At 39.6% G+C, this 440,186-nt stretch overlaps 6 protein-coding genes and 2 pseudogenes across 24 annotated transcripts; 5 read left to right on the forward strand and 3 right to left on the reverse strand.

Moving 5' to 3' along the window:
- The first annotated feature begins 23,024 nt into the window (after positions 1-23,024).
- Positions 23,025-58,132, forward strand: NOX1 (NADPH oxidase 1). Its single transcript, XM_060292447.1, is given in 14 exon segments — positions 23,025-23,069; positions 26,129-26,186; positions 26,189-26,223; positions 29,069-29,178; positions 29,421-29,497; positions 29,832-29,986; positions 30,090-30,271; positions 30,358-30,490; positions 41,621-41,715; positions 42,439-42,672; positions 42,888-43,050; positions 50,938-51,084; positions 51,280-51,404; positions 56,083-58,132. Coding segments are annotated over 14 exon segments (1,686 nt in total). The 3' UTR covers positions 56,210-58,132.
- On the reverse strand, positions 56,641-82,062 carry CSTF2 (cleavage stimulation factor subunit 2). 6 transcript variants are annotated; one of them, XM_060292445.2, is made up of 16 exons: positions 81,974-82,062; positions 80,556-80,634; positions 80,044-80,213; positions 78,678-78,814; positions 78,063-78,182; positions 77,831-77,968; positions 75,360-75,432; positions 72,449-72,514; positions 71,069-71,131; positions 68,512-68,571; positions 67,723-67,864; positions 66,756-66,931; positions 66,301-66,593; positions 62,746-62,856; positions 61,541-61,666; positions 56,641-59,411 (listed from the first exon to the last, which is right to left on the reverse strand). In XM_060292445.2, the coding sequence occupies exons 1-15, from the start codon at positions 82,029-82,031 to the stop codon at positions 61,544-61,546; spliced, it is 1,809 nt and encodes a 602-aa protein (XP_060148428.1). In that variant the 5' UTR covers positions 82,032-82,062; the 3' UTR covers positions 56,641-59,411; positions 61,541-61,543. The 6 variants fall into 6 exon arrangements, with proteins under 6 accessions (XP_060148428.1, XP_060148427.1, XP_030696386.1 ...); XM_060292444.1 differs by having other exon boundaries at positions 75,360-75,483; XM_030840526.2 differs by lacking the exon at positions 68,512-68,571 and having other exon boundaries at positions 75,360-75,483.
- A 117-nt stretch (positions 82,063-82,179) lies between these two features.
- Positions 82,180-244,026, forward strand: SYTL4 (synaptotagmin like 4). 12 transcript variants are annotated; one of them, XR_009560731.1, is made up of 23 exons: positions 82,309-82,603; positions 84,414-84,520; positions 92,973-93,094; positions 93,982-94,125; positions 94,273-95,522; positions 117,490-117,659; positions 201,975-202,157; positions 202,406-202,621; positions 202,761-202,870; positions 203,102-203,204; positions 227,883-227,984; positions 228,468-228,543; positions 228,878-228,968; positions 229,081-229,184; positions 229,722-229,817; positions 231,827-232,005; positions 232,299-232,401; positions 232,931-233,092; positions 236,924-237,032; positions 238,880-238,979; positions 239,738-239,946; positions 242,002-243,496; positions 243,980-244,026. XR_009560731.1 is itself a non-coding variant. In XM_060292503.2 (23 exons), the coding sequence occupies exons 8-23, from the start codon at positions 202,048-202,050 to the stop codon at positions 242,148-242,150; spliced, it is 2,019 nt and encodes a 672-aa protein (XP_060148486.1). In that variant the 5' UTR covers positions 82,309-82,603; positions 83,222-83,319; positions 84,414-84,520; positions 92,973-93,094; positions 93,982-94,125; positions 94,273-95,522; positions 117,490-117,659; positions 201,975-202,047; the 3' UTR covers positions 242,151-243,898. The 12 variants fall into 12 exon arrangements, 10 of the variants coding, with proteins under 10 accessions (XP_060148485.1, XP_060148486.1, XP_030696428.1 ...); XR_009560732.1 differs by having other exon boundaries at positions 243,948-244,015; XM_060292503.2 differs by lacking the exon at positions 243,980-244,026 and adding an exon at positions 83,222-83,319 and having other exon boundaries at positions 242,002-243,898.
- On the forward strand, positions 82,523-96,563 carry LOC132594457 (tRNA wybutosine-synthesizing protein 2 homolog; annotated as a pseudogene).
- LOC115843973 (uncharacterized) lies at positions 122,156-125,988 on the forward strand (annotated as a pseudogene).
- Positions 244,027-246,696: 2,670 nt separating the features above from the next.
- Positions 246,697-268,797, reverse strand: SRPX2 (sushi repeat containing protein X-linked 2). Its single transcript, XM_030840576.2, has 10 exons — positions 268,716-268,797; positions 264,289-264,369; positions 256,074-256,265; positions 253,784-253,960; positions 253,380-253,506; positions 253,099-253,220; positions 251,642-251,821; positions 250,840-250,973; positions 248,218-248,339; positions 246,697-247,107 (listed from the first exon to the last, which is right to left on the reverse strand). The coding sequence occupies exons 1-10, from the start codon at positions 268,795-268,797 to the stop codon at positions 246,927-246,929; spliced, it is 1,398 nt and encodes a 465-aa protein (XP_030696436.1). The 3' UTR covers positions 246,697-246,926.
- Positions 268,798-279,000: 10,203 nt separating this feature from the next.
- TSPAN6 (tetraspanin 6) lies at positions 279,001-284,221 on the forward strand. 3 transcript variants are annotated; one of them, XM_070044707.1, is made up of 9 exons: positions 279,179-279,353; positions 279,745-279,761; positions 280,249-280,437; positions 280,693-280,767; positions 281,620-281,718; positions 282,006-282,140; positions 282,450-282,533; positions 283,254-283,359; positions 283,997-284,221. In XM_070044707.1, exons 3-8 carry the CDS (start codon positions 280,426-280,428, stop codon positions 283,320-283,322), a joined length of 474 nt encoding a protein of 157 aa, XP_069900808.1. In that variant the 5' UTR covers positions 279,179-279,353; positions 279,745-279,761; positions 280,249-280,425; the 3' UTR covers positions 283,323-283,359; positions 283,997-284,221. The 3 variants fall into 3 exon arrangements, with proteins under 3 accessions (XP_030696440.1, XP_030696438.1, XP_069900808.1); XM_030840578.3 differs by lacking the exon at positions 279,745-279,761 and having other exon boundaries at positions 279,004-279,353; XM_030840580.3 differs by lacking the exons at positions 279,745-279,761; positions 280,249-280,437 and having other exon boundaries at positions 279,001-279,353.
- Positions 284,222-316,133: 31,912 nt separating this feature from the next.
- Positions 316,134-332,185, reverse strand: TNMD (tenomodulin). The gene is made up of 7 exons (XM_030840525.2): positions 332,051-332,185; positions 331,754-331,885; positions 322,467-322,607; positions 322,155-322,256; positions 318,783-318,936; positions 316,985-317,151; positions 316,134-316,504 (listed from the first exon to the last, which is right to left on the reverse strand). Exons 1-7 carry the CDS (start codon positions 332,096-332,098, stop codon positions 316,295-316,297), a joined length of 954 nt encoding a protein of 317 aa, XP_030696385.1. The 5' UTR covers positions 332,099-332,185; the 3' UTR covers positions 316,134-316,294.
- Between the last annotated feature and the right edge of the window lie 108,001 nt (positions 332,186-440,186).

Here is a 440,186-nt window from a genome sequence, read left to right on the forward strand (position 1 = left end):
ATTGGTTTTCTGAGTAATAAGTTGTTGCCTTAGCAATCTCCAATGGTGCTCAACAAAGGTTTTTTGCTTTTAGCATCATTATGAATTTATGTATTTTTATATGTTTGATGTGCTTCAATCCAATGCAGTCATTATTCTTTGTTTAATAAACTTTTTATTTTAAACTAGTTTTAGATTTACAGAAAAGTTGCAAAGATAATACAGAGAGTTCTCATATATCCCTCACACAGTTTCCCCTATTCTTAATATCTTACATTACTATGGTACATTTGTCACAACTAAGAAACCGTTATTGATACATTGTTGTTAACTAAACTCCATTGTTTACTCAGATTTTACTAGTTTTTCCCTAGGGCCCCTTTTCTGTCCCAGGATCCCACCCAGGATACAACATGACACTTAACTGTCATGTCTCTTTAGCCTCATCTGGTCTGTGATGGTTTCCCAGACTATCCTTATTTTTGATGACCTAGACAGTTCTGAAAAGTACTGGTCAGGTAATTTGTAGAATTTGCATATATTTTTGCCATGATTAGACTGGAGTTATGTGTTCTTGGGAGGAAGACCACAGAGATAAAGTGTTGTCATCATATCATATCAACGATACATGCTAGCAACATGACTTATCACTAATGATGTTAAACTTGATCACCTGGCTGAGGTAGTGTTTGCCAGGTTTCTCTGCTGTAATAGTATCCCCACCACTCACTCCATACTCTAGTCTTCAGAAGCAAGTCACTAAGAACAGCCCACATTCTAGGGGTGAGGAGTTAAGTTCCATCTCCTCAAGGAGGCATTATCTACATAAATTATTTGGAATTCATCTGTATGGGAGATTTGTCTATTCTCCCCAATTTATTTATTTGTTCAATCATTTATTTGCATCATGGATATTTATTTTATTCTTTGGGCTATAATCCAACCCTTCCTTCCTTCCTTCCTTCCTTCCTTCCTTCCTTCCTTCCTTCCTTCCTTCCTTCCTTCCTCCCTCCCTCCCTCCCTCCCTCCCTCCCTCCTTTTCTCTCTTTCTCTCTCTCTCTCATTCATTCATGGTGCCTTGCTACAATCTGGTGATGGTGAAAGTCTAGGTTTCTGCTCAGCCTTTGCTGGCGTGGGTGGGGTGGGACCACATTTTTTTCTGTGATGTTTGGCTGGAATAGAGTAGTCGTTGTCTAAAAGTTTTCTGTCTTGCTAGGCTGCCCCTTGCCTAGTCCATTGGCTAAAGACAGCAGACTTTTGTTGGAGTTTTTTTGTTTTGTTTTATTTTGGTCTACACTCATTGGCATTTCCAACTTGCTGGCTTCTTCAGATCCAAGTCTACGATATGTGATGCAAAAAAGAAAACCCAGAGAACTCACCGCCATGTACTACCTTGGGTTCTGAGGTCTCTAGCCTGTCTGCCTTCTTATCTCCATCTTTCAGAGGCTTCTTATGTTTGCTTATGTCCAGATTTTTAGTTGTACTTAGTGAGAGTAACAGGAAAATGTACGTCTACTTCATCTTCCCAGAAACAGAATTCCAGCAATGAACTTTTGGACATTGACCTTATATCCTGCTATCTCACTAAAGTCACTTATTAGTCCCTGGAGTTTTTTGTCAATTCTTTGGGGTTTTCTACATAGTTTTATTTCCTCCATTCCAACTAGCATGCTTTTAGAAAATTTTAAAAATCTTTATATCTTTTAATTCTTTAAATGCCATATCATTGCAAGTTTCTTTTTTTGTTTTTATATCAAGTTCATTTTTTATTGAAGTATATTTGATTTGCAATATTACATTAATTTCAGTGATTCAGTATTTTTACAGATTATGCTCCATTAAAAATTATTACAGGCGCTTCCCTGGTGGCGCAGTTGTTGGGAGCCCGCCTGCCGATGCAGGGGACATGGGTTCATGCCCTGGTCCGGGAAGATCCCACATGCCGTGGAACGGCTAGGCCCGTGAGCCATGGCCGCTGAGCCTGCGCATCCGGAGCCTGTGCTCCGCAGCGGGAGAGGCCACAACAGTGAGAGGCCCGCATACCAAAAAAAAAATTATTACAGGATAATGGCTATAATTCCCTGTACTATACAATATAGCATTGCTGCTTATCTATTTTACATATAGTAATTTGTATCTCTTAATGCCATACCCCTAATGTGTCCCTCTCCTCTTCCCCTCCTCACTGATAACCACTAGTTTGTTTCCTATATCTGTGAGTCTATTTTTGTTTTGCTATAAACATTCATTTGTATTACTTTTTAGATTCCATGTGTAAGTGATATCACACAGTATTTCTCTTTCTTTGTCTGACTTATTTCACTGAGCATAATACTCTCCAAGTCCATCCATGTTGTTGTAAATGGCAAAATTTCATTCTTTTTTATGGCTGAGTAATATTCCATTGTATATTTGTAACAAATCTTCTTTATCCATTTGTCTGTTGATGGACACTTAGGTTGCTTCCATGTCTTGGCTATTGTAAATATTGCTGCTATGAACATTAGGTTGCATGTATCTTTTCAAATTAGGGGTTTTGTTTTTTTGGGATATATACCCAGGAGTGGACTTGCTGGATCATACGGTAATTCTATTTTTAGATTTTTAAGGAACCTTCATACTGCTTTCCATAGTGGCTTCACCAATTTACATTCCCACCAAAAGTGTACAAGGGTTTCCTTTACTCCGCATCCTTGCCAACATTTCTTATTGTAGACATTTTGTTGATAGCTATGTTGACAGGTGTGAGGTGATATCTCATTGTTGCTTTGATTTGCACTTCTCTAATAATTAGTGATGTTTGGCATCTTTTCATGTGCTTGTTAGCCATCTGTATGTCTTCTATGGGAAAATGTCTATTCAAGTCTTCTGCTCATTTTTTTAATTGGGTGTGGGTTTTTTTTGATACTGTATTGCATGAGCTGCTTATATAGTTTGGATGTTAATCCCTTGTTGGTCATATCATTTGAAGGTACTTTCTCATTCCATAAGTTGTCTTTTCATTTCTTTGATGGTTTCCTTAAGTTAATTAAGTCCCATTTGTTTATTTTTGCTTTTTTTCTTTTGCCTTAGTAGACAGATCAAAAAAAATATTGCTATGATTTATGTCAGAGAGGCTTCTGCCTATGTTCTCTTATAGGAGTTTTATGCCTTCAGATATTATATTTAGGTCTTTAGTCTATTTTGAGTTTACTTTTGTATATGGTGTGAGGAAATGATCTAATCTCATTCTTGTACATGTATTGATAGCTGTCCAGGTTTTCCAACACCACTTATTGAACAGACTGTCTTTCTCCATTGTATATTTTTGCTTCCTTTGCCATAGACTAGCTGACTATAAGTGCATGGATTTATTTCTGGGCTCTCTATCTTGTTCCATTGATCTATGTGTCTGTTTCTGTGCCAGTACCATACTCTTTTGATTACTGTAGCTTTGTAGTATAGTCTGAAGTCTGAGAACATAATACCTCCAGCTCTGTTCTTGTTTCTCAAGATTGTTTTGGCTGTTCGAGGTCTTTTGTGTTTCCATACAAATTAAAAGTTTTTTTGTTCTAGTTCTGTGAAAAATGGCATTGGTATTTTGATTGGGATTGTATTGAATCTGTAGATTGCCTGGGTAGTGTGGTCATTTTAACAACACTGATTCTTCCAATCCAAGAACACAGTATATCTTTCCATCTGTTCGTGTTGTCTTCAATTTCTTTCATCAGTGTCTTACAGTTTTCCAAGTACAGGTCTTTGCCTCCTTAGGTAGGTTTATTCCTAGGTATTTTATTCTTATTGATGTTATGGTAAATGGGATTGTTTTCTTAATTTTGCTTTTTGATACTTGGTTGTTAGTGTATAGAAATGCAACAGATTTCTGTGTATTAATTTTGTATCCTGCAACTTTACTGAATTCATTGATAAGCTCTAGTAACTTTCTGGTGGCATCTTTAGGATTTCCTATGTATAGTATCATGTCATCTGAAAACAGTGATAGTTTTACCTCTTCCCTTCCAATTTGGATTCCTTTTATTTCTTTTTCTTCTCTGATTGTTGTGGCTAGGACTTCCAAAACTATGTTGAGTAAACCTGGCAAGAGTGGGCATCCTTGTGTTGTCCCTGAATTTAGATGAAAGGATTTCAGCTTTTCACCATTGATATTGGTGTGATATTAGCTGTGGGTTTGATATTAGCTGTGGGTTTGTCATAAATGGTCTTTATTATGTTGAGATATGTTCCTTCTATACCTACTTTGATGAGAGTTTTTTTCATGATCAGATGTTGAGTTTTGTCAAATGCTTTTTCTGTGTCTATGGACATGATCACATGATTCTTATGTTTCCTTTTGCTAATGTGGTGTGTCACATTGATTGATTTGTGAATATTGAACCATTCTTGTATAGCTAGAATAAGTCCCACTTAATCATGGTGTATGATCCTTTTTAATGTATTGTTGGATTCAGTTTGCTAATATTCTGTTGAGCATTTTTATATCTATATTCATCAAAGAGGGCTTCCCTGGTGGCGCAATGGTTGAGGGTCCACCTGCCGATGCAGGGGACGTGGGTTCTTGCCCCGGTCCGGGAGGATCCCACATGCCGCAGAGCGGCTGGGCCTGTGAGCCATGGCCTCTAGGCCTGCGCATCCGGAGCCTGTGCTCCACAATGGGAGAGGCCACGGTGGTGAGAGGCCCGCATGCTGCAAAAAAAAAAAAAAAAAAAAAAAAAAAAAAAATATATATATATATATATATATATATAGTCATCAAAGATATTGGCCTGTAATTTTCTTTTTTGGTAGTGTCTTTGTCTGGTTTTGGTATTATGGCAATTGTGAGCTTGTAGAATTAATTTGGGAGTATTCCCTCCTCTTGAATTTTTTGAAATAATTTGAGAATGATAGGTATTAGTTCTTCTTTATGTGTTTTGTAGAATTCCCCTGTGAAGTCATTGGTCCTGGAGTTTTGTTTGCTGGGAGTATTTTTTTAAATTACAAATTCAATTTCACTACTAATGATGGGTCTGTTCAAATTGTCTCTTATTCATTCAGTCTTGGCAGCTTATGTATTTCTAGCTCAGGATTGACCCTCAGGGCTTCTGCTCAAGCAACTTGGGATCAAACCCTGTCCTTGATAGGGCAGTGACAGTCATTGAGCAGAAGGGAAGTTCCACCTCATACCCAATGCCAGCTCTAGCCCTTCCATCTCCAACTCCACTCCATACCAAGGTGATAGCCACCAGCACAGCCTAAGGAAAGACAGGACTTTGGTCCATAGCAAATCCAGCCCTCCCACCAAAGACACTGGGCACAAGCAGTCTGTATAGGGATGCTCCCACATAAGAACACCCCTTCAAGACCACAATTGGTAAGTGTTTCACCTAAATTCATAGAGACAGAGAAAGTTAAGCAAAATGAAAAAGCAAAGGAGCTTGTCTCAACTGAAAGAAAACTCTGGAAAAAATAAACAATGAAACAGAAATAATTTACCAGATAAAGAATTCAAAATATTTGTAATAAAAATGTTAACTGAATTAGGGAAAATAATTGATGTAAACAATTACCACTTCAACAAGGAACTAGTAAATATAAAAGAAACCCAATCAGAAATGAAGAATTTAATATCTGAAATAAAAACCATACTAGAAGAAATGAATAGCAGACTGATACAGAAGAATGCATAAGTCATCTGGAAGATAGAATAATGGAAATCACCCAATCAGAACAACAAAAATAAAAACAAATTAAAAAAATGAAAGCAATTTAAGAGGGCTCTAGGATAACATTAAGCATATCAACATTCACATTATAGGGGTTCCAGAAGGAGAAGAGAGAGAGAAAGTGATTGAAAATCTATTTGACGAAATTATGGCTGGAAACTTCCCAAACCTGAGGAAGGAAACAGATATTGAGGTACAGGAAGCAAGATGGTCCCAAGCAAGATGAACCCAAACAGACCCACACAACACATATCATAATTAAAATGGCAAAAGTTAAAGATAAAGAGAGAATTTTAAAGGCAGCAAGAGAAAAACAAAGAGTCATGTAAAAGGGAACCCTGATAAGGCTAAGCAGCTGATTTCTCTACAGAATCTTTGCAGGCCAGAAGGGAGTGGCATGATATATTTAAAGCACTGAAAGGGAAAAACCTGCAACCTAGGATACTCTACCCAGCAAGATTATCCTTTAGAATAGAAGGAGAGATAAAGGACTTCTTAGACCAGCAAAAACTAAAAGATAGTTCATCAATACTAAACCCACTCTAAAAGAAAAGTTGAAGGATTTTCTCTAAGTGGAAAAGAAGTAAAAATCTATAGGAAAGGGAAAATGCCACTAGGAAAAACAAATAAAAGTAAAGGCTAAAGATCAACCAGTTAAATAATCCAGTATGAAGATTAAAAGAAAAAAATTGTAAAAGCAACTATAACTAGAATAAACAGTTAAAAGATGAGCATGAAGATATAAAATATGACATGAAAAAACACAGAATGTGTGGGATGGGAGTAAAAATGTAGATATTTTAGAATGTGTTTGAACTTAAATGACTACCAGTTTAAAACAAGCAGATATAGGTCAACGTATATGAAACCTGTGGTAACCACAAATCAAAAACCTGCAATATATGCACAAAAATTAAAAAGAAAAGAACATAGGCAGTTTCTTCCCTTTCATTTATTTGTCCTTTTAATTTGGCCTAATACGTCCTTTGCTATAGGTAAAATGTTGAGTTTTTTCCTTTACTACTAAACTTTATTTTTAGAGCAGCTTTAGGTTCACAGCAAAATTGAGTGAAAGGTACAAAGTTCCCATATACCCCTGTCCCGACACATGTACAACATCTTGCACCATTATCAACATCTTGCCCCAGAATGGTACATTTGTTACAATCTATGAATCTACCTTGACACATCTTTATCACCCAAAGTCCACAGTTTACATTAGGGTTCACCCTTGGTATTGAACTTTCTGTGGGTTTTGACAAAAGTATAATGACATGTGTCCACCATTGTAGTATCATAAAGAATAATTTCACTGCCTTAAAAATCTTCTGTGCTCTGCCTATTCATCCCTCTCTCCCCCTTAACCCCTGGCAACCACTAATATTTTTAATGTTTTCATAGTTTTGCCTTGCTCAGAATGCCATATAGTTGGAATCATACAGTATGTAGCCTTTTCAAATAGTATTCCTTCACTTAGTAACATGCTCTTAATTTTCCCACGTGTTTTTCCATGGCTTGAGAGTTCATTTCTTTTTATCTATCTATCTAGTGAATAATATTCTGGGTCAGTCCATCAAAAAGATATAACAAGTGTAAATATTTACATGCCCAACATCACAGTACCTAAATATATAAAGCAAAAACTAACAGAGCTAAAAGGAGAAATAAAAAGTAATATGATAGTTGGGGACTTTAATACCCAACTCTCAACAATGGATAGATCATCCAGACAAACAATAAGGAAGCAGCACATTTGACAGGTCAAAATACACATTCACAGTTCCTTGAGGATAACGTCTGTATCGTTGTTTCCTCTGGCACAACAACCTGCACCAGGAGGATAGGTTGTTATCTTCACAGCTGCTGCCAATCTGGAGTGAGGGGTGACAAGCACACAATTTAAAATGCCACAGTCCTCTCACTGTAATGCAGCATCTTCTCCATTAAGCTTTCCCTTGGTTGGTATGAGTTTTTTACTAGATTCCAGAGATCCCAGAAAGTTGATTCTGAAAGTTTGATAGCTTATTAGTTGCTTTTGTGGAGGGACGGAACCCTGGAATTACCTACTCCACCATTTTCGGTGACCTCCATTTTTTAAAAAAATAAATTTTTAAGGATGGCAATTCCACTTCCAAGCTCTCAATATGCCTGAGCTAAAAACAGATATCCATTCATTACCTTTAATGCACAAATTGTCTCATCATTGGCCAGTGGAATCCCCTTCAAACTGGCTTGTTTTCTTTTGACAGACCCCAGTAATTTTTGATAGCTTCCTCGCTTTTTGCTACAAGATATCTCAGGCTCATTTGTACATTTACTGACTCAGACCTGGATATTTGTTGCTATTGAGTTGTCATTGCTTCTAGGCTTTTCACTGGATAGAGTTAGGAAAAACATACAGAGAGAAGTAAGTCAGAAAGAGAAAAACAAATACCGTATGCTAATACATATTATATGGAATCTGAAAAAAAATGGTTTTGAAGAACCTATGGGCAGGACAGGAATAAAGACGCAGACGTAGAGAATGGACTTGAGGACATGGGGAGGGGGAAGGGTAAGCTGGGATGAAGTGAGAGAGTGGCATGGACATATATACACTACCAAATGAAAAACAGATAGCTAGTGGGAAGCAGGCACTTACCACAGGGAGATCAGCTGGGTGCTTTGTGACCACCTAGAGGGGTGGGATAAGGAGGGTGGGAGGGAGACGCAAGAGGGAGGAGATATGGGGACATAAGTATATATATATCGCTGATTCACTTTGTTATACAGCAGAAACTAACACACCACTGTAAAGCAATTATACCCCAATAAAGATGTTTAAAAAAACAAAAAATATGAGTCCTTAATGATATTTCCAATTCGAATTTAATGGTACAGGGTTTTACCTAATTTCTTTATTTTGTACTTATATCTTTTTTCTCTTACCCTGATAATCTTGGTTTATAACTACATTAACATCATACTTATTTACTTTATTCTAAATAAGCCATTAATAAATTAACAATGCCAATATTATGATTAACAATAAGACTACTGAAAGCAGTTCAAGATTTCTTTTTCTTTTTTTTTGCCACACCATGTGGCTTGTGGGATCTTAGCTGCCCACCAGGGATCGAACCCGTGCCTCCTGCAGTGGGAGCTGGAGAATTCCCATCTTTGTGGTTCATTTTGTTCTTACACCATATATAGCTAGGGATGTACAGCCAAAATACTGTCTTTTAAAGTCACTTGACGTTATTCTCTTCTTTGTGTGATTATGCCACCAACTTGATAGACAGTGAGGTTTATTTGTTTCAGTTTGTTTTCAGTTTTTAAGGGTTGATTTTTATTTTCCTTTTGATTTAATTTTATTTTTAATTATGCTTCCGACGTCAAAACTAGATAACAAGGTACATTCAGAGAAGTTTAGCTTCTATTCCTGTCACTGCACTCTTCCCTTCTTCTCCCAGTTTGGTTTCTTGTTGTTTCTTGTTGAAAAATATAAGCAAGTACGTATAGGTATTTCTACCCTTTTTGTACACAAAAGATGGCATACTATAGAAACTATTCTCTACCTTGCTTTTTACCACTTAGTATGTTCTGGAGATCCTTCTATGTCAATACATGAAGATTATCTTCATCCCTTTTTGTAACTGTGTATTATTCCATTTCGTGGATGTACTGGGTTTCTTTCAGCCTTTTGATATTACAGACAGTGTCATGATGAATACATTGGACATATGCTATTTTTGAATTTTTTTCCAATATACCTTTGGAATAGTTTCTGGAAAGTGAGATTGCTTTATGTATGCACATCTAATTTTACTAGATTGAGACAAATTCCTCTCCATAGGGGCTATACCATTTTCCATTCCCATCACCAGTGTGTGAGAGTTCAGGCCTCTTTATATCTCTCCACAGGGCCAGTGTGGATCAAATTGGTAACTCTGGCCTTCATGGCACAGGAGAGGCTTCACCTCCCTCACCACTCATCCCACAGATACATAAGAGAGCTTGCATCCTATTATTTTCTCTATTACATACCCTGTGCTAAAAACAAATGGGTTGCCTGACAGTAATGAGGAACAAAGTAACGTTGCAAGCCTTGGCTTGTCATGCGCCAGGTCACAAGCTGCCTGAGGCTGAAGTAGGTTCCGAAACATGTTAAACAGCCCTGACAGCCTGATTGCAAATAGTCCTCATTGTTCGCCGTCTATACCAATCATATGATCTTGCCTATGACCCTGTGACTGAAGGGCATAGAGCAGTACGCACAAGGCAGAATGAGACATTAGATGTGCATCTTTATACTTCCCCAAAGTACTTGTTTTCTGTTCACTATTGTCAAATTTGAAATAAACCCATTGGAGGCATCCAAAAGACAAACATGTTATTGTTATTGTTGTTGATATTTCTTTCATCTGAGGCACTGTCTTCACTCCCATTCACTGCTTCTCCAAGTGTCTCCTTGGAGCTCTTGCCATCTTATGGCAGGTCAGCAGGCTTAAGAACTGAAATATTGACTTTTCAGAAGTGTGAAGAAAGTGTTTTCTAAACTATAACAGGCTGAGGCTCCACCCCCCACCAGCTTTGGCAATACTGTGAGGTAGAAAGTGTTCATTACCAATGTTCCAAGGTTTTCTTTTCTAGACCTCCCCTTATTCTTGTGTTCCCAGCCCTTCTTCAAGGTGCCCTCTCTCTGACCTCAAATACTCAGAACGCTGGTGGTCTCTGCACCTATCAATAGCCTCTTGTGACCATATGTCATCACATTCCTCTCCTGGAGAGTTTGTCCTCTGACTGTGAAAAGAAAGGCTCTGTCTTTGGCTAAAAGAAGTTCAGGCACCAGGGAGGGTGGCAATGGCAGAATGAAGGGAGGATACAAACTTGAGAGTGAGACCTTTTCCCGAAATCATGTCATGCAAACATCGTCTATTCAGCCGCTTCAGGGACCCTGAATTAGCAAGCTGAGAGAGGAACCGAAAGCACTTTCTGATATAATGGCAAATTTTCACAGTATCCTATCACTTATTTCTATCCATGGTACATGCTGGGTACTGCAGCTCATTACAGCTTTTCCCCAGAGCTGACTTGATGTTTCAGTGGTAGTCTAAACGTTGTGATCCGAAGGGTTCTGGGAAGACTCCGGGGCCAAAAAGATGTTTTCCACTAGACTTTTACTCTTCTGGAAATTTTCACTTGTATGTGAAAATATGTATTTTAAATTATAAAAGCAAAACATGGTTCCACTTAAATATGGCAGATTGAACATATGAATTTGGTTTTGCTCCTTCACCAAGCCCCATTTAAATGACAGTGAAAGAAAACCTCCAAGACTTGCAAAATAATAACAAAAGGATTAGTATCCAGAATATGTGTGTTTAATATATAAAAAATGACAATGAAGGGATTTTTTAAAAAGGCATAACCCACAAGACTGAAGGGAATAGGAAAGAAGATAGCATAGATAGTATTTTTTTTCACGGTACGCGGGCATCTCACTGTTGTGGCCTCTCGTGTTGTGGAGCACAGGCTCAGCGGCCATGGCTCATGGGCCCAGCCGCTCCGCGGCATGTGGGATCTTCCCGGACTGCATCGGCAGGCGGACTCTCAACCACTGCGCCACCAGGGAAGCCCTATAGATAGTATTTTGAAAGCTGGAAAACAATGGTGAAATGGATAATTTACTCAGCAGATCTGACAAAGCTGAACCTTATAACAATAGCAAGAAAAAAGACCAATTTGTACTGCCCCCCAAAAGGGATCAGGAAAAAGCAAATCCCTGGAATCCTTCCTTCATTCCATGCATATAGCAACTGTCCTTTTTCCTGACAAAGGATTGAAGATTTGTTTTCTGGAAAATGTAAAACAGAGAATGTCTGGACAGAAAGGATACTAGATACAATTGAGGACAAAGGTATCCAACCAGAAACAGAGAGATTAAGTGAATGTTTACATACTGAACGCTGATACTTTAGCCCTCTTCCCCACTCAGTTTCCAGAAAGCTGGTGGCCAGTTATGTATCCTCCAGATAGGAGACTGGAAGACTCTTCTCTGGAGAATCAGAAGAGCCCAAGAATAAAGACCTAAATATATTGATGCCAAGTGTTCCCCAATGAAATGGCCTAACTACCTTATCCTACAGTGTCACAATTGACAAACACCAACTACAGGCTTTGAACTTCCAATTAGCTTTTTAGCTTCCCATTGTTAATTATAATCAGATGGCCAAAGGTCAGTACACATCTGAACAAAATCTCTAATATGAAAGATAGTAGCCCACATAAACATAGCAAAAGTGGATAATGTAAAGATTTACAGTCTCTTTCCTCTACCCCAAAGCAGAGCTTGAGGTAAAGGCTTGCCTGCAGGTGATTTATTTTGGGAAGTAATCCCAGGAAACAAGAATGAGAGACCTGGGATAGTAAAAAAGGGAAGGAAGGAAAGGATGCATTATCAAGTAGTCACTGCTGTTGGCAACTGGTGTTCTATCTTGCTAGTACCTTCTGAGGAGCTATGTTGAACCTATCTCAGAATTTTCCTCCTGAGTTATGAAAAGGGAGAGCATTAATCCACTGGCTCCCATCCTTCATTGGTCAAGGATGTCAACTACCATGCACTTCTGGGTTATGTAGACTGCAGTGCAGAGCTGATTTCCCCAAGCATAACTTTGTAGGTCAGAAGAGCTCTAGGGCGTGAAGCAATTCTTGGTGCAGCTAAAGTGAGGCACTGTCAGATTACTCCTACAAAAGACTGGTTGCCACAGCAATGGCTGGGCTAAACTGTGGGCTGAAAGAATGTGAAACAATGTACACCAGGTGTCTGCTACATAGGGAGAATAAAAGATTTTTTTTTAAAAAAGAACTATTGTTAGTATCCCTAGAGTTAAGAGAAACCATTAGTAAGAATGGGTTGCACTTTTTTAAAAGGAAAAATCAGAATAACAAAGAGCTCTTTGGAAATAAAAATATGACAGTAGGAAAAATTCAATAGGAAAGTTGAAGATAAAGTTGAAGGAATCTCTCAGAAAGGAGAGCAAAAATACAAAGATTGAAATAGGAGAAAGAATATTTGAAAATTAGAGGACCTGTCCAGCAGGTCCAATATCAGAAGAGGAGGCATTCTATTTAGAGAGAAGAGAAAATGAGGGGAATAAAATGTTTAATATAGTCCAGAAATTTCCCCCAAACTGAAGGTCATGAGTTTCCAGGTTGAAATATCCTTGACTGACGAAAATGGACCCACACCAAAACACAGCTTCATAAAATTTCTCAACGTTGGGTTAAAAAGAAGACTTTACAAGCTCCCAGAGATAAAAACAGGTCACATATAATGGATCAGGAATCACAATGGCTTTGGATTTTTCAATATCAACATTGGAAACTAGGAGATGAGCAAAAATGCCTTCAAAATTCTGAAGAATAATTATTTTTAACCTAGAGTTCTGTACCCAGCCAAGCTGTCAATCAAGTGTGAGGATAGAACAAATACAATTTCTGATAAGCAAGGTCTCAAAAATTTACCCCTCATACACCTCTTGAAACCAAGAAAGAAATCTCTTTAAACCTCTTACTTTAAAAAAAAATTTATTGAAGTAGAGTTGATTTACAATGTTGTGCCAATCTCTGCTGTACAGTAAAGTGACTCAGTTATACACATGTATACATTTTTTGTATTCTTTTCCATTATGGTTTATTACAGGATATTCAGTATAGTTCCCTGTTTGAAACCGCTTTAAACCAAGAAAGCAGAAGGACTTGGGTTAGTGGGGAGATGATCCAGCATAAGAAAGAGGCAAAAGGGAAACTCCAGAAGAGGGTGAAGGTAGGTTCCAGGATGACAGCTGGACACAAAGAAGGAATAGAGGTCAACTAGCTCATACAGGTCAGAAGACTTCAGGAGAGATATCTTCAAGATACCTGATACACCAAAACACATGGAGAGGAGCTGGAGGTAACTGATCAAGAGTTTAAAGTTGAATTCTTGCTAAGTACATAGAAAATTATTTAAAGAAAAAACAAAATAATTATGAGCTCCAGGAAACACAAAAACTTGTGCAAGTAAGGAAAAGTATTTGTGACTTCGTGGCTGTGAATAAAGTTTCCTTGGTCACCATACTGTAAACATTGAATAGTGGTCTAACCAAAATTATGATATGCCTATATTGGAAAAATGTAGGGATAAAAAGGGTCTTTGGGTGAACTGGGAGGGCAAGGTGAGTGTAGGTAATGCCAATAGACAATGTCAAAAACTTAAAATTCAAGAAGTAGCAATAAAATAATGTTATTTAGAGAACCAAGGTAAATACCAAAAGAATCAGCTAAAAGAGTTGAAAACTCTTGCCTCTGGAGAGTGGGAAATTATGGGGAAGGGAAAAGGGCACTGTTTTTCATAACAAAACTTGTAGAACTTTTAAACTCTGTAAACTATGATAATGCATAACTTTGATAAAAAATTTAAAAATTAAAATATAAAAGCGATGATGCACATTATAAAAACGTAGAAAATTCAGAAAATCAAAAAAAATCACAAAGAAACTCATTACTTATCAATTGCCACATTTAATATTTTGCTCTATTTCCTTTCAGGCTTTTTACATGCCAGATTATACAGTGTTGTGATTATTCTGATATCTTGGTTTTTCTCTCCATTAACTTCAAATCATACACATTTTCCTGTTACATTCATTTAAATAGTTGTGTAGTGTTCCACTGTGTAGATATGCTATAATTGATTTGACTATTCTGTTATTGAGCATTTAGCTTATTTCCTTTTTGTTGACCACTACAGATAATGCTGCAATGAACATCTTTATTCATAAGTTTTTTCCGTACTTCAAATTATGTCCCTAATATATTTTGAAGAATGGTAATCTTATGGACTATACTGTGTGTCCCCAAAATTCATATGTTGAAGGGCTAACCCCTAATGAGGCTGTATTGGAGATAAGGCATATAAGTAGGTGATAAAGGTTGAGGTCATAAGGAAGGGGCCTTAATATGATAAGGCTGGTGTTCCAGTCTCCCTGTCTCCCTCCCATTCTCCTCTTTGTCTCTTCTTCTTTCCCTCTCTCCATGTACACAGAGGAAATGCCATGTGAGGACACAGCGAGAAGATAGCTATCTACAAGCCAGGAAGAGAGCTCTCACTAGAAACCAACTTGATGGTGACCTTGATCTTGGACTTCCAGCCTCCAGGACTGTGACAAAATTAATTTCTGTTGTTTAAGCCACGCGCTCTGTGCTATTTTGTTAAGGTAGCATGAACAAACTAATACACATAGTTACTTTGTATTTTAAAGCACCCATATGAAAATATCAATGTCCCTGGAGAAGGCTCACACAAGGGGCTGTTGTCAGTCATTCCCTCCCACCCTTGTACTAGTCATTCATGCTGCTTTCTCCTTTACAATGAAGTGAAATACTGGCACCTGGAGGTGGGACTTAGCTGCAGCTAATGAAAGATTGGCAGAGCTTCTGAAAGTCAAAGAGATTCAGTAGTACTGACTTAATGAATGTCAAAACAAGAGTTAAGAATTATTTAGATTTGTAGCAATGTTTTCTTTTTGCTTAATGAGTTGTATACATTGTTTATCAATATGAACGAACATTACTGGTCTTCTTCCTCTTCAAAGTATTTACTAAATCCACCCTTTCTTCCTACCTCCACTGCTCCAACCCTAGACCAAGCCTCTCTGGTCACATCCACCTCTCCCCTGATCTGTTCTTTGCACAACTACCAGAGTATACGTATAAAAAATGAAAACCAGATCACATCTCTTCCCTGCTCAAAACAGCTTTCTATCACATTTAAAATAAAATCCAAACTCCTCGCCATGTTATATTGTATGTGTGCAATGTTTTATATTGCCTATAATTTACTTCAAAACACTTCAGTATCAGCTGTGTAATATACCTTGTTTTTTCTAAGATGCATATTTTCCCACTTTTCATCACCTCTGAAATTGGGATGAATTTTACCATTAATGGTACAGCATAGTTTAATTAAGAGCAATTTTTCTTTCTTGGTGCGTAAGAGAATGATGGGTTTTACAACCTATGGACATCTTGGATTCATAGAATCAATGATTTAATGAAACGGTGTATTGTCTAAAAAATAATCTTTTGAAATATTGGTCTAGGGTGGGGGCAGTGGAGGTAGGAAGAAGGGAGGGGTGGGTTTTGTATATATTTTGAAGTGGAGAAAGAACAGGCAATGATTATTCATATTGATAAACAATTTATTCAACTCATTGTAAATTAGTTTTAATCCACACTCTGGGGGTGGTTAGTTAACATTTGAATTATCCTAATCAGGACTATAGACTCAGGAGTGGTTGGTTAGCATTTGAAAGATCCTACTCAGGTGTCCTTACCCCAAAGGTAGTTACACGCCCCACCCCCATGTTCACATTTTCCTATCTGAACCTGTGCTAAAGCAGGAGTTCTTACACTTTCTTTGTGCCATGGGCCCCTTTGGCCAACTGGTGAACCCGATTCAGAGTCATTTTTTTAATGCACAACAAGATAAAACACATAAGATTACAATTAAAACCAATTGTGTTGAAATGCAATTATCAAAATATTAAAGATACAGGGTGGGGTGGGGTGGGAGGAATTGGGAGACTGGGATTGACATATGTACATTACTGATACTATGTATAAAATAGACAACTGATGGGAACGTACTGTATAGCACAGAGAGCTCTACCTAATGCCCTGCACTATGGTAACCTAAATGGGAGGGAAATCCAAAAGGGAGGGGATATCCATACGTGTATGGCTGATTCATTTTGTTGTGCAGTGGAGGCTAACACAACATTGTAAAGCAACCATACTCCAATGAAAATTAATAATAATAAAAAAAGAAATAGAAAAAATATTAAAGGTACAATTTTGACATATTAATATATATATTTCTTTACTAGCCCAGCAAATAACAAGATCTAGCAGCAGGTCTAATAATCACCATAATTTTGAAATAGTAATGAATTTAATGATCTTTTAAGATATTGGCAATAGCTATAATGTGATATGAAAATATCTTTGATATGTGCTGGTGACAAAGTCACTAATAAGACTGTGGTTTGTTGACTACATTCAGTAACAAAAAAAAAATAAAGGCATAATTTTTTCCCATCAAGGTCCCAGAACCCCCTGGATTCTATCCCCAGGACCCAAGGTTAGGAAACCTTGCACCACAGACTCCACTTATCAGCATAAAAGATGTAAAAAATAGATTTCATTGGTGAAATGAATTGCTTTCAAAATATGTGAAGTGGCTAGAAATATTGTCCAGGTGCTTCCATTCTTGCATGATCAGAATATAAAAATCTGGCAAGCAAACCCAACAGCTCAGTACTCTTTGGAGTGGCATTCTAGGCCTCAGACTCTGTGTGGTCCTGTATCCCACTACATGATAGCCAGACTGCCAGATGGTCCCCAGTGATTCTTTCCTTGTGTAGTTACTCCCTTCCCACACTGAATAGGGAAGAATGTAACCACTGTAATGTAACTGGTAGAATATTATGGAAATGACCAAATGTGACTCCCAAGGCTGGGTCAGAAAAGACATTACAGCTTCTGTCTTGCTCTGTCTTGGATCATTGCTCTGAGCTTGCACGTTATGAGAAATGGAGGGCCATGTGTTGAGGAACTGAGATCTGCCAACAACTAAAACTAGCTTGCTAGGCATATGAGTGAACCACCTTGGAAGAAGATCCCCGGGCCCATTCAAGCCTTTAGGTGACTGCAACCCTAGCCAACATCTTGACTGTAACCTCACGATAGACTCCCAGCCAGAAGCAGCCAACAAAGCTGATCCTGGATTCCTGACACACAGAAACTATGTGATATAATCAATGTTTGTTGTTAAGGCACTAATTGTAGGGTTAATTTGTAGCACAGCAATAGATAACTAATATATATCACTTAATGGAAGATTTTCCTGCTCCACCCAGAAGATAGGTTGATCCCGTTACCATATTATTAGGCCATCTGTTTCAGGTAAATCTTTCATGCAAGCAGCTTGCTGGAGTTCCTAAAGGTCAGACAGAGAGTATGTATTGATACTTCACCCAATTTACAAGAAGAGGCTATGTGACTGTTTTGACCCCTGATTGCTAATAACTGCATGTGTCAGAATTTAGTCTGACAGTTACCTTAACTGTAATGTTCTACCTAGTAAGGAGGTTGTGGGAGAGGCATAGCCCTCACTTACCTCTAATCTTTAGAGGCTCCCTAAGTCTACTAAAAACAATGGATTTAGGTCTATTTGCATCACATTTGCAAAGGCCTGCAAGACCCTAGATAATCTGACTTTTACCTACCTCTCTGAACTCATTTCTTACCCCATTCTCTCACTTGTCTCTAGAAACACTGGCTGTATTCATTTGTTAGGGCTGCCATAACAAAGTACCACACACTGAGTGGCTTCAACAGAAAGAAGTTTGTTGTCTCACACTTCTGGAGGCTAGAAGTCCCAGTTCAAGATGTTGACAGGGACTTTCCTTCTCAGAGCTGTGAAGAATCTGTTCCATGCCTGTCCGCTAGCTTCTGATGGTTTGCTGGCAATCTTGGGTATTCCGTGGCTTATAGAACCATCACCCTGATCTCTGCTTTCATCTTCATATGGTGTTCTCCCTGTGTGCATGTATGTGTTCAAATTTCCTCCCTTTATAATGACACTAGTCATATTAAAAGCCCACCCTACTCCAGTATGACTTCATCTTAATGAATTACATCCAAATAAGGTTGCTTTCTAGGGTACTGGGGGTTCTGCATACAATTTTTTTTTTGGCCACGCCACAGGGCTTGTGGGATCTTAGTTCCCTGACCAGGGATTGAACCTGGGCCCTCGGCAGTGAAAGTGCTGAGTCCTAACCACTGGACCGCCAGGGAATTCCCCTGCATATGAATTTTAGAGGAGACACAATTCAACCCATAACACTGGCCTTCTTGCTGTTCCTCTAGCACACCAAGCTCATTTCCACCTCAGGTCCTTTATATGTATTAGTTCTCCCTCTAGAACGCCAAAGAAGCATGACTGTTCCCTTCTCAGAATACAAGTGTCATATGTCAACTACTCAAAGAAGTCTTCCCTGATCATCCTATCTAAAATAGCCCCTCCACCACACACATCATGGTCTATTCCCTTCCCTGTTTCAATTTTCTTCATAGCACTCCTCATTACCTGAAGTATATTTCTTTTTATTTGTTTTTAATCTGTCTCTCCCACCAAAATATAAGTTCCATAAGGACAGGGAGCTTGTATATCTTATTTACTGCTGTATCATCAGCTCCTAACACAGTGCCTGTTAGAGAGTAAGTATTTAATAAATGTTTGTTGAGTGAACATTGAATGAGCAAATGCTTACTTTGTTGATTCTCTGATTTAGTCTCTGGAAAGCCCAGTAGAATCAAGTTTTCCCTGAGAAAATGGAACTTACCCCAAACTCCTCAAGATATTCATTTTCCCCCTTGGAAATGAACTAATTTATAATCCAATTATAAAACAGTAAAATAATATTCCTCGTCTCCCCCAAAGTTACCTGTTTTTCCTCTCTTTATACTACCAGGAAGCCACCTGAGGGTAGCAAAAAATCAGAGTGAAGAATGGTCAGTTCCAAGGCAGAGGCACATTTTCAATCTTTCCTCAAAGATTGTCTGCCACCTGCTCTGTCTCCAGCCTGGCTAGTTTTTTTCCCTTCTGATAGGCGCACATTAACGGGCCTAGCTGGACTACCTATTAGGAAAAATAGGGGATCCCTTTTCATTGAATCAGCTTGCTCAGAAAAGGCCAAGGACCTAAGCTGAGTTCCAATTGAGATTTCTAAATGTAAGAGCCTTAAGTTGGAGCAATGACTATATTTTGTTCTTATTTTTTTTAAGAGCAGTCCACTTTGAGATCTGACCTGCCACCTACCTCCCAGCTCTCAGCTGTATGACCTCTGACAGGTGCTAAGATAAAGTGGTAGCTAAACAAAGTCTCTAGGGGTTTTATGATTATTGTTTGTTTTCATATTTCCTTAACAATCAAAAGAAGGGCTCCAGCCCGGAATCTTGATGTTTATTTCACCTAAACTGAGGCTTTTCCTTAATAAAAAAAAGGGGGATTGTGTGTGGTTTGCGATCCGGGAAGATTCAAGCAAGGGGGGAAGGAAGGAAGTTTAGTTTCTAAACCATTTCTTAAAGGACAAATCTTTGTTAAATAAAGGAATCTAATTAAACCATTTTGTGAGACCAATTCCCAACTTTTTTTCCATTTAATCTTTCTCCCAACCTGCTTAAGTGTTTGAGCCCTTGTGAGTTGCAGACTCTGTAAGAGCAACACTTCTCAAATTTAATGTGCACATGAATCACCTGGTGATCCTGTTGAAATGAAAATTCTGATTCAGTAGGTATGGAGAGGGCATTATAGGTGGATCAAGTGGGTCTTCGGGCATTCACTTTGGCTTCAGTCCACCTCCAAACACCCAATGCACCCCTGTTTTCCAAAGTCCTCTGCTACAGTACCCCATTCTAACTACTCCTTATTGCCAGATGCCCCAGGAATCTATTATAGGTCCCCTTCTCTCTGGATCCTGCCTTCTGTGAAAATATGAGTTACAGGTGATAGTGGGTTGATTCCTTACTTCCCTCTCTCTCCTTAGAGCAGAGGCTTCATCCCCCACCCCCACCCCTCCATCAGTACAAGATAACAATGGAATTTAATTATAGCCTCTGGGAGCATAGCTTTTTAATTCCAATGGTAAGAATTTCCTACCCTATGACAGACTAATGAAAAGGCTGTATGTTAGTGGGGTGGGGAAGAGGAATGTCATTTTGAATTTCTCAAAAAATTATACAACATAGGAGACTGCCTGCCTGACTTACTTATACTTTCTCCTCTACCTCTCATCTGCCTTGGTCTCATTAAAGGCAACATTTTCTTATTTTAGAAGTGGAACCATGAATCTGTCATATTTCCATCCATTTCATATTTATGTACAAAGAGTTGCAATTCCATAGCCAGACAAGCAACAGAGATCTGAGTGAAGGTTTCCCTGTTGATGACAGTACATTATTTGGTGTTTACAGAAGGTAAAAGGATCCTGATACTATTTGACCAATATTTCACCCAATAATTTTTCTATAATTTCCTCATTTAGGTAGAATTGAAACTAGTTAGGTAAAACTACTTATTTAAGCTTTCAACCCACAGCACAAAATACTTTACAGGGCAGCCTATTCTCATGCTCATTTTTTTTTTTTTTTTTTTTTTTGCGGTACATGGGCCTCCCAATGCCGTGGCCTCTCCCGTTGCGGAGCACAGGCTCCGGACGCGCAGGCTCAGTGGCCGTGGCTCATGGGCCCAGCCGCTCCGCAGTATGTGGGATCTTCCCGGACCGGGGCACGAACCCGTGTCCCCTGCACCGGCAGGCGGACTCTTAACCACTGCGCCACCAGGGAAGCCCTCATGCTCATTTTTTTAACGTCTTTATTGGAGTATAATTGCTTTACAATGGTGTGTTAGTTTCTGCTTTATTACAAAGTGAATCAGTTATACATATACATATGTTGCCTCCTCCCATGGACACACCAAAATTACAATTATTTACAGAGAAATTATTGATCAGAAGAACAAAAGACTAGCAGAAAAGATCTTCTACAATTAAAAATATAGAGAAGGAACCATAATGAGACGGGACAAAAGATGAAACATCAAGAAAAAGAAAGAGAAGAAAAAATGAAAGAAACAAGTTCATACTATCACCTTTGCAAGAGGGGCTGAAGCCAGGTTGAACTTTTGATTTCCAAAACTTAGTCTTTTGGTGTAAGGTGGCCAAACAAGGATGCAGAGCCAAGCACTGTGAAACCTACAGACACATTGAAGAGCTCAGGGAATACGACGTCTTTCCCACCATGTCAAAACTCCTGAAACCAATCTCCACATCCTCTGTAACCACACAATAAAGACTTGGGAAATCACACCAGAAAGAAAGGAAGGAAGGAAGGCCAGAAGCTAGACTAGGCACCTCTCAAAGAAGAAAACTCACTCAAATGGCCAACAGTTGAATTAAAAGATGCTCAACTGGGAGTTCCCTGGTGGCCTAGTGGTTAGGATTCCAGGCTTTCAATGCCATGGCCCGGGTTCAATCCCTGCTCTGGGAAATGAGATCCCGCAAACTGTGGGAACTACATGTACCAACATGTATGAATCTCAGAGACACAATGTTGAGTGAAAGAAGCAAATCACAGGAGCATATATACATACAAACAGTTAGATTCCATTTACTTAGAGGTTCAAAAACAGGAAAAACTAAACAATATGTTGTTTAGGAATGCATTTAGTTAGTAAAACTGTAGAGAAAAACAGGTCAATGATTACTCCAAATTTCAGGATAGTAGTTACATCTGATGGGGGAGAGACTGGGGAAGAAGGGAAATCATGATCACAGAGGGACACAGAGAGGACTTTAAGATACTGGAAGTAAATATTCAATTTTTTAAACCTGGGTACTGAGTACATAGTTATTCATTCCTTAAAATTATTTTTAAATTACATATATATGTTTTATATATTCTTCTGTGTATATTTCACCATTTTAGAAAAGGAAAAATATCAGTGCCCAGAACTGAACACACAACTCTAGCTAATCCATCATACTAGAATACAATCACCTCTCTCGTTTGGAATACTTTGCCTCTGTTTTTTTTGGACCGAGGTGTTCATTTGTACCTGCTAAATTTTCTTTTGTTTTATGTGGCCATTCTTTTCACTTGTCCTTCCAACCAGTCAAGCGCTCCCCAGAGCCAGATCATCTTCCAGGAGAACTGGTAAACAAAGTTTCTGAGCTAGCCAGGCTGAGGTCCAAATTGCAGCAGGCAGCTGCAGCAGCTCTTCTGAAAGCCCACCTTAAAGCAGCTTCCTTAACATGCGTGCGTTCTGCCCTGCTTTTCCTGAGATCATCTGTTTATAGCCTCAGCCTAAAATCTTCCTTATGAGAAGCCTTAGCGAATGTCTTATCAAGGAAGACAATGCCTCACATTAAATCATGTTGATAAGTTGATGGGAGAGAACATTCTCACCCAAGAAGATTGTTATTTCCTGAAGGGATAAAACCCCACCAGGGAAAACACCTGTGGTACTTATAGGTAGGGCTGGTCTACCAAAGCTGATAACATAGTTCTGACCAGAGGAGGAAGGCAGAGTGCATGTATTCATTCCTGAAAGCTTTGTGGGTAGGTGTGCATCTTTCACATATTAAAGATTCACAGTCCCTGAGCTGGACAGAGGTGCCAACCCTGAAGAATCTCTCCAGAATCCAAGTTGCTGAATCTTCCCTGCTGCCTACAGAGGCTCCAAACCACCACTTGACAATGGGAAACTGGGTGGTTAACCATTGGTTCTCAGTTTTGTTTCTGGTAAGTGATGTTTCACTTTCTAATAATTACTCTTAGAGTAAGGAGACATTATGTTTGTTAATATTTGTGAAGTTGCTTGAAAGGGAAAGATTCCATGCCAATATTGAGCTCATCAAGGCCAGTTATCAGCTGAAAGGTCCAACTCTAGGATTACATATATGTTTTATATACTTTTCTGTGTATGATATATTTCAGCATTTTAGAAAAGGAAAAAAGTCCAACTCCAGAAATTGATTGGTAAAGAGACAAAAATATAAACCACAAGTATTTGGAATTTCAGTCTGTTTTCATTTTTTGTCTTCTCTTTTTCTCTTCCATTTCACTTCTAACTAGTGCCATGGAGCATTCATTTCTCTCCATTCTTCTTATATTGCTCACATCAAGAAATAATAAAATTGAATGTTTGAGATATAAGTGATCTTAGAGATTATTGTCCAGTGCTGTCCACTAGAAATATAATGTAACGTCACATATGTAATTTAAAAATTGTCTAATACCTAGACAATTGAAAAAGGTAAGAAATAGGTGAAATTAATTTCCAGTAATATATCTTGTTTAATCCAATATATCAAAAAGTTATCCTTTCAACCTGTAATCAATATGAAAATATTAATGAGATAATTTATATTCTTTTATTTTTACTAAGTCTTTGAAATCCGATGTGTATTTAATACTTACAGCACATCTCAATTAAAACTAGGCATATTTCATGTGCTTAGTAGCCGCATGTGCTTAGTGGCTACAGCTTTGCGTAGTGCAGAACCAAACCAACTCTTTGATTTTATAAGGGAAAATAAGACCTAGACATCACACAGTGAATTGATTGCAGAGCCATCACTCAAAGCTAGCTCCCCAGGGTTCAAGCCAGAATGCCTTTACCACACCACATATGCACAATCCCCTTCTAATGCACTCTCTAACTGAACTCTAGTTTCAGTTCTGCTATTAATTGAGTGACCTTGATCAAATTATTTATCCTCTCTAGCCTTCAGGTCACCTGTGTGTGGGTGGTGGGGGGATTGATGAAAACTAGATTAGATATAAGTGTGTTTCTAGGTCTAAAATCCTCTGCATTTTTTATCCCTCTCTTAGGTTTTGCTTGGAGAGTTCATCACCCCTGGTGGTGATGATGATGTAACTAGCTTTGATTTTTCACCTTGCACCAATCCCACTGGCAGGCTCAGACTTCTTGTTATCTCTGACATACACTCCTTTGAACTATTATTTTAATGAAAAATAAATTACCCCCAAAAATATTTTTACTCTTCCTGCCAGGTCTTCTACTCTTTCTTTTCCATTCATAGTGGAGGAAATTATAGTCAAGGTGGGGAATGGAATTCCTTACTCTCAGATGTCACTGTATTTCATCATTCATCTTACCTACAGTTGATGATGTGCTGACACAGAGGTCTTTACCTCTGTGTCCCTCTCAGATTCTGAAATATTTCTGCTCCCTCTAAATAAGCTTCTCTCCTTTGTCTTCTGAACTCTTGAAGTATCTGTGGCTTTCACCTCTCTTTTTCCATTAAGGTCAAATGATCTCTGGAAGACACACAACTCTGGAAAGGGTGTGTGGGCAAAGAATGCAGGAAGAAATTGATTGGTAAAGCCAGTCTGGTGTTGACACAGGCAGAATTTATTGAGCTTCTACTATGCACCAAGCACTGTATTAATCACTTCACATACATTATTGCATGTAAGCCTCACAGCATTGCTGTGGGGTAGATATAGTTATTGTCCGCATTTTATAGGTGAAGAAATTGAGGTTCAGAAAAGTTAAATCACAGATCTAAGATTACAGAGCTAGAAAGTGGTGGAGCTAGAATTTGAGCCCAAGGAGTTTGACTCCAATATCACACTTCGAATCACTATGTTATGATGCCAGAGGTGTGTGAGTGGTCCAGATCTAGGGAATCTGAATGGGCCATGTTTCAGGCTAAAGGCCCTCTACCTGTGGGGCTGAGATGGTTCTGGACCATCCTGGGGCCATGGATATATATCAGAGGCATCCCAGTGCCCTAGAATCCTGATCAATTACAGACTAGCACCTTCAAGCTTGGGCTAAAGCCCACCTGGTTGTTCTCCAAGGAAATGGACGGTAGGTTCCAAATTTCCCTCTTTGCCAATGTAGAGACAGATCTTGGGACAGACAAAAGAAGTCTTAAGAGCTCAAATGAGTCCAAAGCAATGATAGGTTAATTTGAAAAAAGAATCACAATCTAAAAACAGGAAAGTGTATGTCAGGAAAGTATATTAAAGAGGCAGGCCCATCTGGAATGGTTTAGTCCCTTCAGATGGGTATTGTCACAGATGTTAAATTTATTTTCTATTTCTTTAGAAATCCATTTATTCACGTATTGCCTTCTTATAGGTGCAATAGTTTGAACGCTCCAATCCAGAAGTTGGCAAATGTTTTCTGTCAAGAGCTAGGTAGTACATATTTTAGGCTTTGCAGTCCATATGTTCTCTGTCACAACTACTCAACACTTCCATTGAATCACAAAAGCAGTTATAAACAATACAGAAATAAGTAGGTGTGGCTAAGTTCCAATACCACTGTATTTATAGATACTGAAATTTGAATTTCATATAATTTTCACGTCATGAAATATATTCTTCTTTTGATTTTTTCCAACCATTTAAAAATGTGAAAACAACAATATATAGCAACCATTCTTAGCTTGTAGGCTGTACAAAACGGGTGGTGAGATAGATTTGGTCTATGAGCCTTGATGTGCTGACCCTGGTCATTAGCATCTAATGCATGTCTTGAAGTCCTAACTGACTCAGAGTAAGTTGACTCATTTAAAATGAAAACAGATATGGGAATTCCCTGGCGGTCCAGTGGTTAGGACTCTGCATTTCCACTGCAGGGGACAGGGGTTCTATCCCTGGTTGGGGAGCTAAGATTCCACATGTTGTGTGGCACACCCACCACCCCCAAAATGAAAACAGATAAACACAAAATAGCCAAATGGTAACACTATTTTCTACCCCTTATCTACTCTTTCCTGTACCCAAATTTCACTTTATCCCTTGCTTAATTTTTCTTTCTCTAGGCTGCTTGTTTGGGGCTGAATGTTTTCCTGTTTGTGCATGCCTTCCTGTCATTTGAGAAGGTAACAAGTACTACTACACAAGACAAATCCTGGGGGTGAGTATCACAGTTGTGATGTGGGGAATCTCTGTTTTTTCTTATCTCTGACGCTGGCTTCTTTGAGACCCAATGCCCTCATTTCGCCTAGAGTTAGAGTTGCCAGAAAAAAAATACAGGATGCCCAGGTAAATTTGAATTCCAGAAAAATAACAAATTTTTTTGGGGGGGCTATAAGTTATTCTACATATTGCATGAGACAATATTAGAAAATTATTCATTTTAAAAAAATCTGAAGTTCAAATTTAGCTAGGCATCTGTATTTTTGTTCATTAAATCTGCCAGACCTGTCCAGGGCACACTCCCCAGACTCAATAATGAAAATACACAGTAAAGAAATATTGAGCAATTTTCAAACTGGTTTCCACAGAAATTCAGGTATCCCTACAGGGTGTGAGGGGAAGGCTAACTGGGCAGTGTCTCTACTTCAACCAAAGCAACCTTTATCTGTCTTATGGATTCCTGCTTATGATTTTAAGAAAGAGTTTGGTTGAAAACAAATAAATGAACAAGTTGAAAACCACCACTGTGGACTGATCTCACAGAAAAATACCTATCAAACAAGAGGGATACTTGGGGTGGGGGGTTTTGTGAAGTGGGTGGTGTTGCCAAATTCAAGGCCTGTATAAAAGGTGGGGTCAGGTCAGAGTAACAGGTTGGAGAAGGCTGGGGAAGGAGCAGATCAAGGACAGAAGAGGAAGGGTGGGGGTGGGTATGGCACGTTGGTGTATGGAGGTTCCTTAAAAACTAAAAATAGAGCTACCATACGACCCAGCAATCCCACTACTGGGCATATACCCTGAGAAAACCATAATTCAAAAAGACTCATGTACCACAATGTTCATTGCAGCTCTATTTACAGTAGCCAGGACATGGAAGCAACCTAGGTGTCCATTGACAGATGAATGGATAAAGAAGATGTGGCACATATACAACGGAATATTAACCATAAAAAAGAATGAAATAATGCCATTTGCAGCAAAATGGATGGACCTACAGATTATCATACTAGGTGAAGTAAGTCAGAAAAAGAAAGACAAATACCATATGCTAACACATATATATGGAATCTAAAAAAAATGGTTCTGAAGAACCTAGGAGCAGGACAGGAATAAAGATGCAGCTGTAGAGAATTGACTTGAGGACATGGGGAGGAGAAAGGGTAAGCTGGGACAAAGTGAGAGAGTGGCATGGACATATATACACTACCAAACGTAAAATAGATAGCTAGTGGGAAGCAGCCCCATAGCACAGGGAGATCAGCTGGGTGCTTTGTGGCCACCTAGAGGGGTGGGATAGGGAGGGTGGGAGGGAGACACAAGAGGGAGGGGATATGGGGATATATGTATACATATAGCTGATTCACTTTGTTATAAAGCAGAAACTAACACAATATTGTAAAGCAATTATACTCCAATAAAGAAGTGTTAAAAAAAAAAAAGAATTCATCCCATACAGATAGCCTCCACAGAATATGTAGCTGTGAAATTGTAGTCCTATGTTCTTCAAGTCACTTGTCAATTTTAGCTTTAAGGAACCTCTGTGACTCAAATAAGCAAGCAGTGGAAACCAATGTGGAAATGCAGGATATTTGAGTTGAGCAGAGAAAATTTACTCAGAAATAGAACAGGCCGTCTCTACCAAAAACAGTTGGAGTGTGACTCAGCAGAGGGAGAAAACACAGGTCGTGTGGAAGAGTCAGAAATGGAAAACAGTAGGGCAGCTCATGTTCATTGCACTGCCTGACATTGTAAGCCATTATGGATGGTAGGCAGATCTTGACCTGGCTTATTAAACCAATGTCACGTTGTCCCGGGTTTAGGTTGTATGGAAAAATAGTTTTTGTGCCGAAAAGATAATTAGAAAAAGGCCGAGAAATTGTTAACTCTATCTCATATTCTTTTAGCAAGTCATTGACAGGCATACATGTAAGGCTGACCAGTCAGCTGAAGTGAACAAAAATTGCCTGGCTGCTGCCACCACCTTCACTGCTGCTGTGAAATTGTCACACCCCATTGTCTGCAATCCCAAGGAGCTGACTCAGAGACCAGTTGTACAGCTGAGGAGAGAAGTCGGAATTAGCTACCACAGAGTTGAATATATTCTGTCTAGCCTATACTAATCAAGCCTATTTCTGGGCTCAATACTTCTTTGAAGCACTGATTCCTTGTCTCCTTTTCTAGCAGCTTCTACTGTTGGATCAGATTGATCTTGATGTATGCTGCCTGGCCACCCAAGGAAATCAGTTTGAAATTTTGTTCTTAGAAGTTCTCCCTTCTCAAATCTCTACCTAAGTTTAAAATTTTTGCTCTGAGGGGTTCATTCGTTTTGCCCATTTTATTCAATTATTAAAGAGATCTTAAATATAAATGGTTAATTTTTATGGTTTTTATTACATGATTATTACATGCATATAATTGCAACATTAGAAAATATAGAAAAGAGGAAAAATAGTTACCATCTGTAATTATAACTCAAAATATCTAAGCTTTATTTAAAGTGCAAATAAAATATATATGATCTTCAAGATTGTTTTACAAGTGACAAACTAAAATCATAATTGAGTGTATTAAGCTAAAAACCTTGTAAAGTATTATATTCATATAATTTATTTGTTAACATTAAATCTTGTTCTCTTTCATATTGATAAATATATAGTCAAACATTTCCAAACCACTGTCATGAGGATTTCTCAATTCAATGTTAAGTTCAGCAAATTTTCTGTCATTTGTAAACAGAGATTTTGGACTGATTGTCCAGGTCTCAGGCAAGTGGACTGGGCCCATGCTCACCTACAAGATGAGGAGATGAAGCAGCTAATGGTTTCTTCTCTCCTCTGTTCTAGTTGGCATTGGCCTGGGCCCAAGCCTCTGCTTGCAGTTTGCATTTTAACAGCATGCTGATCCTGCTTCCCATGTGTCGAAATTTGCTGTCCTTCCCGAGAGGCACCTGCTCACTGAGTCCCAGCCAATTGTAGGTCAACTTTCACATTAAAGACAAGAGACTCTTGACGTCTCAGTAGGACAGCTCAACACCAAGCCCCTAGGAATGGAAGCCAGAGGTCTCCTTTGGTAACCAAGGGGGTGAGCAAGAGTGGGTGTGTATTGGCACACTCTATGTAAGACATGTTGGTTATGGGTTAGCGAATTTCATAAAGCTGCCTGGATACACCCGATCTTGATCATTTTACATTTGTTGTTTTGTAGGCACACCCTGGGAAAGCAACTGGATCACAACCTCACCTTCCACAAGCTGGTGGCATATATAATCTCCCTACTGGGTAACTGGGGCAAACGATGAAACTGCAGGCTCCTGGACATTCAGAATCTAGTTTCATTCATCCATGCATATAAACATTCAAAATATATTTATTGAACACATGGCATTATTTGCCAGGCAGTATTCTAAACCTGCTTTCATGGAATTTACATTCTATTCCTTTGGGGACAGAGTGATTATAAAAAAGATCTTGTTCTCTCTGTAATCATTATTGGGCACCTTCTGTGGACTCACCATTCTGCTTGGCACTATATATAGGATCCTCCTCTTCTAGTGGGGCATGCCTGCCATGATGTTTCTGAGACAACTCTCACATTCCTTTCCATCTTTTCATTTAGCTATTCACATCACCACACACCTGTTTAACTTTGAACGATATAGCAGAAGCCGACAGGCCACAGATGGATCCCTTGCTTCCATTCTCTCCAACCTATCTCATCAGGAGAAAAATTCTTGGCTAAATCCCATCCAGTCCTCAAACACGGTGAGTTGACTCAAGGGCAAAGCATCTGGAATCTGGTCATGAGCAGGAAAGGCATGGTGTCCCTGGTGGACATTGTGTCAGGCTGAAATTTCTACTTTCATAGACAATGGAGTATGTGACATTCACCCACATTGCTGGTGTCACTGGAGGGATCATCACAATAGCTCTAGTTCTCATGGTGACTTTAGCTATGGAATTTATCCGGAAGAGTTATTCTGAGGTCTTCTGGTATACACACCATATTTTTATCATGTACTTCATTGGCTTAGGGATTCATGGCCTTGGGTAAGGTCCTCAAACTCCCATTTTCATGCCCCAGTTCCTGACCTTGCGTAATTCTTTGCCACATATTGTCTTTTTGTCTGTCTCAGTGGACTTGTCCGGGATCAAACAGAAAAGAACATGGATGAGAATCATCCTCACAAGTGTGCAGAGTTTTTTGAGAAGTGGAACGATCCTGACTCCCACTGCAAGCCTCCCCAATTTGAAGGGCTCCCCGCTGAGGTAAGACCAGGACAAGGATAGTAGATTCTTGTTAGGAGCTGTTATTGTTATTATTACTCTTCTTATGATAACCATTATTAGCTCAGCCTGGTGCCGGCTCCTATGGAGGACATATGCTATACGTTATTCATCTTCTGATTGAAGGCTTGTACCCTTTGACCAGCATCTCCCCATTTCCCCCACCTTCCAGCCCCTTACTACTTTCTGTTTCTGAGTTCAACTTTTTTTCTTTTTTTTAAAATTGAAGTATAATTGACTTACGATATTATATTAGTTTCAAGTGTACAACAGAGTGATTTGGTATTTTTATACATTACAAAATGATCACCATAATACGTTACCATCCGTCACCATACAAAGTTATTAAAATATTATTGACTATATTCTCCATGCTGTACATTACACCCCTTTGACTTATTTTATAACTGAAAGTTTGTACCTTTTAATCTCTCTCACCTATTTCACTCATTGCCCCCCTCCATCTCCCCTCTGACACCACCAGTCTCTTCTCTGTATCTACGAGTCTCTTTCTGTTTTGTTATGTTTATTCATTTGTTTTGTTTTTTAGATTCCACGTGTAAGTGAAATCATAAGGTATTTGTCTTTCTCTGACTTATTGCACTTTGCATAATACCCTCAGGATCTGTCCATGTTGTTACAGATGGCAAGATTTCATTCTATTTTATGGCTGAGTAATATTCTATTATGTAAGTACATATATATAATATTCCATTTTATATATATATATATATATATATGTCACATTTTCTTTATCCATTCATCTATCAATGGATACTTGGTTGCTTCCATATCTTGGTTATTGTAAATAATGATGCAATGGACATAGGGATGCGTATATCTTTTCAAATTAGTGTTTTTGTTTACTTTGGAAAAATACAGTTGACCCTTGAACAACTCAGGGGTTAGGAGTGACAATCCTGGAAAGACAAAAATCTGTGTATAACTTTACAGCTGGCCTTTGTATCCACGTTTTGGCATCAGCAGACTCAATGAGCCACAGATCTTGTAGTACTATAGTATGTATTTATTGAAAAAAATCTGAATATAAATGGACATGTGCAGTTCAAACTCACGTTGTTCAAGGGTCAGCTGTACCCAGAAGTGGAATTGCTAGCTCCTATGATAATTCTATTTTTAATTTTTTGAGGAACTGCCATACTGTTTTACATAATGGCTGCACCAATTTACACTCCCTCCAACAGTGCACAAGGATTCCCCTTTCTCCACATTCTCACCAACACTTAATTGTTGTCTTTTTTATAATAGCCATTCTGAAAAGTGTAAGGTGATATCTCATTTTGGTTTTGATTTGCATTTCTCTCATGATTTAGTGATATTGTGCATCATTTCATGTGTCTGTTGGCCATCTGTATGTCTTTTTTTGAAAAATGTCTATTCAGGTCCTCTGCCCATTTTTTAATTGAGTTGTTTGTTTGATGTTGAGTTATATGAGTTCTTTGTATATTTTGGATATTAACCCTTTATTGGATATATCATTTGCAAATATCTTTTCCCATTCAGTAGGCTGTCTTTTCGTTTTGTTGATAGTTCCCTTCACTGTGCAAAAGCTTCTTATTTGATATAGTCCTATTAGTTTATTTTTGCTTTTGTTTCCCTTGCCTGAGGAGACATATCAAAAAAATATTGCTAAGACTGATGTCAAAGAGCATACTGCCTGTTTTCTACTAGGAATTTTACGGTTTCAGGTCTTACATTGAAGTCTTTAATTCATTTCGAGTTTATTTTTATTTATAGTGTAAGAGAATAGTCCAATTTGATTCTTTTCCCTGTAGCTGTCTGGTTTTCCCAACACCATTTATTAGAGAGGCTATCTTTTCCCCATTGTATGATCTTGCCTCCTCTGTCATAGATTAATTGACCATCTAAGTTTGGGTTTGTTTCTGGGCTCTCTATTCTGCTCCATTCACCTATGTGTCTATTTTCATGCCAGTATCATACTTTTTTGATTACTGTAGCTTTATAGTGTAGTTTGAAACCTGGGAGCTCTAGCTTTGTTCTTGTTTCTCAAGACTGTTTTGGTTGTTCAGGGTCTTTTGTGTTTCCATACATATTTTAGAATTACTTGTTCTAGTTCTGCAAAAAATGCCGTTAGTATTTTGGTAGGGATTTTGATTACTGTAGCTTTGTAGTGTAGTTTGAAACCTGGGAGCTCTAGCTTTGTTCTTCTTTCTCAAGACTGTTTTGGTTATCCAGGGTCTTTTGTGTTTCCATACATATTTTAGAATTATTTGTTCTAGTTCTGCAAAAAATGCCATTAGTATTTTGGTGTAGGGATTGCATTGAATCTGTAGATTGCCTTGGGTAGTATGGTCTTTTTAGCAATAATAATTCTTCCAATCCATAAGCACAGTATATCTTCCCATGTATTGTGTCCTCTTGAATTTCTTTCATCAATGTCTTATAGTTTTCTGAGTATAGGTTTTTATACCTCTTTGTTTAGATTTATTCCTAGGTGTTTTATTCTTTTTGATGCCATTGTAAATGGGATTGTTTCTTCATTTCTCTCTCTGATAGTTCATTTTTAGTGTATGGAAACACAACAGATTTCTGTATATTAATTTCATACCCTGAAACTTTACTCAATTAATTTATTCTAATATTTTTTTGGTGGTGTCTTTAGAGTTTTCTCTACACATTATTATGTCTTCTACAAACAGTGACAGCTTTACTTCTTTCTTTCCAATTTGGATACCTTTTATTTATTTCTCTTGTCTGCTGTGGCTAACAATTCCAATACTATGTTGAATAAAAGTGGCGAGAGTGGGCATCCTCATCTTGTTCCCAATCTTAGAGAAAATACTCTAAGGTTTTCACCAGTGAGTATGATGCTGGCTGTAGATTTGTCATATATGGCATTTATTTTGTTGAGGCATGTTCCTTCTATACACATTTTGTTAAGAGTTTTTATCATAAATGGATGTTGAATTTTATCAAAAGCTCTTTTGCATCTATTGAGATAATCATATAATTTTTATTCTTCAGTTTGTTAATGTGGTGTATCACATTGATTGATTTGCGGATATTGAACCATTCTTGCATCCCTAGGATGAGTCCCACTTGACGATGGTGTATGATCCTTTTAATGTGTTGTTGGATTCTGTTTGCTAGTATTTTGTTGAAGATTTTTGCATCTATGTTTACCAGTGATATTGGCTTGTAACTTTCTTTTTTTGTGGTGCCTGGTTTTGGTATTAGGGTGATGCTGGCCTTACAGAATGCATTCAGAATTGTTCCTTCTTCTCTGATTTTTTGGAATAATTTGAGAAGGTAGGTGCTAACTCGTCTTCAGGTGTTTAGCAGAATTCACCTATGAAGTCATCTGGTCCTAGACTTTTGTTTGTTTGGAGGCTTTTTTTTTTACTACTGATTCAATTTCATTACTGGTAATCAGTCTGTTCATATTTTCTATTTCTTCCTGATTCAGTCCTGGGAGATTGTATGTTTCTAGGAATTTATCCATTTCTTCTAGATTGTCCATTTTATTAGCATATAATAATTTTTTGTAGTAATCTCTTATGATCTTTTATATTTCTGTGGTATCAGTTGTAACTTTCTTCTTTCATTTCTGATTTCATTTACTTAGGCCCACTCTTTTTTTCTTGATGAGTGTGGTTAAAGGTTTATCAGTTTTGTTTATCTGTTCAAAGAACCAGCTCTCAGTTTCACTGATTTTTCTTCAGTCTCTATTTCATTTGTTTCCACTCTGATCTTTACTGGTGCTAAGCTCTTTTAGCTTTTGCATGACTGTAAAACTCTTTATCTCTTCTTCAAATCTGAATGATAGCCTTGTCAGGTAGAGTATTCTTGGTTGTAGGTTTTTTCTTTTCATCACTTTGAATATATAGTGCCACTTCCTTCTGGCCTGCAAAGTTTTTGCTGAAAAGTTACCTGCTAGTCTTATGGAAGTTCCCTTGTACATAACTAGTTCCTTTTCTCTTGCTGCTTTTAAGATTCTCTCTTTATCTTTAATTTTTCCATGTTAATTATAATGTGTCTTGGTGTGGATGTCTTTGAGTTCATCTTGTTTGGGACTCTCTGTGCCTCCTGGACCTGGATGTCTGCTTCCTTCCCCAGGTTAGGGAAGTTTTCAGCTATTATTTCTTCAGATAAGTTCTCTGCCCCTTTCTCTCTCTCTACTTCTCTGAGACCCCTATATTGCAAATGTTAGCATGCTTGAAGTGGTCCCAGAAGTCTCTTAAGCTTTCCTCATTTTTTTATTCTTATAGGCTTTTTAATATACATACATATTCAGACATATGTATCTAGTTTTTTGTTGTTTTTAATAATGGAACAATTCTGTAGTACTTGTTTGATTCCTGATTTTCAAGAAAACCATATATCTTGAGCATCTTTTCAGGTCAATATAGACTTATATCATTTTTTTTCTCCTCATTTAAAAATTATTTTTTTTCTGTTTAGCTTCAGTGATTTCCATTACTCTGTCTTCCAGTGTGCTGATCTGTTCCTCTGTATCATCTAATCTACTGTTGATTCCTTCTGGTGTATTTTTTATTTCAGTTATTTTATTTTATTTCTTTGGTTCTACTTTATATTTTCTAACTCTTTGTTAAAACTTCTCAGTGTTCATTTTTTATTTTCCTGAGTGTGTTGAGCATCTTTGTGATCATTACCTTGAACTCTTTATCAGGTAGATTACTTATCTCCACTTTGCCTAGTTCTTCTGGGGTTTTGTCTTGTTCATTTGTCTGGAAGATATTCCTTTGTCTCCCCGTTTTGCTTAATTGTCTGTTTATTTCTATGTATTAGATAGGTCAGTTACATTTCCTGATCTTGGAGAAGTGGCCTTATGTAGGAGACATCCTATGGGGCCCAGTAGCACACTCCCCTCTGATCACCAGAGCTATATGCTGTATGGGTGCCGCCTATGTGAGCTGCATGGGCTCTTCTGTTGTGATGAGGCTGACTACTATGGGCATACTGGTAAGCATGACTGGCCTCTGGCCACATTGGCTGCCAGGCCCTGCCTCTTGTAGTGACTGCCAACCTGCTGGGTGGCTGGGTCCCTATGTGGCTGCCTTCATAGTCTGGGGGTCCTAGGGCTGGTGCCAGCTTGCTGTTGGGTGGGACCATGTCCCAGTGTGACTGTCTTTGCAGCTGGGGGAGCTCCAATGCCAGCTCTCTGGTGGGTGGGTAAGCTCCCAGCACTAATAGGCTAGAGGGAGGACTCCAAAATGGCACCTGCCAACACCAGTGTTCTAGTGGTAGAACGAGCTCCCCCAAATGGTTGCCACCAGTATCTGTATCCCAGAGGTTGGGCTCCAATGACCTCCTGCCTCTCCAGGAGGCTCTCCAAGATCAGCAGGTGGTCTGACCCGGGCTCCTTTCAAACGACTGTTTCTGCCCTGGGTCCTAGAGCATGTGAGATTTTGTATATACCCTTTAAGAGTGGAGACTCTATTTCTCACAGCCCTCTGGGCCTCCCAAAAGTAAGCCCCAGTGGCTTTCAAAGTCAAAATTTCAGGGGCTTGTGCAAAACCCCAGGCTGGGGAGCCCAATGTGGGCCTCAGACCCCTCCCTCCTTCAGGAGAACCTCTGCAATTGTAATCATCCTCCCGTTTGTGGGTCACCCACCTGGGGGTATGGGTCTTGACTATAACACAACTCCACCCCTCCTAGCCATCTCGTTTTGGTTATTTCTTTATATTTTTAGCTGTGGAAAATCTTTTCTGCTGGTCTTTAGGTCATTCTCATAGATAGTTGCTCTGTAAATATTTGTAATGTTTGTGTGCATGTGGGAGGAGGCAAGCTCAGGGTTTTCCTACTTCACCATCTTGGCCACAGCCCGCTGCCTTGTGATTTCATAAAATACCAACAAGAAGCGTCTGAAGGAAGGTTTGCTCCTCAACTCCTGGATGGGGAACCTGAGGCTCGGGGAGCTTAGTGCCCTATTTTGTCATATGTCATTGGCAGAGGCCACACGGGAAGCCCCCTCAATTTATTTTTTAAACCATTCTTGAAGTTGACTTTCTTTGGTATTGTAAGAACATGCCTGGAATTTATTGTTAGATAGTGGATGATCAATAAACTGGATTCCAGGGAACTTAAGGTGTGACTCAAGATAAGTACCATGGATATTACGCTTTACCTTTGCTTGTTCATGAAATATGTTAGATTGAGGAAGAAATGGAAGGGAAAGGTTGATTTGTGGTGTCTTAAAGTGCTCTGAGGATGATTAAAGTCTTTAAATCATATGCAGAATTAAGAGCAATAGCTCTGTCCTCATGTAGAAAGAGAAAAATGTTTTTTGAAAATCCCCTGTGACTTCCTTGGTGGTGCAATGGTTAAGAATCCGCCTGCCAATGCAGGGGACATGGGTTCAAGCCTTGGTCCGGGAAGATCCCACATGCCGCAGAGCAATTAAGCCCATGCACCACAACTACTGAGCCCACGTGCCACAACTACTGATGCCTGCGTGCCTAGAGCCTGTGTTCTGCAACAAGAAAAGCTACCACAATGAAAAGCCCGCGCAACACAACTAAGAGTAGCCCCCACTTGCTGCAACTAGAGAAAGCCCACGCACAGCAATGAAGACCCAACACAGCCAAAAATTAATTTTTAAAAAAAGAAAGAAAGAAAGAAAATCCCCTAAAGTTGACATTTCAAATCAGTTGGGAAAAAAGATACATTATTCAATACTTTTCTTTACAATAATAGGATAGACATCTAGGGAAAAAAGCTGTCTCTTTATTCCACACTTTACAGTAAAATATGGTCAAGGATGCATGGATCAAGGATTTAAATGTTGAAAAAAATGAAAGAAATCATAAAAGCACCCTAAGACCACATGGGATTTTTTTCTAATACTGGAGTGTTAGTAAAAATATTCTAAATAATATTTTTAAAAAGCTCGAAGCCAGAAAAGGAAAGAAAATACATATTTTTATTCAAATTTATTTATTCTCTCCCTCCCTCTCTCCATCTATCCATCCATATATATATTTTTTTTATGGCAAAAAAATCCATCATAAATAAAGACAGATAACAAATTACTGAGTAGGAAAAGTATTTACAGTTCACAGACCATGAATTAATTTCCTAATATACAAATATAGAAATCAATAAGAAAAAGCCTAACAACCTGATTAAAAAAAAAGATGTAGAAGATATGAACAGAGTAATCACAGTAATAAACCTAACAGATTAGCAAAGATCAAAGAGTTTGCTCATGTGCTGTGTTGGTAATGCTCTCAAGCATTGCTGGTGAGCATCTAAAATATGCTTGCAAATGTGTTAAATTACATGTATTAGGTTATTCATTGTAGCATTGCTTGGTAGAACAAAAGATTGGAAATAAGTGCCCATCAATAGGGGACTAGTTAAATTACGGGACTTTCCTACAATGGCATACTCTGTAACCATTGAAAATAAAAAGGTAGCTTTCTAGATATGAATATGGACCAGTCTCTAAGATGTTAAATGAAAAAAAGTCAGGGCAGTATGTATGCTCTGCTACCATTTATACTTAATGTAATATTATCATTTAAATGCATATTCTCCAAAAGGATTCACAAAATAATAATACTGACTGCCTTGGGGAGCTGGGGGGAGCAGTGGAAGGGAGATTTACTTTTTATTGTATACCCTTTTGTACTTTTGAATTTTGTGACATGTACGTGTATTACCTATTTTAAAAATAATTTTAAAAGGACATACCTGATATATGTTAATAGCACATTTCATTTCTAAAGTCAGTGGAACTTGTAGGCTATGACCAGACACCTTTTATATTATTTGACCAGTAAGAGGTCCTTAAAGACAAGAAGTTATAACGCTTGACTAGTCCCTTACTAGCTAAGGCAGTTAATCCCCTGTCTTACCTTGCACATCAGCTTCTATCCCTTTCCTATCTATTACCTGAGATAAAGGTATAGTTGGCCTATTTGGAGGTATACTGAGAACTCAGGGGTTGCTTTGAATCGTCATGTAATACCACAAGGGAGAGAATACCGGTTTTGCCATCTGTTTGAATGTATTGGTTTGTTTCTTCCATAAACACAACAAAAATACTCTCTCCACATTCTCCCCATTTAAAAATTATAAAAATAATACATGCTGGGGCTTCCCTGCTGGCGCAGTGGTTGAGAGTCTGCCTGCCGATGCAGGGGCCACGGGTTCGTGCCCTGGTCCGGGAGGATCCCATGTGCTGTGGAGCGGCTGGGCCCGTGAGCCATGGCTGCTGAGCCTGTGCGTCCGGAGCCTGTGCTCCGCAACGGGAGAGGCCACGGCAGTGAGAGGCCCGCGTACCGCAAAAAAAAAAAAAAAAAATGATAATAATAATAATAATACATGCTTATTGTAGAAAGTTTGGAAAACACAGAAAAATATTTAGAAGAGGGCTTCCCTGGTGGCGCAGTGGTTGAGAGTCTACCTGCGGATGCAGGGGACACCGGTTTGTGCCCCAGTCTGGGAAGATCCCATATGCCTCGGAGCAGCTGGGCCCGTGAGCCATGGCCGCTGAGCCTGTGCTCCGCAAAAAAAAAAAAAAAAAAAAAAAAAAAAAAAATATTTAGAAGAAAATTAAAATTTCACAGAATTTTATCACCTAGAAGTAATAACTTTTTTCCTTTAGTCTATATCATGGATCTTTTCCTATATTGTCAAGTATTCTACTGAAACTTTTTTTTTTTTGCTGCACCACACAGCATGAGGGATCTTCAATCCCGACCAGTGACTGAACCCATGTCCCCTGCATTGGGAGTGTGGAGTCCTAACCACTGGACCACCATGGAAGTCCCTGAAGAATTTGTTTTAAAAATGCCATATGTTATACCATTTTTGTCATTTTTTCCTACATGATCATTTTTAATGACCATGAGGGTATTATGCTAAATGAAATAAGTCAGACAGAAAAAAACAAATACTGTATGATGTCACTTATATATGGACTCTAAAAAAAAAAAAGCTCATAGATACAGAGAACAGATTGGTGGTTACCAGAAGCAGGGGTTGGGGTATAGGCGAAATGGGTGAAGGTAGTGAAAAGGTACAAACTTCCAGTTATAAAATGTCCTGAGGATCTAATGTACAGCATGGTGACTATAATTAATAATACTCTACTGCATATTTGAAAGGTGCCAAGAAAGTAGATTTTAAAATTTCTCATCACAAGAAAAAAAAATTTTTTGTAGCCATGCATGGTGAGAAAGGTTAACTAGAATTATTGTGGTGATCATTTTGCAATATATAAAAATATTGAATCATTATGTTGTGCACATGAAACTAATATGTTATATGTCAATTATATCTCAATACAAAAAAATAAATAAAAATTAAGAAAAGACAGTTTGGTATTAGCCAAAAAAAAGTCTGTATGATATGCCACTTTTTTCTTTTTTAATAAATTTATTTATTTATTCATGGCTGCATTGGGTCTTTGTTGCTGCACGCGGGCTTTCTCTAGTGGCGGCGAGCAGCAGCTACTTTTCGTTGCGGTGCGTGGGCTTCTCACTGCTGTGGCTTCTCTTGCTGCAGAGCACGGGCTCTAGGCACGTGGGCTTCAGTAGTTGTGGCACAAGGGGTCAGTAGTTGTGGCTCGCGGGCTCTAGAGCGCAGGCTAAGTAGTTGTGGCGCACGGGCTTAATTGTTCCACGGCATGTGGGATCGTCCCAGACCAGGGCTCGAACCCGTGTCCCCTGCATTGGTAGGTGGATTCTTAGCCACTGTGCCACCAGAGGAGTCCGATATGCCATTTTTGTCATTTTTTCTTAGTAAATAAGGGGTCATGACTATACTCATATACTTTGTGCACACCTTAATTATTATTTTATGCTCCATTTCCTAGAAGTAAAATTCCTGTGTCAAAGAGAAGGAATGCTTTCAAGGCTGTTGAGATGTTTTGCCAAATTGCTCTCTGGGAAGATGCTACTTATTTGTACTTCCCCCAGGTGCACATGTGAATGTGTCTATTTCCCTGCATCCCACTTAATGGTGGGAATTATTGTTTGAAACTGTTTTCCAATTTGAGATGCTAAAATACTATTTTGTTTTAATATTCATTTTCTCTGATTACTTTCAAAGCTAACATTTTTTTCCCACATTGGTGATTAGCCACTTTTTTTTTTTTTAATTTACTTTTGGCCACACCCCACAGCATGCGGAACTTCCCCGACCAGGGATCAAACCCGTGCCCCCTGCACTGGAAGCATGGAGTCCAAACCACTGGACCACCAGGGAAGTCCTAGTCACTTCTTAAATATATTTTTTTCATGTCTTCTGAATTCAGCTGGGGATTTTTCCCAAATAAGAAGTAGCATCAAATTGTATTATACCCACTCTTCGATTTACTGTCCCCGTCTCTGCCCCTTTCCTCCCCAGAGATACCCAAGAAAGTATCTTGCCTGAAACAGCATAAGAAACCTCATTCCACACAGTTCCAATGTATTGTGATTGAGCAGTTGGACAAAAAAGAACATGACTTAGCACTGCTAGGAAATACATTTTTAGTAGCTCCTGTGCATAAAGAAGCAAACTGCTGCCTTTGAGAAGATCTCAGGGATAGAGAGACTGCTTTTAAAAAAAGTAGACAAGATAAAAAGTGTTTTACTATGTTAGATGTTTTGAGCACCTGAAAAAAGAGGTGATGGATAAATACCAAGTTTTATGTATTACTGTTACCAGTAGTGTCAGCCACACACTTTCCCTTTTTGTTTTGTTTTGTTTTGAATCATCTGCTGCTGTTTCACATCTACCTTCTCTGTTGGTTTTTCAGATTGGACAAGTTGTCCTGGAAGATAGTCTTAGCTTCTTAAAATTAAACTTTAAATATTATTTAAGAATATATATAATTACCATGTATTTTATTTCTGTGCTTTTCTCTTGCTTCCTGGTGAGACCTGTAAAATTTCAGGAAATGATCTGCTTTATGAGTAACAGATTAGCAAACAAAACCATTGTGGATTACTCCTTTCCATTTCCGTCTTCAAACTTTGGTGAAATTAGCAGCTTAATAATGATACATGTCAGAGAACTCAGTAAATATTTATTGAATGAAGGAATGAACTGCTACACAAACAAATCCTAGAGAAGAGATTAATGTGTAACCTCACTTTTTATTGTCTCTGTGTGCAGTCTTGGAAGTGGATCCTTACACCAGTCATTATTTACATCTTTGAAAGGATTCTCCGATTTTATCGCTCCCAGCAGAAGGTTGTGATTACCAAGGTAAAGAATATGCACTTTCTTCTTGCTCTGCTAAGAGCTGTGTTCTTCCTGATTATAGAAATAAATTGCCACATTGTCACCTTGACAGGAATAAAAAAGAATTTGAGGGCAATATATTTGAGTTCCTCCAGAGCTGGACAGAGCTGGAAAGAGAGGTTTGGCAGAAATCATCAGCTTGGGTCTATGTCAGAAGCTGCAAACAGGCAGTCTGCGCCATATCTAGCCCACAGACATATTTTGTTTGGCACACACCCTGATTGTTTAGAAAGTCAAATTGGTTGCTAACATTTAGAAATCTGGATGGAGGCTTTCACATTGAAAAAGTGGCATTTCTTGTTGCTTTTCCAATCTACCCAGTTACAGCACAGGGAATTATATTCAATATCTTGCAATAACCTATAATGGAATATAATCTGAAAATAATAACTGAATCACTATGCTGTACACCTGAAACTAACACAATATTGTAAATCAACCATGCTTCAGTTGTTTAAAGTGGCATTTCTGGTTTCTCTTGAAGAATCAGGCAACCTGACAATGCTGAGTCTTGGCTCCGTAGTATGACCATTGTCTGGACTTGGTAACTGCTGCCCCTTTAGAAAAGACTTGTGTTCGCAATTTACGGCCATCACCAGCTCTCCAGCTTTACTTATTTACCTTATCTGCCTGCTCCTGTCGCCATTTGAATTTGCCTCCTTTGGCCTCTGTGCTTTATTCATAGGATGGGTCATGTACCCATCCAAAGTTTTGGAATTGCAGATGCACAAAAATGGCTTCAGCATGGAAGTGGGACAGTATATTTTTGTTAATTGCCCCTCAGTCTCTTACCTGGAGTGGCATCCCTTTACCCTGACCTCTGCTCCAGAGGAGGACTTATTTTCCATTCATATCTGAGCAGTGGGGGACTGGACAGAAAATCTCATAAGGGCTTTTGAACAACAGAATTCACCAGTTCCCAGGTAGGTCCTTAAGAGCAGCAGAGACCCAGACCAGAAAGCAGACAAGCAGAAAAGAGAAAGCAATTCCGCATTGAAACTTAAGTCTGGTACAATGGAGTATGATTAAAATAAACAGGTAGCAATCAGCTGTGGAACAGCTCTGCCTCTGGGAGGATTTTTGAGGTTGTGGGTGGAAGTGAGACTTCACTTGCCCTTTGTTTTTTGCCTTCTGCCAGGATCAAGGTGGATGGTCCCTTTGGCACTGTCAGTGAGGATGTCTTCCAGTATGAAGTGGCTGTGTTGGTCGGAGCAGGAATTGGGGTCACCCCCTTTGCTTCCATCTTGAAATCCATCTGGTACAAATTCCGGAATGCAAATCACAACCTCAAACCACAAACGGTATGCTCCCGAATACCACTTTTCATCTGGTCTGGGCCTGATAGGTCCATTGCTTTCATGGGCTAAGCTCTTTACAACTGGTAAGAGAGTAACCCCTCCCTGGAGTTATGAGAGTGAGTGATCACTTCTCCCTGCCAAGGCATCCGCTTCTACAGACTTACCATAAGAACTGGGTCTTCATTTTTTTTTTTTTTGAAATCACCACATTTTATTTCTTTCATGTGTCTCTTTAAAAAATTGGTAAGTACTTATATTGATCTCTCTTGTACTAGGCACTGTGCCAAGTCACTTACATATTTACTCCTTTAAACCTTCTGTCATCCCTGGGGGAAAGTTCTATTTTGCTTCCATTTCTTAGCTAAGACTCTAACCCCCAGGAAAGTAAAGCAACATTTGTAAGTTTTTGTGGATGGTCAGTGACGGGACCAGTACAGGAACATCCAAAGTCTGTGCTTGGAAACAGTGCCCCATGTTGACGCTCACATTACAGATGAAAGGAAAGGAACCATGCACTTACCATATAGATTAAATCTCACATTACAGGTTAAAGGAAAGGAACCATGCACTTACATTATAGATTAATACCCACGTAACAGGTTAAAGGAAAAAGAAACATGTGCTTCTCTCAAAAGTTGTAAAGAAGGCATATCCATTTCTAAATTTATTTCCCAATTTCTTTTGCTTGTTTTCTGACCTTTGTAGTGCATTTTGCCATGAGGAAAATTTTAATTCTTATATAATTAAATGTATCCTTTTTTCTTTGTATCTTAGAAAGGTATTCCTCATGAATAATTTATTTCAAGTCTCCCAGGTTTCTGATACTTTTACACTTTCATTATTTTTTCACTTTTAACTAGTTGCTGTATCTAGAATTTAGTAATTCTATGATAGCCATATTTTCCCACTTTTGTTGAATAATTTTTGCTGCTGATCCAAAATGTGAATTTTATTTTAATCTCAATTCCCTTATGCTCTCGCATCTAATTTTAAGATGCTTCCTATCCCACTGGTTGTTTTGTCTATCTAAAACAAAATGCTACCTTAAAAATAATGTAATTATAATATAATAAATGTCATTAGTAAACATAATACAATATATAATAAATAGCATAATATAAAATAACAAAATATAATTTACCATATAACAAGGTCAAAGGAGAGCAAAAGTATACAATCACTTGAAATATCCCCCAAAAGATATTTTATAAAATTCAATATTCATTTGTAATTTAAAAGAAAGAGTAAAATAGGGATTGATGAATGCTTCCAAAATAAGAAGAAATTATATGTCTAAAAGAGAAAGAGGTAAGTGATAGACTTTAGTAACACTGGCAATAAATGCAGGACAAGATGAGGATGCCTGATATAATGTTAAAGAAAAAGTATTATGTAACATTGTGTTTGCAGCACTGATGAGTTCAGTGAAAAGAGAATCTCATAGAAAAGAGTATCTCGTTCTTCTTAATGTATGTACACTTGTCCATTGCATGAACATAACAGCTTATTTAACCAATATGTTACTGATCTGCATCTGGATTTCTAGGTTTTCATGGAATTTTATTATGCACAGTTGCTTCAAACACTAGGACTTCCTCTTATGTTTATATCTTTTGAAAGAAACAATATCTCCACAGATGATTTATCTGTGCTGGCTGCTAGCTGACTTTGGGTACTTCTCAGTTCTTCCCTTTACCTTCCTAGTCAATATGAAAAGGGAAGGCAAGAAGGTCTCCTGTTTAGAGACTGTAAAGGTAGGTCTTGGTGATAAGGTCTTGGTGGTAAAGGCTAAAAGTATTAACCCAGAACAAATGTTTTTCCAGCTGTAACTGTGTGTGATTCCCTTGGCTTGATTCCGTAGAGGATGTAAGACAAGACTGTAGAATCTGCCCTCAAAGTGCTTCCAGTAGGATGAGCTAAGTCAAGTATGGTGGCATATCTAATTCAAGACAAACTATAACGTCTCCTTTTCTCTCCTGGCAAAACTTGGTGGAGTGAATGTAGAAGTCACTGTATGCTTTAAATTAAAGCAACACAATAAATCCTGTATTGGAAGGTGCTTATTCTGGTCTCTTTGAGGAGACGAATTGGAAATTGTCTAGAAGAAGGAAAATTAGGTTAACCAAAGTTAAACTCATAAATAATTGAGCATTAATTAAATATCTGTGGTCTATGTTTCTCTTTGATCATAATTTCTCCCAATTTATAGACCTCTTTGATACCTGATTAATCCTTGTCAAAGATGCAGTTAACAATGATTATTACTGTGTATTAGGTTTTGCCTGGGCCCTGAAGAAACTATCCTAAATCACCAGCTATGATTGTCACTATTTCCTCACAGAGAACAATCAGAACTCCTTGTCTTAAGTGGCTTGGGATGTGAAACTAGTTAGTCTCTTAGATACTGTTAGAGGACCCTACAGAGCCCATTGGTGAAAGTTTGGAAAGCACTGGGCTTCTTAAGATTGATTCTTGTAGTGCTTCAGGAAAGATCACTGAACCAAAAGGATAACGGTGTTTCTGGTTCTGTTGTTAGTGTTCTCCATGGAAACATTGCTGAAGCTTCTGGACTCAATTTCCTTCCCCATGTGTGAATGTCACTGAAAAGATCCAACTCCATTCTATCCCCATGTAACTTCAGAAACTAAGCAAAATGAAGACTCAAAATTCATTTCAACTAATGAAATGAATATAAAACATAGAGTGGAACTGGGAAAATACCTGGTTTAAATTCTGGAAAGTACCAACTATACAATTCCGGATAAGTTGCTTCATCTTGCTTGGTATAATTTAATGCCCATCTCACAGGATGTTATGATGATTAATTTAATATCTTTGTATAACGTACAGTGTTATGTAATTTCTTCTTGTTTTTCTTGAGTAAATTCATATCCTTAAGCAACTCACTGTAAACAACAGTTACTTACTTGCTTAAATTACTCTTATCTTCTATTATCAGCTGAATTGTGTCCTGCTCAAGTTAATATGTGGAAGTCTTAACCCCCAATACCTGGTAATATGACTGTATTTGGAGATAAGGCCCTTAAGTAGGTAACTGAGGTCAAATGAGGTCAAATGGGTGGGCTCTAATCCACTATGACTGGTGTCCTTATAAAAAGAAAATATTAGGACACAGACATGCACAGAGAGAAGACCATGTGAAGACAAAAGGAAAACATAGCATCTACAAACCAAGAAGGGATACTTGAGAAGAAATCAATCCTGCTGACACCTTATCTCAGATTTCTAGCCTCTAGACCTGTGAGTGAGTAAATTCTGTTGTTTAACCTCCTCAGTCTCTGGTACTTTGTCATGGCAGCTCTAGGAAACTAATACAACTTTTTATGGCCTCCTTGTCTCAAGTTGAAAGTTCAATATTTGGCATCATAGCTAGGAAACAAAAATATCATCTACATTCCTTGTTGTAGTCTTTCTTCCCCATTCTCATTGCTAGTAATTTCCATATTTGGGTCTCTTTTCTGTGCCTTGTAAACAGAGCGTTACGCTCATTTCTGGTCTTACTGCTAATATACAGTAAATGTGCAGATACCGAATAGATTTTGGAGAAGTGCAGCATATAGTTGGCACATGTGTGTATGTGTGTGTATTCATATAATTTATACTTTTTCTCTATTTTCTTCCTTTGGTGTGAGCTAAGATTCTCTGCTTTTGTGACGAGTACTCCTGAGTACTAATCCCTGAATTTAATTCACCAAAAATTGCCAAAAATAATAATAATATGGGGAAAGAGAGAGTGATAGAGGGAGAAGAACAAACAATCAGGCAAGGGCAGTATTGTGAATTACTAGGGTCTTATTAATAAGATTATGTTAGTCTAGAGGAAATGACCGTAAATATCATCAGTGAGCCCAGTTGGTCTTTACTGACTGCTAGACACATCCCTGAGTTCTGTTCTTAGTCCCCAACTGTATGATTACTACTGTCTGGAAGTATCATTTGAACAACTAAAGTCACTTAATGGAAAAGGAATATGTCTTTAGAGAGTCAACAGTAATTTTTCTATCTGATTAAAAAGGAATGTTGACTGTCTGGCAACCTCAGTCATATTTGTAAGCAGGAAAGCATTGGCTATTAAAAGTGGATGATGTAAAGAGATGAGCAGAAACTTTGGCGATAGGTATACCTGGATTTAATTCTCACTTCTACCGCTTGGTAGCTGGATAGCCTTAGGCAAGTTTCATACCTCCCTGAAATTCACTTAATTCAGTCTGTAAAATGGCATAATAACTTATTATAGCATCCTTTTAGGAATTTTAAATCAGTTCTTGAAATAAAAGTACACAATATATAGACAAGTATGGATTCCTCAATAGGTGTTTGACCTTTCATTTCTCCAGTATCCCACCCGCATCAAATAAAGAAAAATACTTTTTAAAATTTACGAATATTTCATTGTTGTAAAGTTAAAGCCATAAAAATAATCAAATGGCCTACTATCATACCGTTAGAAGAAAAAAAAAAAGGTGTTCATGAGAGTTCCATATTAGAATACAAGTTTTCCTTAGGCACCTGTTTATGTATGCTATTCTGCTCTTTACAATAAATAATTAAATTTAAAAGACTTAATTCCTCACTTTTAAGACCTTATTAGTTTACAAATTACATATTGACCTATGCTAAATTTTATACCGACCCATGCTAATGAATTCAGTACAGAAAACAAAAAACACTGCACTCAAGCAAACTACATATATATATATATATATATATATATATAACTTATATGAGAATTGCTACTCCAGCTTTCTTTTGGTTTCCATTTGCATGAAATACCTTTTTCCATCCCCTTACTTTCAGTCTGTATGTGTCTCTAGGTCTGAAGTGGGTCTCTTGTAGACAGCAAATATATGGGTCTTGTTTTTGTATCCATTCAGCCAATCTGTGTCTTTTGGTGGGAGCATTTAGTCCATTTACATTTAAGGTAATTATCGATATGTGTGTTACTATTACCATTTTCTTAATTGTTTTGGGTTTGTTATTGTAGGTCTTTTCCTTCTTTTGTGTTTCTTGCCTAGAGAAGTTCCTTTAGCAGTTGTTGTAGAGCTGGTTTGGTGGTGCTGAACTCTCTCAGCTTTTGCTTGTCTGTAAAGGTTTTAATTTCTCATCAAATCTGAATGAGATCCTTGCTGGGTAGAGTAATCTTGGTTGCAGGTTTTTCTCCTTCAACACTTTCAATATGTCCTGCCACTCCCTTCTGGCTTGCAGAGTTTCTGCTGAAAGATCAGCTGTTAACCTTATGGGGATTCCCTTGTGTGTTATTTGTTGTTTTTCCCTTGCTGCTTTTAATATGTTTTCTTTGTATTTAATTTTTGACAGTTTGATTAATATGTGTCTTGGCGTATTTCTCCTTGGATTTATCCTGTATGGGACTCTCTGTGCTTCCTGGACTTGATTAACTATTTCCTTTCCCATATTAGGGAAGTTTTCAACTATAATCTCTTCAAATATTTTCTCAGTCCCTTTCTTTTTCTCTTCTTCTTCTGGAACCCCTATAATTCGAATGTTGGTGCGTTTAATGTTGTCCCAGAGGTCTCTGAGACTGTCCTCAGTTCTTTTCATTCTTTTCTCTTTATTCTGCTCTGCAGTAGTTATTTCCACTATTTTATCTTCCAGGTCACTTATCCGTTCTTCTGCCTCAGTTATTCTGCTATTGATCCCATCTAGAGTACTTTTAATTTCATTTATTGTGTTGTTCATCGTTGCTTGTTTCATCTTTAGTTCTTCTAGGTCCTTGTTAACTGATTCTTGCATTTTGTCCATTCTATTGTCCATTCTATCTCCAAGATTTCGGATCAACCTTACTATCATTATTCTGAATTCTTTTTCCGGTAGACTGCCTATTTCCTCTTCATTTGTTAGGTCTGGTGGGTTTTTATCTTGCTCCTTCATCTGCTGTGTGTTTTTCTGTCTTTTCATTTTGCTTATCTTACTGTGTTTGTGGTCTCCTTTTTTGCAGGCTGAAGGTTCGTAGTTCCTGTTGTTTTTTGTGTCTGTCCCCAGTGGCTAAGGTTGGTTCAGTGGGTTGTGTCGGCTTCCTGGTGGAGGGTACTAGTGCCTGTGTTCTGGTGGATGAGGCTGGATCTTGTCTTTCTGGTGGGCAGGTCCACGTCTGGTGGTGTGTTTTGGGGTGTCTGTAGACTTATTATGATTTTGGGCAGCCTCTCTGCTAATGGGTGGGGTTGTGTTCCTGTCTTGCTAGTTGTTTGGCATAGGATGTCCAGCACTGTAGCTTGCTGGTCGTTGAGTGAAGCTGGGTGCTGGCCTTGAGATGGAGATCTCTCGGAGATTTTTGCTGTTTGATATTATGTGCAGCTGGGAGGCCTCTTGTGGACCAGTGTCCTGAAGTTGGCTCTCCCACCTCAGAGGCACAGCACTGACTCCTGGCTGCAGCACCAAGAGCCTTTCATCCACAAGGCTCCTTAATTTGGGATGATTCGTTGACTATTCAGGTATTCCACAGATGCAGGGTATATCAAGTTGATTGTGGAGCTTTAATCCGCTGCTTCTGAGGCTGCTGGGAGAGATTTCCCTTTCTCTTCTTTGTTCTCACAGCTCCCAGGGGCTCAGCTTTGGATTTGGCCCCGCCTCTGCGTGTAGGTCGCCGGAGGGCGTCTGTTCTTTGCTCAGACAGGACGGGGTTAAAGGAGCCGCTGATTCGGAGGCTCTGGCTCACTCAGGCCGGGGTGTAGGGAGGGTCACGGAGTGTGGGGCGGGCCTGCAGCGGCAGAGGCCGGGGTGACGTTGCAGCCTGAGGCGCGCCGTGCGTTCTCCCCGGGGGAGTTGTCCCTGGATCCCGGGACCCTGGCAGTGGCGGGCTGCACAGGCTCCCCGGAAGGGCGTGTGGCTAGTGACCTGTGTTCGCACACAGGCCTCCTGGTGGCGGCAGCAGCGGCCTTAGCGTCTCATGTCTGTCTCTGGGCTCCGCACTTTTAGCCGCGGCTCGCGCCCGTCCCTGGAGCTCTCTCAAGCAGCGTTCTTAATCCCCTCTCCTCGTGCACCAGGAAACAAAGAGGGACGTAAAAGTCTCTTGCCTCTTCGGCAGGTCCAGACTTTTCCCCGGACTCTCTCCCGGCTAGCCGCGGTGCACTAACGCCCTGCAGGCTGTGTTCACGCCGCCAACCTCAGTCCTCTCCCGGCGCTCCGACAAAAGCCGGAGCCTCAGCTCCCAGTCCCGCCCGCCCCGGCGGGCGAGCAGACAAGCCTCTCGGCTGGTGAGTTCCGGTCGGCCCGATCCTCTGCGCTGGAATCTGTCCGCTTTGCCCTCCGCACCCCTGTTGCTGTGCTCTCCTCCGCGGCTCCCAAGCTCCCCCACTCCGCCTCCCGAAGTCTCCACCCGCGAAGGGGCTTCCTAGTGTGTGGACACTTTTCCTCCTTCACAGCTCTCTCCCGCTGGTGCAGGACCCGTCCCTATCCTTTTGTCTCTGTTTAGTTTTTTCTTTTGCCCTAACCAGGTACGTGGGGGGTTCCTTGCCTTTTGGGAGGTCTGAGGTCTTCTGCCAGCGTTCAGTAGGTGCTCCGTAGGAGTTGTTCCACGCGTAGATGTATTTCTGGTGTATCTGTGGGGAGGAAGGTGATCTCCGCGTCTTACTCTTCCGCCATCTTCCCGGAAGTCCTCTGGGTCTTCATTTTCAATTGGAGTTTAAAATCACTTTGAACTAAAGCTGACGTTGGAGTTCTCTTTCCATAAGGGAAGTTGTTAGGACTCTGGACGTTAATGCCACCTGAAGTCTGCTGTATTGTAGAGGTGATTTTTTCAGGTCACTCTTAGACTGGATCAACAAATATAGTGTATACGTACATAATCATGTCACCATAGTGCACATTGTAAAGGGCACTTAATAAGGCTATAGTCTCTTTTGCTGATTCCAGATCTATTTCTACTGGATCTACAGGGAGACAGGTGCGTTTGCTTGGTTCAATGACCTATTGGTTTCCCTGGAACAGGAGATGGAGGAATTAGGCAAAGTGGGTTTCCTAAACTACCGTCTTTTCCTCACCGGATGGGACTGCAACTTTGTGAGTTCAAACAACAGACTAATTCCCAAGATGCAAGATGAATGTCAGACGAAACATAATGCATGCTGATTAGAAATAATCATTTCTTATGATTTCCTACCTGTTCTCACCTTCACACCCAAGTTTAAAAGTGGCTGAAGGAAGAGGCAGCTATCAGGACCTGCTTTTTCTAACTTCCTATTTCTCTGACTCCAGGCTGGTCATGCAGCATTAAGCTTTGACAAGGCCACTGATATCCTGACAGGTCTGAAACAGAAAACCTCCTTTGGGAGACCTATGTGGGACAATGAGTTTTCTACAATAGCTACCACCCACCCCAAGTAAGTGTATTCTCTTCTAGTTACAGAATTGATTTTGCAGAACTGATTCATTTTGCAGATTTAGGTTTAGGACAAGTATTACAGCATGTTGAACACTCTTGGGAAAGATCTCTGGGGCCAAAACTATTTGCACCAATCTTAGATTCTTGCTTAAAAGTGAGGAAATTTCCTGTGGCGTTTCAGCGAAATAAGGGTCTTGATCTTGTAATTGACGAGAAGACATTTGTTGTCCCCACATGCATTCAAACAGTGAGGCAAAGAGACTGAGTTCTGGTTGTCTTACCAAACAAAATAGAGAACGGGAACAATTCAAATGCACTGTTTTGGGCCAAAGCAATTCTGAGGAAAAAGAACAAAGCTGGAGGCATAACCCTCCCAGACTTTAGATAATACTACAAAGCTGTGGTAATCAAAACAGCTTGGTACTGGCACAAAAGCAGATATATAGATCAGTGGAACAGAATAGAGAGCCCAGAAATAAACCCACACACTTACAGCCACTTAATCTTCAATAAAGTAGGCAAGAATATACAGTGGAGATAAGACAGTCTTTTCAGCAAGGGGTGTTGGGAAAGCTGGACAGCCTCATGTAAATCAATAAAGTTAGAACACTCCCTTACACTATACACAAAAATAAACTCAAAATGGCTTAAAGACTTAAATATAAGACATGACACCATAAAACTAGAAGGGAACCTAGGCAAAACATTCTCAGACATAAACTGTAGTAATATTTTCTTAGATCAGTCTCCCAAGGCAAAAGAAATAAAAGCAAAAATAAACAAATGGGACCTAATCAAACTTAAAAGCTTTTGCACAGTAAAGGAAACCATAAACAAAATGAAAAGACAACCTACAGACTGGGAGAAAATATTTTCAAGCAATGCAGCTGACAAGGGCTTACTTTTCAAAATATACAGACAGCTCATACCACTCAATATCAAAAAAGAAAAAACAACCCTATCAAAAAATGGGCAGAAGACCTAAACAGACATTTCTCCAGAGAAGACATACAGATGGCCACCAGGCACATGAAAAGATGCTCAACATTGCTAATTGTTAGAGAAATGCATATCAAAACTACAATGTGAAGTTTCACCTCACACCAGTCAGAATGGCCATCATCAAAAAGTCTACAAGTAGTACATGCTGGAGAGGGTGTGGAGTAACGGGAACCCTCCTACAGTGTTGGTGGGAATGTAAATTGGTGCAGCCACTATGGAAAACAGTATGGAGGTTTCTTTAAAAAACTAAAAATAGGGCTTCCCTGGTGGCGCAGTTGTTGAGAGTCCGCCTGCCGATGCAGGGGATGCGGGTTCGTGCCCTGGTCCGGGAAGATCCCACATGCCGCGGAGCGGCTGGGCCCGTGAGCCGTGGCCGCTGAGCCTGCGCTTCCGGAGCCTGTGCTCCGCAACGGGAGAGGCCACAACAGTGAGAGGCCTGCGTACCACAAAAAAAAAAAAAACCCTAAAAATAGAGTTACCATATGATCCAGCAATCCCACTCCTGGGCACATATCCAGAGGAAACTCTAATTCGAAAAGATACATGCACCCCAATGTTCATAGCAGCATTATTTACATGGAAGCAACCTAAATGTCCATTGACAGATGACTAGATAAAGAGGATGTGATACACACACACACACACACACACAATGGAATACTACTCAGGGACTTCCCTGGTGGTCCAGTGGTTAAGAATCCACCTTCCAATGCAGGGGATGTGGGTTCAATCCCTGGTTGGGGAACTGGGATCCCACATGCCATGGGGCAACTAAGCCCGCGTGCTGCAACTACTGAGCACACGGGCCACAACTAGAGAGAAGCCTGAGTACGGCAATGAGGAGCCCCCACGCGCCGCAGTGGAGGATCCCGCAAGCCGCAACGAAGATCCTGCATGCCGCAACCAAGACCTGACACAGCCAAAAAATAGATAATAAAATAAGTAAAAAATAATAAATTTCTTTAAAAAAAAAAAGGAATACTACTCAGATAATGCCATTTGCAGCAACATGGATGGACCTAGAGATTATCATACTAAGTGAAGTAAGTCAGACAAAGACAACTATTATATAATATCACTTATATGTGGAATCTAAAAAAATGGTACAAATGAACTTATTTACAAAACAGAAAAGGAGTCACAGGCATAGAAAACAAACTTATGGTTACCAAAGGGGAAAGGGGAGGGGGAGGGATAAATTGGGAGTATTGAATTAACAGATACACACCACTGTATATAAAACAGATAACAAGGATTGTAACATATACCACAGGGAAGTAATAACCTATAATGGAAAAGAATCTGAAGCTGTACACCTGAAACTAACACAATATTGTAAAAGTCAACTACAATTAAATTTTAAAAAATGCATTGTTTTGGGCCTTAATGACCTCTACTTAAAGTAACAAGGGTTTGGAGTGTATTAATTAGTTAACTGATGACCTGACCTCAGTTTTCTGAGGGGTTCTGAGACATGCTAGAGCATGAAAATCAGCCATAAAATAAGCTATTCCAATGGGAAGATTAAGCTGATCGTATTAGATAAATCCTTGGAACAAGTTGGCAGGTGAAGGTCAGTTCAATTCCACAAACATTATTGGTTACCTTCTATAGGGTACAGCACACACTATTCTAAAAGATTTGGAGGTTGAAAGAAAAATAGGATATGGTTCTTGCCTTCAAGGAGCACACATTTTAACAAGAGATGCATATAATCAACTCAAGCAGAATGATGCACTCCATGAAGCAGGTACATGGACACGGAGAAAAAGTCTATGTCCATATGGGGTGATCAGGAAAGGCTTCAGGAAGGCAGCGGAGAGAACACTTAGTGACTCAGATTCAGATGATCCTGGGTCCTACTGCTAGTTCTGACACTTTCTAGTTCTGGGACCTTGAGCTACAAAGCCCTCTGATCTTCAGATTCCTCATATGTAAAATGGGGGTTTATATTAGTAAGCGCCTGCTCTACTCACTTGCAGGATTGTCGTGAATAATAAGCAAGACAATATATTAAAAATGTTCTGTAAACTGTAAAACAGCATATAAACAAAAGAGATTATGTTAATTATTGTGTCGGGTTGATGATAGTTGAAGTTGTATTAAGGAATGCGTACATTATGTGGGAAGGGAGAAAGATGAGCCAGGGAAGAAGTAGGAGAATGTGTAGAAGCAGTATCACAGAAGCCAAGGGAGGAAATACTAGAGGAGTATTGTCAACAGGGTTGGAGGAGTGGCAGGGTCCAGGAAATACATATTTAGTTTAAGGATGATCTAAGCATATTTATAGACAGATCAGGAGACAGTAGATAGGAATAAAATAAATATACAAAAGGGGAGACAGGACTAGGATGGCCATAATAAAAGGGCAATAACAAGAGTTGGCGAGGAAATGGGGAAACTGTAGGCAAGTTCCTCCCACGTTGCTTATGGGAATGTGAAACAGTGCAGCACTTTAGGAAAACTCTGGCATTTCCTCAAAATGTTAAACATAGAATCACCACATGACCCAGCAATTTCACTCCTAAGTACATACCCAAGAGAAATGAAAACATATGTCCACACAAAAACTTGTATGTGAATGTATGTAAAATAGCCAAAAAGTGGTAACAACCCAAGTGTCCACCAACAGATGAATGGATAAACAAAATGTGGTATATTCACACAAAGGAATATTATTCAGCTGTAAAAAGGAATGAAGTATATTACATGCTACAACATGAAGGAACCTTGAAAACAGTATGCTAAGTGCAAGAAACCAGACACAAAAGGCCACATATTGTATGATTCCATTTATATGAAATGTTCAGAATAGGCAAATCTAGAGACAGAAAGTATACTTGATTGTCTAGGGCAGGGAGTGGGGGCGGTTGGGAGGAAATGGGGAGTGACTGCTAATGTGTATGGGCTTTCTTTTTGGGAAGATGGAAATGTTCTCGGATTAGATAGTGGTGATGGTTGCACAACTTTGCGGTTATACTAAAAAGCACTACCTGCACACTCTAAAAGGGTGAATGTTAAGTCATGTGAATTATGTCTCAAGTGAAAAAGAGGGGAGAGGAAGGTATGAGGGAAGGAAGGACAGGGTGAGACCCAGAGCCTAGTTAGAAAGATTATCCTTGGCAATAAGAACCACCACCTCTTCAGTGTGAGAAAACACTGGATGGATTTAATGGCAGCTAACATATGCACTTGCTATATGCCAGGCATTTTTCTAATTGCTTTACATATGTTATTTTTGTTTAAACCTTCAAACAACCCTGTGAGGTGGATACTATCCCATTTTACAGGGGGGAATATTGAAACACAGAGAGGTTAAGAAACTTGCCTAAAGTCACACAGCTGGGACAAATGTCAGAACAGGGATTGGAACCTAGACAGCCTGGCTTCAGAGTCTAGTACTTCATCAGTGCACTGCACTCCATCTCCTGTCTGTGCTCAATAGAGTAGGCAAGGCTGAGTGCTGAGAGGGTTAAGAGTTGGGAGCATATTTGGGGCTTGCAAGCGGAAAAGGTGAGAAGACGAACATGAAGAACATGAAAAAGTCAATAACTGAATTTTTATGTAAGGTTGTTGGGAGTAGTAGAGGCCTAGCAGAGGCAGAAACCATTCCCTCAAACATTGTCAGCAGCCTTTGCTGCATTCTAACTCTGGCTACCATTCTGTTCTTGCAGGTCGGCAGTGGGAGTCTTCCTATGTGGTCCTCAGACTTTGGCAAAGAGCCTGTGCAAATGCTGTCATCAGTACTCCAGCCTGGATCCTAGGAAGGTTCAATTCTACTTCAACAATGAAAATTTCTGAATTATAAGAATAAGGATGGCAATCTGCATTTAGCCTCTGTATCTTCAACAATTTACTTGGTCTGGTCAGGTTTGGGCAACCACTTAAGGACAATAACATGTTTCTTTCAAGCCTTGACTCCCTGGTATTCTTTTTTGATTGGACTCAACTTCGTCATCACTGAGCTTCATGGACCTAAGAACTTCAGAAGTCACAATAATTGCAAAGCCCATGGATCCTGTCTCGGGAAAACAACTGTAAATCCTTCTGGAATGCCATGATTGAAACAAGGCTTGATGGGAGACGTGGTTGACAGTTACACAATTTAACTCCAGGTGATTTTGTTGATTCCAAGTGTTACTGTCTCCTGGACTCTGGGTCACATTCTCCTCTCCCTCCCACCCACAAAGAAGATTTCTAAGTAGGGTGATTTTTTTAAATAAAAATTTATTAAAGAATTAATGACAAAACATAATAATAAGCATAAATAGTAAAACAACAAACATAGAATTACCAAGAACTCAATACCTATATAACACTATATACATTCTTACTGTTAAACATGGTCTTATCCAGTGTGAACAGCAATTTATGCTTTACTTATTTTTGCTTGTCAAAAAATGAAGGATTTTCTTCTTTGCTTAATGAATAAATCTTTTGTTACTTTACCTAGGCTCTCCATTTGGGAAAGAAAATCTTGGAAGTATGCTAATCATAATTGAAATTGTATTATAATTGAAAGTCAGTTATGTTGTCATTAGCTTGCATTGTTCTGTTGGAAATAATTGTGAAAACTTGAACTCCATCTTAGGATGATTATTTAGTCAACAAGGATTCTTTATTGCCATTTTTATCAAGGGGTTTTATTAATGTCTAGTCTTAAAAAAAGATAATTTAAAATTTTGACATTTTTTGGCTCATATATACCCATTCATTAAGGAATCATTCACCTAATGACATCAGCAAAATGCCTTTTCTTTCTCCTATTGAAATGCTTTTTATTTATTCCATTCACCTGGCTCTGGGATGTCAGTAGTCACAGTGAAACAGTAGAACGAAAGAAGATCGGGGCCCTTAAAAGAGGAAAAATAATCCACATTTCTTTGTGCCCAAAGACAATTCAAATCACTGGATTTACAAGAATGTTTTTACTGAATCAACATTATAGCACCTATTTCTCTACCATTAAGTGAGCAAAAATGAATAAATGATGATTGTTTCTAATTATCCAGAAACCTACATGACTTGAAAGATTAGTAAAACCAATCTTTTCAGTCACTAGTTTGAACAAAATAAAGGTAGGTCATGAACTCATGGTAGCTAATTGTGTTTCATTTATTAACTGGACATCAGGAAAAAATACTAATGGATGTTTCCATGGGAATAGATTGGGATACCCCTGCTGTTACCAATTTCCCGGATTTCAGCTAATTTAAATTTAATAAGGCTTTAGGAACATGCACAATGGAACCTTGATGATATGGTTCCTACTAGACAACTGTTGACCAAATTATAATTTGATCTTCAGTGAGTTTGATTTGGAATCTTAGTGTTCTTGAAACTTATAATGAGTTCCTAAGGAGAAAGGCTGTACTCTTGGTCTTAATGTCTAAATATATTGACACTTCAAGATATGACTGCTGCTAAAATCAACATATCAAGGCCTAGAATGTTCATGGAAGTAGGCAGAAAAGGTAATGATAATAAATCCTACACATAATCAACATCTAAGCCTGAACTGGGGATGAGCAAGATACCTAGAAAGCTCCTCAGCTGTTTTGAGCAAGTGTTTCTTCCTAGGTTGTAATATCAAGTATCTTATTCAGCAAATTTTTGTTGCAGTAAATGTTTACATATCAGAGTAGAAAATCCCTCAATTTTAATGTCTCTCATAAAGTTGATTATCTTTGCATTCTTTTGCTTCACAGGTAAGCAATATGCTATTACATTCTCTAAGCCTATGGCAGGCTTTTAATTCACTTGACCATAATCCTAACCCAGAGGCTAGGACTCTGTGAACATAAATAGGCTCAGGAGTAGTTCCAGTGGAACTTTACTAATTATTAAGGCACCTCTTAACCTCTTGAGGTTGGCCTGATGGAGAGAAATCATGTTTCTCCTTAATGCCACTATGAGAGAGAATACTAGGCTGGAAGAGCAATAGGTTAGAGCCAGTGGCACTGATTATGTTCACACCTGTTTGAAAGGAAGCAGGCAGGGGCAGGCCTAAAGGGCAATCTCACAGCTTATGCTCTACATTTGGTCCTCTTAAAATAAATGAGAAAAATGTAAAAGTTTTAGAGTTTCTATGTTTTAGTTTCCCAGAATAAATTTGGTCACTGGGTAGGGCTGTAGGTTAGTAATTATTTAGAAGGCAGGATGAAATGTATTTTGTTTGTTTGATTTCTGTTCAGTGTTTATTTCACCTTGAACATGTGAAAAATTAGTGGCTTTCTTAACTTTTAAGGTTGACTACCCAGACTTAAGAGTTTTAAAACAGACAAGAAAATGTCAACAGTCTCTTGTGTTGTTGACACACTCAAACCAGTGATCATACATCATCTTTGTCTTAACTCTGAACTATGCATGTGAATAGACTTGGTACTGACCAAAAAATACATTTTGATATTTGGATTTTTCTAAACTAAATACACTGCTCTCCTAGGTAGGCTCTTTGCATTGTTGGCCTTCTGACCATTTTACAGCTCTAAGCACATGCTATTGTCTCCCAGTAGACTCAGAAGTTCTAGCAAGCTCTCAAAGGGCAAATATTATTCCTGTTGGAAGCAAACTAAGCAGAACTAAGTTCCAGAAAACACTGTTTCTGAGAAATTCTCAAATATCATCAAGAAGAATAAATGGTTAACTTAAAAGGAAAAACAGAGCTATGGCAACATAATATTAAAGTACAATACTGCAGTAAGGGTAGAAAACACATGTAAGGTTTCACCCTTGGTGTTCAGCCTTTTAAAAGCAAAAAGGTCATGTATATCAATTTGCAGTATACTAAAATTGTGTTCAAAGTTTATTTCAAGTCACAGAAAACATACAAACTAAGTCAACAGAATGAACTGATTTTGTTCTGAGAGAAGGTGATGGGAGTCCTCCACCTGGCACCAATTTGAGTCATTCAAGGGTTAGGATGCAGAATTCTTCTTTTTGCAACATTTCAACAAAGTTATGGAATTAATTTCCAGATTTGTTGCCAGGTAGTTTTGAAAACCTGTAAGGAAAAGTTGGGAGAAAGCCATCAGAAGTGGAGACAAAGTTCTCTTCCCCAAACACCAGGAAAAAAAAAGTAAAGGTGGGGGAGGGAGGCTACACATATGAGCAAATCACCAGGGAAAGATCCCTAAGGTATCTGCCTCTTGCTTCCCCAAAGTAATCATCCCTTACAGCGGAGTTTCTCAACCTCAACACTACTGACGTTTAGGGCCAGAGAACTCCTTGTTATTGGGGGATGTCCTGTGCATTACAGGATGTTTAGCAGTATCTCCGGTCTTCACCCACTGAAAGCCAGTAGCACACCATACCCCCTAAAGCTGTGATAACCAAAAATGTCTCCAGACACTTCCAAATGTCGTGTAGGGGGCAAAACTGCCTCTGGTTGAGAACCACTGACCTGATGGTAGTGGTACATAAGCCTGTCAGTGACAGCAGAGCTGGATCACAATGAGCAAGGTATAGGATGGAGGGAGAGCCAACATCTCGGCTACAGTATGCACAAATACCAGCAAATACACATTAAAACCTTCCCTGCATAGAACTACATACACAGAACTACGTGTGCGTACACACACACACACATTAATGCAGGTTTAGTAAAAATGGTAAAAGGTGAATAAGGTCTGTAGTCTAGTTAACGGTAAGGTACCAAAGTCAATTTCTTCCTTTTGCACTATAAACCAAAAAGGTATGTGTACAACAGCTTCCCAAGATGTTATCATTGCAGGAAGCTAGGGGAAGGGTACACGAGGCTCTTTGTAGTACTTTCCCAACTTCTTGTGAATTTTTAATTATTTCAAAATAAAAGTTAAAACAAAAAACCTTGCCCTGTGGTTTATGTGCAAGGCTTTAAAATGAGATATCTTACAAGCAAGAATACACAATGAAAGTACTTTCAGAAACATTTTTACCTCTACTATCCCAAAACATAATTTCCTCACATTGTAGGGAATGCCTTCTCTGGCATAAATAAATTAGAAAAAGTAAAAGAGAGGAATAATTTTTTTAATATATCTATTCCTCTGAATATAACAGGTCTATACTTTTATAGATCTATAATAGTCTATACTTTTACTGAAGAAAATAGAATGCCTTGGGTATCTGGACTAAAAGTGCTGGTCATACTGAAAGTCTACTCCATCCATCTATGACAGCTTCCCATTAAAGTTCAGTCATTTAAAGTCTAGATATAGATATAATGCACATTTCCAGTTTGGATGTTTTAACAACATTACAAATATGGATTAAAATACAATATATTTAGTAAAGACTGCTAGTTAGTGTAAATGAGTTCACTGTCATATGATAATACATGGATGGGAATTATAATAAAGATGGAATAAAAAGCAGAAATTCAAAATGTGATATTCCAACTGATATTGGGACAATGTACATTTTAAACTGTTCTTAGAAAGCAGAATTGTTTATGAAATACAAGATGTTGGGGAAAATTTTTTTAAAAAGAAACGCCAATACATGTAATCAAGTTAGGTCACATGACTATGTTCCTTTTTACCTGACTGATGAGCAAGAAAAATAAGGGCAGCAGTGTACAGCAACCTCTAAAATGTACAGGGACTGATGGCGATGGTGGACATTCACTACCTTAAATTATGTGCTGTAATAGTTTAACCTCAAAGTATTCAATGTAAAATAAATACTGGAAACTGAATGCTTATACGTTTTATTGAAATGGTTTGTATTTTCTTCATTTTGATGGGGAAATATTTTATTTTATTTATGTTATTTTATTTTGGAATAAAATAACAACTGATTCTGGAGGAATATATGATCAAACCATATCAAATTATATCTAGGGAATGAGATTGAGAGGGCAGAGATTTTACCCTGAACTTTCTACATTTCTGTATTTGATTAATTTGGTTAAATTGATCATATGTCACTTTTGTCATTAGGAAAGAAAGGTTAAATTAGATTACAATCCATTCAATAACTGAACAAATGCCTACAGCCTTCCCCTGTCATGATAGGGACTGAGCTACTGAAGGGTGAAGGGTTTAGCCAAGAGGAGTGCAGGTCTTGGAGGGTCTTGTTGGTTAAGCTTGAAAGTATATATCCCAAATGCACGAGGAGCTTGTCTGACTCAGGCAGGGTAAGACTGCTCACCTTTTAAGGCGCTCCAGTAGATTTCTGTATTTGTTCCTTTAAGATCAGGATACTCTGCCTCTGCTCAGGAGGCAGCATGGCGATCTGGTCTGCAGTTAGTTGAAGAACCTGCATGATCAAAGCAGCCTGTGCAGAGGAAAAAAAGGTAGTGAGTTTTAATGATGGCAGCTAAAAAAACACCACCAGCTTCTGTCCAAAAAGGAAGAACAGAGAAAGGATAGTTCACACACAAAAAACAGCAGGCCAAAAAAAAAAAAAATCAAACCAAACCAGAGAAAAAACCAAAACCAGCTGGTGAGAAAAGGCACAATGAAAAACACAAGTACAATGCCTAAGATCAGAAGACTCAAAACAGACACCTTAATGAACCCCAAATTCTTACAGACTAAGGTGACACCTGTGAGCCCTGGGAAGTCTACAATTTTTAATCCTGCTTTAAAAGTTTCTCCTGGGACTTCCCTGGTGGTGCAGTGGTTAAGAATCCGCCTGCCAATGTAGGGACCATGGGTTCGAGCCCTGGTCCAGGAAGATCCCACATACTGCAGAGCAACTAAGCCCATGTGCCACAACTACTGAGCCTGTGCTCTAGAGCCCGCGAGCCACAACTACTGAGCCTGCGTGCCACAACTACTGAAGCCCACGCGCCTAGAGCCCGTGCTCCGCAACAAGAGAAGCCACTGCTATGAGAAGCCTGCGCACCACAACAAAGAGTAGCCCTTGCTCGTGCAACTAGAGAAAGCTCGCACATGGCAACGAAGTCCCAATGCAGCCAAAATAAAATAAATTAAAAAAAAAAGTTTCTCCTTTTCACAAGTTTTAGCCTTTCTATCAGATATGAACTCCCTACAATGGTCAAATATAGAAACAGAAAGATATGCTCATGGGGAATCTGCTATTGTTTTTAGGGATAAGGCAAAAAAGGGAGGAAGAAAGGGATTTGGATTTCCAGGTCAATGAGGCCTGCACACAAAAAATCTACTGGCAGATGAGATGAAATGTAAGATAAGCTGCCATTCACATACATCCATTTAAGAATTTTAGGACCAAGCCCACAGATTCTCAGGTGACAAGATCATAAAGAGTTCTAAGAGTAAAAACATCACTTCCAAAGGGACTCTGAAGACCCAGGACCTCCACATGGTGACTGTGAAAAGAGGACTCCAAAAGACTCGTACATATGGAGGCAGCTGGACAGCATTACTTACCTTCTCATGGTCCTGCGGAGTGACTTGGTTCTGGCCAGGACTAAAGCCACCAGGCTGGCCTCCACCCTGAATGCTCGCTCCTTGCATGCCCGCTCCCTGCATGACTGGGACCTATGTGCACAGAGAGAGACGAAGAGAGATTTTCGGTACTTCTCATTTAGGTAACCAGAAGCCAGTAATAACAGCAATGTGAAAAAATATCTGATTGTGGCTATGAGTTAAAAAAGCAAATTAATGACTGAATATCATTTCCTACTGTTAGCATCAGAAGAAGGCAGGGTTTAGCCAGAGATCAACTAGCAAGTTGACAAATTTCTTACAACAGCTCCAGCATCATCAACAAGTATCACACGGCACAAGTGGATACCATCAAATCAAGCAAAATTCAGCCACATAAGCACAGGGGAAACTGAGGGCATTCTAGAAACTAGCACTCAGTGGAAACAGAAACGAAAGCTGACAGATTCTAGAATAATGTATGCTGGTCCACTGGAGAAGCTACATTCACAGGGATACCACCTACCTCTAGTTCAATCAGACACAGGCCCTATCCCACAAGTAAGGCAGAGATGATCATAATGGCAGAGGCAGAAAGGAGATGGGAAGGCCTCCAGGGAAAGGACTACTATTAGCCCAACATTTGCTTTTTATAACTTTCCTCAGAGAATATGCAGCAGTTGCTTTCTGTTAAATACAGACCAAGAAACACGACTGACCTGAGTTAACAAAGTGCAGTTATATCATGCTTACTGGTACTTAAGATCTTCGATGGTTTCAATGTTTTGGAAGACAACCAGAACCCAAGGAAAAGGCCTCAGAGCACCTAGAATAACTGTTAAAAGGTCCCTATGCCGGATTTATGTTCACACTCAGGCATTTACCCAGAGCTTAGGTGGTACTCTTATTAAATACAAATTGTTAACAAACATGTTACCTGCTTCCCCAGCAGATGAGAAGCAGCAAAGCATGAAAGAAATGTGGATGAACCATTAGGAGCAGATATCATGACAGCAATGTGAAGAGCCAGGTGACAACCTGACAGTGAAGGATACCAGAAACCAAAACAGGAGATGCTATGCTTTCTATTATAGCCTATACAATAATGGGTACGTTTAATGATGACCTTGAGTAATCAAAAATGATCAAAATAATTTTTTGTATCCTGTTTAAGAAGAGAAGGAAGCATAGTATACTTCATAAATGATTTTCCATTAAAATAGTTTAAAAACTTGGTTGAATAATTCTATTATGTGGAACATTCATTTGGATGCATTAACTAATTTCCCAAAGACACCAGAGACATGAAGCATTAGTACAGCTTTGTACAGATTGCTAGAAATTATCACTTTCTGTTCTTTATAAATACTGAATCCGGAGACCAGTCTGAACCTTAATGAGCTGTTACAGACCTGAAAAATCTATGAGAGTAACCTTTTTGAAGCTTCAGTCAATACTAATTTGAGGTACTGTAATGTGATCTAACCATTTAATAATGGCCATTTAAAGTTTCCAGAAGAGCCTGTTCTAGGCTCTCAAGTAATAATACAGCTGACTACATATCCAGGTTTGCTAAGACAGTCCCAGTTTAAGCTTCTGCCCCACAGTAATTACTAACAGCACTCTCAAATGTGTCCCTGTTTGTGGATAGTAAGTTATATAATCACCCTAGTAATAATAAGCCTTTTACCAACAAGTTTCCAACTAGGTGGACTGAAGTTAATTTTAAAATTTGATTTAAAATTATGAGTTAGGGACATATTGTTAGGTTAAAAAACAAGATGCAGAACAGTGAAAGGAGGAAAAAGTAAGAATACATATATATTCATATTTGCAAAAATAAGAATATATATTCTTATTTGCTAGAAAGATACATTATAATAAAAGTGATTATCTATAGGAGATGGGGGTCACAAGGGAGACAGGTACGAGGAGGAAGTGAGGTTCTTACTGTATATCTTTTGTACATGAGTGAATGTATTTTATATATTTATTTATAAGTAAACATAGTAAACAATTTTTTTAAAGTTTGAAGATAAAGTTTTTATTTTCTCTACCTCAGATCTAATTGGCTTTATAGAATCTACTAATGAAAATTATAATAAACATAATATTAGAGTAATAAGTTCGAGTACTAGCAGATAAAGGAGCAAGAAATTATTGATAAATGGTCTTCCAACCATTATTTTCGACATCTTTCTCCAAAGAATTATTGACAGAACTATATAAGGACATCATGTAGTTATTTGTTATTTATCTCCCCACTAGAATATAAGCTCCATGGGGGCAGGACTTCGTTTTGTTCACACTGCTGTATCCCCAGTACCTATAGCTCTGCCTGGTATATAGTAGGTGCTCAATAAATATTTGTTGAACGACTGACTGAAAGCATAAAACCCATTTTTATTATGAGGCTACTGACCATAGAGGGTATGATAAAAATCAAAGCCCACGAACACATTTTTTTAAGTGAAACTTGAAAAACAATAGAAAAGTTTTTTTCTATACATACCAGAAAACAACATATTCATATTTCATATTAGAGAGGAGGGATAGACACACATATACAACGTGCAGATAACAAGACAGAGTAGCATAGCGGAAAAAATAGTGGGTTCTATTCCTTGCTCTGCCACTTTTTAGTTGTGTGAATTTGGATAAGCCACCTGAATTCTTGGGTCTCAGTTTCCAAACCTATAAAATGAGAGAACTGGGTGACTGACATGTTCCATTCCAGCTCTGACAATACAGTTCTCTCTCTTGTGCATACACACACACACAAGAGGGAGTAAGGCACAGAAGCATATGGAAGAGAGAAGAGATAAAGAAGTACATAGAGGAATGAGGAAGTCACACTGAGGAAAAATGAAGGTGGAAGGGCTAGAGTGAAACGAAGGTGTTAGCCGAAAAACAAAACAAAACAAAACAAACTCAGAGGGAAGATACACATGTACTACCTCTCCGCAACCAACTGGAGGGTAAAAAGGATGGAGATAAGAACACATAGACAATTATAGACCACCATTACACATAGCTGGAGAAAGCCAAATAAAGAGAAAGAAGAGATAAGAATTTAGTTGCACAGCTTTTAAGACAAGCATTAGTAAATTGCCTTTCAACTCCACTATTCACTTTAGGCTATGTGATGAAAGTAAATTAAAATAGATTTCTGCAAACCTAAGATCAGCTAAATGACCACTAATAGCTCTTCATATGCTCTAATGCAGTGGTTCTTAGGGTTATACATTAGAAATATTTGGGGGAGATTTTTCAAATTATCCATGCCTAGATTCTACTGATGTGCTCTCTATCCCCTAAAATCAGGGATTCTGCTCTGAATGGAATTTGAAATTGTGGGACAAGGTTACACTTTTGGACTATAATCCTGGTAGTCAGAAAACCACCACCCTAAGGAACAGAGAAACTAAAGGAAGGGAGATTCTAATCTTCCCCAAAAAGCTGAGAAAACAACCCAAATCAGAAAGCAGTAATAATCAGCCTCAATAATCAATTCCTGAATAGATCAAGATTTCACATAGAAGTGACAGTTACATATACCTGTCTGGATCCCTGGGGGCCAACTGTCCCCATGTTAATTGGACTGGGACCCTGGATTCCACTAGGTATAGGGCCTCTAGGGCCTGGGACTGGGCCCCTTGTATCCATGCTTCTGGCCTCCATTCCTCTGACTTCCATTGCACGGGCCTCCATTGCACGGGCCTCCATTGCACGAGCCTCCATTGCACGGGCCTCCATCGCACGGGCTTCCAATCCTCTAGCATCTAATCCTCTTGCCTCCATGGCTCGTGCCTCCATCCCTCGTGCATCTATGCCTCGGGGATCTCTTCCACCTATAAAAAGTTGCAAGAAAACCATTGGGTAGCTACCCACCTTTACTGCAATAATAACCAACAATCAAATAAACGTTCTGTATCCCAGATTGGAGCCTAAGACAGCACGATCATCATGAGCCCACAAATACCAGTCAGCCTTGTGACGTGGTTTCCCCTCACCTCTGCCATCCAATGGTGGACCCCTCTGATCTAGCATGGGTCCTCTTGGCTCTGCCATTAGAGGTCTGGGCTCAGCTAACGGCCCTCCTCGCATCTCATGTGGGGGTGGGCCACGGCTGTCATGGCCAGGGACATGGTGCATGGGCGGACCCTGATGAGGTGGTCCCAGGTAACCTCTAGAGATGGAGAAAAAAATGTTATATTTTAAAACAGAACAAAACAATAAGAAAAAAGTGTCAACCAGAAGATCAGTAAAATTAGATAAAGAGCTGATGCAAACATCAGTCTACAAATACTAAGAGAATAACACAAAACAGGTCAAAGAAAAGCTATCGAGATGTAAATCCATGTATTCTAGAATTTCGTATTTGGTCAGGGCACTCAAATTAAGGAGGAATGAATGGATATCCATTATATATAATGAATACGCAGTAGGGTGCTTAAGAACATGGGTTACTGTATGGGTTCAAATCTAGGCTCTATCATTTATTAGCTGTGTGATCTTGGGCACATTTGCTTAACTTCTCTAAGCCTTAGTTTCTTCATCTGTAACATGGGACTGATATTAGTATCAATCGCACAGGGCTGTTGTGTGGATTTAGTGAGATGATCTGAGTAAAGTACTCAGAGCAGATTGAGAGGCATAATCCCCACTAATACCAATTATTATTATTATTATTGCTATTATTAGTATTACTACTAACAATAAGCAATATAATTTTTTCCTGTTTAGATATGTGTGCTAGAATTTCCAATTTCTGAGGATGGAGTACCAATGGTTAGTTCAAAATGACACACTCAACTACATAGTTCTGCCCAGGAAGTGCTTCATCTTGGACAGTGGCCATGAATATTTATTTATCTTTTGAAGTAAGCAAACAGGCACAACTGGTATGAAAAGACTTTGTTCTCAAAGCAAGCGGAAATTCTGATTCCTTCAATCTTTTCCTTCTGTGTCAGTGCTTACCTAGGCTCTACCTCTCCAGTTACAGAAAGTAAAGTGCCTCCGCGTGGGTCATTTGGAGCATCTCCCAACAGACCTCGAGGAGTTGGGACGTTGGCAGGCAAGGGCCCACGCTGCATAGCTGCTCTGGGGTCTTGCATCGGCACTGACAGGGAAACAAATGGGGAGGTACTGCTGTGAAGGACATGTAAGGCAAGAAGAAATGACTCTATATGCCACTGACAACACAGTTCAGACCCCTTAGAGTGGGTGAAACCTCACCACAACAGACTTCTCTTGCAGCTCAAGAACAGAAGCAGGGTATAGGCAGAATTTGTTCCATGTCAGAGGTATGGATGGAATTATGTAAAGAACAAACTGGGGAGCAACCTGCCAAGGCCTAGCACTGCAACCTGAAGAAACTGAGGCTCCTGGTTTTGCTTATAATCAATCTTAGTTCAAGGACCAGAGTCACAAAAGAGAGGTAGGGCCTTGGCATATGTGAACACTGCCATGGCTCTGCAAGAACCTGCTGTCTCCTTACAGACTGCTATTCCATCCAAGCCTCCTGACACCAGTAGGGAGGGAGTACAGCCTCAGACAGTTGCCCATATCATCCATGTTCTCTGCCCTGTGTGAAGAGGTCAATCTTAGGCTTGTCGCCCCAAAAGGAAAAAAATGAAAAAACAAAAAACCCAAAACACTACCCTTTTGGGTTCCGAATGTGAGGATGACTGCCAAGCAGCCCTTTACCTCTCAACGTCCCACCCTGAACACCACAAGCAAAAGGAAACCCGCAGATACAATGGGTACCTTGGACTCGCTCAATTGATGCAGGCCCGGTGGGTCCCACGGGCGAGTGCTGTAGGGTTCCTAGGTGAGCAGTAAGTTCAAAAGGAGAAAGAACAGACACTTAAAATAGCTTTCACACACACGCAGAGGCACACAGACAGTGGAGATTTACACATATAAGTTAAAGAGCCAAGAGTTCATTAGCTTGCCCTGGGCTACAAAATCTTCCTAAACTATATAAGCTTCTTTGGGATCTGAAACTGTTCTGCTTTGATGAGATTGCTTCCTAAGGTAAAACCTGTGGGCCACTGATTTTATTTGGGCAGGAATAACCAGCCACTTTCAATTTACACCTCTCCTACTGGGATTCCCCTTAAATCTTATGATACTATGAAAAAGAGAAACAAAATATAAAAAGGATGCTTCTGAAACTCCAGTTAGGCAAAGAAGGTAAACATATTTTCATAAGCAAAAAATGAAAGAAATTGCACTGAATCTGGAAGGCAAGATTTATTCTGGAAAAGCCCATTAACAGAAGTGGCACAGTATTATTTTTGTCATAATTTAAAGCACAAAAATTTCTGCTATCAAATGGGGAAATGCAGTGAATGAACTTTAGACAAAGAAAGAGAATATTACTCCTCAAGAAGTACTCTGCCACTGTAAGTTTTTGATAAACAAACATCATGACATCAGCAAATAAAGACTAATAAGATGACAAGGGTGCCAACACTAAACAAAGGTGGCAGAAGGCAAGAAGAAGTCTCTTCTTAAACATCTCAATGTCTCTTTTCAACATTACAAATGTGTAAAAGAAGCATGGATTGCAGGAAAAGAATGACAAACTGGGTACAAATGAAAGATTCTTGCTTCCTCTGCTGGGTACTAAAGGAAAAGTATAAAAGAAAAGTCTCATTTTGTCTCTTCATGAAGACATCCTTGATATACCTTCAAAACTCAAGTCATTTCCCTTTGTTAACTTTTGACCAGAAAGGTGAAGATAACTGTATCAAGGAAGATGTCTTGTGGAAGTGTGTATTAAACAAAGTTTGATTTACTGATGGCTGGGGGAGAGGTAGAGGTATGACTGAAACTTCTAGTTCCTTCTCACTACTGCAAAAATACTTTGGGGCACATACATGATCTACTGATAGCAGCTGAGGGGGGTGGGGCACAATAGCATAAAAGCATGGTCTGCTCAGACGAGGTGTCTGGACAAAGAGCTTGTTCCATTGTCAATTGCCTGACAAGATTATTAGCTCTGTCACTTTAGCAACCAATATCAGTATACAAACCATAAACAAGGAGTACAGTGCATAGGCCTGTATCTTAGTACTTTGCTTAAAAAAAAAAGGGTTTTGGGGAATTCCCTAGCAGTCCAGTGGTTAGGACTCAGCACTTTCATTGCCATGGCACAGGTTCAATCCCTGGTTGGGGAACTAAGATCCTGCAAGCCACATGGTGTGGCCAAAAAAAAATCAATTAAAAAAAATTTTTTAATGGGTTTTACTTATAGACCATATGCTAATAAGAAGTAACTTAAGCTTCCCTACACTTGTCCAAAGCAGTTCTTTCTCATCACAAGGACACAATGAATAAGAACAGAAGACACTGGAAGGAAACAGAAGCAGTGTGATTGACAGAAAGAGGATAGATTTCAGAGTCAGGGACTTTGGAATCTTAGCTCTGCCACTTATTAGCTGGAAAAGAAGATGAATGCACCAAGCCCAGGCCACGTTACTCAGATACCAGTATTTACTTACCATGTCCCCTTGAGGAAGTAACTCAGAACTCTGAGCTTCCAGCTCTTCACCTGAAAACTGAGGTGCTGCCACCTAACTCACAAGGTTGTTTATGAAAATTAAAGTGCATGGCCTATAGGATGCGCTCAGTTTTGTTAGTTCCTTCTGTTTTCTCACTCTCTCTCTTCCTGATATTGGTTTCAACCGAATCACTGCATTTTCTTTTCTTCAAACTCCAGTAACATAGAGAAATAACGTGGACATTTTGGAGCGGCTGCCACTGTGGTATCCAGTGTTACTGCCACAGTATAACATACACTTACCAAGCAGGCTTCACAGACCTTTGACCCCCTCCCAGTTTTCTCTGGGGTTTAAATTTAGTCTTCCACATACCCAGTCACATATTACATGGTCATAATTAAAATTCCTTACTCAGATCTCCATGTAAGTAGAGGCATTAAACTATCAGGGAAAGGCGACATAAATTAAATAGAAACAAAGGATCAATTTGCTTCATCATCAATTCTTGTAGAGCTGGGCTCTGAATCACTAGATAGAAGTCGAGACAGTGCTGCCCAACAGAATTTTCTGCAATGATGGAAGTGTTCTATATCTGCAATATCCAGTATGGTATTCACTAGCCACATGCGGCTACTGAGCACTCAGAATGTGGCTACTGTGAATGAGGAACTGAGTTTTACATTTTACCTAATTTCAATTTAATTAATTTAATATTTGAATAGCCACATGTGGTTAGTGGCTGCCATATCAGATAGTACAGATATAGAACATTTCCATGTCTAGTCCACATTAATCGGACATTAATATTTATTTACCTTGTCCCCGCTCCATGGACACTGGTCCACTTCCTGGCATTCCAACCTGGGCCTGCATTCCTCCTAGAAGATAAAGGGCAGGAAAGAAAAACAAATTGGGACAGTGGGGAAAAAATTTGGACAGTGGCTGAGTTAACAAATTTCCTCTTTCTGCCCCACAAGCAGAAACCTATACAGGAAGATCATAAGTACCACTAAATGCAGTTATACAGAAGATGGAGTTTGTTACTGTACTTTAGCCATTGGTGACAGAAAAGTGAGTTAAAGAAGAATTCGTAATCTCACTGGTTACCAAAACTTTGGCAGGGGGCTTCCCTGGTGGCACAGTGGTTGGGTCCGCCTGCCGATGCAGGGGACGCGAGTTCGTGCCCCGGTCCGGGAAGATCCCACATGCCGCGGAGCGGCTGGGCCCGTGAGCCATGGCCGCTGAGCCTGCGTGTCCAGAGCCTGTGCTCCGCAATGGGAGAGGCCACAACAGTGAGAGGCCCGCGTACCACAAAAAAAAAAAACTTTGGCAGGGAGTTCTGTAATACAGAACAATGGCACTTACCCATGTACCTCCTCCCACAGGAGGCACTACTGTTCCCAGTTTACTTTGTAAATGGGGGGGTACACTGTTGCAGTTGTGACAAAGATTTGTGGGGGCACGCCTGGCATTTTATGAGAAGCCAACAGGGATACTAGATGTCCTGCAACGTATGAGACAATTCTGCAAAATCCAGGATTACCCTGTCTTGCAAAACTTTCAAACGTCTTGCTAAACATTCACACAAATGAAAACCTTTTTATAGTCATCTAAACTTAAAACTTGTCTGTTTTATTTGTAAACAAAGCGCTTCTTTGTCCAGTTTTTACACACACACACACACACACACACACACACATTGAATTTTCCAAGAATGCAATTACTGAGTAAATTATGGGTATTGTATCTTGTTTTGTTAAGAACTTTACCAAGAGTTTTCATTTTCACCATTCAGAAAATCACATCATCAATGTCAACAGTCCTTGTGGTATCTGAATTGCCAAAACAACATACCTGGGTCTGTCTTTTACTTTTATAGTATTGGTGCAAGCATCTGACTGCTATTTATTGTTTTCTAGTGTAGCTGTGCTTGAATACTTGCGTATTTATAATATTCTTTTACTATAAATTAATTTCCTTTTACTTCTCCTTTATATTATAGTTAGGGTAACTATACTGATTTTTTGGAAGCCATGTTAAGTATGCTATGTCACCTGTGCATTTCATTTCAGGATAGTAAAGGGTCACTGCAAGATATGTTACAAAAAGGAGCCACTGGGTCTAATAGTGTTGAGAATGACAGGTCTGCTCTAACCAGCAGGGCTATGATTGCTATACAAAGACTAAACATGTACCATAAGTCCTTGTCTGGTCCTTCCCACGTAGCAATAATTCTGTTTTCCTCAAAGGAACAATATATGCTGCGAGTGGGGAGAAAAGACAAGCTGAACTGTTTGCAGTTCATTAATACTCACCTAAAATACCCAAGTACAATACATGTCACATTCTCTTATCCCATTTAACATGCCAGGCACCAAAGAGCCATGAATTAAGAACCTGAGTCTGTGCTAGCCCTACCAATGCTACTAAGTAATTGTCATTTTGAACAACTGATTTGATAAAATTAACATACCCTCAGGATTCCTCATCTGTCAAGTGAACGAGTTTATTTAAACAGTGTTTTCTCAGAATGTGGTCCCAGACCAGCAGCGTCAGCATCACCAGAGACTTGTCAGAACTGCAAAGCTTAGAGCTCTACCTCAGACCTGCTGAAATGCAAACTCTGGGTGTGGAGACCAGCAATTTGTGTTTTCATAAGCCCTTCAGGTGATGCTAATGCACACTAACATTTGAGGTCTAAATGATTTCAAAGCTCTCTTCTAGCTATAACATTCTATGATTTATTCAGACCACTCATCAAAACAATACAAAAATTTAGGATCTGAGGAAAGCAATGGCAGAAGGCAATATGGGTAATTTATCATACTACACTATCACATAATGGCACTTTTATCTATATGGACTAGCTTCCCAGAAGTAGAATTGGTGGGTCAAAGTGTATATGAATTTTTAATGTGAGACTACTTTCTTAAAAGGCTTAAAAAGTTCACATTTCCACCAGCAATGTATACTACCACTCTCCCCACCAATATTAAGTGTCATCTCTGAAACTTTTGCTAGTAGGACGGGTTTAAGTAAAGTGAAATCTCGTTATTTAATTCGAAATCCCCTGAATATAAATGAATGTTTATTGCCATTTGGATTTGCTCTTCTATGATGTGCTCTTCTATGAAGTACCTACTCATTTTCTTTGCCTACTTTTCTACTAGTTTGTTCCCTCTTCTCATCAACAGCCGAAGAGCTTCGTACAGGGTATCTCAAAAATTGTAGTGAAGTTTTAAGTTTCAATAACTTCAGAACTATAAATGCTACAAACGCATAAAAAATATCACTTGAAAATTCAATTATTTAAGTTTCTTTTACACTTACTTTCAACTTTTGTATTTATTAATTCCCTCTTCTTGGTACCTTGGGTTTTTTAAAAATTATTTTTCTAATACTTTAGAACTAGCAGAGTTCCTTTATTCTTTAATAAGGCACTTAAGGGTATTCATTTTCGTTTAAGTACTGCTTTCACTATTTCCTGCACTTTTTTGTATGAAGTGTACTACTTTTTGTTGTCTTTTAGATAATTTATAAATATCTTTTTATTTTCTCTTTTAATTCAAGGATTACCAAGAATATGTTCCTTAACTTTACAAGTAAAGGTTCTTTCCAGTCACCTTTAAATTATTTATTTCTAACTTTATTGGCTTATAATCAGAGAATGCAGCCTGTAAAATCTCTACATTTTAAAATTTGTTTTTATTTTATGGCTAAGTACATGGTCATTTTTTTAATGGGGGGAGTATATTTTCCAATCAAAAGATATAAGGCTCCCTCTCTATATTAAATCAAGCTTATTGATTCCATTATTTTATTTCTCAACATCCTTACTTATTTTTTGTCTACAGATTTTTTTGTCAGTGTGGTCTACAAATGACAATGATACACACTGTATGTTAACAGTTCGTGATTGTTAACTACAGAAATGGAGAGTAGACACTTTTATAGCAACTTGACATTGCTGTGACATCCAAGTGCATGACATGTACTTGTCTCACTGAACAGGGTATAGACCAGTTTGGGTGTTTTTCAACTCATGTAATGAGCTGCATATGTCATGGGTTGCACACTTGTTATGTGTAGTAGGACCACATTACAACTTGTGATATTTTAAGGTAAGCTAGGTACCTATAGCACAAAAAATGTATAAAACACAGAATCTATTTCTTTCAATAAAAGATAATTTAAGTTTAATGGTAACTCTATAGGATAAGTGAAAATCCCTTCTCCCATTCCCTGTCAACTTAGCTCTTTAGACTGGTTTCTCTATAAACCAGAACAATTTAAGGCCAAATTATTGCCCATTAGTTGTGTTGTAGTCAATCTAACCCAGATTAGATAAATTAACAAGAAGTGAGTTTGTTGTGCAAAAAACTTTAAATACTGATACACATCGTATGTTCATACTGGTGTTTTATATGAGGAATCACCTATTTCACCCATAACTTTTTAAGTTATGATTGTTAAATGACGAAAAGCTACAAGCGCAATATTAATTCCTATATACACAATTTTAGTGAACATATTAGTTTTTAGAATTCTTTTTTCCTTTTGTTGTCTGGTCTAATTATATTTCATGAAATCCAATGTTATGTTTGTTACATATAATAACAAATGCAACCAGGCATTTTGCTTCTGTTTTTTTTCCCGCATGTACTTTTTAACCTAATCTGACAGTCTGGCTTTTAGTGGGAGAATTCAGTCCATTCACATTTAGCAGAATAATGACTATATGAGATTTTATTCCTTCTACCTTAACTCTATGTTTATTATTACTTACTTCACAATGTAATTTTCTTTTCTCTATATTTGCTGGCTTGGTGTAGTTTCCATTCATTCTATTTTTTCCCCTCATTAACTTGGAATTTTACTGTACTTTTCCAATTTACTGTTCTTTCCTCTGCTCTCATAATCAGACATATAGGATGTGTATATAAGAAATCAACTACTTCTTCCACCTAGGATATATACTGCCTAGCTATACATTAATTTAATATCAAGATCTCGTTGCCACATAATAATTTGGCTACACTATGCCATTTGCTATAACAAAACTCTAGCAAAATACCAAAATGGTGAAAATTCTAAATGAAAACGTACCTCCAGGAGCTAAGGAACCAGGTCCAGGTCCTGTTACAGTGGCTGGTATCTGCCCTGGTGCTGCAACTCCAGCCTGTAGAGAAGCTTGCATCAGAGGAGGTGCGCCATTGACATGCATTCCACTCTGACCAAGAGAAAAACCAGAGTATGTATATGCCCCTGTGAAGACTCAACACACAAAGTCTATGACCTTAAATAACTCTTCAAATTGACACCCCCAAATAGTCTACCAAATACCCTTTTCTGACAGCACGTCTCATGCAGCATTAGATTTATAACACACTTTGAACAGAAGCTGCAATACATGCAATGAGCCTGGTTACACAGAACACAATTACGACAGACCGTACTATAAAAGCAGAGGTTGACAAGTCTTATCTGTGTGGTGAGGCCATATATAGCACCTATTTGTTGACTTAGAGACGAGGGCCTGGCAGTAAAAGTTTAAAAAAAAAGTGCCTTGAATGCAAGAAGAAATGAGGACTTAAAAAAAAAAACAAAACAGAACTGCTGGTAGTCTACATTTTTAAGATGAAAAATTTTCTTTGACCAATCTTTTCTCATTGCTGTCCTCAGAAATAGTTCTACTTGGGAGGGGGATGTAAAATTTTTCTAATGCTACATTAAAGCTCCGGAGGAAAAGGGAATGTTATGTTTTCATTTGTGTATTCCCAAAAGAACTGAGCAGCCCCTTGGAATAGAAAAATAAAAACTAAGATATATATAAATATTTAAAAAATTACATATATTCTCAGAGAACACAAACAAAACTCTAGAATAGAAAAGAGGAAACTGTAGAGTGAGGTGGTTAAGAGAAAACAGGTTATGATGTCAGACAGAACCAGATTCAGATCCTGGATTTGCCACTTAGATTGTTATTTTTGGAGCAGTTAACCTCTCTGGACCTTAATTTATTTCCTTTCTATTTCTGAAAAAGTATTTATTGAATCAGAGCAGGGGATAGTAAACTATGACCCATGGGCCAAATCTGGCTCACTGCTTGGTTTCATAAATAGTTTCATTGGAATGCAATCATGCACATTTGTTTATGTACTGTCTGTGGTTCATTTCACACTCCAATGGCAGAGCTGAGTAGTTAAGACAAATTCCACGACCTGCAAAGCCAAAAAATATTTACTATTTGGCCATTTAGAAGATGTTTGCTGACCCTCACCATAACTTTTGTATGAGCCATCCAAATTGTTTACCTCTGCCCATCTAACAGGTGAAAAATGATAGCTTATTGTACTTCATTCACATTTATCTTATTTTGAGGCTGAATACTTTTCATACATTTAATATATATTTGTATTTCCATTCTTATGAACTGTTCATGTCCATTGCATAGTTTTCTACTGGGTTATTGGTAATTTTCTTACTAATTTATAGGAGGTGTTTTTTAATATGAAAAATTTCAGACATATAAGTTGTATAGAGAATAAAATAACCACATAGCTTAGGAAACAAATCACATACATAATTGAAATCTCCTGTATGGTCTTCCCCATTGCATCCTGTATCCCCTTCTTAGACAACCACTTAAGAATTCTTATAGATGTTTTGAAATTTTATGTAAACCATTACATACTAAACACATTCTTTGCAACTCACTCAACATGTTCTTGGGATATGTACAGACACATACATCCTGTATTTTGGAAATACTTCCACATTCACTTATTTTCACTTCTGTATGGCATTATGTTTTTGAGTTACCTGTGTTGATACCATGTATCCTAGTTCATCCTAACTGCTATATGAAACTACATTTTTGAAAGTCATTCACGGTGACACATGTAGTTTATTTAACTGTTGTAGAGTATTTCATTGGATAAATATACCACATTTTCTCCATTCTTCCATTGCTGTACATTTAGGATGTTTCCAATTTTTCACTATTAAAATGTGGCAATAAACATTCTTGAATATGACTAATGGTCCTTAGGTAATCAGCCTGCTGTCCATCACGTGTGTGGCAAATACTTTTTCCCAATTTGTCATTTGTCTTTGGTGTTTATTTCTTTTTCTCTGTTCAGAAGTTTTTCAGTTTTCAAATATACCAATTTTTCATGGCTTCAGGGTTTTGTGTCACACTTGGAAAATAAGCTTTACTTTTTTCATCAGTGGGAATGGAGATAAGAAGAGTGCCGACCTCATACAACCACTCTAAGTATTAAATGAGACAATGTATATGGAATAACAAAGTGCCAACCACAGTGCCACACATGCACATATACACAAAATCAGCTTATAAAAAAAGGGCATAAAGGAAGGATCTCTGTTTTACAAACTTGGCACTAAATCTGTATTCATTCAGATGTCATGTACTCTGCAACCCTGTTAACTGCTTTTATGCCTGGAAACTGAAATTATCATCTCTGGCTGCTCACCATTCTTCTTCCAATATATCCTCCTAAAATGAAAATGACATTTTCAAGGCAGTTCAAAAATGTTAAGGGATAAAGTCCTACCAAAGACTGGGCCTGAGGGGCCTGAGGATTCTGCTGGTTCATCGACACATTGGATCCTGAGCCAGGTCCGGTGCTGTGGACTGTCTGAGGGTTGCCTGCAATCAGTGTTGGGATATTTGTCTGGCGATGCAGAATTTTCTAAAAAAATGAAAAGACAAATCTATGAGCTGTCTGTTTCTACCCCACTCAAGGTTTACCCTAGCATTTCCATAAAAGAACCAGAAGCACTCACCAAGGCAATTTCTGGATCCACAATTCTCATCACTACCTGGGCTTGTAGCAAAGCATAAGCCAGTTGAGGGTTCTGAAGCAACATGTTCCGTGCTTCCTGAGGACTATTCTGGACACAGAGCTGTGAAGATAAACAGATTCATCATCAGGTTCAAAACTTATTACTCAGAAATTGACAGTGATTTAGAGCTATTCCCATCTGAGAAATGTAATATTCAAGAGGCTTTTAAAGCTATTATCAGTTTTTACATAGCACACAAAATCTTGGTCATGGCAGGCAAGAGAAGGAAGAGGCATTTCAAATACCATAATACCACCATTTAGGAAAAAAGCCACATTTTAACATCTACATTTGATATCTATGGGCCACAAAAACCCTGCCAGATTGTGTAGGTGTGTTTGTGTACAAAAAATGGAAAGCTCTTTGTATGAAATATACAACACACTGTGCACATATGGAATACTGAAGGTGCAAGAAATGTTGGTCAACAGGCACACTTTCTATTTGAGCTCAGGAAATCATTTCCATTAACTCAATGTTAATTTCCATTAACATCAATGACTTCTTGAAGAGTTGATATGCTATGATTTTCCATAACCTAATGCCTCCTCTTACCTTCATTTGTTTCATCAGCTCAAACATCTGCTCTGGTGGAAGACTGGCAACTGCTTTGCTAATGGACTCAGGGGCATCCTCAGGACTGATGGTCTCTCCATAAGGTGACTCAATGACAGGGGCACCAGTGCCAAGGCCTGATTGGGAAGAAAGTACAAAAACATTAAGGAGGCAAATTAAAGAGCTAAATCATTTCAAGTATCTACTTTCCAGGGTTGCTGTAAGGACCTGTTGATAACTTTAAATTTTCTGGAGCTTAGAAATAAGTGACTTGCAGGACTTCTCTGGTGGCGCAGTGGTTAAGAATCCGCCTGCCAATGCAGGAGACACGGGTTCAATCCCTGGTCAGGGAAGATCCCACATGCCACAGAGCAGCTAAGCCCGTGTGCCACAACTACTGAGCCCACGTGCCACAACTACTGAAGCCCATGTGCCCCTGAAGTCTGTGCTCCACAACAAGCCACCACAATGAGAAGCCTGTGCACTGGAACGAAGAGTAGCCCCCGCTCAATGCAACTGGAGAAAGCCCATGCGCAGCAACGAAGACCCAACGTGACTAAAAATAAATAAATAAATAAATATTTTTTTTAAAAAAAAGAAAAGAGGGCTTCCCTGGTGGTGCAGTGGTTGGGAGTCCGCCTGCCGATGCAGGGGATGCGGGTTCGTGCCCCAGTCCGGGAAGATCCCACATGCCGCGGAGCGGCTGGGCCCGTGAGCCATGGCCACTGGGAGAGGCCACAGCAGTGAGAGGCCCGCGTGTCGCAAAAAAAAAAAAAAAAAAAAAAAGAAAAGAAATAAGTGACTTGCAAGTCTTTTATTTCTGTGTAGGAAAGTGACAAAGTGTATTTTCTACTCTCAAAGGAAAGCTGAGACCAGGATTGTATAGATGAACAATGTTAACATAAATTAGGGACTAGGGATATCCATTTCCTTTCACAAGTCATTTCAGGAGCAAAAGTTTCAAATAGAAAAAAAATCTAATTTCAAAATGGAATTTCTGGATCTATTACCTCATGAAAAAAGCCATGAGAATGCCTCGGTATCCCCATCAGTTACACATCTGGCAACATAACAGGAGTGGCAAACACTAATGACAGACATAGTTAACATAACTAATGGCGTGGTAAACCTGTAATTCATCTTCAACTGGAAATCAACTCCTTGGCAATGGAAGGACTTAAGTCAACTTTACCTTATTTCTCAAAGATACACACTTCCCTAATACAGGTACCTCAGGTGGGTCAGGTAAAGAAGCTGTGTGGCTGACAACCATTTCAGCAGATGCTAAAACATATCATTAAGTGGAAAATCTTCATTGTTACATCTTTACTAACTCATGTTGCACACAGCTTGGGTTTATACTCACTCTTCAGCTCTTCTTTGTTCTTTTCGCTGGCAGCATTGTCCACTCGAAGTGCTCTCCCACTGAATTCGCGCCCATTTAGGTTTCGCATGGCACTAAGTGCTGTCTCCTGGTCTTGGTATTCACAGAAGCCATAACCTTTTGGCTTTCCTGTCTCCCTATCATATACCAACCTGGAGAGCAGAACCAAGTGTCAGGCACAAGTGTTACATACACACAGGGTTCCCACTAACATTGCCATGTTCTAATTTGATCTACCATAAGACAAATAACCTTATCGCTCTGTCTCACTGAAATACTTTTTACACATCTTTTTAAGTGAAAAAAAATGTATCTTTTAGTAAAAATGAATGTGAATTGTATGATATGTGAATTACGTCTCAATAAAGCTGTTACAAACAAACAAGAAGAATGCATGTGAAAACTCACCAGTAAAAGGCTTGCCATTATTACTAAGGGCCAAATTTGTGGTGATTTTAAAGAAACTTCCACCAAGTGGTAAAAGGGGATCTCACCTGAAACTAACAACAGGTCCAACCTCAGAAAAGATGTCCTTTAATTGCTCTTCAGTAGCCTCATATGGAATGTTCCCCACTAAGGAAGAAAATAGATAACATATCAAAACTCTGAGTTTGTAACCTAGATCTTTAGTGAGAAAGTATCTACATATATCACTGAAAATGTAACAACTTAGCACAGGGAGATCAGCTAGGTGGTTTGTGACCACCTAGAGGGGTGGGATAGGGAGGATGGGAGGGAGGGAGACGTAAGTGGGAAGAGATATGGGAACATATGTACATGTATAACTGATTCACTTTGTTATAAAGCAGAAACTAACACGCCATTGTAAAGCAATTATACTCCAATAAAGATGTTAAAAAAGAAAAAAGAAAATGTAACAACTGGTTCAAATACAGTGTTCCTCCAATCCTGGTTCCACCGTATTCCCTTAGACAAGATTTCAATCCTGTCTGCTGACTTTATTTACAAGAGAAATAAACCAGTTAGACTAAACACAAAAGGTGTAGGCACTCCTAAGTATCAGTTCTCAGACTTAACTGATATGTGTTAGATTTTCCTTAACTATGGTGAAAATAAATACTTAGGCATTAGTATTTACCTGAAGGTGTTTAAGTCTTATCAATAACTACTAAAAATGTCAATATTATAATTTTTAAAGCCGGCTCATATGTCCGTATTTCTACATACACACGCACTCAAAGGAGAATGACCATGAATGTACTGGAGGATGTTTAAAAATTGTTGTAAATCAACTATAGTTCCGTAAAAAAATATATATATATATATATTCTGCACTGTTTTGTCATGTTCCTTCCAAAAGATGCTTTAAAATCACCACACATACTTTAAAATAAACAACTTATTTTGGCTGAAAAGATTACTCAGAATAGACTCCACCCTCTTTAAAATTTCTTCGATGAGGTCTTAGTCTTTCATTCATTCATTTATTTACAATCCACCTTAAGACGCCGGGTAGTCGCTACCACTAACGACGAACTAAAATGTAACGGGGAAAAAGCAGAGGATGAAAGCCCTTATGAGAGGGCGGGAAGTGGACACAAGGATCTATACCCTCAGCACACAACCTGTATTCTGGGACTGGGGGTGAGAAGTAGTACGGGACAGTTGCCATGAGCCCTCGCTTCTGGATAATAATTGAAGCTCATGAAAAGAGAAACGCATATAAGCTGAACGCTGGTGTAACTTCCTCAGCCACATCGTGAAAAGGCTGCGAAACCTCGGGGGAAGGGGAGCATCACTTTGCCCACGAGTCCACCAGGCTGGCCGCCTGGGATAGGCAGGTCGAACTGCAAGCCCCGCGGCGATGTGTGAGGTGCAGGGGGGCATTCCTCGCCGATCCCTGTCTTTTTCTGTCCCTCCCCGATGCTTGGCTCCACCGAATTCCTCTCACCAAACACCGAACGTAGAGAACGATCCACCGCAGGGTCTCTCACAGTCAAACCCGCCATCGCTCTCTTCCAACGGCTTCCGGTGCGCCAGAGCACACTTCCGTACGGCGCGTGAGCCCAGCGCCGAACACGCTTCCGTACGGCGCGTGAGCCGGAAACTCCTGGGCCCGAGGGACGCAGGGTCCCTCCCCCGGCGTTATTCCGTCAGCAGCCGGCAAGCGTTACATCCACGAGAGTGCTACTCCCCCAGCTTCCCCGGCCCTGGGCTCCCGCCTGAGAATAACTTGGTTCTGAGCTGGAGCTCGGCTGATTTGAAGGCTTTTAGTATGTAGAATTCCTTATTACTCATTTTTTTCTTAGGCTAACGCAAGTAATTGTCGACCACAATAATGAGGCGGCGGCGGCTTTACCATGGTAACAGGGAAGTCCTATGGTAAACAACCGTGGCATTTTCATTTTAGTTCCGCCCTGTTACGGGAGGGAAACGCTTGGCCACGCCCCAGCGGCGTGCGTTTTATTCTTTTGCAAAAGCTGTGAACCTTCAGGGCGACATGAGGAAAGACAGTCGCGGCAGCCTAGAGGATGAGGGGCGCTCAACGTCAAGGCGGCCACATAGCTGAGGAGATGGGGAGGTAAACGCGGAAGACACCCCTACCTGCTCTAGTGCAGCCTCTGGGCTCCAAGTGTTTCGTGGTGGTGAGGGGGCGGGGCGGCGGAGGACGTTGGCAGGCAGGGTATCTGAAAACTTCGGAACGGAAAATATCTTTGACTGGTTGTACATCGGGAGCAGCTAAGATGATTTTAACTTGGGTTGCTTTGGCTCCAGAGGCTGCATGTTTAAGTGCTGTATCTAGTGCCTACCAGTATAACTCAGAATTTTTAATGGCGTAAGTTTTGTTTTTTAAACCGTTTTTGGAAAAGAACTTAGAGCATAGGGCCTGGTGATGGTGGATCACTGTCTCATAATAATGAACCACCGAAGAATAGGTTGAGGCGCTTAGCCAGGGCTTGTTCTGCCATCAACCATTTGTGGAGAATGGATTGTTGGTTCTATCACTTCATCAACCACCCCTACTGGTTATAGAAGAAGACATGTGTGCAAGGGCTATTTCCTAAGCTTTTGGTTTTTTATATTTGTGTTTCAGTTATAGACCATGTGCCTGTGACCCCATGCCTCATTGCTGTTGTCCATGAGGGTCTTTTCCCTTCATTGCTACGCTCCCAGAGTGACACATTTCTTTTGCCTCCAGGTTGTAGCAAAATGAAGACAGAAGGTGTTGTCTGATGCTGTTGTAGGTATTATGACTGAACCTCAGTTAACACAAGGAAATAGGTGCTGTATGAAGAGGTAGGGGAAAAACTAGGAAAGATGCATTTCTACACAAATGGGACTAAGTGTTATTTGGGGGCTTTGAGCAGAAGAGAAAGGGTATGTAGTGGAGAATCAAAGAATTTGGGAAACCACGGGCAAGATTTGTGGGGCATTGGCAGAAAGTTTTGTGGTAAAGTCCTGAGTTCTTATCCAGTTTTGTTAATGGCACTAAGAATATTGGATAAGGTACCAGTGAAGCAAACAAAGACATGCAAGATTGTGAGGGCACAGAGACTTGGGTTATTTATCCTGGCCATGAAAGGTCATACTTCCAAGGCTGGAGTAAGTGTTGCTTATGTTTGGTCCACATTTAAATTTCCTCAGACAGTCATGGAATGAAATCTCCCTTTGGAAGGCAGAAACCTATGGATAGACAACATTTCACAAAAAAGATTCCAAATAGAACTGTAGCATTACCCAAGTTAGGAGGAATCCTCTGGTGCCTGCAAGACATAAGGTAACTTGGGGCCCTCAGAAAGCACGTGAATGTTGACACAGATCCTGGTCAGTATCTGGCTATAGGTACCAATTGGCTAGCTTTCCAGAAAGAAACATCATTCCTAGGTTTTGCACTACTGCATTATTACAGTGGTTCTGCACCAATATTTATACTTTCTGAGAATGTTTGAGGGTTCAGGTTTGAGGCTACTCTACAGATAATTGTCTAACCCATCAAAGCTGGTTATTCTGGTCTTTCAGCTTTAGCATTTTCATTTATATTTCTTATGTAACTACTTCTCAGTTCATGCTCAGTGAATATATTTCCTGTATTCCTTTCCCAGAATCCTGTTCCTTCAAAGGAGGTTCAGGATTGTTCACCTGCTCAAAGGCTGCCTCATTAAATATGTTGCTAGGTAGCAGGCCAGGGAGTTGGGTGGTCAGTTGAATTGGAGGATTTCCTTTGTTCTTGGCAGTGGCATGCTGACCTCTTGTTGCTGAATGAGGACTGTTTCCAAACCAAGCATTGGGAAAAACTGAGTAAGAGGGGAAGAAGTCTTTTGAGTTTTTTCTCTAGGAGCCACCAGGCTTGTCTGAAACTTTTGTCTGTTTGGGGGCTTGTTCTGTTTCAGAACCAGAACTCTGGGATACCATTGCCTTGGCACATGGAATTCAGGGCCTAGCAAGATGAAGGTGGATATCACTGGATAGCACTTAAACTCCAACAGTATGCTGCTAGGTGAGCATGGCTCGGTTGAGCATGTGGATAATGGCATCAGGCTGGGGTAAACAGGGTGGTGATTAAAAAGAGCTAATATTTGTGAAGGGCCATATAGATTACAAAGCTTTTTTACATAGATCTCACTTGATTCTCACAAAACCTGGGAGATGGTTTTAGTATGCTATCTTTTTGTGGTAAAATATACATAACAAAATTTACAGTTTTAACCTTTTTTTTTTTTTTTTTGTGGTACATGGGCCTCTCACTGTTGTGGCCTCTCCTGTTGCGGAGCACAGGCTCCGGACGCGCAGGCTCAGCGGCCATGGATCACGGGCCCAGCCGCTCTGTGGCACGTGGGATCTTCCCAGACCGGGGCACGAACCCGTGTCCCCTGCATTGGCAGGCGGACTCTCAACCACTGTGCCACCAGGGAAGCCCAGTTTTAACCATTTTTAAGTGCATAGTTCGGTGGCATTAAGAATATTCACTTTGTGCAACTATCATCATTCTCCATCTCCAGAACTTTCGTATTTTCACAAACTGAAACTCCATACCCATCAAACACTAATGCCCCATTGTCTCCTCCCCCCAGCCCCTGGCAACCACCATTCTACTTTGTCTCTATGAATTTGACTACGCTACATACCTCATATAAGTGGAATCGTAACACTGTTTTTCTTTTTGTGATTTATTTCAGTTAGCATAATGTCTTCAAGGTTCATTTATGTTGTAGCATGTATCAGAATTTCCTTCCTTTTTAAGGCTGAATAATATTCCATTGTGTGTATATACCACATTTTGTTTATCCATTCATGCATTGATGAATACTTGGATTGCTTCCACCTTTTGACTATTGTGAATAATGCTGCTATGAACATGGGTGTACAAATATCTGTTTGAGTCCCTGCTTTTAATTCTTTTGGATATATACTCAGAAGTGGAATTGCTAGATCTTGTGGTAATTCTATGTTTAATTTTTTGAGAAACCATCATACTGTTTTCCACAGTGGCTGCACCATTTTACATTCCCACCAGGAATGCACAGGGGTTCCCATTTCATCCTCACCAACATTTGTTATTTTCTGGTTTGTTTTTTTGATAATAGCCACCCTAAAAAGTATGAAGTGGTATTACATTGTGGTTTTGATTTGCATTTCTGTACTATATTGGAAAAACCTACTGTTCTCCTCTCCTGTGTGTCTCCATTACTTTCACATAGAACACTTTACTTTTGACACTTCTGGTCACCAAATATGTGGTGGGGGATTTTCCCCACAACAAGCAATTCTCTGTGACACCAGCTGGGTGTCATACAGTTTAACTCAATTCTGACACTGTCTACCTGGAGATAGCATCAGATTCACAGGTTAAGGGCTCAGTCCCACAAGACTGCTTTCCACCCCCACTTATGCCAGTCACAAGCCCAGGTTATCACCTGTGTTTTTGACTAATTGGCTATAAATCAGAGGTTCCAGCGACTTCCTCCTTGGGTTCAGTTAATTTGCTAGAGTGGCTCATAGAACTCGGGAGAACAGTTACTTTTGTCAGTTTACTAAAGGATATGACAAAGGATACAGTTGAACAGCCATTTGAAGAGATATATAGGGTGAGTTCTTCAAGGGTCCCAAGTGCAGGAGCTTCTGTCTCTGAAGAGTTGGGGGTACATCATTCTCCTGGTATGTGGATGTGTTCATCCACCTGGAAGCTCTTCGAACCCCCTACTTTGGGGATTTTTATGAAGGCTTTGTCACATAGGCATGATCAATTATTACTCCATTTCCAGCTTCTCTCCCCTCTCTGGAGGAGGGGGAGGGGGCAGAGCCAAAAATTCCAAGCTTCTGATCATGGCTTGGTTATTCTGGTGACCAGCCCCCATCCAGGAGCTCACCCAGAGTTGCCTCATTAGAACAAAAAATGCTGCTAGTGCTCTTATCATTTAGGAATTTATGAGGCTTTTAGGAGTCCTATGTAAGGGATGGGGTCAAAGACCAAATATTAGAACAAGAGATGCTCCTAGTGCTCTTAGGAAAAGGTTTTAGGAGCTCTGTGCCAGGAACCGGGGGCATAACCAAATATATATATTTTCTGTTATCCAACACCTAAGGATTAATGAGGTTGAATGTCTTTTCATGTGCTTATTGGCCATTTGTAGATCTTCTTTGGAGAAATATCTATTTAAGTCCTTTTCCCATTTTTTAATCTGGTTGTTTGGTTTTTTTTGTTGTCATTGAGTTGTAGGAGTTTTTAAAAATATATTCTGGATCCTAATCCCATATCAGATATATGATTTCCAAATATTTTTCCCATTCTGTGGGTTGTCTTTTTACTGTGTTGGTAGTGTCCTTTGGATACACGAAAGTTTTAAATTTTGATGGAGTTCAACTTATCTATTTTTTTATTTGTTACCTGTGCATTTGGTATCATTTCCAAGAAATCTTTGCCAAAACCAGTGTCATAAAACTTTTCTTCTATGTTTTCTTCTGAGAGTTTTATAGGTTTAGCTCTTACATTTAGATCTTTGGTCCAGTTTGAGTTAATTTTTGTATATGGTTTAAGGTAAAGGTCCAACTTTATCCTTTAGCATGTGGATATCCAATATTCCCAGCGCCATTTGTTCAAAAGACTGCCCTTTCCCCATTGAATGGTCTTGACACCCTTGTTGAAAATCATTTGACCATTGACCATATATGTGAGCGTTTATTTCTGGACTCCCTATTCTATTCCATTGATCTATATGTCTGTCTTATGCCAGTGCCACACTGTTTTGATTATCGTACAATAGATTTGTAGTAAGTTTTGAAATCAGGAAGTGTGAGACCACCAACTTTGTTCTTTTTCAAGATTGTTTTAACTTCAAAATCCCTTGGGATTCCATGTAACTTCTAGGATAGATTTTTAAAAAAATTTCTTCCAAAATGTTATTGGGATTTTAATAGGGATTGCTTTGAATTTGTAGATTGCTTTTGGTGGTATTGACATCATAACAATATTGCATCTTCCAACTCATGAACATGGATGTCTTTCTATTTATTTGTGTATTCCTTAATTTCTTTCAGTAACCTTTTGTAATTTTCAGCATAAAAGTCACCTTCTTGGTTAAGTTTAATCCTGAGTATTTTATTGTTTTTTATATATATATATATTTGACATATAACATTATATTATTTTCAGGTGTACAACATAATGATTCAATATTTGTATATATTGCAAAATGATCACCACAGTAAGTCTAGTTAACAGTCATCACCACACATAATTACAACTTTCTTGTCTTGTGATGAGAACTTTTAATATCTACTCTCTTAGCAACTTTCAGGTACACAATGCAGTATTACTAACTATATTCACCATGCTTTACATTACATCCCAGGTCATATTTATTTTATAACTGGAAGTTTGTATCTTTTGACCACCTTCACCCTCTGGCAACCACCAGTCTGTTCTAACTATGAGGTGTTTTTTTTTTTTTTTGGATTCCACATGTAAGAGAGCTCATATGGTATTTCTCTGACTTATGTCACGTAGCGTAGTGCCCTCAAGGTCCATCCGTGTTGTCACAAATGGCAAGATTTACTTCTTTTTAATGGCTGAATAATGTTCCATTGTATATGTATACTACATTTTCTTTATCCATTCATCCATCCATGGACACTTAGGTTGCTTCCATATCTTGGCTATTGTAAATAAAGCTGCAATGAATATTGGGGTGCATATACTTTTTCAAGTTAGTGTTTTTGTTTCCTTCAGATAAATACCCAAAAGTGGAATTGCTAGATCATGTAGTAGTTCTATTTTTAATTTTTTGAGGAAACTCCATACTGTTTTCCATAGTGGCTGTACCAATTTACATTTCCATCAACAGTGCACAACAGTTCCCTTTTCTCCACACCCTCACCAACACTTGTTATGTCTTGTCTTTTTGAATAGCCATTCCGACAGATGTGAGGTGATATCTCATTGTGGTTTTTGATTTGCATTTCCCAGAAGACTAGTTGTGTTGACTAGTATGTATGTTGACCACGTGTATGTCTTCATGTATGTTGACCACGTGTATGTCTTCTTTGGAAAAAAGTCCGTTCAGATCCTCTGCCCATTTTTTAATCGGATTGTTTGCTTTTTTCCCTTTTGAGTGTTATGAGTTCTTTTTATATTTTGGATATTAACCCCTTATCAGATACATGATCTGCAAATGTTTTCTCCCATGTGGTAGGTTACCTTTTCATTTTGTTGATGATTTCCTTTGCTGTACAGAAGCTTTTTGGTTTGATGTAGTCCCACTTGTTTATTTTTGGTTTTGTTCCTTTACTTACTCTTTTTGATGCTATTATAAATGGAATTGTTTTCTTAATTTCCTATACAGATTGTTCATTCTTAGTGTATAGAAATGCAACTGGCTTTTGTATGTTATTTTTTACACCTTAAATATATATATTTTTTAATTAAAAATGTGTAAAAATATTACTACAGAAACATTACCTAAGTTCAGAAGTGAACTGAGTTATTATTTGTAAGTGGGCCCTTCAATATGATTTTAATATTTGGGAAAATATATTTTAGTAATTCTGATGAAATTTAGAATTCCAGTATTTTGGGGTTTTTTTGTTTTTTTTTAATTTTTATTGGAGTATAATTGATTTACAATGTTGTGTTAGTTTCAGGTGTACAGCAAAGTGAATCTGTTATAAAAATACATATATCCACGCTTTTTTAGATTCTTTTCCCATATAGGCCATTACAGAGTGTTGAGTAGAGATCCCTGTGCTGTACAGTAGATGCTCATTAGTTACCTTTTATATATATATACACACACATATATATATATATGTGTGTGTGTATGTGTCAATCCCAATCTTCAAATTTATCTCTTCTCCCCCCCTTACCCCCCAGTAACCATACGTTTATTTTCTACATCTGTAACTCTATTTTGGTTTTGTATATAAGTTCATTTGTAGGCTTTTTTAATTTTAATTTATTTATTTTTTTAACATTTTTATTGGAGTATAATTGTGTAGGCTTTTTTAGATTCCACATGTAAGCGATATCATATGATATTTGTCTCTCTCTGTCTGAGTTACTTCACTCAGTATGAGAATCTCTAGGTCCATCCATGTTGCTGCAAGTGGCATTATTTTGTTCTTTTTTTTATGGCTGAGTAATATTCCACTGTATATATATACCATATCTTCTTTACCCACTCCTCTTTTGATGGACATTTAGGTTGCTTCCATGTCCTGACTATTGTGAGTAGTGCTGCAATGAATATTGCGGTGCAAGTAACTTTTCAAATTATGGTTTTCTCTGGATATATGCCTAGGAGTGGGATTGCTGGATCAAATGATAGCTCTGTTTTTAGTTTCTTAAGGAACCTGTACTGTTCTCCATAGTGGATGTACCAGTTTGCATTCCCACCAACAATGTAGGAGGGTTCCCTTTTCTCCACACCCTCTCCAGCATTTATTGTTTGTAGGTTTTTTGATGATGGCCATTTTGACCGGTGTGAAGTAATACCTCATTGTAGCTTTGATTTGCATTTCTCTAATAATTAGTGATGTTGAGCATCTTTTCATGTGCTTTTTAACCATCTGTATGTCTTCTTTGGGGAAATGTCTGTTTAGATCCTCTGCCCATTTTTTGATTGGATTGTTTGTTTTTTTGATATTGAGCTTCATGAGTTGTTTGTATATTTTGGAGACTAAAACCTTGTCGGTTGCTTCATTTGCAAACATTTTCTCCCATTCTGAGGGTTTTCTTTTTGGTTTGTTTATGGTTTCATTTGTGTGCAAAAACTTTTAAGTTTAATTAGGTCCCATTTATTTACTTTTGTTATTTTGCAGCAAACTCTGCAAGTTTGCTGAGTTCATTTATTAGTTCTAATGAGTTTTTTCAGGGGGAGGAATATTTAGGCTGTTCTCCATATGAGATCATGTCATCTGCAAACAGGTAATTTTAGTTCTTCCTTTCCAATTTGGATGCCTTTTATTTAATTTTCTTGCCTAATTTCTATGACTAAAACTTCCTTTTCGATGTTGAATATTATTCATCTGAGAGTGTCTTAATTTCTCTCTCATTTCTGAAGGACAGTTTTGCCAGATACAGAATTCTCAGTTGACATTTATTCTTTCAGCCCTATAAATATATTATCTCACTTCTTTTGGTCTCTGAGGTTTCCACTGAGAAATTTGCTGATCATCTTATTGAGGATCCCTTGCACATAAGAGTAGCTTTTTCATGGTCCTTTCAAGATTCTCACTATAGCTGTTGACAGTTTGATTATAATGTATCTTGGCGTAGGCCTCTTTCAGTTTATCTTACTTAGAGTTCATTGAGATTCTTGGACTTGTGAATCCATGTTTTTCCTCAAATTTGAGAAGTTTTCAGCCATTATTTCTTCAAATAACCTCTCTGCTCTTCTTTTCTTTCTTTCAACCTCTGGGACTCTCATAATGCATATGTTGTTTGATTATGTCCCATTAATCTTTTAATCTCTGTCCACTTCATTCTTTTTTGCTCCTCAGACTTGATAATTTCAAATGATAACTTCAGCTTCACTGATTGTTTCTTCTTGTTTCAGTCTATTGTTGAACCCCTCTAGTGAATATTTTAGTTGTTACTATATTTTCAGCTCTAGAATTTCTTTTTTGTTCCTTTTTATAATTTTTGTTTCTTTTTTGGTATTCTCATTTTAAAAATATATTCCTTTCCTCATTCCTTTGGTTCTTTGTGTTTTCCTTTAGTTCTCTGAACATATTTAAGATAATTGTTTTAGTCTTTGTTTGATACTTCTAGTGCCTGTGCTTTTTCAGGGACAGTTTCTGCCACTTTATTTTCTTCCTTTGAATGTGGCATATTTTCCTATTTCTTTGTATGCTTTGTGATTTTTTTAAATTGAAAATTGGGTATTTGAAAAAAACAGCCTTGCAGGTAGGCTGTGTGCTGGGGAAGACATTTACTAATTAGCAAGGCTTGCTCTGGGCCTTGGGATCAGCCTCGTGTCAAGGCTTAAAGTCTTCTTGGACCTTTTCTAGGCGTACATCTTGCCTAGGCCACTGTGTGTGCTTTTTCAATTCCCTAAAATACACATCTGTTTTTAAGTGTCTTACTTTCCAAAAGACTCTCACCACTGCTTCTTCTGGCGGCCATTAATGTTCTGTTGTGCTCCTCTACCTCTAATCTCTTGCCCTGGATGTTGTGAGACTATAGTCCCTCTGCAGCTTTCTCGAGCGGTGTCCACTATTTCCTGTCTTTTCCTAGCCTGAGATCCGAGCTATACCGCTTTTCTCTTTCTGAACTCTAAGAGACCAGTACCTTAGGCAGCCCCTAGACAGATTAGAACATTGCAAAAAAGGTTCACCTTCCTCTTCTTTCCAGTTAGAGGGAGGGAATTGACAGCCAGGCCACTGCATCTCCCAGACTGTGCTTCCGTACACTACAGGGGAAGGAGAGGTGGGGTACAAGTAAGTAAAAATACCACGAAATTTCCTTCCATTTCCTGTGTGGCTTTTTCTTGATTAAGCTTTCGCTTGGTTGCTATAGACTGTTTTCCAGATCTCCTGTAAAGTTATTTTTTGCTAATTTGTAGTTGGTTTTTTAAAAATGTTAATGTGGGTGGGGGTAGGAGAGCCTGGAGTTTCCTAGTTTACCAACTTACAGATATCACTGAAATAAACAGTATTCTATCTGTTTTATAAACAGAGATACCAGTGTTTAGATAGTGACTTATACAAGGTTCACAATTAATGAGGACAAAAGCTGGGCTTTGATTCTATTTCTTTTTCCAGGTTTTGTGATTTTTTTAAAAATAAACTTTGAGTCTGTCATGCAGGGTGAAGTAAGTCAGAAAGAGAAAGACAGATACCGTATGCTAACACATATATATGGAATCTAAGGAAAAAAATGTCATGAAGAACCTAGGGTTAAGACAGGAATAAAGACACAGACCTACTGGAGAATGGACTTGAGGATATGGGGAGGGGGAAGGGTAAGCTGTAACAAAGTGAGGGAGTGGCATGGACGTATATACACTACCAAACGTAAAATAGCTAGCTAGTGGGAAGCAGCCGCATAGCACAGGGAGATCAGCTCGGTGCTTTGTGAACACCTAGAGGGGTGGGAGGGAGGGAGATGCAAGAGGGAAGAGATACGGGAACATATGTATAACTGATTCACTTTGTTATAAAGCAGAAACTAACACACCGTTGTAAAGCAATTATACTCCAATAAAAATGTAAAGAAATAAATAAATAAACTTTGTATTTTAGGATAGTTTTAGATTTACCAGAAAGTTCCAAAAATAGTACAGAGAGTTCCCATATCCACCCACTCCCTGCCCTGCACACAGTTACCCCTTTTATCAACGTGTTACATTAGTATGGTACATTTGCTACAATCAGTGAACCCATACTGATGAACTAAAGTCCATACTGTTTTTCGGATCTCCTTAGTTTTTACTTAATGTATTTTTCTGTTCTAGGATCCAGTCCAGGACACTACGTTAGATTGTTCTCATGTCTCCTTTGGTTCCTGTTGATTGTGGCAGTTTCTCAGAATTTCTTTGTTTTGATGACCTTGACAGTATTGAGGAGTACTATTCAGGTATTTTGTAGACTGTGCCTCAATTGGGATTTGTCTGATTTTTTTCCTCATGATGAGAATGGGGTTATGGGTGTTTGGGAGAAAGACCACAAAGGTAAAATACCATTCTCATCATATATCAAGGCTTTGATGAGCTGACCAGCCTTTACCAGCTTTTTCCTCCATATAGTTATTTTCCCCACTTTCTATACTCTATTCTTCGGAAGTTAGTCACTAAGTCCAGCCCACTTTCAAGAAGGGTTGGGGAAGATTAAGCTCCACTTCCTGGAGGGTGAGAATCTACATAAATTATTTAGCATTCTTCTATAAGGAAGAATTATTTATTTTGTTTCTCAAATTGTTCCAGCTTTGTTCATTAGAAACTCTTTCACATTGGACCCTGTATCCCTTTGGCATGTCCCCATTGTTTTGTTCTTTGAGCACTTCCTTACTTTCTGGCACTACAGGTTGCTCATTTTGTATATTCCCTGCCACAGCCATGGGAGAACCAGCCATTTCTCCAAGGAGACCTGGTTCCTTTTATTAAATCAGAATGTCTTCCAGAATATGAAAGATCTAGATGACTGTAATAGAACCAGTGGAAACCCATTTGTAGGGGTATGTGTGTGTAGGAGGTGGTTAACAGGAGCAAAAGAAAAAGGGAAATCTGGAAGGGTCATAATCCAATTCTCTTGAATGATAGTTTACTATCCATTTGGAGGCAATTTAAGAACACAAACTAAGAGATACCTTGGGTTCAGATGCCAGCACTGTCACTTTCTAGCTGTGTGTCTGTGAACCTCAGTTTCCTCATCTGTAATGTGGATATAATAACCTCATGAGGTTGTTGGGATGATGATGAAGTGATTTATTTATTTATGTATTTATGTACTTACCACACTCTGCAGCATGTGGGATTTTAGTTCCCCGACCAGGGATCGAACCTGCGCCCCCTGCAGTGGAAGCACAGAATCTTAACCACTGGACCTCCAGGGAAGTCCTGATGATTAAGTGATTTAGAACACAAGCTTTTGCACAGTGCCTTGCACATGGTAAGCATTCACATCTTAGCTATTATTCTTAGTTTCAGTTCTTATCTGAACTAGCTACTGTAATGTCACGAACAACCGTGAGCTCTCACTTTTTAAATTTGATGCCTTTGTTATTCAACTTCCTTCTTGTTATATTTCTTTCCCTAGGAATGATTTTCGTGGGACCCAGTGCATCTTCTCATTTGAGATATCACCGAGAAGCTGTGAGTGATGTCATTGCCCTGTACTGGAGAAGCACTGGTGTGTGGGGGTCTCTATGCAGGTGATGATTCTAGGGACCATGGGCTTGAAGTAGCAGCCTATTCCCCAGACCCCTATTCAGGTCCAGTCCACTCTTGAAACTCTTGAATCAATGTTTTTCTTCAAGGCCATGAGAAAATTATGTTGTTCAAATATGGTATATTTGTATTAAAGTGCAGTGAACTCCAAATCTGTTTTTGTTAATAGAATAAAAATTCTTTATCACCTTCCCGGCAAATTTAATGTCCCCTTGTCAGGTTAGCTCTTTAAAATGTAAGAAGAAATTGTCTTCCTTTTGATCATGCGATTCTCCTCCTAAAGGCTCTTCCTGTTTCACTGTGGATGAAGTCTAAAGTCCTCCTCCTGAATGTCAGCACCCCCTATTAGATTGCCACATTTTTTATACCCATGAACCTTCTCCCATGACTCCCATGCCTGACATGTTTTCTCATAATTTCCTTCACTAGACTGTCATTCAAATAACTTTTTAAACTCTTCCCAGAGTAATGTAAAGAGTGCTAATACCTCCCTATCTACTGTGTTTTGAACACTGCTGTTCAGTTATTACCTAGAGTGCACTGGCCTTTGGTATGTGTATGGTATAAATACTCAAAGTATTCAACATTTGGTTGTGTTTCTATATATCTTCTAAATATTTGTATTAATGTTGTCTTCTCCCTAAAGAACATGTATGTAAGTACCCCAGTCAATATAGTACTAAGTATCTGCTTATTGATAATGAGGAGGAAGATAAAGATAGGTCTAGAGTATAGTCATTGACAAATTTGAATAAGGGGACTTCTTACATCTGAGGTAGTCAGTGTCTCTGCCTTCTTAAGTCCCTTGGCTGTGATTATAGGAAATTAACTCCCAACTCAGTCCACAGCTGGGTGTTCCTTCAAGAAGATTGCTATTTCTGAGTCTTAGAGCTTGGAACCTATATTTATGGTTGGCCACTTGGGATCCATAATCTCAACCAGTGTCTAATCTTCCTGTAGGGATTGACTATTTTACATTACCATTCCTAGTTTATGCTGATGCTGCCTTCATCCATGCCTGTGATTGGAATCCTCATGCTGTACCTGCTCTGAGAAAAAAATCTAGAGATAAATGGAGTAGCAGATTGGTGCCAAATATACTTTGAAGATAACAGGAAGGTGAGTGCAGGGGAAATATATCTTTTGAGTGACTTTCCACATATACTACCAGGCAGTGACTTTCAGAAAATATCCAAAGTAAGACCAACTGTGTTGTTTACCTTCATCATCTCACCATACAAAGCACTGTTCTTATATTGAATGATTTCACTCATAGAATTTGAGTGATACATGTAGATAGTTAGTTGCATGTAATCGGGTAAAGGAGAAGATTGGTAAGCAGCCAAGGTCTGGAACTAGTACAGAAAGATAATAAAATGGTTGAAGTAAAACTATGGGACTTCAGATTTTTAATGCTGTTTAAAAGATGTGGATTGCCTGCTCTAAAAGAAATTAGAGAGGAAAATGATGGGAGAAATGTTAAGTTGGAGTGAAAACTCATGAAAAATGAGTCTTCCTTATTTCCTACAAAATAAAGTGGAGAAGCATTTGTTTCTTTGTTTTTCTTTGCAAAATACACAAGTGGAAAAGAGAATTCAGAAAATCGTCATAGTCATTTTCCCTCTTGCTGTGCTATGGCTATGTCCTATTTGAAAGTACTGCTGTTGTTCCTCATTTCATTTTCTTTACACCTCTTGTAGCTGAAACTGTTGCACATTGCTGACAGGGTAGTTCTTGGGCTGGTCCTTAGCTCTGAAGAAGGCTGGTTCATTGCCTGCCAAATGTTACACCAGGACACTGGAGGCATTTTGCATGTCCACCGAAATGTGGAACCTTGCCTGCAGAAGAATCTAGCTTCCTGGAAGCAGGGACATAGAAGAGAAGCAGCACTGTTAGTATCCTCAGCAAATTATCAATGACAAGTGGAAATATAAAGCTACTAGGGTGTCTGTGAGGGAAATGCTGGTGGTAGTCACCGAACTACAGTGGCAAAGGTGGGCTCAACCTGTAGAAACTCACTTTGCCATTCTCTACCAACAAGAGCACAGTAAACTGTGTAAGACACAGATCTTGCATATTCAGCTAGTAAAATCCTGTGGTGCCCATGTGGATCACAGAGTTCTGGATATGAACTGCCACCCCTGTCCTCTAATTGACTAGAGGAGGTGAATCCAGGGGCACACGGGTTCCATCTGTGAGTAAGCTTCCATAGTTGATTCCTTTAATTTATTAGTTCAACTCAAGTTGTAATCCCCTGTCTCCTAGTGATATGTTTTAATTTTTTTAAAGAAAAAACAGCTTTATTGAACTATAATTCACACTTAAACTATACAATTCAGTGGTTTTTAGTATACTCACAGAGTTCTGGAACCATCACCACAGTCAATTTTAGAATATTTTTGTCACCTCAAAAGAAACCCTATAACCTTTAGCTATAAGCACCCCAATCCCCTATTCCCTCTAGCCCTGGGCAACCACTAATGTATATTTTGTCTCTGTTTGCCTATTCTGGACATTTCATATAAATAGAATATATGGTCCTTTGTGACTGGCTCCTTTTACTTAGCATAATGTTTTAAGGTTCGTTCATGTAGTAGCACATATTAGTACTTCATTCCATATGTATGTGAGAGAGAGTGTGTGTGTGCACATGCATGCACACACATAACAGCTATATTGAGACATTATTCATATAACATACAATTCACACATTTAAAGTGAACAATTCAATGGTATTTAGTATAATCACAGAGGTATGCAAATATCAGTCATTTTAGATAAATTTAGAACACCTGTTTTCAGTTCTTTTGGGGAATGTACCTAGGAGTGGAATTGCTAGGTCATATGGTAATTCTGTGTTTAACTTTTTGAGAAAGTGCCAAGCTTTCCAGAGTGGCTGTACCATTTTATAATCCCACAAGCAATGTACAAAGTTTCCATTTCCTCCACATCCTAATCAACACTTGTTACTTTGTTTTTTTGCTTATGACCAGCCTAGTGGGTGTGAAGTGGTATCTCCTTGTGGTTTAGTTCTGCATTTCTCTAATAATGCTGTTGAACATTTTTTCATTTGCTTGCTGGCCATTTGTATAACTTCTTTGGAAAATGTCTATTCAAGTCTTTTGTCCACTTTTTAATTGGGCTGTCAATATGTTGTTGAATTGTAAGAGCTCTTTATATATTCAAGATATTAGAACCTTATTAGATGCCTGATTTGCATATATTTCCTTCCATTCTTTGGTTTTTTTTTTTTTTTTTTTTTTTTTTTTGCGGTACACGGGCCTCTCACTGTTGTGGCCTCTCCCGTTGCAGAGCACAGGCTCCGGACGCGCAGGCCCAGCGGCCATGGCTCACGGGCCCAGCCGCTCCGCGGCATGTGGGACCCTCCCAGACCGGGGCACGAACCCGTGTCCCCTGCATCGGCAGGCGGACTCCCAACCACTGCGCCACCAGGGAAGCCCTGGTGTTTTTTTTTTTTAAGACTTAATTTTTTTGTGTGTGTGGAGCAGTTTGTAGGTTCATAGAAAATTCAAGAGAAAGGTACAGAGATTTCCCATGTACCTCCTGCCTCTATACATACATAGCCTCCCCCATTTTTAACATACCCCACCAGAGTGGTACATTTATTACAACTGATGAATCTGTATCAACACATAGTAATTACCCAAAGTTCATAGTTTATCTTAGTGTTCACTCTTGATGCTGTACATTCTGTGGGTTTGGGCAAATGTATAATGACTTATGTCAGTCATTGTAATATCATACAGAATATTTCCACTGCCTTAAAAAATCCTGTGTACTCAGTACCACCACTCACCCCACAGCCCCTGGATACCACTGATCTTTTTTTACTGTTTTTACAGTTTTGCCTTTTCCAGAATGTTATATAGTTGGAATGATACAGTATGTAGCCTTTTCACTTTGTGTTCTTTGAGTAATAAGCATTTATAAGGTTCTTCTATGTCTTTTCATGGCTTGATAGCTCATTTCTTTTTAGCACTGAGTAATATTCCATTGTCTAGATATACCACAGTTTATTTATCCATTTACCTACTGAAGGACATCTTGTTTGCTTTCAAAAGTTTTGGCAATTGTGAATAAAGCTACTATACATACTTGTGCGCACATTTTTATGTGGACATAAGTTTTCACTTCCTGTAGGTAAATATCAAGGAATGTGATTGCTGGATTGTATTGGAAGAATATGTTTAGTTTTGTAAGAAACCACCAAGCTGTCTTTCAAAGTGGCTGTACGAGTTTATATTTCTACTAGCAATGAATGAGAGTTCTGCTCTTCAACCTCTTTGCCACTATTTAGTGTTGTCAGTGTTCTGGATTTTGGGCATTTTAATAGGTGTATAGTGATATCTCCTTGTTATTTAATTTGCAATTCCCCTGATGACATATGGTGTGGAGCTTCTTTTCATATGCTTATTTGCCATCTGTATATCTTCTTCAGTGAGGTATCTGTTAAGGTGTAAGGCCCATTTTTTTTTTTTTTTTTTTTTTGCGGTACGTGGGTCTCTCACTATTGTGGCTTCTCCCGTTGTGGAGCACAGGCTCTGGACGCGCAGGCTCAGCGGCCATGGCTCACGGGCCCAGCCGCTCCGCGGCATGTGGGATCTTTCCAGACCGGGACACGAACCCGTGTCCCCTGCATCAGCAGGCAGACTCTTAACCACTGCGCCACCAGGGAAGCCCAGGCCCATTTTTTAATCGAGGTACTTGTTCTCTTATTGTTTTTATTTTAATCCTTCATTCTTTAATAATTAGAGCTCAGTTACAAAAGTATTGGCTCTTTGAACATGATTTTTTATTAAGGTATTGTTGATTTACAATATATATAAGTTTCAGGTGTACAACATAGTGATTCACAACTTTTTTTTGTTTGTTTTTTTTTGTGGTACGCAGGCCTCTCACTGTCGTGGCCTCTCCTGTCGCGGAGCACAGGCTCCGGACGCACAGGCTCAGCGGCCATGGCTCACGGGCCCAGCCGCTCCGCGGCATGTGGGATCTTCCCGGACCGGGGCACGAACCTGTGTCCCCTGCATCGGCAGGCGAACTCTCAACCACTGCGCCACCAGGGAAGCCCCAATTCACAACTTTTAAAGGTTATACTTCATTTATAGTTATTATAAAATATTGACTATATTCCCTGTGCTGTGCAATATATCCTTGTAGCTTATTTTATACATAGTAGTTTGTAACTTTTAATCCCATACCCCTATATTTCCCCTTTCCACTTCCCTCTCCCCACTGGTAACCACTAGTTTGTTCTCTGTATCTGTGAGTCTGCTCCTTTTTTTTGTTATATTCACTAGTTTTTTTTATGTTTTAGATTCCACATATAAATGATATCATACAGTATTTGTCTTTGATTTATTTCACTTAGAATAATGTATTCCAAGTCCATCCATTTTGTTGTAATTGGCAAAATTTCATTCTTTTTTATAGCCAAGTTGTATTCCATGGTATATATACACCACATCTTCATTTTCCATTCGTCTGTTGAAAGACATTTAGGTTGCTTTCACATCTTGGCTATTGTAAATAATGCTGCTATGAATATTGTGGTGCATGTATCTTTTCGAATTAATGTTTTTGGTTTTGTTGGATATATGCCCAGGAGTGGAATTGCTGGATCATATGGTAGTTCTATTTTTAGTTTTTTGAGGAACCTCCCTACTGTTTTCCACAGTGGCTGCATCAGTATACATTCTTACCAACAGTATACCAAAAGGGTTCCCTTTTCTCCACATCTTCTTCAACATTTCTTATTTGTGGGGTTTTTTTTATGATAGCCACCTGACAGGCATGAGGTGATATCTAATGGTTTTGATTTGCCTTTCTCTGATGATTAACAATGTTGAGCATCTTTACATGTGCCTGTTGGCCATCTATATGTCTTCTTTGGAAAAATGTCTATTCAGGTGTTCTGCCCACTTTTTTTTGTTTTTCTTTTGCGGTATGCGGGCCTCTCACTGTTGTGGCCTCTCCCGTTGCGGAGCACAGGCTCCGGACGCACAGGCTCAGCAGCCATGGCTCACGGGCCCAGCTGCTCCGCGGCATGTGGGATCTTCCCAGACCGGGGCACGAACCCGTGTCCCCTGCATCGGCAGGCGGACTCTCAAGGACTTTGCCCACTTTTTAGTGGAGTTGTTTGTTTTTTTGATGTTGAGTTGTATGAGCTGTTCATACATTTTGGATATTAATCCCTTATCGGTCATATCATTTGCAAATATTTTGTCTAATTCAGTAGGTTGTCTTTTTGTTTTGTTGATGGTTTCCTTTGCTGTGAAAAAGCTTTTAAATTTAATTAGGTCCCATTTATTTATTTTTGCTTTTGTTTCCTTTACCTTAAGAGGTAGATCCAAAAAAATATTACTGCAGTTTATGTCACAGTGTTCTGCCTATGTTTTCTTTTAGGAGTTTTATGGTTTCTGGTCTTACATTTAGGTCTTTAATCTATTTTGAGTTTATTTTTGTATATGGTGTAAGAAAATATTCTAATTTCCTTCTTTTACATGTAGCTGTCCCGTTCTCCCAACACTACTTTCCCAACACTACTTTTCTCCATTGTATATTCTTGCCTCCTTTGTCGTAGATTAGTTGACCATAAATGTGTGGGTTTATTTCTGGGCTTTCTATCCTGTTCCATTGATCTATGTGTCTGTTTTTGTGACAGTACCATGCTGTTTTGATTACTTTATCTTTGTACTATAGTCTGAAGCCAGAGAGCATGGTACCTCCAGCTCTGTTTTTGTTTCTCAAGGTTGTTTTGGCTATTCGAGGTCTTTTGTGTATCCATACACATTTTAGAATTATTTGTTCTAGTTCTGTGAAAAATGCCATTGGCATTTTGATAAGGATTGCATTGAATCTGTAGATTGCCTTGGGTAGTATGGTCATTTTAACAATATTGATTCTTCAAATCCATGAACATGGTGTAGCTTTCCATCTGTTTGTGTTGTTTTCAGTTTCTTTCATCAGTGTCTTACAGTTTTCTGGGTACAGGTCTTTTACCTCCTTAGGTAGGTTTATTCCTAGGTATTTTATTCTTTTTGATGTGATAGTAAATAGGATTGTTTCCTTAATTTCTCTTTCTGATACTTCATTGTTAGTGTTCAGAAATGCAACAGATTTCTGTATGTTAATTTTGTATCCTGAACCTTTACTGAATTCATTGATGAGCTCTAGTAGTTTTTTGGTGGTGTCTTTAGGATTTTTTTCTATATAGTATTGTGTCATCTGCGAACAGTGACAGTTTTACTTCTTTTCCAATTTGGATTCCTTTTTTTCATCTGATTGTTGTGGCTAGGACTTCAATACTCTGCCCATTTTTCAATTGGATTTTTTTGGCTGTTGAGTTGTATGAGATCTTTATACATTTTGGATATTAGCCCCTTATCAGATATATGATTTGTAAATATTTTCTCCCATTTGGTAAGTTGCCTTTTCATTTTGGTTATGGTTTCCTTTATTGTGCAGAAGCTTTTTGGTTTGATGTAGTCCCACTTGTTATTTTTGCTTTTGTTGCTTTTGCTTTTGGTGTCAAATCCAAAAAATTCTTACCAATATCAATATCAAGGAGATTACTGCCTATTTTTTCTTCTAGGAGTTCTTTTTAATGATTTCAGGTTTATGTTCATTTTGAGTTAATTTTTGTGTATGGTGTAAGGTAGTTGTCAAGTTTCATTCTTTTGCATGTGACTGTCCAGTTTTCCCAGTACCATTTATTGAAGAGACTGCCCTTTCTGAATTGTATATCTTAGCTCCTTTGTCATAAATTGACCATATATGCATGGATTTGTTTCTGGGCTCTCTACTGTGTTCCATTGATCTATGTGTCTGTTTTTATGCCAATACCATACTGTTTTGATTACTATGACTTTGTAATATAGTTTGAAATCAGGAAGTGTGATGCCTCCAGCTTTGTTCTTCTTTCTCAAGATTGCTTTGACTACTTGGGGTATTTTGTGGTTCCAAAGAAATTTTAAGATTTGTTGTGTTTCTTTGGAAAGTGCCATTGGAAGTTTGATAGGGATTGCACTGAATCTTTAGATTGCTTTGGGTGGTTTGGACGTTTTAACAACATTAATTCTTCTAGTCCATGAACATGGAATGTCTTTCCATTTAGTTGTTCTTCTTTCATAAATGTCTTCTAATTTTCAGTGTACAGGTCTTTCACTTCCTTGGTTAAATTTATTCTTAAGAATTTTTTTTGATGCAGTCGTAAAAGGGATTGTTTTCTTATTTTCTCTTTATGGTAGTTCATTATTAATGTATAGAAATGCAACATTTTCTGATTTTGTATCCTGCAACTTTACTGAATTTGTTCATCAGTTCTAAGAATTTATTGATGGAGTCTTTAGGGTTTTTCATATATAATATGTCATCTGCAAATAGCAACAGTTTTACTATTTCATTTCTGATTGGAATGCCTTTTATTTCTTTTTCTTGCCTAATTGCTGTGGCTAGGACTTCCAGATACTATGTTGAATAAAAGTGATGAGAGTGGGCATCCTTGTCTTGTTCCTAATCTTAGAGGAAGGTTTCAGTTTTTCTCCATTGAATGTGGTGTTAGCTTGGACTTTTCATATATGGTCTCTATTATGTTAAGATATGTTCCCTCTATGTACACTTTGTTGAGATTTTTTAAAATCATAAATGGATGTTAAATTTTGTTATATGCTTTTTCTGCATCTGTTGAGATGTTCATATGATTTTTACCCTTCATTTTGTTAATGTGGTATATCACATTGATTACTTTGCAGATGTTGAACCATCCTTGTTTCCCTGGAATAAATTCCCCTTGATCATGGTCTGTGATTCTTTTATAGGGTTGATTTCATTTTGCTAATATTTTGTTGAGGATTTTCGCATCTGTGTTCATCAGGGATATTGGCCTGTCATTTTCTTTTTGTGGTGTCCTTGCCTGGTTTTGTTATGAGGATAATACTGGCCTCGTAAAATGAGTTTGAAAGTGTTTCCTTCTTTTCTGTTTTTCTTTGGAAGAGTTTGGAAGGATTGGTGTAAATTTTACTTTAAATGTTTGGTACCATTCACCAGTGAAGCCATCTGGTCCTGGACTTTTGTTTGTTGGAAGGTTTTTGAATCTGATTTAATCTCCTTACCTTGTAATCAATCTATTCAGTTTTTCTGTTTCTTCATGATTCAGTTGTCGTAGGTTGTATCTAGGAATTTATCCATTTCTTCTGGGTTGTCCAGTTTATTGGCATAGTTGTTTATAGTTGTCTCTTATGATCCTTTTTATTTCATAAATTTTAAATTGAATGATGAAATCTCACACCATTCCACTCTGTCCCACCTGGAATCCCCAATCATTGACATAGTCTGCTCCTGACACACAACCACAGACCTCTCTTCATCTCATCATGTAGGTATTATATTACCTCACATCATCACAAGAAGAAGGGTGAGTACAGTACAATAAGATACTTTGAGAGAGAGAGAGAAAAAGCACATTCATATAATTTTTATTACAGTATATTGTTAGAATTGTTCCATTTTATTATGAGTTATTGTTGTTAATGTCTTATTATGTCTAATTTATGAATTAAATTTTATCACAGGTATGTATACATAGGAAAAAACATAGTGTATATATATATATATATATATATATGCTTCTATACTGTGCAGTTTCAGACATCCACTGGGGATCTTGGAACATATCCTCCATGGGTAAGGGGGGACTACTGTATAGCTATCCTTGCTTGCTTTTGGTTTCCATTTGAATGGAATATCTTATTCCAGGCCTTCTCTTTAATCGATATATGTCCTTAAAGTTGAAGTCAGTCTCTTGCAGGCATCATATAGTTGGGTCTTGGTTTGCTTGTTTTTTTAATTTGTGCAGCCACTCGTGGTCTTCTGATTGGAGAGTTTAGTTTACATTTAGAGTAATTATTGATATGTATGGTCTTATCACATTGTTAATTGGTGTCTGGCTATTTGTAGTTCATTTATTCCTTTCTTCCTCTCTTTATCTCTTCTTTTGTGGTTTGATGACTTTCTATTTTTAATTTTTTTATTGAGTTGTATTTGACATATAACACTGTAAGTTTAACGTGTACATTATATTGATTTGATACATTTATTTTGCAGTATGATTGCCATTGTACCATTAACACCTCTATTGCATCACATAGTTATCATTTCTTCTAATATTGGGAACAATTAAGATTAGTTCCTGGACTTCCCTGGTGGTGCAGTCCTTGAGAGTCCGCCTGCCGATGCAGGGGACACGGGTTCGTGCCCCGGTCCGGGAGGATCCCATATGCTGCGGAGCAGCTGGGCCCGTGAGCCATGGCCGCTGAGCCTGCGCGTCCAGAGCCTGTGCTCCGCGGCGGGAGAGGCCACAGCAGTGAGAGGCCTGTGTGCTGCAAAAAAAAAAAAAAAAAGATTAGTTCCTTAGCAAATTTAATGTTTAATACAGTTTTGTTGTCTATAATCACTGTACTGTGTATAGGTCTCTAGGAATTATTTATCTATTTGAAAGTATTTACTCTTAAATGACATCTCTCCCATTCTCCTATCCCCCAACGCCTGGTAAAGCCCATTTTATTTTCTGCTACTATGAGTTTGGGTTTTTTAGATTCCACGTATAAGAGGTATCATAGATTATTTGTCTTTCTCTGTTTGACTTACCTCACTTAGCATGATGTCCTTAAGGTCCATCCATGTTGTTGCAAAGAGCAGAATTTCCTTTTTTCATGGCTGAGTAGTATTCCATTGCATCTATACATATCACATCTTCTTTATCCTTTCATCCATTGATGGAAAATCAGTTTGTTTCCATATCTTGGCTATTGTAAATAATGATGCAGTAAGCATAGGAGTTCATATATCTCTTGTTAACCAGCTTTCATTCCTTTGGATATATACTGAGAAGTGGAATTGCTGGATAATATGTTAGTTCTAATTTTAATTTTCTGAGGAATCTCCATACTTTTCTCCATAGTGGCTGAACCAGCTTACAAATCCCACCAGCATTGCACAAGGGTTCCCTTTTCTCCACGTCCTTGCCAACACTTGTTATCTCTTGTCTTCTTGATGACTTCTAGTCTTACAGGTGTGAGGTGATATCTCATTGTAGCTTTGATTTACTTTTCTCTGATGCTTAGTGATGTTGAGCATCTTTTCATGTGGCTGTTGTCCATTTGGGTTTCTTTTTTGAAAAAATGTCTATTTAGTTCTCATGCCCATTTATGGATTTTTTAAATCATTGAGTTGTATGTATTACATAAGTTCTTTATATTTTTTTGATATTACTCCCTTATCTGATACATGGTTTGCAAATATTTTTTCCCATTCTGTAAGTTGCCTTTTCATTTTGTTGATCGTTTCTTTTGCTGTGCAGAAGCTTTTTAGTTTAATGTAGTCCCACTTGTTGATTTTCACTTTTGTTGCTTGTGCTTTTGGTGCCACATCAAAAAAAGCATTGCCAAGACCAATGTCAGGGAGCTTCTTCCCTGTGTTTTCTTCTAGGACGCTTATGGTTTTAGGTCTTATGTTTAAGTCTTTGATCCATTTCAAGTTAATTTTTGTAAGTGGCGTAAGATAGGGGTCCAATTTCATTTTTCCGCATGTGGTTATCCAGTTTTCCTGACAGCATTTGTTGAAGGGACTATCCTTTCCCTACTGGATGTTTCTGGCTTCCTTATCAAATATTAGTTGACTGTATATGCAAGGGTTTAATTATGAGCTCTCTATTCTGTTCCACTGGTCTCTGTGTCTATTTTTATTCCAGTACCATGCAGTTTAACAAAAGAGCAAAGACAGCACAATGGACCAAAAATAGTTTTTTCAACAAATGGTGTTGAAATCACTGAGCATCCATATGCAAAAAAAAAAAAAAAGAATCTAGATGCAAACTTTATACCCTTCACAAAAAGAACTCAAAATAGATTAGAGACCTAAATGTAAAAAAGTGTAAAACTTTGAGAATATAACATCGGAGAAAATCTAGATGACTTTGGCAGTGTATTTTTTTTATACATCTTTATTGGAGTATGATTGCTTTACAATGGTGTGTTAGTTTCTGCTTTATAACAAAGTCAATCAGTTATATACATATACATATGTTCCCATATCTCTTCCCTGTTGCGTCTCCCTCCCTTCCACCCACCCTATCCCACCCCTCCAGGAGGTCACAAAGCACCGAGCTGATCTCCCTGTGCTATGCGTCTGTTTCCCACTAGCTATCTACCTTACGTTTGGTAGTGTATATATGTCCATGCCTCTCTCTCTCGCTTTGTCACAGCTTACCCTTCCCCCTCCCCTATCCTCAAGTCCATTCTCTAGTAAGTCTGTGTCTTTATTCCTGTCTTACCCCTAGGTTCTTCATGACATTTTTTTTCTTAAATTCCATATATATGTGTTAGCATACGGTATTTGTCTTTCTCTTTCTGACTGACTTCACTCTGTATGACAGAATCTAGGTCCATCCACCTCATTACAAATAGCTCAATTTCGTTGCTTTTTATGGCTGAGTAATATTCCATTGTATATATGTGCCATATCTTCTTTATCCATTCATCTGAAGATGGACACTTAGGTTGTTTCCATGTCCTGGCTATTGTAAATAGAGCTGTAATGAACATTTTGGTACATGACTCCTTTTGAACTATGGTTTTCTCAGGGTATATGCCTAGTAGTGGGATTGCTGGGTCATATGGTAGTTCTATTTGTAGTTTTTTAAGGAACCTCCGTACTGTTCTCCATAGTGGCTGTACCAATTCACATTCCCACCAGCAGTGCAAGAGTGTTCCCTTTTCTCCACACCGTCTCCAGCATTTATTGTTTGTAGATTTTTTGATGATGGCCATTCTGACCGGTGTGAGATGATATCTCATTGTAGTTTTGATTTGCATTTCTCTAATGATTAATGATGTTGAGCATTCTTTCATGTGTTTGTTGGCAATCTGTATATCTTCTTTGGAGAAATGTCTATTTAGGTCTTCTGCCCATTTTTGGATTGGGTTGTTTGTTTTTTTGTTATTGAGCTGCATGAGCTGCTTATAAATTTTGGAGATTATTGGCAGTGGTTTTTTAGATGCAACACCAAAGGCACAGTCTATGAAAAAATGGATTGATAAACTGAACTTAATTAAACTTAAAATTTTCTGCTGTACAAAAGACTGTCAAGAAAATGAAAAGACAAACCACTGCCTTGGAGATAATATTTGTAGAAGACATACCTAATAAAGGGACTGTTATTAAAATATGCAAAGAACTCTTAAAACTCAACAATAAGAAAATACTACAGTTAAAACATGGCCAAGAAGCCCTAGCGGATCCCTACCAGAGAAGATATATAGGTAGAAATTAAGCATATGAAAAAGTATTCCACATCATATATCATAAGGGAAATGAAAACTGAAACAAAAGTGAGATACCACTATATACCTATTAGAATGACCAAAATCCAGGACACTGACAACACCAAATGCTAGCAGCGATGTGGAGGAACAAAAACTCTCATTCATTGCTGGTGGGAATGCAAAGTGGTACAGCCACTTTAGAAGGCAATTTGGCAGTTTCTTACAAAAGTAAACATACTCTTACCATATGATCCAGCAATCATGCTCCTTGGTATTTATCTAAAGGAGTTGAAAGCTTATGTCCACATAAAAACTTGCACTTGGATGTTTATATCAGCTTTATTCTTTTTTTTCAAAGCAAACAACTTTTTATTGAAGGGTAGTTGATTTACAATGTAGTATTAGGTGTTCAGCAAAGTGATTCATATATATATAAACACACATACATATGTATTCTTTTCAATTTCCTTTCCATTATAGGTTATTAAAAGATACTGATTTTAGTTCCCTGTGCCATACAGTAGATCCTTATTGTTTATCTATTTTATATGTAGTAGTGTTAATCTGTTAATCCCAAACTCCTAATTTGTCCCTCCCCCATCCTTTCGCACTTGGTAACCATAAGTTTCTTTCTATGTCCAAGAGTCTATTTCTGTTTTGTAAATAAGTTCATTTGTATATTTTTTTAAGATTCCACATATAAGTGATATCATATGATATTTGCCTTTCTCTGTCTGACTTCACTTAACATGTTAATCTCTAGGTCCATCCATGTTGCTGCAAATGGCATTATTTTATTCTCTTTTATGGCTGAGTAATATACTATCATGTGTGTGTGTGTGTGTGTGATATATGTATACACACACACACACACACACACACACACACAGATACATACATACACACCATATCTTCTTTATCCATTCATCTGTTGATGGACATTTAGGTCGCTTCCATGTCTTGGCTGTATATCAGGTTTATTCTTAATTGCCCAAACTTGGAAACAACAAAGATGTCCTTCGGTAGGAGAATGGATAAATAAAATGTGGTACATCCAGACAATGGAATATCACTAAATATTCCTAAAATGTGCTAAAAAAAAAAGAGCTATCAAGCCATGAAAAGTCATGGAGGAAACTTAAATGTGTATTACTATGTGAATGAAGTCCATCTGAAAAGGTCACATACTATATGATTCCAATTTTGTGACATTCTGGAAAAGGCAAAACTATGAAAACAGTAAAAAGATCAGTTGTTATCAGGGATTATGGAGGAAGAGGGGTGAATGGGCAGAGTACAGAGGATTTTTAGTGCATTGAAACAACTCTGTATGATTCCATAATGGTAGATACATGACATTATACATTTGTCTAAACCCATGGAATGTACATTAAAATTTAACTCTAATGTAAACTATGGACTCTGGATGATAATAATTTGTCCATGTAGGTTCATCAGTTGTAACAGATGTACCACTCTCATGGAGGATGTTTTTATTTGGAAAGGCTATTCATGTGCGGGAGCAAGGGGTATATAGGAAGTCTCTGTATCTTCTACTCAATTTTACTTGAACCTAAAACTGCTTTGAAAAATAAAGTCTATTAAAAAGTATAAGACATACTTGAAAGAAGTTAGGTAATATCTACATCAATGAATGACATCCCATGTACATAGATTGGAATATTTAAGATTTTTAAGATGGCTGTGCTCTCCAAATTCATCTATAGATTCAATGGAATTCCTATAAAAATCCCATCTGTTTTATGGCATAAACTGGAAAGCAAATGTTAAATTCATATGGAAATACAAAGAACCCAGAATAACCAACAATCTTGAAAAAGAACAAAGTTGGAGAATTCACACTTTCCAATTTCAAAATTTACTGTAAAACTACGGTAATCAAGATAGTATGGTACTGCAGTATTTATATAAGGATAGACATACACATCAATGGAATTCAATGAGAGTCCAGAAAAATAACCCTTAACATTTATGATCTATTGAAATTCATCAGTAGTGCCAAGACAATTCAGTGGGGAAGGAACAGTCTTTCTAACTAATGGTGCTGGAGTTACTGTATATCCACATGCAAAAGAATGAATTGGGATCCTTACATCAGGCAATGCACAAATGTTAACTCACAATGGATCATAGACCTTAATATAAGGGAAGAAAAGTATAAAGAAGTCTTCATGACTGGATTATGCAATGGTTTCCTACACATGACACCAAAAGCATAAATGACAAAAGAATAGAATACATAAATTGGACTTCTCAAAATGAAAAACTTTTGGGATTCAAAGGACACTATGAATAAGGTGAAAAGACAACCCACAAAATAGGAGAAAATATATTTAAATCATATATCTGATGAGGGATTTATATCAAAAATAAAATTCTTGGGCTTCCCTGGTGGCGCCATGGTTGAGAGTCCGCCTGCCAATGCAGGGGACACGGGTTTGTGCCCTGGTCCGGGAAGATCCCACATGCCACGGAGTGGCTGGGCCCGTGAGCCATGGCCGCTGAGCCTGCGCATCCGGAGCCTGTGCTCCGCAACGGGAGAGGCCACAGCAGTGAGAGGCCCGTGTACCACAAAATTAAAATAAAATAAAATAAAAATAAAATTCTTGCAACTCAATAATTAAAAGACAGTCCATTTGAAAATGGGCAAAGATTGAATATTCGCCAAAGGAGATTTGCAAATGACCAATAACGATATGGAAAGATGGTCAGTATAAACAGTCCCTAAAGAAATGCAAATCAAAACCACATTGAGAGGGCTTCCCTGGTGGCACAGTGGTTGGGAGTCCGCCTGTCAACAAAGGGGACTCAGGTTCAAGCCCTGGTCTAGGAAGATCCCACATGCTGCGGAGCAACCGGGCCTGGTCACCACAACTACTGAAGCCCACGTGCCTAGAGCCCATGCTCCACAACAAGAGAAGCCACCACAATGTGAAGCCTGCACACCGCAAGGAAGAGTAGCCCCCGCTCGCCACAACTAAAGAAAGCCTGTGCGCAGCAACAAAGACACAACACAGCTAAAATAAATAAATAAAATTAAAAAAAAATACATTGAGGGATTGATCAAGATGGCGGAGCAGGAGAACATGGAACTCGCCTCCCCACACAAACACATCAAAAATACATTTACATGTGGAACAGTTCTCACTGAAAACTAGAAACTGCTAGAAAGACTCATGCGCAACCAGGGCTGTAAGAAAGATCCACACATAATCAGATAGGAAGGGAAGAGAAGTGATCAGGTCAGAACCAGTGTCCCTGGGAGGGGACTCAGGGGAAAAGGGAGACTCCATGGGTGGAGATTCACCCTGGAAAGTGAGTGGGTCAAGTCACAGATTGGATGCCCCAGTCCTGGGGTCCTGCTCAGGGGAGATGATCACCCTTGACTGATTGGGACCATTGGAACTAACAGGAGGGCTAGGGAAGCCTGGACTCCACTCCTGAGGCATGCATATGTGCTGGCTTGCCCCTGAGGCAGGGCGGAGAGGCCAGAGTAAGGACTCTTCAAGTGGCTGCCAGTTTCCTGCTACTGCCTCAGCAAGTGCCCCAGCCTGAGCCATGTGAATGCTCCAGCCCTCGCTTACTCCACATTGCGGCACAGGACTGGATTTAGGGCTGCCATGGTCTGGGAGAAAGCTCAGAAGGATGCAGAAGTGACTCAGTCCCAGGGCAACGTTTGGGTGGGACGGCAGTGGCCATTGTTGGCGCTTACTCAAGCAGCACATCAGAAGCAGCCCAGAACTCTGACAGTGGCCAGTCCACCACAGCTCACCCCCAGATGCATGCTGAGAGTCCAAATGGGACTCCCTGCCCTGTGGTGTGGCTCCACAATAGGGCAGGGGTGGCAAAGGCTAGGGGGAGTGATTGGCTGTTGGCAAAGGCTAGGGGGAGTGATTGGCTGTGAGGGACAAAGGGGACTTGGACCCAATACTCCATGTGAGCAGAGTGAGGGAAACAATGTGGATACCTGCACAGGTAGTGCATCAGAGACAGCTTGGACCATTGTTTGTGGTGAAACTGAAAGCACTAGGGGGACCCCCTTGCTTCAGCACTCCTCCTCCTCTGGGTCAAGGGTCTCAATGCTGGCAGAGGGGAAAGCACACACTTAAGGGAACAGAGCCAGCTTGGGCCTGACCCTCAGGACTTCTGCTCCAGCAACTTGGGAGCAGACCCTGTCCCTGATAGGGCAGTGATGGCCACTGAGCAGAGGGGAAACCCTACCTCACACCTGGCTCCAGCACTAGCACCTCCATCTCCAGCCCCACCTCCTACCAAGGCGATAGCTGCCAGCACACCCTGAGGAAAGACGTGACTTGCATCCACGTCAAATCCAGCTCTCCCACCGAAGGCACTGGGCACACGTAGCCTGCATAAGGATGCTCCCATGTAAGGACACCCCTTTAAGACCACAGTAGGTAACTGTTTCACCTAAACTCATAGAGGCAGAGAAAGTTAAGCAAAAGGAAAAGGCAGAGAAAACCCTGAAAAAGCAAATAATGGAAAACAATTTACCAGATAAAGAATTTATAGCAAACTGTAGTAAGAATGTTAATTGAATTAGGAGAAAGGTGAACACAGAATTTTAACAAGGAACTAGAATATATAAAAAAGACCCAATCAGAAATGAGGAATTCAATAACAAAAAACACCCTAGAAGGAATGAATAGCAGACTAAATGAAGCAGAAGAGCACGTAAGTGATCTGGAAGTTAGAATAATGGAAATCATCCAAGAAGAAAGTCAAACAAAAACAAGTTAAAAAAAGAACAGTTTAAGAGATCTTTTGAGATAACATTAAGAATACAAACACATTATTGGGGTCCCGGAAGGAGAAGAGAGAGGAAGAAGGGGATCAAAAATGTATTTGAGGAAATTATCACTAAAAACTTCCCAAACCTGAAGACAGAAAATAGATATTGAGGTATAGCAAGCACAGAGGGTCCCATACAAGATGAACCCAAACAGATCCCACACCAAGACATACCACAATTAAAATGGCAAAAGAGGGGCTTCCCTGGTGGCACAGTGGTTGAGAGTCTGCCTGCAAATGCAGGGGACACGGGTTTGAGCCCTGGTCTGGGAAGATCCCACATGTCGCGGAGCAACTAAGCCCGTGAGCCACAACTACTGAGCCTGCGCGTCTGGAGCTTGTGCTCCACAACAAGAGAGGCCGCGACAGTGAGAGGCCCACGCACTGCGATGAAGAGTGGCCCCCACTTGCCGCAACTAGAGAAAGCCCTCGCACAGAAATGAAGACCCAACACAGCCAAAAATAAATAAATAAAATAAAATGGCAAAAGAATTTTAAAGGCAGCAAGAGAAAAAGAGTCATATACAAGGGAATCCCCATAAAACTACCAGTTAATATCTCTGCAGAAACTTTGCAGGCCAGAAGGAAGTGGCATGATATATTCAAAGTGCTGAGGGAAAAACCTGCAACCTAGGATACTCTACTCAGCAAGCTCATTGTTTAGAATAGGAGGAGAACTTCTCAAACAAGCGAAAGCTAAAAGAATTCAGCAATACTAAACATACCCTAAAAGAAATGTTGAAGGGTCTTCTCTAAATGGGAGAGAAGAATCTATAAGAAAAGGAAAATCCCACTAGGGAAAGCAAATATATAGTAAGAATTGAAGATCATTTAAAGAAGCCAGCATGTAGATTAAAAGACAAAAAGTTGTAAAAGCAACTATAACTGCAATAAACAGTAAAGGGAGAAGCATGAAGATATAAAATATGACATCAAAAACAATGTGGGGAGGGGAGTAAAAAATGTAGATCTTTTAGAATGTGTTTGAACTTAAATGACTACCAGTTTAAAAGAAGTATATGTAGTAGTATTCAATATATATGTACCCCATGGTAACCACAAATTAAAAACCTACGATAGATACACAAAAACTAAAAAGAAAGGAACACATACCACTGAAGAGAATTATCAAAATAATGAATGTAGACACAGAACTTACACCCTTCACAAAAATTAACTCAAAATGGGTAATAGACCTAAATAATTTGGTTCTGTTGTTTCTGGAATTGGCCTTCTAATGTGATCAGATTTAAAGACACTGATGACTCTATTTCCAGTAGTAAAGAGAACATTAATAGTCCATGATGGGAACTGTTTATAGAGATACACAAAATATATACTCCTAATCAACCACTTATAAGAAGCAAGAGGCTAAGTGACTCAGTGAATGATACTTTTCAACGTTTTTTGAAGATTAATGAATTAAATGATGTGGTTGGTTGCTTCTAATGTTGCTGGACAAAGTGGTATAAGAAAAGGATAAGCTCAGGGATTTGAATACCTAGCTCGAGTGTCATGTAAATGACTTAAGAGCTTCTCTGTGTGCCTTGAATAAGAGTCTTATCTCCTGTAGAAGCAGAGCTAAAATTGCTGAAAGTCAAACACAGCACTTCACCTTGTAATTGGCTGAGTTACAACACAAATTTAACTCAGCCTTGCAGAGTGTCTACTGTTAAAGTGAAGGCATTGATTACAAAATAATGGGATCCTGCAAATTGGGATGGAAATGTGTGGGAAGACGCTGATGAAGCTGGAGACATTGAGCCCCTAAATACTGATAAATCTTCTTTGCCAGTGGAAGAGGTCTCCCCACCCCCAGTGGAAGCGGCCTCCCCATCTTCAGTGGAATCGACCTCCTTACCCCTAGCTGAGTTGATATCCTCAGCCCCAGGAAAAGTGTCTTTCCCAACTATAGAAGAAGTGGCCTCCTTACCCCTACCGGCAGCAGCATCTCCACTCCCAGTTTCCCCTCCTACAGTGGTATGGTCCTCTCCACCTGTCTATGGGGATTAACATAGCATTGCTTGAAGAAATGGTAATTGCCTCCCTTTAGGCAGTTGCCATACAAGATCATGGTGAGACCCCTCAGGGTCCACTCCCATCACCCTTCTCTGCTTCTAGACCTATAACTATACTCAGGTCCCAGCAGGCCTCTAAAGATGAGGTACAAAGTGTGATCCATGAGGGAGTGCACTACACTCCAAATGAACTAATTGAGTTTTCTAATTTATATAAGCAGAAATCTGGGGAAATTGTACGAATGTATACTAAGAATGTAGGGTAATGGTGGAAGGAACATTAAGTTGGATCAGGCCGAATTTACTGATATGGGCTCATGTTGGTTTGCAACCTTGGGAGTCCCTGGGTGATTGAAACTGGCCCCCATACTTGGAGTACAAGGAGAGACCCAAGAAAGAGACCACTCCAGATTGGTAGGTGGCAGTTTTAATAAGCAAGGGAACTTACATATGAGGTTTATCTTGGGTAGTCACAAGACAAGTGGATCTCTGCACCCACCAGCCAGCATCTTAAAAGTTTAGTCATGTGCACAGTCCAGATTGTCTCAACAATACGTTACTTTCTCAAGGCTGCATCCTTGAAACAGCTCATAGTGTGGGAATGGTGAGCAGAATGTACATTCCAAGGACAGGGGAATGGGTAAGCAGCCATCGATTGCCCAGGTCCAGCTTGCAGGTCAACTGGAGGTCAAGTCCTCTCAATAACCTCCTCTAATACTCCATCCCTGGTGACCAGCTCTTACAATCTTATACATCCTCCTCTTCTGCAGTGTCTCTAAGTAATCAGCAAAGAGTTTTAATACCATGGATGTGGCTCAATTGGTAGCTCTCTGGCTACATTGGAGGTAGTTGCCTCAGCAACAGTATAAGCACATGCAAGAGAAAACACAGATAAAGATAATGATTCTCAATATAAGTAACAATTTTTTTCCCACCAAGAACCCCATGATCCAAAACATTGATTTACTAAGTGCCCTAGTGAGATTGGATCACTCAGGGCATTCACTTGTGTCCTCATGTGATTTAATAAAGATGATACATTAGTAGACTCATCAGGTATGAACATAGAACATTCTGTTTGGGTAGTGGCATAGGTGCCTCCTTGTGAGGCAGTAATACTGTCCAAGTCCATCCTATTTTAGAGGATGGTTTTTCTCTTTAGATATTTGTCAGTGTTCAGTAAAGAAGGGCTTTGCTGGCTATCGTTTAAGTCTTGTTTGGTGAATCTAGTAAGGGATTCTATGTGTGCTATAATGTTCTCTAGGCTAATGTTAGGAATAAAGACAATGGCCAAATGACCCTGGCGGTGGAAACTGTGCCCACCCAGTGACTGGACACCACAGGACAGGGACAGCAGAAGTCTAAGGTTGGAAAGACAGATATTTAGCAGGAACTTCTATGGGGAAGTCTTCTCATATAGGAATAACACTTGTTGTCTGATATGTAGATGTTAACATGACTGCAGCTTTAGGAATCTGACCTGGTTGTGCATACTATACATGTTGCCAGGGGAGGCAGCACTGTCAGGCATGAGGAGATAGACAGCGGGTGGGATATGCTGACCAGGACTTCCACCTTCTCCCCTCTTTCAATGGTGCATGTTCCATTCTAGGTATGTTGTGCTTCAGTAGGTCTGACTTGCAGTAGGACGGTAGGATCCCAGTGGAGATTGAGTAGTTCTCCTTCATCCAGAGGTGCAAAGTAACTCACCCATCCTGGTGGGATGATTGGGATTTGCAACATTGCAAATTTCAGTAGATAACACTTTCCCTAGGCGTGATGGGGCTTGGTGTTCTCAGCAGCATAGCATGTTGATCCATGATGAGAGTCGAACAATAGTTGTCTTCCACGACTTCCATACCTTTTTATACCTTCACGGTGTTGGGTGTATTAACCAGTCTGGCATATGGGGAAACAGGTCCTACTGTTTGATCTTTCAAATGTAATAAAGCCTGGGACCATATTTTAGTCCATTAAGCCAAGATCATTTTACCTGTTAGTAATTTAATCTGCTGTTTAATATTCCATTTTTCCTTTCTACCAACACTGCTGCTTGTGGGCTATAGGGAAGATGGAACCTCCACTGAATGTCATGTACTTTTGCCAGTCTTGCATACCATGACATTTGAAATGTGAACCCCCAGTTACTGTCTATTCTATGAAGGTATCTGTACATGGTACTCAGCTTCTCTAGTCTCCTAATGGTGGCAGCCTAGTTTGCATGGCAACAATGGAAAGCTTGGGTTAGGCCAGATACAGTGTTCACACAAACCAAAGTGTATTTAGCACCTTCAGTGAGATAGAGGAGGCTAATATAATCAATGTGCCAATGCCTCACCAATTGGGAACTCTTGTGGATGGCCCCAGACTCCTTTGGCAGTTGCCTTGGCTGTTGTTTAGAACAAACAGGACATGTTGTTGCTGCATTAGCCAAGTCACTGTATTCCAAGGGCAATCTGGCATCCTTGGTAATACATCATCACACCCGAGTGCTACAGTGGCCACTCTTTATATGCACCCAGTCTGCTGTGGAAGACAGTGAGGACTGCCTCAGTCTCTTGCAGATGAACTTAAATGTCTTTCTACACATCCTGACTCCATGAGGGCTTATTTGTGATTATTCATCCCTTGGTTTCCCATTATCCAAGACATAAGGTTAAACCCTTTGGAACAGCCCAACTGTCAGTACAAAGGGCTAATAGCCAGGGCTCATGAGTGATCACCAGCTACATTTTTGAGTTCAGCACATAGGCTGCTATGGTTCATTCTTGTTTCCATCCAGATGGTGTCAGTTTGGGCTGAATAGCTACTGAAATGCATGTGGGCGGGTTGCCCTGACTAGATCCATCTGTACACCAGGCATTAATGGGAATTTCTTCTATTACCTCTCTACAGGACCCAGGGGCCGCCATAGGAATAAGGGCAGAGACATTTGAAGGATCTACATGTTCCACAGGCCTAGTAGCACCTGCATTTCCAGAGACAGTGGGCTGATGGACAGGGTGCTCCTCTGCTGCATACAGGCATGCAACTTAGTCAAAATAGGAGTTTGAGCAATAACAGAGGTGAGTTGATAGAACATATTCTCAACCCAACTGTTCATGGGAAGGGAAGTTCTTAATATGCTGTTCATTAAAGCTGTCTGATCATATCTGATTCTATGCACATTTTAAAATATGACATTCCAATCAAAGCCTTGATAATATAACCAAGTTTCCAATTGTGTCCTGTTTCAATGAAAACAGATTCTTATTGAACTTATGCAAATAAGTATGTTGCCATAAAATAAGATTACTCACCAAGAGTTTCTGAATCCTGGAGGGATCAGGTAGGGAGAAAAAGATAAACGTTTCATCTTTGTTTACAAAGGTATATGTTAGCAAATTGCTAATAACTTGAGAAAAGAGATAAAGATTATCTTAAATACGGAAAAACAAAGCATAAAAGAACCAACAGTGTTTCAAACAAAAACGCATAAAAATTATAATCATCCTCATCAGTTCATTTAGTCTAATATAATTAATTCTTGTTGATCTTGATCTTTGGTTAGCAGTTTTATAAATTCATCCTTTTTTTCCTTAGAGTTCTGTGAATTTTTATTCAGTTCAGTGGTATAATCTTCTTTATCAGAAGCCTGTATATGTCAGTCTTTTCCATGAATCTCCTTGAATATGAAGCACTTTTGCAGGAATACTTTTGCAAAAGCATCAGTAAAAAAATAACTGTCTGTAAATGACAAAAGACTTTAAAATGGCCATGGTTAAAGATCTGATGAGAGTTTATTGTAATGCAGTTGACAAGGGAATTTGGTTATTTCTGTAACATCATTTTTAAAATAACTAGAATTATTGTTGATGGAGGTCATTGAGAGGACGTGACCACTGGTTGACCCATGGCTGGACCTGGGCAATCAGAGGCTACTCACCTCTTCCCCTGTCCTTGGAATGTACATTCTATTCACTGTTCCAACACTAGAAGCCATTTTCAAGGATGCAGCCTTGAAAGAGCAATGTGTTGTTGAGGCCATCTGGACTGTGTATGTGACTGAACCTAGTTAATGCCTCTATATAAACTTTTAAGATTCTGGTGGACTGGTGCAGAGATTTACTCATCTTTCAGCTGCCCAAGACAAGCCTTGTATATAAGTTTTGTTGCTTATTAGAACTGCTACCTACCAATTTGGAATGCTCTATCTCTTTCTTCAGTGTCTCCTTGCCCTCTGTGTATGGGGGCCAGTTTTTGAACCAACAGTTGATGAGCCGGCCAGGAGACCTGAGAAATGAGTCTTGGTAAAGAGGCATCTGTGGGGGAAAAGAGGTACCTTGAGTTGGTCACGACTTCTCTGTGGCCAGGGGTGGACCATATGTTAGATGCTTGTGGATCACTGCTTGAGTACAGGGACCTCCTGAAAATGCTGGCTGGTTTGACATGCTTGTTTAGAAACTACACACAGTGCACTGTGGCAAACAAAGAAAACAAATGGCTTCTGCAGTGGGCTGGTCTCTACTGTGGTCAGTAGAGTAATTTAACATATCAAATTTAACACATCAAATAAGTCTAATTAGCTTAATCTCTCTCTCTCTCTCTCTCTCTTTTTATTTTTGGCTGCATTGGGTCTTTGTTGCTGCACGCGGGCGTCCTCTAGTTGCTGCGATCAGGGGCTGCTCTTTGTTGCAGTGCGCAGGCTTCTCATTGCGGTGGCTTCTCTTGTTGCAGAACAAAGGCTCTAGGCACGTGGGCTTCAGTAGTTGTGGCTCATGCGCTCTAGAGCGCAGGCTCAGTAGTTGTGACGCACGGGCTTAGTTGCTCTGCAGCATGTGGGATCTTCCCGGACCAGGGCTCAAACCTGTATCCCCTGCATTGGCAGACGGATTCTTAACCACTGCGCCACCAGGGAAGTCCCTAATATCTCTCTTTTATCAGGAGAGAGGACAAATCTTTCAGATGTTCCAGGGACCCTCTGGAAAATCCCAAAGTTAGTTTGAAGTCAAAAAGACTTCATTTAGAATTTGATTTGGGGGAAGTTTGTCAAAAATATCAAAAAAGGTTTTAAAAGACTTGCTTAAATAGTATTATAGGTCACTGTGAAATAATAGTTAGTTATCTATTTAGCCAAAGTGTCAGTTAAGGACTTTGAAGGCAAAATCAGAAAGTTCCATAGTCATAAAAAATCTTAGCTCTTTTAACAGAGAAGACTCAGTTTTCTTAAGTAATGAAAGAACTGATAAAGACAACATGAAGCGCAAAAAATTATTTTGATAAAACACAGAATCTTTGTTTTCTAGGTAGATTACTTAAAAGGTAAAGAAAAACTTTTCATAATCTTATCAAGAACAAACCAATAGTTCAAGGAAACTTTGTTCTTCTCAAAGATGAAAGAAAATTAAATTTTAGTTTTACCTAAGTACACTATTGATGTTAAAGCTTTTTTTCTTCACCAGTTAAATAGAGCTCTTTTATAAATTAATTTTGGCAATATCATTCGGATGTAGAAATATATCATATATAACAGGTAAAAATAGACATACAAAAGCATACAGACAGATACAAACAGAGACCATATAACTTTCATTTCAAAATTTTAGCCATGAATCAGGTACAGCAATACAAAACTCACTAGTTTATAAATAATAGTTGAATCCAAATGTGACTGGCAGACAGAACAAGTTAAGATTAGCCACTCAAATGGATAAAGCTTTTTACTAATATTTGTGGAGAAGACTTAAGATTTGTATTTGCCCTTGACCAATAATCATATAGAGGCTGTGGACTGATTTTGGGCAAGGGAGCTTCTATAGCAGTATGTGTTTTAAAAAGCCTCTTCTGCCACCTTTTTCCCCCCTCCAGTCTCGAGCAATCCTGGGCAGTGTTTTAGTTAGCTCCTGGGGTATTTACATTTCAAAGACATTGTAAGACTTACAACTTCAATGGGAAGAGAAAGAATGCAAGTTTTTCTCTTAGGAGTTTTGGGGTATATTTCTCTATTATCAGAAATCTGGGTAATTACTATTTAAATTTTTCATTTGTATTAGGGGTCAGATGGTGTACAGCTACGTCTTGTTTCATTGTCAATAACCACAACACTCTCCCCTTTGTTCTCCTCACTTTCCCAGGGATTCCACGTCTTAGTGTCTCAGCCTTTGTCTCACACCTTAATCTGCAGCAGCTTGTGCCCTCCTAGCTCTTCAAAACAGGCATGCTATTGTCTTCAACTTATTATCCTGCTCTGCCCCAAAGCTAGCAGAGCAGTGAACAATCACACATCCTTCTCTACCCTCAGCTCTTCTTCCAGCTGTCTAACTTGAGCTTCAGCTTCTAGTTGGGCATCAGTGGCCAGATGAAGTGCCAACAGTAGAGACCAACCCACAGTTGCAGCCATTTGTTTCCTTTCTTTGCTGCAGTGCACTGTGTGTAGTTCCTCAAACAAACACATTAAACCAGCCAGCATTTTTGGGATGTCCCTGTAGTCATGCAGCAGTCCACAGACATCTAACTATGTACCACCCCTGCCCACAAAGAGGTCAATGGCCAACTCAGGATTTCCCCTATTGATGCCTCTTTCCCAAGACCCATTTCTTCCGTCTTCTGGCTGGCTTGCCAATTGTTGGTTTGCAATTCTTGGTTTGCAATTCTTGGGAGTTCCCTGGGTGATATTCAAAACTAGCCCCCATTTAACAGAAGGCAAGGAGAGACCAAAGAAAGAGGCAGAGCACTCCAGATTGGTAGATTGTGGTTTTAATAAACAAAGGAACCTATATATGAGGCTTGTCTTGGGTGGTCGCAAGATGAGTAGTTTTCCGCATCAACCTCCCTTAATGGAGGTCAGTCACATACACAGTCCAGATAGTCTCAGCAACACATGAACAGAACATACATCCCAAGGTCAGCAGAGGCGGGTAAGGAGCCTCTGATTTCCTGGGCCAGGTCATGGGTCAACCAGTGCTCACATCCTCTCAGTTACCTCCTCTAACAGCTCACTAAGCAGAGATCCTGCATTTAATGTAGCTGACGAAGTTAGAAAGGCCTCTAATTGGTTGGTTGGTTATCTGACTGAAACATGGACAAAAAATTTCCCACGGTATGTGAATTGGAAATGCCTGACCTCCTTTGGTTTAATGTAGAGGAAGGGGTTCAGAGATTTAGAAAGATTGGAATGTTAGAGTGGATTTGTCATTTAAGACCTACTCATCCATACTGGGAGTGTCTAGAACAGGGGTCCCCAACCTCCAGGCCTTGGACCAGTATCTGTCCGCAGCCCATTAGGAACCAGGCCACACAGAAGGAGGTGAGCGGCAGGCGGGCAAGCAGAGCTTTATCTGCGGCTCTCCATCGCTCACATAACCACCTGAACCATCCCCCCCCAACCCTATCCGTGGAAAAATTGTCTTCCACAAAACTGGTCCCTGGTGCCAAAAAGGTTGGGGACCGCTGGTCTAGAAGACATACCTTTCAGCAATACTTTGAGAAATAATTTGGTGAGTGGAGTCCTAGCATCCTTGAAGATCTCCGTGATTGCTCATCTCTGTAAGTGAGACGTTACCGTGGGAACTGCAGCCACTCAATGGAAAAACCTAAATGCAGTAGGAGTAATTTGATCCTGGCGTGGCAGGGGCCAAGTGGCAGCATTCAATCACCAAAGGGAAGGTGAGTGTGGTTACCATAATGGACAGCAGAGACAAAGCAGCAGTCAGAATAGTCTGATTCATGCAGACTTATGGTGCTGGCTAGTTAGTGTTCTAAAAAGTGAAATAAATAGGAAGCCTACTAGATTTTCACTTGATCTGTATAAGCAGAAAAGTTCTAGATCAAGTGAACAAAAATCTAACTCAAATCATAAAAACAGAGAGTCACAGCCCCTTGATCAATTCCAAGACTTAAGACAGTTTGTAGACTTAGAACCCCTTGAATGAAGGGGGGGTTGGGTCCCCTTGAAGAAGGATCCCAGTACACTAGTGAAAATTTATACTGTTAATATTTCTCCCAAAGGGACCTGCAGCCTTTTACCAGAGTAACTGTACATTGAGAAAAAGGAAATAATCAGACCTTTCAGGGACTACTGGCCACTGGATCTGAACTAGAACTGATTCTAGGAGACCTGAAGCACCACGGTGGCCCTCCAGTCAGAGTAGGGGCTTATTAAGGTCAGGTAATCAATGAAGTTTTAGCTTAGGTGTACCTCACAGTGAGTGTAGTAGCTCCCCAAATCCATCCTGTGGTTATTTCCTTCATTCCAGAATGCATAATTGGAATAGATATATATAGCAGCTGGAAGAATCCCCACATTGGTTCCCTGATCTGTTGAGTGTGGGCTGTTATGGTGGGAAAGGCCAAATGGAAGCCATTGGAACTTCCTCTACCTACAAAAATAATAATAAAAAATAATACCACATTCCTGGAGGGATTTCAGAGATTAGTGCTACCATCAAGGACTTGGAAGATGCAGGGGTGGTGATTTCCACCACATCCCCCTTAAACTCTATTTGACCAATGTAGAAGACAGATGGATCTTGGAGAATGACAGTGGATTATCACAACCTTAACCAGGTAGTAATTCCAATTGCAGGTGCTGTACCAAATGTGGTTTCATTGCTTGAGCAAATTAACACATCATCTGGTACCTGGTATGCAGCTGTTGATCTGGCAAATAATCTTTTTCTCCATACCTGTCCATAAGGCCCACCAGAAGCAATTTGCTTTCAGCTGGAAAGGCCAGCAATATACCTTCACTGTCCTACATCGGAAGTATATCAACTCTCCAGTTCTGTCTTAACTTAGTTCACAGAAATCTTGATTGCCTTTCCCTTTCACGAGGTATCACAATGATCCATTACATTGATGACATTATTCTGATTGGACCTAGTGAGTGAGAAGTAGCAACTAATCTAGACTTATTGGTGAAACAGTTGCATGTCAGAGGGTGGGAAATAAACCCAACTAAAATTCAGAGGCCTTCTACCTCAGTGAAATTTCTGGGGATCCAGTGGTATGGGGCATGTTGAGACATCTCTTCTAAGGTGAAGGATAGGTTGTTGTATTTGGCCCCTCCTACAACCAAGAAAGAAGCACGATGCTTAACTGGTCTCTTTGGATTTGGTGGCAACATATTCTTCATTTGGGTGTGTTATTCTAGCCCATTTACTGAGTGACCTGAAAAGTTGATAGTTTTGAGTAAGATCCAGAACAAGAGAAGGCTCTGAAACAGGTTTGGGCTTTTGTGCAAGCTGTTATGCCACTTGGGCTACATGATCCAGCAGATCCAGTGGTGTTGGAAGTGGCAGTGTCAGATCAAGTTAGTGTTCGGAGCCTTTGGCAAGCCCCTGTGGGATGAATTACAGCATAGACCCTTAGGATTTTGGAGCAATGCCCTGCCCTCATCTGTAGATAACTACTCTTTTGCGAATCAGTTCTTGGCTTCCAACTGGGCCTTAGAGACTAAACACTTGACCATGGGCAACAAAGTTACCATCAAACCTGAGCTGCCCCTCATGAACTGGGTGTTATCTGACCCACCAAGCCATAAAGTTGGGCATGCACAGCAACACTCCGTCATCAAATGAAAGTAGTATATATATGATCAAGCCTGGGTAGGCCCTAAATGCACAGGTAAATTACCTGAAGAAGTGGCCCAAATGCCTATGGTCCCCACTCCTGCTACACTGCCTTCTCTTTCCCAGCCTGTACTTGTAGCCTCATTGGGAGTTCCTACAATCAGTTGACAGAGAAAGAAAAGACTTGGGCCTGGTTTACAGATGGTTTTACAAGATATGCAGGCACCATCTGGAAGTGGACAGCTGCAGCATTACAGCGCCTCTCTGGGACATCCCTGAAGGACAGTGGTGAAGGGGAGTCCTCTTGGTGGGCAGAACTTCAGGCAGTGCACCTGGTTGTTGACTTTGCTTGGAAGGAAAAATGACCAGATGTGTGATTATATACCAATTCATGGGCTGTGGCCAACGGTTTGGATGGATGGTCTGGGACTTGGAAGGAACATGATTTAAAAATTGGTGACAAAGAAATTTAGGGAAGAGGTATGTAGATAGACTTCTCTCAGTGGGAAAAAGACGTGAAAATATTTGTGTCCCATGTGAATGCTCACCAAAAGGTGACCTCAGAAGAGGAAGATTTTAATAATCAAGTGGATAGGATGACCCATTCTGTCGGTACCATTCAGCCTCTTTTGCTAGCCACCCCTGTCATTGCCCAATGGGTTCATGAACAAAGTGGCCATGGTGGCAGGGATGGTGGTTATACCTGGGCTCAGCAACATGGACTTCCATTCACCAAGGCTGACCTGGCTACAGCCACTGCTGAGTGCCCAATCTGCCAGCAGTGGAAACCAACACTGAGCCTCTGATATGGCACCATTCCCTAGCATGATCAGCTAGCTAGCTGGTGGCAGGTTGATTGCATTGGACTGCTCCCATCATGGAAGGGGCAGTGTTTGTCCTTATTGGAATAGACACTTACTCTGGATATGGATTTGCCTTCCCTGCATTCAATGCTTTTTCCAAAACTACCATCTGTGGACTTAATAGAATGTCTTATCCCCGTCATGATATTTCACAGAGCATTGCTTCTGATCAAGAACAACCCTTTTCAATAAAAGAAGTGTGACAGTGGGCCCAAGCTCATGGAATTCACTGGTCTTACCATGTCTCCCACCATCCTAAAGCAGCTTGCTTAATAGAACAGTGGTATGACCTTTTGAAGATTTAGTTACAGCACCAGCTAGGTGGCAGTACCTTGCAGGGCTGGGGCAAGTTTCTCCAGAAAGCTGTATATGGTGCTGTTTCTCAAGTAGCCAGGATTTACAGGTCCAGAAATCAAGCAGGTGGAAATGAAAGTGCACCAGTCACTATTATCCGTAGTGACCCACTAGCTTCCTGTTTTCATGACTTTATTTTCTGCTGGCCTAGAGGTTTTAGTGTCAGAGGGAGGAAAGCTTCTATCAGGAGACATGACAATGATTCCATTGAACTGGAAATTAAGACTGCCACCCTGCCACTTTGGGCTCTGAATCAACAGGCAAAAAAAGGAGTTATGGTGTTATCTGGGGTGATTGATCCTGACTATCAAGGAGAAATTGGACTACTACTACATGGTGGAAGTGAGGAAGAGTGTGTCTGGAATACAGGAGATGCCTTAGGGCATCTCTTAGTATTACCATGCCTTGTGGTCAAAGTCAATGGAAAGCTACAACAAACGAATCCAAGCAAGACTACTAATGGGCCAGACCCTTCAGGAATGAAAGTTAGGGTTACTCTGCCAGCTAAAGAACAATGACCAGCTGAGGTGCTTGCTGAAGGCAAAGGGAATACAGGATGTGTAGTAGAAGAAGGTAATTATAAATACCAGCTACAACCACACCACCAGTTACAGAAATGAGGACTATAATTGTCATGAGTATTTCCTCCTTATTTTGTTATACATATGTTTGTGTGTGTATATATACATAAACTAAGTAAATATTTTTGTTTTATTTCCTTTCTTGTTCTTTTATCATATAAGATAAGCTGTATTGACTTTACATCAGTAATTGAGTATTGCTAATTTTACATCATAGTATTTAAGTTATAGGATATCAGGAGAAGAGTAAGCATCACTCAAGTGCCCTTCCTCCTCTTCTGGGGAAGGGATTAGTGCATTTTCAGTTGTTTGTAGGATAGCTATATCATGTCAGTTGTTATTGTCTTTATTTGGAGATCCAGTATGGTTATTGTCTTGTTATTGTCTTTATTTGGAGATCCAGTATGGTTTAAGCAGATATGTATGGGTACCAAGCTGACAAGGGGTGAAGTTATGGTGGTTAATTTTATGTGTCAACATGATTGGGCTAAGGGCTGTCCAGAAAGCTGATGAAACATTATTTCTGGGTATGTCTGTGAGGGTTGTTAAAAAATAAAATTCAACTGAGTAAATCAGAAGATCTAATTGTGCTTTTTCAAAGATTCATGAATCAAGCAGCATCTCATCTAGCAAACAGAAAGGAGCTCTGAGGAGCTGCACAAAATGGAAGGCTTTTATAGACAGAAGGGGACAGGAAAAGGAAGTTTCTAGCCAAGAGTGGACTGTCTCAGGCAAAATCACCTTCCTATGGGGGACAAAAATGGTCTGTCGAGTGGATTACCTCACTAGTGCTGACCAGGTAATTCCAGAATGACTTGTTACAGGTCACATTCTTGGGAGAGGCTGAAATTGCAATTAGATTAGGTATTAAGTCTTGGTTTGCTGATGTGGGGCTTAGCACAAGTGACTCCATTTGATGCCTATTGTTTCTTTTTTAACAGGGTGTTCCCAGAAGAGATTAACATTTGAATTGGTAGATTGAGTAAAGAGGATCACCCTCACTAATGTGGTTGGACATCATCCAATCCATTGAAAGCCTGAATAGAACAACCAGGCAGGAGAAGGGCAGATTTACTCTCTTTACTTGACCTTGGACATCCATCTTCTCCTACCCTTGTACACAGGCATTCCTAGTTCTTGGGCCTTTATAGACTCAGACTGGAACTTACACCATCAGTCCCCCAAATGTCAGGCCTTTGGACTCAGACTGAATTACACCATGACCTTTCCTGGTTCTCCAGGTAGCAGTGGCAGATCTTGGGATTTCTTGGCCTCCTTAATCACGTTGGTCAATTCCTATAAGTCTCCTCTTATTTATATCTATGTCTATATCCATGTTATTGATTCTGTTTCTCTGAAGAACCCTGTCTAATGCAATATGGAACCTAAAATAGTCAAAGTCATAGAAGCAGAGAATAGTATGGTGGTTGCCAGGGGCTAGGGTAAGGGGGAAATAGGGAGATGGGAAAAGGGTACAAAGTTTCAATTATGCAAGATAAATAAGTCTTAGAGAACTAATGTACGGCATGAAGACTATAGTTAGCAATACTGTATTGTAAACTTGAAATTTGCTAAGAGGTGTTCTCACCACACACATAAAAAAGTAATTATATTAGATGATGGATATGTTAATTAGCTTGATTGTGGTGATAATTTCACAATGTGTGTGTGTATATATATAAACATCAAATTGTATGCCTTAAATATATATAATTTTTATTTGTGAATTATACCTCATTAAAGCTGAAACAAACAGAAATAAAAATGTCCAGATTGGATGGAAAGAAGTAGAAATATATATATATATAGTATTTCTTATATACACTCCCACACACAATTAGAACTAATAAATGAATTCAGAAACATTTCAGGAAACGTCAGTGTAAAAAATCAGTTATATTCTATACTCTAGCAATTAACAGTCCAAAAATAAATTAATATCTTTACTTAGAATAACATCAAAAAGAATAAAATACTTAGCAATAAATTTAACCAAAGAAATGCATGTCTTGTATACTGAAAATTACAGAATATCGTTGAATGAAATTAAATAAATGGAAAGACATTCCATGTTTATGGATTAGAGGGCTTAACGTTGTTAAAATGATAATACTTTCCAGAATAATCTACAAATTCTATTCAATCCCAATCCAAATTCCAGCTGCTTTTCTTTCTCCAACATTAATAATCTAAACTTAAAATTCATATGAAAATTCAAGGGACCCAGAATAGCCAAAAGAATCTTGGAAAAAGAGCAACAAAGTCAAAGGGCTCACATTTCCCTATTTCATGACTTACTACAAAGCTACAGTAATTAGAGCAGTGTGATACCGGCATGAAGATAGGTATATAGATTAATGAAATAAAATTGAGAGTCCAGAAATAAATCAGTACACCTATGGTCATTTGACATTCAATAAGTGTACTAAGACAATTCAATGGAAAAAACCAGTTTTGTCAACAAATCTTGCTGGAACAACTGGACCCCTGTCTCATACCATATGTAAAAATTAACTCAAAGTGTATCAGAGACCTATATGTAAGAGCTAGAACTATAAAATTATGACAAGAAAGCATAGGTGTACATCTTCCTGTATTCAGATTAGGCCATTAAAAAAAATATATGATACTGAAAAGCAACAAAAGGAAATAGAGATAAAGTATACTTCAAAAATTTTAAAAAGTTGCTTCAAATGACACTATCAATAAAGTGAAAAATAAATTCACAAAAGGGAGAAAATATTTGCGTCATATATTTGATGAGTCTAGTATCCAGAATATATGAACTCTTACATGAGTGTAAGAGTTCTTACAACTCAAAGTAAAAAGACATGAGCCAATTTAAAAATGGACAACGGATTTGAGTAGACATTTTTCTCCAAAGAAGATAGATAAATGGCCAATAAGCACTTGAAAATTGCTCAACATCCTCAGTCATTAGAGAAATACAAATCAAAACAACATTGAGGTTCCACTTCACACACATCAGTATGGCTATAATAAAAAAGACAGTGAGAAATGTTGATGAGGATATGAAGAAATTAGAATCCTCATACATTGCTGGTAGGGATGGAAAATGGTGTAGCCTCTGTATAAAACAAAACCTCAAAAGGTTAAGCATAGAGTTAACATAGAGGAATTCCACTTGTAGGTATATACCCAAGAGAATTGAAAACGTGTTCACACAAAAACTTGTACATGAATGTTCGTAGCAGCATTACTGATAGTAGCCCCAAAGTGGTAACAACCTAATGTCCATCAACTGATGAATATATAAACAAAATGTGACATATCCATATAATGCAATATTATTCAAATGTTAAAAGCAGTGAAGTATATCAGCACATGACACAACATGGATGAACCTTAACAACATTATGCTATGTGAAAGAAGCCAGTCACAAAGGACCAAATATTTTATGATTCAAAGACTGGTAGAGAAATTCATGGTGCACACTCACTAGAGCCCCTCCTCCCAGCACAGGCATTATTCGGAGAAAACTCCCAACTCCCTACATCTCCCTGGGGAGAGAAAGAGAAGAGTAGAACATATCCAATGTTCTGACTTTTGAGGGGGCTACCAAGAGACTGGTTTTTATCTTGCCTGAATCTAAGCTCTGACAAGAAAAGGATACCAGGTTGGGAGACTTCGAGAACAAGAGATCAACGTGCAATACCACAAACAGACGCTAGATGTCGCTCCAGCACAGTGGCTTAGTATACTACCAAAGAGGCTGCAGTACCATATATTGACACCAGGTGGTGCTTGTGAGTAAAACCCGTCAAATTTCAATTAGATTACACACACAAGCCCAGAGAAAATGTATCCCCCAAAAAGTTTTAGAAGGTCTCCTGAATCTCTACCTGGGTGATTGAGGAAAGTCTTCCATGTGCAAAACCAGATCACAAAGACTGGGAGAGGTGGCTGATTTTTCAAACGCCAAAGTCCTAATGGGACATAACAAGGTATACAAAGAAACAGGGAAACATGGTCCAATCAAAAGAACAAATTAAACATCCTGAAAGTAACCCTAAAGAAACAGAGATATATGAGTTTCCAGACAAATATATATTTTTTAAACTGCCATAACGGGCTTCCCTGGTGACACAGTTGTAAAGAATCCACCTACCAATGCAGGGGAGATGGGTTCGAGCTCTGGCCAGGGAAGATCCCACATGCGATGGAGCAACTAAGCCCATGCACCACAACTACTGAGCCTGCGCTCTAGAGCCCATGAACCACAACTACTGAGCCCGCGTGCTACAACTACTGAAGCCCACGTGCCTAGAGCCTGTGCTCTGCAACAAGAGAAGCCACCGCAATGAGAAGCCCACACACCACAACGAAGAGTAGCCCCCGCTCGCCACAACTAGAGAAAGCCCATGCGCAGCAACAAAGACCCAATGCAGCCAAAAATAAATAAATAAAATAAATTTATTTAAAAAATACTGCCATAAGGATGCTCAACAAATTAAATGAGAGCATGGATAGATAGCTAAAACGAAATCAGGAAAAAACGCATGAAGTAAATAGAATAACAACAAAGAGTTAGAAATTATGAAGAAACAACAAATAAAATTGGGGAACTAAACAATACAATTACTTAACTGAAAACTTCACTAGAGATATTAAGCAGTAGATTTGACCAGTCAGAAGAAAGAATCAGTGAAATTAAAGGACTTCAAAATTACCCGGGCAAAGGAGGGGGAAGAAAAAGAAGAACGTGAACAGAGTCTGAGACGCCATTAAGTAGAACGACATATGCATTATGGGAGTCACAGAAAGAGAAGAAAAAGAAAAAGGGACAGAGAGCCTATTTGAAGAGCTAATGGCTGAAAACTTCCCCAGTCTGAGGAGAAATGGACATACAAATTCAAGAAGCTCAGAAAAACAACAGCTAGGATAAATATAAAGAGAATTACACCATGACATGCCTAATTGAACTGTCAAAAATCACAAAGAGAATCTTGAAAGAAGAAAGAGAAGAGCAGCTTATGACATACAGGCCTACCTTGTTTTATTGCACTTTGTTTTATTGTGCTTCACAGATAATTGCATTTTTTACAAATTGAAGGTTTGTGGCAACCCTGCATTGAGCAAGTCTATTGCCACCATTTTCCCAACAGCATCTGCTTACTTTGTGTCCCTGTGTCACATTTTGGTAATTCTTGCAATATTTCAAACTTTTTCGTTATTATTTTATTTATTATGGTGATCTGTGATCAGTGATCTTTGATGTTACTATTGTAATTGTTTTCAGGCACCATAAACCATGCCCATATAAGTTGGCAAACTTAATTGATAAATGTTGTGTGTGTGTTCCGATTGTTCCATTGCCCAGCTGTTCCCCAGTCTCTCTCCCTCTGCTCAGGCCTCCCTATCCCTGAAACACAACAATATTTAAATTAAGCCTAATAACCCTACAATAAGTGTTCAAGTGAAAGGAAGAGTTGCATGTCTCTCACTTTAAATCAAAAGCTAGAAATGGTTAAGCTTAATGAGGAAAGCATGTTGAAAGCCAAAAGGGGCCAAAAGCTAGACCTCTTTGTGCCAAACAGTTAACCAAGTTATGAATGCAAAGGAAAAGTTCTTGAAGGAAATTAAAAGTGCTACTCCAGTGAAGGCAAAACAGGTATTGCTGACATAGAGAAAGTTTTAGTGATCTGGACAGAAGATCAAACCAGCCACAAAATTCCCTTAAGCCAAAATCTAATCCAGAGCAAGGCCCTAACTCTCTTTATTTCTATGAACCTGAGAGAGGTGAGGAAACTGCAGAATAAAGGTTTGAAGATGGCAGAGGTTGGTTCATGAGGTTTAGGAAAAGAAGCTGTCTCCATAATTTAAAAATGCAAGGCAAAGCAGCAAGTGCTGGCATAGAAGCTGCAGCAAGTTATCCAGAAGATCGAGCAAAGATCATTAATGAAGGTAGCTATGATAAAAAACAGATTTTAAATGTAGACTAATCAGACTTCTATTGGAAGAAGATACCATCTAGGACTTTCATAGCTAGAGAGGAGAAGCCAATGCCTGGCTTCAAAACTTCAAAGGACAGGCTGACTCTTGTTAGGGACTAATGCAGCTGGTGACTTTTGGTTGAAGCCAATGCTCATTACCATTCTGAAAATCCTAGGGCCCTTAAGAATTATGTTAAATCGACTCTGACTATGCTCTATAAATGAAACAACAAAGCCTAGATGATATCACATCTGTTTACAGCATGAGTTACCAAATATTTTAAGCCCATTGTTGAGACCTACTGTTCAGAACAAAAGATTCCTTTCAAAATATACTGCTCATTTGACTATACACCTGGTCACCCAAGAGCTCAGGTGGAGATGTACAACAAGATTCATATTTTCATGCCTGCTAATACAGCATCCATTCTACAGCCCATGGATCAAGAAGTAATTTTGGCTTTCAGATTTTATTATTTAAGAAATACATTTTGTAAGGTTATAGCTGCCATAGATAGTGATCCCTCTGATGGGCAAATCAAATTGAAAACCTTCTGGAGAGGATTTGCCATTCTAGACGCCATTATGAACATTTATGATTCATGGGAAGAGGTGAAAATATCAACATTAGCAGTCTGGACGAAGTTGATTCCAACCCTCATGGATAACTTGAAGAAGTTCAAGACTTCAGTGGAGGAAGTCCTTGCAGATGTGGTGGAAATAGCAAGAGAACTAGAATTAGAAATGGAGCCTAGGGACTTCCCTGCTGGCGCAGTGGTTAAGAATGCATCTTCCAATGCAGGGGGTGCATTTTCGATCCCTGGTCAGGGAACTAGATCCCACATGCATGCCACAACCAAGAGTTCACATGCCACAACTAAGGAGCCCACCTGCCATAACTAAGACCTGGCACAACCAAAATTAAAAAAAAAAAAAAGAAAGAAATGGAGCCTGCAGATGTGACTGAATTGCTACAATCTCATGATAAAACTTGAACAGATGAGGAGTTGCTTCTTATGGATGAGCAAAGAAAGCGGTTTCTTGAGATGGAATCTACTCCTGGTGAAGATGCTATGAGGATCATTGAATTGACAACAGTGGATTTAGAATATTACATAAAACTTAGTTGATACATCTGCAGCAGGGTTTGAGAGGATTGACTCCGATTTTGAAAGAAATTCCACTGTGGGTAAAATGCTGTCTAACAGCTTTGCATGTTACAGAGAAATCGTTTATGAAAGGAAGAGTCCATCGATGTAGCACACTTCATTGTTGTCTTATTTTAAGAAATTGCCGCAGCCACCCCAACCTTCAGCAAGCACCACCCTGATCAGTCAGCAGCCATCAACATCAAGGCAAGATCTTCCACTGGCAAAAAGATTGAGTTGCTGAAGGCTCAGATGATGGTTAGAAATTTTTAGCAATAAAGTATTTTAAAATTAAGGTATGTACATTGTTTTCTTAGACATGATGCTATTGCATACTTAGTAGACTACGGTATAGTGTAAACATAACTTTTATATGCACTGGGAAACAAATTTGTGTGAATTGCTCTCTTGTGATATTCACTTTCATGTGGTGGCCTGGAACCAAATCTGCAGTATCTCCAATGTATGCCTGTAAAAGTGAGCTGTTATTAAATTATCAGTGGATTTCTTAGAAGAGAACTTGCATGCTAGAAGGAAGTGGGATGATATATTCAGTGTGCTAGGAAAATGTCCAGCAAACAGTCCTTCGAAAATGAAGGAGAAATTAAGACTTTCCCAGATAAAAGCTGAGGAATTTTATCACCACTACACCTGCCCTACAGGAAATGCTGAAGACAGAGAATTCCCTGGCTGTCCAGTGATTAGGACTTGGCACGTTCATTGCCGGGGCCCGGGTTCAATCCCTCGTCAGGGAACTGAGATCCCTCAAGCCGTGTGGTGCAGCCAAAAAAAAAAAAAAAAAATGCTGAAGGCAGTCCCTTCAGGTTGAGGTGAAAAAATGATAAACAATAACACAAACCCATATGAAAATATAAAACTCCCAGGTAAAGGTAAATATATAGATATAGAATCTTATAGTAATGTAAATGTATAAATCATTTTTAAAACTAATATGCAATTTAAAAACAAAAGCAGAAAAAGTAATTATAAATCTGTTAATGGATGTGCAGTATAAAAAGAGATCATTTGTGTCATCAATAATGTGAAGCTGGGGGGACAGAGATTTAAGATTTAGAGTTTCTATGTATGATTGGGAATTAAGTTGTTACCAGTTTAAAATACTTTGTTATTATTTTATGATTTATGTAAATGAAATGGTAATCACAAACAAAATGTATTTATAGAATATACACAAACGGCTCATCTCATGAATCCACTGAAATAGAGTGAAATAATATTTATAGAGAGCTTTTCTCTCCTAGAAAAGAAGAAAGGTTGCCAGTTGTTGCTTCACAGAATCAAAATAATAGGAATTCAAATAATTTTCTTCTGCTCTTTTAAAATATCTTTCTATCCTGCAGATGGAATGGCCTCTGATGATGAAAAGAGAAACCATATCTCTAAAATGGTTTTGAAAATTGGCTGAAGATAAAATTGATGAAATATTCAAACTCTTGAAAACTATGAAAAACCCCACAGAGAAATCAATTATTTGAGAGGTAAATTTTTGGAAATCATTTAAGTGTTTTGAAATGAAAAGATGAGGAATAGCAAAATTAAACTATTTTACAATCATTATATAGAAATTTTATTTTTAAAATATATATTATATGTATATATCCCAAAGGATAATATTAAAATCTGAATCTTTTGTAATAAATGATACTCTGTGTGATAAAAAAAGAATATACACAAATGGAAGTAAGAAGGGAATCAAAACATGTTAGTACAAAAAAAATCAACAAACACAAAAGAAGGAAGCAAGGGATGAAAGAATGACAAAAACTATAAGACATACAGAAAACAATGAACAAAATGGCCATAGTCAGTTTTTCACTATCAGTAATTACTTTAAATGTAAATAAATTAAACACACCAATTAAAAGACATGGATTGGCAGAATGGAGTGAAAAACAAGATCTAACAAGATGTTGTTTACAAGACACTCATGTTAGGTCTAAGGACACACATAGACTAAAAATGAAAGGATGGAAAGGATATTCCATGCAAACAGGAGCATAAAGAGAATGCAGGTGGCCATACTTAGACAAAATATTTTAAGACAAAAATTGTTAAAAGAGACAAAAAAGGACATTATATAATGATAAAAGGGTCAATTCATCAGGAGGATGTAATGATTATAAATATATATGTACCTACATTTGAGCTCCCCAATATATGCAGGAAACACTGACAGCTGAAGAGAGAAATAGACAGTAATACAATAATAATGGAAGACTTCAATACTTCAATTTCAGTTATGGATAGAAGAACCAGAGAGAAGATCAAGGAAACGGAGGACTTGAACACCACCATAAAACAAGTGGACCTAACAGACTGTTGGGCTGCACCCCGAAGGCCTACAAAGTCTTGTAGTTACCCAGCCTCGAGACTGAAGAAACAGCCCAGAGACTGCAACAGAGACATAAACAGTTTATTGGACAAGGGGATCTTACACAAAGGGTCCTGGAGTGACAATCCACTGTGTGCAGCAGACTGCAGGCAGAACGTGGTAGCAGCCTTCACTACTCAGGGGAGAAGGAGGCTACCATTTATAGGGGGAATTGACATCAGGTTGGCTCATCGGTTACCAGGGGCTAATTAAGTCTTATAATTAAGTGGATTGGATAGTCATGTGAGTGAAGCAGGGCCTGGTCAAGCAGATGTACAGAGAGCAAGAGAGCAGCCATCTTGAATGGCCTAACCATACACAGACATATACAGAACATTCCATCTAACAGCAGCATAATACACATTCTTCTCAAGCACACAAGAACATTCTCATGTCAGGCCACAAAACAAATTTAAGAAGGCTGAAATCATACGAAGTATCTTCTCTGACCACAATGGAATGAAACCAGAAATCAATAGCAGAATGAAAATAGGAAAGTCCACAAATATGTGGAAATTAAACTACTCACTCTTAAACAATCAGATAATCAAAAGAAATCACAAAAGAATTTAGAAAGTATCTGAGCAAAATGAAAACAAACCCACAAAATAACAGAACTTATGGGATTCAGAATGACATCAGCAAAATGATAGAATGGGCATTTTATACCATCTTCCCCCCCAACCCCGAACACCAATTTTTCCAATCATCCACAGGTGAAAGTGCCTTTGTGAAGTCCAGGAGTCCAGCGAGAAGTTCCAGCACACCACTGGAGCAAAAATAATTTAAATTGGACACATTGAAAAGGGTAAGAGGAAAAGCTTCACTTCGCTTGCATAACCCTTTCCCTAAGGTGGAACAGCTTAGTACCAAGACCCTCTCCACCTGTGATTTCTCCCATGGAGAAAGTAAGAGTGAGTGAAAGACAAGATTCCTCAGCTGTGTGGAATGCTGCCAAAGAAGCCCACCTCTTTCTTATCCCATCCAGAATACTGAAGTGTGCTGCATGTTTGGACAGTGGGGAAGGGCTGGCAGAACAGCAGCCAGGGTTCTTGGAGGGCATCAAAAGGACACAGATCCTACTAACACTTACACTGATTCCATCACGAAGCCCACCCACAAGCTGCTGGGGATGCCTTCCTTGTGGATCTCCCCAACTGGTCCACAGTTACCCTCAATGTTCCATGCTCCTCATTCACACACACCCTCACTGTGTGGCTTGCTCCCTGCATGTACCCCCAAGGGAAACACATATGAGTTTTGCAAATGGTTAATGAACACCCACACAAATCTGTCCTGTCTCTGTGGGACTGTGAGAAAGCACACAAAATTGAACATTTGGCATTGCCATAGGGAAAGCAAATGGGAGGCTGTCGCACCCAGCCTGGCTTTGTAGGATTGAGGGAAGGTATACAATCTTAATAATTACCCCTCCTCCCCCGCACCAGGGAACAAGAAGTGTGGAGTAGGCATATTTACAGAAAAGGTCTGAGAAAGTCTCAGAATCACTAGCACAGATGACAGATAGTATTTGTCAGCTGAAGCCAGTCAGTAAAGACTGGAGGATGTGACTGCTTCTTCAAATAGGAAGACAGCAACATAAGCCTTCAAGGAACATGAAAAATCAAGGAAATGATGACACCACCAAAGGGATACAATAAGTTTCCAGTAACTGACCCCCCCAAAAATGGAGATCTGTGATTTGCCCAATAAGGAATTCAAAATAGTTGTTTTAAGGAAGCTCAATAACCCATAAGAAAACACAGAAAGACAAAAGAAACCAGGAAAAAAATATAGGAGGTAAATGTTAAGTTTCACACAGAGAGAAATCATAGAAAAGAGCCAAACAGAAATTATGGAGCTGAAGAATACAGTGAATGAAATGAAAAATGCAATACAGAGCATTAAAAGCAGATTTGATCAAAAACAAGAATCTGTGAAGTCAAAGGCAAGTTATATGAAATTATCCACTCAGAAGAGAATGAAGAAAAAAGAATGGGAAAGCATAGGTGGAACACTCTTTCCAAAGAGAACACTCTTTCCGAAGAGATGTAAATTGTAGCAATATTTTTTTGGATCTGTCTCTTAAAGCAAAGGAAATAAAAGCAAAAATAAACAATTAGGACCTAATTAAACTTAAAAGCTTTTGCACAGCAAAGGAAACCATCAACAAAATGAAAAGACAACCTACTGAATGGGAGAAAATATTTGCAAATAATATGACCAACAAGGGGTTAATATCCGAAATGTATAAGCAGCTCATACAACGCAACATCAAAAAATCAAACAACCTGATTAAAAAATGGGCAGAATATCTGAATAGACATTTTTCCAAAAAAGACATACAGAAGGCCAACAGGCACATGAAAAGATGCCCAATATCATTAATCATGAGAGAAATGCTTCACAAAGACCACCAACATTTTTATTCAATGGGCTACCCACACACCGGGAATCAAATTGCTGGACTTGTCATACAGTCTTCAGTTGCTGTACCCCACCTTAAATGCTTACTCTGCTGATATATTCAATTTCAGCCAACTCCAGGTAACAACAACATCTTTGCCCCAGGGCTTCCCTTCAGTTGGATGCCCCGCCCATATTTCTGCCCTAATTGCTCCTCAAGGAGTGATTTTGGAGTAGCCTTCAAGGCCACCTTGGTTATTCTGTGCCCAGGGACAAACAGCTCTTGGCTCACAGATGCCTTTAACCACACCACTAGGACTCCTATAGCAGAGATAGCCCATGAATGGGTACAAATGCCTGGGTTTCTTGTGGGAGGTTCTGATGAATACTTTATACTGGGAACTTCTGCCTTTGGATTTTATTGCGGGACCCATATCACAAGGCTCTCACCTAGTACATTATTCTCTCTCCCAGCTATGGGGTGTGGGGTGGTGGTGGTGGTGCACAGAGTGCTGGGGGCATGTGTCACCTAGTGGGGTGTTCTGCAGGTTACACACCCCATGGGGCTCGCGGGTGGGGCTCCTGGTGGAGTCCATGAGCTGGCTAGTAGGATGTGTCAGTTGTTGAGTTCTCTGCACTGGCTGCTGACAGCCCTCACTTTTTCTTGCTCCTAGCTGCCCCCAGATGCTTCAGATGTGCTGATCCCCCTGTGTTCTTGGTGGGAAGAGAAAAAGTGGGCCTCCTGGGCATAGTGCCACAGGCTGTGGAAATTGGGCACTCATTTTTCCCTTACTTTCCCTTGAGGGAAAAATCGAGGGCCAAGGAGGTCTCTCTTGGCACTGAGCTGTGCCACACTGAGGGAAGGGTGATGTGAATAAAGTGAAACTGTTCTTCTTACCCTCTTCAATGCATCTGTTCTGATTTTTTGCTTCACCATGGTGCTGAAACTTCTCCACTGGCCTCCTAGACTCCTATAAAGGTGTTTTCATCTGTAGTTGGTTGCTAAAATTAATGTTTCGGTGGGGGGTTGATGGCTGGAACCTCCTATTCTGCTGTTTTGCTGACATTCTTTTCTAAGCTATTTTTTTTAATGACTGCATTGTTTGTCCTGTGTGGCCAATGAAGTCTTTGTTTTGTTAGGTGGTAAGCTGGTGTTTTGACAGGGTTTCACTAAATGTCTGGAGCCTAGAAAAGAAAACAAAAGAAAAAGAAAAAAATACTCTCCCAGTCTTTGCAAATTGGTATTGTTTTTGGGCACTCCTTCAATGCTTAGCTGGACCATTTACAACTCTTTCTTAGCCTTCATGTCTTGCTTCCGTGGAAACTGAAGGTCACCCTGAGGTGAAATCTTAGAGTCTTCTTAGGCCCTTTTCTGAACTTGTGTCTACACTTGGTCATCCTTGTGGACTTCTCAATTCCACAGTATGCACAGCAGTTTTAAAAAGCCTCATCTACCTAGCCCACCATATATCTCCTCCACATTCTTTGCTAGTCTTTTTGAAGTGTCTATTGCTTGTTCTGACTGTTCTTCCTTGCCCCGGGCTGCTGTGTCCAATACTTTTTCCATTAAATGCTTTCTATGAAAGCTACCCTATAAGCCGTACAAGGCCTGGGAATGTTCTGAGTCAAGAGAAACAAAGGCAAGCCTTTGCACCAGTCCTTGAGGAAGCCATCAGATGGACTGAAATCCACAACCATAATTCTTTGTGAATAAGGTTCATACTGCTCTCTCTGGCACTAGCAACCTGCACCAGGAGTGTGGGCTGCTGCCTTCACAGCCACCAAACTGAGGAGTGGGGAGATGGTAGGTAGGCAAAAAAAGCTGCAGTGCTCTCTGACTGCAATGCAAAAGCTCCTTTCTTCATTAAGTACTCTCCTGGTTCTTGTAAGTTTTACACTAGATTCCAGAATTTTACAAAATTGATTCTGACAGTTTTTGCCAGCTTATTAATTGTTTTTGTGGAAGGGATGGAGCCCTGGAGTTTCCTATACCACATTTTCAATAACATTGCTCAATTTATTCTTCATTCCTTTTTTTTGCTGAGTAATATTCCTTTGTATGACTATACAAAACTTTATCCATTCAACAGTTGGTAAAGGTTTGTGTTTTTTCCACTTTTTAGTTATTATGAATAATGGTGCTATGAACATTCATGTATGAGTTTTTGTGTGAACGTATGTTTCCAAATCTCTTATGTATATACCTAGGAGTGCAACTGCTGGGTCATCTGGTAACTCTATGTTTAACTGTTTGAGAAACTGTTGAACTGTTTTCCAAAGTGGCTGCACCATTTTATATACCCACCAGCAATGTATGAGGGTTCCAATTTCTCTATATCCTCATGGCACTTATTATTATCTGTCTTTTTTATTGTAGATACTTCAGTGGGTATGAAGTAGTATCTCTTTGTGGTTTTGGTTGAAATGTCCCTAATGACTAGTGATATTGAGCATTTATTTGTGTTTACTGACCATTTGTATAGCTTTTTGAAGAAATGCCTATTCAGATCTTTCACCTATTATTTCTTAGTTATTTGTCTTTTTAAATTTTTTTTCTTATTTTTGGCTATGTTGGGTCTTCGTTTCTGTGTGAGGGCTTTCTCTAGTTGCGGCGAGCGAGGGCCACTCTTCATCGCGGTACGCAGGCCTCTCACTATTGCGGCCTCTCTTGTTGCAGAGCACAGGCTCCAGACGTGCAGGCTCAGTAGTTGTGGCTCACGGGCCCAGTTGCTCCACAGCATGTGGGATCTTCCCAGACCAGGGCTTGAACCCGTGTCCCGTGCATTGGCAGGAAGATTCTCAACCACTGTGCCACCAGGGAAGCCCAGTTATTTGTCTTTTTGTTGTTGAGTTGTAATAGCTCTTTATATATTCTAGATGCAAGTCTTTTATCAGAGATATGATTTGCAAATATTTTCTCCTGTTCTGTATATTTTCATTTCACTTGCTTGATATTGTCCTTTGAACCACAAATTTTTAAATTTTGATGAATTCTTATTTATCTATTGTTTTTTGTTGCTTTTTGGTGTCATATCCAAGAGACCATGACATGATCCAAGGCCATGAAGATGTATGACTATGACTTCTAAGAGCTTAAAAGTTTTTGTTCTTACATTTAGATATTTGACCCATTTTGAATTAATTTGTATAAATGGTGTGAGGTAGGGGGGTCTGACTTCATTGTTTTGCATGTGGATATCCAATTGTACCAGCACCATTTGTTAAAAAGACTATTCTTTTTTCATTACATTTTCTTGACATCCATTGGTCTATATGTCTGTCTTTATGCTAGTACAATACATCTTGATTCTGTAGGCTTGTAATGAGTTTTAAAATCAGGAAATATGAGTCATTCAATTTTGTTCTTCTTTTCCAAGATTATTTTGGCTATTCTGAGTCCTTTGAATTTCCATATGAATTGTAGAGTCAGCTTGTCAATTTCCTCAAAGAAGGCAGCTTAGATTTTTGACAGGAATTGTATTGAATTTGTAGATAAGTTTGGGAAGTGTTGCCATATTAACAATGTTAAGTCTTCTGATCCATGAACATGGGTTGTTGCGTTGGTTTCCTATTGCTGGTATAACAAATTTCCACAAATTTAGTAACATAAAACAACACAAATTAATTTTCTTACAGTTCTGCAGGTCAGAAATTTGAAATGGGTTTCAAGATGTTAGATGGAGGGAGGGATACATTTTCTTGCATTTTCTAGCTTCTAGAAGCTACTTCCATTGCTCATGGCTCATGGCTTATGGCCCTTACGCCATCTTGAAAGCCAGCAATGTAGCATGTTTTAATCCCTCTCTCTAACTCTTACACTCTTGCCTTTATCTTATAAAGAAAACTTTCAATCACATTGGACCCAACCAGATATCCAGGATAACCTTTCCATCTCAAAATCCTTAAGTTAATCACATCTGCAAAGCCCCTTTTTTCATGTAAGGTAACATATTCACAGGTTTTGAGGATTAAGATGTGGACATCCTTGGGGGCCATTATTCTGCCTACTACAGATATCTTTCCATTTATTTAGATCTTCTTTAATTTCTTTTCACAATGTTTTACAGTTTTTAGAGACTAGGTTTTGTACTTCTTTTGTTAAAATTATCCCCAAATAGTTTATTCTTCTGGTTGTCTTTGTAAACAGAATTGTTTTCTTAGTTTCATTTTCAAACCATTCATTGCAGAAATATAATTGATTTTTGGATTTACAGAAATACAATTATATTTACAGAAATACAATTGATTTTGTATATTGCTCTTGTATCCTGAAACCTTGTTGAACTCATTTATTAGTTCTAATAGGTTTTTTTTGGTGTGTGGATTCCTTACAGTTTTTTATATACAAGATCATGCCATCTACAAATAGAGTGTTTTAGTTCTTCATTTCAAACTGTATGCCATTTGTTTCTTCATCTAGCCTAATTGCCCCAGCTAGAACCTCCAGTACAATGTTGAGTAGAAGTGGCAAGAGCAACATCCTTGTCTTGTTCCTGATTTTAGAGGGAAAGCATGCAGTCTGTCATCATTAAGTATGATGTTAGCTGTGGGGCTTAAATTGCTCTATAGTTCAATCCGAATAAATTTGGGCTCTTTTGTAGGGATAGTTTTGAGGCATATGTTTGAGGTCTGCTCTGATCCCTGGAAGGTTAGTCTTAGCCTTCTTTTTTCCTGCTTCTTTCTGGCAAATTTATTGGCCTACGGTTTACCTTGCTCTCATGGAGTTATCAGTCTCTTCTTAATTGCTTGCTACCAAAATGGCCACTGTTTCTAGGAGAACCCTTAGTCTTTCCACATACTTTTTCAAATTAAATCAGTTTCTTTAAGGAGTACTTTGGAACTCTCAGTTATTATGGATGGTGTCTTCCCTTGGGAAAATTATCTGAGTCATTCTTTGGGCACTGTGTGGGTGTAGTACCCTCTGGTCTTCTCAGCTTGCGTTTCCTGACATGGAACCCTTACTTTTAGAGTGAGCTAGAGCAAGGGTGATTGGGACCCCAGTGTTCTGGCAAGCCATGCTTGATGTAGAATGTCTGCCCTGTGAGTGGAAGCTGGGTAAGGAAGGGTGTCCCAACTTCTTGGCCATATTCACCAGGAATTTGACTTCTTCAACTTGGAGTGGTAGGAAATGAGAAGTGCTGGTGGCTTGCTTCTCCCAATGAGATATGATAACCCTTGGTTTGGAGCTGAGGGGTAAGAGAGACCTGTCTTCTTGGCCACATCCTCCTGGAGGGAAGCTTCCATTAAACCCAGGCGGGTGATGGGGAAGGAGGGAATGGGTCTTGTATAAACTGTCACAGATCCTTGCTATTCTTACTGAGTTTTAGTAGATTTTCTTGAAGAAATGTTTCTGCATTTGCTCTGTGCCCTAGGACAATATAAGGGACTTTAAACCATTGGCTCTTTAAATGATTTTCATCAGTTATGCTTGTTTCACTCTGGAGTGGATCTACAGTGCTCCTCACATGTCATTATGGATGTGGAAGTCCTTCATTTCTATCTTCAATAAAATGCTGCTTTGTGTGGGAAATTTTATGGTTTGGTGGATCAGATAGCACTCAGTTCATGAAGACAAGTTTGGTTTGTATAATCCCTTTGTGTCCTATAGTCAGATATTCAGTCTTTACCAGGGCCCAGTAATAAACCAGTAGTGATTTTTCAAATGAAGAATAGTTGTCAACGGAGGAGGGCATGGCCTTCCTCATGAGCCATAGTGATCTTCATGGTGATTTCTTATTGGGGCTTTGCCAGAGGTTTCATACTACTCTGCCTGCCACAGACATATTTTGAATACCATTGGATCTGTTGGGTCCTAAGACCCAAGTGGCAGATCAGCTTTCATAGCAACCAGCACCTGCTGCAAAGTCATTACTTTCTCTGAGATTCACTCAAGGTTGCAAGGTTCCTGATAAATGAGTCAGAGGGGCATAATCAAATATGGTAAATGTTACCTTCAAAATCCAAAGAGGCTCACCACACTTTGTGCCTCTGTCTTCATGGTAAATAGTACAAGTGCAGGAGCTTATATCCTATTTTATAAGGAATATTCAGAAATGCCCCATACCACAGGACCCTTAGAAACTTCACCAATGTGGCACGCCCTTGAACTTCTTCAAGGTTCATCCCCTATACTCTGGCATACATATGTCTTGCTAAGGTATTTATTTATTTGCTATTTCCTATTCACTGTGTTTGCTTAGCATAATATCATCAATATAATGGACCAGTATTATGTTCTCTGGGATATCAAGATGATCAAGCATCCTCTGGTCTATGACAGTGAGCAGAAGAGTTGACATAGCCCTAGGGCAACAGTAAAGGTATACAGCTAATCTATTGTCCTTGCCCTGTAAATGTAATCTGTTTCTGATTTTGCTTGTTGACTGAAATGAAAAAGTATACATTTTCCAGGTCAATAACTGCATACCAATAGAGATGGCTCATATGGAACCTCAGCTGCAATTGGTATCACTTGATTAAATTTGTGATAATTTACTCTAATTTTCCACAAATCATCTGACTTACAGTAGCCAAGCAGGTAAGTCAAATGGGAATTTGGTAGAAAGTGCCTTTGTAGCATCTCTCAATTTTTGATATAGGTTATCTCTGCAGTTCCCCCAGGGAAACGATATTCCTTTAGGTTTAACTATCATGGTAGGGGTAAGGGTTGTTCCAGGGGCTTCCACTTGGATTTTCCTCCCATAATAGTTCTCACTCCATAGGTCAGAGGATCAATTTGGGAATTCTGTCAGTTAATATCTATTCTCATTATATATTCTGAGTCTTGGGAAATAACCATAGGATGCGTCCTTAGTAAGACATGTTCAAGCCAAGACTCCATCTATCACCTAAACTCCATAGGTTCCCTATTATCAGAGGATAATAGTGGTTATTCCAGTTGTTTAGGGATCAGCATACCTTCGGAGCCAGTATCTAATAATCCCCAGAAGGTCTGAGTATTTCCTTTCCCTGAGTGCAGTTACCCTAATAAATTGCCACAAAACCTTTGGGGGAAGATTCATGATACATATCTGTGGCTGCATTGCAGGATCCCTCCTCCGTCAGGGGGCTCTGTGCCTGTGAACTGGCTTACGACTGGAAACTGGGTAAAATGCCATGAATTTTCTTTATGATGACCAAAGGAAGTTAGGTTTCTGCCCAGAAGACCTATAATCTTTCCTACTATGTATGTAAAGCAGCACTTTAGTAGGCTAACCGTATATTTCATTTTCAGGGACTCTATGAAAAATTAGCCATTGCCACAGATCTTTGTGGGTCAAAACATGGGTCAAAACACTGAGATTACCATTCTGTCCTTGTGTGTTATTGTGGTAAATGTTCTTATTTTGTGGTTAGGCTGCCACCTGACCTTTATCACTTTGGGATCCCATTAGGTCCCATCTGAGATCAGGGAACCCAATTCCATCATGGAATCTCTCATCATCATCTTGGGCCTTTGGAGTATGGCCATTACTTAGCTTGTTAAGGATGCAGGTGCTCCCCTTACCCAATGCATATTTTTATAATTTTTTTGGGAGACAATCACAGGTGTACAGAAAATGTATAGAAAAGTGGCAAATACAAGTAACTTTTCCTGGAACCTTTAGAGGGTTAGTTGCCAAATTATTGCCCTTCCACCTCAAAATACTAAAGTATGAATTTCTCCAGATACTTAAGTGTGTATTTCTGATAAACAAGGACGTTCTCCTATATAACCACACAACAAACATCAGTATCAGGAGATTAACACTGATACATTATTACCATCTAATCCTCAGACCCCATTCAAGTTGTGCCAATTGTCCTTCAGTGCAAAGGGATTCAGGAATTGTGCATTGCATTAAATTGTAATGTACCTTTAGTTTCCTTTAGTCTGAAATGATTCTTCAGTCTTTCCTTAACTTTTATGATCTTGAAACTTTTGAAGATTACAGTTATTTTGTAGACTGTCCCTCAATTTGGATTATTCTGACATTTCCTCATAACTAGGTTCATGTTATGTATCTCTTGTGGCTTTATAATGTGTCAACTGGTTAGGGTGAGCTGCATTTTCCAGAACCCCTTTTCTGTATGTTTCTTGCTAAGGTGCACCACGAAAGACATTCTCATGGGAAATTTGGAGAGTAGAAGTGAAACAACAGCCATTTTGTAGTTTACACACATTATTGCTTATCTGTTGGCTTAGCGCGTTGGTGTGGGGCACCAGCTGGGCCCACAACTGCCCCACCTTCCCCTAGATCTCCCTTCAGCTTTTCTGGGTCAGGGGTAGGTTTAGCTTCACGATGAAGGGCCCAGCTTCTGTGGGATACACATACCACTAAAGGCAGAGACAACAAGAACTGCCTGCTAATGCTTGTGGGTTCCAACTTGTCTTTGCTTTCCCCCTGCCTTCCATCTATCTTACCTTTCCAACTGCCTGACCTGTGGATTGCAAGCTCCAGCATTAGACACAAAGACAATAGCCTTGCATACACTTCTTAACTAGGTCCCACAATTGTATAAGGTCAAATTTCTGTGACAGATTCCTTGTGGTTCTGTTTCTCTCGTTGAACCCTGACTGATAGAGCATCTTTAGTAGGAATATCACAGAAGTGATGCTGCATTCTTCTTATCATGTCCTACTGGGTGGTGAATAATTTCTGTTTGTCCCATTACTAATGATGTTCATTTTGATCACTTGATTAAGGTGGTATCTTCCAGGCTTCTCGATTGTAAAGTTACTCTTTTTGTCTTTTGTAACTGGTAAGTATTTTGTGAGGAGATACTTAGAAACTACATAAATAACCCATTCTTCAAGCACTGCCTTCCTTCCTTAGTTTCTGGCACAAAAAGGGGTTCCAGGCTCATCGTATCATTTCCTGGTCTAGCCCTTGTAATAAGCTAATTCTCCAAGGAGCTCTGATTTCTTTTAGCAGAAAATGGTATTTAGAAAACAAGATCTGGGGCTTCCCTGGTAGCACAGTGGTTAAGAATCCGCCTGCCAATGCAGGGGACACAGGTTCGAGCCCTGGTCTGGGAAGATCCCACATGCCGCAGAGCAACTAAGCCCGTGAGTCACAACTACTGAGCCTGCGCTCTAGAGCCCACGAGCCACAACTACTGAGCCCGCGTGCCACAACTACTAAAGCCCACATGCCTAGAGCCTGTGCTTTGCAACAAGAGAAGCCACCGCAATGAGAAGCCCGCACACCACAATGAAGAGTAGCCCCGCTCGCCGCAACTAGAGAAAGCCCGCACGCAGCAACAAAGACCCAATGCAGCCAAAAATTAATAAATAAAAAAAAATAATTTTTTTTAAAATAGAAAACAAGATCTGGAGTACAGGTCTTTTGCCTCCTTAGGTAGGTTTAATCCTAGGTATTTTATTCGTTTTGATGTAGTGGTAAATGGGATTGTTTCTTTTTTTTTTTCAAAAAGAATTTTTTAATTTGAAAAATTATTTGCTATACAAACTAGATAGTGGATCAATACCTCTAAAATATAAAGCACTTATAAATTCATAAGAAAACAATATCTAAGTAGAATATTAGCCATTTATAAATGTAGAAATACAAATAGTCAAAATGCAAATGAAAGTACATTTGAAAACAAAAACTATTATTCCTTGCCTGTACATTGGTAAAGAAAGGAAGATTAATAATTCCCAATATTAGTGAAGGCTTAGAGAAAGCAGCACTGCAGGGGAGTGGAAAGCAGTTTGATGGGATATATTTTTTTAATTTTAATTTTATTGGAGTATAGTTGATTTACAATGTTGTGTTAGTTTCAGATGTACAGCAAAGTGATTCAGTTATAATATGCATATATTCATTCTTTTTTAGACTCTTTTCTCGTATAGGTTATCACAGAATATTGAGTAGAGTTCCCTGTGCTATACAGTACACCTTTGTTGGTTATCTATCTTATATATAGTAGTGTGTGTATGTTCATCCCTGTTTCTTTAATTTCTCTTTCTGATCTTTCGTTGCTAGTGTATAGAAATGCAACAGATTCTGTTATTTGTTTTGTATCCTGAAACTTTACTGAATTCATTGATGAGCTCTAGTAGTTTTCTGGTAGCATCTTTAAGACTTTCTATGTGTAGTATCATGTCATCTGCAAACAGTGACAGTTTTACTTCTTCTTTTCCAATTTGGATTCCTTTTGTTTCTTTTTCTTCTCTGATTGCTGTGGCTAGGACTTCCAAAACTATGTTGAATAAAAGTGGAGAGAGTGGGCATCCTTGTCTTGTTCCTGATCTTAGAGGAAGTGCTTTCAGCTTTTCACAGTTGAGTATGATGTTAGCTGTAGGTTTGTCATATATGGCCTTTGTTATCTTGAGGTATGTTCCCTATATGCCCACTTTCTGGAGAGTTTTGATCATAAATGGGCATTGAATTTTGTCAAAAGATTTTTCTGCATCTATTGAGATGATCATGTGCTTTTTATTCTTCAATATGTTGATGTGGTGTATCACACTGTTTGATTTGTGGATATTGAAAAATCCTTGCATCGCTGGGATAAATCCCACTTGATCATGGTGTATGATCCTTTTAATTGTTGGATTTGGTTTGCTAAAACTATAAGATACTGATGAAAGAAATCGAAGATGACACAAACAGATGGAAAGATATACCACGTTCTTGGACTGGAAGAATCAGTATTGTCAAAATGACTGTACTGCCCAAGGCAACCTACAGACTCAATGCAATACCTATCAAATTACCAATGGCATTTTTCACAGAACTAGAACAAAAATCTTAAAATTTGCATGGAGACACGAAAGACTTCAAATAGCCAAAGCAACCATGAGAAAGAAAAATGGATCTGGAGGAATCAGGCTCTCTGACTTCAGACTATACTACAAAGCTACAGTCATTAAAACAGTATGGTACTGGCACAAAAACAGAAATGTAGATCAATGGAACAGGATAGAAAGCCCAGAAATAAACCACACACCTATGGTCAATTAATCTATGACAAAGGAAGCAAGACTATACAATGGAGGAAAGACAGTCTCTTCAATAAATGGTTCTGTGTAAACTGGATAGCTACATATAAAAAATGAAATTAGGACATTCTTTAACACCATACACAAAAATAAACTCAAAATAGATTAAAGACCTAAATGCAAGACTGGATACTATAAAACTCTTAGAGGAAAACATAGGCAGAACACTCTTTTACATAAATCGCAGCAAAAGCTTTTTCAATCTGTCTGCTAGAGTAATGGAAATAAAAACAAAACTAAACAACTGGGACATAATTAAGCTCAAAAGCTTTTGCAAAGCAAAGAAAACCATAAACAAAACAAAAAAGGCAACCCACAGAATGGGAGAAGATATTTGTAAACAATGCAGCTGACAAGTATTTAATCTCCAGAATTTACAAACAGCTCATGTGCCTCAATATCAAAAAAGCAAACAACCCAATCGAAAAATGGGCATAAGACCTAAATAGACATTTCTCCAAAGAAGACATACAGATGGCCAAGAGGCACATGAAAAGATGCTCAACATCGCTAATCATTAGAGAAATGCAAATCGAAACTGCAATGAGATACCACCTCACACCAGTCAGAATGGTCATCATCAAAAAGTCTACAAACAATAAATGCTGGAGAGGGTGTGGAAAAAAGGGAACCCTCCTACACTGTTGGTGGGAATGTAAATTGGTAGAGCCACTATGGAGAACAGTATGGATGTTCCTTAAGAATCTAAAAATAGGGTTTCCCTGGTGGCGCAATGGTTGAGAGTCTGCCTGGGGAGGCAGGGGACGCGGGTTCGTGCCCCGGTCCGGGAGGATCCCACATGCCTTGGAGCTGCTGGGCCCGTGAGCCATGGCCGCTGAGCCTGCGCGTCTGGAGCCTGTGCTCTGTGACGGGAGAGGCCACAGCAGTGAGAGGCCCGCGTACCGCAAAAAAAAAAAAAAATCTAAAAATAGAACTTCCATATGACCCAGCAATCCCACTCCTAGTCATATATCTGGAGAAAAACATGGTTTGAAAGAGTACATGCACCCCAATGTTTATTGCAGCGCTATTTACCATAGCCAAGGCATAGAAGCAACCTAAATGTCCATCGACAGGTATATGATAAAGAAGATGTGGTTCATATTTACAATGGAATATTGCTCAGCCACTAAAAAGAATGAAATAATGCCATTTGCAGCAACATGGATGGACCTGGAGAGTATAATACTAAGTGAAATAAGTCAGACAGAGAAAGACAAATATCATATGATATTGCTTATATGCAGAATCTAAACAAAAATGATACAAATGAACTTACTTTTTTTATGTTGGGGGTAGGAGTTTATTAATTTATTATTTATTTTTGCTGTGTTGGGTTTTTGTTTCTGTGCGAGGGCTTTCTCTAGTTGTGGCAAGCAGGGGCCACTCTTCATCGCGGTGCGTGGGCCTCTCACTATCGCGGCCTCTCTTGTTGCGGAGCACAGGCTCCAGACGTGCAGGCTCAGTAGTTGTGGCTCACGGGCCCAGTTGCTCCGCGGCATGTGGGATCCTCCCAGACCAGGGCTCAAACCCGTGTTCCCTGCATTAGCAGGCAGACTCTCAACCACTGCGCCACCAGGGAAGCCCATTGAACTTATTTTTAAAACAGAAACAGACTCACAGACTTAGAGAACAAACTTATGGTTACCGGGGAAAAGGGTCGGGGGAGGGATAGACTGGGAATTTGGGATTGATATGTACACACTGCTATATTTAAAATAAATAACCAACAAGGACCTACTGTGTAGCACAGGGAACTTTGCTCAATACTCTGTAGTAACCTAAATGGGAAAAGAATTGGAAAAGAATAGATACATGTATATATTTAACTGAGTCACTTTGCTATACACCTGAAACTAACCCAACATTGTTAATCAACTATAATATAAAATAAAAATTTTTTAAAAAGCCAAAAAAGAATAGAAAACAAGATCTGGGTACTATGTATGATCATTGCTACTGATGTGTCATTGCTTCTAGGTCCTCTCAGCAGACAGAGTTAGGAAATATATGTAGAAGTGCACGTATGTGTATGCATGTGTATACTTATCTCTCTAGCTGTCTATCTAAATGTGTATAAACACACTTACACACATTTACATCCATATTTATTTTGTATTGAAAACCACGACTTCTCATTGATACCTCCAATTCCAGTCCAATACCACAAGGTTCATTATAGTTTTTTTTCCCTTATCAAATTGGTAACTCTCTTCTCTGACAATGCAAAAACCTGGCCTCAGTTATCCATAATAATTTGATTAGGCCTCTTGTATGTAATTAATCTGCATTTCCTCCACTACCACTTATCCTTTGGAGATGCCTTCCTAATCCCACTTCGGCTTCAACACCTGATATCAGGCCATCCCTCTGCATGGATGCTCTCCTCATCCTTCTTGGCTGCTGACACCCCATACCAGGCTATCTTTTTGTGGGGATACCCATTCCATCCCATTAAGTCTCTGATGTTGCACACTGCCCATCCCACTCCTATTCCACTGTGTGGATGTTCTGTTAACTCCACATGGGTTTTAACATTCCATGCAAGGTCATTCCTCTGCCTTCATCACCCTGCCTTGCTCAGGCTCTGACCGTTCAGTGCCAGGCTGCCCCTCTTCCCACATGGATGCTTTTTTTACACTGCTTGGGTTCTGACAGCCCACATCAGGCAGCCTCTTTCTGGAGACCTCGTCTTCACTCTGTTTGGGCTCAAACACCCCTCTCTAGGCTGCTTCCTCACCTGTATGGAAACCATCCTCCTCCAACGTGGACACTTACATCCTGCAGCGGGAAGTCTCTTCCCTTCATGGACATGCTTTTCACTCTTCTTGGATCTGACACCCCATGCTAGGCCTTACCCCTGCATGTATGCCTTCTTCGTCCTGCTCAGGCTCTGACACCTTGCTTTATTTAGCCTGCCACTTTACTTCATGGATACACTCTTCCCCTTGCTCAGGATCTGACGTCCTGTATGGGGCTCCCTGCCATTATGGACACCTTTCTTACTCCACTTGGGCTCTGATATTGCATGCCAAATTGCATCTCTGTGTGAATGCCTTCCTCACTGCTCAGCTCTGACTTTACATGCTGACTTGTGCTCCAGTGTGGACACCCTTCTCAGCCCACTTAGGCTGAGACATCCCATGCCAGGCCACCTCTCCCCACTGATGCCTTTCTCATTCCACTTGGGCCCTGACACCCAGTCATCAGGTCACCCTCTCTGCGAGGGGCTCTGATTCCCCATGCCACGCAGCTCTCCTCACTCCGTGTGCATGCTTTCCTCACTGTCCTTGGACTCTGATGATAGTCCATGCCAGAACACCTCTCCTTGGGGGTGTCCTTCTCACCCTGCCCTAGCTATAACTCCCTATGTTGCACTGCCCTCTAGAATGAACAGTCTCCTAACCCTATTTGGGTACAAGAACCCCATGCCAGGCCATCCCTCTGCATGAACTCCCTCCTTTCTTCAATTCAGCTTTGACATTCCATGCCAGACTGCCTCCACGTGTGATGCCCTCCATACCAGCATAGGTGCCCTCCATACCCTGCTTGGGCTTCATAACCCTATGCCATGCCTTCTGTCAACTGAAAAAATGCACAGCCTAAAAGTTGAGAATTATGTTTTATTTAGCGGACTTTCTGAGGACTCAAGCCTGGGACGAAGAAGTAAGGGAAGAGGCAGGATACATAGGGGTTTTGCAACAAAGACCAGGTAGTCAGAACATCAAAAGGTTACTGTTAATTAAAGAAAACCAGACATCTCTAGTTAATGAATTTAGTGCTGTTTTGTGTATAGGAAAATGCAAGAGTCTGGGCTCAGTGAAATCATTCCTTTGATATGTACCTCAGCAATCTGGGGCCAGAATCCTCTTCTTTCCCATCCTCACTCCCATCAGGGCCCACCGTTGAGGGTGGCTCCAGTGGCTGAGGGCTTAATGGCCACAGCATCCTTTGTTTGCTGATATGGCAGGCAACATTTTTTATTCACATTTCTTTACCCCACTTAGGCTCTAATACCTTGCCCTCTAGATGCCTGCTTTTCTCCGCCCCCCACCTAATGGCTTTTAGACTGAATTATTCAGGAATGGGAGGGAAGAGAAAGGGCATCAATACATATTTTAATGCCTTGGTGAAGGGCGTGTCCTCTCTGTCCTCGAGGAGGTGTGGTTAGGGGTAGCTAAGCAGTTTGCAAGTAAATCTATTCTGTTATATCCATTACCCAGAACCTCTGTACTCCTTCTTCTATAGGATGTCAGAGAAGTTCAGGCATTTTGACTTCAATGACTGCAGGCTGTCACTGAGTCCAGGCTTTGATTGGCCAATTTAATAGACCATTACAACTCAGCTCAGTGCTTCAGCCAACACTTTAAATTTTCAATTCTGGGTGAGTACATCAGTGAATTCAACCCTATCACATCTTACACTTCTTCTCCCTTGGTCAACACCCTTAGAACTCACTTCCATACATGCTTCCTATGCTCCTGTCAGTATAGACTGCTGAGGTCTTATGAGTCTCTTGGGGAATAGGCTCTCTCTTGGATCAAGCCTTGTACTGAGGTAGGAGATAGATGGGCCTCTGGCCTGGACAGCTGGTCTTTGTCAAGTGGAGTAAAATTGAAGCTTTGTTTCCCCCCAGACACTCCAAGGACAAAGCTAGTGGCAGAAGCTGAGCTCTGCTGAAGAGATAAGATAACCACTCTTGAGGTCAAGGAAAACTCCCCTGACTGCACATGTGCAGGAAGGCTCCTTGGGGTTCAAAAAGAGAGGGAGTGCCACCGCATAATAAGTGTGGACATGCACCCACAGGCCTCTGGGGTGGGATCCATCTTAGCAAAAATTGAGCACGCATGTTGGGGAGGGTCCTGGGACCAGTCAGGTGTGAAAAAAGAAACAAGATAATTGGCCAAATGTAAACAAAGACCCGGAAGGACTGTCCTAGGTAAGTGATTTAAACCACCTCTTCACTGCACTCCTCCTCATTAGGGGGGGTACCCATACCCTTTCTTTCTGGGTGTGTATTTCTGCCTTGTCTCTGTCTTAAATAAACAAACTGCTTCTCTGTGTGCTCTCCCATATGTTGTGCTGCATCTCTAATAATAAACTTTGTACCTGTTTTTACAGTTTTTGCCTACTTGAAACAGTTTTGCTTTCAAACAGGGGAAAGAGCCAGGGCCACTTTGCTTCTAGCCTCTAGCCCCTGGTGGTCTAGTGGCTAGGATTCCTGGTTTTCATCCAGGCTACCCAGGTTCAATTCCTGTGCAGGAAACTAAGATCTCTCTTCAGAACCGCTCACTGCTGTCTCTCTGAGATCAGTACTGCTCCAATTTGTGCTGTGTTGGCAATCTAACACCTTATGGACTTGGAGCTGACGAGAATGTGGATCCAGAGGAGGTCAAACACTAGCTTGTCAGGCAACTTCCCCAAGGGCATTTGTTGAAAGGACTGTATGCAGAGGAGGCCTTGTTCCCTGGGGGGAGGGGGTGTTGGGAGGGAGATGAGGGAGTGTTGGCTTAGTTTCTCAGCAAGTGGGGACTCTAAGAACTATACATATTTGATGTTAATCAATTATCTTTTTCTCACTTCCCTTTCCTTGCTTCCTTGATGAAGGGTACGGGTGGTGACAACTCTTATAATTTAGGTTCCAGATAAGAATATAACTGAATACCACCTCATGATGCTATGGTGACTTATAGATTTTGTGTCTCCTCTGTGTTGGAAATGATAGTTCTTCTTTTGCATAAAGGACAGGAGTGGCTTCTGAGTGACAAAAGGGGTAGGCCATGCTGATTATTCTTTGCCCCCTACCCCCATCCAATTTCTATTCTTCATAGTCCTGCTCTGTTTTCTAGGTTTACCCCTGTGGACTGTATATTCTTGGCTCCTTTGCCTGCTGGCTTGTAGTTGGGTTTGGTAGAGGGGTAGAAATGGTAAGAGATCAGTTAGTGGGAAGAAAGGGAGGTCAGAGTATTTCTCCCCAACTCCCTTCCTGTGCTGGCACTGCACTTCTGGCAGTAGCTTCATCCCTGCACAGCTGGAGTACCTACTGGGCTCCTCCTCCTCCATGGGTCCAGCACTCACTGGGCTCTGGCAACGCTATTACTTCCTTTGACCCTCCCACTCATACTTCACTATTCCTTGTTTCTTCCTGTAACCCTGACCACTCACTGTAAACAGTCTTTTCACAGTCTATTCATCTGAACCATCTGGAGTGAATTATTTTCCTTCCAAGGCCCTGCTGATAGTCTGTTCATACATTCATCCTTCACCTTATCTCCATGATTTTAAAGAATAATAATGCTGGTAGTGGAAAACTCCCCACTTGGGTGTTTTTCTGTACATTTTCTGGGCTGTTCTCCAGTGCTTGGAGATAGAGCACCAGGGAAATAAAAATGTATCATCTAGGAAGGTTACCTTTTTAAACAAGACATTTAAAAACATCTACGCAAGTAATACATGGTCATGATGGAAAATTTAGGAAACCACAAAGAGAAAAGAAAAATCTCCAGTAATCCCACTCCAGAGAAATAACCACTATTAACATTTTGATGAATATCCTTTTAAACTAAGTTGTACACTTCTTTTTAAAAAATCCACAATTCCTGAAGCAGTGCCAGCTTGAATTTTTGGGCTTTTGGAATTTTCACAACTGCCCCATCTGTAGTAGGGTGTATAAAGCAGGAGCAATTGAAGAAAAGAGAAGCACGGTGGAGGAGGAAGCAGTCCTGGGGTGGTTTCATAGTTCAACCCCTTTCTGGACTGTCGTATTTGATGCACTGGATGGACCCCACCCACACTAAGTCCTGCTGTGCTGGGCTGGGCTTGTGTGCTCTCTGGGAGGGGCTGCCTTCTCCAGTCTCACATTTAGAGGAATCTAAGCCAGAAGCATGGGTAAATAAGCCACAGTTGCACAGCTGGCTGCTCTGCACAAAGCTCCTTTGCCATACATGGAACCCTCTGGAGCCTAAGGCAGCCTAGAGAGAAGTTAAGAACCAATTAATTCTCCAGCGGCCCTGAAAAGGTTAATCCCAAACTGACTGCAGAACACAAATGTGTTCCCACAGGGCAGAATCTAATCTTATTGTGGGTAATAACTACAGTCTTCGGAACTGGAGCTTATTTTCTAGATGCCAAGGTCATTTTGTTTTCCCTCAGAATCCGAAGAGCCAAAAATTCCTGCCATTTGATTCCTATGTCTCCTCAAAAGAAATGACACTATTATGTATGTATGGAACATCTTGTTCTCATCCCCTGTATTTGCTTTTCCACTGCCCAGTGTTATGCTGACCCCAAATAATCAACCCCTTTGTCATCAAGTTTATAAATTAGGCTGCTAAAATAGACCCCAGAGTGGCGGAATCTGCCCAGGCAGAGATGTATACAGAGTTGAGGCTACTCTGAGCTAGCTGATTGGTGCTGATGCACGGTTTTTTTTTTCCCCTGGGTATGTCCCATTTGATTATTTGTCTCACTGCTTCAGAGCAACAGAAGCATCAACTTTCTACCAGTTTCCTCCTCTGACAGCAGTAGCAATGGAAGGATGGCATTTTGACATCATCCTTGCTTGTTCTTTCTTTCCTGTTCTATTCTTCAAGGCCCAAGTTTCACTCTAAAAAGCTCCTGCTGTGATTTTTTTGAGACCTGAAGAAAGAGATACCGTGCAAAAAATTTGACACAGGCCAATCATAGGACTTAGAGCAGAGAGGGAACGAATCTTCTTATTTAAAAAAGACCGCTTTTCACTTTAACTGCACTAATCATGTATCTTTCTTTTGGAAATCTTGTTGCAACTTTTCAGTTCATGTGGGGGTGAGATGTAAGTTTACTAAACTTCAAATAGAACGGTATCTGGGAAGGGTGGACTCTCAGAAAACTTGTTTGTTTACTCAAAATGGGTGCCAGGACTCAACAAATTTGCTGAAGCTTCCTAGTTACTGCCTGCACATGTAATTGCAGTTTATTTTCATCAGGTTTCATTCTCACGTATCTTTGGCTACACATTAAAAACAGCCCCAAGATTATCAAGCAGGAGTGTAAGAAGAACCACAAAGAGTATTTTAAGAGAAAGAAGCAGGGATTAAACCCAGGTGAAGAGTTGTACAGTCCTTCCTTGTAAGTATGAAGAGAGAAATTTTGAATTGCACTATCAGAAAGGAATGGCAGCAGCAAGGTAGGTGGAGATGTGACCTCCAAATCCTTGAAGATGAAGCTTGTGATACTAGAGTAGATATAAGCAGAGTGGGGGAGAGGCTAGTAATGCAGGTTGTGGTGTGAAATGTTTAGACTATATGCTACCACATCACCAAAAGCTGTCCTTTGCATTGAGGCATGTTGATGCTTGAGTAATTGAGGCATTATAAGGCAGGCACAATCTTATTACAATGACCACCATTCCTATGAAGCATTATATATGATGCTAGAACAGTCTTCAATGGTGTTGTTATCAGCAACAGAAAAATTGTGCGATCCATGCTTTCCTCTGATTCTTGCTCATGCAATAGTCACTTCCTTTGGAAGGATTAGTTTCATGATGGTATAGCAGGTTACACAAAAAGAACTCCTGTGATCGTCGTCTAGCATATTGAGATTGTTTCCCACTCTACAGAATGGTGGAGGGGGAATATTGATGAGGACCCCAAAGGGATAGAAAGGGCAGCTGTAGTTTTGCAAAGAGGGAAAAGCAGACTGAATCCTAGGGAATTTTGGCTAGGGAGTGGGTCTGGGCCTGAGAAAGGACCCTAAAGTTGCATATTAGAAAAGCCTGTATGTGGGGTATATCACATTTATCATATCCTATTGTTATCATAATCAAACTTTATCATTTTGCAGGTGAGAAATCAAGGAATAGTGAGGTAAAATGCCAGTCAATTTTTTTGAGTACACGTGATTAATTGAATGGGTTTATATCTTTTGATTCACAGCCTAGGCCTGATCCTATTGGACTACAGTGCCCCAATGGAAATGTACCAAAGGAAGATGGGCCCTACTCAAGTGTGAAGAATCAAACAAAGGGTTAACTGGACTTAGAGTGGTTGCCAAACTACTTTTTCTTTTTTAAGTTTGACAGAAGCAAACAAAACATTGAAAGAGTTAGAATATATCTTCTGCCTTGAGAACTTGATTTTTATGTGCCTTTACACTGAATCATCCTAGCATGGTGTAACAGAAAGGCATTGGATTTAAGTGCTTATTTCTTCATTTATCATTAATGTGTTACTTAGCTTCTCTGAGCCACAGTTTCCTCACCTGTAAAGTGGAGATAGTAACAGTGCCTAATTTATAGTGCTGTTGTGAAGATTTTAAAAGAGATAATGTATGTGAAGTACTTTGGCATATAGAAATAGCTCAGTACTTTACATAGTGTTTGGCATATGGAAATAGCTCAACAAATGTTCATTACTCTTTCCTTTTCCACTTGTACAGGAGTTTGTCTAGTGCACTTAGCTTGAGTAAAAAAATAGCTCTAAAGAGCTCTCTGAATCTAGTTAAAGCCCTTTGGGCCATTTGTAGAATGGCTCATTTCTCTGTAAGTATTTTCCCAAATATGGGTTTTAGCACACATTCAAATATGGTTTTGCTCATCCAGGAAAACCCAAGACCACAAGAACTTTATCTTTATGACTTGTTTTTCCTCCTCATTATTATCTTAGACCTCAGAAGACAGGACTGGATTTCACAGGCAGCTAATTCAGCACAAGAGAAACAAGGCTAGAAAAGTCCACCAGAGCTGCGGGGCTTTGCTTGCCCTCGGCGTGGGGGTCGGGGTGGGGGTTTCTTAGCCTCCATACTATTGATGTTTTCGTCTGGATACTTCTTTGTTGGAGGAGCACGCTGTACTGTGTACTACAGGATGTTTAGAAGCATCCCTGGCCTCTACCCACTAGATGCCAGTAGCACACTATCCCTTCTCCGAGTTGTGCCAACCACAAGTATCCCCAGACATTGCCAAATGTCCCCTGGGGAGGGGGACAACTTTGTTCCCAGTTGAGAGCCCTAGGAGGAACAATCTGTTAGCTATGTAGCACACAAACATCCAGTAGGATAAGCTAATGAATTCTTAAGGAATGATTAGAAATTTAAAGGGCAAGGATGAGTAAGGAGGAGTTCAGCCAGAGGAACAGTCTGGATTTTGAAAGAGAACCTGTGTTATATGTCAGGTCTTATTGATACAGAGATTAATAAGACATAGATCCTGCTCTTGAGGAGCTCACATTTTAATGGGAAGGGCCACCACTTGAACAGTGAGAATACCATGGAGTGACTGCTATGTCAGAAATATATAGAAGGTGCTGTGGGACAGGGGGAACACAGAGCATGGGTACCCATCTTAGTGGGGTGCAGAAAAGGCTTTCCAGAAGACATCACATGTGAGCTGTAGAATGAGTAAGGATTAGCATGGCAAAGATAAAGGAGGATGGAAGAGACATAAGAGAATTTGGGGTTTCGAGGGAAGTGCAAATCATTTAGGTTGGCTGAGAGAGGAGCGCTCAAAAACAAGGAGTGGTGGAAGAGATGGCTTGTAAGATAGATAGGAAGCAGATCATAAAAGTCCCTCTAAGCCACATGAAAGACTCAACTCTGAGAACTATCCAGAGGTATTGAGTTTCTCTATTCTGTTTGGATTTAGGAAAGATTACTTTAGCTGCAGTGTGGAAGATAGATTGGAAGTAGGGTGACCAGTCAGGAGGCTATTATTGTAGTCCAGGTGAGAGATGATTATGACTTGAGCTAGGGTAGTGGCAGTGGGAGGGAATTCAAGATCTGTTTATGTGATGAGAACAATAGGATCTGGGACTGGTTAGATATGGGGACAGTTTCTGGCTTCTGCTACTTGTGCTATTCACTAGGATGGAAAACACTGGGGACAGAAGAGGTTTGGAAGGAAGGTGAAGTTTAAGTTTGGAGAAGTTGAATTTGAAGTAGTTGTGATCATTGAGGTAGGGATATCTGGTAGACATTAAATATATGAGTCTGAAGATCAGGAAAAAAATTAGGGTAGAGATACAAGATTGAGAGTCATCGGGGGAATTTAAGCTATGGGAATGGATGAGATAGCCCAAGGAGAATGTGTATACTGAAAAGGGCTAAGGGCTAAGGATATTCCTATGGCCTGGTTCTTCACTTCATTTGTATCACATCTTCTGAGAAGCTCTCCTTGACTAACATATGTAAAATATCACCCCATCACTCTCTATTCATTTACCCTGCGTTTATTTGGTAACACATTACTATCCCGTACTATGTTAGGTATATAACCCATTGGCTTTTTGGCTACTCTCAGATATTTACAATAGCTTAATCAACAGGCATTAAAAAGTTCAACCGTTCAAAATTAAAAATTCTATCTCACATTGAATATAAAGCTTCTCTTTCAGCCTTCAACTTCCAGTGCAGCTTGACTAGAGATCCCACAGATCTTCAATGAAAAAAAGTGACTTGGTCTGTTCTTTCACTCTCCTGGATCCACTTCCTCCCCCACTTGCTCTGCAGCTTCTGGCTCCTCCAGTGTTGAGGTAGGTAGGAAGAGAGAGTCTTAAAGGGACAGTGAGGCTTAACTGACTGGGGCTGGTGTAATCTGGCTACAATGCCCTTTGTAATGCCCCAATACTGCCTTTTCCTTTTTGTTGTTTTTAACATCTTTATGGGAGTATAATTGCTTTACAATGGTGTGTTAGTTTCTGCTTTATAACAAAGTGAATCAGTTATACATATACATATGTTCCCATATCTCTTCCCTCCTGCGTCTCCCTCCCTCCCACCCTCCCTATCCCACCCCTCTAGGCAGTCACAAACCACCTAAATGATCTCCCTGTGCTACGCAGCTGCTTCCCACTAGCTATCCACTTTACGCTTGGCAGTGTATATATATGTCCAGGCCACTCTCTCACTTCGTCATAGCCTACCCCTCCCCGTCCCCATATCCTCAAGTCCATGCTCTAGTAGGTCTGTGTCTTTATTCCCGTCTTACCCCTAGGTTCTTCATGACCTTTTTTTTCCCCTTAGATTCCATATATGTGTGTTAGCATACGGTATTTGTTTTTCTCTTTCTGACTTACTTCGTTCTATATGACAGACTCTAGGTCCATCCACCTCACCACAAAAAACTCAATTTCGTTTCTTTATATGGCTGAGAAATATTCCATTGTATATATGTGCCACATCTTCTTTATCCATTCATCTGTTGATGGACACTTAGGTTGCTTCCATGTCCTGGCTATTGTAAATAGAGCTGCAATGAACATTTTGGTACATGACTCTTTTTGAATTATGGTTTTCTCAGGGTATATGCCCAGTAGTGGGATTGCTGGGTCATATGGTAGTTCTATTTGTAGTTTTTTAAGGAACCTCCCTACTGTTCTCCATAGTGGCTGTATCAATTTACATTCCCACCAGCAGTGCAAGAGTGTTCCCTTTTCTCCACACCCTCTCCAGCATTTATTGCTTCTAGATTTTTTGATGATGGCCATTCTGACTGGTGTGAGATGATATCTCATTGTAGTTTTGATTTGCATTTCTCTAATGATTAATGATGTTGAGCATGCTTTCATGTGTTTGTTGGCAATCTGTATATCTTCTTTGGAGAAATGTCTATTTAGGTCTTCCACCCATTTTTGAATTGGGTTGTTTGTTTTTTTGTTATTGAGCTGCCTGAGCTGCTTGTAAATTTTGGAGGTTAATCCTTTGTCAGTTGCTTCACTTGCAAATATTTTCTCCCATTCTGAGGGTTGTCTTTGGTCTTGTTTATGATTTCCTTCGCTGTGCAAAAGCTTTTAAGTTTCATTAGGTCCAATTTGTTTATTTTTGTTTTTATTTCCATTTCTCTAGGAGGTGGGTCAAAAAGGATCTTGCTGTGATTTATGTCATAGAGTGTTCTGCCTATGTTTTCCTCTAAGAGTTTTATAGTGTCTGGCCTTACACTTAGGTCTTTAATCCATTTTGAGTTTATTTTTGTGTATGGTGTTAGGGTGTGTTCTAATTTCATACTTTTACATGTAGCTGTCCAGTTTTCCCATCATCACTTACTGAAGAGGCTGTCTTTTCTCCACTGTATATTCTTGCCTCCTTTATCAAAGGTAAGGTGACCATATGTGCTGGGTTTATCTCTGGGCTTTCTATCCTGTTCCATTGATCTATATTTCTCTTTTTGTGCCAGTACCATACTGTCTTGATTACTGTAGCTTTGTAGTATAGTCTGAAGTCAGTGAGCCTGATTCCTCCAGCTCCGTTTTTCATTCTCAAGATGGCCTTGGCTATTCAGGGTCTTTTGTGTTTCCATACACATTGTGAAATTTTTTGTTCTAGTTATGTGAAAAATGCCAGTGGTAGTTTGATAGGGATTGCATTGAATCTGTAGATTGCTTTGGGTAGTAGAGTCATTTTCACAATGTTGATTCTTCCAATCCAAGAACATGGTATATCTCTCCATCTATTTGTATCATCTTTAATTTCTGTCATCAGTGTCTTATAATTTTCTGCATACAGGTCTTTTGTCTCCTTAGGTGGGTTTATTCCTAAATATTTTATTCTTTTTGTTGCAATGGTAAATGGGACTGTTTTCTTAATTTCACTTTCAGATTTTTCATCATTAGTGTATTAGAATACCAGAGATTTCTGTACATTAATTTTGTATCCTGCTACTTTACCAAATTCATTGATTAGTTCTAGTAGTTTTCTGGTAGCATCTTTAGGATTCTCTATGTATAGTATCATGTCATCTGCGAACAGTGACAGCTTTACTTCTTCTTTTCTGATTTGGATTCCTTTTATTTCTTTTTCTTCTCTGATTGCTGTGGCTAGAACTTCCAAAACTATGTTGAATAAGAGTGGTGAGAGCGGGCAACCTTGTCTTATTCCTGATCTTAGTGGAAATGGTTTCAGTTTTTCACCATTGAGGGCAATGTTGGCTGTGGGTTTGACATGTATGGCCTTTATTATGTTGAGGAAAGTTCCCTCTATGCCTACTTTCTGCAGGGTTTTTATCATAAATCGGTGTTGAATTTCGTCGAAAGCTTTCTCTGCATCTAGTGAGATGATCATATGGTTTTTCTCCTTTAGTTTGTTAATATGGTGTATCACGTTGATTGATTTGCATATGTTGAAGAATCCTTGCATTCTTGGAATAAACCCCACTTGATCATGGTGTATGAGCCTTTTAATGTGCTGTTGGATTCTGTTTGCTAGTATTTTGTTGAGGATTTTTGCATCTATGTTCATCAGTGATATTGGCCTGTAGTTTTCTTTCTTTGTGACGTCCTTGTCTGGTTTTTGTGTCAGGTGATGGTGGCCTCGTAGAATGAGTTTGGGAGTGTTCCTCCCTCTGCTATATTTTGGAAGAGTTTGAGAAGAGTAGGTGTTAGCTCTTCTCTAAATGTTTGATAGAATTCGCCTGTGAAGCCATCTGGTCCTGGGCTTTTGTTTGTTGGAAGATTTTTAATCACAGTTTCAATTTCAGTGATTGTGATTGGTCTGTTCATATTTTCTATTTATTCCTGGCTCAGTCTCGGCAGGTTGTGCATTTCTAAGAATTTGTCCATTTCTTCCAGGTTGTCTGTTTTATTGGCATAGATTTGCTTGTAGTAATCTCTCATGATCTTTTGTATTCTGCAGTGTCAGTTGTTACTTCTCGTTTTTCATTTCTAATTCTATTGATTTGAGTCTTCTCCCTTTTTTTCTTGATGAGTCTGGCTAATGGTTTATCAATTTTGTTTATCTTCTCAAAGAACCAGCTTTTAGTTTTATTGATCTTTGCTATTGTTTCCTTCATTTCTTTTTCATTTATTTCTGATCTGATCTTTATGATTTCTTTCCTTCTGCTGACTTTGCGGTGTTTTGATTCTTCTTACTCTAACTGCTTTAGGTGCAAGGTTAGGTTGTTTATTTGAGATGTTTCCTGTTTCTTAAGGTAGGATTGTATTGCTATAAACTTCCCTCTTAGAACTGCTTTTGCTGCATCCCATAGGTTTTGGGTCGTCGTGTCTCCATTGTCATTTGTTTCTAGGTGTTTTTTGATTTCCTCTTCGATTTCTTCAGTGATCACTTCGTTTTTAAGTAGTGCATTGTTTAGCCTCCATGTGTTTGTATTTTTTACAGATCTTTTCCTGTAATTGATATCTAGTCTCATAGCGTTGTGGTCAGAAAAGATACTGGATACGATTTCAATTTTCTTAAATATACCAAGGCTATATTTGTGACCCAAGATATGATCTATCCTGGAGAATGTTCCATGAGCACTTGAGAATACAGTGTATTCTGTTGTTTTTGGATGGAATGTCCTATAAATATCAGTTAAGTCCATCTTGTTTAATGTATCATTTAAAGCTTGTGTTTCCTTATTTATTTTCATTTTGAATGATCTTCCCATTGGTGAAAGTGGGGTGTTAAAGTCCCCTACTATGATTGTGTTACTGTCGATTTCCCCTTTTATGGCTGTTAGTACTTGCCTTATGTTTTGAGGTGCTCCTATGTTGGGTGCATAAATATTTACAACTGTTATATCTTCTTCTTGGATCGATCCCTTGATCATTATGTAGTGTCCTTCTTTGTGTCTTGGAATAGTCTTTACTTTAAAGTCTATTTTGTCTGATATGAGAATTGCTACTCCAGCTTTCCTCTGATTTCCATTTGCATGGAATATCTTTTTCCATCCCCTCACTTTCAGTCTGTATGTGTCTCTAGGTCTGAAGTGGGTCTCTTGTAGACAGCATATATACAGGTCTTGTTTTTGTATCCGTTCAGCCAGTCTGTGTGTTTTGGTGGGAGCATTTAATCCATTTACATAAGGTAATTATCGACGTGTATGTTCCTATTCCCATTTTCTTAATTGTTTTGGGTTTGTTATTGTCGATCTTTTCCTCCTCTCGTGTTTCTTGCCTAGAGAAGTTCCTTTAGCATTTGTTGTAAACCTGGTTTGGTGGTACTGAACTCTCTCAGCTTTTGCTTGTCTGTAAAGGTTTTAATTTCTCCATCATATCTGAATGGGATCCTTGCTGGGTAGAGTAATCTTGGTTGTAGGTTTTTCTCCTTCATCACTTTAAATATGTCCTGCCAGTCCCTTCTGGCTTGTAGAGTTTCTGCTGAAAGATCAGCTGTTAACTTTATGGGGATTCCCTTGTGTGTTATTTGTTGTTTTTCCCTTGCCACTTTTAATATGTTTTCTTTGTATTTAATTTTTGATAGTTTGATTAATAGGTGTCTTGGCTTGTTTCTCCTTGGATTTATCCTGTATGGGACTCTCTGTGCTTCCTGGACTTGATTAACTATTTCCTTTCCCATATTAGGGAAGTTTTCAACTATAATCTCTTCAAATATTTTCTCAGTCCCTTTCTTTTTCTCTTCTTCTTCTGGGACCTCTATAATTCGAATGTTGGTGTGTTTAATGTTGTCCCAGAGGTCTCTGAGACTGTCCTCAGTTCTTTTCATTCCTTTTTCTTTATTCTGCTCTACAGTAGTTATTTCCACTATTTTATCTTCCACGTCACTTATCCATTCTTCTGCCTCAGTTATTCTGCTATTGATCCCTTCTAGAGTATTTTTTATTTCATTTATTGTGTTGTTCATCGTTGCTTGTCTGCTCTTTAGTTCTTCTAGGTCCTTGTTAAATGTTTCTTGCATTTTCTGTATTCTATTTCCAAGATTTTGGATATCTTTACTATCATTATTCTGAATTCTTTTTCAGGTAGACTGCCTGTTTCCTCTTCATTTGTTAGGTCTGGTGGGTTTTTACCTTGCTCCTTCATCTGCTGTGTGTTTTTCTCTTTTTTCATTTTGCTTATCTTACTGTGTTTGGGGTCTCCTTTTTGCTGGCTGCAGGTTCGTAGTTCCCGTTGTTTTTGTTGTCTGTCCCCAGTGTCTAAGGTTGGTTCAGTGGGTTGTGTAGGTTTCCTGGTGGAGGGTACTAGTGCCTATGTTCTGGTGGATGAGGCTGGATCTTGTCTTTCTGGTGGGCAGTTCCACGTCTAGTGGTGTGTTTTGGGGTGTCTGTGGCCTTATTATGATTTTAGGCAGCCTCTCTGCTAATGGGTGGGGTTGTGTTCCTGTCTTGCTAGTTGTTTGGCATAGGGTGTGCAGCACTCTAGCTTGCTGGTTGTTGAGTGAAGCTGGGTGTTGGTGTTGAGATCGAGATCTCTGGCAGATTTTCGCCGTTTCACAATACGTGGAGCTGGGAGGTGTCTTGTGGACCAGTGTCCTGTAGTTGGCTCTCCCACCTCAGAGGCACAGCCCTGATGCCTTGCTGGAGTTCCAAGAGCCTTTTGGGAGGTCCGAGGTCTTCTGCCAGCGATCAGTCGGTGTTCTATAGGAGCAGTTCCACGTGTAGATGTATTTCTAATGTATCTGTGGGGAGGAAGGTGATCTTACTCTTCTGCCATCTTCTCCCTCCCCCCTGCCTTTTCTTGTAATGTGCTTTTGTGGTTTCTTCAGAGACTCCTTCACTTCCCATTCCCTCAGTGGACCTCCTCCCTGCACCATTCCTGATGGGAACAATGTACTCTCTGACTGTCTTCCCCCCGTGGCTCTCGCCCATACAACTTTATTCTCATAGGATCCTTATTCTTCTGCTGGAGTTGCCAGATACATTCTGAGGAAACTACCTGGCCCATAGACAACATGGTCCCTAGGAAGTCTAGACCTTTTTCTTTGTCCTGCTGCTGTGAACAACTTTAATCAGCCTTCTGCCTTCAGATTTCTTCAAGTAAAAGTCAAGGACAAGTTTCTATCTTATTCAGACACCACAGGACACATGTGAAGTTCTCCCATGAACTCTTCCTGCTTCAGTGTCTACACAGGCAGGCCTAAAAATTTCTGTAGTGCAGCAAGCCTTCTGCCTGGGATTAAGATACCAGTCTCCCCTCTTGAAAGGTTTAACAGAGACCTTTTTGCTTGGCTTGAGCAGGGGAACGATAGTGCCTTCTACTCCCATGAATTCTCTGCAAAAAATTCTCTTTCTCTTCCTCCAATTAATTTCTAGAATTCTCCTGTATGGAATGGAGGTGACTGGTGAATAATGATAATTAAAATACCAGTTTAGCTACCTCTTAGTAAGTCTTATTTGATGTGTTTATTTATTACTGAGAAGCAATATAAAGTACTAGTTAAGAACATGGATGCTGGAGCCATACTGTCTGGCTTCAAATCCCGACTTAACCATTTGACCTCTCTGTGCCTCAGTTTCTTTATTTGTAAAATTGGAGTAGTAATGATATCTACATCATAGGATTTTTGTGAGGACTAAATGTGTGTGTGTCTTAGATTAATATCTTAGAACAGTAATTAGAATAATAGTAAGTGCTATGTGTGTTTGCTACTGTGCTACTGTTTATTTTTCTTTAACTTAGAATGTTAAGCTCCATGTGTGCAAGATCTTTTTTGTTTGTTTAGCGCTGCATTTCCAGCTCCTAAAAACAGTACATTTAACAGGCACTAGTAAATGTTAGTGCCCTCAGACTTCTCCTGAATAAATTAATGTGATGATTAAGTCTTAAATGTTAAGGTGTAGGCAGAGAAAGTGGGGTCTGAGAAGAGTAAGAAAGACAGTGAGAGATAGGAGAACCAGGAAGCTATGATATTCCAGAAACCATAGGAGACTTTAGTAAGGAAGGAGCAGGCAATAGCATCAAACATTGCTAGAGTGGCAAAGGAAAATAGAACACATATGGTCATTACATTTTGTAAAAAGGCGCCCCTATCTTTTGCTTTCATATCCTGGTAAGTAATGGTTTTCCTTCCTTCAGAGATGCTTTTATTAGAATAAATGACCACTCAGAACAGGTCTTAAAAGTTATCAACCTCTCAAGAACAAACCAGTTCTGCACTTATTTATTTTGGCCATGACCACAAACGACCCATCCTCAATACAATTCAGTACATTTTCCCCTGACCTGGACTCTCCTCTTGAATCAAACAGCAAAACCAGATGTTAACATCTGCATACAACTCCATGCCACTTCTTCTAACAATGTTCTTCTCCCTTCTCCGTTCCCCCAACCCACTCTCTCTTTTCAAGAGTATTAAGTAGTGAATATAAAGAACATTTACAATTCAATAATAAAAGACAACCCAATTTAGAAATGGACAAAGGGTTTGAATAGGCATTTCTTCAAAGAAGATATACTAATGGCTAGTAAGTACATGAAAAGGTGGTCAACATCATTAGTTATTAGGGAAGTGCAAATCAAAACTACAGTGAGATATCATTTCACATCCACTGGGACGTCTAATCAAAAAACCAATAATAATCACTGTTACAAAGGATGTGGATAAATTGGAACCCTCATACATTGCTGGTGGGGATGTAAAATGGTACAGCCACTTTGAAAAGAAATCTGGCTATTCCTTGAAAGGTTAAACATAGTTACTATGACCCAGTAACTCCACTCCTAGGTATGTACATAAGAGGTTTGAAAACATATGTTCAAAAAAACCTCATACATGAATGTTTATATCAGCATTATTCATAATAGCCAAAATGTTGAAATAACCCAAATATCCATCAACTGATGAATGGATAAGCAAAACCTGGCTTATCCATACAGTGGAATATTATTCAGCCATAAAAAGAATGAAAAATAATTTGAGTGATGTCACCAAAAATGATAGAGAACTCCAGGCCTCCTTGAATGGCTGTGACCAGCTACTGAATAAAGTCCAAATTCCTTAACATGACTTACAAGACCTCTGAAGTTCTAATCCCTACCCATCTGTTATGGGTTGAATTATATCCCTCCCAACATTCATATGTTGAAGTCCTAAGCCCCAGTACCTTAGAATGTGTTCTAATTTAGAAACTGGGTCATTGCAGATGTAATTAGTTAAGATGAGGTCATTAGGGTAGGCCCTAATGCAATATGACTACTGTCTTTATGAAAAGGGAAATTTTGGACACAGGGACACATAAACCAAGAGAATGTCATGTGAAGATGAAGGCAGGGATCAGGGTGATGCTTCTGTAAGCCAAGAAACCCTTAAGATTGCCGACAGACCACCAGAGGCTGGGAAAGTGGAACTGCTTTTTTTTTTTTTCTCACAGTTCTCAGAAAGAAGTAGTCCTGCAGACACCTGATCTCAGATTTCTAGCCTCTAGAACTGAGGCAATAAGTTTCTGTTGTTTAAGCCACTCACTTTGTGGTACTTTGTTACGGCAGCCCTAGAAAACTAATACGCCATCTTTCTAGCCTCATCTATGATCACTTCTCCCTTACATTTTCTGCTCCAGCCAACACCAATTTTCCTGTACTTCCTTTGCATAGACCTAGTGTTTCTCGCCTTTTTGTTTTTGCCTATGCTGTTCTTTTGCCTGAAATTCCCTTTTTGGTCTAGCTAATTCCTACTCATTTTTTTTAAGTTTCAGAGAAGGTATTACTTTTTGCAGGGAACCTTCACTGACCACTCCCTACCAGTCTGGTGTAAGTGGCCTTCCTAGGTGCTCCCACATATCCTGTGCATCTCCCCAGCTTTGTACTTTCCACATTGTATTATAATTTTATGTTTATGGTTTGTCTGCTTCCCTTCACCCTATGCAATAAACTGAACTCCTTGAGGAAAGGGTCACCAAAATCTCCATGCCTAGCACAGTATACTTTGCATGTAGTATATGCTCAATATATATCTTTGAATAAAGGGACTTTTTCTCAATGTTTATTCATCTTTCTTTCCATAGCACCTGCTAACGTGCTTCTCATGTAATGGGTACTCAGTACATCTTGACCTGTGGTCCTCAACTGAGGACGTTTTGCAATATATAGAGACGTTTTTGGTTATCACTACTGGCATCTAGTGGGTAGAGGCCAGAGATGCTACTAAATATCCTACAATGCACAGGACACCTCCCAGCAACAAAGCATTAGCTGGTCCAAAGCTCGATAGTGTGGAGGTGGAGAAACCCTGATCTTGCATGAATAAGAGACTGAGTCTACTTTTTACAACCTATACTCACTAGTGCACTAAATTTGCTTTGTCAGGAAGCCTGCTTTTTCTTTGTTGTTGTTGTTTTTTACAAAAGTAAATTATTATCCAACCAGAAATAGAGGGAGTGTGCTAGAATCCTAAGAATTAAGACTTTGGCAATTTGAAAGTACCTGATCAATAGGAGAACACATGTATAAGATAGAATACTTTTATGCCTGGAATGCTCTCTAGCAGTGAAAATGAATGAATTAAAGCTACAGGGGTAAATCTCCTAAGCATACTGTTGAGTAAGGACAGCAAATTGCAGAAGGTACATACAGAGTGATACTACTTATGTACAGTACTACATATTGTTTAGGGATAGACAAATATGCAAAAAATGTATAAAGATATACATGGAAACGATCAAGATGAAATCTGGGACAGTGAAAACCTTGGGATCGAGGTGTATACAGAGGGCTTTTATTGTATTGATAATGCCTTATTTCTTAAGCTGGGTAGTTGGCATATGCTTGTTATATTATTTTTATACATTGAAATATTTAATATTTTTGGATATAAATTTTTATTTATCAATTCATTTCTTTATTATAATTAAAATAAATTATAATTACATAAAATAAAATTAACCTTTTTTTGGTATAAAGTTCTATGAGATTTAGACATGGATACATTCTGATAATCACAACCAAAGACAGGATACAGAAAATCCCGATGTCACCCAAAATTTCTTCGTGCTGCCCTTTGTTTAATTTGCATTTCCCTAGTTACTAATGGCGTTGAGCTTCTTTTCCTGTCCTCATTTGCCATCATATATCTTTTTTGGTTAGGAGTCTGTTCAAATATTATATCTAATTTTTTTTAAAAAATTGATTGTTTCATTATTGTTGCTTTTAATTTTTAAAAATTTTCAAGGTATGAGTTCTCTAATTTGTGGTTGGAAGATATGCTTTCTCATATGCTTTCTCTGTGACTTGTCTGTTACAGAGCAAAAGTTTTTAATGAAATGCAATTTATTAATCTTTTCATTTATAGATTGTGTTTTGTATACCATACCAAGAACACTTTGTCTGACTCAAGGTCATAAAGATTTTCTGCCGTGGCTTTCTTCTCTAAAAAAATTATACATTTACATTTTACATTTATAGTTTACATTTACATTATGATTAATTTTGAGTTTAAGCTCTGTATACAGTGTGAGGTATAAGTACAGGTTCATTTTTTTTATATGAAAAAAAATGTTTTCTTGTTCCAGCATCATTTTTAAAAGACTTTCTCCATTGAATTGTCTTTACTATCTGATAGAATGTCTTCCCTCATCCTTAAATGTATCGTCTATTCTTTACTGTTAATTATTCCAAATGTTATTTGGAATTACTCAGTTCTCATCTTAATCCTAGAAAATTTAGAGTTGTGACTGGAATTACATAAAAGTACATAGATTAACTGAGAGAATTTATATTCTTATGATAGAAATTTTTATTTATTTTTTTTAATTAAATTTTTAAAAATTAATTTATTTTTTTCTTTTTTTGGCCGCACTGCAAGGCATGCAGGATCTTGGTTCCCAGACCAGGGATTGAACCCGTGCCCCCTGCAGTGGACACTCAGAGTCCTAACCACTGGACTGCCAGGGATTTCCCTTCTTGTGATAGAAATTTTTATATAGGTTAGTCTTACGTCACTCAAAATGTGATAGTTGAAATATTTAATACTTTTAAAAGAGAGTAATTGCTCAATACTGAGGCATCCTGTTACCCAAGGCTGAGGAAAATCTCTGTCTTATTAGTTAGCACCAGCCAGAACTTCCTCAACATGGTAAAATGAAACAACTCATTGAATCCGTCATTCACTATGGGACAGGAGCTTACATACTCTACATAGGATAATCATAAATTCCTGCTGACATTGTTGCAGTGGGTTAGTGTCTGAGTTTGCTTGCATTGGACCCCTCACAATATTTGGCATAAGAACTAGAGCACAGTATCCTCCTGGCAAACAAGGAGGATCAAACAGAAATTGACAGCAGTTTGCAAAGCACAGAATCTGTATAAACAGGCCGCTGACTAACTTTGTTTTGGTTCATTGTTTATGTTTGTCTCTGTATTTGTAGCTGGTTCAGTGAGACTGTCTTACAGTAAAGGAGTCAGATCCTCACATTCTTCTTAACGAGGTGGACCTTGGAGAGTTAGAAATTGCACATGTGGAAAGAAGTAAAAACATAAAATAATATTTGGAAGTTTTGCTGAGGAATAAGGGGATTGGACTAAATATTTTCTGAAGTCCCTTCTGGCTGAGGGTGTTTCCAGCTCCACCAAGGACAACCTGCAAAGAAGGAGCAGAGAAGTGCTTGGTCTGAGTTCCCACAGGCCAGGTTAGGGAGGTGAACACATTCAAAGCCCAGAGCTGAGCAGAGGGGCCCTGAGGGCTGAGCTGGCAAAGCTAGACCAAACAAAAGGATTTCCTTTTTGAAGTGGCTTCTTCACACTTCAGGCTGTGGGCGGGGTACTGAAGGGCTAAAGTATGGAAGAAAACTGTGGGGAGAAGCCGGGAGGCTGAATTTTACTGTTTTATTTGTTAGAATTAAAATGATTTTTTTCTTTCCCCTTTAAGATTTTTCCAAAAAATCCATATTATCAAAGCCATACTTGCTTATTATAAGAAAGTTGAAAAATACAAAAAAGTAGGAGGAAAATAAAAACTTCATTTAGTTTCACCACCTAGAGATAGTCACTGTTAATATTTTCCATATTTCTTTTTAGCATTTTTTCCATGCATATCTACTCATATTCACTAATTGTTGTGATCATATTTTATATTAATGTATATTACTTTCAATTAATACTAGAGCATAAGCATTTTCCTGTCATTATGATCTATGTGTAAATATCATTTTATTGTCTAGATAATATTCTATGACTATACTATAATTTATTTAACCATTGAACCATTAGGGTTTTTTCCCTAGTATTTTATTATTCTAAGTAATACTGTGATTAACATAATTGTACAAAAAGTTTGTGTACTTTTCTGTTTCCTTAGGAAACATTCATTCATTCATTATACAAATATTAGTGAGGACTTACTATATGCCAGGCACTATGCTAGGTGCAAAATTTTTGCCTTGGGTGGCATGTTGTCACCTACTGAGATAAGAAACAATGGAGGAGGAGCAAATTTAAGAGAAAATGTTTGACTGGATGTGTTGAGTTTGAGACGTCCAAGTGGAGTTGCCAAGAAAGCAGAGCTCAGTGAAGAGGTCTGGATAGAACTACAAAATTACAGTGGTGGCCATATAGATGGTGTAATTCATGCCAAGTGAGTGAAAGATCATTTAGGGAAAGAGTATATGTAGCCTAGTCCTGAGAATGTCTGGCTTTCAGAGGTCAGATAGCAGAAGTGGAATATGCAAAGGAGACTGAGGAGAGGGCAAAGGGATAGGAGGGAAAGCAAAAGAGTATGGCATCATAGATGCCACAGGAAGACTTTCAAGGAGGAGGAAATGGTTAACAGCGTTAAATGTAGGGGAGAGGTCAAGGAAGATAAAAAGGGAAAAATGCCCTATTTATTTATTTAATATAGCTTTTTTGACATGGAGGTCATTGGTTGGGTATCTTGTTGAGCACAGTTTCAGTGGAGTGTTGGGGGAAGGAAGCCAAATTGCTGAGTAAGAAGTAAGGGAATAGAAATTGCCCATAAAGAGGAGCTGGAGAGGTACCTAGTGTGTAGGGAGGATTTTTTTTTTTTAAGATGGCAGAGACTTGAGCATGTTTAATTGCTTATGACAGATGAGAGGGACTTGAGCATGGTTAATGGCTGATGAGAAGAATGGAGAAAGAGAGAGAGGGAGGGAGGGAGAGGGGGGAGAGGAATCTGTAATTACTGGGTAAATATAAACATTTTAAAGTCTATTGATATATATTGCTCACATGCTTTCTAAAAGGGTTTTAAACCAACATACACTCCCACTAGCAATTATGAAAGAGCTTGTTTGAACACTTTGTCTTCATTAAGTGTTATAAAAACAAACAAAACCTTTGCCAAAGAGTTGCATTATGGTTCTAATTTGCTCTTCTTTGATTACTAGTGAGTTTAACCAGTTGTGTCCATGTGTGAATTTAGTCTATGTCCTTTCCCCAAAACGTTTCTATTTTAGACAGACAGTTTTATTTGCTATAAAAAGTGGAAAGTCAAAGGAGCAGAATAGTATCATTATCTTCCCAAGTTATACGGTCTCGAGCCTTCATCTTCTTAGAAGTACACAACAATTTGACAACTTTTGGCTCAGGCTGAGCGGAAGAGAATGATGATGTATCGTCTGAGAGAGTGACCACCAATGGAACCCAGGTCTAGTCTTAGACTGCTATCGACAGGCTTCAAGCACCCTTTGCTAACCGGGGCCGGCATCCCTCCAGTGCCTTAAGGCTTTAGCTCTCGGAGCTCCCCTTCGCTAGGCGCGGCCCCCTACCAAGGAGCCCGGAGCGCTGTGCGGCCCCTTTAAGAGTCCAGCTCCTCCCCCGCTCCAGGGAAAGTTGCAGCTTTTTCCGCCTCCCGGGAGGGTAAGAAGGGCCAGCCGCCAGAGTGGGGTTGCGGTCTTCCCGGACTCGGAGACCCTCCCCTGAATCCGCTACTGGGACGTCTCGCCTTCTCGCGGCACCTGTTGCAGGTGACAGGTAGGTCCGTGGTCCGCGACCGCCCCTCCGCCCTCTGTCCGGGACGCCTCCTGGGCCCCCAGTACCTTTTCGCTGCCTAAGCGCCCCCACCCCCATCTCGGGGACCTGCGCGCTTCCCTACCCCCTTCCGCTCTCCTAGTCTCTCCTTGTCCCTAGCTGATCCCCTGTTCCCTCTCTCCGTCCGCCTGTGCGGACCGCACCCCCCACTCTTTGACTCCCGTCTGTTGGGGCGGTCCCTCCCCACCATTCTGCTTTCTCCCTGCCGCCCCTGACCATTTCCCTGGCCCATCCGTCGCCGCCACGGGCTGTGCTCCTCGGGGCTCTGCTTCCTTCAGAGTGGCCGACTTTTCCCGCCCTCCGGAGCCCGGGGCCCCTCCCGGGAGCTGGCCCTGGGGGCGGGGGTGGGGCCGAGCTCCTAGCGGGAACTGCACCCTCCGGGGCGTCGAGTCACCTTTTCGGGGGTGTCTCTAGAAGCGCCCGGCGGTCGCGCGGGGTCTGGGCCCCGCACTCTTTCCGGACCTCTGACCTCGCGGCGTCCGCTTCCCTGCCCACGGTGGATCCGCCGCAGCTTAAAAGACTGGAGGCCGATTGGCCCCGAGCCCTGCCTCAGTGGGCACCTTCTGCGCTTGGGCTGGGGACCCAGCTGTGTGCTCTGGAGCTGAGCCGCTTTATCTTGCCATCCTTCCAGCAGGCAGCGGGGGTACGCTTCTGGAGGAGGGTCCCACAGCCCTCAGAAGGGACACAGAACGCTTCCGTCTTCTGTGATGGTTTGTAAAGGGGCAGAAAAGATGTTCCTCCAGCCCTTAACGTTGAATAAAATGGTTGGGTTTTTTGGTGGTGAAATCATTTGGTGAGAATTTTGGTGACTCAAACAGGTGATGTTTCTCATCAACCAAAGTTTTCTTCCCCCAGTAGCCTGCCAGCTTCTTCAGGACCAGAGGACCTAGCATTCCAGAATACTGCTTTAGGCAGGGTTGATCCTAGGCCTTGTACATTTGTGCCAGAAATTAGTCTTCAGTACATCTTGTACCTTCTATTTTTAACTGGCTTCTTTTCTGCTTTCAGCTCCCCATCCCCACCCCTCATAAATCCATTAATATTAAGGTGTTAATGACCTTATGTGTTTACCCGCTGGTCTGTGGAGAGAACAATGTTTAATGCAAAGAGTTGAGGCCCTAGTGAAGTTTTCTGCTGTAGTTGTAGCTGTTGGTGTTTTTTTTTTTTTTAAAGCACCTGCTGGAAGTCCTAGTAGAAAAAGACCACCAACTTGGCTTGTGAGACTTTTCCTAGCAGGGGATGAACATTTCTGGTAGCACAATTTCAGGTGCCTCTCACTAGGCTAGAGCAGTGAAATGAAGTTTGGAGGCCTGTTCAGGGACAATTGGTCTGTGAGTGTACGTGGCATTCTGATTTTTTTAAAAAAACATTGTTTATTATTATTTTTAATTAATTTTTATTGGAGTATAGTTACTTTACAATGTTGTGTTAGCTTCTGCTGCACAGCAACATGAATCAGCCGTACATATACATATATCCCCTCCCTTTTGGATTTCCCTCCCATTTAGGACCCCACAGTGCATTAAGTAGAGTTCCCTGTGCTATATAGTAGGTTCCCATCAGTTGTCTATTTTATACATGGTATCAATAGTGTATATATGTCAATCCCGATGTCCCAATTCCTCCCTGTGGCATTCTGGTTGATACTCTCTGAGCTTTTCCCCTTAAAGGCTGCTACTAATCATGGTTGTTAGAATTCATTGAGCCAGGGACTATGATAAATTCTTTACATAATTATCTCACATAATCCTAATGATAAGTGTATGTGCTAGGCACTACAATTATAAGCATGCTATGATGAAAGGGAGACTCTGAGAGTTTAAGTGCTTTGTCTCAAATCACCCAACTAATGAGGGGCAGAGCTGGGCCATCTGACTGCCGAACTGTGTTCTTATCCCCTATCACACCACCTCTGCTGTCTTGGATGTTAGGAACACTAAATAGCTCACAGGTGAGGACTAAGTGATTAAAAATTTCCCTTCCAAGCTGAAGCCTAAGTTTTGGTCCTTGACTCCACCTCAGAGGCACTGCAGAGACTTTGGACCACTTACCTCACTGATGTCTTACCCACTTCACTTCCAACATGAGGCTGGTTGCCACGTTGCCACTATAAGTACACACCCCTGGGTGTACCTAGTTGAATGAAACCTTCGGGGATCTCAACTCAGAAGGAATTGTCTTGAAGTTAGAGAGGGTGACCCTGGATTCTAGGGATGTGCGCCTGACTCAACTTTTTCTTTTCCTGCTGGCTAGGGGAGAAATGAGGGTGTGGAAAGTGATAAGGATTTCCCAACAGCCAGGACAGAGAGCCTGAGGGTGAGTGTGTGCTTGTTTTATCATGGGATGGATGGAGTACCTTAAGGAGGGACAGTCCACAAGAAAATGTCCTTTCTGATTCCATCTCTGGGTCTTTGCTCAAGTTACTCCTTTTTTTTTTTTCCCCCTGAAGAGAGACTTTCCCACCCATGACCACTCTCCTGCCATTAATTCATATTCATCTCAAGATTTAGCTCTAAAGTCACCTCCTTTGGGACAGCCTTACTGAACACACAGTTCCTTCCCCTAAGCAGAATTACCAGTTATTCTGTGTCCTAAAGCACTTTGTTTACACCTCAGGAAAATTCCTTAACACCTCTCTCAGTTGGTTTTCCACCAACTGAGGTGGAAGGTACCTCTCTGAGTACAAGGTCTACATCTTAGAGCTCCCTTTGTCTTGAGCACAAGAGATTAACAAATATTTGTGCTAGGAACTGGGAATACCATGCCTTCAAGGGCCTGAGATCGGGTGATGGTGGGATTGAAGTACAGAAGACACCTTTTTGAGGCACTTGAAATCCGACAGCTCGGAGTTTGTATTTAAATGTGACCTTAGTGAGGCCGTTCTTAACCACCCTATTTAAGCTTATAACCCCTTCCATGAACATTCTATATACCCCTTCCCTACCGTATTACTCTAATGTAATATATTATGTATTTTATTCATTTTTCTTTCTTATTGTCTGTTCCTCTCCCCCCTCCATAATGGAAGTTCCATGTGGGCAGGGATTGCCATCTGTTTTATTCACCAGTGGACCCCAGCATCCATAACAGAGCCTGGCACATCCTAGGTGCTTGCTAATATTTGTTAATTGAATTAATGAATGACATTACCATGCTAGGAAATGGCACTCTTTTGTGTTCTCCTGGACCTGAAACTAAGTGTCCCCAGTCTGCCCCAGGCCCAGTTTTCACACAGCTTTGCTTTGAGAGTGCATGCCTGATGGCAACTTTGACCTAGTTGGAAGTACTTCCTCTCTTTTTAAGGCATGAGTCTCTGGATGGAAACTTCTAAAGTTTAAAGTGGAAATGTGAAGATGCTGTACTTCTTGTGGGTAGGAAGGGGGGTTGCACTTAGAAGAGGGAGTATGGCTTGTCAGATGTCTTGAGGCGTTTGTTCAGTGAGCTCATAAGAAGCTGGAGAAAGTTCCTGTGTGATAGGGAAGTGAACAGCCCAAACGAATAAAAGATGCCAACCAGATTAAGCTTCTGGCCTCAAGTCACTCAGCCTTTTAGGCATGAGGTAGTTATGAGATTATGAACTTTATGGAAAAGCCATTGCTGATTACTATTGGTGTAGTACTTGACGAGTTTTATACTAGGAGAATTATACAATGTGAGGAAACCACTGTGTAACAGAAAAGAAAAAAATAGTACTGTTCTATTTAAATGCTTTGAAGTATTCAGAAAGAAAAATAAGGCTAGAATCTTTTAAAAGACAGGCTTGGAAGGAGTTGGACCCTTGATACAGTGGTAAATATGTGATTTTCCACAATTTGATGTATGGTAACTTCTCTGAAACTGAAGTTTGTACAAAAAACTTCTACCCAGCCTCCTCTTCTACTCAGTTTATCTCCCCAACCTCTCAGCAGTGGAGTGACCCAGAGCTCAGTCCATTGACTTTTCTCTATCCAGAATCTTTCCAGATGCATTCATCCAGCCACATGGCTTTATTTTCTTTTTTAATTTTTTTAACATCTTTATTGGAGTATAATTGCTTTACAATGGTGTGTTAGTTTCTGCTTTATAACAAAGTGAATCAGCTATACATATACATATATCCCCATATCTCCGCCCTCTTGCGTCTCCCTCCCACCCTCCCTATCCCAACCCTCCAGGTGTTCACAAAGCACCAGCTGATCTCCCTGTGCTATGAGGCTGCTTCCCACTAGCTATCTATTTTACATTTGGTAGTATTTATAAGTCCATGCCACTCTCTCACTTCGTCCCAGCTTACCCTTTCCCCTCCCCATGTCCTCAAGTCCATTCTCTACATCTGTGTCTTTATTCCTGTCTTGCCCCTAGGTTCTTTATGACCTTTTTTTTTAAGATTCCATATATATGTGTTAGCATATGGTATTTGTTTTTCTCTTTCTGACTTACTTCACTCTGTATGACAGACTCTAGGTCCATCCACCTCACTATAAATAACTCAATTGCCTTTCTTTTTATGGCTGAGTAATATTCCATTGTATATATATGTGCCACATCTTCTTTATCTATTCATCTGTCGATGGACACTTAGGTTGCTTTCATGTCCTGGCTATTGTAAATAGAGCTGCAATGAACATTGTGGTACATGACTCTTTTTGAATTATGGTTTTCTCAGGGTATATGCCCAGTAGTGGGATTGCTGGGTCATATGGTAGTTCTATTTGTAGTTTTTTAAGGAACCTCCATACTGTTCTCCATAGTGGTTGTATCAATTTACATTCCCACCAACAGTGAAAGAGGGTTCCCTTTTCTCCACACCCTCTCCAGCATTTATTGTTTGTAGATTTTTTGATGATGGCCATTCTGACTGGTGTGAGGTGATACCTCATTGTAGTTTTGATTTGCATTTCTCTAATGATTAGTGATGTTGAACATTCTTTCATGTGTTTGTTGGCAATCTGTATATCTTCTTTGGAGAAATGTCTATTTAGGTCTTCTGCCCATTTTTGGATTGGGTTATTTGTTTTATTGATATTGAGTTGCATGAGCTGCTTGTAAATTTTGGAGGTTAATCCTTTGTCAGTTGCTTCATTTGCAAATATTTTCTCCCATTCTGAGGGTTGTCTTTTCATCTTATTTATGGTTTCTTTTCCTGTGCAAAAGCTTTTAAGTTTCATTAGGTCCAAATTTGTTTATTTTTATTTCCATTTCTCTAGGAGGTGGGTCAAAAAGGACTTGCTGTGATTTATGTCATAGAGTGTTCTGCCTATGTTTTCCTTTAAGAGTTTTATAGTGTCTTAGCCCCATGGCTTTAAATGCCATCTGTCTGTACACTCATCATTCCCAAATTTATGTCTCTGTCCCAAGCCTTTCTTCTAAGCTACAGCCTCATATATCCGATGGCCTATTCAACATTCCTACTTGGATATCAAATAGACATCTCAAATATAACTTGGCCAAAACAGGACTCTTTCTTTTTCTTTCTTTTTTTTAATTGAAGTATAGTTGATTTACAATGTTGTATTTATTTCTGCTGTATAGCAAAGTGATTCAATTATATATACATGTGTATATGTGTGTGTGTGCATGTATATTTATATATGTATATATATTTATATATATATATACACATACATACATACATACATACACATATATATACACACACACATATTTTTTGCCACACCACGGGGCTTGCAGGATCTTAGTTCCCCGACCAGGGATTGAACCCACGCTCTCAGCAGTGAAAGTGTAGAGTCCTAACCACTGGACCACCAGGGAATTCCATATACATTCTTTTTTTTAATATTCTTTTCCATTATGATTTATCATAGGATAATTGAATATAGTTCTCTGTGCTATATAGTAGGACCTTGTTGTTTAGCCATCCTTTATTTACTACTTTGCATCTGTTAATCCCAAGCTCCTAATCCATCCCTTCCCCAACTGCCTCCCCCTTGGCAACCAGCAGTCTGTTCTCTATGTCCACGATTTTGTTTCCAAAACAGGACTCTTGAGTCCTCTCAAATCCCTAGCCCCTTCCCTCAGCCTCCCCAATCTCAGTAAAATGGCACCATCATCTATTCAGTTGCTCAAACCAAGAACCTAGGGTCACCCTTGATTCCTGTCTTTCTCTCACCCCCCCCACACCCAATTCATCAGTAAGTCCTGTTGACCTGAACTTCCAACCATGTCATTATATTCTTTATTTTAATTTTTTTTTAAAAATTATTTTATTTATTTTTAGCTGCATTGGGTCTTCATTGCTGCGTGCGGGCTTTCTCTAGTTGTGGCAAGAGGGGGCTACTCTTTGTTGTGGTGTGTGGGCTTCTCATTGTGGTGGCTTGTTGCGGAGCACAGGCTCTCGGCGTGCAGGCTTCAGTAATTGTGGCATGTGGCCTCTGTAGTGGCTCATGGGCTCTAGAGCACAGGCTCAGTAGTTGTGGCGCATGGGCTCAGTTGCCCCACGGCATGTGGGATCTTCCCAAACCAGGGCTTGAACCCATGTCCCCTGCATTGCCAGGAGGATTCTTAACCACTGTGCCACAAGGGAAGCCCCATGTCATTATATTCTGTCACGTCTCCATTTCCTCTGTCACCCTAGTCCAAGCCACGACATGCTGCAATAAGCATCTTTGCACAATACTCAATGATGTATGTAGATCTAGATAGACACAAAGAAATATTTCTGTGGGATAGCTTTCTAGTAGAAGAATTGTTGGGTCAAAGGATATGCACATTTAAAAAATGTGAATAGGCATCACAAAAGTGTCATCCAAGAGGATTTACAATCTCACCATTGAGAGTGCTTTTCCTCATGCCCTTGAATGGACAGTCTTTAATTTTTGCCAATCTGATAGGTGAAAAATAGCATCTAACTGATTTAACTTTCATTTATCTGGTCACTAGTAAGGCTGAGTATCTTCATGTGTGTTAGCTATTTGTATTTTTCCTAAGACTTGCTCCTTAATATCCTTTGCACATTTTTCTTTTGGATTATATATTTCATTTGTTTATAAGAACACTATTATTAGGGATATTTAACCATTGCCTATTATACAGTGCAATTTTTTTTCCTCTTTAGTCTGCCATATGTCGTAACTTTGTTTGTGATGTGTACCCCTCTCATAATCAGATAAAACATACTATAAAACATTTAAAAAACATGCTCATTAGATTTGGCAATTAGGATCTCAGTGATGACATCAGTGCAGTAGGAGGAGAGAGGCAGATTGTAGAGGTTTGGGGAGAGAGCACTTAGAGGGACTGATAAGGAATACAGTATACATTTGGAAGAGGCTTGGCTATGATAGGAAGGACAGCGTTTCCTATAGACAGTGGGGCACAGGGGAGAAGAAAATGTTAATTTCGTTCCCTTTTAAATATAGGAGAGAGATGAGCCCATTTATGTGTAGATGGCACAGAGCCTGATCCATGCAAGGTCGCTGAGGAAGCAGGAGGGTGGGGACTTCAGAGTGAAAGAGGTGAAAAGACGGGTTTAGAGAAAGGGAGGTAGCTCTTTCATTGAGACAGGAGGGAAAGAGGGCAGGATTGGTGAAGCTGTGGAGGAGGAAGGAGCTATGGAAGGACAGGATTTTGCGGGAGGTTCCAACTGATGAGAGCATTGAGGGGTTGGAACAGCATTTGAGAGGGATGAATAGAGGAGCTCTTTAGAGGCAAACCATCCAGATTGCCACATCATAGTGAGCCTAGAAAGGCTTGGATAACTTGAGTTTGTCTCTCACCAAGTCACAGAACCCTGTATCCATTCTCTCCAACAGCACTCATCAGCCCAGGTGTAGAGACAGAGTGGAGTCAGTCTAGTTTGGGGGATTTTTCTGGGTGCTGTGACAGACATATAAGAGGGTAGGAGACTGGACAGTGCTGCCAGAATAGTTGAAATGACGGACCACTGTGGCTTTCATATCTGTGTCTATCTAAACCTACCTTGAACTTGAGTAATTCGTAAGAGATGGAAAATTTCCATGACCTCTACACTGTTTCTTGTTTGTATTTCTGTCAACTCAGGCATCAGAATAGCTTTAGTATCAGTGTCTTTAAACTATTGTTTGTAATTTCTCAGAAAGTATGGGTTGATTTACTGAGAGCCAACAATGTGCCAGTTTCTAGGCTAGGTGCTTGAGATATAGTGGAGAAGAAGGTAGACGATGGCCTTTTTTTTGGTAGAACTTATTTCAGCAGGGGAGGTATGTGTTAAAAAAAAGAACATAATATATAATCAGTGATTTAATCGCAATTGTGAGAAGTTGAAGTTCGGCTTTTTAGAAATCAAATTTAAATTTATTTATTTATTTTAATTTTTATTGGAATATAGTTGATTTAAAATGTTGTGTTAGTTTCTACTGTACAGCAAAGTTAATCAGTTATACATATACAAATATCCGCTCTTTTTAAGGTTCTTTTCCCATATAGGTTATTACAGAATATTGAGTAGAGTTCCTTGTGCTCTATAGTAGGTCCTTATTAGTTCAAAACTGATTTGCATTTGCCAACAAAGTATGCGAGTACTTCTTACATCTTCCCTTTTAAAATTAAATATTGTCTTTAAAATTTTGCTTAATTGATAGGCAAAGATAAAAATAATCTTTATTACCAGTAAGAGTGAAACTTTTTCTTTTTTACATCTATTGGCCATTTGATCTTCCTCCTTCAAGAATTATCTGTTCATGCTCTTGGTTTATTGGACACTTACCTCTTCTTATTTTTTACCTCTTCTTTTTATTTTTCCATGTTTGAAACCATTAACCACCTTTCTCTCCTCCCTTATCTCTGGAACACTAAAATATATCTTACACAGTCTCTCTGGCCATTCCCTTTTGATCTCCTTTGAACTTCTTTCTTACCTACTTTGGAAATGTTGGTGTGCTTAGGAATCTGACTACATTTTTATTACTCGACCCAATAAAAGATAACATATAAGTCTTCCATTCTCTTCTCTGCATCCCATTCACCAGGGGTAACAATATTAAATTTGTATCCCCTTTCAGACATTTTCCATGCCCATATGAAATATTTCCTTTCTTCCTTCCATCCATCTATTCATCCATCCATCCATCCTGTCTGCAATTATATGTTACAAAATACAAATGGAATTATAGTATATATGTTTTGCAGTGTATTTTTTACTTAATATTTTTGGCATGCTTTCAATGTCAATATATATATAACTACCTCTTTTTTTTTTTGGCTGTGCCCCCCGGCATGCAGGATTTTAGTTCCCCAGCCAGGGATCAAACCTGTGCCTGCTGCAGTGCTGCAGTTTAAGCTTGGGGTCTTAACCACTGGACTGCCAGGGAAGTCTTCTACCTCTTTCTTTTTAACAGTGACATAGTATTCCATTATATGTATGTACCATAGTTTATTTAATCAGTTTCTTATTGATGCTTAAATTGTATATATATTTTTTTCTGGTTTAAACATTGAGCATCCTTATGATATATGTTTGTGCATCTACTTGAATATCAATAGGAGAAGTTTTTCAAAATGGAATGGCTCCATTGAAAAATGGTCAGTGTTGCTAAAGATTCAGAGAGGTCTACGACAATAAAAACTGACTACTGTCCATTGGATTTAGGAGGTTCTTGTTGACCTTAGAGCAATTTCAGGGGAGTGGAGGGAGGAATTCTAGACTTTGGTGGGCTGAGAAATGTTTGGGGATATGAAGAAGTGGAGGCAGTGGATATGGACAATTCCTTAGAGAAATTTGGCTCTGAAGAGCAAGGAAAGGGTGGTAGTAGGGGAAGGGTTGAGATCCAGAGAAATTTTTTCTTTTCTTCTTCTTTTTTTTTAAATTTAGGAGGACTTAGATGTCTTTAAAGGCTGATGGGAAGGAAGAGGTAATTGATAGAGCAAAGTCCTTACCGAGTAAAGTCCTCATGCCAGATGGGAGAGGATCCAGAATGAAATGGAGAGATTACCCTTAAACAAGAGGAAGGACATTACAGTTGGGAAGAACAAAAAGTGAACAGATATAGATGAAAATAGGTTTATAGACTTGGTGGCAGGAACTTGTCTGAGAGTGTGTATATTTCCCTATGATGGAAGAGGAAAGGTCATCCTCTTAGAGCAGGGGTTGAAGTGGAGCAGGGTTTGGGTTGGAGTATTGAGGTGCTTGAAGAAGGTTTGAAATATTGTGGTGAGCAGGAGAGCAAGCTAGGACTAGGGAAGCATAGCTGGAGTGTCAGGCAGTGTTGAAGTGAGCTTGGCAACCAAGAATTCATATTGATCATAATCTACCAAATTGTGATTATTTTCTTCAGTAGATATCAGTAGTCCCAGTGCAGGCATAAGGCACAACAGTTGGGCTCTCCTAGGGTTACGTTTTTGTTAGATATTTGCAATGAAAATGGGTTATTGAGGATATTGACAAGAGTGCAGTTGAAACAATAGAATCCAAACTGTCTAGGAAAGGAAGTGAAGACAGGAAGGAGCTGACAGGGTGGGAGTGAAAGGTCTATGGAGGACTACTTCCCTGCCATGAGGTCTGAGAACTGGTGTAGGGCTGGGGGAGGTTATTGAGTGAACAGGCCAGAAGGACAGGGGATTGTAGTTAAGAGTGGGATATTTGAATTAATGATATCAAATGTGGAGAAGTCCTGGGTGATAAGTTCTTGGGTGTGGCTGAGTATGATATATAGTATTTTTTTTTTTTTTTTTTTTTTTTGCGGTACGCGGGCCTCTCACTGCTGTGGCCTCTCCCGTTGTGGAGCACAGTCTCCGGACGCACAGGCTCAGCAGCCATGGCTCACGGGCCCAGCCGCTCCGCGGCATGTGGGATCTTCCCAGACCGGGGCACGAACCCACGTCCCCTGCATCAGCAGGCGGACTCTCAACCACTGCGCCACCAGGGAAGCCCGATATATAGTATTTTTGATGCCAGCTCATTCATTCAACAAATATTTATTGTGTGCATATTATGTGCCAGACAGCACTCTTGGCACTGAAGGGTACAGAAGTGAACAAAACAAAGTCCCTTCTCTCAAACAATTTATTATCTAGTGGGGGAGATTATTAATTTTTATAAAATAAAAGGGCATCCTCATTGATATGCTGATTACTGAATGTGTAATACTAAGGTCACATGTTTATGCATGTGGGGCTAGGAAAGTCCATCTAGACATTTTGAGTGCCTTGATTTATTGTAAGTTATATTAACTGCATTACGAAAATTCATATATCTTCCCCGCTTAGAACTTTTAAAGGTACTTTTATATGCTATGTCAGAATTGAAGACAAAACAAATATATAATACATGCAATTTGAACATTTTAGCAGTTTTAAATTTTTTATAATACTTCAGTATTTTTTTAATATTAGGACATTGCTTCTAGCTATAGACCAGATGTTGATAATACATGTACTAACCTTGTTCTAGGGATTTGATGTAATGTGTCAAGTAATTATGGTTAAGCAGCTTAGGAGGGAAAGAGAGCTTGTATGTTAACACTTTATCTTTATTTTATATTCTCCAATTTTTACCTACTCTATTGTGTACATATACTCATGTATACATTTATTAATGTTTTATTTGAAAGAAATTAGCATTTATTTTATGTCTTACAGGCCTTAAATAACACCTTAAAATTATCTGCCATATATATAGTTCAATTTAAGTTCACCTGCAGGTTATTTCACTGTGTTTAAGGTTTCTGTGGCCATAGCTAGATCACAGCATCCCTAAAATTAAAAAAGAAACCAAATGCATGAAATCACAGTTATGTGTGAACATGGGCTGGATTAGTCATGAACCATCGTGATTTCTTATTTAAGGGGACTGTGTGAGTGATTTTTAGGTGATGTGGCCTACAAGAAAGAATTAAATGCTAGCTAGAGTTCAGTTTAGAAATCCCCACCATCTGTGACCCAGGCAGGAGAAGAGGGTCTTCCCTGGGGGGATGCTGGTTTATCAAAGCTTGTTGACTAAGGAAAGATAATGGAGTTTCACAGGGTGATGAGGCTTATTGAAAAATGACAATGTGTCGGCTATCACCAGACTTAAAAATAAAGTGTTTTATGCATATAAACCTGGATTTTAAAGCATTCTGTTCTTTTAGTTGTGGATTTTTTATCTTTTTAAAAAAGCTTTTGGGCTGTTAAGGAAAGTGACTTGGGCAGAGGAGGGGATGAACTGGCCATCCTTCTCCCCATTAACCTCATGGGGTTCTAGTGAGCCTGTCTGGCTCCTGTGAGAGGAAGCTTCTAAGAAGTGTACATCTTGCAAGCTGGAAAGCCAAATGGGATTTGTCTTAATAAATGCATTTCTCCTGTTGCTGAGGGGAGTGTTTAGACACATGGTCTTGTTTTCTACTTACTTCTATGTACCACGTTTATGGAGATCTGCCTTCTAGGATCGGTGGTAGGTTTAAGACGCCTGGAATTGCTGAGGAGCAGGAAAAGTGTGAAATCATGAAAATAAGACCACATTTCCATGTATCAAAATAACCACTCTGCAGGAGAAATATATATATTTTAAGACATCCCACTTCCCTCTGGCACTTACTTTAGAGAAGTATTAATATATATTATTTTAAGTGGGAATTTCTTCAAACTGTTTATGAACAGAATTTGGTGGTATTGAAAGGTAACAATGTGGATTCAATCTGGAGGAAACTGTCCCCATCTGTGTTTCTAAGAGCTAACAAAAGAGATTATATTTTAGTTACTCCCCCCATATATACTCCTACCATCATTTAGAAGGGGTGTCCTGGATGAGGAGAATGGGTCCTTTCCCATGTGTAGAGTTGCTCTGAGCCTGGTGCACGTTATTGTGTGGGGAGGTCAGGGGTAAGAAGGTAAGGTAAGGTAAGCTGGACCACTGGCCTTTCAAACATTCATCTGATATTAGCTGAGGACTTTTAAAAAGCTGTACCTCCAGCTCCTGTGGGAAGGATGTCCCCTTTTCCAAATATTACCATGTACAAGCAGTATTATCAGAATATGAAGAGACCCTATAGCATAAAGAGCTCAGACTCTGGAATCAGACTGCCTGGGCTCAAAAACCAGACTGTTCCTTATAGGGCATATGACCTTGGGCAAGTTATTTGCTCGATGGGTGTCTCACTTTCCTCATTTGCAAAGAATTATAATAATAGTACCTACCTCATAATATGATTGTGAGACTAAATGACTCTATGTATGTAAAGTGCTTAGAAAAGTGCTTGGTACATAGTAAACATTATAGAAGTGTTAGCTGCTTTCTTCTTCCTTTCTTCTTCTTCTTCATCAGTTGGTAGATATATTAAAAGGAGGTAAAACTGCAAAATGCCTCAGTACATGCAAACTCCACATTTGCAGAACCTATTTTGGAAAGGATTGTGGGGGACAAGAGAACCTTACTGCAAACCCAAAATCAGAATCTTGTAAAATTGAGAGCTATTATACATTTCTCATTGTTAGGGGAAAATGAAAAACACCTTGGCTACCATAACGCTTTTGAGAAAGGACCCCAGTGCGGGCAGGCCTGGGTATGTTGTCTGAGTTGTAGATTTGCTCCATGGGTGGGCTTGCGGGGGCCTGGACCCCAGCCGACCACTGGGAAGCCTCAGTTGCCCTTTTGTTTTGTAGCCTTGATTCTCACACCTCTATTTTGTCTCCACTCTTGCTTTTCTTCTTTTTGATCGTAGTTTTTAAATTTATGCTATTTTGTTATGTTTTATGCATCTCTGTGAGTCACTTTAAACTCTGTCTGGAACAGTGTATAAATAAATATCTTTTAAACTGATCATATCTAATTACTAATATTTGCTTAATATTTACGCTTGTCAGCTACCTCCCTGCAGAGAGGTGACTTTCCATCTGGGCAAGAATACTGATTCGATTTCTCAAATTTCATAGTAAGATTTCAAAACTGCAATTTGCTCATATATTTTCTAAAGCATATGGTTAATAATAATAAAATTAAACAGCTACCAAAATTGATTGCTTATTCTAGGCCAGGCACTATGCTATGCCCTTTAATCATGACATATATTTGAATCCTCACAGCCTTAAGCAAGAGCTGTTATTATTAATCACCATTTTTACAGATTGGGAAACTGAGACTCAGGGAGGTTGAGTAACTGGCCCAAGGTCACACAGCTAAAAAGTAGTGAAGCTGTGCTTGGAACCTGGCTCCAGACCCAGTGCTTGTAGGTACTTTTCTATGCCATACTGCTCTTAGTTAGAAATGTAGCACATCATTGGAACTTCCCTGGTGGCACAGTGGTTAAGAATCCGCCTGCCAATGCAGGGGACATGGGTTCGAGCCCCGGTCCGGGAAGATCCCACATGCTGCGGAGCAACTGAGCCCGTGTGCCACAACTACTGAGCCTGAGCTATAGAGCCCACAAGCCACAACTACTGAGCCCGCGTGCCACAACTACTGAATCCTGTGTGCCTAGAGCTCGTGCTCCACAACAAGAAATGTCACCGCAATGAGAAGCCTGCGCACTGCAATGAAGAGTAGCCCCCACTTGTTGCAACTAGAGAAAGCCCGCACGCAGCAATGAAGACCCAATGCAGCCAAAAATAAAATAATTAATTAATTAAGAAAAAGAAATCTAGCACATCAGAACTCCAAGTCCTAGTAGAAGAGACTGTTCTGTGTTACAGAATATTCACAGGTCCTGCAGATTTTACACCAGTGTTAATTCTTCAGTATGCCCCTTTTCATCTCTACTACCATTGCCCTCTATTTAGGGCTCTCATTATCTTCCCCCTGGATTTATACCAGAGCCTCCTCAAATCTATATTCTGAAAAACTGTCAGAGTGATCTAATGAGTCCTTGCCTTCCCTAAAAGTCCTCAGTCGTTCCCATGGTCAAAGGCTAATTATCCATGTTTCTGAGCATAGCATATCAAGCTCCTCCTTTGATCCCCACCTACCTCTTCCACATCCTTCCTTACAATTTGATATACAGTATCAGTGCACTCCTTGCCTATACTAGATTGCTTTGTGCCTCCGTGCTTTTGCTTTTGCTTTTGTAAATGCTGTGCCCTCTACCTGGTTAACTAACTGGTAGACATTATTTACAGCTAGTTCATGTGCCACTGTTGGTGTTTCTTTCTAGTCCCCTTTCCCCAAGCTGGAATAGGTGTACCACCTTAGCATTCCCATAATACCCTGTGTGTATATTTCTTTGATTACCATGTTCTTTTATGATTATTTAACTATCTCTTTCGATAGACTGTGTGTTCTTTGTGGGCAGGTACTCTGCATTGTTTTGTCCTTAGCCAGCTAGCACAGCACTTAGCACATAGTTGGCCCTCTTAACTAGTGAGCATTCTGTAAACAGTGCAGAATGCAGAGCTCCAGGTCAGGGGAAGAAGTAGGATTTTGAAGGCCTGAAATCACACAGACATTCAGAGATAACTACCAGCACAGGAGAGGGAGGTCTCACAGAAGAATCTTTGGGACCAGATACATTTACATTATTTAATCTAGGATCCAGAAGGGACTTGAGGAGATGGGAGTTGAAAGGGACAATTGATAAAATAACCAACACAGTATCTCAATGTAAACATTTTGTTGACTATAAGCAATGTTGCATGCTCACTCAGCTGGTTACCAACCAAAACGATGTTCTCAGTTGGTGCCTTGGTGCATAGGTGGCTGGATCCAAACAAGGGGATTTAGGGAAGCCCTGCATCCCTGGAAGCTTTCTTTACTACATGGAGTTCTTTTGTTTGTTTGTTTGTTTTGAGTTCTGCAGACTCACCACATAACCTGTTTTGGTTTCATTTTTCTATGCTCTAAGATCCACTCTCTTTTACCTTTAGATTTTCAAATAATTAGTTTTTTTCCCCAAAGTGGGCTGGATTTTGCTAGCTATGCTTCATTCATGTTTTAGAAACCCACACACGTAATAGGTATTAATTCTGACAGTGCTAGATTGGTCTGCTTCAGACACTATAATTGCCTTGGTCACAATTAGTTAATAGAGTCCACTTTGGAATGTACCTTATGGCAGCACAAATCCTTATTCATTAAGTTGCCCTACTTGCATCAGGCCAACTATATTACAGTCATCAGAATGATTTATTCTTTCCTAATTAACATATAACTATATGCAAGCAGAATCACAATAATACATGTCAATTCATAAGAATGATTTCCCTTCACCCTTCTTTAAGCAAAGCATTTCCCAACTTTTTTGATCACTCTCCCTTACTACCAAAAATTTCAATCACCCCTAATATACATATATTTATTTACAAACTATATATTTGCCACTGTCCTAATATTATATATTATAAAGCATTTACAAAAATAGAAATAAAGAAGGATATGAGATGAAACGAATGCTTTTTAGATTATTTTAATATTTATTAATAGTGTGACAACCTTTGCTCTCATTTCGATGAGAGCAGTGACATTGTGCGCTTCGTTTAAACAAAATCTTGGTTTATGATACAGCTACCTGAAGGTCTGATTCTAAGTTGTTTATTTTTATACTTGATTTTAATGACTGTTGTAGCTGAGTAAAGGATACCTCACAAAACATATAAATCTAAAAATAAAAAAGTGCATTGTTGGATGCACTTACTAAATAACAATACACATATTGTAGTTTCAGGTAACAATTATACAAACGTTTTGTTGCTGTTCCATCTTCTCAGCTCTCAGCATGCTGTCTTTTCCCATTTTTAACAAATGGTTCAAAACTCGTGGAACTTCTTCATTTGGAAGAGTTAGACGATGAAGTACATCTTTTAAGAAACAAAAATAATAATAGAAACATTTTCATATCTACTCTGTATTATTTAGTCTTTATAAAAAGCCCCTTTGATGTAAAACAGTTTACTGTTTGAATGCATTTAAAGTCTGCTACTGCCTTATAGGTATTCTAGGAGTGTAAAACTGCTGATTGCAAGGTTTAGTTACATTTAATCTTAAAACTTTAAAAAGCAAATTTACTGAGTTATAATTTGCATACAATAAACTGTGCATATTTAAATTATACAAGTTGATAAATTTTGACATCTCTCTATACCCATGAAACCATTACCAAAATCAAGAAAGTAAACATATCTATTACCTTCAAAAGTTTCCTTATGCCATTTTGTAATCCTTCCTTCCTGTTTGTATTATATCCCTCTTTTCCCACAACCACTGATCTGTTTTCTGTCACTATAGATTAATTTGCATTTTCTAGAGTTTTATATAAATCATGTACTACTGTGTGTTCTTTTTTGTCTGATTTTTTTCAGTTAGCGTAATTATTTTGAGATTCATCCATATTGCTGTGTGTGTCAGTAGTTCATTCCTTTCTATTGCTGAGCAGTATTCCATTATATGGATATACCACAATTTAAAAAAAATCCATTCACCTCTTAATGGGCATTTGGGTTGTTTCCAGTTTTTGACTATTATAAATAATGCTATTACTATCATTCACATGCAAGTCTTTGCATGGACATATGCTCTTGCTTTTCTTGGGTTAATACTTAGAAATGGAAAGTCTAGGTCATATGGGAGATATATGTTTAACTTTTTGAGAAACTACTAAAATGTTTTCCAGTGTGGTTGTATCATTTTACATTCCCATTGCAGTGTGCGAGAGTTCCAGTTGCTTCAAATCTTGGCCAACATTTGTTATACTTTTAATTTTAGCTGTTCTGGTAAGTGCATAGTGGTATTTCATTGTGAGTTTAGTTTGCATCTCCCTAATGATTAATGATGTTGAACATTTTTTCAGGTGCTTATTTGTTATTTATATATCTTCTTTGGTGATGCATTTGCTTAAATTTTTGGTTCATTTAAAAAATTTAGTTTTTTTTTTAATTATAGAGTTTTGAGAGTTCTTTGTATGTTCTGGATACAAGTCTTTGTCAGATGTACCATTTGCAAATATTTTCTTCCAGTCTATATAGTTTGTCTTTTTATTTTCTTATTAACATCTTTCAAAGCACAGTTTTTAGTTTTAATAAAGTCTATTTTAGCAAGTTCTGGATCATGTTTTAGGCGTCATATCTAAGAAATCTTTACTTTTTTTGCATATGGATATCCAGTTTTCCCAGCACCACTTGTTGAAAAGACTGTCATTTCTCCACTGAATTCCCTTGCATCTTTATCAAAAATCAAATGACTATAAACATAAGGATTTATTTCTGGACTCTGTTCTCTTCCAGTGTCTATCTGTATGCCACTACCACACTCCCTTGATTACTGTAGGTTTATAATGTCTTGAAAACAGATTGTGTAAGTCTTCTAACTTGGTTCTGCATATGTTTTGAACCTCACAATATATTGTTTTCTAATTTTTTGCTTTAAGGAGTCAATTATATTTTTAAAGGAAATTTAAATAAGAAAATAATATTTTTACCCACATATTTACTATAGCATGTGTTCTTCATTACTTTTTATAGACCCATGTTTCTATTATGTGTATCTGGTATTATTTTTCTTCTGCCTGAAGGACTTCCTTTAACATTTTTTATAGTTGCAGGTCTGCTCGTGATTAATTCTTTCAATTTTTGCATGTTTGAAAAAGTCTTTATTTCACCTCTGTTTTTGAATGACACTGGGTTTAGAATTCTAGGTTGACAGGTATTTTTCTTTCAGTATTTTAGAGATGTTCCACTGTCTTCTCATTTGCATTGTTTCCAATGGTAAATTTGCTTTCATCATTATCTTTGTTCTTCTGTATCTAATGTGGTGTTTCCCTCCCACCTCCCACCTCCTGGCTGCTTTTAAGATTTTCTCATTATCTCTGGTTTTAAAAATTTTGACTATGCTGTGCCATGTGCTGCAGTTTTCTTTCTGTTTCTTGTGCATGAAGTTCATTGAGCTTCTTGGATCTGTGGATTCATAGTGTTCATCAAATTTAGAAAAAAATTTGGGCCAGTATTTTCTCAAATATTTTTTCAGTGCCCCCATTTCCTTTGGTGACTCCAATGACACGCATATTAGGCAGCTTAAACTTGTTCCATAGCTCATTAATGCTCTGTTCTTTTTCTTCAGTGATTTTTCTTTCTGTTTCATTTGGATAGCTTCTATTGCTGTCTTCAAGTTCAATAATGTTTTCTACTGAAATGTGTAATCTGCTGTTAATCCAATTCTGTGTATTTTTCATCTCAGACATTGTGTTTTAATCTCTAGGTTTGATTTGGGTCTTTTTAACACCTTTCATGTCTTTATTGAACTTTTTGAAATATGGAATACAGTTATAATAATTGTTTTAATGACTTTGCTAATTCTAACATTTGTGTTAGTTCTTGGTCAGTTTTTGATTAATTTTTCTTCTCATTGTGCATGTATTTTCTTGCTTTTTTGCATGCCTGTTTATTTTTTATTGGGTACTAGATATTGTAAGTTTTACCTTGTTGGGTGCTGCATATTTTTATATTACTAGAAATAAGCTTGAGCTCTGTTCTGGGATGCACTTGAATTACTTGAAAGAGATTGATCCTTTCAGGTTCTGTTTAGATTTGTTAGGCAGGACCAAAGCAGTGCACAGTCTAGGGCTCATTATTTCCCATTATGTAGGCAAGACCCTTCTGAGTACTCTGCCCAGTGCCCTGTGAATCATGAGGTTTTCCAGTTTGACTGGTGGAACAGGCACTACTCCTTGTCATGTGTGAGTGACAGGCACTGTTCTTTTCAATCCTTTCAGCTGGAGTTCTTTCTCTGGCCTAGGGTAATTTCCTCATAGGCATGCCATGTGCTGATCAGTCCTTTGCTGAATACTTGAGGGAGACCCTCTGCAGGTCTCTGAAGACCTCACTCTGTGTGGCTCTCTCAGGTACTCTGTCCTATGAACCCTAGCCAGACTTTTAGCTCTGTCACCTCCACTCGGGGAGTTCACCAAGCTCTGCCTGTATTCGTCCTCCCTGCACCATGGCCTGGAAACTCTCTCAAGACAGTGAGCCTGGAAAATCAGAGGGCTCACCCTATTTGTTTCCTATTTCCCAAGGATCACAGTCTTCCATTGCCTGATATTCAGTGTCTTGAAAATCACCATTGTTTTATGTATTTTATCCATTTTGGGGGGTGGGGGGTCCAGGCAGGGTAAAAATCTATCCATTCTTGGCCAGAAATAGAAGGCCACTGACATTTTATAATCCCAAATTTTCATGACCAATTATAATTTGTAGCCCAATTTCAATTCTAATTTTTCAAAAATGTGCATACCATCACGTTTCTTGACATAGGTAGATCAGTTCTAAATATCTGTTCAAAAGTATACAGAATCTGACATGCAGTGATGCAGATCTTTTCATATCACTCATCAGTTTCTGTGTAAAACATACTATCATTTGCTTAACAATAGCAGTTTGATTCAGGGTTTCTTGGTTAAACTAATATCCTTTGAAAGACACTGGTTTACTTTTTCATTTTCAGTGAGGTATAAACTTTACCAAAATTGTCCATTGCCCTTGGTCCAAACAGCAAAATGCTTTTGTCATATCACTTAAGTGGGACATGACTGATAATGGAATAGAATTTATGTGCAAAACCAGCACATCATTATTACTTGTGGGTTTAGAGGACTAATTAAATACCAATTCAGCCTTTGTGCCCTTGAACATGGGTCAATATTTCTGGAATTCACTGTCACCTCTAAAGTTGTCAGCATAGTTTCTCACTTAAAAAAAATGCCTGAAACTTTAAATGGTGTCTAGATGCAGTTTACCTCACACTTCATCTGTATTCTTTAATAGAAAATAAATGTCACTTTGTAAGACCCAGTCACATCTTAAAACACAAATGCACATATAAAAACTGACAAAAATAAAAATAGCTAAAACTTGGAGTGCACTCTCTGTGTTTACATTACTTTAAACACTACATATTTTAAAAACTCATTGAATCTTTATAACAAGCCCAAGGTGGTAGGTATAGTTATTATCTTCCTTTTACAAATGAGGAAATTGAAGCACTGAGAGGTTTAGTCATTGCCCAAGGTCACTCAGCTAGTAATTGATGAAGCCGGGATTCAAATTCAGGCAGTCTGAGTCCAGAGGCCATGCTTTTAACCATGACACCAGTCTGCCTCAGGAAAATAAAAATACTTTGCTCTCAGCTCTAGTACCACTCTTCAGTTTCTATGAGTTTAAGTTTAAACATATAAATACAAATAGATTTCTTGGTGAAGACATTCAGTAAGCGTTTATTGAACTCATATTGTGTATCAGACACTATGCCAAGTAAGCTCTTGGGGGTATGAAGTCCAGATACAGTGCCTCCCTTCAAGAAGGCCACATCTGGTGGAAGTTTCTAGTTTGAGCATAAGTATTACCATCTTCACATTTATATGTGCATTGCATGTTTGGGAGAGGGAAGGTTACCAGTGTGCCCAGCAAATTAAACATGGAAAAATATGTTTTATTTGCTGCCCAGTGCAGGGACATTATTTGATGTTTTTCTAATTCACACCAGTTTCCATTTTGGGGACACCACAATGATTTTAAAGTCAAGTACTGTTCTTACAAGGACGTCTATATCTTTGATAATCTTTTTTATATTTTAGGCCCTTGCCCAAGGTCATATAACTAATAAATATCGCTGCTCTGTTGAACTGGTCTTCAGAATTTAAGATAATTTGAGAGAGCTCCCCTCACCCCTTCTTGAAAACTAGCTGTGTTAGTGTTGGTGTTAATGTTCATTTATTAATTATTATTATCTCTTAATATACAAGATTAGGGTATAAAATGGATATATCCATTTGGATAAATAATTCTACACATGTTCACGTGTTCTACAATTATATCAAGATTATTGTGTTGTTCAAGTTGTCTGTATATATACTGTTTTTATCTGCTTGTGCTATCAGTAGACAGAGGTATATTAACCTCCCATTCTGATGGTAGATTTTTCAGTTCCCTCTTGCCTTTGTAAGTATTTGCATTAAAATATTATCCTGAGCAATAAATATATGTAATTTTCTAACTCAACAAACCATCTTTTCTAAAATATCTTCTTGTGGGCATGAGGGCCCCACAAGGATGCTATATTAAGACATTTCATTCGAGTCTTGACACCCCACGACTAACATGGAACAAATTGTCCATCAGAGCTTGGGTTCGGACATTCATGTTATCTGAGCTGTGATCTTCTCAGTAGATAATCCTTACCCTTTTGACTATATACCTCTGACTGAATTTCAGTGAAGGGCCTTAACGAGTTTTCTTGGGCTTTGGTTTTGCCATTAAATCCTAGTGCTGTATCCGTCAATTGGGAGAATATGAAAAGTGACAGGTTTTCTAACCACAAATCTGTCTGTTTTTCTTATTTGTGCCCCTATTATTTTTCTGAGTTACATTTTTCAAAACGTGATGTGCCATTTACCATAAAAATATATCACTTAACTCATTGCATATAAAAGAAGTGTTTCTATCCCATGTTTTCCTTTTTGAATTTCTAGAAAACATTCTACCGTATGGTATGGGCATGGTGGTGGTGGTGGTGAGGCAGGCAGCAAGTTTCTTCTTTAAGATGTTAATGATAGATTTAGTACAATTATGAAGTTATGATTTCTTCTTTGGCATATGAGTTATTAAGACGTATCTTTAAATTTCTAAAAGTATCAGGATTAAAAATTATCTTTTGTTATTGATTTCATATTTAATTTCCTTGAGGTCAGAGACCATGGTCTGTATGAGAATGGTTTCTTTGAAATTTACTGAGACTTGCATTATAACCTAGTACATGGTCATTTGGTGGTGGGGGGTTGGTAAATGTTCCTTATGTGCTTAAAATGAATATGATTTCCAATTGGATATAGAATTCTACATATGGCCATTAAATCAAGCTTATTTTGTTCAACTTGTCTATATACTTAGTAATATTTTATCTGCTTGTACTTTTTTTTTTGCTTTTACTATTAATAATTGAAAGAAGTATGTTAATCTCCCCCCCTTTTTTTTAACAAATTCTAGACTATTTTATTTGTTGACTACAGTTATCGGTATACTGCTAGATAATTTACATAGATTACATCATTTTTTTTCCTTTTTTAATTGAAGTATAGTTAATGTACAATATTATGTAAGTTACAGGTGTACACTATAATGATTCACAATTATTAAAGGTTACATTTATAGTTATTGTGAAATATTAGCTATATTCCCTGTGTTGTATCCTTGTAGCTTATTTTATATAATCTCCCATTTTGATGGTCCATTTTTCAATTTCTCTCTCTAGTTGTACATAATCTTCCTTTATATATTTGGAGGTGTTTTATTAGTGCCTATTAATAAAACATACTAGGTTTTTTTACTCTATGTAGTGGTCTTATCTTTTATATAATGCTTTTATTATTTTGAAGTTTTATTTTTTAGATATTAATATAACTACCTCAACTTTATTTAGGTTTACATTTATCTGGTATATTTTTTCCATCTTTTTTACTTTCAGTCCTTCCTGATCTTTATGTTATAGATGTGTCCCTCATGAAATGGCACATACCTGGATTCTTAAATTTTATATAGTCTGTTAACCTCTGTATTTAAAAGGATGAGTTTTACTCATATATTTTTTGTTTGTTGAGATGTTGGAGCTTGTTTTTACCATCTTATGTTTTGCTTTCTATTTGTTTCAGTTTTTCTATGCTTTTTCTCCTTGCCTTAAAAATTTTTTTTCTTATTCTGTTTTATTTTCCCCACTACTGACTCTGCAAGATTGCATCTCAAGTGAGCTGGCTAGTAACAGGGTTAACATTGGAAATAGCAACCTATGGTCCAAGGTGGGGTTGGGGGTGGGATGTGGCTTTTCTAAAAGGAGTCACATTGGCAAGTGATGGGGGAGAGGAGGCAGGGAGCTGATGGAGGTCATGGCTGATGGATTCTAAAAACGTTTTTTTTTTTTTTTACAAGGGTGAAACAAGAATGTCTGATGGGAACTAGGGGAAAGGGAAGAGGGGATGTGAGATGAATGAAGGCTTAAAATAGAACCTGAAAGGACTAGGTAAGGGAACTGAACTAAAGGCATGTAAAAAGACTTATGGGTAACAGTGAGGGTCCAGCTGAGATTGTAGACCAGGAATTATGTAGGACCTGGGTATAGGAGCAGAAAAGGCAGACTACTATAGCATTGGTACAGGTTTGGAATTTTGATGGACAGTTGCTGCAGAGAGATGAAGGTGCATGAATATGGAAGATATTGGTGAGAGTGGTTCAAATGTTGAGCCATCTGGAGTCCAGGATGGGTAGGGAAGGAATATAGATCAACAGGAGGCAAGTAGACCAAGAGAAAATGGAGGGTGGGCTCAAGAGACTGTGGTCTTGATGAGGTTGAAGAACAGGTGTAGTGGGAGTAAGCTGTAATTGAAAAGTAGGGATTTTTGAATTTAAGATTCCAGAGGGGGGCAATTCTGGTTGGTCAAGTCCATGAGTGAAAAATAAAGGGAAGATGTATAGTATTAGCAGTTCCATTTTGTTATGGTGCTGTCTTTGTTTCCTCAATGATGCTGTTACTTCCTTGGCTTTTACTATTACTTGGTCTCATTATTGTGCCAATGTGCTTGTCTCATCACAGAACTCTGCTGCCTCTCCACAAACATCAATTTTCTAATAAATCTGGTTTTGCTCTCATTTCCAGTATGCCTGTGCCATTCTTGGTCTTTAATTGACAGACAATTGGTGATACCTATTTTATCTAGGAGCCGCTGATTTTTTGCCAGTTCTTCAGCCATAATCACACATATGGGAATTCATTTCCACAATGCTTTTGATTGCTCTGTTCAATATTTTATAATTGCTTATTTTATAATTGCTTTGGCCGCGATCCTGCCTGGACAGAGCCAATAGAGCACTAGCTCTAGAATCTGATTGCCTGGGCTTGAATCCCAGCAACTGCAATTACTTTCTGTTTATTCTTGGGCAAGTTAACCTAACCTCTCCTGAGTCCTCATCTATAAAATGTGGATAATAATAGTACTCATTCTTGGGGTTGTTGTGAGGATTAAATTAGTTAATATATGTAAAGTACTTGTTGCCTGGCATGTAATAAATTCTCAATAAACGGAACTGTTGGGGTGATGATGATAGTGACGATGATCAACAGTAGTGGTGGCATATGCAACACAATGTGCCAAATACAGTGTTAAGTGCTGGGCCAGATACATAGAAGAATATTGAAAAAGTCCTTGTTCTCATGGAGAGTATATATTCTCCTCAGGGATAAGAATTAAGAATATTTCCTCAAGACTACCTAAGAAAGGGCCTATGAAAGAGGCTTAGCATCTTATAGTTCAATAAAGACCAAGAAATAGTGAAGTCAAGAAAATATTGAGATTTCTGGAACCTGTGTCACTTTGCTGTGTTGTTTATACTCTCTATTGTATTGTCGGTAATTAGTTTTAAAAAGTGACAAGTGCTTGTTGTGTAGTTTCAAGGGAGAGCAGAGAAGGTAAGTATGATCCTCATTTCATTTCTCATGCTCTGTCCATCCTGGGCTGTTTGACTCTCATGACAACCAAATCTATATTTTCAGATGCAGTCTCTCTTCCTGAGGTACAGTTTTATGCCTCCAATTACTTCCAGAACCTAATTATCTGGATATCCAGTATGCAGCACAAACTCAATATGACTGAAATGAAACTTCTTGCCTTATTTTCATACCTGTTTCTTCTCTTACAGCCCTTATCACTGTCAGGACTGTTACTAGTCAGTTGTTTAACCTTGACATACACAGTAGGCATCTTTGCCTTCACCTTCTTCATCCTCTCCACTCAATCAGTCACTCCATTCTGTCAGTTCTACTTCTCAAACCTATTCTGTGTTCTTTTTTCTTCCTGTTCTGGTTTAGGCCTGCCCTGCAGCAGATTCAGTGAGTACGTGTACTCCAAACTTGTGTTCCAAACATTGTGATGGGACCTTTAACACACATTATTTAATTTTCTTGACAAGCTTGAGAGGTAGGTCATTTCGTAGATGAGAAACCAGAGGATGACAGAAATACAGTGACTCTGCCTAATTGGTTAGAAGCATAGTTAAGTAAACCTAGATTGTCTTTTTGTCTGGATTATTATAATAATCCCCCTGTCTCCTTTGAATTTTTTTCTTTTTTGAAATTTAAAAGTAAGACATGTTTGTAAAAAAAAAATCAGAACTATGTAAAGTAAAAAGTAAAAGTTGCCCCCTTGCAGTTCTGCTTCCCAAGAGAAACCAATAATAATGGGTTTTGTTCTAGACCTTTTTCTTTGCATATACAAATGTATAGATAAATACTTTACCAAAGAGATCATTCAAGTGCAGTCCTGAAATGACTTTTTTTCCCACTCAGGACCATATTTTCATACAGATCTACCACATTTTTAAAATGGATACATAGTATGCTATCATATGGAAGTATTGTTTTGTTTAATGATTTCTCTGTTAAAGAACTTCTTTTTGCTCTTACAAATAATATTGCAGTAACTTTCTTGTACGTATACCTTGCATACACATTTATGTGAATATTTCTATTGGGTAGGTTCTTAGATGTGGTATTGCTTGCCTAAGGAGTATGCATATTTTACAATGTGTTACTAACTGTACTTCAATTTTTCTTTTGAATCAGTCTTCCATACTATAGCTGGAGTGATCTTTGTAAAACAAATTTGAGTATGTCATTTCCCAATATCAAAAACAAAGCAACAACAAAGATGTTCAATGGATTTCTGTTGTCTATGTCATCAGTTTTTAAATTCTTAATTTTTAGGAGTATTTGAGAGCTACATAATCTGGTTCCAACCTGTATTTCCTACCGTTCTCCCCAACCAACAAACATATACTCTGTTCTATAAGGTAAAATCCACCTGCTCTGTAAAACCTTCCACATGTATAGTTCTCTCTCTTCCCTCTCTAGGCAAGATAGAACTAGTTACTCCCTTCTGTAAGTTCCCATAACAATTTATTATCCCTTTAATAGCACTTAGTACACTGTGCTATGTATCTGTCTCCCCCTACTACTCTGTGACCTTCTTAAAGACAAGAACTGTGCCTTACTCATCTCTGTATCCCCAGCATGTTGCCCAATACCTGTGATTGAGTTCTCAACAAATGTGCGTGAAATAGGTGAAGATATTCTTGAGGTAGTGTTAGCAATAAGGACTTTGGGAGATAGAGTAGGTGACAGCAGTTTTGAAGTGTAGCAGAAAGCTGACTGCATCCTGGGAACATGGATGCTGGTCAGGAAAGGGGAAATGGGTTTCAACTGGCAGAGGTCCCTGTGTGGTTTTCTCCACTACAGAGACCAGCTGTCTGATTATTTGGCTTAATAGACTTGTTACTTGAGAACATTAAAACAATTGAAAATTGGATGATTGAGGAGACACTTTGGTGGAGGGGGAATTTGACTCAGCTGTTCTGTGCTCTTTCCAGACTTATGTTGAAAGACCCAACCCTTTGGCAGAGTCATGAATAAGTGTTTCTTCTTGAAAAATCAAAGCCTCTTCATTTTCAGGGTAGGATTCACCTGGGAGTAGGAATGGTAAATTGGTCACATACTTCTATGTTATCTCTAGCCTGGCTCAAGGGAGAGGTAGCCCACCGAAAGGCTCTAGGGCTGTGGGCCTCTTCTGGAGTAAATTACCTGTGCGAAATTAGTTCTTATCTTATTTCAGGTAACTCTGGGGTAGCTCTCCTGGACTGGTAGCTTTGAAGAAAGAAGAGTAGAAGGAAAAACTAGAATAAGTCATGTCGGAGATACTTGACCTCTCTTTTCTGTCTGAGGTGGAAAGGAATTTGATCCTCAGTGTTCTACAACGAGATGAGGAGCTCCGAAAAGCAGATGAGAAAAGGATTAGGTAAGAGTCCCAGAAAAATCATGGGTTCCCAGGCCTTTAACCAATGATACCTGGACTTTTCCTTATACTTCTCATCTGACTTTCAGAGGAACTTGTGTATGAGGTTTACAACTCCTCAGTGGGTCAGGTTGGGTTCTGAGGTTGCTTCCACAGAACCAAATAGTCTTACTGTCTCTACCCCTCAACCCCTCTCCATCCAGCCTATGCAGATTTCAAATCACTTGTGTTTCTCTTTTGGGTCTTGGCAGACGACTGAAGAATGAGTTACTGGAGATAAAAAGGAAAGGGGCCAAAAGGGGCAGCCAACACTATAGTGATCGGACCTGTGCCCGGTGCCAGGAGAGCCTGGGCCGTTTGACTCCCAAGACCAACACTTGTCGGGGTTGTAATCACCTGGTGTGTCGGGACTGCCGTATCCAGGAAAGCAATGGTACTTGGAGATGCAAGGTGTGCGCCAAGGAAATGTGAGTGTTAACTTATGGCTGAGTAGAGAGAAGAAATGGGGCCCCAGTTGTGGTTAGAATTTCTCCCCTCATCCTTTGTTGGTTGAATGTCAAGGGCATTTTTTTAATCCATATGTCATTTTCTTTTATTCCTTTGCAGAGAGCTGAAGAAGGCAACTGGAGACTGGTTTTATGACCAGAAAGTGAATCGCTTTGCTTACCGCACCGGCAGTGAGATAATCAGGATGTCCCTGCGCCACAAACCTGCAGGTACCGGACCTGTCGGGAAATGGTTCCTTGAGGTGCTTGACCCTCTGCTGTGGGTGATAGACCCTCTGCTGTGGAATCTTAGTGTATTCTTATTGGTGGTGTCTTCACTCCATGAGCTCAGCCTGTTTGTAGGGAACATGAAGATTGTGTTGATCCTTTCTGCAAGCATGCTGTGTTTCCGTTGCCCCCCCTCATCACCACCCCTCTGCCATGCTTTTGTTTGTCTTGAAGTGAATAAAAGAGAGACAATGGGACAGTCCCTCCTTCATCAGTCACAGATGGGCAATATCTGGCCAGGAAGAAAGATCATTCAGGAGCAACAGAAGGAACCCAGGTAAGAACCAGCAATCATTTAAAGAACTGCTACACATTCCTTTAATTCTTTTATTTTTTTACTTCTATTTGTAAAATAATAGACGCTCATTGTAGGCAACTTTGGAAAGTACAGAAAAGAATAAAGAAGGAAGAAAAAAAAAACTTCCTAATCCTGCAACCCACATATAAACATTAACATTTTGGTATATTTACTTTGTGCTTTATAAGAACAATTTGAAGACAAATACAGATAACACATACTCATTATTAAACATTTAACCAGTATAGGAAACAATAAAGAAATCAACAAATCACCCAAATTCTTACTACCCCAGTATTCATATTATGTGAAAATTATTTCAGATATCTTTTGTGCATATATGTAGATAGAGGGATGGGTGGATGGATAGACTGAAAAGCCTTTATAATATTGGGTCATAATATAGTAAATTAAAAGCTTTGTTTAATTTTACTTGAATTTGACAGAATAAAACACTGAAATAAAATACAGGAATTGCTAATCTTCAGACGAATGTTTCTTTACCATAAAAGATATTAGTCATTAATATCCATTTAAGCTTAAGAAAAAATATGAAAACCATTGAGCAGTTAGTCATTTTTTGTAGTGTCTTTTTGGTAACAGCCTTATCAAGCTATAATTCATACACCATATAATTCACCTATTAATAGTGTACAATGCAATGGTTTTTAGTATATACACAGAACGGTGCAACCATCACCTCAATTGATTTTAGAACTTTTTGTCACATTAAAACGAAACCCTGTACCCTTTAGCTATCAGTGACTCCCCAACCTCCATATCTTTCCCACCCCTAAACAGTCACTGATCTATTTTTAATTTCTATATATTTGCCTATTTTGGACATTTTATTTAAATAGAATCATACAATATGTGGTCCTTTGTGACTGTCTTGTCTCACTTAACATAATGTTTTCAGGGTTCATCCATGTTGAAGCATGTATCAGTACTTCATTTCTTTTTATTGCCCCCATTTGTTTATCCATTCATCTGTTGATGGACGTTTGGATTGTTTCCACTTTTTAGACTAATGCTATTATGAACATTTGTATTGAGTTTTTGTGTGGACATATGTTTTCATTTCTCTTAGAAAGATACCTAGGTGTGGAGTTGCTGGGTCAAATGATCATTTAGTCATTTTGTAAATCTACCTTTTTCAATATTAAACATTATCAGTGGACTCTACTATGAAGAAGGAGGAGGAGATTAGCTTGCTTACACTTCCTCCTAACACTTTCCCCTACTCCCACTTTTTATTAATCAAGTTATTTTTACTTTGTCAGGGCTTACAACATTTACATTCTGTTATGCAATCATAAATCATCTGCTTGTTTTATCTGTTTGTTTACTTTTAGTTCGTATTTAAAAGGATCTTATGCTTACAACCAGGCTTTGGCCCATGGTTCATCTATATTTCTGAATCCTTTACTTTGACTTCTTTTTATTTTTTTGCCGTACGCGGGCCTCTCACTGTTGTGTCCTCTCCCATTGCGGAGCACAGGCTCCGGATGCGCAGGCTCAGCAGCCATGGCTCACGGGCCTAGCCGCTCCGCGGCATGTGGGATCTTCCCGGACCGGGGCATGAACCCGTGTCCCCTGCATCGGCAGGTGGACTCTCAACCACTGCGCCACCAGGGAAGCCCTGACTTATTTCTTGATTGTCAGGATTTTATCATTGAGGAGTTCCTTCAAGAATAGCTTGTAGGTGCTATGTTCATTTCACTCTTTCATGTTAAGAATGTCTGCCTAGTCCCTTTATGAATTTGAATGATATCTTGGCTGGATATTATATTCTTGGGTTACACTTTCTTTCCCTTAGAATATTGTAGACATTACTCCATTGTCTTCTGCCACTGAATGTAACTGAAGGAATCTTAGGCCAGCTAGCCTTTTCTTTTTCTCCCTTGTAGGTAACACACTGTGTGTGTGTGTGTGTGTGTGTGTGGTGTGTGTGTGCATGCACACATACATGCACACATGTGTGTCTGAATATGCCTGAAAATTTCCTTTTATTTTTCTTGAAGTTTAGTAACTTAACAAGGATAGATCTCAATGGTGATCATCCTGTTTCATTTTTCCCTAATACACAGTGTACCCTTGATGAATTCTTTCTTCATTGATGGAAAATTTTTCTGCATTGTATCCTGTGAACTCTTTCTATTTCACTAGTTAAGTTCTCCACTTCAGGGACATTGGATTTCTTCATCTTCCATTTCTGTCCTTTTACTGTCAAATGCAAAAGAAAAATAGAAAGGTGAAAGCAATTAATCATAATAGCCCAACCCTTTCTTCTGTGCTATTACTTTGATTTTCAGCCATTTTCTTTTTTCCATTTCCTCCCTTCTTCCCTCCCCCCTTCCTTTTTGCTGTATCTAATTTACTGATTTGAATGAATGATCTTGTTTACATTTTAATTTATTCTTTGCTCTCAGTTTTCCTTTTTCTCTAATTTTGTTGTTTCATCATCTTGTATTGAGCTCTTGTGCCTTATCAAATCTATATTCTTATTAAGTTCCTGTGTAAGTCTAAAGCATTCACAAAAAAGCTACTTATTTTCCTATGATTATATTCTTCTCCACAATTCGTTCTTTGTTCATCATGCAAGTTCTTTCTATTTCTCCCCACCCCATGTCATATTTATGTATCTTCTAGACCACTTCTTTTCATTCCACTCATGTTTAACATGGGAGGTTCTGTCTGTATTTTTTGTTTGCTCTGATATAGTGTGTGAATTCTTCTTGACAGGCTTTTCATCTCAACTTGACACAATTTATCTCTTCTCCACACTCAATTATACTTTAGTTTAAGGATAGAAGTTACTTTCTACAAAATACCTGTACTCCAAAAACTATAAGACGCTGATGAAAGAAATTAAAGACCACACAAACATACTATGTTCTTCAATTGGAAGAATCAATATTGTTAAAATAACCATACTACCCAAGGCAATCTACAGATTCAATGCAGTCCCTATCAAATCACCAACGGTATTTTTCGTAGAACTGGAACAAGAAATTTTAAAATTTGTATGGAAACACAAAAGACCCTGAGTAGCCAAAACAATCTTGAGAAGGATGAATGGAGCTGGAGGAATCAAGTGCCCTGACTTCAGACTATACTACACAGCTACAGTAATCAAAATAGTATGGTACCAGCACAAAAACAGACACATAGATCAATGGAACAGGATAGAAAGCCCAGAAATAAACCCACACACTTATGGTCAATTAATCTATGACAAAAGAGTCAAGAATATACAATGGAGAAAAGACGGTCTCTTCAGTCAGTGGTGTGGGGAAAACTGGACAGTTACATGTAAAAGAGTGAAATTAGAACATTCTCTAACACCATATACAAAAATAAACTCAAAATGGATTAAAGACCTAACTATAAGACCAGATACTATACAACTCCTAGAGGAAGACATAGGCAGGACACTCTTTGATGTAAACCGCAGCAGTATTTTTTTGGACCTGTCTCCTAGAGTAATGGAAACAAAAGCAAAAATAAACAGATGGGACCTACTTAAACTTGAAAGCTTTTGCACAAAAAAGGAAATCATAAACAAAATGAAAAGACAACCTACAAAATGGGAGAAAATATTTGCAAATGATGTGACTGACAAGGGATTAATTTCCAAACTAAACAAACAGCTCATACAACTCAATATCAAAAAACCAAACAACCCAAACAAAAAATGGGCAAAAGACTTTTAATAGACATTTCTCCAAAGAAGACATACAGATGGCCAACAGGCACATGAAAAGATGCTCAGCATTGCTAATTACTAGAAAAAAACAAATCAAAATGATAATACGGTACCACCTCACACTGGTCAGAATGGCCATCATCAAAAAGTCTACAAATGATAAATGCTGGAGAGGGTGTGGATCAAAGAGAACCCTCCTACGCTGTTGGTGGGAATGTAAATTGGTGCAGCCACTATGCAAAATAGTATGGAGGTTCCTTAAAAAACTAAAAATGGAGTTGCCATATGATCCAACAATCCCACTCCTGGGCATATATATAGAAAAGACAAAAACTCTAATTCGAAAAGATACATGCACCCCGAGGTTCATAGCAGCACTATAGTCAAGACATGGAAGCAATTTAAGTGTCCATCAACAGATGAATGGACAAAGAAGATGTGGTACATATATACAATGGAATACTACTCAGCCATAAAAAGAAAGAGAATGCCATTTGGAGCAACATGGATGGACTTAGAGATTATCATACTAAGTGAAGTAAGTCAGACAGAGAAAGACAAATACCATATGATATCACTTATATATGGAATCTAGAATATGATACAAATAAACTTATTTACAAAACAGAAATAGACTTACAGACATAGAAAACAAATTTATGGTTACCAAAGGGGAAAGGGGTAGGGAGGGATAAACTGGGAATTTGGGATTAGCAGATATACACTACTATATATAAAACAGATAAACAACAAGGACCTACTGTATAGCACAGGGAACTATATTCAATATCTTGTAATAACCCATAATGGAAAAAAATCTGAAAAAGAATATATATATATGCATATAACTGTGAATCACTTTGCTATACACCTGAAACATTGTAAATCAACTATACTTCAATAAAAAGTAAATAAAATAAAATACAATACTTGGGGAAAAAAAGAAATTGCTTTCTATATACTTCTTTTCTGTAACCCGAGGGGAGGGGCAAAAGACAACTTGAGGATCCTGGATTTCAGTCTCCTGAAATTCTCTTAAATGTCTGGGCTCACTCAGTCCAGCTCTGGATGCATCCTCTAGTTCATACCAGTGACCCTGAAAGATGATGTCCCCCAGCAGGCTTGTCTGCCTCTGCTGGGGTCTCCCAGTGATACCTGGGGCTGCAAGTCTTGAGGATTTTTGTTTTCCTTGTCTTACCCCAGGACTGCCTGCTCACTTAATCTGTACATCTCCACATTGGAAGTTTTGCTGAGCTAGATCTTTCTTCTGTTTTCTTAGCCATGACTTTTTCAACTTTATGACTTGAGTCTTTATTCCTTTCCTCATTTGGCTGCTGCTGCTGAATTTTTGACTTTTTATTTGTGTTTTTTTCCCCTAACTTTCTCTTGGCCAAAGAGAAATGACTTTATCATGTTTTATATGATTGATGAAAAGCAATATAGAAATATATCAAATGAGTCCCCAGTAACCTCACTTCCTCTGCCCCAGACAGTTCTTGTTACCAGTCATTAATAATTTTGATATATGGACTACCAGACTGTCTAAATGTACAAATATGGGTTGGATTTTTCAAGTTTTAATTTCTTTTTACAAAAGGATCGTACTGTATACATGTTAAGTGGAAAAATGAGACAGAATTTAAAAAACTCAAGAATACAGATAATATGGAAAATGGGCAAAAGATTTGAACATTTTACCAAAGATAATATACAGATATCAAATACACACATGAAAAGATGCTCAACATCATTAGTCATTAGGGAAATGCAAATTAAAATCATACGATGCTACTGTGTACCCACTAGAATGGCTAAAATTATAAAGACTGACTATAACAGTTTTTGTTAATTTAAATTTTTTATTGAAGTATAGTCAATTTACAGTCTTGTGCTAATTTCTGCTGTACAGCAAAGTGACTCAGTTATGCACATATATACATTCTTTTCAAATATTTTTTCCGTTATGAATTATCCCAGGAGATTGGATATAGTTCCCTGTGCTATACAGTAGGACCTTGTTGTTATCCATTCTAAAAGTAATAGTTTGCATCTATTAACCCCAAACTCCCTGTCCATCCCTCTCCCTCCTCCTATCCCCCTTGGCAACCACAAGTCTGTTCTCTATGTCTGTGAGTCTATTTCTGTTTTGTAGCTAGGTTCATTTGTACCATAGTTTAGATTCCACATATAAGTGGTATCGTATGGTATTTATCTTTCTCTTTCTGACTTCACTTAGTAAGATAATCTCTAGTTGCATCTATGTTGCTGCAAATGGCATTATTTCATTCTTTTTTGTGGCTGAGTAGTATTCCATTGTATGTGTGTACCATGTCTTCTTTATCCATTCATCTGTCGATGGACATTTAGGTTGTTTCTATGTCTTGGTTATTGTGAATAGTGCTGCTTTGAACACAGGGTTGCATGTATCTTTTTGAATTATAGTTTTGTCCGGGTATATGCCCAGGGGTGGGATTGCTAGATCATATGGTAACTCTACTTGTAGTTTTCTGAGGAACATCCATACTGTTTTGCATAGTGGCTGTACCAATTTACATTCCCACCAACAGTGTAGGAGGATTCCCTTTTCTCCACACCCTCTCCATCATTTGTTACTTGTAGACTTTTTGATGATGGCCAGTATGAGGTGGTACCTCATTATAGTTTTGATTTGCATTTCTCTAATCAGTGATGTTGAGCATCTTTTCATGTGCCTGTTGGCCATCTGCATGTCTTCTTTGGAGAAATGTCTGTTAAAGTCTTCTGCCCATTTTTCAATTGGGTGGTTTGTTTTTTTGTTGTTGAGTTGTATGAGCTGTTTGTATATTTTGGAGATTAAGCCCTTGCTGGTTGCATCATTTGCAAATATTTTCTCCCATTCTGTAGGTTGTCTTTTTGTTTTGTTTATAGTTTCATTTGCTGTGCAAAAGCTTGTAAGTTTGATTAGGTCCCATTTGTTTATTTTTGTTTTTATGTCTATTGCCTTGGGAGACTGACCTAATATTACTACAGTTTATGTCTGAGAATGTTTTGCTTAGGTTCTCTTCTAGTTTTATGGTGTCATGTCTTATATTTAAGTCTTTAAACCATTTTGAGTTTATTTTTGTGCATGGTGTGAAGGTGTGTTCTAATGTCATTGATTTATATGCAGCTGTCCAACTTTCCCAGCATGACTTGCTAAAGAGACTGTCTTTTTACTGTTTTAGATTCTTGCCTCCTTTGTCAAAGATTGACTGTAGGTGTGTAGGTTTATTTCTTGGCTGTCTATTCTGTTCCATTGATCCATATGTCTCTTTTTGTACCAATACCACACTGTTTTGATTACTGTAGCTTTGTAGTATTTTATGAAGTCTGTGAGAGTTATGTCACCTGCAGACAGGTGTTTTTTTTCCCTCAGAATTACTTTGGCAGTTCTGGGCCTTTTATGGTTCCATGTAAATTTTTGGATTATTTGTTCTAGTTCTGTGAAAAATGTCATGGGTAATTTGATTTGCATTAAATCTGTAGATTGCTTTGGGTAGTATTTCCATTTCAAGAATATTAAATCTTCCAATCCAAGAGCATGGGGTATCTTTCTATTGCTTTGAATTCTCTTTAATTTCCTTTATTAATGTTTTATAGTTCTCAGCATATAAGTCTTTCATCTCCTTGGTCAGGTTTATTCGTAGGTATTTTATTTTGGTGCAATTCTAGAAGGTATTTTTTTTTACATTCTCTTTCTGATATTTCATTGTCATTGTAAAGATGCGGTTGATTCTGGGTGTCAATCTTGTATCCTGCTACTTTGCTGAACTCATTTATTAGATCTAATAGTTTTTGTGTGGAGTCCTTAGGGTTTTCTATGTATAGTATCATGTCATCTGCATATAGTGTCAATTTTTCCTCTTCCCTTCCAATATGGATACCTTTTATCTCTTTTTCTTGTCTGTGGCTAGGACTTCCAATACTATGTTGAATAGAGGAGGTGAGAGTGGGCATACTTGTCTTGTTCCAGAGTTGAGCACGAAGGCTTTCAGCTTCTCACCATTGACTATTACAATGGCTGTGGGATTGTCATAAATGGCTCTCATTACGTTGAGATATGTTCCCTCTATACCCATTTTGGTAAGAGTTTTTATCATCAATGGATGTTGAATTTTGGCTTTTTCTGCATCTACTGAGAGGATCATGTGGTTTTTGACTTTTCTTTTTTTTATGCAGTGTATTAAATTGATTGTTTTGCGTATGTTGAACCATCCTTGTGAACTTGGGATGAATCCCACTGGTCGTGGTGTATGATATTTTTTAATGTATAGTTGGATTCGGTTTGCTAATATTTTGTTGAGAAGTTTTGCATCTATATTCATCAAAGGTATTGGCCTATAATTTTCTTTTTTTCATGGTATCTTTGTCTGGTTTTGGTATCAGAGTGATGGTGGCTTCACAGAATGTCTTTGGGAGTGATCCCTCCTCTTCAGTCTTTTGGAAGAGTTTGAGAAGAATCAGTATAAGTTCTTCTTTGTGTGTTGGCTAGAATTCGCTTGTGAAGCCATCTGGTTCTAGACTTTTGTTTGTAGGGAGGTTTTTTTTAACATCTTTATTGGAGTATAATTGCTTTACAATGGTGTGTTAGTTTCTGCTTTATAACAAAGTGAATCAGCTATACATATACATATATCCCAATATCTCCTCCCTCTTGCGTCTCCCTCCCACTCTCCCTATCCCACCCCTCTAGGTGGTCACAAAGCACGGAGCTGATCTCCCTGTGCTATGCAGCTGCTTCCCACTAGTTATTGGTTTTACATTTGGTAGTGTATATATGTCCATGCCACCCTATCACTTTGTCCCAGCTTACCCTTCCCACTCCCCATGTCCTCAAGTCCATTCTCTACATCTGTGTCTTTATTCCTGTCCTGCCCCTAGGATCTTCAGAAGCTTTTTTTTTTAGATCCCCTATATATGTGTTAGCATACGGTATTTGTTTTTCTCTTTCTGACTTACTTCACTCTGTATGACAGTCTCTAGGTCCATCCACCTCACTACAAATAACTCAACTTCATTTCTTTTTATGGCTGAGTAATATTCCATTGTATATATGTGCCACATCTTCTTTATCCATTCATCTGTCGATGGACACTTATGTTGCTTCCATGTCCTGGCTATTGTAAATAGAATTGCAATGAACATTGTGATACATGACTCTTTTTGAATTATGGTTTTCTTGGGGTATATGTCAAATAGTGGGATTGCTGGGTCATATGGTAGTTCTATTTTTAGTTTTTTAAGGAACCTCCACACTGTTCTCCATAGTGGCTGTATCAATTTACATTCCTACCAGCAGTGCAAGAGAGTTCCCTTTTCTCCACACCCTCTCCAGAATTTATTGTTTGTAGATTGTTTTATGATGGCCATTGTGACTGGTGTGAGGTGATACCTCATTGTAGTTTTGATTTGCATTTCTCTAATGATTAGTGATGTTGAGTATTCTTTCATGTGGTATGTTGGCAATCTGTATATCTTCTTTGGAGAAATGTCTATTTAGGTCTTCTGCCCATTTTTGGATTGGGTTGTTTGTTTTTTTGATATTGAGTTGCATGAGCTACTTGTAAGTTTTGGAGATTAATCCTTTGTCAGTTGCTTCATTTGCAAATATTTTCTCCCATCTGAGGGTTGCCTTTTCATCTTGTTTATGGTTTCCTTTACTGTGCAAAAGCTTTTAAGTTTCATTAGGTCCCATTTGTTTATTTTTGTTTTTCTCTAGGAAGTGGGTCAAAAAGGATCTTGCTGTGATTTATGTCATAGAGTGTTCTGCCTGTGTTTTCCTCTAAGAGTTTCATAGTGTCTGGCCTTACATTAAGGCCTTTAATTGATTTTTTTTTTTTTTTTTGCGGTACATGGGCCTCTCACTGTTGTGGCCTCTCCCATTACGGAGCACAGGCTCCGGACGCACAGGCACAGTGGCCATGGCTCACGGGCCCAGCCGCTCCACGGCATGTGGGATCTTCCTGGACCTGGGCACGAACCTATGTCACCTGCATCGGCAGGCAGACTCTTAACCATTGCACCACTAGGGAAGCCCGGTCTTTAATTGATTTTGAGTTTATTTTTATGTATGGTGTTAGGGAGTGTTCTAATTTCATTCTTTTACTTGTAGCTGTCCAGTTTTCCCAGCATCACTTATTGAAGAGGCTGTCTTTTCTCCATTGTATATTCCTGCCTCCTTTATTAAAGATAAGGTGACCATATGTGCGTGGGTTTATCTCTGGGCTTTCTATCCTGTTCCATTGATCTATATTTCTCTTTTTGTGCCAGTACCATACTGTCTTGATTACTGTAGCTTTGTAGTATAGTCCGAAGTCAGGGAGCCTGATTCCTCCAACTCCATTTTTCTTTCTCAAGATTGCTTTGGCTATTCGCGGTCTTTTGTGTTTCTATACAAATTGTGAAAACTCTTGTTCTAGTTCTATGAAAAATGCCATTGGTAGTTTTATAGGGATTTCATTGAATCTTTAGATTAGTTTCGGTAGTATACTCATTTTCACAATGTTGATTCTTCCAGTCCAAGAACATGGTATATCACCCCATCTGTTTGTGTCATCTTTAATTTCTTTCATCAGTGTCTTAATAGTTTTCTGCATACAGATCTTTTGTCTCCTTAGGTAGGTTTATTCCTAGGCATTTTATTCTTTTTGTTGCAGTGGTAAATGGGAGTGTTTCCTTAATTTCTCTATCAGATTATTTATCATTAGTGTATAGGAATGCAAGAGATTTATGTGCATTAATTTTGTATCCTGCTACTTTACCAAATTAATTGATTAGCTCTAGTAGTTTTCTGGTAGCATCTTCAGGATTCCATGTATACTATCATATCATCTGAAAACAGTGACAGCTTTACTTCTTCTTTTCTGATTTGGACTCCTTTTCATTCTTTTTCTTCTCTGATTCCTGTGGCTAAAACTTCCAAAACTATGTTGAATAATAGTGGTGAGAGTGGACAACCTTGTCTTGTTCCTGATCTTAGAGGAAATGGTTTCAGTTTTTCACCACTGAGAATGATGTTGGCTGTGGGTTTGTCATATGTAGCCTTTATGAAGTTCAGGTAAGTTCCCTCTGTGCCTACTTTCTGGAGGGTTTTTATCATAAGTGGGTGTTGAATTTTGTTGAAAGCTTTTCCTGCATCTATTGAGATGATCATATGGTTTTTCTCCTTCAGTTTGTTAATGTGGTTTATCACATAGATTGATTTGTGTATATTGAAGAATCCTTGCATTCTTGGAATAAACCCCACTTGATCATGGTGTATGGTCCTTTTAATGTGCTGTTGGATTCTGTTTGCTAGTATTTTGTTGAGGATTTTTGCATCTATGTTCATCAGTGATATTGGTCTGTAGTTTTCTTTCTTTGTGACATCCTTGTCTGGTTTTGGTATCAGGGTGATGGTGGCCTCATAGAATGAGTTTGGGAGTGTTCCTCCCTTTGCTATATTTTGAAAGAGCTTAAGGAGGATAGGTGTTAGGTCTTCTCTAAACGTTTGATAGAATTCCCCTGTGAAGCCGTCTAGTCCTGGGCTTTTGTTTATTGCAAGATTTTTAATCACTGTTTCAATTTCAGTGCCTGTGATTGTTCTGTTTATATTTTCCATTTCTTCCTGGTTCAGTTTCAGCAGGTTGTGCTTTTCTAAGAATGTGTCCATTTCTTCCAGGTTGTTCATTTTATTGGCATACAGTTGCTTGTAGTAATCTCTTATGATCCTTTGTATTTCTGCAGTGTCAGTTGTTATTTCTCCTTTTTCATTTCTAATTCTGTTTATTTGAGTCTTCTCCCATTTTTTCTTGAAGAGCCTGGCTAATGGCTGAACTTTGGGTTTTTTTGTTCTTCTCTCTCTAATTGCTTTAGGTGTAAGGTTAGGTTGTTTATTTGAGATGTTTCTTGTTTCTTGAAGTAGGATTTTATTGCTATAAACTTCTCTCTTATAACTACTTTTGCTGCATCACATAGGTTTAGGGTCGTCATGTTTTCATTGTCATTTGTTGCTAGGTATTATTTGATTTCCTCTTTGATTTCTTCAGTGATCTCTTGGTTATTTAGTAGTGTATGGTTTAGCCTCCCTGTGTTTGTATTTTTTACAGATTTTTTCCTGTAATTTATATCTAGTCTCATAGCGTTGTGGTTGGAAAAGATACTTGATACAATTTCAATTTTCTTAAATTTACCAAGGGTTGATTTGTGACCCAAGATCTGATCTATCCAGGAGAATGTTCCATGAGCACTTGAGAAGGAAGTGTATTCTGTCGTTTTTGGATGGAATATCCTATAAATATCAATTAAGTCCATCTTGTTTAGTGCATCATTTAAAGCTTGTACTTTCTTACCTATTTTCATTTTGGATGATCTATCCATTGGTGAAAGTAGGGTGTTAAAGTCCCCTACTATGATTGTGTTACTGTCGATTTCCCCTTTTATGGCTGTTAGCATTTGGCTTATGTATTGAGGTGATCCTATGTTGAGTGCATAAATATTTACAATTTTTATATCTTATTCTTGGATTTATCCCTTGATCACTATGTAGTGTCTTTCTTTGTCTCTTGTAATAGTCTTTATTTTAAAGTCTATTTTGTCTAATATGAGAATTGCTACTTCAGCTTTAATTTGATTTCCATTTGCATGGAATATCTTTTTCTATCCCCTCACTGTCAGTCTGTATGAGTCCCTAGGTCTGAAGTGGGTCTTTTGTAGATAGCATGTATATGGGTCTTGTTTTTATATCCATTCAGCCAGTCTCTGTCCTTTGGTTGGAGCATTTAATCCATTTACATTTAAGGTAGTTATCGATATGTATGTTCCTATTACCATTTTCTTAATTATTTTGGGTTTGTTATTGTAGGTCTTTACCTTCTCTTGTGTTTCTTGCCTAAAGAAGTTCCTTTAGCATTTGTTGTAAAGCCGGTTTGGTGGTGCTGAATTCTCTTAGCTTTTGCTGCTCTCTAAAGGTTTTAATTTCTCCATTGAATCTGAATGAGATCCTTGCTGGGTAGAGTAATGTTGGTTGTAGGTTTTTCTCTTTCATCACTTTAAATATGTCCTGCCACTCTCTTCTGGGTTGAAGATTTTCTGGTGAAAGATTAGCTGTTAATCTTATGGGGATTCCCTTGTATGTTATTTGTTGTTTTTCCCTTGCTGCTTTTAATATTTTTTCTTTGTATTTAATTTTTGATAGTTTGATTAATGTGTCTTGGCTTGTTTCTTGGATTTTTCCTGTATGGGACTCTCTGCGCTTCCTGGACTTGATTGACTATTTCCTTTCCCGTATTAAGGACGTTTTCATCTATAATCTGTTCAGATATTTTCCCAGTCCCTTTCTTTTTCTCTTCTTCTTCTGGGACCCCTATAATTCTAATGTTGGTGCGTTTAATGTTGTCCCAGAGGTCTCTGAGACTGTCCTCAGTTCTTTTCATTCATTTTTCTTTATTCTGCTCTGCAGTAGATACTTCCACTATTTTATCTTCCAGGTCACTTATCCATTCTTCTGCCTAGTTATTCTGCTATTGATTCCTTCTAGAGAATTGTAAATTTCATTTATTGTGTTGTTCATCATTGTTTGGTTTTTAATTCTTGTAAGTGTTTGGTCTGGTGTTTTTTTTTTTTTTTGCGGTACGTGGGTCTCTCGGTGTTGTGGCCTCTCCCATTGCAGAGCACAGGCTCCGCACACGCAGGCTCAGCGGCCATGGCTCACGGGCCTAGCCGCTCCGCGGCATGTGGTATCCTCCCAGACCGGGCACGAACCCGCATCCCCTTCATCGGCAGGCGGACTCTCAACCACTGCAGCACTAGGGAACCCCTGTCTGGTGGGTTTTTACCTTGCTCCTTCATCTGCTGTGTGTTTCTCTGTCTTCTCATTTTGCTTAACTTACTGTGTTTGGGGTCTCCTATTTGCAGGCTGCAGGTTCGTAGTTCCTGTTGCTTTTGGTGTCTGCCCCCAGTAAGTAAGGTTGGTTCAGTGGGGTGTATAGGGTTCTGGTGGAGGGGAGTGGTGCCTGTGTTCTGGTGGATGAGACTGGATCTTGTCTTTCTGGTATGCAGGAGCGCATCCGGTGGTGTGTTTTGGGGTGTCTTTGACCTTATAATGATTTTAGTCAGCCTCTCTGCTTATGCGTGGGGTTGTGTTCCTGTCTTGCTAGTTGTTTGGCATAGGTTGTCCAGCACTGTAGCTTGCTGGTCGTTGAGTGGAGCTGTGTCTTAGCATTGAGGTGGTGATCTCTGGGACAGCTTTTGCCATTTGATATTACATGGAGCTGGAAGGTCTCTGGTGGACCAGTGTCCTGAACTCGGCTCTCCCACTTCAGAGGCATAGGCCCGACACCTGACTGGAGCACCAAGACCCTGTCAGCCACACGGTTCAGAAGAAAAGGGAGAAAAAAAACAAAGAAAAAAATAATAAGATAAAATAAAGTTATTAAAATAAAAAAAATTATGAAAAACTAAAAAGTAGTAAAAAAAAAAAAGAAAGAGAGAGCAACCAAACCAAAAAACAAATCCACCAATGATAAGAATCGCTAAAAACTATATTAAAAAAAAAAAAGAAATGGACAGAACCCTGGGACAAATGGTAAAAGCAAAGCTATACAGACAAAATCACACAAGGAAGCATACACATGCACACTCACAAAAAGATAAAAAGGAGAAAAGAATATTTATCTATATAAAAAAAGAGGAAGAGAGCAATCAAATCAATAAACAAACCTTCCAGTGATAATAAACTCTAAATACTAAACTACGATCAACATAAAACCAGAAAGAAATTAGATGCAGAAAGCAAACCCCAAGTCTACAGTTGCTCCCAAAGTCCACCACCTCAATTTTGGGATGATTCATCTATTCAGGTATTCCAGAGTTGCAGGGTACATCAAGTTGATTGTGGAGATTTAATCCGCTGCTCCTGAGGCTGCTGGGAGAAATTTCCCTTTCTCTTCTTTGTTTGCACAGCTCCTGGGGTTCACCTTTGGATTTGGCCCCACCTCTGCATGTAGGTCACCTGAGCGCGTTTGCTGTTCGGTCAGACAGGATGGGGTTAAAGGAGCAGCTGATTAGGGGGCTCTGGCTCACTCAGGCTGGGGGGATGGAGGGGTACGGAATGTGGGGCAAGCCTGTGGCAGCAGAGGCCAGCATGACGTTGCAACACCCTGAGGCATGCTGTGCGTTCTCTGTAGGGAGTTTTTTAAAATTACAGATTCTATTTCACTTCTAGTGATCAGTTTGGTGGGCTTTATGTTTCTAGAAAGTTGTCTGTTTCTTCTAGGTTGTCAAATTTGTTGTCATAAAATTGTTCATAGTTTTCTCTTATGTTTTTTTTTGTATTTCTGCAGTATCGGTTGAGATTTCTCCTTTTTCATTTGTGATTTTGTTTATTTGGGTTCTCTCTCTTTTCTTCTTGGTGAGCCTGGCCAGAGGTTTGTCAATTTTGTTTACCCTTTCAAAGAACCAGCTCTTGGTTTTATTTACTTTTTCTATTGTCTTTTAAAATCTGTTTCTTGTTTATTTCCTTCCTGATCTTTATTACTTCCTTCCTTCTGCTAACTTCAGGTTTTGTTTGTTCTTTTTTTCTAATTTCTTTAGGTGGTATGTTAGGTTGTTTATTTTCCTTGTTTTTTTAGGAAGACCTGTATTGCTATGAACTTCCCTCTAAGAACTGCTATTGCTGCATCCCATAGATTTTGTATGGTTGTGTTTTCATTTGTTGTTTTCTCAAAGTATTTTTTAATTTCCGTTTTGATTTCCTTGTTGACCCATTGGTTTTTTAGTAGCGTGTTGTTTAGTCTCCATGTAATCATTTTTCTGTCATTTCTTTTCCTGTGGTTTATTTCTAGTTTCATGCCATTGTGGTCAGAGAAGATTCTTGAAATAATTTCTATACTCTTAAATTTGTTGAGGTTAGTTTTGTGCCCTAGTATGTGGTCAATCCTAGACAATGTTCCATGTGCAGTTGAAAAGAATGTGTATTCTGGGTTTTTTTTAGATGTAATATCCTGAAAATATCAGTTAAGTCTAACTGTTCTATTGTATCATTTAGGATCTCTCTTGCCTTACTGATTTTTTGTCTAGAAGATCTGCCCATTGATGTGAGTGTGGTGTTAAAGTTTCCTACTATTATTATATTCCCGTCAGTTTCTCCCTTAATGTCTGTTAGTGTTTGTTTTATGTGTTTGGGTTCTCCTGTATTAGGTGCATGTATGTTGATAAGTGTAAAATTCTCTTCTTGTATTGATCCTTTTACCATTATATAGTGTCCTTCTTTATCTTTCTTTATGGCCTTTGTTTAAAAGTCTATTTTGTCTGATATGAGTATTGCAACTCCTGCTTTCTTGTCATTTCCATTTACATGAAATAACTTTTTCCATCCCCTCACTTTCAGCTTGTGTGTGTCCTTTGCCCTAAGGTGGGTCTCTTGTAGGCAGCATGTTGTAGGCTCTTGTTTTTTTTGTATCCAGGCTGCCACTCTATGTCTTTTGATTGGAGCATTCAGTCCATTGACATTTTAGGTAATTACAGATATGTATGTATTTATTGCCATTTAAAACCTTGTTTTCCAGTTGACTCTATGTTTCTTCTTTGTTTCTGTCTTTTTCTTTTTGTTTTTCTTGATGTTTTTCTTGGCTTGATAATTTCCTTTTATTTTATGCTTGTGTTCTCTTCTTTTTGTTTTTTGTGAATCTGTTGTATATTTTTGATTTGTGTTGCCCTGTTTTTCAAGTATGTTAACCTCTACCTATATTTGCTTGCTTTTGACTGATAGACATATAGGCTCAAACACATTCTGAAAAAAAAGAATCTACATTTTCTTACTCTCCTTCCCCACATTTTATGATTTTGATGTCCTCTTTTACATCTTTGTGTTTATCCTTTTGCTGTTCCTTGTGTTTATCATCGCTTGCACAAATAGGTTTTTTTTTCTCTTTTTGATCTGTATACTGGCTAATTTAAGTGATTTACTTTCCAATTGTGATTTCCTCCTTCCTATATCTTCTTGCTTCTTTTCAATTTAGTGAAGACCTTTCAATATTTCTTTTAGGATAGCTTTAGTATTGCTGTATTCTTTTAGTTTTTGCTTGTCTGAGAAATTCTTTATTTCTCCTCCCATTCTAAATGATAATCTTGCTGGGTAGAGCATTCTAGGTTGCAGATTTTTCTCTTTCAAGACTTTGAATATATTTTGCCATTCCCTCCTGTCCTGCAGCATTTCTGTAGAGAAATCAGCTGATAGCCTTATGGGGGTTCTCTTGTAATTAACTCTATTTTTCTCTTGCTGCCTTTAGAATCCTCTCTTTAACTTTTTCCATTTTATTATAATATGTCTTAGCGTAGGTCTCTTTGGGATCATCTTGTTTGGGACCCTCTACTTTTGTATCTGGATATCTGTTTCGTTCTTAGGTGTGGGAAGTTTTCAGCCATAATTTCTTCAAATACATTTCCTTTCTTTTTTCTTTTAAATTTAGTTATTTATTTATTTTTGGCTGCATTGGGTCTTTGTTGCTGCACGCAGACTTTCTCTAGTTGCAGCGAGCGGGGCTACTCTTCGTTGCGGTGCGTGGGATTCTCATTGTGGTGGCTTCTCTTGTTGTGGAGCATGGGCTCTAGGTGTGTGGGCTTCAGTAGTTGTGGCTTGCAGGCTCAGTAGTTGTGGTGCACGGGCTTGGTTGCTCCACGGCATGTGGGATCTTCCCAGACCAGGGCTCGAACCTGTGTCCCCTGCATTGGCAGGCGGATTCTTAACCACTGCGCCACCAGGGAAGTCCCCTTCAAATACATTTTCAATCCCCTTTTCTCTTTCTTTTCCTTCTGGAATCTCCATTATGCATAGATTGGCATGCTTTATATTATCCCGTAGTTCTCTTATATTGCTTTCACTTTTTTTCTTTTTCATTTGGCTTTTTGCCTGCTGTTTTGATTGGGTAATTTCCATTATTCTATCTTCCAGATTACTTATTCTTTCCTCTGCATTATTCATTCTGCTGTTCGTTGCCTTTAGCTCAGCTTTTGTCTCGGCAAATGAATTTTCTAATTTTTCTTGGTTCCTCCTTATAGTTTCTCGTTCCTTTTTATAGTAATCTGCATTTCTGTCAATAGCCTTTCTTAATTCCTTTAGTATTTTCATTATCTCCTATTTGAAATCCATGTCTATTAAACTGAAGTGGTCTGTTTCATTGTTTGTTCTTTCAGGACAATTTTCTTGGTCTTTTAACTGGGAATCGTTCCTCTGCTTCTTCATTTTGCTTGTATTTCTCTTACGCTGTGAGTTTAGGAGAAACAGTTATCTCTTGGAGGGCTATTTATATGCAGGAGTGTTCCTGCGTAGGTCGTTTGGGTTTAAAATTTTTTTGGTGTGAGGGCTGATTTTGGTTTGGTTGTTTGCCATCTCTTTCCTCAGTGTGTGTTGGCTGTGCATGCTCCAGGGGAGATGGCAGGGGTGGGGGGGCCGAGGTTGGTGACTGGTCACAGAACCCTTGGCAGTGGCGGGTCTTACGCACTCCCAGGGAAGTGGGGGCAGTGGCTGGTGCCTGGTCATGGGACCCTTGGTGGCAGTGGGCTGCACACCTTCCTGGGGAGGTGGGGGCAGTGGTTGGCACTCAATCTTGGGACCCTTGATGGTGGCAGCAGTCTGTGCCCATTTCTGGGGTCTGAGACGGCAGTGGTGGCTCACACCCACCCCTGGAGCTTGTGTAGGCAGTGCCTTGCTGCTTGAGAGTGTGTGCTCGGAGAAAGAAGCTCCTATGGTGAGCTCACCCCTCTCCTAGCACACCTGCCAACAATGGCGCCTTGCCTCTCCGGCGGGCCCATGCTTATTCCTGTATTCCCATGCTTGTGGCACACCACATCTTAGCCCCCTCAGGCTGTCTCCACGCAGCCAACCCCAGTCCTCTCCCTGCATATGATCTCCGAAGCCCAAGGCTCAGCACCCAACCCCCACCTGCCCCAGCGGCTGAGCGTCTCAGGCTGGGGAGTGCCAGATGGTGGCACTGACCTTCTGTGCAGGTCTCTCTCCACTTTGCCCTCCATAAACCAGTTGTTGCACTCTCCTCCAAGGCTCCGAAGCTCCCCATCTGTCCTGGCTTCATCTCCCCACCAGTGAGAGGACTTACCAGTGTGTGGAAACCTTTCCTCTTTTGCAGCTCCTTCCCAGGGGCACAGGTCCCATCCCTATTCCTTTCTTTCTTTTTTTTCTTTTGTCCTACCCCGTTACATGGAGATTTTCTTGCCCTTTTCGAAGTCTGAGGTCTTCTGCCAGCGTTCAGTAGATGTTCTGTGAGAATCGTTCCACATGTAGATGTATTTTTGATGTATTTGTGGGAGGAGGTGAGCTCCACTTCCTACTCCTCCTCCATCTTTATCCGATCCCCTGACCATACCAATTTTTTTTTTCCTGTACGTGGGCCTCTCACTGTTGTGGCCTTTCCCATGCGGAGCACAGGCTCCAGAGGCGCAGGCTCAGCAGCCATGGCTCATGGGCCCAGCCGCTCCGCTGACCATACCAATTTTTGATGAGGGTATAGAGCAACTGGAATTCTCATACAGTGCTGGTAGGAATGTACAATGGTGCAGCCACTTTGAAAAACAGTTTAGTAGTGTCTTAAGTTAAATGTGCACCTACCTGTGAGTCAGCCTTTAAATTTCTAGGTATTTACTCAAGAGAAGCAAAAAAATATGTCCTAGAAGATATACAGATTGCCAACAAACACATGAAAGAATGTTCAACATCATTAATCATTAGAGAAATGCAAATCAAAACTACAATGAGATATCACCTCACACCAGTCAGAATGGCCATCATCAAACAATCTAGAAACAATAAATGCTGGAGAGGGTGTGGAGGAAAGGGAACCCTCCTGCACTGTTGGTGGGAATGTAAATTGATACAGCCACTATGGAGAACAGTATAGGGGTTCCTTAAAAAACTAAAAACAGAGCTACCATACGACCCAGCCATCCCACTACTGGGCATATACCCAGAGAAAACCATAATTCAAAAAGAGTCATGTACCACAGTGCTCATTGCAGCTCTATTTACAATAGCCAGGATATGGAAGCAACCTAAGTGTCCATCAACAGATGAATGGATAAAGAAGATGTGGCACATATATACAATGGAGTATTACTCATCCATAAAAAGAAATGAAATTGAGTTACTTGTAGTGAGGTGGATGGACCTAGAGACTGTCATACAGAGTGAAGTAAGTCAGAAAGAGAAAAACAAATACCGTATGCTAACACATATATATGGAATCTAAAAAAAAAAAAAAGGTTTTGAAGAACCTAGGGGCAGGACAGGAATAAAGACACAGATGAAGAGAATGGACTTGAGGACACGGGGAGGGAGAAGGGTAAGCTGGGACAAAGTGAGAGAGTGGCATGGACATATATACACTACCAAATGTAAAACCGATAGCTATTGGGAAGCAGCCACATAGCATAGGGAGGGCAGCTCGGTGCTTTGTGACCACCTAGAGGAGTGGGATAGGGAGGGTGGGAGGGAGACACAAGAGGGAGGGTATATGGGGATATATGTATATGTATAGCTGATTCACTTTTTTATAAAGCAGAAACTAACACACCATTGTAAAGCAATTATACTCCAATAAAGGTGTTAAAAATGTATTAGAAAAAAAATAAAAGAATATGTCCATACAAAGACTTGTACATAAATGTTCATAGTGGCTTTATTTGTGATCACCAAAACCTAGAGACAACCCCAGTGTCTATCAACAGGTGAAGGGATAAACTGTGCTTTGTTTATACAGTGGAATACTACTCAGCAATGGAAGGGAATGGACCACTGATACATGCAACAACATGGATGAATCTCAAAATAATCATGCTGAGTGAAAGAAGCCAAACAAAAAAGAGGACATACTGTATGATTCTGTTTATGTAAAATTCTAGAAAAAGCAAGCTAAATTTCAGTGACAGCAGATCAGCACTTACTTGGAGATGGGATGAGGAAGGAGATATGGATTATGAAGGGGCACAAGGAAACTTTGGGGAGTGATAGATATGTTCGATAGCTTAATTGTGGTGATGGTTTCACCAGTGTATACATATGTCAAAACTCATCAAACTGCACACTTAAACATGTGCAGTTTATTTATGTCAGTTATAACTCAAGGTGCAAATGGGAAAAAATGACAGAAAAATATAACATTGACATCTTTCCATGTCAGCACCAAGGGTCTGCCTCATTCTTTTTGCTCTCTGTATGGTGTTTCATTGTATGTATGTACTGTGATTTTATCCACACAGCCTTGGGTGGGTGACTCATCTGTTTTAGGTAATGAGGCCCCCCTTTTTCCTTTGCGGATAAGGATGGCTTTTATTTCCTGAACCTGATTAATACATCTGGCATCATTGGTCAGAATGTAATTTCTGAAGCCCATTGCTTCTGGCTGTCTATGACCTCTTGTCTCATTGGGCTCAGAAGACTCTTATTTATCCTAAACATGGAAACAGATTAAGTGGCCATAAATGATCTTTTCCATAAAATTATGGAGCCTCAGAGATAATCTAATTCAACCCCCTTATTTTTACAGAAAAGAAAGCAGGATAAGTGATTTACCTGAGATCATACAGATAGTTAGAGCCCAGGACTCCTGTCTCTTAGTCTATTTTTCTACTGCACAGATGTCAAATAATTGCTTTTTTGCCTTACGGTGGTTTGTATCAGCTTTGGATCAGTACGTATTAATCTTTGGGAAAAAATACAAGCAGAAACACTCTCCATGGGCCATTATTAAACTACCTCTCTAGAGGAATGGTTCTGCTTTAGGTTCTTTATTCTTTGCAGCAAATGGGGAAAAATAATAGTTCTAAAGTAAAAATGAAATCAAACTCCCTGCTGTGTCTTCACCTATAAAGCTAATGCATCTCTCAAGAAATGACCGCTGTTTCACCTCTGGCATGCCTTAGGATTTCCACCCCAGCTGTCTGTTTTCATAAAGCTATCTCAAACATCATGTTATGTTAACTTGGAAAGTTTAGTCTCTACTGCCTAAGACGTTATACATTTTGGTTACTTCATTCTTTGCTCATTTGTTATTAGTTCCTTCATTTATTTGATAAATGTCTATGAATGCCTACTATTTTCCAGGCACTATTTTAGGCAGTGGGATACACTGGTGAAGACAACACAGTCCCTTGCTTGAGGAGCTTAGATTGGGAGTGGGGGGCACAGACAATAAGGGAATAATCAAGTAAATATGTTGTATATCAGATGTTGACAAGCGCTATGGAGAAAAATGAAGTAGATTAAAGGGAGGGAGTGCCAGGAAAGCATATGTGTATATAAGCTGTTTTATCTAGGCCAACAGGGGAAAAGTCTTAATAATATGATGACATTTGAGAGAAGACAGGAAGCAAAGAGGCACAAACCCTTAGAGTATCTGGGGGAAAGAGGTACTTTCTAGGCAGAGAAAGCAGCAGGTATAAAGACCCTAAGGTGAGTTTGTGTTTGGCACGTGTGAGTCATCTGGAACTGGTGAGCAAGTGGGGAGGGTAGGGGATAAAGACAGAGGTGAGGTGAGAAGCAGATCATGTAAGATATTGTTGGCACTTGTAAGGACTCTGTCTTTTACTCCGAGTGAGAAGGAGGGCTCTGAGTGACAGGATATTATTTTTTCTTTTTTTAAATTGGGGTAAAATTTACATAACATGAGATTAATCATTTTAACAGTTTTAAAGTATACAGTTGAGTAGCTTTTAGTACTTTCAGAATGTTGTGCAACCATCACCACTGTCTAATTTCAGAACATTTTCATCACTCCAAAAAGAAACCCCGTGCCCATTAAGCAGTCACTCTCCATTTCCCTCAGCCCCTAATGTGCTTTCTGTCTCTATGGATTTGCCTATTCTGGACATTTCCTGCAAATGGAATCATACAGAATATGGCCATTTGTGTTTGGCATTTCACTTAGCATAATATTTTCAAGGTTCATCCATGTTGTAGCATGTGTCAGAACTTCATTCTTTTTTATTGTCAATAATATTTCATTATATGGCTGTACCACATTTCCTGTATCTGTTCATCTGTTGATGGACATTTGGACTGTTTCCACCTGTTAGCTATTGTGAATAATGCTGCTATGAACATTTGTGTACAAGTTTTTGTGTGGACACGTGTTTTCAGTTCTGTATTGGGGATATATATATATATATATATATATATATATATATATATATATAAATGATTGATTGATGTTTGGCTGCATTGCGAGGCTTGCAGGATCTTAGTTCCCTGACCAGGGATTGACCCCAAGCCCCCAGCAGTGGAAGCGCAGAGTCCTAACCACTGGACCACCAGGGAATTCCCTGGATTTATATTTTAAAAACTCATTTTGGCTGCTGTGTTGAGGATAGATTGTATGAGGACAAGGGCAGAAGTAGGGAGTTCAGTTAAGAGGCTACTGCAACCATCCAGGAGCTAGGTGATGGTGGTTTAGACCAGAGTAATGGCAGTGGAGGGGGAGAGAACTGGTCATATTCTAGATATACTTTGAAGACAGAGCCAAGAGGATTTGCTAACACATTGGATAGGTATTTTGAGAGAACAAGCAGAGTCAAGGGTGATTCTTAAGATTTTTGACCTGAGAAATGAAAGGACAGAGTTGCCATTTGATGAAATTGAGGGAAGAGCAGGTTTGGGGGAGGATTAGGGCTTTGGTTTTGGACTTGCTGTGTTTGAGACATCCCAGCAGAGATGTCAAGTAGGATGTTGGAAATAGAAGTCTGGCGTTTGAGTAAGAGAGAAATTTGGGAATTGTTAGTTTATAGAGCATATTTAAAGCCATGAGACTAGATGAGATCATTTAGGGGTAATTCTAGATAGTGAAGAGAAGCAGCCCAAGGAATAAGCATGGACACAATCCAAAGATTAGAGGTCTAGGAGGTGAGGAGAGACCAGCAAAGGAGATTGAGAAGGAGCAGCCAGTGAGGTCAGAGGACCAGGAGAGTGTGGGATCCTGGAGGCCAAGTGAAATTACTTGAGACACTTCAGGAAGAATGATTTTTTTTTCCTTTTCTTGTTCTCACAAATTCCTTGAGGTAAGGGGTCCAGGAAATGTGTCCTTCCCTTTAGAGATGAGAACTGCTGTTTTGAGTGCCCAGGGTCATCCTTCATTAAGCTGAAAAGGAATTCTGGTCTTCTGAATAATATCTTCAAAGCATACTGCTTATTTATGTATACACTTTATGCCCCACTGAGGGCATTTAGTCAAAAATTCAGTCAAAAAATAATTGAGTGCCCACTCTATGCTAGTCTTTCTTCTAGGCATTGGGAACGCAGCAGTGAACAGAATATGTGGTCACTGATCTCCTGGAACTTACTCTAATGGAGGAGAAAGACATTAAACAAATCATTTGTTTAAATTATTGAACAAATTAAGTAATTTATATAAAAGACATAAAAAGTTACACATATGATGACTGCTACCAAGGCATCAGGGTGCTTTAGGAGCATATTAGGAAGGTTACTAATCCAGACTTGGGGTGGGGGCATGGTCAGAGATCTCCAGGAACTGACATATAAGGAGAGACCAGAAGAAGCAATAGATTTAGCCAGAAGTTTCAAGTAAACAAGAAAAATGGCAATTGTGGCCATCCCAGGCAGAGAAAAGAGGGAAGAAGAAGAGCTTTGGCACATTCAGGGAACCAAAAGAGCTTCATCATTCTGGAATGTAAAGTATAAGGAGAGGTGGAGGGTGAAAGATGAGTCTGCAGACGTGAGCAGGGGTCAACTCATAAGGATTTTCTTGCCATGCTAAGGAGTTTGAACTCAATCCCAAGAGCAATGGGGAACCACTGAGCAGTTTTAAAAGCATACTCAGCTCTTAGAAAGATCACTTAGGCTACCATTGTGAAAGGTTGGAAGGAAGCCTGCCTCCCGGCAAGAGAGCCCACTTCCTTTATGTGTTGGCTCTTGGTTTTTATTCTAGTGTTCCATTTGAAGTCCCCAAGCTGAAAAGTGGAAAGAGTGCCCTGGAGGCTGAGAGTGAGAGTGTGGATAGCTACATGGCTGACTCGGATAGCACGTCCAGGTGAGATGCCCCCAGTCCCTGCAGCTTCGCTCAGCCGAGCTCCCATTTTGTTCTCTAGCGCCAGGGTGCGGGAATCCACTGCCTTCAGCGTTCCTGACTTCTGTCCTCAGCAAGGCGAATGAAGTATTTTCTCTGACGTTGCCACAAGTCTTCCAGTAGCACTTCTACTGTTGGCTCTGAGCACAGCCTTCTGGAACATGCTAACTTCCACAGGCTGCTGCACCTTGGAGGAGTCTTCCTGGACCAGCAGCAACGGATGCTGCTATCCCTTAGGCTTGGGGGTTTGAGTGTTTGTGTTTGTACAGAGTTGCTTATCTAATCATCTGCATTCCTTCAAAGTAAATCAGATGTGAAGTTTACCTTCTGGATTTGGTTATTGCAATGGCCTCAAGCCAGTGGCTCTCTTTCCATAGAGCTTGGGTCCCTAGACAGAAGGGGAAGGGGAGAAGGTGATTTTATTATAGCTTCTGTATCTGCCTCCAGGAGAGACTCTCTGGATAAATCTGGCCTCTTTCCAGAATGGAAGAAGATGTCTGCCCCCAAATCTCAAGTAGAAAAGGTAAGCTTTATTTATTGGTTGGTCGATCTCTGTCTCTCTTTTGTCTGTCTTTGTCTGTGTATGTCTCTCTCTCTTTCTTTTACCTTCCTCAGGAAGAATTTAAATCAAGAGTTCAAACAAATTTTAGTTCAGATTCCCTTGGGAGCATTTTCTAAAGTTTTGGTTGAAACATGTGAGAAAATAGGTTTTGTACAATTTCCTAGGATTAAGTCCTAAGAGTAATCTTTCCTTTAAGTTTGTCATAGTTTAGTGAAAATCTGGGCCTTCCTCCTTACTCCACTCTTCCACCTACTCAACTGTCTTTTTCCATTTCCTTGCCCTTACCTCTTCCTAGGAAGCTCAGCCTGGGGGTCAAAATGTGGTATCTGTGGACGAGGGTGAAATGATATTCAAGAAGAACACCAGAAAAATCCTCAGGCCTTCAGGTAGCTGGTTTCCCTTCATGGCCTTTTGAGATTGAAGTTCTGAGTACTTGGTGGGTTATTCGTACGGAGAAGAGTAGGTTTCTTTTGATTTGGTTTTCGGCCTTCCACTCAGAGTACACTAAATCTGTGATTGATCTTCGCCCGGAAGATGTGGGGCATGAAAGTGGCTCCTTGGGAGACAGAAGCAAATCTGTCCCAGGTCTCAGTGTGGATATGGTAAGTACCCTTGTATTTCACTTGGTCACTATATGAAATTTTATATATCTAAAGTTGACTTTACTGCCTGATACTCTCAATTCACCTGTTTCTTTAGGAAAAGGTAACATGAATCTTGATTTCCCCCTCAATTTCTTTTTTTTTTCAGTATCCCCCTCAATTTCTAAAGTAAATCTAGTTGCTGAATTGCTTGAAGAAAAAGACTATCTTTCACTGTCTCTTTTATTTTCTAAACATTGCTTGATATATGGTTGGGGGCTCAAATAAATACTTATCTTGAATATAATGTAAAGAGATGGCTGGGTTGGGGCAGTCAAATGAGAAAGAGATATTCTTATCTTATTATTTTGTGATTTGAGAAGGGTAGTTGGAATATAGTTTGGAAGCCTGAAATGGGGAAACATAAAGATAAGTATGTATGTGTGCATATGACACCTCAGAGCTTATCAACAATTATGGCCCCTACTAAAGGAAGGATATTCATCTTTGAACTTTTTCTTATTTTTATTAACTCTGAATCTATATTTATTTTTCAAGGAAGAGGAAGAGGAAGAAGAAGAAGACATTGACCACCTGGTGAAGTTGCATCGTCAGAAGCTAGCCAGAAGCAGCATGCGAAGTGGCTCTTCCATGGTAAGTTCTATTAGTTCTGTGGTATGGACATGTTGGTATACCAGGAAGGATGGAAGTGCCTCCCTAGAGCAGGATCAGGACCTGGGGAAATTCTCCTAGTCACTCTTTCTAGGTAAGTGAGATGCATTTGTTTGTTCCTTTCCTCAGTTTAGACCATAGTTGCTTAGTGCACAGTTAGGTGGCTTTCTCAGCCTCTGCCCTGGAGATTCTTACATCAGATAGTTAGAGCTAGAGATGTTCATCATAGCCTTGTGAACAGTAACCCATAACTTCTCCCTTAAAAAGGTACCCAGGGGCTTCCCTGGTGGCGCAGTGGTTGAGAATCCACCTGCCAATGCAGGGGACACGGGTTCGTGCCCCGGTCCAGGAGGATCCCACATGCCGCGGAGTGGCTGGGCCCGTGAGCCATGGCCGCTGGGCCTGCGCGTCCGGGGCCTGTGCTCCGCAACGGGAGAGGCCACAACAGTGAGAGGCCCACATACCGCAAAAAAAAAAAAAGATACCCAGGCCATGAAGTGAGCAAGATCAGGTTTCTTCATCAGAGCATGTACCAAGTCTCACATTCAAGGGCAGTGAGTGCCATGAGAAGGGCCTTGGCAGGGTTAATTTGGCATCAGGATATGATTAAGGAACAACAGCATCAATCAGAATCATGAAGTTAAAGGGACATTTAAGAATCAGGACCTAGTTCTGTCATAAGTGTGAAGATTGATGTTTAGGGGAAACAGAATCAGAAAGCAGGGTGATTAGATGGTCCCACTCACACATAAGAAGAGAACAGTGGGCTTGCAGAGTCAATTATTACCTGAGAGGAAGGTATCTTTTCACCTCTGTTGGGATTTTCCCCCCAATTCTGATGCAATCACTTTTCTCTGTAGGTCTTGACAGACATAGGTGGATAAAAGAAACGCACAGATAATTAAGGGCCCTTGTTTTAATTAGTAACTGACCCCTTCTAGCCAGCATTGTAGCATATATAACATACACCAAAATTGGACTGAGCTGCGTCTTACCTCTACTCCTTGCCCACCTTCTGGGGCAGTTGAAAATTAACAATAAAATGTGTAAAAAGAGGGGAGAAGAGCAGTTCGGAGCCTAGGTGAGCCATGAGCTGATTGATGAACCTGAGCAGTTGTGCGTGTGCCCTTAGCTGTCTCTTATACTCTGGGTACAAGACGACTGGCAGTACTGGCTGGTTGGTTGCAGGGGGCTTTTGTTTTCTTCAGTGACTATGGCTTTCTCATGAGGGAAAATGTTAGCAATGTGGCGGGGGGAGTGTGCCTTCGCCAGATGTTTGTGGGTGCTTTATCTTTTTTTGTTTGGTTGGTTTTTTGTTTTGTTTTGTTTTGTTTTTTGCCACGCCACACGGCATATAGGATCTTAGTTCTCCCACCAGGGATTGAACCCGTGCCCTCTGCATTGAAAGCACAGAGTCTTAACCACTGGACCACCAGGGAAGTCCCTGTTTGTTCTTTTCTTCCAGTTTTATTGAGATATAACTGACATAAAGCACTGTGTAAGTTTAAGGTATACAGCATAATGATTTGACTTACATATATCATGAAAAGGTTACTGCAGTAAGTTTAGTGAACATCCATCATCTTATATAGATACAAAATTAAAGAAATAGAAAAAATTTTTTTCCTTGTGATGAGGACTCTTAGTATTTACTCTCTTAACAACTTTCATATATAACACACAGCAGTGATAATTATATTTATCATGTTACGCGTTATATCCCTAGTACTTATTTATCCTATAACTGGAAGTTCATACCTTTTGACCACTTTCATACAATTCCTTCTCCCCTGACCCCTTGCCTCTTATAACCACAAATCTGATCTCTTTTTCTGAGTTTTGTTTGTTTGTTTGTGTTTGAAGTATAATTGACCTACAACACTATGTTAGTTCCTGTTACACAACATAATGATTCGATATTTATGTAAATTTCAAAACCATCACCATGGTAAGTCTAGTTACCATCTGCCATGTGGGTGCTTTATCTTCAGAGTACGATTGGCAGCATGATGAGCATTTATAGCGAAGCTGGCGATTTCGGGAACATCTTTGTGACTGGCAAGATTTCCTTTTCCCTGAAGTATGAGCAGCAAACACAGGCTCTGGTCATTAACGTGAAGGAGTGCCACCATCTGGCCTATGCTGACGAAGCCAAGAAGCGCTCGAACCCGTGAGTGCTTCTGGACCCTGCGCGGTGCTTGGAGATGATCAGACCCCAGCATCTCTCTGGGCACCCTTGAATCGAGGCTCTCACTTCCTAGGCAGACAGGGAGGTGTGATTGAGAGTGGTTAGGGGAGATGTGGGAAAAGGACCAGGATTGGGAAAATGCAAGAATGGCAGGTCTAAGAGGACTCGATGTAACATTTTCATTTCATCATGGCATATGTATATGGAGAGGAAGAAAATAAGGAATGCGCTTCCAAAAAGACAGCAAATTACTCAGTATTCTCCTTGGTTTTTAGATATGTGAAGACTTATCTTCTGCCTGACAAATCCCGCCAAGGAAAAAGAAAAACCAGCATCAAGCGGGACACCATTAATCCGCTATATGATGAGATCCTCAAAGTAAGTATCTAGAGCCCGAGAGGGTATGAGAATTTGATCTGTCTTGTGTGCTAAGCTGTAGCTATTCCTCTGCTATGTGGGTGGTCGACATGGTTTTCAGTGGCCATGTCTGTGTTTGAGGATATACTATGGGCATCTGTTCATGTCCTGACCTCCCAGAGAAGAGAGCAAAGCTGATCTGACTTTCTTGGATTATTGTGAAGTTGGAGGTCCACATGGCCACAAATCTCATTTTAAAGAGTCATTTGCGATCAGGAGTCTCCCTGGCAGTTCTTTTTGAATATTCCAGTGTTCTCTCCCCCACTGAAGGAAAAATTAATATTCCAGGTCCTCCAATGGAATATGGTAGGTTTTTGTGAAACGGGGTAAGTGGAGGCTTTGAGGGAGGAAACTCAAAGTGCTTAGGGACTAAAGTGATTTGATATTCAAGACTATGGACTTTGAGCATGGTTGCTCAGATTTTGGAGTAATCTTTTCCTGAGGAATTACCGTGAACTAATCATCTTGGGCTTCTTCTTTCCTTTCACAGTATGAGATCCCAGAATCTCTCCTGTCCCAGAGGACTTTGCAGTTCTCGGTTTGGCATCATGGTCGTTTTGGCAGAAACACTTTCCTTGGAGAGGCAGAGGTCCAGATGGATTCCTGGAAGCTTGATAAGAAACTGGATCATTGCCTACCTTTACATGGAAAGGTAGTCTGCTTTAACAACTCCTTACAGAGTTTGGATCTGAGGTAGAATTGCCTGCAGTGACTTCTGCTGGGACAGTTTTGAATGCAGTCTGTGGAGTTCTAGCACACCCTGCTGGGGTTATTGAGTTTAACAGTAATTTCAGATGCCATGGTTTTCCTTTGAAGTCTTTCTTATGTGTGCCAAGCTTTGCCTCCTGATCTTCCAGAGTCTGGGCGTATCCTAACATCCTAACTTGTGCCTCTTCTCCAAGCTAACTTTTTGGGTGTATCCTAATCTGCACTGGTTTTCCAAACTACCCTTTTCACTAAAGAAGTGGGGAGTAAAGCAATTCACGGAGTTGCAATTGCTGTGCTCTTGGTCACACAAGCCAGGGACAGTTTTACTTTGGAGATGGCATCTCGGGTGAGAGTGTGGCAGTGTGCATAATAGTACCTGGGATCTGAGTGCAGACCTGGATTTGAATCCAGGCCCTGTGATTTACCAGCTAGGTAAATCACCTAAATTAAAGGTAACTTACAGGACTTCCCTGGTGGTCCAGTGGGTAAGACTCCACGCTCCCAATTCATGGGGCCTGGGTTCGATCCTGGTCGGGGAACTAGATCCCACATGCATGCCGCAACTAAGAGGTTACCTGCTGCAACTAAGAGTCCGCATGCCGCAACTATGAGCCTGCCACATGCCGCAACTAAAAGATCCCACATGCCTCAGTGAAGATCCCAAGTGCCACAACTAAGACCCAGCGCAGCCTAAATAAATAAATAAATATTTAAGAAATAAAAGAAAAAGATAACTTAGGTAAGTCGCCTAACTTCTGTGGGCCTTAGTTCCTTCACCTATAAAGTGGAAATGATAATAATATTGTTCTTCTGCAGGATCATATACAGAATACCAATCAGTGCCTGGCACATAAAAGACATTCAATAGGTTACTGTCACTCTGGTTAAGATGAAATGCTAAAACAGAGTTAGGACTTCTTGATTATCAGAACTGTTCAATAGCAAGGTTCTTCTGTAAAACTTTTTTTACACTAGCATTTTCAATGCTAAAAATAGTACATGTTACATAGAATGCCTTTGGAAAGATGGACATGAAACTAGTAGTAGTGACTGCCTCTAGGAAGAGAGACTGAGGTGGGAAGGTTTAGTTTTCTCTATATGCCCTTTTATAACATTTGAACTTTTTATCAGGTCTACGTATATTGCTAATCAAGAACATTAAGAATAAAAAGATGTGCACGATTCAAAATTAAAACAACATGGAAGTGTATAAAAAGAAAAATAGGTTATTTCCATTCCATAGAAATACTACTGTTATCAACCACTTGGATATCTTTATAGAAATTTTGTATTAAGCAGCACAGATATATATACATATGGATTTACATTTTTCCTTTTTACACAAATGGGCTCTTATCATTGTATATATATATCTTGACTTTTCATTTAACAATGTGTCATTTACCATGGACATTTTTCTATGCCATCACTTACAGATTTATCTCATTTTAACTGCTGGATAGTATTCTTCATGTATCTATATTATAATTTATTTACAATCCCCCCACCAATGGGTATTTAAATTGTTTGCCTCTTTTTTTGCTATTAAAACTATGCTATAGTATATCTTGATCCTCTTTTGTGAGTGTAACTGTAGGAGAAGTTTCTGGTGGTGAAATTGCTGAGTCAAAGGAAATGTACATCCAGTATTTTGATAGCTACTTCCCTCCAAAAAATAGTAACAATATTAAAAATGTCCCTAGGAAAGCAGTTATCACCAAACTATAGCATATTATTAGAAATTTAGAATTTCTGAAGCATTTGGCATATAAGATATTCTCTCTGGGGCCTACAGTTGATATAATTATATTGGAAATGTCACTGTAAGCCATCATGAGCTACTGCCAATAAAAAAATGTCTTGCATAAAAAGAAAAACCTGCACTAAAATGGAGCTGTTTGCTCTTTGCAATTATTTTGAGCCAGAATGAAAATATGCTACTGAAACAAATACGCCAATTATGCCAATTTCCAGCTAAGGCTAAACTCCAACTTTTCAGAGTCCACTAAAGTTCACAATCTAGAGACTAATAAATTGTGTAGACATTTTATAAACAACAAAAAGACCACTCCAGTACTACATATCTATTTTAACTGAAAACATTCTACATTTATTGTCTCTGATTTTTCTTTTTTTGCCCTAGTGATCCGTTTGCTCCCATTCAGTTTTCTCTTCCTGGCATCCACCTCCCTGTTCTTCTGTGTCTCTCCCATACACTACACTTCTGTGCATTCTGGGTATGTGGTACATTTTTCCAAACCAGTGGGGATTATACCTTCCTTGCATTGCCATGCTCAGAGTTGAGGCCTTAGGTTAGAGGAGCCCCAGTGAACACGGGCAGTGAAAGAGCACCTCTGATCTGCACCAGCTCATGCTCTGGGTACCAAGGCATAAGGGACAGAGCCATGCTGAGAGAGCCAGTAGAGTGAAGCAGTCCTGCTGCCCACGGCCACTTGCTGCTCATCCCACATATCCACTCATTCACTCTTGCATTCATTCAGGAAATATTTGTGGAGCATCTACTATGTGCCAGGTACATTGCTAAGTGTTGGGCATACTAGGATGAACAACAACAAAAAGGCTTGATTCCTGTCCTCCTGGCATTTAGATTCTAGTGGTAGATGCAGTCATTAATCAAAAGTAACCTAAACAAATGTAAAATTAAAAATTGTGGCATATTCAAATCCTTGTAACAGAGTTTCACCTAGCCCTCAAATCTTTGCAAGCTCTCTTTTAAAAAAGACTTTTTATCTTTGAAAATCATACAAGTGATACATGCCATTCTCATTAAAAAGACACTATCGATATAGACAGAGTAAAAAGTGAAAGCCCTCTTTCCTTTCCCCATTCTACTCCCCTCCTTAGAAGATACAGGTGTTATGTCTGTATGCTTCTGGGTTTTTCTATGCAGTGTAGTATAGTGCTTAAAACCATGGATTCTGGGACCAGTCTGTCTGAATTTGAATCCTGGCTCTGCCAATTACTGGGTGACCTTGGGCAAGTTACTTAACTTCTCTGTTCCTCTGTTTCATAATCTGTAAAATGGGGATAATTGTACTCATGTCATAGGGACTATCTTGAGGATTAAACAAAATGATATAATTAAAATACTATAACAGTACCTGGCACATAGTAAGTACTATATGAGTGATAATGATAATAATCATTATTTACATACATATATATTTACATATACAAATGTGAATATATTTTAATATAAGTGGGATGCTTTTTCTGCATCTTGCCCTGTTGACTTAACAGTACATCTTGGATATCTTTCTATATGTCAGTGTGTAGAGATTCACTGCATCCTTTTTGATGATTGCACACCATATGCCATACAATGGCATTAAAATCACTCATTTAACCTTTCCTGTATTGATTGACATTTAGGTTGTTTCCACTTTGGGGCTATCACTAACAATGTTGGTAGCAAGATTCTTTGTCATGGTGTCAGTCCCCTGTCAGTTTGTATGGCAACTTTGCTGGCAGACCTTTGAGGGTATTTGGAATCTAGTAATGGTATCCCCAAAGTAGCAAAATAGTAGGCATTGCAGAAGACTCTTTGTTAGTTCTTCCTCAGCTCCTTCGGAAGAAACTGCCTTAGAATCCTGTGGCTGCCATGGCCTAGGGATCGTGGATGGTATTCATAAGGAGAAGGATCCTTTTACGCTGTGAAACTGTTCTTGGGGGTAATTTTAGAATCTCCTCAGCGAGAGGTCTCAACAACTCCTGAACCGCCCAGCTTGACCTATTGGGTTTCCCTGTGTTTCAGATCAGTGCTGAGTCCTCGACTGGCTTGCCGTCACACAAAGGCGAGTTGGTGGTATCACTGAAATACATCCCAGCCTCCAAACTCCCTGTTGGAGGTGACCGGAAGAAGAGTGAGTTTTCTTTGGGGCCCTGGATTTAGCTCTTAGTTTTCTGCACAAGATCTGTGCGAGGTGGTGCTGGCTAGTGGCTAGCACTATTGGAGAGACCAGATTACGATGCACACTGGATCATTTTCTAGGGAAGATTCCTTTACTAAGTAAGCCATTTCTGTTTTTCAACCAGAAGGGAATGCCTTAAGAGTTGGATTCCCTTTTTTGTTTTTATGTTGTTGTTTTGTTTTGTTTTTGATGCCATTAAACTAACTTGGTCTTGGTCCAGCTCTGACAGGCTACTAAGAGGTCAGAACAGAACAGAAGCTTCAGGACTGAGAGAGGGTGGTTGGAAAGGGTGGTGTATAAGTATAAGGGACAGGAAGTTGAAGGCTGAGGAAGAGTAAATCAACACACCAGGCATAGTGACTGTGGATATGTAGGTGAATAAGATACTATATTTGCCCTCCCTTGCACAGTTTATTTTAGAAAGTAATATAGTCATCTGCTAAAAGAACACAGATAAGGCAGTGATGAATTCTGTCTGGTTATATTTGGGAGAATTTTAAAGAGGAAGTAATGATGATACTGGACTTAAGACTTTACCAGGAAGAAAAAGAAGAGGATGGGGTGAGAAGAGCATTTCCAGAAGAGGAGATAGCATGAGCAAAGGTTTGAAAAAGGCATGGTAAATGGGGGGTTGTATGTAAGTGTGAGGCAGTGAACTTCTTAGTTGAGTGGGGCTAGAATTATGGTATATAGATGTGGAAGTAGGGCTGGAATTGTTGATGAGGCTGCAGCCTAGCTGAAAAGGGCCATGAATGTAATGGTAAGGAGTTGAACTTGACACTTTGGCAACGGGAAGCCAAGTTCTTAAAAAGTTACCTGCAGCAAAGTCTAATCTATAGGATTTGGGGAAGTCAGTGAGATTCCCAAGGAGGGTGTGCAGGATAGCTAGAGAAGAGAGGCAAGGATAGAACCAGAGGGAACACTTTAGAGAATGAAGATGGGAAGAGAAGCCAGTGAGGTGGAGGCTTATCAGGGGAGAGCAATGCCGGGAGAGAGCTTGAAGAAGGGAGCGGGTGTTGTCAACAGTATTGAAATACCACTGGCATGTCGGGCCCAATGAGAAGACACAGCTTATCGGCATTAGATTACATTTTCAGTGGATCAGTGGAAGCAGATGCCAGATTTCACTAGAAACTAGGTTGAGTGAATGAGGCAAAGAAGTAGAGGCAGTGAGTGTGGACTCTTTTTTTCCAGGATAATTGATGGTGAAAGAAAGGAGAGCCAGGGAGGACAGCTTGAATAGGAGATAAGGTTGAAGGGAAATTTACTTTTAAAAGGATTTTTTAAAGCCAGAGGTGAGATTAGCATATATTTAGACTGAGAGGATGGGACCAGTAGAGAATGAGATATTAAAAATGGGAGGTGGGGGTTGAAATTGATGATGCCTGATGAGTCTTGTTGACATGGGGATGGGATCCAGAACACAAGTGGTGGAGTTCCCTTTTTTCAATCATTCAGCAAACATCAGGAAACTTTATTTCTCTATGCCTCAATTTTCTCATCTGTAAAATGAGGAGAATGATGGTATATATCTCATAAGGTTGTTTTGAGGAATAAATGCTTAATGTTGAATCAGGCACATAGCCAGTTTTCAATAAGCCTTTGTTGCTATTGTTATGACTTGAGCACCTATTTCTCGCTGTTAGGCGCTGTGCTAGGCACTGAGAATACAAGACAGGTGTGGTCCACTTATCATGGAAGTTGCTGTCTTCAGGAACAAGGAGAGGAAGTGCTATGTAGATAAAGCTTGAGAGAAAGAGGTGTCAGAGCTCACTTGCTATGTCTGACATCCCTTCCAGGTACAGGTGGGGAAGGGGGAGAGCTCCAGGTGTGGATCAAAGAAGCCAAGAATCTGACAGCTGCCAAATCAGGAGGGACTTCAGACAGCTTTGTGAAGGGGTGAGTCCCTGGACCAGCACCAAACTAACCAGTTTCAGGACATGAGAGTTAAGAGAGGAACCCAATTTAACCTTTCTCTGTAGATATTATCCCTGTGTGTCCTGCCACCTCCAGCAACCAACTTGTTCCTGAAATTAGGTAATGGCACAACCTCCGCTACCACGTTTCCACTGGTCTGAGCTCAGTTTGGGCTGGGCTGTAGTGTTGATTTCCAAAAAGGAGCGTGGTAGACAGTTAGGTCTGACTTTTCCTTTGTTATAGATTTATGCTCTTAATTAATCCTGAATAAAAATCTGTATTCCCTGACTGTCAAGACCTGGGGACTCAGGACTTTGTTCCCCACAATATTTAAGCAATGGCAGCTTTCCCCAAGTTACAGCTCAACCTACTGACTTAAGTTCTCTAGCAAATCATGTCTGGCTGTGCCTATGCTTATTACTGTTGTTTTTATTAAACAGGACTTTTCCCAATAGAAGTGGAACCAAATATTCAAAACCTATTTTTGATGGCATATAGACAATAGCTCCCTAATAATATTGTATTAATTTTCTCTCCAGGTAAAAGGAATTGAATCGGGTGAATGATCTAGTGGAGGTGGTAGGAACTATGCTTCAGCAGATTCAGAGGAGGGAGAGTGTGTCCTCGGATCTGAGTGTTGACTCAACTTCCTGGGCTAGACCTGTGGGAGGGGAAAGGGAAATTTAGATAGATATTGCCAGGTTTGAGTAGGTTGTTGATTCCTCCGCACCCTCTGCCAGATACCTCCTTCCCATGAGGAACAAGGCCAGTAAGCGTAAAACTCCTGTGATGAAGAAGACCCTGAATCCCCACTACAACCATACATTTGTCTACAATGGTGTGAGGCTGGAAGATCTCCAACACATGTGCCTGGAACTGACTGTGTGGGACCGGGAGCCCCTGGCCAGCAATGACTTCCTGGGCGGGGTCAGGCTGGGTGTTGGCACTGGTGAGAACCTCTCCCCCACCCTCACTGTCTTCAAGGCCTCTTAGATATTTCATTCTGAATAGACCCATCACCCTCCCTACACAGCTCCACTATGTCAGGAGTTGTCTTCTTTCAGTTAACATTCAGCCAGTGTTTACTGAGGACCTATTATGTGCAGGGCTGAGGGGAGGCTGAGCTCCTGCACTTTCATGTGTACAGGTAAATGGGACCCTGATTTCCAGGAATGCCATCATCTTCCCACCAAAAACATATAAAACCCTACATATATCTGTACCTCTGATTTCCACCTTCCATCCTGTTACATGAAAGAAGGGTCCTTCCTAGCAAGGGCCAAGCTCTTTCCAAGTGTTCTAGATCACACCCTCTCCTTCTCAGTGACCTTACTTCTGGAATCTCCTATCTATCCTATCTGATCAGTTTTATTCTCTCTACCTCCCTATTGGAGGAGAAAGTACATATACTCTGGTATTTCCAGTCTTAATAAACAGAAACAAACCTTCCCTTGACCCCACGTCTCCCCTCTGATTTCTTAAAGAGTGGTTTCCATGGCCTCAGCTCTCCTTTAGTCTTCAATCCACTGTGATCTGACTTCTGTCCCACCATTCCACTGAGTAACTGCTTATGCCAAAATTTTGTTTTCATCATCCTAGAATTTTCATGCTATTTAGCATTAGCTGATCACTCCCTTTTTCTTGAAATACTTTGCTTCTCTTGACACCACACTTTTCTTTGGGACATCCTCATTCTCTACCCAAACTCTAAATATTGGTGCTCTCAAGGCTTAGTCTTGAATTCTCCTTTCTTTCTCTACAGTCTCTGCATTCCTGTGGCTGTAAATATTACTTGTATATTAATAATTCATACAAAGCATTTAACACAAAGCATCTAGAATGATGTTCTTACACATGTAAGCCAGTTCATGTCAGTCCCCTACTTCAAACACTTCAGGGGCTCCTACTGCACTTAGAAAGCAATCCAAAGTTCTCACCATGCCAATAGGCCCCTGTGTCTAGACCCTCTGTTCCTTTATGATCCATCATATAGTACTACTTGCTCACTATGCTCCAAACACAATGACTTGCTTTCTTTTCTCCAAGTATACCAAGCTTCTCCCCACTTCATAACCTCTGCAATTAGTGCTCCCTCTGTCTGGGAAGGCTGGTTCCTTCCAGTCCTTCAGCTCCTGACTATATGTCTCCTTCTCAGAGGGGCCCTCAGATCACTTAATCTAAGCGAGGCCTTGATCTAGGTACTACAAGTCACCCTGTTTATTTGCTTCATGACACTTACCTCACTATCTGGAATACTCTTGTTGATTTACTTGTGTATTTTCTGTCTTCTATATTCAAATGTAAGCTGCCTGCGGGCAGGACTTTTTCTGCTTTATTTACTACTGTATCTCCAGAGCCTAGAAGAGTACTTGGTACACAGTAGGCACTTGATAAATCTTTGTTGAATGAATGAATATACAAGAGAATAGAAATGAGGCCCCATATGATCTGAACTTCAAGCCTGGAGTCTACAGCCAGAAAATAAAGGTGTTCAGCTTCCTTCCTTCCTTCCTTCCTTCCTTCCTTCCTTCCTTCCTTCCTTCCTTCCTTCCTTCCTTCCTCCCTCCCTCCCTCCCTCCCTCCCTCCCTCCCTCCCTCCTTTCTTCCCTCTTTCCTTCCTCCCTCTCCCCCCTCTCTTCCTCCCTCTCCCCCCTCTCTTCCTCCCTCCCTCCCCTCCCCTCCCCTCCCGTCCCCTCCCTTCCCTTGTCAAGTTGGCAATAACAGAAGGGCTATAGCTGTAACAGCCTTAGAATAAGAAGTCTCGAGCTACCGTGTGCTGTTTCGAGTCTCATTTCATCAACTTTAAGTCTCTTGACGGAGTCTCAAGAGCACAGAAATAGCTGTGCAAAATCAACAGGGAGCCATTCTCAGACCGCTGTCCCCATCAGCCCATCTTCATAGTGCACTGTCTTTTATGGGGTGCTACCCTTAATGCATAACCCATATTTCTCAGTAGGCTGAGGAATGGGGTCCCTGTTCAGCCTCCTCTGGTGTTTCTCCTTAGGGATCAGTAATGGGGAAGTGGTGGACTGGATGGACTCGACTGGGGAAGAAGTAAGCCTATGGCAGAAGATGCGACAGTACCCAGGGTCTTGGGCGGAAGGGACTCTGCAGCTCCGTTCCTCGATGGCCAAGCAGAAGCTGGGCTTGTGAGCCCCTATCCTCTGCAGGTCCAACCTTGTCTAGGGCAAGTCAGAGGAAGCAAAGAAACCAAGGGTGAAGATGTATAATTTAGTGTGTGTGTATGTGTGTATGTGTGTGTGTGTGTGTGTGTGTGTGTGTAAACGTGTATTTCTACAAATCTCATTATGCTAGAGTGATGTAGACTATCCCTTTTTAAAGCAGGCTCGAAAATAAGCGTCTCTTCAAAATGTTTTTATTTGTGCATAAACTACTATATATTTTCAGAGTCCATGTTTCTTATATCTTTATGAGATTTAATTAACTTATCTTTTAAAACAACTTTTTATCACCTGTCTTGCTATCCTGGTTCTTCCTTCCCCAGGAAGCCCTGGCTGCCTTTGGCACTCATACTGGTCTGTGTTTCAAGGTGTGCCTGGTCTGAGGCCAAGGCTCTGGGAAGCAGGGGTGGGTTACAGAAGATGGGGTGGAAGACAGAAGATGGGAGAGAGGTGAGTAGGTCCATCCTTCCTTCTCCAATTTATGCTTTTAACTCCATTTCTACCTTGACACATTTCTGGAACTTGGCTTTTAACTCTTCTTGTTTGTAGCAGTTTCCACCTTGCTTGGGTCGAATGCTTTTCTTGGAAATGCTAAGAAAATGTCTAAGTTGCTTCCAGTTCTGAAAACCTTCCCTAGACCTTTGGGGAACCCTTATAACAGAGCTGCTTTAGAAGAGCACTTTAATTAGATAATGGCCTTTGGACTGGGTCATGGGCATGCCCAGTAAGGGCTTCTCAGTGGTCCCTGAGGACCAGTGACTGAGTGTCTCCTAGCCCATGCTGAATTCTTTGCATTTTAAACTGATACAGCAGTTGTTAAAGAGCTCCTAATTTCTCTAATGAAAGACAAGACATCTTCACTCTCACGTACCACACTTTTCTTAGCGTTTGTGTTCGCCATATGTTACCACCCAGAATAGGGTCTACATACTGTTATGTCAGCCAGAATGGCCACGTATGGTCTAAACCAGTCCAGTGTTTCTCCAGGCTGGGCACTGTTAGTGTCCAAGAGAGTGTGTTCAGAGAATCTCCCAGGTTTTCTGACTTCCTTCTTGAAGTGGTTTCAGTTCCTATTTTTTCTCTTGTTTCCTGAAGTTGACCTAGATGTAACCTGGGTGTGGTGGGTTGAGACCTTTCTAAGAAGGGTCTAGCGATCTAAGGTTCATTTTCTGAAACTCACTCTCCCAAACTGACCTTCTTATTCTCACAGTTTTATCTTCACAAAGTCATTTGTAAAAGGAGTCTGTACCGGAGAAGAAATCCCTTTCAGTAGAGTTGACTGCTAGCGGACTCTCCTATAAGGCTACTGGATTGAAGGTGGCCACTGCTTTCTGTTGTATGTGTGAAGTGAACGGAAGAGTGTTTTAAAAAGGTTTATTCGGTGTGGATTGATATTGTAATGGAAGGCATAACTTGGGATCCTGGACTGTCACTTGCTCCTTTGTTCTCCACCCCCTGAAATGTGTGTGTGCTTCAATAAAGCTTTCTTCCTTGTCAAGCGTTTGCATTTGTTAGTCTTATAGATGCTTTCGTCTCTGATGTCCTGACTTACTGTTGTTGCTTTTCATGTGGCTTGAAGGATAAGAACCAAAGTGACAAATGCCCTTCCCTAACCATACTGTGCTCACTTGAAGAAAATTTCCCTGTCCCCACATTGGTGCCTGATAGCTCTGCCGAGCTCTGATCCATTGACCTCTGTGTTTGGTATTGAGGGAGAGAATGAGAACCCGTCTTAAAAGTGCTAACACTTTTCTTTCTCTCTCTAAAGTACCAAGGGAAACTCCTCCTTTACCTTTGTAGCCACCCCCATCCCACCTCTGCAACTGCAGGAAGGAGAGAAAAGTGCACAGGGAAGGGAAGACATCCCCTGCTGTTTCTTTCTGGATCCTTCACCTTCTCTAGGAGGTAGGGCCTTTTCCTTCACTCCTACTACCACTATTCAGTTTTGAGAGATAAATAACCCAGATACCAAGTAACCCATCTCAGAAATAAGGCTCTGGGTTTCTAGGTAGAGCCCAAGTGATTTTTGACCTCTTGTATAAAAGGGTATTAAAATATATTGAATGCCTTTTGTGTACAAAGCTTTCTGCTAGGCATATATTATTTCCTTCATTTCTCCAAGCACCTTATGAAATAGGAAACCTTGCCTTTTTACAGGTGAGGAAAGTCAAGCCCACTATCATGCATAAAGTTGGGAGGTGAATCAAGGTCTGACTCTACAGGACCATGCTGTCTCCTATGAGGCATGGGCCAAGATTCAAAGAAAGGGGTGACTCCTCTCTTCTAAAATATCTCAAAGAAATAAGTTTCATTTACGGGGTAGGACAATCAAAATGCTTTGGATGTTACCTAGTCAGCTGACTGACGGAATAGCTTGTATGGGGGGAGGGGGCAGGGGAAGGGAAGGAGGGGGGAATGGAGGAGCGTTCGGGGCATGAAGGAGCAGAGAGAAACACAGAAACAAGTAGTACAGGGTCAGGTTGGGCTAGCCCCTTTGGGTCTGGCTGTCAGACTGATCCCACTGCTGTCTCCTTCCTCTGTTTTAGGAGTTGGGATTTCCTGACTCATAATCCTGACTTTACTCATAGCCGTAAAACTTGACCGAAAGAAAGCAAGATTGATTTGTCTTGACTACTCAATAAAATGAAACAAAACAAAAGCTTCTCATTTTTTTTAAGCTAGAGGAGCATTTATATGCAAGAGTCAGGCCCAGGTGGGAACTCTGCTTGAGAGGCAGTGGGCCTCCTCGTGTTATCACTTGGGCCTTTGACCCTCTGGTGTGCCCTGGCTTGCCACATGAAGTGTTAGTGATAAAGACAAGGAAGGGCATTCATTTTGCCTGATGTGCAATCTTTGCCTCTGGAACCACAGACCCTGTCTGATTGGAGATTTCCCACATTAACTCATTGTATTTTGCCTTCTGCCCATAACTTGCTTCCTGCCTTTCAGAGCTCCTGTATTTCTCTGGAGGGAAGTGGGAGAAGGGACCTTTGTGCTCCAAGTTTGATCATTTCCTCCATGTCCCATTCCACCCAGAAACTGCCTTTTAATTTTGCATTTTACAAATGAGATTTCCACTAACCGCCCAGTATAACAGCTTCTCTGTGACTCACTACTACCCCACCGGTCCTGGGCTCTCGATTTCCATCCCATCACTCTGCTTGGGAGAGTGTTTTCTTGGGTTGAGAGCTTTTCTTTTCCCTCTTTCCTCCTGGGCACACTCTGAGTGTTCTGTCTGAGTGGGATTACAGAAGATAAAACCTTTCTCCTTACTTAGAGCTGTCAGCTGTCTTTAAATGAAAAGTAGAAAAAGAAGTAGAGGCAGTATAACATTGTGTTTAGGAACACTGATTCTGGAGCCAGGCTGCTGGGGTTTAAATCCCGACTCTGCCACTTCTGAGCTGTGTGATCTTAGGCAAGTTGCCTAACCTCCCTGTGCTTCCATCCCTGCATCTGTGAAATGGGACTCATAACAGGACCTACCTTACAGGGTTCTTGTGAAGATTTCAGTCAATTGAGAGTGTTTAGAACAGCACCTGGCACATAGTGAGTGCTCGAGCATTTTAGCTCTGCCTCTCCACCTAGCCTGCTTCCTTCTCCCCTCTAATTTCCCACCAGTGAACCCCGGGGGAAAGTGGAAGGTGGATGGCTGCTGAGTCTTAACCATGACACTGGGTTCCAAGAGAGTAGAAAAGAAGGTTCCCAGCAGCCTGGGGAAGAGCGCTTTTCTTTCAAACACTGATGCACGCTTGAGTGCGGCCAAAGCCAGAGCAGGGAGTCTGAGTGTGGCTCTGCTTCCCAAGAGCTCAAATAGCCCACATTTCCTTGCAGGCCTGACCCTTAAGGCTAGGCTTTGTGCTGCTGTAGCTCTCACCTGCTCTGTGGCCATCTCTTCAAAGTGGGTGTCTGAGTAAGTTAATACATGAGGCTGAGGCTGTCTTTTTTCCTTCTCCCTGATTTAGTTTATAGTTGGTGGTTCTGAGGTTTCCTAGATCACGAGCTGGGGGTTTCTCTGAGGAAGGGGCAGCATTGGCTCCCTTTTTGCTATGAGAACTGGAGGCTCAGTAAGGAGAGAGACTGTTGCCCATGAGCTAGTTGAAGGGGCAGGAGAAAGCCTTCTGCTCTGGCCTGATTTTACTTCCCAAGCTCCCTCCCCCTGCAGCAGTTTGCTAACTCTTAGGTGAAGTGATGGCTAACAGAACATTTGTGGCCCAATACCCTAAAAAGGGAAAGGACAAACAAGTTCAAGAATGTTTTGGTGCTCCCCCCACCTCCAATCACACAGTTAACCTGTAAGGAAGATCAGCCACACTTGCTAGTGTCCTGGTTGTCTGTTGTGATGGTGCTGCCCTCTGCTGTCACTTCAGGGTAGAGAAACCATTTAAAACACAGCCGGTTAGTGAATGAATTTAGAATTTACTTATCTGGAAGACTTTGGAGAGCTGGGCAGAAGCCCAGGTTAGGAAAGCAAGACCTTCTGTCCACAACCTGCTGCTCAGGACCTGTCCTCAGTCCCCCCCTAGCTTCTTATGCTCCTCCAGTGCTACCTAAAGCAGAGACTTACTTAAGGAAACTATTCCACAGCCCTAAAAAGGTGCCTGGAAATGTCCCAGGATCCGGGAACCTCACCCACTTCAGAGTCCTGTCCCTAGAGCTGTGGAAAAAGCATTTTCTCCTTTTATTAGGCCCCAGTTTCGGCTGACTATGGGACCTTTGCCCTTGACCTCAACCATACCCTGGCTCAAGTTCACTCGCATATGTCCCTTTGCATCCGGCGCTGGGTCAGCTCCTGGTTGCTCAGTAGATAGTCATCAATGAACGTGAAGATTTCTTCGGGAGTGACAGGTTCCATGTAGCGTTCCCGGTCAATTCCCTGCTTGTCAATCAACACCATGTTGAAGTACGAGCGAGTGAGGTGCTGAAATTGCCTAGAGAGAAGAGCCCAGGGAGGTCTGAGACCTTGTATTGGTATCATCCCACCAGGCTCTACTACCCTCTGACCTTTCACAGCTCCACTGATGGACTAATTTTTTCCCCACCCAATCCCTTGGCCCCATCCCCTCCACTACCTGTCTCAAGTCCCTTTGTTTTTCTCTGCTCAGACCCGAGTCTTGCTACCCCAGTGTGTCTAGCTCTGTTAAGCTGTCCCTTCCTCACTCCAGATGGAACAGCTTTGTTATTACCAAGCTGTGTTTGCCTCACAGGCCCCCTTAAGCAGAGCTATTAGATACAGCAATGCGGGCTGCATGGAATAACTCCAGGGAGTACTGGTCACATGCACTATGCTGCGACTAGTGTTTCCTAGAGTTGGGCTGGGCACAGCCTGCACAACCAAACATGGCAGCCCTGAGGTTGATGAATGTCACCTAGTCAACCTTGAAGTTGAGCAATATCACCAAGTCTGCAGTCTCCTTCCTCTGAGTGTTTCCCAGTCTCTCTTCTATCTGGGACTGAATCTTTCTGTCCCTACTGAGACTGAGCTTTAGGGGCAGGTATTGTTTATAGAACAGAGATCAGTGATGGCTTTATTGGCTCTGAGTATATGTGGAGGCATTGGAAGGGTGATAATAGATAGATAATGAGAAAAGTCACCTTCTACCACCTGTTGCCTATGGTCTTCTCTCCCCCCAGGGGCAGATGGGTATGATTCAGATTTCAATGCCTAAAATGTGTTTTGCTCCTTTGGAGACTGAGGGCAAAGGGATAAGGCCATAAGGCAACAGGATCAGAGGCTTATCTGAGTCATGTCTGGGTCTGTGTCTCAGCCCTGGCTGTGCTTCAGAGTCACCTCAGGTGCCTCCTAAAAGCACAGTCCTGAGGTGGTTTGGGGTGGTCATCTGTATTTTAAGCACCGCCCAACCCCCAATTTAATTCTGACACCCTGCCACTCTCTGACCTTACCTAATACATCCAAAGAGTTCAAACACAAGGAATTCCCTAAGAGAGTAGTGTCTGCTGATTGTCCCACAACGCTCCTGTGGCCAATGACCTGCCTAGAGTTTCTGCCCAGCCCTTCCCTGTGGCCTCGCAGCCTGGACCTGAGCTCCTCGATGATGCTGGCTGACAGCTGTTGCTCCCGGATGCGCCCCACTTCCTGAGGTGGCTGCCCCACCAGCTCAATGATGGTCACGTGCCGCAGGTCCAGTCCGCAGATGGATTGCTGGGAGGGGAGAGAAGAAGGTTTTCTGTAATAGGCTATCAGACTCAAACCTAAGGCTACTTAGCTGATTCCTCCTGGGACCACGTGGAGGCAGTGTGGGAAAGGAGGGGCTTCATCCCCAACCATCACACCAGGGGGTCTACGACCTCTTCCCTCTGTCATTCCTGAAGCACTTGCCCTAACAGTGTTTCCTTTATTCTAATGAAGTGTGGGACACTGGTTACACCATGTGGGGTAGAAAAGAGAAATGTAATTGATAAATTGCAGGAACATCATCTCTCCTTGCTTAGTTTTGCATAGGTTTTTTTTTTTTTGTTTGTTTGTTTGTTTTGCGGTACGCGGGCCTCTCACTGTTGTGGCCTCTCCCATTGCGGAGCACAGGCTCCGGACGCGCAGGCTCAGCGGCCATGGTTCACGGGCCCAGCCGCTCCGCGGCATGTGGGATCTTCCCGGACCGGGGCACATACCCATGTCCCCTGCATCGGCAGGCAGACTCTCAACCACTGCGCCACCAGGGAAGCCCCTGCATAGGTTTTTAAATACATAGGTTCATTTTTAAATTGAGATATTATTTGACATATAACATTATATTAGTTTCAGGTGTACAATATAATGATTTGATATTTGTCTATATTGCAAAATGATCACCACAATAAGTCCAGTTAACATTCATCACCACACATAGTCCCATTTTTTTTCTTGCAATGAGAACTGTTAAGATCTACTTTCTTAGCAATTTTCAAACATACGATATAACTATAGTCACCGTGCTGTACATCACATCCCCAGGACTTATTTATTTTATAACTGGAAGCTACATAGGTTCTTAATGGATAGCTATTGTGATAGGATAACAGTGACTATTGTTCGTCGAACACACATACCTAATGCTTCGCGGGAATAATTGAATTTAATCCTTACAACACCCCTAACAGGGTAGGTGGTATCATTCTTATTCTGTAAAGGAGAAAGTAACTTGCCCACATTTTCATGACAATAAGATGCTGAGCCAAAATTCAAAATGAGGGCCGAGGCTGCCTGCCCCAAGTGTGTGCTCCTTACCACTAGGCTACATGGCCATGGCCTTCTCTCAGTCTCCAGAATTTCTCCAAAATGGTGCCAGTGCTCTTTCCGTTACCCTTTCTCGCGTTCCTCTGCACTGGGCTGGACACCCTGTAACCCTACCCCGGCTCTTTGTCCTGCCTCATTCAGCAGGGGTGCCTCTTAGCCAGTTCCCTGGGGGGAGGTTTAAAGTAGCAGTGAGCACTGCCTGGTGCCCACCCCTTGTTTAATCTTTGGGCTACTCCTCTAGACCTGGCCCTCAAAGTCACAGTCCTCCCCGGCTGGTTTCTGTTCTTGTTCTTGCTTTCTGCTCAAGCTGAGGTATTGCCTTTGCCTGCCTTTTTGGGATCCCTGGAGGAACTAGGTCCTTTTTGGTCTAGATACCCAGGGTCATTCTCTTGATACAGCTGCTTTCATCCTGGGCCTCTGAATATTGACTTGGCAACTTGTAAGATTCAACTTTTAGAACCCCCCCTAAATAACTTCTTCTTTTACCTGGGTATCCAGCCCCTTTCAGCTTATCAGAGCTGGTTCTCCAAGTCTTGTCAGCATAACTTGAATTCTCTTCAAGAGCCTAGTCTATTCTTTATTTTTAACATTATATTATTTTTTTACTGAGGTTTAGTTGATTTACAATATTATTTAAGTTTCAGGTGTACAACATAGTGATAGAATCTGGTCTATTCCTTTCACAAGTCCCAATGGTCAGATCTATTCTGTCCTTTCCACTTCTCCTTCCCCCACAAGTGGCTTTAACTAGATATCTGGTAGAATGTTAAAAATCCTCACGCAATTCCCACATATTACTTTGCAATATCACAACACTTTTCCTTCTCGTCTGCTATTAGTCGTGGTTAAGAGCACAGATCCTAGAATCAGACTGTCTGGGTTTGGTCCTGGCTCGGCCACTTACTAGCTAGTGATTTTGGGCAAATCATTAACCACTCTATGCCTCAGTTTCCTTACCTAAAAAATGGAGATAGTAATGGTACCTATTTCATAAGCGTTGCTGTGAGAATTAAGTGAATATGTGTAAAGCACATACTTGTATACCTGGTCCTTATATAGCACTTACTGTCTGTCTGTTAGTGCTATTATACCTTGAAAACATAAACATAATTAATTCCCCACATTTACATTTGATCATACATCTTACAAGTCTCTCCAGAGTGTTTTGCCACACAGCCTTCTCATGCTTCACCAAGCCTCCTGTAACCCACCATTCCAGTAACCTCACTGTCTTTTCAGTAAAAACAGTGGTTTTTAAAATGTGCTAAATTTGTCTACAGTAAAACTGATCAAATGTTGTCCACAGAGTCTGAGGAAGTAGCATTTGTGCTGCAGAAAGAGCAAGTCTTTGAGAAGAGGTAGGAGAGTAACGGAGTGGGGTAGGGGGAATGCAAAGAAGCTAAGCCCTGGTTAGAGGAGTGGCTCTCACCTGTAGCATAGAGATCTGCATTTTATAATATCGGTTGGAGGGATCAGGAGCCGAGATGATGAGGAGTCGCCGTTTCTCATAGAACTGATCCAGAAGGCCAGCAGCCGAGTTGACATTGACATTAATCTTCATAGCTAGGGCAGAAGCACATGGCCAGTCAGAGTATGGCCTGCTCCTTCATCCCAGCATGGATAACAACATCTTGAGGTGTTCCAGCCTTTCGGGTTAACCTTTTTTGGTTGTTTCTCCCTTTCTTTCTTTCTTTCTTTCTTTTTTTCTTTTAACATCTTTATTGGAGTATAATTGATTTACAATGGTGTGTTAGTTTCTGCTGTATAACAAAGTGAATCAGTTATACATATACATATGTCCCCATATCTGTTCCCTCTTGCGTCTCCCTCCCTCCCACCCTCCCTATCCCACCCCTCTAGGTGGTCACCAGGCACCGAGCTGATCTCCCTGTGCTATGTGGCTGCTTCCCACTAGCTATCTATTTTACATTTGGTAGTGTATATATGTCCATGCCGCTCTCTCACTTCGTTCCAGCTTACCCTTCTCCCTCCCCGTGTCCTCAAGTCCATTCTCCATTTTCCTTGGGGGAAATCCTGAAAGAACACTTGGAGATTTTAAACCCTTTTTCTTGGAGGTGGAGTATGCTAAGGGGGAACACTGGGGGATCTCAGAATCCCCCATTCCCACATCAGACACATTGCTCTTGGCCCCTGAGTCATAGACATTGGGAGATCCCCCAAAGTAGCCCTGATCAATATGTCCACTCTCCCCATTTCCTAGTTTCACTCACGAGCACAGATAGGTGGTGATCCTGACCACTGGCGGCTGGACTGGCACACCCGGGAGGGGGTCCCTTGGCGCTCATACCCTCCATCACAGTGGTATTCACAGGTGGCACCATAGTTGTCCCCCGCTGAGGTGCAGGTGAGGTAGCCATGCTGTGGTGGTTTCAGAGTTGGACAGCGTCTCACTATCAGGGAGGAGTTCAAGTTAGGGGCTATGTTATCTCTTTTAGAAAAAAGAAAAGGCTAAGAGGATGCCTATCCTGGGTTTTCTAGACCAGCAGACCCAGAAAGATCAGAATGAATGACTTGTCTGTGTTTCCAATGGCCAGAGCTAGAGCCAGAATTTTCCTTCCTTACGGAATTAAATCTAAAATGTAGGCAAAGGTGTTCATAAAATGTGGAAGCACAGGTGAGTATATATAGTGTCATCAAAAGAGTATCAATCTGTAAAAAGAAATTGCCATTTTTGTTTTCAGACTTTGGGGACACCCCGCATAAAGATGACTACCATACAAATTACTTTTAATAGCAAAAAGAAATTGGAGGAGACTTAAATATCCATCAGTGGGAGAAGTGTTAAGCAAAGTATGACATATTCTTAGAAGCAGATTATTATACTGTCATTAAAATACTTCTGAAGGGGGCTTCCCTGGTGGTGCAATGGTTGAGAGTTCGCCTGCCAATGCAGGGGACACGGGTTGGTGCCCCGGTCCGGGAGGATCCCACGTGCCGCGGAGCGGCTGGACCCGTGAGCCATGGCCGCTGAGCCTGTGCGTCCGGAGCCTGTGCTCCACAACGGGAGAGGCCACAACAGTGAGAGGCCCGCGTACCGCAAAAAACAAAAAACAAAGTACTTGTGTTATAATGAAAAGTAAAAAAGGGTGACATAAGATTGGATATGCAGTATGATCTCAATTATATATTTTTTAAAGTATGTGTGAATAGAAGACTGGAAGGAAAATACCAAAAGATTAACAACAATTGCCTCTGGATGATAGAGTAATAGGTTTTTTCCCCTTTATATATCTCTTTATTTCCCATATGTTCAACAGTGAGCATGAATTAATTTTATGATGAAAACAAAACAAAACAAAAAGCAAGAATCAGGCAGCCAACAGCACCAATTTCAGCAGAGGAGGAAGATGGAGAATGAAGGCTGATTAGCTTTAATCATTAATTTGAAGGCCAAGAAAAGAAATGGATAAGAGTACCTTTGTGGATTTTATGTAGATTTAGGAGAGTGAGAAAGTCTTGTTGGGAAACAGAGTTTCTGAAACATGTGTATGCACATGTCATGCAGGCTTCCTGAATGACCTGTTTAGTGAACTTATTTTCCCCATCTCCCAATATATATGCAGTGTCTGTTTTAGGTATAGAGAGGAGAGGGTTGTGATGGGCATCTGGAGGGTAAGGGAAGAGCAGGAATAATAAGTAATGTAGAAATGGAAGACTTCTTTCTAACCTTGTACTTTTACAATGAACTTGCAGCTGGCCCGGTTATAGGCTTGGTCGTAGGCAGTATAACGAATCACGTGCTCTCCTTCGGGAAAGTGAGAGCCAGGCTCAGGGCCCCGAAGTGTCACCCTGCATGGGACAAAGTGAGAGAGCCACTGAGGAAAGTGACTCTTAGAACTGGGGTCTGGGGCACATTATCACTGTACCCTCAGTCTGTGCGGTTCAGTGTGGGCAGCCTGAGTGCCTGGGAGAAGCTGGTGGGAAGCATAGGAGGCATCCATTACTCACCTGGTGATGGTGCCGTCAGCCGAATCTTTCACCAGGGGTGGGTCCCAGTATACTCGAGCAGTCAGTTTCTCTGGCTCTGCCATCTTCTCACGGGAGTGGGGACAACGGATCTTGGGGGGATCTATGTCTGCCAAGGTCATAAATCAAGTGCTGACTCGTGGGTCCCCTGCCTTCCTTGGAGGGAACCCATAGAAACAATGCCACACCACTGGGTAGGTAAAAGATGCACTCTCAGTTCAAGATGCTCAACAAAACTGGGGAGGCCCAGCTCCACGGGAAGTGATCACTTTGTTAAGCCCATGCCCAGGGTACCACCCTTGCAGCGAGCAGGAATGCCTTCTGTGGTGGACATAATGCCAGGCTGGCTCTTTGCAGCAGGACAGCTGGGAGCGACCAGCATTTACCTACACATACAGGCTCGCCTCCACTCCATCGCCCATCTTCCATGCAGATTCGGCTGCGGTCACCTTCTAGGTGGTAGCCACTGGAACAGCTGTAGTCACAGCGAGAGTCAAGAAGCACCCCATTTGTGCATGTGTAGGTGCCACTCGTGATGAATGGCAATGCGTGGCATCTCATCTCTAAGAGAGAATGAAGTGGCAAGTTCAGTGGCCTGTGGGGTTTATGTGGAGGTGATGCCTGGGCATCTAGCACAGGGAGAACCGTATCGGAAACAGCAGAAAATACAGAAAACCCTACACCAAACTGCCCTGACATTTTTGTGCCTGATTGCCTCTTTTTCCTAATTGCCTTCTTATTTTGATATTATGAAGTATGGTACTGCTCTTGGTGGGTGGGGGTGGGGTGGTGGTCTCAAAGAAGTAAATTACTCATCCAAGTGCATGGATTTGAGAAACGCACCTGAGTTTGGATCCCAGCTCCACCACTTACTAGCTCTGTGACCTGAGCAAGTTACCTCATCTCTCCAAGCCTCAGTGTTTTCGTCACTAAAATGTGTATACCATGAAGTAGAATTGTTGTGCCGATTAAAGAGACAATGCATATAAACCTCTGGGCTTATTCAGAGCCTCAGCAGCTGATAGTTTTCCTCTCTTGTTCCTCAAATGCTAGACGCCCTTGAACAAATTTAAGGCTCCTTTTTTGAGTATAATGTTGGTACTACCACAAGCACTCCTCAGCTGAGGCTCACTTACATGCAGGCTAGCCCTCTGTGCCAGTGAGAATACAAGTCAGGCCAGTGCCTGGAGGGCCAGCTTTGGTGGCATTTGCTTAAAGACGAGTCCATGTGCTTTAGACATCACGTGTGCAGCGGAGACAGCTTCTGTGAATTGATTGTGAGCCTGTGCTTGCCAAAGTCTAGTTTGAAATACCTGATGCCTGAAAGAAGTAGGCCAGCCATATCTTCCTTTAGGTTGTCTAAGTTCTAACCCTCCTTAACTTCAATTATTGGAGCTTTGAATAAAGATTCTATGAGCTATGTTTGTTTTGCTTCTTGGTCAAACCAGACTTGAGGATGATTGCCTTTTATTTTTTCCAGTCTCCTTTATATAAAGACCTAGGCAAAAAATGACCTCCTTGAAATCAGGTCCAAAAAAAAGGTTTGTCTTTTCAGCTGAATTTGTTTTCTTAGTATTACATGACAGTGAAAATGATAGATCCAAAGTGTTTGCCCTTGTGTCTCTCATGAGGAAGGACACAGCCAGATTCAGTGTTTAAATATAGTAATTAACTTATTCTAGGCACCTGGAAATATGTACATCTCCAATTTTTAACTGGTTTTATGTTCATTTGTAGACTTATTTTAAGTTTTATGTTCATTGTAGACTTATTTGTAAGGCCAATTCAAATTCATTTTGGAAATGATGGTGTCTAAGTCCTAAAACAAATGCATTACAGTCACCTAGAGGGACGTGGTAGCTTCCCTCTTTCTGGCTATCAAGCTTCTCCTGTCCTCCACAGCATCTTCTCTGACCAACCCCATTTCTCTCTGAATGCTCAGCATTCTGCATCCCCTTACACTCCATTCACGTGCACACATTTGTGTTTCTGTCCCATTAGTCTATAAGCAGCCTGGTAACTGAGGGATTGGCTTCTGAAGTGACCAATACAGGGCCCCGCACACATGGGTGTTCTACAAATGGCATTCAATGATGGACATACGGACAGACAAAGCTCAGCTGCCAAAATGGGGTAGGCTGTAGGGCTTGAATAAGAGGCAGGGATTTGGGAGCTAAGGGGGACATGACGTGAAACGTGCATATTAGCACACCCACATTCCAGCCTTAGGGATTCTTCTTGACTTTCAGAAGAAAATGAAGACTAGTGGATGTCTTATAGTTTCATTGCCAAGGCCTTCTAAGGCCTTAGGTCAGGAAGTACAGCAGTTTACCACAAGTGGGAATGAGTCTGAGACCACATATGCTCAGAGCTCCAGAGGAAGGCCCAAGTCTACATCAGGCCCCAGGCGTAAGCCTTCCATGCACTCCTCGACCTCTTGTGCCAGAAGGGCTGGTTGCTACTTAATGCCCCTATTGCTTGACCAATAACCACAGGGAGAGAAAATGAGCTGGAATGTTAGGATGGGGAAAGACCCTGTTGGGAGCCTGTGGAAGATTCTCAATTTGCACTTGACAGAGGTCAGAGTAACACCTCCAGGCATATACCCTGGGTGGCTGGCCGGACAGCCTCTCTCACACGCTCATGTCAACATATGCACGCACAGATACCACTTACGCCTGCAGTAGGCAGTTCCAGACCAACGGCGGCTTGGCAGGCATTGCACCGACCTCCGTCCAATCAGTCGAAAGCCCCGGTCACAGGAGAGCTCACAGCGAGTGCCCAGGCTGCTGTGATAATTTCCTCCTCTTGGTGAGTAGCATGTGGCTTCTCCATCCTGGATATTTAATGTATAACACCATCGGGGGACTGTAGCAATAGAAGAAAAGTAAGCTAGAAGTACAGTAATCAAGACAGCGTGGTATTGGTGAAAGGACAGACACATAGATCAATGGAACAGAACAGAGAGCCCAGAAACAGACTCACACAAATATACTGAAATGATTTTTGACAAAGGTACAAAAACAATTTAATAGAAGAAAGATAACCTTTTGAACAAATGATGCTGGAGCAATTGAACTTCCATAGGCCAAAAAAAAAAAAAAAAGGAAAAGCAAAGCAAAGAAGCAAAGAACCTTGACCTAAGTGTCTCATACCTTAAACAAAAATTAACTCAAAATGGCTCATGGACTTCAGAGAAAAAAGTAAAATTATAAAACTTTTAGAAAAAAAATAGGAGAAAAATCTTTAGGATTTAGGGCTAGGCAAAGAGATCTTAGACATGATGCGAAAAGCACAATTCATAGAAGAAAAAAAATCAAGAAACTGAACCGTGTCAAAGTTAAAATCTTTTGTTCTGTGGAAAGCACTGTTGATAGGTGAAAGACAAACCACAAACTGGGGGAAAATATTTGCAAACCATATATGGGACAAATGACTAGTATCTAGACTATATAAAGAACTTGGAAAACTCAACAGTAAAAAAAGCAAACAATCCAGTTAGAATATAAGCTTTAGATATGAACAGATATGCCACTGAAGAGGATATAGTGATGGCAAATAAGCACATGAAAAGATGTTCAGCATCATTAGTCATTAGAGAAATGCTAAATCAAAACTACAAAAAGATACCCTTATACACCCATTGGGATGACTAAACTTAAAAAAAAATGGCAATTCTAAGTGTTGGTGAAGATGGAGAGAAACTAGAACTCTCATACATCGCTGGGGGAAATACAAAATGATGCAGCTACTTTGGGAAATTATTTGGTAGTTTTTTAGAAAGGTAAATGTACACTTGCCAGGTGACTCCACAGTCCCACTTTAGGTATTTACCCAAGGGAAATAAAAACCCGTGTTCATACAAAATCCTGTACACAAATGTTTAAAGTATTCTATTCATAATTGTCAAGCACTGGAAACAGCTCAAATGTCCTTCTGAGGGTGAATGTTTAAACTAACTGTGGTTTAGCCATACAAAAGAAGGAAGTGCTGATACATGCAACAACTTGGAGGAATCTCCAATTCAGTTTGTGAAATGAAAGAAGCCAGAATCAAAAGGCTGCAGGCTGTAGGATTCCATGTATGTGACATTCTGGATAAGGCAGAAATATTGGGATAGATCAGTGATTGCCAGAGATTGGGGTAGAGGGGTGGATAACCTCAAAGGGGCAGCCCTGGGCAAATTTTTGGTACTGTGGTACTGATGACCTGACTCTTTGCATTGTCAAAACACCAAAAAGAGTGAATTTTTACAGTGTGTACATTTACAATAACTGTTAAAAATAACACAAAGATGTAAGCTAGAGAGAGGAGGGGAATGCCATGTCAAAGTAGGCTGCTTAGGAATGAAAGTCCAATTCCAGTTCAATACTGAGCACAAAAGGTAATAGGGCTGTTAAATCATAAAGCTATCATAAAGATGCCTCATCTGCTACACAAAATAAATGACTCTTCAGTGGGTTCAGATTTTAAAGGGGAACATATAAACAAGCAGAGGGCCACCTGCCCAAGAACACATACATAGGCTGACACAGATTTCTTAGCCTGGGGCTGGGAAGGCTAAAGCCCCGTATGAGCTAATTTGGTTCCCAAATCCTAAGAGACAAAAAAAGGGGGGCTGTGAAAAAAAGCTCAACAGGAGCTAAAGGAACAAAGAAAGGCTAGAGCCTCTGTTTGAGGGCAGCTGGAGAATGAAGACAGATGACAGTGAGAAAACTATCCTTTAAGCCACAACAGCCTTATGGCTTCTAGCGTTAGCTTTGAGCCTGTGGCTGTGACACACAGCTGCCATCTGGAGACACCGTCTCCAAATGACAGAAAGTCTCTTAAGCACTACAGCTGCAGAGCTGTTGATTATATGGTCACAACACATATCATCAAGACTTTACATTCGAGGCCGGGACCTCAACAATCACTCTCATCCTATTTTTCACCCATATTCTGTCAAGGAAAATACACATAAAAGTGGAATGGATAGAACAAGCAAGCAATAGTAAAGGGAAATATATACCTCAGGATAAATGCTGAGACAGTAATAGAGGGTCTAGCTATTGTAAATAAGTCCAAATTGGCTGGCCTCGAGGAATACTGGCATAAAGAGAACATGTCAGATTTGTGATTACCAGAGGCAGGGGGTGGGGGGAGTGGGAATTGGACGAAGGTGGTCAAAGGGTACAAACTTCCAGTTGTTAGATAAATAAGTGCTAGGGATGTAATGTACAACGTGATAAATACAATGAACAGTGCCGTGTGTTATATGTGAAAGTTGTTAAGAGAGTAAATCCTGAGTTCTCATCACAAGGAAAAATATTTTTTTCTATTTCCTTAATGCTGTATCTATATGAGATGATGGATGTTCACTAAACTTATTGTGATAATCATTTCATGATGTATGTAAGTTAAATCATTATGCTGTACACCTTAAACTTATACAGTGCTGTATGTCAGTTATCTTCATAAAACTGGAAGAAAAGAAAATAAAGACTTGACGAGGCACAGCAGTTTACCAAAAGAAAAAAAAAAAAGAACATGTTGGAAGGCTGGAAAGAGCAAAAACACTATCGCAATTTTCTATTTTTCCAGATTTATTGAGGTATAATCAACACATAAAATCGTATATATTGAAGGTGAACAATGTGATGTTTTAATATATGTATACATTGTGAAATGATTACTGCAATCAAGTTCATTAACACATCTATCACCTCACATAGTTACCATTTTTTTTGTAGTGAGAACACTTAAGATGTACTCTCAGTAAATTTCAACTATGAAACATAGAATTATTAACTATAGTCACCATGCTGTACATTAGAGCCCCAGAAGGAAGAAGAAGGCAGCCTCTGGGAACTATAGCCTGGTGAGACTGACAGCACTGATAGCAAAGTGTTCTAGAATATTTAAACATAGGCTTATGAGCAGTTAGGAGAAGAAGTGGTGATCTCCAAGTGACCCCAAAAACAAGTAATTGAAGACTGACCTTGTTTCCTTTTTGGGTATGGTCACCAGACTAGTAGAGCAGGGGAAATGGTAGGTGCATTATGTGGAAGTCAGTGAGGCATGTGACAATGCCTTTCATGCCATTGATGTGGATGAGATGAAGAAATACTTCCACATGGGAGAGGTGACAGTACAGTAATGGAGATTCATAACTGGCTGAACAAAAGAGTACTGATGGGAAATTGAAACTAAGAACGTGGTAGGAAAATTGTTAGTCATTATGGAGTAGCTATGGTGTGCTAGTCACCATGCTTTATATTTTCATTTTCCCATCATCTCATATAGTTCTCCCAATAGCTCTGTAAGGTACAATATATAGGTATTTATCCCTATTTTGCAGATGAGGAAGTAACTTGCCCAGGATCCCTCAGCAAGTAAGGGACAGAGCTGGGATTTGAACCCCAGGTTTGTCTGGCTCTAAAAGCCATTTTTTTTCTAACTACAATATCTGTCATTGCAGCATGTTAGGCTGCTGCTTTGAAGTATACATTTACATTTTTGATTAGGTACTATAGCCATATATTTCAAAACCCCAAAAGTATAAAAGTTATGCAGTAAAATTCTCCCTCCCACCCCTGCTCCCACACCTACCCCCACTAAGTCCCTCCATCAGGAAACACTGTTAATAGTTTCTTTACATATATACAGCAAATCTTATTTTCCCCTCCACTTTATCACATAGAGTAGCATATTACGTCCACTGTTCCCACCAATGTTTTTTAAAATAAACTTAACAATGTGTTTTAGAGGTCTTCCCCTATCACTCCAGAGCAAGCATGAAATGTATTTAAATGAAATAACATTTATAAAATACATAGCACAGTGACTAGCACATAATACATGTTTGTCCAGGGTCAAAACTGCTGGAAGGTGGAGGAGCTGGGATTTGAATTCAGGCCTGTGGCCTCTGCGATCCACATATCTCTTTCTAGAGATTATAAAGAAAACAGTGTGCTGACAACAGGATTGAAAGCGCCTTCTTCGTGATTACCTTCAGATAACTCAGGCAGAGTTACCAGCTTGCCCAGAGCTGCAGAAATCTGGGAGCAAGTGGTGGCCCAGAGGATTGGGACGTACCTCAGAGAACAGTTTCTGACTCCAAGCTAGGAGTCAGTTTAAGGGAATGAAAGAAAGTTCAAGATTAGTGAAAATGGTACCAAAGTACATGCACACTTTGCTCTAAAATATTGATCTGCTTTTTACTGGTTAACTCTTGTTTTTTTTTTTTTTTAAACCTTCTTTGCAAAAAAAAAAAAAAAAGGGTTACCTTTTTTATGAAAGAAATAGAATAAGCATGGCTTTGAAGTCAGACAGAACTGGGCTTAAATTCCTGCTCTGCCACCCCTGAGCTCTATGATTCTCTAAACTGAAATTCCCTGAGCTTAGTTTCCTGATCTGTAAAGTGGGGATAATAAACCAGTTTCATAGGACTGTTTTGAGAATCAAATGAAAATGCGTGTGTAAAATATATCTAATCCTGGGAATGGGAATGATATTCCCTGAATCAGTGTCTGGGTTTGAGCCACTGGCTCATCCCATCTCAAGCAACAAAACGCTGCAGCCATCTGGAGATGCCATCCCCAAATTACAGAAAGTCTCTTAAACACTACAGTTGTAGAGCTGTGGATTATGAGGTCACAAGACCTTACAAGGAATGCTGGAACCTCAGGTTGTACTTTCCTGGCCACCCCTCCCCCCTCAACATAGATAACCGTACTGAATTAGTTTTATTCCCTGAGACTAAGTCCCAAAGATAGCCATGAGACACTTGACCCCAAGGCCAAAGGCCACCATGTGGCTTATTTTTTTAATGGCTTTATACATATTTAAAAATAACCAATGAGGCAGATTAATATTAATCATAGGGCTGTTGGACCCTCCCCCCTGAAAGTACCTTCTGCACCTGTTGCTTTTTCCTATCTACTTCTCCCATCTACAGTCTCCTACAATCTGGCTTCTGCTCCCAGAACGCCAACCAGCCAGTAAACATTTCTTGAGCATCTACTTTTGACATAGCTCTATGGGGTGTCATACGTGGCTCCTTCTGTTAAACAGGTAACTATTTTGTTGAGGGTAATAAAAAGTAAACCAAAGAGGCAGTATATAATGAATGCCGAACGAGTGGTCCAGACAATAAACATTTATTTCAGAGTAGGTATACAGTAGATACTCAACAAATAGCCATTGAACAAATGAATGAAAGAATGAATGGATGAGGGAGAGTTCAGCATGGGCCAAAGCAGTCAGGGAACAGAGTAAAGCTCCACTAATCTGGCTACTCATCGATTTCATGTGGGGAGAAGGGGTAATGAGTTGTTAGGCCGGACAGCTAGACTGAGACCAAATTCTGTTAGAAATGATCACAGTGGGTCACTAGGTTTGGGGAAAGGAGAAATATGAGTCAGAGAATCCAGTTAGGAGGCAATTGTCATTATCAATGTGTGAGGTAATAAAGGTTTTAATCCCATGGATTAATAAACAAATGACAATTCTTGGTGAATGACTGGTGAGAGGTGATGAGGAAAAGGGGCTATTAAAGGTGCCATTAAGGTATTTTTAAGAGAATGATGGTATCATTATCAAAAGTTTGAAGGCCAGATGTCAAACCTTTTTCAGGGAAGCAGAAAGAATTTAGTTTTCGATATCTCCAAATTTAAGTGTCCAGCAGCAATTGGAGATGTAGTCCAGAAGCTCAGGGGGACAGGTCAGGGTCACTCAAAGTTCAGATCCATGCCTCAGGCTCCCTCTTGTTACCACTAGAGAACGCATCTCTGTTCTTGGCTTCAGCTATGGCCAGAATAGTGAAATGTCCTGGAGCCCAAGGAAGGGGGCGGGGTGAGAAGTGAGGGATGGTGTCCACTGTTTCTGAGAGATGGGGGAGGTTGAGCTCAAGAAGGGGCCATATGATTTGGGCTTGAGGAGAGAATTGTGATTGATCTTCAAGGGCTGTCATTCCAGCATGGAAATCTGTGGGTGAGTGGGAAAGAGACCATAGGGAGTTGGGGAGTTAGCAAGTGCTGGGACAGAGAGGCAGTGGGTCTGGACAATTTAGCAGTGAGAAGACAGGTAGAAGGTAGACAGAAAGGAGCAGAGAGGAACCCCAAACTCCGATCATTTGTCTATTGAAACTGTTTTCTCAAAGGTCACCATTTACCTTCTTCTTGCCAAATATATTGTTTATACCCTCAATTTGTTTCTTTCCAATATTTGACACAGTAGATCTGTTATCCCTTCCCCTTCCTTAAAATTCTCTTCCCTCGTGGCTTCTGTAATTTGATAGGTGCTACCCCAATCTCCTCCTACATGGCGGACCACTAATGATCTCTCTTTTTCTTGTTGGTTCCTCTTCTCCTGATCACATTCGTAGATGTCTTCTAAGGCTCTGACCTTGGCCCTCTGATCCCTCAGACAGCTCATCCATCTAAGCCAACGACCTGACTCACGAAGCTCCATCTTTCTACTCCCCACTGTCTATAGGGTACAAACCATTTTTTTTTTTGTGGTACGCGGGCCTCTCGCTGTGTGGCCTCTCCGGTTGCAGAGCACAGGCTCCGGACATGCAGGCTCAGCAGCCATGGCTCACGGGCCCAGCCGCTCTGTGGCACGTGGGATCTTCCCGGACCAGGGCACGAACCCACATCCCCTGCATCAGCAGACCAACTCTCAACCACTGCGCCACCAGGAAAGCCCCAAACCACTTTTCTTTTCTAACCTTGTCTCTGTGAGAGGGGGTCTTACAGTTCTCCCAGGTGTTCAGACTGGATGCTTTCAGAGAGTCATTTGTTTCTTACCCTCTTGGTGCATCAAATCTGTACTAGGTCTGTCATCTCTTTGTTTGAGACATCTCTGGGGTTCATCCTTGCTCTCCATTTCTTTTCTACTAGCCTCAATCATCTCTTACCAACATCACTGTTACTGATTCCTGGAGAATCTCCCTGACCCAGGCTCTACCCCTCCCAAACTCCTACTTTCTGTCCACAGTAATGAGGTTGATATTCTGAAATTACTATTTACAATCTCACTCCCCTCTGCAAAAACATACGATGACTCCTTATAACTTCTAGCACAACAGCTAAACTCTTCAGCATGGCTTGCAAAGCACAGAAACAAAGAATCTTAGAAGTGGAAGGAATATCAGACATTGTGTGATCTAAATTTCCTTCTAATGCAGGAATTGCTATTCAGCATTTTTCACAGATAGTCCTCCTGCCTCTCCTTAGAAGGGTCCCTAGATCATGGAGCCTTTCCAAATTTGGTCTCACTCTTTATATTTACCTCCTACTACTCCCTCCACATCCCATCTCCTCTAGTGAGGCTGGATTCTTCCTAGCTCCTTCCTCTTACACGTTTGTTCTTACCTCTATATCTGTGGCCATCTGCTATGCTGAAGGCCCTCCCATCCCCTTTCCAGTTCTCAGATCCACACATCATTCAAAGCCTAGTCTAAATGTCATCTTTCATGACCCCTCCCATGACTTCTTTTTCTTAACTCCTATCGCATTTACTGCTAGCACAGAGTTTCACGCTTACTTGCCCTATGCCTGCTAATTTTATTGCGCCCTCACCCATATCCCCCAGCAGAATGTAAGCTTCTTGAGGGGGACAAAACTCTACCTTAGATTTTATATCACCCAAGGCTTTCATTACAGAGGATTAGGTATACAGTAGGTACTCAGTCAATACTTAATTATAGATGGGCAACCTTAATTCTAGACAGGTGGGATCACACAGCAAGTCAGTAACCAAATTCATGACTGGAAACCACAGCCCCTGCTTCCCTGAGCTGCAGCTTTGGCACAAATGAGCCAAGCTGGGTGAGGATGCTTCAGGCAGGGCCTAGGCCTTAGGCCAGATAAGGCCCTTCCTGAGCCTGAGAAGCAGAGAGGATTACCTCGGTAGTCTAGGGCAGGGGCCTGTGGGACCTCTTCAGCATATACTTCATTGTAGCTTTCATCTGGGTAGTAGCCTGAACCTAGAATGAAGAATATATCAAGATGACATATTGGTTTCTTATGCAAGTCCTTCCCAACCTTTTCCCCTTTCAAACTTGGTCCCTTTCTGAGGACATGACACTCCATGGGTGGGGAACTAGGTGGCTATTTAGTGGGGAAAATCCTGTCTTGTGAAGCAGCAGAACTATTGTGGGCAAACGTCCACACCTCAGGTGCACAGAGGGTGAACTCATGTTGGGGGAGAGGTGGGTGGCTTACTGGTAGCACTGGAAACCTCCATTCAAAAGAAAAAAATCAAAATTCTTGACCAGCCATGAATCCTGCCCATCTGGACTAGAAAAGACCCATTTCCTTGATGTAACACATGAGTTTTGGTGAGACACTGATGACCAAGCTCTGAGGATGGACAGTTGTTGTCCCAGGTAGGAGGAAAACATAGAGCCTGAGCAAGGGTCTTTCCACTAGTGATGGGCCTTCTCACAATCCTCAGAGGGAAATAATTCCTCAAGCTCCCACCAGCCCACAGGGCACCAGCCTTTTGCCACCTGGTCGCCAGGGCTAGGGGTGGCATGCGAAGGCAAAGAGGGAGGGCTCAAAAGGCGAGGGGGCATGAGAAGGGTTTCACTTCCTGAGCAGTTTGTCCTGCTTTGGAGAGATGTCTAGTTCCTCTAATCAGCAGGAGCCTTAGTAGGGGGCTGCTGAGCTAGAGAACATTCCACAACCACCCTCATCCCGTTAAGTGGGCCACTCCCCGGTGGAGGCCAGTCTATGGCTGTCCGGGAGACTAAACAGTGCGTTCCACCAGACGGCAGGAAATGGGTCATGAATACGAACTAATTGGAATACAACTTGGTCCTTTCCGGAGGGAAGTTGCCGGAAGCTCTCTTTCCAGCCTCCCAGAGCCCTAAAGCACACACAGGAATAGAGCAGCCAGCCCTGCTGGAGTCAGAAGACAATTCTGCATTCCCAGGAGAGGGTGTGCTTCCAGGACAGGGCTGGGTTTTAGTGCTGAAGCCCTTTGGCCTGTGTCAACACTCCGACCACAAGCTCGCCTGCCTCCTCTCCGCACAGAGGCACAAGGCCCCCTGCACTAAAGGGTGGAGCAGAGCGCAGATGATGAGGCTCTTCCAGTCCCCACAGGCATAGGCTGCGGGTGGGGGGGCGTGTTGGGAAACCAGTCCAGCTTGATGAACAAGGGAATGAATCAAACTGAAAGTTTGCCTTATGAAATCATGTCCTCGTTGGTTTGCCCTCATTCCAGAGGAAAGAGTTCATTTTTTCTCCTTCTCTTTATTTTTTCCTGGTTTCCCATTTTGCTTCTTCTCCTGGATTTCCTTTATTCCTTCTTAGGCCTCCTCTCCCTTGCTCCCTCTTTCCCCACCTGGGAAGTTTCTTTGTAGGGAGGTGGGAAACAGAATTCTTGTCAGCTGTTTCAGTTTAGTATCAAACCCTTGCAGCGCCTGTAAACAGGAGGACAGATGTGCACGATTCTCTAAACGCTTTGGTCCCCCTACCCTTGTTCCAGAGCTTGCTTGTGAAGAAATGCCCAGCAGGGAGCAAGCCTCTGTTTACCAGAAGAGCAGACAGGAGTGTCCAAGGCCTGTGGCTGAATAACAACAACCACAATAACAACGACTGCTAACATCACTCAACACCTCCTCTGGGTTCAGCGCGTTACATACGTCATCTCATTAGATCACCCTGACATCTCAGTGAGGTAGACACCCATATTGCTTTCATATACACTTGAGGTAACAGGCTCAGAGGAATTCAGGGAGTAGCCCAAGGTCTCCCAGCTAGTAAGGAGTAGAATGGGTATTCCAGCCCAGGGCGGTTTGATCCCCTCGAGACCAAACTCAGACACTCCACTAAAGATGGCGGTAGGGGAGAGCTTTGGACAACGCCCAACAGGAATAAAAATCCAAAATCTTTCTCGCAATTCAGCCTTTTTTCACTCTATGTGTGCGGGATCGAAGGCCACCAAGCATTTCACATCGTTCCAGAATTACAGGGGATGTGGGAAAGCTGAGGGGAAGACTCAGTCAGATAATTACAGTCTTCGCCAGGGTACAGAGGTGGCTGGCCCAGTGCCAAGTCTGCTTTGTGACAGGAATAAGTTGGGGCCACCTTACCACTTTACGCCTTTCCATTTCTCCTCTTTGCCTGTCTTTGGGTATTTGTTTGGCAAATATTAAGATACTGAGATGAGATATGGGAAACCAGAGGGTCCCCCCTTCCCACCTTGTTCTTGTCCCTCTTCAGCCCTGGTTGGGAGAGCTTTGGGCAGCATTCCTTGGTTCCTTTATGCTGATCAGTGGTTACTCTGTGGTCTGTTACTGGGTTCCTCCAACTTCCATAGTACAGTCAGACCCTCTAAGCACTACCCTTCACAAAGGTGTGGTTGGAAATGTAACTGATAATTGATGACAATTTTAAGATCCCCCCTAATGCTTGGATTATGATAAGAAATACTGTCTGACTTCCTGAACTGCACAGATATGCCAATATGCACTTTTAACCCACTGTTGGCTTGATTTATATTCTTAACGCTTCCCACTCCCTGCTGATTATTCTTGGATCCTTTTTCTGATTAGCCAGGAATCCACACTTGGCTGCTTTCCTTGTACTATTCCCATTGGAGGACAAAGCTATAGTCATGAACAAAACAGTGCTGAATGCATAGAGAGTGGTCATTAAATATCTATTGAATGAAGAAATGAACAGGTGGGATGGAGCAAGCTCTGACAACTGAGCTAGTGATGTAGGGGAGGATTATTGGGAAATTTCCAAATTTCTCTCATCACGTAGCTTCCTAAGAAAAGAGAAAGGCAGAATGAGTGGGCTTGAAGGGCTGTCAGAGACCTCACCAGCCTGGGCTCCTGAGAAGGAGTGATGACCATAGTGATTCTTGTGAGAAGTGGGGAGTAGCCACCTTTGCAAACAGCCCTTTGAGAGTTTCAAATGAATCCAAGTCTTTAAAAAAACTGCACTGTCCTTAGGACTCCAACAGCTCAGGCTTCCACCCTGGGAAAGGTCAAGGCCTTTGTGTGCCATGAGGTTTCTTATAGTTATTCAAAATGGGGCTTGAGCCATCTAACCTCCACTCCATAGTCTCCACTCCATGGTCTTTGGCCGGATTTTGGGCTCATGTACTTGAACTGAAGCTGGGGGGAGGTTGGGGAGGACGGCTGCACATGGTATCTCCTGGGGACTTGGGGCTCCTATAACCCCAAGCAGTGTGCACTCTTCCAAGGGCTTGACTTGAATTTCTTCATCTCAGCGTCAGCCCTTATGCTTCACCCCCTACAGAGCCAGGTTAAGCCAAGGAGGGGAAGAAGTGCGCATATTTGTTTGAAAGCTTGATGCAGCTGTTCCAAACAGAGCTACTGCCAGAAGCCTCCACCAGGAGCTAAGGGCATGTGGAAAATTTTAGCTACAATGACTGCAGCTGTGATGGAAGCAGTTTCTTATTTACTCATCTCTGGATGTTTTTCTAACTCCATTAGTTGGGCCTGTCTCCTGCCCCTACTCCCCCCAGCTCCCGTGAAGGCAGATGCTGCAGGCCACAGAACATTCTTAGCACTTGGAATGCCAGCTGGGCCCCATCAAAAACCCCTGTCTGGCACCTCATTATCCTTCCTTCATTCCTTCCCTTCCCCTCTCCCATCTCCTTGCTGGGTCTGTTCTCTTGAGCTCCCTAGGTCTCCCCAGGGGCAAAGGATGAGACATTCAGGGACCTAGAAATGCCCATCCCTTCCAAAATAAGAAACAAGCCAGAAGAAACTGAGGGATTCCTGTTTAAGAGAATGTTGTCTGAATTGTCATTAACAATCTTCAACAGAAAAGGGCTATAAAAATCTCATCCTATAAACAAGGTCTGGGAGGGGAGAGAGAAAGAGAGAGAAAGTAAGTGAAGAAGCAGGTAAGATAGTGGCCTCAAAAGCCATGTTGACCAACCTTATTTTTTAATATTTATTGTATTTATGAAGTATAGTTTATGTGTAATATTATATAAATTACAGGTGTACAATATAGTGATTCACAATTTTTAAAGATTATACTCCATTTATAGTTATGATAAAATATTTGCCATATTCCCTGTGTAGTACAAATAAGCTACAAGGATATATTTACCAACGTCATTTTTATGCTGGTGCAGCCTGTTTTCAAAAATCTCTTATCTGTTTGCCTCAAAAACCTCCCTCGGTAGCCTTTTGCAATGTTTAACCATCTTTGTTGTTGAGGATAGTTCTTCTCTGTATCTAATTTAAGTGTCTCCTATTGCGGTCTAACCCTTCCCTTCTCTAACACTTGCTCTAAGCCCTGCCCTTCCTGGAAATAATGGGCAACAGCTCCTAGAGCTTACCTGCATACCAGGTTGGCGTCACTGCTGGAGTGAGGAAGAGCAGCAGAGAGAGAGCTCCTCTTCGAGTTAGTTGAATGGCCATTCTTGAAAGGGGGAGAAGGGGGAGTGGGAGGGTGGTTTAGGGAGACAAGAATAGAGGTATGTGGCCAGGAGCACCAGGGCAAAGGAGGATGACGTTCAGAAATCAGCCATCAATGAACTTCCAAAAGTGAGAGAAAGCAGAAATGCAGGATCTGCAAGGAAGAAGAGAGATTTTTAAAATAATGAATGCCTGTTATATGGTCCCCCTTGTAAGGATCTTCCACTTTATAGAATAACAACACTCTGTTTGTTAATTTTGGTCTTTCCCTCCCAGGAGGAAGAGGGCATAAAACAACCAGTTCTCAATTGACCCTGGTGATAGCTGATGCCAATGTTCTATGTTCCAAGTTACAGAGAGGGACAGTGAGGTACAAAGACCAGGAAAGGGCCAACATTAAGTCATATAGAACCAAACGGGAATCCTGCAATCTAAAGGCACCAGTTGATGGTTTCATCCGCTTAACTAGTACTTCCTAACCACAAATCTGGGAAAGTGTTAGCATATATGGACTAAGAACTTGAACTCTAGAGTTACACAGATCTGCATGTGTATCCAATTCTGTCCCTATTAGCTATGGGGCTTTGGACAAATTCCTTACCTTCTCTGAGCCTCAGTTTCCTCATCTATAAAATGGGAATAATAATAGTATCTACCTTATAGAATAGACTATTGCCTGGCACATAGGGAAGCAATCCATGTATATTAGATATTATTATTACCAACTCCATCTTGAACAGGACTGGATGTCTCCTTTCTGCAGTCTCTCAGGTGGTGACTATACCCTGGCTCTGTTCTTAGCTTTGGGCTTTGAGGCTTAGTGGTTTAGTAGTGGCTTCTGGCTTTCAAGTCCAGCCTAACCTTCTAGTTTTACCCTGCTGAGCCAGCAGGAAGTCAGTGGGGTTGGAAAGAACCTACTGAGGTACGTGAGGAGAGGGTAAGTAAGCTCCCACTGCCCTCTTACTTCCCGTCCTATCCTCACTCTAATGGGATGAGAGTTGTGTGGTTCCCAGTAGGCAAATGCTTCATAAACGACAGTATTAAAACTTGCTGCCCATTGGTATAAACTGGCTGCTGGACTTCTCAGCAAGCACCCACAGGCTTTCAATGAAATGCCATGCTCGGGGGAGGTGTCGGTCCCAGAAATGGAGGAACAAAAAGACGGCAGATTCTGGCCAGCCTCCCTAAGGGGCGTGAGAAGTCCAAGAATGGCAAAAAATCACTTTCCAGTTCATTACTCCATGGCTTCAGATTTTGTCTAGAGAGTGGCAAGGAAGCAGGATAGAGAAGAAGTAAGAGCAAGCGGGGGAGGCAAGGAAAGTGGAAAGATGTGGAAAGGAAGCTTAGCAAGAAAAGACAATCTGCCAGAGCTGAAGACCAGAGATAAAAGCAGAAAGAGGGAGCGAAAGGATGAGAGAGAGGAGATTAAAGAGAGATTCAGGAAACTGAACAGCTAGATGCCCTAATCATCAACCCCTCTCCCACATGCAGCTTCCATCCAGTTCCTTGTTTGGGAGCAGGGGCTTTCCTTTGCAGACCCAGTGCTCTGAGCCTGTGACCCCTTCCCTGCCCACCTTCTCCCCAATCTCAGACTGAAAACTTGACTCATCACTGGGGTCAGCCATCCCTCTGCTGTGGGTCGGGAAGGTAGTGGGAACTTGTGTCTGCAGCCAGGTCACGGCTCAAATGGAAAGCAGCATGTGGTCCAGTTTCATAAAAGAACTTCTTCCTCCCCCCACCCCACCTCCAAGCCATTTTGCCCAAGTCCTGGCTCTCGTTACCCTCCCGGGTTGTGAAATGGGGTAGTGTGGTGTGGACGGATGAAGCGGCAGATCTTACCTGTTGTATGGTTTTTTTGTGTTCTCTCTCTCTCCTTCTCTTTCTCTTTCTCCTTCCTCTCTGCTCCTCTCAACAGTCGGAAAAACTTCTACTTTTTTACATTCCTAGAACGAGTGGCTCCTGGTCTGTCCGGGCCTCCGGGATTCTGTTAACACTGCCCAGATGTTAGGACATCAGCATCTGCCAAAAGTTTCCTTAAAGCTATATTATCCCCAAAGTTATAGCTGTTCCTCCCTCAGAAGAGTTTTAGAGAGGTGGGGGGAGAAGGAACTCAAGGATGAGAGGAGCTCAATCCGTCTGCTGCAGAGCAGAGGAAAGTGTGAATGGTGCTGGCCCCAAGCCTATGAGTATAGTAATGACTAACAGGCTGGCTAAAGGGCTTCCAGAGATGTGGTGCACTGAAGAACACTTTTTTTTTAAAATGACTCAGCATGACCTCAGGATTGAATGAAAAGGAATTCCACAAACTCCTAGGAGAGGGGAAGAGTAGAGCTGATTTTGACATTCCCTGCAGATTTCCCCTGTAATTCCTTAGTACTCTCCATCCCCAAGTTGCCCTGCCATCCCTATGTACAGGGTCAGATCCACTTTGAAACCCTCTCTGATGACCTAACTCCTATGGACTTCAGTTTCTGATAAGATTATGTTGCTGACAAAAAATACCATGCACTTCTAGCCTGCAGAATCAAAACTGATTTCCTGTAATAAGAGTGGAGACAAAGCATGCTTAGAGAAGCTTTAGGGGGAGGTTGTTTAAGCCAATTGAGATGATCTATCTCTGCATGGCAAGGTTATAGCCATTGCTAAGCTGTTTCCCAATGATCTCTTATGGAGGGCTGTGTTTCTCCTCACTAAGCAAGCTTTGTTCATTTTAGTATATGATAATGAGACTGTTCTACCACAGTGCAGAACAGCTCCTGATACTTTCCCTCCCCTTAGAGTTTAATTTCCATCCTTTTAAATGCATTGTCCTGGAAGAATTTTTTTTAGCTGTTGTAGAAATGATTTCTTCCTTGTGTGTGTAAGCAAACTGGTAACCCCTTCTCAGTCATGAAGGGAAGAATTGTGTTTACAATAATAAAAAGTTCAGTAGCAAGCCCATTTCATTTCCCATCCACCGATCAAAAATATGTAATGAGTGTTAATCATGTGTTCAACAGTGTGATCTTTGTATAAAGAAAGCAAAGACATGGTCTTGGCCTCATTCATTTAATAAGTTTATCAAACATCTACTGTGTTAAGGATGGTGGACAAAATCCCTGACATCCTAATCCATAATTAATTAAACAAATATTTGTTGAGCATCTATTATGTGCCACACACTCTTCGAGGTATCAATACCTGATAGACATCAATGTGTAAAATGGAGATAATCCTTGCCCTCATGGATTGGAGGAGACACACATTCAACAAAAATGTTCTTTTTTTTTAACAACTTTATTAGAGTATAGTTGCTTTACATTGTTGTGTTAGTTTCTGCTGTATAGCAAAGTGAATCAGCTATATGTATACTTATATCCCCATATCCCCTCCCTCTTGTGTCTCCCTCCCACCCTCCCTAGCCCACCCCTCTAGGTGGTCACAAAGCACCGAGCTGCCCTCCCTGTGCTATGTGGCTGCTTCCCACTAGCTATCTATTTTACATTTGGTAGTGTAAAATACCGAATGTAAAAGTAGAGAGTCAATGCCACTCTCTCACTTCATCCCAGCTTGCCCTTCCCCTTCCCCGTGTCCTCAAGTCTATTCTCTACATCTGCGTCTTTATTCCTGTCCTGCCTCTAGGTTCTTCAGAGACATTTTTTTCTTTTTAGATTTCATATATATGTGTTAGCATATGGTATTTTTCTCTTTCTGACTTACTTCACTCTGTATAACAGATTCTAGATCCATCCACCTCACTACAAGTAACTCAATTTCATTTCTTTTTATGGATGAGTAATACTCCATTGTATATATGTGCCACATCTTCTTTATCCATTCATCTGTTGATGGACACTTAGGTTGCTTCCATATCCTGGCTATTGTAAATAGAGCTGCAATGAGCACTGTGGTACATGACTCTTTTTGAATTATGGTTTTCTCAGGGTATATGCCCAGTAGTGGGATTGCTGGGTCATATGGTAGTTCTATTTGTAGTTTTTTAAGGAACCGCCATACTGTTTTCCATAGTGGCTGTAACAAAAATGTTCTTAACTGCAATTGTGTGTGTTTAGTGGACCAACCTTCATTGGACATCTATTATAAGCTAAGAACCGGAGGACAGTGATGAGTAAAAGCTGTGTGATTCTTGATCTTATGGAGTTTACTCTCCAGCTCCCAGAGGGTTTATGTTTACTACGGGAGAGAAGGGGGACACAAACAATTAGAAAATTGTACAAGACCATATAAATTTCCAAAAGCTATGGAATACACTGTGAGGTCTCTGTGGGAAGACATGGGCTGTGGTCTGCTCTCAGGCAAGGGAAATGACATGTACAAGGGCTCATTGTTAGCTCAGAGGAGAGATGGGTTCAGGGGAGCAGTAGGAAACAAAGTTGAATAAATACAGTAGGGCCAGATTGTGAGGCCCTTGAAATCAGATATAGGAGTTTACATTAAACTTATGTGTTAGGAAATAGTGAATCTATTAAATGAGTGTGTGTGTGTGTGTGTGTGTGTGTGTGTGTGTGTGTGTGTGTGTGTGTGACAGAGAGAGAGAGAGAGAGAAAGAGAGACAGAGAGAAAGAGAGACAGAGAGATGGAGAGAGAGGAGAGAGAGCTAGTGGATGAGCAGAGGAATAAATTCTACCAGGGTTGTTTTCTTTCTAAAAAATCCCTTCACTGGCTCCCTCTTGGCAAAGAGTATAGTCCCAGCTCTTAGCAGGGCACACCGTACCCCGCACAAGCAAACCTCACTTATGTCCTCAGCCTAGTTTTAAACATTCACCCCATGACTCTTCATTCTGGACGCACTGAACCTCTTGCTCTTCCTTTCACACTGTGGTAGCTTGGAGCAGATATATTTACTCTACCCTGTAACCCTTTCCCTTCTTTCCTGGGCTGTTGAGACCATATCCATCACTGCTGCTGAGAAGCTTCCCTCAGCCCACCCCAGCCAGAACTGGTTTACTTCACCTTCCTTTCTGTCATATCACTTTGTACATGTCTCAATTACAGGATTTATCACACTTATTGTCACTGTTGATATATGACAATCTCTGTCCCCTATCCTACTAGTCTGTTCATCTCAGTCTCATCTCTGTCCCCTACTAGCCTGTGAGTGGGACCACAGCTTAGTCTTCTTCATACCCCCAGCACCAAACACAGAGGCCAACACATGCTAAGGTGAGGATGCTGCATAAGGCCTCATGTCCCACTTAGGGCTGGAAGGAGCAGGGCAGAGGGTTGGCAGAGAGAGATTAAAGAAGAAAATGAAGGAGAGATTATGGAAGTCATAGGGAGATCAAAGTAAGGGGATAAATGAGACAAGAGGGGCAGCATTTGTATGAAACACTGGGATGGGTAATATGAAGACCTTGCTCAAAACAGGTGGGGTCAATTTAAAAAACCAACATTTCTTCAGCACCTACTATGTGTGGGTAACACTATGTTAGACACTGTGGGGATATAAAATTAAACGAAACACCTTTCCCTATGATTTGGTTGGGAAGATAAGACAAAGACTGGCAACATTCATGCATACAAAGTTTTAAGATTCTTAAAGTTCAGTATCATTTTCAACTTCAAGACTTTTAATATGAAGCCCCTCAGCAGTCAATAAGATATTGTTTTAAGAAATATTAGATATGGAAACTGACTTGCCTAGTTGAGATCTCAGCAAAGCTCAACAAGCCTAGACTTGAAACAATTTTCTTAGAAAGTGGACTAAGACAAATTGACATGGAAATGTAAATTTTAATACCATTTAGGAGTATTTCTCATTTCTCTGTGTCTCAAACAGTATATTATGAGCCTTTTGGAAAGAGGCAAGATCAAGGCTGGAAAGGGAAGAAAGGATTCATAGAGAATCCGAAAAGACAAGAGGAATAAAAAGATATTCCTATTCAGGAAACTAATTTTTAAAACTATACCTATGAATTATCTGTTTAAATGATGATGTTTAAATTATGTGTTTAAATGATGTTTATCTGATGGCTGTAATGTAAAATATGACACTTTAAGAAAATAAGTAGGGCTTCCCTGGTGGCGCAGTGGTTAAGAATCTGCCTGCCAATGCAGGGGACACGGGTTCGAGCCCTAGTCTGGGAAGATCCCACATGCTGCGGAGCAACTAGCCCTGTGAGCCACAATTACTGAGCCTGTGTGTCTGGAGCCTGTGCTCCACAACAAGAGAGGCCGCAATAGTGAGAGGCCCGCGCACCGCGATGAAGAGTGGACCCCGCTCGCCACAACTAGAGAAAGCCCTCGCACAGAAACGAAGAGCCAACACAGCCATAAATAAATTAAAGGCAAAATTCCTTTTTAAAAAAAAAGAAAATAAGTAGAAGGTGCTTTAAGATTTTACGATAGGCACTTAGCCAAAGGTAATTGGAGGGATTCTAGAAAAGGTATTAGAAAATGAAAATGGTAAGATCATTATGTGAATAAGAGATAAGATGCATTCTGTGCAAAATGCCTAATGTCTTTTTACTGGTGCCTAAGACAAGCAGTAGTAATGTCCCAAGGCATTATCAACTTAATTTTTCTGGTTTATGTCAGTGCGACACTGGGATGGCTTAGACATTTAGTTTTTAATTTCATTTAACTTAATCAAACCTTGAGTGACTACTAAGTGGTTAGCCTCAGAGACCAGCTATGACCAATGAGCTGAACAGGGGTTGGCTGAGCACCAAAGGAGCTCATCAACTGAGCATTGCGTCCTAGGGTTCTGGAGAGTATAAAAGGGGATGCAGTAGTTTCTGAACAACAGGATGTAAGACAGGTAAGTAGAGAAAAAGCAGGTACTGAAAGCAGGTACTGTAGTAATGGACTAAGGGTATGAGTTAACATGAGTAGTCAGAGTATAAGCACTGATGTTAAAGAAAAAGGTATGTGTGTGGGCTGGGGTGGGGGGTTGAGGGAGGATGCTCTCATTGAGTTGGGGTTGAGCTGAACCTTAAGTTGGGGGGCAGGAATTTTGAGTTTGGAGAGTGGGAAGTGAGTAGGGAACAGATCTTATTTATTGGGGAAGATAATCATACTGGCTTATGTGGAAAAGAAAATTCACTTTGGAAAAGCTGTAGGAAATAAGTTGATACATGTGCTGGGGGAGGCATCATTTAAATGCCAAAGAAAAACATTTAAATCTAATCTTGAAAGTTACAGGAAGTTAATAGGGAAGGGACACAAATCTATACTAAATATTGAATGTAAAACAAGCAGCAACAATACTTAAGAAAGGTATCTTCCTTTTTTCCTACATTTTCGGCATCAAACATGTTCTTGTGCTCAGAAAAGAGGGAGAAATTAAGAGGGTGAACCAGAAGAACTGTTGAACTCTCTACCACTCTGGGATGCACAGGATTACCTCCTAGGTGATTGGGCTATTGAGTGAAGGCAAAAGTAAAATTCAACAAAACACCCCAAGTATGAGGCAGAATTGGGGAAACCATTGAGGTTCTTGCACTTCAGGGGCTCCAAAGAGCCCTTGTTTGTGTTTAAATGTACAATGGCAGCCATGTCTCATCACAGAGTGGGCCCCATTTCTGATGAGGGAAACAGAAGTTGCCAGGGCTTAGTCCTAGGCAAGTTACTTAGCCTCTTTGAACCTGTCTCCTCATCTGTAAAATGTGGGCAGTGGTAGTCCTCACCTCACAATAAGGGCTTTTGTAATGTAAGCATGAGGCAACGCTTGTTGATTGCTTAGCAACAGTGGTTGGTACATAGTCAATGCTCAATATTGCAGTCATTATTAATACTTTAAAGAATAATCTTATAACCTAGAGAATTACTTGTTACATTGCCTAGATGGGATGAGATGCCCCTTTGTCTGGGTTTGGACCCAGACCCAGGCCTAAATTTGAACTAAACTGAACTTCTGGGTTTGGTGGCATGGCAACGGGGCGGGGTGGGGGCGAGTAGCAGGGTGGGAGGCTCTGGTGCAAGGTGTTGTGGCCATAGGAATATTAAATTCCATGTCAGCTTTTGGTTTAATTTGGCACCGACTGTTATTCAAACAAAGCAGCGTTGTGAGTGGCAGAGGAAGGGAGAGGAGGAAAATCAACACATTCTTGGAAATAAGATGTGGCTTTTGCTTTGACTATTTTGTTTTTTCTTCAGCCACAGAAGTATTTATTTGCTCTCAGGCTCACAATGAAAATCCCTTTCAGGACATGGTACAAACCTAAGCTTCAGATAAAACTTCCATTTAAGATGACAAGAATTTAGCAAGACTTCCCTTGATACTTTTTTGTTTTAATATGAGAACCCCTCAGATAGTGCTATTTAGTTTAGGGAGACAGCTTTAATTATACTTAGAGCCCCCCTCAACCTCATTTCCTGTAGCTATGGCATATGTGGTACTTTAAAAGTTGATGTCTGCTTTATGCCTGATGACCTTGGCTTAGTGTTTACAAGATGTATAGTTGTATCATTTACCAATTCTCTCCAAGCATTTATGTGTTAGGCTTTTCTAATTTTAGGATAAGATTTTAGTATAAAGTGTGGCAGTGCAATAATTCTCCAGTAGTTGCTCTCTTGGACCTCAGACATCTGGCATGGTGCTATAGGAGCTGGTCCTAGGTCAATATTTGAAGCACAGGGAAGCTCTGTGTGACCAAGTTAATGGAACTTTCCTGTTTTCTGGTTCTGTGGTATATGTTTAAAGCAAGGTGGTTTTTTTTTTTTTTTTTTTTTTGCGGTACGCGGGCCTCTCACTGCTGTGGCCTCTCCCGTTGGCGGAGCACAGGCTCCGGACGCGCAGGCTCAGCGGCCATGGCTCACGGGCCCAGCCGCTCCGCGGCATGTGGGATCTTCCCGGACCGGGGCACGAACCCGTGTCCCCTGCATGGGCAGGCGGACTCTCTATCACTGCGCCACCAGGGAAGCCCTAAAGCAAGGTTTTGAGCAAAAAGTTTAGGTGTCCATCTCTTCTTCACTAATGCAGGACTTATTGTCATAGCAATACAGTAAATGTCCATTTGTAATGTTAAGCTTGTGTCAATGATGATGTAAATTGGTTGGTTAGGAAACTGATACTGTCTTCTAATCCCACGCCTCTAGAAATAACACACACACACACACACACACACACACACACACACGACACAGTTTCTTCCCTCAAAGAGCTTATACTTTAGTTGAGAAACCAGACCTTAATAGATTAAAAAAAAAATCCCTCTCCTGAGGTTTCCAGTATTTAGGAGACCGTGAAGAGGGCTGTTTTTTTTTTTTCATTCCACTTTATCCCAAAGTCTGACTTCGGGCTGCCTGTGGACATAAGGGACTGGAAACTTTCTGGTGATTCATTCTCATCCTGTTAACAGTTTAAGTCCTTAGGAACACATTGTCTCAAGTTCTAGGAAGATCTAAACAATTGGGAGAATTTCTTGGGGATAAGCAGACACCAAATACCATATACAGCTTGTATAATAGGGGAGATGATTGCAAAGCACAGTTATCTCTAGTTTTGGCTTTGCTATTAGTTGTATGACCTATGATTTCAGCCTCTTTGTGATCAGCTGGTTCTTGATCTGACAAATCAGAAGGCTGGAATAATACAGTGCCTTTCAGTTTTAACATTTAAAAGGGGGTCACATTTACCTTGTATTCTCTGTAGTGCCTTCCCTTTTTGAAGTTTGTAGCTAATAGCTGAACTTACATTTCAGGATTAAGTACTTTAAAACACTTTTCCTCAACTCCCAAGTTACTCAGAGAATAAGGGAGGAGAGGGATAAAGGAGCTTGGCAAATTCTTGTAGAGAAATTCTAAAATTCATTATCTTTCATACCTACCTTTGGAATTCGTACAAGTGATTATTTCTTATTATTCTTATGCCCCCTCCCCACCTCATAAAACAATGTTCAAAAATCGAAAAGCACAAAACAGGAGAAAGAAATCAGCGTAATTCTACCATTCAGGTAAATTGCACTTTTCCTTTCGGTTTTTATCTAAAAACATGTGACTGGACGTATCGCTCTGCGATCTGCTTTTGTTTCTCTTTGGAAATATATATCTTGAGAGTATTTTGCTATGTCATAAAATATTCTTAGGTCACTTTTAACCTCTTTCCATTTCTGTTTCTCCTTCTAGGGCTCCAGGGGCCGGGGAGGCCGAATCTCAGAGCGCTGCTGGTGCTGCTGGTGCTAGAAACAATATGATAGTCATAAGGTCAGGGGGAGGGGTGGCGGGCGGGAAAGATTCCTTGAGCGAAAAAATGAAGCAAGCTCCCCTTTGAAGATCTAAGAAATTTCCGACACTAGAACCTTTTGTGTAGAGTTTTCGGCAACCTTCGGCAGGGGGCGCTCGGAAATTGCCGTCACTTTCCGGACAGCCTCCCGGACCTTGCCCTCTAGAAAACTGTACAGTGTTTCCGGCTCTTCTCAGTCGCAGACGCTCGTAACTTTTCGGCACTTTCCGGGGAGACTCGGGGGCTCCGCGCCTCGCTCACTCTGTTCCGATCGCCTGGCGCGGCGGGGCAGGGTCTTGGGCTAGTCATGGCGTCCCCGTCTCGGAGGCTGCAGACCAAACCGGTCATCACTTGTTTCAAGAGCGTCCTCTTGATCTACACATTCATCTTCTGGGTGAGACACGGAGACGCCCGGGGACGGGAGGGGATCCCGGGCTGGGGTCGTGCGGAGGGAGCTCGGATCGGGAGTGGGGAGGTGAGGCGCTGGTGGGGCTGGGGCGGCGGTCGCTGCTGGGACCCCGGCGCTGGTGACGACGTGCTGGGGCTCGAGCTCGGGTTCGGGCATCTCGCCTGCGCGGGTCGGGGTGTCGGGCGACGGCAGCTGAGAGGCTGAGCCGGGACCCAGACGTGCCTAGCTTTGGAATTCGATGCGGGGGGCGAGTAAGGGAGTGAATCCCCCCAGAGCAAACAGAGGGTGTCCCCGGACCATTGGAGAGGCAAGGCTTGCCCGGCCCTGGTGAGGGCTCGCTTGCATAATAGTCTTTTTCTTTCCACTGCTTCATAAGAGGGGAGTATTTTGCAGGTAAGTATGGTAATGGCTCCACTCCCGCCAGTCTGTCCTTGGGCTTGCTTTGTGTACCATCCCTTTGTACCCTGTGCTCATCACTGAACTGGGGGAAAGGGGAAAGTTTCTGGAACTCTTAGAAACACTCCCCCCGCCCCCACCCCCACCTGCGGAAAGGTTTTCTTCCTAAGGCGGGTGTAAAACAGTTAAGTTTTGATTCCTAGGGCAAAAAAACAGATAAAGTTTAAGAATTTTGTCAAGGTGCCTTCTCTAGCTGCCCCTTGGTTTTGTCCTGGCCACAGTGATCCAGCGTGTGGATTTATCAAGGCCTGTTCTTGTGTACAGCCCCACCCCGCTTGTCTACCATATCCCAGCCACAGCTCTTTGGCCACAGACTGCTACATCAATTCTCACACCTATTGTTTCTTAAACACCTAGTGGTTTGTGGTTTGAAGATGTTGCTGTATACAGTGTGTAACTCTCAATTCTCTGATTTCCCACATAGATCACTGGTGTTATCCTTCTTGCTGTTGGCATTTGGGGCAAGGTGAGCCTAGAGAATTATTTTTCCCTTTTAAATGAAAAGGCCACCAATGTCCCCTTCGTGCTCATTGGTACTGGCACTGTCATTATTCTTTTGGGCACCTTTGGCTGTTTTGCTACCTGCCGAGCTTCTGCATGGATGCTAAAACTGGTGAGTCCTTGCTTTCTTAGAATTGGTTGTTGGTTTTTGAAAAGGCTTATATGTTGTAGGCTTTGTTTCTTGGAACTAGGCATGGCCCTTTTTGATTTTTCCTCTTCCTTATGAAAACTTAGCAAGTAACAGTGTAGCTGCCAATTCCCACCTTTGTGTTTTCCCTGCCCTTTTCCATAAAAATGTGAATGAACATTGACTCCCTTTGCAGCTGTGATGTATAAACTGACTTGGACTTTTCTTTTTATCCTGCAGTATGCAATGTTTCTGACTCTTATTTTTTTGGTTGAACTGGTCGCTGCCATCGTAGGATTTGTTTTCAGACATGAGGTAAGCCTGAGTTTGGGAACCTTAATATGTGAAAATTTATCCTCTAAGAGATAAAGCTGGATAAATTTAAGTAATAGAGTTAAGCGACAGCTTTCACTAGTTTAAAAAATCACTTACAGCTGTGTTTAAAGCTGACTTTTTCAACCTGTAGCTGACAGTAATGACTTTCTGGTAAAAAAAAAAAAAAAACCTAGCCCACTTTTTTGGTAAAGACTGATTGATAGTCACCAGAAGAAAATTGAAGGTACCCATAATTATTTGTATTTGCAGTCATTTTTCTGTGTATAAGTACCTATTAAAGTGTAGATAGTACAATTTATAACTTTAGTGATAGGAAACTATTTAAAGCACAAAATTGATAACAGAAAATTGATACCTTCTCCACTCATCAAAACCTTAATAAATCTGGGGTTAGGAAGTCATTCAATGAGTACTGAAGGCTCATCAGTGAGAGTGGTAGTGCAAAGTGGTAGTGCATTCTCCCAGAGTGAGATTTTGTAGCTTAAAAATCCCATAGGCATCAAATGTGTACTCAATTGAAAGTGAAGAAAGATTGAGGGTGGGAGGAGATACAGCAGAAGGAAGCTGCCACTTGAATAAATATATGTTCCCACAGCACTTTGAACTTCTAGTCGTTATCATCTTTTACTGGAATGTTTTGCTTAGGAATCCCCTTAGCTAAACTTACATTGCTTAGAAGACAGGATTGGACCATAGAAGTTAATTACCATACACATTGCTGCTATCAAAGATAGGACCATTTGGTCAGATGTGGGAATTTCTTATTTGACCTAGAAACCAAAAGAACATTCTAAAATCTTTGTTTACTGGCCTTGTGTTTCTTTGCTGTAGATTAAGAACAGTTTTAAGAATAATTATGAGAAAGCTTTAAAGCAATATAACACTACGGGAGATTATAGAAGCGATGCAGTAGACAAGATTCAAACTACGGTAAGTGGTCATAGGTGGTGGATTCTCAAGAGGGGAACATATTCCTTATTCCCTCAGAGAAGAGGATAGGGCCCTGCCTACCAGACGTTGTCCATTTGTACTATAGCAGTGAAAGTAAGGCTAGTCCCAAAGTGCTAATCTCATGAATTATAATGCCAATAGAGAACAGCTGCTTTAAAATATGTCTTAAGCTAGAGATCACCAAGTATAATCTAAGATGATGGTTAAATTGTTTGACTACAAAGTGGTAATATGAACTATAAATGCTTCTGTTGGATTTTTTTCAGTTGCGTTGTTGTGGTGTCACCGACTATAGAGATTGGAAGGATACTAATTATTACTCAGAAAAAGGATTTCCCAAGAGCTGCTGTAAACTTGAAGGTTGTTCTCCTCAGAGAGATGCAGATAAAGTAAACAATGAAGTAAGGAGTAAAAAAAGAATTTAATTTTTACTCACAATACATGTAATCTGAAATAGGATAGAGCAGGTGTTATTCTCATTGAATAAATGAGGAAACTGAAGCTCAGAAAATTGGTGACTTGATTTCACACTTAAATGCATAATCCAAAAGGTGGAACCTGTGTTCCTCAAAGGAGACAGGATTTGTTATGAAAGAATAAATTTTAATAAAAGAACAATAAAAGGCTAAGGTATCTTTCGCAGAGATGTGTGATCAAAGTATTTATTATGGTTTGAGCTGTACTTAATGTTTTTTTTTCTCTTCCATTAGGGTTGTTTTATAAAGGTGATGACCATTATAGAATCAGAAATGGGAGTTGTTGCGGGAATTTCTTTTGGAGTTGCTTGCTTCCAGGTAAGTCCTTGTAGTTAGGAAATGTTTCATCACGCTTGTTAGGTGTAAGCTACAAGATTTCCACTTTGAAGGCTTCAGTTTTGGCTTCAGGGCCCTGGTTAGCAAGGGCATTTTTAGAGAAGTCATATTTTCACAAAACCCTCAGTTGCTCATCACAGTAGAGATGTAGTAGTTTTGCTCTTTTCATTGCAATTTTTGGTTGTCTTGCATCTTATGTTTTCCCACACTGTTTTCCACAACTACAGAGTTCTCTAAGACCTGCCCTGCTAGGTCTGTCTGAATCTGCACTAATAGCTGCTAGCCACCTTTCAAAAGTTATGTGGCTAGTGGCCACCGTGTTGGACAGAACAGGTATTACAGAATATTTTCATCATCACAGCATTGTTTTAGAATCCTCCAAGAGAATCTCTGCCTTGATAGATGGAGATTTTACTTGATGAGATGCATATTCTAAGCCATATCCTTTTTGCTCTGATAACTGAGAGGAAGAGTAAGGAAAGTTTCCCCAAACTTCAAGATTTTCCTGAGTGATTTTTGTCAGTGGTGGTTGTGAAATTCCAATCACAGTAGTAGTTAGACTTCACTTATATGCTTACTCTAGAAAAAAACTTAAGAAAATTGGTAGTGAATTAGAAGTGAAAGGAGAATATACCTGTATCCTGAGGTCTTTAAGCTTTGTATGTATATGTGTGTTTAATTTTGCTTGTATTTTGTTTCCAGCTGATTGGAATCTTTCTAGCCTACTGCCTCTCTCGTGCCATAACAAATAACCAGTATGAGATAGTGTAACCAGCATAACACGGGCCTGTTCCTCTCCAACTTTAAGGTATGTTCATTTTGATCCTCAGCTCTCTCAGTGTTAGTGTTTACTCCAGCCTATACATGTGATGGATGGACTGAGTTTGCCAAGAAGGTCATGTCCAGCAGTGCATTCAAATGTTATTGTTACTGTGTAACCCTGCATAGGCACTTGTGTCTCAATACAAGTCATGGCCAAAAAGGACAGAAGGGCCTCTCTGGGTTTACCTGCACATGTCAGCCTAAAGATCCTAAGTGGTCCCCTTTCTAACAGATTTGGACCTAGTGTAGAGAAGTGAAGAATCCCAATAGTGACCTGGCAAGTACACTCTGCTCTTGGTCAATATCGGCATTTTCCCCTGGTCTTTTACCTAATTCTCATTTATTGCAGTCCTCTGGTGGACTGTTACTAGAGCCATAAACTCATCTAGCTTAACTAGATTTTGGAGAAACATGTGCTTCAATAACTTCAGTATTTGAATGGTAAAACGTGAGAACTGTAGCTGGCTGAATTAATCCCTGGGGCGCCCTTCACATTTGAATTGAGCCACTGACTGGGAACACGTGAAGGTCTTCATTAGCAGACTAGATTAAAATGTGTGGAAAGGAATACAGATATTGAAATTTGGGTTATAAGTAAATTAACTCTTTTTCTTTAATTTTAGGATATTAACATCCCCACCCCCAACCCTGTGAATTACAAGATCGCCTGGATGGAAGACCGACATTTATTACAGATAGATTGAAAAACTATACCAGTAGTCTGATTCGATCAAGACATTTGCTTGATATGTTCGAAGTCCACCTTTTGTCCCATTCATGTTAGATAGTTGAAATCCCCATGTCACTCTGAAACACTGGAAGAGCTTAGTAAATTGTAAATGAAGCAATACTGTGTTCCTCTTGACTTTTTTTTTTCTCAGTGTGTGGCTTTTGAAAGTCACTGTGAGTTTGCTGTCAATGTAGTGTGATCGAAAATTGATCCCTCCAAACTGGACCTTTTCCCAGCCAGGGTTATCTGGTGTGATTGTATAATTTGCCTCAAGAAGTTAAAATGTTTTCATTAGTCTCTGTTCTGCTGATAGGCAGAGAGTCACATTGTGTAATTTAATTCCAGCCAGTGGTTGAATAACACCCATCATCAGAGTTGCCAAACGGTAGTAATGACAGTCTCTGACCTCTAAGGCACCCAAGACTATAAAAGGCACTACCAGTCCTCTGTGATACACCAGGTTGCAACACAGTTAACACTTTACATTTCTTTGCCTCGAAATTTAGGTATTTATACTAACATTTATATTTCCCCTATTGTTTGAAAAGTTCTAATTATTACTTAATGGTGCCAAGAGTTATTGTATTCTCCTTAGGAATTTAAAGCAACTCATCTTCATTAGCTTTAGCTGGTATTTCCTTACCAGGTTGATAAGAATTGTCAACATTAAGGTTAACTTTTAATAGTCTTAGTTTTGTTTTGTGCCTTTGATTAATAAATATAAATCTTTTACACAATAAATAGTGTTTTCCTCTAAAGTCATTGTGTTTAACTTTTGGAAAATCTGGGGTGGTTGTTGTCCACTGAGAAAGCTAAGCCCCATATTTCTACTTGGAGTACAGTTTTAGATATGAAATATAAAACTGAGGTCTTGACTCTCATTTTAAAAAAGTCCCTGTTTACATAAACTATTCCCTGTGAAAGGATTACATTCCTTGCTATGAAATAGCATATGCTTAGCATTCTCCTAGAGATCAGACTCTTTGTTGTATAGTTTACATTAAGAAGTTGGATAGGGAGAGGTATAACTTGTACCTTCAGGCTAGTAAGGAAATTAATAATTAAAATTGGAGTTGGAATGGGGGAATTCTTTCTTTGGTTTTGAGTTTCTTTCTATATCCATTAGTAGGACCTAGCTCATCTGATTGCCACACATTCACACAGTCCTTGAATTTGATGGTAAAGGGGAATCAATCACAGTTATAAGGAAAGTGGATAAAAACTACTAGTTGAAAAAGATTAATAATGAATTTTGGGGTACATGTTTTAAAGTACTTGGAGTTACTACAGAGAAAGGATATTCTCCATTAAAACATTTGATGCGTGACTTTTTTAATGTTTTATTTATTTTTGGCTGCGTTGGGTCTTCGTTGCTGTGCACGGGCTTTCTCTAGTTGTGGAGAGCGGGGGCTACTCTCCATTGTGGTGCGCGGGCTTCTCACTGCGGTGGCTTCTCTTGCAGAGCACGGGCTCTAGGCTTGCGGGATCAGTAGTTGCAGTGCACGGGCTTAGTTGCTCCGCAACATGTGGGATCTTCCCGGACCAGGGCTCGAACCCGTGTCCCCTGCATTGGCAGGCGGATTCTTAACCACTGTGCCACCATGGAAACCCTGATGGGTGACTTTTGACATAAGGTATAGGGATAAAACAATTGAAAACTAGTGGCTTTCCAAATGCAGTGAATCAGAGTTATTGAAATAAGTGAAGCTAAAGAAGGATTTAAAGGACAATCAGATTTATTTTAAGGATAATCAGCAATTTTCAAATAGCTGTTTTTCACTAGGGTGGCCTAGAAGAACCTTTTAAAGTTTTCTTCAGTTTTTTTAAAAGTTAAATATTTTTCCTCATTATTAAAAAGAAAAAAAACCCCAGGACATATGGAAAGTAGGAAGAGAAAAAACACACTGCCTTGCCCTTAAGGTGGGTTGGTGTATTTATTTTTAAGGTGGGTTTATTTTGGATGGCCAATTACAAAAGTCCCTTCTAGTTAAGGTGTGCATGTGCACACTGGGCTGTAAAATCCACCTCCACCTTTGCAGTGTGCCAAAGCTATCCTGTGGGTTGTCTCACTTCCAGGCACCAGGTTGCCCACTGCAAGGCGGCTCTCAGCTCCACTTTGAGAAGCAGAGCTCCACAGGGTATATTTTCTGAAAATGTGGAAAGCTTGGCAGCTTTGGCCTATTCCTGTGAGGTGTTGGGTTTACGTTGTAGGCATCAAACTTTTATGGAAAATAAATCCCTAATACAAGGTATAAATGCCATTTCTGTTTTTCCTCAGAGTTCACACAGGATTCTTTGAGATGATGTTTTTAACCTCCTGTCAGAATCCAAGTTGGTACTTTGACAGTGATGCCAGCCAGCCAAACTGATTAAATTATGAGAAGCAAAGCAGTGTATGCACTTTTGTGTGTGTGAAACTGAGGAAACTTTGGTTCCTTTGGACTATTCTGTATGGCTTTTGTTTGTATTTGTAGGAAAAAATCTAACACAAGCTGTAACTACCATTCCTCATGCATACATAAGATACATTGAGATTTGATATTTTTAAAATTTGCTGCCCTTCAAGGTTGACACCTTGCCTGTGATGTGGCAAACCAATCTTTTTTAATTCAAAAAGGAAAACAAAAGGCGAATATATCAGAAAAGAATACATAAACTGAAACACTTTCAGGGAAATGAGACTTTCATTTTTAAGCCATGGGTCTAAAGCTTCGCCCAGATTCCTCATGAGAGAAAAGCCATTATGATTTAATTATGGCTTTTCTATTAGGTACCCTCTACCCTGTGGAGCTTAGTAGACTTTGGCACTTATGAGAGCACAGCAAATGCTAATGAAATGAATGAGGGAGTGAATCTAATTACAATGGCTTCTTAATGTTCTGTGTGAAGTAAGTTGTTGATCTAAATATCTCATTCTATATAAGCCACTGTTTATATAATAGAAACCACCTGCCCAGTCAGAAACCACTTAACCTCGGAAACCACTGCTAACTTCCTCCCTGTCAAATCCCTTTTTGCTGCTTTTCTTTTTTGAAGTCTTTGCTACATGTGAGGCCACCGAAGATTCTTGGTTTTTGTTTTGACCTTGTAATATCCTGCTTTTCTTCCCTTTTACTGCTGTTTCTAGTTTACTTTGCTGTTTTAATTTCCTCCTACTTTTCAAGTGTGGCTGCCCCCCAAAGTCTTGCATTTGGCTTTCTGCTCTTAGGTTATGCTGACCTTGGAGGAACTGAATGTAGATAACACTTCAGTTGTGTGTTGGTAATTGTGACTTGCTTGTATCCCCCTCTCCCTCCAACACCCCAAAGCTTAGCATTCTGAACATTTAAAAATTCAAAAACCCCTCCTATAACATGTAGTGCATGGATAGTAGGCACATTTGATGCTGACTGAACTGGTTCCTTCACCAGGAATAACACAGTTTATGGCAATCGAGGAAAATGGGCCAGTTGCTCTGAGAGTTTATCATTGGCTCTGCTACATGCATTCATCAGATGAACATGAGTTCTTTGGGTAAGACTGTTATACTTGATCTGGTGGTGCTCTCATTACCACGTCCTCAAAGTTTTTATTAAAAAAAAACGGAAGTAGTGACTTGTAAATATTTCTCTCTTCCAACAAGTTTTTCACCACCTTTGCTGCGAAAAGACAATCTCAGTAGCAACATCCTCAAAGCAAATCAAACTGGCATGTGCTTGCCTGGATATAGACAATCAATTCATGAATGGGTGCACACAGTATGTAAGCAGGTAATACAAATACTCAGAATCATCGTTGGAAAGGTATGGACACAGGGCAACACACCTGGGGTACAGATTAAGATTTTGAGAGGTGAGGGACTTGAGAGATTTTCTAAGTGCATGTCTTGACCTTCCTCAGAAGGAAAATGGCATCTAAGAGGAGGTAGACCCTTTCCAAAGAGTTATTTTTCCTACTCAGTTTCTTACTCCCCCCATCCCCAGCCACCGGAAGGTAAGATAACTAATGTTTACTGAGTACTTACTAATTGCCCAACACTTTGTAAGGTGCTTCAATAAACTACCCTGTGCAGGGAGGTAGACCTATCCCCATTTTTCAGAAAAACCACCAAAAACCTGAAGATTAGGTTAAATAGCTTGTCCAAGGTCACACAGCTAGTAAGTGGCAGATCTAGGATCTGACTCTGAAGCCCATGCTTCTTTCATTGAATTATGCTGCACCTTAATAACAAAAAGGCTCTAGGGATTATGTGATGCTGGTCCATGGCCAGAGAACAGGAGTAAGAAAAGCAATTCTCCTCCAAGTATCATTTAATCAGTCTTTACTGAATATGAAATCTTTAAAAAGGAAAACTTCATGAAAAAGAGTATCCTATTTTCTCACAACATGCTCTTGTAGGGTGTTAGCATACAATAAGTACATATTAAAAACAAACACATCTGTAGTTACTCCGTCTCCACAACGTTATTAAATCAAAGAAATGACTACAAAGAGTTAATCACAGTCTAAACATTAACCCCTCCCATTGTCTTTTAAGCATCTTTTCATACCGCCAGAGGCTTCCTAAAGTTCATAAGCTAATATTTCCCACTTTAGTAAAGATACTCCACAACACTCAGCTGCTTTCATAACATACTCTCTTGCAACTATCTTTAAACATTAAATGGAACCCCTCCCCCAAACCTCCGCCACACAGACACACACATGCTGGAGGCAGACTCACTCTCAACTCTGCAGGCAGAAATCCGAACCTTGCTTTTGGCAAATAGGTTTGTTTGCACATGCGCACATGCACGCGGATAATCTATCCCCCTACTGGACAGCAGCAATTTCCAAGACCGACAGGCCTCATGGTGCGCCCCAGGGCGTCTAGGGAGTTCAGAGCCGCACACCACAGCTCACTGCAGCCTTGAATTCAGCCCAGTCGCAGTCTGACCCAAGCAGGGGAACAAGCAACACAGGCCCTTCTTTCATCGTCTTCCTCAGCCCCCACCCCGACCCTTCTTGGCCTTGAGCCCATGCTGGGCCTCTGACACTGGCAGAAGGAAAACTAACAGAAAGCATGCCATGGTAATTATTTGAGAGCTTGGCCTAAAGGCCTGAAGACATACCCAGAAGAATTCAGAAAATATCAAAAAGTTTAGGGAAAATTAAAAATGTAAAAATTTGACAGATCAAAGATAACCAATGTTTTGATTTAAAAATAGATGTTTCTTATCTACCAACCGAATGCATGAATTATAAAATGTATAAAAATTTTAGAGTTCAAGTGGTATAAAGTAATAAATTTGTCTCCCTTTCCTGCCCACCCTCATTCCCACTTCCCAGAGTGGGAATTACTGATAAAATTTCCTTGTGGGAAGGAGACCATCAAGATGGCGGAGGAGTAAGACGTGGAGGTCACCTTCCTCCTCACAAATACATCAGAAATACATCTACACGTGGGACAACTCCTACAGAACACCTGAACGCTGCCAGAAGACCTCAGACTTCACAAAAGGCAAGAAACTCCCCATGTACCTGGGTAGGGCAAAAGAAAAAAGAAAACAGAGACAAAAGGATAGGGACGGGACCTGCACCAGTGGGAGGGAGATGTGAAGGAGGAAAGGTTTCCACACACTAGGAAGCCCCTTCATGGGGGAGATGGGGGGCGGTTGGTTGCGGGGGAAGCTTCGGAGCCACGGAGGAGAGCGCAGCAATAAGGGTGCAGAGGGCAAAGCGGAGAGATTGCCGCACAGGGGATTGGTGCCGACCAGCACTCACAAGCCTGGAGGCTTGTCTGCTCACCCGCCGGGACGGGCGGGGGCTGGGAGCTGAGGCTCGGGCTTTGGAGGTCAAATCCCAGGGAGAGGACTGGGGTTGGTGGCGTGAACACAGCCTGAAGGGGGCTAGTGCGCCACAGCTAGCCGGGAGGGAGTCCGGGAAAAAGTCTGGACCTGGCGAAGAGGCAAGAGACTTTTTCTTCCCTCTTTGTTTCCTGGTGCGTGAGGAGAGGGGATTAAGAGCGCCGCTTAAAGGAGCTCCAGAGAGGGGTGTGAGCCGCGGCTATAGCACAGACCCCAGAGACAGGCATGAGATGCTAAGGCTGCTGCTGCCGCCACCAAGAAGCCTGTGTGCGAGCACAGGTCACTATCCACACCTCCCCTCCTGGGAACCGGTGCAGCCCGCCACTGCCAGGGTCCCGTGACCCAGGGCCAACTTCCCTGGGAGAACATACGGTGAGCCTCAGGCTGGTGCAATGGCACGTTGGCCTCTGCCGACACAGGCTCGCCTCACATTCTGTACCCCTCCCTCCCCCCGGCCTGAGTGAGCCAGAGCCTCCTAATCAGCTGCTCCTTTAACCCCGTCCTGTCTCAGCGAAGAACAGACGCCTTCCGGCGACCTACACACAGAGGCAATACCAAATCCAAAGCTGAACCCCGGGAGCTGTGAGAACAAAGAAGAGAAAGGGAAATCTCTCCGAACAGCCTCAGGAGCAGCAGATTAAATCTCCACAATCAACTTGATGTACCCTGCATCTGTGGAATACCTGAATAGACAAGGAATCATCCCAAATTGAGGCGGTGGACTTTGGGAGCAACGATATATATGTTTTTTTCCTTCTGCTCTTTTTGTGAGTGTGTATGTGTATGCTTCTTTGTGTGATTTTGTCTGTATAGGTTCGCTTTTACCATTCGTACTAGGGTTCTGTCTGTCCATTTGCTTGTTATTATTATTTTTTTAGTATACTGTTTAGCACTTGTTATCATTGGTGGATTTTTTTTGGCTTGGTTGCTCTCTTCTTTCTTTTCTTTTCTTTTTTAATTACTTTTAAATTTTTTTAATTTTAAATAATTATTTTGTATTTTAATAACTTTATTTTTTCTTTCTTTCTTTCTTTTTTTCTCCCTTTGTTCTGAGCCGTATGGCTGACAGGGTCTTGGTGCTCTGACTGGGTGTCAGGCCTGTGCCTCTGAGGTGGGAGAGCCGAGTTCAGGACATTGGTCCACCAGAGACCTCCCAGGTCCAAGTAATATCAAATGGCGAAAGCTCTCCCAGAGATCTCTGTCTCAAAGCTAACACCCACCTCCACTCAATGACCAGTAAGCTACAGTGCCGGACACCCTATGTCAAACAACCAGCAAGACAGGAACACAACCCCATCCATTAGCAGAGAGGCTGCCTAAATTCATAATAAGGCCACAGACACCCCAAAACACACCAGCAAACACGGTCCTGCCCACCAGAAAGACAAGATCCAGCCGCATCCACCAGAACACAGGCACTAGTCTCCTCCACCAGGAAGCGTACACAACCCACTGAACCAAACTTAGCCACTGGGGGCAGCCACCAAAAACAACGGGAACTACAAACCTGCAGCCTGCGAAAAGGAGACCCCAAACACAGTAAGTTAAGCAAAATGAAAAGACAGAGAAACACACAGCAGATGAAGGAGCAAGGTTAAAACCCACCAGACCAAACTAATGAAGAGGAAATAGGCAGGCTACCTGAAAAAGAATTCAGAGTAATGATAGTAAAGATGATCCAAAATCTTGGAAATAGAATGTAGAAAATACAAGAAACATTTAACAAGGACCTAGAAGAACTAAAGAGCAAACAAACAATGATGAACAGCACAACACAATAAATGAAATTAAAACTTTTCGAGAAGGAATCAATAGCAGAATAACTGAGGCAGAAGAACGGATAAGTGACCTGGAAGACAAAATAGTGGAAATAACTACTGCAGAGTAGAATAAAGAAAAAAGAATGAAAAGAATTGAGGACAGTCTCAGAGACCTCTGGGACAACATTAAATGCACCAACATTCGAATTATAGGGGTCCCAGAAGAAGAAGAGAAAAAGAAAGGGACTGAGAAAATATCTGAACACATTATAGCTGAAAACTTCCCTAATGTGGGAAAGGAAATAGTTAATCAAGTCCAGGAAATGCAGAGAGTCCCATACAAGATAAACCCAAGGAGAAACACGCCAAGACACATATTAATTAAACTACCAAAAATTCAATACAAAGAAAATATATTAAAAGCAGCAAGGGAAAAACAACAAATAACATGCAAGGGAATCCCCATAAGGTTAACAGCTGATCTTTCAGCAGAAACGCTGCAAGCCAGAAGGGACTGGCAGGACATATTTAAAGTGATGAAAGGGAAAGACCTACAGCCAAGATTACTCTACCCAGCAAGGATCTCATTCAGATTTGATGGAGAAATTTAAACCTTTAGAGACAAGCAAAAGCTAAGAGAATTCAGCACCACCAAACCAACTTTACAACAAATGCAAAAGGAACTTCTCTAGGCAGGGCACACAAGAGAAGGAAAAGACCTACAATAACAGACCCAAAACAATTAAGAAAATGGTAATAGGAACATATGTATCAATAAGTACCTTAAATGTAAATGGATTAAATGCTCCAACCAAAAGACATAGACTGGCTGAATGGATACAAAAACAAGACCCATATATATGCTGTCTAGAAGAGACCCACTTCAGACCTAGGGACACATACAGACTGAAAATGAGGGGATGGAAAGAGATATTCCATACAAATAGAAATCAAAAGAAAGCTGTAGTAGCAATTCTCATATCAGACAAAATAGACTTTAAAATAAAGACTATTACAAGAGACAAAGAAGGACACTACATAATCATCAAGGGATCAATCCAAGAAGAAGATATAACAATTGTAAATATTTATGTACCCAACATAGGAGCACCTAGTACATAGGGCAAATGTTAACAGCCATAAAAGGGGAAAGCGACAGTAACACAATCATGGTGGGGGACTTTAACAGCCCACTTTCACCAGTGGACAGATCATCCAAAATTAAAATAAATAAGGGAACACAAGCTTTAAATTATACATTAAACAAGATGGAGTTAATTGATATTTATAGGACATTCCATCCTAAAGCAACAGAATACACTTTGTTCTCAAGTGGTCATGGATCAATCTCCAGGATAGGTCATATCTTGGGTCACAAATCAAGCCTTGGTAAATTTAAGAAAATTGAAGTCATATCAAGTACCTTTTCTGACAACAGCGCTATGAGATTAGATATCAATTGCAGGAAAAAATCTGTAAAGAATACAAACACACGGAGGCTAAACAATACACTCCTTAATAACCAAGAGATCACTGAAGAAATCAAAGAGGAAATCAAGAAATACCTAGAAGCAAATGACAATGAAAACACGACGACCCAAAACCTATGGGATGCAGCAAAAGCAGTTCTAAGAGGGAAGTTTATAGCAATACAATCCTACCTTAAGAAACAGGAAGCATCTCAAATAAACAACCTAACCTTACACCTAAAGCATTTGGAGAAAGAAGAACCAAAAAGCCCCAAAGTTAGCAGAAGGAAGGAAATCGTAAAGATCAGATCAGAAATAAATGAAAAAGAAATGAAGGAAATGATAGCAAAGATCAATAAAACTAAAAGCTTGTTCTTTGAGAAGATAAAGAAAATTGATAAATCATTGGCCAGACTCATCCAGACAAAAAGGGAGAAGACTCAAATCAATAGAATTAGAAATGAAAAACGAGAAGTAACAACTGACACTGCAGAAATACAAAGGATCATGAGAGATTACTACAGGCAACTATACGCCAATAAAATCGGTAACCTGGAAAAAATGGGCACATTCTTACAAAAGCACAACCTTCCAAGACTGAACCAGGAAGAAATAGAAAATTTAAACAGACCGAACACAAGCACTGAAATTGAGACTGTGATTGAAAATCTTCCAACAGACAAAAGCCCAGGACCAGATGGCTTCACAGGCGAGTTCTATCAAACATTTAGAGAACAGCTACCACCTATCCTTCTCAAACTCTTCCAAAATATAACAGAAGGAGGAAAACTTCCAAACTCATTCTTCGAGGCCACCATCACCCTGATACAAAAGCCAGACAAGGTGTCACAAGGAAAGAAAACTACAGGCCAATATCACTGATGAACATAGATGCAAAAATCCTCAAAAGAATGCTAGCAAACAGAATCCAACAGCACATTAAAAGGATCATACACCATGATCAAGAGGGGTTTATCCCAGGAATGCAAGGATTCCTCAATATATGCAAATCAATCATTGTGATACACCATATTAACAAATTGAAGGATAAAAACCATTTGATCATCTCAATAGATGCAGAGAAAGCTTTTGAGAAAATTCAACACTTATTTATCATAAAAACCCTGCAAAGTAGGCATAGAGGGAACTTACCTCAACATAATAAAGGCCATATATGAGAAAGCCACAGCCAACATCATTCTCAATGGTGAAAAACTGAAACCATTTCCTCTAAGATCAGGAACAAGACAAGGTTGCCCACTCTCACCACTATTATTCAACATAGTTTTGGAAGTTTTAGCCACAGCAATCAGAGAAGAAAAAGAAATAAAAGAACCCAAATTGGAAAAGAAGAAGTAAAACTGTCACTGTTTGCAGATGACATGATACTATACATAGAAAATCCTAAAGACTCTACCAGAAAACTACTAGAGCTAATCAATGAATTTGGTAAAATAGCAGGATACAAAATTAATGCACATAAATCTCTTACATTCCTATACACTAATGATGAATAATCTGAAAAAGAAATTAAGGAAACACTCCCGTTTACCATTGCAACAAAAAGAATAAAATACCTAGGAATAAACCTACCTAGGGAGACAAAAGACCTGTATGCAGAAAACTATAAGACACTGATGAAAGAAATTAAAGATGATACCAACAGATGGAGAGGTATACCATGTTCTTGGTATGGAAGAATCAATACTGTGAAAATGACTATACTACCCAAAGCAATCTACAGATTCATTGCAATCCCTATCAAATTACCAATGGTAATTTTATTGAACTAGAACAAAAAATCTTAAAATTTGTACAGAGACACCCAAGACCCCGAATAGACAAAGCAGTCTTGTGGGAAAAAAATGGAGCTGGAGGAATCAGACTCCCTGACTTCAGACTATACTACAAAGCTACAGTAATCAAGACAATATGGTACTGGCACAAAAACAGAAATCCAGATCAATGGAACAGGATAGAAAGCACAGAGATAAACCCTCACATATATGGTTACCTTATTTTTGATAAAGGAGGCAAGAATATACAATGGAGAAAAGACAGCCTCTTCAGTAAATAGTTCTGGGAAAACTAGACAGCTACATTTAAAAGAATGAAATTAGAACACCCCCTAACACCACACACAAAAATAAATTCAAAGTGCATTAAAGACCTAAATGTAAGGCCAGACACTATCAAACTCTTAGAGGAAACTGAGGCAGAACACTCTATGACATAAATCACAGCAAGATCCTTTGTGACCCACCTCCTAGAGAAATGGAAATAAAAAGAAAAATACACAAATGGGACCTAATGAAACTTAAAAGCTTTTTCACAGCAAAGGAAACCATAAACAAGGTGGAAAGACAACCCTCAGAACGGGAGAAAATATTTGCACATGAAACAACTGACAAAGGATTAATCTCCAAAATTTACAAGCAGGTCATGCAGCTCAATATCCAGAAGACAAACAACCCAAGCCAGAAATGGGCAGAAGACCTAAATAGACATTTCTCCAAAGAAGATCTACAGATAGCCAACAAACACATGAAAGAATGCTCAACATCATTAATCATTAGAGAAATGCAAATCAAAACTCCAATGAGGTATCACCTCTTACCAGTCAGAATGGCCATCATCAAAAATCTATAAACAAGGGCTTCCCTGGTGGCGCAGTGTTGAGAATCTGCCTGCTAATGCAGGGGACACGGGTTCGAGCCCTGGTCTGGGAGGATCCCACATGCCACGGAGCAACTAGGCCCGTGAGCCACAACTACTGAGCCTGCACGTCTGGAGCCTGTGCTCTGCAACAAGAGAGGCCGCGATAGTGAGAGGCCCATGCACCGCGATGAAGAGTGGCCCCTGCTTGCCACAACTAGAGAAAGCCCTCACACAGAAACGAAGACCCAACACAGCAAAAATAAATAAATAAGTTAATAAACTCATAACCCAAACATCTTCTTTAAAATAAAAAAATCTACAAACAATAAATGCTGGAGAGAGTGTGGAGGAAAGGGAACCCTCTTGCACTGTTGGTGGAATGTATATTGATACAGCCACTATGGAGAACAGTATGGAGGTTCCTTAAAAAACTAAAAATAGAACTACGATACGACCCAGGAATCTCACTACTGGGCATATACCCTGAGGAAACCATAATTCAAACAACGTCATGTACCACAATGTTCATTGAGGCTCTATTTACAATAGCCAGGAGATGGAAGCAACCATGTGTCCATCGACAGATGAATGGATAAAGAAGATGTGGCACATATATACAATGGAATATTACTCAGCCATAAAAAGAAAGGAAATTGAGTTATTTGTAGTGAGGTGGATGGACCTAGAGTCTGTCATACAGAGTGAAGTAAGTCAGAAAGAGAAAGACAAATACCATATGCTAACACATATATATGGAATTTAAGAAAAAAAATGTCATGGAGAACCTAGGGGTAAGACGGGAATAAAGACACATACCTACTAGAGAATGGAGTTGAGGATATGAGGAGGGGGAAGGGTAAGCTGTGACAAAGTGAGAGAGTGGTATGGACATATATACACTACCAAACGTAAGGTAGATAGCTAGTGGGAAGCAGCCGCATAGCACAGGGAGATCAGCTGGACGCTTTGTGACCACCTAGAGGGGTGGGAAAGGGAGGGTGGGAGGGAGTCGCAAGAGGGAGGAGATATGGGGATATATGTATATGTATATGTATAGCTGACTCACTTTTTTTTTTTTTTGCGGTACGCGGGCGTCTCACCGCTGCGGCCTCTCCCGTTGCGGGGCACAGGCTCCGGACGCGTAGGCTCAGTGGCCATGGCTCACGGGACCAGCCGCTCCGCAGCACGTGGGATCCTCCCGGACCGGGGCATGAACCCGCGTCCCCTGCATCCGCAGGCGGACTCCCAACCACTGTGCCACCAGGGAAGCCCTGACTCACTTTTTTATAAAGCAGAAACTCACACACCATTGTAAAGCAATTATACTCCAATGAAGATGTTAAAAAAAAAAAAGAAATTTCCTGGTGATTCCTTCCACATATTGCCTGCCGTATACAAGTGTAGCTGTATATTCTTTTTTTTTTCCCTCCCACAAATGGAAGCCATGGTTAAGACCACAGACTGTGGAGTCAGACTGATGGTTTGGATCCCCAACTCTACTAATTACTGGCTGTGTGCTCTTCAGCAAGTCACCTAATCTCTCATACCTCAGTTTCCTAATTTATGAAAGAGGGATAAATAATATTAGTTACTGCGTAGGGCTGTTATGAGAATTAAATGAGTTGCTAGATGCTAAGCACTTAACACAGTGTATGGTACATAGTAAATGCTATATAAATGTTAGTTTCAATTTTTAAAAATTTCATTGAGATATATTTTATGAATCATAAAATTCATCCATTTCAAGTGTATCCAGTGACTTAATCAATCATAGAACATTTTCATCCCCACAATGAGATCCTTCATGTTCATTTATAGTTAATCACTGTTCCCACCCCTAACCCTAGGCAACTGTGAATCTACTTTGTCTCCATAGATTTGCCTTTCCTAGACATTTCATGTAAGTGGAATCATACAATATATGGTCTATTGTTTGACTTGTTTCACTTCACAAAATGTTTTTGAGGTTCACCCATGATTTAACATGGATGTAGTATATTCCTTTTTATGGCTGAATTATATTCCATTGTATGGATATACCATATTTGTCTATCCATTTGTCAGTTGGTGGACATTTAGATTGCTTCCAATTTTTGACTATTATGAAAAATGCTGCAGGAAACATTTCCATACAAGCCTCTGTGTGGACATATGTTTCCATTTCTCTTGAATAGATACCTAGGAGTGGAATTGTGGGGTTGTATGGTTGTTTTATGTCTAACATTTGACAAACTGCCAAACTGTTTCTGAAGTGGCTGTGCCATTTTACATCCCCATCAACATCCAGCGACGGACGGTTCCCACTTCTCCATATTCTCGCCAACATTTGGTATCGTCCGTCTTACAATCATTCTAGTGAGCACAAAATGGCATTTCACTGTGGTTTTAATTTGCATTTTCCTAATGATTGTTGATGTTAAGTATCTTTTCACGTGCTTATTAACCATTCATAAATCTTCTTTGGTGAAAAGTCTGTTCATTTCTTTTGTCCATTTAAAAAACTGGGTTGTCTTCTTGTTAAATTGTAAGAGTTCTTTGTGTATTCTGGATACAAGTCCTTTATCAGATATGTGTTTCATAAATATTTTCTCCTAGATTTGTTTGCTTTTTCATTTTCTTAATGGTGTCTTTTGAAGTACAAAATATTTGAATTTTGATGAGGTCCAATTTATCATATTTTTTTCTTTTATGGACCGTAGTTTTGGTGTCACGTCTGAGAAATCTTTGCTTAACCTGAGGTCCCATAGATCCTCTTATATTTTCTTCTAAAACCGTCATATGTTTTTAGCTCTTACATTTAAGTCTGACAAGTTTAGAGTAAATTTTTGTGTATGGCCTGAGATAAGGCACTAAGATAATCTTTTTACGTGTGCATGTCCAGTTATCCCAGAACCATTTGTTGAACATTCTTTCCCCCAGTGAATTGCCTTGATACCTGTGTCAAAAGTCAGTTTACTTTAAGTATTAGGATTTGTTTCTGAACCCTTAATAATATTCCATTGATCATTATGTTTATCCTTATGCCAGTACCACACTATCTTTCTTGATAACTATAGCTTTATGTTAACTTTTGAAAATGGAAAGTGAGGGTCCTCCAACTTTTTTCTTTTTCTCAAGATTATTTTAGATATTCTGGATTCCTTACATTTCCATATGAACTTTGAGCTCTCCTTGTTAATTTCTGCAAAATTCTGCTGTAATTTTGTCAGGGACTATATTGAATATATAAATCAATTTGGGGAGAAGTATTGTCTTAACAATACTGAGTCTTCCAATTCAAGAACATGGAATGCCTGTCCATTTATTTAAATCTTCTTTAACTTCCCTCAGTAATGTTTTTTAATTACTAGTATACAAGCCTTGTGCTTTGTTTGGTAAAGGTATTTCTAAGAATTTTATTCATTTGATGCTACTGTAAATAAAATTACATTCTTAATTTGAGTTTTGGATTGTTTGCTGCCTGTGCACAGAAATGCAGTTAATTTTCTTTACTGATCTTGTATTCTGTGGCCTTACTGTACTTCTGCTTTGTTTTGTGTATTCCTTAGGATATTCTATATACAAGATTATGTCATATGAAATAGAGATAGTTGTACTTCTTTCTTGCCTTATTTCCTAGAACATCCAGTACAATGTTGAACAAAAGTGATGAGAACAGGTGTTCTTATCTCTTTCCTAATCTTAGGGAGAACTTTCAGGCTTTTACAGTTAAGTATGATGTAATGCCCTTTATCAGGTTAAGAAAATTCCCGTCTATTCCTAGTTTGTTCAATGTTTTTATCATGAAAGAGTGTTGTATGCTGTCAAATGTCTTTTCTGCATCTACTCAGATGATCATGTGGTTTTTGTCTTTTTTTTCAACTGAGGTGATATCTTACATTGATTGATTTTCATGTGTTGAACCAACATTACATTCCTAGGTTAAATCCCACTTAGTCACGGTGTATAAACCTTTCTATATATTGCTGGATTCAGTTTGCTGGTATTTTGTTGAGGATTTTTGTGCTATATTCATAAGTGATATTGGTCTGTGGTTTTCTTGTGAAGTTTTTGTCTGATTTGGGTAATACTCATCTCAGAATTAGTTTTTAGGTGTTTTCTCCTATAAGTTTGTGAAAGGTTGGTATTAATTCTTCTTCAAACGTTTGATAGAATTAACCAGTGAAGCCATCTGAACCTGGGTTTTTCTTTGTGGAAAGTTTATTGATTACTACTTCAGACTCTACTTTTTATAAATCTCTTTAGATTTTCTATTTCTTTTAAAGTCAGTTTTGGTAGTTTGTGTCTTTCCAGGAATTTGTCTGTTTCATGTAGATTATTTAATTTGATGTCATACAATTGTTTATGGTATTCCCTTATGTATCATACTTTTTTTCCTCTAAAGTTGATAGTATGTGTGGTCTTTCATTCCTGATTTTAGTCATTTGAGTCTTCTCTCTTTTTTCCTTGGTCAGTCTAGCTAAATGTTTGTTAATTTGTTGATCTCTCCAAAAACCCAACTTTGGTTTTACTGATTTTCTCTATTGTTTTTCTATTATCTAAGGCAATTAGTTCCACACTAATCTTTTTTTCTTTTAAACAAAATTTTATTGGCATATAATTGTTTACAATGTTGTGTTAGTTTCAGGTGTACAGCAAAGTGAATCAGTTATACATATACATATATCCACTCTTTTTTAGATTCTTTTCCCATATGGGTCATTACAGAGTATTGAGTAGAGTTCCCTGCGCTATACAGTAAGTCCTTATTAGTTATCTATTTTATATATAGTAGCGTGAATATGTCAACCCCAATCTCCTAATTTATCCCTCCCCACTTTTCCCCCCTGGTAACCATAAGATTGTTTTCTACACCCGTAACTCTATTTCTGTTTTGTAAATAAGTTCACTTGTACCATTTTTTAAGATTCCACATATAAGTGATATCATATGATATTTGTCTTTCTCTCTCTGACTTACTTCACTCAGTATGACAATCTCTAGGTCCATCCATGTTGATGCAAATGGCATTATTTCGTTCTTTTTTATGGCTAAGTAATATTCATTGTATATATGTACCACATCTTCTTTATCCATTCCTCTGTCGATGGACATTTAGGTTGCTTCCATGTCCTGGCTACTGTGAGTAGTGCTGCAATGAACATTGGGGTGCATGTATCCTTTTGGATCATGTTTTTCTCCAGATATATGCCCAGGAGCGGGATTGCTGGATCATATGGTAACTCTATTTTTAATTTTCTGAGGAACCTCCATATTGTTTTGCATAGTGGCTGCACCAATTTACATTCCCACCAACAGTGTAGGAAGGTTCTCTTTGATCCACACTGTCTCCAGCATTTATTTGTAGACTTTTTGAGGATGACCATTCTGACCAGTGTGAGGTGATAACTCATTGTAGTTTTGACTTGCATCTCTCTAATAATTAGTGATAATTGAGCATCTTTTCATGTGCTTTTTGGCTATCTGTATGTCTTCTTTGGAGAAATGTCTATTTCAATCTTCCACCCATTTAAAAATTTTTAAATTTATTTTTGGCTGTGTTGGGTCTTCATTGCTGTGTGCGGGCTTTCTCTAGTTGCGTCGAGCAGGAGCTACTCTTTGTTTGCGTTGCATGGGCTTCTCATTGTGGTGGATTCTCTTTTCGTGTAGCATGGGCTGTAGGCACATGGGCTTCAGTAGTTGTGGCACATGGGCTCAGTAGTTGTAGTTCATGGGCTCTAGAGCTCAGGCTCAGTAGTTGTGGCACACAGGCTTAGTTACTCTGAAGCATGTTGGATCTTCCCAGACTGGGATCAAACCCGTGTCCCCTGCATTGTCAGGAGGATTCTTAACCACTGTGCCGCCAGGGAAGTCCTTCTGCCCATTTTTTGATTTTTTTTAAAATTGAACTGCGTGAGCTGTTTGTATATTTTGGAGATTCATTCCTTGTCGGTCACTTCATTTGCAAATATTTTCTCCCATTCTGTGGGTTGTCTTTTCATTTTGTCTATGGTTTCCTTTGCTGCACAAAAGCTTTTAAGTTTAATTCAGTCCCATTTGTTTATTTTTGTTTATCATTTTCATTACTCTAGGAGGTGGGTCTAAAAAGATCTTGCTGTGATTTATGTCATAGTGTTCTGCCTATGTTTTCCTCTAAGAGTTTGATGGTGTCTGGCCATACATTTAGGTTTTTAATCCATTTTGAGCTTATTTTTGTGTATGGTGCTAGGGAGTGTTCTAATTTCATTCTTTTACATGTAGCTGTCCAGTTTTCCCAGCACCACTTATTGAACAAGCTGTCTTTTCTCCATTGTATATTCCTCCCTCCTTTATCATATATTAGTTGACTATAGGTGCATGGGTTTATCTCTGGACTTTCTATCTTGTTTCATTGATCTATGTGTCTCTTTTTGTGTCAGTACCATACTGTTTTGATGATTGTAGCTTTGTAGTATAGTCTGAAGTCAGGGAACCTGATGCCTCCAGCTCCATTTTTCTTTCTCAAGATTGCTTTGGCTATTCGGGGTCTTTTGTGTTTCCATACAAATTGTAAAATTTTTTGTTCTAATTCTGTGAAAAATGCCATTAGTAATTTGATAGGGATTGCTTTGAGTCTGTAGATTGCTTTCGGTAGTATAGTCATTTTAATCTTTGCAGTGTTATATCATTCCTTGGCTTGCTTTAAGTTTAGTTTGCTCTTCATTTTCTAGCTTGTTAAGGTGAAAGTTTAGGTTATTGATATGAGATCTTTCTTCTTTTTAAATTATAGGCATTTAAAGGTATAAATTTCCCTGTAAGCACTACTTTAGCTGCATCCCCTAAATTTTGATACTTGTGTTTTTATTTTAACTTAGATCAAAGTACTTTCTAGTTCCCTTGGAATTTCTTCTTTGACCCATGAGGTTTTTAGAAATGTGTTGTTTAATTACCAAATAGTGTTGATTTCCCTAATTTCCTCCTTTTGTCGATTTCTAATTTAACTCCATTTTGGTCACAGAACAGCCTTTGTATGATTTAACTCTTTTTAAGTTTGTTAATACTTGTTTTGTGGCCTAGCATAAGTCTATCCTGAACAATGTTCCATGTGCACTTGAAAAAATATGTATTCCACTGCTGTTAAGTACAGCGTTCTCTAGATTTCTGTTAGGCTGATTTGGTTGATAGTGTTGTTAATGTCTTCTATATCCTTGTTGATCTTCTGACTAGTTTTTCTACCCATTATCGAATGTGGAATATTAAAATATACAACTATTATTGTTGCATTATCTACTTCTCCCTTCAGTTATATCAGTTTTAGTGTCATGTATTTTGAGGCTCTTTTGTTAAGTGCATGTTATCTCTTCCTGATGAATAGACCCTTTTATCATTATAAAATGTTTCTCTTTGATGCTAATTACAATTTTTGTCTTAAAAGCTCTTTTTTCTGCTATTAATATAGCTATTCCAGTCTTCTTTTGTTTACTGTTTGCATATCTTTTTGCATTACTATTTGTATATATTTTTTCCATCCTTTTACATTTAAACTATTTGGGTCTTTAAATATACTTGTAGACAGTATATAGTTGAATTATGTTTGTTTTTATCCATCCTGTCAACCTCTGTCTTTTAACTGGAAAGTTTACTTCATTTATGTTTAATTTAATTGCTGATAAGGAGGGGCTAACTTCTGCCATTTTGCTATTTGTTTTCTGTATGTCATATCTTTTTGTACCTCTGCTCTTCTGTTACTTCCTTCTTTTGTAATAAAAGGATATTTTCTAGTGTACCATTTAAATTACTTTGTTGTTTCTTTTACTATATGTCTTTCAAGTTATTTTCTTAGTGGTAGCTCTAAGGATTACAATTAATATCTTAAAACAATGTAGTTTAGATTAATACTAACCTAATTTCAAAACTATTCAGGAACTTTGTCCAATATAGTTCCTTTCCTTTTGAGCTATTATTGTCATAGAAATTACCTCTTTACACATTTTTAGTCTACCAACACAGTTTTATAATTACTTCTTTATGCAATTGTACTTTAAATAGGGTAGGAGAGGACAAAATTTACCAAAAAGTACATTTATATTATCTTTTATATTTACCTATATAGTTACCTTTTTTTGTGGTCTTTATTTATTTGTGTGGATTTGAGTCACTGCCTAGTCCTTTCATTTCAGACTGAAGGATTCCCTTTATTATTTACTGCATGTCATGTCTGCTGGTAAAAATTCTTTCAGTTTTTGTTCATCTGGAAATGTCTTAATTTTTCCTTCATTTTTGAAGAATAGCTTTGTCAAATATAGAGTTTTTGGTTGACAGTATTTTCCTTTCAGTTCTTTGGCTATGTCATCTCTCTGCATTCTGGCTTCCATGGTTTCTGATAAGAAGTCCATTGTTAATCTTACTGAGGATCCCTTGTACATGACGAGTCACTTCCCTCTTGCTGCTTTCAAAAATCTTTCTCTTTGTCTTTCAACAGTTTGACTATGATGTATCTGGGTGTATATCTTCTTGGGTTTATCTTACTTAGAGTTTGTTGAGATTACTGGATGTGTAGATTAAAGATTTTCATGAAATTTGGGGAGTTTGTGACCATTATTTCTTTAAATATTCTTTCTACCTCCTTCTCTGACCCCTCTTCTCCTGGAACTCCCATTATGTGTATGTTGGTGTGCTTGATAGTGTCTCACAGGTCGGTGAGGCTCTGTTCATTTTTCTTCATTCCTTTTATTTTCTCTTACTCAGACTGGATAATCTTAATTGACCTATCTTGGGTTCTCTGATTCTTTCTCCTGTCAGCTCAAATCTGCTGATGAACACTTCTAGTGAATTTTTCATTCAGTTATTGTATTTTTCAACTCCAGAATTTCTATTTGGGCTTAAAAAAAGTCTCTCTTTTCATTGATATTCTATATTTGATGAGGCATCACTGTCTTACTTGTCTTTAATTCTTTAGACATGGTTTCCCTTAGTTCTTTGAACATATTTATAACAGCTTATTTGAAGACTTTGTCTAGTAAGTCCAATGTCTGAGATTCCTTAGGGAGAGTTTCTATTGACTGCTTCCCCCTCCGTATATGGGCCATATTTTCCTGTTTCTTTGTGAGTCATAATTTTTGTTAAAACCTGGACATTTTAGATAATATAATTTGGCAACTCTAGATCACATTCTCTCCCACCCCAGATTTTTTTGGTTGTCGCTGTTTCGTTAGTCAGTTTGTTTTTGCTGTTCTTTTGTTTAGTGACTTTTCTTGACTACTTCTATTGTATTGCCTCTAGTGCGTGACCATGCAATTCTCTACTCAGTTTAGTGATTAGATGATGATTCATCAAATATTTCCTTAAGTGTCTTGAATCAATAATTCGTCCATCCTTTTCCTAGCAGGGCATGTTGGGGGTGGGGATCTGTACTGACTGGGGCATGCCTTCAACACTCAGGCAGGCAGTTTACAACTCTGCCTTAGTCTGTACTTCTGGCTTGCATAGAGCCTTAAGGTCAACAAGAGACGGGAGTTTGGTGTCCTTTCAGGTCTTTCCTAGGCATATACACTGTGCTGTACATACACACAGACTTCTAGATCCCCAGGATTATGTCAGAGCTCTTTAAAGGTCACTATTGGTCATATCCTTCTCTAGATCTTTTTTTTTTAATTAAAAAAATATTTTTTTTTTTACAAACTCTTGTGTCGAGGACTGACTTTTACCTAGATCATTTTTATTTTTATTTTTATGTTTCTGGCTAGGCTCTTGGTTGCCCAAACTCTTATAGTTATCTCAGGTAGCTGTGATTAACCAATTGCTGCTGACTGCATTCAACAAATGCTCTGCAGATAGGGCTTGTCCTGTGGAGCAAGCTCTGAGTCAGGTCAAATAATGAAAACACTCTATGAATGGGACTTTCCAGGGAGCTGTGAGACAGGTTAAATAATGACAATATTCCGGGGATGGGAACTTCTGAAGAGCATCAAACCCAGTTTGCTCTCTCTGGTGGCTGTAATGCTGTTGTTGTTTTCTTTACAGCTACTATGCTTGTGAGTTTGCTGTTTTTCAAGGCTACTGTGGAACTGGGAAGAGGGAAATGGGAGTAGGTCAAGTTAGAAATGGCATAAAGTGTTCTTATAGAGGTTAAACAGTTTTTCTTGATTAAATGCCCCTCAGATTGCTTCAGGCCTTTGGGTAATTTCCAGATTTCTGAAAAAGTTGATTTTATAATTTTGCCAGTATTTTTGTTGCTTTTATGCTAGAGTGGATTTATAGAAGCCCTCACTTGGACATTCTAGAAGTCCTCACTTGGACGTTCTAGAAGTCCCACATGGTTAGCTATTACTTTATTATTCAAGCTTCTCCTGAGCTTTTTTCCCATTTAATGATGCCTCTTGATTTTTCTATATCAGGTCATACAGACCTTCTGTATTGTTCAAGAGTAGGGATGAGACATATTTATTTAACGAGGCCCTATCACTGGACCATTTACTTTTTTTCCCCAGTACAATCAATGCCACAAATACTCTTTTGAATTATCTTTTATATATATTGCAAGTATATGTCTTTAGGTTAAATTCCCAACTGATATTGCCAAATTGCCCTCAAAATAGCTACACTAATTACACTATCTCTACTACTGTATCAAAGTGCCTTTTTCACATATATGTGCCAACACTGAGATTCCTAATTTTTGCTAATTCAATAGTTCAGAAAATGGTGCCTCATTTCATTAATTCACTTATTTATTTTTAAATTGGTTTTAATGCTATATATATGATTAAGCAGCTTAGTATAAGGGCGACTCTCTGCTTACCTCATACACATGGTTTGAAAGGTCCTTTGGATTGAAGCTTTGTTATAATGAGCAAGAGGAGAGGAAAAAAGTGTTGTAGATGTGGGAGCATCACAGAATATGCCTTATTACCAAGGTGGCTTTTCCAGTGGTTTTCAGAAGCTGTCTGGGGATAAAGCCATGAATCAAAACCTGCTTTTGCCATTGTTTCATGGATTTGGATAACTTTACACCATTAAAACGCATTGTGATTGTTGGAAAAACTGAAGTTCTACACCCTGGAATTTGGCAGAATGACGCAGGATGGTGAACGCAGCTCCCTCTTGTAAATTGCTATGAGGCACTGGTAAGCTCTGACTAGAACTTATAGCTGCTTGTGTACATTTAAGCTAGCTACTGGTGACCTTTTTCTTCCACAGCTGCAACTAGAAAGAATTGCACGTGCTTTGGGCTCACAAATGTTTTGTAGAGGATATGAAAATAATATTATTATGTCCTGGTTGCTTTAAAAGTATTGTATGAGAAAAGTGTAGAGAAGGAAAGAGTGATGTTTAAAGTGAGGTTACAAAGACAGGGGAAAAAAATGAAAGGTCTACAATGGAGGGCCTGATATACCTAAATGCCAGGTAAAGTTCAGAGAGATTTATTATGACAACTGTAAAGAAAACATCTCCCTTGTCTAGGCTGATGTCTTCAATTACATTTATTGTCTTTTGGGCATTAGCATGGTTTCCAAAAGCCATGCCAAGTTTGGTTAATACATAGCTTATTCTTTTACATTTTCCATATATGGCCATTCCCAGACTATGGATATTGTGCTACGAAATCAGGCCAGTATGTAGAGGAACTGAGTTGGGAGCATGCAGGAATTAGGGGTGGAGGGGAAGATGAGCAGCCCTCATTATGCTACCACCATTAACTCTGTGGTGACCTTGGAAAATTTGCTTAATGTCTCAGTTTTCAAATCTCTTGAGTGAGGCAAGGAATTAGCAGGGAATATGGAAGCATTATAAAAGCATTATGGTGGGTTTTACTATGATCACATACTCTTCAGGGAAATTGAACTTGATCAATTAAGCCTCTGATAAAGGGCTATACTTTAAATCTTTTTTTCTCCTCACAATAATTCTGTAATTTTGTGCCTTAGTGAGTAAAATAAAAATCATATAATCACAAAGAAAAAAAAAAGCTAGTACTTTCCCTTTTAAATGTAGATAGTTAATATAACATAGTGGTTTGGTACATGGGCTTTGGAGCCAGACTGCCTGCCTTCATATCCTGGCTCTGTCACTTACAGAGTCTGTGACCTTGGGCAGTGTCTCAGTTTCTTCATTTGTAAAAGAAAAATAATAATAGTTCCTACTTCATACACAGGCTTAATGTGAGGATTAAATTACTTAATATAAGAAAAGCACTTAGTAATGGGCAGATAGAAAACACTCAGTAAATATTAGCTATTATTGTTACTATAACAATAAAATTCTCTCATTTGCCCAGGCATCTAACAAGAGCCAGGAAGACAAGTAGAGGCAGAGAGCTGGTATGTATGGGAGCAACGAAATCAGAGGCATTCCTACAATCACACTAGGGAGGTCACAGTTCTGATGATGGTGTTGCTGACATACAAGTCAGGAATTATTCATACTATCAGGGATATGTCAATGTTATTCAAAATGTGTTCCTTGAACCACTTGCATCAGAATCACTAAGGGAGGGAAGAACTGATAAAATGCAGATTCCAGAGCTTCATCCCAAGCTTACAGAATCAGAATTTCTTGTCCTTAGAACCAAGACTACACATTTTAAACAGGTACCCCAGAAACTTCTGATGCAGGCTAAAGTTTGAGAACCACTGGATCAGGCTATATTTAGATATGGTTTGGTCAGAACACAGTAAGCAGCTAGTAACACTGACAATAATGTCAAATGCTAGTAATATTTGAATTCATATTGAGCTTGACCCAGGAGCTGCTCTGACTTCATTTGCTTCTGCTCTCAGCCTAATCTTTTATGTATTTTTGGAACTCAGGTGGCAAGATATCCTGTTTCTGGGCATGATAAACAAATTTTTAATTCCTAGTTCTATAAGGCTTTTGTCAAATAAAAGTTTGGCTGCTGGCTGTAGCTCTCCATTTTACCAGTAGGGAGCACAGTCAGTCTATTGATTTTAGGCTTGGTATAAAAAAGAAGTCTGAGATGGCCTCTTCTCTATTTTAGTATGGAAATCTTTTCCTGGGGGTTGGATAATAAGAGAAAAGGGCCATTTCTGTGTGGGGTAGGAATGTGACCCTCTGGGTGCAATTGTTCATTTTTCAAAGATGACACAGAATGAAACTTTTAAAATGAAAAGTTTTATATCTGAAAAATGTGGTCTCCTAGACATGCCACTCTATAAAATGAAATAGAGCCCTTCTTTCATGAGAAACATGCCTTCCAATTGAGCACTTTGGAATAGGTGTGAAACGTAGAGAAATGTGTAAGAAAAATTATGAGATGTTGAATTCTTCTATTTTTGAAAACACCGTGCTTTGGCATGTAGAATTAGACACCTGGAGGGAAATACTTGAAAGCTTGATGAAAGATAAATTTCAATTTTCTGTGGTTCGAGGTGTTTTTTCTCAGCTCCTACAGACCATTTAATTATCACCTAAAAAGAAACTGTAATGACAAGGGTTTGGGGGCTTTGGGAAAAAGCTAAAACACAGATCAGCTTTCCCTCCCCTCCTCCCAATCCCCCAAAGTCAAAATATCTGAGACCATGATAGCAAAACCCTCAAATGAAAACCTTTCTCACTGTTTTCTGTACAACTTCTCATAAACTCAAAGGGAAGGATTTATTCATTAATAAAACGTAGACACTAGGAAAACAAGTTTTAGGAAAAAATTGGACTGAAAATTAAGACAAGTAGAATTTCTGTGAAAAAAAATCTCTCAAGACTTGAAGTGGGCTTCATTCTTGAGGTAGCTAAACATAACAGTGCGTCAAAACACTGGGGAATGTTGGTTAATATTTATTGAATGCCCACAATGAATGTGCTGTAGGGAATCAGTTTGTGTTGGTTGGCCTGAAGACTGTGAATAAGTTTCAAACTAATAAATTTTTTTCTTTATTTTTTCTCTGGTGGCCTAAATAGTCATCGTAGTTTCTCTGAATATAAAGGCTTATGCTCCTGGGATTGGTCTATAAATTGGTTACAGCCTTTTATATCTCCAAAGCCATATTCATTGGGATGATGGATGGGATCCACTGATGGGGTAAAAAATGAAGATTCAGAAAAATAAGTGTGGATTATCGGCTACTTGAAAGCAAAGGGAAATTTCCCTGGGTGACAGTAAAATAGAACTTGTTTTTTCTGGCTTTAGACTCTCACATCTGCTCTGTATATGATGTGGCATGAAATTTACTCTGCTCTACTAGATACATTTTAATTCCCCAGAATGTAGAAGATGAACTTTCTCTAGTCAGTTTATCTGTCAAAACAAAACTTCTTTGATGAAAAATATTCATTATATAAAGTCCTTCCTCCAAAAACTGATGAGGAGTTTTGAAAAGAAAAATCTGTCCCCATGCTTTTCTTCAAAACAGTGCTCTATTTTGATTCCAAAATAAGAGCTATAGTGGTTTGAAAGTATATTTCTTCTTTCCTCTTTCCAACCAGTTCTAAATCTCCTTGTACATCTCCTCCACCCTTTTTCTGGTAAAAATGAAAAACAAATAAAAATCTTGCAAGAGATAATGGTAAATAGAATTATTGGCTTTGTGAAATACTATCTTTGTTTATAATCTACAGGCTACAGCAAGTGCATTCCATTGTATCAACTTAGATATGTGGGGTTAGTCCTCAGCAAAATTGTGAAGTAAGCAAAACTGGTTTTGGCTCTCTCCCTACCCTCAGCCTTTTGACCTGTGGTGTCCTGTGGATGCTTTTTCTTAACATGTTCTTTTGTTTCCCCATTAATATTTTTGGTTCCCTTTACGTATGACCACATTCTTCAGAGAAACAAGTCTCATAGACTTGCTTGTGATCATATGGGAATGGGTCTTCATTTGTTAATGTTTTACCACTTTCTAAGTAATATTTTCATTTAACAGAGATGTCGAGAGACAGCAACTTAATGCAAAAAGGATGACTTTAATAATAGGGATTCTAGATCCTGTAACAAATTACTTTGTGTGGCCAATATTGGCAACTGCCTCCCCCAGCATGACTTCTCACTTCTTTCTCAGTAACAGAATCATGATTTCATTTGGTGTGATAATGCCCCCAGAACAAAGACTATTACGTCTCCTTTGAAGCTACATTTGGCCGTGTGGCTAAGTTCAGGCTGACAACATGTAAGCTGAAATCTCCTTAAAAAGATAGAGGGTGGTTTTTTGTCCTGACCAGCTTCTTTGTGATGACAATCTGGAATGTAAACATGATGACTAGAACTGGAGTTAGCTCAGATCATGAGTTGTCCTTGAGGATGGAAACCATAAACTGAGGATAGTACGTGGACTACCTACTTCTACCTTGTTTCAGTTATGTCATTTGGGGATTTTCTGTTATATGCAGCTGAACTTGATTTTAAGGGACAAACATCTTTTGGAAATCAGGGCTTTGTGGTATCTCTTAACAAAATCGGTAGGTTAATTCTGAGAAAAACCTCACTGTTGGCTTTTGAAAGAGATAAGTTCTCGGTCTCTGAGAGAATATGGAGAATTCTTGCTCTCCTGAATCCTTCCGAAAAAAAAATCTGTCTTATACTTTCTTAATTGTTTAGAGGGCACAGATTTTTTTCATTCCAAATATATTGTGAATGAATAGACAAGAAAGAGGATAACCTATCTGCCATGGCACAGTATCTAGCAGAGTGAAATGTTGGGTTCTTCTTATCTTGTTGATCATATTAGTGTAACAGTTACTCTAGATTGACATGGCCCTGATAGGAAGACACTCTCACACAGGGAAGTAGTCTGGAGGAACAGAAAATGTGAAAGGTCAACCACAAACCATTCTGATTTGAACAGGATATGATTTAGTATAACCCAAACATCAAAAGCTATTATTGGGAACATGGGGGATTTACCTCACGGTGGTACACCAGACAGATACACAGGGCTAGAGCAACATTGCTGTGAAGAGGCAACCCCTACCCCAAGGGATGGATTTCAGTGGACACAGTGAATTTGTGGGTCAACATGCCACTTGGGCCCCTTTGCAAAATAAACAAGCTCAAGTCCCTGTGTTCTATTTGTAGCTAGTCGCATTGCTGCTTTTTACTCTCTGCTTCAGCAACTCAACCATAACTAGGGCCTGGACTCTAAATCCCCTACCTTTGACAAATGTCTTGTTCTTGGCTCATTGATGATTGTTATGGGTATGAGCTTGAATTGTGTTTTAGTAGCCAACATCTCTGTAAGACCAGCAGAAACACTGCTGTCAGTGGAAAGTTCAGAATGGCAAATGATAGCACCAGCAGGGAAGGATAAATATAAACAATATATTCATATAACTGTTAGAGTTCATCTCAGCACTATGGACTCACTGGTGTTTATTTGTTTGTTTTTGTTGAGGGATTTATTGTGGCTTGGTTGGTTTCCCGTGGTTCAATGAGCCTCTATCTTTCTGAACCTCTTTAGCAAGGACAATAGGTTCAAGTGTCAAATAAGTGCATGGAAGAAAAAATAGGCAAATGGGACCCAAATATCAAAGCAGTAAGTATTCAAATGACTATTCACTCATTAGGCTACAAATGCCAGAGTTGATTATTGATCTGAATTGCAGTACTTGGGTAAGTAGCTTTCAGGCAAATTAATTAAAGATACCAGAAGAGACTTAGAAGCAGGATTTTTGAATGAGCCACGGACAATAATTTTTGTGTGTACATTCATACCTGGTTTTTAATATGGAACCACTTTTCTTTCTTGTTAGGGAACAGCATGTTTTCAGCAAAATTAAGCCATGGAATGAAACTTCTTCAAAAAAGGAAAGCCAAAATGAAATCGTTTTTTAAGGGTATAAATAAAATAGATCCACGCATTTCCTGACAGCCTGGATGAGAAGGTCCATATTTATCTCAGTAAGCTTTCAGCGTTAGACTTTAGGAGCCAAAGTGACAGTTTTGGGCTCAGCCAGACAGTGAGCCTTATATATAAAGACTCAAAATAGATTTTCTTTGCCCCTCATCCTGCCAAAGAGCCATTTTAGGTGTGCAGGAAGGCACTGAGCACACTAATGCATAGTGCCCTTCTGCTGAGTGGGAGCAATGGATAACTTCACCTCACCTGACTCATCTTGATTGGAATTTAGATTCCCAAAGAATCTAAAAGGTGATGTGATAGTTCCTGTTTCACAGCAGATGTGTTTTTTTGCCTTTTTTTTTTTCTTTTTTATACATGGAGTCATTGAAAATTGAGAAGAAAATGCAAAATGCCTGCATTTGTATAAAGGAAATAGATAATTGAGCTGTGGGCCATCATCGATGCTTTTGATCATTCTGGGATTAGAGGAATTCTTCATACTTGTAGAAACAGACTGTGTCAAAAGATAAGAAGTACAAAAATGGATTTAAGTAAGATAAGAACTTTCATCCTAAATTTCAACAGAACTCAAGGCCAAGTTTTTGTAATGACATTCTGAAGAGTCTTATAGCTGTGCTCTCTTTTTCTTCTACCTTCTTCCCTCTCTTCTTTATCATTTCTTGCTTTCAACTAAAAAATTAAAGACCACTTACATGCTTTTGATACTGTGCTGGGTTCTGGACAGAGCAAAATGGGAGCGAGTATGGGCCCTTTTTAGAAAAGAACTTGCAGGTTAAACTCATATGTAAATGGTATGTGCATTGTGATATATTAACTTATATAGGCATAGAATAAAGTAGAGAAGACTGAGGTTTCATGTTTAGGTAAAAGGAAAATGGGATTTTTAAATCTCTTCCAATTAGTGAGAGAAAACTCTGTAAAGGTGGGATGACTGCACAAATAGAGCATGAAGCTAATGTACCTGAGATAACAAAGGGGGAGGGGAGGGTAGTAGGAAGTTAAAAGGGATGTGGGATGGTGGTTAAGGGTGGTTTGAGGAAGGACTATTTGATTGCAGGTGAGGCCCGATCTTTAATGTAGTAAGTACCTATTATGGACTTTCAGAGAAGGAAATGGCATTCATAAAATCTATAAGTGAAAAATCAACTTTGTGTAAAAGCATTTATTCTCATTTCAGTCTGTAGCCTGGGAACTTCAGCAGGGAGGAGGTTGTAACAGCTGTGCAAATAAATAACCTGTGGGCTGGACCAGAGCATAAATTGAAGGGTGGTTTAAGAGGACAAGCTGGCAGTATTTGGTGAGCGACTGGAGTGGAAGACAGGGATACATTAAAACTGGGAGGGAGGGAGACGCAAGAGGGAAGAGATATGGGAACATATGTATATGTATAACTGATTCACTTTGTTGTAAAGCAGAAACTAACACACCATTGTAAAGCAAATATACTCCAATAAAGATGTTTAAAAAAAAAAATCAGAGGAAAAAAAAAAAAAAACTACTGCAAGGTCTCTGGCCTGGGAAGTTGGAGCTCCTTTGGCATCATTCCTTGTGATGAGAGGCTGGCCTTAGGGAAGGGTGGTGGAAGGAACAGAGGAAACTCTAGCTTCAGTGGGGTTGGTCTGAGGGAAGTATAAGGCATGATATAAGGAGTCTATCTGCGCATGCCTTGAATAAGGGGCAAAAGTCTATGATGGGAGAGCGATACCATACTTTCTTTTGTCCAACCTGGCCTAGGCCTATATGAAGTGACAGACTCATGTGTTTGGGTTTGTTTGTTTGCTGTTTTGTTTTCTTTTTCCCTAAGTGTGAGATGATGTGATTTTTTTTTTTAGCATGTCCTTGTATTTTCTTTTGAAATTCATGGTCTGCTTCATTAAGGGGATCCACATTTTCCCAGTGTGAGATTATGTGGAGGTCAAGGTATCGCATTTGAACAAGAAATGCTTCCTCAATTATTGTGAGTAGGAACCTTTAGCCCTCACATGTGATATGAAAACTTCTATAATTCTTGTGTGTTTGTGCACACACACATGTATATAGCATGCCATATACAACTGCAGTTAGTTGTGTATAAGTTTCTGTATATGGGCTTGTATACTTGGGCATCTTATTTTTCTTGGGCAATAAGGAGTATGCCTTCTACTTCATTTGTATCCCCTACAGAGCGTAGTATATATAGTACAATGTAGACTGCATCAAATTGAGTGTCTCAGGAACTTAAAATTATTGGTCAATCTTAAAAACCAATGTTAAAAATGAAAAATTTATTTAAAAATGATAAAGAACACTGTAAAGTCATACAACGTCAAATTAATCTCCTATCTTTTACATTTTTCTATCTCAACTACAAATTGATGCCCATTATGATAAATGAAGTATTCCAAAATTTTCATGTCTTCTAAATCATGAATAAAGAAAGAAAATATTTTCAGTGACGTTGCATTGTTAGATATATTTTATTGTGCTCTCATCCTGTGAAAATTGGTAATCTAACTATGGCATGTATGTTAATTATGAGTTAATGACTGGCTAATCTTAACTCAGCCTTGGGCAAATATGCTTCTATTTGCTTCCTCAACTGTTCAGTGGGGGAAAATGACTCCTGCACCACAGGCATCTTGAAGATTTTACTCTTTGAAAATGGAAAGTGCCAGACAGATATTTTCATGACACAATGACTTTGAAGTTGAGCAATGAAGGGGCTACCTTCCAATGAAACTAGAAGGGGTGACAGATGGGTATAACAAGAATTTTGAAACTAAAACTGGCTGGGACTCCAAGTTTAATATTACCCTCTAACCACTTCTTCTCCTCTCTGCTTTGCCCCTTTTCCTATTCCCAAGCAAAGTATCAGGTGATCAAAAACTAGGCCTTACCCTTCTTTTAAGAAAGTGCCATACTGCTAGTTTCTTGTGGTTTTGGAGGAAAAACAAAATCCCGTTTGACTCCTCACTTCAGTAATGTCCTATAATGCCTGTTTCTGTGAATGATATTTATGGGTCCCCATTTTCCAGGTTATTGCCTTGGAAAGTTATGTAACCAGACACTGATCTAAAAGAGAAGTCATACCTGAAGTTTATAAAGTATTGAATTTGTCCAAAGTTGAGTTCTTGTTCACAGGAGGAGAGCCTGGGACACTTTTTGTTAGGTTAGCTTTCTCCTTTGCTGAGTCTGAGCACTTGGAATATTTTAGTGTTGGCCTGCTGTGACTCACTGCCTGTCCAGTGGCTTAAGAGATGCTTAAGCAAGTCCACAATATGTCTCTCACATAATTAGACACTGGGGTATGCACAAAAGGACACATTTTTTTTATGCATCAGTTATGGGGTCATTTTGTCATCAGCCCCTATTTCCACTTTCTCAATACAGCCTAGTAAAATACAGTATTTGAGAATCCTTATGCTTTGCCCTTTCCTACTCCCCAAACCTGATGAAATGCAAGTTTTTATTGTTGTCTTCCATGTGAGACAGATCTGCTCCATTTCAGTTGTAGGGAATATTCTTAACAAACACTCACCCAGTGTGTTCAGCAGCAATCAGGCCATTAATGATGATGTAGAAGTTTATTAGAACATGAAGAGAAGAATTACCTACAAGTAATTCCGGAGTGCTGGCTACCAGGAGCCAAAAGCCTCATAGGCAGAAATTCATTGAATAGCATGCATTTATTATATGTTGGCTGCCAGAAGTTTAAGCACTTGAGCTCAGACTTGCTATTAAACCCTCCCCAGCATGCGGGCCACCCACCAGTTGCAAGGCATGATGACACGACAGATAACCCGCCCTCCTTGGTAGCAGTATGGATACGGGTAGTAACCTAGTAAAGGTTCACAGACGCGGCGGCAGTAGCGGTTGCCTCGACGGCAGTAAATACAACAATAACCTCTCTCATCCAGCATGGGGTCGAATTCTATTCCATTTTCAGTCTGAAAGAAGAAGAAGCCAGTGTTGGAGGGGGCAGGTTCACTAGGAAGAGGTCTGCCAAGCAGGGGAGGAGTATAAGACTATAGGAGTTGGGGACTGGTGAGCAATTAAGTTCCTGAGCCTGGTCTTGGAGATATATCAATGGATTAGATCAAGATTGATTTTATTTTTTTTAATTAACAAAAATTTAGAACAACTTTATTGAGGTATAGTTGATTTACAATGTTGTGTTAATTTTTGCTATACAGCAAAGTGATTCAGTTATACATATATTCTTTTTCATATTCCTTTCCATTATTGTATATTACAGGAGATTGACAAGATTGATTTTGAATGAGTCTTCTAGGGATTCCAAGCTTCTTAAATATTTTTTTCTTAAAACAATGACCATTATCCTTTCAGTGACTTTGATCTGAGGGGTAGTGAGTTTTGTGAAGGCTCTTTGTTTTTCCCCTAACAAGAAAAACGTGAACAGAACTCACATAGTCATTGATTGGGAGTTCTTCCTCACTTGCTGCTTGTCTGGTGTGACGGGTCTTCACCTTCACTTGAGGGACCACCCACTGCTCATTTTGTTCAATGCCTTTTTTTTCATTGGTAGGAAAGTGAAGGTCTTCACCATCCTCCTCAAAGTCTTGTAACTCTGAAACTAAGGTAATAAACACAAAGTTGTGACACAACTGCTTTGCTTGGGGAACTAGCATTTGGGGATAGAGATTTTCATTGTGTCTTCTCACTGCCATCATTTAGGCATGAATGAACCACTTTTCCAAGCTCCTGCAGCTGATATCTTACGGAGATCTTCCAAAAGAAATTTGACCATTCCCATGTACATAGACTTCTTTGCTCATTTGGCATCACTTACTGCTTTGCCTTATTAGCATATTAAATTAAAAACTGAGGGCAGGGGACTTTGGTGTCTCCTACAATGATTTTACCCACGGCAGGTGCTCAGTAAATATTTTTTTGGTTGCCTGGTTTGATTCAGTGCCCTCTGTCCTCCTTCCTCATCCCTTCTCTTTCCTGTCTTAAAAAATTTTAAACTTGGTATTTAGAAATTATCTTAGATTTACAGAAGAGTTGCAAAGATAGTACAGAGTTTCTGTATACCTTTCACCCAATTTCCCCTAATGTTAGCATCTTACATAACCACAGTACAATGATCAAAACTAAGAAATTAGCATTGGTACAATACAATTAACTAAACTACAGACTTTATTCAGATTTCATCATGATTTCCACTAACGTCCTTTAGGAGAAGAATGTTGAAGCAGAAGTTGTAGTAATTGCACTTAGTTGCTTTATTTTTGCTGGTTGTGTCTTTGTTGCTGCGAGTGGGCTTTCTCTAGTTGTGGGGAGCGGGGGCTACTCTTCCTTGCAGTGTGTGGGCTTCTCATTGCGGTGGCTTCTCTTGTTGAGGAGCACGGGCTCTAGGCGCATGAGCTTCAGTAGTTGCAGCACTAGGGCTCAGTAGCTGTGGCTCGCGGGCTTAGTTGCTCTGTGGCATCTTCCCGGACCAGGGATCGAACCCGTGTCCCCTGCATTGTCAGGCGGATTCTTAACCACTGCACCACCAGTGAAGTCCCTAGTTGCCTTTTTTAAAGGCCAAAGAGTACCAATAGATGCCCGCATTGGTTAGAGCATTCTCTCTTGGGAAATGTAGTAATCTATGCTGTCCAGAATGAGGGAGGCCAAATTCTATACTAGGTGGGCAGAATAAGATGTCCAGGGACTTTGCCCTCTCTATGGGCTGACTGGAAGTTGAGAGCTGGAGTCTTTTACTCTGGACCTTTCGCACGCAATTACTTTTATACTGGTTCCTAAAATAGCCACAAAGAAATTTGTATTGCAGTGACTGTCCTATCATCCGGGGAGGATGCCACCATTTGACATAGAAAATCCTTCTTGAGACAACAGAGCATTGTTTTGGCTCTTCTCTCCTCTGTTCTTGGGTTGGGTACACAGTGGTTTGAGCCATAGTCTGGTAGCCCGACTGCAATGAATATAGATGTGCAGAGAGAGACAGATTAGCTTTTCACTATCACTACTCACATTAAGGTGGCGTTACCTTTGCTGGGATATTTAAAAGCCTGTCAGCATTAATTTATCTGATTTATAACTTGGCTGTGAAAAATTCCCTCCTCACTGGCAGTCAGCATATACAGTTTCATGTAAGAAGATATAAGCTGATCATTTGTTTTCCTAGAAGTGTAGTCTCTGAATGCTGGAAATGTTACTGACTTTGGAAAACAGAGGAGGAGGAGGAGAAGGAGGCCATACCTGCTATTAGAGTGGGATTGATCCAATACATGGTCACGTTATCACAAATCTCCAGAATTTTGGAATTTTTGAGAAAGTCTCGGTTTTCAATAGGCTTTTCTGCTGGGACCCAAATCACTGACTGTTCAAAGAAAGTTGTGGTAATTTCTTCATTCTGAGAGAAGAAAGTAGTTCAGGGTGGGGATAGGCAGAGAAATTAATAAAATGAGTGAGACATTATGGGATCCTGGAAAATACCATATTTCGAGTCTGAATAATAATTCCAGTCCCAGAGCTCCCAGTGAAGTAGGTGCCCTTGGGAGAGTTAACAACTGGTCCCTCCCTCTCCCATCTAACAGTAGGGCTGCTCACTGAAACAGGAGCCTTCCCGGCTACCATTTCCCTTAAAGCCAGGAAGGCTTTCCGTCATTTTCTGGGCCTCCCACTGGGCCATGTATGTTTTAATTGGGGCTTCTGGAACCCTGAGTGATTTACATTTGTTTTCTTTCTTTTAAATGGATGTTGTGAGTGCCCGCCTTGTTTTAGGTTTACGACTAGGATTGCAAGCTGAATTTGATCTCAAGCTGAAAAACACTCCTATAATCCAAATTGGTGAAATCACTTAAGTAGCAACAGAACCTAATATTTTGGTTTTACAAGACTGTGTGTTAATGGTATAGTTGTAGTACCAAAGATACTTTGTTTCAAAGTCAGGTCTAACTTGTGACTTCACTGGCCTTACTACTATTTTACTCCTTTCATTCTAGACGCTTAGAATTTGTCTCACAGGATGTTTTTTGTTTAGGCAGCCTCTCTTATATTGTCAAGAATGCCCCCTTCTCTTCTGTTTCTAGTGTTGGAAGTAGTTGTCTTGTGTACCTAGCTCTTAATCATTTGTCTCCTGGGCTTTGACATTTTTTTCCCCTACTCTTAATAAGGTTTTTCCTTTTCTCTTTTGTTTCTTTCTAGCTTTATGATTTCAGTGTTTTTATTCTTTGAAATATGGCTTTGTATAATTTTTCTCCTAGTCACTTAAAAGTCTCATCTTAGCGCCTTTGCCCTTGAGTCTGTAAAGACTTGGGATGCATTGAAAGGGACTGTATAAAATGAGGTTTGTACGTTGACTAGCTTTGTTAGCAAAATCAGGGCTATTTATATACCTGCTCTGCATCTTTAACATGTACAAAGTATGGATACAGTGGTGAGGGAAGTGCAGAATAAGAGGGTTTTTGTCATTCAGGACCACAAATTTGTCTCATAAAAAAAATCTGTAGCCTGAATAAAAAAAAGTAGGATTTTCTTGAAGATAAAGCAATTTCACTATCATGAGATGAATACTTGTGGTATTTAGACAACCTGACAATATTAACTGAAGAATAAATTGGGCCAAAATGAGACATTATGGGCCTTTGTGTTTAACGTTTTTTTTTTTTTTTTTTTGCCATGCCGCATGTGGGATCTTAGTCTCCCTGCAGTGGAAGCACGGAGTCTTAACCACTGGACTACCACGGAAGTCCCAGCCTTTAACTTTTTCAGAAAAATAAATCTTGTTGTATCAGTTTGGGAAGTATTGCTGGCTGGCCCTACTCAAACGCTTACATTATTTTCTGTAAAAAGCAGCATATGATATTGGGTATAATAGCTTTTTATCTTCTTGATTCTCCTTTCATCTTACTTTTGCCCCTAATATCCTGGAAGTTGTTCTCTTCCTCAGATGCATCCAAATTAGGCTTATTAAAAAAAAATCTCCAAAACTTTTCACTTGCCATAGACCTTGGGAGCAGAGCATCGTCTTTGGGGGAAATCTTCTTTTTCTTAGAAATTCTAGGAACCAGGGTCTGTAACTTCTCTGGACATGAGGAGACTAATATCATGTCTGTGGGAGCCAGTGACAACCCCGAGACTTGGGTAATGGAAAGAAAAAAGTGATCCCCACACCACCTCACCCCCCAAAATAAGAAAAGTAAAAGAAAAAGATAAATGGGTAGATGAAAATTAACATGGAGAGAGTTGGGCAGGAGAAAAGTGAAAAAGAACCTGGGAGAGACAGAAGAAAATGAAAGAGGTATTTACAGTATATAGAGTGGCCACTGTGCCATTGGCATAATCTCAGTTTAGATTTGCCAGTTAAACACTAAAACAAATCAACCCAACCCAATATTTGTTTCTTCTGGCTACAGTGGAGGTAGGCTGTCATAGATAGCAGCATACCATAATTACAGTCAGGATATTCAGGGAAAAATTAAGTCTCCTAGGCCTTACCGATGGCTGTATTTTAGGCAATAATCCTCCATCTCCCACCAGGCCTATAGCAGCCATTCAGCAATTGCATTGGTGCCCTAGGTCAGGGGTCCCCAACCCTTGGGCCTGTTAGGAACCTGGCTGCACAGCAGGAGGTGAGCAGCGGGCAAGCGAGTGAAGCTTCATCTGCTGCTCCCCATGGCTCCCCATCGCTCGCATTACCGCCTGAACCATGCCCTGTCCCCAGTCCGTGGAAAAATTGTCTTCCATGAAACCGGTCCCTGGTGCCAAAAATGTTGCGGACCGCTGCCCTAGGTTACCTCACCATGGCCTGGGAGTGTGCTTTCAGAGAATTTGTATTATACTGTAGTTCTCACCTTCCTTACTTTTGTCTTTCCTAGTGATATGTTAAAGGTGGATTATTCTATTAGCAGCCCAGCATAAAATGGTAAGGTGAATGAACTGAAATCTTTTTTAATTTAATTTTTAATTTTTTATTGAAGTATAGTTGATTTACAATGTTGTGTTCGTTTCAGGTATACAGCAAAGTGATTCAGTTATATTTTATATATAAATATATATATGTATATATATTTTTTCTTTTTCAGATTCTTTTTCCCTATAGGTTATTACAAGATATTGAGTAGAGTTCCCTGTGCTATACAGTAGGTCCTTGTTGGTCATCTATTTTATATATAGTAGTGTTGAATTAAAATCTTTAGAATAGGTGAATGTCACAGTGTGACAAAAGTGGCAAGGATCCAGGTGGCCTTGGGACTTTTTTTCAGGACTTTATCTTTGGCAGGATTGGTTTTGTTCCTCCGGCTCACCCCTTTTATCAGAAATCTTTGGTTTGGAAGCAAATGTACATAATGGTTACCTGGGTATAAAAGTACAGCGTTGGACTTAAAAGCATGAACTTTAGGTTTGTTGAAAGGCCTGAGTTCAAGATCCCAGTCTGCTCTGCACTAGCTGTGTAACCTTGGACAAGTCACTTTTTGGTCTGCATCTGAAAATGGGGATGATAATAGTACCTGTCTATAGGGTTGTTGTGAGAATCAAATGAGGGTAAAGCATTTAGTCCAATGTCTGACACAGAGTTAGCCCCCATAAATTATGGCTTTTACTATTACTATTATTTTTCTTACATACCTCATCTATTTCTTCCTCTGGTTCAGAAAATTCAGGAATCACTTTAATCTGAGTTTTGATGAAGCATTTTTGAAGACCTACAAAGTAAATGCCAGTGTATCCCTATAAAACAGACAAAAAATAACAAAACTTCCTGAAATAGCCACAATTAATGAGTTTCATGGTTTGTCAGGGCCCCAGGCTGGCAAAATTTGATTTCAAAGGGAAAGCTTTGTCTTATAAATTAAATGGAGGCTACAGGCTATTTTTAACTTGACTCAAATGTTCTAATATTTTAAGTGGGAAGCTTTAGGGGGAAAAGATCCAACTTACATTTTTAAAGTCATGCACTTCCAATGTTTCATCAGTGCCATTTCCACTTCTGAATATTTCAGTTCTGGTCACGGGATCAATTTCCATGTAAATCTTCTTCTTCTCTCCGTTGCTGTAGAAAGTGTGCTCCATGTCATATGTCTGGGAGAACAGAGGAAAACAAGCTCTAAGATACTCAGTATGTCCCTTCATAAGACACTTTAATTGGGTAATATCTGGGGCACCTTCTTTTTCCAGAGCCTTTGCAGAGAGGTGCCATCTCAGCAGCTTGCCGTTGGGAATTCTCTGAGACTCGAGATTAAAGTGAGGTGTTTCTTGGCACTGGAGCTGATATGGGGATCCCTTCAGAGCCAGTATTTTGTATTCAAGCCAAGTTGCTGAACTAATTACTAACAATTCCAACAGTTTTCTTGGCAGCCTTGAATAAATAGCAAATGATATTTTGCAAGCAGCCTATAAGGTGTTTTCCACTTGTGGTAAGCAGAGGAATCACCAAAAACCTATACTGCTTCTTTAAGCTACCACTTCCCTTTCTAAGTACGCAGTAGTCACCCACTTACTCGCTGTGAAATTCACTAGGACTGAGAAAGAGATTTGAACAGATTTAGAATGCTTAGGCATTGCTCTTTATCTTATCCATCCAGGCATTTAATATTGTCTCAACAGTCTCGGATCTGTACTTTTTAGACTCTGAAAACTCTGAAGACCATTCTCCTTGGTGAACATTAGATAATCGTCTTACTCTGACCTCAATGGCTTCCTTTTGTCCTTTAAGCGCCAGGAAACATTTACTGCCTTCCCCTAACCTTTTCTGTTATGGGCTAACCAAATTCATTCAGTTGATTCCTGATTTTTCTTTTCCAAACCCGATTCAGCTGACTTCAAGTTCTCCAGATTCTCCTGCATATAGAATTCAACAGCTGTGAATTGTAATATGCACTATGTAATATGGAGTCTCCCAAGAAGATCGCCTTGGCAAAGCTGCATATCAGGTTGCTCTTGAGTGGTTGAAACAAAACCCCAGACTCTCTCCTACCCTCTAAAAGAGACAATTTTGCTAAGGGCCAAAAGGACCAGTCCCATAGAGTATCCCAGTCTATTAATAAGCCCATTACTTATAACTGAGGACATGTTTATAGCTAGAAGCAAATAAGTAACCTAAAGGAATTTGTTACCTGTCACAAACCAGGCCAGACTTGATGGTGCCATGTGGAAGTCTATCTTATCCCTGTTGTTAGGAGGCCTTTGGCTATCGAGTTTTTTCATTCTCATTTTTCCTTATGAAAAACATTTGGTAAAGTAAAAACCTGAAAAAGCAAGTCATCTACAGGGCCATTGTTGCTTTCTAATAATACTGTTCCCAGTGGCAGTCTTGTATTGCTTGTGCTGGGTTGGGTTGTTTTTTAATGTCTGCCGGTATCTGTGACTGAATGTTAGTATAACCTGGTCAAATTTTCCCCACCTCAAGTAGAAAAACAAATTGGAAGGGTTTGTAGAAGCAATATTACTTCAAGTGTGAAAAGTTGATGTAGTCGCTGAATAGGAAAACAAGAGACAATGTCATTTACCTTTTTGCTGCCCTACAGTGCCTTGGACATGGTTAGAGCTGAAGTATATATTGAACACATTTTCCCCATCAATGGCAAATTCTCATCTTCCTAAAGAGAGGTTTTGAGCATTGGCAAGGTCTTTTAAGAGACCATATTTTAAAAGGGGAAGGAAAACAGTATTTAGAACTTTCCAGCAACTGCAGAGTTAACACAGCTAGTCTGGCCTGCTTTGTGACAGGTAGAAAATTCCTTTAGACTTGCTATTTGCTTCTAGTTATAAATTTGTCCTCAGTTCCAGCTCTGCAGCCAGCTTGAGAAACTTCTACCTATGGCAACAAATTGAGCTCTCAGTGGGCCTGACCTAAGTAGAGGAGAGAGGCATCTACTTCAGATCCAGCCTTGTCAGATCTCCCAACAGGGGGGAATTTCTTTAGAAATACTATCCATTGTTGAGACAAATGTCGACACCACTAGTCATTGGGGGTGGGGTGGGGTGTTTGTTTCATCAGTAGCACAACTGATGGATTATTGCACGGAAAAATGAGGTTGGAGACTAGGGGAAGTTGGAACACTGCCTACCTGGGCAAAAGGGAAAATACAGGCTGTATTTTCAATCATTGGTAGAAGACTATGGAACCATACTGGTGACATTTAGGATTTCAGTGTACTTCTGTGGAATGAGTTTTCCTGCACTGTTGGCAATGCACTTCACTTGGACACCTTGCTAGATGAAAACTATTGGAAACTGCCAAGCTCAGCAGATCTTGATTATTTTCAGCATTCTTTCAAAGAGGTTTTTTTTTTTTTGGTAGGGGAGGAGGGGTCCATTCTGATTGTATTCATTCACTAGCATGTTGCCTTTCTGTTTGTAATGGTAGTGGGCTCAGAATGACTTCATTTATATGTAAAATCTGGGTGGGGGGGTAGGGAGCTATATATTCACTCAGATGGAATTCACTATCAAAGGTGCCCTTTTGGAACAGACTGTCCTTTGTCTAGGAAGATGATGCTGGTGGCCCACTTTGGACTGCTTAGGGATGGGTTTGAGCAAATCCAGACATACTGTCTCATCCGGGTCCCTGTGGAGCACATTGCCTGGGTAATGGCTATGCAAGCTTCACTGGCCCATATGAAGACTGAACTCATGCCTTTGGCTTCAGAAGTACCTTTCTGTCTACTAAGCTCATTGGCTCAGGGGCTGAGGGTCTTTCTGGAGATGAGGGAATAAATGGTTTTGTCCCCTCCAGGTGCAAACTAAAGCAGAGAAGGATGACCGGTCTGCGAGAAGTGTGAGTGGGCTCCCAGTAGTTCATCTCAGACTGCCTCCAGCTCAGCTTTATTCCAGGAAGGACAGAGTATGATGAGAAGTACACTTCCACCAAACCGGCACATTAGGGCAAGTTAATCTTTGGTGCTTCTAGCTTCCCTTTTCTGTTCTTTTTATGTCCTGACCTCTTTGTACCTTCGTAGCCCTTCCTCCTCTTTCCATCTCCCTCTATTCCTCTGTCTCCTATCTAGACATCTAGGAATCTCATGGTGCTTCAGGTACCTTATATCAAAGAAGAAATCAATCTGACAACTGATCTCACACTAAGGTATTAGTGATGGGTGTTTGTCTGTTAAAAAAAACACACTAAGGTATTAGTGATGGGTGTTTGTCTGTTAAAAAAAAAATGAGTGCAATACTTAACTCAAAGGAATGAATTACTAATGGTGGTTTTTAAGCACAATGGCACCAGGAATAAGAGATATATTAAGGGCAAGGGCATCTTTGCAGCAGCGCTCAAATGGGTTCCCACTCCATCCACACATAAGGCTGGTCTCAACTATGAAGGTCCAGAACACTGGCGTTGGACAGGTAAACCAATGGGTGGAATATGACTCAGAAGTAAAACGAGATAGATACGTGGTGAACCCCAAGGAGTTAGGGATGTAAGAAGACCACACTGACAAAACGTGGAGAGAACACAAACTCATTTCTCTTCCCTGCTCAGGAATTCTTTCCTCAGTCCAGTTAAATTCTCCACTCAGGCAGCAAATGAGCCCTAACATCCTCCTTTCACAGTTTGCTGTGTTTTCTGGCCTCAATTTGTGACCATCTCTGAGATCAAAAAAGAAAGATTTTTATAAAAAGTAAAGCTGCCTGAGACCTCAGTGTGATGGATCTGTTTCGGGGCAGGTAGCTTTAGCTTGTCCTGAAAGGGATTTGAGGACATTTGGCTTAGGTTTGTTTTTTGAAGCCTATGATTAATCTAGATGTTCTTCTCTCCACCTTCATTTCTTACTGTCTGTTTATGAGGTACACTCTCCAAAGGTGAAATACATGCTCAGAAGAGCTGGCTAGCAGGTGTTAGGCTGGAAGGAAAGGAAGGGAATGCATTGTATTATATTATACCAACCTAGCCTGTGGGAATTAAAGGGCCTCTGGGTATTTCTTTAACCAACACAGAGCAGACACATTGTTTCTTATGCAAAGTTGGACTCCTGCATCTTCAGTCACCAGTTCTCAGTCCTGAAAAAAAACTGGCATAGGCAGCACAGACATTCCTCTTTTTCAAAAAGAAAAAAACCCCATTTCTTTCATGTCGAACAGCGGTCCCCAACCTTTTTGGCACCAGGGACCGGTTTCGTGGAAGACAATTTTTCCACAGACCGGGGGTGGGGGGAGGATGGTCCAGGCGGTAATTCAACTCCTGCTGTGCCACCCGGTGCCACAGACCAGTACCTGCTGGGGGTTGGAGAGCCCTGATCTAGATCCTCAAGCTGGCTTGGAAGTTTCTCCCTACCCACTACCCTCACCACTCCTTATTCTTAAATGCAGCTGAAGAATAGTGAAAAGAGTCTCTAGACCAGGTTCTAGTCTTAGCCTCAACTCTGCCACTTACAAGCTGTGTGACTTTGGACAAGTCACCAAGTGTCTCTGGAGGCTCAGTTCCCATCTTTATCTCTCACCCATTGCCAAATGCAATGTTGAATAGTTGACAAAATCAATTTTTTAAAACATTGAAATGTAGTTGATTTACAATGTTGTATTAGTTTCTGGTGTACGGCAAAGTGATTCAGTTATCCATATATATAAAATATATAATAATATATATATTCTTTTTCAGATTATTTTCCCTTATAAGTTATTATAAGATATTGAATATAGTTCCCTGTGCTATACGGTAGGTCCTTGTTGTTTATTTATTTTATATATAGTAGTTTGACCAAATCAATTCTGTTCAGATTTGGCTAACACCTGTCAGGTTGAACCGTTGGACTGCTACTACCTGTTGATTTCCTGGGCCGCTTTCCCTACAGTAGCCCCAATCCCACTCTCAGCCACTGAAGGACAGCTCCCTTTGAAGACCTAGGTATTTTCTGGCTGGTACCAAGTAAGTTGCCCAGCAAATGCCTTAGGAGAATGAGGAGACTGAATACGAATGTGCCCCTAGTAGCCGGAGTCCTACTCTACATAATTGATGCTGCCCCTTGGCAGCCGAGACCAAGAGCTAACCCGTGACAGTGGCTGGACAAGGGTGGACTTTGCTCTTGAAATGGTTTGAGAGGAAAATAAAATGAAGTCTTTTTAAAAATGCTGACGTGGCACCATCTGGTGAAGCTCAGTCCCCCTGCTAAAGAGGTTTCAGCTCCATCTCCGTCTCTTCCCTTGAGGGGATGAAATGCTTCTCCAGACCCACATTTTACCTATCAAACTGCTGTGTAGGAAAGCCCAGGGAACTCGGGGAAGAAAGTTGTATCTTTGTGAAGAAAGATAAGTGAAGATAAGTGAAAAGATAAGTGAAGAAAGTTGGTCTCTGGCCAACTTAAAGAAATAGGCACAGGAAAGCCCGATCCAGACTTAGCAGGAAAGTGCTTTTTCTGAGCAAAAGATTTTCAGCCTAGAGTGCTGTTGGGCCTGCAGTCTTGAATAAAACTCTTTTAATGGTCATCTGCAGTTGAGGTGAGGGGGAGGCCAGATGGATGCCCACATATCCTACCCCTTCTCATCTCATCCTGGTAGTATGCAGAAGTTGAGGAGACATCCCCAGGAAACTGTGGATTGCTGTGTGGGCTTTAGGACTTAGCCTTTCAAAATAGCCCTAAAGTCACCAGGCGGTTCCTATATATGGCAGGAAGGGCAGCATTTCATTAATTTAGTTTATTATTCTTCTGCCTCATTCTACAAAGGATTGGAAGGGATAGGCTACAAGGTCTGTGTTACATCTATCAACTATTGGTTTAAAGGCTGGAATTTTTCTGAATTGTTTTCTCTATGTTGGATGGATTAGCTGGGGAGTTGATTTCTGATTGTTTCAGGTTTAATGTGTAATACAGGGAGCTTTAAGCAAGAATGTTTCTCTTGGGAATCTGCTTCAAAGATGTCTGGGCAGTCACTGCCTGAAAGTGAAGTCTTGTGATGCTCTCTCAAAATCTCTGGGAGTGAATAGGTCCTCTGCTTGGTTGAGAAAGCTGAATACAGAACTCGATGGACCGGCTTTCATTCAGCTCAAGTGGCTTCTTTATGTGGCTGTGGGTTGGGGATCTGTAGCCTGTAAGGGAGTGCAACAGCTCTCCGAAAGTTAGTCTTCCTTGTTTCATTTTATTCTCATCTCTCTCTCTCTCTCTCTCTCTCTCTCTCTCTCGCTCTCCCCCCCCCCCCCCGTTTTAGATCAAGAATCTGGATATTTTAGGGCTTCCCTGGTGGCGCAGTGGTTGAGAGTCCGCCTGCCGATGCAGGGGACATGGGTTCGTGACCCGGTCGGGGAAGATCCCACATGCCGCAGAGCGGCTGGGCTAGTGAGCCATGGCCGCTGAGCCTGCACGTCCGGAGACTGTGCTCCGCAATGCGGGAGGCCACAACAGTGAGGGGCCTGCGTACCGCAAAAAAAAAAAAAAAAAAAAAAAAAAAGAATCTGGATATTTTATCCCCACCAAGGTGGGAGGTAATAGAAGGAGGAGGGGGGAAATTACTGGCATGGAAATGTCAACACCAGATGTGGAATGTTAAATAAACACTTAATTATAAACAGATGTCAAAAGCAAAATAAAAAGGATGTGTGGCGGAGACTAGAGGAGCAAATGCTAAGAACTTGGAGAAAGTCCCGGGATGCCAAACACATCACTGTCATCCATAAGCACAGCAGTATCACCGGTTCTCTCCACCAAGGGCCCCAAGAGTCCCCACAGGTCCCACAGGCTTGTAAAGGAAAGTCCAGAAGAGCCTGGGTTTTAATCTGCTAACTGCTGTTTCTTGCCAGGCCATACTCTTTAGGGGAGCCTCTTTAATTTGTGCAAGATGCCTGGATCCTTTTCCTCTGCAAATCTTCTTCCAAGACCAATCTGACTACTCTTCACTTCCCAGCAATCATAAGTCAGCTCTGAGGCAGGCTTATTGGCAGCCCTAGCCATTGGAAACAACAGATGTTCCCTGGGGCTTTTTGTCTGGGAACCAAAGGTAGTGGGCTTAGTGGAGCATCCACATCTCCAGCTGGTTCCTCAGTTTGCAATGGACCCAGCCTGGTCTTGTGGGGAAGGCCGGGACTTAAATATCAAAGGCAGTAAATTGTAACTCCCCATTGGAACAGAGAACAAACAACCTTTGTTTATGGTGGAAAAACTTGCCCCAGGAGACACCTATTTATCGTCTTTTACCAGATTACTTTGTAATGATTTTGTTCATTTCTGAGAATCCCTTTGCTAAAAATCACATCCTAAGACGGATTACTTCTTGAGAGATTTGGTTCTTGATAAACTTTATTTGGTAGCATACCTCACCTCTTCTGTGCATGCAGTGACACATTTTTACATTTGGTTTGAGGAATCACAGGATTGCTCCTTATAATGTATTAAAAAGTGAACTGGAGTGAGAATCAAAGACAATATAACACAGAAGCAGAGGTGACCATGGGCTCTGTTAGTGAGCTTGGCACCTTACTAGATAAAAGCAAGGTCCCCACCTAGTCATTTATAGTTGCACCGAGACAAATAGCATTGTAAGTTTAGAAAAACACATAAACTTTTTCAAAATAGAATTTGCAATTCCAATGGCTAAAATAAAACTAGAAAAACCATCTGGCCCCTTGTTCAGGCAAACATGTATGGGTGGTCAGAGGGCTAGCTACCTACTACACCCAGCTAAGAACATTATGGCCATGGAGGATGAAAGGGTTTATTCTCCTCTAACCCATCTGTAATTGTCAAGAGGATCCAAGATTCAATTTGTGGGACAGCATGTTACCTTGGGAATTAGCTAAGTAATAGCAGAATTGGATTGGTATGCATCTTGGCACTCTTAGTCATTTGCTGTTTCTTTCCTGATCTCAATTACTTTGCCCACCTTGCTAGTCTGAATATAGGTGGCTTCTCTAGAAAGACATGTGAACAGTAAGCAGTTCAGAAGCAGAGAGCAGTGGGAGAGATAAGAGAAAGGGCTAACTATAGGCAATGGATGATGCGTGAAATCCTTTCTGGAACAAGGTATAAATAAAAAAGCAAGTAAACAAAGTTTGCTATTCATTCTCCCTCTGACTTAAACTTGATAAGGTAGCCTCTAGTACTAAATGAAAGTGGGTATGGTAGCAGAGGTGAAGAATCCAAAGGTGGCTATGCCTTACTTCTCTGTTTTCTTTTGGACACTTGTCCACTTGATTTTCTATTTTCTACACTTCCTCACCCCCTGCCTCTCCTTCCTCATTGATCCATATTCTTTCCTCTCTGCTCCTATCACTCCTTTGACTCCTAATGGTTCATACCAATTATCTTCTTGTATTTTATCCTCCCTACTGGATTTTTGCCTTTCCCTTCCTACGTCTGTTATCAAATAGAAATGAGCATCCCATGACAACAAATTAATAATAATGGTAGCAATAACAACATCCCACATGCAGAGAGAAAAATGTAGCAAAGCCAGAAAACCATCTTCACCGTTCATAGCTTGTACATTTATTAATTCTCTTTCAAATGGAAATTGTTGGCATGAAGGGACTATGATTTTCTTTGGGTCACATCTAAACTTAGCCACTGTGTGTGAGCCCGGGAGTAACAATAACACTAAGGTACACTAATATCAACTACAATGCAGCCAAGCTTCACCAAATAACCATAGTATCAGAAGCGTGATATCTGTGATTAATGACTTGGTGTCACTTTTCTACTTTGTAGCATTACTATTTCAGTGGGACACCAACGACTGTGGCTCGTGAGAAGCTGAAAAGCTCTAGATTTTTTGGTTTTCTTTTTTGAGTCACAAATAAACATGAATTCAGGTATGAGAATTGCTCCTTCTGAAAAGGAGTTTGCTGCCTGTCCTCACAGCAGATTCATTAAGTCAGAAACATAATCCCTGAAAATCCTTTGCTCCCATTTCTCATGGTTTCTTCTTATGTGGCAGTATAATTACTTTTCCATCAGTTTCTGCCCAGATAATTGAAAGAAAGATGGAAAGTATTTTTTCTTACAGTAAAAATTTTGCTTCTGTGAGGAATCTTAACTCCTTATAAAACATAATAAAAGAATGGGTAATTCTACATCTTATCATTACTAACCAAAATGCAGAAAACATATTTTTCCTTTACCAAAATAATTAGGCAAAAAAGAGAGAGCAAACCTTGACTGAGTTTTTCATACCACCAAAAAATATACACAAAAAGAACTTAATGACTTTCATTTTCAGAGTAATATATATGTCAATCACTAATTAAGTTCAATCAAACTCAAAACAGAAACACTGGATAATAATGTGCATTTACTCACTTTTTTGGGTGTCTCAGGCCAGAAGTGCTTGCTCCCCCAAAACAGGACAATTAGAGTTAGGGCAAGGATACCAAACACCAGTCCACAAATCTTAAGTGATTTACATATCTTCTTGGATTTAGAAGCTTCTGCCTAAGCAAAGAACAGAGAGAATAAAACAATACACAATAGCCCTTAAAATTGCAAGCCATAATTCAAAGTCACTTGATTTCACTTTTTAATGTTCATATTGCAATATGATAAATCTGTGAAGCCATGCTTCTGCTCAAAAGGGAATAAAAATATGAATCAACTTACATTTAGAATGTGACAGTCCTCACAGTTCTCTGGAGGATTCTTTGCCATGGTCTCTCAGCACACAGCACTCTTTCCCTGCTTTGAGAGGACTAAGAGACCACTGCTGAGGTGGAGTTGCAAGTGAGTCGGCTAACAGATGCCAGAGGAGAAGCTGAATTTATATGGCTCAAATATGTCATACCAGAGCCTGAGGGAGCCCAGGGGGCTCCTGTGCTGCAATTTGTTACATAGATATACCCATATATGTATATAACTTCTGTGCACAGAATTCCATCCAGAATGGCAAAGACAGAAGGTTATAATGAAAACTATTGTCCTGGGGGTTGGTTTGGAAGGGGACCAAGCCTAGGACACATTGAAATTATTTTTCACTATGAACTTAAAATATCAGTGGCAACACACACTGCACACTCCAGAAATAAGCAAACAAAACAAAAAAAGAGGAATGAAGTTCTAATTTCAATTCCATTTGCTCTAACAAATATTTATTGCAGGCACTGTGCTTGGTGTAGGAGATTCAGGAATGAATAAGGTAGTGCCTTCTTCACTATGTTAAAGCTCTTTGAGGACCGAGATCAATAGGTAGTCAACTAATTATAATCAGAAACAAGATTTAAAAGGTTAATTATACGTTTTCTTTCTCTCTTCATTCTCTCTCTCTGATTATTTTCCTTTCCTAGGCTCTCTTCCTCAATCTGTTCCTTAATGTTGATATTCCTTATGGTTCTATCTTTGATGATCTTCTCATTCTATATATACACTTCTTGGATGATCTCATCCACTCTCACAATTTAAAATATCACCTATATATCAATGATTTCCAAATCTGTATCTATAATTCCACTGTCTTTTGAATTTCAAAGCCATTTGAATATCTCTGCCTCGACGGACCTCAGGAATCTCAAAACTCAACATGTCCCACACCAAACCCTTCTTCTTTTCACAACCCCTGCCCCCAACCTACTTTCTTTCCCATGTTCTTAATCTTGCTTGGTGGCTGAATTAGTTTGCTAGGGCTGCCATAACACAACAGAAATTTATATTCTCACAGCTCTGGAGGCTAGAAGTCCAAGATCAGGGTTGGTTTCTTCTGAGGCCTCTCTCCTTGCCTTGTAGATGGCTTTCCTCATGTTCACATGTTCCTCATGTCCCCTTCTATGCAGGTATATGCCCTAATCTCCTCTTCTTATAAGGGCACCAGTCATATTGGATTAGGACCTATCTGTACGATTTTATTTTTCCTTAATTACCCCTCTAATGGCCCTATCTCCAAATACAGTCACATTAAAAAATAATGGGCATTAGGACTTCAACATATGAATTTAGGTGGCTGGGAAGGGCACAATTCAGTCCGTAACAGTGGAACCATTACTCACCCAGCCTCCAAAACCAGAAACCTGTGGTTTGTCCTAGACTCTCCTCTCTTTGTCACATTCCCTTATCCAATCAGTGACCAGGTATTTTTGATTCTAAATTATTACATCTATCAAAGCCATTCTTTTCTCCCTATATTGACTTTTAAAGCCTTAGTTTAGGTTGTCATCTTCTCTGATGAGTCTCAAGTCCATATCTCTAACCCAAGCTGCTCTTAGGGCTCCAGACCCATGGGTCTATCTAACCTGCTAGACATCCCCATTTGGATATCCTAGAGGTACCTCAAATACCACATGTTCCAAATGGAATTAATTATCTCTCCTTCCAAATATACTCTTCTTTCTACATTATCTCTCTCACTAAATGGCATGATGATCAGTTTCTAGAATAGAAACCTCCAAATGATCTTTGATTTCTTCCTGTTTTGCCTATTTAGGCCTCCATGCCTAATCAATTATTAAATCCAGTCAATTTTGCCTCTGAATTATCTTCCCAATCTTATTCTCTCTATCCTCAACTTCCACTGTCTTAGTTGAGGTTCTCATAGTTACTTTTAGTGTTGCAATAGAGTCCTAACAGGTTTTCTTGCCTCCAATCCACTTCCTTCAAGATGATCTTTTCTAGGGCTCAAATCTGAGGGTAATCTCTCCCCTGATTAAAATCCTCTGTGTTTATTCATTGTCTATTAAATCAAAGCTACTTATGGTGACCTCATAGGCACTTCATGGTCTTGACTCTGCCTAATCCCTCCAAGCCTTGATTTTGGACAATTTCCTCCATAGATGGAGCCAACAGGGTATTTTAGCTGGGCAGAGTCATGGAGCATGTATGTGGGACTTCATCCACATCCTAATATCTTGAAGAAAAATAATTTTCTAACTGTTGCTGACATGTTCATGCATGAAGTTGATTATGGAAGTTATGAAATATAAATCATGGTTCTATTTGTTCTACAATTCTTTGGCCAACCTTAAAAAAAGAAAAAGAAAGCTATGAGAGCAGTCTTATGAAGAAACCCATGTTTATTGTGTTAGATGGTACCTCCTCAACAATGTTACTCACACTATGCTTCCAATGCCTTCCTTACACCTTATGCTTTAGTGATTCTGAGCACCCTCTGCTATTTTACTCTACAGGACATTTTCACATGCTATATTCTTTGCTTGTGTTTCCCTTCCTCCCCTTGTCTACCTGAAAATTCTCATTTAGCCTTCAAAATACTGCCTAGATATTACCAGCTCCTGAAAGACTTCCCTGATCTCATCTCTGCTGTGTTTTTCTTCTGAGAAGACTTTGAGATCCTTTAAAACATGCCTCATTTGTTAAAAAGATTGAATTAAAATAGAGGTCAAATCAATATGCCATGGAAGCATAGAAGGAAGAGTGATTAAATCTGTTTCAGGAGAGCAGGGAAAATGGCAGAAAGCACTCAAAATTTCAGTAGATTGTTCGTTTATTAGCAATCTATGTGGCAAGCACTTTTATAGGGGCTAGATATGTATTTAGTAGTGGACAAGACCAGCACAGTCCCTGATATTATAGAGCTCAGAGTCTAGTTGGGGAGACAGAAGTTAAACTAAAAGGAAAAAATCCTGTAAATAAATAAAAATATGTAAATTATGAAACATCGTAAGAAGGAAATGTTTAAGGTGTTATGAAAGCACCTAAATTGGATTGGTGGGGAGAGTGGTCAGGGCAGTCCATGCTAAGGAGATGTCCCTTAAGCTCAGACCTAAATAATGAGTAGAAGTTAGCTGGTGTAGAGTGGGAAAAGATTATTCCAGGCAGAGGGACCAGCACGTGCAAATACCCTGAAGCAGAAAAGAGGTTGTGTTTGGAGAGTAAAAGGAAAGTCAGTGTGGTGATAATACAGTGAATGAGGAGGAGAGTTGCTTGAGATAAGGCTGAAGAGGTAGGCAGGGACCATATCATACAAGATTGTATCTATTAGGACTGTTTTGGGCTGCATGTAACAGAAACCAAGTTATGGTGATTTAACAAAATAAGAGGTTTATTTTTCTGACATAAAGGAGCCTCAGTGTCAGCAGTTCAGGACTCATACAAGTTTCAGGACCCAAGCATCCATCTTTTTGTTCTATGATCCTTTGAGCATGGCTTCCATCTTCATGCTTCCAAGATGGCTGTTTTACCTCCAGGCAGCAAAAGGAGAGAATGAAAAGGGCAAAAGACATGTGACAGCTAAGTCTGTCTCTTTCCATCAGGAAAGTAACAGTTTTCCTGGAAGCCCTATCCTGCAGATTTCCGCTTATCTATTAGTTAGAACTGGGTTGTATGGCCGCCCCTAGCTATAATGTAATATGAGGAGGTTTTATTTTCAACTCAGCCTATTACTACTCCTAAAAGAATCCTGGTTTTATTATAGAAGGGGAAACATATTGGGTAGGCAGTTTGCAGTTTCTGCCACAAAGGGTGAGGGGTTTCTTAGTTTATTCTAAGAACAGAGGGAATTCATTGAAGGGTTTTAAGCAGGGGAGATACACAATTCCTTTTATGTTTATTAACATCTCTCTGGCTGTTGTGAGAAGGGTGAATTGTAAGGGAGCAAGAATTTTTAAAGGTTGACCAGTTAGAAGGTAATTGCAAGAGATTATGGTGGCTTGGATTAAGGAAGTGGTAGTGGAGATGGAGAGAAGTAGACAGATTTGGGAGGTATACTTTAGAGGTAGCATGTACTTGGTGATAAATTGGATACACAGGGTGAGAGAAAGGGAGGAATAAAAAAATGATTCATGTATTTCTGGTTTGTGTATTTGGGTGGAGAGTGGTGCTGTTCACTGGGATTAGGAAACATGGAAGACCAGTTTGGGGTGATGAGTATGGACATGTTGAATTTGAGCTGTTTATGAAGCATGCAAGAGGAGATGTCTTGTTGGCAGTTGAACATATGTGTCTGGAACTCAGAAGACAGGCCCTGGAGTGGATATAGAGATTTGGGAGCCATTTGCCTGTGGATGGTATTCAAAGCTATGGGAGTTGATGACATGGTCTAGAGAATGAGGGCAGAATAGAAGGAGAAAAAAGCTCAAGACTGACCACTGGGGAATCTTCAAGAGTTATTTATTTAAAAATATACTTTTAGAATGGTTATCACATTTTTATTAAAAATACATACTCATTATAAAATAAGCAAGCAATATAGAGAAGTGAAAAAAAGAGGGAGAAAATACCTCCAAACTTGTACTAACCAGAAATAACCATTATTGTACCTTAATTTCCTTATTTGAATAAAGGAGGATAAAAATAGTAACTATAAGATTGCTGTGATAACTTACTGAGATAATCCATTTAAAGTGCTTACTTGCAATCTTGCAGATATTAACAGTTCATAAACATTAATTACTAAGATTAATGAACATTATTCTGGACATCACTTTTATTATAAAGGATTGAGAAATGGATAGATATAAAATTTTAATAGAAATAGTATACATGCTCTTTTAAAAAGTATGAAATTGAACAAAAGAAAAATAAATCAAAGTGAAAGTAAAGAAGTTGATAAACTTCAGATAAATGCTTCTCCCCCCCTCAAGAAACAGTAGTCTCTGAAAGGCTATTTTAAAGTTAAAATCAAAGATTTGGAAAATATAAAGAGGTTATAGTTATTATATTTTTATCTCCATGTTTCAATTTTTGATAGTGTTAGACTGATTCCGTGGGTAGTTGGTTAAGAACCTGGGTTCTGAAGACAGCCTGCTTGGATTAAGATCAGTTCTGCCACTTACTAGCTATAAGGTGGGCAAATTATTTAATCTCTATGTGCCTCATTTTTAGAATGGGGATTAGAAAGTGCCTACTTCATTGGGTTGTGAGGAATAAAAGAGTTAATACATATAAAATACTTGGCACAGTGCCTGGTACATAATAAACTATTATTATAAATATGAGGAAATGAGTTATCATTATGAAATATGGTGAAATGCACTTCCCCTCACAACTCATGATTTTTGTTAGCTATATTATTAGTTTTACCTTCTCATAGTTTATAACATTTACATTCTGTTCTCCACCTAGAATTCTCTAAGTTGTTTGGTCTTGCTTCTCTGTGTAAATGAATTCAGTGCTTACCACTACTCCTTTTATCACAGCTACTTTATTCCTGAGTTCTTTGTTTTGATATATCTCTTAGTTGTCTAGATTTTATCAACTACTAGTTCTTTTTTTTTAAGCAGCCCTCATGAGTGTTGCATTTCTTGAATTTTGGCATGTTTGAGAATATCTGTCTGTTGAAGGGCAAACAGATAGGCTAGAAAATTCTTGCACACTTTTGTTCCCTCAGGAGTTTGTCGATATTGCTCCATTGTCTATGGCATTGTGGGTTACACTGGTCTTTTCACCATGGTCTCTTCCATTCATCCTTTATCTGGATGGATTTCATTGTAGAAATTCCAGTATTAGAAGTTAAATGATGGAGGAGGACACTGAGGTATCAGAAAAGCCAAGAGAACTGTAGGTTTAACAAAGATGGCAGTGGTGAACTCTGTAAAAAGCCTCTGCAAGGTCAAAAGGCTGTTAAAAATAGAGTTTGGGTGGGTGGGGGGAGTGTGGAAGAGCATCTTGGGCTGCAAGAATAACGTGAGCAAAGTCATATATGTGTATAATCCAGCTTTGCAAGGTTACAGGGAGGGGAAGGGTACTCAGGGCAGGCTTCCAGGAGAAAGTAACAAAGAAATCAAGACTTGCCAGATGAATAGCCAGGCGAAGATGTCGACAGAGACAGTGTTCCAGGCAGAGGGAAATCATGGACAAAACCTTGAAAATGTGAAAGAGGGTGGAATGTTTGAGCAACTGAAAGAATTGTAGTGTGGAAGGAGTGTTTAAAATTTTTTCCATTACAAAGAAGTACATCTTCACTGGCAAATACTCTATCAAAAGTAGGAAGTAAAAGAATCAAAGTTTTTCTCCACCTCTGCAAGTCCTCAGAATTAACCATGAACACTTTAATGAGCATTATTTTATATCCCTACTCTTCAAGTGAAAATTCACACTCACATATACATGTATGTGTGTATGTATACAGTATTAATAATTGTAAAAATATATCATCTTACAAAAACATTCATGTTTGTCTGCTACTTGATTTTGCCACTTAGAAATATATCACAGATATCCTTCTTTGTCAATACAAGAACTCTATTAATAGCTGAATAATATTCCATATACAAAGAAATGTACTGTAATTCATTTAATGGTTACCTATGGATGGACATTTAGGTTACTTCTAGCTTTTTGAGATTATTAAGAATGCTGCAGTAAGCCCACTAGTACATTATAAATATCTTTGCCCACTTCTACAAGCACTTCTGTGGGATAGATTCTTAGTAGGGTGTTTTAGTTTCCTAGGGCTGCCGTAAATAACCACAAACTTGGTGGATTAAAACAACAAAAATTTATTCTGTCACAAGTTTTGCCTTTTCCTGGCTTCTCATGGCTCTGGGCAATCCTTGACATTCCTTGGCTTGCGGCTACATCACTACAATCTCTGCCTCTGTCCTCACATGACCTTCTTCCTTCTGTGTGTGGATCCGCATATCTCCTTTTCCTTATAAGGATGGCAGTCATTGGATTTAGGCTGAAAGTATTACCTCTTTTTATTTTTATTTTTTGTGTGTGTGGTTCGCAGGCCTCTCACTGTTGTGGCCTCTCCCATTGTGGAGCACAGGCTCTGGATGTGCAGGCTCAGAGGCCATGGCTCATGGGCCCAGCCGCTCCACGGCATGTGGGATCTTTCCAGACCGGGGCACGAACCCGTGTCCCCTGCATTGGCAGGCAGACTCTCAACCACTGCGCCACCAGGGAAGCCCTTACCTCTCATTTTAATTGTAGTCCTGTTAGTATTTCTTCTGTAGATTGCTTGTTAATATCTCTTGTCCAATTCTATTTTTTTAAAGTTGGATCATTTTATTGAGATATAATTCACATAACATAAAAATGAACCATTTAAAATTGTACAGTTCATTGGGTAGTAGAGTCATTTTCACAATGTTAATTCTTCCAATCCAAGAACATGTTATAACTCTCCATCTATTTGTATCATCTTTAATTTCTTTCATCAGTGTCTTATAGTTTTCTGCATACAGGTCTTTTGTCTCCTTAGGTAGGTTTATTCCTAGATATTTTATTCTTTTTGTTGCAATGGTAAATGGGAGTGTTTTCTTAATTTCACTTTCATATATTTCATCATTAGTGTCTAGGAATGCAAGAGATTTCTGTGCATTAATTTTGTATCCTGATACTTTACCAAATTCATTGATTAGCTCTAGTAGTTTTCTGGTAGCATCTTTAGGATTCTCTATGTATAGTATCATATCATCTGCAAACAGTGACAGCTTTACTTCTTCTTTTCCAATTTGGATTCCTTTTATTTCTTTTTCTTCTCTGATTGCTGTGGCTAAAACTTCCAAAACTATGTTGAACAATAGTGGTGAGAGTGGGCAACCTTGTCTTGTTCCTGATCTTAGTGGAAATGGTTTCAGTTTTTCACCAAAGCTACAGTAATCAAGACAGTATGGTACTGGCACAAAAACAGAAATGTAGATCAATGGAACAGGATAGAAAGCCCAGAGATAAACCCATGCACATATGGTTACCTTATCTTTGATAAAGGAGGCAAGAATATACAGTGGAGAAAAGACAGCCTCTTCAATAAGTGGTGCTGGGAAAACTGGACAGCTACATGTAAAAGAATGAAATTAGAACACTCCCTAACACCATACACAAAAATAAACTCAAAATGGATTAAAGACCTAAATATAAAGCCAGACACCATCAAACTCTTAGAGGAAAACATAGGCAGAACACTCTATACATAAATCACAGCAAGATCCTTTTTGACCCACCTCCTAGAGAAATGGAAAGTAAAACAAAAATAAACAAATGGGGGGCTTCCCTGGTGGCGAAGTGGTTGAGAGTCCGCCTGCCGATGCAGGGGACATGGGTTTGTGCCCTAGTCCGGGAGGATCCCACGTGCCATGGAGTGGCTGGGCCCGTGGGCCATGGCCTCTGAGCCTGCGCGTCCGGAGCCTGTGCTCCGCAGCGGGAGAGGCCACAGCCGTGAGAGGCCCGCGTACCGCAAAAAAAATAAAATAAAACAAACAAATGGGACCTAATGAAACTTAAAAGCTTTTTCACAGCAAAGGAAACCATAAACAGGACGAAAAGACAACCCTCAGAATGGGAGAAAATATTTGCAAATAAAGCAATTGACAAAGGATTAATCTCCAAAACATATGAGCAACTTATGCAGCTCAATATCAAAGAAACAAAGAACCCAATCCAAAAATGGACAGAAGACCTAAATAGACATTTCTCCAAAGAAGATATACAGATTGCCAACAAACACATGAATGAATGCTCAACATCATTAATCATTAGAGAAATGCAAATCAAAACTACAATGAGATATCATCTCACACTGGTCAGAATGGCCATCATCAAAAAAATCTACAAACAATAAATTCTGGAGAGGGTGTGGAGAAAAGGGAACCCTCTTGCACTGCTGGTGGGAATGTAAATTGATACAGCCACTATGGAGAACAGTATGGAGTTTCCTTAAAAAAAAACTAAAAATAGAACTACCATACGACTCAGCAAACCCACTACTGGACATATACCCTGAGAAAACCATAATTCAAAAAGAGTCATGTACCAAAATGTTCATTGCAGCTCTATTTACAATAGCCAGGACATGGAAGCAACCTAGGTGTCCATCAACAGATGAATGGATAAAGAAGATGTGGCATATATATCCAATGGAATATTACTCAGTCATAAAAAGGAACGAAACTGAGTTGTTTGTAGTGAGGTGGATGGACCTAGAGACTGTCATACAGAGTGAAGTAAGTCAGAAAGAGAAAAACAAATACTGTATGCTAACACATATATATGGAATCTAAAAAAAAAATGGTCATGAAGAACCTAGGGGCAAGACGGGAATAAAGATGCAGACCTACTAGGGAATGGACTTGAGGATACGGGGAGGGGGAAGGGTAAACTGGGACAAAGTGAGAGAGTGGCATGGGCATATATACACTACCAAACGTAAAATAGATAGCTAGTGGGAAGCAGCCGCATAGCACAGGGAGATCACCTCGGTGCTTTGTGGCCACCTAGAGGGGTGGGATAGGGAGGGTGGGAGGGAGGGAGATGTAGGGAAAGAGATATGGGGACATATGTATATGTATAACTGTTTCACTTTGTTGTAAAGCAGAAACTAACACACCATTGTAAAGCAATTACATTCCAATAAAGTTGTTAAAAAAATTGTACAATTCAGTAGTTTTTAGTATATTCAAGAGTTGTGCAACAATTATCACTATCTAATTCCAGAACATGTTCATCACCCCTAAAAGAAGCCCTGTATCCATTACCAATCACTTCCTGTTTATCCCTTCCCCTAGCTCCTGACAACTACTAATCTACTTTTTGCCTCTATGGATCTGTCTATTCTGGATGTTTCATATAAATGGGATTATATGTATCTGACCTTTTGTGTTTGACTTCTTTCATTTAGCATAATGTTTTCAAGGTTTATCCATGTTGTAGCATGTAGAAGCATTTCATTCTTCTTTATTGCCTAACAATATTCCATTGCATAAACTTACTACATTTTATTTAATCATTCATCAGTAGATGGAAATCTGGCTTGTTTCCACTTTTTGGTTATTATGAATAATGTTGCTATGAACATTCATTTACAAGTTTTTGTGTGAACATATGTTTTTAAATTCTCTTGAGTATATCCCTAGGAGTAGAATTGCTGGGTCATGTGGTAACTCTATGTTTAACTTTTTGAGGAACTATCTAACGTTTGTGGGCAGTGGTTACACCATTTACATTCCCACAAACAATATTTGAGGCTTCCAATATCTCCACATCCTTACCAAGAATTGTTTTTGTCTTTTAAAAAAAATTACAGCTATCCTACTGGGTGTGAAGTGGTATTTCATTGTGATTTTGATTTGCATTTCCCTAATTACTAATAATGTTGAGCATTTTTTCATGTGTTTATTAGCCATTTGTATATCCTTTTAAATGTCTGTTCAAATCCTATGCCCATTTTTAAATTGGGTTATTTGTCTTTTTATTATTGAGTTATAAGAGACTTAAAAATATATTCTAGATACAAATCCTTTGTTAGGCATATAATTTGCAAATGTTTTCTCCCATTCTATGGTTGACTTTATTATTTATTGATCATGTCCTTTGATGCACAAAAGTTTTAATTTTGATGAATTCCAACTTATGTATTTTTTCTTTTGTTGTTTGTGCTTTTGGTGTCATGTCTAAAACTCCATTGCCAAATCCAAGGTCAAGAAGATTTATCCCTATGTTTTTTTCCTAGGAGTTTTATAGTTTTAGCTCTTACGTTTAGGTCTTTGATTCATTTTGAGTTAGTTTGTGTATGTGGTGTGAGGTAGAGATCTAAATTTATCCTTTTGCACATGGATATCCAGTTGTTGTTTTTTTTTTTTTTCGGTACGCGGGCCTCTCACTGTTGTGGCCTCTCCTGTTGCGGAGTACAGGCTCCAGATGCGCAGGCTCAGCAGCCATGGCTCATGGGACCAGCCGCTTCGTGGCATGTGGGATCTTCCCAGACCAGGGCACGAACCTGTGTCCCCTGCATCGGCAGGTGGATTCTCAACCACTGCGCCACCAGGGAAGCCCCAGCAATACTTTTTAAAGATACGGATTGGTGGGTGTAATTACAGACCTACTGAATCACAAACCAAGAAGTTGTACCCTGGAATCTGTATTTTAACAACTTTCCTCAGATCATTCTCATACATACCTAAATTGGAGAAGCATGGCTCTGGAAGAATCACCTTCTTCCAGTTAGTTAAGCTGACTCATTTACTCCAGTGTAACAGAGAAGAGACCCACCTACCCAAAAGAGACACTGATTATAGAGACATGAGTTTATTTGGTTGCCTTTGTGTACATGGGTGTGCAGCCTCATAGAATGTTTGCCAAGTGTTAAAACATTCTGTTATGTTACCAATGATGTCATTGATGTTTGGCTGAAAGAGTGGTGTCCATTCTCTGCAGATTATTGAATCTTTCACTGGTCAGATTCTGTCTTTCTATACTCTTCACCTCTTAAAGTTCTTGCTTTCAGCCCAACCTATATCCCCTTTGATTGGTAACTATGTCAACCAACAAAAAAGGACAGCTTAGGGGTGGAAACTGACCATCTAATCCAAGTCTTCATGTTCTCTGTAAAATGACGAGCCTATATCAAATGTTATCTAAATTTTTAGGTTGCTAACAGCTTCTCATACTTTTCAGCTTCATACCTCTTTGTATTTTTCTTTGAGCATTGTCTTCTGTCCTGACCAACCAGTTAGTCTCTTATTTCTTCCCTGTTTACTTCGTGTTATCACTCAGAGTGTGTTCTTTTATTGATTATAGCATCAAGGAAAGCTGGGACTAAAATGACCTTAGCAGGACTTCCCTGGTGGTGCAGTGGTTAAGAATCCACCTGCCAATGCAGGGGACATGGGTTCGAGCCCTGGTCCGGGAAGATCCCACATGCCACAGAGCAACTAAGTCTGTGTGCAACAACTACTGAGCCTGCGCTCTAGAGCCCGCGAGCCACAACTACCGAGCCCATGTGCCACAACTACTGAATCGCACATGCCTAGAGCCCATGGTCTGCAACAAAGAGAAGCTACCACAATGAGAAGCCCACGCACCACAATGAAGAGTAGTCCCCGTTCACTGCAACTAGAGAAAGCCCACACGCAGGAAGGAAGACCCAATGCAGCCAAAAATAAAATTAATTAGTTTAAAAAATAAAATGACCTTAGCAATTTTCTGCTACAATCCTTATTTTTAAGATAGGAAAACTGAAGGTCGGTCATGAAACAACTTGCCCAAAGTAACACAGCTAGTTAGTGATCCATCTAGAACCAGCACCTGGGTCTCCTGATTCCTTTTCCAGGGCTCTTCTCATTGTAGCAGGGATAGTTATCTCCACAGAAGACAAACGAATAACTTTTCATATGTTCTTCAAGCAGGACCAAATCTGGGGTGCAAAAGGAAGAACTGAAGGAAAATAGTGAATTTCTTTTTAAGCTTAGCCTGTTAAAGAGATTTAGCTTTCAGCCACTATATTAGTTTTCATTTTTTCCCCCTTTCTCTGCCAGAAACAATAAAATGACTGCTGTGGCACTGAGAGCAAAGCAAGGTATTATACTTAAATCTGAGTTTAAATGATTTACAATTGAGTGGGAAGACTGTCTGGGGTACTGGGTTTACCAAGCTATTTCTGAATGCCACAGGCAAGCCATGTGACCCTCATCAAATCACAGTGAGTCTAAGTCCCTCAGTTTCTTCATTTTACAGGGCGGACTCTACTCAGAGTACTTAGACAGAGACCAATGAGAAAGCAGTGACAAAAAAAGAAAGAAGTTACTTATATTCAAGGGGTATCAACTCTGGGCAGCTTAGTGACTGTCTTTTACAAAGGATAAGATTGAGGCATAGAAAGGTAAATGGACTTCTCACTGCCTCATACTGTAGCTTGATTAATATTCACTTTTGAAAACTTAAAAAAATCTCCAAGATAAATAGAATATCACATTTTAAAATGGGAGAAAAATCTGGAGTAATAGAAGATGTTTTTCTTCTTACTGATCTTTTTTCTTTCTAAATAAGCCTTTTGGATATTACCAATAGTGTCATTAGAAAGTGAGCATGAAGTAGAGAGACAGGAAAAGAAAGAGATCATTCAAAGAGAATATGACAAAAGAGCAATGACCGTAGGGAGAACAAAAGACCTCAGAGAGACGTGGTAAAGTCAAGTAATTTGGGTGAAAAGAACATGTGGTGCTGTGCAGTAGTAGGTGCCAGGGAGGATAGATGGAAAATAGCATGTGCCTGACCAAAGAGCTAATTTTTTTTTAAACTGAGAACAGTAGGAGATAAACGGGCAGTCTCCAAAGTGCTCTGGAAAATCAATCACAAACATCATCTAGAAACAGCTGACTTAATTCATTCTATTCCTATTACAATAAATCTGACTGGCATATAAAATTCGTGTGCCTGGAAATTCTAGCCTGAAAAATTACTTTTGGGCTCTTGCTTGAATTTTTACGTGAATAAAGAAAACTGGGAAACCACCAAAAAACACAGAGAACCCAACTATTTCCTTCTCCAGAGAACATTTCAAGGCCCAGATCCAGCCTAGTGTGTGGATAGTAATTGACTATATAAAATAATTAGTAAATTTCGGTTATCCAAAATGAGGAGTCTGCCTTTTTTACATGAAGATGCAGAAATTCCACTAGGACAGGTACTTGGAGTGCTTTTTCTCATACTGGGGGTGGTTTTAGAATTGACGCATCCGTACTTTCTCACCCTGCCTCCCTCGTATTCAATGCTAAGAGGCTGGCCACAGAACAGAAAATATTGAATGGCCCACCCGGGGTTTGAACCCATGCCAACTGATTCTAATGAAAACTCCATTGAAGTGGCTGTAATGGATTCGCAAGCCTTAAATTAAAGCTACTGAAAAAGAACAATATATTTTATAATATAAACTTACTATAAACCAGTTCCAATTGATGATAAGCAAATCACTTCCGGGTGGTCAGGCTCTTTTTGTGCATGTTGCTGGGCACTTGGTGGGCTCAGCAAGTACTTACCAAGTACTCTAGGGACTTGTACCCCCTCAATTTTGGAAAATTTTCTTTCTCTATTAGATAATTTCATCTCCTTCATTTTCCCTCTTTCTGAACTCTAATTAGGTAGCTATTATACCCCCAGATTTGCCCTCAAATTTTATTATCACTTCTCTTCTTTTTTTATATCTTTACCTTTTGGTTTTGCTTTTTAAAAAACTACACTTTATTTTTAGAGCAGTTTTAGGGTAACAGCATAAGTGAATGGAAGGTATAGAGATTACCCTTGTATCCCCTACCTTCACATATGCATAGACTCTCCCACTCTCAAAATCCCCCACCACAGTGGTACATTTGTTACAATTGATGAACCTGCATGGGCACATCATAATCACCTGAAGTCCATACTTTACATTAGGTTTCACGCTTTGTGTTGTATATACTATGGGTTTTGACAAATGTAAATGACATGTATCCACCATTATAGTATTGAACAGAGTAGTTTCACTACCCTAAAAATTCTCTCTGCTGTGCCTGTTCATTCCTCCCTCTTCACTAACTCCTGGCAGCCACCTTTCACTGTCCCTGTAGTTTTGCTTTTTCCAGAATGTCATATAGTTGGAATCATATAATATGTAGCATTTTCAGATTGGCTTATTTCACTTAATAATATGCATTTAAGATTCCTCCATGTTGTTTCATGGCTTCATGGCTCATTTCTATTTAGAGCTGAATAATATTCCTTTGTTTGGATGTACCAAGTCTATTTATACATTCACCTACTTAAGGACATCTTAATTGCTTCCAAGTTTTGGCAATTTTGAATAAAGCTGCTATAAACATCTGTGTGCAGGTTTTTTTTTTTTTAACAGCTTTATTGGGGTATAATTGCTTTACAATGGTGTGTTAGTTTCTGCTTTATAACAAAGTGAATCAGTTGTACATATACATATGTTCCCATATCTCTTCCCTCTTGCGTCTCCCTCCCTCCCACCCTCCCTATCCCACCCCTCCAGGCTGTCACAAAGCACCAAGCCAATATCCCTGTGCCATGTGGCTGCTTCCAACCAGCTATCTACCTTACTACGTTTGTTAGTGTGTATATGTCCATGACTCTCTCTCACCCTGTCACAGCTCACCCTTCCCCCTCCCCATAACCTCAAGTCCGTTCTCTAGGAGGTCTGCGTCTTTATTCCTGCCTTACCCCTTGTGTGCAGGTTTTTGTGTGGACATAAGTTTTCAACTCCTTTGAGTAAATACCTAGGAGTGCAATTGCTGGATTATATGGTAAGAGTATGTTCACTTTTGTAAGAAAGTACAAAACTGTCTTCCAAAGTGGCTGTGCCATTTTGCATTCCTACCAGTGATGGATGAGAGCTCCTGTTGCTGTACATCCTGGTCAGCATTTGGTGTTGTCAGTGCTCTGGATTTTGGCCATTCTAATAGGTGTGTAGTGGTATTTCATTGTTGTTTTAATTTGCATTTCCCTGGTGACATATGATGTGGAGCATCTTTTCATATGCTTACTTCTCATCTGTATATCTTTTTTGGTAAGGTGTCTATTAAGGTCCTTGGCCCATTTTTTAAAATTAATTTATTTTATTTATTTATTTTGGCTGCTTTGGATCTTCATTACTGCGTGTGGGCTTTCTCTAGTTGCGGTGAGCAGGGGCTATTCTTCATTGCGGTGTGCTGGCTTCTCATTGCAGCAGCTTCTCTCGTTGTGGAGCATGGGCTCTAGGTGTGCAGGCTTCAGTAGTTGTAGCACGTGGCCTCAGTAGTTGTGGCTCACGGGCTCTAGAGCGCAGGCTCAGTAGTTGTGGTTCACGGGCTTAGTTGCTCCATGGCATGTGGGATCACCACGGACCAGGGCTCGAACTCGTGTCCCCTGCATTGGCAGGTGGATTCTTAACCACTGCGCCACCAGGGTAGCTCCTTGGCCCATTTTAAAATCTTGTTGTTTTCTTATTGTTATGTTTTAAGAGTCTTCGTGTATTTTGGATAACAGAACTTTATCATATATGTATTTTGCAAATATTAATTTTAGTCTATGGTTTGTCTTCTCATTCTCTTGACAGTGTCTTTCACAGAGCAGAAGTTTTTCATTTTAATGAAGTCCAGTTTACCAATTATTTCTTTCATGAATTGTGCCTTTGGGGTTGTATCTAAAAGGGCATTACCATACCAAAGGTCATTTAAGTTTCTTCCTGTGTTATCTTCTAAGAGTTTTACAGTTTTGCATTTTACATTTAGGTCTATGATACATTTGGCTGTACTTTTTGTGAAGAGTGTAAGATCTGTCTAGACTTATTGTTATTATCATTTAAGATTTATTTATTTATTATTTATTTTATTTATTTTTGGCTGCATCGGGTCTTAGTTGCAGCATACAGGATCTTTGTTGAGGCATGCGAGATCTTTTGTTGTTGTGTGCAGGCTTCTCTCTAGTTGTGGCATGTGGGTTTTCTCTTCTCTAGTTGTGGCGCACAGGCTCCAGGGCACATGGGCTCTGTAGTTGTGGCGTGGGCTCCAGAGCACATGGGCTCTGTAGTTTGCAGCACATGGGCTCTAGCTGAGTTGTGTGAGCTTGGTAGTTGTGGCATGTGGGCTTAGTTGTCCCATGGCATGTAGGATTTTAGTTCCCTGACCAGGGAGTGAACCTGCATCCCCTGAATTGTAAGGCAGATTCTTTACCACTGGACCACCAGGGAAGTCCCTAGTCTTATTATTATTATTATTTTGCATGTGGATGTCCAGTTATTCTAGCACCTTTTCTTGAAGAGATTATTTTTGCTCCATTGTATTGTCTTTCCTCCTTTGTCAAAGAGTAGTTGACTATGTGTGGGTCTATTTATGGGCTCTCTATTTTGTTCCATTGATCTGTTTGTCTATTCTTTTGCCAGTGCCATGCTGTCTTGATTACTGCAGCTTTATAGTAAGTCTTAAAGTTGGATAGTGTCAGTCATCCAACTTTGTTCTTCTCCTTCAATATTGTGTTGGCCATGCTGAGTCTTTTGCCCCTCTGTAAAAACTTTAGAGTCAATTTGTCAATATCCACTAAATAACGTCCTGGGATTTTGATTGGGATTACATTGAATCTATAGATCAAGCTGAGAAGAACTGATATCTTGAGTCTTCCTATCCATAAACATGGAATATTTCTTCATTTATTTAGTCCTTGATTGATTTCTTTCATCAGAAAGATTTGTGGTTTTCTTCATATATACCTTGTACATATTCTGTTAGATTTATATCTTAGTATTTCATTTTTTGGCTGTAATGTAAATGGTATTATGTTTTTAATTTCAAATTCCACTTGTTCATTGATGGTATATAGGAAAGTGATTGACTTTTCTATATGAATCTTGTATCCTATATTCTTCCAATTATTGCTTATTAATTCCAGGAGGGATTTTTTGTCAATTTTTTGGATTTTCTACATAGACAGTCATGTCATTTGCAAACAATGACAGTTTTACTTCTTTCTTCCCAATCAGTTTACCTTTTATATTCTTTTCTTGTCTTACTGTACTAACTAGAACTTCCAATACAATGTTGAAAAGGAGTGGTGAGGGTATATTCTTGCCTTATTCCTCACCTTAGCAGAAAATGTTCTAGTTTCTTACCATTAAATATGATATTAGCTGTAGGTGTTTTATAGATGTTCTTTATTGAGTCACCCTCTTGTCCTAGTTTGCTGAGAGTTTTCATCATGATTGATTGTTGGATTTTGTCAAATACTTTTTTTGCATCTATTGATATGATTTGATTTTTCTTTTTTAGCCTGTTGATGGATTACATTAATTGATTTTCAAATGTTGAACCAGTCTTACATACCTGGGATAAATCCCTCTTGGCCATTGTGTAAAATACTTTCTATAGACTGTTGGATTCAATTTGCTGTTATTTTTTTGAGGATTTCTGCATTGATGTTCATGAGAGATATTGGCCTGTAGTTTTTTTTCCTTGTAATATTTTTGTATTACGGTGTTGCTGGTCTCATAGAATGAGTTAAGAAGTATTCCTTCTGCTTCTATCTTCTGAAAGAGATCATAGAGAACTGGCAAAATTTCTTCCTTTAATGTTTGGTAGAATTCAACAGTGACCTCTGGGCCTAGTGCTCTTTGGTTTGGAAGGTTATTAATTATTGATTCAATTTCTTTAGTAGATATATGCCTATTCAAATAGACTATTTCTTCTTGTGTAATTGTGTCTGTTTTGTTCTATAAATGGAAGATTTCCTCTACTTTATCTTCTAATATTTTGATTAAACTTATTATTTGTTTTCTTAAATTCAAAAGTGTCTTCTTGTTCTTTATGCTATTTTTATATAGAATTCTGCTCTTGTACTATGGATACAATAATTTCTTAATTTTCTGGGGAAATTAATATTAGCTTTTAAAAAGACTTTTTTAATGGAAGGGAATCACTTTGAAAATTGTCAAAATATGGGGAAAGAGAATGAGAATTGAGTAAAATGGTAGAATATGAAGTTAGTCTATAGGAATCAATCAATATCTTTACTACATACAAGCAATCCATTAGAAGATGCAATGGAATAGAAGAACATTTTTACAACAGCAACAAAAAAGAAAAAACACTTAGCAAAAATTGTGCAAAACATATGAGAAAAACACTACTGAAAGACAATATACCTGAAGAAATGAAAAGACATGCTCTATTCATGGATAGGGAAGATTCACATTGTAAAGATATTGATTCTCTGTAAGTTAATTTATAAACTTAATGAAATCCCAATAAAGTGTTGGCAGTTTTTCTTGAAGAGAATAAACAAGCAAAAATAACTGGGACTCTATGAAACAGAAAAATCAAATATTGAAACATATTATAAATCCTCAAGTGTTAAAAGTGTATAGTGTTGGTGAATGGATAGACAGCCCGATGAAACAGAAACAATTCAGAAACAGACCCAAATAGATATGGGAATATAGTATAAGGCATCTCAAATCAATATGGTAAACGTGGAATTCTGGGGAAAGTGATGTCACCAAGATGGCAATATAAATTGTTTTTGACTTCATTTCTTCTCACAAAAAGAACAACTAACAACTATTGAAGAACAAAACACCATTGAGAGAATCACAGAACACTGAGGTGAGACTGAAGCACCTCCCTGCACCACAGAGATCAAGACAGACCGCATTAGAAGGATAAGAGAAGCAACTACACATTTACTGCATTGCCCCTCCCCCAAGCCAGTGCAACACCATGTGGAGAGGTGTCTTCTGACCTCCAGTTCCTCCAGTGGGAAAAAAAGTTTGGGGGATAACTAGCTCTTCTCCTGCAGCAATGTGGGTCATTTTGTGTGAGTTCCTACTCTGATCTCACACCATGGGGATTGCAGGGGAATCTGTGGGACTAGGAATCTAATTGTGATGGAGAAGAAGTGGGGGGGCTTACAACAACCAGCACACAGATCTTGGCAGACCAAGTTCACACCTGCAGTGCCAAGTAGTAATCTCAACCAGCAGCATTGCTCATCTGCAGAACCAAGTTCGTGGTGCATTCTGACCAGAGAACTTCGTGGGGTGCAGATCTACCTAATTCAATCATCAAACAAGGAATTTTGCTGGCTCTAGAAAGGTTTGGTGAAAAATCTTGAAAGTTGTGCAACCCTTTGGCACTTGAGTCTAGATGTGGGTAGGCAGAGCCAATAGTTTTCAGAGCAAAACCAGTGGCCGTGTTCAGTAAGAGAACTTGGGGTGCAGGTCAGCTGAGTTAAGACAACAAACAAAGAGCTTTACTGGCTTTAGAGCTGATTCTCTCACTATGTCCGGGAAGGGAAACTAATTCATAGCCCCACTCATTGCTGAATATATCCTTTAGCATGTCTGACCAGGGAACCTGACCAGAGCACATGGGAAGCTGCACAGCCCATTTAATAACCCTTTGTACAATGACAGTTGTACACGGAGCAGACCCCATGGTTTCCCCTCTCTGCAGAGCAAAACCAGTGGCCTCAACTGACAGGGAATTTAGTGCACACTCTAGCCTGATTTGTATCCCCAAACAATATACTATACAGGCCCCAGGTCACATTCTGCTGCCCTGCCAAAGCAGGGAAGCTAATTCATAGCCCCATCTGCTAGTGAATATAGTACCCAGTCCTGACCATCTAGTAATCCTGACCAGAGAGTCTAAGCAAATTCAGAGCCTATCCTACACCTTCAATTGGGTAAGGAACCAAGCCAGCAGTCCTAGCCAATTGCTCTCAGACAGTGGCCACCCTGATGCCCATCCTCAGGGCTTGAACAATTGCCTCACCCCAATATAGACCATAATAGCAGGCTCCACCTGCCTAAGGACACTACCAGCAGACACACCCAGAAACCTAAATTAAACTGACTGGTGAAGAATAGTCTTTGCCAAAGTAAACCTGCAAAGTCTGGAAGAGGAGCTTGATTACTCAAATGTAATGATATCAATATTAGGAAGATGAATATTTACCTGAAAAATCAGGTAAATATAATACCACCAAAGGAAACTAATAAAGCTCCAGTAACTGATCCTAAAGAAATGGAGATCTATGTACTGTCAGATGAGAATTCAAAATAATCCTCTTAAGGAAGTTTAGTGAACTATAAGAAAACAGACAGACAACAAATGAAATTGGGAAAACAATGCATGAACAAAATAAGAAGTACAACAAGAAAATAGTAACCATCAAAAAACAAACAAACAAAAATCCTAGAGTTGAAAAATATAAAAACCAAACTGAAGAAATTGATAGAGAGTTTCAAAAGTAAACTCAATCATGCAGAAGAAAGAATCAGCCACCTGGAGGATAGGATATTGGAAATTACCCAGTCAGAGGAACAAAAAGAAAAAAGAATGAAAAAGAGTGAAGAAAGTTTACAGGAATTATGGAACACAATGAAAGAAACAATATTTTTATTATGGGAGTTTCAGAAGGAGAAGAAAAAGAGAAAGGGACAAAAAGTGCCTTTAAAGCAATAATGGCTGAAAACTTCCCAAACCTGGGGAAAGAAATGGGCATCCAGATCCATGAGGCCTGAAGGATCCCAAATAGTTTGAACCTGAATAAGACTACACCAAGCACATTATAATTAAATTGTCAAAAGTCAAAGACAAAGAATTTAAGAGCAGCAAGAGAAAAAAGAGAAGTTACCTACAAGGGAATGCCCATAGACTATTGGCAATTTCTCAAGAGAAACTTTTCAGGCCAGGAGAGGATGGGGTGACATATTCAGAATACTGAAAGAAAAGAACCGTCAACCAAGCAAAGATTCCTGAAAAATATAAAAATACACCCAACTTCATTCATCATCAGAGAAATTTAAATTAAAACTTTTCTGAAATACCAAATCTTACCTACCAGTTCGGCAACAATCCACAGTTTAGTCTATTGATGAGGCTTTGAGGAGAAAGGGCACAACTCCTTGGAGGAGAATCTGGGAATATATACCATACTTACAGATCTATTTTTCCTTTGACCTAACAATCCCACTTTTGGGAATCTATCTTATAGATATCCTATAGATACATATGTAAAAAATACATATGTACAATAAAATGCATACAAAACAAACCCTTTCAGGCAAAAAAAAAAACCCACCCACAAATAAACAAGCAAAACCCAAATGCAAAAAAGCCAAAAACAATACTACAATAAAGATGAAGATTATCATGTACTCCTATGGAGAGATCTCCAGGATACATTTTTAGTGAAAAAAGATTTTTAAGGCAAAAACCAGCATACAGTCTACTATCTTTTGTGAAATAAATAGGGAAAATAAAAATATTCATATTTGCTTATATCTACCTAAAGAAATATTAAAAAGGCAAACAAGAAGCTAATAAAATGATTTCCTGTTGGAGACTAGGAATGGAAAGGAGGTGGATGGAGGCAAGGTTGAGAGTGAGACTTCTCAGAGAATCCCTATTTATATTGCTTTGACCTTTAAATCATGTAAATATATTGTTAGTTGAAAAATAATAAAGATGGATAATCTTTTATATGCATTATCTCAATTTCCTCCTGTTTCCTTTTACTGTTTCCTTGTTTGGACTTTTGGTATGCTGCTATATCACTGAATGATCCCGAGATGCCAGAGTCTGAAATGTATTTTCTATAGGCCTTTTCATTTCTCGAGAGAAAAATTCATCTTCTTGGGAGCTAGATGCTTGGCTACTGGCATCCTGTGGGCAGGGGAGAGGGAGTTGAGGGGTTCCTTATTTAGTGTGCAGACTTTCACTTCATCCAAGTGTTTTCAGCTCCACATCCACTCCTGCCCTCCACTAGGTCTGCTTTGGTTTAATTTTTCCATAGAATGATTCTTTGGTTGTGGGCGTAATTGCCTGGAAGCTTAGGTGGTGATTCAATCACTTCATACATAGATTTTCAACTAATTACCCTGTATTAGCCCCATACCTCACCTTAGTTTTCTGAGGTGTTTGAAATCTGTAAGCCCTGGTCCTGTAAGTGTTCTTCAGGGTGAATAATTTCCATCCTCCTCCTCCTCCTCCTCCTCCTCCTTCTCCTTGTGGCAAATATACATAACAAAATTTACCATTTAAACCAGTTTTAGGTGTACAACTCAGTGGCATTTTAAGTATATTCACATTGTTGCACAACCATCATCACTATTCATCTCCAGAGCTTTTTCATCTCCACAAAATGAAACTCTGTATCCATTAAAAAATAACTCACCATCTTCCCCTTCCCCCAGATTCTGGCAACCATCATTCTATTTTCTGTTTCTGAATTTGACTGCTCTAGGCACCTCATATAAGTAGAATCATACAACATTTGTCCCTTAGTGTCTAGTTTATTTCACGTAACATAATGTCTTCAAGTTTCATTCATGTTATAGCATATGCCAGAATTTCCTCTCTTTTTAAGGCTGAATAAGATTGCATTATATGTATAGAGCACATTTTGTTTATCCATCATCTGCTAATGGACATTTGGGTTGTTTCCATCTTTTGGCTATTGTGAATTATACTACTATAAACACTGGTGTATGTTCAAGTCCCTGTTTTCAATACTTTTGGGTTTATTCCCAATAGTGGAATTTCTGGATCATGTGGTAATTCTATGTATATTTTTTTGAGTAACTGCCATACTGATTTCTGCAGCAGCTGCACCATTTTACAATTCTCACCAACAGTGCACAAAGGTTCCAATTTCTTCACATCCTTCCCAACATTTGATACTTTATGGGTTTTTTAAAATAATAGCCATCCTAATGGGTGTGCAGTGGTATCTCATTGTGGTTTTGATTTGAATTTCCCTAATGAGTAGTGATGTTGACCTTTTTTTGTGCCTGTTGGCTGTCTGTATATCTTCTTTGGAGAAATGTCTAAGTCCTTTGCCCATTTCTTTAATTGGGTGGTTTCAGTTTTTGTTTTTGAGTTATAGGAGTTCTTTATATATTTAGAATATAAGTCCCTTATCAGATATATGATTTATAAATATTTTCTCCCATTCTCTGTGTTACCTTTTTACTCTATGGATAGTGTTCTTTCATGCACAAAAGTTTTTAATTTTGATGAAGTCCAATTTATCTATTTTTATTTTGTTGCCTTGCCTTTGGTGTCATATTCAAGAAACCATTGCCAAATCCAAAGTTATAAAGCTTTTCCCTTGTTTTCTTCTAACACTTTTATAGTTTTAGCTCTTATGTTTAGATCTTTGATCTATTTTGAGTTAATCTTTATATATGATGTAAGGGAAGGGTACAGTTTCATTCTTTCATATGTGGATATCCAGTTTTCTTAACACCGTTTGTTGAAAAAATTGTCCTTTCCCCACTTAATCATCTTGGTACCCTTGTCAAAGACCATTTGATTTTATATGTGAGAGTTTATTTCTGGACTTTCTCGGTCTACATGTCTGTTGTTATGCCAGTATTACACTGTTTCAATTACTGTAGCCTGTAGTAATTTTTCAAAATCAGGAAGTGTGAGATCTCCAACTTCAACTTTTTTCAAGATTTTTTTGACTGTTCGTGGTCTCTTGAGATATTACATGAATTTTGGGATGCATTTTGCTATTTCTGGAAAATATACCATTGAGTTTTTGATAAGGATTACAATTTAATCTGTAGATCAGTTTGGGTAGCATGGACATTAGCAATATTAGGTTTTCCAACCCCTGAACACAGACGTCTTTCAGTTAATTTGTGTCTTTTCTAATTTCTTTCAGCATCATTTTGTAGTTTTTAGTATACAAGTCTTTCACCTCCTTGGTTAAGCTTATTCCTAAGTATTGTATTCTTTTTCCTGCTGTTGTAAATGGAATTGTTTTCTTAAATTCATTTTCAGATTGTTCATTGTTACTGTATAGAGAAACAATTGATTTTTTCTGTGTTGATTTTATATCCTGCAACTTTGCTGAATTTGTTTATTGGCTCTTACAGACTTCTAGCTATGTGGTCTTCATTATGTTACTTAATCTTCTGTGCCTCAGTTTCTTCATCAGTAAAATGAGAAAAATGATAGTGTCTAATTCATAGCCTTGATGTGACAATTATATGAAGTAATTCATGTGAGCATTTAGAACAGTATCTGTCTCATAGTACTCATTCAGTAAATGTTAGATATTATATATTTTAAATTGTATAGAGAAAATGTAAGTAGGACAAAAAAACTATAATTTCACAAGTATCATTGCTTAAGATGAAGCAAAGAAAGAAAACTGAATTGATTAAAAGAAAAATATTGAGTGAACTATAGTACAGGTAATTAGACACAGCAAAAATTGGGAAGGTGATAGATGACTGAAGTTTGGAAAACCATAGTCCATAACAAAGATCTCTACCCTTTGAAAGCAATATGTTGTAAAGCTTTAAAATTAAGGTTTTTTTCCTACTTTCCTTATCAATATTTCAAAGGACTTAGTCCTAAGTTTTCACCAGAGCTTCCCTTTCTCCATCAATTAATGTAAGAACTAACTTACTGGAAAAAGCATTTGAACTGAAAATAAAGATAGACGCTCATGACTATGACTGCTTCTACACTACCTCCCACAACACACACACACACACACACACACACACACACACACACACACGCCTACACTGAGTGGGAGATGCATCTGCTTCCCAGATGTTTGGGACGGTCAACGTTGAGACTTTTAAAGTACTCTGAGCCTCCAGACTGGATTGCTATTAGAAAGTGGGATAGGGCTAAGCCTTCAGTTAAGAAGGGTAAGAATGGGGCATGGGTGGGGTTTAGAGTGTTCAGAGAGTAGAGAAAAGTGCAGTGACATGCAGAGGGGGGAGATGCGGGATGAAAAAAACCTGTCCTCACTTTTAACTCTTATTGTTTCTGGAGAGTTTTACATGTGGGTGAATAGCTGGGACCTGTTCCACGATTATGATGTGAAAGGGCTTGTCCAGTCACTAACGTGAGGTTCTACTGTCCTGCTCAACATACCCTTGGCCACTGGATGTTATCTTTTGAAGGTGCCTTGTACCTTAAGGTTAGTGCAATGGTTCCTAAACTGAGTCATTGATGGGCCACAGTTGTAACTTTTGCCATATATGCCTAACATCTACACAAAAATGATAGTTAACATTTTCTTTAATTTAAAATCAATTCACCTTTTAAAATTTAACTTTGTCTTAAGCCACAATAGTCTATAAAAACTTGGATTTAATCAATTGGTTATACTTTTTCTAATACATATTAAAATAAATGCATAAATAGCATTCATAAATCATCTACAATTATTTAGTGTACTATCAGTAGTATGGGTGCAACTCTTAGGAAATACTGTGCTAGTGTAATATATACTCCAGGATCAAAGGAAGCCTGATATAGTGGTTTGCTAACTAATCACAGAGAGCCCTGATTATCTAAGACTAACTGGTACTGGAAAAAATCACTTAAAGAGAATTATGTGAAACAGGGGATGATGAATAGTGGAAAAATAAAAGGTTTGATTGGAATTTTAGTTCTAAAGTGAAGCTAGTATGAAAAGAAGTTTATCTTACATTTAACTCAATTCAGTTTCAAATTCAATTATTTTCTAACTTCTTAAAACAAATAATGAATTGTTGCTTTAGGGGGTGTAATTTTCTTAAAACTTACATGACAGCATGATTATAATACCCTTCACTTTACTTTTGACTTTCACTAGAGGGTCATTTTTGCAAAGCTGTTTGAGAACTGAGTTATTTTTTCCAAGGACCTCTCTTAAGATTTTACTGTTCAAATAATTCTCATTTGAAATAGTGCTATCATCATCCTTGTCCATTTTCTCTTCTTCAATTGTTAACTGATCTAACTTTGCCAGGTCATCATTTGCCAATGACTTTGTGAGTTATTTGGGCAGTTTGCCAACATCTTTTATCTACTTCATACTTCTATATATTTTGAAAAATTTTCAATTTCATTTTGCAAGTTTGCACTGTGCATTGTTGGATATTTATAGAAAAGAAAGACCATTGCTAAAATGACCAGGGATAGACACTAACATTAGTCAAAGAGGCATGTTTAAGTGGGGCCCAGTTTTACTATGATTAATTCACTGATGAATATTTTTTGTGTTATGATAATTTTTGCTCCCTGCAGGAAATTACTGTGTAGATTCAGATAATGAACACTTGCATAATAAGAACCTCTCTGCACATCCAATAAATTCCATCTTTATTTAATTAGGATTATTTTACCATATCAAAGATTATTGATTATTATTATAATGATTTATTATTTAGTGTACCAGTGGTAGCAATGATATTTTTAAACCAAAAAAAGTCAATATTGTAGGTAATAATAATGTATGAGAAAGAAAACTTCTGATATCAGTGAACCAGATTGAACAAAGGCTTTAACTTGAACTGAACCAGATCATGTCCTACTTAGAAATATTGCAAAATGGGTTTATATTGCTTGATTAATAAAGAAAAGACAATCAAGAAAACACTGCAAGGTAGTTATATCAGGCTATACAATGTGTCAAGAACTATGTTTAACTAGATCCCATTTGTTTATTTTTGTTTTTATTTCCATTACTCTGGAAGATGAATTGAAAAAGATATTGCTGTGACTTAGGTCAGAGAGTATTCTGCCTATGTTTTCCTCTAAGAGTTTTATACTCTCTGGCCTTATATTTAGGACTTTAATCCATTTTGAGTTTATATTTGTATATGGTGTTAGGGAGTGTTCTAATTTCATTCTTTTACATGTAGCTGTCCAGTTTTCCCAGCACCACTTATTGAAGAGGCTGTCTTTTATCCATTGTATATTCTTGCCTCCTTTATGAAAAGTAAGGTGACCAGATGTGCATGGGTTTATCCCTGGGTTCTCTATCCTGTTCCACTGATCTGTATTTCTGATTTTGTGCTAGTACCATACTCTCCTGATTACTGTAGCTTTGTAGTATAGTCTGAACACTGGGAACCTGATTCCTCCAGCTCCATTTTTCTTTCTCAAGATTGCTTTGGCTATTCGGAGTCTTCTGTGTTTCCATACAAATTGTGAAATTTTTTGTTCTAGTTCTATGAAAAAAGCCATTGGTAGTTTGATAGGGATTGCATTGAATCTGTAGATTGCTTTGTGTAGTATAGTCATTTTCACAGTATTGATTCTTCCAATCCAAGAACGTGGTATATCTCTCCATCTGTTTGTATCCTCTTTAATTTGTTTCATCAGTGTCTTATAGATTTCTACATACAGGTCTTTTGTCTTCTTAGGTAGGTTTATTCCTAGGTATTTTATTCTTTTTGCTGCAATGGTAAATGGGAGTGTTTACTTAATTTCTCTTTCAGATTTTTCATCATTAGTGTATAAGAATGCCAGAGATTTCTGTGCATTAATTTTGTATCCTGCTGCTTTACCAAATTCATTGATTAGCTCTAGTAGTTTTCTGGTAGAGTCTTTAGGATTCTCTATGTATAGTATCATGTCATCTGCAAACAGTGACAGCTTTATTTCTTCTTTTCCAATTTGGATTCTTTTTATTTCTTTTTCTTCTCTGATTGCTGTGGCTAAAACTTCCAAAACTATGTTGAACAATAGTGGTGAGAGTGGGCAACCTTGTCTTGTTCCTGATCTTAGAGGAAATGGTTTCAGTTTTTCACCACTGGGAACGTTGTTGGCTGTGGGTTTGTCATATATGGCCTTTATTGTGTTGAGGTAAGTTCCCTCTATGCCTACTTTCTGCAGGGTTTTTATCATAAATGGATGTTGAATTTTGTTGAAAGCGTTCTCTGCATCTATTGAGATGATCATATGGTTTTTCTCCTTCAATTTGCTAATATGGTTTATCACATTGATTGATTTGTATATTGAAGAATCCTTGCATTCCTGGGATAAACCCCACTTGCTCATGGTGTATGAGCCTTTTAATGTACTGTTGGATTCTGTTTGCTAGTATTTTGTTGAGGATTTTTGCATCTATGTTCATCAGTGATATTGGTCTGTAGCTTTCTTTCTTTGTGACATCTTTGTCTGGTTTTGGTATCAGGATGATGGTGGCCTTGAAGAATGAGTTTGGGAGTCTTCCTCCCTCTGCTATATTTTGGAAGAGTTTGACAAAGATAGGTGTTAGCTCTTCTCTAAATGTTTGATAGAATTCGTCTGTGAAGCCATCTGGTCCTGGGCTTTTGTTTGTTGGAGGATTTTTAATCACAGTTTCAATTTCAGTGATTGTGATTGGTCTGTTTATATTTTCTATTTCTTCCTGGTTCAGTCTTGAAAGGTTGTGCTTTTCTAAGAATTTGTCCATTTCTTCCAGGTTGTCCATTTTATTGACATATATTTGCTTGTAGTAATCGCTCATGGTCCTCTGTATTTCTGCAGGGTCAGTTGTTACTTCTCCTTTTTTATTTCTAATTCTATTGATTTGAGTCTTCTCCCTTTTTTTCTTGATGAGTCTGGCTAATGGTTTATCTATTTTGTTTATCTTCTCAAAGAACCAGCTTTTAGTTTTATTGATCTTTGCTATCGTTTCCTTCATTTTTTTTCATTTATTTCTGATCTGATCTTATGATTTATTTCCTTCTGTTAACTTTGGGGTTTATTGTTCTTCTTTCTCCAATTGCTTCAGGTGTAAGGTTAGGTTGTTTATTTGAGATGCTTCTTGTTTCTTAAGGTAAGATTGTACTGCTATAAACTTCCCTCTTAGAACTGCTTTTGCTGCATCCCATAGGTTTTGGGTCATCGTGTTTTCACTGTCATTTGTTTCTAGGTAATTTTTGATTTCCTCTTTGATTTCTTCAGTGGTCGCTTGGTTATTTAGTAGTGTATAGATAGCCTCCATGTGTTTGTATTTTTTACCGATTTTTTTCCTGTAATTGATATGCAGTCTCATAGCATTGTGTTTGGAAAAGATACGTGATACGATTTCAATTTTCTTAAATTTCCCAAGGCTTGATTTGTGACCCAAGATATGGTCTTTCCTGGAGAGTGTTCCATGAGCACTTGAGAAGAAAGTGTATTCTGTTGTTTTTGGATGGGATGTCCTATAAATATCAATTAAGTCCATCTTGTTTAATGTATCATTTAAAGCTTGTGTTTCCTTATTTATTTTCATTTTGAATGATCTTCCCATTGGTGAAAGTGGGGTGTTAAAGTCCCCTACTTTATTGTGTTACTGTTGATTTCCCTTTTTATGGGTCTTAGCATTTGCCTTATGTATTGAGGTGCTTCTATGTTGGGTGCATAAATATTTACATTTGTTATATCTTCTTCTTGGATCCATCCTTTGATCATTATGTAGTGTCCTTCTTTGTTTCTTGTAATAGTCTTTATTTTAAAGTCTATTTTGTCTGAGATGAGAATTGCTTCTCCAGCTTTCTTTTGATTTCCATTTGCATGGAATACCTTTTTCCATCCCCTCACTTTCAGTCTGTATGTGTCCCTAGGTCTGAAGTGGGTCTCTTGTAGACAGCATGTATACCGGTCTTGTTTTTTTTTTGTGGTACGTGGGCCTCTCACTGTTGTGGTCCCTCCCGTTGCAGAGCACAGGCTCCAGAGGTGCAGGATCAACAGCCATGGCTCACGGGCCCAGCCGCTCTGAGGCATGTGGGATCCTCCCAGACCAGGGCACGAACCTGTGTCCCCTGCATCGGCAGGTACACTCTCAACCACTGCACCACCAGGGAAGCCCAACAGTCTTGTTTTTGTATCTATTCAGCCAGTCTATGTCTTTTGGTTGGAGTATTTAATCCATTTACATTTAAGGTAGTTATCAATATGTATGTTCCTATTATCATTTTCTTAATTGTTTTGCATTTGTTATTGTAGTCTTTTCCTGCTCCTGTGTTTCCTGCCTACAGAAGTTCCTTTAGCATTTGTTGTAAAGCTGGTTTGGTGGTGCTGAATTCTCTTAACTTTTGCTTGTCTGTAAAGATTTTAATTTCTCTGTCAAATCTGAATGAGATCCTTGCTGGGTAGAGTAATGTTGGTTGTAAGTTTTTCCCTTTCATCACTTTAAATATGTCTTGCCACTCTCTTCTGGCTTGCATAGTTTCTGCTGAAAGATCAGCTGTTAACCTTATGCGGATTCCCTTGTAAGTTATTTGTTGTTTTTCCCTTGCTGCTTTTAATATTTTTTCTTTGTATTTAATTTTTGTTAGTTTGATTAATATTTAACACAATATTATTAATCAATGCTACTACAATATAAAATAAAAAGTTAAGAAATAGTAAAGTAGATAAACAACAAGGACCTATTGTATAGCACAGGGAACTATATTCAATATCTTCTAATAACCTATAATGGAAAAAATCTGAAAAAGAATATATATAATATATATATTATATATTATACATATATAAAACTGAATCACTTTGCTGTACACCTGAAACATTGTAACTCAGCGGTCCCCAACCTTTTTCGCACCAGGGTCTGGTTTTGTGGAAACAATTTTTCCACAGACTGTGGGAGGGCGATGGTTTTGCTATGATTCAAGCGCATTACCTATATTGTGCACTTTTTTTCTATTATTATTGCATTGCAATATATAATGAAATAATTATACAACTCACCATAATGCAGAATCAGTGGGAGCCCTGAGCTTGTTTTCACTTGCCACTCACTGATAGCATGTTGATATGAGTCTGCAAGTAATTGATTTATTATGGTCTCTGTGCAGTCAAACCTCTCTGCTAATGATAATCTGTATTTACAGCTGCTCCCCAGCGCTAGCATCACTGCCTCAGCTCCACCTCAGATCATCAGGCATTATATTCTCATAAGGACCATGCAACCTAGATCCCTCACATGCACAGTTCATAATAGGGTTTGCACTCCTATGAGAATCTAATGCCGCCACTGATCTGACAGGAGGTGGAGCTCAGGTGGCAATGCGAGTGATGGGGAGCAGCTGTAAATACAGATGAAGCTTCACTCACTCACCTGCCGCTCACCTCCTCCTGTGCAGCCCAGTTCCTAACAGGCAATGGACTGGTACCACTCCTGCTCCATGGCCCGGGGGTTGGGTACCCCTGTTGTAAATCAACTATACTTCAATAAAGAAAATAACTTTAAAAAAAAACGGTGAAGGGCCTGAGACTTATTTACATGCCAGTTTCAAGGATACTGGCAGAAGATATGAAACTCCTGGGTCAAAGACAGATTTCCTTACTGCACAGCAATCAACATGAGCTTCATGTTCATATCAGGCCCCCTTGCCACACCTACCCCCGTTCCCCCAGGGTGATGCAGAGGAGACTGAGTGAAAGCTGTCCACAAAGCTGAGGAACCCTGAACTTAGGGAAATTGAATCTTTTATAATTGGCTGCACGTCAACCTGTTCAACATTTACTCTACATGGAAACATTATGTTTATTATACTGGAAGTTTTAATCACCTCCTCTTCACTCCATTGGTGAGGGAGGGAGTCCACCCTAGGGTTGTGGATATTGCCAAAGACATGGCGCCAAACACTGGCCAGATGAGAGTCACAGCACTTTATTAGTCACACACACTCACAGCCCAGGGTAGGAGGACACCACCTGCCTTGCAGGGCACATGGGGTGGCACACAGGTGCCTCCTGGTTTCTGTGGGAATATGTGATTTGCTTGTTTGAATAATTCTGCAGGATGTCAGGGAACTGAATCCCACTACTCAGGGATAAGCAGGAACTGTGCCTTGTCCCCTTGATAAGAAAGGTTGTTTGGCTAGGGGATCTTATCTACAGGAGCATAGTGGGAGGAAAACTTATATGATACTGGACAATAAACAAATCTGCACTTTAACCCAGAGAGGGATACTATATCTTTCATGGATATTTGCTATATAAGCATCCTTGATAATATAGTCAATTCCTCTGCTTGCAAGACATACAGAAATGTGAGAGACCCATGCATAACTGTCTTCAATTACAAAGACAATAAGATTGAAGAACAAGCATATTTTGATTATGATAATAAAAAGCCTATAAGATTATGACAGTAATAAGTTTAAATGAAAACTTACCGATCAATCAGAGTCAATAATTTTGACAGTTCCTCTTATGATGGATGAGGTCAAACTATACAAATGGACCCCTTTTTTTTTTTTTTTTGTGGTACGCGGGCCTCTCACTGTTGTGGCCTCTCCTGTTGCGGAGCACAGGCTCTGGACGCGCAGGCTCAGCGGCCATGGCTCACAGGCCTAGCCACTCCGCGGCATGTGGGATCTTCCCGGACAGGGGACACGAATAGGAGGACTCTCAACCACTGCACCACCAGGGAAGCCCTAAATGGACCCTTTTAATTGTGTAAAAAGCTAGAGTAGAACTGTGGGGAGAAGCACATTCAAACCTCTGTATTCTGAGTATTTGACCATTAACAGGTGTCTTTAACCACTCCAGGTCTGATATGGTAAGCCTAACTTTCTAGTTAGATGAATAACATCTTAAGCCTCGGAAAAAATAAGAATAAGAAAAACAAATCATATTGGGAGTAAACTAAAAAAAAAATTGTAAAACATTTTCTTTTACCTTTTTATATTTTTCCATATTACAATAGAACAGATGTAATAAATAACTCACTATAAAAATCATAAACAGAATCAGAAATAGAATAGACATCTCTGCAGAAATGTTGCCTTCTCAGTGGGTCATAAGAACCCAACATGATAACCCTCATCAAATTTCCGATCCTAGCTCAAGTACTACCTCTTTTGAAAAGTCTTTTTCATTTGCCTCTTCTAAAATTAATATCCTCATCTCCTGTGAATTAAAAGGATTTTTATAACATTTATTATAGAAGCTATCACATTCTCTTGCACTAAAATAATTTTCTTATATCCTCTACCAGAGATGGTTTCTGTCTCCAAGCAGCTTACAGTCTGGTCAATAAATTTTCATTTTCAAATGGATTTTTTCTTTACTTTTAAAATTTCTTGTTCTTTTTCTTTTATTTTTGTGTCTCTCATAGTTCTCTATAGAAAGGAGTGCTCAATAAATGCTTGTTGATATAATTGGACAAAATAAATGGAAATAATAATACCCTATATATTTGTAGTGCTTTTAAAACTTATTAAAGCTCTGTTACGTCAAGGATTTCATTTGATGCTTGCAGTATCCTTGTAAACAAAGGAGGGTTTGCTTTGTTAACCTCATTTGACAGATGAGAAACCTGAGGCACGAGATAAGTGACTTGCTCTAAGTAATACATATTGTTGGGAATGTAAATCGATACAGGTTTTATGTAAAGTAATTTCAACTGGTACATTTCCTTCCTTCCACTTTTCCTTTCTTCCTCCTCCCTTCCCTCCTTCCTTTTTCCATTATCTATCTATCTATCTATCATCGTCTATCTATCTATCTATATCTATCTTAAAAGTATTCTTACTTTTGATCCAGTGAGTCCACTGATAGGAATCTACCCTAAGGAATAATCTGAAATAGATTAGTTTTTGTGGAGGGTTGCTCATCACAGTGTTACTTAGTGAAATGTGGAGGCAGCTTAAAATACCCAACAAGAGGGAAGTAGTTAAATACATATGGTAAACCATACAGTAGAATATTTTATTTTTAATAATTTGATGTATTTATTTTTGGATTATTTTTCTCTTTGTATGTATATATGGTTAAAAGTAGTAACTCAGTGTTGTGCTGGTATAGGATAGAGATATAGATCAATGGAATAGAATTGAAAGTCCAGAAATATGCCCTAATATTTGTAATTAATTGGTTTTGACAAATGAGCAGTGACAATTCACTGGGTCTGCTCAGCGAATAGTCTTTTCAACAAATAGTGCTGAGGCAACTGGCTATCCACATACAAAAGAATGAATTGGGATCCCTTACATTATGCCACACCCAAACATTAACTCATAATGGATCCTAGAACTAAATGTAACAAAAGCTAAAAATATAAAACTCTTACAAGAATACATAGGAGTAAATCTTCATGACCTCGTGTTAGGCAGTGTTTTCTTAGATATGACATCAAGAACACCAGCCATGAAAGAAAAAGACAATCCACAGATTGGAAGAAAATATTTGCAAAAAGTCATAGGCAGTTGACCCTTGAACAAAGTGAGGGTTAGGTGTGCCCACCTTCTCTGTAGTCTAAAATCCATGTATAACTTCTTATAGTTGGTCCTCTGTTTATGCAGTTCCTCAGTATCAGTGATTCCACATTCATGGATTCAACCAACTGTGGATCATGTAATACTATAGTATTTACTATTGAAAAAATCCGCATATAAATGGACCTGCACAGTTCAAATTCATTTTGTTTGAGGGTCATCTGTATATGACAAGGAACTTGTATCCAGAACATATAAAGAACTCTTGAGACTCAATGATAAAAAAAACAAACAACAGATTTTTTTTAATGTGCAAAGATTTTGAATAAACATTTCTCCAAAGAAGATCTACAAATGGCTAACAAACACATGAAAAGATGCTCAACATCATTAGGCATAAAATAATGCAAATCAAAACTACAAAGTGATACCACTTCATATTCAGTAGAATGGCTATTAGGTGTGATAATAAAAAGATATATAACAAGTATTGGTGAGGATATGGAGAAATTGGGACTCTCATACATTGTTGATATGTATGTAGAATGACACAACCTTATGAAAAATGTTTTGATAATGTCTCAAAAAATTAAACATAGTTTAACCATAGGATCCAGAAATTCCAGTCCTATTTAGCTACTCAAGAGAAATGAAAACATGTGCACACAAAAACTTGCATGTGACTATTTATAGCAGTATTATTTATAATAGCCAAGAAATGGAAAGAAGCCAAATGTCCATCAACTGATGAATGGATAAACAAAATGTGGTATATCAATGCAATGGAATATTATTTAGTCATAAATGGAATAACTTACTGATGAAAAAATGTACTAAAATTAGATTGTGGTGATGGTTGCACAACTCTCTAAATATACCAAAAAACATGGAATTGTTCACTTCAAATGGGTGAATTTTATGGTGTGTAAATTATATCTCATTACAGCTGTTAACAATGGCATCATACAATACATGTTTTCTATAAATCACTTTATTTGATTATCAATATATTGTTAATATATTTCCTGCTAATAGATATATTTATACATTTAAAAAATTTATTTGCTATTAATTACAGAAGTAATGCATGTTCATTGGACAAAAATCTCAAAGAATATATAAATGTCTAACATAGAATATCAAAGTTTTCACATAATCTTTTTATTTCCTCAGAATTCTATTAATAGTAGATACAATGATATATTTAATGGCTGCTTAGTAGTCTCTTGTAAGGCTGTACCATAATTTACTGTTAATTCCGTATTATTTTCTAAATGGGAAACAAGCTCTAATAAATCCCCCTACTATGAGCATCTCTGTGCATACATTGTGGTACAATTGCCCAACTATCTTGTTAAAATAAATTCCCATAAGTGTATTTGCTGGTTAAAGTGTATGTATATTTTTAGTTTTAGAATTATACACTGCTAAATTTTATCAAAAAAATATACTAATTTGTACTCTAATCAACAGTGTTTGTGGAGTATCTGTTCTCCCTTCTCTTTTTCCAACCCTGGTTATTATTTTTTTTCTTAAAACATCTTTGCTAGTTTGGTAGGTGAAAATGGTGTCTTATTTTAATTTAAAATTATTTTTGATTATTAGTTAAGTTGAACACTTTTTTCATGGACTTTTGGCTGTTTACATTCCTTTATGAATTGCTTGTTTAAACCCTTTGGTCATTTAAAAAATGGAAATGTTATCTTTTTCTTCAAGACTATATCCAGTAGAATAATATGCAGACAATAAAAAGGTTTTATGAAAAATTTTTGATGCTTATTTTCAATGTTAAATTAAAAAACAGAATAGAATACTGTATCTTTTCTACCCGCTCCATTCTGTAAAATATCTTATAAATTAGGAAATACTAAAAAAATTGTAGGTTTAGATACTTTAATGTTCTTTAAACTTTGTACTTTCCCTGTTTTCTATAATGAGCATATATTACTTAATTAAGGAAATCTTTTATTTCAAAGAACAGAGCTAGTTTGTGGCCAAACCAGGACTAGAGTCTTCATGCTCTCCTGCCCTCTGCCTTGCACATCTACACAGGTGTGGTCAGAGGTAGAAGGAGAACCAAGGGAAGGCAAGGAGAGCCAAGGGTATCAAGAAGAGTGTTGTAGGAGGACAATCTTATTCTTAGGAGATGCATGCTGAAAAACTTAGTGTTCAAGTGTAATGGTATCTGAAATTTAGGAAATGTATGCTGAAGTATTTAGAGTGTCATGAAGTCCGGGGAGAGAGAAGGGAGCGGGGAGAGGGAGAAAAGGGAGGAGAGAGAGGGAGGGTGAGGACTGGAGAATGGAGGAAATGTGGTGAAATGTTAACCGGTGAAGCTAAGTGAAGGGTATATGGCTCATTGTAGTATTCTTTCAACTTTTTATAGGCTTGAAATTTTTCAAAATAAAGAAGTTGGGAAAATTGTGAAAAAAAGAAGGGGTAATCAGCTGGCAAATGTTTTGGAGAAATAAATTAGGATTAGCCCTAGGGAGCAGGAGACCACTGGAACTCTTTTAAAAAATGTTGATTTCAGAAGGGTTATGGAAGGAGCGGGGCAAAGTCAGATTGCAAAGGGTTGGCAAGTCAGTGGGAGGTGAGGCAGTCAAGTCAATGGTGTGGACTGCAATTCTGAGAATATGAACAATGGGGAAAAGAGAGATGGGAAACTGGCTTAAGAAGCAATAGAATTTTGGAAACTTTATATTGTTATTAATTTTCACCTCATTATGGATTCCTATTAATATAGAATTAATATTTGACCTTCTTTCTCCCCTCCACACATATGGCTTTCCTGATGTATAAAAGGATGAATTAGTAAACCAATAAAAAGAAGTAAAAGAATAATATGCACAATGCTACCATCTAGAGTATCCGCTGAAAATTACACCCGGTGTTTGACATCAATTCAGGAGACTTGCTCAGAGACTAGTTTAGGGCCTTTGGGTTTCTGTGTTTGTTGCTTTGTGTTAAGCCATGTAAGAGGGTAAGCAATAATCTTGGTGAAGCCCAGTGTTTGGGTACCAGTATTTTTATCCCAGAATGAAATATTTAAAATTTCCATGAAGTCCTAAAATTTGATTTCAAACTAAGAAAGTCATTTTGGCAATGCTTTACTTCAATAGCTCTGGAAATGAAACAGAAACATTTAGAAGGAGAAGAGGAGGTCAAAGACAACCTTAAGTACAAGAATTAAGGAGGTTATTCTGCTTAGCTGGGAGAAAGGTGAAATTACGCTTGAAGTTTATTTTTTGCTTCAGAAAGCTTTATCAATCTTTTTCATTAATCTGAAGCCAAGTGTTACTGGATAATGGTGAAGGTGCACATATGGGAATGCACTGTCGGGGAAGGGTAGACAGAATAATTTAGGGTAGGCAAGAGCTGGATCTTGATGGGTATGTAGGATTTCAACAGTTGAAGATGGGGGTGGACAGCAAAAGTTCCAGGCAGAGGGATCATTGAGAACAAAGGGAGAAAAGCACAGGGCCTGTTTGGAGAATACGGATCCATACCCATATGGCTAGAGTATGAAATTCACTAGGAGAAAGAGTGGGAAAGAAGGTGGGAAAGGTGGATTGGCATCTATATTCCTCTCTTCCTCCAAGCAGAGGTTCACTTTTGAGAATGGGGGCGGGGCTTGTCTTTTGTTCCTTTCTAAGGGCCTAATACTTGGCTGGGCATACAGTAGGGGCTGAATAAATTTTGGTCAATTAGACCATTAGCTAATACCATTGTGCACTTATATCTCCTAGAGTTCGGACATCAGAATGAGGAATGAGAGTGGATGCTGGGATTTAGCTACTACAGGCGTGATGCTGGTGCTTGAAATCAGGCAAGTCCAACTCCCAGCTAACATCCAGAGCAGCACTTCTCAGACTTTAGTTCGAATCACCTGGGGAATCTTTTTAACATGAATATTCTGATTCCATATGGCTGACTGGGGCGGGGCCTGGGAGTCTGCATTTTTAACAACCTCTCAAGTGATGCCTATGTTGCTAGTCTGGGGACAAACATTGAGTAGCAAGGATTTAAAGCCCCCTCAACCCCCTACTCCTTGAACTTCACAGACTCCAGACTCCTCAATGATTGAGCACAACTAATGGTTCTTTACTTAGTATAGCTGATGAAAAAGCTCAAATTTAAAGTATCTCATGAAGATATTCTGCCAGTAGAATTGCCAACATTTGGACTGTCGGCATCCCATCTGTTTCATCTTTTTTCTTTTTTCTACTTTTCTTAGTTAGGTGAGTATGGTTCTACCTGGTGGGACTCAGAATGTAATCTAGTGTATTTTTTAAAAGGGTAAGGCTTGAACCTCCAAATATAGACTTAATCTATTGATTGGACATCCTTTCTGTCTAAATTCCATGCCTGTTTCCTCAGTAATTACAAGCCTGTGTGTCTCAGGCTGATAGCTCACACAAGGGGTAAACTCTTGTCACTGGTATTCTGAAAATGATTATTGTTATATGGCTGTGAGAGTCTGGATTAGTAGGAGTGGTCTCCACGATGAAAATGAAAATGATGGTAAATTGTTGCCTATATTAGTTGGCTTCTGATGAATTTCACAATACCACCTGGCCACATTTCAGCTGCCCTACAGGGAAAAAGACTGGAGTCCTGACGATTATAGTCTTATCAAGAAAGATGCCCATCTTTAGGACAAGATCAGAGGGTTTTTTGGTTTTTGTTTTTCCAGATATATTTATGGGAAACATAGGCCTAACAGTGAGATAGTCACAGAGTCTGGAGTCTGGAGGCAAAGAGAGGCTGCCTACTTGACCCTCCACCTGAACCCTTGTCTTTTCTCTTTTCTCAGTGTTTGGGATACCCATCTGCTCAGATTCTCAGTTTGACTTCGCAAGGCCCCTCATCTGCCTAATTTTAGCTGCTGGTTATAGCAAGTTCTGATCAGCAACTTCTGACCACCTGGGGGTCCACTTTTAAGTGTAGCTGAAGGAAGAGGTTTTCTGCTGATATAAACAGATATGTAAAAGTATATATCAGAATCAAGAAAGCAAAAGGAATTGAGGGAATTTTGCTTTTGCTTTTTTTTTTTTTTTTTTTTTTTTTTTTTTTTTTTTTGCGGTACGCGGGACTCTCACTGTTGTGGCCTCTCCTGTTGCGGAGCACAGGCTCCGGACGCGCAGGCTCAGCGGCCATGGCTCACGGGCCTAGCCGCTCCGCGGCATGTGGGATCTTCCTGAACCGGGGCACGAACCCGTGTCCCCTGCATCGGCAGGCGGACTCTCAAGCACTGCGCCACCAGGGAAGCCCTGCTTTTGCATTTTTAAAAAAATATTTATTTATTTGGCTGCGTCAGGTCTCAGTTGCGGCACGCGGGATCTTCGTTGCTGCGTGGAAGATCTTCGTTGAGGCATGCAGGATCTTTTTTAGTTGCAGCATGTGGGATCTAGTTCCCTGATCGGGGATCAAACCCGGGCCCCCTGCATTGGGAGTGCAGAATCTTAACCACTGGATCACCAGGGAAGTCCCTGGTTTTGAATTTAAATCAATTTTTCTTTCAAGGACTAGAGCAGTTGTTGTGCTTTCTTTTCTACCCAAAGGGTGTGGGCTGTACTAATGACTAGCGCAGCAACCTAAAAACACACCTGTTTTTTTGTGAGGAGGGAGTGGACTCTTCATAAGAAGCTTCCTGCTCAATGTCCTGGAGCGCTTTCCCTATAAAATTCAAGTCTAGAGGAGGCCAGATAAAACAAGCTTTCTGATTCCTGGCTATTTTTCAAATGCAATTCTATTTGATCTGAATGAGGATTCCAAGTGAACGTTAACCCTCCTTCCTTCTTTTCTTTCTTTTCTTCCTGATATACATGTTTAAAAATCACAAAAGAGCTACTATGTTGAGAAGTTCAAATACTACGGAAGTGAAGTTTCACCATCCTGCACCTTTTTTGGATTACCACAATTAATTTAGTTAATATCCATCACCTCACAGTGACAATTTTTTTCTTGCCCTGAGAACTTTTAAGATCTATTCTCTCAGCAAGTTTCAAGTATACAATCCTGTATTGTTAACTATAGTCACCATTCTGTACATGACATTCCCCAGAACTTATAACTGAAAGTTTGTACCTTTTGACAACCTTTACCCGATTCCCCCACTCCCCACCTTTGGCAGCCACCAGTCTGTTCTCTGTTTAATCTGACTCTGCAGAGGTAACCATTATGAACAGATTGGTGTAAATTCACTTTTAATGATCGTATATGTAATGTTCGTATATATTAAGGTATTTAAATTATTTCGGTTTACAAATTTGGATGATATTTTCTATACTCTTCCGTGTTCTTCATTTAGCAATATATCAAGGATACTTTCCCATGTAAATATGAATAGATTTCTCTTATTACATTGCTCCATAGTATTCCATTGCCATAATCTAGTTAATAATTCCCCCATTGACAGAAATTTCATTCATTTCATTTTTTTCTATATGAATTATGCTACAACAAATGTGCTTGCACAATGCAAGTTGTTTTTGCAGCATAAATTCCTAGAAATGGAAATCTTGGGTCAAAATGTCTACATATTTAAATGTTGACAGATCTTGTTAAATTTCCTTTTAAAAAGGCTATATCAACTTAAACTCCTACTGCCAATGTATAAGAGAACTTGTTTTCTAGAACCCTTACTAATACTTGGTATTTCAATCCTTTATTTTTTTTTGTCAGTTTGAAAAATGGAATTTTTGTGTTGTTTTAATATATATTTCATTCATAGTTGGTAAGGCTGAGCATCTTTCCATATGTTTGATGGCCATTTATGTTCTTTCTTTTGAAGGACCTACTTCCACCAGGAATTTGCAGAGGGCAAACAAGCCAGGTTTCATGACAGAGCTCTGGTAATGAGAAAGGTGTTTCAACCTATACTTACTCAGAAAAATCAAGACAAGTATTTCTTTTTATTAGAAGTACAAGTATGCTTCTTTAAATGGTAAATGCTAAAGGAAAGTAGAATGTGTCATTCTGTAAAGATTACATAGACTCGCTCTGTAGTATATTTCAGAGACACTAAGGCAATTAAACAGAGGAAAACATGGAGGAATATAACTGCTGGGGAAGCTAGCAGTGTAATTCTAACCATCCATCCATTTGTTCATTATTCAACAAATATTCAACAAATATTTTTGAGCATGTACAATGTGCTAATCACTGAGTATCCAATGGTGAACAAAGATCCTAGTCTCTGAAATAAAACTAGTTTAAATTTTGGTTCCATCTCTTACAGCTGTGTGATCTTGTACAAGCTGCTTAATGTCTTTGAGCTGCAGTTTTCTCCTCTGTAAAATGGATATAATAATAATATGTACTGCATAGCGATGTTGAGAGGATTAACTGAGATAATTCAAGTTAAGTCCTATGCACAGAGTTAAGCACCTAACAAAAGTTATATTTGCAATTCTTGACAAATGAGTTGCTGCTTCCTCCCCAAGATCAACTCTGGAGAAACTATAGAAGACAGAGGGAAACAGATTCCAGGAACAACAACAGCAACCATAACAACAGCAACACTGTGAGAAACACCTGGGGATACTGAAAGTTGACTTTAACTGGTGTGTGTAGAAGTTGGATGGCATCAGTGATAGGATAGGGCAGAAGAAAACTTTTAGAGCTCTACTCCTTCCTTTCCCCTGTGTACCCTTAGTATAATTACTGCTTGCCTTATTCATTGCAGAAATCAGCTGCAGTAGCCCAAACTGCCTGTGTTAACAGGCTCATGAGTAGATGGGCAATGCAAAAGTCCTGCTGCAGGGAGGAGTTGAGGAGCATAGGGATAAACTAACCAGTTGCCTTCTGGCATTCAATGCTCTGCCTCTCCCCCTCCAAGCTCTTAGATATAATGGATTGCAACACAAGGTGACTGACCAGAGGAGTTGCCTCATGGGCTGTTGAGATAAAGGAGTAACAGTAGTTCTGTCATGTCTGGGGCTCTGCACTAGGACTAGACTAGGCCTGGCTTTTGTCCCTTCCTTGATATACATTTATTAGATGCAGTAGCTGATACCCCCAGGAAGCAGGAATTGACATACCTAGACTTCTGAAGGATGGATGACTATTGAAGAAAAAGAAAACAAATTGGACAACATATACCATCCATGCAGAATTATTGGAATAGATGGACTAATAATTTAAAATATACAAGTTAAATATATATAAAGAGTTATGGTAATAAGTTAGTAATATGAAATAAAATAAGGTAACTTTAAAAGGATCAAATGGAAAATATTAGGCACAAAATATATATTTACCTATATGTTTGTCATTTCTGACATTCTTCATTCCTTTGTGTAGACCTGTTTCCATCTCATGTCATTTTACTTCAGCCTGAAAAAATTCCTTTATCATTTCTTCTTAAATATACTTTTATTTTAGAATAGATTTAGATTTACAAACATTGCAAAAATAGTAGAGTTTCCATAGACCCTACACTGTGTTTCCCCTACTGTTAACCTCTTACACTAGTATGATTTGTCACAACTAACAAATCAATATAGATACATTATTATTAACTAAAGTCCATTCTTTATTTTGATTTCCTTAGGTTTTACCTAATGCCTTTTTTCAGTCCCAGAAATCTATCTAAGATACCACCTTACATTTAGTATTCATGTCTCCTTAGCCTTCTCTTGATTTTGGCAGTTTCTTAGACTTTCTCTGTTTTTGATAACCTTGAGAGTTTTGAGGAGTACTGGTCAGCTATTTTATACATTGTCTCCCATTTGGGTTCATGTAAATTTTTTTTCTTATGATGAGACTGGTTTATGTGTCCTCGGGAGGAAGATCACAGAGGTAAAGTGCCCTTCTCAACATGTCGTATCATGGGTACATATTATCAGCATGATTTATCACTGTTATGTTAACCTTGATCATCTAGCTGAGGTAGTATTTGTCAGGTTTCTCCACTATAAAGTTAATATTTCTCCCCCTTTTTTACATCGTACTCTTTGGAAGGAAGTTATTACGTGCAGCCCACATTTGAGGAGTGAGGAGTTATGCTCCACCTCCTTGAGGGGAGACTATCTAAATAAATTATTTGGAATTCTTTTATATGGGAGGTTTGTATATTATCCTCCATTTATTTGTTTACTAAATCATTTATTCATACCAGTGTGGACTTGGATACTTATTTTACACTTTGAGTTATAATCCAACACTATTTTCTTTTTCAAATCATTCCAACTTTGGCCATCTGGACCTTGAGGTAAATGCTGTGTCCCTTTGACATGGCTCCATCTTTTTTTTTCCTAGTCCTTCCTTACTTTCTGGTACTACAGGATGTTCCAGGCTCATCTTGTGTATTCCCAGCTCCATCCCTAGAGAGTTAGTCATTTCTCCAAGGAGCCCTGGTTCCTTTTTTTGCAGAATTATATTAAAAACCAAGATCTAGGCACTAAATATAACATTTCTTTATATGCAAGTTTTCTGGTAACAAATTCGCTCAACGTTGGTTTGCCTGACAAAGCATTTATTTAGTCTTTATTTTTGAAGTCCCCCGCCCCCGCTTTGGATATAGAATTCTTTTCCAGCTTATATTCTTTCTGACAAGAAGTCAGTATTCATCTTTACCTTTATTCCCTTATTTAAGGTATTCTTTTCCTTCGTCTGGTTGCATTGAGGATTTCTTTCTGTATCGTTAGTTTTCAGCACTTTGATTATGATGTGCCAATTGTGTTTTTCTTTGTGCTTATACTGCTTTGAGGTTTGTGGAGATTTTTGGATCTGTGAATTCATAGCTATCATCAAACTGAAAATCTTTCAGCCATTATTTCTTCAAATACTTTCTCTGAACCTCCATCGTGGGACTCCAATTACATATAGGTGAGACCACTTGTGTTAACCCACATGTCACTGAGGCTCTGCTCATCTTTTTTGTTTGTTTGTTTTGGATTTGTATAGTTTCCATCACTATGTCTTCAAATTTGCTCATTTTCTGCAGTGTCTAATTTGTTGTCAATACCATCCAGTGCAATTTCCATTTCAAATATTATATTTTTCAACTCTAGCACTTTCATTTGATTCTTTCTTATAATTTCTATTTCTTTCCTTATTATGTCAATGTTTTCCTTTAAATCCATGAACATATTTTAATAGCTATTCTAAAGTTTTTATCTGCTAACTCTATTTTCTCTGTCATTTCTGTGTCTTTTTCTGCTGTTGATATTTCTATTGCTTATGGGTCATATTTTCCTGCTTCTTCACTTGTCTAGTAGTTTTTTAAAAGGATGCTGGATATCGTGAATGTTTTGTTGTTGAGTGCCTGGATTTTGCTGTCTTACTTTAAAGAATGTTGAATTTTGTTTTGGCAGGCAGTTAAGTCACTTGCAGATCAGCTTGAAACTTTCAAGCCTTGTTTATAAGCTTTGTTATGGAAGGTGTAGGGTAGCCTTTACTGTAGGGCTAGGTTACCCCTATAACTAAGGTGTGATCATTCTGGGATCTCTACTTAAACTCCTGGGTACTCAAGAACGTTTCTCCCCTCTGGATGATTGGAACTCAATGTTTCCTAGCCTTGGATAAGCTCTTGGAATTGTTCACCTTACAGCTCCCCAGCAGTTCTTTGCCCATCCTTGGAGTTTCACTCTATGCATGCACAGCTCAGTATGTTTCAAAGACTCAAGGGAATCTCTGTGCCAATTTCTAGAGTTCTTTCTTTGCATAGCTCCCTTCTCTTCGGTAATCTGCTCCACTAATTACAGCTGCTTCAGTGTCTGTGAACTCTGACCTCTGTCTCCTCAAACCAGCAAGATCACTGTGTTCTGCTTAGGTTTTTCATACCTATACTGTGGTCCAGAAATTACCTCCAGGCAGCAAACTGGGACAATCATAGAGACTGCTTCATTTATTTCCCTTCCTTCAAAGATCATAATCCTGTACTGCCTGTTGTCTACTGTCTGAAAACAATTGTTTCTTACATTTTTTTCTAGTTTTCTAGTTATTTATGGTAGGAGGGAAAGTCTAGTGCTACTTACTCTGTCATGGATGGAAGTGGGAATTCTACTCATAAAAATGTAATAGTTGAAATTAAAAATATGACTGATGGAGTCAATAGCAGGAGGAATATAGCTAAAGAACAAATTAGTGAGTTAAAGATAAAATTGAGGATATTTCCCAGAAGGCAGCAGGGAAGGATTACGAGATAGAAAATATAAAAGAAAAGCTTAGGAATATGGAATATGGAAGTAAAACTTGCAACATCAAATACAAGGAGTCCAAGAAATAGAGAAAATAAAAAATGGAGAGAAGCAACTGCTTTGAGAAATAACGGAAATAAACATTCTAGAATTGAAAAATGATAAAAGACTTCATGTTAAAAAGTCATAGAGTGCCAAACAGGAGAGAGAAGGAAAACCTATGCTAGATACACTATAGTGAACATTGAGAGTATCAAAAAGAAAATTCTAAAAGAACCCTGAAAGAACAAGGAGTACAGCTACAGAGGAACAAGAATTAGGTTGATCTCAGACTTCTCAATAGCAACATTAGATACATGAAGAAAATAGAGTATCCTTGAGGAGATGAATAGGAGAGCTTCACAGGGAAAAAACCTGGGAGGGAGGGGAAACCAGAAGTACTGAATTGGTAGTTGATCAAGACCCTCTACAGCCATTGTTTAATGGTACAAAAGGCCATGTGAATATCTTCCAGGGAAGAATATTAGGCATGATTTTCCCACAGTGGATCAAGTTTCTCCTCTGGAATCAGAAAGAATAATTCCATCTTGCATTTGTATTATATTTTATACATTTCAATTGCTTTAATATTCATTGCCACATTTGAACTTTTGTGTTGTTGTGTTCAGGTGGTGTTGTTTGCTCCATTGTATAGATGAGAAAGCTGAGACCCATTAAAGTCATGCCATTGATTATTGACAGAGCCAGAGGCAGACCCAGACTTCTAAGTATCTAGCACACTTATTTCTCTTGTTTTTCGGCATAGTGAAGGAGCATGAAACCTCAGGTGAGTTGGGTGGATTTTGAATTGATTTGTCAAATGGACCTTGGGGGTAGGCATTCTCAAGTGAAAAGGTAACTGTGCCACCCATGAGAAGGCTGTGTTATGTTGTATTTGGCTTATGTACTGTGATTGTCCTTAGTTCTGAGATATGATCCAATAATGAAAAATAATCTCTTTTCCCTGTTGGAGTTCTTGTTAGTCATTTATGTGAATAGGTTTTATTGGGATAATTATTGTAAATGTGGCACACATGAAGAGTGGCTCCAATTGCATTTTAGAGCATAAATGTATGATAATGAATTTCATGGCAACTCACACAAATCTCCTTGTCCTGAAAGCCACCAGCAGGAGAGACATTACTGTCTGTCAGACAAATGACAGAGAGGAAGAAACACCTTCTTTAATTTTTCCCTCTCTAAATATGAAGTGTCTCTTTCCCATGGAGCTCATAAAGGCCCTTCATGTTGTCAGCTGTACATAAGCATTCTTTTTACCAACTACCCTGAGGTTCTTAAAGCCCCAGTGAAGGAACAAAAAGAGCATAATAATTCTAAGAAGCTGGCTGAATGCTAGAGTGCCAACATCTTCCTAATTAGAGGGGAATAGAATCATGAATGCAGCAGTGTGTCAACCCCATGGCTAGTCTTCTCTTTGGTGGAGTGATGAGCTTCAGAGAACCTGTCCTATCAATGGGAATGTGGTCTCCTGCTTTGTGATTATACTTTCATTTGTGTGTCCATCTGAAAAATGTACTCTGTGAGAATCCGGAAAGCCCTGTCTCCAACACACACACACACACACACACACACACACACATGCACACGCACACACACACACACACACACACACATTCTTTCTCTAGCAGAACCTTCATGCTATGAGAGCACAAGCCCTTGCACAGCCCACTAAAAATTAAAAGAAAAGGATGGATGGAGTTTGAACTGTATGCTAGGAAATTTCAGAGCCCCACACATCAAAATTGTAAATAAACCAAATACAAAATCTGATCTGATAGTGAAGTCTAAACTGGAGCTCCAAATGTAAAAGATGGTTGAAGTGGACCAGAGAGAATGAACAATAGGTAGAGGTGAGCCTGAAAATCTTTTAGGAATAGCTAATTTATATGTTAATACTCTCTGCAATTTTAAGATTTGAATTTTATTCTGCTTTACACTTGAAGCAGTGTTTTTTTATTTCAATCAGGACCCTTTGGGTATATAATTTATTACTGGAATTAAAAAAGAAAATGTAAAACTTTTGCATAGTCTGGCTGGCACCCGCTGCATTTGGCATCATCCTTTTCTAAACTCCATGGTTACTTACTTGAGTTACAGGCTGGATTGCTTTTGGTAAGATGGTGTAGCTGGAAAAGTTGGTTTCTGGAGTCCCCAACTTCTGTACTCTGTTCCTTTTTCTCTTTGTGTTGTCTGCCCCACCCTCGGTGTTTCCCAGCACCACCCCCAGCCTTCAGACTTCCAGTACTGCCAATTCTCTTTCTTCCTTCCTATTAAAATCTGCTCTGAGAAGTCGCTCTAATATCAGTCATTTATGACTCAGTATGGATTTAAATCAACTTCCTTCCCTCTCACAGGGACCGTCCCTCTAAGCTTTATCTCCAATTATGGAATTAAAGACTGTTTCCCTTCTTAAAGGGATTTCAGGCATCACTGAGTTTGTGGGAAGTTAGATTTTTGGCCAAGCTGACCTTAGGCATCTCAGAAATTGACGGATGATTGTATCACCCACAATACTTAACACAGGGGCTGGCACACCTAGTAGCAGTTCATTGAGGATTTGCTAATTGGATTAAGTGGTTATTTACTCCTCCTACCAATAAGGCTTCTTCTGTTAGGTTTTCTCTTTGGCTGTCAATGTTGCCCAGATGGATATTGTAGGACTTGGGCACATTGTGGATCTTGATATTACACTAAAGTTTGATAATGAAAAAGGTTGCAATATTTGAGAAGATTGAATCTTGAGGGATAAGTCAATGAGCAGTCGCAGGACAGAATCAGAAAGTTAAACAGACATATATGAATCTTCCAGAATTGAAAACTGTTGAAATTGCTGGAAGATTAGATCATATTAGTCATTTGCTATAAACCTGCTCCACTGTACCTTCAAAGAAGAGTTTATTTCCTGACTGTCAGTCAACTGTGTCCTGATTAGAGGGAGCAGGATCTAAGGAGGTCAGAGTCTGGGCTTTGGAGTCATTTCTGATGTGTTTTTCTTTTGCGTAAAACACAGCAGGAAAAGTGAGTGCAAGGTGGAGAAGAGATTTACATTTTTTTCCCTTATTGCTCACATGAAGCTTATATTTCCATTTCAAATCTTTTCACGGAAAGCTCTTGGAAAAATTGACCCCTGAAGCAAGCATTATTTGGAGAGTTTGGGATGTGGCTTTCCGGGAAGATGTAGGTTTGAATGTCATTAGCAGACAAGCGCTGTGCTGGGCCTCTTGGCTTTTTGCTGGCTGGCGTTCATCCATACACCACTCAGTCTTCCCTGCTTCTGCTACTGCTAGAAATGTCTTTGCTATTGTTCTGACATTCTCCAGTACATTCTCGAACCCTCCTTCACTGTCATCTGGGAGTGGCCCACCCTTTATGCACATAAATCAATTATTGTCATTTTCCCCAAGAAATCCTGGGATGAGGGAGTGGTGGTTGAGCTCAGATGAGAATACTTCTCTAATCTCCATGCCTATTTGTTTGATATAAGGACAATGTCTACCAGCTTTGGGGGAGGAAATGGGAAGAAAAATAGGGATACTTTGCTCTCCCCTTGACAAAGGTAATTGCCTTAACCACTAGGTAATATTTCATCCCCCACCTCTTATACTCTCATTCCTAAGAAACCCCAGAGTTCTTCTCTTTTATGGCCTCATATTTTTTTTTACAATAGGTTAGGGCTACAACTGTTAATAAGCAAGGGCTTTTGCTCTGGGCCTGTCAAACTAGCCCTTTTCAAGTCTGCAAAATTTGTTTAGCAATTAAAATAAAAGAGATATGAAATCTCATATATTCATGTAAGTGGCTCTTCCTTTCATGTTTTTGCCTGGCTATAACTTGAGATGCTTTTTAACCACAAGCTTTTCATTAGGTAGAAAATGTAATTATTCTCTTAGAGAGGAAGGGCAAAACACTCCCAGTGACCTGTGTAAAGAATCCCTTTAACTAATGACAGCTTCTCTCAACTTAGAGCAAGAATTATACTGATTCTGAACAATATGAGGGCAGGACAATAAAATCAGGAAAAATTTAAGAATAACATCACTTCCCTAATAAGTAGTTTTCTACTGTGAAAAGCTTGTAAGCAGTTTATTAAAGGAATTTGGAAATATAAAAACCATTGCATTCTAGGCTCAATAAAGCAAAATGATAATGGCGAACAATCTCAAAGATCTTTCAATAAGAAGAAGGCTTACTGGAATGTCCAAGAAATGTGCAGCATCAGATGAAATAAAATTTTATTTAATGTAGTTCAAAATCTCATTTCAGTGAGTTTCAAACTAGTAATAAAACTTTCTTTAATCAAGACTCTTAATTAACCAAACTCTTTTCTAAATTGTATTTTTGCAGAAAGAGGCATATCAAAAGATAACCATGTTCCAGTTTTTTTTTTTAAACAGCACTTCCAGTGTATTGTGGGCTCACTATGGGTTAAGCACAATCTCTTAAGCTTTTTACAACTACATCACTAGTCTGAGCTGATGCCATCTCTGGTTGGAAAGATGACTCCAAGGCCCAGCAATATCTTCAATCTTCAAATATTAAATTTTGTTCACTGATATAACTTACTCTACTGTACTCACTAAGGCAGGAAATTGGACTCATAGGATTTCCAGCCATAAATTTTGAAAAATAATAGGGTTTCAGGTTAACCCTCAGTTACCCGGACAAAAAACAATTAACCACAATATTCTATTCTCAGACCCAATGAAGAAAGGATTGGCCATGCTGATGTGTCATCGGATTGGAAATAGCCCAAGATGATTGCCCACAGTTTGGAAATAATTTTTGTTTTATAGTAAATTTGTGGTACTAGAAATTGATCTGGGGTGTTTGTTGTTATTCATTATATATAGTCATCCAGAACAGTGGGTGGCTTTAACCCGGTAGGTGCTTTAAAATATATTTTTGTCTAAATAGAAGAATGAATGTGCACCCTGTATATTTTTTAAAATATCAAACCAATATTTGTTGCCAATTACTCCTGATAATCTGTTTCCTTCTTGTCTTGTACTCCTCCTACTCATTGAATCATTGGGCTTATTGTTTCAGGGGAAGACGAATATGATCTGGAACAAATGTATCATTGCTCAACTCTGAGTTTCAAACTGTAATTTTCTGAGCGCATCGTGAGATAATAGTTTCAAAAGCCAAGCTTTGATGAGAGTAGATTCCTTTTACATACCAAGAGCAAAATGTGATGGTCTGAAAATAGTACTTCACTATCAGCCATTGTGTAGAGGGGATGGATGATACCAACATAAGGGAAGTTTTTGCCACTCAGGAAACTGAAAGCTGTTTTGGTGCTCAGAGGAACTTGGAGATATTTGAGAAATAATGTGCTTAGGTTTAAGATGCTGACTTCACATTCTGGGCCACAAAAAGTGCTGGTATTGCCTTTCTTATTTATAACTCTTGGAGGGGATCAAGTGGTGTCCCATATCAACACAGGGTAGCCACAGTTGAGTAGAAATGGCACCATGGATATAGTGGGGATATAGTATACCTGGTCCTAGAGGGCTGTAAAGGAGATTTTAAATTCTCACATAACCTGGTGGGAGATGCAAGAGTGAAGAAAGGGTAGGTGGATTAGAAGAGGCCTGAGGTCAGGAAGAGGGGGGAGCTGAGTGCAGGAACCTCACCATCAGAGTAACGGCAAGGCTCATGGTCATTAGCACAGGGTCCAAGCATGATTCTTCAAAGACCAGGTGGCGCTGAGACACTGTGTAGTGGATACATTTGCAAGACTCATGATGGCCAAGCATGGTTAGGGACATCTCAGCAAAGGTCAGAAAGAAACCAGACACCAACATGAAGCACAGAAGTTCTTTCTCAAGTGCAATGAGGCTATATAAGCTTCCCTCTGCACATTGATACTATCTTGGAGAAGGAGAAGAGAAGATATTTTGAGAAGATAGAGGCAGCCCTAATAGGAAGTTTGAACTTTGAATTGATTGAATATTAACCTGAAAGATACTAGGGAAATTGAGGCTCTAGAGCAAGATGAAATCAGATATAGATAATTAAGTTGTTTTTTTTAATAACTGGGTCAGAGTGTGTAAATTTGTACTTCCTCTAACAAATGCATCCCCCATTACTTTATAGACTAAGGTGAGGCTCATCTGCCCTTCTAACTCAGCAGCAAGTCTTCCCTTTTATTAATTTTTTCCAAGTATTCATTTTTATCTTATTTATTTTTCTGGCTTTATTGATGTATAACTGACAAATAAAATTGTATATATTTAAGGTGTACTATGTGGTTTAATATTTATATACATCGCAAAATGATTACCACAATCAAGCTAATTAACACATTCATCATATCACATAGTTACCTTTTTTCTTTTTTTGCGAGAACACTTAGGATCTACTCTCTTAGCAAATTTCCTGTATCCAATACAATATTATTAACCATGCTGTGTATATATGTAGTCACCAAGCTGTATATTAGATCCCCAGAACTTATTCACTTTGTACCTGAAATTTTGTACCCTTGACGAACATCTTAGTATTTCTCACACCCCCCAGCCCTGGCAACCAACATTCTGCAGTATGCTTCTGTGAATTTGTCTTCCTTTTTATATAATTACTCTGAGAAGTATATGAAAGGGAGTGAGATGACAAGAGAGGAGTTCTCTATTAAAAGGCAGATTTCTCTGGAAGTAGTTACACCTTATGATTGTATCAGTTAATACTAAATTATTAGTTAACAAAATAGTTTCCGTTAACAACATCTCAGTAGGGGTTTATAGAAAGGGCAGGGGGATAAAGACTAGGCACTTTGGAGAAGACAGATAAGGAAGAATTAAGTAGTAGGTGTAGTTTTCTTAACATGTTTGAGGTTGCTTGGATAGTATTTATCCCATGGTTCTTTTCCCTTTTTCTTAACTTGGTGGGACACAGGAGAGGCCTGATCTATACTTCTGGTTATTATCAGGGCAATATTGTGAGGTAGTTAAGAGCATGGACTTTGGAGTCAGATAAGCCTGGGTTCAAATACTAGCTGTGTGACCTTGAACAAGTGACCTCCCCATTTTAGCTTCAGTTTTCTAATCTGTAAAATGGGGAAAATCCTATGTATGGCAAAGCTTTGTTGTGAAGGATAAATACAATCTGAAAACATCTAATATCTGAGATGTGATAGGTAATGCTTGTTCCTTTTCCCTTGTCAGCTGTGTTGACGTCTTCCCTTTGCCTCTCCAGATCCATTCCCCACCCTTTTCTATCCTCCTCTGTGTTTTGTAAGACTGACTTGTCTTAGACTCCTTCACTAGGCTTACTTTTCCTCTGGTTTCTGGGTGGATGAGACTAATGGAGAACACTAGTGGGAGAGCCAGAGGGAGGAAAGTGAAGTGGGATATTTGTTGGGATATTTATTGCCCCAGCTTCTTCCCTGGAGGATGCCGTAAGCTGATGAGGTCCCTCAAGGAAAGGTCACAGGAAGCCCTCTCCATGGAACCCTCTCTCTCCCCTTCTGGGAGCAGCTTCCTCCTGTTGCCCTTTCAGGCCTGAGGTGATAACCTCCCCTCATCCCTCCCAGTACTTCATTATCTCTTCTTGTAGTTTACCTCACCTTTGTAAATAGTCCCTTTATTAAACTCTCCTCAAATTACTCAATTTGAGTGTGCTTGCTTATTTCTTGCTGGGACCTTGATTGGTACATTTTCTCACCATTTCTAAGTATCTATGAGAAACAGAAGGAAGATACATGCACTCAGTCTCTCTGCCAAGGCTTGAGTCAGCTGTCCTGATCTTTCCTTTGAGATGCTGAGTGAAAAGAACACCAAACTAATGGTCAGAAGACTTGGGACTTCTCTCTACTTCTGTCATTAACTCCCTGTGAGCTGGAGCAAGTGACACGGCTCATCTGTGGGTCTTGATTCTTCTGTAAAATGAAGGGATTGAATTAGACGACTTCCACAGTAGCTTCCAGTGCTTACTCTACAGTGACTAAAGTTTTCCCTAGTAGAGTTGTAGCAGACATTCCTTTGATGTTAACTCACTTAGCTTTTTCCATACAAGAAAGGAGAATGATGCATCTCCTGATCTTTCTTAAGAAAGAAAGAAAGAAAGAAAGAAAAAACAAACTCTTAAAAATGATAAGTGAAATTTTTAAACCTTCTAATCAATCCCTCTGCTCTCAGATTAGCACATCAGGACTCTTGACATCTGAATGCTTTATTATGAGTTTAAGTCCATACTTATAGCGCTTCAGCTTGATTTCTTCACAACAACAGGAGACAGTGGAAGAGACGGATGATAGGCAGGAAGCGACAGACCAGGAGTTTAAATGGTGATTCTTCCACGTGGCCTTAGCAGGCGTCAAAAGTTTTGGTTGTTGCTATAGTTGTTTGGTTTTGACAGTTTGTGAGTGTAGGAAGAGTAGAGAGTGAGGGGAATATTTATGCACATCTGGACAAAAAGAACAATGAAGGCACATGGAAAGGAATATGATAACAAGGGGATGGTTTGGAAGGAAGGTGTGAGACTGTGTATTGTGATCTATGTTCTAGCCCACTCTGTTGTTTGTTTAATTACGTTATAGGATTTGATCATCACAACAACTATCTGAAGTAAAGATTGTAATAATTTTAAAGAAGAGGAAATAGGCTCAGAGAGGCTGAGAAACTTGCCCAACTTCACCCAGCTTTATTACTAAGGGGAAAACCCAGCATTTGTACCTAGGCTATAGGTTTAAAAGTCTACACTTTCCGGAGACTGATAAGGGGTGAAACCATGAATTACATCTGGTGATTTCAGAGCATACAGAGAGTTTAGAATAATTCACTCATGCACTCATTCAAGAAATATTTATTGTGTATCTATTATGTACCAAGCAATGTTCTGTATACTGGGATAAAGTGACTTGTGAACCAGTCAGACGAAATCCCTGCTCATACCTCCTAGGAGCTTATCTCCTAGTGAATGGGACAATCAACCCGTACACAAGTAACAAAATGTAATTTTCTGGTAGTCATAAATCTTTTGAAGAAAATAAACTGGGGAGAAATTGATTGGGAAGTGGTCACAAGTGATTTCTCTGAGAAAGTGACATTGAAGCTGAATCTAGAATGACTTAGGAGTTGGCCTGCAAAGATCAGGAATAAAGGGCATTTCTGACAGAGGTACAGCAGGGAAAAGGAAGGAAGCCTGTATAACTGGGGATGGAGGGAGAGAGAGAGTGAGAAAGTGAGCAGATCATGTAGATCCCTGTAGGTCATAATGAAGGATCTGGCTTTTATTCTGAGGATAAAGGTGAGCCACTAGTGCCCTCAACTATATTCTCCACCCAGATCTTAATGGGAGGATTTTCTGAGAATAACCTTGATGATTTTGGATCCCAAATGTGAATCTTAGCTACCTCTGAGAAGGATGGAGTTTAAATAATCAATATTCTTCATGACAAAAGCACTTATTAAATGCCAATTTGTACATGGCACAAGGTTCTAGTTCAGCAGTTGCCACCCCGTGTGTGTGTGTGTGTGTGTGTGTGTGTGTGTGTGTATGTGACTGTGTGTAAGTGTGTAGAGTGTGTAGGTAGGGGTAGTATGCATGATTACAAGATCTGGAATGTCTAGGAGGTGGATGGCAGTCCTCAGCCCATCTCCTCTCCAACTTCAGGAACCTTAATCATTTTTCCTTTGTGCTTGAAGCTATTTCCTGGTCCATCTGCTGGAGTCACTCTTGAATGAACTGCAGCTTCCAATGAAAATGAAGGGAAGATGTTTGCATGGCTTTGAATCTTGCATTGGCAAGTCCAGTGAATGCACAAGATGTATTTACATGATGCTGGAAGCATTTACATGATGCTCAAATTGCATAGCTGTGGAGAGGAGATTGTTTATTCAAATGAAGATTGAGAGGGCTGATTTGATTTCCTAACTCAACCCAAGACTATGTGATGGTAAGGCATGTAAATAATTTGCTCACTGATGGAAGGTTTTATCTTTCTATTAAAAAAAAAGAAGGAAATAAGGGGGGGGGGTAGTGCCTGGAGGGAGGCATGAGAGGTTTCTGATATGATGGTTATTGATCTGGTTGCTGGTTACAAGGATGTGTTCAGTTTGTGAAAATTCAATGAGCTGTACACTTGTGATTTGTGCACTTTTATGTATATGTTATAACTCAGTAAAATGCTACAAAATATGAAGTAAATGAAATGCAGCCCTGAAGCCATTTTCAATATAATAAAACCAGGATAGTTAATAAGCCCTGACGAAGGAGTTTGCAGCTTAGCTTCAGTTAAAACTCTTTCACTAACTCACATAAATAAGCAATCAGAATGTGGAGGTTTGAGTTGGCCGAATAAATGGCATCTATTCTTTACTTCCTCCAGTTGTGAACTGATTGAGAGAGACAAAGAAGTAAAGTATGTAGAGATTAAAAGAACTTTATTTCTAATGGAAGTGCTAGAGAAGGTGGCTTAGATGTGTTTGCCTAGTGGATTTCTTAATTCTAACCTTCAGAGTTAGGCAGAGATACCCATCTAGACCCAAGAAATGCAAGAAAACTGTAGGTCTTGCCCACAAGAGGGATTTTATGTCAGCTCCCAAATCTACCAATCAGAATTCCTTCTCTTGAGGAGGAGGAAATGAAAGGCTGTAGAAAAGTCAACAGTCTTAGGCTAACTGATGTTTCTCCACTTGGGAACATGAAGCCAAGAGAAAGGGTGTCCCCAGCTTTCCTCAACTAACAGAAACAATCCCAGCCATGATGATGATAGTAACTGCCATTTACTGAGCACTTACGATGGTGAAATACAGGGCTAATGGCTTATCAATATGTGTTTTTACATATATTTTCTGTGTTCTCACAATAACCCCAGGAAATAGGTATCATTATTACCTCCATTTTATAGATGGAGTAACCTAACCAAGGTCACACAGCTGGGAAATGGCGGAGCCAGGACTCCAAAAGCCATACCCTTAGCGGCAGAGGTAGCAAGGTGAAGAGTAGAGGTTTTAGCATTGGGCTCCATGATGTAAAAGTCAGTACCACTTACTAGTTGTGTGGCCTTGGGCAACTTACTAAACCATTTGTTAGTTTCCACATCAGTAAAATGGAGATATATTTTCCTTCTCTGGGACTCCTTTTCCTTATCTGTGTAATGTATACAGTAGACTAGCACAGTGGTTCTTAAAGTGTGATCCCTGGACCAGAAACTTCAGCATCATCAGGAAACTTGTTAAAAGTGATAATTGTACTGAATTAGAAACTCTAGGGTGGGGTCCAGAAATCTGTGTTTTAATGGGTTCTCCAAGTAATTCTATTTTGCTAAAGTTTAGGATCCACTGATCTAGATGATCTCAAAATTTTCTTCTAAATTTGCAATTCTGACTTCTAACTTCAGTGTTTCCTGTTACCCTTTCTTCTTGTCAGGTGTCCACCCACTGGAGGAGACACTATTTTAATGTCATGGGAAGGCCTGGAAGTAGGGCTTTAGTTAGATCTTCCTCCCTAACCCAGACTGTGCTGGTGACAGATGAGGGGATAGAGATTAAAGGTGAGCCCCTTAGCCTGAGGTGGGAGTTGGTGTGGGTGGCAGCAGCTGCCAGGAGTGGTTGGGCTAGAGGTGTGGCCTGAGGTAAGTTGGGGGCATGGGGTACTCGTTAGGGAGGGTACTTTGGAGGAAGGCGGGGGCAATGAGCGGGGGGTTGGCTTGGGGAATGTTGGAAAGGAGGGGGAAAGAGAACGAGGTACACAGGGGTGGAAGAAGCAAGTCAATTTGGCTGACTTGTTGAGGAGTGTAAGAACTGTTCAAAGGCCTTTGGAGTTCTCATGTTGAAAGGCTTAGGAAGGCAATGAAAAAAGGACTGGTTTATTTTGCAGTTAAGGAGGTTATTTTAAATCTTTTGAATTTTACTCTCAGCAGCCTTCAAAATGTCTGTGCCACATAGAAATCATGCAGGTCAGTGACCTGTTGGCATGAGAAATTACATTCTTTTTCCTGGACCCTCCTGACAGAATAATAATAATATATTACAGCAAAATCAAGAGAATTAACATGAATCACGTAGCTTCTATTTTTAAAACTGCTTAGCTGTATTAAAGAAACCACATTTGGGCCAATGTTTCCCTCAGGTTGAAAAAAACACTGGTTGAAACTGGATCAGAGCTTTGTCACTCACTGTGTGATTTTGGGAACTCACATGCCCAATCCAGGTGTAACTTTCTTCCCTAGAAAACAGATGGCTTCTAAGATCCTGTTCTGGATTTCCAAGTCTTTAGTACTCGGTAAGCTTGTATACTTACCTCCTTTCTCCCCACCATGTCTCACAACTCCTCCTGCTGCTTTCAGAAGGTGAGGGGAATGCTATAAAATTTGCATACAGACTGTAATCGTGAATGCATATAAAGCAAGGCAGGCTCCAAATACCACTGATCATCATCATCAAACCCTACCACATCCCAGGGAAACAGAACAAGGACTCCAGGAAGGAATTGTGTCCTGATTCTAGATACCAAAATGTCACATTGTGTTGGCCAGTTCTTGCAGATGTTGTCAAGCAAGAGGCATCAGGAGACATTAAAAAATTCTCTTTGTGAGCTTAGAATGCCAAACATCAGGTTTGCCTCTCTTCAGAGTGACAAACTGGGCTGCAGTCTCGTCCCTTCCTTTTCCCCTTCAACTCTCCGAAGTGAGCTGAAGCCAAGGGCAGGGATCCTTGGTCCACCAGCAGTCTTTCATTTGGCCCATCCACGGAGCTCTTCCAGAAATGTCTCTACGAAAGTTACAACCACAACACAGCAGCAGCAGCTTGCTCTTCTCAGTGAGCTGCCTGCACGGCAAATGTGATTGAAAGGAACTCTTTAAGTGATTGCTAGGACTTTGCCTGGGAAACTGCATAAAGCTGGTTTAATTGGGAGTGCATCCTTTGTGGAGTCTTTTTTTTAAAATAAAGTTATTTATTTATTTTTGGCTGTGTTGGGTGTTCGTTGCTGCATGCGGGCTTTCTCTAGTTGCGGCGAGCGGGGGCTACTCTTCGTTGCGGTGTTGAGGCTTCTCATTGCGGTGGCTTCTCTTGTTGCAGAGCACGAGCTCTAGGTGCGTGGGCTCAGTAGTTGTGGTTTGCGGGCTCTAGAGCACAAGCTCAGTAGTTGTGGTGCACGGGCTCAGTAGTTGTGGCTCGAGGGCTCTAGAGCGCAGGCTCAGTAGTTGAGGCGCACGGGCTTAGTTGCTCCGCGGCATGTGGGATCTTCCCAGACCAGGGCTTGAACCCGTGTCCCCTGCATTGGCAGGCATATTCTTTTTTTTTTTTTTTTAACATCTTTATTGGGGTATAATTGCTTTACAATGGTGTGTTAGTTTCTGCTTTATAACAAAGTGAATCAGTTATACATATACATATGTTCCCATATCTCTTCCCTCTTGCGTCTCCCTCCCTCCCACCCTCCCTATCCCACCCCTCCAGGCTGTCACAAAGCACCGAGCCAATATCCCTGTGCCATGCGGCTGCTTCCCCCTAGCTATCTACCTTACTACATTTGTTAGTGTGTATATGTCCATGACTCTCTCTCTCCCTGTCACAGCTCACCCTTCCCCCTCCCCATAACCTCAAGTCTGTTCTCTAGTAGGTCTGCGTCTTTATTCCTGCCTTACCCCTAGGTTCTTCATGACATTTTTTTTTCTTAAATTCCATATATATGTGTTAGCATACTGTATTTGTCTTTTTCTTTCTGACTTACTTCACTCTGTATGACAGACTCTAGGTCTATCCACCTCATTACAAATAGCTCAATTTTGTTTCTTTTTAGGGCTGAGTAATATTCCATTGTATATATGTGCCACATCTTCTTTATCCATTCATCCGATGATGGGCACTTAGGTTGTTTCCATCTCCGGGCTATTGTAAATAGAGCTGCAATGAACATTTTGGTACATGACTCTTTTTGAATTTTGGTTTTCTCAGGGTATATGCCCAGTAGTGGGATTGCTGGCTCATATGGTAGTTCTATTTGTAGTTTTTTAAGGAACATCCATACTGTTCTCCATAGTGGCTGAACCAATTCACATTCCCACCAGCAGTGCAAGAGTGTTCCCTTTTCTCCACACCCTCTCCAGCATTTATTGTTTCTAAATTTTTTGATGATGGCCATTCTGACTGGTGTGAGATGATATCTCATTGTAGTTTTGATTTGCATTTCTCTAATGATTAATGATGTTGAGCATTCTTTCATGTGTTTGTTGGCAGTCTGTATATCTTCTTTGGAGAAATGTCTATTTACGTCTTCTGCCCATTTTTGGATTGGGTTGTTTGTTTTTTTGTGATTGAGCTGCATGTGCTGCTTGTAAATTTTGGAGATTAATCCTTTGTCGGTTGCTTCATTTGCAAATATTTTCTCCCATTCTGAGGGTTGTCTTTTGGTCTTGCTTATGGTTTCCTTTGCTGTGCAAAAGCTTTGAAGTTTCATTAGGTCCCATTTGTTTATTTTTGTTTTTATTTCCATTTCTCTAGGAGGTGGGTCAGAAAGGATCTTGCTGTGATTTATGTCATAGAGTGTTCTGCCTATGTTTTCCTCTAAGAGTTTGATAGTTTCTGGCCTTACATTTAGGTCTTTAATCCATTTTGAGCTTATTTTTGTGTATGGTGTTAGGGAGTGATCTAATCTCATACTTTTACATGTACCTGTCCAATTTTCCCAGAACCACATATTGAAGAGGCTGTCCTTTCTCCACTGTACATTCCTGCCACCTTTATCAAAGATAAGGTGTCCATATGTGCGTGGGTTTATCTCTGGGCCTTCTATCCTGTTCCATTGATCTATCTTTCTGTTTTTGTGCCAGTACAATACTGTCTTGATTACTGTAGCTTTGTAGTATAGTCTGAAGTCAGGGAGCCTGATTCCTCCAGTTCCTGTTTTCGTTCTCAAGATTGCTTTGGCTATTCGGGGTCTTTTGTGTTTCCATACAAATTGCAAAATTTTTTGTTCTAGTTCTGTGAAAAATGCCAGTGGTAGTTTGATAGGGATTGCATTGAATCTGTAGATTGCTTTGGGTAGTAGAGTCATTTTCAGAATGTTGATTCTTCCAATCCAAGAACATGGTATATCTCTCCATCTTTTTGTATCATCTTTAATTTCTTTCATCAGTTTCTTATAATTTTCTGCATACAGGTCTTTTGTCTCCTTAGGTAGGGCAGGCATATTCTTAACCACTGCCACCAGGGAAGTCCATTCTTCGTGGTTTTAAAATTCACTTTATATTTGTTCCGCTTCCACCTCTCTTTTCTTCACCAAGCCCAATTGTTCTAACTGAGCAGCAGTCCTCTCCCTTCAGACCCTGTTTTCCTCTTTGGCTGCATCCCTGTCCTCCTCGTCCATCTTCCCAGCTGCAAGGCACTTGGACAGAGAGCAGTGTGTAGAGAGTATACTTCTTTATGTCCTGCCTTTCTCCATCTCCACCAACTTTTTCAGAGCTCTTGCTGCTTCTGCCTCTCTCTTCAGCCTCATTTTATATGTCTTTGGGACTCTGGGAGCATCACTAAAATCAGATGATATATGTGAAAGCCATTTTAGCTTAAAGAAAGAACAGGGCTCACAGTGTCAGATTTCTGAATAAATTGTGATTGGGCTGATGAACCTGAAATAGGCTGGCAAGAAAAGGGTCTTTTAATGTTTTCCTCTGTCTGGAATGCCATTCTTAGCCTTCTAAACCCAGCTGACCACTGTATCTACTATTTCTGCAAAGCTCAGCTCAGAGATCTTTACTTCTTCCAGGAAGGTGTCAGTGGACACTGCCCTTGTCTTGTCTCCCCTCTTAAGCACCTCTAAAAACAGCTAACATTTTATTGCATACTTCTTATGTGCCAAGCACTTTACATGTATTAACTCACTTAATCCTCACAATCATTCTGTAATATTGGCACTCTATTTTAATTCTCATTTTACAGATAAAGAAACTGAGGCATTGGTTAAGGTATAGGTTAAGCAACTTGCCAAAAGTTACAAAGTTAGGAAGTGCATTTATGTTAAATTAAGTGGAATTTAAACCCAGGAATTCAGGCTCTAAAGCCTACACTCTACTGCCTCTCCCTTCTCTAGGATAGCTAATGTAGCATTTATTGCCACTAGTGTAATTATCCAATTACTTATCTGTATCCACAATTAGGTTGAAAACTCTGTGCAGAGCGGAAGTGGTATCTTTTTCATTTCTCTATCCCCAGGTCCTGGCACAGAGGTGCAAAATAGATGTTCAATAATTGTTTAATGAATAAATCAATGAATGAATGAACAAATTTTGTTGAAGCAGAAAGTAGAAGACTTTTAGAATCAGAAGACTTGGATTTGTATGCTAGCTGTATGATCCTGGTAAATTATATAGTTCTTTGAGCCGCAGTTTCTTCTTTTGTGCAGTGAAAACTAAAAGATATTTCAAAGTCTTATCCTGAGAATTAAATAAGCTGATGTTAGTGAAGCACCTAGAACAGTAAAGGTGTTCAGTACATGGTTTCATGTAGCCACATTAAGAGCCTGGGAATGACCATTTCATGAGGAAGGAATAGTCAATATACAGGCCTTGAGTTTAGAGAGAGGTAAAAGTGTTCAAAGAAGAAAAGGAGGCCAAGATGGCTGGCACCTAGTAAATGAGGAGCAGAGGGGCAGGAAATGAGGTTGGAGAGACAGGCAGAGACCAGATCATTACGGGTTTGCACTCCCTGTTAAGGATTTTGGATTAACATAAATGTAATCAGAAGCTATTACTAGGCTGTAAGTGAAGGAGTGGCATAGTGTGATTTATATTTTTAACAGCCACTTTGGCTGTTGTGTGATGTGTGGATTTTAAGGGGACAAGAAGAAGGGAAGCCAGTTAACAGCATATTGAAATAGTCTAGGTGAGAAGTTCCAGTAGCTGCAACTAGAGTGGAAGCAATGAAAATGAAGATAAATGGTCATATTTGAAATACCTTTTAGAGGTAGGACAGTCATAACTGGTGAATGGATTGGATATTGGGGATGATGAGACTGGAGGAATTAAGGATGATTCCTAGCTTTGGGTTTGAACAAATGAGTGGATAGTGGTATGTTTATTGAAATGGGGGTGTCTGGGGAAGGAGCAGACTTGGGAGGGAAAACAAGAGTTACATTTAAGACATGTTATTATGGACTGAATGTCTGTGTCTGCCCCCACCCACCACCACCAAATTTGTATGTTGAAGCCCAAACACCCAGTGTGATAGTATTTGGAGGTGGGGCCTTTGGGATGTGGTTAATTTAGCTGAGGTCATGAGAGTGGGGCGTAAGAAGAGGGAGAGAGACCAGAGCTTGTTCTCTCTCTCTCTCTCACTCTGTCATGTGAGAACACAGTGAGAAGGCAGACATTTGCAAGCTAGGAAGAAGGTGCTTGTCAGGAACCAAATCTGGTGGCACCTAGATGTTGGACTTTCCAGTCTGTGGATTTCTCCAGAACTGTGAGAAATAAATCACTGTGTTGTTTAAGCCACCCAGTCTATGGTATTTTGTTATAGCAGCCTGAGCAGACTAATATGTTAAATTTGAAATGCCAATTAGATGTCAGAGGATATGTGAAACAAACAGATTTATGATTTTGGATGTCATGGGAGAGGTCAGAGGTGGGGGATATAAATTTATGAGTCATTTGACTATGGTTGGTATTTAATATTATGAAAGTGGATCAGATTAGTGAAGAAGTGTATAGGTAGAGAAGAGAATAATAATAATGATAATAGTAATGATAATAGCAATGATGATGATAATAATAGTAACATGTATATAGTGTTTATTATATGCTAGGTACTGTTCAAAGTGCTTTATGTGCATTAACTTATTTAATCTTTACAACAACACTGCAAGGTAGGTGCTATTACTATCCCTATTTTACAGATGAAGAACCTGAGGCACTTATAGATTAGGCAAATTGCCCAATTTCACACTAAGTAAGTAGCAGATAGGATTCAAAACCGGAAAGTTTGGCTTCTGAGTCCATTCTCTTTACTATGCTCTTATTTCCTTTTAAGAGAAGAGAACCAGAATTCAGCCCCCGGGGCTCTACCACATTTAGCTGGCAGGAAGAGGAGGGCCCAGAAAAGGAGACTGATGAGGAGTAAGTAGAAGAGTGTGGTGTCACAGAAGGAAAGGAGTAAATATTATCAATAAGAAGGAAAAGTTTAACCATATTGAATATTTTTGAGCAGTTAAGTAAGAAGAGGATTAGAGATGTTTCCATTGGATTCATCAGTATGGAGGTCACTGGCAAGAACAGTTCCTTCCTTAATAGTATTTACCATTTTCTGAAAGAGTCCACTCCTCAGTCACTACCTTCTTTTCTCAAGCTTGATGATACCCTTTAGTATTGGCATTTACCGCTTTGGCCATGAATTTCATCTGCCACTAGTTATGTGCAATCAGATCACTTCATTTCCTATGGGATGTATTGTAAGTAGCATTTTATATTTGGACTTTTATCCCACTGCCTTATTTTTAGGGTGCCACAGTCTAGTTTCCTTGACTTTTTTTGGGGGGAGGTCTTATTTCTTCTGGAGATATTTTCCTATGTCATCAAAGAAGTACATAAGGGGCTCGTTCCTTAGTCCTACTTTTCTCACTTGCTCAGCTGGTTGACTCAGAGTGCAAAGAAGGCAAGATTCCTGGCTGTTTCTGAATGGCAAACTCAAGAGCTATGTCACTAGGCAATTCTAATGTACAGAACTCTTTCCCTGCACTTCAGTAATCGAGGGACAGTATCTGAAGGCTAAATCTCCCTCCAGCAAGGATAATGATTCCTGCTAGATGGTTTAGAGTAAGAACAGGTCACATGACTAGTGCCTCTAATTAGCCCCTTGGCAAACTCCAGTCTAGATTCCTTATTTAGGGCACAGTGGTACTTAGATAGGGTATGATTCATTTCTACCAGTGTGTGTGAACACATTTGAGTACATCAAAAGGAAACTCAGTTCCAGATGGAGTCCTCTTGAACAGTGCTGCCTGGGGTGGGTGAGCAATGCCACACCTCAGCCTCCATAGGACAAGGCACATGGAGAGGGAGTTTCCCATTGCTCTCTGATGAGGAAAAGCAATGCCCTGGATAAGATGTCATAAGCCTGTGATTTCTCCCTTAAGCTGAGGAGAGCAGATGGCAGGAGCACAGCAGGGGATTGACAAATGCTTCTCACTGCTTCTCACTAAATTTCTCAAAACATGTCAATGTTGGCTTTCCCTGAAGATCTCAGTAAAGGCATTGCTTTAAAAGAGAGCAGGCATGGAGCTGAGTTCCTGGCTCCCATCTGCCATTCCACATGGATTTGGAGCTCTTAGGGGTCAAGAAGTCAAGGCCCTTAGCGTCTCCTCACAAAAGTGTCTTCTTCCTGTAGAAATGATTCAGGCTAAATAGCTACCCCAACACATTAGTGTATTTCATTTGCTTTGTACTTTGACTATTTAAATTTCTTTGTACTTCTTTAATCCTTCAAAATAATGGAAACCCCAGAGTGTAGATGGAGGAAGGGTCAACACTGGCGTTAAAGACACCAGAGAAAAGGAATGAGTTATAAGAGAGAATGTGATCCTCGAATAGTAGAATTGATCTGCAGACTGGTGGGAGACTAAAGAGGCTGGGGAGGGAGAGATCCTGAAGGCAATCAGAGAAAGGAAAATTAGAATGGTAAGAGGAGATGTGGGGCACAAGTACTTTCTAGGAATAGAGATGAGGCAAGAGATGGCCTGTGAGATGATGAAGGACCACATGAGTAAGAACATAAGAACAAGTAAGATACCCACTCTCCACTCCTATCCCTCCTATGGATCTACTTTTATTCCACCCTAAACTAAAAGCAAAGGAGTACATGAAGGGAACAGAAAGGAAGGCAGAGGGGCCTTGCCATTAGATCAGAAATAGAAACATCTGAAACTTTCCACTGGAAAAACTTGGCAGGATCAGACCCTCATGAGACCTTAGAAGAATCTCAGTTTAACTCTTATTGGCATAATGCAAGGGTTTGGTGTGCTTGGAAGAGCTTGCAGTCCCAGGAGAGAAACGTGACCATGAAAAGTTTCTTTCATATGTGGGGGTTGAGGATGGAATAATCCTTTTTTTTGTAAACTACTTCAGTCTCGCTGGAAATTTGTGATCATGGTGAAACCTGTCTCGAGGTCTGTTCTTCACCTCTACCAAGTCCCACCCTTTCAATGATGACTTTACCTTCTTTTGAGTTTCCAGGGAGAGTATCTTTTTAATGCCAAGCAATCAATTTTTATGGGTCTCTCCCTGGAATTTAAGTTTAGAGTTAGATTCTTTACAATAAGGACAGTTTATTGGCCAAAGTTAGACCCAACTCATAACCAATGGATGGATTAGCCAATGTAACAGTTTCAGACTGATGAACACAAGGGGTAATCGACCATAATTTTCCAGAACTTCATCAGTGAGTTGAGCCTCACCCAAAAGGAAGTGGAACATGAAATACGCTGGAATAATTTGTCTGAGCTCAGGGGCTTTGTGCCTGAAGAATTAGCTTGAATCTCAAAATTAGCTTTAGACAGAAGAGTAGAAGCCCAAGGGGTACGATTTCAGGGGTCACATTCCTAAAAATATATCACTTCTCCCACCTACTGGCAGATGGCTAAAATTATTTTAAAAGGTGACAGAGCCTTGCATTTCATAATCCTTCTTTGACTCTCTCAATCTTCCTAACAGGGGCCAGGGCCACAGTTACACAGAGGTGTTAGATCTTTTTTTGAGAGCGGATTTTCTTAGCGGAAATGAAGGATAGAGCACAAGAGTATTGCCTGCTTGAAAGTAGGAGTGGTGGGCACTGGGAAGGTGAGAAAGAAAAGACTGGAAATGTGAAAGCCAAATTACTGACTTCACAGTTTTGTGAAGGATGACTAGCTTCAAGTAGGGACTTTAGGAAAATTCACCCCAAGGCTATGGTAAGATTCTTCTTCAAGCAGCGAACACTCTCAGCTATTTGCCATGTCAGCACTGTGCCTTTGGAAAGTACTAGAAGTGCTGCAGATACCTTTGCCTGCAAGTTAGAGTGTTTCCGACTTAGCAGTTCTTTTGACCTTCCCTGCAAGCTTGATGAACCCTAGAATATTTTTCTTCTTTCGACAGTGTCCATTTCTCATTAGTCTTCTTTGATCAGATGCTTCTTTTTTCCAAATTATTGGGTTACTTCAAATAATCCATAGATTATTCTAAGAAAACAATCTATTGGGGGTAAATTCTCTTGGGCAGAGTGGAAACGTTGCTAGGGATGTACACAAAAATATTTTCCAACTAAGGAGACACCTATGCTTTTCATTTGAGGGAGAAAAGGATTGCAGCAAAGGACAACTGATCTCCAGCTCCAGGCTGGATCTCTTGGGGTGCCATTCTTCTGAGCTCTTCTGCCTCTGTAGAGAGGATTTATTGTGGCAGCTGGGCAGTGCCCTTGCTCTGCTGCAGAACAGCAGTCACACAATGAAGATGCAAGCAAGAAAGATGTCTGAAGTTTCTCCTTGTTCTAGTAGACACCACAGACAACTCCATTATTATCTTTCCAGCTTGTTTCACATAAAAATGTTTTGTTGATTTTCATTTCAGCTGAGCTGGGATGTAACCAGAGGCAGAGTAGTAGCAGATGCCTGGTCAGAGTTCAAATGGGTGCAGGGGAAACTGGGATGTATTTGCAACACTTTAACACTGTACAGCAGCATTTTTTTACACTGTATGGAGTGCTTGTGTGGAAGAACACACAAAAAAAGGAGTGAGACTTATGTATTCCTTTCCAAGTAAAACATTCTCAGCCTATGGGGCAACCCACTAATAAGCTTTAAGCCACCAGCATTGCAGGGGGGTGTGCCGAAGCCAAAAGCCCATCACCAACTCCCAGAGGACACCTGGCGATCCGGTATCATTTCTTTTATTAACTTGTAAACAGCCCTGAACCATTAGCTGAACTGTAGTAGCAGTAAGAAAAGGACACGGAGGGAAATAGTCAGGAGAATATTAGATTAAATACACACATATCACCAGCAATGCTTCTTCCTGTCCTTCAAGTAACTCTTCCTTTAATCTGGTGGAATGACTGGTTCAAGGATAAATTGAGTTGAGGAATGAACTCAAAGCATTCTAGATTGAAGCCCATGAGGTAGCTGATCCAGAAAAATCTCACACACGGCTGAGGCTCAAATCGCAGTGATTAGTTTAATAAACACTAGGGAGTGTAAATATTTGGGGCTAAGGAACTAGGTTAAAAATTATGTCATGTTTTTATTGGAATAAAACAATGTTATGATTACATTGAAGGAAAAGTTTTAAAGCAAACAAACCATCCACAAGCCCTGTAACACAGCAGCTATTTTCACTTTTGCATTTCTCTTTCTAGTCTGCATCCAAATGAATAGGCATTTTAATTAACTATTTTTAAAATTTTATTTTTAGTAAAAATTCTATATTGAAGGTGCACATGATTTAATATACATGTACATGGTGAAATGATTACTACAGTCAAACTTGTTAATATATCATTTCTTCACATAGTTACCACTTTTTTTTGTGATGAGAGCAACTGAAATGTACTCTCTCAGCAAATTTCCAGTATTCAGTAGAGTATTATTAACTATAGTCATCATGCTGTACTTAGATCTCAATTGACTTATTCACCCTCCATAACTGCAACCTGCAAACACATTGTTTTACATAGTTGCAACCCAAATGAACATAGATTTTGTGTTCTGCTCTTTTTTTTTTTTTTTTTGCAGTACGCGGGCCTCTCACTGTTGTGGCCTCTTCCGTTGCGGAGCACAGGCTCTGGACGCACAGGCTCAGTGGCTATGGCTCACGGGCCCAGCCGCTCCGCGGCATGTGGGATCTTCCCGGACCGGGGCACGAACCTATGTACCCTGCATTGGCAGGCGGACTCTCAACCACTGCGCCACCAGGGAAGCCCTGCTCTTTTCTTATAGCATCATATCTTAAACATTTCAATGTCTCCACCTAATCTTCACAGTCTTTATCAAATTTTCATTTTAATTTTTGTGATTATAAGAGTGATGCACGATGACTGTAGAAAATTTGGAGATGGGGCTTCCCTGGTGGTACAGTGGTTGAGAGTTCGCCTGCCGATGCAGGGAACGCAGGTTCGTGCCCCGGTCCGGGAAGATCCCACATGCCGTGGAGCGGCTGGGCCCATAAGCCATAGCCACTGAGCCTGTGCGTCCAGAGCCTGTGCTCCGCAACGGAAGAGGCCACAACAGTGAGAGGCCTGCGTACCGCAAAAAAAAAAAAAAAAAAAAAAAAAAATTGGAGAGTACGACAAAGAATGAATCTGGAAAAGAGCACCCAGAATTTCACTATCAAAAGGCAACTACTAAAAACATATTGGCCTATTTCCTTCTAGTCTTTTTGAGATCAATGTACCTTACATAATTGAAATTATACTGTGTGTGTGTGTGTATATATATATATATATATATATACATATATACCCTGCTTTGTTTTATTAATGTTATGTAACGAGCATTTCCCTAAGTGTTTTTTTTTTAATTTATTTTATTTTTGCCTGTGTTGGGTCTTTGTTGTTTCAAGTGGGCTTTCTCTAGTTGCAGCGAGCAGGGGCTACTCTTGGTTGCAGTGTGCAGGCTTCTCATTGCAGTGGCTTCTCTTGTGGAGCTCGGGCTCTAGGCGCAAGGGCTTCAGTAGTTGTGGCACATGGGCTCTAGAGTGCAGGCTCAGTAGTTGTGGCGCAAGGGCTTAGTTGCTCTGTGGCATGTGGGATCTTCCCAGACCAGGGCTCGAACCCGTGTCCCCTGCATTGGCAGGCGGATTCTTAACCACTGAACCAACAGGGGAACCCCCCGGGGAACGCCCTTAAGTCTTATGAGTTTTTATAAACATACTTTGTGAGGACTGCATCATTTTCCATTGTTTGGAAGTTTCCTCATGTTAGATTGTTTTGATGTTTCTCAAATATCAATGATGCTACAATGAGCATTGTATTAGTTAGGATAATGCCAACTGCTGTAACGAATAGACTGCCTAACATGCAGTGGCTCAAATCAAAGAAATGTTTCAAGGAATGGAATGAGTTCTGAGTCAGGTCATGGTTTTACTTAGTGCAATCATTCAGGAATGCAGATTTCTTTTGTCTTTTTCATTAACTCTGTCACTTGAACATCCATGCTCAGACTCATAGGAAGAGGACATAGAGCAGGGAGGAGGTATGCCTACTTCTTAAGAGCTCTGGGCCAGAAGAAGTAGCACACACGTTTGCTTGTGTTTCTAGTCATACAGCCATGCACAATCAAGTGAAGCTCGAAAATGAAGCATAGCTGGGCGATCATGTGCCTGGCACATCTATTAATATGGAGGAAAGAGAAAAGAGATTTTGGGAGACAGCAGTCTGCCACAAACATATTTGTGCACATATGTTTATTTGCATTTCAGAATGTTTTCATTAAGACATACTCTTAGAAAGAGAGACTAAATATTACTCCTTTTAAGCCATAGCTACTTCACTCTTGCTCTCTTATTTTTAATGCATCTCCTGGACAACCTGAATGTCCTAGTTTCTTTCAAGAAGGATCCATGAGTGATGTATTTCCTGAGCTGTTGCATATCTGAGAATTTTTTTAATGCTTTCGTATATGAAAGGCAGCTTCTCTAAGTATAGAATTCTTGGGTTATAAAAATTTTCCCTTAAGGGATACGGGGATATAGGTATACGTATAGCTGATTCACTTTGTTATACAGCAGCAACTAACACAACAATGTAAAGCAATTATACTCCAATAAAGATGTTAAAAAAATTTCCCCTTAATACTTCATAGCTATGCTTCCATTGTTTTTCAGCATTCATTCAAAATATTTTAAAAATTTTTCCAGTTTTATTGATATATAATTGACATACAGCATTGTATAAATTTAGAATGTACAGCATAATGAGTTGATATATGTATATACTGTGAAATGATTAGCACAAGTTTAACACCTAGCACCTTACATAGTTACAAAGGTTTCCTACAACCCCCACCCTGTGGTGAGAACTTTTAAAATTTACTCTCAGCAACTTTCAAATATACAATCCAGTATTGTTAACTATAGTCACCATGCTGTACATTACATCCCAGAACTTATTTATCTTATAACTGGAAGTTGACCACTTTCACCTATTTCCCCCACCACCCCCACCACTTACCTCTGGCAACCACAAATCTGATCTCTGTTTCTATGAGTTTGTTTGTTTTTTTTGTTTGTTTGATTCCACATATAAATGAGATTATACAGTATTTGTCTTTCTCTTCCTGACTTATTTCACTTAGCATAGTGCCCTCAAGATCCATCCATGTTGGCCCAAATGGCAGAATTTCCTTCTTTTTATGGCTGAATAGCATTCCCTTGTATAATTCAAAATGTTTATTGAGCATCTGCATATGCCAAAGATTGCTACAGATAAGAATATTGCTGTAGACAAAACAGACAAATCTCTTGCTCTCACAGACGGACAAGTGGTTTATACTGGGGGGAGGGTTACCTATTTTCTCCCAACCCTGAGCCATTATCATCCTGCTACGGGCCTTGAAAGACTGACCCCCTGTAGACTGCTTTACCCAGGCTCCTTTGTTGGCTAGTTTCCATTTTTTTTCTTCGATGGGAGGCACTGGGAGGGGAATAGAGGGCAGGAGGTTAGAGAAGCTGGGGCATTTCTTATTTGTTCCCTTCCTGCTTCTGTACTTCCTCTCTGACAATAGCTACATCTCTCTAGAAATATAGCTCCTTCCAGGAGGCCTCTCTTCCACAGTTCCACTTTTCTCATTGAAATAATCTGGAGCTATTTCTGCTCTTTTCCCTGATCCTGCCATGGGTGTAATGATCAGGGGCACAGCAGGAAAGAGGTGGAATACTCAAAAGGTTTAACTAAGGATAGTTTAATGATGAGACTATTTACAGAATTATGGACAGGGTTAAGGAACCCACGAAGGATAGTGAGACAATCAAGTGTAGCAAGAGCAGGAAGCTGTTACTACTGGTAGGCCTGAATGCACAAGAGAGAGAGTGGTTACTAGGGCCAGGTAAGACCTAAAACTATGAGAGAGGGGCTGCCAGATAGGTGCTGTCATCATAGGTAGAAAAACACAAACATTACACAAGCGATAGGCTGGCTGGGGAGAGGAGACTTGGAGGGGAGTAAGTACTCTGGCCTTACTCTCCTCCTACTTTCAGATGTCCTGCCATTTCTTCCCATTTTCCAAACTCAGCTGGAAACTAGAAATCAAGGAAGCTCAGGTGGTGCAGTCTGTATAGGTCATTTTCCCAGGGCACTGCAGGGAAGGCAGGAGATGGATCTGGGGGGACACATGGAAACAATCAATCAAAATGGGTTAATACTTGCATTTAATGTGGTTAAGTCTGAGATTTGGTCTTTTGAAATTAGCCCATATTTTTTGCTTTGATTCTTATGTGATTTCTTTTTTCTTGAAATTAAAACTTTGCTAAGGCTTTGCTAAAATTTGAAGTGAGGGTCCCTCAAATGCAGCAAACTTTTTTTAAAGCTGATTTTTTTTTATTTTTTGTTTTTTAGTTCAACCCGTTGGACAATTAGATAGGTGTATTAAGATGTGGAGAGTTTTAAGGAGTACTTTTTAGAATTAGAGCATGAACTGGAGGCAGTGGCCAGAGATCAGGAAGCAGGATAGTCTGTGGTAGCAGAATGTCTTTCTGATGTCTGGTATAAGGATAGCAACTGTGAACATTTTTGAACACTTCAGAGCCAAGGACTTTGGTAACTGCTTTATATGTATTGCCTTATTTAATGCTCACAAACCCTCATGAACTAGGCACTATTATTTTTCTTATTTCACAGGTTGAGAAACTGGTTTTCAGGGAGTTTAAGTAATTTATTCAAGGTCCTACAGCTGGGAAGTGATAATTGAGTTGCTGATCTTCTCAATGTAGTATTTCTACCACTCAAAGCTGGCCTCAATCAATAGCAGTTACCATTCCCAAGCAAAATAGTTGAATTTGCCTGAACCCAGCTTTGAGAAGAAGCTGCAAGAGTGCAGGTAAACTATGTTGTGGATCTTTCTAGATCATGATGGCTCTCATTGTGTTGTTGGAAGGCAGTATACTGGTTAATAGCAGAAGCTTTTTAATCATACTGATAGGAATTAGAAACCTGGCTTTGCTACCTGTTAGTCCTATAATCTTGGGAAATTAATCTCTTTGTCTCTAAGTTTCCTTATCTGTAAAATGGGGGTTTGCATTGAGGATTTAAGGAGTACCTGACATGTATTAAGCATTCAGAAATTATTTTTATTTATTCTGTATGGCTGAGATGGGTCAGGATAAGCCATATGGGAGTGGAATTGAAGTCTTTAACATTTGTAATGTTGCTGCAACAGCAGGTAACCATATACATCCTTTGTTTTCCCCTAAGGATACTGACTACTGGAATAGCCTGGAAGGAAAAACTGGACATAATTTACTGGGATCCTTCTAGTTCAGAACAACTGTTCCCTTCTCTGATGTCATAGGAATCCCTTGGATGGACAAAATATGACTTGGGTATTTCACCTCCGGGCTCAGAAGACACACTTCTCAAGGTTGGTCGAAAGAACTACTTGGGCCAGGGACTTATTTAAAGAAAGAATTTGATATGAAGAAGTTATTCAAGTAAAGAGTGATGACATAGGTCAATTTCACTTATGAACACAGATACAAAAATCCCAAATGAAGTATTACCAAATTAAATGCTGCAGTGTATTAAAATAAGAAAACATCATTACGAAGTAAATTTTACTCTGGGAAGGTAAGAATAGTTCAGCATTGCCATCTCTATAAACGTACTTTACAACATTAACATATTAAAAGAAAAACGTAATTGTAACAGGTGCTAGAAAAGCTTTAGATAAAATTCAATACTTAGTCTAGATTTAAGAAAAACAACTCTTAACCTAGGGAAAGAAGGAGACTTCCTTAACTTTCTTAAAGGGTTTCTACTAGAAATATATAGCGCATATGATACTTAATAATGAAATATTTTACACATTCTTATTAAAGTCAAGAAGAAGCCAGAGTTGCTTGCTTTCAACCCTACTATCCAACATTATTCTGGGGGATCTAGCCAATACAATTTGAAGAAGAATGAGAAGGAGGAGGAGGAGAAGAGAAAGGAAAGAAAGATAATTAGAAAGTACTAATATTAGAAAGAATGGAATGAACTGTTATTAATCACTGATGATAAAATTATATATCTAGAAAATCCATAAGAATCAACTGGCAAACTCTTAGAACTAATAAGAGAATTTAGCACAGTGGCTAGACTAAATCAATATACAAACATTAATATCTTTCCAGTAAAAACCAATTAGAAAATATCATGTATGAAGGGTCTAATTCACACTAGCAACAAGACTATAAAACAGTTCAGAATAAACCTAATGAAACATGTAATAATTTTACATGATGATATCTATTAAAGGTTACCAAATGACATAATAGCATAAAAATAAATGACGGAGAATGCCATTGGATTGGAAGGCACAGAATCTGAAAGATGTAAATATTCTTCAAATTAATCTATAAATTCAATGCAATTCAAACAATATTACAAAAGGATACTACAAGAAACTTGACTGATATTCATTTGGAAAATAAAATGGGCAGGGATTGCCAAGGATATTTTGAAAAGAAGAGAAAAATGAATGATGACTCTCCTTACTCAATATCAAAATATTGCATAAATTTATAATAAAACAGTGTGGATATAGTTTAGGAATATAATACCAGACTAATAGAATATAATTCAAAAATAGACTATTTTTAAAAGTTGGAATTTAACATGTGATAAATGTGACATTTAAAATCAGTGGAACATGATGGACTGTTTCTTAAAAGATTTTGGAGGACAAAATTAAAATTTAATACAGTTACTTTTCTACTATAATCTGAATTCCAGATGGATTGAAGAAATGAAGATAAAATTATCTATATAAGTCTTAGACTAAAATACAAGAGGATAAAGCCTTCATAAGCAAGATACTAAAGTAAACCTAGAAGCCACAATGGAAAGCACTGACAAATTCAACAACACACAATAAATTAAAAAGCAAAATAAAAACAAAAACCTTTGAACATTTCATCAACGACATGAACTCACTGAAAGCTAGGTCTCAAGCTGGTGGACTGTACATGCAAATACTTTGTCCTACATGGAGCTTTAAATATTTGGGGAAAATGTTAATAGCCTTAGTTGGGCATTATTGTCTTATTCCTTAGTGTTTTACACTTGGTAAGCATCATACAATCACATTACCTTCCTGGCCCTTGTAACTGTTTGAGTTTGAGACTGGAAAATATATTTACAACATATGCAAAAAACAAATTATTAACATCCGTAACATACCAACTGCTCTACAAATCAGTACGAAAGTGACAAACAACTCATTAGAAATATGAGCAAAGCTATGAATAGGTAATTCATTGAAGAAGTACTAATGGCCAATAAGCATATGAAAAGGTGCTCTTTCTCACTAGTAACCAGGAGAATTAAAAAATGAAACTAAAATCAGAATTTTTGCCCAATATGTTGGCAAAACATTAAAAAAGATTGATAATATGTTGTGTTGATTAGGATGAGGGAAACATAGTCTCACATACGATTGGTGGGAATATAGACCCATATATCTATTCTGTTGGGTAATTTGGCACTATTATATCAAATTTAAAATGCAAATATACTTTGTTGCAGCATATTCACTTATAGAAACATTTGCACATCTGTACAAGGAGACTTATAGAAGGATGTTTACAGTCCTGGAAGATTGTAAACAACCTAATGGTCCATCTTTATTTGAAAAATTAAATATTGAATAAATTATTGTACCTTCTTGCTATGAAGTACTATTCTACAGTTGTAAACAAAATGAGGTAGACCTATCTATACTGACATAGAGAGATCTCTAAGGCATATTTTTAGATGAAAAGAGTAGGTAGCATAAAAATATATCTAGTATGATCAAATTTTTGTGAAAAAAACCAACAACCCAAATTTTATGCTTCTGTTTGCACATGCATAGGAAAAATTCTGGAATGACATACACAAAATTGTTACCATTGAAGTTATCTCTGGAGAGTGGTATAGTATGGAGAGTGATGGTGAAGAGAGGCTTTCAAGTTTATATACATCTGTATGGTTGACATTCTGAATTTTTTAATTGAGACATACGTTGTTGACACTTTATGATGAGAATGTATTTGTGTATTACTTAAGTAACTTAAAAAATTAAAAAGGAGTAAGGTAAGAGAATGCATTTGAAAGCTTTTAATGTTCCTTCCCATTGGGAGATGAGAAAGTGTGAATGGATGAGACAAGAAATATAGGAAGTGAGAATAAGGCAAGGTGAAATATTTCGAAGTACCCTGGCAACATACATATTTTTAAAAGACAGTGAGGGGGGATCTTCAAGATAGAGGAGGAGTAAGACGTGGATATCACCTTCCTACCCAGAAGTACATCAGAAATACATCTACATGTGGAACAACTCTTGAAGAACACATACTGAACGCTGGCAGAAGACCTCAGACTTCCCAAAAAGAAAGAAACGCCCCACGTACCTGGGTAGGGCAAAAGAAAAAAGAAAAAACAGAGACAAAAGAATAGGGACGGGACCTGTACCTCTGGGAGAGAGCTGTGAAGGCGGAAAAATTTCCACACACTAGGAAGCCCCTTCACTGGCAGAGACGGGGGAGTGGGCGGGGGGGAAGCATCGGAGCCACGGAGGAGAGCGCAGCAACAGGGGTGCAGAGGGCAAAGCGGAGAGATTCCTGCACAGAGGATCGGTGCCAACCAGCACTCACCAGCCTGAGAGACTTGTCTGCTCACCCGCTGGGGCGGGCGGGGGCTGGGAGCTGAGGCTCGGGCTTAGGAGTTCAGATCCCAGGGAGAGGAGTGGGGTTGGCTGCTTGAACACGGCCTGAAGGGAGCTAGTGCACCACAGCTAGCTGGGAGGGAGACCGGGAAAAAGTCTGGAAATGCGTAAGAGACAAGATACCATTGTTTCTGGGTGCGTGAGGAGAGGGTATTCAGAGCACCGCCTAAACCAGCTCCAGAGATGGGTGTGAGCCGTGGCTATCAGCGCCGACACGAGAGACGGGCATGAAACACTAAGACTGCTGCTGCAGCCACCAAGAAGCCTGTGTGCAAGCACAAGCCACACTCCACACCTCCCCTCCTGGGAGCCTGTGCAGCGTGCAACTGCCAGGGTCCCACAATCCAGGGAAAACCTCCCCGTGAGAACACACAGTGCACCTCAGGCTGTTGCAACATCACGCTGGCCTCTGCCGCCGCAGGCCCACCCCGCATTCCATACCCCTCCTTCCCCCCTGCCTGAGTGAGCCAGATCCCCTAATCAGCTGCTACTTTAACGCTGTCCTGTCTGAGCAAAGAACAGAAGCCCTCAGGTGACCTACACTCAGAGGCAGGGCCAAATCCAAAGTTGAACCCCAGGAGCTGTGCGAACGAAGAAGAGAAAGGGAAATTACTCCCAGCAGCCTCAGGAGCATTGAATTAAATCTCCACAATTAACTTGATGTACCTTGCATCTGTGGAATACCTGAATAGACAATTAATCATCCCAAAATTGAGGCAGTGGACTTTGGGAGCAACAGTAGACTTGGGGTTTGTTGTATGTGACGGACTGGTTTCAGGTTTTATGTTTATCTTAGTTTAGTATTTAGAGTTTATTATCATTGTTAGATCTGTTTATTGATTTGGTTGCTCTCTTCCATTTATTTTTATATGTAGATATATTTTTTCCTTTTTCTCTTTTTGTGAGTGTGTATGTGTATGCTTCTTTGTGTGATTTTGTCTGTATAGGTTTCCTTTAATCATTTGTCCTAGGATTCTGTCTGTCTAATGGTTTTTTTTGGTATAGTTTTTTAGTTTAGTTGCTCTCTTTCTTTTTTTACTATTTTTATTTTTAACTTTTTTACTTTTAATAATTGAAAAAGTTTTTTATTTTAATAACTTTATTTCCTTTTATTTTCTTTCTTTCTTTCTTTTTTTCTCCCTTTTCTTCTCAGCTGTGTGGCTGACAGGGTCTTGGTGTTCTGGCTGGGTGTCAGGCCTGTGCCTCACAGGTGGGAGAGCTGAGTTCAGGACATTGGTCCACCAGAGACCTACCAGCTCCACGTAATATCAAACAGTGAAAACTCTCCCAAAGATATCCATCTAAACGTGAAGACCCAGCTTCACTCAACAATGCGCAAGCTACATTGCTGGACACCCTATGCCAAACAACTAGCAAGACAGGAACACAACCCCACACATTAGAAGAGAGGATACCTAAAATCATAATAAGGCCACAGACACCCCAAAACACACCACCAGATGCTGTCCTGCCCATCAGAAGACAAGATCCAGCCTCATCCACCAGAACACAGGCACTAGTCCCCTCTACCAGGAGCCTACACAACACACTGAACCAACTTTAGCCACTGGGGGCAGACACCAAAAACAACGGGAACAACGAACCTGCAGCCTGTGAAAAGAAGACCCCAAACACAGTAAGTTAAGCAAAATGAGAAGACAGAAACACACAGCAGATGAAGAAGCAAGGTAAAAACCCACCAGACAAAACAAAAGAAGTGGAAATAGGCAGTCTACCTGAAAAAGAATTCAGAGTAATGATAGTAAAGATGATCCAAAATCTTGCAAATAGAATACAGAAAATGCAAGAAACATTTAACAAGGAGCTAGAAGAAATAAAGAGCAAACAAACAATGATGAACAACAAAGTAAATGAAATAAAAAATTCTCCAGAAGGAATCAATAGCAGAATAACTGAGGCAGAAGAACGGATAAGTGACCTGGAAGATAAAATAGTGGAAATAACTACCACAGAGCAGGATAAAGAAAAAAGAACTGAGAACAGCCTCAGAGACCTCTGGGACAATATTAAATGCACAAACATTTGAATTATAGGGGTCTCAGAAGACGAGGAGAAAAAGAAAGGGACTGAGAAAACATTTGAAGAGATTACAGTTGAAAACTTCCCTAATATGGGAAAGGAAATAGTTAATCAAGTCCAGGAAGCACAGAGAGTCCCATATAGGATAAATCCAAGGAGAAACATGCCAAGACACATATTAATCAAACTGTCAAAAATTAAATACAAAGAAAATATATTAAAAGCAGCAAGGGAAAAACAACAAGTAACACATAAGGGAATCCCCATAAGGTTAACAGCTGGTCTTTCAGCAGAAACTCTGCAAGCCAGAAGGGACTGGCAGGACATACTGAAAGTGATGAAGGAGAAAAACGTACAGCCAAGATTACTCTACCCAGCAAGGATCTCATTCAGATTTGACGGAGAAATTAAAACCTTTACAGACAAGCAAAAGCTAAGAGAATTCAGTACGACCAAACCGGCTTTACAACAAATGCTAAAGGAACTTCTCTAGGCAGGAAACACAAGAGAAGGAAAAGACCTACAATAACAAACCAAAAACAATTAAGAAAATGGTAATAGTAACATACATATCGATAATTATCTTAAATGTAACAGGATTAAATGCTCCAACCAAAAGACATAGATTGGCTGAATGGATACAAAAACAAGACCTGTATATATGCTATCTACAGGAGACCCACTTCAGACCTAGGGACACATATAGAATGAAAGTGTGGGGATGCAAAAAGATATTCCATGTAAATGGAAATCAAAAGAAAGCTGGAGTAGCAATTCTCATATCAGACAAAATAGACTTTAAAACAAAGACTATTACAAGAGACAAAGAAGGACACTACATAATGATCAAGGGATTGATCCAAGAAGAAGATATAACAATTGTAAATATTTATGCACCCAACATAGGAGCACCTCAATACATAAGGCAAATACTAACAGCCATAAAAGGGGAAAGCAACAGTAACACATTCATAGTAGGGGACTTTAACACCCCACTTTCACCAATGGACAGATCATCCAAAATGAAAATAAATAAGGAAACACAAGCTTTAAATGATACATTAAACAAGATGGACTTAATTGATATTTATAGGCCGTTCCATCCAAAGACAACAGAATACCCTTTCTTCTCAAGTGCTCATAGAACATTCTCCAGGAGAAATCATATCTTGGGTCACAAATCAAGCCTTGGTAAATTAAGAAAATTGAAATCATATCAAGTATCTTTTCTGACCACAATATTATAAGACTAGATATCAATTACAGGAAAAAATCTGTAAGAAATTCAAACACATGGAGGCTAAACAACACACTACTTAATAACCAAGAGATCACTGAAGAAATCAAAGAGGAAATCAAAAAATACCTAGACACAAATGACAATGAAAACACGATGACCCAAAACCTATGGGATGCAGCAAAAGCAGTTCTACGACGGAATTTTAAAGTAGTACAATCCTATCTCAAGAACCAAGAAACATCTGAAATAAACAACCTACCCTTACACCTAAAGCAATTAGAGAAAGAAGAACAAAAAAACCCCAAAGTTAGCAGAAGGAAAGAAATCAGTTATCAGCTGATTTTTCTGCAGAAATTTTGCAGGTCAGAAGGGAGTGGCGTGATATATTCAAAGTGCTGAAAGGGAAAAACCTGAAACCTAGGATACTACCCAGCAAGACTGTCATTTAGAATCCAAGGAGAGGTAAAAACTTCTTGGAAAAGCAAAAACCAAAAGAGTTCATCAATACTAAACCTACCATAAAGGGAATGTTAAAGGGTCTTCTCTAAATGGAAAAAAGTAAGCATCTATAGGAAATGGAAAATCCAAAAAAGAAAGGCAAATATATACTAAGGACTAAGGATCTACCACTTAAATGAGCCAGTACAAATATTAAAAGACAAAAAATTGTAAAAGCAACTATAACTACAATAAACAGTTAAGGGATAAACATGAAGATGTAAAATATGACATTAAAAACACAAAAGTTTCAGGAGGGCTGTAAAAAATGTATATCTTTTATGAATGAAGAAAGAAGATGTGGCACATATATACAATGGAATATTACTCAGCCATAAAAAGAAACGACAGTGAGTTTTTTTAGTGAGGTGTATGGACCTAGAGTCTGTCATACAGAGTGAAGTAAGTCAGAAAGAGAAAAACAAATACCGTATGCTAACACATATATATGGTATTTAAAAAAAAAAAAAAAACAACCAAAAACCTGTCCTGCAGTAATTTTGATTTTTAGTATTTTTCTTGGCATATGTTTACTACATCAACATACCCACCACTTGTATATCCGTTAGTGTTTGCAAAGCACTTTGAAGCGCAACATTTCATTTACTAGTTGCAGCAACAACTGCTGTCCTTGATTTTGCAGAAAATGAGTCTTAAGAATGGTAAGTTACTTGCCTAAGGTCACATAGCCTATAAGTTACAGAGCCATGCTTAAACTCAAGACTACTTGGATCTATTTTCTTTGGCAATTATATTACAATCTGTGGCCCTTTGCTCTATGATTTAATTTGATTTTTTTAGCCTGAAAATATAAACATGATTTTGGCTATCTCCTCTTGATCCACTGGAGATGAGGAAACTAAGGCTTGCATCTTGAGTTTCCCAAGCTTGATAAACAAACTTCTGGTGAATAAGAAAAACAAATTGGAGGTGAAGAATGTCTGATAACTTTGTACCTGGGTGTTGAAGGGAAGACTCCTCAGGCATGACTGAGAAGACTGAGTTACTGTCCGTTTGTACATTCTGCTCCCCACCACTGCCATCAGCACACAAACTGTGCTGTTGGGCTTTGACTGCTGCTATCTTTTTTTGAGGCTGGCTCTGTAGGGGAATGCTGCCTGGCCCCCTTGCTCAAGGGGAGGCTTCGTCTTGAATGGTGGTGCCCTTGGTGGAGCTAGTGCCTGTGTATTTTTCTTGCCCTTCAGAATTATTTCAAACTGGGGCTAAACTCTAGAACATCCCTAACGTCTTCTTCTCCAGCTTTATAATATGTATAAGATAAATTTTTGGAGTGCTTGCTAGGTTCTAGGTACTGTTCTGTAGTAAGCTTTTTATAAATATTAACCCATGTAATCTTCACAAGCGCCCTAGGAAGTAGAGATTATGATTATCAAATCAGTTACAGATGAAGAAATTGATGCTCAGCAATGTTGAGTAACTTGCTGAAATTCACAATGCTAGTGTGTGGCAGAGTTTGGACATGATTCCAAGTCTGTCTGATTTTACAGCCTGTGCTCTTACTCATTATAACCTTCTCAAAAAGCTTCCCCACATTTAAAGAACTCCTAAAAGAACACTGAAAATATAACATGAAGGCTGAAATGGAATAGTGACAATGACTTTTTGCTATGAATACTATCTTTTTGGCAATGGACAAGAAGCTTCCAAACATGGTTTGAAATATAAACTTTACAGTCTCCCAAATTTGGGTCAAATCTCAGTTCTGCCTCTTCTTTACCCCTTGGTTTCCTTATCTGTAAAATTAAGATAATAATAGCAGCTACCTTGATAGTGTGGTTCTGAAATATAAATGAGTTAATACATGTAAAACATTTAGAACTATTCCTAGTCTATAGACAGAATTATGTGATGAAGTTCTGTTATGAAGATATAAGAGAAATCTAGAAACTTTGAGACATGACCAAAAAAGAAAACTACAGGCCAATATCTTTGACGACTATAGATGCAAAAATCCTCAAAAAAATATTAGCAAACTGAATCTAACAACACATAAAATTGATCACACACTATGATCAGGCTGGATTCATCTCAGGGTCACTAAGATGGTTCAACATATGCAAATCAATCAATGAGGTACACCACAGCAACAAAAGACAAAAGGCACATGATCATCTCAATAGTAGATACTTTGTTGTTTCCTTGGGTGAAGATGAGTCTTATCTAGATCAAAGGGAGCACTAGGAATGGTAAGACTTTTGTCTACTAGAAAAGAACTGTTATTCACTTGCACCCATTAGAGCAACATGGGGTGTATTTGCAGCTATCCCTTGTCGGTTATGGCCTTGAGCAGATTCATGGGCCAAACATGTTTGCTTCCTCAGGCACTCTATATATCTTACTCTCTTCCTCCCCACCATGCCTCATTCATACTTTTGACTTAGAGGGAGCCAAATACCCTTCAATTCCAGTGAGGTGTCTCTGACTAGTGCTTTTGAACTCAGCACCAGATGGTTCATCTAAACTCATGGTGGTATTTCAGGCATTAATCTATGGGCACAAAATGATTATTTGAACCTCAGGGCCTTCAGGTGCCCCTCAAATGATAGCAAATTATCAGTAATCCAAGTCCTTCCTTACCCCAGGCCTGTACATAGTTCAGACTGCACATATTCTATAAAGTTCCCAAGGACCCTTTTTTCTTGGATAGTAAGGAGAGATTTCCCCCCTTGCTCATAGATGTGATCCAGGAGTCAGGTTTTAGAAACACAGCCTAATCCACATTATCAGTCTGTCAAGAGAATGGGATCCCATTTGGCTAATTGTTTTCTTTTGTTAACTTTTCAGTGAAAATTTTCCCTTCATTGTAATTAGACCTAGTGATTAGAATCTCTAGGCTTTGCTCTTTAAGTACTAGCAAGTGCTAAAATGTCTGGCACTGTGAAGAAAGCTGCAGTTTGAGTTGCTGGTTCAAAGAGAAGTTTGGGCAGGCCCTCAGCCTCTAGGGCTGTTGATTTAGAACTGGCATTAGATGCCCAGAGAGACTTGGGAGAAAAGGTGTTTATAGGGGCCATTAATGAATCCGTAGGGGAGACTGAATTATTTCTCTAATAACGTGGTCCATTTATTATTAAGATCATTTGTGGGTTTCTTATATCTTTTAGTTTATGGGGGAAATAAAGGAAAAGGAATATTTCTCTCCTTTTTCCTCTTTGGATTTTGGAAAACTGCCCTGATGAAGACATAAAGACTCTAGAGAAGTACAATAGTACTGTAGGTACGGAAATGCCCTTTAATGGGTAAGTGTAAGTGATAGACAAATACTTGATGTTATTCATATGTAAAGAGTTCTTATAGATTCATAAGAAAAATATAAACATCACAACAGACAAAAAAACAAATGAGATGAACACACCCATGCATACAAAGACAGAAAGAAATGAAATAAAAATGGCCAATAGACATAATATAAAGGACAGTGAACTCATATGCTCTATTAATACCTAACACATTGACAACAATTAAAAATTAAAAACAAATTGTCATAGCCAATGTTGGATAGCTTAAGGGAGAAACAATGCTAATGGAGGTATACATTGCTCTGAATTTTCTGAAGGGTAATTTGAGAATACATACCAAAAACTTTAATATGTGTATATCTTTTGACCCACCATTTTCACCGTTAGGTATTTATCATAAGGAAATAATTGAAAATGTTAAAAAAAGATTTAGCTACAAAAACTGTGGCAGCAAAAATTGGAAGCAGCTAAATATTCAAAAGTTGGAAGCTGGTTAAATGAATTATGGTATAAGCATAGAATAGAAAATTATGCAGCCATTAAAAATCATGATTTTGAAATGAGAAAATGCTCATAATATCATAATATTAAAATAAGAAAATAAGATGAAGCTGTGTATGCAAAGTATAATCCCAATTTCGTAAACAAAACTATATTAAAAGACTAGAAGAAAATACACTTAAATGTTAACAATGATTATCTCTGGGTGGTGGGATGACAGATAATCTTTACTTTCTTCTTTTTAGGCTTTTATGTCTTTTCCAAATTTCATACAGTGTGTATGTGCTACTTTTATAATTAGAAAAAACAACAAAAGAAACTGTATTAAAAAAAGACATTTAAGTTTGCCTCTGAAAGCTAATCTTTGATTTAATTTTTTTCTCATCTAATTTAAACACAGTTGTTTCCTTTCAGAAATGAGGAAAAACATTTTAACTGTCTGGTGAGAGAAATTATATAAAGGCAGGTTTTTTTTCCCCCTGGGGTATGTGGGAAATATCCCAAGATAAAAATATTCCAGTGGAGTGTATGTGTTCCAGACTGGCCCTTCTTTGAAAGGCTTTATGTTACTTTTTAAAACGGTTTTATCAAGATATAATTAACATACCATAAAATTCACCCATTTAAAGTGTACAGTTCAATGTTTTTTAGTATATTGACAGGATTGTGTAGCCATCACCATCTAATCCCAAAACGTTTTTATCACTCAAAAAGAAAATTAATACCATAGCAGTCACTCCCCATCCCTCCCTCTCCCCAACAACAGGCAACCACTAATCTATTTTCTTGTCTCTATGAATTTGCCTATTGTGGATATTTTGTATAAATGAAATCACACAAGATGTGAACTTTTGTGAGCTCTCACTTAGTGTAATGCTTACAAGGTTCATCCATGTTTTAGTATGAATCAGTACTTTATTCTTTATATGGCTGAATAACATTTAATTGTATGGGTATATCATATTTGTTTATCCATTCATCTGTTGATAGACATTTGAGTTGTTTCCAGTTTGTGGCTATTATGAATAACGCTACTGTGAACACTTGTGTACAAGGTTTTGCATAAAAATATGTTTTCATTTCTCTTGGGTATATAACTAGGAGTGGAATGGCTAAGTCATATGGTAACTCTATGATTAATATTTTGAGGAACTACCAAACTATTTTCCAAAGCAATTGTACCATTTTATATTCCCGTATGTTACCTTTCATCCAACAATTCTTACATGTGCCTAAGAAATATGTACAAAGATGATCATGTGTAATAGCAAAAAATAGAAACAACTAAATATCAGTAAATAGGGGACCAGTTAAGTCAATTATGGTACATTTAAGTTATGGAATACTATGCAGCCGCTAAAAAGATGCTATACTATATATGTTCTTATTAAGAAAGATATCCAAGACATATTAAGTTGTAAAAGCAAGCTCTAAATCAATATGTACGGTATTATTTGTGTAAAATTCAATTATTACACATATGCTTGTATATGCATAGAATATTTCTGGAAGTACACCTAGGAAATTGATAACCATGGTTAGTGTTGAGAGTGGGACTAGTATATGTTGATAGTGATCTGAAACATGGTAAGGGAAGGGAACTTACTTTTCAATTTAAGGCATTGAGTACATCAACTTTTTAAGTCATGTGCATTATTTTACAATAATAAAACCTTTAAGAAAGTCTGCATTAGTAAAACTTAGCTTTTTCATTGGTGTAGACAGTTTGATTTTCATTATTCATGCAAGTGCAGCAGAAAGGAAATGCATATTTAGTGGTATCAGTAGCACCCGATTATATGCAAACCCTCCTCTACATTAGAATTTTTTACTGTCTCATTGAGCCACCTTTTAGGAAATAACTCCTTTTGTTCTTTGGGTTTTTTTCTTTCTACTGCATCCAGATGGGCAAATTTATGTTGTCATGAAACATGTTTCAAGGTAAAATTTATGGCATGTGAACATTTCAGTAAAAGCAGAGTTCTCAAGATTAAAGTAAGAAAGATTGGAGAGACAACCTTGCTGGTATTTGTTGGTAACCAATTTTTGATAAATTGCATTTTCTTAAAAAAGAGTTTGGCAGAACAGTTTGCTTTATGATAAAAATTTCTAAAGCCATTTCTGGGTTAGGAAAAATTACTTGAACAGTATTAGACCATGTGACTATACACAGAATATTTTTATCGTTCTTTTTGTATTTTATTTTATTTTTTTTATACAGCAGGTTCTTATTAGTTATCTATTTTATACATATTAGTGTATATATGTCAATCCCAATCTTCCAATTCATCCCACCACCACCACCCCCACCACCCCCCGCTTTCCCCCCTTGGTGTCCATATGTTTGTTCTCTACATCTGTGTCTCAATTTCTGCCCTGCAAACCGGTTCATCTGTACCATTTTTCTAGATTCCACAAATATGTGTTAATATACAATATTTGTTTTTCTCTTTCTGACTTACTTCACACTCCATGACACACTCTAGGTCCATTCACGTCTCTACAAATAGCCCAATTTCGTTCCTTTTTATGGCTGAGTAATATTCCATTGTATATATGTACCATATCTTCTTTATCCATTTGTCTGTCGATGGGCATTTAGGTTGCTTGAATTACCTGGCTATTGTAAATAGTGCTGCAATGAACATTGGGGTACATGTGTCTTTTTGAATTATGGTTTTCTCTGAGTATATGCCCAGTAGAGGGATTGCTGGGTCATATGGTAATTCTATTTTTAGTTTTTTAAGGAAACTCCATACTGTTCTCCATAGTGGCTGAATCAATTTACATTCCTATCAACATTGCAAGAGGGTTCTCTTTTCTCCACACCCTCTCCAGCATTTGTTGTTTGAAGATTTTCTGATGATGGCCATTCTGACTGGTGTGAGGTGATACCTCATTGTAGTTTTAATTTGCATTTCTCTAATAATTAGTGACGATGAGCAGTTTTTCATGTGCCTCTTGGCCATCTGTATGTCTTCTTTGGAGAAATGTCTTTTTAGGTCTTCTGCCCATTTTTTGATTGGGTTGTTCGTTTTTTTAATATTGAGCTGCATGAGCTGTTTATATATTTTGGAGATTAGTTCTTTGTCCATTGATTCATTTGCAAATATTTTATCCCATTCTGAGGGTTGTCTTTTCATTTTGTTTATGGTTTCCTTGGCTGTGCAAAAGCTTTGAAGTTTCATTAGGTCTCATTTGTTTATTTTGTTTTTATTTCCATTACTCTAGGAGGTGGGTCAAAAAAGATCTTGTTGTGATTTATGTCACAGTGTTCTGCCTATGGCTTCCTCTAAGAGTTTTATAGTGTCTGGCCTTACAGTTAGGTCTTTAATCCATTTGAGTTTATTTTTGTGTGTGGTGTTAGGGAGTGTTCTAATTTCATTCTTCTACATATAGTTGTTCAGTTTTCCCAGCACCACTTATCGAAGGGACTGTCTTTTTCTCCATTGTATATCCTTGCCTCCTTTGTCATAGATTAGTTGACCATAGGTGCATGGGTTTACCTCTGGACTTTCTATCCTGTTCCATTGATCTATATTTCTGTTTTTGTGCCAGTACCATATTGTCTTGATTACTGTAGCTTTGTAGTATAGTCTGAAGCCAGGGAGCCTGGTTTTTCCAGCTCTGTTTTTTTCCCTCAAGATGCTTTGGCTATTTGGGTTCTTTTGTGTCTCCATACAAATTGTGAAACTTTTTGTTCTAGTTCTGTAAAAACTGCCATTGTTAATTTGATAGGGTTTGCATTGAATTTGTAGATTGCTTTGCATAGTATAGTCATTTTCACAATATTGATCCTTCTAATCCAAGAACGTTGTATATCTCTCCATCTGTTTGTGTCATCTTTGATTTCTTTCATCAGTGTCTTATAGTTTTCTGAGTACAGGTCTTTTATCTCCTTAGGTAGTTTTATTCCTAAGTATTTTATTCTTTTTGTTGCAATGGTGAATGTGATTGTTTCCTTAATTTTTCTTTCTGGTCTTTCATTGTTAATGTATAGAAATGCAAGGGATTTCTGTGCATTACTTTTGTATCCTGCAACTTTACCAAATTCATCGATTAGCTCTAGTAGCTTTCTGGTGACATATTTAGGATTATCTACATATAGTATCATGTCATCTGCAAACAGTGACAGCTTTACTTCTTCTTTTCCCATTTGGGTTCCTTTTATTTCTTTTTCTTCTCTGATTGCTGTGGCTAGGACTTCCAAAACTATGTTGAATAAGAGTGGTGAGAGTGGACATCCTTGTCTTGTTCCTGATCTTAGAGGAAATGCTTTCAGTTTTTCACCATTGAGAATGATGTTTGGTGTGGGTTTGTCATATATGGCCTTTATTATGTTGAGGTAGGTTCCCTCTATGCCCACTTTCTGGAGAGTTTTTTTTTTATATCATAAATGGGTGTTGAATTTTGTCAAAAGCTTTTTCTGCATCTATTGAGATGATCATATGGTTTTTATTCTTCAGTTTGTAAATACGGTGTATCACATTGATTGATTTGTGTATATTGAAGAATCCTTGCATCCCTGGGATAAATCTCACTTGATCATGGTGTATGATCCTTTTAATGTGCTGTTGGATTCTGTTTGCTAGTATTTTGTTGAGGATTTTTGCATCTATGTTCATCAGAGATATTGGCCTGTAGTTTTTTTTCTTTGTGACATCTTTGTCTGGTTTTGGTGTCAGGGTGATGGTGACCTCGTAGAATGACTTTGGAAGTGTTTCTTCCTCTGAAGTTTTTTGGAGGAGTTTGAGAAGGATGGGTGTTAGCTCTTCTCTAAATGTTTGATAGAATTCACCTGTGAAGCCATCTGGTCCTGGACTTTTGTTTGTTGGGAGGTTTTTAATCACAGTTTCAATTTCACTACTTGTGATTGGTATGTTCATATTTTCTATTTCTTCCTGCTTCAGTCTTGGAAGGTTATACCTTTCTAAGAATTTGTCCATTTCTTCCAGGTTGTCCATTTTATTGGCATAGAGTTGTTTGTAGATGCTTTGTATTTCTTCAGTGTCTGTTATAACTTCTCCTTTTTCATCTCTAATTTTATTTTATTTTATTTTATTTTTTTGTGGTAGGCGGGCCTTTCACTGCTGTGGGCTCTCCCGTTGCGGAGCGCAGGCTCAGCGGCCACGGCTCATGGGCCCAGCTGCTCCGCGGCATGTGGGATCTTCCCGGACTGGGGCACGAACCTGTGTCCCCTGCATCGGCAGGCGGACTTTCCACCACTGAGCCACCAGGGAAACCCCTCTCTAATTTTATTGATTTGAGTCCTCTCCCTCTTTTTCTTGATGAGTCTGGCTAAAGGTTTATCAGTTTTGTTTATCTTCAATGAACCAGCTTTTAGTTTTATTGATCTTTGGTATCGTTTCCTTCATTTCTTTTTCATTTATTTCTGACCTGATCTTTATCATTTCTTTCCTTCTGCTAACTTTGGGGGTTTTTTGTTCTTCTTTCTCTAATTGCTTTAGGTGTAATATTAGGTTGTTTATTTGAGATGTTTCTTGTTTCTTGAGGTAGGATCTTATTGCTATAAACTTCTCTCTTAGAACAGCTTTTGCTGCATCCCATAGGTTTGGATCATCGTTTTTTCGTTGTCATTTGTCTCTAGGCATTTTTTGATTTCCTCTTTGATTTCTTCAGTGATCTCTTGGTTATTTAGTAATGTATTGTTTAGCCTCCATGTGTTTGTGTTTTTTACGTTTTTTTTTCCTGTAATTTATTTCTGATCTCATAGCATTGTGGTAGGAAAAGTTGATTGATATGATTTCAATTTTCTTAAATTAACTGAGGCTTGATCTGTGGCCCAAGGTTTGATCTATACTGGAGAATGTTCCATGTGCAGTTGAGAAGAAGGTGTAATCTGCTGTTTTTGGATGGAATGTCCTATAAATATCAATTAAATCTATCTGGTCTGTTGTGTCATTTAAAGCTTGTTTTCCTTTATTAATTTTCTGTCTGGATGATCTGTCCATTGGTGTAAGTGAGGTGTTAAAGTCTCTACTATTATTGTGTTACTGTTGATTTCCTCTTTTACAGCTGCTAGCATTTGCCTTACGTATTGAGGTGCTCCTATGTTGGGTACATATATATTTATAATTGTTATATCTTCTTCTTGGAAAGATCCCTTGATCATTATGTAGTGACTTCCCATGTCTCTTGTAATATTCTATATTTTAAACTCTATTTTACCTGACATGAGTATTGCTACTCCAGCTTTCTTTTGATTTCCATTTGCATGGAATATCTTTTTCATCCCCTCACTTTCAGTCTGTATGTGTCCCTAGGTCTGAAGTGGGTCTCTTGTAGACAGCATATATATGGGTCTTTTTTTTTTGTATCCATTCAGCAAGCCTGTGTCTTTTGGTTGGAGCATTTAATCCATTCACATTTAAGATAACTATCAATATGTATGTTACTATTACCATTTTCTTAATTGTTTTGGGTTTGTTTTTGTAGGTCCTTTTCTTCACTTGTGTTTCCCACTTAGAGAAGTTACTTTAGCATTTGTTGTAGAGCTGGTTTGGTGGTGCTGAATTCTCTTAGCTTTTGCTTGTCTGTAAAGCTTTTGATTTCTCCGTCGAATCTGAATGAGATCCTTGCCAGGTAGATTAATCTTGGTTGTAGTTTCTTCCCTTTCATAACTTTAAATATACTGTGCCACTCCCTTCTGGCTTGTAGAGTTTCTGCTGAAAAATCAGCTGTTAACCTTATGGGAGTTCCCTTGTATATTATTTGTCATTTTTCCCTTGTTGCTTTTAATAATTATTCTTTGTCTTTGATTTTTGTCAATGTGATTACTATGTGTCTCAGCGTGTTTCTCTTTGGGTTTATCCTGCCTGGGACTCTCTTTGCTTCCTGGACTTGGGTGGCTATTTCCTTTTCCATGTTAGGGAAATTTTCAACTATAATCTCTTCAAATATTTTCTCTGGTCCTTTCTCTCTCTTCTCCTTCTGGGAGCCAGAGGTCTCTTAGGCTGTCTTCATTTCTTTTCGTTCTTTTTTCTTTATTCTGTTCCACAGCAGTGAATTCCACCATCCTGTCTTCCAGGTCACTTATCCTTTCTTCTGCCTCAGTTATTCTGCTATTTTTTCCATCTAGTGTATTTTTCATTTCAGTTATTGTATTGTTCATGTCTGTTTGTTTGTTCTTTAAGTCTTCTACATGTGTTTTCTTTAATTCTTCTAGGTCTTTTTTAAACATTTCTTGCATCTTCTCAATCTTTGTCTCCATTCTTTTTCTGGGGTCCTGGATCATCTTCATTTTCATTTTTCTGAATTCTTTTTCTGGAATGTTGCCTATCTCCACTTCATTTAATTGTTTTTCTGGGGTTTTATCTTGTTCCTTCATCTGGTACATAGTCCTCTGCCCTTTCATTGTGTCTATCTTTCTGTGAATGTTGTTTTCATTCCACAGGCTGCAGGATTGTAGTTCTTCTTTCTTCTGCTGTCTGCCCTCTCATGGATGTGGCTATCTAAGAAGCTTGTTTAAGCTTCCTGATGGGAGGGACTGGTGGCGGGTAGAGCAGGGTGTTGCTCTGGTGGGCAGACTCAGTAAAACTTTAATCCACTGAGTTCCCTCCCTGTTGGTTGTTTGGCCTGAGGCAACCCAGCACCAGAGGCTACAGGCTCTTTGGTGGAGCTAATGGTGGACTCCAAGAGGGCTCACATCAGGGAGTACTTCCCAGAATGTCTGCTGCCAGTGTCCTTGTCCCTGCGGTGAACCACAGCCACCCCCTCCTCTGCAGGAGACCCACCAACACTAGCAGGTAGGGCTAGTTTGGCCTCCTATGGGGTCACTGCTCATTCCCCCGGGTCCTTATGTGCACAGTACTTTGTGTGTGCCCTCCAAGAGTGGAGTCTCTGTTTCTCCCAGTCTTGTCAAAGTCCCTTTGTGTGTGCCCTCCAAGAATGGAGTCTCTGTTTCTCCCAGTCTTGTCAAAGTCCTGCAATCAGATCCCACTAGCCTTCAAAGTCGGATTCTCTATGAATTACTCCTCCCATCGCCAGACCCTCAGGTTGGGAAGCCTGATGTGGGGCTAAGAACCTTCACTCCAGTGGGTGGACTTCTGTGGTATAACTGTTCTCCATTTTGTGAGTCACCCACCCAGCAGTTATGGGATTTGATTTTATTGTGATTGCCCCCCTCCTACCATCTTATTGTGGCTTCTCCTTTGTCTTTGGATGTGGGCTGTCTTTTTTGGTGAGTTCCAGTGTCTTCCTATCAATGACTGTTCAGCAGTTAGTTGTCATTCCGATGCTCTCACAAGAGGGAGTGAGTGCACATCCTTCTACTCTGCCATCTTGAACCAATCTGGTCTACACACAGAATTTGATCATTTAAAATGAGTCAGTTGTTGACGGAAAACAGATTTCTGCTTTCTAGAAAAATTTGCATTAAGAACCTTTTGATATGAATCCCTGTGATGGAGGAAGAGTAGGCTTAGAGTAGTTGCCCTTTCTATTAATAGGAAAAAACGGGAGTCTTAGCTCTCAAATTAGGAGAGCCACATGAGATGAACAGCTTGGTGCCCTAGGTATAATCAGGATATAACTTTCTTGGTTAAATATCTTTACAATGGATTGTCTCCATTAGTTCCTTTCAACTTGGTCTATACTCCATTTCAATTCAATTTTATGAAACTCAGTCAAGTCCCTACTATGTGCCAGGCATTATGTTAATCTCTATGGTAGATGCAATTATGAATGAGACTAGGTTCCCATTCCAAAGGAACTCATTTGGGGGCTATTTGCAACTAATTTATTAAAGTTTGCCCTTTTAATTTTAATGTATATCTTATATGCACAATACTGGTTAAGCTTTTGTTGAGGTTTTAAAGGCTTAAGATGTAACTGGAACACTAATTAAGTGGTCTAATTCATCTTAGGGAAACTGTGCAAGTCACCTGGGGGATAGTCCCATGTGAAACAGAAGCATATTCTGTGATGCTGTAGGCAAGAGAATTTCAGGCTGTGTTCCTCTTCCTCTAGCTTTCCTTTCATACGACCTGGTATTCTTCACATCTTAGAAGAGCTGTGTTTCAGCAAAATTTTCTTAAAGTTTTATTAAAGGAATCTTATGTTCCATTGACCTCTTGTAGCAAAAAAGTGAAATATATGCATTTTGACTGAAAAAAATGGACCCTCATCCTTAATATAGTAAGAGTGAGGTAAACTTATGCCAAGAATTACTAATCCTCCCACACCATGTTAATGCTTCTACTAGCTGTACCTAAACTCAATTCCATTTTATAAACCACTACAACAACAAACCCACTGTTGGAGGTAAGTTATAACCAAGAACAACTTTAGGGCTTCTCTAGCCTCCTTTGCTTCATACATTGTTCTTGCTGTAGGACTATCAATCCCTAAAACTTTAACACATATGCTGTTTCTCACGAGCCTTGAACATCCTCAGCATTTCTAAATATATATCCAAGATGATTCTATTATTATTTCTGGCACCTTTCACATCACTTGAATTTATAGGCCTCTTTCCAGAAATTTTCTGGTGACACCTGTACAGTTAATTATGATATTCTTGATTGAGAGAAAATAATACTGTCCACCGGGAGGGACTGCAATGTCTCTTCCTTATTTGGCAGTGGTTGCTAAGTTGCAGCTTCTGCTAGTAGAGGGTTCCACGTTCTGCATCTGGTAATGTTAATTAGCTGCCTTATGAGGAGTTGCACATGCAGTACCTCCAGGCCAGGGTTTGTTAAATGACAAAGTTCAAGGGTGCTAAAGATGGATTTCATCATTGTACTAGGAACTTGGTTTGCTGAGGGATGTAGCCAGCCTAAATCAATATGGAAAAATTACATAAGGTGAATGTATTTGACTTGTAACTCTGAGAAAGTAACAGTGGTAACAATTCTCTGGATCTTATGAATCTTACAGAGGTAATTTTGGGTTAGGAGTCTTCGCCAATGGCAACATGAATTTTGGTAATCAAATGCATGAAGATAGGCTGGGGAAGGGAATGATAAATGGGGGAACAATTTTCCTGCCAAGAATTGCTTTCTCTAGACATGACTCTTCCTAAGTGTGTACATGTGGTTAAGTTACCTGTCCTCTCTAAGCCTCAGTTTCCTCTCTCATGCAGTGAAGATGATAAAAATCCTTATCTTGTAGGGTAGCTTTGAGGAAAGTATGTAAAGGAGTCTGTTATAGTGTAAAGCAACTGGAGACAGAGTTTGGGGTGCAAGATGTTTATTAGGGATCAACTCCTGTAAAAGGAAGGGAGAGGGAACAGAATCAGGCAGGGGCAGAAGTCAAGTTAGATGTCAAGTTACAGTAAGGCAGCAAAACTTTGGCCAACACTTCAGGGAAATAAAGAAAGACCATTGCCCATCTGAGGGCCCCAGAGTCCCCTGTTAGTCCAAAATGGTCGGGCCTTATAACCCTGCTTTGATCACTCCCTGTAGCTGGTTAACAAGGCCTTGGAGCAGGATTTAGTAGGGAAACCTCTGTGTCTACCACAGAAAAGTAGCTGTCATTATAAACGTTCATCTGTATAAGTGTTATGATTTACAGTAGCTATTTCACTGATACCTGGCCAGCTTTATCTGTGTATTTTTCCTCTTAAACACTTTATAGTGTATAGTGAGACACCATATTCTAACCAAGAAAAGGGGACTTGGGGCCTTAACATTTGCTCTTCCCTTTGCCTAAAATGCTCTTTTCCTAGAGTCTCACATGCCTGTGATAATAACCAGGAAGAAAATAAAACCGGAGTGTGTTCCCCTTCTAATCCCCATTTCACTTTCTTTATTATTATTAATATTATTATTATCATTTTCATTGCTCTTCCTAGGAAAAGTCTCCTTAAATGCCAAGTTTCTTAACCTGCCACTCAAGGATCTCTATAATCTGCACACAACTTACCTACGTGCATTTCCAACTTCTGTATCCCACCAACCTTCAGCAGACAGAGCTTACCACTGTTGCTGGAACAAGGTATATTCACTCTTATATTCACCCTTTCCTGATGCCATCCATCCTGCCCTCCTGGCTGCCCTTCGTACATGCAAATGCTCCCCATTCCCAAGGAGGAACTCAAGTGTATGTCCATTTGATGTTGTACTGGTCTATTCTTGCTCAGAGTAATTGCTCCCTCTTTTGAATTTCTAGTTCTTATGCTCAGACCTACTCATTTTATAAAGCCTTTTCATGCCTCTTTTTTCATTGCCATGTATTGCTATTACATTTATGATGCAATATTTATTGAGCATCTTCTATGTTCCTGGCCCTGTTCAAGGAACTGAGGATACAGGAATGAACAAAGACAGGCAAGTTGCTGCTCTCAAGGGGAATATATTCCAGTGGGTGGAGATTGACAGATAATAAACAAAGGAATAAATGAGATAATTTCAGGTAGTGATAAGTACCATGAAAAATAAAACAGTGAGTTAAGGGGTTTCCATAGTTACTATTGCAGGCATGGAATGCTCTAGGGAAAGAGCATTTCAGGCAGAGGGAACAGCAGATGTTTAAGGTACCAAGCCTCCTGTTTTTGGTTAGAGTATGGTGTCTTTCTACTAAAGGGTTTATAAAGAAAAACACAAAAAGTAGGCCAGCAAGGCATCTAGCTATTGGAATAGCTGAACCTTACAGTGATTGCTGCATACGTTCCTTCTTTTGTTTGCTTTATAAATTGCAAAATGTTGTACAAACAGGTTTCCAAACCGTTTCACTTGATTATCAAAATCACCCTTCAATTTTGGTAAGTTGGGTTTTATAACCCCCATTTTTTATGAGGAAACAGTGGTCAGATGACTTGACCACAATCCTACATTTAACTGTTTATTGGGTGTGTCTCATTTTCCCCCACACAATGGAAACAAGTCAGGGACCTTGAAGTGAGGATAATGGAAAGAACTCTGGATGCAGCCAGATGAGAGTTCCAATGTGACTCTGCCTCTTACTGTAGAGTCTTGGGCAAGTTTTTTACCCCTTGTGCCTCAGTTTCCTTCTTTGTAAAATAGGGATAATAATACCTCATGAGTTAGTTGTGCAGAATGAAAAAGATAATGCATGGAAAGTCTCTGGTAGAGCATTTGGCACATTAATAAATGGTCCCACATGTTGTTATCATTACAATGAATATAACAACACAATTATAATAAAGTTTGGTAAAATAATAATTTTTCCTAAGATCATACTTCTCAGGGAGCTATTTATCCACTTATGCTACAGAAATGGCACTATTAGCTATTGGATAGTATTTTTCCTTGTACCTAAGACAACCTCCATACATTATTACACACCAGATCACTTGAGTTGCAGTGATTTTGTGAGAGTGATGCAAAAGAACCTGGAAATTTATCACAGGGTAGTAGTCCTTTAATTAGTGGTTGCTGTTATTTATAAGCCATTATTTCTATATTCCTTGGTTGCCTAGCATTGTGCTGAGTACACAGGTGTTCAAATAATGTCAGGTGAGTGAATGAATAAATGAATTTAAAACACAAAGTGGTCTTGTTCAGTTACAGCTAAAACAGAGCCAAATGAGTTAATACTAGACTTTGTCTCTGACTATATCCCCCTGTCATTTGAACCAACCTGAGAGGAGAAACCATGTCTTCCCTTTCCTTTGTGTCCTACTCCCACCCATTCCCATTGGTCACTGTGCTTAGTTCAATTCTTCTTTTTTTTTTTAGTTCAATTATTTGTACAACATGAGCAATCAATAAATATATGTTGAATAAATTACCAGTTCACATTATCTAGAGGCTCATTTCTAATAGATCAAATTCCATGATACCTCAATGACTCACACCTGCATTACTGTCATTGTTCGAAGGGGAAACTGAGTGTGAGGGCTCTGTAAATTTGCTGATGGAACTTCACAATGCTGGTTTAAATTTGATACTGGGCATATAGCAGGAACTCAATACAGAGTTGTTGAAAAATTGAATGAATATTGAATTAATGCATCCTTCACTCTTGCCACTAGATGCTTCTCTTTGTTACCATATGTCTTAGCAGGGAAGTCCACAATATTCATTTCTTTGTTTTTCAAGTGCTTAGAGCCAAAGGCATTGCTTAGAGGCTCCCTTGGGCAATGGCATCTTAGTTGAATGCCATTAGGCAAGTCCCTCAACAAAAGCTATTTGGCCTGTGGGTCATCTGATGTTTCATTTTCCCACTACTGTTCTGCCCAAGGCAGCAAGAAACAGAATCTGCTCAGCCTTCACTGAGTGGGCTTTTGTGCCTGTGGGTACAGCCTCCTAGAGATCCAGCAAGGTGGGGCTCTACTTCTACCTCCCGAGACAGTACGTCCTGAAAGTGTGCTGTGATTGAAATTGAGATCTTCCTTGAACTAACAGTGCAACCTGGTTAACCCCATTTGGTCTGCAGCTTGAAAACTATAAATAGAATTTGGGTCCCTCCATCTAAAAAAAAAAGCCTTTTGTTGTCAGGATAACTATGTGTTAGTGGCCTGGGTGAGGAGGAGGCAATTCTGTTTAAGGATGTTAGGCATGATTTAAAGGGTTTTCTATTGCTTATAATAGGTTTTCATTTTTTGCTGATTGAATTTATTTACATCTGTGGCTGTTGTGCAAGCTCCCAGTTGGGAGGGGGTATGTGTGTATGACCTTTTTAACTTTGTAGCACTTTAATGCAAATGAAATTTAAGGGGTGGAGGAGCAAGCAAAACCAACTTAACAACAATGAAATCATTTTCTAAATATGTTTACAATCAAATATCTCTCTCAATAATTTGATTTGTAGGAAATGGCAGAGGGCAGCATTTTATACAGAAGCTTTTCAATAATTCATCTTCATCTCATTGATGTGCAAGCCTTTGGCTAGGTTGGTGAGTACAGTAGGTCCTCTGGCATGAGGGAGAAATTCATTTGAGCCCTGAAATCGCTCTATCCCCTGTCTGACCCACCCATCTAATGCTGCTTGTCCCGGTGACTAGAGCCTTTCAACCTTTCTAGGCTCCTAGTAAGTTTCCCACTTATTGGGAGCATTTGGAGATTGTGCTCCCTCCTCATTTAACTTTTTGGGGGATTTATATTTGTACAATTACTATTAAGCTACTCAAATGATTATACTCCTCTGTAGGAACTTCTGGAAAATTGACACTCCCCAAAGTTAGCTTTCAGGGTCATGGAGAAGTGGAAAAGAGCAGGAAGTGGCAATTCGGGAGAGAGTCTTCTGCTAGTTGAAAAGATAAGCCTCTCACAGTTATTCAAGGTCATGTCAACTTGAATACACAGAGAATAAGTTGACCAGGAGGCATTTTAAATCCTCCAAGCTAGAGCTAGCTTCAAAAGTAGTCTTTTTCCTGGGAACTTACACTCTTGTGGTGGCTCCTCACAGAGAGTCTGTTAAGATGGACTCTCTGGTTCTTGTGTGGGGATGGGGGAATCCTTTTCAAGCTAGTTCCTGGTTTCTTTCATGAACGATGGAGCGAGAGGAGGCAAGATAGCTGGAGGAGGTGGGTAAGAAGAAAATGGCATGATGTGCCCAGTCATCTCTATTAGAGTCCCAGAGTCTTCAGACAGCAGTGCGCTGAGGCTTTGGCACTGAGAGAAGACAGTGATTACCTCCTCCGTAATAAGATACAGGAGACATGAAATTTGCTATTGTGCTGCTGCTGCTTGAAACTTTGTGAAGCCATTGATCTGACTTCAATGAACCATAATACTATTGATTTGGTGTCAGATCACTGGTAGGCACTTGAGTGACAGCCTGAGTGGATGTGATGTTACATTTAAAGTGTCCTTTTGTTTGCTTTCTAGTTGTCAAAACCTTTTGATAGAACGTGTGCTGCCAAGTGCCTGTACTGTCCTTATTAGTGATCAAGTGCCAAGAGATGTGCTGCGTCATTAAACAAAATGGGGGCTCTTGGCCAAATTCTATGGGTCAAAAATGTATATTTGGTTAGCCTGATTTTCTCTGACTAGCTCTGAGGGGCACGGTGTTGTGCCCTCTTAAGCTGGAGAGGGTAGAAACAAATCAGCCTTCACACAGCCTCACCCCAGTCTTATTGGTGGCTGGGATTCCTGCCATCTCAGCTGCATTCCTGGCTATGCCGGGACTGAGAAAAGGTTTTACTAGGCATGAAAATCCAGTGGGTTGAAAATTATCTTGGGCCATAATAAGGGAAGTGGGGAAAGAATCAATGGAATTAGTCTGACACATTCTCCCAAGTTATAGCTCCAAACCAAGCTTCATATGGGCACAATATGTGAAGTAGTGCCCCAGTGAGGATGTGAGGTGAGAAAAATTGAGATGTGTGAACTGGTGGAGAACATTCCTTAGCGGATTTCAATCAGTCATTACTTGTTATTCAGTGGTTATATATTGAATACCTGCTAGATGCCAGGCATGGTGCTTAGTACTAGAGATATATTAGTGAACCAGAATGACATGGTGCTAAAACACAGTTTGGTAGGGAGAGAAGGACCAAATGAGTTTAATGAAAAAATATAGACATGATAGAAAAAACATAGTAATGATAGAAAAATTGACATAGTTCAGTGCAGTGAGAAAAACATGGGCTTTGGAATCTGGTAGATCTGCAATTGACTTTAAATGAGCTGTTGTTTGTCCTTGAACAAATTATTGATGCTTTTCTTTGAGCCTTAGTTTTCTCCTCTGTAAAATGGTGACAATGATAATATATACCTAAAAGGCTTGTTGCCAGAATGAAATGGGAATATGCATATAGAGGTCTGACTCAGTTCCTGACACTGGTAGGTACTTGATGGCAGTGGGAAAGAGGAGTGGAATAGAGGTGGAGGAAAGCACAGTGACAAGTACATGGAACATCGTGAACAAAGGTGAGCATTCATGGCCAGTTAAGAGACTGTTACAGTAATACAAGTGAGAAATAATGAGGTCTAATACTACAGTGGTGGCAATGGGGATGGAGAGGAAGGGACATGTGCTTACATTGCAGAGGTAGAACAGATGGATGTGGGAATGAGGGAGATGCTAACATCCATGTTTCTGACTATGATAATTGGATGGATAATGGCTCTCTTTATGAATTAGGGAATAAGAGCAGGGGGGATTTAGGATAAATTAAATATGAAATGTCTGTGAGACACCCAAGTGTCTATGAGATGTCCAGTAAGTATGTGATTGGATACATAAGTGCAGAGCTCAGTGGAGAGGTCAGGCCCAGAGATTCAGATTTGGAAATTATCAGCATGTAGATTGAAAATTTAGCTATGACATATTTCATGGAGAGAGACTGGACAGAGAAAGGAAGAGAGTCAAAGAAAGACAGATTCATGGGGCACAATTTGCCAGCCTCATCCTCCAATGTTCAATACTCTTTCTACTTTTCCAGAGAGGGATTTATGGGGTTCTTTATGCCTTTTGTAAAATTTTTCTTTTGTGTAACTGATTTGTGAGTTTTCCATGAAATGCACAGGTAGCTGGCATTTCTATTATGTCTGTATTTTTTTTTTTAGCAGATGGGAACACAAAAGTGTAGGAACCTATCATGAAATTGTCAACATCACCCAGCCAGAACCAAACTCAGGGCTCCTTCTAGCCCACCTGCCCATGTCTATTCCTTCTTTATGGTCCTTTTTGAAATGGATCTGTCTAGTCCTTTGAGTCTGGATATGGCATTGTGAATCACTCATACCTTGATCTCCTCATCTATGATGACATAAGTTGTTATTTAGGATTGTTCATGTTGGGAGGGGAATGCAAAAGTAGGGAATGGGAGACCTCTGTTTTTGAGCATGAATTGTCACTGTAGACAGAGGAAACAAAAAGAAATCTGTGGGAGTTGACGACACTGTACAGTTAGGAAGAAAAGAAATAGGAGTTGAAGAGAGTAGAGCTGAAATAAGTGAACATGTTGTTGGAATAAAAAGACACTAAGGAAAAAACTGTTCAAAGAACCCAGGGTGAAGTGAGAATCCCAGGAGCCAAAAGACGAAAGTGGAGGAGGCTGTGAGTACATGTGTGCATGGCAATAGGCTTGCTTATTTCCCTTTCAGTTTATTCAGTTTGTTAATGAAGGCCTAGCAGCAGGAGATGTGCAGTCCATTTACGAATGACAAGGACCGCTAATCTAGGGTTTACCTATGCTTGCTGGAGGTGAAAGCCCCTGCTACTAAATTATTTCAAGTGAATACAGAGCTCAAGCAGAGATCTAGTTGTCTGTCTGGGCCAAGTGTTTGGACTAATGCTTCAGCCCATGACAGTGGAAGTAAAATGCTGAACTGGATTTCCATACTTGTCTAATATAGACTCAGGCAAGAGCCCAGGATGAAGATTGAAGCCTCTGTTTGTTTAAGGAGGCATGCAGAATTTCAAGGAACTTCATTTCCATGACTGAGTGGCTGAAATGTGACCCCTAATCACACTGTGAGGCTGAGTGCATTTTGTACTGGCTGGTTTCAGAGGGGAAACTTTAACCTTTTTGGCACTAACCTACATAGAACTCATGCCTTACTGCTCCAGTACTTTTTTCCATCATTCCCAGTGAATCAAGAAATCTTAGCTCCCAGCAACAAGAGGTTAAATACTGGTTGATGCGACTGCTTGCTTGGTTTCTCTCCTAATCTCAATGCTGGGAGCGGTGCCTGCTTGGCAGCTCTGGATCCCTGGATCATCTCAGAACAACTACAGCCATGAGTATCCAACCCACAGCCTCTCCACAGGGTCTTTCTGCTTGGCAGACCTGCTATGGCCTGGTAAACAGGGCTTACCAGCTAGCATCTGCTCTCTGGAAACTGGTCCGAAAGTCTCCCCTCAGGACCCCAACTAACCTGAGGCAGACAGAGAGGAGGCTTCTGGTAGGACCTATGGGTAAAGGCCTTTGTAGAAAGGATCATTCAACTCCAGACACCCAGATTTTGGAGGTCATATCCTCTTCCTCAAATATCTTTTAACAATGTTCCCATTGTCAACATGGTAAACAATTTCTTACCTATGTGCTTCAGTCCTGGCCAGATTAACACTTAGTGGCTCTAAGTGCTAAAAAGCTTATGATTTTCCCCATATGTAATTCAAAAGTGAAAATATGCTAAACTGTAAAATAAATGTAAAAAGTCCAAAATTATTTTGATTTTGACATAATGACCATCCTGTTTTCTTAATAGCAAATATAATATTATTTAAAATTTTTGTGATAAATTTAGATAATCTGGCGTTGGCCCCAGGATGACCCTAACAGACTTAGGGGAGACAGGCTACTTCTGCAGAGACTACTTGAACTCTATATGCAGAGATTCCATTTTTCAAAGCTCACAACCTCCTTTTCCATCTCATTTTAGAGACTGTTCCAAACAAATATCTCCTTGCAAGGTGCTCCAGACTGATCCTAGTGAGCCTACATCCTTACTCAAATTGGCTGTGTTTCTCTTCTGGAAAGTACCAAAGAAATCCCAACTGCACAGACTGGTTTGAGTCACCTGAGCTAACTGGTTCTCTCTTAATGCTTGATTAGAAAAATCAATCTGGTTAATCAAAGAAGAGGATCACTTTGGCACCCTTAAATCTTCAAATTCACATCTTTCCTTGAAGATGTGGCTTGGCACCCAGCTGTTGTTTGGGAGAACTTCTACCAGAATTTTTACCTGGGTGCCTAATTTTCATATAAAACAATTCTTTCTTTCCTTTGAGTAAAATTATTACTGAAGTGTAAGTGGTTTGGGCTGAAAGGATGGATTTTCTCAGTCTTGTAGTGTGGCAGAACAATCCATCATTAAGTACAAAGATGGCCCAAAGGAAACTACTAAAGGATTAGCCCAAAGGGGTATTCCTTGATTTGTTCTCTGTGTTGCTTTTTTTTTTTCATTTTAGTGGAGGTAAAAGTATTGTTAATGGGAGGTACACCTTTTCACACAGGAGCACATGGAATACCAACAACCAACTTCACTGAACCACATAGAGAGATAAAAAAAAGCCTCCAGCAGAAGGAAGCTATAACCAAGAACACTCTGTTTATTTAACTTAACCTTAAAGCTTATTGCTGATTAGCTGTAAATAATGATAAACTTATTGGTATACTTCCATATATGTAGGGTTCAGAGAAATTGAACAGGGCTCACTGTACCATGTATTCACTTGCTAAATGGTTTTGAATACACAGGGAGCTACTTGAAGTAGCCAGAGACTGATCTCATTACCCTGGCCTTGGGTTTATGTTTACTCAGTGGGGACCTAGGGGGAGTTTTTGGATGAATTCTTATTCTGGAAAAACACTACAAACTCTCTGTTTCACTGATTATGGCTCAGTAGGGTTATTTCTATTTAAAGGACAGAACATTTCATTTTTCAAAAGTGATTACCTCTGAAACATCTATTATTTATATTAAATAATGTAATGTATATGTTGGATTGGTTTATAGAAACCCAGACTGTAGTTTTGTAGCATGCAATCTTTTGCTTTCTTATAACTATCCCTCCTGCAGCAAGCAGCCAACAATAAATATTAGTGAGTTTGACTCGTATTTTGGAAGGGGCAACAAACTACCTTGCCATCTTCCAAACTGGTTCTGGAATCACAAATGTGGATGCATACTTCCACAAGCACACACTGTTTCCCTAAAAGGAATATCTTATAACTGTGTGATAGACATGGTGGGAATAATGATCACTAATTTACTGATAAGGAAACTGAGGCATGGGAAGATTAAGTGACATTCCCAGGGTAGTGCCCCCCTCTCCAATTAATTTTCACCTGGAACTAATGACTGTGACCTTATTTGGAAATAGGGTCTTTTCAGACATAATCAAGTTAAGATGAAGTCATACTGGATTAAGATGGTCCCTAAGTCCAATAGCTGATGTCCTTAAAAGGAGAGGGCCATTTGGAGACACAGAGACATAGAGACCAAAGGGAAGAAGAACAAGTGATGGCAGAGGCAGAGATTGGAGTGATACAGCTACAAGACAAAGAACTCAAAGGATTGCCAACAACCACCAGAAGGTAGAAGAGAAGCATGGAGTAGATTCTTCTCTAGAGCCTTCAGAGGGAGCGTGGCTCTGCCGACACCTTGATTTTAGACTTCTAGCTTCCTGAACTGTGAGAGAATAAATTTCTGTTGTTTTAAGCCCCAGCCAGTGGTAATTTGTTACAACATCCCTACAAAACTTAATAAGCCAGGGTTGCATAGGTAGTGAATAGTAGGTCCATGGATGTGGTTAGGCTTTTCTGAACTCTAGTGCAGTTTTTCCAAGATGCCTCAATGCCTCCCTGTGAGCGCCTCTTCTCCATCCACTATCATTATCCTCAGTAAAAATAAGTTAGGGAAATCATTATCTTTGGGATATATGGCATTTTGTGTTTCAGGATGTTGTAATTATGGGGAGGTAGGTAACAGATTTGAATTTTAAGAGGACTGCAGTATAAAAATCCCATAGATGCTGTCCAGAGGCAAAACTTGCTATATTGGGCAATCCACATCGTGTAGAGAACATGTTCCTCCTTTCTGGTTTTCCCCACTGAGACTATCTCAAAACAGAGCTGTAATGAGCACTATCTATCTCTGCTGGTAACCTATGATACAATTATGATAATGATAATGATAAACGCTTATTAAGCGCCCACAGTGCAAGGTGTTACTTGCTCAAAACTCATAAAAGCCCAGGTCCCCACTGTCATAGTGTTTATCATAGTATTAGCACAGTGTGGGAGTTGGCATTTTGTGGTCAGTTAATGCTTTATGCTGATCTGCTTGGACAACAGATCACAATCATTCACACTTCCAAATTTCTGTCGTGAGTTCTTCTGCTGTCTCAGACCCTCATAAGGCCACTGTGCTTGGAGACCATAAAAATTATAGATTCTGGAAAATTTGGCATTGCTGTAATCATCAAATTATTTGAGCCCACTTTTATCACCAATTTACTGATCACAATTTACTGATGAGGAAACTGAGGAGTGGGCAGATTAAGTGACATTCCCAGGAGTAGTGGGCTGAATGGTGCTCTTTCCCTCAAATTCACGTCTACCTGGAACATGTGGATGTCACCTTATTTGGAAATAGGGTGTTTACAGATGTAATCAAGCTAAGATGAGGTCATACCAGATTAGGTATGTTGCTTTGGTTGTTCTGAATTATTGGAGTTTTATAGGTTTCATTGATTCTAGATTTCCTTGTTATGGTTCATTTAAGCTAGCAGCAGTCCTGTTATGAGGAGCAGCTGGTGATGGTCTCAGAACCACATATCTTAGAGTTGGAAGGGACCTCAAGATACCACCGTGAATCACCTGCTTTAGGGTGACTAATCTATCATTGTTTCCATTTTACAGAAGAAATAATTGAAGAGAATTTCAGTGACCTGATAAAGATAACACATTTGGTTAGTAGCAGATAATATCCAACATTTTTGAGTACTTTATATGTGTCAGGCATTGTGCTAAGGATCTTATGTGCACAATCTCGTTTAATTTCCACAATAATCTTATGAGGTATCTCATTTTAAAGAAGAGAAAACCGAGACACAGAAAGATTAAGTAACTTGACCAGGGCAGTACTGCTAATAATTATCAGAATCAGGTATCTGAATATACATGGTGTGGGTACCACTGTGACCCCAGAAAGTCTGATTCCAGAGCCTATGCATTTAATCACCATGTTATATTGTTTAATGATCAGAGAGAACCAGGTCCTCTTGCCTTGGTGGTTTAGTGAAGTGGTTCCCAACCATTGTGCAGGGTCTATGAATCTGTATATACTTCAAGCATTATCTGTAGACTAAAAAAATGTGATCATTGAATGTTTTTAAATTAATATTGATCTTGTTTGGATATACTGTACATTCATTTAAAAGCATTGAATTAAGAATGGCTTTGGCAGCTGCCAGGTGTCTGCTCCTCTGGTGAGACAGGGCAAGGAGATGCTCTTCTCAGCTCCTTGCCTGGGTGGACAAGTCGGGCTCTAGGGCCAGCAGAAATCCTCGTTTGAGGGTCCCACTGAGTTCCCCAGTCAGAATGCTACAGCTGAGCAGAGTGACTGCTGGGACTAGTGCTCAGGTGCTGCAGAAAGACTTCTTGGAATCTGACATGTTATCACTTTGGGACCTTGGGCCAGCTGCTCCTGACTTGGCCAAATGAAGGCTCAGACTGTCCCAGTCTCTGAACTGAAGAGAACCAACACTATTAGCATATTTCTCACCACCATGAATACAAGGTATTTCAATGAAGAGTATCAGAAGGACATCTACAAATCCGAGACTGACATGTGCAAGTTCTGAGGAATGGTGGAATAACCCAATGTATCTGGGTGACCTTTGGAAACAGCTGAGACAGAGCTACAACAGGGAAGTGGCTGACATCTAACTCATAGCATACCTTCTCCAGTCATGTGGCTGACAGGGTCCTGGTGCTCCGGCCAGTTGTCAGGCCTGAGCCTCTGAGGTGGGAGAGCTGAATTTAGAACACTGGTCCACGAGAGACCTCCTGGCCACATGTAATATCAATAGGTGAGAACTCTCTCAGAGATCTCTGTCTCAATGCTAACACCCAGCTCCACTCTTCAACCACCAAGCTCCAAAGCTGGACACACCATACCAAACAACTAGCAAGACAGGAACACATCCCCACCCATTATCAGAGAGGCTGCCTAAAATCATAATAAGCTCACAGACACCCCAAAACACACCACCAGACGTGGAACTGCCCACCAAAAAGACAAGATCCAATCTCATCCACCAGGACACAGGCACCAGTCCCCTCCACCAGGAAGCCTATACAACCCACTGAACAAACCTTACCACTGGGGGCAGACACCAAAAACAACGGGAACAACGAACCTGCAGCCTGGGAAAAGGAGACACCAAACACAATAAGTTAAGCAAAATGGGAAGACAGAGAAATACACAGCAGATGAAGTAGCAAGGTAAAAACTCACCAGACCAAACAAATGAAGAGGAAATAGGTAGTCTACCTGAAAAAGAATTCAGAGTAATGATAGCAAAGATGATCCAAAATCTTAGAAATAGAATGGGGAAAATACAAGACGTTTAACAAGGACTTAGAAGAACTAAGGAGCAAACAAACAATGATGAACAACACAACACAATAAATGAAATTAAAAATTCTCTACAAGGACTCAACAGAAGAATAACTGAGGCAGAAGAACAGATAAGTGACCTGGAAGATAAAATAGTGGAAATAATTACTGCAGAGCAGAATAAAGAAAGAATTGAGGACAGTCTCAGAGACCTCTGGGACAACATTAAACGCACCAACATTCGAATCATAGGGGTCCCAGAAGAAGAACAGAAAAAAGAAAGGGACTGAGAAAATATTTGAAGAGATTATAGTTGAAAACTTCCCTAATGTGGGAAAGGAAATAGTTAATCAAGTCCAGGAAGCACAGAGAGTCCCATACAGGATAATCCAAGGAGAAATACGCCAAGACACATATTAATCAAACTGTCAAAAATTAAATACAAAGAAAAAATATTAAAAGCAGTAAGGGAAAACAACAAATAATATACAAGGGAAACCCCATAAGGTTAACAGCTGATCTTTCAGCAGAAACTCTGCAAGCAGAAGGGAGTGGCAGGACATATTTGAAGTGATGAAAGGGAAAAACCTACAACCAAGATTACTCTACCCAGCAAGAATCTCATTCGGATTCAATGGAGAAATTAAAAACTTGACAGAGAAGCAAAAGCTAAGAGAATTCAGTACAACCAAACCAGCTTTACAACAAATGCTGAAGGAACTTCTCTAGGCAGGAAACACAAGAGGAAGAAAAGACCTACAATAACAAACCCAAAACAATTAAGAAAATGGTAAGAGGAATGTACATATCTATAACTACCTTAAATGTAAATGGATTAAATGCTCCAACCAAAAGACATAGACAAGCTGAATGCATGCAAAAACAAGACCCATATATATGCTCTCTACAAAAGATCCACTTCAGACCTAGGGACACATACAGAATGAAAGTGTGGGGATGCAAAAAGATATTCCATGCAAATAGAAATCAACAGAAAGCTGGAGTAGCAATTTTCATATCAGATAAAATAGACTTTAACATAAAGATTATTACAAGAGACAAAGAAGGACACTACATAACGATCAAGGGATTAATCCAAGAATAATATATAACAATTG

Source organism: Globicephala melas, chromosome X (genome assembly GCF_963455315.2).
Source record: "Globicephala melas chromosome X, mGloMel1.2, whole genome shotgun sequence".
Classification (NCBI taxonomy): domain Eukaryota; kingdom Metazoa; phylum Chordata; class Mammalia; order Artiodactyla; family Delphinidae; genus Globicephala; species Globicephala melas.

Excerpts from the sequence above, each read along its gene's own strand:
- SYTL4 (XM_060292502.2), top strand. The coding sequence starts at position 202,048 with ATGTCGGAGATACTTGACCTCTCTTTTCTGTCTGAGGTGGAAAGGAAT. Across the intron at positions 202,158-202,405 it reads GCAGATGAGAAAAGGATTAG|ACGACTGAAGAATGAGTTAC; the intron begins GTAAGAGTCCCA and ends GGGTCTTGGCAG. Across the intron at positions 227,985-228,467 it reads GACTCGGATAGCACGTCCAG|GAGAGACTCTCTGGATAAAT; the intron begins GTGAGATGCCCC and ends ATCTGCCTCCAG.
- SRPX2 (XM_030840576.2), bottom strand. The coding sequence starts at position 268,797 with ATGGCCATTCAACTAACTCGAAGAGGAGCTCTCTCTCTGCTGCTCTTC. Across the intron at positions 253,961-256,073 it reads TGGAACTGCCTACTGCAGGC|AGATGAGATGCCACGCATTG; the intron begins GTAAGTGGTATC and ends ATTCTCTCTTAG. Across the intron at positions 253,221-253,379 it reads GCTGACGGCACCATCACCAG|GGTGACACTTCGGGGCCCTG; the intron begins GTGAGTAATGGA and ends TGTCCCATGCAG.
- TSPAN6 (XM_030840578.3), top strand. The coding sequence starts at position 279,267 with ATGGCGTCCCCGTCTCGGAGGCTGCAGACCAAACCGGTCATCACTTGT. Across the intron at positions 280,438-280,692 it reads CTGCATGGATGCTAAAACTG|TATGCAATGTTTCTGACTCT; the intron begins GTGAGTCCTTGC and ends TTTATCCTGCAG. Across the intron at positions 282,534-283,253 it reads TTGGAGTTGCTTGCTTCCAG|CTGATTGGAATCTTTCTAGC; the intron begins GTAAGTCCTTGT and ends TTTTGTTTCCAG.
- CSTF2 (XM_060292444.1), bottom strand. The coding sequence starts at position 82,031 with ATGGCGGGTTTGACTGTGAGAGACCCTGCGGTGGATCGTTCTCTACGT. Across the intron at positions 80,635-81,973 it reads TTCTCTACGTTCGGTGTTTG|TGGGGAACATTCCATATGAG; the intron begins GTGAGAGGAATT and ends TTTCTTCCTTAG. Across the intron at positions 78,183-78,677 it reads AGCTGATGAAACAAATGAAG|CTCTGTGTCCAGAATAGTCC; the intron begins GTAAGAGGAGGC and ends TTATCTTCACAG.
- TNMD (XM_030840525.2), bottom strand. The coding sequence starts at position 332,098 with ATGGCAAAGAATCCTCCAGAGAACTGTGAGGACTGTCACATTCTAAAT. Across the intron at positions 331,886-332,050 it reads AGGACTGTCACATTCTAAAT|GCAGAAGCTTCTAAATCCAA; the intron begins GTAAGTTGATTC and ends TTCTTTGCTTAG. Across the intron at positions 317,152-318,782 it reads CAATCCCACTCTAATAGCAG|TTTCAGAGTTACAAGACTTT; the intron begins GTATGGCCTCCT and ends TTATTACCTTAG.